General features: G+C 37.4%; 7 protein-coding genes and 1 long non-coding RNA gene across 32 annotated transcripts; 3 read left to right on the top strand and 5 right to left on the bottom strand.

Annotated features, from left to right (window-relative positions):
* Nucleotides 1-58,373: 58,373 nt before the first annotated feature.
* LOC119790630 (E3 SUMO-protein ligase ZBED1-like) lies at nucleotides 58,374-63,100 on the bottom strand. The gene is made up of 4 exons (XM_038296238.1): nucleotides 62,451-63,100; nucleotides 61,314-61,720; nucleotides 59,645-60,264; nucleotides 58,374-59,483 (listed from the first exon to the last, which is right to left on the bottom strand). Exons 1-4 carry the CDS (start codon nucleotides 62,888-62,890, stop codon nucleotides 59,085-59,087), a joined length of 1,866 nt encoding a protein of 621 aa, XP_038152166.1. The 5' UTR covers nucleotides 62,891-63,100; the 3' UTR covers nucleotides 58,374-59,084.
* Nucleotides 63,101-72,685: 9,585 nt separating this feature from the next.
* On the top strand, nucleotides 72,686-321,104 carry eys (eyes shut homolog). Its single transcript, XM_038296242.1, has 51 exons — nucleotides 72,686-72,864; nucleotides 80,863-81,734; nucleotides 88,277-88,393; nucleotides 97,394-97,566; nucleotides 101,781-101,908; nucleotides 103,439-103,553; nucleotides 106,323-106,482; nucleotides 118,166-118,270; nucleotides 129,885-130,024; nucleotides 132,526-132,689; nucleotides 132,843-133,096; nucleotides 136,196-136,300; nucleotides 141,936-142,058; nucleotides 144,844-144,957; nucleotides 146,897-147,019; nucleotides 148,440-148,553; nucleotides 149,114-149,347; nucleotides 150,429-150,551; nucleotides 150,661-150,774; nucleotides 153,035-153,148; nucleotides 154,026-154,139; nucleotides 162,679-162,876; nucleotides 167,685-167,806; nucleotides 171,088-171,209; nucleotides 173,064-173,323; nucleotides 186,226-186,322; nucleotides 187,603-187,710; nucleotides 190,355-190,500; nucleotides 202,173-202,344; nucleotides 202,643-202,721; nucleotides 203,102-203,301; nucleotides 209,782-209,906; nucleotides 210,461-210,585; nucleotides 210,942-211,155; nucleotides 222,947-223,137; nucleotides 226,167-226,258; nucleotides 230,077-230,227; nucleotides 230,354-230,466; nucleotides 230,741-230,991; nucleotides 242,362-242,532; nucleotides 258,041-258,191; nucleotides 271,447-271,555; nucleotides 283,186-283,409; nucleotides 303,435-303,607; nucleotides 309,940-310,122; nucleotides 311,663-311,829; nucleotides 312,979-313,123; nucleotides 315,441-315,615; nucleotides 318,087-318,259; nucleotides 319,411-319,572; nucleotides 319,729-321,104. Exons 2-51 carry the CDS (start codon nucleotides 80,993-80,995, stop codon nucleotides 320,919-320,921), a joined length of 9,168 nt encoding a protein of 3,055 aa, XP_038152170.1. The 5' UTR covers nucleotides 72,686-72,864; nucleotides 80,863-80,992; the 3' UTR covers nucleotides 320,922-321,104.
* A 1,703-nt stretch (nucleotides 321,105-322,807) lies between these two features.
* phf3 (PHD finger protein 3) lies at nucleotides 322,808-335,775 on the bottom strand. 3 transcript variants are annotated; one of them, XM_038296243.1, is made up of 16 exons: nucleotides 335,653-335,775; nucleotides 333,413-333,663; nucleotides 332,255-332,371; nucleotides 329,639-330,965; nucleotides 329,293-329,560; nucleotides 328,909-328,960; nucleotides 328,531-328,651; nucleotides 327,998-328,154; nucleotides 327,790-327,906; nucleotides 327,468-327,590; nucleotides 327,213-327,357; nucleotides 326,909-327,095; nucleotides 326,673-326,820; nucleotides 326,222-326,311; nucleotides 325,131-325,326; nucleotides 322,808-325,035 (listed from the first exon to the last, which is right to left on the bottom strand). In XM_038296243.1, exons 2-16 carry the CDS (start codon nucleotides 333,645-333,647, stop codon nucleotides 323,357-323,359), a joined length of 4,962 nt encoding a protein of 1,653 aa, XP_038152171.1. In that variant the 5' UTR covers nucleotides 333,648-333,663; nucleotides 335,653-335,775; the 3' UTR covers nucleotides 322,808-323,356. The 3 variants fall into 3 exon arrangements, with proteins under 3 accessions (XP_038152171.1, XP_038152172.1, XP_038152173.1); XM_038296244.1 differs by having other exon boundaries at nucleotides 333,413-333,659; nucleotides 335,653-335,770; XM_038296245.1 differs by lacking the exon at nucleotides 335,653-335,775 and adding an exon at nucleotides 334,134-334,342.
* Nucleotides 335,776-337,742: 1,967 nt separating this feature from the next.
* Nucleotides 337,743-348,490, bottom strand: LOC119790751 (isoaspartyl peptidase/L-asparaginase-like). The gene is made up of 7 exons (XM_038296458.1): nucleotides 348,388-348,490; nucleotides 345,263-345,478; nucleotides 343,041-343,183; nucleotides 342,242-342,405; nucleotides 341,160-341,278; nucleotides 340,023-340,133; nucleotides 337,743-338,142 (listed from the first exon to the last, which is right to left on the bottom strand). The coding sequence occupies exons 2-7, from the start codon at nucleotides 345,447-345,449 to the stop codon at nucleotides 337,934-337,936; spliced, it is 933 nt and encodes a 310-aa protein (XP_038152386.1). The 5' UTR covers nucleotides 345,450-345,478; nucleotides 348,388-348,490; the 3' UTR covers nucleotides 337,743-337,933.
* On the top strand, nucleotides 346,462-353,399 carry LOC119790742 (hyphally-regulated protein-like). Its single transcript, XM_038296449.1, has 3 exons — nucleotides 346,462-346,633; nucleotides 350,218-350,358; nucleotides 353,089-353,399. Exons 1-3 carry the CDS (start codon nucleotides 346,462-346,464, stop codon nucleotides 353,397-353,399), a joined length of 624 nt encoding a protein of 207 aa, XP_038152377.1.
* A 7,073-nt stretch (nucleotides 353,400-360,472) lies between these two features.
* LOC119790753 (isoaspartyl peptidase/L-asparaginase-like) lies at nucleotides 360,473-371,080 on the bottom strand. Of its 2 annotated transcripts, none has more exons than XM_038296467.1 (7): nucleotides 371,021-371,080; nucleotides 367,737-367,952; nucleotides 365,995-366,137; nucleotides 365,188-365,351; nucleotides 363,813-363,931; nucleotides 362,271-362,381; nucleotides 360,473-361,036 (listed from the first exon to the last, which is right to left on the bottom strand). In XM_038296467.1, exons 2-7 carry the CDS (start codon nucleotides 367,921-367,923, stop codon nucleotides 360,828-360,830), a joined length of 933 nt encoding a protein of 310 aa, XP_038152395.1. In that variant the 5' UTR covers nucleotides 367,924-367,952; nucleotides 371,021-371,080; the 3' UTR covers nucleotides 360,473-360,827. The 2 variants fall into 2 exon arrangements, with proteins under 2 accessions (XP_038152395.1, XP_038152394.1); XM_038296466.1 differs by lacking the exon at nucleotides 371,021-371,080 and adding an exon at nucleotides 369,695-369,805.
* A 2,217-nt stretch (nucleotides 371,081-373,297) lies between these two features.
* khdrbs2 (KH domain containing, RNA binding, signal transduction associated 2) lies at nucleotides 373,298-516,717 on the top strand. 20 transcript variants are annotated; one of them, XR_005281759.1, is made up of 15 exons: nucleotides 373,298-373,685; nucleotides 399,907-400,034; nucleotides 423,450-423,566; nucleotides 430,831-430,977; nucleotides 449,109-449,236; nucleotides 451,215-451,398; nucleotides 488,250-488,332; nucleotides 489,743-489,801; nucleotides 497,742-497,825; nucleotides 500,245-500,297; nucleotides 504,602-504,654; nucleotides 505,479-505,557; nucleotides 513,814-513,855; nucleotides 513,944-514,932; nucleotides 515,871-515,941. XR_005281759.1 is itself a non-coding variant. In XM_038296430.1 (15 exons), the coding sequence occupies exons 1-14, from the start codon at nucleotides 373,586-373,588 to the stop codon at nucleotides 514,907-514,909; spliced, it is 1,296 nt and encodes a 431-aa protein (XP_038152358.1). In that variant the 5' UTR covers nucleotides 373,298-373,585; the 3' UTR covers nucleotides 514,910-514,932; nucleotides 515,871-516,010. The 20 variants fall into 20 exon arrangements, 9 of the variants coding, with proteins under 9 accessions (XP_038152358.1, XP_038152359.1, XP_038152357.1 ...); XR_005281755.1 differs by adding an exon at nucleotides 513,005-513,085 and having other exon boundaries at nucleotides 513,814-514,932; XR_005281761.1 differs by having other exon boundaries at nucleotides 514,855-514,932; nucleotides 515,871-515,914.
* LOC119790733 lies at nucleotides 437,859-445,493 on the bottom strand. 3 transcript variants are annotated; one of them, XR_005281766.1, is made up of 3 exons: nucleotides 445,277-445,493; nucleotides 444,699-444,830; nucleotides 437,859-437,952 (listed from the first exon to the last, which is right to left on the bottom strand). It is a non-coding gene; the product is annotated as an uncharacterized LOC119790733 (long non-coding RNA). The 3 variants fall into 3 exon arrangements; XR_005281767.1 differs by lacking the exon at nucleotides 437,859-437,952 and adding an exon at nucleotides 438,484-438,569; XR_005281768.1 differs by lacking the exon at nucleotides 437,859-437,952 and adding an exon at nucleotides 440,795-441,025.
* Nucleotides 516,718-518,321: the final 1,604 nt, after the last annotated feature.

The raw sequence follows: 518,321 nt of genomic DNA, 5'->3' as shown, positions 1-518,321 counted from the left end.
CATGACTCGTCATAAAGGCCATGGTATAAATCTAATTGACTAGCAAATTCTCCTTATCAAAACATCCTAGAGAATCTGTGGGATACTGTGAAGAGAAAGATTAGAGACACAGGAGGCAACAATACAGAGGACCTGAAGGACATGATTAAACCTGAGCTTCCTATTCTTCGTTGACTCTTTTGCAACGCCACATGCATTTTATCCATCAATGCTGACTCATTCAACATCTTTGCAAAAGAAAAAATAATCAAGTGCATCAAGCGTGTAGATCTTCACATGATATACCACTGACACCAAAATTCCCTTTTTGGATGTTACCAGTAGTTGATATTTACATTTTCTGAATTTTGGGTTTATATTTCTAAATGTAAAAATAGATGTATACTTATATATATATCACATAGTTTGGATTAAATCTATATGTTTGTTCTGTTTTTTTATTTTTATTAATTTGTTTAATATCTACATTTTAATATGACTAAATTTGCATAGATGTATCTGAATCTCTAAGAAAACAGGATAACTGAATAAAAAATTCAGTATACTTCTTTTTCCTACAATGGTTCTTGTGGCCAAATACAAGTTGTTACTGTAGGTGATACCTTGTTAGTATGTAAAACTAATAAAGGAGTGACTCCTTATTGACAACTGCCATGGGAAACTACACGAAAGCATCTGACAGAAAAAAAACTGTCAAATAAAGAACAGGATTATGACAATCTGCTTCATTTTCAGTCACCTAAGAATTGCAGGAAGCTAATTGTTTGTTTTGAGGCCATTACAGACCCATGGTGCGTCTGCATCTGCTTACATCTCATTTGTTTTCACAGTACCGCAGCTTAGGTGAGTAACATTATCTCCTGGTGGTGCAGCCCATCATTCCAGGCACCCGCTCGCTGAGCTGTCTGTAAGTTAATTCTGTCTGCTAAAAATGAGCATCTGTCTGACATTTAAACCACAGGGAGCCCTTGATATGTTGGCAGCCAGAATAAAGAGCATGCACCATGAAAGTATAGAGGAAGATATGTAGCAGCATAATCTGAAGATTGTCTCCAAAATCTTTAGCTCTGAGTGCCAAATGAGCTTGCGAAGCAGAAGGCTGGCCAGGACTTCAAGTGACAGATGCCTGATATGTTTGGCATGGATTAGCAAAAAGCTTATTTCCGCACTTTTTCTGTCACTGCGGAGCTTAGGCTTCTCATACAATGCACAGTTTTTTATTCTAACTCTGTGTAGGCTGCTAAGCATCCAAGCAACAGGAATGTGAATTGATCCAGCTTCTACTTCTGAACACACAGCATTTTACTATTGATACAATCTGTTAAACTGTGGGCTATTCACCATAAATTGCCATGTCAACATATCTGAAATTCCTTTACAAAAACAGAGAGAATTTGTCTCTCAATGACTGACAACCTTCTTTGTGTCACTCTCTCTGAAGCCCAGCCAATTAGTAATTTAAGAACTTATACAACCAAATAAGATGACATGAGAAGGTTAAGAAATTTGACAAATTCTATTTTAAAACAAATTTAACATGAACATATTGATATACTGTACATGTCGAGCACTTATGCAAACTAAAAAGCTCCATCCAACTTAAATAATGTTCCCACCAGCATAGCCCACAGTCATGGCCAGTCAAATTGGATTAAGTTGAGGTGGCTTGGGGTTTTTCTGCAGCTGCTGCTGTTTGATATGAGGTTTAGGTGTGCTGCAAGTTTAAACTTGGCTAGACTTAAAAGACCTATAAAGATACCTTAATATTCTGTTTAAATCACAGACTGTGTTACTAATGGGTTATCGGCTGTACAATTAAGAAAAAAAGAGCAATTAAGAAGACTCTTTTTCATAGTTGTTAACTCTGTACCATGATTTTATTTTAATTAAGTGAAAATTCAACCTTAAACATTGTAGGTTTCTCATAACATTTAGGTGTTATTATATACTGTACATCCATTTCAATATTTAACTGCTGTACTCTGGCTTATGAATTTCTCAAATATTACCTACATGAAAATATAAGAATTTCCTGCAAGGGATTAATAAAGTAATTCTGATTCTGATAAAAAGTCACCCAATGAAAAGATAATTATTTTGATGGAGGATATAAGTAATTCTAAGTCTAGAGGACTTACAGTATAAGGGGAATGCTTACAGTATAAAACATGTGCGAGAGCATGCATGAGCCCATTTCTCCTTATGCATGCATTGTTTAAAAGTTGTTGTTTGCATCGCTCATACAAGCTTACTTTCAAAAAGATGATTTTGCAATTTTTCCACTATTTCAGACTCACCATCGGTAAGTAAAAATGGGAATGAGAACATAGGATGGCGTTACATATCACCAGAATGATTGACAATTAGGAGGACAACTTATTTTGATGATCCACCCGGAAAAAGAACATCCTCCACTATACCTTTAAGTTGTGGTTCCTAGAATTTCTAAAAGTAGAATGGGATGCAGATCTTTCAGTTATAAGGATTCTCTCATGTGGAACCAACTACCAGTCATTATCAGTTAGATAGACACTTCCCCTAATTAAGACTAGGCTTACAATTTTGCTTTTTTTTTAAACTTACATTTAGAGTGGCTCAGGTTATCTGGAGCTATTTCTATACTTATGCCTCTGAAGGTCTAGGCTGGAGGACTCCTCTTATTCTACCTCATTATGTCTCCATTCTTCAATTCTGCAGTATTTGTTGGTTAAACCCTAGACTGCATGTTATCTATTTTGGCATGAGAACTCAGAGCTTATCTGCTTGATTGTTTCTTTTCTGATCAGAACCATGTAAGAGCTAGTTTACCATTATTATTCATAAGACTTGAGACATTTAGCATTTTAACTATGATGGGGAAGCCTTGGTCTCTTTAAGCAAACTTGTAGAAGAGGCCTGAGAGAACGCATGGGTTCGTTGCTCTGTTTAAGCCTCTAAAGGTTGGGATTTAGTTATATAAAACCTAGTACAGTAGGTGAATGAATGTTTACTTCCTTTCATAAATCAATGATTTATCCTAACATCTAAATATGTTTTAAGTTTAAACCAGAAATATAAACACACTGACATAACTTCATTTAAAGGTATAGTGGAGGATTTTCTTTTTTCCAGGTGGATCATCAAAATAAGTGGTCCTCTTAATTGTCAATCATTTAAGTGAGATGTTTACGTAAGGCATTTCTACGTGCTCCTCCCCAGTTAGCTATCTTTTTCTGCTCATGCGCACTTTCAGGTGTGTATTTGTGATGAGCTACAGTTTCAGCAAGTCATTGAAGCTCACCTGTCTCACAGCGGTTGTTTGAAAATGGCAGAGGGTCTTAAGCGAAAATATTTCTACGAAGTGTATACAGTAATACATTTGATTCAAAGAGGAGACGTGTAAAGCAATAATAAGGGTTTTGGAAAAGTAGTAGGATCTTAATGAAGATGCTGATGATACCTGCCCTTAGAAAAAAGGAGGTAATAGGTCACTTTGATGAGGACCTATTATTGCCTATTTTATAAGCAGAACTAAATGGAAACAGTTCAACTTTGGTGCTGGAGAGGAGTTGGGCTTTGAATTAAGAGGAAACAATAGAAGTCACGTATTTCTGAAAGAAAAGGAAGATTTGAATTTGAATAGGAAGAGTTCAATAGTCAATTTAAAATCCTGTCTTTTTACTTCCATTATTTTCAGTTGTTTCTTGTTCTTGTGGTATCAGTTGTTCAACCATTTAGTTGGCGGAAGATGTCAATGTCACTTTAAAAATGTTAAAACATGTTTGTTTTGTTGGGCTTACTGTCCTGTATAAGTGACAGCTGTTGTCTGGCATACAGCCATAATGAAATTCTTGAGTTCATCAATGTTTGTGACATGAGACATGAGACATGAGAGGGAATAGTAAAGGATGGGGTCTAAGAACAGCAATATGAAAAAAAGATGAGGGTTGATATTGCCATGGTAACAGCAGCTTGTGAGCTGTTCTCTTTGCCGGAGAACATCTAAAAAGAGAGATTTTACATTAAAAGAGGATCCGTGAGCAACCTCTTCCTGCAAAGAGAAAAAAAAAAACAAGCATTTCATACATCGTAAAGTCAACAAGGCATTTGAGTTTTATTGAAGAATGAGATTGAGAGGGAAGCTTTTAATCTGAGTGCAAAAAATGTGCGGATGTGAGCAGGTCAGAATGTGTTATGGTAATCTAAAATGGGCAGATAAAAACATCTTGTGAAATATATTGCCAGGTTTTTGGTTAACTCAAAAATATTCAGCCATAAACTTCAGATAATAAAATTACTATAGCAAATTAGTTTGATTTACCATACTTTGTATTTTTACTGGAATACCTTGAATCCCATAGATCTTTATAAGATAGTAAACCTTTTTAGATTACTCAACATTTGTTCCTTTCTTTAATTGTCTTGAGACCAACAGCAAAACTAATTAAATTCAATTTGAAGGGTTACTTGTGCAAACAGCAGGTTAGGGTGAAGTGTGCAATATAACCTTTTTACTCAAAATGCTGTCATTAATTTCTATTTAAAATAATATCCACTGTGTTTTTCACTTTTCGAAAATATTGTTATTTTGAAAATACTATAGATACTATGTTGAAAACTTGTTGCAATACGCTGTCTTATGAGTAAGAATAACTATTCATATCAGTTTTAGATTTGTCGCTTTAAAAACTTACATTTGGAATTTAACCTGATAGACCAATGTGAGGAAAAACATCGTTATTATGTAGAGGGAACACTATAACTCTTTTTGTATTAATAACCTTAAAGATGTAGTAGTATTTATATCCAGTCCTTGAAACTTTTTCAAAAATTTGTAAAAACTCCTTCCATTGTTTATAAAATTCTCATACTTGCTTGACCAGCTGGTGCATATCTCAAGTGTTCACTAGAGCCAGAGGTGGGGTACTTCCAGGCAAAAAGCAAAATGAACACATTTGCACTTAAAGGATTTTTTTTAGAGATGATGGACAGTCATGTTTTTGAATTGTGAGAGGAAGCCACAATACCCAGGGAGAACCCATGCATGTAAAAAAATACATGCAAACCTCATCAAAAAGGCTGCATTAAAACCCAGGACTTAATCCTACCAGTCAAAAATGTTGCAAGTTGTGCAACCCTGCATGCCATTGTTAAATCCCTCATTAGAATACAGAAAGAGGGGGGTGAAACCACAAACCATGGTTAAGCCGATAAACCAACAGGACTGGCAAGAAAAGTGTTAAGTAAGCTCAGGTAAAATATGCATTTTGACAGGTGAACTATTCATAATGCATTTTACAAATTTGGCGGCTAAAGAGTAGCAATGAGTATCATTAAACAAAAGCCAGACGTTTTCCATAAGCCATGTAGGCAAAAAAGCAAACATGTGAAAGAATATGTTTTAGACAGATGAGACCAAATTTAAATTTATTGGTCAAAATCAGCAAAAAAAATGATATATATATATATATATATATATATATATATATATATATATATATATATATATATATATATATATATATATATATATATATATATATATATACATTCTTGCATGTTCTCCCGGGTACTCCTGCTTCCTCCCACAGTCCAAAAAGACGACTGTTAGGTTAATTGGGTTTGCTAAATTCTCCTTAGTGAGTGTGTGTGTGAATGGTTGTTTGTCTCTGTGTAGCCCTGCAATGGACTGGTGACCTGTCCAGGGTGTACACTGCTTCTTGCCTGTAGACAGCTGGAGACACCACATGGGATTAAGTGTGTAAGAAAATTGATGGCTTTAAAGCTACAGTGTGTAATTTTCAGCGACATCTAGCGGTCAGACTGCAGACCGCAGCAACATGAACATCTCCCCCCCACCGCTTCTCCCCCCCAACAGTACGGCGAGCGTTACGGGACAAAATGTCTTCCACGACGTCCACATCACCTACCTTCTCAAGTGATGAGGTTTGTTTACATAGATAATTTTACAGATAGTATTTCATTAGTCTGTGTAGGGTATAGATTTCATGTAGACTTAAGATAATAAATATACCCCTTATTTTTTCTACATCGTTGTGACGTTTTGGTGAGCTGCTTTGCATGGTGATATAAACAGACGAAGTAATTGTAGTCATTAGTTTAACAGCGAGATTGTGTTCGCTGGAAGAATATATATTCCCCGTTTACAGAGTCCAAGTCATTTTGGTGGCACGGGGGTTACAAGGCGAGGAAGAGGGCGAGGACAGGGAGGCCGTGCAGCTAGGGCCAGGCGAGGGAGGGGTGCCAGCGGGGTGAGAGCAGAGGAGGAAAGGCTTGAAGATCTCCAAAGGAGCCGGAGAGAAGTAACCGAGGTATATATCCAGAAAATTATTTTACAGAAAATTACCGAATCATTACCTGTAAAACGTCAGGGACGTTGCTGAATAAGTATACTGGAGAGTAGCAGCATCATCACGCAGCATGTTATTGTTTTAGACAGGTCTGAGCATCCTGTACTCCAAAAACTGCAGTGATATTAGACAATTGTGTGTATAGGATTAATTACCTGTCCAAGAGAAAACTGGCAACTTGAGCGTCACTTTGAAAACCTTTTTCCTCCATCAGTGACTTCCATCGTGTAAATGCCGTGCCAATGTTGATCCGTGTTTTTTGTCGTTTCTTGTCACGCTTGCGTTTATTCTCGTCGTGTTTCCGCTTCTTGGATGACGGGGGTTCGGTGTCCGCCGCTTTTCGTTGTGATACAGAGTAGGCATGATCCTCCATTCGTCTGATGTTTGGCCACACAGTGCCAAACAGTTTGCAAAGTCACTCACGCCTGCCGCCTTGTTCACCTTTCTTGTTACTGAGGCGCAGTATACCTGCTTCTTCTTCTTCTTTGGTTTCAGGCAGACTAAACGCTTCTCAGGCATAATACTGCCATCTACTGTTCAGTACCGTCTCAGTTCATCTCTCTCAACTTGCCGTAGTTATTTTCGAGCGTCATGGGAGATCTCGCAATCGCTAGTTTGTTGGCTCTGCGCTTGCCGTAGCGCAAAGATGTCAGCCTCCATGGCTGCGAGACCCGCTCCTATGTAATTATAAATAACGAATTCTAAGGCAACGCAAATATTATGGTTAAAAGGCTGAGCTCATAGGTGATGATAAATAACATAGTTATGTATAATATATTAAATTTCTGACTTTATATGCCTGTAATTATTACACACTGTAGCTTTAAACTCAGCATTTTAAAACACACCCAAGCACAAGGAAACAGGCAAGTAAGACCTAACAAGCCCAAATTTGACAACTTTATTTATCACACTGTGCTATTTTATGCCATAACATTCTCAGATATGTTATGTTGTGAATTTTGGGTATCCTATTAATCATTTGTGTATGAATCTTCAAAGGTAGTTTTAGCATCAAATGTGCCCCTGTATGTCACTGATAAGGCCTCAATGACATAAAGATCAGAAGGTTTGTTGAGCCCCTTGAATCAATAACTGTAGATATCCTGCCTGTGCACATTTGTTAATCTTTAAGTCATGGACACATGTCATGGGTGACAATTTGCAGTTTTTTTTATTTATTTTTTTAATAAAAACTATATTAAGCCAATATGATAACCATATATGTGCAGAGGGCATTTAATACTTCTTCAAATAAATCTTTTCAAATAACAAAGTTCGAAGGTGGTCACATGTAGACGTGACAATATGTTTCAATCTAATTTTGTCAGAGCTTTAAGTGTATTTTAGTTTTTCTTTTCAATTTTTTGTTTATTTTCTGTTAGTGGTCTAGTAACTTCCATGTGAAAATTGTGCAACTGTCACGATGTATCAAGTGTCTGATAGAAAGGGCATAGATAATTATTTCTTCTGCAATAACAAAGAGTTCTGTTTCTATCAATGCAGATATGTGATTTCCACGGATTTCAGAATCATATGTTAATATCTCTCTGCATAAAGATTAACTCCACTGATAAAGCTTTTTCTTTTCCAGTTTTGGAAACACTAAAAGCTTTTTGGCATTCTTAAAAGGGATTTGGCAAGTTCTTTGTGGCACAACAACCCACATATTCAACTCTCCTATTCAAGATGTGAAAGCTTTTTCCTCATAAATGTGGCATCATATGAGGTGAAAATAAACAGGCTTTTCAACAGTGGGAGAGTTATTCACAAGAGTCATTGTCACAACAGTTAAAAACGATAAACAGACAACAATTTTATGTTTATAAAGTGCAGCTGAAATGAAGCTGATCTTGAATTAATAATGCAAACTTCACAATGCGAATCACATTGTGAAGTTTGCAGAAGACACTGTGGTGGTAGGCCTCATCAGAGAGGACAACAAACAGGACTACCAGAGGAGGTGGAGCAGCTGGTGGGCAGTGCAGAGACAACAGCCTGATCCTGAATGTGAAGAAAACAAAGGAAATCATCGTTGACTTCAGGAAAAACCGAACCAGCCACGCTCCACTGCTCATCAACAGGTCAGCAGCACCAAATTCCTAGGATAAAAGCAAATATGGAAACATCTGTAGGATTCCGTCATATGAGTTTAGTAGTGTAAGATACGGATTTTGGGGATTCTTGCAGAGGAGACATTGTAAGCTCTCTTAAAATCTTAGCAACCTCTAAGCAGTTTAGACAACACTCCTGCCAATGAAACCTAATCATTAAGGAAGATTTCTGTTCTACCTGTTTGGTTTGAGTGTTCAAACAACATCCTGTTTCCACTTTATTATCATATTATAAATAGGTTATAGTTAATCATTAGTTAATCTTTTCACTTAAAACACATCTGTCTCACTAACTGCCTTGCCAAAATTATAGAGCAACAAAATCAAATTTATCTACAAATCACTTTAAGTAAGACAGAAAAACACTTAGTCCCAGACATTTCCTAAGACTTTAGATGTCAACAGGTGAGTAGAAGTATTTTTACAATAGAACAAAGAAGGCAATGTAAAAAGTATAAACAACTAATGTCAGCTTGCTTAATAGATTATTAAAGTTGTCTCACTGTAACATTTTGTAATCCTTTGAGGTGAGAAAAATATGTTTATTTCAAACAGGGCATTACAATGACCATAATTCACTGAAAGAAGTAACACATAATTTGCTTACATATTAAATTGATCATGTGCAGCGATTCAGAAATCCAACTTTTTTCAAAAATAAAAAAATGACACATAGTACTGTATTGGGGTGTCTGGGGTTTTACTGCTTTTCTGGTATGAGTGAGCTTCCTGTCAGAGAGGATCACCACCGGTGGGTGGGTCGACCCATGTTGCTGCATTTCTCAGTCAAGATGACTAGAATGTAACTAAGGAGGCGAAGGATAATCTCTCTTGGCTGGATGATTACCCTGATGGTATTCCAGCCAAAGACCCAAATCAGGAATATCTCTCTTCTTCTTGTGAATCTCTTTTAAAATGGACTCTGTAATTGTTCCAGACAACCAGTGAATCCCAGTTAATCTCTGATGTTCATGGAAAAATCTTACCTGTGTGCAGCAGTTCTCAGTCCTCATCACCTGCCTTCCCACTCTCCAGCCCAAAGTCTTTTGCAAGTACCAACCCTCTTGGATCTTGTTAAGGTTCACCCGTCTGCAAAGCCCACTGAATCAAACCCCCACAGATCCCTGCTACTTCCCCTTCATCTCTCAAGTAAGCAAATCAATCACTCATCAGTTGTCATCAACCAACTCCTTCCTGATCACTCTGCTTTCTCCCCTCAGACCAACTGGAAATTTCAACTGACTTACTGCAGTCATCTATGTCCTTTCTATCAGACATGTCCAGGTTCTTGTTGCTCTTTTTAAATAAAACGTTAAAACTCACTGGATTCTGCATGTGGGTCAAAAAAACTACAAACCAACATGATGCATAGATTTAATATGTGAATCAAAATACAAAGCCAAAATAAATTTTACATCATTTTCTGAATTCTGGAATTGGCTGAAAACAAGAACATGATTCATTTTTTTTATCTAATTAAAAATGCAAACTTAGCCATGATTATGTGAAAAGAACATCCTCAGTAGATGGCCAATGATTAAGCGTTCTTACATGATAGGAAGGCTCAAGAAGTGGGGATTTTTTGAATGCCCTTAACTTTTCTCCTTAATTGGTGGCTAGGTAAATTTGGGTATGGGAAAGAGGTAATGACTCACAAATCTGAGGGCCTTCCTGCTAAAGCTTGATTTATGCTTGAAGCATTAGCGAGGTCTGCAAAAGAGTCACACAGAACAGGGGACCAGACAAACAACTTGTTTATTCTCAGTTCACAGCTTTACCTACAAGTTAATAAGAAACGCATAACAAAACCGTCAACTATAACACATCTGATCATGGATAAACAGATAAAACAGCTTCAAAAAATAGCATGATCAAGAACAGTAAATGAGGACCAAAGATCATAGTTACAAAGTTCAACCTTACATTCAAAACAATTTTTCAAACTCAGAATTGTTTCAATCTCAGTATTGCACCACATTTACCCAGAGTTTGGTTAATCAGCAGATTAGTTTGGATTTAATGCTCTAAAGCCCCGGTATTTATCCAGTATGACTGCTAATGATTGCAAAGCGGGAGGGATCTTAAGAACCTAAAATAAATACAGGGCTCTCAATAACAAAGGCACTTTTATAAGATTAAAACAAGCAGATAGATGGTTCTGAAAAGTGAGACCAACCCCCAGTCCCAACTTACCCATCTGGCATGAAAAACGTCTAAGGAGATGTTGACCCATATGAAAAACTTGCCAGAGAAGTGCTGAGTAGCATCTGCTTGATGTGAATATGCCTTGGGTCTTTCAGATGCCCTGACAAATTACATTAGACTGTTTACATTTAATTAGCCACTTCAGTGCTCACCTCTGTGAAGAAATAAAATTAAATGTGAGTATTTTAACTTACCATTGAATATTTATCCATATCCTTCAATGCGTAATGCTTTCTTATTCAGTGGTATAAAGAAAGTATTTTGGTTGGAGTGTAAGAAATATTCTTATTTGTATACTCCAAAGGGCATTAACACTGCTTGCTGTGGTTTGTAGTCTCACAGATGGACACTGCGTGTTTCCTTGGAGTCACAGCTGGCAATGTTTGCAGAGTATATTCATTCAGCAGTTTTTGGGCACCCTGGCAGAAATCATAGAAATGTTGTTGTGATGATAAATAAGTCTGTATCGAGGAATACAAATCTATGAGATTAAATTATCCTATATCACAAATGTTTATGATGTTAGCTGCAGTTCTAGGGCAGAGAAATAATTTGTTTGGGTAACATATTAAATGGTTGTTGGATATCACATTTCTATCTTGTCAGCTTAATTTTTCTTCTTACCGTTGTGCAAATTTGGCATATTGCTCAAAATCCAACATCTTTAGCTATTATATAATTTACAACTTGAACTACTTATAACAAGACAAATATGTTTTTATAAGTGTGATTAAGGGGCACAAGCTTTTGTTTATTTTGGACCTCATCTGCACCGTTGTTTAAACATTTCTTTTTTTTTTTTTTTTGCTGCTGCTGCTGCTTTAGCTCTTTCTACTGTTTCTTGAAAGTCACAAGACAGTTTTTTTGCCGTTGAAGATAAAAAAAACATACAAACAAATAAACCAAAAAAATAAAATATATTACAAAACAGAGAGAAAAAAAACACATAAAACAATAATTGCACAACTGTGCGAATGCACCCCATAAAAAAACAGTTGTAAGGGATTAATTAATTTATTATACAGTATGAGCTCCCAAAACTATTATTATCCTGTGTGAATAGCGCTTTTTTTCCAGCAGCCCTTTAAAGGATGAATCTTACTTCTGTATTATGCCCCCATGGTTGAGTTTTGTCATTTTGTATTTGTTTCCTAATTTTAATCCATCTTAAAATTTGTTGTCTCTGTTAATTTCTTTTCTCAATGAAAAAACAATTGTTTTTGTCCATATACAATAACAATTGTATATGGATAATTGTTATTGCAGAATAAGTGATTCCCTTTTTCAAGATTTAACTTTTTCATTTATTGTATATGTTTTAAAATGTGAATACATCAATAATACAAATCTATTAAACATAAAAATTAATAAACTGTCAAATATTGTATTATTATTAATTTCTAGGTGGGGGGACCACACAGGATACCCAAATGATTACCACTGATCCTGATCTTCCCTTTTATTTGAAAATATGTGAAAGGTGTTTTTGTTTAGATGTGCTGTTTGCGTCAGCTTTTGGAGCCAGATAACCACAGCCAAGATCATGTTCCTCCAGTTACCTTTATATTTTATATTGTACCAATTCAAAGTATATAATAGTTAAAGCAATTTATTATTAATATCCACAAATCTTTCTCTAAATAGAATGTTAAATGTTACATATTTTTCATGCCTGTTCTTACTTTTCCAGAGGTTGTCCAAATGCGGCGTTTTAAAGGTACGTTCAGGCTGAACCTGAATTTTGCAGCTGGAGCCAAGGACTCCCATTTTATCTTTACCATTGCGTCACTAATCCATTCAGAAACTAGATGAGGCTGTGAGCTACAGTGAAAGAGTTCAGCCGAGACAAGCTCCTTTTATACAGTAAAGGGTGGAAGATAGAGAAAATAAGTTGACAAAGGATGAAGTTGGAAAGCTCTAAGGATTTAAAGGTGATATAGAATGCAAAACCAAGTTTACCTTGTCTTAGATGAATAACGAAAGTTCAGGGGTGAAATGGACGTACAGAGAAGTTTAAACCCCATCGACAACTCCTTTCTCTGCAAATCTCACAATTCTAAACCTCCAGCATAAAACAGGCGAATTCAAACGAAACCCCGAGTTGACGTAAACTCTGGGATGTTGCATTATTTGGTTCTGGCCTTTACTTTTGTATATATTCACACACAAACTGTGAAGAGATTTTCACAGTCTCTCCAAGGATCCGACGACTTGACAGGCATGGATTATTTTTGTCTATCAGAAGATCCCTGCAAAGTTTGATGCCCAGCTGTTCATTTGCTCTAAGCATTTTACCGAAGACAGCTTTCAAAAACTTGGACAGTTCAAAGCAGGATTTACTAAACCTCTTTTACTGAAACAAGGGGCTGTTCCGACTGTACATGTAAGACCATCACAACCGCAAGCTGTAAGTAATATTTTGTTGCTAAGTTGTTGATAGCAATGCTAGCATATCTATGGTGACCAGTTTCTGAAAAGAAGGACACTTTATTTTTTTTGGGGTGGGGGGACTCCACCGAACCAGGCATTCGAACCGAACCAGCCGCGGATGGAGCGGATGGAGCGACCAAACCCGACGATGCTTTTCTCCCCGCCTGCCTTACCGTGCTTCCCCGTCGCCGGTGTCAGGTTAGGCTGTTCCGGAGCTGACAGCTCAGTTCAAATGCCCGGTGTGTTTCGACTACATCAAGGACTGTAGTCGACCAAAAACCAAGACGACGTTGAAATTCCCCTTGGATATTTGTTTTAGGTATGAAAAAAAAGGACATGTCCGTGAAAAAGAGGACGTCTAGTCACCCTACCATATCAACAATTTCAATGTTTCAGTGAGTGAGTTCTTATTTCTATGATGAGTCTTTGCTCTGCAGCTTAGGACCCAGGAACTTGGCTCCTAATTTTACCTAATGGGAAATCCGCCCCTGATTAAAACATAAGATCAGATTTGCGGATCAGCAGCTGCTGTGGCTGGGCATTACCCATCACTGAAAACTCTGGTAGTAGAAAAACACAGGTAAGTGTCCATGGCAATCTGACGGAGGACGATTTTCCATGTGAATCACTTACCAGGCAGTTTGGTCCACCACCATAGAACGCCGTATAATACAGCTACCAATGAGATGTGGTGGGTGCTGCCCAGAGTGAACCAGATGCTGCAGCCCTGGAGGGCAAGCATGAGTTCAGTCAGGGAAACAGATCAGAACAGGAAGGCTCAGAGATCCGGCAGTCCGTAGCTTGGTCAGGGTTTCCGATCAGAACAGGAACAGGCTTGTCTAGGGTTCCAGGAGTCCAACAGAGAGGCAGAACGTTCACATGGGAAGAAGAAAGCTCAGTGGTAGAGAGGAGGAACAGGAAAGGATATCAAGAACACTACGGTATGCTTAAAACTTGCTCCCTCTCCACTGAGCCAAGACAGGAGCAGGGCACGCTCACTGGATCAGAGTCAGAACATGATCTGGAAGGCATGAACACCACAAAACGCTAAAACCCTCTCTCATCACTGGCCCAGAGAATGGGAACATGGAACTAAGGCATCAGCAATGATCTCCAACTCACATCAATAATCTGGCGCTGACAGCTGTAACTGAGCCGTATATATAGGAGCAGCAGGTGGATTAGATCTGTGGAGATTGTAAATCTGGCACATTTAGGCAGGTGAACCATATGAGCAATGAGGCCAGTTCTTAGAGCCATGATCATGACAGATATAAACCCTGAAGCAGGATGTTATACAGCAGAATGTTATGATATAGCCTAAGCCAATAGCAGAATAACTGTATAGATCACTCAGGATAACCTGAGCTTCTGTAAATATCAACTTAATCAAAAAACAGAGTTTTAAGCCTAGTCTTAGAAGTAGACAAGTGTGTGTTACAGATTAAAGCTGGAAATTGGTTACAAAGAGAGGAGCCCAAAAACTAAAACATTTGCCATTTATTCTAATTTTAGAAATTCTTGGAACTACTAAACATGCAGGATGGGAGGAAAATGCATTGTTAGGAACGTAGGGAACAATCAAACATCTTATATATGACAAGGTTTGTATTTAAGGGCTTTATATGTGAGAAGAATAAGAGAAAATAAAAATGTAGGTCAACATAGAGCTTGTGTCTTTGATATGTAGTAACACATTAAAATTTAAATGCTTTCAGATAGAAGTCAGCCCTTTACAGGCTCAGACATAAAGTGAGTCATGGCAGGCCTCTTTCACTGTTGCCCATGATTTAGGTTAGCCAAACAACTCCAGGTAACACTGGCCATTTTCATTAGGACATTGTTCTGCCTGTATCTAGACCAAGGTTAGAAACTGTTTTTTTTTTTTTTTTTTTTTTTTATGTAAACCAACCCATCTCTAGTTATGGGAGTAAGGTTATAAAAGTGTTCCATGTAGCTTACAAAATATAGCTATTGGTATCTCTTTTCTATGATTTCTTTTATATAGTTCAATTTACAGAAATTGGGCTATTTTATTTTAAGTTAATTTTTTACAATCTAATTTAGATCTTTAAAAGATATTACTTTCATGAGAAACCTGTTTGATAAATAGTAACAAAAAGCTAAATAATCATTTACAAACACAGTAACAACATAATTAAGTATGTTTCACTCAATTAAATACACTATAAAACACTCAATTAAATACACTATAAAACATGACTTAAAAACAAGAGTATGTAAGATTTAAATTTTTGTCTTCAAAGAAATGTAAAGTGTCCCAGAAGAATAACTGCAAATAGTTTCAGATCCAGTAGGATTTTATATTGAGTAAGAAAATACTTTATTCTTCAAGTTCTGATCATACTAATTGGGCAACAAAGGAGAGGAATTCCTGAGAGCAAAGTTTGTACACAGAGTCACTAAAAGATAAGTTTGTGGATAGGTAAGATAGCAGGAGTCCATGGACAGCTTTATAGATGAAAACATACTTATGCACAAGCCTACATATTGGTAATGATGGCTAACTCACCCAAGAATATATGTTTCAATGGTGCAAGATGAAATTTCATCACTGGAGCCACTAGACCAGTGACTTACAGGTTTAGCAGTCTCCTCCAGTGTTTTCAATTCTTATAGCAGACAACTTTAGACCAGCAGACTGAGAAGCCTTCAAGTAACTTGGAAAAAAAAAACAAAAAACAAGGCCATGTTACCTTTCTAGGTTACAGTAGATCCTACATCAGAGAACCCAAAATATGTCTGATCAGTTGTCATATCTCTTTTAGGTTTGACCAAAATAGACCAGGGGTTTACCTTAGTCTGAGCTAAGCAAGCAATTGCAGAGAATCTAGTGCAGTCTTACCAACCTAATCGCATTTTCAAAGTGCAACAACTTTTTACAATCTGATTTTCCATAGGATCAGAGTCTAACTTTGTCCAATGTGTTCAGACCTTTATGCTCTTAATCTTTATTTCTGTTTGATAGAATTGTGTGATGATGATTTTATCATGATTTTCAGCTTAAAACCACTTTAAAAAGTTTTCAGGGTGCTATAAAAAAATGTTGTTTTTTTTTGTTTTTGTTTTCATTTTAAATCTTGCAAAATTTGCTCCCCAGCTTGTCTTGCTAGTGTGAATTTGTCATTAGAAAGTATTTAGTACACCACAGGATAGTATAATGCGTTGAATACATGAAGACTGAGCCTCTGACAACTTTTTGGAAATCTAGAGTAAGGATAATGATATGCAAAAAAAGATTTGCATTTAATGCATTATATGATTAATAAATATATATTTGAAGGAGTCGTTTCCACTTCTTGCCAGCAATTGTAGTTATCCTTCATACACAACACTCGTAATCTAAGAATTAGAAACATGGAGATGATCTTCAGAAACCCTTTTGCATTATTGAAATTTGACCAGTTAAACTGACCCATACAGAAGATCACCATTTATATTAATGTGTTTGACTCAATTTTCAATATATATTAATGTAAGTATGAAGTTGTTTCACTATGTAGACAGGTATTACTTCAGCTTTCTAATCCTTTTAAATTGACCTTTGGTTTAAAATAAATTTTCCCACAATTACTGATTTTAAAAGAAAAAAAAGCAATATACTAAATCAAATTTTCTTATATTGTGTTATATTTACTAGAAAAAGTAGTACTAAAAATCACATAAGATAGAACTTTATTAATTTAAAATATACTATAGCCACAAGAGGGATAATTATAATTTGATAATATGTTATTATAAACATGTTATTCTTAGTTAAAGGTACAATTTCATAAAATGTTATGTAATTATCATTGTTTAAAGTAATGCTGTAGTAGATTTTGTTTTTGCATTACTGTAAGAGAGATTAGACATACCAAAAAAAAAAAAAAAAGATCTTAACCATTATCTTGTTTGTGCATGAATTTCATTGATCATTAGTTGTCACATCCTGAAGATTGATTGTATTTGTGTTGTTCTCACTATGATGCTTATTTTGGCCACAGGGAACATTGTTTCGAGCTCTGGTGCTCAAGCCTATTTTGACATAATTTGGTTTGATTTGTAATCTCTTGATTAGATGTGGGATTTTTTTGATTGCAATCAAGAATTTACTCAGGACTGGAAACCACTGAAATGATCTGTAATAACATTTACTGAGAAACCTCTGCTGTAGCTGTCCCAGATTCATGTGTTCTCATGCATCTATTTGTCCAGTCCACTAATAGCAATTTAATAAAAACAAAAAGTAGTTAGTTTTCATTTTTGGCATATTGTTGGACAGTAGAGAGTGGCGTATAATGCCTTTGGGTGGTGGATACACAAACTTTTCATTGTGTGTGTTGCTCTTGTTATTTTTGGATTATCTCTTAGATATGTGCTTTGTCAGAATCTGGTTAAAACAGAATGCTTGTTGTGGGGTACTTAAAAGACTCCAGAAAAGTTTTAAAAAGAGAAAGAATAAGGTTTCCGTACTCTATAGTCTCCAGAAATAGTACAGCACATAGATGCAAAGGTATGTAGGTTAATGAGGTATTAAAAATTCATCCAAAGCCACTTTGAGTGGAACTTTAAGGAAAACTACTTTTTGCCTGTTCTTTTGTCAATATTCTAAATAGGTGTTGTATAACTGTGGCAGGTAGCATTTAACCAACTTTCGGGATAAGCAAAGACTGGAAGATGTCTGCTTGTAGGCTGTTGGCTGATATTGCTAGGGATTATAGCACAAGCTCATATCCATCCTAACTCCAGTAACATACTTTGTCTGGCAATGAACATATCCTCAGCAACACTGTGGCTGCACATTGCAAAGATGCACTGCATGAATGCTGATGAAAATCAGCTCAGAGTCCAGCCAGCCTTTTGTACCTGGCTCAAGCCAGACACGATACTCATAGAGTGAATGTTTGATTACAGTATTTCGTCAAGACATTTAAATATAATGAAACATAAATTGTATCAATGCATATGATAATTAGTATATTACTTTGAGACATTAAGGAAAAACAAGACAGATATACAAGACCCTGTGATTGTTTAATCACAGACATACAGTAGAATGTTCATGCTTCTAGTCAATAAATATTTAAATGTATGGAAAAAAAAACAGGAGCTGCTCAGTGACGCAGTGGGTAGCACTGGTGCCTTGCAGCAAGAAGGTTCTGGGTTTGAATGCATGAAGTTTGCATGTTCTCCCTGAGCATGTGTGGGTTTTTTCGGGGTACTTCGGCTTCCTCCCACAGTCCAAAAAAATGACTGTTAATTGGCTCCTCTAAATTCTCCTTAGGTGTGAGTGTGTGTGTGAATGGTTGTTTGTCCTGTTTGTCTCTGTGTTGCCCTGCGATGGACTGGCGACCTGTCCAGGGTGTACCCCACCTCTCGCCCATAGACAGCTGGAGATGCACCAGCATGCCTTGTGACCCCACTTGGGATTAAGCGTGTCAGAAAATGGATAATAAAACCTCAATGTAACTGTTTTGTCTTCCTGGTTAGTAGTCTGAGTTGACAATTGATCTCACCTTGATCAATTACCAATTGTTATTTTGTCGTTTTTTGCTTAGCAAGGCACTATTTTTACCTTCATAACAAACCTAATTAATATCCCAAAAAAATACTGTCTTTGGGGAAAATGAAGCATTGGAGCACTTATGTTGTTGAAAATGATTATTCATGCTTCATATTCAAAATATTAAAGTAAAATGCAATATTATAAGGACCACTTAAAGCACTTATAGTAGGTGATATTATTTTCCCATTTAATGTACATAAGGGCTTGTGTAAGAAATCAGCTGAACTCTTATATAATGCTCATTAGTTCACAAAAGTAGATACAACCCTCTCCTTTTTGTAAATATTCGTTTAGAACTTATTTATGGAACAATACATAAGATATGAAATGCCTATGCAATGTTAATTTGTCAGTGTATATGTGGTTTCCACTCATAATTAGTTAACACAGTTATTGATGTCTTAGCTTATGGTCATAACTGTGAGTACAGCAGGTAGTGAAAATGTCCTTATTGTTCTTTGTGTGTCATCATTTTAGGTGGCCACCAATTTTACCAAACCCTTTTCTACTCCCCGACAATATAACAGAGACACTGGATTCTAGTGACAATATCTTTAAAAGTAACATCAAACTGTCATAGATTTTTTGAAATCACTTTTGAGTGAAAAAAATTCTGGTTTGTTTGTTTTTTTTTTTTTTTTTGTTTTTTTTTAGATATTTGCTTGTAGAAATAAACACATTTTTTTTTAGATATACGATTATGATGGAAGACAATTCCTGAATTGAATTAACCCCAGAGCTTCTTCACAGTTTTGCTACACAGCTGTATGTTCTCTGCAGGAGAAACAATCTCACAGCAAGACAATCTCCAGGGTTGCATCTAGCCAAGGGACCAAGGAGCCATGATATGACAAAAAAGAGGTGTAGGAATCAAATGTTTTGGTTTGAAGTAAAGCAAAAAGAAAAAAAGAAGGCAGTTGAGAAGCAGCTCCCTACTGATCTGTAATGCTGACTGTTTTCTGTTGATACCAACATTATATATATTTTCAAATTCATATGCTATTAAATTCAAATGTGGTGACTGTAGCATACTGTTGGTTGTGGTCCTTTAATATTATAGACAGTAAGCTTGAGAAAAACAATACATTTCATGATTGGAAAGCATTAGGAGTAGCTGCCAAAAAATATGAGGCTATTATCCAAAGCTTGAAGCATGCAGTGGTTCAGACAGTGTCCTCCTATTATGCATCAGTAATCATAGATTCTAATACCTTGGCACACTGGGCACAAATACAAAAGTGTTTCCGCAAATGTTTGGGTGGTGTTTTTTCAACTTCTCCATATTGTAGGCATCTTTAGACTTTCATAGAAAGAGTGTAGGAAACCACAAGTACAAAAGCCCGTTTTGAAAATATAAAGGAACTGCAATTGTCTTAAAACACAAAACAAAGTTTTACAAACTGAACTACAGAGAGATGACACTGATATTAATTTGATAGTCAACCCGCTAACAATGCTGGCCTATTTTTCTTCTTCCTTTTTAAAGTATCTTAAACCTCAAGATAATACAGAAAGGATAAGTTATTTACTGTTAATAAATGAGTGATTAATGAAAAATAATGATTAGTCTCACTGTCAAAAGTGTATATAAAAAGCTGATTTAGGTAACCAGCAATTATTTATCATTATGATATAGAACTATTTACGTATGGGACTGTTTACTTTGATGCTGCAGTTCATTTAGTGTAATTTTATCTTTTGCAAGGAATATCAATGATCAATGTCCATTATAAACAGCAAATATCAAACCACTGCTGAAAAAGAACAGTTTAGACAAACTACTACTCCAGAACTACAGGCCCATATCAAACCTCCCCTTTATCAGTAAGATTATTGAAAAAGCAGTGTTTCAACAGTTAAACACTTTCTTAGATATGACCAGCCGCTTTGACGTGTTCCAGTCAGGTTACCGTGCTCACCACTGTACAGAGACCGCCCTTATCAAGGTGTTTAATGACATCCGTATAAATACAGACTGCGGAAGAACCACAGTGCTGGTACTATTGGACCTCAGTGCAGCATTCGATACTGTCGATCACTCCATCCTGTTAGAGCGCCTGGAAAACTGGGTCGGCCTCTCTGGTACAGCTCTCAACTGGTTTAAATCCTACTTAAAGGACAGGGACTTTTTTGTGTCAGTAGGCAACTTTACATCAGAGATGACAAAAATCACATGTGGGGTTCCCCAAGGGTCCATTCTGGGTCCCCTCCTATTCAATATCTACATGCTCCCTCTTGCTCAGTTAATAAAAAACAACAACATCAGCTACCATAACTATGCAGACGACACACAGCTTTACATCACCATGTCACCAGGTGACTATGAACCAGTTCAAGCACTGAGGAAATGCTTAGAAGAAATCAATGCCTGGATGTGCCATAATTTTCTTCAACTGAATAAAAACAAAACTGAAGTAATAATCTTTGGACCAATAGAGGAGAGATCTAAAGTTAGCACACAGCTTCAGTCGCTTCAGCTAGTAACCACTGATCAGGCCCGAAGTCTAGGTGTAGTGCTGGATTCAGACTTGAACCTCCAAAAGCATTTAAAGACACTTACAAGGTCGGCTTTCTATCACCTGAAGAACATTTCCAGGATTAAAGGACTAATGTCTCAGCATGATCTGGAAAAACTAATCCATGCGTTTATTTTTAGTCGAATTGATTACTGCAACGGTGTTTTCACAGGTCTGCCTAAAAAGTGGATCAGACAGCTGCAGCTGATCCAGAACGCTGCTGCCCGTGTCCTCACTAAGACTAAGAAAGTAGAGCACATCACCCCAGTTCTAAAGTCCTTACACTGGCTCCCTCTATCTCAGAGAATAGACTTTAAAATACTTCTGTTAGTCTATAAATCTCTGAATGGCTTAGCACCTAAATACATCACAGACTTGCTATCAGTGTATCAACCCTCCAGACCACTCAGGTCTTCTGGCTCCAGCCTGCTCTGCATACCTAGAACCAGAACTAAACATGGAGAAGCAGCATTTAGTTCCTATGCTCCACTTATCTGGAACAAACTTCCAGAAAACTGTAAAAGTGCGGAAAGCCTGAGTTCCTTTAAATCAAGACTAAAAACACATTTGTTTAGGATTGCCTTCGACTGTTCTAGTTAAACAATTCAACAAAAACATGTTTTCTTTAATCCAACTGTTTTTAATATTCTTTTTTTGTTTCTGCATTTTTTATTTTATTTTATTTGTTTTTTTTATTTTGTTCCTACTTGCTTTGATTCTGTTTTATCTTCCTGTATTTTAATCATGTAAAGCACTTTGCATTGTCTTTGTACTGAATTGTGCTATACAAATAAATTTGCCTTGCCTTGCCTATATTGCATCTGTCCCTGGTCGCTGGACAGTGGCAGCCCACTGCTCCCTAAGGGGATACCGGTAGGTTAAATGCAGAGAGTTCATTTTGTTGCTCTGTACTTGTGAGAGTGTAATGACAATAAAACGCTGGAAAAAAAAAATAATAATAAAAACATATCTGTTTAAGCTGCTATAGGCGAAGTAAAGCAGTTGCAAAGGGCTCAAATAAGAATAAGAATGAAAGATTATGTTAATACTAATAAACATTATTATGTATAATAATGTGGAAGTCAGGCATCTTCTGACTGCCACATCATTTGGATCTACCTCTGCCAATTTTCTTCTGCTCTTCATGCCTCCACAGCAACCAATGAGCATCAAATAATCTCTATTTTAAGCCACTTTATACAATGTTCTGTCTGCCTTTCAACCAAGCTGCAACCCTTCTTCATAATTTAAATTACTTGATCTTTTCATTTACTTTAAAGGCTTAGCTACCTTAAAATTGAATATCCTGCCATGTCTGTTCACATTTACATAAAGTGACATAGTAATATCTACATTTTCATTGTGTTTTAATTAATCAATTCTTTTAATTTTCATTAAAAATGTTTCCTATATTTTTATATCATAAATATACAAATATATGTTTGTGTAAATTTCATATACACACATACTGTAAGTCCATGCAGTCTTAGCATTCAAAGATCCAGATAGGAGAAATCTAATAAAGTATAACTTTTGAGTAGAATATTTGATATTTCATTGTTAGAGGGATATAATTGAGCCAATTTCCAGCCCAGAAATGACTATAGATCACTAATCAGTTCCCTCTTATGATTACCCTTTAATTACATCTATTCTGATAGAAGAAATCTGATTCTACTCTTGCTTCACAAATGACCAAATCAGGGAAGGAAATTAGGAGAGGACAACAGCCGACATCAAGCAAAAGAAAACAGATTGAGGAGATGGCATTGAAAATATTGTGGAAGACAAGAACATACAAGTAGCAACAGAGTAGCTTTCCAATTGAAATCAGGGATTTGGGGACTGGTAATTCAGCTAACTAATTCAGCATAGTATTGATACTAAATAAAATTTTGTTCATTTGATTAATATTTATTTGATTAATTTTTTGATTATTTTCACATTTAAAAACAGCACCTCAGGAAGAGGTTATTTTTTGAACAACAATAATTCTAAATAGTATTAGATTTTCTGTTGCAAAAGCACGTTTCATGTTGAAATAAAAAAAATGCGTCACTTATATATTTTAGAAATATATTTGATGCCTTTTATAATTTTTCACTTCTTGTGATATAAAAAATGGTATTAGGCAAAAGATATTTCCCTTCATATCAAGTCCCCTGCTGACTCTAGGGGGAGTGAAGGGCCAAGACTGTAAGCTTAGATTTAAAGAAGTGGAAGGGCTAAATGTTGGTCTGCATCACTGAATCTTTTTCATCCCTGAACTGCCATACATTTTTAGTATATCCATTTTTGAGTACTGCCTCAGCTAGCCCGGTTTTTCTAGAAATTATTTAAACCTAAACACGACTTCAACCACCGACCCCCTAGCTTATGATTTTTACACTTGTGGAAAGGCAGAAGATTGTAAACAACTGCTTGTGTTATTAAAATATACAGACAGAAAAAATAACCAAGTTAAATACATACAGACAACTAATTTTCACAATTTGGATAATGGATGATCAGTACTTAAAGGAAAAGAAAATAGTTGTCTTCCCTCACATTGAAAAGTATATCTTAGACATAAACAAAGGGCTAAAACACTATCAAACACAGTTAACAGAAACAATCAGCTTTTCGCTGTATTTTTTGTGTCTCTGCCTGCAATTTAGCATCAATGACAACAGTCTTAGAGTTAGACAACTTTTATTGTCATTTTGTATACATATAGTGTATACAAAACAAAATGTCCTTTTGTACAGCTTTCATGACATTTCCATTTCTTAAAGTGCCGCTGAATTATTTGAATCTTTCTTAAAAACCTAAGATTACTCTATAAATTGGTCAAAATCCACATTCCTCCCTATAAATTGTAGTATTCAAAAGGCCCACAATATACAAGTGCAGTCAGGGAATTAAAAAAATAATATTTAGGTTTCAACATCTCTCCAAAACTGGTAGATTTGATCAAAGTAAACCACATCCCATAATTTAAAGAAAGTGGAAAATGATCTTGCAATGTGGAAAACCCTACCCATGGTATGGTTGCTTCAATAAAAATGATGGTGCACAGCAAATGTTACAGTGTTAAAGTAACACTCAAGAGTGCATTTGGTCCCACTCTGAATTAGTGTGGGACCAAATGTACTCTCATTGGGTTACTTTAACACTAAAAGCGTTACTTTAACAACATTTACTGTCTGTTGTTAAAAATGGAATAGCTATTTCAAAAGATTCCTATCAAACCATCCTCAGAATGGTTTAAATCTTTAGATTCTTCAATTACAAAATTTCTCTGAAAAGATAAACCCCTACGTATTACCTTAAAAACGCTACAGAAGACCAAAATCAAAGGAGGATTAGATCTACCCAATTTCTATCATTACATCCTAGCAAATATGCTGCAATATATCTGAAAATGGTAAAATTGGTTAGATGTAGAACAGTCTCTATAATCTGTTAGTGTTGCAGATCTTCCATGCATTAGCTTAAACATAAAAAGGCATATAAGTTTTAAAGCATGAGCATTATCTAATGCTGCGTTCACAACGGACGCAGCAGGCGCGGCAGAAGCAGTGAGTTTACATGCAAAGTCAATGGTTGACGCGCGTCAAGGCGCAGCAAAAGGTCCCGCAACACGTTTTGAGAAGCAAGCGCAGCGCGTCTGAGCAGCTGAAGCAGCGCGTCGGGCGCATTTAAGCATCTGACGCGCGTGACGCACCGCAAACGCGCTGCTGCTCGAGATGGAAAAATTGAACTTTTGTTGCTCGACGCGCCGCGTCAACCAATCAGAGAAGCTGATCTGGGAGCTGGCCGTGAGACAGACACATCGCTGATGACACAGAGCGCTGTGATCACTCCTCTGAAACAGTTTATTGACGCATAAATTAACTAAAAATGCAGAATTCTGCCGGCAGAATATGTTCACTTTTATTATCCTGGTGCCTGCAGTTTAGATTATTTAGATGAAAAACACCTACCAGCTGCCACGGTGAACCGCGAGGAGGCGACCCGGCCAGAGGCTGCTGTTGAAGGGATTCCTACTGTCGGCGCACCGCTGATATGTGGGGGTCTGAGCGGCTCCGACAGAAATAATATTAGAAGGCAGGATGATAATCTGGATGAACTGACTGCACTGATTATGTATTCAGGTGTATTTTCTCACTTAAAAACATATTAAAACTACTTTATTCCCACTGATCACAGCAAATATAGCTGCAAGGCAAAGAAAGGATAGTGAAGCTCCACCCAACGCGCATCAGAGCCACTTTCCACCGTGCAGCCAGAGCAGCAAAGCTGCTTCAGCCGCGCGTCAGAACTAAACTAGTACAAGCAGCAAAAATGAAGCAGCAGACGCGATTTTGCTGCTCTTGCTGCGTCCGGTGTGAACGTAGCATAATTTGTTAAAGCTTGATGAGAGTTGCCTAAAATGACAGGATCCTTACTAACACCATCCAACAGTAGTCCCCTTAACAACCCTGATATCATGCAAAGAAAATTCTACTATAAGCTTTCCTGGATGACTCAGGTGAGGAGTTTGATTCTTGAAACATTTATTTGAAGGTACTAAGCCAACTGATGTCTAAGATGGGTTTTACGCATTCTGGTATCTGTTTGCAATGCACAAGTAATGCACCACATGACCATATACATGCAGTATGGTTGTCTGGTGTATGTGATGATCTGTCAAAGTGTGTGAGATGTAACATTTCACCCTCTGCCTCAGTCTTTTAATATTGTGGTCTGTGGCTAAACACTATTCTTGTGTAAAAGTTTTTTTTTAACTTGTTTTTTTTTTTTTTTTTTTTTTTTTTTTGGTGTCCTGTTTTGCCAATATACACTATATTGCCAAAAGTATTTGCTCACCCATCCAAATTATTGGAATCAGGTGTTCCAATCACTTCCATGGCCACAGGTGTATAAATTCAAGCACCTAGGCATGCAGACTGTTTTTACAAACATTTGTGAAAGAATGGGTCGCTCTCAGGAGCTCAGTGAATTCCAGCGTGGAACTGTGATAGGATGCCACCTGTGCAACAAATCCAGTCGTGAAATTTCCTCGCTCCTAAATATTCCACAGTCAACTGTCAGCTGTATTATAAGAAAATGGAAGTGTTTGGGAACGACAGCAACTCAGCCACGAAGAGGTAGGCCACGTAAACTGACGGAGCGGGGTCAGCGGATGCTGACGCGCATAGTGCGAAGAGGTCGCCAACTTTCTGCAGAGTCAATCACTACAGACCTCCAAACTTCATGTGGCCTTCAGATTAGCTCAAGAACAGTGCGCAGAGAGCTTCATGGAATGGGTTTCCATGGTCGAGCAGCTGCATCCAAGCCATACATCACCAAGTGCAATGCAAAGCGTTGGATGCGGTGGTGTAAAGCACGCCGCCACTGGACTCTAGAGCAGTGGAGACGCGTTCTCTGGAGTGACGAATCGCGCTTCTCCATCTGGCAATCTGATGGACGGGTCTGGGTTTGGCGGTTGCCAGGAGAACGGTACTTGTCTGACTGCATTGTGCCAAGTGTAAAGTTTGGTGGAGGGGGGATTATGGTGTGAGGTTGTTTTTCAGGAGCTGGGCTTGGCCCCTTAGTTCCAGTGAAAGGAACTCTGAATGCTTCAGCATACCAAGACATTTTGGACAATTCCATGCTCCCAACTTTGTGGGAACAGTTTGGAGCTGGCCCCTTCCTCTTCCAACATGACTGTGCACCAGTGCACAAAGCAAGGTCCATAAAGACATGGATGACAGAGTCTGGTGTGGATGAACTTGACTGGCCTGCACAGAGTCCTGACCTCAACCCGATAGAACACCTTTGGGATGAATTAGAGCGGAGACTGAGAGCCAGGCCTTCTCGTCCAACATCAGTGTGCGACCTCACAAATGCGCTTCTGGAAGAATGGTCAAAAATTCCCATAAACACACTCCTAAACCTTGTGGACAGCCTTCCCAGAAGAGTTGAAGCTGTTCTAGCTGCAAAGGGTGGACCGACGTCATATTGAACCCTATGGATTAGGAACGGGATGTCACTTAAGCTCATATGTGAGTCAAGGCAGGTGAGCAAATACTTTTGGCAATATAGTGTAGCTCTGGAAATCGATGTCCCAGAGTGAGCAGACTGCCCAACAGCTTTGCATTCACAAGCACACCAGTATGACTGTTGCCATGACGTTCTGCTTGATACTTTATCATACAGCCTTTTTTGCATGGTAATCATCCCTGTTATGATCTGGACAGTATTCGCTCCCCCTTACCTAAAATAATGGAAAGTAGTCAAAACAAATTACAGACACTTTGGGTAAATAGTAACATGTTATGAATAAACCTTGAGAAAGAATCTGCCTTGTTATCGGAATAAGTATATCTTGTCTACAAAGACCCCTCACTCAGGCTTTGTGTGGCCTTGCAGCTGAAAAAAGTGAAAAACTTTTTTCAGTGAGTAAATGGCATAAATCAATATATGAAATAAGAGAAATCTAAATTTTCCGACCACAGGAGAGAGAAGGAGAGAGAAAGAGAAGAGTAAGTGCATTAAAGAGAAAATAAAACAAAAAAAGAAAACACAGAAGATATACCGTAACTTCTAGAAGTCTGCTTCCATACCTATATGAGACAAGAGGAAAAGAAAGTAGAGAGCATTACAGCAAAGAGAAGACAACAAACAATGAAAGCAAACTTAAAAAAAAAAAAAGCTTCCAGAGTAGCGTGTATTCTTTCCATGTGTGTCTGAGTCATAACCTATGGTGATTACACAATATTTATCAGGGTTGTATATATCTGTAGCTGCAGCTTAGTATTTAGGATTAGTGTGTATCCGTGAACACCTGGAACTAAATGCATGAGCATGCTTGTGTATAAAGGATTCACAAAGCTTCTTCAGAGAGAAAGTATGTTTAATAGCAGGTGTGGGCAGCCTTGTAAGTCTTTCAAACAGACACTCAATGTCTTAATCACATTTTACATTTTTATAATTTTTATTTTCCTATTTCATGGATTAATCTTGTATTTTCTTACAGTAATTCACCACAATTTGTGGCAATTATTGAAACTTTGATTTTTTTTGCCCATAGTTGGAAGAATACAATGCCATATATCGTTGTAAATAACGTAATATGATTTTCAAGCAAAGTTAATTTAATAGTCATGACAAATTTTGTAAAGACTGTTGTACCCCACAGTTAAGCCCAAAGGGAAGAAATAAAGTACTAAATGTAAAAAGATATGATCAAGAGAACCATTGAGCAAAACGCTTTATTGTGTCTTTGTTGCTGCAGATAGCAAGCCTTTCTAAAGCGGATGACTGGTCTTACGACATTGATATATGATGTCTCCTGGAGTCTTAAGGGTCCTGCAGTGCTGTGTGACAAATCGGAGTATCCCTAATTGCTTGTATCCATGTCAAAGTCATCCATGTAAAAAAAAAAAAACCTAGGTGGAATGTAAGTGATTTAATCAAGTGAAATACATACCTTCAAATCCTTTACAGCAGAGGGAAGTGGAGGATGACAGTTACCCATGATAAGCACTAGGTTTAAAATATCCGCTCGCTGACGTTTTACTCAAAAAATGTGGAGCAGTTTTGTTAAATGTCTTAATGTTCTGATAATATTTAAAATCCTTGGGGTCAAAATAAACAACATTAACCAGTTCTAACTAACTATATAATTAGTCATTAACTTAAAGATTAATGTTATAACATTTCTTTATTTACTAAGTAGAAAAAAATCCCTAGATGTTTACTGTACAGTAGGTACAGAAAGGATTAAGAAACCTTTAAATTTTGAACTTTTTGTTTCACAGCTGTTTGCTTAAATGAAAAAGTTAATTTTATTTCTTATTAATGTATATTCAGTACCCCATCTTTATAGAAAAAACTGAAATCTAGGAATTTTTTTGAAAAAGAAAACCTGAAATATCTAACATTTTTCATATTGAATTTAACCTTTATTTTATCAAAAAAATCCTAATGGCTACTTATTGTAACAGCCTGGTTCATTAGGTTTCAAATAACATATAATTAAGCTTCCAATCTTTACTTCAATTCAAGGTTTAGCTTATTCATTTAATTAAATGTCTTATCAAAGAAGACTATTTACACTAATTGTGTGATTAAAGAGACTTTTAGCAAATATGACAGTATATGAAGTAATAGAGGAATTCATGACAGACTTTAATAATTGGGGCATATATCTTTGCTCTACATTTAAAATCTCAATTCTAAGGTGGCATTTCATTATGCCGAAAAGAACCATCACTGTTGTAAATTCATCAATGCTGGTAAGATAAATGGCTTAACAAGCAATAGATAGGGCCATATACCCAGTGTTGGAAATGTTCATTCATATACATAATTTTATCTTAAGAAAGAGCAGGTGTTCTGACACAGCCACTTTATGAATGTAATTTTTTAACCAAGCATGTCTGAAATATTGATAGCAAAATGATTTTTAAAATTGCAGGGATACATCAGAGCCATCCAAATGTATTAGTGGACATTTGTGCTCATTCAAATTTTAATCTAATAGAGAAGTTAAAAAATATGTTGAAATAAATTAGATATATTTGCTAGATGCATGTCTGCATAATAAAGGATTTTAGTTTTAACTTAATGTCAATGCATTTTAGAGTTTTTTTCTTCTGTGCATCTTTAAAAAGATATTTGCATTGGTATGACAGTGTAAACTAGATCCCTTTTTAAACTGATTAAATCACCCCTTCCTCTTGTCTAGTGAGATATATTGGATCTACATGCTATCTACATGCTCTGTGGGAACTTAACAATTCATCCAGGATATAGTTGTTTCCTGTTTTTCTCTTTCAATTAATCTGTTTATGTCCCATGAGATCTCACAGAGTTTTCTGATTTCTGGATATCGACAACTTTTTTCCCACGTGACCACTGGCTTTATCCAATCAGCTCTCACCCTTTTTCTGTCACTGGACCAAAGAGCTCTGTCTGTCTCCTGGAAAACCAAAACAGAATTTTCTTTCGAGCAATTCTCCAAAAATCGGTCTTGGAGTTTTCCAACCCATCAGGGACATCACAGCTGCTGTGAGATCTGCAGAGGAACTCTTAAAATCTAGTTGTCTGGTGAATTATTTGAATAGATTGTTCCCTGTGAGGTCTGGTTGAATTATTCTGGTTGAAATATGGTCCTTTGTCTGTCATTTTGCATGAAGAGTTGTTAAACTACTCTTCTAAGTTGCAGCAATCTTAATAGATTGGACAATAAAGCCACTTTCCAGCTAAAATGAGTGGTTAAAACAGTTTTTTCCAAGTACAGGTCAACCTTCTAACATTGGCAAAAAGTGCTGGGTCTTACCCTCCAAAGGAAAGCTGGGTAGTATCTGTCCACCAGCTGCTGCATGTCTGGAGACACAATCCTGCTGGGTTAGCATCGATGATATCACCAGTGAGACAGAAATCAGGAGAGTAAACAATGGAGAGCAACGTGGATGTAGTAAGTGTTCTTTATTGTTTAATTCTTGTGTCCCTTTGAATCTCACTCATTAGTGCTGTGCCATGCTTATTAAATGTAAGCAGAAATGATTGGATGCCACTGAGGTCTGTTGTCGTATTGAGCTCGATGGTATCACGTAAGCTAGCGGGTCAACCCAGGTCTGGTGTTCCGCCTTTTGGAGCTGAGCCATTTGAAGGCGATTTTAACCCGGGTCGTTTGCCAAGTCATTTGACAGTGGACACACTGGTCACTGAGCCATTCCCACTGCCACTAAAAGATGATTGTTCCTGGGATTAGACGCGCTATTTGGCCAGTGGGAAAGGAGTATTAGGCAGCAGTTTGAGAGATGTTGATCAATGCATGTGTTGGAACACAATACAGGTATGAATGGGTCAGAAGTTTATACCTTTTTAACAGATGTTAATATACACTTATGTGACTTTTAAATCATTCACTACAGATGATTTTCATCAAGCCTCAAGTTATCAGAGTTTATTTCCATGCGCAGTTGCACTTTAGGCACATGGGCCATTTTATGCTGTGTCATGCATGATCCAGCCATTTAGTTTTATCCATTTGTTTCTGTTTTTCTTCTATCCATCTAGAAAAACATATGGTCTTCATTTCATTTCCTATTTTTACATAAAAGTATTGAGTTTGTTTGCCATATGTGTTCTTCTCCAACTTTACTGTTTTAACTTTGGATAACTTCATATGAAATCTCCAAAAGTCTCTTATATAGCCAATAAGGTTACTTGTGTGCAGTTTGCAAATAGCCAACTTGAAGGGCATTGGTGTTAGACAATGGCAACTTACTTTATTTAACTTTAATGGAACAAATATTCATTCTAACTATAGTGATTTGGTCCTGATATATTTTTCCAGTCCAAGTTAACTGAAGTACAGAAGATATTGTGGCAGATTTTTTGTGTTTTGTGGAGGTAGGGCTATAAAAGAGAGTGAAGGAAAGTTACTATATGAATTATAAAAGGAGAGAGAAAAAACCTTGACAACAAAGAAAGAGAGTCCTGAATGATGGCTTTGCTACAGCAGTGGCTCACAAACTTCTGGGGTGCAACAGACAATACACAACCTCAGAATGTGATTTATAGTACAGTAGCAGTTCCTTAAATTGCATAATAAAAACAGATACACACTCAAATAAATTAACCCGACACACATCAGCTATATACCTTTGATCAGTTTATATGTGTGGCTTGTTTGTTTTTGAATGAAAAAAAGTTTATATTTATAGATTGTAATGTAAAACTGAACGAGCAGTTCGTGAGGATGCTGCAGTCAGTTCTGTAGTTACCTTACCTTACTTTTCCTTTAATTGCCTTACCTTTAAAAAAGTGTTCTATTATACAAATGGTTTCTGTTTTACATATCTCAGTCTTAAATAGTAGAGTTAGGTAAACTTAATTTAACTAAGTAAACGAACCACTGCATGCTAAACTCCCACCCACTTTTTGTCCCCTCTACCAAGGGTACAGTATGCCTGTATCTCAGCTGCTGCTCTGTCTCTGCACTGAAAGATCTCCCTCCCTGCAACAGAGAGAGTGCAAATATGGAACAACATTGATCAACTTAAAGTAACGTGTTGCGTTAAATTGCAAATAATGTATTTGCTTTATCAATATTTGAAAAGTAATTAGTTAGATTACTCAGCTGCTGAAAAGAAAATACAACCTGCATTAGACTACTTTGATTCAGTTTATGTAGGGTATGTACGGTGCAATGAAAAACTTTAAATCCTAGTATCTTTGACAATACAATAGTATTATGATTTAATTACTTGAACCTCCTTTTTTTGTTAATTTATTTTTATTTCTCAGAATAACTTAGATGCTGTGTTTGAAAGTAAGAATATGATCAGGTTTACTTAGCTAAATTAAGTTTACCTTTGATCTTTATTACTTTCCTTTATTGTTTGCTGTTGATGAGAATTATACATTATTGATCATAATTTCAAAATATAATTATGAACTATATTCGAAATCCAAGAAGTAACATAGCAGTACACAGCCAAGTCGACTACATCAAGAATATTTAATAAGAAGGTATTAAAACATTTAACTGTGGATTAACAAAAATGACCTGAAAAAGAAATACCGGTATTAGTCACCCATCACTCCTGTTAGTTACAATTAGTTCTAGCCCAAGCTAACAGCATACAGTGTGTATGTTGTTATTAATGCTCCAGGTGGTCCCTGTTTGACAAATAAACATCTCGATTACACTTGGTATAAGAGCATAACGTATCAATTCTAAAAGAACGCTGCTAGTTAACCAATAGTTGTTCTCAAATTAATTATTAATTAAGGTTCTAGTTTATTGAATTAGGTGGGCATTATTTTATCATCTTTGGGTGGACCATCTTTTGGAGGATCTGCTGTTTCCCACTTTGCACATCAATGTTTCACAATGCACAATGGGAAACAGGAGCTGAGCTCATTCACCTCAGATCATCATTAGTGAATGAAGACAGTAATGCACAAGTAATTATCTCTCCATAATCCATATTGACCAGTAGGAATCAGGACAGAGTGGGAGAGACGATACATCTGGAAGGGTTAGTCTGAACCTGCAAGGGCCTGCTGAGTAAATATAGCAATGACAATAACCAGCCATCTAAAATAGTTCTTAAAAGTAAAGTCTTGTAAAAAAGGGTTGCTGTTTTGCAATTATGCTATCTATTTTGATCTTTCTAAATTTTAAAGTTTAAATGCCATAACTACAACTTTTTCACTGCCGAAAAATATATTTTTCCAAAATAATAAGCAACAGAATGTTTAAAGCTTTAGTTTAAAGGGACATTAAGTTGTATGAATCATTCATTGTCTGTAGGTGAGTGTTCCTAGTGTCACAGAGCCTCCTGCAATTAGAAACATCCAGCAACGGCCTGGAGGAGCAGTAGTTGCGATGTAGTACAGAGGCCCAATTAATTAAAAGTTTTTACCAGCCATTAAAAAATATTCAGGTGTTTTGTCTCAATTTCAAAACAACAAGTTGCTCTGTCGGATCTTGATATCAAATAGGACTATTTTTGGGGCTCTATCATCCCACCGTGTAGGTGCGGAAGACAGTTGTTGCAAACAGAAATAATTTAAATAGCTCATCATCAGAAGTAGCAGAATCCACTACAGACAACAGAGAGAAGGTACTCCTGCTACTCTTGCCTCAACTCCAGAAGGCCGTCTCACCTTTAACTCCCGCCTTCTTTAAAATACAGGAATTTGCTTGGAACCTGTCTGAATAAATAAATAAATAATTGAACGTTATCATTTACATAGTACTTGAGCAGACTTTTTAGCAAGTATGGTTTTACTTTTATTTCTTGAATAATTTCTTGTATGACTACTTTTACATAAGAAAGAATATGTTGATTGTATTTTTTTTTTTTTTTGCAATTAGATCGCATTTAATGTTTTGTCAATGTCAATGTCAAATTTATTTATATAGCACTTTAAAAACAGGTATAAAACTGCAACAAAGTGCTGTACAGGACAAACAATAGTACTAATTAATAATAACAGATTATCTTTTCTTCCCTTTTTTTAAGACACCTTTGGACAAGATATATTCTAGATATTACATCTAGCACATTAGGCAAAGAATCACAGTTTGTGCTTTCACTCATTTTGCATTTTCCAATATAATTTCACTTCCATTTCATTTAGGAGAAATATGATTCATTTCAAATGAATTTAATTCTTTTCCTTAAGGAATTTATCGTTTGTTACATCTTCAAAGAGGGTTTTTGACAAAATATTTTGTAGTATCGGCTCATCTACAATACCATAAAACCTCTATCATTTGTAAGCCTGGAATACATTTTAAGATAAGTTGTGGGCAGGAAAAGCTGTTTCTATAACAGACACATGAGTTATTGTTGTTGTCCTATTTAGCCTCGTATCTGGATGGCCCATGGCGAAAAAGGCACGATGACTATCTTATGTCCATTTGCTATGCGCAAGACAGAAACCTGCTGGGTCTGGAGATATTTTCTGCAGAGAACTGTCTCAGGGAGCAGAGTGAGTGGGAGTAGGTTGTCTCTATGTTTCATAAGATGCTGGCAGTGTCTGAGTGCTCATTCTTTTATGGGAGGGTTAAAAAGGAATAGAAGTAAACAGGTCTGAGTGAATAACTGTTCTTTAAGAAGTAAAAGGGTTCAATGTACAATATATTGCAAAATCAGTGTTAATGATAAGGGCATTACCTATTATATGTTCACTATAATAAATCTAACTTGTTTTATGGTCGCCACAGGCTGTGTTTCAGTTTTACTGATTTTATTGAAGAACTTAGTTAAATGATTTGAGAGAACGCCCATTGTCAATTCTCATATGGCTGCAAGCAATCCTAAAGGACTTGTTTTCTTGTCATTAAAACTTTCATTTTTAAAGACTAACTTTTTGAAACCCCTAAAAGTTTTAACATTTGGTGCATTTTTTTTTAAATTACATTTCTTTTCAGTGTATTAACACTCATCCAAAAGTGGAAACACGTTGTAATTATATGAATATATAGCTATTGTAAAGGGATGAATAAACCACCAGAACACCAAAAGATTCATTCTACATATACTGGGCTAAACTGATCAAGGTTGGGAGTTACTTAGATGACCAAACTACAACACTAATAATAATAAAATAGAACTTTTAAAAAAGAGTAAAAAATTCATATACATGTTTTAAAAATCTTTATCGTTAAACAAATGCTCTCATTGTTTGGTCAGTGTAGCTTTTTTTCTTTTCTTTTTCTTTGAAAATTAACAAAACTGAAGATATGTCTTCCTTTTTAATCTTACAATGTACCCATGTGCACAACAACTTGTCTGTGTTCTGATTTTCTATACCCACTATTTAGATTTATTTCAACAATTTGCAATCACAGCTGAGAATACACCTGGTACTTATAATGTCACCCCTTCATAGATCTATGGTTAGCATTCTTACAGCACTAGCTTTGTAAAATGTATGTTTATGCTGTTGGTACCAGGAAAACAAGCTTATTGTAGTAGCAGTCTAATGATTGGTCCATAACTTGTCCTTAAATGCTCCTTGGCATGTCCTTTGATGGTCACTGACAGGTCCGTGGACTTGGGATGATCCCCTCAATGACGTTTTTAGTGAGGCCATACCCCTAAGCTGCCAGAGTGTATATCTGAATTACCCAATATTTCAATAAATGGGTGCAGTTACAATAAACATTGACATTCCTTGTAGGAAGAGGGGAGCCACTGCAGCAGCTGGAATTTGAAGGGAATTTCACTGGAAACCAGAGCCATGAGAATGGGAACTTTTAAACCACGACTACTGTATGTAGTAGTTTCCAGAGTTCAGACTCCACCATGATTTGTTCAGCAGAGATAGAGTTGACATAATTGTAAGATTAGTACTCTGAGTTGTGTATCAGCACATGCCACATTGCTGGCGTAAGTATTGCATCTATACCTGGCAAATACAGCTTTCCATCTGTGTGAAAGTCCCCTCTTGGAGCATGGCCAGTACGCTGCCTCATTGGCTCACTTTCAATGTGTACGAAATGTAAAGTAACTGTCAATTGGTCTGCAGCTTTTCAAGAACATTTGTCTGGCAAATGACTTTTATCTGGAAGATTTTTCTAGTATCACAAAAGCAATCAAAGACAAGAGTTTTGGAGAACATTTTCTAAATCAGACTTTTCCAAAAAAGATTATAAAGGTAATGGAATCAAGCTGTATGTTCACTTCGATGCTTGTTCATTTACTGCACCTGATCATTAGTTTGGGTGTGGTACTCAAAGTGCTAACAATTGGGCCTAAATCAATAAACATTAATTAGTTTAGTTTCAATTGCTTTCTTTGGCATTGCTATGCCTGGTTTCTTGTTGTGAGTCAAAAACCTCACAGCCAATGACGCAGCTCCAATGTATTTGAATCAGAAATAGTGTTGTTCTGCGTGCTTGATGGGACTGTTAGTGTGCACTACCTATAATTTGTGAAATATTCCTGGTCATAATAAAATTGCACAGTCTGTTAAATTGAAGTAAATTTTTCAGATTGAATGTTAAATAGTTATATAACATGTTTTTTCCCACAACCAAAGTTTAGGTATTTTATTCATGACTTACAGTTAACTGTTTTTATATTTCATAAACTTGAATATAAACAAAGTTTTATAGAGTTTCGGACTCTTCACAAAGAGAGTTATCTGTATCCTAGGTAAAAATGAATAGGGGCAAAAGTGGAAATTTTTTAAATAGCAATCACATGGCGAGAGTCGGGCTAGGGCCAGTGCTTCAAGAGCCAAAGTACTGATAGAAGCAGATGTATCAAAGATATGGGCTTTAAAAGTCTTTTTTTTTTTTTTTTAAGAACATTTTTCTTATTAGCCTAGCTTAAGCAGTACTGTAGGTACACCTTGTAATCTTATACCCATTTACAACACATCTTTTGATTGTGTTAGTGATACATATTCTTAGAAATAGGACTCCAAAACTTGTTTTAGATGTAAGTAAAGATAGTGAAATTATCAACACATGAATCTTAAGCTAAAATTCAATGTTGAAGATTCTTATCAGCCTCAAATGAACCACCTGCTATGTGCCTTGTTCAGCTTGAACCAATCAACTTGGGGCTGCACCTTTTATGAAGCCAATCATCTTTCAAGATCTCCTTCATTTACTGTAGCTGCTAATCCAGCTTCTCTCCCGCACGCAAGCAAACTTTCCCCCACCTTCACCCCATCTCCTCCGTCACTTTATTCTGTGTCCCACTCACCCTCTTGCTTATTTCACCACCAGTGTCTGGGCCCTGGAGGGAAGAATACTCTAATCCTTTTTCTAGGTTACTCATCCAAGTGAATATTTAATTACAGCATCAAAGTCTTCTGTAAAGAGCACCCAAAAAATTATTTAATTTATGTCATTATCTGCCTCCATCTCCTTAAACCCCAGTCGGCCTGGGGAGATGGCCCCTCACACTTACCCTGGTTCTGCTGGAAGTTTCTACCAGTTAAAATGAAGTTTTCCTCTCCACTGTCGCTACATGCATGCTCGGTGTGAAGGATTGCTGAGAGTGAATGGGTCCTCGCAATCGGCTGGTTTTCCTTAGATAGAAACATTTTGAAGTTTCTGATTTTGTTACCTGGATGAATACATTTAATAATACTTTTCTCATTGCAGCTTTTCTCAGTGTGAGTTTCTCCAGTTTGAAATAAACATTCTCAGTAGGTTTCTACAGGTGATGTTCAGAAAAGCAACTGCAGAAAAATCCACATACCAAGGGAACAAAATGTATGCTTAAGATGGCTTGCACATTCCCTTACCTATTTTTTTTTTTTTAGTTTTTGTGAAAAATGAAAATACAGACACATCCATAACACGGCCACATTCAGAAACTAACCTTCACTGCAAGCATCAAGGAGAAAGAGTCCTGAAACACTGCTGCACAAACAATAAATATCCAGAGTATTTGCATGCCAGGCGCACTCTCTTTGTGTTAACAATGCCAGGTTTCCGTACATCAAAGGGAGAAGTCCTTGAAAAAACAGAGCATAAGGATAGAGGTATCTGTGGGCCTTCTTGGTGAGGCAAAGCAGGTTTCATGCTAAGCATAGCCAGAGAAAACAGAAAGAAATGACTGTGCATTGTATATTTCCTCTTTTAAGAAATGCAGATAATGTTGCTTTCTCTGCAAAAATGGTTTGACAGCTATCCGGGGCAAAATAGATTTATTTTAGAATTTTAAATATTCAGTTTTTACCTCAACTACCTCACCACCTTTAAATGATACTAAAGTGTCTTAAGATAATGTCAGATAAAACTTATTAGAGATGGTAATTGCAGGCAGCCACATGCTTAGTAAGGTAAAACTGAAATCTACCTAGTGTAAAACAGGCTGAACAGGCTTCAGGTGTAGCCGAGGTAAGAAAAAAAAAATTGGTGAAAGATGACAGCACCAAATCTTTTTACTGATTACTTCAGACAGCTTTGATGTGTTATATTGAGATCAGCATAGCTGATGGTAAGAATGTATTATCTATTCACTCTGTATTACTGTTTCAATTTTAATAATTGGATTTGTTTGTATATGTAAAGCAATTATTTTACTGAGAGAGGTTGCTAATTTTGTTGTTTTCTTCTGCTTCATCCGGGACCGGATTGCAGGGGCATTTTTCTCAACAGAGACTACGAGACTTCTCTCTCCACAGACAGCCTGAGAAGCTCCCAGGCCAGGAGGAGGAGACATAGTCCCTTCAGAGAGTCCTGGGTCTCCTCCTGGTGGGACGTGCCTGGAACATCTCCCGACTTAAATATATACCCCTGTGGTTTACATAGTAATGCAATGTAAATCCATCTCCCACAAGTTGGAGATCGCTTTCGGTGTGAATGTACCTTACATTTCCATATTTATATCTAGTAGACAAAACTGTTAAGGCAAAAAAAGCTGACTATCCATTCAGTTCTGGGGTTGCAAGTTCCTGTTTTTAACAAAGTATTTATTTTATCAATTTTTTAATTAGAAATCATCATAAAAGAATAAGAATCACTGCGTAGCATCTTAAATCTTATTTATGGTCTATAATGCACAGTTTTTTTGGAAATCAGAATTACATCTATATTATTTACATGGTTGAACCCGGCAAACTCATCAGGTCATTAATGATCTCAGAAACAGTTCCAGTGTTCTTCAGCTCTGAAACAATCTCCATGGCTACTTTAATTCAGAAATAAAACTTTACTGTTTAATTCACCCTTCATATAATAGATCAAAATAATCTTTTATTGTCCTAGAGTGGAAATGCTGTACATTTAATTATCTTCTAAATCTTAAGCCTGTGAGAGGTGCTATACAATACATCACTTTGCTTAAAGGAGTAGGTAAGTAATGGGGCTTAATGATTTGATAGCTCTTAGTATTATTTGGAATCCCTTTGTTTTTTATTACGTATCAATTAATATGTTGTTTTTGTATAGTCTAATATATTCACGTTAACTGAAACCAAATAATGATGTTCATATTTCACAATGAATAGAGTATAGATTAATGATTGAACCCTTACCCAACCAACTTTCAGCATCTTATGCTAACTAAAAACACAAATTGGGCTAATTAAACAAAAACAAAAACTTTTAAACACAATATTATTGCAGACTGATATCAATTCTGGCTATACATTCTCATAATATTAAAAATAATGGGATCAATAAAGTTATGTAAGCAGTAAACCTTCTTATGACAACACCTATAGATGTGGCACCCACCTATCAGAAGTGGACCAATAACATCAAACACATTTATCTGACTATTCTCTAGTGTTAGCAATGGCTTCTAGAGGGTTCCTTAGTGTCATCTACAACTCGTATATGCCTAAAGTTATTAACTTCACTGTAGTAAGCCAAAAATCTACCTCTCTTTATAGGTTTTTCATCTGCTTTTTGTATTTTCGTTGGCAAGAACCTGGTTTGCGTGCAGCAGCTTTAAGGCATCCATCAAAATGTCTTCGGGTTTCTAGTTTGTCTAATGAATTCCAGGCATATACTTTTAACACAAAATTAATATGCACCCTTAATAACATCAACTTGCACCAAAATGAGTAACAAAGCACTATCAGTACATGTCAAAAATAAATCAATGATTATGAACTCCAAGAGCTATGACCTCTTAGGTGTCATTTGGTACAAAGATGTGCTCTGTCCAACTTGATTCATGTTCTTGCTTCTCTGAGTCATGGCAACTCCCCATCCAATCACCACCCAATAATATATCAGGGGAATTACAGGGAGACAGAACAGTGACTTGAAGACACCTGTGGGTAATAGACAGTGATGGCATTTTGTTTGGATCATACAATAGATGTATTGATTCTATGGAGGGAAGCCAAGTTGGCTGATAGGTCAAAATAAGAATGTTTAATTCCCCATTCTAGATTGCCAAATTTAACATTTTTTATTTGCAAAAGAAAATATTTCTTATATCCCTGAATCGTATAATATAAGTCGATCCTAATTAGAATAAGAAAACGAGAAGGCCATAATCAATGTGAACAACTAAAAAAGGCACAAAGTGCATGAAATGTTTAAAGGACACTGTAAAAATATGTCATTTTTTATAGCCTGAAATCAATTAATAATTTTTATGTGTGTTATTATTGGTGCAATATTACCTCCACCAATGATCAGATACATTTTCATAGGCAAAGAATCTTATATTAGTTTATATATAAGGCTGGTTACCAATTTGTGAACCGCCATAATAGTCTGCCATCTTGAAATTATAAAAAACACCTGCACTTACTTGTAACTGCACTTTATACAGTTTTGAGAACCTTGCTTTTAGTAAATTCACATTGAATGTCATTACAAAAACACAGATTTGGTGCACATAGGTTGCTGCTTCAATATTTCTAATATACAATAAGAGACACAATCAGAGCTCAGGCAGCTTGCATGCCTGAGCTTCTTCAAGGATGAATAAGAGATATACTTAGAGCATTACCATCCTCAAATCATCACTCTGTTAGCATAAAAAAACTTATGCTGTCAACAGTGATAGCAACTCCAAAAACAGATGATTACTTTGCATCATTTATCATATTTTCACAGCCCAGAACCAGTGTTATGGTTGTTTGCTGGCATGTTTGTTGCTGTTGTTTTTTTTTTGTTGTTGTTGTTGTTTTTTTTTTATGTCTTAAATAGGGAACAATGTTTCCTTAAGTTTAAAGTAGAAATCCACAATAGAAGGAATATATCCCCTAATTTTTGCAGAAAATAATTAAAAAAATAAACTTTAAATTGGTTTGAGAAATGAAGAGGTTACAGAGGTTAAATAAACCATGGAATGCTATCTATTTATTGTTTAAAGGCAGTTTATTTTATTAAACAATAAATAGATTCACTTGACTTAATGTAAGGAAATGTTCTCCAAGATCAAAATAATGGGGATGATTTTATGATCCTCTTGTTCAAATATTTTAGCCCACGGCATAAGCAAGCCAAGCTGCTGCTTAGAGCCCTCAATTAGTCAGATGCTCCCATAAATGCTTACGTGTGAAAAAAGACCATACATCTAAATTCTCAACTTCTTTATTGATTATACCATAAAAAATGTATCTAACAGTTTCAGTATTGATAGATTAAAATATAAATATAAATTGGTTCCAATTCATTTTAAAATTCGAATGAATGTGCAGGTTTACCTTTAAAAGTGCAAAAAATAATATTGTTTACTTCATAAAGTACTTCTGTTAACATTAATCAAATCTTGCACTGCAAGTTGAACCTTTTCTTTGTGTTTGAGCTTGGGGTGTTCACCAACATCACTGCTATTCATTTTAACCAATTAAATGTTGTCCCCTCTCCCAGATTTTGCAAAATTTGTGTTTATCTGATTTAGTGGTGGTGATGTTCTTAAGAAAAACAAGGTCCCCAAATCAGCTCCTGCCTAAGGCCCAATAGAACCCTTGCCAGCACTAATTGCTTCTGTCATAAAAATGAATAACTATAAATAAATGTAACTACAAATGCAGAATAAAAAAATAACTTTACAGTTATTGAACACAATTTTTAATTCGCTAGTAAGCAGTTTTGAGTACAAAACAATGGCAAAATATGTTTTGCCTTTGTTAAAAAAATAATAATCTCTAATCTTCCATCTAATATTCAGTTTTTTGTCTTTTTTTTCTGATCACATTCCAATTTTACTGTCTCTAAATAAAATGACCTCTGAAAATTTATTTTATCATCACTTCCTGAAGGCTGTGTTACAGAGCAGTTCATTGTTAAAATTTCAATGAGCACTGATCTTGGTTATCAACACATTCTACATGAGTTCATCTATAATTTTACAAAACAACTCATTCATGTTTGTCAGGAAATCTAAGCATACTGATTCAAATCAACAAAAAAATGGTTCACCAAACAAAATCAGTCTTCTTCCACTGTGATTCCAGAATATTGACCAACAATCAAAAGAAAACCTTTGGATTAATCTGAGAAGGCAATATATTTAGTAAGTTTATGCAAAGAAGAATGGTCTAGGATCCGTCACCATCACACGGAAAGGATGGTATATTTGCACATTTGGGTGGGAATAAATGATAATGTAATGGTTTCTGCACTGATTCTGGCCTGATCACTGAGTCCTCGCACCTGCTCTGCTCCACTCATCTGCAATCAGCTCTGACTGGAGTCACCTGCTTCCAGCACTTTAAAAGCCCCATCAGATCTGTCCTCTGTGCCAGATTATCTCAAGCCAACCAGCTACGAATAATCCAGCATCAAGGAAGAACCTGACCGCCTATCTGTTTCCGACCCGATCTGCCCCCCGACTCCGAGCCTGCCCGAACCGTTTGAATCTGCCTGCCTGCTTCCCCCTCTCTGGATCCCTGACTCTGAAAAGCTCCGCCTGACTGCCTGCCTCTCCGTCCTGGATAAAACCGGTAATCCTCCCTCAATCTACCCGCCTGTCTTCCTGCAGCCTGTTTCCCCACACAGATCCAGTCCCGCTTTCTGATTAACCCTCTGAATAAATCTTCTAAGAAACGTCACTAACCTGTCTGGGTTTTTTTTGGATCCAGTCTCTGTCTCATTACAGAATAATCTGGCCAACATGGATCCATCTCCAGACGATCAGTGGCGTGCTGGCGTGGAGAGATCTATTTCTCAGTTAGAGGCTGGCGTCAGTGAGATCCTCTCTCATCTCCGCGACCAGGCTCCTCCAGCCGCCTCACTTCCGCAGGCGTCAGCACCTGTCACCGCATCACGCTCACCGCAGCTGTCAGAACCACGCCTGACCCCGCCCGAACTGTTTAGGGGCGATCCGGACCAATGCCGAGCCTTCCTCACACAGTGTGAGATCCAGTTTGAGTTACAGCCATCCGCATACCCCTCTGAACGCTCCAGGGTTGCATATGTAATTTCCCTGCTGACCGGTAAGGCAAGATTGTGGGGAACTTCTGAATGGCAAAATGACTCTGATATCTGCCACTCATATGACGATTTCTCCCAGGAGATGATCAGGGTTTTCAGCCCCGTGCTACCATGCCGTGAATCCACTAGGGGGCTCCTAACCCTCAGGCAGGGTGATAAGTCAGTTTCTGAGTATATCATTGACTTTCATCTCTTAGCAGCTGAGAGCCGCTGGAATGAGCATGCCCTGATGGATGTTTTTATTACTGGACTAAATGAAAAAATTAAGGATGAACTTGCCACCCGGGATTTCCCACGGTCACTAAAGGACTTGGAGGATCTGGCAACCCGGATTGACCTTCGACTTATGGAACGTCGAAGGGAGCGCCGAGCTGCTAACCAGTTTCTCCCCAGGTCGTTCTCTACTCCAGCAGAGGCTTCACCCCTCCCAAGCGCAGCTGATCCTGAACCCATGCAATTGGGCAGGAGCAAGCTGTCTACTGAGGAGCGTCTTCGCAGGCGTAAATTAAACCTCTGCCTGTACTGTGGAGCCGTGGGTCACTACATTGGCACCTGTCCAGTAAAAGCCAAGGCTCAGTAGGGGGGGGGAGATCCCTCCTGAGCCGCACTACACTCTCTGTCTCCCCAGACCTCTTGCTTCCTGCTACCTTGACCGTTTCAGCCATAGCACATAACCTGTCTGTTCTTATTGATTCTGGGGCAGACACTGAATTCATGGACGAGGGGTTCGCCAGAAGTCTGAACATTGGACTCCTCCCGGGCCCGTCACCTCACAGCGTCCTCGCCCTGGATGGCCACCGGTTGAACCACTCCCACCTCGTCACGGAGCCGGTGGAACTGCTAGTCGGAGGTAACCATAGAGAGACTTTGACCTTCATAATCATTGACTCCCCTCAGGTTCCTGTTATCCTGGGTGTCACCTGGCTCCGGAGACACAATCCCCTGATTGACTGGAGAAGAGTGGAAGTCATGGGTTGGGCTCCCTCCTGTTCTCAGTCCTGTTTGTTGTCTGCCCAACCTCTTTTAATTGCAGAGAATGAGGTGGAGGAGGTTTACCCTGACCTTTCTAAGGTCCCCGCAGACTACCATGATCTAAAAGAGGTTTTTAATAAGTCCAGAGCCACAGCTCTACCGCCTCACCGCCCATTTGACTGCAGCATTGAACTGCTTCCGGGAACAACCCCTCCTAGGGGTCGACTCTACTCTCTGTCCATACCAGAGTCCCAGGCAATGCAGAAATACATTAATGAGTCACTCAGGGCAGGGATAATTCGTCCTTCTTCATCCCCTGCTGGTGCTGGGTTTTTTTTTGTGGGGAAAAAGGATGGGTCCCTCAGACCTTGCATTGACTATAGGGGGCTCAACGAGGTGTCTGTTAAGAACCGCTATCCACTTCCCCTTATGAACTCGGCCTTCGACCAGATCCAGAGGGCCAAGATCTTCACTAAATTGGATCTGCGGAACGCTTACCATCTGGTCCGCATTAGGGAGGGTGACGAGTGGAAGACTGCCTTTAACACTCCCTCTGGCCACTATGAATATCTGGTCATGCCTTTTGGCCTAACAAATGCCCCAGCAGTTTTTCAGAACCTCGTTAATGAGGTTCTCCGTGACATGATTGGGCAGTTTGTTTTTGTCTACATTGACGATGTTCTAATCTATTCTGAAAACCTCTCAGCCCATAGGGAACATGTCCGTGCTGTCTTACTTCGCCTTCTCCAAAACCAGCTGTTCGTTAAAGCAGAGAAGTGTGAATTTCATGTCACATCCATGACCTTCCTTGGCTTCATGGTTTCCCCAGGCCAGATTTCTATGGACCCAGCCAAGGTCCGGGCTGTCACTGAGTGGCCTATTCCTTCAGACAGAAAGCAACTCCAGAGGTTTTTGGGGTTTGCTAATTTCTACCGCCGTTTCATCCGTGGGTTCAGTCAGGTATGTGCTCCCCTTCATGCCCTAACCTCTAACAAAGTTAAGTTCCTCTGGAATAACCAGGCTGACAGGGCGTTTAAGCAGCTCAAATCCCTGTTCACATCAGCTCCAGTTTTGGTCTCCCCTGACCCTGATAAGCAGTTCATTGTGGAGGTGGATGCTTCCAGCTCTGGAGTCGGGGCTATCCTCAGTCAGAGAGCCAGTGACGGCCGCATTCACCCCTGTGCATTTTTCTCCAGAAAACTGTCTAGCTCTGAGCGCAATTATGATGTGGGAAACCGGGAACTCTTGGCAGTTAAGTTGGCCTTGGAGGAGTGGAGACACTGGCTAGAGGGGTCTAAGCTCCCCTTCCTGGTCTGGACTGACCACAAGAATCTGGAGTATCTCAGGACTGCAAAGAGACTTAACCCCAGGCAAGCCAGGTGGGCCTTGTTTTTTGGTCGTTTTGACTTCTCCCTATCTTACAGGCCGGGGTCCAAGAACAGGAAACCAGACGCCCTGTCCAGGATGTTCGAGACCGGGGAGGAGTTTTCCAAGGAGGCTCAGGAGTACATCCTCCCTGACACCGTTAGGTGTGCAGTCACGAGGCTCGACCTGGAGGGGGAGGTTAAGAAATCTCTCGAGGGAGTACAGATTCCCGAGGCCTGCCCCAGGGACAGGCTTTATGTCAAAGACTCTCTGATAAATAAAGTCCTTAACGTCTGTCATTGCTCTCGTCTGTATTGTCATCCTGGCTTCACTAAGTCAGTCAGAATCATCAGGTCCCAGTTTTGGTGGCCCACTTTGACTCGGGACGTTAAGGAGTTTGTTGCTGCCTGCCCTCAATGCAACCAGGCCAAGGTCTCCAGGCGACCTCCGTCCGGTCTGCTCCGCTCTCTCCCCGTTCCTTCTCGGCCATGGTCTAGCATTTCCATGGACTTTGTCACAGGTTTACCAGTTTCTGAGGGTCACTCTGTCATCTTAACCATTGTTGACAGATTTTCTAAAATGGTCCATCTGGTCCCTCTACCTAAGCTCCCCACTGCCAAGGAGATGGGCACAATCCTGGCTAAGGAGGTCTTCCGTCTGCACGGACTGCCAGCTGACATAGTGTCCGACAGAGGTCCTCAGTTTGTGGCCCGTTACTGGCAGGAGTTCTGCTCCTTGTTAGGGGTAACTGTTAATCTGTCGTCCGGTTTCCATCCTCAGACTGATGGTCAGACAGAGAGGATGAACCAAGAGGTTGAGACAAAACTTCGACTCCTCTGTGAGTCCGACCCCACTAGGTGGGTGCAGAACCTACCCTGGGTGGAACACGCCATCAACTCCACTCCCTCCAGCTCCACCGGCCTCTCACCCTTCTATGTGGTGTACGGTTTTCAACCACCAGTTTTTTCTGTCGAGGAGAAGGAGTCGAGAGTACCGTCAGCCCGTCTGTCTGCCCTTAGATGTCTGCGTGCTTGGAGGAGGGCAAAGAGAGCCATCATCAAGTCATCCCAGGTCCAGGCTCGAAATGCCAATCGCCGGCGGTCTCCAGCTCCATGTTACCAACCTGGAGACCGGGTCTGGCTCTCCACCAAGGACCTACCTTTAAAAGTGGATTGCAAGAAACTGGCACCCCGATTCATTGGGCCCTTCCCCATCTCCAAGGTGGTCAATCCAGTGGCTGTCCGGCTTCGCCTCCCTCAGACGATGAGAATTCACCCCACATTCCACGTCTCCCGTGTCAGGCCGGTCAGAGACTCAAGGTTTGTGCCCGCTGCCGGACCCCCACCTCCCCCCCGTCTGATCGATGGGGGTCCTGCCTATTCAGTTAGGCGCATTCTCAGATCCAGGAGGAGGGGCAGGGGCATCCAGTATCTGGTGGATTGGGAGGGTTATGGACCCGAGGAGCGATCCTGGATCCCTTCCCGCTTCGTCCTGGACAAAACCTTGATCCGGGATTTCCACAGGGCCCATCCTGATCAGCCCAAAAGGGCGTCTGGAATCCGCCCTTGAGGGGGGGGTTCTGTAATGGTTTCTGCACTGATTCTGAGTGTTTGAATCTGCCTGCCTGCTTCCCCCTCTCTGGATCCCTGACTCTGAAAAGCTCCGCCTGACTGCCTGCCTCTCCGTCCTGGATAAAACCGGTAATCCTCCCTCAATCTACCCGCCTGTCTTCCTGCAGCCTGTTTCCCCACACAGATCCAGTCCCGCTTTCTGATTAACCCTCTGAATAAATCTTCTAAGAAACGTCACTAACCTGTCTGGGTTTTTTTTGGATCCAGTCTCTGTCTCATTACAGATAAAGGCTGTCCTACCAACAGTTTTAATACTTGTCATGTTTTTGCATTAGATCATTCCTTTGCAATAAATCCTAATTTATTTCAGGGCTTTTTAAAAAAGTAATTGCAAATTTGCCGACCTCTATACATATTTCATTGTTTTTAATCTCACATTTAGATTTTGTGGTAACACTGTCATACTCTGACACTGCATATTGCTAATCAAAAAATGCAATTTTTGACATATAAACATGAATTAGTGTTTGGTAAAAAAAAAAAATAATAAAATAAATAAATATATATATATATATATATATATATATATACACACATATATATATAAAAAAAAAACTGTTTTCTCACCCCTGGTGGGGTGGTATGTGTCATCCTCAAGCTCGGGTCCTCTACCAGAGGCCTGGGAGTTTGAGGGTTCTGCGCAGTATCTTAGCTGTTCCTAGGACTGCGCTCTTCTGGACAGAGACCTCTGATGTTTTACCTGGAATCTGCTGTAGCCACTCTCCCAGTTTGGGGGTCACAGCCCCCAGTGCTCCAATTACCACTGGCACCACTGCTGCTCTTACTTTCCACATCTTTTCTAGCTCCTCCTTCAGTCCTTGGTATTTCTCAAGCTTCTCGTGTTCTTTCTTCTTGATGTTGCTGTCGCTTGGGATTGCCACATCTATCACTACTGCCTTCTTCTGCTGTTTGTCGATCAACACGATGTCTGGTTGGTTAGCCATCACCTGTTTGTCAGTCTGGATCTTGAAGTCCCATAGGATCTTAGCTCGGTCATTCTCAACTACCTTAGGAGGTGTCTTCCATTTTGACCTTGGGACTTCCAGCCCATACTCATGGCAGATGTTCCTGTACACTATGACAGCTACCTGGTTGTGGCGTTCCATGTATGCACTTCCTGCCTGCATTTTACACCCCGCTGTTATGTGCTGTATTGTTTCAGGGGCATCTTTGCACAGTCTGCATCGGGGGTCCTGCCTGGTGTGGTAGACCCTGGCCTCTATTGATCTTGTACTGAGTGCCTGTTCTTGTGCTGCCATGATTAGTGCCTCTGTGCTGTCCTTCAGTCCAGCCTTTTCCAGCCACTGGTAGGATTTTTTGATATCAGCCACTTCTTCTATTTGTCTGTGGTATACGCCGTGCAGCGGCTTGTCCCTCCATGATGGTTCTCCTTCCTCTTTCTTGTCCTCATTTTCGGTTTTCTCCTGCCTGAGGTACTCACCAAGCCATTTGTCTTTGGGGGCCATCTTTCTGATGTACTCCTGGATCTTAGTTGTTTCATCCTGGACAGTGGTCTTGACACTCACTAGCCCTCGGCCTCCCTCGCTACGCTTGGTGTACAGTCTCAGAGTGCTGGATTTGGGGTGGAACCCTCCATGCATTGTGAGGAGCTTTCTCGTCTTGATGTCAGTAGCCTCTATCTCCTCTTTTGGCCAGTTTATTATACCAGCGGGGTATCTGATGACTGGTAGGGCATATGTGTTGATGGCTTGGATCTTGTTTTTCCCATTCAGCTGGCTTTTCAGGACCTGCCTTACTCTTTGTAGGTATTTAGCTGTGGCAGTCTTTCTTGCCATCTCCTCGTGGTTTCCGTTAGCCTGTGGCACCCCAAGGTATTTGTAGCTGTCCTGAACATCTGTTATGTGGCCTTCTGGTAGTTCAACCCCCTCGGTTCTGATCATCTTCCCTCTCTTTGAGACCATGTGACCGCACTTGTCCAGTCCGAATGACATCCCAATGTCGTTGCTGTAGATCCTGGTAGTGTGGATCAGTGAGTCGATGTCTCGCTCACTCCTGGCATACAGCTTGATGTCATCCATGTAGAGGAGGTGACTGATGATTGTTCCGCTTCGGAATTGGTATCCGTAGCCAGTCTTTGTGATGATCTGGCTGAGGGGGTTAAGGCCTATGCAGAACAGCAGCGGGGATAGTGCATCGCCTTGGTATATGCCGCACTTGATGGTGACTTGTGCTATTGGCTTTGCATTGGCTTCCAGACTTGTTTTCCACAGCTTCATTGAGTTCTTGATGAAGGCTATTAGAGTCCTGTTGATCTTGTACATTTCCAGGCATTCCAGTATCCATGTATGTGGCATTGAGTCATAGGCTTTCTTATAGTCAATCCAGGCAGTGCACAGGTTTGTCTGCCTGGTCTTACAGTCTCGGGTGACTGCTCTATCCACTAGTAGCTGGTGCTTGGCTCCTCTGGTGTTGCTTCCTATTCCCTTCTGGGCAGGGTGCATGTATTGAGCCATGTGCCTATTCATCTTAGCCGCTATGATGCCTCACAGGAGCTTCCATGTTGTACATAGGCAAGTTATTGGCCGGTAGTTGGATGGGGTTGTTCCCTTCTGCGGATCCTTCATGATCAGGATTGTCCGTCCTTGGGTTAGCCATTCTGGGTGGGTCCCATCCATCAGCAGTTGGTTCATTTGTGCTGCAGGCGTGCATGAAGTGCGGTTAGTTTTTTCAGCCAGTAGGTGTGGATCATGTCAGGGCCTGGTGCTGTCCAGCTCTTCATACCTGCCGCTCTTTCTTGGACATCTGCCGTTGTAATGGTTACTGGTTCTTGTTCTGGGAGATTGCTGTGATCTGTTCTTAGATCTTCTAGCCACTGAGCATTGGTGTTGTGGGATGCCTCCTTCTCCCATATGTTTCTCCAGTACTGTTCAGTCTCAGCCCTGGGTGGATCTGATCTTGAATTACCCTGCCACTGTGAGTACACTTTGGATGGGTTGGTGGAGAACACCTGGTTTATTCTCCTGGCTTCTGCTTCTCCCTTGTATCTCTTTAGGCGGGTGGCCTAAAGAGATACATATATATATATATATATATATATATATATATATATATATATATATATATATATATATATATATATATATATATATATATATATATATATATATATATATATATATATATATATATATATATATATATATATATATATATATATATATCAAAGTTTAAAAAAATGGTTATTTGTATCTAGTTTTTTTTATAATGTAAGAATTATGAACCAGAGGGAGTCAAACTCAGTAGAGAAGAGATTTTATTCAGCTTCTTTCAAAAATCAGAATTATCTATTTTTACTGTGCAGAGAACATGTAACACATTAATATATGACACAGCAGGTGTTTGATGGTTCTGTTCAGACAGAATATCATTGCTTAAGGCAAGGTGACAGGGATAATAATCAGCAGTCTTTTATGTTTAATATCTAAATCCCAGAGGTGGAGCAAAACAATAGTGGTGTCCTTGTTTTCAGTACCCTCAATACTATAGCAAATGGGTCCAGGGAAATCTGCAAAAACAGCAGAGATCATAGTTCATGTTTTTCAGTGTTACAAAGGTTGATTATTGTTAAAATTAAATGAAAATAACAAATGTACCCAAGCCAGGGATGCACAAAGCAAATTTAGATTTAATTTGCACAAAAAAAGTCAGGAAAACTACCTTTTCAATTTGGGATCTAATATTTCAAGGTGTTTACTTATTCCTCTGGTCCTCCATATGGTATTTAGTATTATACATTTGTGTTTGGTATATGTCTTATTTGATTCTCTTGAGCTTGTAAACACAGATTGATTCCTTCTGTTTGCAGTAATTACTTTTTAAACAAAATGATCTGAATCCCAACTACCCCACCCCTCAGAACCTGACGGAAATACATTAGCATTACATTTTAAGAGGTAGATGATGATATACTGCATTTACCGGTAATATGAATTTAAATGCAACAGCAGTTGCCTTTAGATGTGTGGGCAAGACATGAGCAGGAAACATCAGATCCTAGAGGCCTAACTGGCTGTCATATAGAAGTGTTAATTCATCGCTGCAACTCTCAGGAAAATTAATAAGTAAAATATTAATTTTATGTTGTCTTAAACATTTAAGTTTTAAAACAATTTAGCTAGAATATGGAACAAGTTACATAGACAAAAATACATAACAAAAAAATTGTCAGCAGTAATTAAGCTATACAATTAGAAAAAAATGATATACATATTTTCTCTTTAGCTTTTTAATTTTTTACGTCTTTTAAATAATCACATTCTTTAATATAATAATCATTTTCAACTTGTTTTTTACAAGCATGTATTTTAGTGTACACTTTTTTTGTGTGTTTTATTTATTTATTTTCTACATGCAACAAAGCCAGCCACACTCACAACAAAGATGCCTCACTACCATGTCATTATTTAGCTGAGCAGAGGCATTTAGCAAATTTCTTTTAAAAGTGATTTCATTCTTTACTTATTTGTTGGATGATCTGACAGAACATGTGCTTCTGTTAACCTGCACAAATGGACAACTTTGGTTGTATGTTATACCATATCATCCCCAGCAGAAACTGCAGCCCCTGCTTCAATAGCATGCATTTAGCAGAGTGCATTTAGTCTCCATCTCATTTCTGATCGGCTATGGGGAAATAAAGATTCTGAGCTTTAATTAGAATTCGACAGACACACACACTATTAACCTAATTGTTGACTTATTGATATACAAGACTTGAACATTATTATTCTGCCGTGGTATCATCTGTAAGAATTTTCTCCCAAAATGAAGTTAATCCCAAAATACATTCATATAAACCTTAATGTAAAATTTAGAAAAAAACCAAAACATTTGTAGACATTTAAAGACATCTGACGAAAATACTGCAGTACGTGCTCTGATTCTTGCATATCTCTAGAATTCTTCTGTGGCAGCGCATCATCAAAACCTTCAACAAATATTTCATTAACCGCCTGCTGAGTGGTCCATCCTGGTCTCACTTGATCATGTTGGTATTGGAAACTCGGATTATTAGAAACAGGGTTTTTTCTTTCAGCCTCTCCGCATACAGACCGGCTTCAGTCAGCCTTTTGCCATGCGTAATGACAAGCTCAGATGCGCCCTGCGCAACAGAACATCAACGGCGCAGAGGCTGACTGTAAATAGTTACAACAAAGATTGAGAGTTATAACAGTATAGAGGATCACGATAGGAAAAAAATAAAAGCGTACACATAAATAATTAAATAATAATAACTATATATATACAGTATGTACACATATATAAATATATATATATATATATATATATATATATATATATATATATATATATATATATATATATATATATATATACACATATATAGATATTTATTTAAATCATATATTTTTATATGCATATATATATATATATATATATATATATATTAGTGCTGTCAATCGATTAAATTTTTTAATCGCGATTAATCGCATCAATGCCTGAGTTAACTCGCGATTAATCGCATTTTAATCGCACATTTTTTTCCTGATTGAAAATCATTTAAATACTCTCGATGACATACAAAAAAATACATACAGGCTAGGTTTGTGCCAATGTTCTTTTTTTAAAATGAAAACAGGTCACAGATACTGATTTATGCCATAGAAACATATGGCAAGAAGATGGGGAGGCATGTAGCAAAAAATAACAAATATGTAGGCAAAAAAAAGGCCCTGAAAAGATGCTGATGTAAAAGACAGTCTTTACAGTTAATACAGTCTTTTGAACAAAGACAAGCATTTTATCCTACTGCTATAAAATTTAGTAGAGTTAACATTAGATGTTAATTAACCAAGGTAATAATGAACAATTTTCAATCAATACATCAAAATCAATAGACCGACATCACTAGATGAAGGTAGTCTATGCTCTCTAGAAAGTTACTTTTCAGCCTCTTAACAAAAATGAGAACAAACACACACCCACTCACCCACACACAGACACACCCACCCACACACACACACACGCGATACCGACCTGTTGCGTACACAGACGGCAAGAGTGCTGCTACGAGATTCCATTTCACCTCAGTAATCAGTTTTCTCAGCGTATTTCAGGTTGCTACTAGTTACCAGACACTCAACTTGTTTATTGGTGTCGGGGCTTAAAGAAAAGGCACTAGCGTCACCCAGTGTATGAGCGTCTTTTTTCCTTGAGGAGCTCCGCTCTTGAAGCCTATGAGAAATGCATACACTGAGGGAAAATAGCCCCGCCTTCCCGTAGGCTGCAGCGGGATGTACTTGGAAAAATTGTACCATAAAACCACATAGCGTTAATCTCACGTTAAAAAAATTATCGCCGTTAAAATGGCCTCGCGTTAACGCGTTAATAACGCGATAATTTTGACAGCACTAATATATATATATATATTTCTCTATTTATTTTGAATTATGCCAGAGTTGGTCCTCCATACATCAGGACCCTCAACCACCTGTGGCAGTAAGAACAGCACCAACTGTTTGCCTCAGGGTGACCCCACAATTTTCAGCCAAGATTCAAAAATCAGCCAAGTTGGGTAGGAGTGTTGGAACAACACTGTTTAAGGTGACCAATGCTGATTCTTGAAAGCCAGACTCACACTGTGAGATCTTTGGCTGCTTTAGCAAGAATTGTAAGCTGTGAAAGTTGTGATCCTAAATCTGGCCACTGTACAAATCAGTAGTATTGTAATGCAATGTGACAAATTCAATGACACCTGACTGAGTCTCGTCAGTCTACAGTATGTCTGGTCATTTCTGGTAAATTAGATTTTTTCCTAGCCAAGAACATTTTTGGTCTTCTCAATCACTGTGGTACTGTAGTCCATATGTTATCCCTTCAAGCTCTGATTTTTCATTTTGTATTTGTAAATTTTGGTAGCTATTAGAAAGATAATTCTTTATCCACTAATTAGCAATCCCTTTGATTCTATAACTCTCCAATTTCTTTAGTAAAATGTGGTGGACAATGGTGTAAAAAGCCTTCTTTAAGTCTACAAATATACCAATTGAATGTTCCTTATTTTCTATTGCGGTATCAATAAACCATTTCCATTATTACCCTTTCTGTTTATCTATTTTATCAAGAAAATTAGACATACCTACATGTTTATTATACATGCTTTAGATGAACTTTGATTATTTATTAAACTAACTGGTTCATTAAAAAATACAATAGGAAGTAGGGAAACTTACAACTATACAATACAATTTTGAGAGAGTTATATGTCAGAGTATGTAAATTATTAACTTTTTCACAATTTTGTCTATTTAATCACAATTTTTCACAGGGGTTATTTCTAATTTTAGGATATATGCTGATAATAATACTTAAAAAATATAGAGGACGGTCTTTTATTTCTGGCTGGATCATCTAAATAAGTGGTCCTCCTAATCATCAATCATTCTGGTGATATGTTTATGTAAGGCTGTCCCACATGCTCGTCCCATTAGCTATCTTTTTTCTGCGCATGCGCACTTTCAGCCGCATATGTGGTGAGCTACAGTTTCAGACAGTCATTGCGCTCACGTTTCTTACCGCGTTTCTTTGAAATAGCCGAGGGTCGTAAGAGATAAAGTGTCTACGAAGTGTATGAGAAGAAAAGAAAGGCCTCAGAAGAGGCAGATGTATCCCAAAATGCTTTGCACGGGGAGCTCTCCTCACAAAGTACTATGGCAGGGGTAACCAATCAAAAATAAGCCAGGTCCGAATAAAGAAAATCATCAAGCAGTAAAGGTCTGGAGACATTTTTTATTCTACTCTGTTACTTTAAACAGAATTTAACCCTGAAATAAAACTGAGGTTTTTATGCATCCATGTTATACATAAAATTTTTAATTAAAATAAAAAAATGTATTAACAAAGTGTTTTTTGAAGTAGAGAACAACAATTGTTCAGTTGATACATAGACAATTTTCATGACTCACATATATTATAAAACACCTGAACTGACTCTTTGTTTTTTTTTTTGTCTTTCTTATGGCTTAATGAGAGCAGTGGGCTTCAGGCTGCCCTGGAAGGCTTTAAACCTGGGTTTGAATGTTTTTTTTTTTTTTTCCCCACGTTTATTTATGCTTTTACATGTGGCACAATGTACCGATGGAGAAACAGTTATACAGTTAGTAAAGTACCTTTAGCATACAAACATAATTGGGCTAGAACAAACCCAAATAAACCCACATACAAACACACACTCAATACACAAAAAAAAAAAAAAGAATAGATAAAGAAATAAGCAAATGATCAAATCAAAGCAAGCACAATGAGATACTGGGGACAGATATATATAAAAAAATAATAAAATAAGTTGGTAGAAGTAAAAAGGTCCACAGTATTAAAATTATGTAAATGTTTTCCCTCAGTCCATACATACGAAAAAAAAAAAAAAAAAGAGAAAAGAAAAACTTCTCAGGTGCCAGGGGACCCCACTGTTGATAAATCAGACAGACTTAACTCAAAGAAGAAGACAAAAGAAAAAATAGATGAGAATAATAAACATCAGCTACATACATGCAACTTTATCAGTCTGGAATATTAGGGAAATCAATCTTCCTAAGGGCTTTTAACAAGGGACTCCACAAACCCAAAAATCTTGCTGAGGAGCCTCTTAAGGTAAAACGGATCTTCTCAAGTTTAATAAAATACAATGTGTCTCGAAGCCAGTGGATGTATGATGGGGGTTGAGGCGACTTCCATTTCATTATAATCACTCTCCGAGCCAGAAAGGTCAGGAAGGCCAAGGAGGACCTCTGAAGAGAGGACAAGATGGGCTGTGGAGGTGCAACCCCAAACAACGCAATCAGGGGACAAAGCTCAAATTTTACACCAAAAACATCCGATAGAACAACAAAAACTTTAGACCAATAATTAGAGAGCTGAGGACAGAGCCAGATGGTGTGGATCAAATTGGTTGGGGAATGTTGGCATCTATCACAGGCTGGAGTAACGCTGGGGTAGAACTTGGCTAGACGTGCTTTAGTATAATAAGTGCGATACACAAGTTTGCACTGAATTAGATTATGTCTGGCACAAATAGAGGACTTGTGTACCAGTGACAAGATAAGTGTCCAGAGATCCTCTGAAATGTCCCGTCCAAGATCTTCCTCCCAAAGTGATCTAAGGGAGTTCAGGGTGTGTGGGCGCAAAAGCGTAATTTGATTGTAAATAAGAGAAATGGCCCCCTTCAGTTTGACGATAGGTTTCAGAAAAGTGTCTAAAGGAGAATCCCCGGGAAGGTTGGGAAAATTTGAATAAGTCGAACGGACTTAACTGCGCGCTTGTAAATATCTAAAAAACTGACATCGCGGGATATCAAATTTCTCGGAGATTTGTTGGAATGAGGCGAAAGTATTATCAATGTACAGATTGTAAAAGGTTGAAATTCCTTTTCTCCGCCATGACAAGAAAGTATCATCTGCGAGGGACGGCGGAAAGGTATGATTCAGGGCTATAGGGGCATAGACAGAAAGAGATTGCAGACCAAAATGCCGCCTAAATTGCCTCCACAGTCTTAAGGATGCGTCAACTATTTTATTAGAGGTATAATGATTAGTTGAAGATTGCAATGGTGAATGTAGTAAGGCTGCCAAGGACACAGGTTTTACAGAATTTGCCTCTATATTAAGCCAAGCTGGAGAGGAAGGGCTATCTGACCGGAGCCAGTATCTAAAAAGTCTAATGTTTGAAGCCCAATAGTAATATCTAAAGTTTGGCAAGGCCATCCCCCCAAGCTTTTTAGGTCTTTGTAAGAGTTCAGTGCGTATACGAGAGGCCTTCCCATTCCAAAGAAATTTAATAATTATACTATTAAGTTTATTGAAAAAGGACCGTGAAAGAAAAATAGGTATGCACTGAAATAGGTAGGAAAAACGTGGGAGGATGTTCATTTTGATTGAATTAACCCGAGCAACCAAAGAGAGGCCAAGCACTGACCAACGATCAAAATCTTCCTTAACACGCAATAATAAGGGGGAGAAGTTAGCTTTAAAAAGATCCTTATATTTAGATGTAATCTGGATTCCTAAATAGGTAAAACTTTGATCTATTACCTTAAAAGGTAATGTACGCAGTGGGTAGTTCTTAGCCAAAACATTAACTGGGAATAATTCGCTTTTGCTGAGATTTAATTTATAGCCTGACAGATTCCCAAATTTGACAAGTGTGGCAAGTATAGCAGGAATAGATGTACTCAAATTTGAAATATACAGGAGAAGATCATCAGCATATAAAGAGACCTTTGTTCCAATACCATTTCTCTTAATACCTATGATACTTGCATTACATCTAAGCGCAATTGCAAGGGGTTCAATTGCCAAAGCAAATAGTAAGGGACTCAGCGGGCAGCCCTGGCGCGTAGAGCGATTGAGGCGAAAGTAGTCAGACTGACTATTATTTGTCCTAATTGATGCATGAGGGTCAGAATAAAGTAATTTAATCCAAGACAGAAACTTTCTTCCGAAACCAAATTTCTCAATCGAGTAGAATAAATATGGCCACTCAACTCTGTCAAAGGCCTTTTCGGCATCCATAGATATCACAACTTCTTCGGTACTAACGGAGGGTTGACTATATATTACATTAAAGAGTTGTCTTATGTTAGAAAAGGAATTCCTATTTTGTACAAAGCCAGTCTGATCTATCCCAACCACCGTGGGTAGGGCTGAACGATTTTAAGAAAAAATTGAAATTGCGATTTTTCTGGCAGAGATTGCGGTTTCGATTTCAACCACGATTTATTTTTTTATCAAATTTCAGTACAAATTAATATATATTTAATAATTATATAACCAATGAATTCAATTAAGATAATGCAAGAATGAAAACTGGTGGCAACATATTTCAAATGCAAGACTGTTTATTCAAGCACCTAAGAAACAAATTATATTATCCAAAAAAGTCAAATAAAATGAGAACCCTCCTTTGTAAACTTTTGCTTCTTTTACATTCATTAACAAAAAATATCAAGCATCAATGGCTCATCAGCATCAAAATAATTGCACTTTTGTAAAATAACGTAGGCTACATAAAAATTACAAAGGGACGGGAGCCCTCTTAAGTAAACTTTTGCTTCTTTTACACTTTTCATTAAAAAAATATTAATGGCTCAGCAGCATCAAAACAATTGCACTTTGTAAAATAACATAAGCTTCATAAAAAATATAACATATAACAACAAAGTTGAGCAAAAATGAAGTCTTACCTTAAAAGAAGTGCAAAATGGCTCAAAGGAGCTAGCTTATGAACATAAACAGAGCAGTTACAGAAATACAACCCCTGTACTTAGAAACCTGTGCTTCTTCAAATAAAGTGGCAAGAGGAATTGAAACATAAAAGGTAGTAAAAAATAACAGTACAATAATAGTATTAAAGTTTAAATTATCCTATATTTTCCTCACAACAAATGATGCCAGAATGGTTAAATTATTTTACATAGTCAGTAAACAAAAGATAAGTAAAAAAGATGAACAAAGTTATGTCCCGGTAAGTGCAAGTAAGGGATTTCAGGATAAGATGAAAAAACAATGTTCCCCTTCATCGCTACATCTCTTTAGAGATTTTTGGCCAGGAAAACCAACATGTCAACCCTTGCTGGCTTCAGACTTGCACGCTGACATGTGACAATATTACCACTGGCACTGAACAGTCTCTCTGATGGTGCACTTGTTGCTGGTATGCAAAGGTACTTACGAGCCAACCTGCTAAGCCAGGGGAAGTTGACATTGTGCACTCTCCACCAGGCCAGTGGATCTTGCTCTCCATCAATGCTAGGAGTTATGAGGTAGTTGTCCAGTTCTGCTTTAATGGTATCCTCCAACTGCATAGTAGAGGAAGCAGGGACCGCCTTGAAAAAGCTGCCCAGTGACCGCTTTCGCTTTGTAGAGGTGGATGGTGGTTCTTCTTCTGTACTGAGTGGCATGGGATGGGTTTTGACACAAGCCCTCTGCTCCTGCAACACACAGTAGAGGCATAATGTTTTGCAATTAGTTGTGATTACTGACATTGATGTTGAAATGTTGCCTTGGTCTTACAGTATAATTCAAAAACATATATAGAAAAAACACAGCTTTTTGTTTTATTTTGAAAGAGTGAAGAAAAAGGACAGCTTACCTTTAGTGCCAACTGCTCCATTTCCATCTTCACTCTGTCTTTCATGAATTGGACATTCTCCTCACTAATGTAGTTGGTCTTAAATCTTGGGTCGAGGAAAGATGCAATGTCCAGGAGTTCCTGGGTCGCTGGGTCACTGTATTTCTCTTCAATGTAGTGGAGAGCTTTTGACTTTATCTCCTTTGTGAGATCTGTGTCTTGGTCAGTTACAGCAAGTGTTGCTGTTCTCAGCAGGTGGAGCACTGGCTTTAGGTAGGATACGCTCACATAGTCCTCACCTGAGAGGGCGTCTGTGAACTCCTGAAGAGGACCGAGAGCATTGTTTACAGATTCAAGCACATCAGTGTCTTGCCAAGTCGGGACCAGGTGCCGCGTCTTCCTGTCTTCAGACAGAACTTGGCACAGTGCCTTGCTCTGTCCCAACACCCTCTCAATCATTTTCTGCCGGGAGCCCCATCGTGTCGGACATTCGGTGACCATTGACTGCTGAGGAAGATTCAGGTCTTCCTGTGCCTGTTTTAGCGCCGCCTTTTTCTTCCAGCTGTGGCTGAAGACTGCTACCAGCTGCTTGCACAGTCCTGTGGCCCGTTTGATGCGTTGGTCATCTTTGACTGCATTTTCTGGGAAAAACATTACATACAGTCAGATAAGCCTACTTCATAACTTTTTTTAACAGCAGACATCAGGTGGTGCTATCACATTAAGTAATTCGCCATACATTAATTTGTAACTGGTGATTAATTTGCAGCAATATGTTTATTCGACAATCCACTAAAACACAACAAACCTTTCAATCTGTAATAAAGTGGCATCAGCCATCCTCATATCTGCTACAAAATACCATTGGCGTCATTTGCTTTTTTTTTTTTTTTATTTATTATTTTTTTGTTTACTAAAGTGTGTCAAAAATAAGCTTAGGGCAGGGGTCTTCAACATTTTCCTGGCCAAGGAACCCAAACTGATGGCGAGATGGAGCAGGGACCCCATAATTATATATATTGTATGAAATTGTGTTATATAAAACTGCTCCTATAGTCACTCTATTACAGATGGAGTGATTTAACAAAATAATTACTCCCTGGGATTATTAAAGTATTTCTGATTCTGATTCCTGCTTGATGGGACAGGTGCTGTGAATGAAATATTGTCTTGAAAGAGCTGTGTCACTGAATGTGAGCATTGATGACTGAAAGACATCTTCTGCCTCCATTTATCTGTGTTAATTCATGTTAATGTGTATTTAAAGACATCTCAATTAATGAAAAAAGTTGCAGGGGGGAATATATAAAAAAGTCTAATCAACCAAAACTTTCGCGACCCCCATGCAGTACCTCCGTAGACCCCCTAGGGGTCGCGCACAACCCTGTTGAAGACCTCCTGCTTAGGGGAAACGGCATTTGTATCTCTCTGTTCCTTGGCATTCCGTAGCTAAACAGAAGCAAGCAGTAGCTTATTGGGAGGTTTCAAAGTTTACTCATGAAAGCGTTTATTTTTATAGGTAGGAGAAACGGTAGCATTGCGCTAACAGTTGGTCAGCTAACAAAAGCGTGAAAACAAACATAGGGTCGCTTTGTCCCCCTCCCCCGCCCTAACTGTGTTTGAGAGACTATGATAACACTAATTCTTACACAGTAAATTTGGACACACACACACACACACACACACTTACCAATTGCAAGATGCAGCCGGTGCCCGAAGCACTGCAGTCTGGTCCACTGATTGAGCTCCATCGCTTTGACCATGTTCGTGGCGTTGTCTGTTGTGATGCAGGTCTGGGCCTCTTCTTTTAGGCCCCAGTTTGCCAAGCACTCTTTAAGCCCAGTTGCAATGTTCTCCCCCGTATGGTCAGTGGGGAAGTATGCTGTCTGCAGGCAGCGGCTTCTCAACTCAAAGTTTGCATTCACGAAATGCACCGTCAAACTCATGTATGGCTCGGTCGTTCTACTTGACCACAGATCCGTAGTTGACGCGTAAAACTCCATGTTTTCCAGCTCATTTAGAACTTTGGCCCTGCATTCTCCGTACAGCTGTGGGATGGCGACTCGGTTAAAGTAGGTGCGGGAGGGTAGAACATACCTCTTGTCCATTGTGCGTAGCAAACTTTTAAAAGCGTCTTTGGTTACTGTGTTTACAGACACCATATCCTTCGATATGTAATTCGTTACGGCAGTGGTAATCTCCTTGTGTCTTCGGCTAGTTCTTTCATAAGGCGTCAAACTGGCAAAGGATGAAGTTATGGTTGGCTGTTTTGCTGAAGTATCACTGCTACTTGATGTTTCAAGGCTCTTTTTCGCCATACAATCCTCATACAAGTTAAGGTGGTGGACTCTCAAGTGACGATGTAAATTGGTGGTATTGCCAGCCGATGTAGCCACTTTCCCACGACATGTTTGGCAAATCACCTGTTTCTGGTGCTCATCAGTGGCCTCAAATCCAAAATACTGCCAAATGACCGACGTGCTGTTTTTCTTTGGTATTAATTTTGTCGGCTCCGCGTCTGCTCCCGCTTCAGCCATCTTGAAATTGAATCTCGAGCTTACGAGCTACACTGAAAACGTCATCTGGTCACGCGCAGCCTTTCAGCTTTCTGATTGGTTCTGGCCGACACAGAGCCTTTTCTGATTGGTAATAGCCGACACAGAGCCTTTCTACATGAGCATGCATTGGAATTATTGAGGAATTATTGGGCTAATATGCACCAAGAAAAACCGCAGCTTTGACATTCCTAAAATCGCGTTGCTTGAGATCGCGGTTTTCGGTCGAAAACGATAGATCGTTCAGCCCTATGCGGGAGGGTAGAACATACCTCTTGTCCATTGTGCGTAGCAAACTTTTAAAAGCGTCTTTGGTTACTGTGTTTACAGACACCATATCCTTCGATATGTAATTCGTTACGGCAGTGGTAATCTCCTTGTGTCTTCGGCTAGTTCTTTCATAAGGCGTCAAACTGGCAAAGGATGAAGTTATGGTTGGCTGTTTTGCTGAAGTATCACTGCTACTTGATGTTTCAAGGCTCTTTTTCGCCATACAATCCTCATACAAGTTAAGGTGGTGGACTCTCAAGTGACGATGTAAATTGGTGGTATTGCCAGCCGATGTAGCCACTTTCCCACGACATGTTTGGCAAATCACCTGTTTCTGGTGCTCATCAGTGGCCTCAAATCCAAAATACTGCCAAATGACCGACGTGCTGTTTTTCTTTGGTATTAATTTTGTCGGCTCCGCGTCTGCTCCCGCTTCAGCCATCTTGAAATTGAATCTCGAGCTTACGAGCTACACTGAAAACGTCATCTGGTCACGCGCAGCCTTTCAGCTTTCTGATTGGTTCTGGCCGACACAGAGCCTTTTCTGATTGGTAATAGCCGACACAGAGCCTTTCTACATGAGCATGCATTGGAATTATTGAGGAATTATTGGGCTAATATGCACCAAGAAAAACCGCAGCTTTGACATTCCTAAAATCGCGTTGCTTGAGATCGCGGTTTTCGGTCGAAAACGATAGATCGTTCAGCCCTAACCGTGGGTAACACTTTTTCCAGTCTTAATGCTAATGTTTTCGCTAGCAACTTAAAGTCAACATTAAGTAAACTTATTGGGCGGTAGGAAGAACAAAGTAGTGGGTCTTTATGTTTTTTCACAAGTAAAGTAATAACTGCCTGATTAAGAGTCTGAGGTAGACACCCGGAGGCCAAAGATTCATTGTATACATTTAAGAGTAATGGGGAGAGCTTATCCCAAAATATTTTATAAAACTCACAGGGGTATCCGTCAGGGCCTGGGCACTTGCCCCCCTGCAGGGCCCTAACTGCTTCAGTGAGTTCAGAGATGGCAATAGGCTTCTCAAGACCGTCAGCTACATCCTGATTAATAGTAGGGACTTTCAACTCATTAAAAAAGTTTTCAAAGTCAGTTATAGAAGGAGTACATTCTGAGGAGTATAATGACCTATAAAAGTCTTTAAATCTTAAATTTATTTCGGATGGGTCAGACGTCAAGCCTTGGGCTGTTTGGATCTGAGCGATGTGACGAGAGGCTGACACCCGTTGGATTTGGTGAGCTAAAAGTTTACCAGCTTTATCTCCATGTTCGTAAAACTGGGCACCCGACAGAATTAGCAGTTCAGTAGTATGTTTTGTCATGAGCACATCTAACTCAGCTTGCAACACAAGACGATCCTTGTACAAAGAGGGTGAGGGTGATATCGCATACAAGTTGTCAATTTGGGAAATATGGCGTGTTAAAGTAGTAATTCTCTCTTTTTGTAACTTATTTTCATACTTTACGTAGGAGATAATCTCCCCTCTGATGAAGGCTTTAAGTGTCTCCCAGAGTAGTGAGGCAGAAACCCCAGGTCTTCTATTAGTTTCTAAAAAAAAATCTATCTGTTGTGTCACAAAAGATACAAATTTTTCGTTTGATAGTAAACGGGTGCTCAGCCTCCATGGTGGCCGCTCAACGGGGCGAGAGTCAAATCTGATGTTTATAGAAACAGGAGCGTGGTCCGATAAAACAATAGCATCATATTTGCACCCATTGAGAGAGGGCAGCAATCCATTATCAATAAAAAAAAATCAATACGTGTAAAAGTGTGGTGGACTGAGGAAAAAAACGAGAAAACCTTTTGGGAAGGGTGAAGAGAACGCCAAGCATCGCAGACATTAAATTCAGACATAAAGGAGTTAATAATTTTAGATGAGCGTGAGGGCGCGGTTATATTTGTTGATGAGCGATCCAGCTGGGAGTCAAGCCAGCAGTTAAAATCACCTCCCAATATTAAGTGATAGGTGGACATATCGGGGAGTGTCTGGAAAACATGTTTAAAAAAGTTTTCGTTGTCATAATTGGGCGCATACACTGCAAAAAATAGAAATCTCAATAAGTTATTTTTTCTTAAAATAAGTGCGTTTTTCCTTGATTTGAGGAGGTAAGTAAGACACTTTGCCAATGGAACAAGACAATTTCCTTTTAAAATAAGAAAAAACAATTTTATCTTCTTATTTCAAGTAAATATTATCTAACTATCTTATTTTAAGGGTGAAAATACTCATTCCATTGGCAAATCATCTTATTTACCTGCTCAAATTAAGGCTAAATATACTTAATTTAAGCAATTTTTTACTTATTTCTGGATTGTTTTTGCAGTGTATATATTAGCCAATGCCACCGGGACATTGTAAATGGTGCCAGTGACCATAATGTATCTACCAGAAGAGTCAGAAATGGTTTGAGAGTGCACAAAAGGGACAGATTTATGGATAAGAATAGCCACTCCTCTAGATTTAGAGTTAAAAGAGGAATGATAAACTTGATCGACCCAGCTACGCCTCAGCCTCACGTGGTCCATGTTCTTAAGGTGTGTCTCTTGAAGGAAAGCTATTTGTGCCCCCAATCGCTGCATGTGATGAAGTACCTTACTGCGTTTTACCGGATTGTTAAGTCCCCTGCAGTTGAAGCTGGTGAAACGGATCTCTCGTCCCACCCTTGTAGCCGATGACAATTGAGGATCAGTCATAAATTAGAATAAAACAAGAGAGTAAACATGAGTCGCCCCGGTCACCTGAGAAAAGAGAAACAGAGTAACACAAAAAACAAACAAAAAATAAAAAAAATAAAAAAAAAAAAACAAAGAAAACAAAGTGGTGTACCTCCCCCCGCAATCCAACCCCCCACCCCCACCCCACCTCCTTAAACCGACCCCATCGCTGAAGCATCCCCCCAAACGGGACGCGCGAAGCCCTATCAAAAGAAAAAAAACACAGCATCCAGCCTACAAGAGACTAGGAAAAGAGAGTAGTCTAAAACTATTGACGAACCCTCCTGGGAATGCAAAGTAAATATAACAATATGCAATGAATGCACCAACTATGAAATAACTGGTTTATAGAAACAAGAAATGTATTGTAAAGCGTGAAGAGCTAATGTACATTCAGACACACGAAGGCCCATTGAGTCTTGTCAGTAGGAACTAGAACAGTAACAGTAAAAAAGTACACACAATTATTTTCCTTCTGTTTTCCCCCTCTATTTCTCAAATAGATTAAATGTCCAAAATATGAACTATATCCACAGTGTATCCCAAGTACTTAAAAGGCACTTTTGAGAACAGAAATGTATTATGCAACAGTCTTATTGCACTGGTTATTACAGTTCTTCAACAAAAATGTGAACCCATCCTTGGGTAGAGGCACCCCCGAATTAAACTGTGCTCGGAGGAACCACAGCTTTAATATTTTTACCAACAAAGTCTGCAGCGAGGGTTGGGTCTTCAAACTTGTGAACTTGCCCATTGGGAAGGGTGATCCGTAAGACTGCAGGGAAAAGTAGCCCAAACTTGATTCCAGGGCAAGAATGGAGCTCCTTCTTTACTTTCGCGAACATAGCGCGTTTCTTAGCAACTGAGGCAGAATAATCCGGGAAAATGAACACCCGTTTTCCTTCATAGAGTAAGGGAGATGATTCACGAGCCCTCCGTAGAATCTCATTCCGCTCTTGGAACAGGTTGACACGGACAACAAACGGCCGCGGTGGGTCCCCCTCTGCCGGCTTGGCCCGCAATGTACGATGAGCCCGGTCAAGGGTAGGCTTAGCCTCAAGGCCTAGCAGAGCCTGAAGCAACGTTGATATGAATTTTGTCGGCTGTTGACCTTCGGATCCCTCTGGTATACCCACGAGACGAATGTTATTTAGTCTGGAGCGACCTTCCAAGTCTTCACATTTCTTGGACAGCGTGTCCACCAACGCATTCAAGGAGCTAACCGAAGCTTCCATGGTAGCTAGCCTCCCGTCTTGATCATTAGCAGCCCGCTCCAGATCGTGAATAGCAGTCCCAAACGAAACAATTTTAGCTTCTAGTGGCGTCACAGCGGCTGAGATCTCCCTCTTAACGACATTCGAAACAATGTTCTCAAACCTGTTAATGAGATCAGTCCGTGAGTCGTTCAGCATCTCCTGCATCTTGGCTAGCAGCATGCTATCAGCTTGTGGTTCAGCAGGAGCTTCGTGGTCAACCTCGTTGCGGCCAGTCTTGTCGTTTTTTCCCATGTTTAACTGCTGTACTTACAGGTTGCACAACCGATGTGCTTTCTCGTTCACTAGTAGTCCAGTTTGTTCAAAAAGAGTGTAAAGAGGTGCAAAAATGTTCATTAAACACATATCCCGTCAGAGCACCAGCAAAACACGTCCTACATGGTCGGTTCCCTGGCTCCGCCCCAACCTGGGTTTGAATGGTAACAAAGCCATTCTCAAGCACATATCAAGGTGCTCATTTGTGACCCTGGATCGATATTTATTTTTTATTATGGTCATGATGGAGAATCCTGCTTCACAGCAGCAGGTTGAGCCAAACATACTCAAAATATCCAGGGTCATCTTTGAGCATACCCTTGCACTTTTTGTCACCAATTCACTGCGCTTCTTCCAGCAGTCTACACTCTCTACTCTACTGTCTTTTTCTCATCATCTTCTCCTTCTTTCCCATTGCCCAGCTTGTCACAGGTTTGCCTTTTGTGTCTGAAAGTGGTTCGCCGCAATGACCCAGACTGACATAGCTCATTGGCTAATTTGTATCACATGTAGCCTGATCCCGGACCCTCCGGAGTGCTTTACCATATTAACAGAAGAAGCAGTGCGATTGAAGTTAGACACTGTTGTCGGTAAGAGTTATATTTGGATCAAAAACTGATTTTAACTGGGAGGAACTTTTTTCGGAATATCACACTCAATATCGACAAACACAAAGACTAAATATTTATTTGGAATACTGAGTGTAGCAGCCAGGAAAGCAATTACCAAGAAATGGCTAAAACCAGGCAGCCCATCCATCGAGGACTGGTATGGTATCATCTACAAAATATTCATAATGGAAAGAATTACTTTCTCCATCAGGTTACAGAAATCAAAATTTGAAGACAATTGGAATTTATGGAAAACGTACATTTCTTCAAGGTGCCCTTCCTTTATCTAATTGAATCAATTTTCAATTATTTTTGAAACTTTGTCTATTTAATTTCAATCAACCCCCTTTAATCTTGACAAAAATGAAAGAACACCTCAGGTTCTATGTTTGTTCCTATGTTCGATGGGCGAGCTGTACTGAATAGAAAAACAGACTGTACAAAAGGAAAAAAGAAAAGAAAAAAAAAAAATTTTTTTTGTTGTAATATTGTAACCATCTTTGTTATGATGATGTGGTATTTCAATAAAGAGAATAAAAAAAAAAAAAGACACTGTTGTCGGACAACATGCAGTAATATAAATGTTTTAAAACAAGTTGGGTCCGGATTAGCCAGCAGGTGGGTCCGGACTGCAGTCTACTAATCCAAGATCTCTGTACTGTGGGATTTGGTGTCACAGCGGCCCGCTATCGCTATGGTATGTAGCTAGCCGACAGTGGTGAATTATAACAAAGTTGGTGCAGGCGCTGCGTGGAGAAGAAGTTACGTGGCCAATGGAGCAAAAACCAGTGATTATCTGTCCAAACGGTCAGTTAACTGAGTTTTCTATAAAGTCCACTACATAGTCCCCGCTGCATGTGGACACAGTAAGCTTGTATGAGCTATGAGAACGGCACATTTTAAACAGGATGTGCACAAGGAGAAATGGGCTTGCGCATGCTCTTGCCTTGCAGCCTGCACATTTTTTTTAATTGGAGAGGACGGGTCTTTTAAAAAAGACCTTTAAGTAAGTAAATACCTTTAAGTAAGGGAGCTCTTATAGTACAATTCATGGCCATATATACATGCTAAGATGTGCAACACTTGTACATGTGGAGTGATGAGTGTAGTTTGCAGAGCTATATAGATAAATGCTGGCTTTTCTTAGTGATACATTCTCATAAAAAGCATTGAAGGTCGATATTTCTGTGTATAATGAAGCTACCTCAAGCTGCAGGAAATATGGCCAATGCTGAACACAAAAGGGCAGCTCGTTAATCTAGTCACAGAGGGGGAGGAAACCAAAGTTGAGAACTTAAGCGCCTTTTCTCTGAGATGAGCATATGAGATAGAATATGTCAGCCCTTAAGGTCAGGCAGGTGCTTTATCCTGATGTATTTTGATAAGAACAGCCATCCTACAAATCCTCCTGAAATTATTTGAAACTGTCTGCTGACAAGATGATTTGCAGACCTCTTTTAGCCGAGTGCTTGTGAGGTCCCACGTGAGAGAAGAGCACCATGTACAACTGGGTTGGAGGCTTTTTATTTTTGTGTGCAAATGCTTCAGTGATAAAGGAACTAATGAAAAATATAGTGTCAGTGACCCTTTTAAAAACATCTTACTCTGTGTCTCACCTCGAGGAGTTTAAAATTGGGTCAAAGTTAGCTTTTTGCACATAAAACAACTGGGATAGCATCACATTTAATTTATATTCTTGAAATATTGTTATCAATACAATTGTTTTTTTTTTATCTTGTGAAAATTGCCTTTCATATCATCCTACAGAGTATGGTTATCAGCAAAAAAAGCGGAATGCTATCTGCATCAAAATACCATGGCTTCATTTCAAACAAAGATGGGAGATGTTTCTTTAAATGACTTTAGAAGAACATTGTTATGTTTTCTGGCCCAAGCAACCAGCTTATTAAAACACAGTGGAAGGCTGTAGAGGATTCAGGGCCTGTAATGTTAATGTCGAACACTTTTTTTTTACCCTCAGAAGCACACTACTGAATTGCCCTGGAGCAAGGCACTTAACCCCTTGCTTTATACTGTTTTTCATCACCTACTAGTAGAAGACAGATTGTTGCGCAGCTCCCTGGTGCGAGTATACCTGTACAGTGAAAGGAGATGTAGGTCATTGGAAAATACATTCTAAACAAGCTGTCAAAATATTCCCTAAGCAAATAAGCATGAGAAATAACAGAAATACAGCACCAAAACAGTTATAGTACTCTCCTTGGTGTCTATGTAAGTTTATATGTGTGGGTGTATGTATTTAGAAGGAGAATGTTTAAAAATGACGAAATGAACTTTAACATGTACCACACGAGACATTGTGGAGTTGCTGGTCGCTTCCATGAAGAGGCAGTAATAGATACCAGCACCACCAGAACTGACCTAATGATGCCTGGTCTGTTAAAATAAATAAATAAAGCATCCTGACATCTAAACAGTAAATGTGTCACAGCAAAAACATTGTGACGTATCGATGGGGTCTTCTTGTTAATTCTGCTAATATGTTTCTTTGTATCACCAGGCTAAAGTTTCTTTCACTCTGAACAAAACTCGAAATTAAAGAATTAAAGAGATATTAATTAAATTGTTATTGACAAATATTTTTAAAAAGGCTTTTTATTTTATTCTTTTCGACTAAAACATTGTTTAATGAGCAGACTGACACCTCAGAAGTTCAGCAATGATGAATCTGTAAGCCTGTAGCCTATTTTTACCTGAATTTACTTCAGAGAAAATAGGCTACACGCTATTTTTCCTTTAACATGGACGTCAATGTTAACCTAGCAAACAAAGCGTTATATTCATGATAGACTGTTGATACTCAGAAGCAACCAGCATCCAGCTCCTCTAAAAATGAGCAATCAGATGCCTGCCCAATCTCAGTCCAACTGCTTGGAGGCGCTCTGTTCTGAAACACTCCCGGGGGAAAAGGGTGCTTGGCAGAAACTGTGGCACATAGGTTCCCATGCATTTGCATGTTCAGTGGAACCTTGAGTTCAGTCTCTCATCTCCGCAGCTTTCAATGAAACTTTTAAAAGAAACACTGTGTCTGGTTGAATTATTCGGTTCATTGTTGGATCCTTAACAATAATAGAGTTTAAAATTCTCCCTCTCATTTATAAAGCCCTAGCTAGGCCAGCTACATATTACGATTGTTTCTTATATACAGAGAAAACTACTTTGTCAACATCTATTATAGATGATAAAGTTGGTTCTGTTTTTCAGCACCAAGTCCTGGGCCTGTTTCTGCTGGAGCTTTTTCCTGTTATAGGGAGTTTTTCTTCTTCACTGTCACTGTACGCATGTTGAGTGTGAGTCATGTTGCAGAGTTAATGACACTAGGGAAATGAATGTCAACTATCACTACATGCTCATTGAGAAGTTACCAATGCTGCCAAGTAAATGACTAGATGCAGTTAGGCTGCGACTAACATTTATTTTGCAAATCAATTAAACGGCCAATTATTTTTTTGATTAATCGATTAATAATCAAATAGCAAGAGGTTCCTTGAAGATTTCGTAAAAAATTTAAACCAGGTGAAACAAAAACTTTTCCACTCTAGCAGTCCTGAGTAAACCATGACAGAACACTCTGGCCTCTGTCATGGTTTTACTAAAGTTCAGACCCAAACGCAGAAGACCAAACATGGAGACCAGGGAAAGGTGAAACAGGTTTTATTGAAGTGATAAAACAGAGAGAAGTGTTGCTCTGAACACTGCTCAACTGGTACTGAAAAGTGAGGGGAAGACACAGCGGTTAGTTCAGGCTCAGTGGGAAATTTGATTCGTGAACATGGAGAAGAGGATTTGGTTGCTGACTCACTTCTCCAGAGAAGTTGTTGAAACCTTGACTCCAGTCTGTATGCTGTAATTCCAGTGTTTGTCTAATTCGGTGGAGGGCGGAACAGAGTTTACCCAGAAAGCAGTTGTTCATAGGTGAACGGAGAAACTGACTGCCACTCAGATTTCCTGCGGTACTTGAACGGGTTGTAGTGGAGAATCCCTTTCTCAATGCAAAGCTCAAACGATCTCTTGAGGAAAGTGGATCCAAACCTCCTGTTTGAACCCCAGCTCAGTTTGTAGCTCAGTTGATCCTTCCAGGGAGAGAAGGTCAGAAAAATCCAGTTTGCAGGATGACTTCCTGCCGAGAGGCAAAGATAAAGCAATGTTAAAACTCAGATTGACAAGAACTCAGTTTGACTCAGCAAAACTCAGCTTGGCTAGAGTACCCAAAACTGGCAAACACTCTGGAGTCGAGGTAGTGGCAGTCAGCAGCTTAAGAACACTCTGTTTAATGAGGAAACCATCAGCAGGTGTGCGAGGAGGCGGACCAGAACCAGGCGCCTCCTGGTGGAAGAAGGGAGACAAACACAGAAACACAAATACACTGAGAGGAATCCTTACACTATGTTTGTATCTATCTATGTATCTGTCTGTCTGTCTGTCTGTCTGTCTGTCTGTCTGTCTGTCTGTCTGTCTGTCTGTCTGTCTGTCTGTCTGTCTGTCTATCTATCTATCTATCTATCTATCTATCTATCTATCTATCTATCTATCACAGATCAGGGAGTCAGTGTGCCTTTTGTCAGGCTGAGGAAACACTACAGCATCTCTTGCTCGGATGTTCCAGATCTCTTGCTCGGATGTTGGTTTCTCTCTTCTCATTGTTAAAGCAGTGGGTGGGCGGATTAGGATTCAGTTTTAATAACAAACTGTTTATTTTTGGCCCCAGATACTCAGTAGAACAGAAATATTTGTCTGGTTAATTTTTTGTTTGGTCAGACAAAGATGAGCATTTGGCTGAGCAGGAGAAATAAAATGAGGGAGAAAGGTTCTGTATATGTTGACCTGAGGTTCAGAGGGTTGGTAGCTGCATGTCTTAGGACAGAGTTTGCCTATTATAAGATGGTGTCAGAGATGCAAAAGTTCATCTGTATTTGGGGAAGCAGAGACATTTTATGTTGTGTAAGGGATGAATTGCTTACTCTCAGTTTTGGGGTTTTTATTATTTTTTTTTATTTCGGGCTGTTAGGATGATTGCATGTATATGATTCACTTGTGATTTTGTATTATAATGACATATTGGACCAATAAAAGGGAGTTCATGGTATCTATCTATCTATCTATCTATCTATCTATCTATCTATCTATCTATCTATCTATCTATCTATCTATCTATCTATCTATCTATCTATCTATCTATCTATCTATCTATCTATCTATCTTATTTACTGTAGTAAGTTCAGCTATTGACACGGAATAACAGGGGTTGGTTAATGAATCTTCGGTTAAGCCTGATTAAATAATCAATCAAGCAGACTTGGAGCGGCCCCCGCCCCGCGCGCAGTAGGCTCCTGTCCTGTGACAGAGGGTGCGCCTTCCCATCACCCCAGCCTCGGACCTGATCACATTTTGTTTAGGAACAGGTGTCTTCGTGCGCGTGCGCGGGGACGCTGATTGAGCTCCTTCCTCGCGAAGAAACACATCTTTGCAGCCTCCAAGTGGAAAACCGCCCTCTCCAAAACGACGTAACAAGCCAAGCAGATAATGGTGAGCATGCACCCTTGCAGAGTGAACTTACCAGCGTAATTGAGTTTGAACACTTCAGACGTAGTTTGCACCGTTTATGATGGCAGATGGTCCATATGCGCACCCTGGATGTCAGATTACCGTGCAGTAAATCCTGGGTCTGTCGTTCTCAGAATGGGAGCAGGCAGACGCGTCGGATGAGTGTAATACTGCAGTTAAGCTGTTGTTTAACGCTGTCCTTTTGGCCTCAGGCCTTAGCCGGCTTTTACTCATGTGGATACAGTCCAGGGTTGACTTTAACCACCCAGAACTGATTAAAAGTCCTTTAAACTCTCCCATTAAAGCTTACCTGCTCTATTATGTTTTGCATCAAGGTACTATACAGAAAGAGACATTATGGTCACATTTACTGATGCACAAAAACTACTTTAGAAACCATATGAATTTACAGGGAGTGTGACTGAAATGTTTTTCTCCACACTGCTCAAGGTGATAGATAATCAAACACCTTATTTCACCCTGTGAGGGATACTTATGGTGTCCATGCCAATTTTTTTTTTTAGAATTTTAGGCCACCAGATTTGCTAAGCACACTAATTCAAATAATCTCTTCATAATAGTACAATATACATATATATGTATGTATGTATATATATATATATATATATATATATATATATATATATTTTTTTTTTTTTTACAATATTTTAAAGTTAATTTAAAAAAACGGCCATGATATACACTTTTTTTAATATCAAATCAGCCTATACTCCAGACATGAATCCAGGGCAGGCTTCAAAATGATTAATTTCTTTTCAAACCTTTTAAATTTTTATCCATTCATCTTGAAAATCTGTTATTTCAGCATTTTGGACACATTTCTGGTGGGTAAAATCAGAAATGTGTCCCAATTTAATTCTTGTTTAATAAATGTGAAAAAGCTCATCCTGTTTACAGTATATATATATATATATATATATATTTATATCTAAGGGCCCAATATTGAACAGTTTGTTCTCTAAAACACATGTAGACTCCTTAGCACACGCAGAGTAGATCTCTATTTTAAGAACAAAGAGATTTGTGTTTGCAATTAATCACAGTGCATCCAAACTTTTTTGTGTGCCTCCATAAATAAATAAATATGTGGATGATAGCGGGAAAGTCTGTGTGCATGTTAGGCTTTGGCATCGATGGGAGCCTCAAGTTTCAATCCTTGCACCCCTTCTATTTATTTTCTAAATACTATCTCAGATTATGATAAGAGATAGGATTGGTTATCATAACCATGCAGATGATACACAGCTCTATATCATATTCTCACCAGGTGACTCCTAACCTATCCAAGCACTTAACTCAATGGGTGGAGGTGCCAAAACTGGCCCAAAATCTAAACTAATCCATGCTTTTATATTTAGTCGCATTGATTATTGCTACCGAGTCTTCACAGGTCTGCCAAAAAAAGACTCGTCAGAAAGCTGAAGCTAATCCAAAAATCTGCTGCTTGTGTTCCAATAAAAATGGAAAAATAGAGCACATCAGCCTGGCTTTAAAAATCCTTACCATGGACAACTGTAGCTCCAAGAATGTACTTTAAAATACTTACATTAGTTTATAAATCACTGAATGGTTTAGCATCATGATACCTTAAAGACTTACTGTCATTGGGTTTGACTTCCATAGCACTCAAATGTACTTTGTATCCCTAGAGCCAAACATGGAGAAGCGGTCTTTATGTTCCTTTAATATAAATCAAACTCCCAGAAAAATACAAAACAGAAAAAAACTCTAAATTCTTATACTGTAAACCCATATACTGTGACCCAAATGTTTAGAGCTGCCTTTGTTTTTAAGCACACAGACTAATCCAGGTGAAATTCTGCTCTAAAAAAGAATGTCTTCATACACAGTGACCATCTTCCTATAATTATCATGCATATCTGGTTGATGGTTTTGTGTAATGATTCAGATGTTGTGATGATTAGCCGTGTACTTCATTGATTTTTTTTATGATTCTGCTGAAACTTTGTTCTGGTTTTTCTATGATGTAAAGCACTTTGAATTGCCTTGCCCCTGAAAAGTGCTATATAAATTAATTCCTACTCACTCCAAATGTGTTTTTCTCAGTTTTTGGTTTGTGGCAGAGTATTTGATTTTGATAAAATGAAGCTACAACTATCAGGTAATACTGTTTGCATGCACTGCAACAACACCCATGTATGTGCCGTGGTAAATGTCAATTTAGCATCCACGGATTTCATTAACACCAGGATTTCAAGGCCAAAGGCTTCCCTGCAGAAATTCCTCAAGACATTACTATGCCCCCACTGATTTGCTATTTTCCTATTGGGAATTCTGCTACTATGTGCTACAGTACCATGGTAAGAAGCAAACAGCAATCTGCATAAAATAAAAGATAATGTAATTTATTAGACCAGGGTACCATATTTAAATGCTATGCGATTTGATTCTGATATGTACATGCTAATAGTTGGTGCTTTAGGTATTAGACAAGGGTCGGCTCTGTCACCCTGACAAGTTGAGACTCCCAGCCCTGCAAGAAACTGTGATGCACTTGGTCCCCCTACTACATGTAAATAAAAAATTATTATATTATTTAGACAAAATGTAATTTTTCTTTACTAATTTGAATTTATTATGAAAAAATATAAAACAAACAGAGACCTTATAAAAGTATAATTTTAGAAATATCTGGATTCACAATTTTGGGCAGAAAAATCAGGAAATTAATGTGAATGGGCCAAAACCTTAGTTCATACATTGACATATGCTCTACATCAGCGGTCCCCAACCTTTTTTGCACCACGGACCGCTATATGTCAGACAATATGTTCAAGGACCGGCTGGCGAGGGGGTGGGGAGGTAAATACGATCAAGTAAAATGATGCGACTGGCATATATTTTTTTTGAAATATATTTTTTAAAATAAAACATCACTCAGACTCTGATCGTCGATAAATTATTTATCTATCTATATATATATATATATATATATATTTTTTTTTTTTTTCTCTGCGGCCCAGTACCAAATGACCGACGGACCGGTACCGGTCCGCGGCCCGGTGGTTGGGGGCCGCTGCTCTACAGCACTAAACACATCTGGTTTGCTGGTGCAATGCAAACCCATGATTTTGATATTCATTATCATATTGCTCTGTTTTGTATTGCTCTGTTTTGTGTTGGCTTGGTGTTTCAAGGAGTGTATATAATATAATTACCACAAACACTGTTCAAATGCTACAAAAAAAAAACAGCAATATACGACTTTACCTTTGGGTGGATCTCGTTTCAATATACGACAAGGTTGAGCGACTGATAAAGGTACTTTCTCAAACTAAAAAATTGCAGGGAACAGAGATGAAGTTGCACTTGCTATTATGTTGATATTGTACAATGTAACCTTCAGTTGGTGAAATTCAGGTGTACCAGCTACAAATATATTGTACACTTATTACATAAAGCATTCTCAGATTTAAAGAAATATGCAAATACATAGAATTATAAAAAATGTACATGTATATTTGTGCTTATAAAAGCAACCAACTATTTGAAGAAAAAAATGCCAATAAAGGCATTAATGCTAACACAAAGTTTGTTGGAACTAGTGATGGCTATAAAGCCCAAACAATGATGGATGTAAGAATCTGCAATCAAGCTCTTTTTTACCCCTAGTGTGCTGTCTACCAATCAAGGAACTCTCATTTGAAGCTTGGAAATTTGTATTTGTTGGTGTCTGAAAGTTGCAAGCTCTCGAGGCACATCAGCATTATTACTGATTAGGACAAATCCATGGAGCTACCCTGGAAATACAACTGATGCCAAACAGTCTTAAAGTTGTTCTGGAGTGCCATCAGAGGCTCTGCATCATCTCAGTGGCATCCTGCTGCTAACAGCACACATACTATGTAATAAGTGAAAGAGGTTTTAATTAGCTAATATTCTCAAAGGCAAATCTAAAGTCTAATATAGTTAATGACATTTGACCCTTCCTGTTTAAGCCACCTGATAAAGGGATATTAAGTCAGATATAGGTCCACGCTTGTATGAACAAAAGATTGAGCTCTGATCAAGTAACTTTAAATGGGTCGTATTTGCAAGAGACTTCCTTGGGTGAGATAAGTTACATAATATATATATGATTTTTTTATCCACATAAAACTTGCTATTTGGCATGATGAAGACTAAAATACATTTCTTAAAACTAATCATTGGAAATCAAAAAGTGTGCATCTGCATTGATTTCAGTATTTTCCAGATAAGTTACTTTTTCCCTTCCTGTATCTTCACTTCAATACTTTTTTAAAAGATCAAAATATTATTTGTGATCTTTGAAACTCCCACGACAAAAGGAGCACCAAATTAATTCAGTTGGAATTTCATTCTGCTTTTTTCCCTTCAAAATACAGTATAAATGTAAATCTTTGAGAAATCATTCCTAGTCCTATAACAGGCAAGAAGTGTATCATGTGCACATGTTCCCACAGAAAACATCACCTAAATCCAGTCACTGCAGCTGTCAGGGCTTAAGAAGTTCTGAATGAAGCTGACAATAATGAGAAATTACCATATGCAGAGGGATTGCACTATTTATCTCAGCGATGTTTATCTCAACTTACACCTGCATGTCCTCATTTTTGCATAAGTGCCATTGTGCTGTAACTAGCATATGCACCTCATTCACTTGGCCCTATATCTTAATTACTGTCTCTGTGCAAAGCAATGACAACTTAATGAGCCTAACTTTTTCTACTTCAAAAGAAAAATGAAAGAACACGCTGTTAAGTTGGCAAAATGTTTTTAGAAAGGACCTGGATTTGGATTAACTTCTATCTCCTGTATTTGCTTTGTCAATAAAATGAAACCTGTAGCTCTGCAAATGTATATGAATATATCATTGTTTATGTATTATTTCATTCTTTTCACAACTAGTGACCCTGTTTAGGCAAAAGCAGAGAAACTGGCAACATTTTACATGTTTTGCTTTTGATGTGAACCCACTATAATGAAAACCAGACAATCGCATTACAGGTGCTGGTCATAAAATTAGAATATCATGAAAAAGTAGATTGATTTCAGTAATTCCATTTAAAAAGTGAAACTTGTATATTATATTCATACACTACATACAAACTCATATATTTCAGATGTTTATTTTGTTTAATTTTGATGATTACAAATGACAACAAATGAAAATCTCAAATTCATCATATCAGAAAATTAGAATATTACTGAAGACCAATAAAAACAAAGGATTTATAGAAATGTTGGCCAACTGAAAAGTATGAACATGAAAAGTATGAGCATGTACAGCACTCAGTATTTAGTTGGGCCTCCTTTGGCCTGTATTACTGCAGCAATGCGGCGTGGCATGGAGTCGATCAGTCTGTGGCACTGCTCAGGTGTTATGATAGCCCAGGTTGCTCTAATAGTGGCTTTTAGCTCTTCTGAATTGTTGGGTCTGGTGTATTGCATTTTCTTCTTCACAATACCCCATAGATTTTCTATGGGGTTAAGGTCAGGAGAGTTTGCTGGCCAATTAAGAACAGGGATACCATGGTCCTTCAACCAGGTACTGGTAGCTTTGGCACTGTGTGCAGGTGCCAAGTCCTGTTGGAAAATGAAATCTGCATCTCCAAAAAGTTGGTCAGCTGCAGGAAGCATGAAGTGCTCTAAAACTTCCTGGTATGTGGCTGCGTTGACCCTGGACCTCAGAAAACACAATGGACCAACACCAGCAGATGACATGGCACCCCAAACCATCACTGACTGTGGAAACTTTACACTGGACTTCAAGCAACGTGGATGAAGTGCCTCTCTTCTTTTCCTCCAGACTCTGGAACCTTGATTTCCAAAGGAAATGCAAAATTTACTTTCATCAGAGAACATGACTTTGGACCACTCACCAGCAGTCCAGTCCTGTTTCTCTTTAGACGCTTCTGACGCTGTCTGTGGTTCAAGAGTGGCTTGACACAAGGAATGCGACAGCAGAAACCCATGTCTTTCATACGTCTGTGTGTGGTGGTTCTTGAAGCACTCACTCCAGCTGCAGTCCACTCTTTGTGAATCTCCCCCACATTTTTGAAGGGGTTTTGTTTCACAATCCTCTCCAGGGTGCGGTTATCTCTCTTGCTTGTACACTTTTTTCGACCACATCTTTTCCTTCCCTTCGCCTCTCTATTAATGTGCTTGGACACTGAGCTCTGTGAACAGCCAGCCTCTTTAGCGATGACCTTTTGTGTCTTGCCCTCCTTGTGCAAGGTGTCGATGGTCGTCTTTTGGACAACTGTCAAGTCAGCAGTCTTCCCCATGATTGTGTAGCCTATAGAACTAGACTGAAAGACCATTTAAAGGCTTTTGCAGGTGGTTTGAGTTAATTAGCTGATTAGAGTGTGGCACCAGGGGCCATCAATTGTGAACCTTTTCACAATATTCTAATTTTCTGATATGATGAATTTGAGATTTTCATTTGTTGTCATTTGTAATCATCAAAATTAAACAAAATAAACATCTGAAATATATGAGTTTGTATGTAGTGTATGAATATAATATACAAGTTTCACTTTTTAAATGGAATTACTGAAATCAATCTACTTTTTCATGATATTCTAATTTTATGACCAGCACCTGTAGGTCATTGACTTTGCAGGACACACTTCTCCTGGATGAGGATATGGTGATAATAGGTATTCGCTTGTAGTTTGTTGTTGACTCTCCAGCAGTCCCTCAGTTATGCTTATGAGATCCATCATCCATTGAATGTAACTCTGATCACTGAATGGACAAGTACAGGTACCAGCCTCTTAGGAAACCAAAGGCAAATACCTCTGAGGACCTCCAGTTGATAGACGATATTTATTTAAATCAAGTGAAAGTTTTCACAAAAGGCAAGGTTTAAAGGACTGAAAGTGTCTTCATCGGTAGCATGTGTTTTTTTGCCTTTGGTAATGATGTGTTATAAGTCCTCGACATGTCCCTTTGGGGCTTGATAAAACCATATATTGGGATTTTGGAGCCCTTTTTATTAAAACAAGAAGCTTAAAGATAACAGCAAGGGTTATAACAATGGACAAAATGAGTGAAGTTATAATTCAAAATATTGAGGCACTGTCATGATCTGAAGCAATACAGCCCTTAAGATGTATCAAGCCAAATGTGGCATTTCATATTTAAGAGTTGTTTTTTTTAAGCATGCATTAATAATGTTTCATTGGAGAATAGATCACCTCAAAGAAATTTGATATTGCTTATACTGAATAACCTCCAAATATTTAAACAATTATAAATGTCATGTACATATTAGAAATAGATGATTAGATTTTTCTTCTCCTCATGAATCAGGAACAGATTTGTTCAGCGAAACACAATAGTCAACCTTATCTCGTATAAATTATATGCCCACTGTGCTCCAATAATAATTCATGTAATCTTGTTTAGTTTATCACTCCTCTCTATTAAGAACTGGTGTTTAATATTCAGGGTGTTATTACTTATCACCAAATAGCTTTCATATCTGCCTTTGTGAGATGATTAAGGGACATAGTTTCTCTTGTAGCGAGCCTTTGCGACTTTGCTGTTTTTGTCTCGAGCACACATAGGAAAAGCGCCTGAGGGAGAAAGACAGAGGGAGAAAGACAGAGGGAGAAAGACAATGCTGTCTGCTTTAACTCATCTCAATGCTCAACACTAAGGTATCAGGCACCGGCATAGGGGAAAGAATATTTTGTGACACTGTCAGTCGTAGAAACCTCAGGGATGCTGAGAATGCTGTGACACACTTGGTGGTCAGCAGCACTGCATATTATTATGACAATTCCTTCTAGACACAATGACACAATACGTTTTTACAAAGCAACCTTCCGATTATGTTCTGTGTCAGTTGTTTTAATAGTGTTAGAGAAACATTGCACAGTTTTGAGAGATCTATTTGTTTTTCAAAAAATATTAAAGTGATATAAAATAAATAAATAAATAATATACATTTTCTTTATTTTTTCTCAGGTTGGTGCCATGCCTGTATAATGAAGAACCACGGGACACAACACAGTCTATTTATGACATCCACAAACCTGATAAAGTTCCATTTAATTGTTTAAGACTGATAAGGCATTAATTGTGACAGAAGGGAAAGATGTGGGTGTCTTTTTTCTGTTTGATTGTTATTTATGCAGCTGTCCACATTACCAAGTGCCAAACGGTTTGTAACAGACAAGAACCGCTTGAGTGGAACCTTAATAAACACACAATCCAAATGAATTGGACTTTAATTGGAAAACTCTGTAAGAGTGATTTTGAATGCTGGGGTTCTCCGGGGGAAGGCCAAGTGAGGCAGCCTTATAACTTTCCCCAGCTATGCCCCCTTCAGCTACAGCATGGAGACAAACTGCTGATGTATGCTGATGAAACACTCAAGTCATATGGCATCAGACTCTTCAATGTGTCAAGAGAGGACTTTGAAAGCTGCATTACAAATGCAGATTTAAAGAATCAGTTTGTTTTCCCACACAAAATAAAGGAAAGTGAACATGTTGAGGCCAAGTGGATTACCCCAGGTCATCATTACTTTATTGCACTTCATGAAGGAGATTCACAGCTATGCAAGCTTGGTTTAAGGCTGAATGTGACTGTTAAAACACAACTCTGCAGGGCGTCCCCTTTTCTTAGACTTTGTTCGGGAAATGGACTTTGTCGGACGGATTTTTACAAAGGTGCATACCACTGCCAATGCCACCATAACTACTTTGGGAGGTTCTGTGAAAGGTTTGATGCATGCTTGGATAATCCTTGTCAAAACAAAGGAGTCTGCCTGAGCAACGGATCCACAGACCCAAAAGATAGAACCTACAAATGCTTGTGTCCACCACATTTTACAGGTAAGAGCTAATGCCTTTCTTATTGAGATATACTAAATATTTCAACTTGAGGTTTTTGATTGGTATTTGGAAAAAATATAAAAAAGTAATGTTTCTCTCTTTATGAATCTGTATATTATAAAATTCAAACACAACAAATTGAATAATTTTTTTCTTTGAAATGTTTGTCTCTTAACCAGACTCCAGGATATATGCAATAGTTACCAAGTAAAAAATTAAGGCATAATCATCTTATCAATGTTCTATAGTAATATCATAATTGTGCTAAACCCCAACAATTTCACAGATCCTTGCTAAATATTCATACGGCTTTCTCTTTTTTACGTTTTATGAATTTAGAACCATTAATCTCAAGGTATTTTATTAGGATTTTTTATGTTCTGAAAAATATTAGTCACCTTTATATTCTCACCCTTATTTATAGTCTGGTGTAAGACTGAATTTCTGCATTATATTATACATTATATAATATATTGAGGATGTTCATAATTTATTTAGGTGTAAATAGAACTGTTATGTAATGGCCTCCAAGGTTTATTGAGGCTTCATAATTAAAAAAAAACCCCACTAGGATGACCAGGATTAAGGGACACAGCTCATGCTTACAGTGTAAACAATTAAGTCATTCCATTTATCTTCTCCCACATATTCCATAAGGGTTGCTGTGGGACCAGTGCCTATTTTCAGCTCTCTATGGGTGAGAGGCAGGGTACATTCTGAACAGGTCACCAATCTGTTGCAGTGTAAAATTAAATTAAATATTTAATTTTTTCTTTTAAACAAAGCAATATTCCAAGCTGGGTAAATTTGCAAGGAATAGTCCACATGCAACAACATTTTCATATTCCGGCCTTAAATTTCTCTTTTTCTCCTACTGTGTGCTCTTATGAACAGGCCACATCAGATTCAACAAACATTCTTAAGGCTGGGTCACACCTGTTGCGTCCCACTTTTTAATCTCAGATTTAACCAGAACCGGAATAGTCTAAACTAGGCAGACTGTAGATTGTTGTTACGATGAGTTGGAGCTATGTATGTCAAAATCAGTCATGGGTCATATATCAAACAGTCTATCATACTATTTTTTTTTACTTTTATTACCGTATTTATACGTTACTACAAAGCTCCACTAGAAACTATTAAATTATCCTTATCCATTGCAAATGTCATTAGTAGTAACAGTAAATCCCCAATAAGTCTCAGAATTGCAATGGAAAACATCTAATAAAATAAATGTTGTAAGCTGTTGTATTTTGCAGATTATCTTAATTAAATATTTTGATGAGACGTAAAAAGAGCAACCGTTGTAGTGGGACAAACTCTGCTGTAGTGGTAAAGTCTAGACGTTCATTTTCATGGACAAGGATCATCTCTCTTCAATTTTCGGGCATTCATCACTGAGCACCTAGGCTCCTTGTCTGGAATGTTTAGCAGTTTTGTCCTTAATGATTCTTTGGAAGTTGTATTGCGTAAGCAGATTTAAATAATCATTAAATAACTTGATCCTTAGTTTGAACCAAGAACGCATTTTTTCAAATGTATTTAGTGACCTGCTCAGACAGCAAACAAAAAAAACAAACTGAATTGTGTGAACAAAATAAAACTAAAACTAACAGCACTTACTGGGGAAAGTATTTAGCATGTGGGGAGCGTGGGATAATCTTCAGCCTTCTAGCATCTCAGGCCTCCATCAAAGCAGAAACAAGGACACCTTGGCAGCATCTTGGTCTTGTAGAATAATAATAAAAAAAAATTGTATAGAATGAAAGACAAATTTTTGAGGTTTGTTCCTGAAATGTAATTTTATATTAATAGTATTACTCTATGTTATACATTTAATAGATATGCATTTTATGTTTTGGTAAAATCGCCACCTATTTAGATTTAGGTTTAAAAAATAAAAAGCGTACATTTACTGATGCTTTCTACTGAGTTTTGATGGGGCAGAGGCCTCGATATTTTTTTCAAAATCCAGAGAGGTTGTAAATCCATTCTCAATTTTCAAACAGGGAAAATGCATTTGGTTTCTTTTTTGTTACTGTTTCTCTCCAGTATGTTTCCACTCATTCCATGGCCTTAAACCAAAAAAATTGTGTTAAGCCCTCCACTTCCTCTTCTTTTGCTCCTCTTATTTTTTTTTTTTAATGAAGAAGAGCATATGTTACATTACATAAGTTATATTACTTAAAGAAAAGCTTTCAGCACCACTATTTTTTTTTGTGAATTAATAGATTTTGATATATTAACACACAAAATAAATTGTAGATGACAAACACGGTTGTATATATATTTTTTTTCTATTTTCATTTATTATTATTTTGTTCCTTTTTCTGGTTCCTAGGCACATGCCTGCCGTAGTTGGCCTTTACATTATTCTGGGTCTGCATGTCACACTGTGTGCTAAGCTGCTGCTCATTTACTGTTGGGAAGCTTTATAAACGAAATTAGATTTTTTTTTTTTTATACACTCTGTTTGTACTAAATGACAATAAATGTCTAAGTCTAAGATGGTGTGTAGAGAGGCTCTGACTACACAGGGTGAGCAGATCCCAATATGTGTAGATTTTCTTTTTCACTTTTGTCTACGTGCCAACAAATTGAAACACTGTCCCACATTTGAGTAGGAAAAATTATAAAAAGAAAACAAAAAAATTGGGGTGACTACACTGAAAACTGCCACTTCATGACCGGACTGCTGCACAGCATCTCTTAAACCAGAACAGATAATGGATTTTAATAGGCTTATATTAGAAATATAATGGGATAAGAAAAAAGCTACAAAAAAGCTTTTAAAGGTAGTGGAAGAGTAAGTGAGAGGTGATTCTTAGAGAGAGAGAGATCTGTAACGGTTGTTGTAGCTTTTTTTTTTTTTTACTTTTTTCATAAAGAGGGGAGAGTAATAGGCACCTTCCAACACTTTCAGGAGGTGTTTTATCATAGAAATTGCATTGAAGAAAAAAATCTCTACTAGTTTGGAGATCTAGGATATGCTGACAGAGCTGAACAGTAGCATTAAAGGACCAGTAAAAGCCAAGCAGTGGGGAATAAAATTACAAGAGCTGTAAATGCCTTGGTTGCACTGTTACATAAGTAAAAATAATATAAAAAGAAAAATCATTCAATCCGAAAACTGTTTCTGAAAACCACTGATGGAGGCAAGATGTGCAACATTTAATGTAAATACTTAATGGGATCTTCATCAACCTACATAACAACATTCTGGTAAATCTCCTTTTAATACACAAACGTGTACTGTTGCACACTCCACCTCCTTCATACATCCTAAACATAAACTTTTTAACGGCAAAACTCTAAATTTGATAATGTCAGACAGACTCAAATTCAAACATTCCACATTAAGTGTAACAACAAAGCCAATGAGGTGCGTTGGAGTGAAAATAATGCAAGTCGTACCGTTAGAGGCGTTTTTAACTGAACTTTTCATTTTGTGTTACAGATTTGATTTTAATATTTGCTTGGTCTCACATACAGCTCACTTATGACTGTTCCTTCTTTTGACAAAATGGCAACAGATTAAATTTGTGTGCCCTGGATACTGACATGCCATTTTATAATTGCAGAGTTGCATAATATATGATGATGTAGTCTAATAAAATGGCCAATCGCTTCTAATCAAAGCAGATGTAGTCATTCGGTAAAAAACTGGGTTTGGAGAATGGCTGACTGATTGGGCAAAACTCCTAATTCAAGTTGGGGGCACGTGTAACATGTGTTCGTACCTATGAACTTTAGAAATAGGAGAAAAGATAAAGGCGAAATTTTCTTCTGAATCACTTATAAGGACAATAAATTTGTTCATATGAACAGTTCTTGCATCAGGCTCAATCTTCCAAATATGGAGTGTGGCTGATTTTCAACCTGAGAACATGGACAGTCATATAAGCTAGCAATCCAAGCAAGAGGAGGATCAAGAAGAAATGAGCCTAGAGTACATTATTGTGAAACAGCTGTGTAGATTTTGTAAGATAATCTATTAATAGAGTAGTTCATTGTTTATCCCACAAATCTGACCTTTTGCAAGGAGTTTCAAGAAGAAAACTGTTACAGAGACAAATTTATAGACTCTTTTTGCAGGTTGTAATACACAATCTAGGGCTAACAACAAACGGCACCCACCTACTCATCTGTTGTTTGGACATTAGAGAAGTTTGCACTGATCCCTTGATGAAGAGGGATGGCATGGGTCCAGCGGCTTGGCCTTTTCTACTCTGAACTTAGATATAAGAGCAAGGATCTATGGAGTTTGATCAGCTCATAAACCAGTCATTATAGGGTAGGGTTGGGCATCGCTATAATTTCCCATTTCTATCGTGGTCCCTATTGATTCTTAATGTTGATTCTTTTAAGAGGATGGATCATAAACATTTAAATGTTACAGTATTAGCCCTTCAAAATTTCCTCACTTTCCTTGATGGCTGGTCCTGGGTTGTCCCCTACAATTCCTTTTTAATATTTCAATATTTGTACTAAAATATTATCTTTGTCATGATTTGTGGACGTTAAGATCTAAAGACAAGCATCATGTCCTGGTCAGACTCTGTAATTCAGTGAAAGAGTGGAGTCAGGGTAAAGACATATGCAAGAGGAAGTCATTCCAGTGGCTGGAAGTTTGAGAGGATTTTGCTGGGAGTTGGAGGGAAGTGGACTGCCATGCAGCTGGCGTTTCATTGGGAATGGCCATTTTGAAAGGCTGCTACTGTGTAAATTAGATGGCTAAGTGGAGTTCGGTATAAAAATGATCTGAACTTCTCAAGGATGTTGAATTCCTTTAAGTTTTTCTAAATGTTAATATAAATTATCATAGTTATTTTCAGCCAATATATAAAAATCAAACCTATGAACTCTAATATAATCTTATTAATTTACATTTTCACATGCAGCTTTCTCTTTGAAAACATAAGTAAGAAACAATTAAATTTACCCAGTTTATGATCCTGCAGGTCCTAATACATTTTTTTTATTTAGCTGATTCTGACTGTGGTGCGGTGCTAGGGTGAGTGTCTAAGCTGGAGGAAAAGGCATCATAGCAGAAAGGCATCCAGACAGAATTTATATCCTTAGTGTTGTTTACCGTACCTCATTACCACTCAACTAGATATGGAAGTAGGGATGTTTACTATAGTTGACAGAGGAACACCTGGATTTAATACTCTGATCTTCAGTTAGTTGGTTCTATGATATAATATGGATCCCAAATGAATTAAAATAAACAATCAGTGACGATATGCCTAAGATTATTTATAAATCTGGGAGATCAGGGAACCGACTTTACAATACAGTGGGTCAAAGATGGTGGTGTTTAATTAAACCCACCAGTGTCGCAGGAAGCTGACATGTCATTTCTTTATTTAACTTTCAGCTACCCTTTTAAATGCAACAGCCAAACAGATGGTTGCGTAGATACTCCTGTGGATTCTTCTTCTCTGATATTTGGCAGCCTCTGTTTCTGGGTGGGCATTGAAACTCTGAAACAAACATTTTAAAAATGTAACAATTCCAGGAGAATTTAAAGGATATAACTAGTTCTGATTGGTGCCTAAGCTTAAACAGGGGTCAGGAAACTGTTGTGTTCATTGAAAAGATGTTCCCTCATATTCCTCCATTTTTCAACGGAAGACCTTTTTATTGGAGCAGCATCAATCACACACCATTATGCATTCAAATGTTTACAACAATCAGTGTGAGTGGCTCATATCTTTTAACAATTTTGCAAAACATCTGCGGTACAACTTAGTTACTGTTGATCATGGGGCAGAGGAATGTGATGATAGGAAAACATTTGAATACTAAGCATGCTTTGATAAAAATTTTAGCTGCTCATTGGCTTTTTTTTGTTTTGTTTGAATGGTCCTTATGTATACTTATTGCTGACCAGTTCAAGCATGGATTACACTACAATATTGGATGATGTCGATCTATGATTAATGTTTTATATACTGTATGGTGATTTTGAACATCTAACTCCAGTTCTTCACCTGACCATCTATGTCACCATTTTCCCCTTTCCTCCAAATGGACATACGTGTTGGTAAGAGTTAGCCCAAGTTTGTTTTTGATAGATCCCAGCCTTTGTAAAGAAAGTAGCCCATTGAAGTTTCACGCTTTATTTTTGGCATATGTGAGCATTTTGTGCCAATTAGACTCCAGAATCTTTTTCGCCTACATGCCAAATCACAAAACATAAACTGAATAATAGACTGAACATTCAGAACATATTGCACTCACCACAAAACTAAAAATAGGCACTTCTCAATTTTATTGGAAAAAAAAGTGAAAAAAGGTTTAATTTGTTCTTTCCACTTTAAAATATATCACTTTGTCATATTTAGTTGTTTTCATAAAAGTTTCTGGAGAAGAAAACAAATTATAGAATAAATTTAATGCTGATGAACTCTAAACTAAAAAAGAAAAATCCATAGCACTTCGGGAAAATGAAAAATAAATGGTACTTTTGCTAACAAGCAAACTTCAATTAATTAATGTTTCCTTTTAATCATAAGATTGTGTGTTGTTTGTTTTAGGGGTGAATTGCTCTGAAATCATTGGGAAAACAAACTGTGAGAGAATTTGCGAAAATGGGACATGTGTTCAACTATCACCAGCTTCCTTCAAATGCGTTTGTGAACCTGGATTTTCAGGTAGGTGGCTATATATTTAGCTTATTTTTGGTATATTATGGCACTATCTCTTCCAAAACCTTTGCAGCATTATTTCCAATAAAATAAGGCACTTTATTCATAATATCCTACAGTACAAAGGCCTCATTAAAAATAATAATAATAATATAAAAAATAATACATAAATATATACACTATATTGCCAAAAGTATTTGCTCACCCATCCAAATTATTGGAATCAGGTGTTCCAATCACTTCCATGGCCACAGGTGTATAAATTCAAGCACCTAGGCATGCAGACTGTTTTTACAAACATTTGTGAAAGAATGGGTCGCTCTCAGGAGCTCAGTGAATTCCAGCGTGGAACTGTGATAGGATGCCACCTGTGCAACAAATCCAGTCGTGAAATTTCCTCGCTCCTAAATATTCCACAGTCAACTGTCAGCTGTATTATAAGAAAATGGAAGTGTTTGGGAACGACAGCAACTCAGCCACGAAGTGGTAGGCCACGTAAACTGACGGAGCGGGGTCAGCGGATGCTGAAGCGCATAGTGCGAAGAGGTCGCCAACTTTCTGCAGAGTCAATCACTACAGACCTCCAAACTTCATGTGGCCTTCAGATTAGCTCAAGAACAGTGCGCAGAGAGCTTCATGGAATGGGTTTCCATGGTCGAGCAGCTGCATCCAAGCCATACATCACCAAGTGCAATGCAAAGCGTCGGATGCGGTGGTGTAAAGCACGCCGCCACTGGACTCTAGAGCAGTGGAGACGCGTTCTCTGGAGTGACGAATCGCGCTTCTCCATCTGGCAATCTGATGGACGGGTCTGGGTTTGGCGGTTGCCAGGAGAACGGTACTTGTCTGACTGCATTGTGCCAAGTGTAAAGTTTGGTGGAGGGGGGATTATGGTGTGGGGTTGTTTTTCAGGAGCTGGGCTTGGCCCCTTAGTTCCAGTGAAAGGAACTCTGAATGCTTCAGCATACCAAGACATTTTGGACAATTCCATGCTCCCAACTTTGTGGGAACGGTTTGGAGCTGGCCCCTTCCTCTTCCAACATGACTGTGCACCAGTGCACAAAGCAAGGTCCATAAAGACATGGATGACAGAGTCTGGTGTGGATGAACTTGACTGGCCTGCACAGAGTCCTGACCTCAACCCGATAGAACACCTTTGGGATGAATTAGAGCGGAGACTGAGAGCCAGGCCTTCTCGTCCAACATCAGTGTGCGACCTCACAAATGCGCTTCTGGAAGAATGGTCAAAAATTCCCATAAACACACTCCTAAACCTTGTGGACAGCCTTCCCAGAAGAGTTGAAGCTGTTCTAGCTGCAAAGGGTGGACCGACGTCATATTGAACCCTATGGATTAGGAACGGGATGTCACTTAAGCTCATATGTGAGTCAAGGCAGGTGAGCAAATACTTTTGGCAATATAGTGTATATTATCTTTTTATTTATATAAAGAAAGAAATAGTGAATGTTGGCTGTAGTATGTTGTCTGAACTCTGAAAGAGGTTCAAACAGGTCACAGATTCATATCCGACCTTTATGAACTTAGTCATTCACATTGGAAGACTAAGTGATGTTGCTAAAAGGAAGTCACAATAATCAAAGGGAGACTTGATTGTTCTACTTAACACTGCAGAACAGACTCATTTTAAAGTTTTCATTAGGGGCTCTGTATATGTCACCTTCAGCAGAAGACGAAGTCTTCAGCAGTCTCCTACCTAAATAAATGGATCAAACAAGCCTGCTCTGAAAGATAAATTGGATTTATTGATAACTTTAATATCTGCTGGATAATCAAGAGATGTGGTTTTCAAATGAATAGCTAAGTTGCAAAATATTTTGCTTTCAACATTTTTGACTCCTTGAACAAAGAATATGATGTGAATGAAAACCAGATAAACAGTCTTCCTAATGATAAACATAAATCTGCTGAGGCCTTGGAATGTGATGACTTGAAATATAAGTACTTCAAAAGGGAAATTAAACAGAATGAACAGATGATAAAGACAGCCAAAATGCTAGAGGAGGTAATGGGGAAATATAGGTCATATTAATCATTGCTTTGGAGCACAGTGGCCACTCCTCGGACCCCAACACTGTCAGTCCCAACAGAAGTGTCTCCTCTCTGGACACTGGATCCTGTATACAGCCCAACACTACAGCTGAATCTGTCTCTTCGACATAAAATTCAAAACCACTGATCTAATTACCAAAAGAGATGTTCCCAGAAAGCGTTTTATCATGGACATTAAAATAGAAAACTTTACCTTTGGCTTACCCTTCTGCATCGTTGATACCACTGCTCCAGTTAAAATGAAAGTTGTCTCTGGGATAGGAAATCTCCATGGCGAAATGCCCCAGTAGTTAGAAAAGAGGGAGTGCTGAAAAGCCATACGAAGGTGGTGAAGGAATGGACTTTTATGTGTTGGTAGGCAATTTTGACTCAGAGACCAGAAATATCACATCAAGGGCTTCACAAGGATCCATGCCGGGGCCCCTCCTATTCAATTTCTACATGCTCCCTTTAGTTCAGATTATAGCAAACAACATGTTCAGTTAGCATAACTATGCAGACGACACACCAATTAACATCACAATGTCACCAGGCGACTATGAACCCATCAGAGCGTTGGCTAGATGCATAGATCAGATCAATATGTGGATGCACCATCATTTTCTCCAATTGAATAAAGCAAAACTAATTGTAATAATCTTTGGACCAACAAAGGAGAGATCCAGAGTTAGCTCACGGCTTCAGCTGCTAAAGCTAGAAAGTACTGATAATGGCTGAAATTTTGGTGTCATGATGGACTCAGATCAGAACCCTCAGAGGCACATAAATGCAGTCAATAGGTTCATCGCTTGAAAATATATGCCAGATTAAATTATGTCCCAGAAAGATCTACAAAAACTCATTCTTGCATTTATCTTTAGTAGAATTGATTACTGCAAAAGTGTATACATAAGTTTGCCTAGAAAATCCATCAGAAAGCTGCAACTGATTCAAAACCCTGCTGCTCTTGTTCTCACTGGACCTAAGAAAGTAAAGGACATCAGCTTGGTTCTGAAGTACTTCCAGTGACTCCTTGTATCTCAAAGAATAGACTTTAAAATCCTTCTGTCAGTCTATAAATCACTGATAATTATGCACCAAACTGCATAACGGATTTGCTGTCAATGCATCAACCTCCATGACCATTCAGGTCTACTTGTTGAAGCCTACTCTGTACACCCAGAACTAGAACCAAACATGAAGAGGCAGCACTTAGTTTCTATATGCAACTTATCCAGAGCACATTTCCAATAGTCTGTAAAAGCGTTGAAAGCCTGAGTTCTTTTTAATCAAAGTAAAAAACACATTTGTTAAGAACTGACTTTGACTGTTGAAGTCAAACTGTTAAATACAATTTTATTAGTTTAAGGTTGTGGTCAACTGTTTAATTTTTCTTATTGTTTAATCCATGTAAAACCCTTTGAATTGTCCTTGTACTGAATTGTGCTATATAAATATACTTGCCCTTGTATTGCCTGCACTTATTTTAATTCAACGTATAGGCCTAATTTCAGTGTGATTTTGACAACTACCAGCGTAATGAGCCATTGCCCTGAGATGCGTTGCAAGAAACCTTGGAGAGGGAGCCCAGATATCGGTCAAAGACTGATGCATTCATAAAAAATTAGCTCTCTGTTTTAATCTTGGTGTAACAGTGATAGCTTTCAGTGTACCTGCCCGCTACATTGAAATGTGCTGGTAAGAGCCCTGAACCAGTGAAATGCTATGGTTTAGATCCATGGCTAAAAGGTAACTGAGAAGTCAAGATTAATACAATAAACTTTATAATTTTTAGTTTAATTAAAATTGGAAAAGTATTACTTCTGCTGATGATGATGTTTTAATTTGATTATGGAGAGAAAAGAAAAAGAGTTATAAATTTTACAGCTGTATTTACATATTTCTCATAATCCACCCTGCAAAACTGACAACTAAAGCTTGTCATATCTGTCTTCTCTTTATGAAGTTATGCTTGACAGACATTGCAAAAAATGATTAACAGAAATATTTTAGTTTAATTTGTTACACTGTGGTCCTTTAAGCACAAATTTATTCTAATTCCCCTTCACTATAAAACATTTATAAAGGCTGTAACTGCTATTTTGTCATTGTAAAAAAGTATTGAATGCTCATGTATGAAAATTAAAAATGTTACTAATCTTTCCCTGGCCTCATAGATTTCAGGTTATTGCTGCTTCGATTGTAAAAGAGGTTGGTATGCAAAACACAATTAGGTTAATGAATATGGTAAACACTTGGGCTTAGAGACACAGATACTGTTTAGACTGACCTGGATGTTAAAACTTTGTTGATTATTTGATTGAATGAAGAAAACTTTACTGTGAAAATCTGAGGTGTAATGTTTTTCCAACATAAGCTTTGAGATTATTTAAAAAAAAAATGTGGTTTCAAGGTTGCCCAGAGAAGGTAATATCTGGCATTCTTTCTTACAAGAGTTGATTATGACAGAAGTGCAGATGAAAAAAAGGCAACCGTATGTCCTTTTTTTCTCATTATTTTGTCACGGGAAAATGCTGGGGTGAATATACTGTATGTACCAGTAGTCTATCAGTGCTTAAGTTAGAAGGTGGATAGAGCATACATGTAGTTTAAGGATGAGCATAGGTGTGAACTAAATGGCTTTCTCTAAAATTGCTCAAACAAGTTAAATAAGAACTGATTTTTAAAAAAGGTTTCTCAGTGGGAATTCCCCATAGAAAAATGTCATCCAATGAATATATTCAAAGTTGGAAAATGAGTTTTATTGTGAAAGAAAATATTTGAAAAAACAAGATTTTTCTTGTGTTTACCTACATGAAGAGAGTCCAGGAAGAGTACCTATTTGAGAAATTTGGGGTGATTAAAACTATGTAATTAATTTATATAAGTAAATCTTTTTAAACTGTATAGTGGGTGAAAATTATTTTTGTGGATTTAGTAGTACTTTTATTCAACAAATTTATTAAACTCATACACATTTTTTGCTGTTACAAGTTCTTTTTGATTTGACCTACTATCAAATAAGCTTTAATTGATGCTTTACTCTTAAAGAGGCGTTACAGCAGTTTCTAATGATAGTGCCACCTGTGGCCAAAACACAGAGCTACAGTTCTCATCTGCTCATTCTTGTAGTGCCTGCTTGTACTTGACAAGGTTTTTATTTCACTTTTTTGAGCTTATGTTGAGTTGCCATTGGTGTCTTAGTTGTGATGGATGCTGGTCACTTCCAAGTATCCAACTTAAATATAATGCCTCAATTGTTTGCTAGGTAGAACCCATGTAACATGGACATGCTTGACGTCATATCCGCAGAACAGCGCGGGAACTTCTGACCCAAAGCATATTTAGATGCTGAATTACTGAGGTGTCAGTCTGCTCATCAAGCAATGTTTTAGTTGTAATGGGTCAAATAAAAAGGCTAATTAAAAGATATTTTTCAGTGAAAACTTATATAGTTTCTCCTTAAGTAGACAATGCTAAAAGTGCTTGCATTGTCATGGTATCCTGCTGTCCCATCAGCTTCCTGGGAGTTCTGCAAACCTTTTGTTTGCTCTACTTCTCTTTAGCTGTTGCCCCATTAATCAACTGAAATTTAGTGGCTGCTCCATTGCTGGGTGCCCTCATAGGCCAAAGCCTATGTGCACAGAATAATGAGTTGAACTCATGGGACGTTTCAAATAAGATTTTCTTTTGATTGGTCTTTCCTTTGCACTACCTCCAGAGTATTTGTTGCAAGGTATTACCACATTTATGGGGCAATAATCATTAAGTGGTGATTAACTTAATGGGAGAATTATCAAATCGAGACCTTTTTAATGTGCACAATGCTGTGATTACCCTTATTAAATTATTCAGCTATTCAGAGTGACTCGATATGTTTGTGAGTTTACATAAGTTCAATAATATGTGTTAACATGTCTATAGCTTGATTACTATGAGAAGAAATTAGGCAGTTACTTTTAGACTGATTATATTACATGTCCTAAGCAAATGTGCCTGGACATATTTGTTTTAAAGTGAACCAGTTCTAGAAACTTGAAAAAGGAGGTGATGCAAAAGCACATTCTAAAGTTGTGTACATTAAGATTGATGCCCACAGAGGAGGAAGCAAGGAGCCTCTGGGACCTGAACACTTGTATCACCAAGGGGATTAAAGCAAATCTGCAAAGAAAGAGTCACAGGAAAGATAAATGTGCAGGCACCATGTGATGAGCACAAAAAAATGAAAACTCTCAGAAGGGAATAACATGAAATTTTATTCACCTTGAAACTGCAGCAAATTTAATCTAATTTTATCTTTTGCACACAACATCACTATCCAACACCTTGTATCTGGTTAAGCAGATATAGGTAAAATTTGTGAAATTGCTTATTGAAGAAAATGCTGAGTTTATATGCTGGTATAAAATGAGCTTCAGCATTGACTTGTTAGAATTGCATTAAATGGTTAAAGAGGGCTAAAAGTAACCATAACAGTATAAACATTATTTATATATAATTTAATGAAATATTTATTAGATTTGTTTTCATGTTGTCTTTATCGTTTCTTTTAAAACATTTTTGCCATCTTGCTTTTGTTATATTGCTACTGCATGTCTAGAGCTTAAAATCATTTAGGAATCCCTGTAAGAAACACAATGGTGACAAGGCAGTGACTAGGTGACATAATTTAGTTTTGTGATGCACATGTGGATCAGATAACTACACTAACATGAACCAACTTTAATAAGCACAGGACACATTTTGATACTAATTTACCTGAGTAATTATACATTTCTGGGTCCTGGTCTAAAGTAGGTCTATTGAGATCACCCTAGGATTGTTGAAGGAGTGGTCTGCTGTATGTGCAACAGCTACGACTATGCCACAAGAAGCAGCAATAACTGGAGATGTTATTACGCATATATACTCAAAAAGGTTTACAACTTTATTTTTATTTTATTTTTAAGCAATAATGTAGATCTTGAATCAGCAATTAAATGATCAAGAATCAATGTATTAATGAAAAAAATGTACTTTTTGAGGTTTTAAAATGAGAGAGCTCTACACTGACAGTTTTCACTGAGTGCAGACTCAGCTTGGTAAACTTTCTTTACAAACTACAGCATGATTTCAGTATGGTTAGCCATTGTCTCAATTTGTACAACTCTGGTTCCAATTTTGATTCCTTGTTTTGTTTCTGGATGCTTTGATTCTTGATTCTAATTCTTTTAAGAACAACTATAAAAGCATACTTGTTACAGATGAGGTACCTAACCAAAGTTCTTTTTTTTGATTAAATGGTCTGAACTTATCAATGAAATTTGAGTCCTAGACTTCTAACTTTGTGTTAATGTTAAGATAAAATATAACATAGTTATTTTTAAAATACTTTCTTTGATGGGTCCTTGGCTGTTTCCCTAAAATTCCTTTTTAAACATCAATCTTTGTTTAAAATATTCTTTCCATCATGATTTGTGGACATTAAGATCTAAAGAGAAGTGCCATCTCCTGGTCAGATCCTATAGTTAATTGAAAGGGTGGAGTCAGAGTAAAAAATCTGCACGCCCAGGATCACTTTAGGGGCTGGAAGTTGGCGTGGATTTTGGGGAAGAAACTGGAAGAAACCCCAACAGAGTTTAAAACTACAACGTTGTTTACAGCTTTTTACTTCTATTTAATTATAGGTGGAAGTACTAATATGTTACTTTTGTGGACAGAGAAACAAATTCCTTTCATACTAAGTTGTTCATTTAATGGGTTTTATTGTATGAAAGATCTGAAGTTAACTAAAGTTGTGTGTGTGATGGTGTTTTGGGGAGATCGAAAGTGTTTCTCTTTCGGTCTCTCCAAACTCTTTTGCCTCTGTGACTGACTGGACTGTGACATGCCTGGCATCACAATACTTTGTAGCTGCCTCAAGACTTAAAAATGCCAACCAAACTTAATAGGACTCTTTTCTTAACAATGAACTCTTGGTTTTTATTTTTATGCAGATGCTGCAGCTTTGCATAAAGAGAGACCACAGTATTATACAGTATTTCTCCCCTTGTTGTTTATTTCTGTGTTTTGCATAGGGCGTTTGTGTGCAATTAACCACATTTTGTTGAAATAGCTAGTCTTCTAAACAAACCCCTGTAGACCTGATGAAACAAGAGATAACTGGCAAAAAAATTATCTCAATAAATGATCTAAAAAAAGAAAAAAAAAATAATTTCACAATTTGAAGCATTTTAAGAATAGATATAAACTGACAATGGAATCTTTGCAAGGGAGTATAAAGCCACTTCTCAGCTTTTGGGACTAAACCAGCAAACCACAGTTCACAATTAGATAAAATATGAAATAATGGTGTCCCCTTCCTGTAGTAACTGATGCAGGAGTCACAAAATAACCCACTGTAGAAAAGACACTTTAGGTCTAATTTAAGAACAGTCTTTAAGTTTAAAAAAATAAAGTAGCATGCTAGAAATGGTATGGAAGAGTTTTGAGGTGAAAAATCACTGTTGCCCAAGAAGAATATCCTAATGACTTAGTGCCCAATGAGAAAAAAAAGTTGACTTTTTTTGCTAAAAAAACCAGGCATAGAAGTAAAAAAAAAAAATTATAGTGGCAGTGTTGTGAATTCCCCCCTTTTGACTTTTTGTAAGCCTAAGGTTGTTGTTTTTTTAATGTGTGCTAATGTTTCCACTTTTTTAATTACTCAAATGAAATTAATTCTAATCTCAAATTCTAACTTCGAACTAGTGTTCATCACTTATTTATTTAAAGCAAGGCACCAAACGTGTATCATATAAAAAATAACATATAGTACAATTTTAAATTTGTTTAATTTAATTTAAGAGTCATACCCTTGTCAGAGAAAATTCTCACTTCTACTGTAAAATGTATGCTTTTCTCTGGGTGTTGCACATTGTGTTTTCTTTACATTAACACCCTGTACGAACTTGTAATAATCTTTTGTTGTTCACTTTACAGGCCGTCCCTGTGAAAAGAGGAAAGACCTGTGTGACCCATATCAATGCAGAAATGTCAGCACATGTAGAGAGACTCCTAAAGAATTGCTCTGTTACTGTCCAGACCCTGGAATTGACGTCAGCTGCTTGTCATATTCATGTATCGAGGAACAAAACTGCACTGCAGGGGGGCATGTAAGGACTGTATTCCCTCTTTTTGCTTTATCTCAGTGGCACATAAACAAAATTGACATCTGGAAAATAATAGCGTCCTGAAACAAGATCAAATGGCTTCCTTCTGAAGTCTCCCAAGTCTCGCAATTAATATTCCTCTCAGAAGATGGGTAGAAAGGAGGTGTGTCTGCTTTCTCTAGCATTTTGATTAAATGACCCTGCACATATTTAAGTGCCAGCTTGAAATATCTCTCATCAAAGTTTTTTTGTAATTGGGTGCCTTATGCAATTTTCACCTTTCAATGGAAATTTTATTATGGCAGTGCGTTTTGCGAAGGCAGTAATGTCTCAAAATTTCTTGAGGATTTTCTGGTGATGCAGTTGCACTCTGATTTTCTTTCTGTGTGAATTGTGTTTTTCATTTTGTTATTACACTTTTTGAACAAAACTTCTAGCTTTAACAGCCCTTGTTAGACTAACTGAATACATGTTTATAAAACATTTAATGTTCTTTTATAACTGGTGCTTAACATAGATGCAATTCATTAAGTATCTTAGATTTGCAAACACTTTACAAAATATATGTGCCACCTTATAAAGTAGTGTGCAGTTAGCAAAAAGTAAAGATTTGCAAAATGTTACAAATATTCAGCCAGTACAATACATTTGGCTACTTTTCTTTGCTTAGCTTTTTTGGCTTGTATTTAATATAATTAAAAATATTTTAGATTAAGTAACATACAAGTTTATGACTATGAAGGTAATTATTTTAAAATGTCTCTATGTGGTAACAACTACTTTAGCTTCATTATCAATATTTATTTAATCACAGAATTTTTAGGATAAGATCTCTAAACCTTTGGTACTACAATTTAATTGAATATTTTGTTATGATACTGGCACTTCATGATCATACACCCTCTAGAAAACTTCTAAAAAATCTTACCTACATTCTCTGACAAAAATGGCTTCCTCCATGATCCTTTCAAACCATCTGTCCTCTCTGTACATCATGGCCATAAAAAGTTTGTCCTTTGCTGTTGAGATGCAGGTCTATCACCAAATTGTTCTTCTTGTTACTGTCTCCAACGTTCCAGGCCATGCATTTTTGTAGTTGTTATAGTATTAACACATAACAGGCAGGTATTATTAGGGTTTATCAAGCACATGCATGAATCAAAAAAATATTCCTAAGCAAGTTGGCTCAGTTTGAAGTTTGCCTGCTATCCACAGGCTACATATCTAACTGTTGAACTTGGTGTATGGATAGATTTGTCTAAGTCATTCATTACGCCAGGCTCACATAAATCGCAATGCAGCTGATGTCCAACTCTGGTCCCGGGGTGTTCTGGAAAATAATTCACACGTACCACTGCAACCAGGCTGACCCTGCTGTGGCTTTAGATACAGAAATGTTTCTTTTGAGGAAAAAATATAAATGTGGGTTCACACTTCTGAGAGTTGTTTTAAAAACTCATTAATGGGGCACTTAAATATCCCTTTTTCTTCACTAATAGCCTCTCTGTTTCTGTTTTGCCTTGTTGTTTCTTATAGTCAAGTTAGTGTAGGTTGGTGCTGTGCACATTGATTTTAAAAATTTGGGTTCCTTGTGGCGCCTGCTCTGCAGCAACAAAACTGCATCGCATTCAGTGTGAGCCCAGCATTACTATGCCTTACTATTCATGATGGCAGTTAAGGCTGCTGCTCTCTGAGAGAAGGAGGCTCAATGGTGTTAATTATCCAAACGTGATGTATTGCATTATCAAATGTTAAAACACATAATTTACATAACTAGAACGGGTCAAAATAGCTTCAATGAAAATTTCTGAAATAATAACTTCTGAACCCACTGCAAGAGTTCAGCACAAACAATTGTCCTGACTGAATGATCGCTTTTTCATCTCTCAGCTGAGTCTCGTGAGGAAAACTTGCAGTCAAATCTTTAAGCAAATTTGGCCAACCAGCATTGAGTAGCCATCTTCATGACCCGCCCCCATCCTGCCCCTGCTCTATAGACTGTATAAGAGGCTTAGCCCTACAGGAGCTGATTTAAGGGAAATGGCAGCCTAATGGTTAGGACTTTACACTTGGAATCCAAAGGCCCTCACTCCCACAGACTGCAACTCTAGGTCCCTGAGCAAAAGACCGTAACCCCACACTGCTCCCCGGTCACCGCACATGGCAGCCAACTGCTCCCCAAGGGGATGGGTTAAATCACTGATCTCTATTTATTCACTGGATTGCCGTTGGTAGTATGGGGTGAAGTGAAGCCACCGGCCGCCATATTGGTACTCCCTAGTTAGACCAGTCGCAATGTAAACAATATGTGCACTACAGTATCAAACAACAATAATGTTCTCATTTTCAGGGGGGCTTAAGACTTTTAAAATAAAGCTAAATTCATCACTTTGATACACTTGCTGTTTCATAGCATAAGTATATTAACTTATGATTAAAAAAAATAGGCACATTGTATTCTATAGTTATTATAAAGTCAATGAAGTCTATCTTAATCGATGATGTACTTGTAATATACATATATTGATTACATTGTTGTGGTAATTACATATTACATTTATTTTCAAGATCACACATCTAGACTGAATTACAAGTACATGTCTGTTAACGCTATAGTATTTTCCTGTTTGCAAATTGTGCATGCATGATGCCATACTTTTATGTTGTGTCTGTGCTTTGGCCGTTAAAGATTTTAGAGTTGCTTTTTTTCGTCAATATAACATTTATATATATTTCGGAATATATTTCAGCACATAAATTTTTCAAATGAGAAACACAACAAACGCTACAAAAATGGCGGCATCATCCACTTGATAAACAATTACTACATTGACATTTCACAGTGAATTACTTTCTATTTACTCTAGTTTCTTACTCAGTCAATATCTTTGAGTCAGTTCAAGACAGTCAGATTAATGTTACGCTACATACTGTACTATGGGATAAATCAGCGTATATATGGATTTTCTTGGTTAGTACATCCACTGACTGTGAAATTACCTGTGAAACAGCTGGCAAACTGCTTGTTTTTCAAGCCAAACGCTACCCACGTTGGTATATTTATGGCACGTCTCCGTGGGAGTGGGGACTACCAATATGGCGGTCCGTGGCTTCACTTTTTTGCGGCTATCAGCAATCCAGTGTAGAAATAGATATCAGTGGGTTAAATGCAGAGAGTGAATTTAGTTGCTCTGTGTGACAGTCTCGGCTCTGTTTCTGGTCTGATCCACCATCTATCAGACCTGCTCCCCTGCAATCGGCCTTTACTGGTTCCACCTGTTTTCACTGCATATAAACCCTGTACAGATCAGCTGCCAGTGCCAGATTGTCTCTAGCCACCTGCACAAGCATTCCAGCATTTCCCCCTCTGATTGCCTGTCTGTTGCCTGACCCGATTCTTTCCTTGGACCTGCCTACCTGCCTGACCCAGTGTAGCCTTCTCATGAAACTGACCCTGCCTGCTTGTGAGTACTGGATTTCCCCCCTAACCCTTGTGAAATCTCTGAGCCTGCCTGTTAACAGATATGGACTGGACCTGGACCTCCTCTCTTGGATAACCCTACCTGTAGTGCCGCTGGGTATCTGTCTTTCTGTGTTTGGGCCCCGGACCTCTCTGGATAACGCCCCGGGATAACCCCGAACGGAGTGCCTGTTGGCCACTCCAGTATTAACCCCCAAAAGCCCCGGACCAAGTCGGATCCCATATCCACACTGCTCTCCGACATCAAGTCAGTTCCCCAGCCACACAATCAAGAGTTTTCCTGCTTTGGAGCGAGCAGCGCACCCCCGAACCCCCGCTTTAGTGTTATTTTTCAATAAAGCTTGTTTCAAACGTCACTGACATGTGCTGGTTCGTATTCTGGGTCCAGTCCCTGCTCATTACAGCTCTGTAGTTGTGACAGTGTAATGACAATAAAAGCTGGAAAAAAAAAACTATTTTTGCATGTCATCCAATCAGGGCCCTACTTTGCACAGAAGCTCAAGCTTCAATGGGGATTTCTCATAGAGACACACAGAGAGAAAATTTGAATGTGTAAAATATTTGTGTTCCACACTGTAAATATATATATCTTTTTAAACTAAAGAGGTTAGAGCTTGATTACTGCTCTGTGTTTTCTACATGTTTTTGTTTATAAAGCACTATTCGTTATGGGTCTGGTATTCTCTACATTTCTTTAAGCTTGCAGATAACCTTCTTTCTTCTATTCTTTATGCAGGACTCTGAGTGTATTTGTACAGATGGTAGTTTGGTCCCAGAATGCAAGAAGCAGCAGAGCATGTGCAACCAATCGCCCTGCCTCAACAATGGCACCTTTGTGTCTAGGGGAAAGGATTACTTCTGCAGGTAAAACACAGAGTGGTATCTAATGGGGTCACCCTCAGAGGCTCTGTTCATACATGGCATTAACATGCATGTTGTGTGATCTAAACACTTGTGGACATTTAACTTCAGGTATGAATGCTTGCAAGATACAGAGTGAGCACACAGAGATCTTTTAGCTTAGATCACATGCGTTTGATGAGTTATATATAGATTCATAAAGCATTTAACACTTTTACAAATTTTTACTGGACCAAGATGGTAATACGGTTACTTATTAACCATACCATGTGAAAGTATTAATACTGTAATCGTCGTTAATTTGCTCTAATTTGCTAGTTGACTAAAAATATTTTTTCTACCAAAGATCCATTTATTTCTTTTGAGACATACATAAACAATTCTTACTTTTAAATGTGCCCATACCTAAACCCATTTAGAAGTATTTTTAAGTTTATGAAATATTAGTAGTTATATATTTACATTTATGAATTTTGGCTCCACTATTGGTGTGAAGCTAGATTTTTCTTTCTATAATAAAAATATGAAAAATACCTTTATTTTTATACCAGTTTAAGAAAAAAAGAATTTAAAACTGAAAAATCTCAATAGTGATCTTTTGGAATTATTTCTAGAGAACTTAAAAAAAAAAAATCATATGATAGAAAAGTATAAAGAAGACACAGTTTTTGTTTGGCTAGTATTTGAAAACCCTATAGTGTAATGGTAACATTTAACTGCATAAGGTTATTTAATAAAGAAAGCTATGCTCAGCAATACCAACCTATTAATCTTGGTGAAACATGCCAAAAATGTAAGTTCAAAATGGATATACTTCATAAGTTTCTTTGAGGTCATATTTTCTAAAACAGTTTCACTCATACTTTCAAAGACTGAGCTTTTATTAGAGCATTGTTCTTATGAAACATAAGAAGTACATCAATATTTAATCAACCCAAATACAAATCGAACTACATGTGCTTTTTGTTCCTTTTGTTCCCCCATTTTTTTTTATTTTTATTTTTTAAAGGACACCTAGAGAAAGTAAAAAAAGAAGCAGTTTCGGAAGTCATATCGGCATAAAGTTTAATCCCAATTTTATATAATATTTTCCTTTTTGGGCTGCTTTTGCTGACTGTGAAAGCAAAATGCTGCAGCTCAGAAATAAGATATTTCATTATTCCCGCTTGACTCATAATTTTTGAGATGAAGAAGACCCATACATAGAGTATATGAAAGGTTTATGGATCGTTTATCATTTTGTTATTTTTGTCACATTAGAATTCAGTCAGGATTGGTTATGTATAATAATAATAATAATAATAACTCTCATTTGTTTCTGTATTATAAAGCCACATGGTTGAGAGTCCTGGTCAAATGTGTTTGAAGTAAATGGTGTGCAAACAGTTTCAATTGGCTCCAAGTTACAATTATTAACCAATACATTTGAAAATTAGAACCACATGTATTTCACAAAGAAACTGTAACATGTGGTCTGTTATTGCTTTGGTTCTGGGTGAATTGATTTTTGACGAAACTGACCCCTCTCAACAGATGTCTAAGTGGCTTTTCTGGGAAGAACTGTGAAGAAATAATTGACTACTGTGGACTGCTCAATATCAACTGCCTAAATGAGGGATTGTGTTTGAGCATAATTGGCGGATATCAGGTGGGTAATTCAATGTCTCCATCCTAATGAAATATACCAAAGCCCACATGTTGTGACTCAGGCTCAATTTTAATAAGGATTTGGATACAAGGTCATCTTTGCAAGGTAGAGCACACACCTAGAAACATACCTGGAATTAGTGTGTATTATTTTGTTCCTATAAGAATCATGACAAAAAATACCCTGAATAGAAAATTCCTTTTATTATGAAATAATAGAAAAAGTAGACTATTAGAGCATCACTAAAAGAAAATCCACAGACAAAATCAATATAGTTCAATTTATGAGTCACTTTGCTTATGTTAAAACATTTTAATACAATCAGATTGCAAACTAATTTCACTCTTTAAAGCTCTGTTTTCTCAAATGTTTGGATTTGTCTCCGAACAAGACCTGAGGCTTAAGCTGTTAATAGCAGTTTTGAAAAAATCAAAGTCACCATGAAAGACATTTTATATGAAGCTTTTATACAGAGCCATTATGGCAACTGATAATTTTATGTTTCTTTGCAAGGGCCAACGCCATAAACAATTTATTGAAAGGTGAGACATTAGTATTTTTTAACAAAATGCAGGCCATCGGTATGGATACTGCTTTAGCCTTAGTTAGGTCCCCTGTAAAAGGTGTATTCCCCTAAAAAATACAAAACCCATCTATAGACACTCTATACCAGGCATCCCCAAACTCGGTCCTCGAGGGCCGCTGTCCTGCAGGTTTTAGAGGTTTCCCTGCTTTAGCACAGCTGATTATGATGATTGCAGTAGAGCAAAAGCCTGTTAATCAACTATCAATTAAAATCAGCTGTACTGGAGCAGAGAAACATCTAAAACCTGCAGGACAGCTGCCCTCGAGGACCGAGTTTGGGGATGCCTGCTCTATAGTGTTAATCCAAAGTAAAGTGTGTCTGCAGTAGAAGAACAAAGACCCAGTCTTTTGAGGCTTTGCTGCCAATTTTAAAACAAAAAACAACCAAAAAAAAAATGTATATTTATATAATTGCCAACAACAGCAAATGTATAAAATCACTTAAGGCTGTGTTTTGCATGTTCTAATATGGTGTCACAAACCTTATAAAGTAATGTACCATTTTTATAATGGAGAAGCTATTAGTCAGCATTATGTCTTTTTTTCTCTTAAAAACAACTTTATAAGAATGTGTTTAAGAGCAACCATGCAAATGAACAAACATCTCGAAAAAGTACACTATAATATTTTATTCTCAATGTGAATACCAGATTGTTCATGCTTCCTTGCCTTTTCTAAAAAGAGCTTTAGATCAGTCCTACCTGTCTTTACCCATGCTGGGTCAGATCCTGACGTTTGAAAAGGAGGCAAGCAGTCAAGGCTGCAGAATAAAGTGTTAGCCTTAAGGCATGCAGTTAGCCAAGCCTTGTGGCTAAACCTGGTCCTGGAAAAAGACAGAGTGAACCGTCTCCATCTGTCTTTTTACTGCTGATTCATTGTGTATATATATATATATATATATATATATATATATATATATATATATATATATATATATATATATATATATATATATAGTTCAAATGTTGAGTTGTTTTTTTCCCCTCAAAATAACATGCAATTTATTTCAGAACATGCCTTTTTCAAATGAGAAATACAACAGACTCTACAGGAACAATGGCATCATCGACTTAGTAACGCATTATTACATTGACATTTCACAGTGGATTATTTTCTATTTACTTTAAATTCTATTTTCTAACGTTAGACACAATGTCAATGGCTCACTCTGTCAATATCTTCGAGTGCATTCAAGATAGCCAGACTAATGTTAGGCTACATACTATACTATAGGAAACCTCAGAGTATATATGGATTTTCTTGGTTAGCACATCCACTGACTGTGAGATTACCTGTGAAAGATCTTTCCACAGATGGCAAACTGCTTGTTTTTGCAGCCAAATGCTACACCGGTAGGCATTTTTAATGCGCGTCTCAGTGGGAATGGAGAGTACTGGCATAGCGGACAGTGGCTTCCTTTTTTTTGGGCAATCAGCAATCCAGTGAATAAAAAGAGATCAGTGATATTTTTCAGCCGCTTCTCTTAGTCAGAATTTAGACTTTGCATTTCAAATTTGGTCTCATCTTATAAGACCTTCTTTTATTTATTTATTTATTTATTTATTTATTTATTTCCAACATAGCTTTAAGAAAGCTGCAAAAATAACTTCTCATTTTGTTTGTTTTTTTGTAAATTCTGAATATTAACTCTCTTTCTACCACTCTTGTATACAAACCTACTATACTTCTATACAAACCATAGATAGATAGATGGATATGGACAGACAGACAATAATACATTATATTTTTGGCAATATATGAAAACTGACTAGGGGTTAAAATAGCTTTGGGTTAGATATTTTTTTATACAATGCTTGGGATTTATTATATCAAGTTAAAATATTGTTACTAACTTTGGGGCAATAAGCAGATTCAATATATAAATGGGGGGGTATCAATCAACATATGTAAGAATGTTTGGTTTTCATTAATTATAGTGAAGTGAGCTTTTTATTTGTGAGACATTTTTTCTTACATTTATTTTAGAGATATAAGAAAGCTCAGATAATTGAAAATTAAGTTTAATATCTTTACCCTTAGAGGTCATTATTTCACATGTAATGTGCTAAAATATAGATGAATATTACTCTAATACATGCAGAAATATCATTGTATTCTTGCAATGGTCAAATGTGTTCTGTCCCATGCCACGCAGCATACAGATAACATACAGTATGTCTTTAGTGTTTTTGTACTCCAGGATGGATTGGAGAGTTTTGCCAGCATGTAGGGGATGCCTGCCTGATTCAGCCACACAGTTGTCTTAATGGAGCCACATGCATTTCCACAAGTCAGCCAATATCTCCTCCTACCTTCATATGCAAATGTCCCCCTGGTTTCTCAGGTGAGATATCTTAGCCTTGTCTCTATCATGTCCAGTTTTCTTCTGAATCTTAATAAATTATTAAATTAATTAATTCATTCAGTTTTTAACATTCAAACCAACAATAAAAAATAAGAACTGAGTTCTCCCAGAAGTTTTAAATGTGCCCCATAATCCCCCTGATACTTAAAAAAAACGCTCTGAATGCAGTACGTCTATAAAAGAATTCACAAATAAAAATATGTAACAAAATATGTAGCTTTACATTGCCAAATGGGTCAACATTTCCTGAAATGCAAATTATTCCAGCTGTAAAAGTAATAATACTGTACACTAACTTAAAAAAAGCAAATATGTGTGCATTAATTACCAGCTGCAGATGAAACCGTTTATTATTGTTCCAGAAAAAGAAGAACCTAAAATTATTGCATGAATACTAATAGTAATACACTCTTAACCATTATATTTAGTAAGAAACCAGTTAACATTTTGTAATTTTAATGTAATCATCTAATTTTGTGTAGTGGCTAATGAGCTACTGGACCAAGTACAAAAAAGAAGATATTTCTTGTAAATTGATAGTCACTCTTAAAAGCCAAGTTATTTTTTAATAGCATTGAACACATGTATAATTGTGTTATTATCAGGTATACCAGCTTTTCTCCAACTTAAAATGCATCATTCCGTCTGCAAATCACCCCACAGTAAGAAACACTGTTGCTAACTTAAAAATTTGAGATTACAGACCTCTCTAGTAGCTTATTTTTAAAAAAGCAACTAGTGACGAATCTAGTGCTTTTTTCTGTTGTTGGCGGGTTTGGCAACAGTATGAAAACAATGATAACTCTTAGTTTACTGTCTTCAGTCAGCAGTGAGTGAGCAAGTGTATGCCTGACAGGCAGTCAGACTTGGTCGTAAGCAGTACCTGATGTCAGAGAGGGAACAATTTTGTTTTGTCTTGTTGTAGACTTTATTAACAATGCGAAAGCACCGATCTCTATGAGCTAACTGTCTTCAGCAGGCAGTGAGGGCTGCTGCAAACACCTCAAAAGCACTGATAGGGGGTTAGCAGCCAAAAGTGCCTCAGTCAGAGAGAGAAAAGGGACTCCCTTTGGTTTCCCAATTGAATGTGAGTCACATCAGTACAAAACCCTCATGTTTGCCATTTAAAAAAGGGATGTATTTACATGGCATTAACATAGTTAAATGTCATACTTATTCAATTAATAATAACTTATTATATTTGGTAACATAACGATTTGTGTTGTTTTGGTTTAGATATAATATTATTCAATACTTGAAATACATTTTAGAGTTAGTCTGTAGGTGTAAATGTATTTAGAGCAGCACGGGTCCTCGGGGCCCACTGTTCTACAGTACACGTTTGAGAGGGTTTTCTACCTCCACACACATGACCTTATGGAAAAGATGATCAACAGGATTTAGCAGCATTTGACGCCTATCGAGGAGGTAATGCAATTGTAGCTCACAGGAAGGATTATGGGTAGGGCCGTGATGATTTGTTAGTTAAATTGGTTGGTTTGTCTGCTGAAGCAAAAGTGAGGTGTTTAAAATGAGACTCAGAGACACAAGATTAGATATAAAGTAATGCCAGCTTTTCATATTTGAAAATATGAATGAAAAAAAAAAAAAAACATTGGTTGGTAGCAAGAGGAAGAAAATAACATAATTAAAAATTAAAGTGAGTATTTCACCCTTCAACTTGGTTCTATAATTAAATTCTGGGGTGCACCCTTTAAACCTGAATTTCTGTTAATAACACTACATTCAAGTTTGTTCAGATCCAGCTCAAAAGTGCAATCCAGTGGAATTCACCCCAGTAGATCCGCCTATGCTCGGCTCCAAATTTTCAGTTCAAGGTGTCAACAGGTTAGTTTGTTTAAGTGAGTCTAAAAGTCCAAACAAAAAAAGGTCCAGTGATCCTCCCACAATCATTAAAGTATAGCTCCCTATTGATTTTTATCTGCAGATCCAATCGAGCAGTGGATTGGATCTTCCGCTAGATCATAGCAAAACCAAATAAACAACTTGGATGATGATGTCCTTGGGTGATGGTTTTAGAGAATGAACTAAAAATTACTTCAGGATGGGAGAATAGAGATATGAAAAAAGGGGTCCCTACATGTATGTGCTCCCGCAGTCTAAGCATATAGCAGCTCAGAGCCACTCAAACTCAGAGCCACTCAAGCTATAGGCTTTATCAAAAATGAAAGTTTTTAGCTTTGCCCTAAAAGTAGACAGGGTGTCTGCCTCATGGACTAAAACTTGTTATTGGTTCCACAGGCAAGGAGCCTGATAATGAAAAGATCTGCCTCCTATTCTTCTTTTAGAAATTCTATGAACCACTAGTAAACCTGCAGAATGAGAGTGAAGTGCTCTGTTAGGAACATAAAGAACAATCAGATCTCAAGATGGAGCTTGGTCAGTTAAGACTCTATATTTCAGAAGGATGATTTTAAATTCTATTCTGGATTTAACAGGAAGCCAATGGAGAGAAGCTAGGACATGAAAAATATGATATTTTTCTTTTTCATCAGAACTCTGGCTGCAACATTTTTAATCAGCTCAAAGATTTTAACAAATTCTGGACTGCCTGATAGTAAAGAATTATAATAGTCCAGCATTGAAGTAACAAATGCATGGACTAGTTTCTCAGCATCACCCCTGGATAAATTATTTCTATTTTTTGCACTAGTCTCTGTTTAAGGGTCTTTTTTTTTTGTTTTAAATGTACTGGGATTTTGTGTTTGGAGAAAATCCTCAGGAGTTTTTCAGAGATTTACAGGATGCCAATTTTTTTTTTTCTCATCGTTATGTTCTGTCTTTTGGATTTTCTTGTTGATTTGACAAACACCCAGTTTGGGTATCCTAATAATAATGGGTAAAATAATAATAATTCTGAACATATATGACTTAGATATAGCAAAGAGAATTGGCCCTAGCACTGATCCCTACGGTACTCCACAGGTGACCCTGGAGCAAGAGGAAGATTTATCACTAACATAAGCAAATTGAAATCTGTCAGATAATTAAAATTTAAACCACCCTAGTGCAGTTCCATCAATTCCTACAAACATATTCAAGTCTTTCTAAAAGAATATCATGCTCAAATGTCTCACATGCAGCACTCAGATCTAATAGGACAAGTACAGATACAAGTCTGTTATTTGAGGCCATTAGAATATCATTAGTAATTTTCACCAGAGCTGTTTCAGTGCTATGATGAGCTCTAAAACCTGAACTTCAAAAAAGTCCAGTATGGTGTAAGTGGTCATCCACTTGGTGTAAGTGGTCATCCACTTCTTTGGAAACTACTTTCTCGAGAGTTTTAGATGAGAAAAGAATATTGGATACGGGTCTATAGTTGACCAAGTCATCTGGGTCAAGAGACTGTTTAATTAAGGTTTAATTACAGCTACCTTGAAAGCCTTAGGTGCACATCCCTGTAACAGGGCTAGATTAATCACATCTAAAATTGAGGAGGAAATCTCCCACACTGTTTACATTTGATCACTGCTGCACTTTAAGAATTTCATGAGAGCTGTACAAAACAAAATTTCATTTTGTATACAGTCTAAGTCTAAAAGTCTAAGTCTAAGAAATCAGAGGGAATACTTCCTTAAATAACCTGGTTGGAACTGGATCTAAGGCTTAGTTCTGGATGCTGCCTCACCCATCCAGAGATAAACCAATCATATTTAGGGTGGTGTCAATGATCTTATTTATGCGAATTAAATAAAATCATTACTGCTAAGAGCAGGGGGAATGCAAGGTTCAACAGAGCGATGGCTCTCGCTGAGTTTGGCAACTGTATTAAAAGAAAAATCTAGGATTATTATTATTCTCCTCTGTTTATGAGAATTATGCTGCTCTTGCTTCACAAAAGGTTGTCTTATACAGCATCAAAGTGTGCATTCAACTTGGGAGCCAGCTAACTGTTTTCTTTGAGTACTCACATTTGTACGACGGAGTATTAGGGCCACACATGAAGAGAAAAAATATTTTTGCCATGACGAGATTAAACTCGACATGTCGACTTTAAACTCGCCCTGTCGACTTTAAACTCGCCATTTCAAGAATAAAGTTGAAATGTCATGTTGAGTTTAATCTCGACGTGTGGACAATAAAGTTTAAATTAGTTCAAGAGAGCCAACCGCTGCACAGGATACATGCACAGAATCCTATACAGTTGCAGCACGTCAAAGACTACCTTCACTCTTAAAACGCAGACTGCATCTGTGGAGCGCGGTTGCTCTTTTCTCCAAACTTTGGAATGTCGAGATTAAAGTCGCCACGATATATCAACTTTATTCTCGAGATGGCGAGTTTAAAGTCGACACGTCGAGATTAAACTCAACATGACATTTCAACTTTATTCTCAAAATGTTGAGTTTAATGTCGACATGTCGACTTTAAAGTCGACATGTCGAGTTTAATCTCGTCATGGCAAAAATATTTTTTGTTTTCATGTGTGGCCCTAATACTCCGTCGTACATTTGCCTGTTTGATGTGTTAGAACTTGTTTTGTTTGAAAAGAGTTAAGTTCTATAACTTTTCATACATTGGTGAATTTTGAGGTAAAAATGTATGCTTTTTGGGATACACATTTGTGAATTTGCTTTCAAATCTTGTATTCTTATCGGTCCTATTTTATGCATACAAATCTTGCTGTATTCTTTGTGAACTTTTGAAACTAATTTGGCTCCATGAGAAAGCTAATCCAGGTTTCTTGCACCTATGAAGTTATTTTTCAGTCATGATACCTATATTAAGAGTATAGGTGGCCTTAATAAACAGATAAATTATAAGTTTTGCTTTTTGCTAAGCTTTCTTTCCAGCAGCAAATTGAAGCAGTGCTTTTGTTCCTGCAAATAAGGCCCTAACTACACAGTAACTTTCTGCTCTGTTGTACAAATATATTTATAAACCAAACAGATTATTTTTTTTTTCTAGATGCAGAAATTGTGTGGGCTTAAGTGAACAATCCTTTCAATCAGTGTTGGCCTATGAATGCAAATTTATATCTAAAGAATTAATTTATGTATCATAAATATATAATATGACCTTCATAGAGATGCTTTTTCCCTGAACAAAACTAAATGTAACCATCAAATAATTGAAACCTCAAAAATATATCTGCTTCTAGCAGGCAATCTCTGTTGCAAAAAGTTATGAGGTAACAAGTTTCACTCTGTGAAAAAGGAACATTTTTTATCCCCCATCAATAACCCTGGGAAAACATTACTCTAAATTATAGTGAATTTATGCAAAATAAATGCAAGAATTAGATATATCAATACATATCTATTCTGAGTTCTGACAACATTCTTGTTCTTGCTATTAATGCAACAATAAAACAGGATTATCACTTACATGTTTCACAAGATGAACACAAGGGTTTTTAGTTTTTTTCTTTATCATTTTTAATTATTTGGGAAAAGGAAAAACTCAACTTCTTATGTGCACATTATTATAGGCTAGTGTCAAGCCTAGGGTATTTTGTTTTTCGGTCCATCAACAAATGGCCATAAATTTGGTAGATCAAATTTTCCATACATTATTGTTAACTCTTGCATTATTTTCTGCTGGCTTGCAAATAGAAGCCAGCTTCCCAGTTCAACATTTTCCCTTTACTTAAAAGTATCACATGTACCACATCAAGCCTTTTAACAACCTTCCTAATAATTTGTTTTTGTTGTATTAAACATCTTCATATTACATGAAGTGTTTCGAATAAGTCAAGGAAATTATATTTACACAGTTTTTGAATCTAGCTAAAAATTGCTTAAGTCAGTCATTTTGTACCATCTATCGCTGCTCACAGCCTTTGACCAGTGTAGTGCTTGACAATCTAACCATAAGTCCTGACACACTCAACTGTCAATCACATAAGCCCTTACATAGCACTACATGAAAGGTGCTTTTTTTCCATCTTCTCTGTCCAAAGCTGAAATCTGTTGCTATTTCTGTAATGGAAGATTGTCTCCTGTACCATGGCACTTTTTAGTGACTGATAGAATTCATCATTTTTTGGGCATCTTGGGATCTCAACTGTGGTTTTTCAAGCCATCCAGCCTAGAAAAGTCATTTTAATATAACAACCCCCACCACCTCCATGTACTTCTTTACTGAGCATACAGTTTAGTATGCAACACTCTACCCCCATCAGTTATGATAGAATTTCCCGATGACTGGTCACACGAATTATCTGTATTTACAATTTTACAATCTGCTTTGGATCCTGCAATGATAAAGCGATCAATACTCTTTTATGAAGCAATTTCCCTTCCAATTGATGGCATGTAATTTGTCTATGCTGTTATATATCACTTTTTTTTCTTATTTACAAGACACATTAATCAGTTCCATAGTTTTTTGTTGCATGTTGTATATATACAGTTAAGTGCATTTCATTTTACAAGAAAAAATTAACACCAGATATCTGATAGATTGGAAGACCTATCCAATCAACCCTTTGCCATCAAAATGACTACATACTATTTTGATTTACTGAGCCACTACAAAAGTGGGTAATGTTCATTATGGAGGGGAGTATTTGCTTATTAGGCATTTATTATAGCTCACATATACCATATACAATGCAACAGTTTCTTGCATTCCACTTTTTTAATCTCAATATTTTAGTCCTTGTGAGGGATTTCCACAAACCAGCCAGAAGAACACGGAACATTTTCATGAAAGGTCTTAATTTATTTCAAAAAAGCGTTCAAAAAACGAAAACCTGGGCCCAGAAACAGAGGTCAACAAAACAGACTTCAATTCAGGTACTAACATAAAGAACAAATAAAGCACAAACTGACCACAAGACATGAGGGAAACTTAAATAGTGACTGATCAGACTACTGTTGACACACAAGGGGATAACTGACTGTCAAACCAACAAACAAATAAACTTAATTAAACAGATAAATACTGGCCAGACACTGAGTACTTTTTAAATTTAACAAATTAACAAAACTGCCCAAATTAAAAATATCTAAACAAATGATAAACATTTTTCCCTTCCATTACAAATGGTGTAACCTGCTGATTAGCCTGCAACGATCAATTGAGAGGAAAGCTGGAGCAAATTGCAGCTCTCCAGCAGTAGATCCAAAGGAAACTGGCACCTAAAAGAAAAAAATTAATAATAATAATAAATTAATGAATTGCATATTAACGAAAATCTAACAACCTGACAAGTAAAGTTAACTAAATATGTGCACTGCAAAAAGCTAACTTAAAGTCAGGCTGATGAAAATATTTGAAATGTGTAACTCATTTTAAAAATGAAAAAATTTTGGCTTTAACTGAGGTTCCAGCGACTGTAGATGTAGACTGGATAAGATGGTTGATTTAGGTAGCATCCATAGGTTTATTAGTCCATACAAAATAGATATGACATTTTTTGTCGCTGTTCTTTGCTGTCTTCATGTGATTTATATAGAATTAACTAACGAGATCGGACATTTTATATAGCCAACTGTTGATATTATGGGCAAATATATTTTGATTTTCTTTATAAAACCATAATTAATTACTGCTGGGATGGTCATTTTCAGCTTCCTCAGAGTCATACAGTAGTCTTTCTAATAAGGTTTTCAAAACATGTAATTTTTTTTAGGGAATTTCCCTGTCATGATGATCAATGCTTTTCTGATAAAAAAAAATAAATAAATAAAAAACAAACAAACAAACAAACAAAAAAAACTGTCCCATTCTGATATTTTCTTAGCTGTAAAACCAGGACTGTGTTTAGCTTAAAAAGTGCAGTATAGTTCACCCAAGGATGACATCAAGGGCACTAAGTCATATTTTTGTTGTTCAAATTTCAGTCACAAAAGGAGAATGTCTGGGAGATTTTTCTTTTTAATGATATATCTTAATTACAAGAAACTATAATCCTGCTCCTCCCTCTCTATATAACATATTTACTAAAATGCTAGGCCAATGTTTGTAGCGTCTAAGATTTCATGACTCACTATATTGCCTGTAATGTCATTTAACATAGTTCAAGTTAATTGAATGTTTATCTCCCTTCTCCTTTATAAATCAATTGCTTTTTTTTAATAGTCTGAAATGTAACGACAAAAGTTTCAGCTGATCTCTGTTCATCTTTCCTGCACTCAAAGCTATCTCTGGATATCTCTGGAGAAAAATTGGCAGAGTGGGTACTATGAGATAGATGGACAAACGGGACTGCAGCAACCTTTCTGTTAAAGTATTTGTCATTTGGCAGGATGATTGTGGCTAAAGTTAGGCTATGAGAAAGATCCTTATTTGAATAACAAAAAACTACATTCATTTTCAATAAATTACAATATGCTTCTTAATTAACTGTTTGTTAGTAAAAGCAACTTTTATGTGTATATATATATATATATATATATATATATATATATATGTGTGTGTGTGCGTGTGTGTGTGTATATAGTGTTCTGCTTAGTTAATTGTTTCTAATTGTTTCTGAAATACATTTTTTTGGTAATATTTTTTATTTTGTGAATATGACTATATACTAGGGCTGGGCGATATAGAAAAAAAGCTTATCGATAAAAAAAAAATGCATATTGATCGATATCGATAATTATTGAAAAGATTTTATGTGCAGCTCTGCCTGGACATTTTATGATATTGCTAAATTATTTAATTTTAATAAAGAACACAAACACAGACTTCCACAGACTTAGTTTCCTGCTTTAACCTGAGTTAGTACTTTAAAGTTGCTGGCCCCTCAGCATCTTTCTGTCAATTGTTAGAACTACGTGGGAAACTGCCCAGAACTTTATATATATATTTTCCCGAAATTCCCGAAGATTCCTCGGAGGAGAGCCGCGTCGGGGATTACACAGCTCGTACTCCTGCGGCTGTGAGCGGCTGAGATGATAAAAAAAAAAAAAGTTGGTTGTGTTATCAGACTTCGTTTTCACTGGTTCCCTACACATTTTACAGATGACTGTGGTTTGTTTTTTGTCTGACTTGCCATGACCGAAATACTGCCAAACTGGCAAACTTCAAAAACCCTTCTTTGGAACAATTTCCTCCGCCTCTCCTTGCTGCGACAGCTTCATGTGCTCTGTGTTGTGGTTTGAGAGGGCGGCGCTTTGTGACGACGTGCCTGGGTCCGCGATTGTGATTGGTTGGGAGGAAGCAGTGACTAGCATAAACCTACATGCTAGGCTACAATGGGAAGGAAGGAAAACTGCGTTTTTTTATCGAACTTTTATCGAGCCTATTTTTTTCTATTGCGCCACACGTCTATCGATCGATATATATCGTTATTGAATTATCTCCCAGCCCTACTATATACTGCTGTGTTTTTAAAGTCAGGCATCAGAAAATGGTACCTCGTTTCAGATTCTCCTGCTATTGATCATTTGAAAAGCTACAATAAGGTCCAAGAGGTGATTTGTCAGATTGAATAACATGGCTATTATCTGTTTTTCTTTAAAGAAAAACACTACTTTAATAAATATATGAACATATATTTATATTTATTTTGCCCAAATACAGCATTTTTGACTCATAAAAGATGATAGTTGTAGCTAATGAAATAAAAAGACACATTTTCCTAACTTCCCTGTGCACAACATTTGCAATCAAATACATGAATCGACGGCAAGTATGCATGTAGAGGAGATGGGGGATAATGGTAACACCTTTTGCTGCAGAATATCTGACTTCCTGATTCTTTGAGATATGGCTCTTAATAGTGGCAGACAGTGCATATGGTACAGTACCTTCAGTGGGTACCCCTCAACTTTATCTACTCTTGGACGTCAATTTGCAACAATGGGTGTCCAGGGGTTAATATCACCACTATCGCATTTTAGACTAGGATATAGACCCCCATCTTTATTTATCCCTTCATGGAAATTCTGGTTCCGGTAGCTCATATAGAGTACAAAGGGTTAAAGCAAGATGCGATTAAAGATAAAAAAATATTTGTATAACAGACAATATAAAAAGAGTGTATGTAGCACAATAAAGCATTCAAAAAGAAAAAAAAATGTAGAAGTCTGGAATATGTTTCCCTTAGAATATCTGCACTGTTGAGAGCTAATGGAAGACTACGTAGTAGTTGACTTGGGTTAGTGCGCTTGCACTGCACAACTGTACTGACCATATATATAAGTTCAAAATTATACAGACTACACAGTAGTTGACTTGGATTATTTCACCATTTATTAACAGAAATCCCTAATAGTATTCCAAAAAAGTTAACAAACAATCTACTGGACTTTTTTTTTCCAAGTTTGAAGACATTTTGCTTCCGATCCTGGAAGATTTTTGAATAAAAAATGTCAGAATGAGGTCCAAGTTTTATACAGGAGCCCCAAAAAAGCCTTGTGTTGGCTTTGAAAACATGCAAATTTAATTGGAAGAACAGGTCCGCCCCTTAGGAATAGTATACAAATATGAAATGTAACAAACACAGATATAACCGCGAAGAAGATTAGTGTGAGGGTAAATACACAGATCATTTAAGCAAGAAGCCAATTAAGACAACCGCAGTCCTCTACTCTATAACCATCGCTCTGCCACATTTACATCAGCAGCAAACATTCATATTCAATATGGATCTAGTTACCAGATAAAATAGCACATAAAGAATGAAAAAAATATATCACACTCACTAGAGATGCTGATTATCTGTAAACAAAATCCATCCTTCTGTCTTTATGCAGGAAGTCCTAGTATCTTCATTTAGTATCAACCATTGAGGTCAGTAAACATTTTGCTCTAATCAGGGGACAGAAAAGTCTGACATTGGGGTGGGCCCACTAGCTGAACCATTGGAGCAAATCTAAAGTCTGATTGGTTGAAGAAAACTTTCCTCACTAATACTGTTAAGGTAAGATCAGCCAGCAATTCTGATTCTGAAGGCCTTGGCAGACTGGAGAAGTAGAGGGATCTCTGGGAGTTTCCGTTTAGACTACTTCCTCCACGACCTGGTCCTCGATAAGTAGAAGAGGATGAGTACAAGTACGGGTCAAATAAAAAAAAAATCCTTTGAATCACCTTTTCTCACAAAAATTTGAACATAACAGCTTTTAGTCTTCAGATTCACCTTGCAAGCGTAGGGGCCAAATGGCTAAATGCTAAGATGATCATGTGACTTCTCTGCTATCTGTTGCCTAACTGTTGGAACTGCTGCTTTTTCAGCTCTTTCCCATCACGCAATCATCCTTGATCTCCCCTACTCTAGAACATATCACAGTTTGTGTCAGTAGAGCTAGGTTACCATCAGTGTAGTCTAAACAAATAATTGGTGTATAAAGTTCTGCCAACCAAAGGTTATGACCAAGCATCTGCTCGGAACACTGGGCATCTATCACATATCTCTGTCAAGCAGTCTTCATCCTCAGCATGTTTGGTTTACTACAATCTTCATCTAAATATTAAGGTTATGGCCATTTGCTCCAAAGGGCCAATTAAAAATAAAGTATTAGTACAATCATTCTACATTCCTTAATTATTTATTCCAGGATTAATCTTAGATTTTCTTACAGCCATTATTTTCAGGTTTTCACTTGTGGGTCTAGCTAAACAATTATTTGGGAGAGGAGCTTCTTTCTTCTTTTATTTAGGCAATATAAAGAGCAATGTTTCCACTTTGTGAACACTAGTAAATTTTATATGTATATTACTGATTGCATAATGCTTTAACTTCTTTTTCCAGGAACAACATGTGAAACTGAGATCAGCGAGTGTGATTCCAGCCCATGTCAGCACAATGGCACATGCTCTGATTTGCTTGGAGACTATATCTGCCAGTGCCCTACAGGTATGCTGAGCCATCTCCAAATTAAGAGTGTTGCAGTAACATTCAGCTTATATTAGCTCTGACAGCTCCCATATTAGTGGAGCTTTTAAACATGTCTGCTGTTAATTTGGTCGTAGATCCTTATCCAGGGCCCTTTAGGCCATGTCGCTATGGATTAATAACCAGCAAAGAATTTTGGTTCGGTCTAAAAATGAAAACAAACAGTATTAATACCTTTTGAATTTTGTACAATTAAGAACTTAAATTGAAATTCCAGTAAAAATCTTCAATGTTTTATTGGAATTTTATGCAATAAAGGTTTTAATGTCACTGTTGCTTCATCTTGTGTAAAGTTTTTGGGGGAAAAAGAGACTAAAATTATGTTGTAATTAGTGCTGTCAAAATTATCGTGTTATTATCGCGTTAACGCGAGGCCAATTTAACGGCGATAATTTTTTTAACGTGAGATTAACGCTATGTGGTTTTATGGTACAATTTTCCAAGTACATCCCGCTGCAGCCTGCGAGAAGGTGGGGCTATTTCCCCCCAGTCTATGCATTTCTCATAGGCTTCGAGAGCGGAGCTCCTCAAGGAAAAAAAACGCTCATACACTGGGTGACGCTAGTGCCTTTTCTTTAACCCCACCACCAACAAACAAGTTGAGTGTCTGGTAACTAGTAGCAACCTGAAATACGCTGAGAAAACAGATTACTTGTCATGATGGGTTCACTAAAAGCGACCCAAGAATGCAGAACACCACTGACGGACACAAGGATGAAAGTTTAACAGTTTATTTAAGGACAAGCACACAGAATATACTGGTTCAGGTTCGGGGCCTGGGTTCTGGTTCACCTGAGTCTGCGTGAGAGACAGTTCAGTTAGCGTTGCCAACAGAGGTTTGGTTTCCTGAAGATTACTGATTGTACCTTGAGGGTTCTTGAGGTTAGCTTTGGGAGAGTCACTGTTGGTTCTGGAGAGGAGTTCATCAGCAGAGTCCGTTTGCTGCTTCAGCGTCTCACGTCTAATTTGAACAGACCTTGGCTTTGGGTTTTCCAGCTCTAGTCCAGAGCTGCTTGGAGGTTCTCTGTGAATCTTCAGGTTTGGCTCTGAGGGTCGGCTCGGCAGGTTAGCTCTTCCTGAGCTTTCACAGAGGAGGCACAGGTTTCCAACTGGAACAACACTGCGGCGTTGAGGCAAGGTCTGAAGACAGCTTAAGTAGTGGATCCTCTGATGATCTTGACGAGCTCCCTCAGAGGATCCACGGCGGACTCTGCTGGAGAAAGGTGGAATTTCTCCAGCTCCCAACAGTACCCCCCCCTCAACGACCGCCCCTTGGCGGTCCGGAAGAGGTTGATGGGCAGGAACGCTCGTACTCCTCGATAAGGGCTGGATCGAGGATGTACGAGCCTGGAACCCACTGGCGATCCTCCGGTCAGTAGCCCTCCCAGTCGACGAGGTACTGCCAACCGCGACCTCGTCGACGGGAGTCCACGATGCGGCGAACCGTGAAGGCCGGATGACCATCGACCTCCAGGGCGGGTGGTGGGGAGTCGGACGGTGGGCACAGAGGGCTCGAGGAGACAGGCTTGATCTGAGACACGTGGAAGGTAGGGTGGATTCGGAGGGACTGAGGTAGATGAAGACGGATGGCTGAGGGGTTGATGACTCGAGTGATCCTGTAGGGTCCGATGAATCTAGGGGAGAGTTTTCGAGACATCCCCTTGAGGGGGATGTCTCGAGTGGACAGCCATACCTCCTGGCCCTCGGTGTACTCGGGGGCGGGACGTCTACTGGCGTCGGCGAAGCGTTTTGTTGACTCAGATGACCGGTTGAGTGTGGCGATGGTTTCCCTCCAGATCTTTTGACAACGGCGGATGTGTTGGTTGACGGACTGCACCGAAATCTCTCTCTCGTCAGCGGGAAAAAGGGGTGGTTGATAGCCGAGAATGACCTGAAAAGGGGACTGTCCAGTAGATGCAGATTTGAGGGAGTTATGAGCGTATTCTATCCAGGGAAGAAATTGGCTCCAGTCCACGGGGTTGTTTGACGTGAGGCAGCGAAGGGTGGATTCCAATTGCTGATTCATACGCTCGGTCTGACCATTCGATTGGGGGTGATAACCAGAGGTGAGAGAGGGTTTGCAGCCGAGAGCGGAACAGAAAGCCTTCCAGACCTGGGAGATGAACTGTGGACCTCTGTCCGAGAGGATCTCTTGGGGAATACCGTGTAACCGGAAAACATGTTTGATGAGAAGCTGGGCTGTCTGGAAGGCCGTGGGAAGTTTTCTGAGGGGAATTAGATGGCAAGACTTCGAGAAACGGTCAACAATAGTGAATATGGTGGACATACCTCGAGAGACAGGGAGACCGGTGACGAAATCAATGGCGATATGGGACCAAGGACGCGAGGGAACAGGAAGTGGTTGAAGCAGGCCAGAAGGAGGTTGGTGTGAGGCTTTGTTACGGGCACATGTGGGGCAAGCCAACACATACTCCTTAACGTCCCTGTGGAGAGTGGGCCACCAGAAGCGTCTGGAGATGAGAGCTACAGTCCTACTGACTCCTGGGTGAGCAGAGAATTTGGCGGCATGCATCCACTGGATGAGACGGGACCTGACGGAAGATGGAACATAGGTTCGGTTAGAAGGACCGTTACCTGGATCGGGTTCAGTGGCCAGGGCTGAGTTGATGAGGTCAGTTATTTCCCAGTTGACCACTCCCACTGTACAGGAAGCCGGAAGAACAGGTTCAGGTGTCTCGGAATGATCGACGGAGTAGAGACGAGAGAGAGAATCGGGCTTCACGTTCTTGGATCCGGGTCTGTAGGAGATGATGAGATTGAACCGAGAAAAGAAGATTGACCACCTGGATTGGCGGGGATTAGCTTGTTTGGTTGACCGGATGTAAGCCAGGTTCTTGTGGTCTGTCCATACAAGAACCAGGTGCTCAGCTCCCTCCAGCCAATGCCTCCATTCCTCCAACGCCAGTTTTATGGCCAGAAGCTCCCGGTCACCCACATCATAATTTTGCTCTGCAGAAGAAAGTCTACGGGAGAAGAAAGCACAAGGGTGTATTTTTTGATCAGAGTCGAGTCTCTGGGATAGGACTGCTCCAACACCGGAATCTGAAGCATCCACCTCAAGGATAAACTGCTTAGCCGGATCAGGTTGAATAAGGACTGGTACTCTGGAAAACAATGATTTTAGTTTTTCAAACGCTGCTTGAGCCTCGGGAGTCCACTGAAAACTGCGTTTGACAGAGGTCAGAGAAGTTAATGGAAGGGCTGTCTGGCTGTAGTTTCTGATAAACCGACGATAGAAGTTAGCAAAACCCAAAAACCTTTGTAGCTGTTTGCGGTTCTCTGGAACTGGCCAGTCTAAAACTGCCTTAATTTTGTCCTCAGAAGGTTTTACCTGGCCGCCCTCGAGCACAAACCCCAAAAAGGTGACTGAAGGTTGATGAAATTCGCACTTCTCGGCTTTCACAAACAGCTTGTTTTCCAGCAGTCTCTGTAAGACAAGGCGGACATGTTTCTTGTGTTCATCAAGGTTTTTGGAGTAGATGAGTATGTCGTCAATGTACACGAAAACAAACACATTGAGAAAGTCTCTTAGAACATCATTTACGAGGGCCTGGAAGCAGGCTGGAGCGTTAGTTAGCCCAAAGGGCATGACTAGATATTCGAATTGGCCCAAGGGTGTTTTGAAGGCAGTTTTTCATTCGTCGCCTTCACGGATCCTAAGGAGATGATAAGCGTTTCGTAGATCCAGTTTAGAAAACACAGTTGCTCCCTGTACGGGTTCAAAAGCAGAGGCAAGGAGAGGCAGTGGGTATTTGTTTTTAATAGTAATCTGGTTCAAACCTCGATAGTCAATACATGGTCTTAGGGAACCATCCTTCTTCCCTACGAAGAAGAACCCGGCGCCCAACGGAGAGGATGATGGGCGAATTATTCCAGCAGCTAATGACTCGTTGATGTATTTTTCCATTGTTTCTCTCTCGGGCTTGGAAATATTATACAGTCTGCTGCTAGGTAGAGGAGCACCAGGTAAAAGTTCGATGGCGCAATCGTATGGTCTGTGTGGAGGTAGGGACGTCGCACTGACCTTACTGAAGACAGGGGCTAGGTCATGGTACTCAGAAGGAACTGAAGAAAGGTCAGGAGAGTCCATCTCCCCCCCACCTCTAGGAGACCCCACCAAGGGGGCAGCAGAACGAAGGCATGTCTCGTGGCATGAGATGGACCATGATTCCAGGTGACGTTCAGTCCAGTTAATGTGAGGATTATGCTTCTCCAACCATTCGAAACCGAGCACCAGCGGGGAACATGCAGAGGGAAAAACAAAAAATGTTATTGTCTCTCGGTGGTTACCTGACAGAAGTAGCTCGAGGGGCTGAGTTTGGTGGGTAACTTGATGGAGTCTTTTTCCGTCAATAGCGAATACACTGAGAGGCTGAGTCAGCGGAATGGTTTCAATTTGGAGTTGCTGGACGAGGTTTGAATCGATTAGGTTACGTTCACAGCCTGAGTCGATGAAGGCAGAGAAAGAGAGGCTTTGATTAGCACAGAAAAGCGTGGCAGGCAGCAACAGTCGAGGAGATTTCTTAGTGTTTATTTGGCCCGCCAGACTCCTCAGATCCTCTGGCGGGCCCAGGCTTTTGATTTAGCCGGGCAGGAAACAATGAAGTGTCCACTCACACCACAGTAGATACATAGTTTGCTTAGAAATCGCCTTTGTCTCTCCTCTGGAGTGAGCCTGGTGTGTCCCACCCGCATGGGTTCGACATCCCTTTCGCCGGAATGAGAGGCCTGAACAGGCAACGGTAGAGTCTGGGACTTAAGTCTCTGAATGGGCAGCTGCTCTGTAGAGGGAGAACAAACAGTCACGTTATGTGAGGCAGAAGAAAGTGTACCCTGCTTCTTTGAACTGTTTCGGGCACGGATTCTATTATCCAATCTAATGGAGAGGCGAATTAAATCTTCGAGGGTAGCAGGTTCGTCGAGGGTTGCGAGCTCATCTTTAATGTGCTCGTTTAATGCCATGAAAAAGGCTCCTTTTAAGGCGTTTTGGTTCCAACCGGAAGCTGCCGCTTTAACCCGGAAGTTAATGGAAAATTCAGCCACCGAAGAGTTTCCCTGTTTAAGGTTAAAAAGAGCTCTTGAATCAATAGTTTGGTCAGTTTCTTGGTTGAATACCTGGGTAAATTCAGAAATGAAATCAGAGTAGTAACAGTTTAAGCTATCGTCAGCGGCAAATCTTGCCTGAGCCCATTCTAAGGCTCTTCCTGTTAACTGCGAGAGAATGAAAGTTATCTTCTTGTGATCCGTGGAAAAGCTCCCAGGAGAGTTCATAAAAATCAAACGACACTGAAATAAAAATCCTTTGCAATCTTTCATGTTACCAGAAAATTATTCTGGAAGACTAGGACGGAACTCAGATGACGTCACTGCTGGTGACCTCGGAGGTGGAACTGGACCCGGAAATGGTTGTGGTACTGGTGTAGCATTAGCATTGTTCAAACGACTGGTGAAGTTTCGGACAACATGATCTTGGAATTCTATGCGGGAGTTTAACTCACTCAGAGCTTGAACTTGTCTGTGGATTTGGGCATCCCGCTCCTCCAATAGTTGACGGAGATGTTCTGCTGGGCCTTGAGTTTGGCCGCAGTGTTCTGTCATGATGGGTTCACTAAAAGCGACCCAAGAATGCAGAACACCACTGACGGACACAAGGATGAAAGTTTAACAGTTTATTTAAGGACAAGCACACAGAATATACTGGTTCAGGTTCGGGGCCTGGGTTCTGGTTCACCGGAGTCTGCGTGAGAGACAGTTCAGTTAGCGTTGCCAACAGAGGTTTGGTTTCCTGAAGATTACTGATTGTACCTTGAGGGTTCTTGAGGTTAGCTTTGGGAGAGTCACTGTTGGTTCTGGAGAGGAGTTCATCAGCAGAGTCCGTTTGCTGCTTCAGTGTCTCACGTCTAATTTGAACAGACCTTGGCTTTGGGTTTTCCAGCTCTAGTCCAGAGCTGCTTGGAGGTTCTCTGTGAATCTTCAGGTTTGGCTCTGAGGGTCGGCTCGGCAGGTTAGCTCTTCCTGAGCTTTCACAGAGGAGGCACAGTTTTCCAACTGGAACAACACTGCGGCGTTGAGGCAAGGTCTGATGACAGCTTAAGTAGTGGATCCTCTGATGATCTTGACGAGCTGCAGCTGTGCAGGAGGCTCCCTCAGAGGATCCACGGCGGACTCTGCTGGAGAAAGGTGGAATTTCTCCAGCTCCCAACATTACTGAGGTGAAATGGAATCTGCTACGGCACTCTTGCTGTCTGTGTACGCCACAGGTCAGTATCGTGTGTGTGTGTGTGTGTGTGTGTGTGTGTGTGCGTGTGTGTGTGTGTGTGTGTGTGAGTGTGTGTGCTCTCATTTTTTGGTTAAGAGGCTGAAAAGTAACTTTCTAGAGCATAGACTACCTCCATCTAGTGATGTCGGTCTATTGATTTTGATGTATTGATTGAAAATTGTTCATTATTATCTTGGTTAATTAACATCTATTGTTAACTCTACTACATTTTATAGAAGTAGGGTAAAATGCTTGTCTTTGTTCAAAAGACTGTATTAACTGTAAAGACTGTCTTTTACATCAGCCTGTTTTCAGGGCCTTTTTTTTCGGCTACATATTTGTTATTTTTTGCTACATGCCTCCCCATCTTCTTGCCATATGTTTCTATGGCATGAATCAGTATCTGTGACCTCTTTTCATTAAAAAAAAGAACATTGGCACAAACCTAGCCTGTATGTATTTTTTTGTATGTCATCGAGAGTATTTAAATGATTTTCAATCAGAAAAAAAATGTGCGATTAAAATGCGATTAATCACGAGTTAACTTAGGCATTGATGCGATTAATCGCGTTTAAAAAATTTTTATCGATTGACAGCACTAGTTGTAATACATTTCTGGTAACACTGATTTTAAAAACAATAGACAGGGCTTCAACTATAGAAAATAATTTTTGCTTGATTTAGAACCTTCTATTAGACAGTTATTTACTAAACTATATGTTTTATTTAACCCCCAGATTTTCATTTTACTGAAACCAATGTGGTCTATAACTAAGATTCTGCTTTATTGTGCAAAAGATATTATGAATTATTGGCTTGTATTGAAACTGATTCATGAATGCTGGTATAAGATGGATTTGTCTAATTTCACAATATGAGAAAGTATCTTATCCACGTGTTAATTAATTAAATCTTCAATGGTCATTGGTCAGATTCTTCACTCTCTTTCCAAATAGATATTGGTTTTTATTTATTCCAAATATAAAACTTTGATGGAGAGTCTTGGAATCTTATATGTCCTACAGTAATACAAGGAAATGAAAGGCCTTCTTTAATTACCAAGAAGGATTCCTACCATTTAAATCATTCTTATTCAGTTCAAATGATTGCTGATCATAGTCTACCACATAATTGTTTTGGGTGGTTTCTATTTAATACCATTTGAGAAAGACATGTTACAATTTTCTTCTCTTTTTTGAATGGTTCTGGAATGACACATTTCACTCATGTTTTATAGCAGACGGCTCTAAAATAAGCATGTACAGTAGGTGGTGGGGCTTAGGTTTGCTGCCACTTTCAAAAGAAAGGGACATTCTGTTTGAATATAACATAATGAGTGACCTCTAATTGAACTCCACCTTTCTTTTTAACACAAACATACATTTCATTAAACACATATAGTCATAGTGTTTTGCTCTGTTGATTTTTTTAATGACTCTAATAATGATTTCATCATACATTACTATTCATGTAGTAAAGTAATATACAATTTTTTTTTATTGAAACAGGTATTGATCTGATTAGTAATATTTTACTTCTCTTATTATAAAAACTTCTGTGTCAGTTTTACTGGAGTATTATTATATTATATGCAATTTAAGGGGAGTTGTAAACATTTTAATAGTGAGCAGGGTCAAAGCCCAACCTACTCATATTTAAATTCATGTGATATTCATGTGAAACAGTATGTGATAAACTGTGATTCTGGCTAGAGATAAGGGTCTTTTTGGGCAAGGGAGATGAGGCAAAGAGAAGGAATCCTGTGTGCTCTGCTGGTTTTCCTGTATTCACAGAGAGGGGGCTGGCAAGTCACCTCTGTGGGAGGTCCTGTGGAGGAGTTGGCTAAAAAGGGCGGATAGGAAAGCTCTTATAGCTGGTTATTTACCAAACTTTCATTCTCTTCTCTAGTCATCATGTCAAGATGAAACATGGACACTGGTTCCCAATGTCCAAAAAACATGATCATGGCATATGGCACAACACCACTTTCTGTGGTTTTAGCTCTCACTTCATTGAACTCCAAGGTTAATATTTTATTCCTCGCAGTACTCTTACCTTATCTGTTTATATACAGTGTTGGGCACGTTACTTTGAAAAAGTAATTAGTTATACTTACTAGTTACTTCTCCCAAAAAGTAACTGAGTTAGTATCTGAGTTACTCTGCAATAAAAGTTGCTAGTTACTAGTAAAAGTAACTTTTGCGTTACTTTTGCGTTTCTCGCCCCCGTAACCCTCACCATCCGGCCCCCACCTTCTGGCCGTGTGTTTCAAAAGCCAGCTGAATAGAGTGGACGACAAAGACAAGGACCTGCAGAGAGTTTTGCATTTAGTGCAACTCAACGTAAATGACATCAGGGTGTATAAACCCCCGTCAGATAGCGTTCCCCCTGTTTTACATGGGGGGAACGGTATCTGATGCGGTGTAAATATCTTCAGGCTGCATTACATCTATCTATCTATCTATCTATCTATCTATCCATCTATCCATCTATCCATCTATCCATCCATCCATCCATCCATCCATCCATCCATCCATCCATCCATCCATCCATCCATCCATCCATCCAGATTTCTCCCTTTCTCCATATAGGCTAACACTTCATCGTTCACGCTCTCCATAGTTCCCCTGTGACGCGAGCACAGGGCGGCTGTTACGCGCCTTTAGCGAGTATGCACGTTTCCTGTCGCTTTCGCGGTGAATCGTGCCGCCTGCGCTATGCGGAGATGCAGGGGAAACCGTATCTGATGGGGAAACGCAGCTCGACGTAACACCGGTATTTCAATGTGGAAAACGCTACTTTACTGCTAGAGTCCTCTTCACTTTCCATCTCTCTGTGTGTGCTGTACGTTAACACCCGCCAGCGGAAACATCCACCTACCCAACTGACAGATGGAAACTTACTATACATCAGCCAATCTCATCCTCCCCTCTCTCATGAAAAGGCGCGCACGAGTCCAATCATGAAAAAAGGTTCATTGTTCGACCTGAGTAACGTCCAGTAACGAGGTGTCAGCAATGGTAACTGCGTTATAGTTACAGTCAAAGTAATTAGTTAGATTACTCGTTACTAAAAAAAGGTAACAGCGTTACTCCCATCACTGTTTATATATATGTATATATAAATACATATATATATATATATATATGTTTTTTTTTTTTCATACTCATTCTTGGACTTTTTCTCTTTTATTTCACACCTCTGCAGGGGGAAATGCTGACTCGCTTGGCTCCATTACCTAATTTTACTCATTGCACATATTCACAATATTGTAGCTATTATTATTGTAGCTATTAGCTAATATAAAATTTTTTAGATTTACTTACAAAGGAAGCAATATGTAAGATATTTTCAAAGATAACAAAAACTGAGATATTTCTGTTCATTTGGATGATTATGGCTTGTCACTGAATTCAATCTGAGGAATTTATTTCAGAAAATTAAATTCTTAATTACACCAAAAAGAAAAAAAAGAGATAAGTATTCAGAAATTTACTTAAAAAAACCTTTGTGTGATTGCCTTATTATTATTTTAGCCAATGTCCACATAATTAGAATCTTGCCTTATCCCTTCCTTGAGCATTACTAACCTTCAGATGATTTTCCTTAGACTTAGTGATTTACATATAACAACTGTTTGGTTTTTAGGGTAGTATAAACATAAATAAGAAACCTTTTTCAGAGATTTTAATAAACCAGATGTCTGACGACAGTTTTACAGGAGAAATTATTAGAAAAACATTTTTGTTTGATTTAAAAAAAGGAAATTAAAAACTTTAATCTTCCTTGTAACACAGTGATGAAAATGGCATAGGTCGAGATTGTTATGTTGCATCTGATGAGGATGGGGTTACATAATTAATGAAAAAATAAAATATTAAGGGCAATAGCAATTTCTTTAGACAAATGTCAGAACATCTGTTTCTGAAGTAAAACTATAAAAGCAGGTCATGCAGCAAGAAAACATCCAGAACCCAGTACTTGTTATTTTGGTACATCTCTTTCACTGTCTCACTTTATGAATTGGGCTAGAATATGATACCTCACTTTGGTACCACAAAAGAAAATATACCTTCAAAACGAAATTGACACCTGCCCTACTCCCTGCCCAACTGAGAAAAAAAGGATTAAAAGTGAAAAAAAACAATGCACAAATCAGTATGTTAATATGTAATAGACCTTTTTCACACTTCCGGGTTTTAAAGCGGATGTGGGGTTTGACAACTTCCGGTGGCTAGAGCGTTAGCATAAAAGTCTAAGAAAATGGCTCAGTCTCGGCGCAGTGGTTTTTGTTCTGTACCTGGTTGTTCATGTGGGGCAAGAAAACAGCCATATCTGTCCTATCATGCATTCCCACAGATTATGTTGCAACCGCAACAGAAACATAAAACAAATAGTAACAACTGAACAGGAAAATGTTAGAATAAGCTCTAAGTAGTCCAGAAGTCGTACGTGAAAGTTCTTCAGCCAACGAACAAGAGCCAACCGGCTTTCTGACTGTTTCAAACCTGCAGCTTGTGCGGTTCCTCATTTTTCTTCATGGATCTGAAGCATCTAGCTCTGACAACTACCTGTCCCTCGACAATATTTGACACTACAGGCATGCAGAAGTAAAGCATAGTTTCAACATCAAGCATCATCTAGAATCTCAGAACTAACATAACATTCTAGCATGCTGTTTTTCACAAACTGTAGTGGCAAACAAATTTCAGAATGTCAAAATACTGTCCGTCTCCAATATTCCACATAATTTAGATACTAAGTTAGGCTTCATTACGATGTTTGTGTAGCTCATATCTTGCAGCTAGCGGTTAGCTCGCTAAGCTACGTCTTTTCTTACCTTGATAGCTGTGGATATATTCTTCGTGGAAGAACTTGTATCCTTTCACAGATTTGTTGGTGGGGGAATTCGCCGAAGCGATTTCCTCCGCATCCGCCAAAGAAAGTGTTGGCAAACTAAGTAAGGATGACGAAAAGCACCGGAGGAGAGACATTTTTCAGAGTAAAACAGGAAGTGCTCCAGCCCTTTCAGACGCAGCTTCCGGTTGTCGTGAAAAAGGTCTATTGGGAGATAAACTGAATGACGTTAAAATTCAGTTAAAATGGGGCCAACCCTCCTCAGTTGCACCATGTTTAGCCTTGTTGTTTAAATAAGATAGAAAAGTAGGCCTGGTGCATCAGCATGAATTAAGGATGGGTTGCTAGTAATGATTTCCAATATATTTTAACTTAAATGTGTTGCCTGCAATAAGATGTTGTCGTTTTTTTGTTGTTGTTTTTTTCTTGATTTTGCAGGTTTTCAAGGACGTAATTGTGAAATTGACATAGATGCATGTACCTTGCCAGACTCTAGTTGTCCATCACCAACTCAGTGTTTCGATCTTCCTCAAGGCTTTGAATACACCTGCCGTATTCCCTGCCCAACAAACTTTAAGGTAGGTACATTTGAAACCCAATATTTAAATACGTCATGCATAAACAAACATCACATATCACAGATATTAACTCAGACTAGACATATTATGTGAACAATAATAAGCAAGAGACTTTTTTTTTTTTTTTCATAGTTATTGGTAGAGTTCAATTTAGTTCACTTCATTGATTCAGTGCCAATCCACAACACGTCATTTGAAGGCAATTTACAGAGACAATAAAATTACAAAATTTTTTGGCTTGGTTCAAACATTTTAAACATTCTTCTAAAAGAACCCCACAATTATTTGATGGTGTTTGAGTACATTCCCCTTACCAGAACTGCAGTGACCGAGTCAGGTTGGTTAGCAATCTTTCTTGCTTACACTTTTTCAAGTTGTGTTTTTTGCAATTGCCTTTTTGGAAGAACAGTTTTTGTAAAATTCCTGTCTGGCCAGTTTTAAAAAAATTTTCACCAAAAAATATCACCTCTGTACGGAAGAGGATTAGGGCCACTGAAAAAAAAAAAAAAAAGTTTACTGATTTTCAAATATTATTTCAGTTTAATACACCGACTTTAACCTCTTAACATCCACCTTATTTTGGGTAATCCTCACCTATTTTGCACACCCAAATGGAAAGCAAATAACTTAGGAACTGTAAGCCCAAATTACATGTGCAATACATTATTTGAAAGCTAACACCCTGTAGTTTAAAATTGGGTGACTAGAACACAGACCAGCCTGCATCAGTTCAAACATGACTCTAGTTGTTGTTTTTTTATTCTCGGAAATGATAGGTCTTTTTTGAACAGCAGTAAGAAAGACATTCTTGAGAAAAGCATGTTTTATTGTATATTTTTTGTTCTACATCATGTCAACCACAAATGCAGAAAATTTCAGACCTCTAGCTATAACAGTTCAAGAGCTGTGGCGTATGGAATATTTGGTGTCAGTTTGGAGCTGAGCGCAATGCTCCACCTGCTGGTAAAAATTTTACCAGTGGAATTCTGAGACCCGATGGATCTCAGAATTCTGACTTTAATTTAAGAATTCTGACTTTTTTCTTAGAATTCTGACTTTAATCTCAGAATTTTATTTTTTTTTTTATTCTGACTTTTCTAAGAATTCTGACTTTAATTTCAGAATCATGACTTTTTTCTCAGAATTCTGACTTTTATCTTAGAATTCTGAATTCAATCTCATAATTCTGACTTTTCTCAGAATTCAGATTTTTTTTTTCTTAGAATTCTGACTTTTTTTCTCAGAATCTCAGCATTTTTTTAGCCATTTGAGATAACTCATTGTTGTTAATAATCTAAAAGGCAGATTATAATTTTTCATAGAGCAGGAAATGAGGCATGATTTTAATTTCCAGTTGGAACGAGATAAAGATACTGAGGCTATTCTGAGCTGGGGAGATGTCTTTACATGTATGTTTGTAAATCCTACAGTACACTGATCATGAAAACTCTTTGCTATCTAGTGTTGAATTAAAAAAATACCTGAATATGCTCTAGTCAAACAAAAACAGACAGATTCTGATAGTTGCTCTTATATCATCCTTACATTGAAATTCAACTTCTTGTTAATACTGTACATAAAACTGAAATCGACATGACATAGAAAGGATGTCCAGATTCCTTACCCGTCTATTAGATACAGGGTCTTCATGATGGAGCAAATTCATGTCCCAAGCAGTTAATAAGCGAGTGGCAGAAGATGTAGACACAATGGGCCCCATGCAACATTTTCGTATTCAGTTATCCTTTTAAGAGTAAAACCTTGTTAAATTAAAATATGGGTTGAATGATGTTTATTTTTAGGCAAGTTTAAAAGAAGACAAAGCTTGACAAGTAAAGTCTTCTGGATATTTGCATTTCATCTGCATAATGGGGGAGATTTGTGGATCTGCTTTAATTACTTGATGTGAATGAATGCCAGAGACTATTGACAGTGCCTCTATTTTTTATGCATTTTTTTCTAAATGACTAAGCTAAACTTTTTTTTAAAATATATTTAAATCTAAACAGATGCTCCGTATGACAGATGGAGATGGTCCTTCTGTTGCTTGCATTGGGCATTATACAGGAACCCCATGATGTCTGTATTGAACTGTGTCCCATAAGGCACATCTTACTTTGCCCTTTTGTACCCCTTGTTCAGAAATGCAGCTCCTTGCCTTGTGCCTGCTTTGTTACAAGGATTTCTCTGGAGTTTTATCTCTCAATGACCATTGATCTTGTCTTGTAAGACATGGTCTAGATGGAATACAGAGTGAAGTCCTATATAAAGCAGAAATCAGTATTCATGAGTGTGTCGCTGGCTTGAATGAAGCTCATTTTCCCTGATCCAGGGGCAAGAAATTATCTTTTTTTCTTTTGAAAAAAATAAAAAAGATTTAAATCTGACCAGAATCAGTTCAACTGAATATGTTACATTAATGTAAAAAAAAAATAAAAAAGTAAATCTGCATCTCACATATAACACAACACATGCTTGATTCATTCATCTTTTATCAACAGCCATGTGCCAGTGGAGGTCAATGCGTGCTGAATACTGCCAGTAGCTATATGTGTATCTGTGCACAAGGTTGGTCTGGTCAGAACTGCCAAATAAATGTCAACGACTGTATCCAGCACTGGTGTCAAAATGGAGCTACTTGTGTGGACGAGATTGATAGTTACAGGTAAGTTTTTAAGTCTTGATTGTCCTCAGGCCATTCTTGCACAAGAATGTCAATGATTTTAAAGGCTGTGACATTTACTGCATCCCCTTTAGGGGTAAAAGAAATCTTCTGACTCTCTTCGCTATTAAGAAATTCTCTTTAATCTGTTGCCAGCTGCCTTTGTCCCGATGGATACACAGGGGTCTACTGTGAGCAGGACATTGATTACTGTTTCAACAGTCCTTGCTCTGAACACGGCGTTTGCCTGGACCAGCAGTTTAACTTCACCTGCCGCTGCATGCTGGGGTATGAGGGTCTGCTATGTGATGTGGAAGAAAATGAGTGCAACAGCTTCCCATGCTCAAACGGCGCCACCTGTGTGGACCTAATCAGTGATTATCGGTGCCACTGTCCCCTGGGGTTTGAGGGTATGAGACCATCTGATATAAATGCGAGCCCATTTTGCAGCTTTGATAAAGCTTTAGCTAAAGTGTTGGGCTTTAACGTGTAACCTTTCTTCTTAGAAACCGAGTTTTGAAACAATTTTTAGCATTTGGAAACATTCACCATTTTAAAACATTCAAAATACTTCATGACTTGTGACTACATCACAATAATAAGGCTTACTCTGTACAGGAAATCCCCTCATTTATCTGAAGTTCCTTTGTATCTTGACTTATTTTGAGTTAATCCAAGTAGGCAATTTGTGTGTGTGTTTTAAATGAAAAATCTAAAGAGCTGTGTGTCATGTGTGTTACCTAATATTTTTTGTGAACAACATTTACAAAAGTTTCTGTGTTAATTAGCATTTGTTGCCTCAACATGTATTCATCTTTTATTGCACTAGTATATGGTAGACAAAAAAAAATCTAACATTTCAACTCAGTTTATTCAATAAAGATATTTTGTTTTTGTTTAAAAAAATTAACAGCCCCTGTTTGCAACTAGGCCACAACCTGTAAAGTTTTGAAGGATTTAAAAATATCTCAACATCAGAGGTCTTCAATGGGAAACACTGCTGGAGAGTCTTGAGGTCCCACCCACAAGTTGCCATTCTGATGTTTAACCACACTGAAATTGTAATGCTTTTAGTTGTTTTATGCGAACCCCCATGTCCTTGTTGACAAGCAAACGCCATGTTCCATTCAGATATACACAGTTTTTACTCCAATGTCTTGTGGGGCAATAATGCAGAGGTTTAAACAGTATCTTCCCAGAGTAGATTAAGTGGAAGAAGAAGAAGAAAAAAAGAAAAAATTAATCGATTTCTTGCCAGAGCATCAATGAGATTTTTGTATTCTTGCTGTCCCTAAGATAAGTCCACACTGAGAAAACAGCAGGTCTCTCTTCACATATTTCTCTAAAACAAGCTCTGTTTTTGTTTTCCCTTCTTCGCATCATGATGTGACCTGTCGCTATTTATATGTGCTGTGTGTTTGATGCCACACTCTGAGGCAACAAGCCAAAGTTTACAAGTAAAATCAGGGCAGAACACATATGTCCACAAGAACCCTTAGCAAACACCTGTGGGTGGGCACAGTTGACCAAATTTACATCACAAAGGCATTGTGGTTGAGTGAACAGTAGAGCTGATGGGGAGATATTCAATTGGAATTGGTCTTATCTTGTGGCAGCTTACCGTTGCAGTTAAAGTCCGGAAAATGTAAACTTTGCAAGTTTACATTTGTTCAGGTGAAACAAAAAGAGCTCTCACAATGGCTGATTGCAATGCAAATAGAGACAAATTAGTTATTTTAAGGTTCTGATTACTCCAAGGACCTGATTTTAAAAGATTCCCTATAACAGGTGCAAAATTGCATGTGCAAGTACTTTTTTTAGTATGTACATAGAGTGGGCAATGTTCCCTGATTGCTGCAGAAATGTTGAGACGTGCAAACCCATTTGGTTCCACCCATTAAAAGGGTCAGATTGCATTTTTCTACAGACAGTTTGAGAGTGGCATTAAAAGAAACATAAGGTTTATAGCCATGAAGGGGGAGGAAATAATGATATTTATATATTTAAAAAAGATAACACTAAATAATATTTATAGAGTACTCTCACAGCACTATTAAAAAAGTTAAGAGAAAATGAAACATAACCATAATTAGTATACAGTAATATTTGTTATTCATTAATATTACACCACTGTTGTCCACAGTCCAAATGTTTACATTTCTCTCTCCATACTCAGGTGTTGTGCCAATACATTATTCATGAAAAAAATTACTTTTTTTGTGTATGTTTATACCTAAAACTGCGGTTGTAGTTATTTTATTCGGAAAATGGCTTTGCATGGGGGGGTTTTGTTTGTGCATACAAACACCTTTGCACCTGTTTTAAGAAACACAAACCATTTGCAGATCAGGCCCTAAGACTTCACTCTGTGTTGCTGTTCTTTATTGCTTCAGAGATTTCTTACATCTCAATTAAAATCCTGATTACTTTTAATGTCCGTGGATCAACACAAAAATAAATACATATTAAAGACAAGACAATAGCCCTATTTATTTACAAAAATGTTTGGGGTTCCAAATATTTTACCACATTTCCAGAGTGTGTGTACTTGTTTATGTTACCTATTTTGGACCGTTTTTGGTATATTTACTAAATTTCCGAGGACCAACAGGACCAAAGGGTTGCGCTAGTGTAGTTGGGACCCATGTTTTATCTTTGGGGATCATTTAGAGGTTTATTGTGAATTTACCTTAGGCTGAGGTTAGGTTTAGGAATATAATGGAAATAGGCATATAGTTTCAAACTTAGGCAAAAACACAGTGACTGAAATAAACACAACTCAAAGGTTTGTCTTAATATTGATAGAATAACAAAATTGTGTTTATATTTGCGCATGGCTGTTGGACTGTTTTCATGTTACATTTTTTTATTGTTTCACTTTTTATTTATTTTAAGGCCGTTTGGTTATTTTTTTAAGAAGTCCCAATCAAGGTGGCTATTGCTACACCCCACGTTATTTCTATTTAAGTATTTCCATCCAGCTTATAGGGTCATAGTGGCAAAACTCCTGCCTTTGCTTCAGTTAGCATTGCCTAAAGACAAATAGTGCCCTGTGGCACACAGAAAGCCAAGAGGTTTAAAACATTGCCACAGGCCAAAGCTGGATGGCTTTAGATTTTGTTGGTTAATTCCTTAGTCTGTTCCATAACAAACTGTTTCCTGGGAGATGCTAAAACAAACTTCCACCATGTATCCATACATTGACATATGCTTTTATAATGATTAATAATTTAATGACATTTTGATTCTAAACAATCAGAGTTGATCAGATGTTTATGTTGTTTTGTCCATGAAACTAGGGGAAATTATTAATATGCTTTCTGAATATGCTTTTTTCAGTAACTCCAAAGCAATGTTATTCTTTGCTTTGGAGTTACTGAAGCTCCAAAGCAAAGAAAAACTACATTCAATAGCAGCAGCATGGGGAAGATATTTCTCCAAATATCTCTCAGTTGTATTTCCTTTATCATTAACTAGAGCTTATTAATTTTTCTGGCTATGCTCTGCAGGAAGGACATGCTCTCAGAATGTAAATGATTGTTGGTCGCAGCCCTGTCTAAATGGAGGCTCGTGTGTGGATCTGATAAATGACTACATTTGTCATTGTCCTCTTGGTAAGTAGCATGCACTTGTACATTATTGAGGATGTTTACAAAAATATTCTGCCATTAATTATCTTCTGTACCTTGGGAACACATGAAAAGTTTATTCCTATTACAACTTGTTTGTTTTTGTTGATGGTATTTTGCATTTTGTGAAGAATGCACTTCCAAATATAGCAAAGAAACAGCATTGCTTAGTATCGTCTTTTCAGTTTGCATGGAGGCTTTTAGGAGAGCTCAGTGTGAACAAAATAGAAGCAATAAATCTCTATTATGAATAGCAGAAAGAAAAAAAAGTTGTTTTAGAAAAAAATTTTAGGATCAATGTCTGTGTTTAGCGTTTCCCTAGAACACTGATTTTATACAGGATGGCTATGATAGTTTATTTTTGGCCAACAACCATTTTTATCATGATAAAATATGGTAATTTATATGAAGGGTTTGTCCTGATAACGTTGACATAGCTTTTTTTGAGCCTAAATAGAATTGGAGCACCAGACATAATGAGCAGATATTAGCAGACAAGTAATAATAATAATAATAATAATAATAACACATTGTATTTGTAATGCACTTTACATTTAAGAAAAATCTCAAAGTGCTGCAGGTAAAATCATCATAGAAGGGTAAAATCAAAATTTTAAACTAAACATCGCTTTAAAACACTTATGAATAAAATCAAAATGTTAAAAGTCATACGTCCTGCTAAAAAGAACTGTTTTTAATTTGTTGAACATTGTAAATATTAACAGAAGGGCTTTATTTACAAACAAATTAATAAAAAAAATAAAAGAAGAAAAAATAACAAATAATACACCAACAGGAGGTGATAACTTTACAGGAGAACCTTTGTATGCAACCAGAGATAGTGGCATATACATTTGAAAAGTCATGCAAAGAGACTATGCACCTTTAAAATGTCATGCTGCAACAGCAGCACATTTTCGGCTACATATGTAATATCCCAAAAAGTTGTAAATGGATGCATTCAAACTATCCAAATGTTCATATTCTATTTAGTATAGGAAGTAGAACAACTTGAATACATTTCCTGATGTTAAGCATATTGCATTTTATAAATGTATAACTTCTATACATATTTTTCAGTTCGGATCATAGGTATAGAATAATTCTTTAAAGTCTGGTCCTTTTACATGGCTAGTTTATTGTTGTTCCTACAACACATAAAATGCATCCCAGGATCTCAGTTAATAATCTGCTTTTAGTATTTTCTGCCTTTTACTCAAATTAGATTTTGGCAGAAACAGAACACCAATGTGTGAGTAAAGCTCCCATTACTGTTTTAATTTCAGTGACAGATTTATAAACAGGTGTTTTTGATCTCCTTTGTCCATTTCAGAAGTACAATTAGATAAATGCTCTGCCAGATTGACACGCTTCTCCTCACAAAACACACACATACACTCTCAGATCAGGGAAAATAACAGGTTTTTAAGTTTTTTGCTATTTTGTATTTTCTTGTGATTTTGTCGTTTTTGTTAAGAGTCTCACTCTGGCAACAATTGTGGACAAATGGAAAGAGTCTTTTCATGTCTGAAGGATGACTGTCTGTTTTGAAAACTAAATATATAGCTACATTTCACAGCATTATACATGATGCTTGCTTTAACAAGCTGGTGAACAAGTAAAAAAATATGCAAGCAATTACTTTAGTACTTGCTTGCATACGTACTTTACTTTAATATCAGGATTTTTTTGTTAACTTCTCAGTTTTTGTTTATACTCGTCTTTTAATACACAATGTGGTACAATGTGCAGATTACATAGAGTGTATTACATAAGATGAAGACAGGAGGAAATTAGAAAAATACAAGAATGAAATAAGAAATTAAACCAATTTGCTAAACAAGGCAAAACATATAGAAATAATTCTCAGAGATATTAAAGTGTTAAAGTTGACAGCAGACATTAACAAGCTATGAAGCATGAATTTAAGAGTGCTGCCAAAGAATTATAATATGGATATAATAAAGTTAAGATAACATTGAAGTTTTTGAATCAGAAACCTTGTGCTTAAAGCCTAACCGTATAATAATTCTTTCTGAACTGTGACTTTCTGACAGAAGGCCGACTAGATTCATGCTTTCATTCCTACTGTCTTCATTTTGCAGCTAAAACAAAGATTCATCCAAATAGGCAGCATTTCCTGAATCTCCAGTGTCATGTTTTTGGTGAAATGCAATTAATTTCAGCCACTGTTTCCTTTTCTTAGGCAACAAGAGTGACACCTTGTGTACCTCAACTTTAGCAAATCAGTACTATGGTTTAATGTACTGTCAAAAATGCTGTCCTCAAAACTGCAGCTCACTAGATCTCTTCTGTTTTGAGCAATCTTTAAACTTGTGAAAGGATCAACAGATTCTAAGCCTATGTGGCAAAAACAACTACTCCAAGTTAAGTCAGTGAAATTCCATTTCTGCTGCTGTTTATCTCAGCTGCTGCTATGAATCTCACTCCATAGCTCATCTAGATGCCTAAAAGCAAAAATTTGCTGTCCGTGTGTTTGTCTGGTTTGTTAATGGTGTTAAAAGGCAACTGAACAAGTGCAGCTAATAACATGTCCTGTAAATGTGAGTTATTTTGGGTAATGATTTCCAGGTAAGAAATAAAATACTCATCAAATGAGCATATACTGGCATGATATAATGTCATAGTCTGATAAAACAGATTATTTTTGGTTAAAATCAATCAAGCTTTCTAAATGATGTCCGGCTTTTAAACCGATAAATACAACGTTATACTCTATATAGTACAAATTACAATTAGTTGAAAAATTCAAGAGAAGTGACATTGTTATTTCTTTGGTAAAACCACAAGCAGCTATCTGATAGAGTAGGGTGTCCCATTTGGAGATGGTGACTCTGTAAAAGTGACATTCCTTCATGCAACATTAACCTCCAAGTGAATTGCATGCACAATTGGTTATTAAACACTTCTGAAACACCCTGTTGGAGGCAATAGCTGTCCATTAAATAGTCAAGGCAACACATAATCTAATGGAAAAAGGGTAACTGGAAGGTCATCAAACATTCAGATTGATGTGACGATATAAAGAAAGCTGCTCTGGAGTTGGATTACAATGTAATAAATGCCAAGCTTACTTAAAGTTAAAAACATGTATTATCCAATACACCCACTGTTTCTAAATGTATGTGCAAGGCTTGATAAAAGAAAACATTATTTATTTGTCAGTTGGTGAAGCCATCATTTCAAATATGCACTTTCTTACGTAAATGTTCCTTCCTATTTACACTAGTGGCAACTGTTTTCTTATAGATTTACATATATTGTGTGGTTCTCAAATGCATTCATTGTACAACAGGATTTTGCTAAATAAAACAAACACAAAACCATAACATGATTTCGATTATAAGCAGACTTGAGTGTATATGGCCTCTATGGCATTACTATATTACTATATTGATTATAACATGCGCCCCCAACAGTCCCGTCCACAAAATTAGGGTCTGTTACCTAAGGGCACCTCCATGTTATAAGGGTAGTAAAATGCCAAGATTGTATGCTACTCCTGTTGGTGATACATGCCTAGAACATCTACCTTGGGAGGGATTTAAGAGTCATGCAGAAGAAAATGCTCAGGCTATCTCAGTAGATTCCTATAAATGTAAAGGTGCAGATGCTGAAGTCACAGGACCGTTCCAAAGCTCTTGACGTTGTCTTTCTATCCATTTGCTATAAAGCACTTTGGTCAAGTCTTTCTTGAAAAAGTGCAATAAGTATTTTACCATTTTTAAAGAAGACCCTGGCCACACTGCAGGGGAAACTCATTTCAGCAGTTTGTATGTGTGATCTCTTTTTTTTTGGTCATGACCCACATTTCATGACCATAGATGAGGATAAGAAAGCAGAAAAAACAGTAAATCAAGAGCTTTACCTTCCAGCTCTGCCCTCTTCAACACAATGGACCAAGAGCAGCAGATGCTGCAACAATATATCTGTTTATATTCCACTACATTCTCCCTTCAAATATGAATACAACTAACGAAAACTTAGCTTGTACTCTAAAGGCCGGAACTTCCTCCTCTACCAGGAGAGGGCAAACCCCAATATTCCATACAATAATGTTGTACTTCACCCACATGTCTTCACTTGGCAGCAGACAACCCCAATGCATGCTTTAGTTCTTGATTAGAGGGACCCGTCTGAGTCATGTCATCTGTTAAAAGCAGAGACAAAATCTACCTGTACCTGAACTAGAGCCGGCAAGATTTTTTGTATTGTACAAAATGAATTAAGAAAAAAAACAAGCAATCAATACATTATATTAGAAATTTATTTCAATTAAAATAACAATTTCTGCTAGTTCTTGTATAAGTTCTTCTGGATTACATCTGCATTCTTCAGAAAGAAAAAATTAAACACTCATGGAGGACACAACTTTACTGTTTTTACAAGGTAGTTGTGCCATTATGGGAAATCAACAATGTTGTAAGTTCTCCAACTTGGCAAAAAAATTATTTTACTTTACTTATTTTACCTGTTATTTATCCACAGATTAGGACCAGAGAGGCCATACATTTTTAAAGAAAAAATGGAAGCATGAAGCTGGAGGAGTTCATATCCCTCCTTTAATCTGCATTTGTGCACCCTCTGCATTTGTGCACCCTAACTGTTTAGCCCTGTTTCCTACACCCATATAAACATTTTGCATTCATTTCCCATGGGTAATAATTGGATATTTCAGCAAAATTATATACTATGTAGACAATAATGTATTCCTACTCAATTACATTTGTATGCAGTTCTCTGGTCAAACTAAACTGACCTAGCCGCAAACTGTTACCTTGAGGTAATGAATGGAAAAAATAACATTTTTGTAAATTAATTCAGAAAGTGTATTTACTCTAGAATTTATGCTTCTTCACATATTCACCTGTGTCACAAGTATTTGTTGGAAAAAGTTTTTGAGATTTAACAATCTAAAAAAAAAAAGACTTTATCTTGCCTTTTGCAAGCAGGGTGTCCAAGCCAACTATGGTCCCAAATAGGATGGTTTCCACCCTTTGAAAAAAGGGGGTAGAATGTGTACCTCTATGCAGTATCAGTGCTTTAAAGTGGAATTAAATTGTCAAGGTATACCATTAAATGAATGGAGTCAATAATAAATGTACATAAAATTAAAATTTACTTAGTCTTACTTGAATAGAATGTTTCAAATACGTGCTTATGACATTCCTACATGCTATTCATGCTTAGCAACAATTTTGTACTGTAATTAGATTTAAATAAACACAGGAAAACATGAAATTAACTGAATTGGTGTGTTTTAGTTCGAAGAATAATCTGTCATTCTGTTTCTATGTGCTTTATTTATAACTCTAGATATTGATGTCAGGATTTAGTCAGTGACATTCAGCTTTTGTTAGATACATTTGATATAGATCAGTCCTTTATAGTAAGCCGCTGTTAGTTATATTACTCAATAAGCACACAGCATAGCAGGTCGATTACCAAAGAAAGGTTTCAATACTATTAATCTGCTTTGAACAGATAAAGCTGTATAATTAAGAAAATGAGCTGCTGGCTTATTTGTTTTAATATTCATTATTTTTCCAAGGCTTGATTTGCATGTCTTAATCTGCATTTTTGTTACTGTTGCTTCAAGGGTTTAAGGGACGAGATTGCTCTCTGGATATTGACCTTTGCTCATTTGGACTGTGCAGCAAACACACAGTGATGTGCATTGAGAGCAAGGATGGGCAGAATGTCTCTTGCACATGTGAAAAAGGTGAGTGAGACCTTTAACAGGGGCAAAGTAGTAAGAGGGTATGTGTGTAGCGTTGTTAGTTAAGGGTGTGTATATCTGATCTCAGATGTCTTGGTAAAGATGACTGGACTGAAAAGATAAGTTGAACTGAAGAACACATGGTAGTTTTAAGTAGTATTTATTTGGCAAAGTTTAACCTTCTTTGCACATTGATTATATGATTTAGTCTTTTTATCATTGAACATTAAAAAAATGTTAATCCTTATATAAGCAGTAACATTTACGTCCCACAGTCTGATAGGTTTGGATTTCTCTCTTTGAGGATGAGTCTCATCAGTTGATAACATAAATTACTCAGGAGTACAGGGTTAGACTTGACTGAAGCTCTTTTTAGGGTCTAGGCTTCATGGTAAATAGAGCCCTTCATGTTGAAATGTGTACACATGCACCAGGAATCATGCAGCTCATTTCTGGATGCTGTCAGCCTCCTGGAACTGAAAACATTTTTCCCTGCCACACAGAGTATAATTCAGTCTGGAGCAATCTTGCCTCTCTTTTGAAACGGATGGCTATTGCATATAAGTTCATGTAATGCAATCAATAACTGTAACATCATTACTCCCGTTGCATTTATGCTTGGCATATGTCAGAATGAAGGATTGTGAGTGATTTCTTATGTAAATCAGTGCAACCTCCATCACGCTGAACTCCCCAGATCACTTCTCAAGGGTAAACTTTGAGTTGCTGTCTTGTTTAGATGTCTTATGTCAGCAATCTTGACATCTAGATTATCAACTTGTCTTCCTACAGTAAAGTACATCTGTTGTTCAAATCACTTTTGTTTCCACAGTGCTGTAAGAATGTATTTATACTTCTTAGTAGTGCTTAATTGATAAGGAGAAGAAACAGTATGAGCCTTGTTCTTTTTTTGCATGATCAAAATCTTAATCCAGACTACTATACCCACATGAAATAGGGTGATGGCAGCATCATGCTAAGGGGCACTTTTCACAATGGAACAGGGGAGGTCAAATGTATGCACCTAAAATCCTGGAAGAAAACCTTCAAAAAATGCTTTGAAACACTTTACATTAAGCAGAAGTTTCCCCTCCAGCAAGATAAAAACCCTAAACACTGAAGATTAGAACTATACAGCAAAGGGCTAAAAGTTCTTTATTTGATTGAGACTCTTTAGCATGATTTGAATATTTTCAGATTGTTTTTATTCTGTCTGACCATTTAGCTAAAAAGAAGATTTAAAATATAACTCCCTAAATGTGCAAAGTAGGACATATTTTCAGCCAAAGGTGAATAAAAAATTATTGACTGCAGGGGAAATAATAACAGATGGACCAAATGCTTTTTACATCTGTATTGGTTAAAATAGTGCCTTATTTTTGCCTATAGCCTAAACTGAAATAGTATTGTGTATGTAATGTGAAGCAATTTTATTTTTTCCCACGCAGTGTCTAAATAATGAACTAACTTGGACATTAAATTCTAAATTAAATGACATTCACTTCAAAAATTAATCATTAAGATACAAATAATTTGTTTGTAGTTATTGCAAAGAATGGCTTCATGGCCCTTATTCACTGCTCCTCTTCATCTAGCCATTCTACAAGAAGGTCACAAGCAGCCAATCACTGATGGGCACCTGCACACTGAAATGTGCACATTTGAGTGAAAAAAGAAAACCATTGGTGTAACGTTGGACATTTTGTGACTCCAGAAAAGTTATGATGATGTTGTATGTATTAAGTTTTATTTGGAAATATAAGATTTGGGTGGCCGTATCTTCAGTTTACTAGAAGAGTGCCTTGACTTGTGTGCTATGAAGTCTTCCAGCTGCAGGCATAACCAATCTCAGTTGTGAAAACTAATTTTGATCTACAACAACTTGAGGATTAAAAGAGTTTCACTCCCTGCACTTTTACTCCTTTTTGAAACCAAATGCTATTTAAACTGAAATATTGTTTTTTTTGTGCATTGTTTTAAAAGTGCTGTTTTGCATTTTAGATTATTTGCAGTAAAATACTTGAGCTCCATTCATCCTTGCATCAAAATCTCTTCCTGGCATTTAGACAGTTATATTTTGTTTTGTTTTGTTTTACCATCATGCAGGTTTTTGCTATGCAGCAGTTGTTTTTATTTGGCTTCAGTTTTTGTATTGTGTCACAGTTATTTTTGCAGGAAACTGCTTATTCTGCAGCCAAGCAGATGCTGTGGTCTTGCCTTTTATGTATTTTTCCATCATATATCTAATTGGAAAAAGCATCTTTTCAGCAGGTTATGTTCCGTTTTACCTCGGCTGACTGAATGAAACATTCATGTTGTACCCACTGTACATGCAAATATTTCTGTATGGGTTAGTTTAAGGTCAGCCTACATGCAGTTTATTTTCTCCTTGCAACAAAATGACTTAAACTCAATGTTTCTTTTTTCTTGTGTATACAGTATGTGTGAGCAGTCTGTTTGTCTGTTTGACTACGTGTGTGTCTTGAAGCATGTTAAGAACTTGATAGAGTTATGTCTGTGTATAGATTGACTTTGAATTCAAAAAGGCATTTGGACTCTTTAATGTATTAAATCAGAAGGCCAATGATGGGCTCTTATTAAACATGATTAAATGATCCAGTGAGCTGAGTCTGCCTTTTCTCAACAAGCTCTTTGAATCGATACAAACACCGAAAGCCATCTTTTCTTTGTGAAAACAAAGTCATGCTGATCCTAATTGGCTGAGGAATGAATCCAGGTGAACAGGGCTGAAGTAAAGGTTTTCTACTTTCTCTTATATGTGCTGCAGGGTTTGGAGGGTCATTTTGTGAAGTTAACCTTAATGAATGTGAATCTAAACCGTGTCAGAATGGCGGCATTTGCGTAGATGGCCTTGACCAGTATCGATGTCTTTGCTCACAAGGTAAGTTCCAGTGATTTCTCAACAAATAAAAAGAGACTATAGCAGCCTGTGCATTGTTTTCATAATCTGTATGGGTATAAGGTAAACCAATACCAATTTTAGCTATAAAATAAAGTTGAAGTTCTGTAAATAAAATGAGACTTGTGAAGATGCAATTAGAAAATTCAAAAAAAGTATACAGACATGGTTCAAAACTTCACTTTAATATGATTTTGAATGGCTAAGAATACTCTTAGACAACAGAACATGGTTTAAGGACAACTCTATAGAAAGTGGAAGTCTTAAAAAAAAACGTCATCATGAATAAGGATGTTTGCCACAAAGGAAGAAATTGTCATGCAGGAAAATTAAGAAGGCCAAACATGGATCTCCAGCAGAAAAAACACTGATAATATTAACAAATAATGTTATTTAAGGAATCTGACTACATTATTTGAGATCAGAACCTTAATTCAATGTTATTGGAACAGAGTCCTTCAACCAAGTAAATATCTAGAAGTCTAAGTAAATATCTAGAAGTCAGGAATGGAATCGGTCATAAATTTCACTGTACATCACAGGATTCTTGTGGAAAACATGACACTACCTTTAAAAAAGAAAAAGCTTATCTGGATATGTGATCTAACAATTTAAAAGAATTGAAATCACAAGTGACAAAAAAGGTCATAAAAAGAGCATGTTAGCCTACAAATGTTCTGAAAATACAGTAAAAACATTTAATTGAAGTTAGATGACAAATCCCTGAGTAAAATCTATTTATAGCAGTTGTACATGACATAAAACAAACAAGTAGTAAATGGAAGCAAATGTATTTTTTCCCAAATCACACCTTTAATTTTTGAAGAAAGAATCCCTGTTGTTTTTTTTACTATACATACATCTGTAAATCCCATTTTCGTTTATTTTGAAGCAAAAACATATTTTTCTTTTAAAAGTTACACAAATCAACAGCCCTTATTATTTTGAGCAGTAAATGAGAGGAAATGGAATTAGATTAAGAATAACAGCGTTTTTTTTTTTTTCTCTAAATGGAGAGAGAACAAAAATAATTCAATTTTATAGACTAATAATTCCAAATGGAGTTACCAATTTTGTAAATGTCTTATATGTACCTCATGGATAAGGATTTTTTTCCACGCATCTTAAAAAAAACTTTGTTTCTCATTTCTAAACAGTAAATTGAGTAGTTATTTTAAGCAATAATTTCGCATGACCCTCACAAAGTTAAAATTAAAATACTAAGAAATATCCACAATGTCCATAGCAATTCAATAATATTTCTCAGATCACTTAAAAAATTGTAAATTGCATCATTAAATTGCTGTGAAATAAATCCCAGCTAGTTTTTGTGTAATTTTGACACTTCACTGCTGAAACCTATATGTGGCTAAACTTTGATTGCAGGTGAGGTCTGTTATGAATTTTTAATGAAGTCAAAATAATTGTTAAATTTTATGACTTGGAGAGAGATGGAAATTGGTTCCATGGTCAGTTTGAGAAATGATGAGAATTTGACCTGCACCGATGGTGCTGATAGCTGAACATTAGTCATGGCTCTCCTGTAACACCGGTGTGTGACAGTGCTAATGATAGTCATTTTGTAGCGTGACCATGCAGTGGAATATGTTTATAGGAGACAGAATGGGAAAAAAATGAGTGAAATTCCGGCCCTAGCTGTTCCATCATTGCTTTAACCTTTCATCGCAAAAAAACACACAAAAATTTATCACAATAAAAAAATAATAATAAGGCACATGTGGGGAAAAAAACATTTCCTCCTTCCTTTCCAACCTGCAGCATGTATTTGCAAACTTGTGATAAACTTGCATTGACAAGTCATGTCAGATTTCTTCACTTTTGATACCAATTAGTATCTTTTCAAGTCTTGTGTTTACTGACATTCACGCACCAACTCTGGTGGGATTTTTCTTTTTCTCAGGCTTTGGAGGTTTCAACTGTGAAATCAACCATGATGAATGTGTCCACGGATACTGTGCCAATAATTCCACGTGTATTGACTTGGTTGCGGACTATGAGTGTATCTGTCCTTCAGGCTTTGGTGGTAAGTTATCTTTATCATTTCTCCTGGCAGTCCTTAAAACAGAGCAGAGATTGATGGCTATTGAGTGCTGATAACCATCAACCTGTCTCTTTGTCACATCCAAGAGCTCACTCACTATTTCCCAAATGAGTGCGTTTGATTGAGGATAGCAGTAAAACAGTTTTATTCCCTGCAGAAACCAAAAATCAGAAAATTGAAGTAAAAATGAGGTGAAATTAATTCTCTATAATGACCCTCTTTTGTTGTGCTTAAATATACACTGTATACAGAACAGTAACAGTGCCGGTTGTAAATTTTATTATGCCATCACATGTTCCTTGGTCACATATTTCAAACGTTGACATCAGGGTGGCATTCATTATAATCATTCCGTAGAGTTTTTGACTACATATTTTTTATCAGGGTTATGAACATAAATAATGTTACTTACACACATCAACTATATGTAATTTACAGTAGCCATCACCACAGTGTCACCCTAATGTGATACCAAACCACACATACCCTTAGATTATGCAACAGTAGTTTCAAAGCAGCATAATCAAGCCTGATAAAATATCAGTTTTTGTGATACTAAGCATGCCATTACTGTATCCAACATGAATTTCTGAATTGATCCCATCCAATCCAGATACAAGAAAGCTGTAAGGTGGAATGGGAACAGTGTGAAAAATGAAAACCTACTAACACCTGCTTGCATCAGACACGTCAAGGGTTCATGTCAAAACTGACATGTATTTGGAACTGGTTTTATTTTCATCCCTCCAAATAATAATCCAAATCACTTTTAAAAAACGCCCATATCATTATGCTTCTGTCACCAATTTTTCACAGCGGGTACAGTTTATTTTTATCTATCCATCAGTGCACATATATAAAGCATTGCTGTCATATGTAGAACAGAATCAACATTCATAGGTGCATCTCTGAGTGTTGCTGTTTGCCTCTTCACAGCCTGATAGACCAATTTAAAATAAAAGGTTCACTTTTTGTTATATTGCTTTTCTTACAGATTAATTTTAATTGATGCTGAATTGGTAAATGCAAGTTGTTTAGAAATGTCTCTCCATTTCAGAGAAATTAAACAGACATTTTGGTTGTATACGGTAAGAATTATTGCTAAGGCATGCACAAATCTCCTTACTTTTCATGTTATTTACACATTTAATTGACACTCATATGTTCTTTAGCTTTAGTTTGAGAAATGAGTTGTGGCATATGTTCTTTTTACCTTTCTTTATCCTTGTCAGATGGGGTCTTAGCTATATTTTCATTCTAAAGATTTGGGTCTGTTTGGTGAAATTGAGCTAAGCTTTTACATAATGTAAAAATATTGACAAGCATTTACTGAAACAGAAAATAAAGTTGTTTTTTTCTTGTGTTTTTTTGTGTCTTATGAATATTATTCTTATATTTTTAGGTAAGAATTGCTCAATATATCTGTCGGCATTTACAACTGACCCACACCTCTGCAAGAATGGAGGGACTTGTTTCCATAATTATACCGGGGAAGTAGAGTGCATTTGCCCCTTAGGTAAGGAATTAATTTTATTTTATTTTTTATGAATTAAGTGTATATGCATTAATTTAAATTAGAATTAGACTTTATATCGGGGTTCTGTCTGTAGTTTAGTTTGTTGAGCTTGAACTTTGCACTGAGCTCATGGTGTTAGACAGTTGTTTTTACCTGCTGCTTTTCCTGCTTAATGCAGTCTCCACCGTGAACTCTGAAAAAATATCGCTATTTATTGCTGCAAAAATCAATGACAAACACATTAACCCCCAGACAGAATCACGGCTGATATGACACCACAACCAGTGTGTTAGTCTGCTCCCACATTCTCCTGTAGAATTAATGATGTTTCTTCTGGTTTTTTTTTTTTTTTTTGCAGCCCTAACTTCAAGCTGCATTGATTACACAAATCGGTGTCCATAAGAAAAGAAGAAAAGTAAAACAAAGAAAAAGAACAAAACAAACACTTGCAACTGGGGCATCATAGGACATTAAAATATGTGAATTCGATCACACGTAGGCAGACATAAAGAAACTGCTTACAGTACATCACTCTTCTTCTTTGATCTTACCTTTTTCAGGCTACCATGGTAAAGACTGCTCCTCATCTTTGAGCCAGTGTGTATCGAATCCATGTGACCCTGAAGGAACAATTCTCTGTGAAGGGCTCGGAAGTACTTATAGATGTGTGTGCCACCATGGCTACACTGGGACACACTGTGAGACACCTATAAACCACTGTGTTGATGGTCTTTGTCAGCACAGTTCAGCATGTGTGCATCTGTCAAAAGGTTTCAGGTGCGATTGTTTGCCAGGTGGGTTCACCCTTTAGCTGAGGCTTTTCTCTTATGCATTCCTTCAACTGAATCACGTACAGCTGATGCTTTCACTTGTTTAGCTTTCTTCTCAGTAGGAGTTTAATCTCTTTGGCCTTAAGCAACAACCCGCAACAGCCTGTATGCATGGTGTAAGTCAGGACTGTGCTCATCAGGATGGAAGTTGATTTTGAAGCACTGATACTGCTCAAGATGTCTGTGCCTTGAAATATGTTTTATAAAAGTATAATATAATGATTTTTAAATATAATAGTTTTAGTTTTTTGTGCTTATTTGACATGTGTATATATATGTATACCGTATAGATACTGTATATAGGTGTGTGTGTATATATAGATGTGTTTGTATATAGATGTATATGTGTGTGTGGACTTGTTTTTATGTTTGTGTGGGGACTTTAATCTGTTTACACACTGTTCTTCCATAATCCTGGTCCCCATATGGTAAAGCATAACGGTTTCTTATGGCTTATAATATGCAGCATATGGTTGATAATGGCTGTTTCCACCATGTCTAAAACCTTTTAATGTACTTTATCTAAAGCCTACTTTCCTAAAAACAAAACAAAACTGAGTTTAAAACTTTACTTCGGATCTTTCAGTCACACAGATTTAATGGGTTGTTTAAAAACAACTCAGTTGACAGGATTTGGTATTTTTTTGGGGAGCAGTTGTTCTATATGAACGAAAAACCAATCAACTTTTATTAAACGATAGGCTAGATAAAGAGCTGCTAAAATTAAGTTTAGATTACACATAAATAGATTAGTTAATTCTGCAGGTAAAAAGGGAATTACCTTAAGTTTAGGATTAGGATTAATTCGGTGATAACAGTAGAGGTGCTGAGGAAGGTTCTCAGTCAGTAGAGAGGTGAAGCCATTCTTTGGTTAAGCCATTCTATGGGTCTAATAACCATTAATAACAGCCGTTTAATAGGATGATAACATTTGAAGAGAGTGATTGGTCAGTCAGTCAGTTAATATAATAGAACAGGTAGAAGACATATGGAAAGCTTAACAGTAGTTTTCTTTTTTGTGGTTTTCTTTTTTGATTTTTTACAGGTTTAACAGGCAAATTTTGTGAAATAAACATTGATGAATGTGAGCAGGATCCCTGTGGACCTCTCAGCATTTGTAGAGACTCTCTAAATGGCTATGATTGTTTCTGTGCACCTGGATTCATTGGTAAGCACTTGAAGCTGTGCTTTGTAAGGTGATACAGCCTTTGTCTCTCCTTTTCGAGAAGTAATGAACATTTTGCTATTGTTTGTATTCTCCCTTTTAACATTTTTAGGAAGTCAATGTGAAATTGAAGTGAATGAATGTCTCAGTCAGCCTTGTGATAATGGAGGCACCTGCATAGATGAGCTCAATTCATTTAGCTGCCATTGCCCTGCTGGATTCTCAGGTTGGTGACCTCTTAGATTCAGGTTATTTTAATATGTATATTAAGGCATTTTTCAACTGACCAAATATTTTAATGGTTTAAAAAGTTTATTTTAAATTTAACAACTTCGCTAAACTTGAATCTGATGGATCAGAGGTTGTTCAATTCCTCCCTTTGTCACATACTTTTTGCTAAGCTGTTAACTGATCCATAAGGTGGAGTGAATGACTCGGATTATATAAGCATTTCAGGTTAAAGAAAAGTCACAGCTCTATTCCTGAGTTTTGTGACAACCTCTTAAAGACTTGCATTTGAGTAGCTTTAAAAAAAAACAACTTGGTGTTTAAAAAGTGATATAGCAACTAGAATAAACTAACAGTTAGGTATGTCAGAATGGATGTAATAGGTACAAAAACATGACACAACCGGACATCGAGGGCTGGAATTTGGCAACCTACTTGTTTTTTCCTTTTTTTCAAATGCTTTAATAACTGAAACAGAGAAATGGGAACTTCTAACTTTTTTTTTATGTGGTTAATGATAATAATAACAATATAGACTAATTTAAATGTAAGAAAAAAAGAGGGGGGATTTCATAGGCTTGGGCTTATTTACCCTCTGTTCTAATTAAGGGAACTCCTATTTATTTCATATTTTTCTCCATATTAGGAGGCTAATTCGATATCTTCCCTTAATATGCAAACCATTACATTGACCCAGTGGGACGTGCTTATCCAACTCTACCCACATTGGCCCAGCAGTGATGCTGTGTCACTATTGGCTACAACAAAAAACAAGATAACTCTGAGCATCATGCCAGTTTGGGTTGATAGATTATAGCCATTTGGAAATCCATGCAAACCTGGACACTCCACCCCTATTCTCAAAGGTTTTCCATTCTGGCTGCTGGCATGTGATTCCCTGATCACAGGCACACTTAGGAAGAGTGTTGTAGACAGAGTGTGAAGGTTTCAGGACCGTTGATGATTCATATTTAAATATCACTGACTCAAGGTCCTCAAAAAAATTTCTCACATGTCTGTGAAAAAAGGCAGGTGCATAAAAAAAAACAAAAACAAAAAAACATTCTGCAACTGGTACACTCATTAGAATTCTGTGTATTAGCCAAATTTCAGCGTACTGAGCTGTTGCCAAAAATCCTGGAAGATGGAACCCAGATTTCACATAAAGGAGTTTTATATTCCAAAGAAATTAGCTTATCAGACCAATTTTAGCCTAGTGGACCTAGTGTGCTCTATCTTTGCAATGCAAATTTCCTGCAATGTTGTCAAAGAGAAAGAAGTTGTAGCTCATGTGGGTAAGGGATATTTAACTTCAGGACAATTTAGAATGCTGATTGGTCTGTTTCTGAGAGGCCTCCTGGTTTGAGCGACAGATGACGTCATGTCAATTGTTGTTGAAAAGGCACCGCAACCAGTTGTTTCTTTTAGTCAGCACTTAGTGTTACCCAATGTGTAAAAATAAATGCTGCAATTTACACATTTAAAAAAAGTAATTATTTGAAAACAGAGTTAGTGTTGTTTTTCTCTCTTTAAACTGTTTTTTTTTTCTGAGATTAAAAACGCTTAGAAACGCAAATGGTTGGAACTAATTTCTGCACGTAATTCTTAATTCTTCACAGAAAATACATACTGAGAAAAAGATAAACAATTAAAAACAGAAAAACACTAAGTAAACACTTGCCACATGCAAACCATCAAGATACATCTTCAGGGAAGGTAGCAGAGTTATAAAGCAAGCTCCGTCCCTTGTAGTGTTACAAGAGCAGCACAAGCAGTGCTCTGTAATTACATGAATTGTTGGCGTAATTCAAAGACCCATTATCATGTTGGCATTTCACACTTTGTAACAGCCTCCTCTAGCGCTCACACAGGCTGTAAATGTGTGAGACTGTGATAGTGCAAAAAGAAAAAGGAAACATCTTGTGGCTTAGTGTGTTTTCTGCTCAGCTGCTTTTTGCCTTTACCCAAAACAAAGGAAGGAATTTACATTCTATAATGAGGCCATAGTGCTGTTGTACTTTCCATTTTGTGTGTGTATACATACATATATATATATATATATATATATATATATATATATATATATATATATATATATATATATATATATATATATATATATATATATATATATATAGTTTTTACATCTTTTTTTGATGCATATATTGTCATTGTAAACCAAACTGTCACAAGAACAGCAGTCAAGGTTTTATTTTGTATTTTAAGATATACTATATTCCATGTTTTCTTTGTTACAGGGAACTACTGTGAAGTCAATATAGATGAGTGCGTTTCCTCTCCTTGTCTCCACAATGCCACATGTGTTGACCTTGTTGAAGGCTATGAGTGTGTCTGTAGGTCCGGCTTTACAGGTTAGTGGATTGTATTAACATTAATTCATTCTCAATCTTGCTTTCCCAACAAGAGAATTAAGAATTTCATATGTATAACTTAACTGCCACCTACACAAATGCTGTTGGTAGGCATGCACCTCACATAATAAAATCCACACTACAGTAGACTCCATCAGTTAGATTGTAAGCCCCCACAGCACTTCAAATGTTACAGTATGCTTGTATTTATTTATTTTTTCTGCATTTGGTGTTTTTCCACTTATTCTAATAAATGAAATATCATAAGAAAGATTTTTTTAAAAATTCCCTTTCCCATATTGTACACATTGATACAAATTTAAATGGACTAGGTCATTGCAGCAAGTCCAATCTATATAGACTGTTTTTTTTTTTTGCAGTTAACTGGCTTTAAAATAAAAGAAAAAAATGAATTATTATACAAACAAGGAAAAACTAGAATACGTTTTAAAAGGGACGCGGGCAATAAGTTATCAGATTAGTTTTAATACTATTATGCTTTAAGATTAATTGATAAAAGCAACAATTTAATTCTCCAAAGTCAAACAACATAATGGCTTTTTAAAGATTTCTGAAACACCCCAAGTCATTTATATAGGGAAAAAAATATTCAGTATATCATTAACACAACTACATACATTTGCATGGGCAAATCAAAGATTACCTGCTGACTATTTTCATCTGAAAACTTCACATAGATTACTCAAGATATTTAGTTGAAGGATATAAGATGAAAAAGTGATGAATGCAAGTCTGTTGTTTAGTTGTATTCTCTTGTGTTTGTGTTTGTGACACAAACAGATTAATTTTCTGATATTTTTGTGCAATTCAGACCTCATTACAATGTATTCATCAGTTTGTGTTACTTCTATCAAAGGTACAAAATGTGAGCTTGACATTGATGAGTGTGCTTCATCTCCTTGCAAGAATGGAGCAACTTGCGTTGACCTGCCCGGTAATTACATCTGCCAGTGTGTGGCTCCATTTAAAGGTAATGAGTACTGAGAGAAGGGGGACAAAATGCAAAGTTAATTAACTTCACATACTATTATTTTCACCCGCCTGAACCCACTTCATATAGCACATTACAATGAGTACGTCTTCGTTAGGCATCTCTGGTTAAAGGAAAACGGGAGTGATCGAGTTGATGTAAACTTCATCCAAGGCTTAGGCTAACCAAGTGTCAAATTCCATCCCTTTTATACATATCTAATGACGATGAATCGAGGCATACATAAAAGGTGAATACCTATAGATGATTTGAGAAATATGTTACTTAGATTCTGTTATACATTACCATTACCAAAAGTGCATCTTTAATTAAAACACCAAGTAATTCAGTACAAAAAAAGCTTAGAGCTCCTGAAAAACATCTATCTGTGCAGTATATGTTCTTGGTACTTGTGTGATGTTTATGTGGCAAGCTTCTGACCCAATGTAGGAAAACTCTTATGAGATAAGAACAAAAGTCTAACATTTTTTATTTTAAATACTGGAAAATGTGGATTTCTGTTTGCAGGAGGGTTAGAGGGGTTCCTTGATTACAGGAAGCTGTATAACAGTAATGAAAATGAGCTGTGTTCAAATTCATGGGCCGCATCCTTCAAAGCTGCATTTGTCAACTTTATGTTGTCGCAGTGTTGCAACAAAGGCTGTCCCAAACACTCCTTTAAAACTCCCATTAAATCTTTCAGCAGATAAAAAAAAAGAGAGATTTGCTGGAAGGATAGAGAATATCCTTAATGGCCCATCATTTACCATGATTATTGTGGGTCAAGGTGGGCAGCTATTGTCATGATTGGTTCTCAGAGAAGCCCAATATGCAGAACACCACGGAAACAGATGGAAAGTTTTACAATGTTTATTAAAAACACAAGCACATAAATTATGTGAACTAGAACTGGTTCTGGCCGGGGACAGGTTCACTGGAGTCTGTGAGGATGATAGTTCAGTTAGCGTTGGCACTGAGGAGTTAGCGTTTGGAAGTTTCAGAAGATTACCTTGAGGAGTCCAGGTTCTCTTTGAGGATGGAACTGTTGGGTCCAGAGACTGATTTGTTCAGCAGAGTTTAATAACCGCTTCAGCCTCTTACTTCTGACTTGAATGCAGACCTTGGGTTTTGATTTCCAGCTCTTAGCCAAGAGCTGCAGAGGAATCCAGAGGAGAGTCTTCAGGTTTGGCTCTGAGGGCAGGCTCGGCAGGTTAAGCTCATCCAGAGCTTCCAAGGGAACAGGTTTCCTGTGAAGCATAGACAACGAAAGTTAGAAGAGAGACTGATCACTAGGGAGATCACTAGAGATTCTCAGGAGGTTCTAGGCTTAGGTGCTAACCAAACTGGATCAACACTGCGGCTTTGAGGCAAGGTCTGAAGGCCGGTTATATACTGCAGGTCCTCCTGATGACGAGATGCACCTCAGGTGTGTTGGAGGCTCAGCTTCAGGAGGATCCACGGCGCACTCTGCTGGAGACGGATGGTACCGCTCCAGATCCCAACAGTACCCCCCTCTCAACGACCGCCCCTTGGCGGTCCAGAAGACGTCGACAGGAGGGAGCGCTCACACTCCTCGATCAGTGACGGATCGAGGATGTAGGAGCCAGGAATCCATGAGCGGTCCTCCGGACCGTAGCCCTCCCAGTCGACGAGGTACTGCCAACCGCGACCTCGACGACGGGAGTCCACGATCCGGCGGACGGTGTAAGCAGGATGTCCATCGACTTCCAGGGCAGGTGGAGGGGAGTCGGACGGAGGGCACAAAGGACTAGAAACCACTGGTTTTACTTGAGAGACGTGGAACGTGGGATGTATACGGAGACTAGCAGGAAGTTGCAGACGTATGGCTGAAGGATTGATGACCTTGGAAATCTTATATGGACCAATGTATCTAGGAGACAGTTTGCGAGACATCCCCTTGAGGGGAATATCCCTAGTAGAGAGCCATACCTCTTGACCGACGGAGTACTCCGGGGCAGGACGTCTCCTTGAATCAGCAAAGCGATGGTGTCTCTCCAGACTCGCTGACAGCAACGGATGTGATGATTGACTGATTGCACCGAAATCTCTCTCTCGTCTGCTGGAAAAAGAGGGGGTTGATATCCGAGACTAACCTGAAAAGGTGACTGGCCGGTGGATGCAGACTTGAGAGAGTTATGGGCGTATTCAATCCAGGTGAGATATTGGCTCCAATCGGTGGGGTTGTTTGAGGTCAGGCAACGGAGAGTGGACTCGAGCTGTTGGTTCATTCTTTCGGTTTGACCATTAGACTGTGGATGATAACCAGACGTTAGAGAAGATTTGCAATTTAGAGCTGTGCAGAAAGCCTTCCAAACCTGGGAAATAAACTGAGGACCACGGTCTGAGACAATATCCTGAGGAATTCCATGGAGTCGAAAGACATGCTTAACGAGGAGCTGGGCTGTTTGGAAGGCTGTGGGGAGCTTTCTGAGAGGAATTAAGTGGCAAGATTTAGAAAATCGATCGATGATGGTGAAAATGGTTGTCATACCTCGGGAGATGGGAAGTCCAGTGACGAAATCGATGGCTTTGTGAGACCAGGGATGAGTAGGTACAGGTAGTGGGTTCAACAGACCTGAGGGTGGTAGATGTGAAGTCTTGTTTCTGGCGCAGACAGGGCAGGCCAGAACATACTCCTTCACGTCCTTGTGTAGAGTAGGCCACCAGAAACGTCTTGAAATTAAATGGATGGTTCTGCTTACCCCCGGATGAACGGAAAACTTGGCTGCATGCATCCATTGGATCAGGCGTGATCTGACTGAAGAAGGGACATAGGTTCTGTTTGGAGGAGAAGGTCTACGAGAAAAGAAAGCACAAGGATGTACTCTTTGATCCGAATCGAGTTTTTCTGATAATACTGCACCAACTCCAGAGTCAGAGGCATCCACTTCGAGGATAAATTGCTTGGTTGGATCAGGCTGGATTAGCACGGGGGCTCTGGAAAACAAAGTCTTAAGTTTGTCAAAGGCGTTTTGAGCTTCGGGGGTCCACTGGAAAGTCTTTTTGACTGAAGTTAGAGTTGTGAGAGGTAAAGCTGTCTGACTGTAATTCCTGAAGAAGCGACGGTAGAAATTGGCGAAGCCCAGGAATCTCTGCAGCTGTTTACGGTTTTCAGGAACTGGCCAATCCAAAACTGCTTTTATCTTTTCTTCGGATGGCTTAACCTGCCCGCCCTCGAGCACAAACCCTAAAAATGTCACTGAAGACTGGTGAAATTCACATTTCTCGGCTTTTGCAAAAAGTTTGTTTTCCAGTAATCTCTGTAGGACCAGGCGGACATGTTTCTTATGCTCGGAGAGATCTTTAGAGTAAATTAGGATGTCATCAAGGTAAACGAAGACGAAAACGTTCAAAAAGTCTCTGAGGACATCATTGACCAGGGCTTGGAAACATGCTGGAGCGTTAGTGAGACCAAAAGGCATGACTAAATATTCAAATTGACCCAATGGAGTTTTGAAGGCAGTCTTCCATTCGTCTCCTTCTCTAATCCTGAGAAGGTGATAAGCGTTCCTTAAATCGAGTTTAGTGAAGACGGTGGCCCCTTGAACTGGTTCGAAGGCTGATGCTAGTAACGGAAGTGGGTATTTATTTTTGACTGTTATTTGGTTAAGGCCTCTGTAATTGATACAAGGTCTTAGAGAACCATCCTTTTTACCCACAAAAAAGAATCCGGCACCCAACGGAGAGGAAGAAGGGCGGATTATGCCAGCAGCTAGGGACTCGTTGATGTATTTCTCCATAGTTTCTCATTCAGGTTTTGAAATGTTGTAAAGTCTACTGCTAGGTAGAGGGGCGCCAGGTAATAGCTCAATCGCACAGTCATATGGTCTGTGAGGTGGAAGAGACGTAGCACTGACCTTACTGAAGACAGGAGCCAGATCATGGTATTCGGACGGGACAGAAGTAAGGTCAGGAGAGTCCATCTCCCCCCTACCTCTAGGAGACCTTACAGCGGGAGCTGCGGAACGAAGGCACGTCTCGTGACATGAGGTCGACCATGCTTCGATGTGGCGATCAGCCCAGTTTATATGGGGATTATGTAGTTGCAGCCATTCGAACCCAAGCACCACAGGGGAACATGCAGAGGGAAGCACAAAAAATGTCAGAGTTTCACGGTGATTACCTGAAATTAGCAGCTCGAGGGGTTGTGTTTGGTGGGTGACTTGGTGGAGTTTTTTTCCCATCAATAGCGGAGACACAAAGAGGCTTGGATAAAGGGATAGTATCAATCTTTAGCTGCTGAACCAGGTTGGAGTCTATCAGATTGCGTTCACAGCCTGAGTCGATGAAAGCAGACAAAGTGAGAGTCTGATCTGAAAAGCACAAAGTAGCTGGAAGCATGAGACGAGGAGATTTCTCGGAAGTTAAATGGCCCGTCAGACTCCTCAGATCTTCTGAGGGGCCCCGGCTTTTAACTTAGCGGGGCATGAAGCGATGAAATGGCCAGTCTCACCACAGTAGATGCAAAGCTTGCTTCTGACACGTCTTAGTCTTTCCTCAGGGGTTAGCCTTGTATGTCCAACCTGCATTGTTTCAGCTTCCGTTTCTACTGCTTGAGAGACCTGAACAGGCTTAGAAAGTGACTGGGTCTTAGACCATGGCTTGGAGAAGGGTTCTGTGGGACCAGAAGAAAAAGTAGCATTATTAGAAGCAGGGGTTGACACAGAAGAACTTTGATTTCTTCGTCTAGCATGGTTTCTAGCACGGATTCTGTTATCCAACCTAATGGTTAGGCGGATTAATTCATCTAGAGTTTCTGGTTCGTCGAGGGTTGCAAGTTCATCCTTGATATCTTCATTTAAAGCGTTGAAAAATGCACTTGTAAGAGCCCGTTGATTCCATCCGGGAGCAGCGGCTTTAACCCGGAAGTTGATGGAGAAATCAGCAACTGAGGAATTTCCCTGTTTAAGACTTAACAGAGCACGAGAATCAATCGTCTGGTCGGAATCATGGTTAAACACTTGGGAAAACTCTGAAACAAAATCAGAAAAATTATCGCTGGTACTGTCTTCGGAGGCAAACCTGGCCTGAGCCCACTCAAGGGCTTTTCCTGTTAGGTGGGACAGAATAAATGTTATTTTTGTTTCGTCCATAGGAAAACTTCCAGGAGAATTCTGAAAAATTAGTCGGCATTGGAACAAAAATCCTTTACAATCCTTCATATTACCTGAAAACTTTTCAGGGAGACTAGAGCGAAACTCAGGGGATGACGTCACCACCGGTGACCTCGGAGGCGGAACTGGACCCGGAAATGATTGTGCTGCCGGCGTGGCATTAGCACTACTCATGTTGTTAGCATACCTTTGAAGCATTTGGTTATGGTAATTGACCATGTTGTATAACTCACGGAGGGTTTGAGTCTGTCCTTGGATTTGAGCATCCTGCTCTTCCAGTCTACGGTGGAGGTGATCTGCGGGGCCTTGTGTTTGGCCGCAGTGTTCTGTCATGATTGGTTCTCAGAGAAGCCCAATATGCAGAACACCACGGAAACAGATGGAAAGTTTTACAATGTTTATTAAAAACACAAGCACATGAATTATGTGAACTGGAATCCAGAGGAGAGTCTTCAGGTTTGGCTCTGAGGACAGGCTCGGCAGGTTAAGCTCATCCAGAGCTTCCAAGGGAACAGGTTTCCTGTGAAGCATAGACAACGAAAGTTAGAAGAGAGACTGATCACTAGGGAGATCACTAGAGATTCTCAGGAGGTTCTAGGCTTAGGTGCTAACCAAACTGGATCAACACTGCAGCATTGAGGCAAGGTCTGAAGGCCGGTTATATACTGCAGGTCCTCCTGATGACGAGATGCGCCTCAGGTGTGTTGGAGGCTCTGCTTCAGGAGGATCCACGGCGCACTCTGCTGGAGACGGATGGTACCGCTCCAGATCCCAACAGCTATTATACATGATGGCAGCAATAATTGTTCTTAAAAATACATTAACACATTTTGCTTTCTGTGAATCAAAATAAACTTTTAATATTTTTAAGTTAGAATATATTTTTTTAAACTTCAGTATTTATTCAGTTTAATAAGATTTCCCTCTAATTTAAATTAAGTAACTCCTGCATTTCTCTCGGTGCTACCTTGCCTTAGCAGTTTTCAGGCTATGGAGGAGTTTTTCATCCTTCTCCCTCAAAGAAGATGAATGATTCCTAGCACATCTTGTTGAAACTACTGCACTGTGTTTAACAAGTGAATGGAAGTTAAATGTATAACTCAGTCAGATAATATTGTGATGTTAATGTTAGGCTTGTTCTTGTATTTTATTTGTCACTCAGGAAATCTTGACTAAAACTAAAGTTATGCTTTAAAAGCAGTTCACTTTATTTAAATTAAATGTGACAATCACAAAAAAATCACAAAAACACAATACGTTTGTTTTGTAATCATGTTCAAATCGAAATCTTTACCTGTCCTATGTAAGTTGGCTTCACAAATGTCCCATGGTTGTCAGTTCCAATTATACACTCGCCAGCCATTTTATTAGGTACATCCATCTAAATACTTAAGACAAATTTCTATTCAGCTAATACTGTAGCATGGTAGCAATTAAATGTATTTAGGTATATAGACATGGTCAAGATGATCTGCTGCAGGTCAGCCAGGGCATTGGAATGGGGAAGAAATTATAAAAAAGATTATTTTAATTTACTTTGAACATGGCTTTGTTGTTGGTGCCAGATCGGCTGGGTGGAGTATTTTGAAAACTGAGATATACTGGGATTTTCACTCTTACCACATACCTCCAAATTTTTCTCAGTAATATGCTGTTATGAGTAGATCAATATAAATACCAACTATGTTTTATTCCAATTGATACTACTTCTACCATCTCTATTACTGCATGGGTAGTAGTTGTATTCTCCCTAAAGCCATACTGATGTTTGTTTGAATTTCACATATAATATTTGTAATATTTTTCAAAATTGTAATCTTCAATTCAGATTTAAAAATGGTGATTTTAATGTTCAAATTTAAATTGATCTACAAAGGCAGCATATAATTGTCTACTAGATCCGTATCTGTGATACTTTAGAATTCAATGCTTATACCCTATCATGGTAAACCATTCTGGACTAATTATTCCATGACAGGTAGGAAGAACTTGGGTGGCATCCATGGAAGGAGGCAGAGGGATTTCTTGAAAATTTAAGGAGGAGCTAGTGCAGTGGTTCACTAGCTCCTCCTGGTTCACTACCCTGCATTTTTGGGTGCCTCCTTCATGCTGCACACCTGAGTTAAATGAATAAGCGCTGGAAGGGTGCTGTGAAGTCTTTGTTCTCATTTCAGTTAGGTGTGCTGCAACATAGGGGTGTCTAAAAGATACAGGACCAGGGTTAAGAACTACTGAGCGAGAGGTTCGACACTGAAAGCATACTGCCTAACTACTACATATCAAAGCATAAACAAGCTTGTGTTTCTATCTTTGCGGGGCCTTTTCCATTGACATAAATTGGCCCATGACATTTATTGCTTTATTTTTCATTTCTGTAGACGTAGATCTCATTATGCTTATATATATAGGTATATGAGCATGATCTGTTCTGGTTTGAGATGCTGCACAGACTTGTTAAGTGTGGCTTTGCTTCATAGAATGTACTAGTGTTTTTTTTATTTATTTGTTTATTAACTTTTCATAATCTGTTTGAATCAAATGTGGGAGCCTCTATCTATGCAGTCAGTGTGTCATGGGAAAAAAATGTGTACCAGAGATTAAAAAGTAGTATGTACTGTAACTAATGTGTTCAGGCTTTAAGAATAGTAATGTATCAGTATTAATACGGTTGTTTTCTTAGGCTTCTATCACCTCTGCAGCCACATCTGAATGCCTCGCAACTTGAGTTAGCTCCGAAGTTTATACTTTATTCTGAGTTGTCAAAGCTTAATCTAGTTCCTTTACTCATGGAATCCCATTTTTTGTGATGTTTTTTTACATTTGATCTGGGACATTCATCATTATTTTCACACTTGGCTGGGAGGTTTTAACTTGCTTAACTTCAGTAAGCTACCTCCTTGTTTACACATGAGCAGTATCATAACTCTTTTTGATATTGTAAAAATACAAGAAGGACTTTATTTTTCAAAAAAACTAAGCACAAAGAAAGCATAAAACATTTATAAATAATATGCCCGTAAGAAAAAGTTTCAGAAAAAAAAATGTTTGTAACCAGTTGTGTAAGTTAACAAATGGTCTGACAATGCACCTTTAAGTCTATTACTTGGTTTGTTTTACAAGATTCCAGAAATAATTTGCAAGAAAGTACAGATAATGATTTCAGCAGGTTTTTGTAATATTGCATTAAAAACAAAAAACACTGGCTTCCTGCTGTGCACTTTTCAGTTTGTTTGTTAGCTATATAGGCTTTGCTTTATATTTAGTGTCTGAAGTCGAGGTTTGATAAAACCCTAAATAAGTTTAATTTGTAATACAGTACTCACATTTTTTGACTTGTATTATATTTCTGCAGATATTATTTTGCTCTGGATAGTCCCACTGTGTATTTCTTTTCTTGACTCCAGGTTATAAGTGTGAATTCTTGCCCTGTGAGGCCAGTAATCCTTGCGAGAATGATGCTGTGTGTGTGGAAGAGTTGGATCAGGACCGTTTTCCTTTGGGCTTCCGATGTCACTGTCGTCGGGGCTTCTCTGGCCCCCGCTGTGAAATCAATGTGGATGAGTGCAGCTCCAGTCCCTGTTTTCACGGCTTCTGCTATGATGGTAAGAAACAGCTTATGTTGGCAACATTCTTAATAACAAGCCCTCAAGATGGGAGGAAAGCTTCAAACATGCATTCATGCACACAGACATACACCCATTCTCGTCTTGCTATATGTAGTGAAGTCCATGTGTTGACTCTTATTGACTTCCATTGATTTACAGCGATTTTCCAACCTATCTATGGCCTAACTCTGTCCCTACCCCTAAATCTAACCATTAGCAGTAACTACACTGTACCTCACAACAATTTTTACTTAATTCGATATACACCTTACACCTACCTAAACCTAATCGCAGGCAAACTGGGTTGAGTACAAGGAGAATTCCCTCACTTTACAACAACCGGACCTTACTTTGCCGGTAAAATAAGAAAAATTGTTCTCACTCAGATGGACAAACAGGAACACACCAACACATACACAAACACACAGCTTATTTGTTGTGGTTTGCACAAGCCATCTTCTGGCTTCAGGATTAAAAAAAAAAGGGAAGTAGTCTAAAACCCCTTAAATCTGCGAAGCTCTACATGGGTGAGCATTTGGTATACTGGCTTTATCTTTACTGTCTGTATACTGGTTTTATTTAGTATGTGAAATTTGGGGATGAGAGGAATTAAATCATTTATGCAGTCCAAATGGTAAGGTCTGCACTTCTCAACTTGGTCTATAAAAGAACTGAGGTAAATGCAATAAAGTATGTCACAGCCTCATAAATTGTGTAGGTAGATACTGTCAGACACCTTTCATTATGTTTGTAGCAAAAAACAACATATGATCTTTCTATCAGTGAATGAACCGTATCTTTGCCTTTTTTGTTAACATTGGCACTGTTCAAATAAATAATATTACTGAGGGGAAAACATTCAACCTATAGTTTTCTGTATAAGTGATATTATTAATAAAAGGAGATGAGGGAAGCCAAACAGGTGAAAGAAGATTGAAAAATAATCACAAACATTTCCATAAATATATCCTCAGTAGAAAAAAAAAGCATTAAATACCATTTTTTGCAATTTTTATTTTTTTATTTTTTGCAAATTTACAAATAATGGAGAGATCTGTAGATCTCATTATACTGGAAATGACCTAGTGAGAGAGAGAGACAACTTTTTATTTTTTCGTTACATTTTGTCTATCAAAGATATAAACTGCAGTGGAAAATGCAGAGATCTCCATTCTTTCCAAATTGGAAAATTTGTAAAATATGTATCATATTATGTAGGGTTTTGGCTACATGTAATTGATTGTGGCACACTGCCACACCAAAATGAAATCCGCTATATACCTTCAGAATGAATAAAAAATATAATAAAACATTAGTAAAGCATATAACATAGCATTTTTGCAAAATTGTTCTAATCATAATCAGAATTTAAATACATTTAAATCACATGAAGTGTTCAAATATACTTTATTTTGAAAGGCTAAAACTGCTGGCTCCTCTCTGTCTTGCTGCAAAAGGGCTAGCTAGTGTGTGAAGCTTACTGATGTGTACAGTGCACTTGCTCTTGATAGTGAAGAAAAACTAGAGACTGTCGATTGTTGCCAGGTTAGCCACTTTTGCTATACTTACCCCCAGCCTTAACCCCACACTGCTCCCTTGGCACCCCACGATGGCATCCTAATGCTCCCCAAGGGGATGGGTTAAATAAAAATGGATGTTTCTCCAATGTGAGATCAATAAACTTCAATTATTGAGAGACTGAAAAAATCTAGTGACTTTTCTCTGTGTTTTTAACAAATTTGGCAACTTAAAAACTGTAATTAAGAAAGCAGCAATCGTTCCACTGCTGCTGTCTCATACCAGCATAGAGAGATTTCATTAGTCTCTCAATGCTTTTCTTAGTGGTGTCTCATAGGAATAGACATCTGCAGTTGTCTTATCCTAAAAGCCCCACATACAGTGATACTCCGTACACACCAAACGCGTATCTATCATGAAAAAGGACTCCAACTTCTCAACTTGGATCCTTCAGCTCATTGAAGTCAAACGCACATTAATGGCATTTTGTGTGCAGAAGCTTTGGCGTTTGGGCGTTCTCTTTCTGTACAATGGCAAATGCTATGAAGAGAGTGGCTTTGCTCTATTTGCCTGAATTAGTGGGAAAAAAATGTACTTTTACAAGGCTTTTAAGAAAGAACTACATGTAGCACCTCAAAATGTAATTCATGCAGTAAGTTAATCAGAATTATAATCCTAACTTTAAATAATCCGTAGCTGTTCCTATGACGTACCAGCAAGGGAGCTGTCACCTGGAATCCAACGATAGCTCCCTCTAGCTGGGGATGCTGTAGCGGGCATCATTCATAGCAGCTGGAGGTGAAGGAAAGCCTTTCATAGGTGGTAAAACTGAAGGCAACAGGACATAAAATCAAACATAATTTGTTCGCGAGTTTTATTATTATTTTAGGTAGATATTTATAAACTTTTACTTTAATGGAGTTATGAGAGAACTCTTACTTTTCTTTGAACATGTAAAAACTACGTACTCCTGGCTTGTTAAAGCTTAAGTCTGTAAGTTTTTAAAAATCACTTTTTTGTCATATTGGCTAAAACTGTCCCTATGCCCAGACATCAGTACATGTGATATGTAACCTGTAAAAAAAAATGCTTCAATTGGTTCCGCATACTGCCTGTATTTCAATCTGGAAAGAATATTTCGGGACGAGCCAAAACAACCAATCACAGCCAGAGGAGCGTCTGATGGAGTGTCAATCACAGCTCACACACGCTGAATCCCGCCCCCTCCCTCTCACCGCTGAACCTGCCGCAGTGCCCGGCTGCTGCAGTCAGGAGGACGCGCGTGGAAGTCATGGCGGAGCGACAGCCACCAGCGAAAGAGAAACTGCCCTTACTGCCCCTGCCGACAACTGCTTACACAGCAAACTTCGGTATAACCAGCATCTTATATCTAGCTGCTTGGAGGTGAGTGTTATCGCTCTTACCGGTTCACACTCCATGCCGCGTACGCTGCTTGGACGCTTCTGGTCGCATGCGGTAGCCGCGCAGATGCTGACAGAGGGGTGGAGCTTGGAGGTGGGGCATGAGTGAAGCAGAGAGGGTGGGGGAGTGGCATGAAACCTGTTTTTCTTCAAATTTTCAGTCGAAGTCTGCTCTCTTCTCAATGTTACAGACTGCAGCTTTAAGTAAAGATGGTGGAGTGTAAGATGTCCAAATATATGAATATATTCTTGTTTTGTTTTTGTTTTTTATATGGTTTTATGCTGACAGCCCCAGCTTTAAGTGCATTACTTATTTTAATTAAAAAATTTAAATGTTCTTTTTTAACCTCTTAAACCTAAAACTGCTGTTTTCCTTCCATTTTCTTATGCATTACAAACAATGTATATCTTTCTTTGATTCCTTCTTTCTTCCCTGACATTAATTTGACCCACTTATCAAATCATTGCTTTGGTAGGGTTACACTCACTGCTAACACATTATTTAGCAGGAAATCTTAGAGGCATGAGAGTCCTACACATTGCTTGATGGAGCGTACCTGATTGGTTCCTTAATATGACTTAAAGCATAAATTAGCTCAAATGTTGTGTTACAATTTAAATAGTAGATGACAAATTACATAATTTGTATGCCTAATTTGATTTTATTCTTTATGTGTTATCTCAAGCCCATGAAATCTAAAATCTAATTGGACATTATAATAAAAGTAATGCAAACTATAAATCATTCATTATAATTGTAAAAGAGAAATAAGATTCCAACTGACCAATTTTCGTTCTGCAGTTTAAAATATATAAAAAAAAATAGTATTTATTTATTACTACTAATGGCACAATTCCTGTGTAAGACTCCATTATTGAAGAAGAGTTCTATATATCCTTTTCTAAAATTCCTCCAACTGTATTCCCTTATTCCCTTATCAATGGCAGTATATTGCTATCAAAGAATCACTATTTGTTCCTCTGTGTTACAGCAGAAGTAAGACAGCTTTCTTGACCAATATGTATACAAACAGGTCCCTTTATGTTAGAGAGCATGTGCCTCTACATCCTATTGGCTGGTGCTCAGCTACAACCACCAGGGACAGCGCCGTGCAGTCACAGAGGCTTAGATGAGTAATGCTGCTGCCACCAAGGACTTAAAGCATTTAATGAGAGTAATAGCATCTACACACAAAAAGACAGAGTGACAGCATAGATTACGTGGTAAATCTTTGGGATAATGAAGAATCCTGGGACCCTCACTGGGGAAGTAATAAATTTACTCCTGTAAGAACTGCAATTACCTCTGTCACTGGCTTCTTGTACCCATGTTGTGAAGGAGAAACGGAGTTAGGCATCCCTTTGTAACATCATTAATAATTATGAAAAGGATGGAATGCATTATTAGATGTGGGAGACTCTAAATTTTGATAAACAATACAACCATATTTATAGCATTTGAATATAGAAAACATCAAGTATTTGGTGTCTTCTCTTCTGTTAATCTCTCACTTTATTGTATGCCCTGCGTGCATGTAGAGTATGCAGCTGTAAATGACCAGCTTTTTCCGAGTAGAAAATGTAAAATCCCATATAGGAGGCAAGAAAATAGCCTCCACATAACAGTTGATTTGAAGATGGTCAGAGTAGTAAAACCCATGTGGGTAATGTTCATTCAGCAAAGGTTTTGCAGATTCTGCAGATTGTGTTTTTCTATGATTATGACCTTTAAAAAAAACACTCAGTCTTCAATGGTCATTTTGCCTTGTACTCATAATCAGCAATTTGTACAGATTTAGTACCCACAGAATGACAAATTATTTTTTATAATGCAAAGTTCTATAACTGTCCTATTTCCCTTTTCAGTTGTAGATGGGTTTTATTGCCTTTGCAGTCCTGGTTATGCTGGGCTGAGATGTGAGGAGGAAATTGATGACTGTGTCAACAGTTTGTGCAGCCCTAACTCAGTCTGTAAAGATCTACATCAGGTGAGTGTGCACATTTTTTGCAGTCATAATGGTTTTTTTAAAGGCTTCAAACTGGGATGTGTACTGAGGCTTTATATCACTACCAAATTTAGCATTAGAGTTAAAGTTGCCTTGGAGATTTAGGACAGTAATGTATTTTACCTGTTGTAGTATAAACGTACAGTTATTGACACCTCTACAAGGATTGCAAGGGACGTGGTCTGGAAATTGGACTAGTGCAAAACCCGGATTGCTCAAAGGTCCACTTTTAAGTTTCCACAATCAGTGATGACTCAAGGGGCCATATATGTTTTATTAATGCCAAAAATCGGCACAGCCTTGTACCAGCCAATATTGGAGTGCTTTTTTGCTTACCTCTGCTTAAACCTTTATGGTGATGCTGAGTTCATTGATCAAGAGGACTTGTGACCTGCCAACATTGCCAAAAGTACCAACCCCTTGTTTAATGACAATTAAATGACTGGGCTAGGCTGGTCTGACCTAACCTCTATAGGGAAACTTTGGGGTTATTTTCAAGAGAAAAATGGCAGACCACAGGACCCTACATTGAAGATGACCTGAATGATGCTGTGAGCAGGGCTTCCTTAATCCCTCAGTGAAACAGGGTGATCACTTTCATGTCATACCGCATTAACTATAGCAAGAAGCCCTGATCAAGTACAGTATATGGATGTATTTCTCAGTAGGATGACATTTCTATAAAAAAAAAAGAAAAAACATTAATACCTCACTCATAATCTTCCAAGAAATATACTTTGTGAAATCATTAGTTACAAGCAAAAACGTTTTATTAATAACTTTATTTTGCCATTTAATCACTTCCTTAGTGTGATTTTTTAAACTCTCAACATGCTTCTTAGAGGAAAAACCTACATGTAGTCTAAAGACTTTTCTCTTTAGCACCATGGAACCAATAATACATAATAAATTCATTTAATTTGAAAAATAGAAGAAGTATTACTAATACATTGTTCTAGTTTGAAGCTTAAATCAAAAATAAGTTTGGTAGCATGTTGAGACTTTGTTGTAGAGTCACAGTTGGCCCTCTGTAGTCATGTGGTTGTGTTTAAAACCAGACCCATTGATTTGTTGCAGCTGAAAAGATGCCTTGGGAGCCTGTATGCCGTTTGCTGGTTTGCATAAGCACAAGGGTTTTTTTTCCACCATCTGCTTATTTAGAGACATATTGCATTGCTGACATAGATATGTCAGAAACAAAGACTTTGACTGTGTTTTTCCCCTTTCTGTCTTCTATTTTATGCACCAACAATAATCGGAAGCAAAAATAGTAATAATAATAAATCAACACATTGGTAAATGTTTAAACACTCAGCCTGTTTCAGAGGTAGTAACATTTGCTAAGTTGCGGTATAAGTAACCTTTAGTTTGCACAATTCTTTTTACCTTTACTTAAGTAATATTCTTATGAAGTATCCCTACTCTTATTTGAGTTGATTTGCCCACTCTTAGTAATATAAATTAATGAAAACAAAGATGTGACCAAGAGTTGTTGATTTAATGTTTTCTTCTGCCTGATGTCCCATTATATTAATTAAGCATAAAGTTAAGAGTGTACGTTCTCACTGAAAATTATTTACCTTGTTTTAACTTATAATTATACATAATGAGTGCTGTTAGAATTTGGCTCCTAAGATGTTTGAAAAAAAAAATAAAAAAATTGGAGAAGTACTCTGCCTGAATTTATTTAGGGTTCATGTTATTTTGTTATACTACTATTTTTGTTTTGCTTTTTAAAATACCTGAATTTATTTATTTACTATAGTGCTTTCTTTTTGATCATATCAGGATTTTTTTTATATTAAATCTTCTAAACTGTTACACTTACATTGAGTAGTAACTTAGTTGTAAGTTAACCTTAAAAAAGAAGCTATGAAAAAAGCACAGACTATAGCATAAGACCTCGTGGATTTCTAAAATCAGGTATTACAGTAAATAATGACAACTTATAGCAATAGCCTATGTATTTTTGAAGGTACTTTTTAAAAGAAAAAGGGGGTTAGGGTCTGCAATTTTTCATCTTCTAACATTGAAAAAAATCCACTAAAATTAAATAGAACTGAACCGAATATGCAAAATAAAATGCTATCATAGTCATTTTTGCTCTTATTGTTATGGTGTTTTTTATGATATGTATTATTATTCAAATAGTGACAGTATTAAAAAAAAAACTTTTGTAACGTTGTTTACAGTACATCTATTTGTCTCTGTGAACACTGCATCCCGGTGAGCTTTAGCTTATTTTTCAAAATTACAGCCCCTGAAGGTGACTTACCAGCAAAAAGAAAAAGATTATGCTTTTTGCTCATGGTAAGGAATTAGAGTCTCCTGAAGCTATCTAATTTATCACTGGATGACGGCATTTTGCTTCTCTGCCTTTTGAGCCTATATTGTACAAATTATATTATACCATTCAAATGCTTCCCTTCAGTACATGAAAAAAGGATTAGCATGTATTTAACAAAATGCATCTTTAGACCTTAAAAGGTATTGGGAAATAAGGATTCCCAGCAGCTCTGTTTTCATCAGTAATGTATGCAAAAGGATTGTTAATTAACCTTGTGTAACAGAAAGTAAACGACAAAAAATATTTATTTTGCATTCTTTGATCTGGTATCATAATACAAATATGAATAAGTGACAAGTGGTTTACATACTTATTCAAATCCACTTGATTTAAATAGAGAAATATATGACCGTTTCTGAGACTACACTCTGTAAAGATATTTTAGATTTTTTTTATGCTAATAACAATCAGAAAGCCTGATTATAAAAGCATGCTTATAAAATCCCATATGATGTGTGTTGAATGGCACTGAAAAAACAGGCCTTTATATTGTCCGTAGGGTGGTGAGTAGGAGGAATACATCTGCATAGTAGTAATAGGAAAATACAAGAATGCTTTAACTGTTTCTGCTGAACCAGATTTCCGCAGGAAAGATTTTGTGTTATCAGAAGTAGGAAGTTTCATTATGCTTTTTTTATCCGACTGTTTTTGTTTTTTTATACTTTTAAGAATTGCATCTTTTCTTTTTCTTTATTTTAACTTGCATAAATAGGTGGATAAATTTGTGGGATTTAAAATCTGCTGCGTAACAAATGGATTAACAGCTTCTACAAATACAGTATGCATTACTTCAAAAATATGACACCCTCTTCAGTCTTTATCTTTACGTAAAACAACTTCAATACCAGCTGCAAATGTGTTGAAAGGGTCCCCTGTTGATCTAAGGATATCTCTTTTTTTTTTTTTTTTTTTGCAGGGCTACGAGTGTGTATGTCATTCAGGCTGGGAGGGGAAGTACTGCCAGCAAGAAATTGATGAATGTTTATCACTGCCCTGCAAAAACAATGCCACCTGCAAAGATCTTTTCAACGGCTACAAGTAGGTTATGCTATTTGGCTTGAGGGCACAGTTCTCAAGGGTCACATTGGATATTTAATAAATGCAAAAAAAGAAGCTGTTTGGAGATAGCAATATATCCTTCTACTGACAGCAGGGGTAATGAATTGCAGATGGCGGGTAAAACAAATGAGACAATCAATATCTCACAGCATGAAAAGGGTTTCAGGGGATCAGGTACTCATTGGAGAAGAAAGCCAGTGTTGCAACTTCAGCTTGTGGCCCTCTCTCACAGGAAACATATAAAAGTGCTTCAGGTGGAAGAAGTTGGGATTTGGATAAATATGCAATGTGTAGTGGTTTCCAGTTTTCTAGCACTCAATAGCACTAAGTGAAAGATCCATCTGGCATTAAAGCAGGTACTTTAGATTCACTGACAAACACACACCCTCTTGTATTCTGTTTCTCTATCCTGTCTCTCTATGTTATGCATGCAAGCATTTCTTTTTAAGTTTGGCACTCTAACCTTCCATTGTAACTCAGACCATGTTTAACACACCTGAATCAAGGGAAACGAGTTGCCGTCTTATCCCTAAGATTCTTTAACATATAGCTAGTAACCTTATTATGCGATCCAAATGTGTTGATAGAGAGTCAAATATAAACGTTAGAAGAAGAGGGATGTCGACGACTGTTTGACACTTGTGGTTTACCCTCAGTTTGCATTGCGGCTGTCTCTACTACGCTCTGCTTGGTTTCAAACTCCACTGCAAATACTCAATGAAAAAAATAATACTGTACCTATGTCCCTGTAAAGATGGTCATCTGGCAAAATTGTGTTTTTTGCCGGGTGCTGCACTCAGGTGTAATCAGTCTGCACTGATAACTTTGCACCAAAAATAAACCCAAAAATCACAAAATTTGTGTTTTCAAATAAGTTGTCGAAAAAAATATTAGATACTCTTAAAGACCATGCTATTTTGTAGAATAGGCAAGTATATTTTGGTCTATATTAGCAATTTCCCACAATATTGTTGTGCATTATTGGGCTCTAAACATTACTTAAGATGAAAAAATATTGAAAAACATTGTTGTGCCTAAGTGATCAGCAAATTGCTTCTCTGCACTTAATGTATCCACTTATTGTAAAACCTGGATGTAAAAAAAAAAAAACATTTGCTTCCATAAAATTGCACTTTGGTTTATTCTGTGATCTGTAGATTCTTATGAAAGCACCCCTGGGCTCTACATTGCAGTGGAGTGAGCCAGACACATTCTTAACAAGGAAATCAGGGTTGTAGAAAAGTTTGCAAGGAGGTGTGACATAAATTGTGGGTTAGGGTTTGCTTTAAGGTGAACCTCTGCGACACTTTGCAAGTCTGTTGCAACCTGATTGGTTGTTTTCAGGGACCGCCCTGTATTTAGGTCCGGCTATTCTCCAATTACCCCCTTCCGTCCCTACTAAATAAAGCTCCATCACTCCATATTGCTGCCACTATCCTATCACTCAAGCATAGATAAATATAAACATGATATGCAGGGGTATATTCTTTCCATGTGTAATATTTTGCACTTTAACCATAAAAGTACACATAACTTTAAGGTGGACTTAATTTACACCTAAACTGATTTCTGTAAAGAATTGGTTTGGGGTATTACAGTAAGCATTTAACATAAATCTAAAAAAATAAGTTTATGGCTGTAATGTGACAAAAGTAAACAAGCCCAAATAATATAAATACCCTTGCACATTGCTATATTTTATAAAGTTTGTAACATGCAATGCACTGTACTAAAGTACTAAGAATATACCTAATGTGCAGTTTATACAGTAATAGTTCTAACCGTTACTCACTTACCTCTACAGCACAATTTCTCCTGCTTGTTGTATCCAAGGTGTTTATGTTCACCGGGTTGGACAGGTGTGGACTGTGCACTGGATGTGAATGAGTGTGATTCTGGACCCTGTCTAAATGGAGCTCAGTGCACACAATCAGACATACCTGGGGAGTTCTCCTGCACCTGTTCCCCCTTCTTCACCGGCTTCCTGTGTGACTTGCCGTATGACCCCTGTGACTCCCTCCACAACCCCTGCCTGCACAACTCCACCTGCCTGACATGCTCCGATGGAACAGCCTCTTGCAGATGCCCAGCTGGTGAGTGAACACTTTGCACTAACCTCAGAGTAGCAGAGCTTTATTTTTAGTCATTATTACACATATTTATTTAAAAGGTTGCTGTAAATCTTAATTATAAATAGCATATTTAAAAAAAAGGCTATATTACTTATTTACCTTTCATGTGGAATACAGGTTTTCTGTAAGAAAGTTACTTAATAAGAGACATTAAAGCAATACTAGAGAGCCAAGGACTTGTTTGTTCTTTTGCTCAACTCCCACACTCTCTAAAAGCTGCATCCGTACTGCAAAAACAAACCTCGAGCTGTGCAAATGAAAATTATCACTTATGAAATTGTTGTCAGACTGAAATATCTTACAAAAAAACCCAATAAATTACACATTAAAGAGAGAGAATGTTTGCCAGCAGAACACATAAGACGATGCCATTGATTTAAATACAAATGTAATACAGTGTTCTTTTTTTGATTTACCACCAAAATACCATTGGTGGGATTTGTTCCGATGCAGGTCAGTTGTTTGTAATTTAGTTTGTTTTTAAAGCGAATATTCCATTTGCTCTCTCAGTACCACTCCGGCTTTGAAAGGTCAGTATTTCGATTTATTCTTTGTCTAAAAAAAATTAAAAATCTGGCCACAAATCATTTCAATAAAAAAACAATTTGTTGAAAAATATTCCACATAGGATCAATTTAACATTACAGAAAAACATTAATAGGTCTACCTTGACTGTTATCTTCATAAAAGTGCATCAGTGAGGAAAATTGACTCCTGGCAGGGAGAATTACAAACATTGAGGACAGCTATAAGTGTCTTCAGATTCCACAGGCTAATGGCGACTATGAAGAAGCCAAACAAAGCTCCAATATCCAAATAAGGTATAAGAAACCAGATCACTGACAAGAACAGGGTCTGGGCAATCAACAGCTATGCCTTCCCGATAATCAGATACATGGAAGGGATAAAAAGTCAGTCAAGTAAGATATTCAAACCATAGATGTTATCACTAAAAAACTACTCCACCACAAAGCCAGTATACACGTGCTATATGGTAAACAAGCAGAAAAAGGCAAAGGACTAGTGAGAATTTGAGTGCCTTTTCAAGGTGTAACAACCAAGCTTCAATACATAAGGAAGATTCCCCTAAGGGACAAAGCATTCAGTAAAGTTCTTAAGACAATGAAAACTGAAAGAGAAGGAACTAAAGGATCAATCATACCAGGAATAACCCACCATTTTATGCATTAGTTGGAGACAGCTGAAGTGGCTAATATAATCAATTCCTACCAATGGCTAGAGACGGATGATCAGAAGGATTCCGGTCATTTCAGTGCACTAGCAGACCATGAGCAGCAAAGCAAGAGGCAACTACTTACAGAAAAATGGATACAAAGAAAAGGAACTGCCCCAAGATCAACAAATATACAGTAAAGGACCCCCAAACTCAGAATCTGTGGCTCTTCTTCCCTCCATAAAAGACATTTCATCCCAGCGCTGCGTGTCCCGTGCCCGAATTATTATCAATGACCCCTCACACCCCCACCATGGACTGTTCTCCTTGCTGCCCTCTGGGAAGAGGCTTCGAAGCATCTGATGCAGGTCCGGCAGATTCCGAAACAGCTTCTTCCCGACCGCCATCAGACAGTTGCACTGTTGAAAAAAAAACTCTAAATCAAGTCAAAGACTCTGCATCAAACTGACAACACCAAACCAAAACACTGCATAATTGTACCATACATATTCAATGCTCTGAACTTCCATATCAATGCATTTTGCTGAACTTTAACAAATGGAAATGTTATGAAAGCTGTACAAAACTAAATCTTGTTTTATATAAAACGTAACAAGCCGGCCTCCTGTCTGCGACACTGTCTGCAGTCACCTAAAATATGGGAAAGGTGCAGCAGAGTGTCTGCGGAGGGGGCGGGGACGTCTTTGCGTTCATTGCGACACCTACGCAGACGACATAGTTTCAAAGTATAAATCAGCCTTAAGTCTCACATGGTTTGGTCAAGGACCAGAAACTTGGGTCTGGCTGGGACCACTTAAAGAGGGGCTGCGAGAGGGAAGACTTTATTCATCTCACAGGTAGAAATTTGAGTGTCACAGCACGATTAAAAAACTAAATGAAACTTCAAACTAAAAAAAAAATGCATAATTAACAATCTAGGCACCATGGGAACTATTCCACACAGCCAAGTCAATATAGATTCCCATTCAGAGTTATTGCAGTTACTGCAAATGCAGCCTCAAAACAACTTCAAGCCAACAACTCGAGATCAGTTTTTATTTAACATCTTATCATACAACCTGAAAGCTGGAAGGAGAAAAAAGTAATGAAAACATTTAGTATCACACCTAGGAAGCCTCAACTTGTTTTTGAAAGTACTCTGAAAGGAACAGTCCAGTATGGGAGGAACAGTCTTGCAGAGCGGGCTGGAGGATTTCCCATTACAGAGGGATATGCACAGTTTCAAGAGGGAATCCTGCAACAGGACTGGCTTTCTTGTTTAGTTTGTCTAGCCTCTGTGTGTCCTCTGCAAAGCTGCTGCTAACCCAGCAGGCTTCTTCATAAATAGCTAATATCACATGTTTCTGCTCTGGCGTAGGAGCAGCATCAAAGAGAAGGGAAACAATGCAAAACCAACAGTTAATATGATTTATTAAAATCAAAACTTTGGAGTAGGGAACACTGTCTGGAACAGGAAGAAGGTCTGGATGTGGAGCTCTTTGCAGCAGGGACTGGAACAGAATCTGAAGCGGAATCCGCAACACATGTTGCGTTGATAGAAATGACCTGTGAAGAAGAGCAAAGCAGAAGAAGCAGGAAAAAAATATTTCTCCCTGAAATGCAAAAAAAGCAGAGACCTCAACTATTATGAAAGGTCTTAAGAAGCTCCCCCAGTGCTCGAAAAGACCTCAGCCTCCTGGGCAGGTTCAATCTGCCCCGGGCCCTCCTTTGAGGAAATGCATTGTTGTATGTCCTTTTCAGCTTGCTATTCAAGAGCACATTCAGGTACTTATAGGTTGCCGCCATCTTAATATTTGTTGCCAAAATGCACTAAGGTATGGGTGGGGCTGGTTTACCTCTGAAGAAGTCCATTACTGTTGGCATGTGTTTGCATGTTTATCTACGACTGTATTTATAAAGTACCCTTTGAGAGTAACAACCTTTAAGCAGGTATTAAACATATGTCTTTCAGTCCACTTGTCCGTATTAAAAGTATTTTTTTACTCGTCTTATATAATGTTGTGTTTTCATGAGCAGCAAGTGAAAGTCATCTTAATGTACACAAATACAGGTTTAAAGACATTCAGCTATTTAAGATTATCTATGCAATGTGTGTTACTCTGTGAATTAGGTTTAATCCATGTGTATCTAACAAAAAATGGTTGCATGTTAATTTCACAGCCAACGTGCCCTAGGAGATCGAAACTGCAAAAGCAAAAACAACAAATTTAACACATAAATATACTGTATGCATAAAGCCGTACAGTTCTGGAGAGCAATAATATGACTTCATTTTAGTTAAAATCCTGTTTGAATGTTATATTAGTAGTTTGTATCTTGAAATTAACCACTTTTTTTTATTTTTCGACTTCCCGTCGTCAGGTTAGGGTGCTATGAGGTTGCGCTGTAACTAATGGCTCTCTCTGTACTAAGATGAAAGAGATGTTGCCAGATATAAATAGAGCAGCTGGGTTAGTTTCAGAAAGGTTCCTTGGAGAGGAAAAGGAAATTGGGAACTGGCTGCATACATTACAACAAGAGCTTTGCGTGGGTTCGGTCGTTTTCTCTTCAGACAAGCGACTGTGACTCACTACTCTTCCTTATTATTCACCATAAATTCAACCTACATAACAGTCACAGAGCTGTTATACAACTTGTAACTTGTCATATTTACCATTCAGTATAGGTGTTAAGTCAAGTAAATTGTGTTGGCTTCAGAGTTTTCACATTTCTAGTTAGAATAAACATTTTCTGCATTTATCTTCAGATATAAGGCAAATTACATGGATAGACATCACGTGCTGAATGTTGGCAAAGTTATTTGACTTTTATTGAAGTTTCATTTATTTTTCTATTTTCTACTGTAGTTAACATTTTTGTCAGGACAATTACAAATTATTATTTTCATTTTTATGGATAAAAATTTCAGCCCTTGGGTAAAAAGTAGCTATAAAATCTGTTTGTCTAGTAAGTGGACAAAGACGTTATTTGAGTTTGTATGCTACAAAGTTACTTTAGAATTTATCCATCCTTACCGACTTTGTCCTATTGACGATTGTGAAGAGGTGAAATACAGATTCAGACTTACAGTATGTTCAGTCTAGCATCTGAGGTTGATTTAACATGAATATCTGAAATATTTACCATGGAAATAGACAGGTAAGATAGAAAATTTTATACAGAAAATATCTAGTTATTAAATTTGAGTGTACAGGAAGATAGCTTACAGGAACAGTTTGAGTTAATTGCTTTTAACTGTGGCTTGGTATTGATTTGCTTTTGAAAGTTTGAAAATGAGCATAATGGTACATGGAAAAAATCGCCAGCAATTAAGTTTTTTTTGTTGCAAGAATGTATAGATTAAAATCAGCTTCTGATATGCAGGTTCAACTGGCATCTGGAGATAGGAGAGAATACATAGAGAAGGTGATTTCAGAATAATATTGTAATAAAAACAGTCATTGGGTCTTGGCTTACCAGGGGTAGAGTTACTGGTAAACCTTTAGTAGGAAAATGTCATAAATCAGTAAAACATCCTCTTAGCCATTGATAAGGTAGTCTAAAGTTGTCAAACTCATTTCCTGAGTTCCAAAGGATGATTGCACAGGACTTAGTGGGCAGGCAGGCTACCAGTGGAGCATATAGTTAGTCCAAGGAGATCCATGATTAAACAGAATATTGTAGAAAAGAGGACAAACCACAAAACTCAACATGGCATGCACAAAGCAGAAACAGGTGGTTAACTTGACAGGAAGATCAGACTTAGAGTGGCTTACTAAGTGGCTCATCAGGAGGCTTGGTTCTACCAGTCAGGTTTACCATTAGAAAAAGACCGGCTGGGACACTGCTTAAATTCTCAGCAGATGAGACCCAGAATCTCCTAAAACCTGCTCTTATTTTGCATGAAGCTTGATCTTAGAAATTCAGTTTACTAAAGAGCTTTTACTATTGGCTGCTAAGATATTGCTGTCAACTTTGATCAGTTTGTAAACTGTATTTTTAATGTTAATAGTTTAAATAAATATTGTGACTAGAAAGACTTCAGCAGGTGTAGACCTGGATGGGTATAGGTCCGATATCTGATATCTCTGATGTCTTGCCATGTTAAAGCCGGCCATACCCCGCTGTGTTGTTTTCCAAGATTACCTAGATCCAAACTACTTACTGGCTAGATAAGCTGTCTTCCTTCAGTTAAAGGACTCTATTGCTCCTTCTCATGCACATTAAAATAGGGATATTATGTTATAGATGGATTTGCCAAATAACCGATAAACTATTGTAGGTCCAGGAAACAAATTACACAGTGGATGGCATCCCTTCCTGGGTTCTTTGTGAAGCTCACCACTGTTGCATCTGAGACCCCCCCTTTTTTTTTCTTCCTTTTAGTAAAAATGGTTTGAATCTTCAGTTTCTTTTTTCTATTTGCACTATTTGTAATGTTCTCTATTTGTTTTTGCTCTCAATGCAGTTGCTGTAAAGCTGCTTCTGTTTTATTTTTGTCCAATAGATGTCTGTATTTGTCTTAGTTTTGGGGCAGGAGGTTTAAAAACAAGAACAGAAAATGATCTGTGCAGATCATTTTAATCCTAAAATTTTAATTAGAAACATACCCCTGAGAAATCATCCCAACAACACTGCAATTTGGGAATTTTTAATGAGAAAAAAAAATCAGGTGTTTGAAAGTGAAGTTGAAAGACACATTTTAAGATATTCAAAATGAAAATGTATTAATGATGTAAATAAATATTGATGCCCACATTACTCAGAATCATGAAAAACTTAGACTTTTAAAATGGTTTCCCCCAAACCAATATCTTAACATAGCAATAAACCCATAATTTAAGAGTAAAACTTAGAAATAAGAGCTTAATCAATTTTATCTGTTGTTTTAATTTTATTTAAATGAGACCTAGTTTAAAACAATCTTATACCCCTTCTTGTAATCAATGAAAATATACCTTTTGGTTTTAGAGCAAATAGGCTCTTCTCATATTTGTTGACCGGCTTTTGATGTTTCTGCTCATAATCAAACTTGGGTAATTAGCTCAAAATAGTTTATGTTGCAAGGAACCACTTTGCTTTGCAGACTATTGTATAGAATGCACAAAATATTTAGAAACATTGTGTGGAGCGTTTACATGCAAAAAAATCAATGAGTCTCTGTGGCTCATAATATCCCCTCTGGCACTTTTGGCCAGATGGAGAGCAAACCTTTTTATTTCCATGGCATGCTACAGCAGCCTTCACCTTTGACAAGATAGAGATTGTCTTCCACTAAACATGTGGGTAATGAGCTACAGTGGAGTTATGCCAGTAAAAAATTGATACATACCGAATATAAGTCGAGAACGTACTGCCAAAGATGTGTTGAGAAAAGTCTGTTCTCCGTGCATTTCTTTCCTCCTTTCATAATAAGATTGGATAGACCAGCTGCCTCAACAGAAGTATGGGGCTCGACAGGTTTATTTGTATGGTACCATACATTGTAATTTTTACTTCTATATGCCAAACAAACATAAATAAACAAATGGAGTACAAAGAATTAATTCTATATCACTGAAAAAAATGACAAAGAACAACAGAAATTGAATGTGTGATTGTTTTAAAGAAGACCGCCATACTTGGTTTTTTAGCAGCTCTTATGTCTTTAAAGGAGAGAACCTGCCCATTATACAGTTATACAGTTGGTCATATAAAGCTTTTTCACTGCAAAACAATGGAGGTGTAAAATTATCTTTTACTGTCCTACCGCCATATCAGCAGTGAAGCAAATAGGAAAATGAAAGGATACAGGTATGCACCAAAAAAAAGATAAAAAGTTATGAAAAGAACAAAAGAAAAATCTTAAAGTTGGAATAGACTTTACCACACAGGAAACCCCACATCTAAGATAATGACACAAAAAATGTTAAAAAGAGCATATAAAGATTAAATAAAAATTACAAGTATAACAGCTGCCCATTAAAAGAAGATAGCTGTTCTTTATATACAGCATTTTTAGCATGATGTTACTACACCTTACAAGGCCAATAAACTGTAACTTTAGGTATCAATGTACCTGGGCTCAGTGATTTCACAGATCAACAGAAAAGGCCCTGAAAGTGAAGCAAAGAATACACATGTAATACTACAGCTAGCCACACATACATCAGGGCCTATATATATATATATATATATATATATATATATATATATACACATATTTTTTTTTTTTTAAGGCATTGCATGATTATCTTTATGTGGAAAATGTTTCCTTTAGAAAAAAAGGGTGTTCCCTACTGGTAAAGGGTCACAAAAAGTTTAGTAATATTTGATTACTCAGGCCAAATGCTAATCTTTCCATAAGCTTTGAAACCTTTGTTTCCAGCATGCATAACTGCTGTTTTCAAGAGGTAGGGGAAAAGCAGTAATGAACCTCATGTAGTTTTATAAAAACTAGGAAAATTAAGATGGAAACATATCAGTGTTTAACTCTAGAATGCTTCATGCTCTAAAACAAAAATGCATGATATTTTTATCTTTGAATCTAGATATCATCATACTGTAAATAGTACTAGCCATGGGAATCAGGAAATTGTTCATTTTCAGATTTTCGATTTCCTATTTCAAAACCAAAATCGAATGGCCAGCATGTGCACAGACCTGGATCTTCCTCCCCTTTAAATGCGCATTCAGTCTTAAGGCAATTAAACCAGACAGATGAGAAGTTTTTGTCACTGCAAAATAGTTTGACCATCCAGAATTCATTTATTTATTTTCTTATTTACATGACTCAATTTTTTTTAAATAAATGTATTAATTGAACTGCATTGATCTTACATTGGAAAAATTCACTCTCTGCATTTAACCAATCCCTTTGGGGAGTGGTGGGCTGCCATCATGTGGCACCTGGGGAGCAGTGTGGGGTTAAGGGTCTTGCTCAGAGACCCAGAGTGGCAGTCCGTGGATGTGGGGCTCGAACCCACAACTTCAGGATTCCAAGCTATATGTTTTAACCACTAGGCCACCACTCCCCCTTTTTTTTTTTTTTTTTTTTACTAAAGAGGGAAGCTTTGATTTAGACATTAATAATCATCAGAAGTCTCCAAAAATCCCATCTTCAAAATAAATTTGCGTAAAGGGTCCACTGTAAAACAACTTAATATGAAGATCTTCAAATGTTTTTAGTAAAGAAAGAAACTCTTTCAGATTTTTTCCTGCCAACATCATCCATGGCTGCAACGTGTATTACAGTATGAGTTTTCCAAGGTTTGGTAGATTCTACTAGAGTACTCTAAGATATTTGGCACCAGGTTACAGGAAAAATAAATAGATGAAATATATAATTAATAATTACTTAATAATTATTTTTCTAGTTTAATGCAATTTACAGCTGCATTTTCAACCATTATGTTATTTGGTCTAGTGGCTGGCTCTTTCTTTGGGAACTTTATTATTTTATGTCTTAATCTTTACAGCTAAAGAGGTGGTTTATGTGTTGAAGTTAACAGTAAATAAACCTCACTCACCTAGTTCCATGTATAGACATTTACAATCTCATCATACTTACTTAAGGAACGTGCTTCTTTATGTTTCGTTAAATTTGGTGAACATAACCTGATCTACCTATTAGGATTTATATACCTACATACAATATTTAATATTTATTATCTTCATAAAAAAGCTATATGAAATTTCAAGGATATGTTTTCGATACCACATTTGTTATGTTTGTTTCCAGCTTATTAGTTTATATTCAAAAGAAAATGTATTATTTAGCAGGGTTCCCAAGTAAAAACATACGTTGTGTTAAAGGGCCTGTGCTGTATGGTTTGAATTGCCTGTATCATGGAAAATTAAACATCGAACACCACCCCAGAACACCTAATCTGTACAGCTAGAGAAAAACATTTTCCCTTATTAATTATAGATAATGTCTAAGTAAAAAAAAAAAAAATTTTTCGGTAGCAAGAGGTCTCACTTTGTTGTTATAATTCTTTAATATGGTGTGCTAAGTTTTCAAGCACAATGTGCCACTTTTTCCCTGTAAGGCAATGCATAGAATCAGCTTAGGGATGATGAAAGTTAGAAATATAAAAAGCAATTAAATAATAAAAAAATATTTCCATAACAACTTGAAAGGTTCATTTAGGTTTTAAGGGCACAAGATTGTAAATACCAGAGTGGTTAAATTAAATAGTCCTCTCTTGAACTAAGTGCATTTGGAAATATTGGCAGAATTTAGAGTAGATGTTTAATATCTGTCTTCTTGTTAAAAATAATTAGAGACTATGTTTTCATTCTTTACTCCAGTCAATGTTTCTTTGCTTATAATATGAATAAGAAAGGCTTAAAAATGATTGGTGGATCTTCAAATAAATTAACATCTAACTAAATAACCATTTTGAAAAGGCATTTTTAGCTAGATTTGAATTGTAAAAAAAAAACTTGCCTTTTTACAAACCCTTCAAGGTTAAACTTTTAATGTTACTTGAATGTCAATAAACACAGAAAAAGACTCTTATACCAAATGCACAATAGGTTCTGATCAACATTTTAAACTTAGAGGGTAAGAACTGTGACCCAAAACTGACAGTTATGTTGCATTTTCATGTGAGCAAGATAATCCTGCACAGATTAAACCACGAGCGACATCTGACATTTGATGTGTGACAGCACACAGATGAAACCTCAGACAGAGATCCTAATCTATACGGCAAAAGCAGTGGGTTCTGCTCTTCGGTCCAAACCAAACTTCAAGTTGCAAAAACAGAAAAAGAGCAGACATTCATCATTTTCCAATCACAAAGTCAATCCAAGTGAGTTGAGTATCCACTGGGGATTATGCACAATTTCTTCTCCTCTGAGACAGTTACTGGCAGCTGCAGTTATCACATACTGTAACTCCTGCCAAATGATGGAATGGCTTTGTGGGTTTGTGCCTTGGGTGTCTCTCTCTGTTCTCTGTCAAATAGAAGCCTCCAGTCACTGCTTAGTGGTAGAAGATGCATTACATTGCATTGACATTCGAAATAGTCCCCAAGGGGCTCCACTGTGGCTTTGATAGACAGACCAGCTTGGAAAGCTGTGCTGTCCCATAATTCACCCAACATGCTGTTCTCTTTGTGGTCTCAAATGTCCCTGGATGCACTGAGGAGTGTCACACCCCTTTGACTTCTTCTTTTTCTTTTTTCTTTTTCCTTTACTTTATGAATTTATAAAAGTAATGTTGAAGATGAATTTCTTTTTACTTTATTTTCTGTTTTAGATAACTGTTACATCTGTTCATTTCTGTATCTCTTCACTCTTATGTGTGGGTTAGCCAAAATGGACATCCTTATGCTGACATATGGTGGTCAGAGCAGCTCCAAGCGTCACCTTATATGGTGATGCTGTAGGCTGTGTGAGAGGAGCCGGATGCTGACTTGGGGCTTTTGGTAGACATGTCTTGGCTGACTTTTAGATACTGTAAAATGGGAAAGCCGGTCTTCTGTCCGAACAGCATACGCTATCAGATCGACACATACTTAGTTTTTATCTAATCTAAATTAATTCTACGTCACTTTATAAAGCACAGCCAATGTTTTGATGATTTTAAACATGAAAACAAAATGTAACCAAATTGAAATCCTGCACACTTTTTTTTTTTTTAACTACCGTACTAAAGTAACTTATTTTAAATTATTATAATCTAATATGGTCTTAGCTATGGAGGCTTCTTCTCTCAACATCCCGGAAACTTCAGACGTGTCTGGCTGTTTCGACATCCAAGAAATATATAATCAAAGCAGATTTTCTTTTTTAAAATTTGAAATAAGCGTCTTTTGCTGGTCGGTACACTAGTGCTAAAACTCAATGTGGGAATAATTCTCTGCTATGCTTGTGTGCACATGCATATTAGAACAATTTAGGGCGATGTGACAGCATATGCTGTTCTGACAGAACACAGACCGAGGCTCTCTACCTTTTCAGTGGGTTCTCCCCTGAACTGGTCGAGCGTAAGGGCCTCATAGAAGGTGAGATCTTTCTCTGAAATTTGTGCTTGTATCAATGGTTTTTTAACTGTCACAGGAGTAAATTCTGTTAATGCTTAAACATGTTTTCTCCTTCGTATACACTATCTGAGAAACGATACATTAGTAAAGGAGTAATACAACAGTAAGAGCATAATTTCAATTGCTGCCATGTGTTATTTACAGGACAGCAGATTTGGAAAACAAGTAAAAAAAAAAAAAAAAAATACCAATTTCGAACTTTTGGTCTTCACCCTCTGATTCCATTGCATCCAGTACTAGAAACCCTCACCTAAATTGTATAAAAATAGTAGTCAAGACTCTAATTTTCAATTTCAATTTTTTAATAAGATTTAACAATCTTGCTGCATTTTCCTTCTCCTGTTTTTTTTTTTTTATGTGGCAGCACAGTTCATGTATTTGCAGTGCCTTTTGTGTTTGCAGCACACTTTTTATTTATAGCGCATTTGCACTTTGCTTCTCTCTATTTTCTATGATCGCAGCTATTAACAGATTGCGCAAAGAACATATGCTTAACATCAGGAGTGCACACTTTCTAATGAGGCAAAAATTACAATTTTTGAAAGGATAAATATTAATAGACATAAACTCAATAAATAAAATCACTGCCAAAAGATTTTTTCCATGGAGTGTGAACATTCAGATAACTTTGGATGGAACATTTGCCTGCAGACTGGGGGATATTTATTGGGTAATTATATTGCCACTGTTACGAACACGTAAGAAAGAATGATTTCTTAAGTTTCTCTTTTTATCAAATTCTAATAAGTCAAAAAACTTTTCCAAATTGCTAAATTGGAGGTACTGTTTAAAGGCTTTTGAGGAGATAGATAGACAGACAGACCGCCTTGGGTATTGTATGGCAAACAAATCCTGTGTTGTTGTACACAATCTGTTACTATAGTTGTTACTGAAGAGCCCCTTCACTCGTAAAGATATTTAGTTTTGTATAATTTTTGATTCAATATTACCAAGTTTGTTGATTTTTCCCAATCCCATTTTATTTGTTAAGCACTTAAAAACAACCACAGCTGACCAAAGGGCTGTACAGAAAAAATAAAATAAATAAATTAAACATAGAACAGTACAGATAAAAAAACAAAACAGATAAAACATGAGAAAAATAACATTCACACAATCAAATCAATAAAATTGGTTAGATTGTACAAAAAATACATGAATCACTAGCCTCAAAACAAGTATAAATCCTCCTGCAGGCTGAACCTTACAGACTCCCAGGCCACCTGACAATTGAGACAAAACATCCATGCTGATCTGCTTAGCTGCGCTGCCCTCAACCCTCTAATGAACGAGGCCAAAAGAGCTCTTGGGCTTAGCCTCTCCCTCTTACCTTAACTTTACACGTCCCCATGCTCACTGGCTTCCACTCTCACAAACATACACACACACACTGATGCAAATGCATGGCATCATACAGTACACACTCCCAAACCACTAACCCTCAGACCAATCTGTCTGCAGCACTGTATTATTATTAGACTTACACACCCTCGAAGGGGAAACAGTGAGTGCTTAGAGCTGGAAGATGAGATATGCTACAGGGGCTAGTAGTTCCATTAAAATGGCATTCACTGAGGCCTTTGTTATCATCGGCCTTGATGTTTTCGGAATGTTGTGAGGTTTGCTGATCCATGACCATCTCATCTATCTTTCAGGATTTGAAGGAAGTTTGTGTGAAATTGACACCAATGAGTGTGCTTCAGACCCATGCCAAAATCTTGGGAAATGTGTGGACCAGGTGAATGGTTACAGGTAAAGAAAATAAAAGAAAAATGTATCTTTGTACCCCTCAGGAGGTTAAAGGCACCTTTACAGTCTGGAAAAGAATGCCTTTTAGTTCAGGCTTGATTAAGTATTGGAAAAAAAATATGAAAAAATGTGTCACTTCCTCCTTGCATCCTCCCTTCCTTTGTTATGTATGTAATCTCTATTTATTATCCTTTAGTATTTTTTGATTCCTTCCTCCTTTGTTACATTTCTTTCTTTCTTTGCATATACTGTCTTCCATTTCCTTCTTCCTCTGAGTTCATAGTTTCTTTCTTTTATTTCCTCTGTAATATATCTTTATCACTTATTTTGTCAGCAGTGTCCTTTCTTGCTGTTGTCGATACTATCTTTATTGACTTATACATTATTAATTTAAAAAGCATTCTTCTTGAAATAAAAAAAAAATAAACTTTTTTTTTTTGTTGTTAAACTGATTATTATAGAATTTTAATGTTCAGATTTCCAAGCTATTTCATGTGTTATGTTATTTTTTTATTTTGTTTTATTGTTTTATTCTATCCCTTATGCTATTTATTTTAACTGTTAAATTTTACACCATGTACAGCATTTTGGTCAATTAGTATTTCCAATTTTCTATAAAAATGAACTCAGACTTCATAAATATGTAAAATCTTGACCTGTTTATCACTTTTTAAGTTAATTAGCTATCATTTAAATATTTTACATAGGATGTACTGTATATAAATTACTCGGCATGTGAACTAAAATAAATAAGGTGTAGTAAGGCATAACTTTGACTAAATATGTCAAATTTCAGTTTTGGTATTTTTCTATACTGACCTACCATAATTTGTGGAAACCATATCTCACATTGACTGCATTAAGTTCAGAAGTGTCTAGTGAAAGATTTACTGCAATGTTCAACAAAAATGTATTGTTGAAGTTTATGTTGCAGACTAAATATGAAAAAATGTAGGTTAAAGCCATAGATTTTTTTTGAAAATGTGCAGAAAGTCGGGGTTTATTTACAAACTTTAAATGACCTATCATATATTTTTAAAGAGAATGATTTGTAAAATTGGCTCAAATTGTTAAGGTTTCAATATTTTTAAGTTATATTAAACAGTTTAAGGCTAACTGTGTAGTTCATTTCGGTGAATCTTGTATTCAAGTACTGTAAATGTCAGGCTTACTTAAGTATATTTTTCATTTACTTTTGCACTCAGCTTGTGTCCACAGAAAACATAAACCTCCTATTTTCTGTCTGAGGAAAGAACATTGATTAAAATATTTTTCTTTTGCAGGTGTGATTGTCAGATGGGATTTTCTGGCCTCCTCTGTGAGGAAAACATCAATGAGTGCTCCTCCAACCCTTGCAGCAACGCAGGCATCTGTCAAGACCTTGTGAATAAGTTAGTATAATTATATTCCAATTTTGTTTATTTTTTTCCATTTTTCTTTGAATTTTCACATAGGCTGTTTACTATAATGTAAGTTGAAAAAAACAAAACAATTTTTTGCTCTGTCTGAAGCAAGCACAATTAATATCATGAGTTTGTTTTGAAAGGTGAACAAACAAAATCATTTCATAGCCAAACATTTGTGGCCATGGTGTTTGTCTTCAAAGTGTTTCACTTTATATAACAAGCCTGTATTCATCCTTGACACGCATAAGCTTTCCTTCCAAAGACAGAGTGGATTCTGCAGGAAAGCATCATATATCTAGATTGGTCTTTACTCCACCAGCGCCTCTCTCTGTTGTGCTTAATGGGAGCCCCAGGGCATCAAGACTTAGTCGGACAGATGGAAAGAGAAGTCCCAGGGCCAATTTGAGTCCTAAATGGTTTGTCTTCAGTTTTTGTCCTCGTCTTGACTTAGCTCCCATGCGGCCTGGCCTGGCTCAGAAAACTCCCCCATTTGCACAGTCTAGGGAGTTCTCATCAGGTGTGTTTTAAAGCTGCCTAATCCACATCCTCATCTCCATCTTCATCTTCCTGAGTTAATAAGTCAATTTCTACCATAGTGATGATGCAATCTTTGTACCATCATCTCTAAAGCCTGATCTTACTTGTAAACATCCTGTTTATTTTACATACTTTGAACTTGGCTGGGTGAGAATGCTAAACTGACTAAAGTACAAGCTGTGAAAGAAGTGATGAAACTAGTCCTGTCTTATGGGCTTAGCAGGCTGTACTTAGAACAAAAAGCTACGTTTTAGCACACTGCAAAAATTGATTGAGATATTGCTGGTTTATTTAATCAAGAATATATTAAGACTTTAGCATGGGGGTGCCTAATTATATTCTTTGTCATAACTTAAACCTAGGCACAATTGCTTTCTCCTTGGAGATGCATGTTTATGTGATAACAGGTTTACAGAGGGATTTAATTTGATATACTATATCAACATAATCCAAACAAAATTTAGAATGAGACACACGCACAGGGAACATTGCTATACCATTGTTACAGGTTTTTCACATTTCTAGACAACACAGGGAAGCTGCACTATGCTTTATCTTTGTGGGTTTAAATGGACCTTTTTAATGATTATTTCTGCACAGTTATATGAAAAGTTGTTTTTAGCACATTTTGTGAAGTGGAAGGAAAAGACTGTTCTACAAAAACAAATATTTACAAGACGAAAAAGAAAAAGCCAGCGTAGAATTTATCATTTGCCAACCTTAATATTAAACAATATGGAATGCATTGTGGTAAATCTACATACATTTTAAACGTTCATAGACAGAATATTTCACCAACATATTTGCAATAGTTGAAATTCAGTCCTGTGGGGTGAATCATCTTTGAACATCAATTTTCTTGACACACATACCAAGATCTGGACTCAGCTTGGGCCATTCTAAGACATCTAATCTATATGCTTTGATTTACAGTGAACCATTCTTCTAGCTAAATATTTAGTGCCAATGGATCATGAGAGATAAGTTTCTCACTACTCTTAACTAGGTATGTCCTAATACGTTTTCATTCCTGATACTTCACCCATAATGGAGTATCCTTTGTATTAGTATTTATCTGATACAATATCAGCACAAATTATACATACTTCCATTGCTTATTTTGTTTAGTGGAATATTAAAAAAAGCCTCAATCAGGTTTTTCCTAAGAATTATTTTACATTTAGCTAAATTTTATGCCTTAAAAAGCATTTCCAAAGCACAAGGCTTCCATAATGAAGGTCCACCTTGGGGATGGCCTGTGCATGTTTATACAGTATGCAGTGTAAGTCCTTCCGTTCTTGTAGCCTTTTGGTTGTAACGCAAGATGGGAAATTTTGGCTCCCAGTTAACCAATAAAACTTATGGACCAATCTTTAATTTGCCCATGACATAGTAAAATGTACACTTCTGATGTCTCTTTTCTTTTTTCTAATCGCTTCTTACCTGTTACACCTTCCCAAAGGCAAGATTTTTGGAGTAAAGGAATGCATGCTCGGTGATATGTTTAAAGCTTTGGAAGACTTTATTCCTGATCCATCTCCTGTAGTTCCTTTGTCTTAATAGGCCCTATTCCACTGAAAGCCCTGTGGCAATCAGATTTAGAAAAAGTTTTCCTTTAGTTCCAGTGTCATCCAGCTTTAAATAAACCCCAAAGTTTAAAAGGTTTGACATTTATTTATTTATTTATTTATTTATTTAATCAACCTGCTACTGGTCAGAGTAGCTTTTTAACTCTGATTAATTATTAATAAGTGCAAAAAAATAACTAGTATATGGGAGATTCAATTTGGAAGTTGGACTTCACCAACTATTTAGATCATTTGACTTGTTTTTTATTTATGGGAGCCAGAATAAAAGGGAGGAATTTATACATTTACTAGACATTTCAGAATTGTATAAATACAAAATAAAGAAAATCAAATAAGTTGTTAATTTTGCTTCAACTTTGCAATTAAAATTATTACAATGTTTAAATGGAGTTTAAAAACTTCTGCATGAATTTTTTACTGCTTTATTTAACTTTTGACGTTTGTGGTCTCTGCAGGATTTTACCTTATTCCTATATAATTTAGTGTTATGACGTCCTTTTCAGGTTCCACTGCGTTTGCCCTTCTGGTTATTTTGGAGTGTTGTGTGACCTGGATGTGAACGAGTGTGAAGTCTCACCTTGTCTACATGAGGGCATCTGTATCAACATGCCTGGAGGCTTCAAGTGTGTCTGCCGACCTGGATACTCAGGTACCCACTTTGCCCTCAGGTGACATGAAGATCAATACAAGAGTCTGAAAAAGCTTATCATGATGCCCAGTGCAGCTGCATGCTATTGACACAGCTCTGACACAGATCTGGCTTTGCGTTAAAAAAGATAGGACTCATAATGCCTCGATTTTAATTAGCTTGCCTGCTGCTTCAAGATAAAAGATTTTTTGTTTTTGTTTTTAAACCAGGCAGATTAAATTACGTCACCTGAGTTATCCTTAAGATAGCTTTATTTCAGTTTATCATTCTATATATGTTGGATTGCTACTGGTTAATTTTAATGCATTGTGATCATATTCTTAATGAATAGCTATAGCAACATATATATCTAAATATATACTAACATTGGGATGTCTAACCATATATTTATTCTTTACATATATTTGTTGGTACCATCCAATATTAATTCCTGTCAGACACTCTAAAGATTAATTTCATTTGTCTTCCACACTGCATCATCAATTTATCCTTCCTCTAGTTCAGAGAAGGGGGAAATCTCAAAGGTATTGCCACTCTAGAGAGCAGAACCTGACATGCATGGCCCAATTCCTACAGTAGCAGCTTTTCTTATTAGGCCTACACACACCATAGTACAAGTCATCTCTTTTTCTGTTGCTATAAGCTCGTCTAAGGGAAGGGGTCCCCCAAGAGAGCGAGCAGGCAGGGTATACAGGACCGGATTGGCGGCAGTCGACCAGAACTCGTGCGGAATATTTGCCACAGTAATGTGTGCAGTAGTACTGCAACTTTGAATCCATCATTCTCTCTGTTTTTTATGTTTTTTTTTTTTTTTTTATGGGGGGGTGATACCAAAGTGTCTTAAATCTCAGAGCGTCACACTATTTCCAATTATTGAGTTAGGGAGAACTTTTCTTTGCATATCAAATGCTCCAAATAATTCATGTTTAAGTAGCTTCCATGCTGTGTCTGCTAAGTTGTGGTATAATTAAGCTAAAATGATATTTAATTTCCACCTGCTTATATTGACGTTTTAAGCAGCCCTTGTTTATGTTGCACCTCATAACCTTAAAAATTTTTTCTCACACATTTTTAAATAAATCACAAAAATAATTTTATTTTTGCTCATGATAGATTGTTTAAAGAGAAAACATTAATAGTCATTCCTGTTTTGGTCTCATCATATTTAAAAAGTTTTCCAATAGAATATACTCTGGACTTTATTTAAGTAATTCATGGCCATGAATATGTTTGAAACTAAACCATTGTGTAACCTAAACCCTTCCCAAGTCGCATGGCTTATTCCTCCTCCAACAATATTGTCCTGCATTTAGCAATACCAATTTTCCCAGCCACTCAGAGCAGCTTTTGCATCCATGCTGAACAAATCTAAGCCCCTACCATGGTTCAGCTATCACCACATGTCAATATGACATTTGTGTGTCAAGACAAATAGTGGTGTTTTTCTTATCTTTATTATGTTATTATGGTACTAATCTGGGTTTTCTTATTTTCTGAACAGTTTTTGTAGAAGCCTTATCTTGGTATATGTGATGGTTTGCCTTACTCTTTCTTTTTCAGATGATGGTGTAAACAGTCATTTTTGACATGTTCAAAGCCTAGGTTATTATTCTAAGTGGTGACTGGCACACAGGAGGCGCTGGGGCTTCGCCCTCCCTGATAAAGGGAGAAGTAAATATGTTTTTTTACAAAGTCAGAAATATATATAGCAGTTTTACTTTCTAAAGTATGCCTCTATGTAATGTAAAATATACTTAAACTACATTTCCTAGCAATTAATATGTATTTACCAGTCAATTCCCACATAAAGACCTATACAGAGCATCCCGCAGTTTAAATCAGTGATAATTTACATACTGTTTCGGTAGGATCGGGGAGGCTTTCCCATTACAGTTACCAACTCCAAAAAAACTCTGCCAGGCAGACGAGCTCAAAGTCAGCTCCTATGTCAGAGGATGAAATAGAGCACATACAGTTATTCACAGTCAGAAAACAGGTCTACACTGAAAAACAGTCCACGTTCCAACATCTATAAACAAAGAAAAAACAGGGTATTGAAGAAGACATGGTATATTATTCTTACCTCTTTTTATATCATGTCATAAGAATGTGAAACAGTATTTACCATGCTAAGGAGAGATTTTGCTTCAACAGGCCCTTGGTTAGTGCCACTCTGCTGCAAGGAGACTTGTGCACACAACAAGTCCCCAGACCCAGCACTAGATACCACAGCACTATTGCCAAGTCTTTAGCCAGAAAAGTCTCTATTTGCTGTCCTAAATGGTGCTAGAATGCGCCTAATGGTGTGATTGCCTAATTTGCATATCCAGCTGAGGCAGACTCGGAATCCCTCTGATTGCTTTTTCTCTTTAGCTGTCTAAAGCAGTGCAGAGGGATATTGGGATAGCTTGGAGGAAATTACCTGGGTGGGGGTTGAGAGTGCTATGGAAAATTTTATAGAAACAAGTAAACAAAATACATAAAATTCAGCCATACCAGTTGGTGGCGGCAATTTTACCAACCTCCACCAAGAGTCTGAAAAAGCTTATCATGATGCCCAGTGCAGCTGCATGCTATTGACACAGCTCTGACACAGATCTGGCTTTGCGTTAAAAAAGATAGGACTCATAATGCCTGATTTTAATTAGCTTGCCTGATGCTTCAACCAACTCACGAAGAAGTAGAAAGCTGTGCAGATACACACCAAGGAGGGAGGTGCACAAAGGAAGAGCATGAGGTGATTTAGGACAGAAATAGCAGCAGTTTTACAAATGTGTATTTCATTTGCAATCTGGATTTGAATTTGAGATTTTCTCTCTCTCTGCTGTGGCTTGCAACCCGACAGTTCTGGATGACAACAGCAGACAGTGAGAGATTTGCAAGCGAGCTTACCGATCCACTCATTTCTCAATCAAGAGGACAAGGTTTGGTGCAGTGTTTTCGCCAAAGTCCTCATCAACACAGAAAAAAGTTTCTAGATTTGGTGCTAGTTGTCTTAAAAAAAAAACAGAGTTCTGAAAAGTTGCTAAATACAGCAATAAAAGCTCTAAGTTGGCAACACTATACCACAGTTGATCCTTGTCTCTCGCTGAACAATTATCAAATTCACTTATCTTCTTATTCTTATCATTGTATTGACCTTAGAAACATGAATATAACCTTCTTTCACTCAGTTGTACTCTGTTCATCCTATAGATTCAGCTAAAAAAACATTAGTTGTTGTTTATTATTTAATTTGATAACCTTCCTCTCTACATTGAACATTATACAATCAAAAATTGTTCATTTACTTGATCATTGAAAATTGACATTTTGAGAAAGCATTTAACCCTGATTGGAATCTTTCCAGAACTTTTTCACTGACCTGTCCCCTGTTCTCCTTTATCTTTGTGATACATTTTGTTCACTATTGTATATACTGTTTTAGGCAAGGCAAGGGGATTTTATTTGTATAGCACAATTCAGTACATGGATAATTCAAAGTTCTTTATATGAATTTGATCATAAAATACAAAAAAAAAATAAAAGCAGAGTAAAAACAATCACAGGTTCAAGCACCTGCCTGGAGACCTACCCTCTTTCTCCTATTCCATTTCCTGTCTTCCTTATGACAAAAATAAATGCCACTAATGCCTAAAAAATATAATAATAGAAAAAATGTTTTACACAGGTGGACCCTATTTCAAAAAGACTTCCAAAGAGAGTTACTGAAAGAAACTATATATATATATATATATATATATATATATATATATATATATATATATATATATATATATATATATATATATATATATATATACATTCCACATTTTTCAGATATTTATTTAGGGAGAAAATCCTAAAACAATCTATAATTTCTTCTTAGAATTCATATCTGTGCTTACTTTTTTTGTTGGTCTTTCAATACAATCAAAATAAAAAAAAAACATTAAACTAGCCTAGATACTATATTGTTAAAGGTATTCAATAAGATTAAAAAGCTTTTTTTTGTTCTTTTTCTAATGTCTGGATTCCGTATGTCTGCTAAGTTATTTGTCTAATGGTACTACAATTATAATTACTTTTTATCATAAGCCATTGCCTAAAATTCCTATTTTAGAAATCATATTTTGGAAGGCTTGACAGCCTGCATAGATATCCACTGACAGATCAATATTCGGGGACTTTTGCTCAAGATCCTCTGCAGTGCCTGTAATATATTTTTGGACTGCACGTACTGTAGGTGTCATATTGTTTTCAGGGTCATAAGTCATTGCTACGACATGATTAATGGCTAAACTTGTTTAAATAAATCACAGTTTAAGCACAGTATTCATCACCTTCTGTTTTTTCTTCTTTGCCCATCATTAGGGAGCACACTCCCTTGAGTGATGTACAGTGCAATCAGCACATTGTTGCAGTATACTTAGTCAGCACATTGTTTGATGATGATGTTCTAGCTTGTGAGGTGCTTTTTTTTTGTTTGTTTGTTTTGGCTGTTAATGCTTTTCACAATCTATTGTGATAATATCTGTGCTAGTGTAATATAGGTATTGCCCATTGACTGCTGATGTGTATTTCATTTAAAAAGCAACAATGGGTAATGTGTAGCCACTGGGGACATATCTTTAAATTCCAGGTTCTGTGCCCCTGAAAGTAACTGGCAACACAGCACTTTCACAAAATAAAATGTCTACTTTGGTTTTGGGGAATCTGTTAGCAGATATCTTTGAACCATCAGATTAAGAAGTCATGAGGTAGTTTTAAAGACAAGGCCACATTCACTCCTCTTGATTAAATGCTACATGCTCCTAGTATATCACTGGCTAATTGTAAGTGCCAGCTCTTGTCAAAGTCCTTCCCCCTGCTGTGATTGTAACTGGCTTCGTGTCGTCGCAAAAAACTGGAGACTGTACCATGAGTTGGTTGATTGGTTGGTTGTTTGTTTGTTTGATTGATTGACTTTATTGATCTCACAGTGGAGAAATGTACTCGTTACATTGGCTTAATAGTCAAAAAGTAAAGGGGTGCACAAAATAAAATATATTAAAGATCAAGAAAAGGATAACAAACTCATAATGGATTGAGTGTTGGTATCAGCGCTGAAGTGCAAATGCTTGGAGGTGTAATTATGTATGGATAAATGCATAAACGATGGGAAACAAAAGACTTACTCAAATGTGCATAAAATGAGGCCCAGCAGCACATTCTTTAAGAATGCTTGAAGACACAGCGACCCAAGAACAGAGTGAGTGAGAGAGAGACAACTACAGGTGGTGCCAAGGCTTAAAGTAAAAAGAAAAAAAGGATTCTGAGATTCAACTTTTTTTGAGAAGGCTAGGGTTGTTCAGTGTAAATGAATAATTTTTGAACAGGAAATTTTTGTCAAAATAAACACCATTCTTTTATTGAATGATGATTTTTTTTCATTATCATTAAACACCAGTTCTAATGCCTTGTGAACTTTAACTAAGTTCCAATTAAACTGCAGACTCTAATAGGAGTGGGTATTATCAAAGACTTCAAAATACTATGTGTATTACGATACCAAGGTCTCAATTAGTATTGCTTTTGGCTGCCTGTTTACTTTTTAGTTTTTGTTTAGTCTTTATGTGAAACGGAAATTTTAGTTTTTATAAATTTTAGTCATACAGTATTCACCAGTATTCACATCATTCACCAATACACCGCAAACAACGCCCAAACTAACAACAACAGCATGTCTTCAAAGAGCTCAATCTATCATAGGCTTTTCTTGCAGCAACTAATCAATGGCCATTGACGTCCTAAAGCCAACAGGGTACTAGAGTTAACCAACCAACCATTCACAAATAACAGAAACAAGGCATAGACGAGGTTAAACATAAAACTTAATCTTTAAGACATTCTCAAGAGGCACAGGTTAACAGTGGCAAAGGGGAATGTTGCCGGTTTGATCCACACAGCCTTCACTCAGGGTCCCTGAACAAGATCCTTAATCCCACACTGCTCCCTTGACTTTTCTCTGTGTTTTTAGCAAATTTAGCAACTTAAAAACAATAATTGTGAAAGCAGCAATAATTCCACTCTGCTTTTCTTAGTGCTGTCTCATACTGTAGGCATAGACACCTGCAGCTCTCTTATCCTAAAACCTCAACATGCAGTGATACTGCGTACACACCAAACGCGTATCCAGCATCAAAAAGAACTCCAACGCCTCAAGTTGCATGTTTCTGCTCATTGAAGTCAGATGCACATTAATGGCATTTTTATGTGCAGATATCAATGTGCGATCAGTAAAGTTTAATTATTATTATTATTATTGCCTATTTTTAGTTGTGGTTTAATCTGTGGTGTTTGACAGGGTTGTCGTTTTGCAAAAACTTATCTCTGCTTTCTCACCAACATCACATGTTGAATTTCTAGCTATTTGTGGAATTAAAATAAGTCCTTAAAACGCTTTTATCTATTTATCTGCCACTGTTGGAGCAGCGCATCACGCTGTGTTTGGCAGTTGCATACTGACACATTATGTATATACCAGGTGGAAGAAATGCATGAATTTTCTTGTTAATATCCATTACAACCTGGAGAGACTCACACAGAGAAAAGTTCCAATTAGAAAATATTTAATTTATCCATACAGGTAACATAATCATATTCTTCAAAAATATTTATATCTAAGGAAAACCTTAAAGAAAACATTTAAGACTGATAAGTCTGGAGCTTTGTTTGTTACAGAGTGCAGTCTCTTTCTAATTTAAAGTTAAAAAAAATAGTGGATACATGTTACATGAAGAATAATGTAAATCCAGCACAAGCTTCTGATTAGTAGCTTCTGATTAGTTGAAGCGTGGCCTGTTAAACTTCATGTTCTTTGGGTGACAATTGCTTTTATCTGTTCCATATTGAATCAGCAAACCCTCTTCTGCAACTTTAGTATTAATTATTAGTTGATGTAGCTTTAAATGGTTGACCAGTGAGCATGTTAATTCTCTTTATAAATCCAAATGTGCTGCACATTTTAATTAAGCATTTATACAGTAACTTTCAGCCAAACCAGCAATTATCAGATGTTGCCAAATACTCATCCTGAAAGCAAGTTTCTTCGTGGATATAACTTACCTGCTTTATTTCAGACCCTGGAACAATCTGAACTGTGAAAAATATTTGGTTAACTTGAATATTGTTTGAGATATCTATCAAAAGAAGAAAGGTTTTCTTTTTTGAATTCCAATATTTTATTTCTCTTATTGCACTTTTTGGATCCTGACATAAAGAGGACACCTTAGGACAGGAAGAATAAGAAATCACTTCATAAGAGAACACACTCACATACTAATCTGACAGTATGAGTTCAAAGACTTCTTTTCCCTTTACAATCAAAATTCAACCCTTTGCTTGGCCACCCACAAAACGGTAAAGTTCAATCTACAACTATAATCATATGTTAATAGTTTTAAATAAACATTTGTCCAGAATTTCAATTGAGGGTAAACTGTAGTTATTGTTGACACTGTATATTTTTCTTTCTAAAACGCCTACGCTTTTCGACTTCAAAGTGCCTGTTTTATTAGACAAGCCAAGTAAAGCCCAAAGACATTTAGAGTCATCAAAAATGGATAAAAGCAGAATGTGCTCCACAGTCTGAAGCCACTAAATATACAGAATGTTTGTCTAATAAATAACTTAAATACATAATTTAAACATTACAGTTTCAAAGATGTTTTCTTTCTGGTATGAAGCGATTCAACTCTAATCCCACCAAAACTTTAAGCTTGCAAAGACTGAATAAATTAAAAGAAATCTAAGGTGACAACAAGTTTTTCTAAATTGTTTGACCATCATGAGAACATTTGGAGTTAATTTTGAAAAAAAAAAAAAAACAGGAAGATTTGCTCATAGTTTGACCTGCTTTAGCATAAATAAACATAAGAAGCAAAACAAGAGCATGACCTGATGCCACAACTAAGCAAACATTGTATGATAAAAAATTTGTTTTAAGTATAAGGAAACATGAAACAGATAAAGATATATCTCTTTATAATGCATGTAGCATGGATATGTTTACCATTCTTGCCAGGCTGTGCGATCACTTCAAATGTAAATGTTACTAAAGAGATCAGAGAGAAAACCAGGTCTTGCTGTTAAAGCAGCTTTATTTGGACTGAAAGCTTGCTGCTGGTAAGAAACAGGAATACGATGTTAAGGATCTGTATTAACTAATTGAATATGCTGTATTTTCTGAAGGGCAACATAAGTCTGCTGACTGATTTTGTGGAAAAATTAAAGAAATTCATGGAAAAGAATCAGCCCAAGAAACGTGAAGATCAAGGATAATTATTTTTTGCAAAAATCGTTCTTTTGATAAAGTTTCCTGAATTTCTTCTGCTACAGTGGATATACATTGTCTACAAACCTCCATGTCTTGAGGTTAGCGTAGTGTGTTGGAAGCCCCAGTGCATAAAATCTGCTCCTATCTGGTGGTTTGCTAAATAAATTACAAATGACCAAAAAGCAAGCTCTGGTGCCTTGCCATTAAGCTGGTTATAACTACTAAAGAAACCAAGGGGTGTCAATGTTGTGACAATCTCAACATCCTGCACAAGTGCAAGTGTCACCACATAGTTTAACAGTAGACCACCCCAACCACAATACTTGATTTATGCAAGCAAAAAACTAAATTAGTGAAAAAATCTCCCATTAAGGGGATGTATTGTATATGTAGGGGTTTGTGTTTGATTTCCTACAAATATAGAATGCATTTAAGGTGTTGCAGCATTCAAAGTATGTTTGCTGTTTAACAGACAGTACATGCTTGGTGCCAAAACTACTTTTTGCCACTATTTAAAAAAACGTATTATTTTGGAGTGAACAATAGTTCCAATGTCATCCTATTCCTTCACCACTTTGTTAAATTAAAGCATTATTACTTTCTTTTCACTCCCCATCAGTTTACGTGCACAGATATGCAGTGTAGGTTTACAGTTGTACCATACTGCTTTTACGTTAGATAATGGATTCAGCAGTACATAGGATGATTGGCTTTGTGTAAATTAGTCCACTTGCAAAAAGTACAATTTGAATGTGAACAGAACTGAACCTATTAAAAACATCTCAGATTTTGCTTCTGGTTAGATTGTAGGTCTTTTCTGTTCTGAATACACCTTATATTATTAAATTTTAAGAAACATCCTTGCTATATTATAGTAAATGTATGTGTTCAATCAGGGAACGTTTTTTATAAGAGAATTCACATATTTTAAAATTCAGTTAAAATACGTTGGTTTACAGTACTGGGTTCCCACAGGGAACAGTGCTGGCACTATTCCTCTTAACCATCTACACTGCAGACTTCTCCATCAGTTCCAAATGCTGCCACCTCCAGAAGTTCTCTGACAATTCTGCCATAGTTGGCCTCATCACAGGTGGGGTCAACTCAGAGTACAGACAGTGGACCCAGAACTTTGTGCCAGCAGAACCACCTTCTGATTAATACAGGAAAAACCAAGGTGCTAGTGGAGGACTTTCGCAGAAGCAGATCGACCCCACTGACACCAGTGAACTTCTAGGGAATGGACATTGAGATAGTGGACTCTTATAAGTACCTAGGTGTTCACCTGAATAACGAACTGGACTGGATGAGGCTCTGTATAAAAAAGGTCAGAGCAGACCCTTCTTGCTCAGGAGACTCAGGTCTTTTGGAGTACAGGGTGCACTCCAAAAGACCTTCTATGCTACTGCTGTGGTATCAGCCATCTTCTATGGAGCTGTCTGTTGGAGCAGTGGCTTATCTGTTGCCGAGAGAAAGCGACTGGATAAGCTGATCAGGAAGGCCAGCCCTGTGATTGGATGTCCTCTGGACTCAGTGCAGGAGGTGGGAAACAAAAGAACCCTAACTAAAATAACATCTCTGTTGGAAAATTTCTCCAACCCCATGCGTGAAGCTGTTGCAGAACTGTAGAGCTCCTTCAGTGACAGACTGCTGCACCCTAAATGCACCAGGGAGCGTCATCACAGATCCTTCCTCCCAGCAGCTGTAAGACTTTAGAACCACCACTGTTCCCAACAACCTCAATAAGTTTTTACATTCATGCTGATTTTGCACAGTTTCTTCATTAGTCAGTTAAATAACATGCTTCTGACATTTTGCACATCTCTGATGTTGCTATTTTCAAATATCCATTACTGTAAAAATGTCCACAGGTGTATATGGGTTATTTATTCTCCAGGTGCACAGTATTTATATTGTTAAAACAGTATTTAATTTGCGTTATTTCTTAACTCTTCACTATTATATTATTCTTATACATGTTTCTAAGGTCCACATTTGGGTGATGATTTTTCTATAATCTTTTTACTGCTGTAAACACCAGAATTTTCCCATTGTGGGGCAATAAAGTAATTTTCTATTCTGTTCTTTTCTAACAATTCTTTCTCACAAATATGTAATGGTTCTGGGTTATTTTTCAAAATATGTACTTCTCCGTGGCCACGTAGTTTTCTTTCTTTCAGTTTTTTTTCTGCAATGCTCCTATGGCCCTCTAGCTATTTTATTTTGCTCTTTTACAAATAAGGTATACTGAATTTTGTATTTGTAACATGACTGAAGTTTAATAATTTCCTAATTGCCTAATTATAATTTTTTTAACACTTTGACTGAAACAATAGCCATGGTACATGCATTCCTCACTTATTGTTACACCAATAAAACTAAGATCTTAAGAAAAGTTGGCTTATTTTATAAGTTTTTATTTTGTTAGTTTTTTTCATTTCAACAAAGCTTTAAATACCTAAAAAACTTGATTGAGCCCAGATGTCACATTCAACTTTAGGTGGAGTAAAGCAAGATTATTTGTATGGCATATTGCAGAAGTAAGCCAATCCAAAGTACAGCTTATGTTCAGAACATAGGAACAGCTTAGAAAATTGCATCCACACAAGTGTACACAGTACCAATGACGATGCTTTTGGACATATGCCAGGCACGTTGGTGGCACTGCTGTTGTGTTTACCTTGCTCATGGGAGGTAAACAAAGCAACACGGTAGCAAGAAGGCACGTGCTGGATATAGATGAGGATGCAACTATGACATCCCTTTCAGAAAAAAGATTGTCTTTTAAAGTGAATAATTTCGTTGAAGTGGTACACAGGATATGAGAATCATAAAGCTCCATTCAGACAGTTTTTATCACATTTGCTATTGGCAAGGATTTAAGTGTTCTTACAAATTTGCTGAATTCAAACCATGGTCCCTGTTTGACTACTATAACCTATATGTGTTTCTTTTCACATTTAATTATTGAAAGCTCTCCAGATTTGGTACATTTACTTTCTACCATTGTTAGAGTTCCTTTTGTGGACCCCACTACTGTTAGGGCTATCATTTGCTGTATATGGATTGGCCTGCAACTCGCATGTAGGATACACACTGAAACATAAAACTAGCATTTTGAAAGTTGTCCATTCTGTGACCTGTTTCCAAAAATGATTGTTCATAGTTTGTCTAATCTGTTTGGGTGCACAGCTTAAATGATAAATTACCTTTGCAAGTAATCTTGTGTCTATGTTGATCATTCCTTAACGAGCCACAGATTTTCTGTATTCCCCAGAGCCTTGCTCTGTTTTGTTGTTATTTTTGTGTAAACAGCAGTAGGTGTTTGATGGCTTTTTAAACAATGTTCTCCTAGTGAAACACTCCTTCTTTCTAGGAGCGCATTGTGAAGTGAACATCAATGAGTGTCTTTCCAGCCCATGCCAAAATAATGGAAGATGTATTGATGAGACTAATCAATATCACTGCTGGTGTCCTGATGGCTTCATAGGGCTCCACTGTGAGTCCAACATTGATGAATGCATGTCAGCTCCGTGTCTTCATGGGAGGTGCGTACTTTTCCCTTTCTTTCAACAAAAAAATAATGATTATTGGATAAAATTATAAAATGACCCCCTTGCCAACAAGGCAGGAACTACTTTTATTTTGTGGTCATACTTAAGTCACGATTATCAACTTAGCTAAAGAGAGATTATTACATTCCAAACATTATATTGATTTCTGTATAAGCTTTCTCCGTGACATATCCATCAATAAGACTTTCATTAAGAAAGCTTCATATATATTTTTTTTTTTTCTGCTTTGCTACGGGATCCAATTTTGACCTTATCTGTTTTTCTCCCCCAGCTGTAAAGATGGAGTAAATTCATACACCTGCCTTTGTAAAACGGGTTGGACTGGCATCAGATGTGGAACAAACATTGATGTGAGTTTAGTTTAATTAATAAACCTGGTGGGTTTTCAGTAGAAAATGCCAGGAGCCTTTTGTAGTCTTTGTGTGGCCTTTGGTATCATTACCTCTATTGACGTGTTTGTGAGATAAGTCAATTGGTCTACCAGGATCATGTAAACATTGTAGAAATACCTGATTAAAAGGAATTGGCTTAGTGGAAAGCCTAATTGATTTAAATCAAAGCTCTCTGCTGGACTCCAGAGATAAAATATAGAATTGCTTACTGGCTTTCTGTATATTCAGTAAATTAACTATTAACAAATTACTTTCCTTGGTGTTTAGCCTAAACTAAAATTATGGTATACAATCTTCTATGTTGTGTTGTTGTCAGTTGAACCTACAATATCTTTCAGGACTGTGCCTGCAATCCCTGTGTAAATGGAGGCTCCTGTGTGGATCTCATTGATAAATACGCATGTTTCTGTCTGGATGGATTCACAGGAAAGACTTGTGAAACTGACATAGATATTTGTAAAGACACCTCTTTTAACGTCTCACTGTGCTTCAATGGAGCCACCTGCATCGATGGTGAAGGATCAAACTTCACTTGCATGTGAGTTTGCATACTGCATTTTTTGTTTCTTTGACATTCAATGATTTTATGTAGACTGAGAAAAGCAAATATTTTTCAGTTGACATATAACTCCAAGTTATCTAATATTTAATTAAATAGATTTTGGACTGCCATGTCTTGTGCTGTAAACACAACAGGCTGTGTCTTAGAAGAAGAAGTCTGGTTCAATCTTAACTCATGGAAATACAGTAAGCTCTGCACATATATGGAATACATTCACAATTACCATTCAAAATATCATCATTTTTTAACAATTAGATAATTCAACTCCACACCAAATACTTCATTTTAAAAACACTTATCTAAGCCAGTGAAACTCAACTATAACTTAACTGCTCTTATATTCACAAAGTAAACGACAAATAAAAATGGTTGAAAACCTAAGTCTATAGCACCTGACAATACCTCTACCCCGAACTAGCAAACATCTTACACCATAAATAAGGCATGACTTTACTGTACCTTTAAACAGGCAAAGTCAACTTCAGCAAAAATACTTCTAAATTTTTGGCTTGTTATAATCTCCCTAACAGAAGTTATGATCTATTCCTGTTTTTAGTAGGCAGTTCTAAAGTGATGACACAAAATAACAATACAATTTTTCTTCAAAACTAGTCCATCAGTAGACACGCAAAATGTGGAGTAGATATAAGGGAAGTAACCAAATGTCTGCGCTAACCTCTAAATTGAGCACTATATAGGGGTTACACCATTTTACATGAGCATGTGAATGTCTCTTGGATGAAAAAGTAGTGCACTCTGTGCACCCCTCACAAAGTATCATGGGATTTGATTTTGGGGCAAGAGAGAACTAGGATGGTGCTATGCTTCTAAGGTACTATGCGAGGAGCCGAGTCACTTGACTAAGGGGGGTTCAAAAGTAGAGATCATCTGTTCGAATGGTCAATTCACTTAGAGCATTCTATAGCCCCGTTCTATATAGTGATTGACAGGTTAGGGCTGACATTCAGAAACAGCCAATTATTCACTACTGATTCACATATTCCGGGGAGTGCACATGAGTACAATTTATTCTAGTAGAGTTCTTTATAGAATCTCAAACATCACACATATTCAGTTTGAGGCAGATTCGAAAATGCATGTCGGATTTACAGCCAAACATATCCAAATGGCAAGAGATGAAAATTCAACACTGCAACACTATAAGGTTCAGCAAGAAGTCGGTGTTTAAAGAGGGTTTAGCAGATTTTTTGTTTCTTTTATGTTGTGTCAAAACTTGTGTGAACTGCAGTGTAAAGAGAAAAACTCCACCAGTGAATGACGAGACTTCCTGTTTATAGGGGTTGTGCTAAACTGATGTCAGTTAAAGCGCATCTGTATCTTTTAAATGCTGGTCTGATATGACTAACAGGAACTGTGATGAAGCTCTTAACTAGTGCGTGTAAGTTATTACACCATTTTCTTTTTATCAATTAAAGTTAGATCATGACCATACCCAGATGCTTTGATGCAGGGTGAGGTGATGCAGTTTCTGGAACATCCAAATTATTCCTGAAAAACTGTCTGGATCCAGTAAAGTGATGGCGAGGGGACTTGTTTGGCTATCTACTCAGGTCTCAGTTTTTTTTTTAATTGGTGCATTCCGTTTAACCTATGGCTCCTGTCTAGAATGTTGTCTAAAATGTTGTGCTCCGGAGTATTAAATGATATCAGTGTTTTGTGGGAACAATTAGAAAAAAAAAAGGATTTATTGGATAAAGCTGAACATAAAATATTGCAAAAACCCACATGAATCAGTAAATATTTCCGTCTGATTCAAAAACCTGTTCTTAAGTGCATCTTAATCATTTTAAAGTTGAAATCATTGTCAGTGATAGGGAGCTTAATTTGCTCCAATTAAAAATGCATCCAGTCTAATAATAATTGTTGCTGCAGTACATCTGTGCCTTGCATCAGTTCTTCAGGTTGTTTGCAAGTGAATCATTACTTTTTAATTGCCATCATGCTATGCCTTGAGTGATGAAGTGGATCTAGATACAAGATGAATGCAGGGCTACTATGCCAATTCGACTCAGCAGATCCTCGGTTGCTGTACAGTTAATTACTTTACCTAACCTTGTGCTGTTGTGCTGCTATATGCTTGATGTAATGATTTATATGACAATGAATACTGTTACTCCAAGTAGTGTGTTGCTGTTTACAGTGTGAAGTGATGACACAGTGCACTGCCTGGGTAGCATGTTTTAAATGATGCTCCTCTGATTTAGAGTTGCTTCTATAATATTACATTACAGGGATGCAATTTGTCCTTTGAATTTGCAAATAAAATGAATGGGCTTTTGCTTATTGTTTTAGCTTGATGGAGAGAAGCTGCAAGAAAAAAAAAGGAAAATTATTGACACCATTGAATATGAAATAGAAAGGTAGAATCTCATAATTTAAGATAATATGACCTCCTAAGTGTTGTACAAAAACTCTCTGTAAAAGATATTAAATCCTAAAGTCATTTTGTGGGTTTACAATTATAAATTGTTAAAGGTATTACTTTATAGCAGATGTAGAATTTCCCAAGGGATGTTTTAGATTCCATAAACCCAGCAAGACTTCATGCTTTTTCTCTACATTTTCCGTTTTGACCTTCTACAGTCTGCCTTATTATTTAGCATTTGTCTTGCTCCCAGTTGGAAATTCATAGAGGTTTAATCCTTAGATTTTTGGCCTCCTTGGCCTCAGATTTGCAGAACCTTTGATGCATGATCAAGCTCTCTGTCCATCTGGAAAATCACAGTTTTTCACCAGGAGGTAGAAACACAGTGGGATGGATGTGCAGAATTTAAAAGTGATTTAATTTATACAACAAATAGCTTATTTTCTTATATACCTTTCTTAAAAATAAAATAATAAAGAAAACTGTTAAAAAAAAAAGGTATGCGTGAAAATCAGCATTTAATTTATTTGGGTCAATTTAAAACAATATTTCTGAATTAATGAAACCCAACAAGCCAAAAGAGTTGAATTTTTTTGTCGCATTGACCTAAACATTTTATGGATATCAGTTCATGTTTTATTAATCATTTTGAATTTCCAAACTTCTGCACAATCATCACATAACCAAACAATATAATGCAGTAAACAAAACAGAAACATTTACATTTTTCTTCAGATCATTTCCAGACAAGTTCATCATTCAAAAACTTTAGCATTCTGTTCATACCACCATATTGTTACATGCCAGCAAATGAGTTAAATGTAATAAAAAATCCATGTTTGGAAGCTCTTTGCCAGGTGCATAAACAGAGCAAACCACTACAAAATCTGGTGCTCTGTTAATATTTGATATTTAATATTTTTGTTGCTCTACACTTTGTTGCACATTTTATTATTGAATGTATGGTAGGGAGGGAAAGGCATATAGTGCATGTCTGTGGTTTAAAATAGACAAATTGACCAGATTTTATATATAGTATTTTTTTTAACCCTGAGAGATGCAATCTTTTTGTCAAAACAGTATGTAACTGTCACATACGATAGCAACCCATCTTTCAATCGAGGTTCAACTATTAGCCGTTTTCTTGTTTTGGTTTACTTTTTGTACTAAGCTAATCTTTTTTATTTATCACTGTCATTCAACTTATTTAATATATGACCTAGATAAATAGTAGTATAATTAAAAACAATTTTAATAACAAGAACATTTCAATGTGATTGTTTATTTCCTTCCAATACCTTCGAATTATCATCTGAAAAATTTCCACAAGCTGCTCCATTAGTTGCACAAAATCTCCAACAGACATCAGGATGTGACGGATAATTTCAAAATTTTTTGTTTGTTTGTTTTCAACAGAATACATTTTTAGCTGGGCATACACTTTACAAGTTTTTGCTCTTTTCGGACTGATTTTCCAGTGGCGAGAGAATTTTTTTGGATCGAGCCGAGTTTCAGCCTCATCATGCATCCTGCGTTATGTGATATATAGGCAGTAAGGGAGGGGCGATTAGCCTGTCACGACCACCTTCCAATCAGGAATCGTTAGGTCGGGAGAAATTCAGTTAGCCCTTGTAAGGTGTTAGTGGGGAAATCCTGCTGTTGAAGCAGAGCTATGAGAGTCTACGAGCCGATTTACTAAAACCTCATGAAACGCACATGTGCAAACAAAGGATTTCTTCTTCCAGATTGACAGTCCCACTTGTGGTTTTTGGATGTGTGAGCAGCTAAATCGCATCAGAGCATCTGGCTGCACAGTGTAAGATCATGCATAATGAAGTGTTAACTTTTAAACCCTGCGATTTTGTTGTACAGTTTGAGCTGTAGCTGAGAACAACAATTGCAAATATCGCACAGAGTATGCCCGGCTTATGTGTTACTGATCTCTATAAAGGACCACTAAAGCTTGCACTGTTTCCCAAATACTTTGTATTTCAGTTATTTCTGGATGGTTTACTAAAGACAAGCTGTTTGTTGGCGACTACTTCCTCATCATCTGTCCAGAATGTTTGACATTACCATAGCTCGATTACTTGACCTTAGTCCAGGCACTGTGCATGAGCTTGTCAAAGTTTACCCTCCAGGCTCTTTCTAGTTCTTGTCTGAGGCCTTGGTATTTTCCAATTTCTCATGTTCTTTTTTCCTGATGTTTCCATAATTTCTGATGACCACATTAATCACTACAGCCATCCTCTGCTGCATATCAATGATCACAATGTATGTTTGGTTGGCCACAGCCATTTTGTCTGCATCTGAAGTATCTGGAAATCCCACAGGATCTTAGCTCTGTCCTTCCAATTTCAATCACAAAGCTTTCACCTCTAAAAAGTAAAAGAAGCCTACAGACTAGAACCACCAGGCTCCAGAAATGCTTCTTCTCCACAGCTGTCATGCTCCTGAACGCCTCCTGACACCAACTATAAGGACTGTACCCCCCACCCAACCCACACATACAAAACATACATAGTCGCAACAACCTACTAATCCGACACCATGTACATGTATTTCTCAACTAAAGCTGTATATAATCTGTAAATCTTTTATCCACTATTATCTCTCATTATCTTGCATTATAACCCCATTAATATATATACAAAATCCATATCCTAACTTTCCTGTATAATCTGTATCTACAGTAGCTTCCCCTATTTATCTATTTTATAGCCTCTTACAATTACTTTCTGTTTGTATATACACTTTATAGTCCATACATACATAGTTTCTGTACACATGTAAATAAATATTTATTTCCTGTGTAGCACTTCTGGATAGCTATGCAAATTACATTTAATTGTTTTGTACTCGTGACAGTGTAATGACAATAAAGTTGAATTCTATTCTAATAATTTTCATACTAAGATTGCTTATTATTCTATATGACATAATTCAACATTGTAATCAATTCAACAAAAAATTACCACATAATATTCTAAGTTCTGATGCCCTACTTTGAGGAACACTGCTCTAGAGAGTCGGATTGCCTGATAAACCAATCAATATCAGGAAACCTTGGTGATTCCTTTTAATTCTTCCATTTCAACATCCTCCAGCAGAGCAGCATCCATACCACACCATCACGTATGGCTGTCACAGCAGTTTTAAAGTGTTTATAGCTTTCAATGTGAATGCCTTACAGGTAGTTAAATTTGATCTGTGGTGCACCTCACCTTGTTGATCATCGGCGAGAGGAATGTGATGTGAGAAAACATTTATATATTGCGCAAGCTTGGTCCTTGTATATATTTATGGTTGACCAGCACAAGCACGAGCTACACAGCAATATTGATGCTTATGATGATGTCGATCTATGAGTGTTTCATATATGATAGTCGATGAACGTCTGAGAGGTCTTAAATCTGGCTTAAATTCTCCACCTCACCATCTGTCATTGTTTTCTGCTCTCCTTCAAAATGTGTGCATGTACTTGTCAGAGTTGGTATGAGGGACCAGACGTTTCCAGACCAACATTTATTTGATAGATCACAATTTTTGTGTGAAAAGTAACTTATCCAAGTTTAAGGCCTCATTTTGTGGGTGCTTGACAAATCAAATCTCTGATGAATATTCTCCTTTACCATTCTTCAAAGCTTGATTTTAGTTTCGAGGGCTTCTCACAAAGAAAATATGATGATTGAAGGAGGTGCTTTGCATTATATACCAGGCACTAATTAAAGGTTATAAAGTAGAGCGGTGACCTTTTGCTTTATATTAATAAATAGCACAGTGTGAACATGGTTCTAATATTAAATGGATAAAATGTATTTGAAATTGTACTACTTACATTATTTTTCTCCTGTCAGGGTATTTTTTTTCCTTTGCCATGATTTCCTCTCTAAATTTCATCTAAACTTCCAAACTAATCTGTTGAATTGATCAAAATTGAACTGGCTGACTGCTTCCTTTGTTAATTTGTTGCAAAAGAAGTCATTCTTACGCACAGTATTTCAAACTCACAAAAAAGTGACAGCCCAGAGAGATTGCCTAATGGTTTATTTAAACTATCATTTTTTTAGTTGTCCACCAGGTTTCATGGGGGATTTCTGTGAAGTGGATATAAACGAATGTTGCTCAGCGCCGTGCCAGAATGGTGCTGTTTGCCAAGATCTTATTAATAGCTACGTCTGCCACTGCAGGTCAGGTGAGTCATTCTGATATCCTGTGATTTTCTCAGTTTGCCTCAAAAATAATACAGTAGTTTTTCCAGTTCTAAGATCTTTTAAAGGCAGCCTTTCCAGTTGTGAATACTTTAACATAACCTAAATAGCAGTAAGTCTTTACATCTTGGTGAGCAAGAAGACTTAAGTCTCTATAATGTCCTAGATGTGGTAGAGGGGAGCTTAAAGGCTGTAGTAACTTACAGATCACCTTGCAAAAAGTCTGCTGAAAGGTTACTATCAAGTCTACATACATACTGTCCTCAAAGCTACTCTGAGGTCACTTTTCTCCACGGTGATATTTACTGTCATACAGTAGGAAAAAAAACAGTGATTAAAGAACAAAATGACCTTATCTCGTTGAAATGGATGTGGCATCTTACTCTTTAGTGAAAGCCTTTTCTTGTCCCTGTATGTGTGTGTGAACCCAAAAAGAAGCAAATCAATGTAAGCGAATCTGATTGATATTCACTTCAGAGGGTGGAAGTGAGAGAGCACAGGCTCACTACAGCACTCTGTGGGCTTTTGTTCCTGGCAGGTTGGACAGGCCTTCACTGTGAGGATGACATTAATGAGTGCCTTCCACAGCCCTGCAACCAGGGGATATGCATCCAGAATGATCCAGGCTATGGCTACACCTGTTTCTGTCGTCCTGGATTTGTGGTGAGGCTCTTCCACTTTATACTCTTACCCTACCTCTTTAAACTAAACTTGGGTTAGTTACCAGTTTCCTCTGAAGTAAAAACTTTTAAGTACTTTCTTGTCAGTCAAATAATTTGTTTAATCTTTTTCATTTTCTTGTTTCTTAATTATTCGATGAAAAAAATTTATAAAATCATACTGTTATCTTTGTAAACATAGATATACTTAGGTTGTCTGGTACTTTCTACGATGATGTTTTTTAAATGTAAAAAGCTATTAACCACTTTGACGATTCAACTTTAAACATCAGACCTCATTTAATAATTCAGTGTATGGTTGAACAACATATCTCATTGCTATCTAATTTATGTAAACAGGGAAGAAACTGTGAGCAGAACTATGATGACTGCCTGCCCAATCCATGTCCAGAAGCTTTTTCCTGTTTAGATGGCATAAACAAGTTTAGCTGCATCCCTCCCATTATGGTTCCTGTTCCCTTGGTGACGCCAAGCACGAACATCACCCACAGTTACACACCCGGAACACTGATGTCAACGCTAAGCCCAGTACCAACTGCTGAATTATCCACAGGTATAGACCATGTTGTGTGCTTGTTAAAATTTTAAAGTGGAAAAATAGCGATACAAATGACGTGTCCTACTTCATATGTCACTTTATGCTTATTATAATATTTCCTTTAGGGTGTTTTTTTTGTGCAAGAAGGAAACCTCATCCTTTATTCATATTTTCCATTTCCATTTACTTAGACAAACAAACTCTCTAGAAAATACAGAGATTGTTTTTCAAATTTCCCTACTAACTTATCAAAAAGTTCAAAACTATACAATTAAGTAAAAGCAAAAACAACAATCAGTCAAAAAGGTAAAGGTAAAAAGAACAGAAAATTGTAGTATATTTTAGAATCTTTTCCCATCGAAGGTGACATTAGGATAACTTCAGAAAACAATTTTACAAAAACTCACTTTCCAAGAAGTCCCCTTCAGTGGAAAATCTTAAAACTATATGCTTATACAGTAAAAACAGAAACGTTAAAATCACATTTTGATCTTAAAACTGACTAGACTTTTCCTCTGTCACATCTGTTATTTTTATGAAAATTAAATCAACAAGAGGAGGATTTTATTTAACTGGAACTTTTCCTCATCCTCTCTTCATATTCAGACATTTAACTACAGACCGGTAGGCCTTTAAAAAAACAATTATTGGTTGTTTTGAACTTCTGGTTTTAGACAGGTTTTAGAATTCAAATACACAAATTCAGGACTCCTAAAATTCTGATTAATCCTTGGCTTCTATTACCTAAAGGTGACCCTAATATTTTCACGGTTACACAGTAAACCAGTGAGATAGGCTCTAAGTTCCTGAGTTGAGAATTGTTTGATCCAATATATGCATTTAAAGGGGTCATAGAATGATTATATAGGGTATCTGGTCCTTAAGGTCTCTGAATAGGGTGTGTAACATTGGTTGAGCTGAAAATGGCATATTTGCTGTTCTATGCACCCTAATGCAAGCCTGGGTAAGAGCCCCAGAATGAAACAACAGTTTTTCTTCCTTTTATGGTATGCTAATGAATACTCAAATGAGCTGTGAGCTGATTGGTTGGTTTACAATGAGCAAAGCTGCTTAGCAAAGACGCATCATAGCAGCAAGCACTCATTCACCGAAACATCAAATTGTTTATATGGTAGGGTGACCAGACATCCCCTTTTTCCCAGACATGTCCTACTTTTCATAACTAAAAAAATGTCTGGGGGGAATTACAAAATCGTCTGAGATTTTGGTCGACTACAGTGCAGCACGTTGTCGAAACAGGGAGCCAGTGGGGGACGGAGCGACCGAACCTGACCTGGGGATGGTAGCTTCCCCCTGCCTTACTGGGCAGTCGGGGGGGAAGCATACTGTCACCTGGTTGGGTTTGATCAATCCATTTCCCGCTCGGGCCCCCCACGAATTGACGTCAATTCAGTGCTTCGTTTGAATTTGCCCATTTTATGCTGGAAGTTTAGAATTGTGAGATTTGCAGAGAAAGGAGGTATCGATGGGGTTTGACCTTATTGTACATCCATTTCACACATTGAACTATCGTCAGTCATCTATGACAATGTAAACTCAGTTTTGCATTCTATGACCCCTTTAAAACTCCCCAACATCAGCAAAACACTTTAGAACTATGCTCATTTCAGCTGGTAAAATAGCTTAACCACCCATAAAAAAAATGAGTTCTGTGTTTTTGGGGGATCAAACTAAAATGTACTTTTTTGGCCATAATAATCATCTTATTTTCTAAAAATCTATAGGCATAATGGTTGGTGTGCATCAAAGCAAGTCAGATCACGATGCTGAATAAGTTTAAGCACTTTGGTCGGGAGAAATGAAAAAAAAAGTTACAGCAAACTCTCACTTTTGAGAAGGTTATATAAAGGTATTCTAAACACTTAAACAACTAATTTCAAAGGCATTAGATTTTAATGAAATATATGTGAACTTATCAATAAGAGTTATGATTACATATTATCATATAATTTGGAGTTTCACCAATACAAACTTTGGTCAAACTCTTCCTTCTACATTAAAATAACATGGATGTTGGTTATACTGTACACACGTGATCTCTCCTTTGGCTCCTGTTCTATGAAGTGGAGAAGACTTTAATTTGGCCAGCAAGTCCTGAACAAATATCTAGGTTTCTTTTTTTTATGACTTAAGTCTTTTCTGTTGCACAATTACTGTGCATGCAAGATATTTCCGTGCTGTAATTATATAGTCCTATGCCGTCATTGGGATGCCTCCTTCTTAGAAGCTCTCTTGGGTTGGGCTTGCGTAGCTTGAAACCCAGGTTTGAAATCTGTGACTGATGGGATTTTCAGTTACACTTGGCTTTGTATTTGTTTTATGATGAATTTTCTGTAAATTTTAAAACATCAAGACCTGATAAAGAAATCGGTATTGCTATTTCCACTCACTGCAAAAACAATCCAGAAATAAGTAAAAAATGGCTTAAATTAAGTATATTTAGCCTTAATTTGAGCAGGTAAATAAGATGATTTGCCAATGGAATGAGTATTTTCACTCTTAAAATAAGATAGTTAGATAATATTTACTTGAAATAAGACGATAAAATAGTTTTTTCTTATTTTAAAAGGAAATTGTCTTGTTCCATTGGCAAAGTGTCTTACTTACCTCCTCAAATCAAGAAAAAACACACTTATTTTAAGAAAAAATAACTTATTGAGATTTATATTTTTTGCAGTGTGGCTTTGTTTCTAATAAGACACACTTATTAAAAGCAAAACTATTCATGATGGTATTTCTATTTTTCTTGCATTGATGTGTGATGGTTTAACGACTTATAACGTAAAAGGTGATTTTTTTATATTTTTTTAAATATTTCTTTTGAGAAATACTTAAGTGGTCTAACTAAATCTATTTATTATGACAAATGCGACAGACAAGGATACTGCCAAGTAGGAATCAAACAAGTTTCAACATTTTTAAAACATAAGTTTAGCTACGTGACTTTGAACTATTATTTATAAAGATAAACAATAAATGATGTAAAAGTGAGGCCAAATATAAGAGCCTGTTTTTGATAAATAAAAAATCCAGATCTACCATGTCCTTCAAAGCAAACTTAACGACTCACTTTGCCAAATTTGAATGAGGTGAGACTCCCTTAGAGTCCTACTTCAAATTGAATTTTTATAGAGCCATTTGAAAATAACATCGAATGATTTATTAGCTCTGAATCAGATCATCTTAGAAATGATATGCAGCTGTGTCGGCATTCTGTCTAAATCTGGTTTTGTGCTTTCTTCTAAATTGTGCTGCTCTGTTTTTATTTGAGTTAAAGGGGATTCTAACAAGTAATGTGGCTGATCAGTATTTGGTTGTACATCGTTAAGTTAAAAAATGACAAACACTAAACATACATTGTTTTGCGTTATTGCTGTTTGATGCAGTCGTCTATGTAGGAGAAGGAATCTGTGAGTTCGGGACAGATTGTTACTCTGTGACAGATGACGTCTGTCTATATCTGAGACTGTGCACAGAACTGTAAAACAAATCTACTGAACGCAGACAAGCCTGAGCCAATTTATTGTGGCACTTTAAAAATCAGTAGGGGGCCCAATTGTTATTGAGTCCTCCCCACTGGACCTGATCCAGCCAGCTCTTGGTAAGCGCACCGATTCAGAAACGGTTAAAAGGTACACAAAAAAGGTGCTATAGAAAAACAAACCTGAGCCTTGGCACACTGAAACATTCTTTTGCTCTCCTACACAGAAGAGTATAATCAAAGTAAATAAGTTCTAAAGTAAGAGAAGCCACAAACTCGTGAGTTTATCAAACTAGGTCACCATCTAAATACATGCAGTGCCCTTGGTGCTGCTTGAAATAGACTCAGTGCTCCTTTAAACCACAGACTGCTCCACAACCTCTGAAATATATATATCAAGTTAAAGTGATGTCAAAATATAAGAGGCATAATGGCATACTGAATGCATAAGATTTCTATTTTATCCTAATTCTTATGTAAAACCAACTTTCTAAGCTGGTTCCAAGCAAACAAACAAACATTAAGGTTTGAAATGGTTAATTCCTTTGTTGTACATGAAGTGCTTGAATGCATAGTACTGAAAATGTACCCTGTAATGTAAAATCTAATTGGAATCTAGAGGAAAGAGGCTTGCTTCTGCTTAGCTATGATTTAGTCGACTTTCCTTCAAGTGATCACCACAACACAGGTGAAGCTGTTATCTTTTGCTGCCATGTGTTGTGGAAATCAAATTACCCCCTCAAAGCTGTGCAACATCAACTTGATGAGTAAGGAGTTATTCATTTTAAACATCTAGAATCTCTTGGGGCAGTTTCACTATTACTCTCATTTTGTACATCTATTATTTTGTTTTGGAGGTCGATTTAGATGCTGATTTGTAATGACTGGGTCTGTAACTGTTATTATTATTAACTTCAGTTTGCTAGTATTATAACCTTTCCAAATAGATAAAATATCTTGGAAAGATTTTTTCCAAACTAGCTATTTAGCCTAAAGTTAGACATTCTGTGCTTATTAGCAGGTTTTCACTTTTCAGTCCATTTTAGCTGTTATTTCAGCCCTTTATCCAAGAAATTTGAATCAAACAGAGATAAGTATTTCAAAACTTTTTCAAAACATATTTCTAATGGAATTGTTGAAGTGAAATTCACGCCAGATGATGATATTACATCTAGAAAACCACATATTAGAGGAAAAGTCAATAAAATGATGTGCAAAACAATGGAATGACACAGAGAATAAGTATTGAACAGCTTTGCTGAAATATGTTACTGCTCTTCAAAAAGATTTTATTCTTACCCATTCATCACACCAATCTGTTTTTTAATCCTAAAACTTCTGTTTGCCTCTTCGTTGCATTTTAATGATCAGGTTTCCATAGTCTATTGACGGGCCCATTTTACCAGCTTTATATTGTTTCTTCTAAAAAAATTTCAGTTTTTTTGGAATCATTGTCTTGCTAAAAAGAAATCCACATTGTTTGTGCAGGTTATCAAGAATATCTCATACATTCCTTCACTTATCTTTCCTTAACTTATTCAAAGTCTGGTTGTACATATGTCTTATGGCAAACCCAAATCATTATGTTCACACCCTGGAACTTCCTCGATAATAATATGCTTTGACTCTTGGGAGACATGCAGAGTTATTTCCCCAGCAGGGTAGTTACAACAACGTCATAAGACTTTGCTTTTAGTCCTTTTTGAAATCTAATCTCCCAGTATGCAATTGTCTTGGCTTAACACTTCATAGTAAACATTAACTGAGCTTCAGCATACATGTTCTTCAGCAGTGGAGTCTCGTGAGGTGAAAGTACTAAAAGGCATTGCAGCAAAGTGTTATTCAATTTATTCATTAACAAAACTGGCCCTGCTAATTTGATGTCCTTTTAAAGCACTCAATAGTTGGCTTTTGATTTTGGACAACTCTTCGGATAATTTTTTTAACTCGTCTGTCAGAATTTTATAGCATATCCTGACTGATTTTTGGCTGCTATACTTGCACACTCCTTTTCAGCCCTTTCAGGCTGTTGTCTGGGGGATTCGTTTTCCAATGCAGGACAGCAGGGCCCCGAACTGGGTCCTGGATAGGCACCCACTGAAAGTGACCGTCATACTGATGTAGCATGTGGAAGAGGTGGTGGTATTCCCCATACTAGTTCAGTCTCTGGGACTCTGATGAATCCTGGGACACTGACAGATTTGTTCGTCGTCGATTTGTTTTGTCGTAAATCTATGTCGCCATTTTAAGGTGAAACCAATAGCCAGTAGACGAAGAGCTTTTTGCCCGCCGGGTAATTTGCCATAGCCGGCCAGGCGAATTAAAAGTTGAGCAACTGCAGGAGGTTTCATGTTCAGTGTTAAAGCACCTTAATGGTACGATCAGACCACACGTGATAGCTGTTGCTAATGAGGTGGATTCACATATAATTCTTATACAAACTGTGTCATGAAGGGCGGTGAAGCGGCCAGCAGTGAAGAGTGTTCACTGCTCCGCTCTCACCTTGTGCCACTACATAGAGCTGAGGTGTTGTCAGACAACAGCAATCTCAACATGGCAGCCAATCAGGGAAGAGTTGAAGCTGAGAAAACAATGTTAAAACAGGAAGAAATAAGGATGTTCTCAAGAGGCTTTTAGGTGGCTTTAAAAAAAACTGTTTTTGCCTGATTTTTTTTCCACATCGGTGGGGTTTCAGCTTCATGCAGCTGAAGCTCCTCCTATTTGATGATGCATTCCAAGGTGTAAACACAGTGCATCTGAAATGTAGAGTGGTGAACTAGCTGCAGGGCTCACAGAAATCACCACATTCACCGCCTCCTGTGTTAGCCCACCATAAGCCTCATGTATTTTAGTTTTTTATTTATGACTGAATCAATGGCTACACATTTAAGTCCAGCTTGACATGTGGTGTTTATAAATCTGTTGGAAGTTATCTCAGAATAATTAAATATTATTTAATATATTGGCTTTTTTATTTGTTGCTTAAATATTTCCACAAAATGTTTTTTTTACATTACACAATTAATCTTTAACAATATTCTTACCAAAGGTGCAACATAATCCAAGACACAATCTATAAAATTTTGAAGATGATTTGGAACATGATATATCGATGCAGGAATTTTTTAAAGGATCCTTTAATATTATTTAGTGGAACAAGCAATTCTCACCTAAATCAGAGGGAGGAAGCAGGGACTTTTGACAGCTTTAGCATTGGACTCAAAAAGTATTATAATGCCAACAAAGGATAGCAAAACACAGGAAAAGGGAGTCATGCCCTACTGGAAGTTTTGATTTTCTGAGTGAAAATAAAGAGAAAGAGAGCAAAACAGACACTGCAGGCACAGACTGTTTCTTACATATAAACTTATTAAAGCATTTCAAAGGTGTGCGCCATGCTAAGGAACAATTCATAAAAATTATCCAAATCGTGTGTAATTTTTAACTATAGGTGTAAGGCACAATATGGGGCAACATTTGCTGCTTGGCGGAGGTCTGTTATCAATATAACCCTCTGCTACCTGGCTTATTTTACAGCCACTCTCATGCTGCCAGTAGCACAAGCAATCTGTTCAATAGATGGGTTGAAAACAAGCCAGCTTGCACGTCTCTACATTTGTGCAGCAAATTTTGCAGATCACCTGCAACCAGTGTGGGTACTAAAGCGTTATTAAGTAATGCAGTACAGTATCTAGATTTCTTTTCCAGTAACCGGTGTTTGAAACTTTACTTAAAAAAAATAACTGGTTATAGTTATTAAAAATACGTTATAGCCATAAGAAAGTCATGAACATGTGTGAAAAAAGAACGCAGCTCTCAGTTTTGAAATATGTGGAGCTTCTTTAATTTACAGCTTCTAACTGACGTCTATAGTCTTTTTTCTCCACCTATAATGAACAAATTACAGGAACATTTATCCTTCAGTGTTTTTTTTTTTTTTCTAGGTACGCTCTCATTGAATCAGTGGCTCTGCGCCTTCATCTCTCCTCTGTGCTAATGCTGAAGTTCATAACGTCCCAACAGTGGCAGTAACTAGCACTGTAACTAATTAGTTTTTAAAAGTCAGTAATGTGTTAGTCATTACTATGCCTTAAAAAGGATTTTATGGTAGTAGGAGTATGGAAAATGGTAATGCATCTTGTTACATATAGAAATATCTAGTATTAACTTTACATTTTTAGCAAATATCATAACTATGATCTTCAAAAACAAAGTTGACAAAGTTCCTGTTGCGTGACACCATGGTGGTGAGACGTCTTTTTAAAAATCATCAATAAGACCTATGGATTTTGATTTTTGATACTGAAAGAGACCAGTATTACTTTATAAATACTGACAAATTGCAAATACATATTTTAGGTTTCTAACCTTTTGCTACTCTTGAATGATTTATTAATCCAATCCTTATTCATTGTCTCATTCCACATTATTGCATAGCCTGTTTTTTATTTGCACATTTCTTTGTTTTATGTTGTATCACATGTGGAGAGACATTAATATTTTGAGCCACATCAAAAATACATTTTCTAAAAGAAAAATCACCATATTCAATATTTATTATTCCACTCAAAGTATACCTCTTTTAAAAATTAAACACCTGACCCTGAAAAGACCATACTATATTTTTGAATTGGATTCTTCATTCTATGTAGTCAAGCAAGGATATTCAGCATTTTTTTTTTCCATGATAAGATATTTCTCTGCCATTTTTGTAAGTACAGAACGACCTTTTGCCTTCTTTCGAGGCTGTGAAATTGCTCAGGTCCAAGAACGGTCTTCAGCAGTATTTTATCTCTGTCCTGTGACAAGTTCAATCAGTCAGTCTATTACCTTACCCAATAAATCAGCAGCAAAGCAGAACTTACATCCTGACTTCTTTTTTTAATAAATGGAACATTAAGTCCATATTAATTAAATTTCCCCATCAGAGTACTGTCCTCCAATTAATTGATCTTTAGTTCATATTTCTGCAGATATATTTTTCTTGTGGAACGTCTTTTCTTTTAACCCTGCTGACATGCGTTCACAGTTTGTGCTGTAACACTGCGCTTCTCTCCTTGTTCCATTAAATATGACTTATATCAGTTTTTCCACATCTTTTATGATCATGTATCAGAGCTGGCCCTAATTAAATCAGATCTGAAAGATTTATATCAAGGAATATTCCCAGTGGACTACATTTTTCCCTATATAGAAACTAGAAAAGCTTTTGAACATATTACAGGGATGAAAAACTGCTTTGTCAGCATTATGTTAACAGTGAAAAACAGACATGGAGAATAGTCTGAAAAAAAGGTTTAATTTTGTATTGTGAAGATTTACAATTTAGATATAGTATAAATACTTACCTGAGGCATGTACAAAAATCTTCAATGTGAATGAAATCGGTAGTTGTAAAAACAGCGGACCTTTGAAGACGATATTGAAACCTACTGTTAATGAGGCGTGATGCTGCTTCCTGGCAGCAACCTCCTAATGCATCAAAGACTACATCAGACTAAACAAGGCTTTAAAATTAATGAATAGCTCTGTCTCTGAGGGGTAATTTTCCATCATCAGCATTGGCAAACCCCATTGTCAGGAGCAAAGCAAGAGGCAGCACAGTGTTGCTGCCGCATGCATTTATCCTGATTAATTCATACAACGCAGTAGGTCTGATCCTGATGATTCTCTCTTTTTGTTATCCCAGGATCCTCCTCAGGGTTTGGCTAATAATGTTCCCTAGAGGAAATGCGGGTATTTAGGTTAGTCTCGTTGACAAATTCCCTAAGGAGTTTCTTAGGTCAACAGCGGTATACCTTATTAGAACCCGACTTCTCGCAAGTGCCTGTATTGATAAGTTCACAGATAGCAGCTGCTTGGTAAATCACAGCATCAACCTAAAAAAAACAAGCAACAAAAAAACATTACATTTCTCTGTTTGCAACTTCTTCTGATGAAACAACATAGATGAAGACTATTTAATCTGAATCTAGCTCTTCGTTCAACTTGCTGTGCTATTTAACTTGCTTAAGTTTGCTCTGCTTCCATGAATTATAGGATTTCATTGAGCATAATTAACCCTAATACTTCAGTCAGAGTTGCTCTTTTAATATTTTCTCTGCCTCTCAACCCAAACTGCTTGCAAGGAGTAGAACTTTTAATGAAATACTCAATCATTACCCACGCTCATGGATACAATTATGATATACAGCTTACAGAAATACGACAGTATGATATTAGAATCTTTAGAAAAACAGCTAAAAAACACATCCAACCATTTTTTTTGTCCTAACCTGAGAATAACTTAATGTGATAACAGTGCCAGTATGGAAATAGAAAAATTTCCTATGCCCAGTGACACGGATCTTGGTGAAAGACTAAGGAAATTATAGGCCTGAAGGTATATATAATCTTCCCAGTGAGGTCTGTGTGTGCCCCGGGGTCTCCTCTTAGTGGGGTGCACCTGGAAATCATCTCAGAACAGGCACTTAGAAGGGCATTTAGTTTAGATGTCAAACACGCCTTTACTGATTTCTTTTGATGCATATTAGCAGCTGCTTTGCTATGAACTCCCACAGATGAGAGACCTCACCACCATATTTCTAAGGCTTTGTCTCGCCACTCTAAAGAAGAAGCCCATTTTCGCTGCTTTTATCCAGTGTCACATTCTCTTAGTCATGATCCATGTCTCATGATTTGGCCTTAGTCCAGAATGAGCTGACTGTCATTCCAGCCCGGCAAAAAATTCTAGTGAATTAAAATTGTTATACAAATTAGCAGTCAAAGAACACGGAAAATAACCAACACCTTTCACAACTCTAGTTTTGAAATTTTGGGCAGTCCATAGCCAAGCCCCTTAAAACATTACTCAAAACAATAAAAGGAACACATAAACACACAATATAATTTCAATTAAATCAAACGGTAATACTTTCTTTTACAGTACATTATAACCATGTAATAATATAGTAATAACATAGCGAGTTACACTATATTACTAGGTAACAACAATAACTTTACTTGGCAATTACCCGAAAGTGAAAGTACATAATTTCAAAGTAATTACCAGCATATAATTATTGCAATTACATATTACTATGTAACAATGGCGAATTTTGGTGTGTAATTACCATCAGGTTACCATGGGACAGTTTACAACAGATTACAAAGTAAATTGTTATTTATGGTCAGGTAAGTGCTGTGGTTCAAATTTCAGGCAGACAAGGTAAAGTCCGAATTCTTCATTTCAAACTGTTATTAGGTCTAGGTTAGTGTAAGTAGTGACTAGTGTAAATTAGCACATTTTACCAGATGAAATTAAGTAAACTGCTGGGTTTCTTTCTTTGGTATTAAAGAATTATTGCTGTATAATTATATCAGTTAGAATGTTTTTTTAACTCTTAAAATACTAACAAAACTATTTTGTGCAAATTACCAAGTAAAACACATATAATTAATTGGTAAGTATTTAGAATATGTACTGTAAAAGAAAGGCATCCAAAGTTTCTCAGATATTATGCAATGATTACCATGTAAACTATTTGGTTTGTGCTGTTTTACATATTTCTTCATAGAGAACCTCCATTACATAGGTGCATTATTATAATATCTGATTAATAATATAATAATAATATTAATCAGATTAATATCTGAGAAAAATTGGATTGCTAGCCTAGCGTACGGTTAAGATACCTGAACATTCCTCATGCTGCCTGAAAGCAGCAGAAGCTGCTCCTTTCAGCTTTAATGCATGCAGAGGTAAACCTCTGTTTTCCAGGTGTCCTGGTAGACTCGTCTTAGTTTCTTGTCCAGAAGACAGCTATGAAGGTGTACAGGTGGACCTTCCTTATTGAGAACTCAAATAGTTGTTTTTTTAACGATCAGTTTGCTCTTTCATTTATTTTCTGTTATGAGCAACATTGCCAATGATTTTCTAAAGTTGTTGAAATTAATTTAAATGTTATTCTGTTATTGAATTATATATTCTGTTTTGTTAAAGATTTAAATGTTTAGTCAAGGATTTGCACCTGACTGGAGCTTTGAATTTCTTGACTTTAGAACTTACCTAGGGCTTGCATTTCTTACTTTGGATTTGCCTTTAGATTTGGTTGGAAAAACTACTAAAGTACCAAAACCACTTTTAAATTGCAAAACAATTTTTTGGTCACACTTCTAGACATTATTTGTGTAAGCATTCTCTGGATGTTTGTCTGTGGCCTTTGCCAGCATTTCAGGTGTTTTTCACACACTAAAAATGTATTTTTCTTAATTCTGTTTACCTTTCTCCACAATTTAAGCTTTCTGTATGTATTTTATCCCCAGATTGGAGTTACCATCACTTCTTTGGGATTTCATACCTTGAATTTCATGCTGTTGACCTTGAAACTCTGAACAACATTACTGTGAGATTTCAAACCAAGGCATCTCAGGGAATGCTTCTATATGTGGACCAAGGACCCATTAATGGAGATTTCTTTTTTATGAAACTTTTTATCCAGGATGGGATCTTGAAGGTAAATGCCGTTTTACAGAAAGGTTTCTGATACTGATATCTGTTTGGTCTGTAGGAAATGTCTGTACTTTAAAATATTGTATAATAATACCCTTAAAGGTTAACTGAACTACTAACCCATAACCTATTGTGGAAACAGGAGAGCCTAAAAGTATTTGCATGAGCCCTTTTTTGACCAGTCAAATTGATCTGCATAGGTGGTTTGTTCAGTTAATAGATGTACACAGTGGAAGAGAAAACAGCTTTTTATTTTATGTAATTGTAATGCTGCAGACATATTTTAAATTGAATATAATATAATACATTTAAATTATACACATCTGGCTGTGATGTTTACTTTGACGATTTAACAAGTTAATTCAACAATTTAACATTTAAACTGTTTTCTATTTGAAAAAAATATATATTTAATACAGTAGACAGTCATGCAGAAGGGAATTTATTGTATATTTGTAGGTTTTGGTGATAAAACCGTTTTACAAGCCATTCCAATTAACTTAAATGTGTGACTTCATATATTTCAATGGTCAACCAGTTTAGAAATAGAAAATATGTCCTCCTAACAAATGTAGCCAATAGTCAGTCAGAATTTCAGAGCTCCTAGATTCTTTTTATATTCCTTTTTTAAAGGGGTCATAAAATGATTATATAAGGTATTTACTGTAGTGCGGATCCTTAAGGTCTCTGAATAGGGTGTGTAACTTTGGTTGGGCTGAAAATGGCATATTTGCTGTTCTATGAGCCCTGATTCAAGCCTGGTTAAAAGCCCTAGAATAAAACGACCGGTTTATTTCCTTTTTTGTATGCTCATGAATATTTAGATGAGCTGTGCACTGATTGGTTGGTTCACGACGAGCGAAACTGCTGAGCAAAGACGCATCATAGCAACAAGCACTCACTCACTGAAACATCAAAAATCAAAGTAGGGTGACCAGACGTCTTCTTTTCCCGGATATGTCCAACTTTTCATACCTAAAAAATGTCCGGGGGAAATTTCTAAATCGTCCAGGATTTTGGTCGACTATAGCGCAGCACGTAATCGAAACACCCGGGCACTCAAACTGACCCGTAAGCTCCGGTGCTGGTCAGGGAACCCTGGTGGACGGGTAGGGGAGACAGTGGGGGAAGGAGAGACTGATCCTGATCTCTGGTGACGATAGCCTGCATGTAAATCCCAGGGCGTGACAAAAGTGCAGGCTAGAACCAAATAAAGCAGCATCCCCCAGATTACATCAACTTGGGGCTTCGTTTGGATTTGCCCGTTTTATGGTGAAAGTTTAGAATTGTGAGATTTGCATAGAAAGGAGGTGTCGATGGGGTTTCAACATTTCACCCACTGAACTATCGTTATTCATCTATGACAAGGTAAACTCTGTTTTGCATTCTATGACCCCTAAATGATAAAGTATGATTTGAAAAGAAGAATGTAAATCCATATTTAGAAAACAAATTACTTGTGAGTCAGCCTTTATGTTACAAGGTAATGACAAGTTATCATTTAACTACGAAACTTGACATCTTAAAGGAATAGTACACCCAAAACATGATTAGCCTTCATTTTCTACTCACCTCCATGCTGAACAACACTCTGGAGTACTTTTTTGATATCTCAAATGCATCTGGAGATCTGGGAGGCTTCTTGCTGTCTGCTGACATTCAAATAATGGAGGTCCATGGCGCCCGAGACAGAAAGGTCCATAAAAGTCCACAAAAACGTGTCAATATTCCTCCATACTGCTCGTCCAATGTAATCCAAGTGTCCTGAGTGGGTAGCATCCAGAATTTACTCGAAACGAAGTCATTTAGAATGTTTTTAGAGCATAAACAGTAGTGTATAGGATTTCCTAATAGCGCCCCCATGCGCGCTCACGATTCTACGGAAGCCGGCAGACCAAACCGGAAGAAAGTGCGCATTCAGCGTCTGGTCTGCCGATAATGCAAGCGTAGAAGAAGAAATGTGCTGTTTACCTGTGCAAAGAAAGAAACAACGAAAGAAAAATGTCTGAGGACTTCAGTGTTGAGGAAGAGCATGAGTTCTTTGCCGAGCTGAATGCGCTGGTTTGGTCTGCCGGCTTCCGTAGAATCGTGAGCGCGCATGGGGGCGCTATTAGGAAATCCTATACACTACTGTTTATGCTCTAAAAACATTCTAAATGACTTCGTTTCGAGTAAATTCTGGATGCTACCCACTCAGGACACTTGGATTACATTGGACGAGCAGTATGGAGGAATATTGACACGTTTTTGTGGACTTTTATGGACCTTTCTGTCTCGGGCGCCATGGACCTCCATTATTTGAATGTCAGCAGACAGCAAGAAGCCTCCCAGATCTCCAGATGCATTTGAGATATCAAAAAAGTACTCCAGAGTGTTGTTCAGCATGGAGGTGAGTAGAAAATGAAGGCTAATCATGTTTTGGGTGTACTATTCCTTTAAGTCACTGGCTACACTTTACCAGGATTTTGAAATATTTTTATACCTATAAAATTCTTGAAAACAAATTTAAATAATCGGTAAAAGACAGTTTTTAAACTCAAAAATAGACATTAGTGAGCATTTTTTTTTTTTTATTACACTTTTTCAGATTAAACATAGCTTTATGTTCAAAACCTTACAAAAGAGAGCATTCAGTTGATATCATAAAAGTGTATAATGTAAATATTTTAAACTTTTATGAAATAATTAACCCCAGTTTACTTTGTACAACCTCAATACACTATATACTCATACACTCATATTAGTTAAATCTTAAAGTATAGATCTATAATATTTGATCAGCAACATTTAGATTTATTTGTCATTTATAGTTATATAGATATATACAGTATATAGAGATATATAGTGCAACTATGTGTAACCTATTTCAATGTCAAATACATATATAAAATTCATAAATGCATTAATATATATTTTTGTTATGCCTGATGATTAGTTTAAAATATCTCTTAGTCTATTATGTCAGTGACATTAGACAGGTATAAACATGACAAAAGAGACATTGCATACTTAAACCATCTTCTAATGTTTCAGTATGCCTTTTGCTGCAACGAAGATGAAGAGGTTACACAGATGAGTGCACGCATTCATGTTGATGATGGCAGAGTTCATATTGTGAACATTAGGTATGTACATCAAAGCAGAATAGATACCCATTAACCCATTAACAAAGCTTCTATCATAACGTATGTCAATTTATATACACTGGTTTATCTGCAACAGTTTGCAAATGTTTCACCTGATGAGCTATTTATATATATATATATATATATATATATATATATATATATATATATATATATATATACAGAAAATACAACCTTAAATATGTATTTAATATTGAATAGCTTGCTTAAAAAAATAATTATTAATTGATTTGACAAAAAAAAAAAAGATTTATTTTGTGACTTGGAATTTTATCATTTTGAAATAGAAATCTTGCAATTTTTTAATACAGTATGTTTGCTTTTCAAGCATTCTCAAGCAGTTATGGCTATACAAATAATTACGGCTTGTACTTATAGCTTGACCCTTTTGCTGCTTTCTCAACCTCCAACCTGCATTTTCTGCTTGGTCAACAGGTTGACCAAGCAATCAAATGCTTTATAAAGTACTGATATAGCATTTTTTCAATACAGCAGACTTGACAAAGGAGGCTTTACACCATGTCCAGTCATTCAAGCAAAAATTCATATGTGACAAGTTTAACTGCACTTTAGCTGGAGCTTACTGACAGAAGCTGGAGCTCACAGCTGTAAGCAGGCCCTCTGACCCCCATCAGTGGGCAATTCTGGTTGATCCCCAGGATCCTGGGCGAAAGTCATTCATGCTGACCAGTCAGCTAAAGGGATATCCCTTTAGCAGCCAATGCGCACGATCTGTTGGAGGCATGGTGACAGAACCCCACTCTGTCACACAGGTGAGGGTAATGTCTTGCCCAAGTGCACAACGACTTTGAAAGCTGGCGCTTGCACCAACAACCTTTTTATTGAAGGGCGAACTCCTGCAACACCACTGTTGCCGCGCCCCAGCAGGATTATCTATTTATCCACATCCACCCCTGCACCTGCCTTACCCTATGGGTGACTGGTAGTCCCGTTGCTCAAATTAGACACAGCACAGCCTCTAATATTGGGTTAGTCCTAATTATTATTTGGTCTAGCAAAGACACAAAAAAATCACTAAAATGCTGAGCTTTTTTTTCACTATCAGGTAAAAACGCTGGTGAAAATCCAGGCTCCATATTATCCTGTCTCTACCTACAACACAGTGAGCCTTGTGAATTTTACCAGAGCAGCTTAAAAAAAAACTTTTAAAGAAGTCATGTCAAACTATTTTGAAAGACTTGGAGGTGGGATTATTCCTTCAAAATTGCAATGGAATGTTGGAAGAAAATAAAAATAAAAGATTTTATGTTACTTAAATATTAAACTTATGTACAATATTTCTTTCCAAATGTTTTATGTGGAAAGAAACTGTGGCAGATTTGTTTACAGGGTGGGCTTATAACTAACTCTTGAGAAAGATATATAATTGTCAGAGATTAATGTCTAACAGATATATATATACACAAGCTGAAAGCTGAAGCAATCAAAGTGCAGCATGTATAAATTTGGTTTATAAACATTTTTACTATGTTCAGAGACTCTTTTTGTCTTTTTTGAGGTTAAAATTTTGCTTTGGGAGAATCATGTAAAGACACCAGCAGGAAAAATAAATTAATTTGTTGCCTGCTGAAGACATTATGTGTACAAGTTATTACATTGAAGGTGATATCAAAACTGTGCCAAAGGAAAGCAAGATTTTTTCCCACAGAAACAGAAGCTGAGTGGGAGGGTTGCTTCATGTTTTTGTAGCAGGAAGGCTACACTGCCATAAATATATAAGAGGCCAATCAGGTTCAAGGGGCAACAAGAACCAACCCGTTTTTTTTTTTGTTTTTTTTTTCTGGAAGAAAAATACCACAGCAGTATGAATCAATCATAATGTTCTACTCCAACCCCTTGAGACACTTCAAGAAAGAGAGCTGTCATAACTAGGGGGTTGGCTGTATGGAAAAATGGTTTCTGGTGTCACGAAGCAAATTCTGTGTAATTGTCTGACGCCTGAGTCCGTCCATCTTTGTCTGATTTGACCCAGAGCTACAACACCACAGCCATCCTCAACGTCACCACCTAACTCATTATAGACTTTTAATATATCTTCCCGTCAAAGAGGCTTTTCAATATGTTAAATAGAAATCCGGTGGGGCTGACTTCTCAAGGACAGTGAGCACGGTGCCCTCTGGCTTCCAGCCAGGCCGCTCTGGCAGGCTGCTTCTAAATTAACCGCATCTCCATGCTTGCTTTGGGGGAAGGACTTATGCAGGTTGTAGAAAGTGCCCTGAGTGTTTAGCCAGCATATACAACAGCGTGCAACCCTAGCTTAACAAATCAGACTAGATTGCTTCACAGACCCTCTAACTTCTATTCAGGGAGCAAGGTGCATCAAGAGGCACTAGAGAGGGGACTTTGAATCTGTGGGCTAAGAACCCTCAAGCTGCTGCTAGGTAGTCCAGAATCTGCACTTAGGTAATTATCTAAGCTCCCCTGTTGTTTCCAAGAGGAGAATTGGTTTTAAATCTGAGGCTATGGGGTGGATCTACAACAGTTTTAGTTGAGCCTCATAACATTTCCCGATAAAAAGAGAGGGCACTGAAGAATTGTGAATGATGGGTATAACAACAAAAACGTAACATTTAGATTGGTGTGTTTATCATAAATACTAAATCCAATGCAACACACACTGGAAGCAAGTTTATTCAAGCATTAGTCTGTTGTCTATTTTTCCTTAATATACATGTTTCTTTTCTTTCTTTCTTTTTATTCTTTGCAATAACTAAAAAATTATAGCACTAGTGAAAAACTGACCAAGGCATCGCCAAGGTATTGCCTACCTAAACTGATAAACTGAGCAAGATTAATCAAAAAGGCAAGACTGAGGCAGAGACCTTTAGAAGTGGCAAACATTATTTTATCTTTTGATGTTAAAGTTAACTGGGGTATAAGTCTGAAACTGCACTGCAAAAAACATCTAGAATTAAGTAAAATAATTCTTAAATTCAGTGTACTTGCCCTTAATTTGAGTAGATAAATAAGATGATTTGCCAATGGAATTAGTATTATTATTCCTAAAACAAGATAATTAGATAATATGCACTTGGAATAAGACAAAGCATTTTTTTTTCTTATTTTAAATGTAAATTGTCTTGTTCTATTGGCAAAGTATCTCAATTACCTCCCCAATTCAAGAAAAAATGCACTTAATTTAAGCAAAAATTACTCATTAAGATTTCCATTTTTTGCAGTGTTTCGCTATGATTTGATTGAATTTACCAAATATCTCTGTGTTCAAATTCAGAGTACCTTGAGAAAAAAAAATTGTTTGTTAATCTGCATCAATAAAATTAGTTGAAATCAAAATCTACAACTCTGGTAGGAGAAGATATCCACAGGCAACTATCGATTAGACCCTCCATAAATCAGACCTGAATAGAAGAGAGGTTAAAAAAGAAGATACTGTTTGAAAAAGGCTGTAAGGTGTTCCAGATGAGCTCTAGTGATGAAACAGAACTTTCAGCCTCTCTACATTCTTATGGTGGTAGCAGCATCCTCCTGTCATCATAGTTTATGGGAAGATGGACAGGGTAAGTCCTGAATCAATCCATTTAGGAACAAAATACCTCATACAGGCAATTTCACATTTCATAACACCATCAAATAAAATTATAATAAATACATTGAAATTCATGGTTGTAACAAATCAAATTTCTAAAGTTCAAGGGATGTAAAAAAAATTTTCAATGACTATATGTTCCATGTTCTTGACATGATGTGTACTGTACAGAACAACAGGTTGTGTACATATGCACAAGCATTTTTCTAACATGTTTTTGCCTTATCAGGCAACACCTGACACCTTGTGAAGCAGAGCTGATGCTTTCGGGCCATGAGACAATTAAAAGCACAGCCAGTAATTACTGGCTGGGACACATGATTCAAAGAACAAACCATGTCTTCGTAGGTGGCTTGCCACAACAATATCTTCCCAATCAGGTGAGCTTTGTAATTATTGTGTTCTGTGTTAACTAGCTGCCAAAATTATACGGTATTGAATGTCAGCAGTTTAAAATTACATGTTTGTTTTTTGTTGTTTTTTTTTATTACACTTTTCTTTTAAAGAGAGCAAAACCATTGGACAACTATACTGGCTGTATTGAAGTAATAGAAATTAACCACCTAAGAAGCTTCTACACAACGAATGCAGTTGCTGGCAGCAATATTGACCAATGCAGGTAATGTGTACTAAATTCTTAAAGCTAGAACAAGAAAAACATGTTATAATATGGTCCCTTTCATCATTCATTTATTTCATTTTAAGTTAATAAAACAAAGTTACCAAGTGATTCTGGCATAAAAATCAGACCAAATAGAAAGATGAAGAGTGGTAACAGTGAAACATGATCAAAGTGTTAGTTTTTCCACATGAGTTTTTATTCCTTAAGCATATTTAAAGCATTTTCAACCCATGGTCTTGATATTGATTGTTTATTCAATCTACTCTGTCAGGTTTCCTTTACATCCTACAGTTGACTCCCCATTTAAGTATTTGAGTCGGGCCCTTCCATCAGCTTCCACCGACACAGTAAGCACAGCTCCACTGCTATCATCATCTCCAAAACTTCCTTTGCGTGAACTTCAGGTTTGCCATGATGATCCTTGCCACAACGGAGGAACATGCCATCACCTGCAGCTTCACAACAGAACTATTCCTTCCTGCGACTGTCCCCTTCATTTTACTGGAACTTTCTGTGAAAAAGGTACCTCAAGATCTTTGCATTTACTTGTCTTCTACATTTTTATCGTTTCTGACATAGGAAGCACAAACCACAACCTGCTGTAATGTGACCTTTATAGTGATATCACCAAGAGCCATCCAGCGAATTATATTGGGTAATATATGCTGAGCCTCTTTGGCTAATAGGTTTTAGTATGAGAGGGTAATAGAGTCAGCTGCATTAAGAATTTTGAGTGATGTGAATTATTCAGAATATGATAAATGAAAAGAGAGATCCATATAAGCAGCTAGAACATAGCTGTATGTCTATGTTCCCCTTCAGTGTGCTCCCAGAATGGGAATGTCACTGTAGAGCACTTGCTTTGCATTCCATTACAGCTGTTACCTCTTTCCTAATACAAAATATTTGTTTTGTTCCCTCTACTACAATACTTAAACTAAAGAGACGTAACTACTAACTCATGTAGAGTACAATATTTAAGTTTTCTATTTGCAGCTATTGATCCTAATTAATATTCATTCAAAATATTGAATTAAAATAGTCAGTATTTATTTATGGAGTTTCCTTTTGACACATCAGCTTTTAAGAGTTAACTTGTCGTACTACCTTAAATAAAGCTTGCTCAAGTAGAAACATATACAAACCAGTGTCATTGGAATAGCTTGTTATAAATAAAATTAGCCTGTTAAACTGTTATTGCAAGTTAATGCAAATATTACATTTAGAGACACTGGATTGTCAGATTGTATAAAGCAAATTACCTACTGAGCGAATCTAGCCATAAACAAAATGTGCTCTGAGTACGTAGTTTTAACAGCAGTTAATTTTCACATTACCCTTCAAGTTATTCATAAACCTTGAATTTTGTTCAAATTTTACTAAGAACTACGAAATTTGAGATTTCTTAGAGAGCATTATTTGGGAAACAGCATTGTAAAGAACAAAGAACTTACCAGGTAGGTGAAGAAGGAAGGTCTAAAGAAGATTAAAGCAAAGTTAAGTTGAAAACAGAACCGTAAATCTCACAGGAAAACAAAGGCTTTAACTTACAATTACATTAATGCCCGCACAAAATATACAGTAAGTTAAGGAGGACATTCAATAAGCTTGGATTAACTACAACACAGAATATACAGAGGAAGAGAGCACAGGTGCTCCCTTCAGAGACTGATGGAGTCTTTTCACCCTTCTTGCAGGTACAGTGAAGTTTCAGGATGAGAATATGTGGGGCTTTGAATAGAACTAAGCACTGTTAGAGTAGCTTATATTCATAAAAGTGGTTATAAAACAAGTTACAGAATAAATATAATATTCCAACAAATACCTGCATTAATTCAGCTTTCAGCACATGCAGAAATTCTCAGTTTAAGTAAGATTTCTTGAGGAATTTCTTATCTAAAGTTGATTATACTGATCTTACAGAGCAACTGTAAGAAAGAAGCTTTGCTGAACTTTGAAAGATTATATAATTGAAGGTTAAAAAATAACAGTTTATAACCTTTTATACAATATATTTTTTGCTAATTACAATAAGTCTAACTAGGCTTATAGATCAGCACTGAAATACTGAGGTGTCAGTCTGCATATCAAACAATGTTTTAGTCATAAAATGTTAAATAAAAAGGCTATTTTAAAGATATTTTTCAGTAAGAATCTATATAATGTATCTAATTATTTTATGGTAGAGGTTTTGATAAAGAAACAGATGAAAAGACATATAGACCTACCTTAGCTAGTTCTTGCACATTTCTTCTATGTAGTTAGTTGAATAAGATGTACATTTTTCCTTCTGTGTTTATGAAAAAATATTTTCTCCTTTTATATTTTTTTTTTATATTTGCATTTTTGTTTACATTTCTAAATGAAGTTTTAGGCAGTCTTGGAGACTGTAATTTGATATTAGTCTGTATGAAGCGACTCAAAACTTTCAGGATGTGTCACTAGGGGCAACACTGATATAATCAGGAAAGGGTTAGTTTTTGTTCATCTGGAGTTAAGATAACTTAAAGGGTTTACATTTATTTCTTTTAACAAACAAGCATTCTAAAGTCTAATAAAAGGGTTAATGGAACTAATAAGGGGTAATATATATATATATATATATATATATATATATATATATATATATATATATATATATATATATATATATATATATATATATATATTTTTTTTTTTCTCAATGTGGGACCAGAGTTGGTGGCAAAAATCCCAGACTAGGGAAAGAAAACTATGAGGGAATTTGCTGATTGAGAATAGTTCCCACTCTATCTTTCTCTCAGCAGTAGATGAGTTGGAGGTTAAACCAGCTTTTAATAGGCTAAGTGTACCAACAAATGCTCCACTTACTGTGACCGATGTCATCGGTGAAAATAATTATCCATGGTATTTTAAAACCACTTAAGCAATTCAAAGTAGCACATTTCCACAGAATATGAAAACAGCTAAAATAATACCTCTTTTCAAGTAAGGGAACAAATATAACACCTACAGACCAGTGTCACAAATTTAAAAAAAATCAAGAGAAAAACTCTTTAACAAAAGACAAGAAAACCCAATATGACATGAATATGACATATTGAACCAGAATTAGTATGGACTAATGGAAAGCATTTGATTCAACAAATCATTCGGTACTCATTAACAAGCTGCAGCAGTTTAGCATCAGGGGAGAGGCACTGGACTGGATTAATAGTTATCTAAGAGAAAACAGTTTGTAAAAATGGGTGATCTTATATCCATCTAAGTGTATGGAGAGTGTTTTTGGGGTCCCTCAGGGTTCAGTTTTGGTTCCTAGATTATGTAATATATGCATAAATGTTACATTTTAAGTTTCTAAATTATCAAAATTTACCCTATTTGCTTATGACACTCAATGATATACTGTATTCTGTAGATTATTACAATGAAGTAATTATTACTATAAATCAAGATTTAAGTACCTTTAAAAATGGGTGAATAGAACTAAATTATCACCTAATGTAGAGAAAGGTAACAAAGTTTGGTAACTGCAAAAATATAAATAGTACACAAATAAAATTTGTCAAGTAATTATTGAAAATATAAAGGAAATTAAAATGAAAGGAAAGTACTGGGTGTGATGCTAGACAGTAATCTCAATTGGAAGTCTCACATCAGATACACACAAAACATAGTGGTAAAAAACATTGAAGTCATGAAAAGAATGAAGCAGCTGTTCGATTACAACTCCCTGTTTTTTTTTTTGTATTGCTTATTAGTTTTACCTTATTGTACCTACTTTATTGAGATATAGGGAAATAATTCCAAAATTGTATTAAACTCATTATCAGTGTTGCAGAAAATGGCAGTCCATATTGTTGGCTATCTGGATCATACAGATTATCTGTTTTTACAGTTGAAATTGCTTAAACTGCAGGAGGCGGTTCATTAACATACAGCACAGATCACCTATAAAGCTAGTAAACAATTATTACCACTCAATTTCCAAAATCTTTTCAGAGATAGAGGCTATCAATTTTGAGGGGCTCATGAAATTTAGAATTCCCTCTGTGAAAACCACTGGGGAGAGTTTTTGTGCGTCTGTATGTGGAATTAAACGATGGAACAGCCTGGAGGATAAAATACAAGCAGTCTCCCGATATGCATATGTTTAAATCACCATACAAAATTATGCTACTTCACGTGTATGGAAATGAAAAGTGATGACTATCTATTTCTCATCAATTATGGTGATTTTGGTTGTCATTATTGTTGGCTTTTGAATTAATAATGATAAAGATAACAAGATGCATATTATTGATAGTGGTATTGTATTGATAATGGACATTATTATTAACTGATGAATGGTGTTACTGTTATTATTAGTAGTACAATTAATAGTCTTATTGCTATCTGTATTTTTTGTTGTAGATAGTTTTGATAGCATTATAGAATAAGATTTACATAAAGAGTAATTATTTAGTTTTGTGTAACAAAGGGGTGCAATTAAATAAGCATTGTATTCATTCTACTCCTTTTTGAACAAAGATTTCTCTTTTAGCATTGTTTTACTTTTAATAATTGTCTTATGTTCGAATAAAATTGAATAATAAAAAAAGAGTTCTATATGCGTTGCACAAGCAAAAATTACAGTTAAGCTAGAAAGAAAGAAAATCCAATCCCTATCAAGTTTCATCAATATAATGTGGGTGTTAATAAGTGTTGATATGGCATTTTTTGCTTAAGGTAAAAAAAAATATTGGATAAAAAAAGAGGGATTTGCCACAACTACGAAAAATTTATTTAAAGGAATCCACGACTGGTTGAACACATTTTCCTAAATATATAATTTCCTATTTAATTTGAAATGACCCTTTTTGATATATAAAAACTAAGTATTCCTTTAAAAAACATATACCCTTTGTTATATTTTTCTCCCATGGAGGTTGATATTTTTTTCACCTGTGCAATGTATGCTGGGTTGAACTGTATTATATTTACACCGAAAAATTAAAAAATTCCCAAATAAAGTTTATGTTTACAACTAATCGTGGATCCCTTTAAGTTAAAGAATGTCTGTGTCTGAAGGAAGCGTGAAAATCATGAGTTAATTAGTTTTTTTTTAAGTACTGACAAAATTTTGGTAAAATTCAGGGGCTATATTATATACATTTTATCTGTCATTTGTACTTCTAAAACAAAACTATTTACAGGCAGAATCAATATCTCTATCATCACCTCTTTATAAGTTTTCTGTTTTGGTTTATTATGCTAAATCATCAACATTGTAGATTTCAGATAACTATAATCAGTAAAACATAAATGGTTAAAATCTACCATGTTTTTTTCTGGGCGCATCAGAAGAGACCATTCTTAAAATGCAACTCCCTCATTAGCTACATAGTAGCAAAAATCAAAGCCAGAAAAACAAAGCAGAAGCAATAAAAAACATAACCTATCTTTTTAGATTAGAAATCAAAGAACTTTCATTAAAATAACTGCAAAATATAACATAATACATGTTAAATCATAGATCTCCTAAAAGAGAAAAAAAAAAAGAAAAAAGCAATGTCATATCTAAAGTGCACCTCTATGGTGTAGCATTATAGTACAATATTTTAAATTTGAAAAATTAAGATTTTTTTAAGTCTCCATCTCCAAAAAAGAAAACCTATTTAGTATCCCCATGTGATTAATAAAGTATTTGTGAATTAAATGATTCCTAAGCACTTTAAAGAAAAACTCCTGCTATAAAAATATATAGCAGGCAAGCAAATATATTTCATACATTGTTGCATCCACAGAGATAGATTAAATCAACATTAGATAGTTGATAATTATGGTAAGAATTTGTTAGAAATAGTTAGAAATAGTTTTCCTGCTAAAGCTACTTAAATTGGGCATGAGACCTGGATCCATCTTTGCTGTTGTCATTTGCCCTGCAGAAGGACCCTTAGCTTAAAAGGCAGAGCAAAAAAAAAAGAACCTGAAATAACTATGCCCTCAGTCATGAGTTTTAAATGAAGAATTCATGGTTAACATTAATTCCCAACTGTCATATGTGCTGTACATTGTTGACCTAGGAATAATTTAAAGTGTTGGAAAATGTTGCTCTTAGCATAATCTTATGCTTCCAGAGCTGACACAATCCTGCCTGGCAGCCAACATTAACAGTCATTAACATGAGCCTGAGTAGCTTGCATGCATCCAGCACCCTGATTTGACACATCCTCCATGTTTTCTGAACATGGTAATTTACAGGTGTTTAGCCAATTTACAAAGCAGTATCTATCTCTGTGGGCACTGTAATAAAATGCCTCTATTTTTAAGGCTCTCGTTTGTTTGTTTTTTATTCCTGTGAGACACAGTAAAATGACAAAGCTGCTAACATTGACTCAATGATAGAGCTTTTTATTTTAGTTAATTATCAAAGACTGTTTGGCCTGTGGCTAAAGATCCACTGGGGATGAACAATAAATGTATCTGGTGTTGTTTTTTTAACTTCTTGCGGAATGTTGTTTTGCTAAAAAAAAAATGATGTCTGTGTGCCAAAAAAAAAAATGTAAATGTGACTGCTTTATTTAGGAAATGAATACAGTGTTTTAATATGTATTAGTATAACACACATTGTCAAACACATTTCCTCCACTGTAGCTTTAACATTAATCAAGCCTTCAGTTTGTTTGTTTTTTTGTTTTCTTTTCTTGCAAGGATCCTGTCACCCTTTCCCATCCATAACCAGAAAAGAAGTTGCTGCTTATTTCCCAACTTGTCAGACTTAAAAGCTCATTCTTTGAATACCAGCTGTGGCCTTTTAGTGTCACTTCTGCTGAGTTTGAGGAATTGCTCCTTCTCAAAAGAACTCCGGTCACAGGTTTAACAGGGTCCAATCTCATTTGAGCACTCATCCAACAATGTGCTTTGCAACACGAGTTTCTCATAGCCCACTTTCAAAGTCCAGGGGTTGTTTACATGCTGACACAGTCTGTGGATGTGAGTTGCCATACAGCAACTTTGCCTGGTGACAATCTTGTCGCTACATCTTGTCGAATTAAGTAATAGCCACATGAGAACAGCAGAGCGAGTCACCCTTGCTCTGAGCTAATTATAGAGAAATATGCAACCCAGTGACGAAAGAGAACTTGTTCCTGCCCTTGATGAAAGGCTGACAAGTGAAACAAAGCTAAAAATGCATCATAATGCACAGAGGTATACAGAATATTTATTTTAAGCAACAAATTATATTATAAACAAAAGTAATACTGAAAATAGTTGACATCTCCATACTGACAGATTTATTTTTCTGTGCACAGAGATACACGTTTGCTGATTGAGCATTATGCTGACCCTGTTATTTTCTGTTTTATATATTGCAATAGTGTGATTGTGTTCTAAAGCTACAGTAAGTTAGTTTTTTTCTAAGATGAACCTCCATCTTTGCTACTTTCTCATGTAATCTAGAAGAACCAGAATTTTCCTGTATTTGGCATCATGCATCTTCCTATAAAGTCTGACCATCTTTTTTATCCCTACAGATCCTTACAGCTTAATACTCAAATGGCTAAACTGTTGAATCATGCTTGAGATTTTCTGTTTATAGTAATGTGCAGAAAACATAACTCGATGGGATGATTTAGGCGTTTCTTTGGACAATTGTTTTCCTCTTGTGAAAATCCCATAAAGTGTTGCTATACCTAAATAAAATTACTGTTTCCACTTATACTCTGTCCATTATTAGGTGATGGATTGTACCATCTCAATAAGAGATTCAATCCTAGAGGCATAATAATCTAGCTTCATTTTTAAGTGTAGCTATTCTGAGTTTGAATTACAGACAGGTTGGATTTTTTTTTTGTTTACTATGTGACTTTTTAAGGCAATTGCTTGCATCCCTCTTATTTAAGGGAAGCTAAATAAATCCTAAATATTTTCAGCTTTTAATTTGAAAAAAAAAAAAAAGATATGAAAGACCATGAATGAATTTCTGTTGCAGTAAAATACATTAAAGCTTTTTATGAAACCTAAAAAATAAAATAAAAATATGCATGAAATATAAATGCATTTACAAAGTGCCGTAACACATTTTAGTATTCATGTTTATTCTGTTTTCATCATAAAAGTCAGGCTGTAAAATGTACCAGTATTCGTTGAGTGTTTCACAGATTCTTACAAATCAATCTCAGAGTATGTTGTAAATAGCGCCTATGTCAGGTCTTATGTGTAAAAAGCAAAACCAGTGAAGTGGGAAATTATTTAAGATTGCTCTGTATTGATCACAGCTTCCTTCCACAGCTCCCAGGGTTTATTTCTGACTTGTATATTAGAAGCTGTAATATAAGAAGCTGAACCCTAGAGAAAAATAAAATGGCAAGTGCACAATGTCTCATTCGTGTCATTTCAGCAACCTTTATTTGACATGTTACACCGGTCACACTAACACACTGTACACCACCCTCACCCCCACCACAGCTTCAGTCCTATGTTTGTCATATGCAAATTGGAGAAGGAATCTAGAGCAAACTATACGCCTGTCAATAAATCTTAAAATTAAGAAACCATTAAGAAAAGAGGAACAAATAAAGGCTTTTAGAACTTTTTTTTGTTTTTGTATTTCATTGTTTGACATTAATGGGACCTGATGTGGTGTGCCTGCAGCTTTGCCAACATAATGGCCCGGTGTTGCCAACTCTTTTCTGTGGGCATCTAGTATGTGGTTGCTGTAATTGCCTGTGTCTTTAAAAATAAGCCAGCTTAATATTCCTTGTTCAGAAAACTTGCCAACGAATATTAAAAGATTGATTCATCATTTTTGGTCCAAAGAAACAGCTATTTCATCAACAGAGACATTAACGCGGATGTTCAGTATTTTGTGTCTCAAAGCCTTGGCTGCCTATCTGTTACATGTAGTGTTACGCAGAAGCCAGAGAAGTCAACAACACTGTTTTCTCTGGAGGAGAGGATGAATAAGAAGGCTGGGAAGAAGTGAATATGTGACAAAAAAGAGGAATATCTCCAATAGTGAAACGCTATTAAAATCTTGTTAAAGGAATAGTACACCCAAAACACGATTAGCCTTCATTTTCTACTCACCCCCATGCTGAACAAAACTCTGGAGTACTTTTTTGATATCTCAAATGCATCTGGAGATCTGGGAGGCTTCTTGCTGTCTGCTGACATTCAAATAATGGAGGTCTATGGTGACCGAGACAGAAAGGTCCATAAAAGTCCACAAAAACGTGTCAATATTCCTCCATACTGCTCGTCCAATGTAATCCAAGTGTCCTGAGTGGGTAGCATCCAGAATGTACTCGAAACAAAGTCATTTAGAACGTTTTAGAGCCTAACCAGCGCATTCAGCTCGGCAAAGAACTCATGCTCTTCCTCAACACTGAAGTCCTCAGACATTTTTCTTTCGTTGTTTCTTTCTTTGCACAGGTAAACAGCACATTTCTTCTTCTACGCTTGCATTATCGGCAGAGCAGACGCTGAATGCGCACTTTCTTCCGGTTTGGTCTGCCGGCTTCCGTAGAATCGTGAGCGCGCATGGGGGCGCTATTAGGAAATCCTATACACTACTTTTTAGGCTCTAAAACGTTCTAAATGACTTCGTTTCGAGTAAATTATGGACGCTACCCACTCAGGACACTTGGATTACATTGGACGAGCAGTATGGAGGAATATTGAAACGTTTTTGTGGACTTTTATGGACCTTTCTGTCTCGGGCGCCATAGACCTCCATTATTTGAATGTCAGCAGACAGCAAGAAGCCTCCCAGATCTCCAGATGCATTTGAGATATCAAAAAAGTACTCCAGAGTTTTGTTCAGCATGGGGGTGATTAGAAAATGAAGGCTAATCATGTTTTGGGTGTACTATTCCTTTAAGTTTATTCTTTAAAAGGTGAAAATATCTAGATGTAACATTCTGCAGTTCATATTATTGATAGCTTCCATTGTAGTGATGATTGTTTAGTTTAATAAATGTTCTTTTTTTTTTACACTCATTCTCTAGCCTCCATTCCACCACTAGTGTCAGATTCTATGGGGGAAGACATCTTAAACCTTGATCTACCACCTCATGCAGATTAACTGCGTTCAGCATTGATGTCTCGGCTTATTCCAAATGAATTACAGTTTTCACGTCAATCAAACTTTCTAATTGAGGCTTTCCTCTGTGTGAGTCACTCCAGATTAAAATTATTCCATATACTTTAAAAAAAACTTTTAAATTTATGCATTGGATTTTTTTCTCTCAGATGTAGAGACAGATTCTGGTGCATTTGCAGGAATGCCTATTCATGTACACTGTCCCTGTCAAATAAATAAATAAATAAATCTAAATCAAACAACAAAAAAGGTAATGCAAAATGGTGATTAGCAGTATACAACTGCTGCTCTCACTACATAATGAATACATAGTGGCAATATTGGATTCAAAGGTAATTTCTCCCTCCTGGAGTTCTTTGTTTTTAAACCCAAGAAGTTTTTTTTTTTAAAGAAGTTTTTGAGGCAAATTGAATGGAGACATTCAATCCACTGATGTGTGATTTGAAAAAAAATATGTTTCTGTACTTGTTACTTGGAAAAACATTTAGCACAACCATAATGCGGGAAAAATAATAGGAGAAAACTCAACATAATCTTCATATAGCTCTTAGCTGAGTGCATGCTCCTTTTCTCTTTGAATGCAGAGGCTGTCAGCAGACTCCCCTTAATGTGGCTTATGTAACTTGTATTGGGTTATCTTTCTTGGAACTGATCAGCAAACTATCCACATGGTGTGCAGTGTGATTTGTGTAAAAGGCCAACAAATTATCACTGGTTTGTGGAGTTGATGACCTGAGCTTGTACTTTCTCCACCTTTCCTTAAAGTCAAACCGCTTTGTCATCCAGTGGGAAATGACACACCGGCACATAGCCCTGACAAGGCTCTGCTGACTCTGCTCACAGACAGGCCATCATGTGCTGCAAAGGAGAACAGTGGGCAATTTCTGCTCTTCTACTTACTCAGGAAAGCATTTATAGAGATTGCTTTCACTTGATATACCATTCTTCTTTTCAAAAACAAACTTTCAAACCACTTTACTGGGACCGAAATCTAAGGCTACATAGATCAAAATGGCTGCCATCAAATCTATTTTGATGAAGCTTCTGTTATTTTAGTTTTTTATAGGTTGTGTTGAAAAATTGCAGCTCAGCTTTCCCTTTTATTAAAATGTGACATATATACCAGAAACAGATTGGTTAGAAGAGTTTTGAATGTATTGTACATGACATAACACTGCTATTATCGGCCAAATAGTCTGACTCTGAAATATTTGGAAAATTAAAATTCTCGAACAGTAAATTTTGGATGTGTTGCTAATTTTTATCTCTCTTGCCACCCCTGTCATGATATTTATGGTACAAAAACTTGTCTTCATTCAATCCATATTCTTCATAAATCTAAAACGTTCTCATTATTTCCTTTGCTGCAGGTTTATAGCTATTCCTTTGTTCTAATTTTCTAAAATATAAAGATCACATGTCCACATGGCACGTGACATGTTCCCTAGTCCTTTCTCTTTTTGTTTTTATTTTTTTTTTTTTATTTATTAATTTTATGAGTGCCTGTTTGTGTCACCCAATAATTATATCCAAAAAACTTTCTTTCTTCTGTACTATTTACAAAACAAAAATGCTAAATGTGCCACTTTTTTTCTGCATTAATGTACTAGAATTAAAAATTGTCATTTTTTTTTCTATTTTATTGTGAAGTTATAGCATTGCAGTGAGACTAAACCCAATTAAAAGGTGCTGTAAGTTTGTGATCATAATGACTTAACCATCTATTTCATTTAGAAAAAGAACTGCAACTTTTCATGTTTTCATTACACTTGTTCAAAAGAAATGTATTGAATATGACTATTCAAATCTTCCCTTTTTCTTTCTAGATAGCAGAGTTTATATTCCATCTTTTGATGGGACATCATACCTGAAGCTGAAGCCTCTTGCATCCTTCTCACAACCTTTGAATGACAGCAGTAATTCAACAACAGCAGCTGAAGGCATCTCTTTCTATTTGATGGTTAAAACAAAATCAACACAGGGCACCATCCTCTTCAGTGAGTACAGTTTCCATTAAAGAATAAATTACTATTTTTTCAGATTCTTTTCTTCTATTATAACTACTATTATAACTTTTTCTTTTTATATTTTTTATTACTTAACTTTATTTATTCTATTTTGCTCTATTCACCTTTTTTTTTTTTTTTTTTTTTACAATTTCTTTATTTGCCTGAAAATTGCCTCTGTGCTAAACACGCTGTTAGCCACCAGTTAGATAGAATCTATTATGATACAAAGGTTTAGAAAAGTTTGTTAATAGTCTGATTCTGTAAAACATGACTAATTTTCTCTTTATCACATTTCTTTTAAGTGTAAAGCTAAAGAAGGTGATTTGATTGCTTTTTATTTATTGCAATTTAGTTTAATATTCAGAGCAGTACCACGCAAGAGTTTATGCTCGGAAAGTAAAATTCTTGGTATCTGTGTTGCTGAAGCCCATTTTAGAGCAATGTTCAGTGGTTGTTCTCTTTTTTTAAGCAAAAGTAAAAATGTGTTTATTAAGGTTTTTTAAGGTTCTCAAAATGTTCTTCTCTAACAGAAAATGATTACAGCAGTTGCTGTACTAAAGGGAAAACACAGTTAATGCAGTTCAATTTTATGTAAATTCATTATTACTCTAAAAGGCTAAAGAAAGTATCACAGGAGATCAATGATCTATAGAACAAGGAAAGGTATAAAATTGAATACATTTTGATCTCCTGTTACTGTCAGTATCAGAATTGCCATTTATTTATTATTTTTTTATATTATACATTAAAGAAGTGGTATGAAGAATCTTAAGGAAATATCAACTCATTCATTAAAAAACCATGAGTTGTTTATATTTTGTTGGTAATTTTTAAAGGCAAATACAGATATTTTGTGTAAATGTTAAGTTTTATTTTGGTTTTAAAACAATTAGATCATAAAAGTAAGAAATAAAGCTTAACTTAAAAAGAAACATTAGGTTTGAGAGGAAAGATTGGTCCTCATCGGAAGGATAACAATTCCAACTAATCTTCTGCGGACACCACGGCAGCTTTTTTTTTAGTGTTTCACAGCAGATGATTGAGCTGTAACCTAAAAGCAAACAAAAGAGTTCTCAAGAGCTGGTCACTCACATTCAGAGATAACATTGCTTTCACCCTTTACATCAACCTTGAGCTCTACATTGTATCTCTGTCTCTTACCAGCTCCTTTGTTGCTACACCTGCACAGACACATACACAAACCCCTTTGTTACAGAGGAAGATTGGGATGGGGATACCAGACAGCCCCTGAGTGGACTCTCCTAACAATAAAGCATTGTTTAGGGCAGAGAGAGAAGTCGCTTAGATCTTATTCATCATTCCTTTCTTTATAATTTTTCTAGGAGTTTTACAAAAGCTTAACCATGAGGATGAGGCTTAATCTTACCATATTAATCTCCATTACAATTCTGTCAAAGCATTTGCATGTACTAAGTTTCCAAACAGCTTCGAGGTGAGGTCACAGCATGCATGCCTTGAGTTATAGGTCCTCTAATGACTGCGAAAAACATCCAAGCGTGTGTCTCTGCGGACCACAGTTGCTGCTCCTCGCTCTAAAAACTGCAGCCACCTTGATTTTTCTGCTCCCATGTTGCACAAGTCAGGTGCAAGTCCAACTAAAGTTTAACCACCGTGCATTGTGTGGCGATCATGGGTGATTTATTTCACACAGGCTGAGTACAGACATCATAACATTCATCTTGCCGGTATGGCCTAGATCAACCTCTTATCTGTGACATCCTCTGTAGGTTCACAGTCTCTGATCTACATTTCCAGGTCTGTAAAATGTTACAGTGCACCTCGGGGTTAAATGTCTCTCCTGTGATCAAAGCAGAAAATTTCTAATCTCAGGGACTATGTAACAGCAAGATGAGGGCTGGCTAAAATGCTCCCTTGAACCCAAACATTATGTTTCCTACTGTGTGAATAAATCTAAACAAGTACATTTTTGCTTAGGGTGAATTTTCGGCTTTTAAAGTTTATTAGAATAAACCTTAAAACTGGACTGAAAATATATATGTATTTTAAGTAGTAGTTCTTCTAATGCTTTTATGAGATACTGAGATTTTTTTAAATAATAATATCAATATTTTTTCTTTGGATAAACTTTGGTCTCCCTTTAGGTTTGCTAAGTTCCTCCGTTTTAAACTAAAGGTCAATTTTCTATTCTTAAAGAACCATTAATAAATTAGCTAGGAAAATCTAAAAATGCTAATATATATCTTTTATATGAATTGGTTTATTTAAAAATGGGTCAAATGCTTTATTGAAAATATAGCAAATGTCTGACTCAAGGCCTATTTAGAGCTACTACAAATACATTTTGTGTAACTGAAAATCTGGATCAATAATTTATTATTTAGTTATATTGTGCCTATTGCAATGTTGTTTTTTTAGGGTTTGGTCTTGTGTGGTGTAGAGAAGAGAACATGAAGAAAGGGACATAAATACACGTTTTCTGTGCACTATCGATATATTACATGGCCTCATAAAAAGCAAGGCAACATTTCTTATTAATCATAAAGCTAATCTGTGATTGTATTTAATGTAAATATTGATGTATTGACTGTAATTTTAGCACACCAATTAATCTACAAATGGATGGCACTTACTGTATAAATAAGTTTGTAAATTTACCTTTCAATATGTTTGTTCTCAAAATAGTATGTTGAGCTATACAAAAATGTTTGATACATTATTATAATACTTGTTTTGCAGACTCTAAGAAAGGATTTCAGAATAGAGCAGCAGACTAATTGTAAAGACGCTTCACTATAGCAACTACTTGCTTTATGTGTTTTTAGAAACAGAAAAATGCACTTGTAGTGAAATGAAATTTTATATTATATTACTTTCCATTTTACATACTTGGAAAGTATTGACATTGTCTTGCAAAAGTACATATACCCCTTGAACATGTTTACATTTTACTTTAAAACCATTACTTGAATTTGTGAATAAGTGCATCATTATAAAATGGAAATAAATTGAGAATTTTTTTTTTTATGATTAGAATATAAAAAGGGTGGCATGTTTTTGTTTTCTACCCTTTTTACCAGCCTTTTGTAGCTGGTAAAAAGGGTAGGGGGGTGGGGGGGGGGTGGGGGGGGGGGGGGCAATTTAATACAATTGCACATCCAGACACTCAATTTGTGCCCATTCTTTTTAAAATAAAGTATTTAGTCAAATGTAACAGAGTATCTGTAAAAGAAAGTTTATCTAAATTCCATCTGCATCTATATTTGGACTCTATTTTAACTATCAAATTTGGGTTTAATACCCTATAACCCTTATTTTTTAGTAATTCATTATATCTCTTTATGGGACGTCACTAGAGATTTGACACTTTGATACAATATAAAGTAGTCAGTGTGATGATTGCAACCCCTTTGGATTTACTCTCCCCTCAAAATAATTCAGCAGTAAGCCATTAGTGTCTAAACTGCCAGCAACAAAAGTGAGTAACGCCCCAATTATCTTCTAAAAGTGATGCACAAGAAAGCCTGCAAACAGTTTGCTAAAATCAGGCAGACCAAGGACATGGATTGTCTGGTCTAATAAGACCTTGATGCATTTATTTGATTCAGATGGTGTCAATCGTGTTTCACAGTAATCGGCAGAGGAGTACAAAGATACGTGTACTGTACCTGCAGTCATGCATGGGGGTAGGGGTGTCATTGTTTGGGGTGGCATTGATGCTGCTAACTTTCAGAGCTCATTGAGGGAACCATAAATGAAAACCTGTACTGTGACATACTGTCCTGAAGCAGAAAATAATTCCCTTCCTTCAGAAACTAGAAATGTAAAGCAGTTATGTAACATTATAAAAAACCCAAACACCACTTTGTTAAATATACCTGACTTGCCAAGGATGTCACCGACCTAAACCACATTGAGTGTCTGCTTGGCATCTTCAACTGGAAGGTGGAGGAGCCCAAAAGGATGAGACATTTACCAGCTCTGTGATCTCATGGACAAATGGAAGAGGATTCCATAGAAAAACCTGTAAAGCTGTAGTGAACTCCACATCCAAGAGAGTTAAATAATTGAAATATAAGTTCCTTGGGAAGGTGTATACTCACTTTTATTGCCAACAGTGTAGACATTTAATCTTGTGTTGACTTATTTTTAGGGGACACATTTTAGCCGTAGTGCGAGGGTGAGGTATTTTGCTTAATGATTGGCAAGCTGAACAAGAAAACAGCATCAGCCATTGGTTTCAGATTCCTCTGATGTTTTTTTATTTAGCCTTTTTCACTTTGACAAACATTTCCTTGAGATTCCCAGAACTACAGTTTGTATCCCCAATTGGCAACACACCTGCACTTTAGTGGACCAAGCCACGATTAAACACACAGAAAAAATAAACAAAGGCATTATAAATAAAAAATAAGTATAAGGGACAAGTGGTGAACACAAACTGAACCACTTTATCACAACGAGCTGCAAAATGACTATTTGAACTTTCTAGTGTTATATTGCATTACATTTTCATTGTTGTTACATTGAAATACTAAATGAAATATTAACATGGCGGGTACTTACTGTACTTTGCCAACCAAGATGGATGTGTATTTCATTATGCATGTTGGAAATAAGGTAGATAGAGAAAAAAAAATGTTCTAATAAAAGTAGTTACTTTGATGAAAATAAAGTTACCCGTGTAAAATGTTACTCAAATAAAAGTGAAAAAGTACCTTATTAAAAAGTAATGGAAATCCCTTTATTGTCCCACAATGGGGAAATTCATTCTGCATTTTAACCCATCCCCTTGTGCAGTAGTGGGCTGCTATAGTGCGGCTACCGGGGAGCAGTGTGGCCCTGCTCAGGAGCCCAGAGTCTGGGTTCCTGTGGGGATCGAAGCGGGTGCTTGCAACCTTCTTAGAGCACAAGCGCAGTGCTCTAACCACTAGGCCAACACTCCCCTTATTTATGTTTATTTCAGTAAAAATGAGTTTTATTTAGTTACTTTTATCTAATCCAAAATACTATATTGTATCGAACGAAAAGTACTCATCAGGTTTGTTTGTTTTTTTAACAAGTTCTTGATGTTCATTGCTGTAGGTGGGAAGGATATCCTTTAGCAATACATATAGCAAATTATTTTTGGTTTCCCAAGTAGTGAGCCAAACCTTTAGCTTGAATTCAAGCAGAGAAAAGGAAGCTATTAGAAAGTTTTATTGACATCGAGAAATGTACAGTATAAGGTTAAGTTGCTCAGTGGCCCCAGCAGAAAACATATGTACTGAATGCAGGTCAGAGACGTCTTCCACCTGGAGTCTGATAATGGTGGTGAATGGAGGCTTGTGAATCAGGGGAACTGTTGTGAAGTTAGTGGAAGGAAGGTGGTGAAGGGATGGAGGTGGACTGCAGTTTAGCAATAAAGAAATAAGTCCTTGAATCTGGAGCCCTAAAAATGCAAAGTCTTGAACGAATGTTGGCTGATATGAAAGCATAGAGCTGCACCAATAGGCTGGCGGTTAGTAATGGGATTGATGGCAAGTAAGAGCCTTCCTGTATGAATTTAACACTAGTGTTTATTAATTAGATACTTACTATATATTGTTTTGTTTTGTTCATTTTAACCTTTTATTTTCCAGAGATGGATCACTGTTGTTGTTTTTGTGTCTTTTCTTAAAACACATAAATTTTATTAAACAACATATAGTATTTTTGAACATAACTAAATAACATGATTGAAATAAAACATGCTTAAATAAAAGTGCAGCTTTTTTAAACATCTTAAATACAACATGCAAACAAATAGAACTTAATTACAGTAATGCAAGTATATCTCACTTGTTACTCTCCACCTGTTGGTTTGATCAGGGGGTTTAAATTACTAATATGAAATTTATAAAGTACATATGACATTTCTAATGTACCAAAGAGTGGTTTGAAAGTGGTTCTATAATTTGGATTGTTAAAAAAATATGAGGGTTTAAAGGAGCAACCATCTGCTCAGTTTATTTACCCACCAAATCCCTTCCAGAATTTTGTGGGTGAGGTTTTGTTAGGGGCTTGTTCTGTTGATTATATCTAACAGTTCACTAAGTGAGGGAGAGGGCATACCCTTGATCGTTTCTAGTTGACCAAAAGCCAGCATTACGAAATGCATCATAAACATGCACACCTCAAGGCAATTCAAAGTGTCTAATAAACCTAACACACATGATTTTTGGTGGTGGAAAGACGTCAGGGTTACATAGATTGTAAAAGATTTTGATACAAGGTAAGAAACTGTTTTAGAACAAAACCACCAAATCTCCCATCCCTACTGCAGCAATATGTACATTTAAATAATGATAAACATTGGTCATATTATGTAATATTTTTAAAGAACCACTAGAACAAACTAAAGTACATTTCAGATGGCAATGTACAATTAGGCACAACACATCATCCCTGCTCTGACAGCTTTTTGTTTGCTGTGTACTAAACTGAGTTGAAAATCTAAATTTTTTTTATTTGTTATTTTTAAATATCTCTGTGGCATTCCTCTACCCATTCTCTTAAACTGCAACACCTGTTCTCTCCTTTGTGTTCTAATGTCAGCTGATTTGCTATTGTCATTTCCATAGATGCAACTGAATCTCAGAGGATATCAGGCTTTTGCTGTTGTGGCTCTAAGTTTTGGATCTGGTTTCCTCTACCTGTCAGAGATGCTAATTCACTGTCTTTGTTGAAATCCTTTCTAAAGACTTGCCTTTTTTGTTTGGCATTCATCACAGCATACATTGCTTGTTCTTGTGTGAGGTGTGATGTGGTCTATCCTTGTTTTTATTACTTATTTACAGTATTACTTATTTTCTTAATGTACAGCACTTTGGTCACCATTTAAATGTGCTTTTTAAATAAATTTGATTGGACTGGATTCTGATTCACAACACCCTAGCCTTTAGTTTACATACTGCAGAAAAAAGATGGGCAAGTCTCTAAATAGAATAAAAAAAGAAAAGAACAGAATAGAATGTGACACTGCTTTTGCATAACAACTTGGTTTGACAACTGCATGGTAGTCAAACACATAAAATTTTTCTCAATATGTGTACTTGTTCATTCTCATGTGCTTGTGAAATGTCATCAGCCTCAGCCCTAGTACTGTTCCAATTCACATGAACACAAGACCAAGAACGGGCAAAGTCCCTTGATGTTGTTCCCGCTCCTGTGTCCTTACCGATTATGCATCAGAGCAGACTTGTCTGTTCTTGAGATTGACAGCAGCTTCCAGTGGAGTGCTCACAGAGCTCAGAGCATTAAGTTAAACATTTTATTTTCTGTTGCCATTGTCCTATAAAAGTAAGTTTTAACATAATTTGAGGCGAGAACATTTGCTGATTTAGTGCGGAATTTAAAAAAAAGTTTCGATGTTGAAAGGACAGTGGCAACCAGCAGACCTCTGAGTCCAACCACAGCCAGGGCTATCCTTAGCTGGTCTGCAGCAGCCCTCTCTCTTTAGCTGTGTGTGAAGTACGCTGGCCCTGATGGCGATTTTTTGTTTTATTTGGCAAAATGTTAATTTGATCTGTGTTTGTGTAAAAATATATCTCCTCGTAAATGAAAAAAGTAAGATTTTATTGTTATCTAGAGACTATTAATAACAGGAGGTGAAATGCAGCTCCAGATGAGCCAGGAGTGTGGTGACATCACAAGTATACTTCTGTTCCAATTACGGTGGCCAACACCTTTCAAGACTCAGGTGTGCTGTTTTACTGGCTGAGATGCTATAATGTCTGCATACTTTTAACACAAGATTTTCAATGTTTAGATCCAAGTTGCCTGCCATACAGTATATCTTCATGTATTGTGCAAAATATGCGCTAAGCAATTGGCAGCAAGCACATCACTTCGAGCTGCTTTCAGCTTTTGATAAACATTGTTGTGTTTTCTATAATTTACACTGCCATTGTCTGCTTTATTTGCTGACATGCTTTCCAAATTCAGACCAGACATCTGGAGTTTTTTCATTAACTGATTTGTTATAGCTTCCAATGTCTCAGTACTGTCACTGGAAATGGTACAAAGCATTCTGCATGCCAGCCTTAAAGTGGAAATATCTCAATAGGTTGGGGAAACACTTGATCTTTGTTTGATGCATCAGTCGCAAGTGAATAATGCAGATCGTTTTCTCTTATGTAGTCCAAATAAGATTGGATTGAGAAAGGTGGCAGGACATTTTCACACGAAGCTTTAGCTTTCGTTTTTCCACAGGTTACCCCCTTAGCTATTAATGAGTCCTTGTAGATTTGTCGGTCAACTTTTACTCCACAGTCAACTCTCTGGTATTATTGGTGATGCCTGATGGCGTGACAAAGTTCCGCACCAGATATTTTGTCATCTTGCAGAGATGTGGCTTCATGGAAAAAAAAAAGTGAAGAGGTTCCTGCACTTCTATTGTTCCGTGGGCTTATCTGTGCGAGCATGTTGATCATTGGCACCTTTACCTTTACTGCTTACATCCACGTCACATCAACACAGCGTACAATAGGCATGATATCATCCTTTCTGCTTTTGGATATAAATCCTTCTTCTTTGATCCATTTAGGATTTAATATTGTCTTCAGTTTAGGCATTTTTCTGGTCTGCAAGTGCGCTCAGATCCCTTGGTCTACCAGCTGCTGAGCTGATATCAGTCATGTCCACATTGCTGATTTGATTACCATTCAGTACAATAAAATGTCTCATAACTATTTGAACCAATAATCTGCCACAATAGATTATTTTGCAATACATTTTTTTTATTTAAGTGTATATAATTTTTCGATTTGCATCTCAATATACATACTTTTCACAAATGGGCGTCCCTCTCAAAGCAACGGCAGATGACGGACAGGTCTTCTTAAAACCGGACTGGCCGTCCTAAAGTTGGATGTATGGCCACCATGGTTCTAATTGAACCATATGTAAGCTGCATGCTCCTGTTCTCCCCGAGTCCATACTTTCCTGCATTTTTGTCAAGAACCTACTTAGCAAGAACACAAGTTCGTACTGGCAGTTTTTGTGAATTGAGAAACAGCAATAGTTTTGAAATCTGTATTGCCATATCAATGTTAAAAAAACGTAACTAATGCTCCCAGCATGTCTACAGATGTGTCGTCACATAAGAGGTTATTGGAGGGCAACAATAGCAGCCATTAGGTTTCTTGTGCAGCTGCATATGCATTGAAGAAGATCACCTCAGCTGAGTTTCTTTCTTTGAATCATAGAGGTAACCTTGTGGTGCTGCATTTTACAGGTCAAAAGCTGTTGCCCACCCACCCTCATTTGAAGAAGAAGCTTAGAAGCATGGAGCCTACAGAATGGTTTATCTGCAAAGCCTATAATTGCCTCCTTGTTCGAGTTTGCTGAAAAGAGGCACATTTGGAATTGGTCTAACAGGAAAGTCATGGAAGAATTTGGGACACAAAAGGCCTCATTTCTAAAAGTTTACTGAACCACGGAGTATTGGAATTGCTTTAGCCAAGCTGTACAACCAACTCCGCCTACTCTATCCTTCTGTCACAGAATTGACAAACCACAGAGCACGTCAACTTCATTATGCTGCTAAGCTAGAGGAGAAGAAATGCCAGAATTGCTAAACAACCCAACTCCTCAAGAACCCATATAAGCTGGCCAACTCCTTCCCCTTTTAAGTTATAAACTGCAATAATTGCAGCCGAATTGCCCTGCCTGAATTTGACCTGCTACTGCAGCAGCATAACCCCAAGCCCCCGCTTTGGGAGCAATGGGCCGGGGAGCAGTGTCGAGTTAGGGGTCATGCTCAGGGAGCCAGAGTGGCAGCAGGGGATTGAACTCACAACCTCAGGATTCAAAGCTCTATGCCCTAACCACTAGGCCGCCACTCCCCTATAATGCTACGTTCACACCGGACGCAGCAGGCGCAGCAGAAGCAGATGCTTGAACGCTCCCGACGAGCTGCTTCAGCTACTCAGACGCGCTGCCCCTGCTGCTCAAAACCCGCTGCAGGACCTTTTGCTGCGCCTTGATGCACGTAAACCATTGACTTTGCATGTAAACTCGCTCCTCCTGCTGCGTCTGGTGTGAACGCAGCATAAGGCACAGTAACTCCTAAAAGATACAGTAAATTCTTAACACTGCTAGCGCTTTAGAACCTGCTTTGCAAATGGTTTTGATATCCACATTACGTTATATATTAATCAGTAATATCAATTGTCAGTGCAATTATTAAAGACTGGTGGCCATAAATCACAATCCAAAACATGATTTTTGTTATGAATTAACTTTAATTAGAATTGTTATTAATTGCAATGATAATGATTATTAATAATATTAAGAATAAAATAAGTATAATTGCAGAGCAAAGGTTATTGTTTTAACTGAAAGGTTTAGTTTTAGAATGTTTTATGTGTTACTTGGCAAAACTTGGTTGAAATTAGACCTCTGCTTCACACCTCTATAATTTTAATTAACTCTAATGTTTTACTGGAGAGTATACTTAGGATATTGATATGTTTATTTAAATAATTGAGTTTTAATTAATACCCTAAATAAACTATGGTATTTCTTTAGACAAAGACATGATTAAAGATAGTGGCGTAAAAAAGCCATAGCAAGTAAACTTTTCATTATGGTATGTGGATGGTTGGATCCAATACATACACAATAAACCAATGTAGTTTAAATTACTAAAGGAAATAATAAAATAAATGCATGTAGGGAAACACATTTTGTATTTTGTTTCTAATTATTCTGATTATTCCTATTAAATATTTATTTATGTAAATATACTTGTAATTGTATTGCTAGTTGTTTTATGTCATATATTTAGGACCAGGAGTGGGTTCTCAGTGACCAGGGGGCTTGATGCATAAATCTGCATTATATTGATTGATCATTTATTTCGAACACTTAATAAAAAGCAAATATAAGTAAATTAATAAAGTCATACAAAACAAAACAAAAAAAGAAGAAAAAAAAAAAACATATGTACATCCCATCATGTTCGAAAATATATGAATCAATTTCCAAAGTTCGCCATCTTTGTTGCCATCTTTGTTTCATAGATACATTTCTCACTGTTAAGATTAAGTTTGAAAAGCGCTTTTCAAAACCAATCTTTTGTGTCATTTTGGATTTTTTTTTCTTTTTCTTTTTTTTGTCTCAGCTAAATTCGTTCTATATTGTTCTAACTGCTCACCACTACAGAATACAGAGATTTAACCATTGGGATTTGAGTTAAGATAGATGAAAGCATACATTCTGTTACCAGCATTGTGACTTTTATCTAGTTATTCTTCCTTGCTCATAGCATGCTTGCTTTTTTAAAATTAGACAAGAGGAACTGAAGAGAAACCTTCAGAGATTGAACAGACAAAGTTAATCAGAAGAAAACAAAGTGATATACATTGAGATTGAGATACATTTGCTCCTTATTCTCCGCCTTCCCTTTCACCAACTCTCCCTGAAGCAAATCTTTGAGTCTCCCCCTGGACTTCAATTGTCAGATATGAGAGGAGAAAAACTTGGAGGTGGGATGTTTTTGTGTGTCTGTGTGTGAACATTTGTGTGGTGATGGGTGTGTGTGTGATTCTGTTGGGGGTAAATGGAGGGAGAGAAGAGGAGAGAGAACAGGTGACAGGCACTGACAGAAAGGACGAATACTCTGTAAGGTTCAGTGCATAGAAAGAGGGCTATGGAGATGGCACAAAGCTATTTCCTTTCAGACAAAAATGTTGGGGAAAAAAGGGAAGCTGTCATTTTTACCTGGTATTGATTCTTTCTTTTTCTTACAAATATGCAGTTGTTGTTGTTTTTGTCTCTGTGAAGTTTTGTGCAATAAATAGAAAAATTATTATATTTTGTATATCATGGCTTATGATACGTTGCGTTTGACATTGCAAGTTGAAATGTCCAACTTCCAAATCATAAAGTTTTAACTGGAATTGTTGGATGGTTGACAGGATGGTAGACAATTTCTACATCCAAGATGTATGCAACACATGTCAACGGTACTAAAGTTCCTTCTTTGACTCTTTTTTAGTAGCTCTTTATTATTTATGTACTGTTGTGTTTTATTACTATTTAACTTATTTACCTCAGATTATGTCTCTCCAGTTTTTTTTTTTCTTTCAAGTTCTGAGAATATTGATCTAAGGGATTCCTGCCTCCCTTAGTTTCCAAGGTGAATAATTTTTTTCTCAGTCTTCTCCTATCTTTATTATAAACAATTTGAGTGCATCCACCTGTTTCCACTTAATGTCTGTAATAAAATATTTTTTTGAGGCCTTGACATTCTGTGCTATATCTTGAAATAAAGTGGTAGATGCCATCAGTTCAGGCTGCAAACAGAGTGTATCTATGCAAATAAAAAGAAACACTATTTGTAACCCCTTTTTTGATACAGTATTTTCCAATCAATTGTAGGGTTACCGTTCACTGCAAATCGCAATATACAAAGCAGCAACACACATAAAAATTTTGTACCACAAAGTTATTAAATGATTAACCATAATGTCTTTTGCAACTTTGTAGTCTTTGGTTAACAAATTACTAGGGCTATGAAAAGGGTTGTTGAGCTTGTGAAGTTAAAAGAAGATAGATCTTTTTTTTCTCAAAGCACAGTTCTGATTTAGCCTAACAAAGGTGGATGTTTAATAAATACAGTATATTTAATTGCACCCTGATAAGCGGAGCAAGTTTAACCTGTGGAATAAGTCATAAACCAATTTATTGAGGGAAACTGGATTGTATAATCTGAAACAGAAAGGAAAGCATGTTATGGCCTGCAGGTTCTGAGTGACATAATACATTTTCTCCATGATCGAGAAGGATTATTTTGCTTTTGCTTATACCATTGGATGTGTATTTGGTGTGAACAATGTTTTTATGATATTTATTTATACATATTTGTCATGGTAGTGGCAGAGAAAATTAAATGATTAGGGAAACAAGTATTTTACAAAAACCTGTCACGTCATGGTTTAACTGGTAAAGAAGGAAAGTATCCCACATTGCCAGTGCTACTAATAACAGCCTGATTTCTTTGGTTTTTACATGTGAAGAGGGAATAGTAGTTTAGGAACAACAGTGAAATGTATAATGGCTAAATCCAAGTTAAACATGTTGGAAATCTATTTTAAAATGTGTATGTGGGTGGGAAAAGACCAATCAATATCTATTGTGATTTTTGTTTTTAAATGATCTAACACAAGCCACTGGCAAATGTGAAATACCAAGCATTTTAAGTGAAAAGCAGCCTCTGCTGTATCTGATGAAGAGACCAGCATCGTATTGATCCCCTTTCATAATGTTAAATACTGCTTTGATTTCCATCTCTGTTACCATGCTGTCTTCAAACTGCTAGCTTTGGTCCTGCTCTCTTTACTGATGTCTGAATCAACCCACCTATGTCATTACAGCACCTTAGCATAGATGACATGCACTCTGCTAAGACACAAGGCTGTCAAGCCCACACACACCTTCATCCTATATTTAGCTTGCCACATCAGCCTTGTTCTTGAGATTGTGGCTCTAACCCTGTTGTCTTTGGGATATCAAACAGGTTTTTTCTACACCTTCTCAGTAGCTCTCTCTGGACTAGAACTCCCTTGTCACCTTTTCTATTTCAGCTGAAATATCCTCTATAGGCCTTGTTGGAAACAGAGAAACATTTAAGGTCTCTCAAACAGGGCAGCATTGCTGCTCAGTCCCCTGCCATGTAACCACGTCTTCCTTCACAGTGAGACAAGAAGGGCACATTCCCTTTCTATCTGAGTCTCCCTCAATGACCTGCATTCTAAAATTGCCATGCATTAGCTCCTGTCTATTCAGACAGCAGTGTAGGTGCTGGTGGGAATTTTTCCACCTTACTCACAAAGACCACAGTAGTTTGCAAAGTACAGTATTATGCTAACAATACTGACTCTTTAAAACTGCACAGACTTCTTGCAGGATGGATATGATGCAGCTAATAATTGTGATCAAATGTGACCAACAAAAATGTTTGATCAAGACAAAATTAATAAAAAATGCCAAAAATGGCCTAATGATATTTTATTCTTAGAAGTAGCTGGAGTCAGCTTAACGCAGATGTAATTTAACTGCTCCTTAAGTATTATTTAGAGCTCTTTAGAGAGGTGTTTTTTCATGGTGTTATTTTTTATTTTTAAGCAAAGGTTTACTGGAAGAAAATGGTGGGGTAGGAAAAACCTTTACAAATGATTTATAAAACTTGGACTACAGCTGGAGTCACTGCTTCAAGATCCATAACTAGGACTTGGAGAGTAATGTCATCCGCTGCTGTTGAAGTGAACAAAGTTTGTTTTAATTCTTATACTAAATTATTTCCCTATAAAATCAGTTCTGAAGAGATCCAGTTCACATTTCAAGATCTTTATGGCACTATGTATACAATAAATATATATATATATATATATATATATATATATATATATATATATATATATATATATATATATATATATATATATATATATATATATATGTATGTATGTATATATAGTATATATATAAATATATAATAAAACAAACCCTAATATTCTTCTATATACTGTATTTTCTAAACAAATTTACCAAAGCTGCCTTTTGCAGCAATGGGTACTTTTTTTTTTTTTTTTTTTTTTTTGCTCAGTGGCTCTTTACTTTTTCCAAACATCTTCCCTTCAAAACTGAAGTTTTTTATTTTTATATATCTTTTTTAAATGAACTCTGTTTGCCCTTTGAGCAGATATCTGTCTGTATTTTTTATTCATGTTCAAATGAAGAACAGTTAGTGCAGGGTTACTTTTAAAAACAGCTTAGGATTTCTGACATGTGTCCCAGGTGAATTTGTTGACTGTCGTCATAAACTGGCCTTATATAAATGAACCAAATTGGTTTTGATTTTAAGAAATAAACATAGTGCTGCATGCAGACGGAGACTCTGCATTGAGCTTTTGACATTTTAGAACTTCTCAGGTCTGGGTCAGCTCCATGTTATGGTTTTATTCTTTAAAGGAGGAAACATTTTGCCGCCTGCGTGTGTGTGCTGTTGTTGAGGTCACAGAAATGTGAATGTTTCTTGATAAGCTTTTATCTAGAGAAAGCCAAGCCTCTGCAGACAGGAGTCCTCCCTCAGGTTTTCATATGCTGAGTATTGATCACAGCACATATGACCTTGTGCTAAACATCTTCCGTTATACTGACTGACATTGGTGCAGTATAAACAAAATATTTGAATATTTAAGCTTTAGGATTACATATAGGATGAGGACTGGTTTTATATGTTTCTGCTTTCATTTCATTTTTCATAATTTTTGTTTTCAGGGGCTTTCTAAAAGGCCCAAACCTATTTTTGAGTTTCAAAAGAAATCCTTTTTGTTATTTGTTTTTGTTTGGGGGGGTGGGGGCTTCTGATAAAATGATTCTTTATCTTGCTTTAAGAGTTATGACATTTACATTGAAGCTTTAATAGTGTGTTGCATTTGTTAATACAAAAAAAAGAGAAAAACTCAACCTTTTTTTTACTGTGTTTTAGCCCAGGAGCAGAACTTTGGAGATCAGTTCCTGCATGTGTTCCTTGAAGATGGAAGCCCCATTGCTCAGCTTGGCTGTGGTGACACTAATATTTTATATGCAGCTGCTGGCAAGAGAATCAATAAAAACAGATGGATGCCAATCCTTATACGGTAGGATTTTTCCATTTCTGGATGTTTGAATACTTCTTATCTTGTATGTTATTGTTACTGTAACTCTAACCCCAATGTTATTATTTAGCCTGTATGATTACATAACATAAAATAAACACAACACCAACTTTACGTGAATAGATAGCAAACCAAAATTCAGACATCTGGTAACCTTATCAGTTACAACAGTTTCAACACTTGGCTAATAGAACAGATGATAACTGACGTATAATTTTTTCATGTTTCCATATGACTAATGTTATGGGGGCTACGATGTGAAGTTCACAGTGCTACACCATAATAACCCTGTGCTGCAAGCTGGATTGTCACAAGATCCATGTTTTCAGTCTCAACAACAAATCACGCAACACAACACAACACAACAAATCCATCTCAAAAGACTCTGGCTAATATGTCTATCACGTAACAACCAGTGAGCCAGCGGTGTTTTCTGGGGCGGGACATGTACTGTAGGCATGACGACAGTCAGAAGGAACTTGCTGGGGAATTACAAACGTGGCTATGCTGGAAGACTCACCTGTCGATACTCCAACTGACCTGGTTTTAGCTAAAATATTTTCTCGTTTTTGAAGAAGGAGCAGAGATCCTACTTCAGACGGAACAAGATGTCTGTGCTTTTTTTCCGACAGGATTTGGAAAAAGTTTGATTTGTCAGCTTTCTCTACTAGTTGTGAAAAACACTTAAGAAGCTGCAGACAAATCCTATTGTGATATTGTGGTCGATTGGCTGAAAGCGTATTATGGAAGGCGGGTACTAGCTGGCACATCACCCAATCAGCTCAAAGTATTGTACTAAACATCCCTCCTTTTTCTGAACAGACTGAAACGGCAGCCATCCCATACTGATGACATAGAATTCAACTCAGTTTTAGAAATATCAGTCTGGCGGCTACCAGGTTAACACCATATATGAATGGGTCTTATTACTATTGACTGTTTCATTTTTGGATTTTAACAGTCAATTGGCCAGATCTTCAAAGAATCCAAATAACTCTCTGTACAACTACTGTTGTGCAATGGATAAAACCTTGATTGTGTGCTACTGGAAACTCGAGTGTGGCTGTAAAATAAAGATGTTCACAAGTTCTGCAATTGAGTTTGAGATAAAATTTATTTTTAAAAATTATTTTTATGATTATTATTTATTGTGATGTTTACATGCTTTTCTCAAAGTGCTACCCACCAAAGTAAAAGAAACAAAAATATGAAAATACCAAGTTGAATTTCAAAAGATCAAGTAATAGATTGATATAAATATCAACCATAAATCCCGGAAAGCTGACTTTGTCAGCTCCTACCCATGGCTTACCAGGGTTTTATTTATATAAGCTTGTATGAGCTTTTTATTTTTGTCTTGTTACCATGCTTGCTGTAGTATTTTTCTTTTATTTCTATTTAAGCAAAACGCATTTAAATGAACCTATTCATTTAGATTATCTTAAGAACACTCTTGGCTCAAAAACAGCTGGCTATAGGTTGATCTTAATCTACATTTATTTACAGTTCTTTCACATCTCTTCCAAATAAGTCCGATAAGCAATGCTTCTTCCCTGCACAACTGATCCTTCGTCTCTATGGTGCATGCATCAGTTTATGGCTCATCACTTTGGGGCAGAGGAAGCCATTGGGGGAAATCACTGCTGCAGAGCTCCAGCTCTATTTATTCTTGATATGTTCAGCACTTTTGATTCATATGTAAAATAGTGGTATTCGTGTGAGCACCAAATACCTACTTTCCTTATCTTTGAGTTGACGACACTGAATGCAGCCTCTGTAACTTGCAGGTGTCAGCAACTGTGCAATGTTGGGCAGCAGTTGCATTTAAACATACATAATCCAAGCTTTTTTTACACCGCACAGGACACCAGAAAGAGAAAACATATACCTTTCCATTTTAAAGAATTTCTGTTAAAACTTTTTTTTTTACAACAAACTCTGTGTTACTCTGATGTTGGACTATAAGTAAGAGCAGATAAGTAGAACACCACTTTGCAATATTTAATGTGGTAAAATGGAAAAAAAAAGTTTGTTTTGTATATGTATTTGTGTATGTAAATGTTTGGCAATGATATGACACATTCTGATTACTTTTTTTTCTTTACTAAGAGCATATTACATATTTATTTAAAGAAGAAGAAAATAAAGTAGCTATCAAATTGGGAGGAATTCTGTTTTTTTTTTTTTCTAGCAGGATTTGTATTTTGTTCCTTCTCAACAGTCTTAAAATACTCCTCACTGTTAATCATCCACAGCACAGGTGATAAAAGACATTCTGAATAATTAATTTAGAATATAAAGACATGTTGTGACTCTAAACTTAATTGTGAAAGAACTTGGAAAAGAGGCTGCAGTATGAATAAACTGTATTGGCGAAAAAAACATTAAAGCCGGAATGTGATGCATTCTCAGTTTCTGTTCATTAAATCTTTAATCTGCATATAAATATAGGGCTTTTATTGCATGAAAGTAGAAAGTGATGAGAGCTTTATGCTAAAATTATATGAATAGGAAATTCAGTTTATAAAGATAATGCTGTAAAGGTGCCAGAGAAAATCAACTACTCAACTTTCTTTCAAAGTGATTTTTTCCAAATAAAGATCTTACAACCACAAACTAAGGTGGATTTTGTTGGGATTTTTATAAAATTGGCTAAATTGAGATAAATAACTATGAAGTAAAAGGTAAATATCTATAATTTTAAATTCTTAAGTCGCAAAAAATGAGAGTTATAGTTGAAGTGCCTTCTAAAAATATGCCACAAGCAATGCAAAGAATGGAGCAAATACTGGAAAAAAGTTCTCTGGTTGAATGGTTTCAGGATTACTCTTTATCCAAAATGCTGTGTGAAAAGAAAAAAAAACGGAAACAAACAGAAATAACCTGTCCCCATGTAACATATGGTGTATGTAGCATAATGCTGTGAAGATGCTTTTCTCTTGTAGGAAGGTTCTTTAGACTTGATGGCAGAAGGATAAAGCCTAATACAGAACTTAAATTGTAGACTGAAATTGGAGCAAGAGTAGTAGTCATTCAAAATGTCCTCACTTTCCTTGATGGGCCCTTGGCTGGTCACCTACAATTTCTTTTTAAACTTCAATCTTCGTACTGAAATATTCTTTCTGTCATGATTTGTGGACAGATCTAAAGAGACAGATGTAAAGAAAAGAATCATCTCCTGGTCAGAACATGTAATTTAGTGAAAGGGAGAAGCCAGAGTAAAAAAATATGCATGTCCAGGAGAAGGAGGGGGGCACCCCAGTGGCTGGAGGTTGGAGGGGATATTGCTGGGAGTTTTATATATATATATATAAATTAGTGCTGTCAATCGATTAAATTTTTTTAATCGCGATTAATCGCATCAATGCCTAAGTTAACTCGCGATTAATCGCATTTTAATCGCACATTTTTTTCCTGATTGAAAATCATTTAAATACTCTCGATGACATACAAAAAAATACATACAGGCTAGGTTTGTGCCAATGTTCTTTTTTTTAAATGAAAACAGGTCACAGACAGTGATTTATGCCATAGAAACATATGGCAAGAAGATGGGGAGGCATGTAGCAAAAAATAACAAATATGCAGCCAAAAAAAAGGCCCTAAAAACAGGCTGATGTAAAAGACAGTCTTTACAGTTAATACAGTCTTTTGAACAAAGACAAGCATTTTACCCTACTGCTATAAAATGTAGTACAGTTAACATTAGATGTTAATTAACCAAGATAATAATGAACAATTTTCAATCAATACATCAAAAGCAATAGACCGACATCACTAGATGGAGGTAGTCTATGCTCTAGAAAGTTACTTTTCAGCCTCTTAACAAAAATGAGAACACACACACCCACACACACACCCACACACACACGATACTGACCTGTGGCGTACACAGACGGCAAGAGTTCCGTAGCAGATTCCATTTCACCTCAGTAATCTGTTTTCTCAGCGTATTTCAGGTTGCTACTAGTTACCAGACACTCAACTTGTTTGTTGGTGGTGGGGCTTAAAGAAAAGGCACTAGCGTCACCCAGTGTATGAGCGTCTTTTTTCCTTGAGGAGCTCCGCTCTCGAAGCCTATGAGAAATGCATACACTGGGGGAAAATAGCCCCGCCTTCCCGCAGGCTGCAGCGGGATGTACTTGGAAAATTGTACCATAAAACCACATAGCGTTAATCTCACGTTAAAAAAATTATCGCCGTTAAAATGGCCTCGCGTTAACGCGTTAATAACGCGATAATTTTGACAGCACTAATATAAATATATATATATATATAAAACTTCAGGTCTGAGCCCTTCATGACACCAAGATTTTGTCCATAATCAAAGTTTTCTAGCTGCAGTAGCTGAACCTGTGAAACAACAGAATTTTTTTTTTAAGCCCATCCCCTAACATATGCAAATCAATATGACCCACTCATTAAACACCTTGGTCTCAGGTTTTTAAAAAATATGAGCATTCCAACTGGTTACTCCCTTGCACAAATGGAAAGCACACTTGGATAGGTGTTGAAACTTTTTTCAGAAAAACTAAGTGAAAGCCTGCTTACATAACAATTTAAGTCTATTTTCTGGTTTTCATGACCTGAATCATTGCACAGGTAATGAATACCTACATTAATGTAAAATGTAAAAACTTCCCAGCAAAAGCTATCTAATTTTATTTGCTGGGATGAAAATATTAATATAATGTAAACAATCATAATTTAGATAAATTGACTGCACTGAGTTTTGCCTCTCAAAATATCCAGGCTTTGAAATAAAAAGGCAATGGAAAAGTGGCTATAGGTACTTGCCAGAAAGGCCAAGTCAGAGTCCTCACTTACATTTTACAAAATTAAAGGAAATACCTAATATGAGCTGTTGTTAGACTGAACCCTTATTAAGCTTGAGCTAATTTGCAAAAATTGATGAGCATTATTTTCAGTATTTTGATTTTAAACTGGTAGAGGCACATTATAAACAACGTATTTAATAAAAATCTTGCTGTTGATGGCTAAAATCTTAAAGACAGTCATATTATCTATCTCTCTCAGTTTATTAAAAAGTTCTGCTTTAGAATTTTTCGGTCTATCATATATTATACCAGCATAAATACATTAATGTTTGTGGTTGTCAGATATGAATATGTGCAATAGCTTTAAAAGCACATTACCTTTATAAGAGAATGTAAAACGCTCAGTTTGAATGGAAAGGACCACGACAGAAAATTGTTACTTTATATTAATTATCTACAGAAAGGTGTGTGTTTGTGTTTGGCTTTACTTTCAACAAAAATTATTTCTAAAGACACCAACATTGGCAAGGGAAGAAAGAGCCCTCTTGAAGCTCCCTGTGCTGTCATTTCAATTCACAGAGAGGAGTGTTTTGGGTGGGGGAGGCTGTGTCATTTTTCATTTGGGGAGGACATGTTTTCTGTTGGCTAGAATTCTGATGTTGGGAAGTCTTTCTTTTCTTCAGGGATATTTTGGGGCTATACTGCAAAGATTAAATTTCCAGAGTGGCAGACTCTAAATGCTCCCCTGGTCATTTTGTGAGTCTGCATCCATTATTTGGTTAAAACCTGTTGTGCCTGACATTCACTGCTGGAGTAATTTTCATTCTTAATACACACAGTTAGGGATCAATGAGGATGATACATGGCTTTCTGCTGAAACGCATTCATTCTCTTGTCACATGCGAGTCCCTAGCAGATATGATTATTCAGCCTCCTTTATTTCTCTGCAGCTAAAGAAATGGAGTCTTTTATCTCAGCAAATGAAAAGCAAGGCTTCAATTTACTGTATTTTGACTGCTTAGGGAACCTTTTCTTTATAGGAAGCAGGAACTTACACTATATTGCCAAAAGTATTTGCTCACCCATCCAAATTATTGGAATCAGGTGTTCCAATCACTTCCATGGCCACAGGTGTATAAATTCAAGCACCTAGGCATGCAGACTGTTTTTACAAACATTTGTGAAAGAATGGGTCGCTCTCAGGAGCTCAGTGAATTCCAGCGTGGAACTGTGATAGGATGCCACCTGTGCAACAAATCCAGTCGTGAAATTTCCTCGCTCCTAAATATTCCACAGTCAACTGTCAGCTGTATTATAAGAAAATGGAAGTGTTTGGGAACGACAGCAACTCAGCCACGAAGTGGTAGGCCACGTAAACTGACGGAGCGGGGTCAGCGGATGCTGACGCGCATAGTGCGAAGAGGTCGCCAACTTTCTGCAGAGTCAATCACTACAGACCTCCAAACTTCATGTGGCCTTCAGATTAGCTCAAGAACAGTGCGCAGAGAGCTTCATGGAATGGGTTTCCATGGTCGAGCAGCTGCATCCAAGCCATACATCACCAAGTGCAATGCAAAGCGTCGGATGCGGTGGTGTAAAGCACGCCGCCACTGGACTCTAGAGCAGTGGAGACGCGTTCTCTGGAGTGACGAATCGCGCTTCTCCATCTGGCAAGCTGATGGACGGGTCTGGGTTTGGCGGTTGCCAGGAGAACGGTACTTGTCTGACTGCATTGTGCCAAGTGTAAAGTTTGGTGGAGGGGGGATTATGGTGTGGGGTTGTTTTTCAGGAGCTGGGCTTGGCCCCTTAGTTCCAGTGAAAGGAACTCTGAATGCTTCAGCATACCAAGACATTTTGGACAATTCCATGCTCCCAACTTTGTGGGAACAGTTTGGAGCTGGCCCCTTCCTCTTCCAACATGACTGTGCACCAGTGCATAAAGCAAGGTCCATAAAGACATGGATGACAGAGTCTGGTGTGGATGAACTTGACTGGCCTGCACAGAGTCCTGACCTCAACCCGATAGAACACCTTTGGGATGAATTAGAGCGGAGACTGAGAGCCAGGCCTTCTCGTCCAACATCAGTGTGCGACCTCACAAATGCGCTTCTGGAAGAATGGTCAAAAATTCCCATAAACACACTCCTAAACCTTGTGGACAGCCTTCCCAGAAGAGTTGAAGCTGTTCTAGCTGCAAAGGGTGGACCGACGTCATATTGAACCCTATGGATTAGGAACGGGATGTCACTTAAGCTCATATGTGAGTCAAGGCAGGTGAGCAAATACTTTTGGCAATATAGTGTATTTCTAATTCTTATTGTTTTGACTGTGACCTGACACAGTCTCCTAAAAATGTTATGTTTAAAACCTTGACATAAAATGCAGAACTGTAGGCCTTATTCCTACATAGTTTTGGTTCATGATATCTTACCTAGGGAATAGTTTGAGCTTCAAAATGCACATCTTTTGTTTTTGTGTTTTATCTGTTAGAAAACATGTTTTTTTTCAGTCTGTTTGGAAACCAAATAAGCTCACATTATAAACTCTTTAGACACTTCATGCTCTATCTCATATTTAAATCAACTCTATGTTAAATTTTGACCAATCTGTTTTCACATTTTTTAAGGTAAAATATGGTGGCATGTACAATAGCAAGATACCTAGAGAATTGTTTGAAATATTTCTCAAAAGGAGAATAATTGTTCAGATTTGTATATTGGCCTTTGTATTGTATTCAGACAAAGGAACAAAATAAAAGGGCTTCTAATAAACAGATTAAGGTAGCTCAACTAAAACATGTAACAGGAATTGTTTTGCTCCAGACTCTCTTCAGTTCTATTTTTTTTTTTTTCATAAGGAGCCCAGATTCTAATTAATACCCATTTTTGTTTGTTGTAATTTGGTAGCTTTTCAAGCAATGCTCTTAATTTGTGGTTACCTCATTAGTATCAATGCCCCATGTTAATGCATTTTACAAATTAGTCTGATGTTTTTCTTTACCCTGAGATAAGTATTATTGTTTCGCACTAAATATGGATACTGATTTAAATTAAATCAACTCAAATAGTTATTATTAGTTTGGATTTAATGTAACTGAGTTAACTAGAACTGGGTTAAACAGTAGTTTGACTGACTAGAATTGAAAAATTCGCCAAGTACTTCAATAATTATTTCAGTAAAATTAAACTAATAGATATGAACAAAGACATATTTAATCTAAACCAACCCTAAATGTAGTTTCATCTAGCATTCAATATTTTCAGCCTTTGTGAAATCATACCTGGATTGACCTAATGGGAAAACTGTATTCACATTTCTGTTGAGCCACCTTTAGTGAGAATTCTTCCTTAAAGGCACAACATGCATCTGCTGAGCAAGAGATCAGTCAGCAAAATGTGATGTTAATAAATGAGTAATGTAGCAGAAGTATAAATGCATGAAAGTTTTAGACAAGCCAAGATCTAAAGGCGATGAAAATACAAATTCTCCTAACTTTCACTGGGTCCCCCTTTCATGGCAAATACAGTACATTTCTTTGAAAACTCTCATTAGTTTTGCAGAAATAGCTTTATTATTTAGAGCCTCAGTCCCTGCCTTAAGCACTATTACCCCTTAGACAACATAAAGCTACAACAGAGCAAATTGTGTTAATTTAAACATATTGTAATATCAAAAACACATTTGACTAATGACTAAGTATCATGCACTGTTTACATGTAGAATTTGATTGGAATTTTTACTGCTGCTGTTCATTGACCATTGAGAAAGTTTTTAAATGTAAGGATGCACATGTGGGTGTGTGTTGCATAGCAACAGCCTCTGTAAGAGAAGGAAAACAGACATGTGCTGTGAAGGGGGGAAAAAAAACTGAAAAGACACTTTTAGGACATCTCATGAGTCAGACTTCTTTGAATTAATGTCAAAGAAATCCAGCTTGCGACATTCAAATTCAGCCCAGTTTCTAAAGCACCTGTTTATCTGTGTAAGCTTGTTCAATATCACACTGTTTAATAAAGAGCTGAGAGGGCTCTGTCTCCATCTGCCTTTACTGTTTTTTGGTCTATTTAAGTGGATAAGGTTTAAAGTAACATTATTCAAAACAGCCTTACATAATATTTGTTTTTTAATAAAAAATAAATCTCTCAAATATTAAATAATTACCTTCACTTGCTGCATTTCTGTACATAAGCAGCATATAAGAATGCAGGTTATTTGTTTTAATGAATTTAAATTTTCATTTAACTAAATGTCCTATAGTATCTGAACTTTGAAAGTTAAATCTTAATATTAAATATTTTTCATTCTCAGCATTATGCCAAATCGGAGTAAGTTTCTTAGTTCCACTGTATTCAGTGTTTTATTGACAAGACCTCCTCTTAAAAGGTTCACTGGGGAGTTAGACGGCAGCCATGCCTGCTCATTTGAAGTTTTGCATTGTGAAACCCAACAATGCCAGGAGCTTTGCTTTCTTCAATCTAATCGTATCGCCAGAGATATGATGACAAAACACAGGCTGCCCAAATTAATTGAGGCTTGCTGGTCACAGCACAAATTATGCAGCAAATGCTGCAGTGCTGCATGTGAGAAAGCCACTGCACCATAGCCAGACTAGAAATGTGGTGTGGTGAAACCTTTTCAAACACAGCTAATAAATTTTTCTCTCTTGGTGTTGTAGATACTATGGTGAATGGAGAAATCATGAATATTAACCATATGGGGGCTTTTTTATTTTATTTTTTGATGCAACTGTTCAATCTGTTCAGCTTCAACTAAAATCATGGTAACAGGTGGTATTTGTGTTCATCGTTCATGTATAACATATGAGGAAGAAACTCTATTTGCTCATAAACATAAAACTCCACTAAGCAGTTGCTGCTAAGAAGCAATAGCCACTGACTAAACCATTGAACTATCAACAAATTATAAATTCACATAGTACTGTCCCATATAATGTTTTTTTAAGGAATATGAGATATTTCTAGAATAACAAGCAGTTAAAAATGTGTCATCAATAGCACATCAGTCAGGGAAATAGGTTGCAAGGGCACCAGTGTGCTCAGTGATGTTTTACTGCCATCTGTTGCCAATACTTTCAGATGTTTTATGCAGTAGTAATATTTTAATGATGATCCTCCCTCATTGCTAATTTTCTGCAGGGGACTGTGAAGGAGGCGCATTTCATTAAAAAGACAAATGGCCAAATCAGCTTTAGCAAATACCTTTGCACGAAGGTACAGTGTCTAAAATAAACTTACCAGGTACCTTTACAGTTTAGGTAATATTTCGGTAGGTTATATTGCTGAAAGTTACAATTATCCAGTTGCCCCAAATTAGTCACACACCCAGAGTATAAATGAAGTCTTTATAGATAACAAATTGCTTATGATTAGACCATTAGCCAGATGAACAAATACATAAATGATGATTGAGACATATTTTGCTTCTATTTGCCGAGTGAAAATAAATATTTACATGTTATTGTTTGTATATCTAAAGCTGGGGCATTACTCCGGTCGATTATTTGAGATCAAGCAGGGAAAAAAGCTTATACACCCTAGTTCCAGATGATTTAATATCTGCATCAATAGCCTCCTGTTCCTCTCTTTCATTCATATATTTGGGAGACACCCACCATTGTGAATTTTTGTACTATTTGCAATGTTAATGTGAACCCAAAAGGAATAGCTTCAGTTGTCTAGCTAAGAAGCCTGAAATAGTTATGTATTTAAATAGCCTTGTTTTCCTTAGAGCCTGACCAATGTAAATTAGCTGAGTGGAGCATTCACTGTGCTGACGAGAGCTCATCAGGAGACATCATCTTGTTTGCTTAGGCAGAGGCTGTTTTTTGGACTATTAGTAGTCACTAAAAAATCCCCTCTGTGCAAACCGCTGAAGTTTAAATCAAACACTTTCAGCTGCAGACAGTTTTATAATAATTCTATGATATTTCATATCTTTCTGTAGTTATTTTATATATAAATAAATTGCTACTCTAAAGCCTCTTTCTAAACAGTTACTTTTGTGCTAACAATGAAGAATGACACGTGAAACAGACCAGGCACCCTGCAGATGATAACAGCTCTTTTCTCCTTGTACTCTGGACATTAGGTTGCTTTTCATATATTGAACCTTAAATTTGCATGTGCATTAACGCATGTTTGTGTGCACATATGTGTGCACAAAAGAGCTCTTGTGATTTCCACACCTGTAATTAGTCCTGCCTGAGGTTATGTGTGTGGGATTGCCTCAGGGAGGTGTCCTGGAAGACTGTTTCAAATTAGCAGGAGGGCAATTGCCCTTATTGTTTCCATCTGGCTACTAAAGCACACATTTGGGACTTTCACCTCATCAACACTCAACCAGTCACAAGGAGTGAGTCGGTAGATGTTGTAGAGTCACATTACCAGCATGACATACAGTGGTTCACTAATTTGTAAATCGTTCCACCAAGTTTTTCATTTGGACCATTTCACTTTTTTGTGACATATGTATGAAAAAAACAAAACAGCCGGTCAACACCATATGTATAAACATTTTAAAAAACCTCTGGTCTACACCATATGTATGAAAAAAAAAGAAAAAGACGTCTGGTCAAATTATCAGAAATCAGGTTTCTCCATTTCTGTAGATTAAAAAAAGAAACAGAACTGAAAAGAAAATCCAATCTAGTAGCACGAAATGCTAGATTATTTTACATACGACAAAATAAAGTATGTATTGTAAATATACTCCATATTTTCCATATTTAGGCAAGGATTAAAAGGCCTACGTCTCATAAACCTTATTTAAACCAGAGTTGCAACAGAAATATGTTACAGAAAAATTGCATTATTCCCATTGTAATACATGGTGCTGGCAGCCTGTATCTGGGAAAGCTATTCGGTAGTTTAGAAGAGTACAAATATTTTTTCTTATACATGCTTAAATTAAATTTAGATATAAACCTTTTCCCCTATTGTTTTATCATTTTTTTGAAAAGTGTCTATCCCATTTCTCCATAGGAGCGAATTTCTCTGGTCTTATTTGTTAATAGATCACCTAGGCTATGTACTGTAGTGGTTTGGGCTGTTTTTTGAGAACATCTTCAAGATACCTTGGGGCCAAGATTCAACATGCTGAAAGAAGTACGGAAATAATTAGAATGATAAAACTGAATCAAAGTTCATCAAAGGATCGATTTGATGAATGTCAATGAATCACGTATCAATTCATTTGTAATCATTGGTTTGATAATTGCACTATTCAAATGCAGATATCTGTATGTCTGTGTCTACCTTTCTCCCCAAGGAGTTTTTTGTTTTTTTCAGTTGTAAGCAAAATATGCCACTTTATTAGCAGGAAACATTTTGGATTCATTTAAAATGGCCACAGTTTTGTAAGTCACAAAACTCAGGATTTTTAGTACAGGTATAAACACCTTTGAGCTGCTCTGTATCATTTGTGGAACATTTCAGCAGGAGGTGCTAAGTAAACTTGTAGAATCAGAATCAGACATACTTTAATAATCCCAGAGGGAAATAAGTGTGCCTCCTGCGAATTACTTCCCAACATAATAATCAACTTTATATGAAAGATGGAGTCCATATGCAACCTGTGGAAATATAGAGAGGCCTTGATTGTATAGAGCCAGCAGCAACCATTGATGGATTGAGGAGAGGGAATCGCTTGACTTTGCCAGTGTTGGAGTGTGACACAAGTAGACCAGCTACTTAACATTATGACTACAACAGTAATGACTAGTGCAACTGCACATTTCTCCTGAGAGTTCCAGCAGGTCAAATGATAAAATTGTCTTCCTTCTCATTAGGGTTATAAGGCATTTGTGGTTTCTGCCCTAATTTTTATATTAATTAATTCTGAGTGACAAAATCAGCTCCTCCAGCAAGGATTGAATATGTCTGTGAGGCTGATTAGTTTATTTATTTAAGAATATTGTAATTATTAGTAGCTTTTTTTTAAGTTTGTTTATTTGGAATTTTAATGGATGTCATTTACTGTAGTTTTATCATGTAAATGAACTTGGTAATGACTGCGTATCTCTTTATGTAAATTTCACATTTTTCTTAGGAAAACAGCAGTGTAAAGAATATCACTGCAGCGCTGAGCAGAAAACTATTTTGGTGTCTCTTTCTTTATTTAAATCCAAAACATAGTCTGTTTTAGTCTCTCCTGGGTTATAGCTGGTGGGGAGTGATACAAACGCACCATTGCTTCCAAGCCAATCTACTACTGCATAAAAATCCTCATAAAACTGTATGTAATGTATACCTAGTCAGTTTATGGTATATTCTCAATGGTCATATTAGCAGCTCCATTACTGTGACTGCTCTTTTTTTCCCTCAGCATCAGAATGTTTTCATGCTTTACTGGATTTATTGTGAGTCTCAGATATTGTTTTAATCTGCCTTTCCCACTAACTCTGCTCTCTCTATCTCTCTCACTGTTTTCTCTCTTTACAGATTCAGCCTGCCTGTTGGCAAACAAGGAGGGTCATGTCGGATTGAAATTGCTGCAGATAATGGCACCACACAGCATCTTGAAGAGTTTGTGTCACACCCTGTATCAGAGGTATTCTGACTTTCCTACAGTCATATTAAGCATTATCCTCAATGTCCAGTTTTAGACAGTTATTTAAGGTTTGTCTTTTCTTTAACAATATGGTTCCCCACAGAGTGTTTATATCATGATGTCGACTGATTCATTACTTTCATTCAATTCAATTTAATTAAAATCCAATTTAATTTAATTAAGTCCAATTCAATTTAATAAAAATTTGAAAATACTTCATTGGGAAATCAAATGTTTTAGTAACTCATCATAAGGTTTCGTTTAACCAGTTTATGTAGAGGATGTCTTTGGTTGTGGTCTTTCTTGCAGCGGTACTGGAGAAGCCTTTGAAAAAAAGACACTCTGTTGTTAGACAGTCTTTTGAGGGGGATGTTTGAGGTTGTCCGTAATGTTCTGCATTTTATTTCACAAAGAATTCTTCTTTGTAAAATCCCCTCCAGTGGTTCTAGAGGGGTTTCTAGAACAGAGCCTTCTTTATCAGCTTGTTGGGGTTTGCTCTGATGCTGTTATCTCAGCAGATGATGGCAGAACAAATCACACACTCTCCACAACAAACCTACCGGGTATTGACAATATATAGCATATTCCTGTAAATACTGAAGGACCTGAGCTTCCTTAGGAAATACAGCCTGTTATGTCGCTTTGTGTAGACGGCTTTACAGTTGTGTCTCAAGTCGAGGTTGTTGTCCAGGTGAACATTATTTTTAAATAAATTTCCAAGGAAAGATTTTTAAAACTGACCTGCTGATAAAGATTTAAGTTTGTCTTTTGCATTTAATTGTTAACAAATACAAAAATAGCTTACTCTAAACTATATTCCTTTTAGTATTGCAAACTTTCTTTTTTCAAAAGCAGTTATGATTTACAAAGATGTATCTCGGACTCATAGAAAATCTAGGTTATGGGTGTAGTAGTATCTAAAAAAAACCCAAAAAAAACAACCCAAACAGCTACAAGTGATTACATCGTATACAATTACTGTGAAAAAAATATAGTGATAGATCACCAACTTTAAGTCGAAGTACACCATATTGCAAGATATATAATAAATTGTACAAGATCATTTCAAAATATATGACAATTGTTTCCCATCAAATAGGGGGAAGCAAAAAACTTTGATTTATTCTTCTATTTTTAGAAACCCTGTATTTTTTTGTAACAACACACCAATTGTAAGGTGCCATTCTATAGTGTATAGTGTTAGTTCATCTTCTCATAATCATCCTTTTAAGTACATCTTATAATCAAAATAGGTTTTCTGTATATTATGAGGGGACTTTCTGGACAAGTATTCTTATTAAAAAAAACAAAGCAAATACACATTATTATCAGGCAATATTACATTATAATACAAAAATAATCAAAGCCTCACCTCCGTACTTAAAGAGATGATAGGATGACTTTTACAATAAGAAAAGGATATGGACTCTAACAGCATCTAACTCTATTTCTACAGATGGCCAAAGGGAGGTAAAGATCTATTTCAGATCGATATTGATTCAGTGCTCTCTCAGCTTCTATGTCCCTGAGGGCTCATTAGATGTGTATTGACTGCTTGCATGGTTCAATTTATCTATTGTAGATTAACAATGGGCTGTGTGTTACAATTATGAAGTCATAAGCTGGTGAATAATTACCAATTATTTAAAACCATTTGAAAAAATTATTTCAAAATCTAAAATCGTACCTGGTCTGCTTCCAGCAGCGCTGGTAATCCGTCTTAGAGGGGAAATTTATTCTGTGGTGAATGGTCACAGTCTATAAAGGGAGGTAGGGATTCCCTCCTTGGGATTTTTGTTGGCAAATTGAGAGAAAATAACATATGGTGTTTTTACCACTTATATAAAAATCACAGCCCGCAATCCTATTAATTCCTGATCTGTTGGTAGACAATTACAAACAGGGCAGTGATTTCAGAAATAATCTGGCATCAACGTCCTTGTTAAACTTTCACCATCTGAAGCCACAAGTTCAGTTCTGTACAAGGTACTTACAGTCTGGCATGCTAAGCTTTGCAGGGACAAGAATATAGGTGTATTATAAGCAAACAGGAGAAACCTAACTGCTGCAAATTATTCATCCATTTCATCCATTTTCCATCACGCTTATCCCTGCTGGGGTCATGAGGGTTGCTGGTGTCTATCTCCAGCTGTCAATGGTTGAGAGGTGGGGTACACCCTGAACAGGTCACCAGTCCATCAAAGGCCAACAAAGAGAAGCAACCATTCACACACACAATCATACCTAAGGAGAAATTAGAGAAGCCATTTAACCTAACAGTCACTGTGGGAGGAAGCTGGAGTACCAGGAGAGAACCCTTGATGCACAGGGAGAACATGTAAACTCCATGCAGAAAGACCCCGGGCAGGGAATCAAGTCCGGGACCTTCTTGCTGCAAGGCAGCAGTGCTACTCACTGCGCCAATGTGCAGAGCCGCTGCAAAATAATTCATTTTAAAAATCTGTTCACTAAATATGTTTAGTTACCTACTGCTTTACGATCAGCCATTGTTTAAAGAAGCTGCATATCTACGTAATATGCTGGTGAAGATTCTCAGTCATCCAGGTCATAGTTATTCCAAAAAAGTAAAAAAAAAAAAAAATCCACTAGACTTTGTTTCCAAGTTTGAAGATGTTTCTCTTCCCATCCAGGAAGCTTTTTCTATTCAAAATTTCATAATTATTGTTGAGTTAGAGGCTTTATAGAGTCGACCTAAACGACGCCCTGTCTTGGCTTAAAAAACATGCAAATTCAACCAGAAGAACGGGTCCGTCCCTTAGAAATGGGGAGACGTTTGGGTTCTTTGTCAGCCTGCAATACACGATACTTGTCTATTCCCCTGCAAGGGGGGGTGTTTGTGGGAATTGTTGGCCTGAATGAACAGGCAAGATGTTTGGGCCCCTGTATTGGTGTGGGGTTTGCAATTACAGTGGGAAGGATTGAACGCTGCGTTGTAGGTTTTTGAAAGCTGAAACCTGAGTCAACCCCTTCTGTTTAAGGTTGGTTTTTCTTAACATAACTGGCTTCAACAGTTTTGGAATACATAATCAATCTGAGCATGTTGGGAGTAAAGTTGATATCAGAACCAGATTTCACAGCATGTGTGAAAGAGAGCCTTTTGTCCTAAATTCATATTTGGAAAAAGTATTAAACCATCCTTGTTTTTCTGTGTGTTTGTTTTCTGTGTGTTTGTATTATTTAGGTAATATACCTTTAGAAAAGGGAATTAAAGAAAACAAGGAGTTTAGTCTTATTTTAAAACCAATATAAAATCCAGCTTTGTCTTTTTAAACTGTATTTGGCAACTCATAAAAGCCTTTCACAGGACAAGGACAGTGAGCTTTATTAAACATAAATCTCTGTGTTTATTCTTTGTTGACTTGGTGTATATTTTCATTAACAGAAGAATGAAAAAAGTTCCTTTTTTACTAATCCAGTTTCTTCTGATAAACTTATCAGTAATGGTCAATGGCAGTTTAAAAATAAAAAATGTCAATTCTGAATCTTCTGCATCAAACTAGTATTATATTTTTCCATTTAGGAGTTTGAGTTTTATTCATTTTTTAATAGTTAGCGTCTTGCAATCTCCCTTTCTTGAATCAGATGAATTGCATTAGGCTATTTTATCTCTGCATTTATTCTACCCAGTGTTGTGATGATCAGGGAGGTACAAATAAAGCATTGATGCGGTGAGAGTAACCTGGGAATATACTCTCTCACAAGTTTGATTAAACAGATGATGCATACTGGCAGCAGCTGAGACAGCTCCTGCTTTGTTTTGTTGGGGGTTTTTTTATAGCTTTGCCACCACCTCCATGCTGACAGAGGGGCCTCGATCAAAGAACTGACTTATTGAACTTAGAATAGCAACTCAATGGGTTTGTTTTTTATTCCCATATCTAGTCAGGTGCAGCCCAGTAACAACCATTACCTGATAAAGGTACGTGCACCTGTTCCAGCATTTTTTCATAGATTATCAAACATTCCAGTTATGTTAGTGGCATTAAGATTGGACTTAGATGTAGCTCAATACATTGTTATATATTTCCTTTATATATTGTTTTTCATAGTTTTGTTTTTCATGTTCAAAGGCACGGAGAGGGACGAAACCTCTCACTGGCTTAACATGCCCTTCAGCATGATTTATGGTCTTCTAATTTGAGATGCTATGATCTTTCCTTTTTTTTCTCTTTAACTTGTGACACATTCATTAATAACAGAAGCACTATCTATGTTAGAATTAACAGGTAGGCTGCCAGATAACATTTGCTTACTCAGATTACCACAATGTGTAGATGCAGAGGACTGACATTGGGAAAAGCATTTGGCATCAACTACAAAAATGACACTAATCCTTTTTTGTTGGAGTAATATTCAGTATTGGGAATATATATTTAACATCTCCCGGAGGGGGATGTCAGATATATATTCCACAGGCCACAGAATGTCTTAAGTGCTCAATATATGCTCAATATATTTCCACAGGCCATAGAATGGCTTAGATGCCAATGTATTTTAAGATTAAGCAGACTTACTTAAAGAAGTTAAACTTCAAAATGGTGCACTTTTTCCCTAACCAGCTCACGGTTGAAGAGTCCCTGCGCAATAGTTATTCACAGTTCTTTAATGGAATGAATTAATGAATGAATTAATTAATTAAATATTTATTTAAGACAATTCAACAAAGTGTTAGATCTAACAAATATAACATTATGTATAGACAGTACTATATATAAAGAATTGCACTATGTGTAATGTAGTGATTATATCTGAAATGGGATAACTCCTTTCATCAAACCTCTTCTCCCTCCAGTAGTCCTTAAAATGGTCCTCATGATCCGTGCCTAACTTATGAATCCATGACACTCAAAAGTCGATTGTGTAAATAGATATACTAGTCTTTACATATATACACAAATATACACATTCATTTGTTCCTATGCACACTGCATCCAAACACTTATAAGCTGCAGACCATGAACCAAAAAACAAGAGCACTGTACAAAATAAGCATATTATACACCAAAGTGCAATGGATAATATATATGTAATTAAACATTCATCCATCTGATATATTTTTAAGAAAATCAGTCAGAGCCCTTCCTTAATAGTCTTATGCTTGGGCATTAAATGAAATGAAATTCAGTGCTGAGCTGGTTCCAGACTTTCACACCACTGACTGACCTGCACCTTCTTTTAATGTTTGTTTGAGCAAATAAGATTTAGGAATGTTATCCCTGTGATTAAACTCCGCCCCCTCAACAAGAAATTTTGGAGTTCTGTCTGGTATGAGTTTCTAGTTTTATTAATTTACTGGGCAGTTTGATATTCAATTAGATCAGAGTGTAATAGCAAGCATAAATGAATTAATAATGGATGAGAGTGGCCGTGATTACGTACAATATGAACCTTCCTAATGTCTCTCTTCTGCTATGTGAATAGCGGTCAAATGTCTTCTGAATTAGAGAACCCCTTTCAGTTTAGATTTATTACAAATATATCTGAAATTTAACATTGAAATAAGTTGTAAACTAAAGAGCCTATGTTTTTGTTACATTAATTAGTGAATGGACCACATGTCTGTGCAACAACCACTCTTTAGTGCAGAAGAGTTTACCGAGAGAAAAACAATGTTAACAACTATTTCCTATAATACTAGGGTGTTCCAAAAGGATCAAATTAGCACCAAAGCATTGAAGTGTAAGCAGAAAGGAAAGCTCGTTTTGACAGTCATTTTTATCAAAGCTTACTTACACACAGTGGGAGACGTCAGCAGATGGCAGAAACTACCATCCCTGATAGGAATCCCCACAGGGATTAATCTTTGTAGTTTCTAATAGCAAACAGTGATCAACAATGCTGAAGTCAGTTGAAAATGTCTCCCCTTAGTCATATATATATATATTTTGTAGGTAATTGTAAAATCATTCTTAAATGCAGAGCAGTGTTATAGATGAAGCTGTCCAACAAAACCTGAGTGCTGTTATAAGTTTTGCTGATAGACCACAGCAAATATGGAAGCAAATGTTTCCTGATTTTCTAATTAAGATGGACTAATAGAAATCCTTTTAAATTTTCAAAATAAATCTGTATTTCTTGATTAATAAATAACATTAAAAAAATTATCCAAATAAAAGACTGCTCCTTTTTGTAAATAATGAAAATGATAAATAAAATAACATTTGGCATTCAGTGTGTAAAAATGTCCGGCAAAAACTGACATTTCAAAATTAATTTTGAAATGTCAGATTTATATTAAAACGCATTACCAAAAATTCCTTTTCATTTATGAGTCATAGCAGCATTTTTTTAACTTGTGTATAAAATTAGCAATATATAACCTCAACTGCTCACTCATTTTCTTTTTAAAAGGTCAAAAAAAGTGATCAAAATTAATTTTGAATTTTAAAGTCAAAACTAAATTTTTTGACTCATAAATTAAATATCAAACACACTTTCTTTTCATTTCCTTCTTTAAGACAAATAGTTGTAAAGCAGAAAAATACTGAGAACTACAAGCAAATTGCTTTTTCATTTTAGGTGTTCCATAAGTCAGTTTGAATTTGCAACACTAGGCCAGTGACAGCGTGGTTTCTCCTGCACCATTACACATCTTGGATATTAGGGGGCGTAAAGAAAGATCAAATCCCATTAATTTTTCACCATAATTGGGCTAACCTGCGGGTAATGAATCTATCTGTAATCAAACACTGTCATATGACGATGTTAAAAATAAGAAACATTTAACTTCAGTTTTGTACCTTATTCCTGCACTGCAGCCACGTCCTTCGACTCATCAGCGACTGATATGCAGATGAGATTAGAGCCTTGAAACAGTTAAATATAATGTTATGTTTGATAGGTGCCGCATTGCCGGAATATCAACCCTGCTCAATTTGCACCAATATACAGGCTGTGTCCGAACACCACCTTTAAGCCCTTAATCACTATATAGAGCGGGGGGCTTAATAGACTTTATAGTGAACTCAGTTAACTGCCCAGATGATCACTACTTTTTGCTTCCCGACGGTCACGTGACACCGGCTCCCCGTACGGTCCCTTCCCCTCATATTTGTACTTTCTCCTCCCCAAAACAAATCCCATGATGCTTTGCGAAAAAGGCTGTTGCAAAACATTCTGGAATATTTCTGCTCATCTAATTGTTGGATCCACTACTTTTTTATCCACTAGACATTTGGACAAAAAAAAAATGGTGGAACCCCTACGGGGCAGACATTCGGAACACAGTCAGTCTTTCAGGGACATTTTGTCGCATCTTTACAACGAATGCAGAAATGGTGAAATGACATATGCAGTAAAGTAGTCTGCACATTTGTAGTAGATTTCTGTGACATGGTTATTGCCATCCTCCTCAAAGTTTCTTTGTGCCAGTGAAAGCAATACAGACCCCCTCAGACTATGACAGAGGTATCAGTGAAGTGGTTTTAAGTCGACATAAAATCACAAAAGTACGAAAATATTCATTGACGGTTGAAAAGTTACTTAAATGTTTAAAATGTTAAATTTATTTTGGTGAAATCGTTTAAAAGTAAAAAGCATTTCTGTTTACTTTTGGAAATTTGAAATTTCCAAAAATAAAGAAGGGACATCTTTTAAAAATGAATTGTTATTTTGTTAATCATTAATCGAGCAGTTAATGTTGCTATGGCTAATTTTACGTTGCAGTAATGTGTCGTTATACAAAATCAGGCTGAATTGAAAATGATATACTTCCCACTAATTGAGGTCAAATTCTGTCATTACTTTCAAATTGAAAATAATTATTCAAAGTAGTAAAACTCTCAGCTTGTATTGATACTAATGTTTCACAAGGGTCCACAGAGCACAAGTAGTTTATAGCATTCATTCATACACCAATTGATTTTACAAGTGTCAAAGAATGATTACACGTGTCTCAGAAAATGTATGGCTAAGGCTACATCCTTTGAGTGCAAATTATGCTTCTGACTCTCTCTGTGACCTTTGGTATCTTGGGAAATATGATGTGTGTCAGGTCTGGGCATTTAAATGCATATAGACTCCATCAAAAGGGCTAAATAGATCAATGGCATGAAAAGTATGAACTCAAGACAACATTGTAAATGAATTGTTACAAACAGAGGGTGCTATAACAATATATGTTCTACATATTATCCAGGCCTACATATAGCTAATGGTTTTTAATTCAGGATAAGGCAGCACAAAACAGCTAAACATTATTCATATATTGTAAAGTACACTGTGGCCAAGGTGAAAGTGTTAATAGAATTTCAAACCACTTAAGAGAGTGAGAAAACTCTCTTCAAGGACTCTCTTTACTTGAAGAAAATACTTCTCCACACTCTTTTAAAACCCTGTTTTCTCAATATTACGTACAGAAATCAAGTTGTCCTCGTGGAGAAAGCGAAACATCAAAGACCTTGAATTTTAAAATATCTGCTGCTGTACATTTTCAGTCAGTATTTATGACAGTTTTTTTTCTCCCTCGTTTATTTTAAGTGTTTGTTTTCATAAGCAGAAGACCATTTGTTACCCATGCAGCATATCTGCATAGTCGATTACAAGTGCTGCCTAAAGATGAAATTTTAAAAATGAGCATAGAGCTCCTACGAACTCTTTTGCTGTCGGTCCACTTACAAAGTCATGAATATTGCATAAGTGAGCATTTGAAATGGACTTTTCTCATAAACATGGTAAACATACTTGAAGGGGCCATAAATTCATTCAGCAGTGCATCTTTATTATACAACTGCAGCAGCTCATCACTGATTGTATCACACAAATAAAGCTTTGCTTATTGTAAAATTTTCCCAGGCTCAAAGCTTGGTTTATTTGACACTTAAGCTTTATTAAAGATACTCTGAGGGCTCTTAACCATGTGATGAATGAACATAGCATTCCCATGAATCCTGCCGTTCATGTATTTATGTGCTTTCAGATGACCAGTGGTCAGGTCACCAAAAGCTTGCATTAAGCAGACATCCTAAATAATTATGTAGTCATGTAGACACTTTAGTGACCCTCCACCAACACCTCCTCTGCTGCTTTCTATAATTTACTTATGATAGAGACCTTTCCACATTCTCTAAACTTTTGAAGTTTGTTTTTGAAAGGCTTCTTCTTGTTTACCATCCAAGTGAGATATCTGTTTTAATTTGTTTAGCCGGAGTGCCATAAAAAGTAATTTGCAAATGTTAATTTGTTCATCCTTTTTAGGCACACTGAAATGTTTCAGATTGTAAAAAAGAAAATATGGTGGAAAGCATGAACACAACATGGAGTTTGAGGTTGAGGTTATGATTTGACTTAAAAGGAAAAAAAAACTTTGTTAAAAAGTGACTGAGAACTTTATTGTCATTTATAAAAGTGTTTTTTAAATCAGCTAATTTAATTTCGTCAGTCAACTACAAAGCTTAAAAATAGCTAGAGACATCAGAACAAGAAATCCCTGTTCATCAATGTTATGTAGGTGAAAAGACATCAAGAAATAAAAGAACACAAAACAAAGACCTTTCAGTTTGGAACATACCCAAAGTCATTGATAAAGCTTTGGGCCTTCATCGAAAATCTGTGAGTCATTATTCCCCGATTGAAAAACATAGAGCAGTTCTGAACATACCCAGGAGTGTCCTGTCTCCAAGAGAGCAAAAATGACTCATCGACGAGTTTCACAAAAGAACTCCAAACAACATCTAAGGCACCACAGGCCTCACAGGCTTCACATGCCTCAGTTAAAGTCAGTGTTTGAAATTCATCAGTAGGAAAGAGCCTGGGCAAGAATGTCATCTATAGTAGAGTTTGAAGGTGAAAACTCCAGCAAATTCAAAAATAAAATAAAATAATAACCCAAAAAGATCTTTATGATCTTTTGGACATTATGAAATATATTCTGTAAACTGACAGGAAAATAAAATGTTTCTAGAATGTGTGTGCCTTTTTATATTTGGCTTGACAACATTTCACAATTAGTTAAACTGACAGGAAATATCGGTGTGTGGCAAATTTGGTGCTTAAACTAAGGGTCTTGACATAATTGGTTGAATAGGTAATTCTGCTTTTTACCAAATATTTTAAAAGAAAACATATAGTAATGCTCAAGCACAATTCAGCTAAATGTAGGCATTTTTTTTTCATTTTGCAAAGTGTGGACTAACATTTTTAAACAGTGATGCAAAGGACTCATTGCTCTCTTTGATTAAAGGTGTTTTTAACCTAAATTAACAATATTGTATTTTTTCCCCTAAACCAGTCCACTGTTCAAGATGAACAGTGGACTGGTAAAAAGCTACTGTTCTGATGTGAAAGAATAGACTCTCTGGGCCTCTCCTCTGGAAGGCAGCTGAGAAGCCTGCAGAACAAGACTCATAGACTCAGAAACAGTTTCTATCATGCAGTTGTTAGATTGCTAAATTCGAGCCACACATAATTAGGTTTAATCTTTTTCCCTTTCTTTTCTATAGTGTCTTATTGAACTGGGCCTCAGTTCAATTTTCATGCCACAAACATGGAAATGTGAGAAGGTATGAATAAAAAAATCTATTTAAAACTTGTTGGAAGAAATAGCCCATACGTTATTATAAGACTTAATTTCCCTTTGGGATAAACTATATAAAATATCTTTATGTTTTATGCTACTTTACACCATTTTGCCAATATAAAATCAGATCTTCAATTACTTATAGCTGCTTTTCACCAAATATTTTTGTACTCTTGAGTACCCAATAATGATTGAACTTTATTGATCTCACATTGGAGAGATTTACCTCTGCATTTAACCCATCCGCGTGGGGAGCAGTGGGCTGCCATTGTGCAGCGTCCGGGGAACAATCAGGGGTCAAGGGTCTTGCTCAGGAACCCAGAGTGGAGATTGTGGGAATCAAACCAGGCACTTGCAACCTTTTCAGAGCACAAGCACACTGTTCTAAACCCACTAGGCCAACAATGCCCTGCCTCATTACTCAGACGAGATACTTTATGGCTAAACTTAAACTGAAAAGTTTATTTTAAGAAATATTTTTTGTTTGTTTGATTTTTTGTTTTACCATTGAAACAGGCTTTTATTTACATTAATATCACTTGCAGGGTTTCTCTTTAACTAAGCTATCAGTATTATAATTTTTCAATATCTTGGTTATATTAAGTAACAAAGACAAGTAAAATCTTAACAGTGCCATGAATCTGATTAACATGACTGAGACTTTTTTTCATGTGTAATATGCTAGCACGTCTGGAGAAAGTATATGTTAGCATCTTGAGGATTTAATTTGAGGAAGTTCTCGTTTTGGTGTTTTCCCAACACAAGATAAATGACGACAAACGCAAAACAAGAGGCAGGACTTAAGGTAGAGCAGCCAATCAGCAGCCAGTGTTAATTTTTCGGGAGCAACAGGACAGGGAGGTGAGGAACAAGAGGGATGGGGCAAATATAGTGAAGGCAAAACAGAGGAAACAGACTGCTGTTGGAAAAAAAGTGTGAAAATAAAACCATCTTACAACCCAAAGTGTGAGTGTTTTAACACCCACGCCCCCACTGGTGCAACACCCCTGACTGTTACACACAGTATTTTCTAACTTCAAAGACTAATTTATTGAGGAAAAATCACTTTTAAGATTTCGTATGTTCTTTGCAGAGGACATTTGGACCCATTTTTCTTGGGGATGTTTCATCCCACTGGGAGCGGCATGGTGAAAGAGGAAAAGAGCAGAGGAGATTCATTGGCTGCATCAAGGAATTTCAGGTCAACTCAGTGGAGATTGACCTGGTGGGTGAAGCAGTGAAGGGGAGGAACATCAAGAACTGTGACCCACCCGTATGCCAACACCTTCCCTGCCGCAATGGAGGAACATGTGTCAGGTGCAGTATCAGATCCCCTTTTAACAAAACATTATTTAAGGTGCTGAAATGTAAAAAGAAAAAAAAGTTATTTCTGTTTTATGAGTAATTTTAGGCTTCACTGTTTTAAAAAAGTGCCTTTCCATGAGTTAGTCCGAATCACTGACTTGCCACATCCTATATACAATAATATTACTATGATAAAAAAAAAAAAAAATATATATATATATATATATATATATATATATATATATATATATATATATATATGTGTGTTGTTAAAATGGCAGTCGCTCTGTCATTCATAATTTATGTGGCTTTAAAGAAATCCAGTCACAAGTGTAGCTTTTGAATGTGTTGCATCTGTGTTCCTCATTAAGATTAAAAACAACTGTTGTTTTTTATAAAACAGTTTCCATTCATGATAGTGTTGTCATCCACCAAGATAACTGTTTTTTCCAGCATTTTTTCTTCATTTTTACCCTTAGCACTTGACCTAATCAGTCTGCTATTACTCTCTAGCAATCTGGCCTGTCTTTTTAAGTATCCATTAACTGTGCATGATGCTCTTTAACCTTTGGCAATCTAGGAAATAGCTACTCTAAATGCCTTCTTCATTGTGTTTTGACACTATCAATTAACAGTTGCATTTATTAAACAGGAAATGAGAAAGGGCACTATGAATATTGGAATATGAATGGCTTTAAGAATACCAATTACGACCCAATGGTCACATTGGATTGTCATGTAGGAGAGTGAGAGCCATGCAATTATGTGGATGATGAATAAGTGTTACTGCATTATCCCTTTCAACCACACTTTGTGCTTGGGTCATCCGGAGTTTGCAGGAATCTGCTTATTGTATTGCTATCCCTAGATTGCACTTCCACAACATAATAGGATGAATGGGGATTTTTATCTGAGGTTCACTTTAGGTTATTTTGGTGCTGTCATCTTTTCATTTGGCTCTCTGTCTATCAAAGCAGGTAGGAATATAAATGGGAAACTAAGTGGGTAGCGAATTGTATTTGTTTCCTAATGCCTAACAGATGTTAAGGTAATTTTTTTCTACAAGAACAAGCAATTGGTACCCGAGGATTATGGCCTCCTTATTTTTTATATGCTGCTTTTTCATGTTTGATATTTGTGACACATATGAACCACAGGTACAGTTCACAGAACAGATGTCTTACAGTAACAAAGGTGACAACTGTTTTCAAGAAAAGCTCTCACATACTGTATGTGTGCCAGTAAGTGCTGCTCTCTGACAAAAAAAAACTGTAAAAAATCAAAAGATATTAATTCAACAGATGAAAGAAGAACACCTGTACAGTCAAAAGTTATAAAAGGTAACATCTGTGGACTAAGAGAGTGGCAAATTAAACAACTGCATTGTTTTTCTGATGAACAAATGTACTTATGATCTGTGTAGTGCAGCTTGCACCTGGATCCTTTGCTCCCTCACTGTGAGTTCCTTGCTGAGGTTCTAATGCTAATGGAATCCCCTTGTGCCTCCTTCAGAGCAAGTATTAGAAAGTAAACAGGTGGCAACATTCTGCAGGATGTATATCTCTAAGACACACGAAGATAGAAGTAAGATTATGAACTACACATTTGTGAAGACATCTTTATTTTATTGTGCGTAACTTTCTGAAGGACTGTGGTGGACATGTCCCGACCAAACCTTGGGCATGGAGGGAACAGTCCCCACCAATAATTTCCACTTTTTCCGCTGATTTACTTTGGCCAACAGTAACTGGGGTGGGGGGCAACTAACTGTGTTCAGAGCATTTTCAGTCCGTGTTTTTTCCTCGCTCTCCGCTATCGAGTCCCACCTCTCTGTGAAATATCATGGGATCTGTTACTTTGGGACAAATACGATTTGGGGTGGCTATACACTGCGTACAGAGTCGCTACGTGGAGGAGGAGAGACACACAGCAGCACTCTGAGAATTTTAACCCGCAGCTACTTTGATATATGTTTAAGTAAAATGTAGGAGACTGGTTGGTTAGAGAAAATTAGAGATGCCACCAAAAAATCTGTTAGTTATACATACAGAGCTTTTTAAGCTAAAAATGACAACAGAGTTTACAGTTATATAAGTTAAAAAAGCTAGGCTTCTCAGGACCATTACTCAGAGTTCCAGATTAGAATGAACACATATCTGTTGTTTTCCTATTGAACAGAGAATCAGACTGCAGAGCTTGTAGATATCTTGAAAATGATTTTCTCTTGCATCATTATATTGGTAGACAGGTTCATAAATCTGTTTTAAGCAGAGCAGAGACACAATTAGGGACAGCTGCTGATTTAAAGGTGAAACAGATTTACTGGGATATGCAACATGCAATAAAATATATCTCCAAATTTACAAGAAAAAATACTCATTGCTATAAGAAAATTCAACATGTCTTTTGTAGTTGAACAAGACCCAGAAATAGCTGTGCCAGTCAACCCAGAGACAGCCAGACTCACACGAGACACGTCAAATTAAAATATAAGAAACCTGCAAGAATTAAAGCCCAAATAATAAAAATCAGTATATAAATGATTTTTGAAATATAAGGTTCATAAGATAGACATTCGCTGTCAACAACATATTGGACAAATTTCTAAATTTGATTTTGCTGCTTGTGAGGGAGGATAATCACTGATGCAGCTTAAAGTGAAGCCATGTGTGGATGGACGGAATTGAAGTTGTATCCATACTAGGGATGCATGATATATATTGCTGCTGGCATCGATTTTGGGTGTTATTTGTCATTTTTTTATACATTAATATTTCTGAGCCCTTTATAAATAATGCTCTAAAGGCAGGCATCTGTCTATAACTATAAATATCAGTGTTATCAGTGGTTCTCTTCTGTGCTCAACAATAGGAAAGCATTCAATAAATATATGTTTTAACTAATTTTTGGAAAATACACTATATTGCCAAAAGTATTTGCTCACCTGCCTTGACTCACATATGAGCTTAATTGACATCCCGTTCCTAATCCATAGGGTTCAATATGACGTCGGTCCACCCTTTGCAGCTAGAACAGCTTCAACTCTTCTGGGAAGGCTGTCCACAAGGTTTAGGAGTGTGTTTATGGGAATTTTTGACCATTCTTCCAGAAGCGCATTTGTGAGGTCGCACACTGATGTTGGACGAGAAGGCCTGGCTCTCACTCTCCGCTCTAATTCATCCCAAAGGTGTTCTATCGGGTTGAGGTCAGGACTCTGTGCAGGCCAGTCAAGTTCATCCACACCAGACTCTGTCATCCATGTCTTTATGGACCTTGCTTTGTGCACTGGTGCACAGTCATGTTGGAAGAGGAAGGGGCCAGCTCCAAACTGTTCCCACAAAGTTGGGAGCATGGAATTGTCCAAAATGTCTTGGTATGCTGAAGCATTCAGAGTTCCTTTCACTGGAACTAAGGGGCCAAGCCCAGCTCCTGAAAAACAACCCCACACCATAATCCCCCCTCCACCAAACTTTACACTTGGCACAATGCAGTCAGACAAGTACCGTTCTCCTGGCAACCGCCAAACCCAGACCCGTCCATCAGATTGCCAGATGGAGAAGCGCGATTCGTCACTCCAGAGAACGCGTCTCCACTGCTCTAGAGTCCAGTGGCGGCGTGCTTTACACCACCGCATCCGACGCTTTGCATTGCACTTGGTGATGTATGGCTTGGATGCAGCTGCTCGACCATGGAAACCCATTCCATGAAGCTCTCTGCGCACTGTTCTTGAGCTACATGAAGTTTGGAGGTCTGTAGTGATTGACTCTGCAGAAAGTTGGCGACCTCTTCGCACTATGCGCGTCAGCATCCGCTGACCCCGCTCCGTCAGTTTACGTGGCCTACCTCTTCGTGGCTGAGTTGCTGTCGTTCCCAAACACTTCCATTTTCTTATAATACAGCTGACAGTTGACTGTGGAATATTTAGGAGCGAGGAAATTTCACGACTGGATTTGTTGCACAGGTGGCATCCTATCACAGTTCCACGCTGGAATTCACCGAGCTCCTGAGAGCGACCCATTCTTTCACAAATGTTTGTAAAAACAGTCTGCATGCCTAGGTGCTTGAATTTATACACCTGTGGCCATGGAAGTGATTGGAACACCTGATTCCAATAATTTGGATGGGTGAGCAAATACTTTTGGCAATATAGTGTATAAATGCTAGTGAAACTGTGTGGGTTGAGTAGCTGTAGGTCCATTAACCACTATCCTTAGAGCGTCCCCACCGAAAAAAGGTACAAAGTTACACCCTTGGTGTCACGTATCAGTGTTGCTATTATATTACTGACAAAGTATATCCAACAATAATATTAATGAGTTTAGAATGTCGTCTTTAAACAAAGCTAAGTTCACTCTACTTCAAAGATACTACTATCTTAGGAGCTAAAGGAAGTTTTATAAAACCTCTGATCTAATATGTTAAATTCATAAAACATTAATGAACAAACATGAACAAAAATAAACAGGGGCTGCTAAGAGTTGTGAAATTTAATCTAACACCTATTTTATTGGCACTATGTGGTGCTCGGGGTTGGATTAGCCATCAGGTGTATCTGGCAATAATTATTGGGCCAGCCCATTGATGTCGAAATGATAAAAAGTGGCTAAAAGGTTTTTTAGCAACAGGGATTGATGCAGCCTTGAGAGGACTGGAAGACAAATCCCATCCAAGAATTTTTGAACCAGGAATATTGTGTTCTGTACAAAACACTAAGGGCCTGAACCTCAGAAAGTTTGTGTGTCTTAAAACAGGTGCACATGTGTTTTTCTGTGCACAACAGATCTTCAAAAAAGGTGCAAAGTGATGTAAGTTTGAATTTCAGAAATAGATGGTTTATTGATTGTAGTATTAGTGGCAAAGCTAGAAATTTTGGAGATGGCTGGGACCAGTTGAGACCGGTTTATAGAGCCTGCTTAAGCCCACACACTCCAAATATTTAAAGGTTATGAGCTTCAAAGGTTTGTAATCCATAGTCTCAGCTGCTGATGTAATATGTGCTAATATCAATGAGTTGGTTAATGCTGATTGTGTCATCCTATTTGTGAGTAAGGGTTACCTTATGTCCCAGCATGGCTCAGGTGTATTTCTCCTGCTCCTTTGTACTCCGAATGACCATACCCTTTGATTCTCCAGTGATCCATTCAGCTTAAGAAAAACCTTGCAGTTTGCCTTACATGTTGCCTGGCTTCCCCTTACTTTTTCAGGAACCTGGCCTTTTTGGTGATGTTGGCATTTCTTTGTCAGACGTACATTGACGTATGCATTAGTCCCTCTTAGCTTCCTTTCTTGTTGAAGCACAGCTGTTTTTTGCTTTCTATTGACAAACCTCAGAATGACATGTTGATCCTTAGAGTTTTTCCTCAGCAGGGGCGGCAAGCTTTGATGAGTTCACAGTTCAGGTCAATCCCATTGGACTGGAAAGGTGACCACCTCTTGTTCTGTAGACTAAAAGTTCACCTCTCCTGGTTCTCCTCAGTTGTCAGTGGCTGCTACATCAGTGAATGATCATGGTTTATTCTGTAGCCCAGTGTTGAAAAGATCATCCATCCTTTTGTATTGTTTTAGGTCGGAAACTTTGTTCTCCGGGTAGGTGAGCCTATTGTCCTTCTCCACAGAGTCTTGTGATGTATTCTTTGGCACCATGATGTAACGCTTGCAAGAAATCCAAGAAATGCCAACAAAACTTTAAACTATACAATAACCGAAACCGAAAGTGAGGTCTTTTACATATTTTAATGTAGAGAGAAATATATAATTTTATTGTTTTTTTTTTTTCAACAATTACAACACCATGGCTTTTTTAATATTTACTTTTTGTGTTAATACCTAACACTATAAAATGTTTAAAAACATAATTACTGTGGTATTTTGTTTACGTATTTAAACATTAGAATTTAATAAAGTTCAATCTAGATAAGGCAAGACAAAAAACTAAAAGAATGGAAATCGTTTATCTGCTGCAAAATGATGGCAAAATGATATTAATAAATTACTACTATGTGTAGCTCTCTGTGTAGCCTGGGTCAGACAGTGAATGGACCTCCTGGTCTGTATTTCCAAACAGCTTGCCAGTCACTCTCTTACACTTTCTTGACAGTCAAGCAAGTCATGCCCTCAGAAATACTTCCCTTTGAGACCTGCTATTCTTACTGATTATTTTCAGCAGGACCACCGGCTCACTGGTCAAAGGGGCTGAATTTAACTACACCACTGACATGATTGTATCTTGGTGAAAAATAATTACCAAAAAGCCTGAGACGTTTTATAACCAGCTATTGGTATGCCTCTTGAGCAGCATACTAACATCACAGTTTCTGCCTGTGACTTTTAAAACTAAAATGACCTTAAGATTCATGACATTCAAGGCATTGGAAAATTCTGTTGTAATTTTTAAACTTTTTTTTCTTTCTTAAGCTTTTTTAACAATGTATGCGTGGCAGTGAGAAATTGAGAAGTTATGACATTATGCCCTGAGAAAATTTTTTTCAAAGCACACAGGGTATTCAACATGTTCTTTATAAGGTAGGCTTGTTGCTTGCCAGTCTTATAATTCAACAGTGAGAACTGCCATCCACACACTGCATGGAGTGCAGTAATGAAATTATTTACATTTAAGGAATTGATATGGTAAAATACTCCTACAGAAAGATAAGAATCTTCAATCATTTAAAGAATGCTTACATTGCTATGGTATATTTAATCTGATATCTAAACATCATGAAGGCAGAAAAAACATGCCTGACAAGTACATGGACCACTTATTTTGATGACCCACCTGAAAAAAGAACATCCTCTCCTCCACTGTAACAACATTTTAGACAATTTTATCTGGATTATAACCTGGCAGGCTTAAATCGAAATCTTAACAGACAGAACTCGTGGAGTAATCCTACGTTCAGACCGCACACAATAGAGGCAGCATAAGCAGCTAGTTTACATGCAAAGTCAATGGTTGACGTGCATCAAGGCAGCTGAAGCAGCGCGTCATTAGCTTCCGAGCATCTGACGCATGTGATGTACTTCAGTAGCAGCAGCTGATGGAGTAGGAAAAATTTAACTTTGCTGCTTGACACACCACATCAATCAGAGAAGCTGATCTGGGAGCTGGCACGGAGACAAACACAGCACTGCTGATGCAGATCGGTATGATCACTCCTCTGAAACAGTTTATTAACGCCTAAATTAACTTAAAATGTCAAAACCTGCCGACAAAATATGTTCCCTTTCGTTATAATGGTGCCTCCAGTTTGGATTACGTATATGAAAAAGGCCTTCCAGCCACTGTGAACAGTAGCTGAAACCGCAAAGAGGCAATTGGTCCAAAGGAAACTGTTGAACGGGATTCCTATTGACAGGGTACCACGGATACTACGGCTCCGACAGCGAGATAATATCGAAGCCAGGATGGTAATCTGGGTGAACTGACTGCACAGATGAAGTTTTCAGGTGGACTTTCTCACTTAAAAACATATTAAAACTACTTTTTACCCACTGATCACAACAAATATATCTGCTATTGTTATTAGGGTAGCACCGCCTAACGCACATCAGAATCACTTTTGGTCTGCACCACTAGAGCAGCAAAGATGCTTCAGCTGCACTTCAGAACTAAACTTGTACAAGCATAAAAAATTAAGCAGCCTGCATGTTTTTGCTGCTCCTGCTGCTTGCGGTCTGAATGTAACATAAGGGTTAATAGACTTTACAGGCTCCCTTCAGTTCAGAGCAAGTGTTGGATCATCATTTTATTTAGTTGGTCCAAATCCGTGGATGTATGTTTCTCAGATAGTGTACAAAAACAAGGAAACATGTTTAAGCATTAATATAATTAATTCTAGTCATGGTTAACAAAAACATGGCAGCCCACTTCCTTGCAGCTCCCAGCAAAATCCCATCCAACTTCCAGCCTTCTCCTGGGAGTGCACATTTTTTTACTCTGAATCCACCCTTTTACTGAATTACAAGGTGTGACCAGGAGATAACTCTTCTCTTTAGGTCTTAACATCCACAAGTCATGACAGAAAGATTATTTTAGTACAAAGATTGATGTTTAAAAAGGAATTGTAGGGGACTAGTCGAGAACCAGCCAAGTACCAGCCAAGGGCCCATCAAGGAATATGTTGAAATTTTGAATGGCTACTACTGTATAAGCAAAATTGCAGAGGAAGATCTCTTTCATCATAGGCATTTTACATATTGACCATTCAGCTAAGGATCCAGCACAAATGGCCCAGAGTCTGCATTCTTTCCAATTTAATCCGACAGTCAAGGAGGTGCCACCCTCAAACCACCAAGTCAGCATTACCATATAAGGATATGTTAAACTTTCACTGGTCATCATAAGTCAACATAAGAATGTCCATTTGGCTTACATTCACATAAAGTGAAAAGATATATAAATTAACAGATATAACACCTATTTCAAACAGAAAATAAAATAAAAATAAAGTCATCTTCAACACAAGTTACATGTGATAATAAAATCTAAATTTATTCCAAGTGATATTTCCCTTCTTAGTTTAGGCAAAAGGTGTGTTGAGGATGACTTAGGGTTGAGGATCTTTCTTTTCATCACCGATGGCAACAGTGTTTTATGCATTTTTAGCCACTGTGATTGCTCAGTGAGCTTTGGTTTAATCTTGAAGTGATAAATTTAGCATTAGTTGTGACTTATTTATTAAATTGTATATAGTTCACTGCTTAGGCTAGGCATATCTTTATTAGATTTTATCTGATTGTATATGGCTGTAATTGTTGCACCGATGCCATGCCCTCTAGTTAAATTTTGCTTTCTTATATATTTTTTCCATAAAAATTAAAAAAAATATTCGCCACGTGGCGAAAAGTCTTCAAATCTTGGAAACCAAATCCAGTGGATATTTTTTGAATTTTTACGGAATGACTATGACCTGGATGATTGAGAAACTTCATCAGCATTTCTTATATATTTATATTATGACTCGCTGCATGATTAATCATGCATGGGACATTAAATTGATCTGGCTCTAAAACTTGACTTTGTTGTGTGTGCATAATGCTTTCATAATGATACTGTATAGGTCTTTAATTTGGCCGCAAGAAAACCTTTCAAAATTGATCCTGCAAAAAAATATTTTTTCATGCTACCTTTATAAGCCTGAATTAAGTATTTGATTCAACCATTTTTTTTTTTAAATACCAACAGTCCATAATGAAAATTAGCTTAAATGAAACAAAACCAATTGGTCTATTTTTAAAGTGTAAGGAGTAGAAAGTAGTAATAATTGTAAAAAATAAAATAAAATAAAAAATTAAGAAGTCAAAGTAAAAAGTTTTACTCCAGTCATTACTAATTACTCCAGTCCAGTATAGATAGCCAACATTTCTACTTATGTAAGGTAACAAAGTACTTGTACTTTGTTACTTGAAACAACTGGTAAAGTCTCTTTTTAATGTGTACAAGGATAGAGATAAATGTAAGGAAATCATTGAGAACAAACCTGTGAAAGGCTGCAAAAGAATTAAAACTGAAATGAAGGTTGAGTTTATTCTAGGATGAACACCTTTGAACACATAATCAGAGCTACAATGGGATGTTTTAGGTTAAACAGCATTCATGTGTTGGTGGCCTAGATCATTTCTAGACCTAAACCAATTGAATTAGTCAAGACTTGAAAATTGAGGTTAAAAAATTCTCCTAATCCAATCTGACTGGGATTGATCTGTCTTTTAAAAGGTGATTAATGAAAATTCCAGTCTTTAAATGTTCACACTTGGTAGACATACCCCAATAACTTGCAGTTGTACATCTGATTCAATGAGCTGAATTCAAATACAAAGCCACACTTCTTTTATCTTTTTTTTATATATATATTTTCACCAAAAAAAACATGTATTTTAATCCCTCTTCCCTATAATGGACTATGCTTTGCTGGTCAATTACATAAAATGCTAATAGAATACATTAAAGTAAGTTGTTACAACTGGATAAAATGTATAAAAGTTTAGGGTTTTTGCGGACGCCCTTGCAATGGACTGGGCACAGTTTGAAGCAGGTGTTGGTCTAAATACATATGATTTCTCAGGTGGAACCCTTGTGTAAGAGAGTGAGGATCATCTGTGACCCAGTGACCTTACACCTTTGTGCCTTTTTGTTCAACTTCTGTGAAGCAGGTGTACGGTGAATAAAAAGCTAACTTTAGAAAAGTGAAATTATGCTTTATTTAAAATTTTACTGAACTCTATCAAACATCCTTCTATTTTTAATTAAGAGCAGGTTATGAACTGCGTTCATCATTTTTTTAAGTCAAGAGTGTGGATATGAAATAAATCCATCTAGATTTTTATGTCCAGAAACTGTGCCCTTTATATGCTTGAAAAATGATTTCTGTATGTGGCCGAACTGTTGGAATGATGTTTGAAAAAATCCCCTGGGGCTTTTATTCCTCCTTTCTATAAGGATTTTATTTCAAATTAGCTTTCTGTGCATTAGGTGGCAGTATATTTGAAAGTGCAGCCAAGACTTGGTAGACATCATCCTGATTTACCACTCAGCCAAATGTTTGAAAGAGGTCAGAGAAATATCGAACAACCTTCTGCTCAAACAGGAGGGTCAATATGTCAAATGTGTGCCGTGTGTAAATTTCATCCATCCCCTTTACCTTCATTAAAATTTAAATTGCAAATAATTGACTGAGGGACTAGATATCTTTAACATGAATTACTCACCTGCCCCCACCCATCAGGAATGACTGTATCTTTTGTGTAACTGTGTCCAACCTGCTCTTTACAGCATTGGAAATCAAATGGCCTATCAGCACCCAAGCATTATTCTCACAGGATAAAAGCTTTCATCCCAGCAACCATGGCAGTAAAGTTATGGGAGAGGTCTGTTTGCTTTACCAGCAGGCAAATGAAAAGTAGTGCCATCTAAATGTGAATAGGAAATCTGATAAAAGCAAGTCGCTGCAAAGCATGTTTTTTCATATGACAATGGTATCATATGCTAACTGGTCCTTTATTCATCATTTTAGCTGGTGCTTATTAAATTAAAAATGAATGTCTTCTTCAATAATTCATCCAGATCCTGTGCGGTGCCATTCTAGTTTTGAATAGACAAAGACATGTCTCATACCGTCTTTTCAAGCATTTGTGGAAAAAAATATTCAAATGAGTCTCCAGACTACAGTTTTGATACCACAATTATGTAATCAAAGTGATTGCCTCAGCAAAATTAAAATAACCTTTTGTCACCCCACACATCAAGTTTTTGATTAAAGCCAATTAAAATTCAAGTGTTTTTCCAAGCATATAGCTTCTCCTGATCAACACATCTACACATTACATTTAAGCAGCCACAAACATCTGCTACTTGTTTTTGCTCCTTCTGCTCAAGTGAGTTTCTAATTTATTGTAAAGGATGTACCTTCAGATAAATTACATAATCATAAGCAGCTAATGCATTTCCATTTACCTTTTTCTGAAACTGATTTTTTTTGTGGAACAAGGAAGGAAATTGCATCCAACTCAGACAATCAAACACATCAAATTTTCTCCATTAGATCCACTCAGCCCTTACTAGATAATACATGTTTTCCAAATGAAGGTTTGTTGATATTATTCAGTTTTATGTTAGACAACATTATTCTTTATAATACAAAATAACCTTTCTGGTTTCATTACTGATAATTAATTGAAACCAAATGCTTCAATTAGTAATGGTTTCCTTCCTTTTTCAGCAATATCCTTCACCCATCAAATTTTTTTAAGCAAAGAATCCGTTTATGTCAAATTTATTATTAAGAAATGCCAATCAGACCTTTAAATCCAACCTCTACACACAAAGTTCTAGAGGACGATCTTTTATTTTTGGATGGATCATCAAAAATAGTGGTCCTTGTAATTGTAAATTATTCTGTGATATGTTTACGTTAGACCGTCCTACGTGCTTGCACCATTAGCTAAATTTTTCTGCGCATGCGCACTTTCAGCCACATATCTGTGGTGAGCTACGGTTTCAGTCATTGAAGCTCACCTTTCTCACCATGGTTCTTTGAAAATGGCAGAGGGCCGTAAGAGAAAGAAGTGTCTACAAAGTGTATGAGAAGAAAGGCCTCAGAAGAGGCAGATATATCCCAGAATGCTTTGCACGGAGACCTCTCCTTGCAAAGCATTCCGGGATTTGCTGTCACAGCGGCCTGCTGTCGCCATAGGCTGTCGCTACCCGACAGTGCATACTAATAACAAAGATGGCGCAGGAACCGCGTGAAGTAGGAGGAGTTACGTGACCAATGGGGAGCAAAAAGCAATCATCTGTCCTCAGTTAACTGAGTTTGCTATAAAGTCCACCATATAGTCCCCGCTGTATGTGGACACAGTAAGCTTGTATGAGATATGAGAATAGCACATTCTAAATGAAATGGACTTGTGCATACTCTTGCACGTGCATTTTTTTTTTTAAGTGGAGAGGGCGGGTCTTTTAAAAAAATTCTCCAGAATACCTCTAAAAGTGCTTTACTTCATAAAAACATCATAGCAGACGTTCAGTAAAATTTTAAAAATCTTTAATAATAAAGTACATAGCAAATCATATAAATATCAGAATCATCATACAAAAACATAAAAGCAATCAACCAGATATGGGAGAGGTGTAATGTGTAATAAGATATTTTCTTTAGAGCAGCTTTTCAACAGGATTTGTTGTGGACTACTCATCAAAGGCATCGTAAACATTTGGGTTTAAATTCAAGATTTCTTTTTTCAACTGTTTTGCATTTTTCTGGAAGTTTGTTCCAGATTAAAGGTGCATAAAAACTGAAAGCTGCTTGGTTCTGGTTCTGGGGATACAAAAAAGGGAAAGGAAAGACCTGAGTCTAACCCTAACCCGATGGTAGTGAATCTTTCATATGCGGTGCTGCTAAACCATTCAGTAATTAATAAACTAATAGAAGAATTCTAAAATCAATTATCTTAGGTACAGATAACGAATGTAAACCCAGGCTGATGTGCTTTATTTTTCTAGTCTTATTTAGAACACAAGCAGCATGATTCTGGATTAGCTGCAGCTTTCTGATGGATTTTTTGGCAGACTTGTGAAGACCCTGTTGCAGTAATAAATGCGACTAAAGATGTGTTGTGACATTAGTTCTTTAATTCTGGAAATAGTGGTAGAAAGGTCCATTGTGTAACTGTTTTTATGTGTCTCTGAAGGCTCAGTTCTGGGTGCATTACTACACCCAGATTTCAGGTCCGCCTTGATTATTCCTGTTTAGGTCCAAAGATAATAATTTTATTTTTTGGTCAGATGGATAGAGTTTTTGCACCTTTTTTTACCCATTGATTTATTATCTGTGTAACTAATATCCTAACTTTTTTAATCTTGCAAAGTGGGAGCACGTTTAAATAAAAGAGATATTATATAGAAGAGGTCCCAGGATGGACATGTGACTGTTGAATATTAATGCTACGTTCAGACCGGACGCTGCAAAAGCAGCAAAATCACGTCTGCTGCTTCATTTTTGCTGCTTGTACCAGTTAGTTCTGACGCGCGGCTGAAGCAGCTTTGCTGCTCTGGCTGCGCGGTGCAAAAGTGGCTCTGACGCGCGTTGGGCGGAGCTTCACTATCCTTTCTCTGCCTTGCAGCTATATTTGCTGTGATCAGTGGGAATAAAGTAGTTTTAATATGTTTTTAAGTGAGAAAATACACCTGAAAACGTAATCAGTGCAGTCAGTTCATCCAGATTACAATCCTGTCTCCCAATGTTATTTCTGTCGGAGCCGCTCAGACTCCCACATACCGACGGTGCGCCGACAGAAGGAATCCCTTCAACAGTAGCCTCTGGACGGGTCGCCTCCTCGCGGTTTACCGCGGCGGCTGGTAGGTGTTTTTCATCTAAATAATCCGATCTGCAGGCACCAGAATAATAAAAGCGAACATATTCTGCCGGCAGATGTATATATTTTAAGTTAATTATGCGTTAATAAACTGTTTAAGAGGAGTAATCAGAGCGGTCTGTGTCATCAGCGCTGTGTCTCTCTCCCAGCCAGCTCCCAGATCAGCTTCTCTGATTGGTTGACGCGGCGCGTCGAGCAGCAAAAATTCAATTTTTCCATCTCGAGCAGCAACGCGTTTGCGGCGCGTCACGCGCGTCAAATGCCAAAACGCGCCCGACGCGCTGCTTCAGCTGCTCAGACGCGCTGCGCCTGCCGCTCAAAACGTGCCGCGGGACCTTTTGCTGCACCTTGACGCGCGTCAACCATTGACTTTGCACGTAAACTCGCTGCTTCTGTCGCGCCAGCTGCCCCCGGTGTGAACGCAGCATAAGAAGTTCCCCATTGCCGCAGAGATGTTTCTTTCTTTAGGTAGTATTGGAACCAGTTTGGTGCTGTGTCTGAGAGTCTAACCCAGTTCTCTAGTCGCTTTAATAATCGATCCCGGTCAACAGTGTTAAATGTTGTGCTAAGGTTCATCAGAACCAGCAATGTGATTCTTACAGAGTTTGTCTTTGTGAGAATATCGATGAACCATTTGACCAGGGCACACTCAGCACTTTGGTGAGTACGGGAGCAACTGACTGATAACAACACGGTTTGTCATTGTTGAGAAGCTATTTACCTTTTGCAATAGATAATAGTATGGTTTTCAGTGACATCCGGTGATATGAACTGCTTCCACAACGTCCGATTTATCTATCCTGTCCAGTGTAGGAGAGATTTATTTAAATTAGATAACAGCCTTGAATCCATACATTCTTCAATGTTGTCTGATGTACATTGATATATTACTAAGTATAAGAATTACTCCCGCTTTCCTCCTCTTGTTCATCCACAGCCCCTTTCCCCCACCATCAGCGCTCTGTTTGCCCGGCAGACTTTTCTAAACTAACACTGTGCTCCTCAGCTCTGTACCTAAGCTAGCAGAGGGAAGCAGCTGCCTCTACCGCTGTGGCCGCCTCGTCCAGGTACTGGAGCTCTCTCTGCCGGTGTCTTTTCTGACTGGTTTCCTGCTGTTCCTGCCTGAGCACAAGATTGCCATCTCTCCTTACCTGTGTTGTCCAGGTGATTCATCCCACTGTTTTGGGCACTTTGACCAAAACAAACATGGGCCAAGCACAGGAGAAAGATGCGTGTCCTTTCATTGAAAAACTCATCAAACATGCAGCAACTGGAACTTGAAATTGGTTCTCTTCATAGTGACTGGCTGGTTGCCAGTCATGGCCAGTGTAAGTCTAGTTTACATAGATAATTTTATAAATAGTATTTTATTAAGCTGCGTAGGATAAGAATTTTATATTGCAAGATGTCTGTCTCCATAAATGTGCAACCCACTCCTACGTAATTATAAATAGCCGTTTCTAAGGCAATGCAAACATAAAGATTGAGACTTTCAGTTCCTAGATGACAATATATAACATATGTATAATTATATTACATTTCTTTCAGAAAATCCATGTAATTATTATCCTCTGCAGCTTTAATTCAAAGTATTTTTTGAACATTTCCTACAATGATTGGTCTAAATGGTAATTATTTTTTGAAACAACAAAAGGTTTATATACAATATTTACAGTTGTACAATAGCTGTCCAGGGTGTACCCTGCCTTTCAGCCAGAGTGATGGGGCCATATTTGATCTTCACAAAGGGTTTTTCTTTCCTGAGCACCTTGAGCTGGAAAAAAACAAGATGGATGGATGGATGGATGGATGGATGGATGGATGGATGGATGGATGGATGGATGGATGGATGGATGGATGGATGGATGGATGGATGGATGGATGGATGGATGGATGGATGGATGGATGGTCAGTTGTATGATCAACTTAGAATATTATTGAAAAGTTATTTATCTGACTCACTCAGTTCACTATGTGAGGAACATAATTAATATTAATTACAGAGGTCAATGTTTTGAAGCCTTTACATTTATCCATTTTACCTATAGCTAATTATTTTTATTTAAGTATTTTATTATATTTATATATCAATTGAAATTATTTTATTTTCCTAAATGATAATTTTGGAATACCAGGACTACTATTATTTTGTCAAGAAAATACAAACCACAGCTGATTCTACCAGTTTAAATTTTTTAAACCAGTTTCTGTTGCAGGTCTTTGATATTTGGGGACTTTGTTGTGAAAGCACTCTATTCTGGACTCTAATTGTCTGCTGCTCAAGGACATTTTCTGTACAGTTGCCTGATGTTTTGCTTTAGAATTACAATGCCAGTCCTATTTTCTCATGATTCCCTTTACTTCAAAATGTAAAAAATATTTTTTTTTACAGGGAGGATGTGCAGGGGAGCATCTGACATCAGTGGTCAGATATTAGATAATGATGTGAAATTAATCTCTCAATATAAATAATTGTTTTTGTTACTATATTGATATCACTGAAAGTGATATCAATATTTTGCAAAAGTCCACAGCCACAAAAAGTGTGCTTTTCTTTTTGTATGTTTGCTGTTGCTTTTTTTTTTTTTTTTGCTGTTTTTCTGTTATTTGATGTGACAGTCCAACAGAAAATATTCTGAAGCAGATGGAAACAGAGAGGCTTTTTTTTTTCTTTTTTAAGGTTCAAGATTAAAAAAACCAAAGTCTATTTCATGCATTTACTTAACACATAATACATATTTAAATGGGAATTTCCTATGTTCATTAGCAGCAAATAGCACTGCTACTACAGGCATAAATAAATAATACAATATTTAAAACATAATAAAACAAAGACGAAATAAAACTTCCAGCCTCTAAGTGTTTTGTGATACGTCTCTATTTTGTTCTAACTTCTAATTAGCAGTTAGAGCATCTTAATAGTACATGCATCTTAATAGTACGTAAAATCTTCACTTTGCAAAAATAATAATAGGGTTTGTTATAAGCATGTTTAACTCTTAAAATATATACTTCATTAGAAGTATTTGGGGACTTTGAGTTTGTTTCATCTAATGCAAAATTATTTGTTTTTGTTTTTTTTACTCTTCAGCTGTAGTCAGGACCATAAACATACTCCTCAATTGTATAATTATGGTCATATCTTCATATCCAAAGGGAAGGTGAGCCTCCACCACTTGTCTCACGCCTTCTACAGAAAGGAACATACTTTTGTAGCTTTGCCATGTATTTAAAGCGATTGAAAAGTTTCATACTCCTTCTATATTTGAATAACTGGTTGATCCTTGCCTTGTTAGGTGTTTAAAGCTTAGAAATATTTTTTTGTTTTGTTTTTTATCTTAAGCCTGCTTTAGCCTTTTGCTCCTTGACTTTTCACTGATTCATTTACATGGAATAACTGGTTAATTTCTTTATATTGAAATTAAATTACAAACAAGTATAAGCTGTTTTATTTGCCAGTTAGGTGACTTTTGACAGGAGTTGTTCAAACCAAATGTTTTTTGTTTATATCAGAATAAAAGGGAATAATCCATAAGGTTGCCTGTGTCACCCCATCACATAAAATCCTAATAAAATGCATTGTTGTTGTACAGTGACAAAATGTTCAAAAATTCTGATTAGTCTTGTAAAGTATAATATGAATGCCTTACAAACATGTTCACCAAGAATTTTCTCTCTAGTTGTTCTGATCTATGGCACAGTAGAAAATATGTGCTAGACCAGTGCAAAGTCAACTGACATCACGTTCTCACTTGCCACTTGTCTGGAAAATCTTTGCACTATTTTAGTTTGAGAGATGCATGTCATGTGTGAAAATGACCTTCCTGTCACCGTTCCAGGTCCACATTTCCTACACTGTATATTTAAAAAGAATATCTGACAGGTTAAGAGTCGGCCTACATGGATGTAGGAAATAAAAAAGATTTTCAACCTGTTCACCTGTGACTCAGACATGATATATAGTTAATGTAGTCTCCTCTTTAAGTAACTTGACTTTATTTTGACAGCTGCATAAAGTATTGTACAACTTGCTGAGGAGAGCTCATGTAATAGTCACATTAAAAGTGACAACATTAAAGGCAATTTATCAGCCCTAAAAGCAAGAAACTTCCTCTTGTCATTTGTCAAATTCTAAAATGAAAAAAAAAGAAAAAGCAAAAACAAAGTGCCTTTTCTGTTATGTCTTATTAGTATTTTCCATCTTTCTCTAGCTGTAACAAAAAGCATACCAGATGGCAACCATGATGTGCTGCCATATACAGACAAAACAAGATATTTACATACACTGTGGAGGATAAAGAGTTTTTTTTACCACGGTCTAACATTTTATCAGACTTAACATCTCCTGTTTTAATCTGAAATGACCAACATTATGGTTATCTATTAAATTCCTAAATAATTGGAAAGCTATTTTTTAAATACTTTCTTGTAATTCAAGGGTTACACGCCAAAATTATTTTGAGATCAAACAAGCCCAGATAAAGTTTTTTTAATGACAGGATTTTGTTATGTTTGATCAATTTACAGTTATGTAAGTTGTATTTCTGGGAAATCTGTAGAGACAACATCTCAAACACTTTGCTTCTTTGTAACCTTGAAAAAAAACTAAATAGCTGAACCCAGTAAGAGGGTTTCCCTATTAACAGTCCCATACCATCACAGACTGAAAACTACTCAAAAACGAAGAAGCCATTAGTCCGAAGAAAAGTTTAAAAGCCTGTTTAAATTTTACCAATGCACTTAGGAACAAAACTAAAATTTTAGAGTCCTGTTTGATCCAATGAAACCAAAACTTCTTTATTAACATTTTTATGTCTGAAAGAAAAAAGGCAGAAGCCTGTGAGTCTGAGAGTAATGGCAGCATGTATTGGCAGCATTATGTTGTGTGGGTGTTCCCCTGTTGGAAGGATTGATGCATTTCATAAAATCTGAGGCATCATGAGGAGAGATTATTATGTGGAAACAATAAAGGAACATCAATAGACATCAGCCATGAAGGTACAGTAAGGGTTCAGCATAAATTGGTCTTCCAAGTTTGAAATGAACCTCACTTTACCTCAAAATTAGTTACAAGTGATTCAAGAGCAGCAGATTTAAATTCATTTACATAGAACATTTGTTGGCAGAGCTAAAATAGGCATATGTAAAAAAAAAAAAAAAAAAAAAAAAAGATACATTTACACCAGATTTGACATAAGGAATGGAACAAATCCCAGCCGCTGTGAGAAGTGAAGTGGCATGCTTCTGTTTACACTTTGGCATTTCAGGTACATAAAAAGCAATAATGTTTCAGTCTATATTATTCCATTTAGTAAGTAGAATTTTTTTTTTTATTCCACCCAACCAAAACTTATATTTTATGATGATTTAATTTGAAAGTGATAGAAACACTTCAGTTGTCTTATTATACAGTCTACGGAACAGAATCTGGTTTCCGTTGTGTTACTGAGTTAAAAGAATTCAATTTGTTAATCATCAAAATCATTCATATTGCATATTTTGTGTTGTAAAGAAACTTCTCAGTAGGCCACAGTGTTTTCGAACAATGCTCAACTTTGAAGGCAGAATGTAAATACTTCATTCATAGAAGCAATTTTCTGAAGGAGCAAAATAAATCCTGCAGTGCTGCTGCTCAAAACGCATCATTAATTTATAGGTCTGAAACCCTACCAATGCTTGCACTGTCTTATCTTATACCTTTTTTAGAGTTGTGCACATCTTAAGAGCACTTTATAAAGTTCCCCGTCTGGATATCACTTCAGATGCTAGATCATCCTTCTGTTCTTGCTAAGGGAGAAAGTACAAGGGGAGAGAAAATAGCAGAACAAGGAACACACAAACTATTATATAAATTCTTGGTATTCCTTTGGCTGACATACTGCTAACGACCTGTTTCCTACTGTTATAATTCAGGGTGCATATTTTTACCTATCTGAAAAGACATCTAAAACAGCCTGTTTATGCTATAACTACTAAAATTGAGAAAGTTATACAGGATTTGTATTTTTCTCCACCACTATTACTAGACTTTACTTCTGTTCCCTTTGGATGGACACATTTATTTTCCCCATCAACTCAGATCAGGTTTTTCTTCATTTTCTCTCTTTTTTCTGTTTGGCAAAGTGAAAAACACATGCTTAACCCCTGTTTCTCTGCATTCAACAGTGATGCAGAGGACTGGTTCTGCGAGTGCCCTCCACTTTACACAGGCCGGCTGTGCCAGCTCTCCGCCTGCGAGCGTGGACCCTGTCGCCATGGAGCCACATGCATTCCTAAGTCGCAGTTGGAGGTGGTTTGTCTTTGCCCCTTTGGACGACAGGGGTTACTCTGCGACCAAAGTAGGTGATAAACATGGAATAGGTTTTCTCAGTGCAGAGTGGTTAGAGCAGATACTAATTCATTAAGAGTTGGGTCTGCAGACAGTTGGTGGATGAAAGCCTTTAGCAGTTGGTATAATCAGAGTCTGTTGTTGAATAAAACGCATTAATGAAACTGAAATCTGCTGAAAAGGCAGAAATGCCTCCTCCAGCAGAGGAGTCAAACTCATGGCTGCTATAGTGAATATTTTAAAAGCCTATTTAAAGTTTTTTCTATCTATTTTCTGTAACTGCATCTCCAGTGTAAGACTTTTTTTGTGTGTATGTGCTTGTGTATGGCTGATTCAAAATATGTAGAGCTTGGAAACATAATTCTTAAGGTGTCCTGCAGTATTATCGTGCCAGGGTTTATTGGCTAATAAATAACCATGTTCACTTTTTACTCTTTCATACTTCATGTGCCATTTTACCCCCCAGCCCCCGACCTAGAATCAGTGGCATAAAAAGCTGTGGGTTTCACAGGTCGTGACACACTGAAACAAAAGGCTTTGCTTGACTAGACTGACTGTAGCAACAGCGGGGTGCTTGGCATATAAGTTGCTCAGCCATGCCCCAGCCCCCGTCAGGATCTCAGCACCCATTTGCCAAACACAGAAACCTAACCTTCTATTTTCACAAAAAATACATGGTTGACATTTGGATTTTAATCCTGAAACATCAGATTAGATCAAAGTCAAAAAGTGATCACTCCCTCTCGTGCCCCCCTGGGTCTTTTTCTGTTCTTGAAACTTTGCACTACTTCTTCTCGTGTGACGCCTTTGCAAAATAGCATCAGTTATTACATGGGTGCCTGGCGTCTTTTTTTCTACTCTCTCATTCCAAAGAAAGCTTACATGTTTAATCTGCAACACACATGAAAAAGTATTTCTTTTTTAATGAAGCAGTTTTATTTTTATTTCCTTAATGAAATCATTAATTAAAAATTAAATTTGGTACTATATACAATCAGGAAAAGAAAAATTAGAAGAGAAAAAATAGATGGGAGAATGGCTCAAAGAAGGTTATTATAAAACATTTGACAGTGTTTAGTACCAGAATTACTAGCACTATTAGTACTTTATAAGAAAGTATTTGAATATACAAGCAGCCAGGAGGTCTTTGCAACTTTGGAGGATCTGCAGAGAGCCCCTTCTCAGGTGTCAGCATCAGTCAACAAGGTAATTACTAGTTATTCACTCTTCATATCCTACCTCCATAATGTCCAGTTCTCAGTCGGACATAAGTGATGAATGGAACAGAGCAGGCAAGAAGAAAGTATGTTCTATAGATAAACTCAAGCCTTTTGCCCTGCATGCAAATTCTTAGTAAAAACACTAATGCCAAAGATTATTCTGATGACACAGTTCCCTCTTGAACAACTGTCCATACTGCAATAACCTGTTAAAGGTATAGTGGAGGATATTCTTTTTCCGGCTGGAATCAAAATAAGTGGTACTCCAAGCTGGAGGGTCCTACTAGTGGGGAGTTTTGGCCCTGTGGGTTAGAGCAGTGCGCTTGTGCTCTGAGAAGATTGCAAGTACCTGGTTTGATCCCCATAGCCAGCACTCTGGGTCCCTGAGCAAGACCCTTAGCCTCACATTCCCCGGTTGCTGCACAGTGGCAGACCACTGCTCCCCAAGTGAATGGGTTAAATGCAGAGAGTTAATTTCTCCATTGTGAGATCCATTAAGTTTAATTTCTTTTTTTTCCTATTTCTAATTGTCAATCATTCTTGTGATAAGTTTACGTAAGCCCTTCCTACGTGCTATTCCTCAAGTAACTATCTTACAGGTGAGTCTGACATAGTGGAAAACTTGCAAATCTTCTTTTGGAAAGTCAGCTTGTGTGAGCAACGCAAACAGCAACTTTTAAACGGAGCGTGGAGAAATGAGGAGAAATGGGCTTGTGCATGCACTCACACGTGTTTATTAGGGGTCCCCTCTCAGGAGCGGGTACAGGGTTGTGCATCTGCTTTTCTTTTTAAGTGGAGAGGGCGGGTCTTTTCAAAAATTAGCAAAATCCTCCACTATACCTTTAACCTGGCACACCAGATGAATAATGTGCAGAATTCAATTTAGGTCTACACTTTATTTATTTGGGACTGCTTCAATTGAAAAGAGGGCCTTTCAGCAGCTTCCGACTTTCATTGTCGTTGTGTCCTTGGGCAAGACACTTCACCTGCATTGTCTACTGATGGTGGTCAGAGGGCCCGGTGGCGCCAGTGTACGGCAGCCTCGCTTCTGTCAGTGAGCCCCAGGGCAGCTGTGGCTACAATGTAGCTTGCCACCATCAGTGTGTGAGTGTGTGCGTGAATGAATGTAGTGTAAAGCGCTTTGGTCAAGTCTCCTAACTTGAATAAAGGCGCTATATAAGTACATGCCATTTACCATTTACCACCTCTTTCATGCTGACTGGGCAAAGCAAAACTTGGTACCTAGCAAAGTTTTTTTGGCCAACCAAAGTAGGAAATGAAACAGCAGAAGATGCCATGAAAAACCATTATAACTTGTGCTTTTACAATCTTTCTGTTTGACTTTTAAAGATGAAATAGTAGATTCTGACCAGCAGCAGCTACATGTATGTAGCTACTCCTCTGTAACCATTTTTACTTTGGTTCAGCTGTGGGATCAACAATTCTTGCTTTCATAATACTATGACATATATATGTCATAATATTGCAATTTGATTGGCTGACCTGTTTTGGATTATACTCAGCTACTTTCAAATTAAGCTATACAAGATGGATACTCAAGTGTCTTTAGGCTAAAAAAAACTGCTAGAATTTAGCTTGCAGGCAAAGTTACTGTCTTGTGGGGATGCTTATCTATTTATTTATGTTGTTCTATTACATACAATCCCTTTATGATACACTAGACATTGCAATAAAGTGACGTTTAAGGGAAGTTAATTATTTTGCAAGGCGTGGAATCGAATATTACAAAATAAAAGCCCCAAAAAATCCTTCTTTAATTTTAAATCTTTCTACTAAGGAGAAATTGATGCTATGGAAAAAACAGCAAAAATTATTTCAAGTATAAAAGGGGTTTGTCATGACATACACATAGATCCCCACAGAGTCAAAAAAACAAAGCAGATAGCTGTCAGAGAAAAGTAAACATACAATAAAGTTGTGTCACAAAAATATATATTTTCTTGTCTTGTTTGATCCATTTATTTATTTTGACAATTTGGATTCTACCAAAAGCAGAAACTCAGGGACGAGTCTGTAAAGTATTAAAGCCTTGTCCGTTATAGCTAAAAGTCAATGATCATTAAAAAAATGCGTGGCTGTTTTTTATTTATTTATGCATGCAAAGTTCCTACAGCCATTGCAAAATTAAAGAAAGCTGGATAATAATTTTGAATGATTATTATGTATACAGGAGATTTTCATTTCAGTTTGTTGGCTTGATTTTCATGTTTGTCTGAATGTTCACTTTTACAGATCTTTTCATATTTTCCATTTTACTTCAACTGCTTTTTCGTAATGATAATTCAAAGCGCAGAGAATTTGTGGCCAGAGCATTTTATCAAATTTTGATAACCATATTTATAGCCTTTTGAAAGCTTTATTTTTCAGACTTCATCAGTAACTTTAAAAGGTTTATGTGTGCTTGTTGTTGCCACAAAAGGGATTTATCACCCCAGGAGTTATTAGAAGCTCATAATACTGAATTATTACATTTTCCTTGGAAGGAGTTTAGGTCAGTTCCTGTCTGCCATGTTCTGAATCACATCCACAACATTAAAAATACAACTGCTGTGCATCAGAATTGAGCAATGCTAATATGTTATTGGAATTTTGCTGCAGGGGGTTGCAGTGTTTCACCTCTTTTACCTCGTAGATCAACAAATTATGTATTCTGCCCATGCTTGGCTAAACTTGTTTATTTTACACAGTCCATTAACAAATGCTCCAGTTTGGCTAAAGTTATAGAAGCATCAGCAAAACAGATTAGTATTGATTTAGTGTGTTTTTAACCTTTTACAATAAAAAAAAATGTGTTTTATGTATGAGAAGTGATGCATAGTTGGAGCATCTCTGTGGCTGAGAAACAGATGCACATTGTGTGGAAGCAGCTTTATGTCAAAAGACATTTCAGTGCCTTGTGCTGTATGTCACTCTGTTTTATTTCTGCAGCTTCTGCCAGTTTTCACCGTATTACACAAATACACGGCAAAGTGGAAATAATATTTAATCCAGTCTGACTGGATGAAGCATTACAATCCACAGAAAGATGCATTTTTCTTCTGTGGTGCAAAGACTGGGGCACTTTGTGGTGCATTTTGAAGCTCCTTTAACACAAGGTTTGGGTTTTAAAATAATGTATTATCTGGTGATTTTATGTAATAGATTGTGAATTAAAGGGAGAAAAATGTTTTATTTTATTGTTTCACACGGAAAACATTGCTGCCTATTACACCTGCTTCACTCTGATACTGCTTAATAGAATCCAATTATGATTCCCTCATATTTAATAAGCACAGTCCAGTCAAGTGTTGTTTAATCTCAATATATTTTATATATTCAACTATTCTGTGGAAGAAAATGAACAAGCAGCATCATGAAGGCCAAGCAACATAAGAGTCAAATCAGGCATACATTTGCCTATCAGAGCACTATCAGCCCTTCATCTGGAAATAGAAAGCATTGCACAGCTATAGATCTATCAAGATGTATCTATCCACCTAAACTAACAAGCATGCACGGACCATGGTTCATCAGAAGCTGCAGAGATGCAATGGTTCGGGTAGGAAAATCTGTTGATGATGCAAATATTAGTTTCTTTCTCCACAAATCTGTCCTTTATGAAATACTGGGGCAACTGTGGAAACGGAGAAAGACGCCCACACATAATCCTCTTTGCCATTTGTCTGCTCTGCTAAGACAAAGATCTACTTATAAGCCTACATGCAAAATGCTAATTTTGTAGAGATAAAAATAAATAAAAAACTAACAGCTTGAACAGACCATCCATTCCATTAAATAATGTGGTAGTGGCAGCATCATGTTGCGGTTTTGCTTTACCTAAGGAGAGGCAGAGGGAAGCAAAAATGTATATACATTGCTTTCACAAAAGAATGCACAAAAGAGGCTCCAGAAGATTTAAAAAATTACACATATGAAATCTTTTTGTCCTTCAATGCATCTAAAGGAGAGGATGAAATTGTAAAAAAAAAAAAAAGGGGGGGGGGGGCGGGGGGGGGGGGGGGGGATCCACCTTTTCTGAAGCTTGCTTTAATGAGAAAAAAATAATAATAAATTAACTGCAGTTTAGAGGCTTTTTGCTTCTTGTTTTCTTTGCAAAAGCAATCTGCTACACGTCAGTCATTTTACACGGGAAAAAAAAAAATAAACCTCAAATCCTGTCATCGTAAATTTTAAAACAAATCAAGTTTGATTAGAAATTCTTATTAGCCTGTGAAACATTGAGAAAACACCGTTTGTTTAGCTGCATTTAAAGTGTTAATGTGTTACTAGTCTTGACTCATGAGTGCAAGGAACTTAATGGGAGAGATATCCATCAGCATCTGTATGATCTAATTAAGCACAGCCATGTATGGAGATAAAGAAACGCAATGACAATTCACTGAGGCAAACTGATCTAGCAGACAATAACTAGAGCTTTTGCAGCTTTATTAATAATTTAGGAGCCAAACTGAGCTGAGGGCAGTCGCAGAGGGGTGCTCTGAAGCACTCTTAGCCGTTGCCTGAGGCTGCAGAAGAACACGCAAGGAGCTTCCGCACAGAAAAGATGAGCCTTTTTATCTGTTCTGGGTTCCTTGTCTCTGTAAAGAAAACTGATGAAAAAGAAAAAAAAATAATAAAACATGGCACAGTGTAATTTTGATTGAGCGTGAGCAACTTTACACTTAGTCCCATGTGTTAAATCAAATAGATGGGTGTGTTCAGATGAATTGCAGTGGGAAGCATTATTGAATCAAGCATGAATTCAGAGTGTGTAAACTGGAGATTGTAATTGAATATCATCTGGATTATTGTGCTACCCTAGTGAACACTGCGTATAAAATAAAGCCTGAATGCCAGAATCCCTCCTAAATAGCCACTGATGAAAATAGAATAGGAGTGAGGAGGTGGAAGTGTTTGAAAACAGGTCATCATCTAATAGCATCAGAAAAGAAAATTCATGTTCTTCAAACTAGGGTCTATAACATGGGGCAATAGTGCCATCTTTTGGTGAACCATGATGCAGCCAATGAATCAGATCTGAATTTACTACTCCAACAGAGAAAACCTCACAGCAGCTGCTGAGATTTGTTGCTTATTTTCTCTCTGTCTCTTTTCTTCTCAGCCATAAATGTAACTCGTGCCAGATTCAGTGGAACTGATGAGTTTGGCTACACATCTTTTGTGGCCTTCACTTCCATCCCAAGACTCACCTTCTTCTATGAGTTCAAGCTGAGGTTCACGCTTGCAAATAATTCATCTGCTGTCAGAGACAACCTGATCCTGTTTGCTGGACAGAAAGGACAAGGTGAGCTGAACCCTGACACCCACAGAGATTATTAAAAGGTTTCATAGCAGCAGGTGAAGATAGAAAAAGATAGAGGAATGATGCCTTTTGAGTCCTCTAGCTAAATTGAGGGTTTTGTGCGAACTGTTAGAGCCATTTTTGTCAAATGCTGTGCATGGTAATATACTACACTGCAAAAACAATCCAGAAATAAGTAAAAAATGGCTTAAATTAAGTATATTTAGCCTTAATTTGAGCAGGTAAATAAGATGATTTGCCAATGGAATGAGTATTTTCACTCTTAAAATAAGATAGTTAGATAATATTTACTTGAAATAAGACGATAAAATAGTTTTTTCTTATTTTAAAAGGAAATTGTCTTGTTCCATTGGCAAAGTGTCTTACTTACCTACTCAAATCAAGGAAAAACACACTTATTTTAAGAAAAAATAACTTATTGAGATTTATATTTTTTGCAGTGTAAATAAGGGATTTTTACCCTCGTCTGAAATGCTCTAATCAAAGAGACTTCCCTGAGGGCTTTTTTTCCTGATAGACTCTGAAACAACATTGATGATCTTTTTCACAGTCCAACAATTCTATGATTTCCAGCTGGTGTTTTATTGTTTCTGACATGCGTGGGGAAAGTTAGCGTCACTTGAATAAAATGAACATGTGAACAAATCAACCTGGAAGTTTTAATGTTAATAAAGTCCGACACGCTTTGAGGTGAGATGCTGTTGGCAGCTTTCACGTTAAATTAGTTTTTCTCCACAGTGGGGTCAGATTTGGTTGCTCGTAGCTGCTGTGCCATTGTCAGCAGCATATTTCATCTTAAATGAAAAGAGGAATTAAAAAACAGATCTCTACACTTGTTTTCTCATGAGAGATCAGTCCATCAAGGTGGAGGCAAAACAACAGAAGAACAGCTCAGATAATGAAACACTCGTGAGAGTGTGATGCAACTGCCTAGAACGAAGGCTCAACATAAGAATAGATTTAATGTGATTATTTCACCAAAATAACTGCTTAATGAAGCGGCATCTATTGTGAGCCTCATCAGGAAATGTCGTAGCACATATTATTTGATGTGTGCTTAAGTAAAACGCATCCTTAGATAAAAATCTATGATTTCATGTGAGTACATCAAGAACATTAACAGAATTAAGAAATGGTTATTCTAGTTAAATCACCAGAGCCCCAACAATTTTTATAAAATAAATGTAATTGTAATAAATGTAATATATATATATATATATATATATATATGATGACAGTGTTTCCAACTCTGAAAATGGCTACAAGAAAACTGAGATGAAACTAAATTGCCCCACATGCACTGTTTTACATTTAGAACCATTGGAACCGTGACAAACAAGGCTAAATAAAGATCAAGGTTTATGACTTGCAGTTTATTTTTACCATCACTGTTAGTTGTGTCAAACAGCAGATTATTTCCTATTTCCGTAAATGCTAAAAATTCTTTTTTTTTTTTTTGACATTTTAAGTTAGTTTATATTTTTGGTCAGTACTAATAGCCTCTGTTTCCATGTATTTTCAGGCAGCGATGGTGATGACTTCCTCGTTTTAGGACTACGAAGTGGAAGAATTGTCCACAGGTTTAACCTTGGATCAGGAATAGCAACCTTAGTCAGTGATCGACTCAACAACGAGACCACTATCCACAGTGTTACTTTTGGAAGATTCAAAAGAACAGGCTGGCTGAAGGTTATTTAATGCTTTATGCTGTTCTTGTTAAATCTGTTTCCTTTGTTTAATTTGGAGTGAGATTTAGTTTCACTAAAGAAAAGTTATTCATAAAGTAATGTCAGGATAAAGAAGAAAATAGAATATTTCCTTCCCAGTCTGAATGAAGCAAAGGCAGAAAAACGAAGTCTTCTTTTCTCAATTACAACTTTCACACTGAAGAGGGATTGTCATTGTAATCTGTAAGGTTTTGGGTATTGTGTGTTTAGTTATCAAGAAAGCCCAAATAAATGGATTCCACTGCATGGCTAATTGCCATCTGCAGCCAAATATAAAACATATATAACTAGATTAGCACTTGTTCCCTTTTCTCGTGTTTTTGTCTTTAGTAAAATACCTCCAGACTTTTTTAGTCCTATGCTGATGCTGTCATAGTCACTGCTGCCAACGTCTGGTTTAGTGGGGAATTGCTTGTTCCATCAAATCCCCCGATCTCCCGATGTTAGAGAATCTTAAAAAAAAAAAAAAGAAAAATCCTGTATCCAGATTATGATCTGGATCAATGTGAGAGATTGTTCCTTGGTAAGAGGGACATATCTTATAAAAATCTGTCCATAACTTTTCAAATTATCCTGCATACAGGGAGACACACACAACCTCTCATTAAAACATCTACCACCCTTTCCTAAACTTAAAACATGATTTTCATCATACTTTAAGTTTAGCATCTAAATCATTTTTAGTGTGAAAATATTTTCCTTTCTTAAAGAAAATATTCTCACACTTAAAATGATTAAGATTAATGCTCTGTGTTTTCATGTAAAGCATTCTTTTTCTTCTTAGAAGTCCATTTACTTCTTTAGCCAGGTAAAACAGGATGTTTGCATCATCTGAATTCAGATGGAAATTCTGCAGGCAATGTGTTTTTTTTGTTTTTTTTTAACTAGGTTTTAGATCCCTGGTGACTCAGTGGCCTATAAAAGCCTGTTTAGAAGCAAAAACCTGGGAGGGCAGCTATTAAGTGGACATAGACTGAATAACTCAGCGATAAATCTGTGATCGCACATTTCGTCAGGTTCAGCAGATTGTGAAATTGTCCTCCCACTCCTGACGCCTACAGATGCAAGACTCCAGCTTGAATATTGATGTCTTACTACATGTCTTCCTCAGGTTGATGGGCAGCGGAACAGAACAGGATATTCTCCTGGACCTTTGGTGGGCCTCAATGTTTTCAACCAGCTCTTTGTAGGTGGATATAATGAGTTCACCCCTGAACTGCTGCCACTTGGCTCCAGATTCCGTCAAGGCTTTCAAGGTAAGACTTCAATGGCTTTATTACAGCCCAAAACGGCTATCTGCAGAGGGAGTGCAGGGGTTTGGACTTTCTCCCAGGATCTCTGTCTTTGTGCAAGCAGAGGGAAGGTCTGTAATGAAAAGGGAATTACAGGCCAGAACAGAGCTCTGAGGTTGATTGTATCTGCACTCTGTAATTGCTTCACACCCCGTACAGTGTGTTGTGGTTAAATTCATTCCACTGCTGATAAGTCACTTGAACAAGAGCACTATCCAAATAATCTTTTGTCAACACCAACGTCATTTAGGCTCATTCCCTAGTGACCCTGTGTGAGAAATGATTTTGGAGGATATTCATTGTGCCTGCTAATGTGCAGAGCTCTACTGCAAAAATTGCCACAAGTGTAATGATGACAGCTGCTATGAATACCACTATAACCATATTTGGCAATCTCTGCACCATAGCAATGAAGCTTGCTATATAAAAAGTAACATCTGAGTGGAACAAAAGCTTTTTATTCATACGGGACTAAATTCCCCTAAATGTATTTTCCTTTATAATCTAGAAGTGTTTTCAACATTTTCTAGATAAAGCTGCAGAAATAAAATCAGCCAAACTAAAACATTGCTCCTTTCCTGCTGCATTAACTGTGTCACTATCGCCTGCTGGAGAGCACTACCTGAACAGGGCCACACCGGTGGAACCGTAACCTTTCTACTCAGGATGTAATGAGAACTCATGAGCGTCTAATCAGATCTGTGTGACCTTCCTGGAGCCCTAATCATGATGGCTGGCACTGAACACACTGATAATGCACTTCAGTCCCAGTTATCAACAGATCCACACTCCCCTGGTGGAAAAGTGAATGAGGATGCTGTCTGACTGCTACAGCAGGGCATAAAAAGTCCCTTAGTTTGATTTAATGAAATAAAAAAAGAGAGAAAGAAGTGTATAAAAACAGAAAATAAGTAGATTTTCATTTTTTTACTTAAAGGCAAGGCCAATTCACCACAATTCAGTACAAAGACAATTCAAAGTGCTTTGCATGAGTTAAAATACAATGGTTTTCAAAAGTCTTCATACCTCTGGAAAATACTTACATTTTGTGACATTATAAAAACACATTTTGCTATATTTTCCTTCAAGAAATTGTTAAATTACCTTTTTATTTTTTTTGTATCTTGATATGCCTTGAGAGCAACAAAATGGAAAAGTAAAACTGAAAAAGCAAGGATGGTCTGAACAGCATTTAAGTTGTGTATAGTTAGGAAGTAGGAGGAAAGTAATGCATGCTTGGTTGTACAGTTTTTCTCAAGGTTTCAAAGGACAGAATACTAAGTCAAGCAATATTCATGCCAAAATGTTCAGATGTTTATTTATAAATATTTTTAAACCATTTATAATTTACCTTCTACTTCAGACCAATATGTGCTAATTTCTTTTGGTCAATCAGATAACACTTTATAAGTTACAAAGTAATTTTGGCAAAAGTGTAGTATACATCTGTATATGTAATGCAACAAAATTCAAATTATGTTAAGGCTTTACAAACAGGCTGTGTTACACTTACTAACTCCTCAAGTTTACTGGTTCCCCTGAATGAACTGATGTGCACACTGCCTAATCAAAGCACACCATCTTTTCCAATCTTCCTCATGAATTTTGCTTTTTAGGGCTGTGTGTGTTTGCATGACAACTACTAGAATCCGCCAAGTAGACAGCATCATGCCATGAATATTCATGGTTGGGCATGACATTTCCCCTGCATCCTTTTTATGCCAATGACTAATGCAGCTGAGAGTAGAGTCTGCATGGGCAGATGACTGTAAGGGTCGAGTTTGGCCCTTTTTATTTATAGAAGGCTCTGAGCGCTAGAGGTGCAGGCCAAAGCAAATATTTCCGTGGTAAAATTGAATTATAATAACAGAAAGCAATGTTGTGATGGAGAGGCTTGATAACAGTTGGAGTAGGTCCCTTTTGTGAAGAATTAAATTTAAAAGTTGACCCCTTATTTAACTGGATGGATCAAAGCTTGTGACATATCTTTAAATGTGTAAGAAAAGAAAATATACTCCCACATTTGGATGGATAGATAGATAGATAGATAGATAGATAGATAGATAGATAGATAGATAGATAGATAGATAGATAGATAGATAGATAGATAGATAGATAGATAGATAGATAGATAGATAGATAGATAGATAGATAGATAGATAGATAGATAGATAGATAGATAGATAGATAGATAGATAGATAGATAGATAGATAGATAGATAGATAGATAGATAGATAGATGAAAATATGCCTCTGACATTTTTGTTGACTTCTCTCACAGGCTGCATTTTCGATGTTCAGTTTCGGACCAGGAGAGATGGGAAGTTTCAAGTGTTGGGGCAACCTGCAGGGCACCCAGCCTTCGGGCGCAGTGTTGGTCAATGTGGAGTCACCCCCTGTGCTCATGTACACTGCAGGAATGAAGGGATGTGTGTGGATTCTGGTTCATCAGTTTAGTAAGTCAGTTTGGGATTAATTTGCTTTATATTTTTCAATGACTCCACTTTCTAATTAAAGCTACAGTGTGTAATAATTAAAGGGATATACAGTCAGAAATGTAATATATTATACGTAATTATGTTATTTATCATCATCTACGAGCTCAGCCTCTTAACCTTAATATTTGCGTTGCCTTAGAATTGGTTATTTATAACTACATAGGAGCGGGTCTCGCAGCCATGGAGGCAGACATCTTTGCGCTACGGCAGCGCAGAGCCAACAAACTAGCGATTGCGAGATCGCCAAAACGTCACAACGATGTAGAAAAAATAACGGGTATATTTATTATCTTAAGTCTACATGAAATCTATACCCTACACAGACTAATGAAATACTATCTGTAAAATTATCTATGTAAACAAACCTCATCACTTGAGAAGGTAGGTGATACGGACGTCGTGGAAGACATTTTGTCCCGTAACGCTCGCCATACTGTTGGGGGGGAGAAGCGGTGGCGGGGAGATGTTCATGTTGCTGCAGTCTGCAGTCTGACCGCTAGATGTCGCTAAAGGTTACACACTGTAGCTTTAAGGTTTGAGTTTATTATAATTATACCTTTTGGTGGATTAGTTCTGTAGTGGTTCAAGACTTGGCAGTGGTTTGGCTTGTTCATTTCAATAACAGCAACAAGAACTTTTATTAAAACATCGTTCTCCATATTTAGGGCTAAACACCTCCATCTGGAGGGAAGAATCTGCGACTTACTGTAAAAGGAATGACAGTCATCTTTTAAAACAGAAGGAGGCATTCACTCTGCTGGGATCTAACTGATTGTTTGCCCTTTCCTGTCAGTCTAGAAGACAATTTAACTGAATCTACTGAAATGAAAAACCCTGTCCATTTAGGTTGTATGTCCAATCCATAACACCAACTATAAAGCTCAAACCTATTACATTAAAGCACATTAAAACATAGGCATTATAGTTTTGTGGCGTCAAAATAGCAGAAATCAAAGAAGCAGAAAAAGAGCAGATGAGCCTTTTTTTTGCATTCACAGTCAGTCATCTGCATTCTTTATGATGAACCTGTTTTCATGTCTCCTTTGACACATCGTTATGTATAGAATTACAAGTAGACAATACACAGCCTTGAGGTAACCCAGTAGAAGTATGTTTAAAATCTGCGAGGCATGTATTCATTCTTACTCTTACTCTGTACCATAATACTTGAAGAACCAAAACTCCACCCCTGCAGATTGTCACAAACTGTTAAAGTAGCATCTTAATTAAATAAAAGTTTGGATTGTGTTAAAAGCTAAGGAAACATCTACAAATGAAAGTCTGACATTTCAAATTAAAATCTATTCTAATTCTAATGAAGAGAAGCTTGGATGGGAGAAATATCCTGTCTCAGCTGAAGGCTTTTAACTACAGTTTGTGGACTTCCTGGTAGTAAAGAATTACAATAGTCCAGCCTTGAAGTAACAAATGCATGAACTAGTTTCTCAGCATCAACCCTGGACAGGATGTTTCTAATTTTTGCAATATTCCAGAAATTAAAGGAGGACATTCTAGAACTTCTATGATATTGGATTGAAATGACAGGTCCTGATCCAAAATAACACCAAGATTGTTTACTTTATTATCTGAAATCAGTTCCCATCCAAATTAAGTGACTGACCAATCAGCTTTTTTTTTCAAAGACAATTGAATTTCTTAATCCATGCATCAATTCTGTATTTGATTTTTATTTATTTCCATTGTTTAAATGGAGCTCACCTTTGTTGATTTTTTTTATATATATGATATCTATAAGACACAACTCCTATTAACAGTGCAACACATAGAAAGGGTCAAACACACTCTCTCACTTGATTAGAATTGCTTTCAGCAACTATCTGAATCAGTGTTAAGCGAGGCGTTCTTGACAGGAATCTATGAGCTCACTGTGAGAACTTTGAGGATCTTTGTGATACGGGCCCAGGGTTTTAAAAAGCAGGTATAGCTAGAAAAGACTGCATCTTCTACCTTTCTGTAAGCCCTATATATCGATGGGATCTAAAAAAAAAAATGTCCAGTCTACTTTAAATCCTCCAATAAACCTTTCGGAAATTTTCATCAAAACTTCTGGTCTAAAGTCACAAACCGTTTTGGAACAATTGAATATAGTGACAGGAACGAAAACAGCAACTTTCCAGCTGGTAGGAACATGCTGTGTTCGCAGATACTTATTATAAATATAGTGAAACCCTGAACTCATCTAGGCACCAGACTCTCTGGTTACAAAGCATGTACAGGCATTGGAAAAATTATTAGATTACCCTTTGATTTTCATTTTTTATTTATTTTTTTGTCTAAATGTATATTACCTAAAGAATACATTGAACTAAAAATGGAAAGCAAAGCATTTCAAAAAAAGAACATGACTGTGTATAAAGAGAATGACAGTATACAGGCATTACAATGTGTTTGACTGTTCCCATGTACAGCTGCCAGTGCCAGCCTGGATGGAAAGGAGCCCTCTGTACGGAAACCGTGTCTGTGTGTGATCCTGAACATACCCCCCCTCCTCTTTGTGCCCATGGCTCCACCTGCATCCCTCTGCCAAATGGATATACCTGCCAGTGCCCCTTGGGAACTGCAGGAAGCCACTGCGAGACAGGTTGCAACACGGAACCAATCCATCCTTTTTTTTTTTTTTTCTCTTACAACATTATTTATAGGCATTGTATTTTTACCCTTTTTTACACTGCAACAAATAAGAAAACCCCATGTATTTCATTTATATTTTTTAAGGCTAACTCAAGAAAAATTTGTGCATAGTGCATCATTTTTTTTTAAATGCACAAAGCACAAATTGCCATATACATTTTTATTCAGACCCCTTCACTCTAATACCCCGGAGTAAAATTCAGTGCAATCAATTTCCTCAGAAGTCATGTACTAAGATATGTTTCCATCTTTACCTGTCAGGAAAAAAAAAGACCTGGCTTTCAACCTAATTGTTAAGTCTTTACAATGTCAGCATCAATCAGAGAAAAAGCAAAAACGCTTCTATATCTGGAACAGCTGCAGAGATCAAATCACTTTTATTTATATGGAACCAGTTAACAACACGTGTGAAAAGGCACTTTACAGAGTGAATTTAATTAGATCATACTAACAGATCCAATGTTCAGATGGGAGAATCTGTCAACTCCACAGCTATTAGTCCTATGATCCACACATTTTCAATTTACAGTAATGTTGAGGAAATAGCAGACATGAGGAAAGACATTCTATAGTGAGGTTAAAGCAACACTTAACCTTCAGCCTACTGCACATCACCCTGGACACACAACTCAAACATGGTGGTGACATCAGAGTGCTTTTCTGAAGGATACAGAAAGTAAGGCACATTATTATACAATGCAAAAAAAAAAAAAATGGACAATATTTTATATTGAATGGGTGCAACACTGGTAGGGACATGCCCCTAATGACTAAGTAGTTGAAATTAGATTCTATGAAGTAATAAATTAGGTAGATTAATTCACTGCAAGCCAGAATTTTATATCTTAATTTGCAAGACAAAGTTTTAAAATTGTGTTTCCTCTTCTTTTACTTCATAATTTAGCAGTATGTTGTATTTGCTTATCTCGTAATAGTCACATGAAAGTTTGTACTTTGTAGATGTAATGCTACATCATTTTAAAAGAATAAGGCATCTTTTTTAAGTCTCGGTATCTCCTTTTTAAGTAATAAAATAAAATATCCTTTGTGTTTTTATTTTTTATTATTTCATTTAACATCTGCATTGTCTTTTCCATTTAGCTGTGACCATCACTGATCCATTCTTCAGTGCTAACCAGGGTTCATGGATGTCATTCCCTCCTATGAGTATTAGGCACAGGATTGTTGTAGAGCTGCAGTTCCTACCTTTGTCACCTGATGGCATCATTGTCTACACTGCACAGCATCTTGGTGCTAAAGCAGGTGATATTAACATCTACATCTTTGGTTGATATTAAAAATTATATTTGGTGTAGGAGCCAGAATCAGTACTGCTTCCTTTTATCTCTACACTAATTATAATAAAATACTTTTCAAACTATTATTCATGAGACTGTTTTATTTTTTTTTCCCCCACAGGAGATTTCTTCTGTATCTCCTTAACTGCTGGGTTTGTCCAGTTGAGATATAATCTTGGTGATGGCATACACATTCTCCAGTCAATGCAGACAGTGGACCTACATGGCAGGACCTGGCATGTGGTAAAGGCTGGCCGTACTGGTCATCAGGGCTTCCTCAGCCTGGACAGTGAGGAGATCAGAGAGAACAGGACTAAAGGGATGACCACATTAGATGTTGCCACTGACATCTTTGTTGGAGGCGTGTCCACTTTGAGCTTCGTTTCCCCTGAAGCGACTGAACAGGAACCAATGAGCTTTACTGGTGGGTTGAGAGAACTTAAAATCAATGGCAAACAACTGGAGCTAACAGAGACAGGAGCCCTTGGTGGGAAAAACATCAGGGACTTGGATGGGACAGCCTGTGGGTACAAAGTGTGTCATAACGGAGGTCAATGCAGAGCTATAGGGGCTGACTCATTCTTATGTGTGTGTCCATCATTATGGAGTGGATCCCTGTGTAACCAGTCTGTAAGCTGTATAAACAACAGCTGCGGACATGGCTCGATATGCGTTCCATCTACTGCAACCTCCTACAGCTGCATATGTCCCTTCGGTTGGGTGGGGAGATACTGTGACACTAAAATGTCCACAGACACATTGAGGTTTGTAGGAAACTCATACATTAAACACATCGATCAAAGATTCAACAAAAGAAACTTAAAGTACGTACAGCTTTCTTTTACCTTCTATGCCAGCTCTAGTGACGGTTTAATTTTGTGGATGGGGACGGCCGAGCAGGAAGACAATGACTACCTTGCAGTTGGGCTGGAGGAAGGCAATCTAAAGATTGCAGTTAATCTTGGAGAAAGACTTGCTCTCCCAATTACGTTAAAAAATCTCACTCTCTGCTGCAGGAAATGGAATAATGTGTCTCTAAATCTCAACCGAACGGTTATTCAGGTTTTCCTTAACAGGGAGGAAATCTTGTTTAAAGATTTGGACCCATTTGAGCGATACATAGCCTTAAACTCTGGGGGCGTGACTTACTTTGGTGGGTTTGAATTAAACAGAAATGTATCAGTTGTCACCTCCGGAATATTTTCAGGGGGCTTTGAAGGAAGTATCAGAGATGTGATTTTGTTTGGAGATGAGAACCCGATGGTTTTATTTAAAAACAGTGAAGGTTTCAATATTTTTGAAGGCACTGAATGATAGTAAAACCATAATTTCTGAACTCCTAAAAATAGAAAAAAAAAATCAACTAAATGTTTGTTTGAAGTGCTGTAGTTCTAGTTTTTATTGAGTTTGCAATATTTATTGAAGATTTGACATCGTTTTGTAGAATATTGTTTAGACTGAGCTCAAAACACTAATAAAATACATTCTGAAAAAGTAGTCTACCTGAAATAATTGCTCTCTTTGTGTAAACATGTATTTATTGTACATACTATTGGCTATTATGTAGATTGAAATATTATAGTTACAAATAAATGATTTCATATTTGAGTAAATGGATGCAGCTGTAGTGCATCACAGATTCAAGGTAAGGCTCCTGTCTATTAAGAGGTTAGAAAACATCTAATTTGATCAGCTGATTTTACAGGCATTCTTTGCTCATATTTAATCTTATAAATGGCCTGGTGGGCAGCTTATCCAGATTTACGTTTTTTATTTTAATGAATAATTACAGTTGTTAACCGCCATGGTTCTCGTCGGCTCTTACAGGTGTTAACTATAATCAACAATTAATTTCTTTCTGCCTAAAGCAACTTGAAATAATTTTGAGAACTTTGTCGGTATAGATATCACTGCTAGCAGTGTAATACCGCCCGACGACATGGCAACCTTGTTAATATAATCAGTCCACCCATAAGGCTTTTGACATTCATAATAGGCCTACCTCCTTTTTTTATTTGTCATGACACTAGTATGGCAACCAAACTCACTCATCAAAACATCTTTAGTCTTTGTTAAACTTTTTTTGTTGGGTTTTTGCTCACTTCCCCTTAGTTTCCATTGGCAACCATAAAATAACAGGGATAAGCCGCCTGATTTAAATACACATCATTCATGCAGTGCTTTGCATGGATCCTTTATGGTTGAATGTGGTCAATAAAGGTCGCAGCCTTGAATGCAAACTTGTGCACACAGGTGCAATCTATCAAGGAAATGTGCTTGCTTTTATGCGTGCACATGGTTCAATTAATCTGAAATATATTTTTGCATGAACCATATTTGGGAACAACGTAACAGAACATCATCTTTGACAAATGAGACCCCAGGGTTAGGGGTCTTCTGCTCTTTTTGGGAAAGATGGTGTCCATCCAGAAATGGATTTCTCTGAATACCTTGGTTTTAATGGTTTGAGCTATTGTCTACCTTTAATCTTAAACCAGCCTGCTTATTCCCCTTTAATTCTTTCTATACAATTGCCAAATAACCAGATTTTTTTTTTTTTATCATAGCATCCTCTGTAAGATTTAAAGTACAAATCTAAATAGATCAAGCCATTTAGCAACTAACAACTTCAACAGACTCGTTTAAGTCTGATACCTAGTTTGAACTTCAAAAGGTTCTGGCACATATTGATAATAATTATGTTATCAGAGCATTTCTAGCCAGCAGTTATAATGCAACAAAGCCTACCAAAGTGACAGGACAGAGGATATAACCTGTATAAATTTGTGTTGGAGGGAAGGATGATACAACTCAGAATGGACTGTTTGGGTTACATCCTTCTAGTTTCGTCTTGGTTTATTAAGTCTAAATCAGCAATGCCCCTCCCTCACCTGCTGCTGCTTTTCCCTTGATCACAGCAAATATGAATTCAGTTTATAGGACAGATTTCCAGGCATGAAAACCAGGCAGGTATGGTGTGCAAACTAAAGGAGGACCACCTATAACTCTTTTTAAGGCCACGCTATTTTAATAAAAAAAAAAAAAATCACACCATGCTATTCATTTTGGTTTTAAACTTCTATAGATAAATTTTTACATATTATGCTATAAAAGTCTCATACTAGCACATGCCTATTTAAGATCAAAGGTTTTCAGGTCTGCCAAATTTGGCTGCTTTAAAATAAGACCTTAAGTAACTATTCCCAATAGAAAAGGATTAGTTTTATTATGAACTGTACATAAACACACGGTGCAAAGGCACACATCTCTAATGTATCATACAAGCCCAAATGTACATACTTTTCCAAATGAAAAAAAAAAAACGATTATAAAATATTGAAGCAGTTTAAAAGAAATTAAAATAGAAAGAAAAGCACAAAGCTGCTGTTTAGATCTTAATTAAATATTGTGTTATACATTTAAGCTAAAATGTGAAGTTCTTTAGTTCATCAATGCATCCACACTGTTGCATGAGACCGGGAAACTAATAGTACAGGAGTAACAAACAAGATTAAGACACAATCATTCGGTATGAACGTTTCCAGTATTCAGTCTTTTGTTGGTCTAAGTTTTAAAAAAAACAATTTGTTGCGATCTCATTTGGCTGTACCTTCAATAACATAAAATGGAACTTCACTCTTGTATAAAATGAAAAAAACTCTATAATTAGCCAGTGTAGAAAAGCGGCATGTACCAGCCATGTGATCAACAAGTCCTGAAGAGCTCAAAGGATTTAAAAAACAGCAATATTATGACGAGTAGCTGTCTTTTGAACTTCTACGTCCATTCTCATAATCAGAGTCCCGTCTGTGCCTGTGTCTGTCCTTGTGATGGCTGCTGTAATCATTGCTGTGGTGCTTCTCTTTCCTCCTCTCCCCGTGGCGGTCGTCCAAGTGTCCGTGGGGCCTGCTCCTCTCCCTGTACTTGTCGTCGTCGCTGTGCCCGTGCCTTTTCTCCCTCTCGAGGTGTCGGCTCTTTTTCTCGTAGTAAGAGTCCTTGTGGGTGCCGTGCCTCCCATGGCGATCTCTGTCGTCTGTGTTTCGCGGCCTCTCCCACGGGTCGGTGTAGCGTTCGTTCAGAAGTTTCTGGTCTCTGGCTACGGATAACGCGTGACTGCTTGGCTCGGCGAGGCTGTGAGGATGCTGATGGGCCTCTGAGGTGCTGTCCTCAGATCTCTGTGTGCTAGCATTCTGGACGTCTGTGTTCAAGCTGGACGTAGTGTTAGAAGTTGTGACACCCATGTTGTTACAGCTCCCAGCTATCTGTTCAGAGGATTCTGTGCTTGAAACATCTTGAGGTCCTTTGACATCAGGAGGATTTGTAGTTTGAGTTACTGTTTCACCAGGAGGACCTGAGCCAGGATCATCTTTTTTCTTTGGAAATAATTTACTATTGGTTTCCTCCAGCTTGTGCCTGGCCTGTGGGAGCTGTAAATAACCTTGATGAAATGGTAAAAGTGGATCCTTTTTAATACTGCTTGACACTGGAACTGGTTTAGGGTCAGAAACATCAGGAAGGCTGGCTTTATCCTTTTGTAGCACCATTGTTTTATCTTCACTCTCGGAGGAATATGCTGAAGATTTTTTCAGTATTCCACTTAAAGGAGCTTTTGAGAAAAATGCGTTATCTGCAGTAGCCTGGGATTCTGCCTGCTGCCGAGAATTCCCTTCACTTGTTTCCTTTTCAGATTCAGACAATGGACCAGAGCTGCTTTTGTTTGCTGAGGCAGAACCGTCGGTCTCAGTGCCACTCGGATGTGCCGGCATGTTCGCCAGGAATGCTTCAGTCGATACATCTGGGGGTTTATCTTTCAGTGTGATTGATGCATGATGGACCACAACAGGAGGATCTTTTCCCAGTGAGCTGTTAGAAGCAGATGCTTCAGAAGGACCCGGTAGCTCAGGTTCAGCTTTAACAGATTTCGTTTCTTTCTTCCTGATGAGAAAGCGAGAAGCAGCGGCAGCTGTCGGACCCTTTGAGTCACCAGTTGATGCATCTGTTTTGGGAGCAGGAACGGTCTTCGGGGTGTCTTGTCCTGTTGTCACAGGTTTATCACCGACATCTGGCAGAGGAGGTAATTCCCCACCCCATCCTAATAACACACCTGGAAGAAAGCGAAGTGGCTTTTGTGACTCCTGGTTGCTCGGCTCCTCTGTTTCAGCGGGTTCTTCAGAGGAACCTGCAAGAGGCTCTTCTTCATTCGTATCGAGGGGTTTTTCTATCTCTTTCTTAAGGGGAGCAGTCAAAGAAGACAGGAACAATTTTTCCTCCTCCTCAGTGGTTCTTTTCACTTTCATGGGAACAGTGATGGGCTTAACTTCTGGGACAGTATTCACAGATTCATTCACATCCACAGTAAGAAAATCTCTCTTGGGTCTCTGGCGGATGATGAGTCCAAGGAGGAGGTTGGGGCGGTTGCTTTCTAAACCTGTCAAGTAAATTATTTAGGTTAAGAAATTTGACTTAATTAACTGGAAAAAATATATATATATAAAGGAAAAATAAGGTTCAGCATCTTGCTACCTGGCCCATCAAAGGGAACAAGCTGATGAGGGACTTTCTCTGTTGCGCCAAGGGGAATGAGATACATATCCTTCACTTGACGCAGATTATTGGACACAACCCCAAAACGCCTACGGCTGCTGAAGTAGGCATAAAGAAGAGTATAGGAGATCTCATCTTCTTCTGTGTCGGGGGAAAAGCGAACCAGGCAAACCTCCTTTAATCAAACAAAAAGCTTGTGTCAGTAAAAGCTACATTTCACATTGAAGAGGTTTAATAAAGAAAACATGATTAAGTCAGCCATCCAATGTAAGCAAGCCCATATTTAAAAGAGGTTCAAAATAATCTTAGCTTCTTAAACATTAAAAAACTATTGCAACTATTCCTGTATCTAATAGACCAAAGTCATATTGCCATGACAAACCCAACAATAAGCACTAAATAATTTGAGTTTTAAATGAGGGGTGCAGCTAGAAATCTGATTCACTCCAAAATCAAAGAATGCAGTACCTTAGTGTACCGGCTCACACTAACAGCATGGTTTGGTGGAGACACATATTCTGATAGAAGAAGGCTGAATGATGGTCATTTTTAACATCAAAGAAGTGTTTAAATTAATTTTGAAGAAGCAAGGATAGAAGAAGGTATTTAAAAGAGCATTTCTCTGCCTAAAACATAGCAAGGTAAGGCTTCATTCAGGTTGCAGAGAACAGCAAGGAACTTTAAAATGTCTAATTTTATCCTTAAAAAGAACAAAGATCCTGTTTCCTACCGACTACTCTAACAAACTAGTGCGACTGTTCATTCCAGGTTAACAAGCAAAAATATTTTTCTAATGCTGTCCTTAAATTTTCTTAAATTAAAGCTTTCAAACTAAAGTCTTAACCCTTTTAAACCCTTAAAACAATTCTTATACATTTTCTCTTTCCCTTTTTTTTTTTTTTTTTACACATTTCCTATACTTAGAATTAGGAACTCAATTCAAGACACTCCTATATAGATTGAACTCTTTGTGGATAAAAAAAAAAAAGTATAATTTCCTTTGGACGGACGGAGGTGTTTCTTTTTTTTCCTTTTTAAATTCTAAAGATTAAAAAATCTTCAAAACTCACTTTGGTTCCAGTTGCCCGAATCTTCTCTAAATAGTCCCACACCGTCTGAGGACTTATCCTTCCACCAACCTGGATACTGTCTGGAAGGTCCTATTGAGAAAAAAGAAAGTGCAGACCCACAAATAAATCAGATTTAAAAAAAAACAAGTAGAAGACAAATTGCTTTTTTTCTGGTAAATTATTTTTCTAATTATATATATTTTTTCCAAATAATGTAAGGAAGCTGCAGGTTTCTGGGTCATCTTGCTGCTGCTACTCATGTAACAGCCTCTCATGTGGCAGTGAAAAGCTAAGCACTTCTGTTTTCTTGTATTCCAGTTCACCACTCCCCAAGTGTCATCAAGCTCAGTAAGTGCACATAACTGTGCACTTGAAGTCCAATTTCCACTTGCACCTGAAGGTGATGTTTATTTTCTACAAGACAAAACAGGTTTCTCTGTATCCACTCTACCTCAGATAAGTTGTCTAAAACGCCGGAGACAGGAAAAGCTTTTGTCACAAGTTTAGCCACCGAGTGCATATGAATGAATCCTCGCCACAGGGTCCTTAAGGTGGACAGGAAAGCAGCTTCTTCTTCTCTTCCAGCTGCATGATCTGACCTGTAGCAGAAAAGCAGATGGCGACAGTGAAGTAAAACATTTAAGTGTTTAATCAGAAAGGTCATATGTTTTAAAAATTGCTCCCCGCCTTGATTCAAAGCCTGATTTGGCATTTCTGAAGCTCTCCTCTAAAACGATGAGATGAAGGTCATCATCGACTGGATGAGGCGGTGTGCTCTTTCCCTCATCTGATTTAGTAGACTGCCTCCTCACCACTGTGGTCGCAACTTTGGCAACCTTGGTTTGGGCTTCTTCCACTGGGGGCGCCATTCGACCTTTTGCAAGAAGACACAGTATATGAAGGCGGAAGGAAGGAACTCTTATACAGAGTAAGATTCTTTGCAAGACAGAGCATATAGTCAGGAAAATCTTTTCTTATTTTCAGAGCTTACCGGTGCAGATTTTGCAATGTAGATCAAATAAGTGAGACTTGTGCTGGCTTGTAGTGTCTTTCTCGATCTTGATGTTCTCTTCTTTTCTTTCAGGGGTTTTGGGAGATTCTAGAACCTCTTCAAGCACTTTGGGAAAAGGCTCAAGCTTTAAAAAAAAAAAAAAAAAAAAAAAAGCACAAAAATAACTAAATGTTAAATTTTAAGAAGTAAAAAAAAAAAAAGGAGGGAAAAAAAGCACTGAAATTTTGCTTTTACCTCAACAGGCTCCGGTGCTTTCATCGGCTCCTGGCTCTCAATTTCAATTTCACCTTTGTGGGTAATCTTAGTGATGGGTCGTCTCTCAACCTCTCTTTGCTCTTTTTCAATCATCTCAATAGTCTGAAAATTAATAAAAAAAATTTAGGTTTTTTTCTAAAAAAAAACAAATAGATTCGGATGCACTTCTGGGGGAAAAAAAGACAAACTTTGTAACTCTCTAAACAGAGTAAACATCACCTCCTGAGAGCATTCAAAGGTTAACAAGAAAAGCATAATCAGTATGTGCAATAAGAAATAGGAAACGTTAAGCATCACATACATGTCTGTTCTCTCTTTGTCGCCAGGCAGCCAGCTCTTTTGAAGCCAGTTCCTCTGGACTCATGCGGATCAGGTTACCAGGAGAAATTTCCCCTTTGAGAACCCTTTTAAACAGAACCTGCCAGAGAAAACACAGAAAAGCAACTTCAAGAACATGACTGGTGAAATGGGAAGAATTTCGATTATGCTTAGCATAAATTGGTTCTTACGTTATTTTTTGTATCTTTCAGGTTAAACATCAAGCTTCTGTATTTGTTCTTGTATTTATGGTCAGTGTCTTTATAAAGGTGAAACAGCTCTTTCTCAGTCTTCTTGGCAACTTCAGAGGCTCGCTCCTCTGGGATGCTTAGATCTGAATCCTTCAGCCTAAAATGGACAAACTGCTGATTATATGGTTTTCTTTCACTAAAAGAAATTAGCAGTTATCTCACCAATGTATACTTATAAAAAAAGTAAGAATAAAAGAAAAAGGGATCACATTTTTATCGAGACTTAAAGGAATTTATATTTACCTATATAAATTATGAAATACCACTTTATTAAACAGTTAAATCAAATGAAATAACACAGAAAACAAAAAACGTAACCTAAAATGGGGTAGACCAAGCACATACTAATATCTAACTTCTTAAATCTCTGTGGTTTTAATTTGAGCAAGCTATTTTGAAAATAAATAAAAAAAAACCTTCTGTTCCATGATCCTTGCAGCCTGTTTAAAACCCCCCAGAGGAAAAACACTGACCTCTGCGTGAGGATTTCTTTCAGAGAATCACGGACACTTCGCCTGATGGCCTCCACTGACACGGGTTTCTTCGAGGTCAAAGACGGAGCCTTACTCTTAGTTTCGTGTTTGGACAGATTACCTAGGTGGTGAGAATGTTGATATAATCAATGCGGGGATTTAATTAAATGTTAAACTCTAAGGTATACTATGATTTGAAAGAATTGTCAAGGAAAACATTTTCCCATTTAAAATGTTAAATATATAACAAAGTCATCCTGTAGATCATCTTACAGGGCCACTAAACCATGGAACATGTGACCCAGCTTTGGCTTCAAGCCCACATCATTTTAAAAGCAGAACAAGTCAGACAATTTTTTTACATTCACTGCTTTTCACCTGTTTTATGAGCTGCTTCTTTGACATCCGTGGAATGCCTCCTTTCTGCATCCTGCATAAAAATAAGTACACATATTAGATTAGATCCATTTATTATACAATTCATTAAGAGAACAAGTTTCATATTGTAGGAAAAGTCCCAGTAACACAGAAATGCTAAGAGTAGCTCTGGCTTGTGATGGTATGTGAGAAACCGAACATGTGAGTGGACTGTGTTTCCCACACACCTATGTGCACAACTGAAGCAAAAGCTTCTACAGTGGTAACACTGACTGTGATTAATAGAGGATGATTTAGCTGTGGAAACAAAATATAAATCTCTCTCGGAAAGAGAAAGAAAAAACGTGAGCGTTTAACTGTGGCCACCCATGTCCCTCTGGTTACCTTTCTAACTGGTCTGACGCCGCCTGAGGCTAGTGGCTGGGAGGATCCTGGACGGAGTTTTTGAGGCGGCTTGTGATCCTGCTCAACAGGAGCTTCTGGCTTGGGCTCTGCTAAAGGCTCAGGATCCACCTTCTTACTTTCCTCCTCACAGCATTTTAAGCACACATACATCTGGTCCTCCTCCTCCATCTCCCGCACTTTGGCAAGGTCGAGACCAACGCAGTCTCCATGGAACCAGTCGTCACAACGACCGCAGCCAACCATAAACCTAAACAAAGCAGCATTATTATAGGAAGGTGTTTAAAGATGAAGTGGATGTATCCAGAGAGAGAGGGGCAATACTTACATGTTATTGTGGTGTTTTTTACACAGCCCACAGCAGTTGTTTCCATCCCAAACAGTCTCACTATCAGCAAGTGGCTCCTCAACCGTTTCCTTCTTCACAGGGGGGGCGTTATCTGGAACAAACAGCTCTGGCTCCTCCAATGAAATGCTCCTTGAATTCCTACTTTTCTGTTTCTGGAGAATCTTTTCAGGCTTTTTAACTTTCTCCTCTGGAGTTTTTAGAGAGTTGCCTGGATTACTGTGAGCATGATGGTGATGATGCTCCTCCTTTGAGCTATGATGGGGATTGTTTTGCTTAGTAGGTCCCTGGTGATCTCCAGCACGATTAGAAGGTAACGGTATCTTCTTTGTGGCGGAGCCTGGTGTACCTGGTAATTTCGGCTTAGTTTTATCATCCCCTCCACTGTGTAGCTTTTGAACTTTAGCAGCATGCTCACTGTGCGTGTTTTCTGTGTGTCTTTTCAAAGGAGAAACCTCCTGTTTGTCCTTCACAGACTTCGTTTTGTGCAGGTCTTCTCTCGGAATATTTCTGGAAGGCTTTTCTTGGGTAACTTTATGCTCCTTATCTGCGTTGCTCGCTTTAGATGAAGCCAACTCCTTGATCTTGTTCAGTGTTGAGCCTTGTTTAGGTTTAGGGGGTGTTTTGGCTGCAGTCAGGTGCTTTTCCTTACCATCAGTCTTTTCTTCTTCGGCTATGTCATTATCAATGCTCAGTGGATATTTCACACCATCTTTTCCTTTGTGGAATGCTCTTTTCTTTTTTACTGGACTTTTCTTCTCTTCCTGTCTTGCTTCATGCGTGGAGGTGATTTCCATTAATGTTCCGTTTGAGGTTTGCACATCATTTGGGTTCACATATGGGCCTAAACTGAGATTTGCATCATCAGACAGGCTCTTTGCCGTTGCATCGATTTCTGACACGTTTTCTGGTGTAGCCGTTTCTTGTACTGGATTCTGCATACAGACGGCATCATCTGGCAAAATGGCCATATCGATGTTGCCACCGTAGGTAAAGCTATCCTCAAAGCATGCTGGCTCACTTGTGTCAAGGCTTTGGGTGTAGGAGGGTCCTGGAAGCAGCTCAATTTTAAACCCACCGATTGTGACAGTAAGTCGTCTCAATATGACAGTGGGATTCAACCATAATCCACCATCAAGATCGCTAATGTTAATGCGCCCTCCCTCAGTCAACTCTTTTTTCTGCTGCGCACCTCCAACTCCTTTCTCTATGAGAAAAGACTTTGTTAGCCATTTGCTGTGCCTCCTTCCAGGTCGTCCTCTGATTAAGGTGTTCTTAGACATCCTAGGCTGGTGGTCACCTCTATGATCTAAAGTAAAAGAAAAACAGTGACAATAACATCACAATTTTTGTTTTTTAATCAAATGTCTAAATATTAAATAGCCTTTAAATAACTGATGACTAGGAAAAAAAACTATTTTAGGACATCCAGGGATGTCCTGATCCAATATAGAGTTTCAGTCCGATATCAACCAAAAAAAAAAAATATTGGAATAAACCAGCCAACATTTAAAATCTCTGCTAAAAGGATGTTGTTAGAAACACTCATTTTTACTGAAATTAAAACAATATAACACAAACTTGTACATGATATTAGTGCTAAAGGGATACAGCATTTGTAAATCAACACGTTGATAACATTGGAGATGCATCTATACGATAGATTGTGGCCTATCTTTGACTTTGTGCCATTAGGGAAAAATAGGGACTTGTTGATTTTAACCACTTCCATTGTCTGTTAAAAAACAAGCAATAAAAAAAAATGTTTTCTTTACCTGCTATTTGAATACACTAACAATGCAACTGTCTTTTAACTATTGCTGATGAAGGTTCTCAGTCATCCAGGTCATAGTCATTCCGTAAAAATTCAAAAAAATTCAAAAAATATCCACTGGACTTGGTTTTCAAGATTTGAAGACGTTTCGCCACCTCTCCAGGAAGCTTTCTCAATTCAAATGTCTGGATCCGCAGACATCCGCAGACATTGTTCACGGGACCTACCCGCTCCAGCCGGTGAACAATACCTCCTTAACGACCGACCCTTAACAATCATAGACAGGTTTCAGGTACTACAGGAGACAATCCCCCCCTTAATGGCAATCCCCCCTTTAACGACCGACCCCTAGAAATCATAGACAGGTTCAGATATTACAGGCTAACGATGGAACTAAATGACCCATTCATCGGTTACCATTGCATGTTTCCAAGCAATACAAGGCCTTGTCCATGTAAGACTCAAACTCACTGCGGATCCAGACATTTGAATTGAGAAAGCTTCCTGGAGAGGTGGCGAAACGTCTTCAAATCTTGAAAACCAAGTCCAGTGGATATTTTTTGAATTTTTTTGAATTTTTACGGAATCTTTTAACTATTGAAAGTCAATCTCAAGTAATGCTTTTATTTTAAGTAAATGCACAATGAACAAAACAATGTGAATAAAAATGTAACAAATAGAAAAATAAAAGTTGCTGATACTAGCAGGATAACAGCTGCTTAGCTAACAGTTATAATCAGATTTTCCAACAGGCGCCAAACATTTCCAAATTTCTATGCTTTATGTCTGATAGAAAATTCAACACTGAATGATCGCCCACTTACCGTAGTCTAAATTGTTGGGATGTTTTTTCTGCTTGCCAGGGATCTGTTTATCCTGTGAGGTCTCTGCAACATTCAGTTCACCGGAGAGGCCTGCAGGTTCTGAATCCCTATGTGGACCTACAAAAACAAAAATAAAATAATTTAGTTGCTTGTTATGCCCATGCAAAGACTAAGTAAACTAAAACTCAAATGTGAGAGAGGCTTCAAAACTGCTCGAAATTGGTATATTAGTGTTTCTATGGTTCAAACTTAAGCCTTCTCCAGCTGTATTGGACAATAGGTAGCACTGCTGGGCAGCTGGCTGCACAAGAGCTAAAAATAAATCCCTTCTGAAAAATAAGGATCACCAATTGTTCTTATTAAAGAAACTCTTTACAACAAATAAAGTTGAATACGGTATGAGTGGGAGCTCTGTTAAGCAATAACTTTTGCAATTTCTAATGTGCAATCATGATTTAATACCCTGTGTAATAACTTGTTTTATATTTATAACCTAGTGCAAAAACTATATATAAATACCTATTTATATGAATATCAATTTAATGTGCTGTGCAATAATCCTTTATAGTAATCCTTGTGTATACCCCATGCACCTTTTCTCCATTTGGCACCTCCTTCTTCTTTTAGACAATTGAGCTGATGTAACAAGTAAATTTCTCCACTGTCAGTTCAATAAAGTCTATCAATCCAACAGCTACCTGAGCAGACATCCAGCTTACAGGAACAAAATGGCAAAACCAAATAATACTCTGCAAGTTTACTGACAAATATTATTGAATTTAACAGTTGTTTATTCTAATTATATCTTTAGCTTATGTAGAAAATTCAAAATAAATTTCACTTAGTGACAGCATTTACCTATATGTTTTATAGCTGCACACACTGTAAGTATTGATTTTCTGATTTAAATTAAAGCCATTGGGTCATACAATGTAGCTGCTTATAATCCTCGGTCAACAGTACACACAGCTGGTTACTATGGCAATGTTTTCCAGCACATTTCAGTATTTGAACTTAGGTCAAACTGGGTTAAAGATCTACTAAGTAAAATCCTTTAAGGATTTTTTTAGGGATTCAAAGACTTGGTGAACATTTGAACTGTTCAGAGTCTGACACATAAATCTACATGTAATCATTTTATCCAACTTTTAGACTTACCTGCTGAGCCAGCAATGTGAAAAGTGGGATCTTCATTTTCCAGCAGATTGAATTGAGTGCTTGCACATCCAAACATGGGGTCTTTGTCACTGAGCATGTTCTTCAGAGAGTCTTCGAGTCTGGATCCTGTGCCAAACTCATTACTTGCATCACATTCCAGATTCTGACTCAACGTTAGGGACTCATCCAACTGGTCACTGGGTATTAAATGGTTAAAGGTGTCCACAATATCCATGAATGCTGCTGCCTACCTGGATCAAAACAACAAACACACAGTATGAAAAGGTGGCCCGTATATTAGTATCATGTTTTAAGCCAAAACAGGGTTCCTACAGCATAAGGTAAGTTCAACTCAAGACTTTTCAATGCCACTTAAAATAAAAATTTAAGACCAACTTGACAAAAAACACAATAAAAACCTGGTAGCGACAAATTTACCCCAAATGTTTATTTTAACATAAACCATTACTTTCTGGCCAAGTAGATATGTTTCACATTTTTTTAAAACTTTCCATATGGGAAGAAAGCTAAAGAAAAACAGATAACATATATTTTTAACAACTAATGAACTGAATTCACCAACTTTGTTTTGTTCCCCTGCATTCATTAGTGGCGTACCACCAAGCATTTTCCTGATATTCAGTTCTACTGGCGCTGTTGGTGATGTGAAAGATGCTGTGGAGGAGTTGCAGAGTAAGGTTGGAACAGAACAGAGAATCACCTGCTGCTTCTCCTTAACTTGATTTTGACGCTTTGAGTTTCATGATTTTAACATGTGTCTCCACTGCCTTGATTCCCATCGTGCTTCATCTACATTCCCTGGTAGTGGTTTTAGCCATGCAGAAAACTCTTTGATGGATGGCCTTTTTTTCGTTGAATTTAAAAATTCCCCATGTTGTCCAGATAAAAAGTTACTGGCACATCATCCCAAGATCCGGCCGCAACATCTTTTGTAATAGTTTCACTATCAGGACGAAACCAATAATGGTTACAGCAATCAGCCTGGTAAATGTACGAAAAATATTGTCAATTATTTTATTGTTCAATATGGATTACAAAACTAAAATCCTATTTATGTTGTGGTAACCATTTTAAAACCTTTGAAAGACTGATTTAAGACATTTTAATACCAATTAAGGCCTTGATTTTATATGTATGGTTTTGAAGAATTTGAAGAATTTTAATGCCTTTTAAGACTTTTTAAGGATCTGCGGGAACCCTGCATAACGATCCATCATGTTTTGAATTGAGAAAAGTTTCTACAAATCACATTACTTTTTTTTCCCTAAATAAATTCAACAAGTCAATAACCCCACACTTATAATGAATAAGAAAGTACAAATGTCAAAGATTAATTAACAAGATATTACTTAAAAAAAATACTGTAATTAATGCATGGTAACTTTTTTTAAATGCTACTATTTTTCTAATCAACAAAAATAGACACGATTTTAAGTAAAGTCTATTGCATTGCTTTAACAAATAAAGTTGCTCAATATCAGAAAATGTTTGCTGACAACCCTCCTGTAACCATATACGAAAAAAAAAAAAACTACTACTACAACTAGGCCATGCAAACTTTAATATTCGCTACCGGGACTTGCTATTCATTAGATTACATGTGGCCAATCAACAGGGACAAAGATTGTAAACAACCTCCGTTTGATCGCTGTTAGTTACCGTTAAGTGTGTTGAATAGGAGTGGATGACGTGTATCCAATATTTTCAACAAATCCCAAAACAGGCCAAATTTAAACACTTAAAAAACCACATAACTATCCAAAAATCTGTCACCTGGCTTTATTTTCCATCTAAGTTAGGCTAAACCTCACCTGTTTCACTTGCAATCAAAATAACGCCTTACTGAATCAGTTAAAACGTGTTAGCTTAGCATGCTAACTGCAGGACAACAATCCGCTTTAAAACGCCATGATGGATTTTAGCATGCTTCACTTTGGTGTAAAAATATAACGCACTGTAACTCGCTATTTCAAACATTCACAGAGTTAAAGATCGCACTCGGATTCAAAGCATGCATCGTTTATGTGGATTTCTTTTTTTGTTTAACTTTAAGATGAATGTCTGACATGGCGACAGCTAGTTAGCATTAGCACGGGCCTTTGCTATCAAGTTTGTTTGTAGCAAAAATGTTGATACGATGCCTTTAGAGGTGCGTGTTTCATAGAGCTGCGCTTGGGTTGTTATTGTGAATAGTTTGTATGTATGTGGCAGACTCTCACCTCTACCGTGCTGCGATAACGTTATCCACTCGTGTAAGGTTACATTCTAGCACAGCTGCACCCAGCAACTTCCTGAGCCGTCATTCGTTCCGCTGCTGAACGGCTCCGACCACGAGGGTCACGTGGTTTCTGTTTACGGACAGCGACGCGGCCCATTCTCGACATGACAGACATCTACAGGCTTATTTCTTCTGCATTAAAAGTTGGATTTAATGAAACAGTACATCTCGGTGTGACAGACATAAAAGACAAAACTTAAAGAAACAATTGAAAGGAAAAATAAGTAATACCTAATGAATTATCTCTTAAATAAACAGCTTAAAACTAATGCAAAGGAAAGGTATTATTAACCAGATTACAAGGTTACATTTGACACAATGAAAAAAAATCAAAAACAAAGCAAGACATTGGCATTTATTTTACCTTTTTCATTATAATTTTTTTAACTAGTCCTCCTAATTGTCAATCATTCTGGTGATATTTTAACGTAACGTCCTATGCTTGTCCCTTCAGATACATATGTATGGTGAGCTACGATTTCAGCCAATCATTAAAGCTCACCTTTCTGCAGTTTTAAAAATTCACAAAAATCCGCCACAATACATTTAACCTGACATAAGCCAGATTGATATGTGCACTTCAGTTTGAATTTTGCACAGTTTCTTTGGGATTACATGTAAGTTTGGGCATTCACAGAACTCGCGACAATTCATCTTGCTTGTAAGGTAACACGAGGCTGTCCTTTTTTGTGTTTTTCTTTCAAATAATCTAGGTCTTCTTGGGCTCTTTCAAGTCAATTACATTTATTTAGGCTATATAGTGTCAATTCACGAAAAATACACTTTACAGAGATCCTTCAATAAGTCCATACAGTCAAATGAGATCTATCTAAGGAATATCAGCTGATTGTATCAAGCAATTGACAGGAGACCTTTCCTGGATGAGCATGAACAGCTGATATGCATTTGTGTTGTGTCTTGGATTCTTCAGCAACCCCTCACAATGAGCATGCATGCAGCAATTGTGGAGACAATTAAAAAATGTCAGTCCACAAGGAGAAACCCCCTTTAGGAACATATATATTCCATGTAGGTCCAGTAGCAAAAGGTCTAGCAGCTTGACAGCAATTGACTTCCCACATGAGTCACTGTTGTTCATTAGGTTTGAACTCATTAGGTGACATTCAGGGAACCAGTTTTGTGTATGTTCTTGGCTGCACCATTGGTTAGGGGACACCGCTATAAGTCAAACGTAGTCACAGAATCGGCAATGCTTTTACTTCAGATGCCCTTCCTGTCATCCCCGTATCACATGAAGATTTACCCTAGTCTTTGCAGTACTGCCTCAAACCTTTTTTTTTCTGTTATAACAAAATTAGTTTTAACTTAGAAGATTTATTCCACAGTTGGCATATTCTCAATATTAACCCCTTTTGTTCAGAAAATCTACACTTAAAGTCATTGCAAAAAAGAGTAAGAGTCTGTTAAGTAAGCATTACTATCAAATTTATTGTTTTAAGCATTTTAAAATTTTACACTTCATCAATTTCTGAAGTTCCAAAGTTAGAGTTCCACCTGTGAAACAGAGTATATGGAAATGTTACCAATACAATGTCTAAAAAAAAACTCTTATTCTAAAAAGACTGTTTATCTTCCATAGATCCACTTCTAAAAAAGATCCACTTCTAAAAAAAAAAACAATTTCTTATATAAAAAAAGAAGTCAAAACTTTGCAAATACCATAGAAGTGCTTGTTGTCTCGGCTAATCATAACCTTTCCTTCATATTTCTTACATAGAAGCAAAAACAAACTGGCAATATTGCAAAATTAAAGAGCCTCCCTCCATGTTTTGGATTCTTGTAGAAGACCACTTTCGACTAGCAGATTGAGTAGTCATGTAGGTACTTGTGAAGGCAGGTCGACATTTACCCCTCACATCAGAGAACCAACAATATCTCTGATAAGGTGGGTGTCATATGGATCCAACCGTCTTAAGTTACAGAGGTGAGTTTTTGTGAAGGGCAGCTCACAAGGATCATGCCAAATGCCATACATTGACCTTAAAAATAATTTGTTAAATCTTATATTAAACAAATACTTTGGTCAAAACTTAATCAGTGTTGCTTTAATGATTACTATTGTAAAATACTTTTTTATTTTACACACTTTAGTTGGAACAAAAAATCATCTACCAAAAAACACCAATAAAAAATAGAAAACTGTTTTACGGGTGCATTTCATTTTCTAATAAAAAAAATACATATAATAAAAACAAAATCTTCTAAAGGGACAGTTTCTCTTTCAGCTTCTTTTTTGGGTCTATTCCAAACCACAGCACATCATCTTCAGCAGCAGCCCAGGCCATCCGCTTGGTGGTGAATGTAGCAGCCCACTGCCCTGATGGAGAAACTACAATGGCACCACCTGCTCCTTGGACCCGATCACCCATGTGCTGCAGGGACAACTGTGAGGCATCTTCTACAGACTTCCCTGTGACGGAGCAAAGAAATGAAAGAGCAATAATATCTATTTGTTTACACTAAGAACCTTGTTTATTTACTGTAATCTGTACTTGGTTCTCTTCTCGTGTTTTTGCTAATTTAGTCTGCTCTATGTCATCATTCTATGGTTATCTTCATTTGAGAGGAACTACTTAACACCAGACAGCAATCTCTAGTTATTTTTCTATAGTGTTTATTCCCCCAACTTCACTGAGATCTTGGTTGAATGCCCAGCAAATCTTAATTGGAATTACCAGCAACTTAAATACAGTAAACAGACAGAATTGTTCTTAGGCTGTGACAGCAGTGACTCCAGACTCCCTTGCCTTCAATCTATCTGACAAATGTCTCTTCACTAGAAAACAAAATGGACAGATTGCTAATTCTCATAAAAACTCATACTTCTGTAGATCTGATACCCTGTTTCACCAATACCTGGCTCAATGAGCATACCCCTCAACGAGAACAACAACTTGTAGTGCTATGGTGAGTCAAAGTAATTGTCCGTTTTATTAAAACTTTTTTAATGTCAAACATAATCACAGACCAGTCTGTTGTCACTCTCAAATCCCTCTAGATCCGTTCCTCAATTCCAGCTTATATTTCAATGTAAAATTCCACATAAAGTTGTGCCATTACATTACAAAGCTGTGTGAATCAGCACAAAACTCTTTGAGAAAAAGAGAGGAGGATTAATATGCTTTATAGACAAAGGTTGGTAAGGACTACTTATGTCACAGAAGTAAAGTAGTCCTCAACCAAAGTTATCGTTTATACAGTGCAAATCTTTAACTGTGGGAGTTCTACTTGTTTATTGTGATTGTTTTTATTTTTACATCCCAATCCAGGCCTGCTCCTCAGAAGCTAAAAACAGCTTACCAAATGGATAACAGTTATACTGCAAGAAAAACATCCAGGCCCTTTCATTTTTCTTGTGGATTTTTTAAAGAGTTCTACCAGTGATAAAAATCCCACTCAGCCTTTATTATATAGCTTTAAAAGATGTAAATCTCATCACCACCAGGGCTGCTTTAAAATTGTCTGATCACTTTGTGCTATATCTCATTCTAAACAGTAATAAAAAAAAGCTCCAGTATCTGAAACTATCTATGAGCCTGTACTGACAAAATGGCCCTCATATTTACCGTACTCATTTCTTAAACAAGCCTCTGGAGCTTTGCAAAAGTTCCATTGTGCTTAAAACACTCCACTCATCCAAGTCTCCATGCACCATCACAGGGTTAAATGTGCATAGATCCAACATTTCTGGTCATGAAATCCTTTGATAGACTCCTTTTAAAGCATCTGATGGACTTTCAAGCCCCCTTGCTGGACACCTTGCAATTTACTTACAGGAAAACAAATGTGTTAGTGGATGATGCAATCATTTTTGGGCAACGTTTCATGCTGTTCCACCTTGAATACCTGGAGATGTATGCCAGAATCCTGTTTGTAAAGGTCAGCTTGGGTTTCAACACCATAAGAAACTGTTCCTTTCCTCAGGCTGCCTCTTTGATTAATGCTAAACAGAATACCCGGATAAGCACTAATTCAACCAAGTTTCTTTCTTTCAAAAACACTGTATGTATACAGGTTTAAAAAAAAAACAATAATTTTTTCAAATATTAATATTTTGAATATCCTAATTGAAAGCAAATTAGAATGAAAGTCAACTCATTTTTTGTGTGCAGAAATGGAAAATAAAGCTGATCTGATTAAGAGTTACAAGATGAACAGAAAAAAAAATCCTTTACCTACAAAAAAGTATGCACATTTTTTTCAACTTTAATGTTTAACAATACTGTGATGAGATGATCTTGAATAATATGGAAAGATGCCTTTGAATGGGAGCACTGAGTATTATTTTACCTTGTTCAACATGTGAAAGGATGAGTCTGGCCAGCGTCACTTTAAGAATCGATTCTCCATGACCAGTACATGATACAGCACCACTGATGTTGTCTGCATATCCTCCACAGCCTTATTACCAAGATAAAACATAAAGAAAAAGTTTGCATAAATAAATAAATAAATAAACAATAAAAATGGAAACTTTAAATATAGCAGAATTTAAACTGTGAAATTTAAATAAAACTCTAAAAATTATTTAATATTTATTGATGCTACTGTACTGTTTGGTGACGAAAACAAATTAATAGAAATAAAATAAAATAATAAAATGCATATTTTTCTGATTATATGAAAGCAAATGTGTCCAAATTTTCGAATTTAAATGAATTAATGGAAATATTTGATCCTTTGCATTAAAAAAATCAGCAATTTGTCTTTTTAAAGTAATAAAATAAATCATCCAAACTGCATTTTAATTTTCTCCTCTTCCATTTTTAAATAAATCACTTTAAAAAAAATCAGCAAAAAAAATACCTAAATGTATTTTTAAATGTAAAATTTGAGAAAATCAAAATGTATTAACAAAAATGCCTTTTAAAGTTAGAGTTGTATAATTTAACTCATGAATAAAATTACTCATAGATCACCCTGACTGCATTTTCACTAAGACTACTTATTTTGATTCCTGAATTATATGATAAATAGATTAGTATTTAAACTTTCATTTCAAAAAAATGTCGCAGTAAGTTAAATTGAATAGGTGCAATTTAAAATATGGCACTAACTGAAGTCTAGATTATCTACTCACAATTTCATTTATTAGTCAAAACCATACAGCTTTGACTTTGAAATGAAAAACGATTTCAGGGAATTAAATTTTAATTGTGAAAACTGGACATTTGAAAAAAAAATTTTAATTTATTTACATATTAAAAATTACATGTAAAACATTATTTTGTCTCATTTAACTGATTTACAAATTGAGGAGTCTTGGAGAAGGAAATGAAAATGCAGTTTGGATGATCAATTTCTAATTTCATTTATAGATAGAAATGCAGCGTGATGAAAAAGGATTTCTATTTATCTATTTTAAAAAGAAAATTGGGACATATTTGCTTTAACAGATTACATCCCTTTGGACTGTTAATAACATACCAATGACAGGAGAATCTCCAACTCTGCCAACCATTTTATTTCTGATCCCTCCAGTGGATGTTGCACATGCAACGTTCCCTGCAGAGTCCAGAGCTACAGCCCCAACAGTATCGTGGGCCCTTGAATAAAAAAACAGTTTATTTCAACTTAAAAATTAAATTCTTACTCTGTACACAGAGACACGTTTTTAAATTGGTCCAAATTATCTACAACATGTCAATCTTCCTTACAACATCATTGTGGTCAATACCACCTTTGAAAATAATTGCCTTTAGCTGACAGGACAACCCATTAAGAGCTGTAATTATACGACTGTTGCAAAAAAAAAAAACATTTTGCATTTAAGATAAAAAAAAGAAAACAATTTCGTCTCTCAATTTGCTCTATCCGAGCTGCTCAGTGGGGCAGTGGGCAGCACTGCTGCCTTGCAGCAGAAAGGTTCTGAGTTCAATTCCCGGGCTTGGAACTTTCTGCATCAAGTTTGCATGTTCTCCCTAAGCATGCGTGAGTTCTCTCTGGGTACTCTGGCTTCCACCCACAGTCCAAATACATGACTCTTAGGTTACAGTAATTGACTTCTCTAAATTGTCCTTAGGTGTTTGCATGAATGGTTGTTTGTCTCTGTGTTGCTCTGTCCAGGGTTTACCCCTCCTCTCGCCTGTAGACAGCTGGAGATAGGCACCAGCACCCCTTGCAACCACTCTTGGGATAAGCGTGACGGAAAGTGAATGGATGGATAGAATATGCTCTATCCAGAATTCCTCAAGTGCAAAAGATTTAGTTTTACCTGGGTTTAATTAAAAAAAATCTTTGGCCATCTGATTATTAATGAATTGATCGAAAAAAGAATCGACAGATGAATCAATTTGCTAATTAATCGTTAGTTGCAGCCCTAAAAAGTGCACATCCCTAGTTGGGCTGAAAGTCTTCTATAGTCTAACTTATCTGTAAAACTATATGTATTAATAGATATGCTTCAGTACAGTTAAGTATCAAAATGACTGTAGAAAAACCCAGAAGATTAATTACAAGGATCATCTACCATGTTAGACTGAACTACAATGGCTTAGAAAAGAGCATACCACTGTGTGTTGAATTCTTCATTTACTCCTGCGATGTATTTCTTGTGTTTTTCCCATTCCTTCCTCTCACATTCAGTCACCAGTTTGTCTGTAGGAACCATGGCGATCCCGATGCTCTCTGCGAACTTGTTTGCACCTCTGCCCGTCAGCATTACATGGGACGTCTGGAAATTTCCACAACAGCAAATATGTAGAAGAAATGTGAAATTTTTTTTTTTTTTAATTATGATTATAAGGAATGGCCTCCATGATTTTGGATTCTGAGCAGTGTTTAAAAGAACGTTTGTTGGATGTCTGGGAGTGAGATGGATCTGGTGGCAGAGGTGGCAGCTAGACAAACCAGTTGAACTCACTTTCAGGGACAAAAGTTAACTGAAAATGTCTGAAATGAGATCCTGTTGAGCAGATTTCTAAATCATGCCTTTAAGAAACTTTTATTATGCATCTAAATCTCTAAAGAAACCTCTCTCTATGAGGAACTACAGAGCACCTGCTCAAAGGTACATAGGCCTTCTGGCCAATGAATGAGTTGAAATGCTTAACTAATGTTAAGGATTACACTTCTGGAACCATTACCACATAATCTATGATAAGTGGCAGGCTTTTGTTCAGTCATTACATCCTAAAATAGAATGAACAGACGATGCTATTGTATTTTTCATTGTAATGAACAAAGATATTGGAAAGGATCTCATTCCATCGTACCGGTGTTTAAACCATAATTTCAATTCTGCTTTATCTTTTTGTTGAGACAGAAACAACAGGTAAAAACTAAATAATACAACAAAAATAACACAACCTTCTCCATGACTGCCCTTGCCAGTGACACAGGGTTAGCGATGTTCTTTACGCAAGACACTGAACCACAGGCAAGCGTCTTTCCATCCACTATAATGGCATCCAGCTGCACTTCTCCATCAATGTTTAGCGTTGCCCCATGCCCTAGAGGAAAAGGTTTGAAAATAAAAAAAATTAATGTGTGTTTGCAGAGGGAAATATAGCAGAATTCATGTTTGTTTCAGCTACAATTTCCTCTCTTGTCCACCAGGCAAGATTGAAGCTGATAAACTAGAGAGGAGAGATGTGAGCAATTAACCACCACTAATGCCCTGCTTCTTTGCTTTCCCCCTTGTCCACATCAAAATCTCCAGTCTCCAAACTTCAGAGGGGGAAATGACAAACCATAAAATATTGTAATGTTATTCATTTGATATGTATGGTGATATAGCCTTGGTGCCATTCCGAACTTAGTCCCGCCCACAAAATTTGAGGTCGGGAAGTTCGGTCTGGCTCTGCTCCATAGTAGCGCGAGTATTATCGCCCACTGTCAGGCGATCCAATCAAATTGTCAGCGCGGGCTTTATACGATGATGGACAGATGACCAACAGTAACGTAATCAACCACGTGACCAATGCACGCTTGGGTGACAACAATAATGGCTGCCGCTGGAGAGTTTAGGTGTGTAGATTCTGCTATTAGGTCTGTTCTAGAAGATATCGACAGCAAATTAATTTTAAAAGAGGAACAGGGAAACGCGATCAAGTCTCATCTTCTTATTATAGGCGTGCAACTGCACGCTTTGATTTTTGTGGACAACAACTATGCCTCGCTTAACATACGTCACGCACTCCGTTGCTCTTATTGGTTGTAGGTCTATCCAATTGAGTGCAGAGGCATTTTTTTTCCTGGTTCGTTCGAAACACGCCCCATAATCACAGCTCTATGGAGCAGTATCAGACTCATATTCTGACTAGAATTGAGTCGGACTACGTCAGGCTAATGGTGATAGGCCACAGATGGCAAAATTGGTAGCATTGCTGCTAACAGCATTTTTTTCAAGTCCTGACCTGGGGTCTTTCTGCATGAAGTATACATGTTCTCCTAGTGCAGGAATAAACAACCAAGGCAATGGGAGGGAAAAATGAAGTCCTAAAGAGTGCATTTCTTACCAGTGGAATTTAAAATATTATGATTATATATGGAGATTATTCAAATATTATTAAACACAAAAGGCAACACTGTTCCTGCAAGAAAATAAGGAGTACTAGTAGCTTATCAGCAAACAAGTCAATACGTGAGTCGGCTTTAATGCAGTATTAAAGTTCTATCATCCATACCATATCTATTTAATCTCAAAAAATAAAAAATGTGTCCACAATTTCCCCATTGTGGGATGATAAAGGGATTTTCTATTCTATTCTAAATCTGGGTTAGGCTCCAGTTATCAGCTGTTGTTATATTCAACCTTTTTCAGCTGAATTAAACATTATTCACTGGCTTTGGATTAACAAACATTGGATAATATGAAGGTAAACCTTGGCTTTAAAGTAATATTTAACTTAACAATTAAATGAATCATGCAACTGACCAAAGTTGGTTTATGCAGCAACTTGCGACTTTAACTGGGAAACCAAAAAACATGGATATGTGGGGATTTACCCCAGAACTTATTCTGATTCCTCACTTTCTTAAATTAGGGCCCATGTTTTTGTTATCCGATTTTTGTTTTAGATTTTAGATTTAGAATGCAAATGAAAAACAGTTCCCTTTTTCCATAAAGACAGGGCTGATAACTAAAAACAAATTAAGATGTATAAAATATTTTGCTGCTGTTTAAACTTGGACCAAATAGACTCATATAAGTTGGAAAAATAAATACAAAACCTGTTCTTATTTGTATTTTATACTTAGTCAAGGTCTCTCTGAGAGTTCATTAAACAGAACATCCATTTCCAGGGGTTTCTGTTTAGTTTTGATTTAATCCAAAGGGAATTGTTGAAGATAAAGCCTGTAAAAATCCCCTGAGAGAAATAATAATAACTCCACTGAGCTCCAATAGATATCAGTAAGAAAACTTGCAGATGGAGACAGTGTTCTGATAAATTTGAATAATATAATAATAAATAGTTATTGTCATTTATTTTCTACATTACTCGTGGATGAGGCATTCAACGTGCTGTGAATTCATACAAAGTAGTTTCATTTCATCCTTATGTGACAAACTGATCCGTTTTATGTACCTGCATTAAAGACTGGGTTGTCCTCCAAAGCCCTAACAGCAGCCTCAACAGCATCCAGCGCACTGCCTCCACTTCTAAGCACAGACGATCCATGCCGTGCAGCAGCTTTTACTCCTTGAACAGAAGCTGGGGCCAGCTCCTCTGGAATAGCCCAGGCACCACCATGAACGACCAACACTGCTGACATATTTCAGCTCTTGCAGGATAAGGTGGACTCTAAAGTATATGGTGTATTAAAGACACAAACAAGAAAGTCAAAATAATCTCAATACATTTTCCATAATATGTATGTGGCATGATGCATATTATACAAGTGATTCTAATTTATACTGTACTGCACTTCTACAAATGTTGTTATAGTCGTCTCAGTGGCACCTTTGATCAAAGGGCATAAAAAACTCCAATGTAGCTACTGATAGAAAAAGCAGCAATGAACTTTGAAATTTGAACTGAAGGTATGTCATTTATCTACAGAAACAGCTGCGCTCCTACATGTTTTATACACTGTGTCCTATAAAAACGCAGCTATATCATGTTTAGTTTGGGTTTATTTATTACCAAGGCAAGTATTAGCAGTGCGACCTAACTCATATGGTGGAATCAATATACAATTTTGTACATTCAGGCATTACTATTTAACTAAACACTGTTTACACACAGGATTCAATTCAATTTAGTTTATTCAGTTTATATCGCCAATTCACAACATGTGGCATCTCAAGGCAATATACAGTTCACCAGATCATACAGTCAGATTGATTCAAAGTTTTCTATCTAAGGAAAACCAGTTGATTGCATCGACTCATTGACTCGAATGCAATCCCTCACGCTAAGCATGCTTGTAGCGACAGTGGAGAGGAAAAACTCCCTTTTAACAGGAAGAAACCTCCAGCAGAACCAGGCTTAGTGTTAGCGACCATCTGCCGAGGCTGTCTGCAGTGATGGGGTAACGGCGTTGAAAGTAACAATGTTACTAACGCCGTTACCTTTTCTAGTAATCTAACTAATTACTTTGACTGTACCTATAACGCAGTTACCATTGCCGACATCCCGTTACTGCAAATTACTCAGGTTGCACAATTAACCTTTTTTTCATTACAGGAGGATGAGATTGGCTGATGTATAGTGAGATTACATCTGTCAGTTGGGTAGGTGGGTTTTTCCGCTGGCGGGTGTTAATGTACAGCACACACAGAGAGATGGAGAGGGAGGAGGACTCCAGTGGCAAAAAAACGTTTACCAGATGGAAATACCAGCTGTACGTGGAGCTATGTTTTCCCATCAGATCCGGTTTCCCCTGCATCTACGCACAGCACAGGCAGCACGATTCACAGCGCAAGCGACAGGAAACGCGCGTGCTCGCTAATGCCCGTGCCACAGGGGAAATACGGAGAGCATGAACGATCAAATGTATGTGGAGAAAGGGAGAAATCGGGATGGATGGATCTATAACAACCCAAACACCCAGGATTTCAGAATTAGACATCCCCAGTTATTAATTTCATACACTCACCAGATCTGAACGCCCTGTTAAAAAACTTGATACCCATGAGTAGAGGTAATGCAGCCTGATGATATCTACTACCTGACGGGGTTTAGAAGCCCACCAGATAGCGTTCCCCGCATGTTAAGCAGGGGGAACGCTATCTGACGGGGTTTATAGGCCCATCAGATAGCGTTCCCCCCAGATGTCATTTACGTTGAGTTGCAATAAATGCAAAACTCTGCAGGTACTCGTCTTAGTCGTCCACTCTATTCAGCTGGCTTTTGAAACACACGGGGAGAAGGTGAGGGTTACGGGGGCGAGAAATGCAAAAGTAAAGCAATAGTTACTTTTACTAGTAACTAGTTACTTTTATTGTGGAGTAACTCAGTTAGTAACTCAGTTACGTTTTGGGAGAAGTAACTAGTAACTATAACTAATTACTTTTTCAAAGTAAAGTAACGTGCCCAACACTTGCCGTCTGGGGTTCAAGGGGATCTCTACCACATAAAAAATAAAAAAAGGGCAGACCTAAAAATTCAGGCCTGGGTTTCACCAACTCTCTAATGATTGTTTCTGTTATAATGAATATCTTGCTATTTTGCAAGAACCACATTTGTGGTGAAATATTACCTCAACATCCAAAAACAAACAACACTGTAGATGTCACTGTGACCCTGATAAAGATAGGGGTTTGTTTGGAGCAACATTTAGAGCAGATTTTTTTGTATTGACACTGAGCATTTATTAATAGATGTCCTTCAGTGTTTTTTCATCCTATCTCAATATAACAAACTGGTAAATGATAAAAGCTTGATGGAGTTTTTGAAATGTAAGAAAATTAAACAGCTTTACTTTTTTTCACTCTGTTTATAGATAAAATCATTTTTATAATTCAGGACCAAAGGGATAAATACAGTACAAAAACACTGACAGGAAAATTCGCTTTTTATTATGAATGCAAACTTTTGATGGTTATGGCACATAGAGCTGAATCACAAAGCAGGGCAGCCAATGATCCACCATCTTTATGAAGGTAATAAAATAAGGGAACTCTTATTATATATTTATGAGCTTTTTCAAACAATTTTTCCATAAATGCCTGGTCTTATCTGTGTCCTTGTGATAGTGTAAATGCTTAGCAATCATTCACCAGGTAAAATCATAAGATCTCCCCCAACAGGTTGAGAGGGCTTTAAAGTAAAATCTGGAGACTGATGTTGGCATGTCATTTGAACATTCTAATGTTAAATTAATTTAGCATAAACAAACAGCAGAAACAAGAACACAGATCATATACTAACATAAAGCAGTAATGAAAACAGAAACCGCTTACAAAGATTTGCATACACTTTATAGAAATGTAAGGAATATCTGGAGGTTTGGGCTGGTGTCCCTTTGTCTGCAATGCATCTTCATCAAGCCTACTGTAAATGTGCAAATGAAAGATACATGTTTGATCCCACTATGTAAAAGGCACCTTGATTGAATTATGATCTTAAAGTTTATTTTCCAGTGTTAAGTCTGCACAATGGTTGTACTGATCTGCGCCATGTTAGCCATTAAATGGTCCTAATCCTACTTTGCAATGCATTTCGTATCGTTTATAGGCTACAGAAGCGAAAGTTATATTTTGACGTACCTGTTACGATTTTCAAACCTCTTTGAAAGAGACGGTCGGTTGAACCCCTGAGAGAGCGAGAGGGATTTGCCAAATCGCACGTGCTGAATACTGACGTGACGTCTTATGTAATCTATAACAAGACTTCCGACAGGACCATTTCTAAATGTGCAGGATTGTGCATGAAATCCCTCCATGCACAATCCTGCAAACAATAACTGCTCAATAACTGGAGCAGCAAAAAAAAAAAAAAAAAAAAAATTAGTATTGTAAATTGAATCCCCTATAAAACATTCAACATATGCAGTGTTCGAAGACCAACAAAATATCTTTGGAACACAAGAAAACAAACTATTAGACATGTAATTATGTAAAATATCTTCAGGGATTTTTTTGTTTTTCTAGGCCAATAAAAATAAAGCAAAATAAAGAGAACTGGCTGCAAACAGATTTGATTGTCACTGTATATTTGAGGGAGACTCTTGTGAAATACAAAGACATAGATTCTAACTTTAGGGGACTGAAAAAGAACTAGAATTTTTATACATGATCAAATTTTACAGAAATTAAAGATTATAAGCTATTTACAGTTGATTCCTTTTCAGCCTTGTTCGAATGTTATGTGTAGTGTTGTCTTTTCATCAGTAGAGGGCGTGATGCTATTGACATCATGTCTGACATCAGGTACAACTGTGTGCCGTTTGAATGTGTAGTGTTGCTCGTTGACCATTAGAGGTCAGCACAAACACGTTGAATTAATAAAGAAATGAATGTAAGAGTATAGAGTTGTAGCGAATAGAGTTCAGGTCAAAATAGAGCAATAGATCTTATAATTAAATGAATAAATATCGACTTCCAAGTTAAGACTTCAACTATCTATCAGAAGCTGCAAAATTCACAGTTACACCACAAATAATTAGCAAAGTAATAATAGTAATACATTTTGATATTGTGATAATGTAAAAAAAAAAATCTGTATGAATAATTGTAACTATAAATCATTAAAGTGAATGGAACTTTTACAGTTTGCATCTAAAGGTCCCACTGCTTTGGTCTATTGATTAGACTATGTTGAAACCAAGGGCGTAGGTTTGATTTGAACTTTGGTAGGGACACTATTGGTCTGGTGTCATTGGTGCTATGCAATATGCATGCCCTTTTTTATGCTCGATGCGAGCATCTGTACTGATAAGAGGAATTCATTGTTTAAAGAGAAAAGCAACATTTTGCTCCATTAATAAAAATGTTATAAGCTCTACACTCATTAGATGCTGTTTATTAATGTTTGAAGTATCACCGGCTCTGATCAATGTGGAATTAGGACTGTTTTCCACTTTGAAAACGGTTTCATTTGAACGACTAAGAGAGAAGGTAAATACAGTATTTTCTTCTGAAGATATAGAATTGTGCAGAGTTAAACCCCACTCTAATATTTGTACCTACTATTCTCTCTCTGTATCAAGCAAAAATAATACATTCATTAAAATATTAACTTCACTATAAAAGTTGAACATCTGGGCTGTAGTTACTCTGTGTCGCACATTTCATGTATTTCATCTGGGGCTGAAAAAAATGAATCATATTAATTGATTATTTCAATAATCGTCAACTAATTTAGTAAGTGATTCATCATTAACTGGAGACTTTAAAACATACAGTAATATAAATGTAAAATGTGCCTTTCCCCACAGAGCAACCCACTTAGATCAGTTATTATATCAAAATTGTAAAAATAAAAACAAAAAAATGAAAACAGTAATATCAACTTAATATCGGTAAAAAGGAAACCCTCACATTTTCTTTTTTAGTTGGCTGTGGCTAAGAATCAGAAATGTTGATGGATTATTCCAGACGAGCTGGCCCCAGCTTCTGTTCAAGGAGTAAAAGCTGCTGCACGGCATGGATCGTCGGTGCTTAGAAGTGGAGGCAGTGCGCTGGATGCTGTTGAGGCTGCTGTTAAGGCTTTGGAGGACAACACCGTCTTTAATGCAGGTACATGAAACAGATTAATTTGTCACGTAAGGATCAGATGAAACTACTTGGTATGAATTCACAGCACGCTGAATGCCTCATCCACAAGGAGTTGTCATGATGGGTTCTCTTAGAGTAAAGCCCAAGATGCAGAACACACACAGAGGCACTGGTAAAAAGTCCAAAGAGTTTATTTTAAGGCACAAGCACGAGAATAACAGTTCAGGCAGGAGGCTGGTTCACTGGGGTCTGAGCAGGGAAAGGGAGATGGCTGGTAGCTGAGCTTCCAGCTCACTGCAGGGAAACAACAGGGGAAATCCACATGGGAACCTCTTGGGGAAACTCCACAGGGAAGTCGACAGGTATCATCCACGTAGGATTCTTGGGGTGGCTCACCAGGGCAGATTAGCTGGTTAACTCTCCTAGAGCTTTAGGCTTGAAACTGGTTCCCTGTGATGCAACTCTCCCAGAGCTGCAGGCCAGAGACAGGTTGCCAGAGAGACAGTTCTTCCAGAGCTTCACTAGGAGACAGGAGGTTAAGCTCATCCAGAGCTTTCACGAGGAGACAGGAGGTTAAGCTCATCCAGAGCTTTCACGAGGAGACAGGTGGTTAAGCTCAACCAGAGCTTTCACGAGGAGACAGGTGGTTAAGCTCAACCAGAGCTTTCACGAGGAGACAGGAGGTTAAGCTCATCCAGAGCTTTCACGAAGAGACAGGAGGTTAAGCTCATCCAGAGCTTCACGAGGAGACAGGAGGTTAAGCTCATCCAGAGCTTTCACGAAGAGACAGGAGGTTAAGCTCATCCAGAGCTTCACGAGGAGACAGGAGGTTAAGCTCATCCAGAGCTTTCACGAAGAGACAGGATTCCTGTGAGGCAGAAACAAGGAAGAATTAGAATCTGATCTCACACGAGAGATAACAAAGATTCATCTGTAACAGAGGCTCAGGAAGCTAACCAACTAAGATCAACACTGCGGCATGGAATCAAGGACAGGCAGGAGCTTATAAAGGAGAGGTCTTCTGATAAGAGGATTAGGAACAGGTGTGCAGGAAAGTTCCAGCTCCAGAAGACCCACAGCGCATCCTGCTGGAGACAGAGGGTAAACTCCAGATCCCCACAGTAACTCCAACCCTAAGGGAAAAACAAAGAGAGCAGAAAAGGATCCTCGGCGCCCTCTGGTGGGCAAGCCTGAGGATCCCAACAGAGCCCCCCCCTCAAGGGCGGATTCCAGACGCCCCCAGAAAAAGTCCAACAAAAACAAACAAAAAACAACCCACTCAGGGTGGGCGAAGGGGGCACTAGGGTGAGGAGGGCCAGAAACCACAAAAAACAGAGTCCAGAAAACAAAAACAACCCACCCAGGGCGGGCGGAGGGGGCACTAGGGCGAGGAGGGCCAGAACCAACAGAAAAGAGAGTCCAGAGAGAAAAGAGTCCAGAACAAAAAAACGATCCACTTATGGTGGACGAAAACAAATGAAAACCCAAAAACCTTCTTGGGCAAAGTCTCTGGTGGCCAGCCTAGGGGTCGGCAGCGGGACTGAGTCTCAGATGACCGGCCAAGGGACTGGCAGCGGGACAGAGTCTCAGGTGGTCGGCCGAGGGACCGGCAGCAGGACACAGTCTCAGGTGGCCTGCCGTGGGGCCGGCTGCAGGACACAGTCTCAGGTGGCCTGCCGTGGGGCCGGCTGCAGGACACAGTCTCAGGTGGCCTGCCGTGGGGCCGGCTGCAGGACACAGTCTCAGGTGGCCTGCCGTGGGGCCGGCTGCAGGACACAGTCTCAGGTGGCCTGCCGTGGGGCCGGCAGCAGGACACAGTTTCAGGTGGCCTGCCGTGGGGCCGACGGCGGAGGCGTAGTTGCTGCTCAGGAGGTCGACCGTTGAGATGATGGTGGAGCAGCGTCTTAGGGGGACCACCGCCGGGCCGGAGACACGGTTGAAGTTCAGGTGACCGGCCTACGATCCGGCAACGGAGCAGAGTCTTAGGTGGCCGGCAGCGGGGTCGAAGGCGACGCTGACACTCTGGGGGTCTGCCGCGGGGCCGGAGGCGAAGCTGACGCTCTGGAGGCCTGCCGCGGGGCCGGAGGCGAAGCTGACGCTCTGGAGGCCTGCCGCGGGGCCGGAGGCGAAGCTGACGCTCTGGAGGCCTGCCGCGGGGCCGGAGGCGAAGCAGCTTATCAGGAGGATGACGCCCAAGCTTCAACAGGTACCCCCACGGGGTACCCCGTCCCCTCCTCGGCAGCTCAGGAACAGTCTCAGAAACAGCCGCCGACTGCGGCTCAGGAGGAGGCTCAGAGGAGAACGCCGATTGCGGCTCTGGTGGAGGCTCTAGGGAGACCGTCGAGTGCGGCTCTGGTGGAGGCTCTAGGGAGACCATCGAGTGCGGCTCTGGAGGAAGCTCTGGGAAGACCATCGACTGCGGCTCTGGAGGAGGCTCTGAAGAGGCCGCCGACTGCGGCTCTGGAGGAGGCTCTGAAGAGGCCGCCGACTGCGGCTCTGGAGGAGGCTCTGAAGAGGCCGCCGACTGCGGCTCTGGAGGAGGCTCTGAAGAGGCCGCCGACTGCGGCTCTGGAGGAGGCTCTGAAGAGGCCGCCGACTGCGGTGCAGGAGCAGGGGAGCCCGCCGATTGTGGCTCCCGATCAGGAACAGGGGAGCCCGTCGATTGCGGCTCCCGATCAGGAACAGGGGAGCCCGCCGATTGCGGCTCCCGATCAGGAACAGGGGAGCCCTCCGATTGCGGCTCCCGATCAGGAACAGGGGAGACCAACGACAGTGGCTCCCAATCAGGGACAGGGGAGACCATCGACAGTGGCTCCAACTCAGGAACATGTGAACCCAATGACAGTGGATCCGTCTCAGGAGCAGGTGACACCACCGACTGTGGTTCACCATCAGGAGCAGGAGGGACCACTGATTGCGGTACAGCCTCGGGAGCAAGTGGGATCACCGACTGTGGTTCCACCTCTGGAAACGAAGGGATCACCCATGGAGGCTCAAGTTCAGTCTCTGAGGTGGCTTGGGGTGTCGGTGGAGGGTCCCTGGTGATTAGAGGCCTTCGCTGAGGGACTCTTGGAGGCACACTTTCACCAACACAAAATTCTGAAGTTCTCTTAAATGTATGCTCTAGGGTCTCTGGACGGCACAGTGTAGGCTCAGGGGTCTCTGGACGACACAGGGCTAACTCAGGGGTCTCTGGACGACACAGGGCTAACTCAGGGGTCTCTGGACGGCACAGGGCTAACTCAGGGGTCTCTGGACGGCACAGGGCTAACTCAGGGGTCTCTGGACGGCACAGGGCTAACTCAGGGGTTTCTAGCCGGCTCAGAGCGTGCTTACGGCGACGCCGTCTCTTACATCGGGGGGTCTTAGAAGTTAAACTGACGGGTTCACTGATTGGATCTGGCGATAAATAAACCGGTTGAAACGTGAGGGTACCAGAATGAATAACATGATCAGAAGCTAAGGGATCAGGCACAGGGTCAGGTTTAAAACTATCCAGGTTAATTACTAGTTCAGGATCAGAATCTGGCTGGTGTGGAACTCTGACTGATGGACGTGAAACTGGTGGACTAATTTTGAGGTTTTTAACGGATGAACTTAAATGGTGGTCAAGAACATGGGAACTAAGGCTAAACCGGCGCAGAGAGGAGTTGAAACTGGTTTGAAATGCTAGATCTAATCCTATGGCTAGTTCAATGAGGTCTTCGAGGCTAGGTGGCTCGACGTAAAAGGAAAGCTCGGTTCTGACAGATTCATTTAAAGCTACAAGGAAAGCTGACTTGAGTGCAGACTCGTTCCACCCGGAAACGGCTGCTCTACTCAGGAAATCGGAAGAAAATTCAGCTATGGACCTATTACCCTGTTTTGAATTCAGAAGGCAACTAGAAACGGAGAAACTAGAGGACTGAGTAAAGGTTTTTTCTAACTCTCGGATGAATCTTTCATATGTGCAGTTTGTTCTGGTTTTAAGCGGAAATTTGGTCTCCGCCCATTCGAGGGCTTCACCAGACAGAAAGGAAATAATAAAGGCTAACCTATCCTTATCAGAACGAAAATTAGAAGCGTGAAAACTAAAAAATAACCGACACTGAAATAAAAATCCCTTGAGCTTACTTGGGTCGCCAGAAAATCTCTCAGGTAGAGGAGGACCGGGTGACGAAAACGATGGGATGAGTTCAGACCAGAAAGGAGGGTTATCATCTTGACTCGGAGGTGACGGACGGAATTCCGGAAGTGACGAATCCGGAACCGGAAGTTGAACTGGCGCCATCTTGTGATTCCCACGAAGCTTGTGGGATCTTGAAACGAGTGTTTTCTTTAAGTCAAACGGGGATTTTAACTCACGGAGGGACAGAGTGTGATCAGGAGTAGGAGCGTCCTGTTTCTCAGAGCTACGACGGAGGTGATCTGCTGGGCTTTGTGTTTGGCCGCAGTGTTCTGTCATGATGGGTTCTCTTAGAGTAAAGCCCAAGATGCAGAACACACACAGAGGCACTGGTAAAAAGTCCAAAGAGTTTATTTTAAGGCACAAGCACGAGAATAACAGTTCAGGCAGGAGGCTGGTTCACTGGGGTCTGAGCAGGGAAAGGGAGATGGCTGGTAGCTGAGCTTCCAGCTCACTGCAGGGAAACAACAGGGGAAATCCACATGGGAACCTCTTGGGGAAACTCCACAGGGAAGTCGACAGGTATCATCCACGTAGGATTCTTGGGGTGGCTCACCAGGGCAGATTAGCTGGTTAACTCTCCTAGAGCTTTAGGCTTGAAACTGGTTCCCTGTGATGCAACTCTCCCAGAGCTGCAGGCCAGAGACAGGTTGCCAGAGAGACAGTTCTTCCAGAGCTTCACTAGGAGACAGGAGGTTAAGCTCATCCAGAGCTTTCACGAGGAGACAGGTGGTTAAGCTCAACCAGAGCTTTCACGAGGAGACAGGAGGTTAAGCTCATCCAGAGCTTTCACGAAGAGACAGGAGGTTAAGCTCATCCAGAGCTTTCACGAGGAGACAGGAGGTTAAGCTCATCCAGAGCTTTCACGAAGAGACAGGAGGTTAAGCTCATCCAGAGCTTTCACGAAGAGACAGGAGGTTAAGCTCATCCAGAGCTTCACGAGGAGACAGGAGGTTAAGCTCATCCAGAGCTTTCACGAAGAGACAGGAGGTTAAGCTCATCCAGAGCTTTCACGAAGAGACAGGAGGTTAAGCTCATCCAGAGCTTCACGAGGAGACAGGAGGTTAAGCTCATCCAGAGCTTTCACGAAGAGACAGGATTCCTGTGAGGCAGAAACAAGGAAGAATTAGAATCTGATCTCACACGAGAGATAACAAAGATTCATCTGTAACAGAGGCTCAGGAAGCTAACCAACTAAGATCAACACTGCGGCATGGAATCAAGGACAGGCAGGAGCTTATAAAGGAGAGGTCTTCTGATAAGAGGATTAGGAACAGGTGTGCAGGAAAGTTCCAGCTCCAGAAGACCCACAGCGCATCCTGCTGGAGACAGAGGGTAAACTCCAGATCCCCACATTAAAACTCCAACCCTAAGGGAAAAACAAAGAGAGCAGAAAAGGATCCTCGGCGCCCTCTGGTGGGCAAGCCTGAGGATCCCAACAGGAGTGTTGTGCAGATGCCATTTTTTGGCCCCGATACCGATACCCGATACCTGGCTGTGCAGTATCGGCCGATACCATAATAATGTAAAATAATTGCCATCATGCTTTGTCAAGCTGCTGCCTACCTTTGTGAAGCAGGAAAAAATCTAATACAAAGTGAATCCAGTAGAACTTTTTATTGCCTACCAGGAGTGGGTGACAATAGTTGAATAAACGTATGGCTCTCAAAATGGTATCGGTGCCCTCTTAGTTGGTACTTGCTGATACCGATACCACCATTTTAGGGCAGTATCGGGGCCCCGTCCGATACTGGTATCGGTATCGGTGCAACACTATCCACAAGTAATGTAGAAAATAAATAACAATAACTTTATTATTATATTATTCAAATTTATCAGAACACTGTCTCCATCTGCAAGTTTTCTTACTGATATCTATTGGAGCTCAGTGAGGTTATTATTATTTCTCTCAGGGGATTCTTAAAGGCTTTATCTTCAGCAATTCCCTTTGGATTAAGTCAAAACTGAACAGAAGCCCCTCGAATTTGATGTTCTGTTTAATGAACTCTAAGAGAGACTTGACTAAGTATAAAATACAAATAAGAACAGGTTTTGTATTTATTTTTCTAACATATATGAGTCTATGTGGTCCAAGTTTAAACAGCAGCAAAATATTTTCTACATCTTAATCTTTTTTTAGTTATCAGCCCTGTCTTTATTGAAAAACGGAACTGGTTTTCATTTGCATTCTAAACCCCGTGTCACTGGCAAGAGCAGTCATGGAGAAGGTCATGTTATTTTTAATCTATTATTTAGTATTTAGTTTTAACCTGTTTTTGTTTCTGTCTCAAAGAAAGATAAAGCAGATTTGAAATTATGGTTTAAACACTGGCAAGATGGAATGAGATTCTTTCCAATATCTTTGTTCATTAAAATGAAAAGTACAATAGCATCGTCTGTTCATCCTATTTTAGGATGTAATGAGTGAATAAAAGCCTGCCACTTATCATAGATTATGTGGTAATGGTTCCAGAAGTGTAACCCAGAAGTCCTTAACATTAGTTAAGCATTTCAACTCATTCATTGGCCAGAAGGCCTATGTACCTTTGAGCAGGTGCTCTGTAGTTCCTCATAGAGAGAGGTTTCTTTAGAGATTTAGATGCGTAATGAAAGTTTCTTAAAGGCATAAATCAGAAATCTGCTCAATATGATCTCATTTCAGACATTTTCAGTTTACTTTTGTCCCTGAATTCAACTGGTTTGTCTAGCTGCCACATCTGCCACCAGATCCATCTCACTACCAGACATCCAACAAACGTTCTTTTAAACACTGCTCAGAATCCAAAATCATGGAGAACATTCCTTATAATCATAATTTTTCTTTAAAATAAATGTAACATTTCTTCTAACTATTTGCTGTTGTGGAAATTTCCAGATGTCCCATGTATGCTGACGGGCAGAGGTGCAAACAAGTTCGCAGAGAGCATCGGGATCACCATGGTTCCTACAGGTAAACTGGTGACTCAATATGAGAGGAAGGAATGGGAAAAACACAAGAAATACATCGCAGGAGTAAATGAATAATTCAACACACAGTGGTATGCTCTTTTCTAAACTATTGTTGTTCAGTCTAACATGGTAGATGATCATTGTAATTAATCATATGGGGTTTTCAACAGTCATTTTGATACTTAATTGTACTGAAGCATATCTATTAATACATACAGTTTTACAGATAATCAGAGGCGTGCACAGACATTTTGGGGGGCAGGTGCTCAGGAGGGGGGGGGCACTTTTTAGCGCACGTGTAACACTTAATTATAAAAAAAAATAAACGCATGTTGAATGAAATTTGACTTTTATTTGTAACATTCTCTAAACGTGAGTTTTCAATGGAAAAAAGTCACATCACCAACAGAACAGACTAAAGCATACTTCTTTCATCTGGCTCATCTCCCTGTTTTCCCTCACCCATCTGTTCTCCCTCATCCTGGTCTTTTTCTGTCTCTGTGTCTTCCCTGAACTCTTCCTCATCTCCTGTCCTGGTAGATGTTGATGGTATAGAGCTTCCCTGCTGTGACTGGCAACAATATATTAATAATAACCATCATGACAATAATAATAATAATAATAATAATAATAGTGATAATAATGATAATAATAATAATAGCTTTAACAAATATGCCACATTAGTTTAAATAATGGGCTATTAGGGCAACATGACTGGAAGTCTTGTCACGTGGATATGACTTATGGTAGCCTACAAAATAATAGCTATTTTAATACCTGCTGCACAAACCACTTAAAAATAAAATGTGAACAGCTTTTAAGATTTTTCAATATGATAAACCTTCCTTTCTTGGCATTGTGCTGCAATTACTAAATCAATATACAATTAAGACAATAAAGAGACCAAAATGTGTTAATTTATGTTGCCTAACAAAACCTATACAACAGAAAACGTTTGTCTTAACACATAGATTTGTACAGAAGAGGATTAGGGCCACTGAAAAAAAAAAAAGTTAACTGATTTTTAAATTTTATTTCAGTTTAACATGGGAAAAAAGTCAGAATTCTGACTTTTTTATTGTCAGAATTCTGAGATTAAAGTCAGAATACTGAGCAAAAAGTCAGAATTCTCAGCAAAAAGTCAGAATTATGAGAAAAAAGTTAGAATTATGAGATTAAAGTCAGCATTCTGACTTTTTTCCCATACTAAACTGAAATAAAATTTAAAAATCAGTTAACTTCATTTTTTTTTTTCAGTGGCCCTAATCCTCTTCCGTAGATTTGCAATTGCAAACTCTACCAAAATTATTTGTAGCCTATGTGGTCGTCCTCACGTTATCTGTCATTGACTTGGGCTAGTGTAAAACTTTCAGAATCAGAATCAGGTTTATTGCCATTGTTAGTGAAGGAGTTCACAAACTAGGAATTTTTTATGGTACAATCGTGCAACATGAAACATATAATATGGAATAGGTAAATAAAATTATAAAAATATCTAAAAACTGTGGGTATACGTCATGCAATAAAATAGACTAATGTATACACTTAAGATAAAAAATATGGATACAAAATATAAAAAGTAAAATAGCATCTTACAAGGAGACAACTAGTTTATCTGGTGACCAGTTGGCAAAATGCGTGTTTGGTGCTGCTGAATGAGACATTTTAATGCACAACAAAATGCAAGATTCTGCTTGATCTGTATATTACCTGGCTAATGGGGCACGGGAGAAGCAGCCTGTCAGCGACCGTTCCTGCTATCTGAAAACTGCTATGATGCTGCGCATCTGGCATGCCCTGCGGGCGACCGAGCGAGTTCACGTGACAAAGGAAGAGAGAGAGGCTGGTCGGGTGTGCGCAAGTAGGTCGGTCATTTCGGGGCATTGTTTCAGTCGTTTTTAATGGCTCAGGTTTTCAAAAGATCATTTCAAAACCGACCTCAGTAAAATCTTAATAATATTAATAATAATAAAAAAAAAACGAGTTTCAAAAGGGCATTTTCTTTGATAGAGGGCAAACTTCCTAGTGCTTTAGCACCACCTAGTGTCTATGTGTGCACGCCCCTGCAGATAAGTTAGACTATAGAAGACTTTCAGCCCAACTAGGGATGTGTAATTTTTAGGGCTGCAACTAACGATTAATTAGCAAATTGATTCATCTGTCGATTCTTTTTTCGATATATTCATTAATAATCAGATGGCCAAAGATTTTTTTATTAAATTAAACCCAGGTAAAACTAAATCTTTTCCACTTCAGGAATTCTGGATAGAGCATATTCTATCCATCCATTCACTTTCTGTCACGCTTATCCCAAGAGTGGTTGCAAGGGGTGCTGGTTCCTATCTCCAGCTGTCTACTGGCGAGAGGAGGGGTACACCCTGGACAGAGCAACACAGAGACAAACAAGAAAAACCACCATTCATGCAAACACCTAAGGACAATTTAGAGAAGTCAATTAACCTAAGAGTCATGTTTTTGGACGGTGGGAGGAAGCCGGAGTACCCAGACAGAACTCACGCATGCTCAGGTAGAACATGCAAACTATTGACCACAATGATGTTGTAATGAAGATTGACATGTTGTAGAGGATTTGGACCAATTTAAAAACGTGTCTATGTATACAGAGTAAGAATTTCATTTTTAAGTTGAAATAAACTGTTTTTTTATTCAAGGGCCCACAATACTGTTGGGGCTGTAGCTCTGGACTCTGCAGGGAACGTTGCATGTGCAACATCCACTGGAGGGATCAGAAATAAAATGGTTGGCAGAGTTGGAGATTCTCCTGTCATTGGTATGTTATTAACAGTCCAAAGGGACATAATCTGTTAAAGCAATTTTGTCCCAATTTCTTTTTAAAATAGATAAATAGAAATCCTTTCTCATCACGCTGCATTTCTATCTATAAATGAAATTAGAAATAGATCATCCAAACTGCATTTTCATTTCCTTCTCCAAGACTCCTCAATTTGTAAATCAGTTAAATGAGACAAAATAATGTTTTACATGTAATTTTTAACATTTACCCCTCACATCAGAGAACCAACAATATCTCTGATAAGGTGGGTGTCATATGGATCCAACCGTCTTAAGTTACAGAGGTGAGTTTTTGTGAAGGGCAGCTCACAAGGATCATGCCAAATGCTATACATTGACCTTAAAAATAATTTGATAAATCTCATATTAAACAAATACTTCGGTCAAAACTTATTCAGTGTTGCTTTAATGATTACTATTGTAAAATACTTTTTTATTTTACACACCTTAGTTGGGAAAAAAAATCATCTACCAAAAAACACCAATAAAAAATAGAAAACTGTTTTACGGGTGCATTTCATTTTCTAATTAAAAAAAATACATATAATAAAAACAAAATCTTCTAAAGGGACAGTTTCTCTTTCAGCTTCTTTTTTGGGTCTATTCCAAACCACAGCACATCATCTTCAGCAGCAGCCCAGGCCATCCGCTTGGTGGTGAATGTAGCAGCCCACTGCCCTGATGGAGAAACTACAATGGCACCACCTGCTCCTTGGACCCGATCACCCATGTGCTGCAGGGACAACTGTGAGGCATCTTCTACAGACTTCCCTGTGACGGAGCAAAGAAATGAAAGAGAAATCATGTCTATTTGTTTACACTAAGAACCTTGTTTATTTACTGTAATCTGTACTTGGTTCTCTTCTCGTGTTTTTGCTAATTTAGTCTGCTCTATGTCATCATTCTATGGTTATCTTCATTTGAGAGGAACTACTTAACACCAGACAGCAATCTCTAGTTATTTTTCTAGTTTTTATTCCCCCAACTTCACTGAGATCTTGGTTGATGGCCCAACAAACCTTAATTGGAATTACCAGCAACTTAAATACAGTAAACAGACAGAATTGTTCTTAGGCTGTGACAGCAGTGACTCCAGACTCCCTTGTCTTCAATCTATCTGACAGGTGTCTGTTCACTAGAAAACAAAATGAACAGATTGCGAATTCTCATCTATAAAAACTCATACTTCTGTAGATCTGATACCCTGTTTCACCAATACCTGGCTCAATGAGCATACCTCAGAATGAGAACAACAACTATGGTGAGTCAAAGAAATTGTCAGTTTTATTAAAACCTTTAATGTCAAACATAATCACCGACTGGTCTGTTGTCACTCTTAAATCCCTCTAGATCGGTTCCTCAATTCCAGCTTCTATTTCAATGTAACCTTCCACATAAAGTCGTGCCATTACTTTCAAGCCCCTTTGCTGGACGCCTTGCAATTTACTTACAGGAAAACAAATCTGTCAGTGAATGATGCAATCATTTTGGGGCAACGTTTTTAATGCTGTTCCACCTTGAATAATCGGAGATGTATGCCAGAATCCTGTAGGTAAAGCTCAGCTTGGGCTTCAACACCATAAGCCAAGCCTTTACCAGAAGCTCACACATCCAGCAAAAAAGACAGCTACAACAGAATCTGTTCCTTTTCTCAGGATGCCTCTTTGATGAATGCTGAACAGAATGCCTAGATAAGCAGTAATTCAACCATGTTTCTTTCTTTCAAAAACACTGTATGTATACAGATAAAAAAAAACATGTTATATATTAAAATTTTAAACATCTTAATTGAAATCAAAGTAGAATGAAAGTCAAATAATTTTTTTGTGTGCAAATAAAGCTGATTCTGATTAAGAGTTACAAGATGAACAGAAAAAAAAATTCCTTTACCTACAAAAAAGTACACACATTTTTTTCAACTTCAATGATGAACAATATTGTGACGAGATGATCTTGAATAATATGGAAAGGTGCCTTTGAATGGGAGCACTGAGTATTCTTTTACCTTGTTCAACATGTGAAAGGATGAGTCTGGCCAGCGTCACTTTAAGAATCGATTCTCCATGACCAGTACACGATACAGCACCACTGATGTTGTCTGCATATGCTCCACAGCCTTATTACCAAAATAAAAGATAAAGAAAAAGTTTGTAAAAATAAATAAATAAATAAAAAATAAAAATGTACACTGTAAACATAGAAAAATTTTAACTGTAAAGTTTAAATAAAACTCTAAAAATTATTCAATATTCATTGATGCTACTGTACTGCATTATAAGTTTAGTGACGAAAACTAATTAATAGACATAAAACAAAATAATAAAATGCATATTTTTCTGATTATATGGAAGCAAATGTGTCCATTAATTAATGTAAATTAATTAATGGAAATATTTGATCCTTTGCATAAAAAAGTCAGCAATTTGTCTGATTAAAGTACTAAAAGAAATCCTCCACAGTGCGTTTTCAATTTCTTCTCTGAGGTTGCTCATTTTTTTTAAATAAATCACTTAAAAAAAAAAAATACCTAAATGTATTTTTAAATGTGAAAATTTGAGAAAATCAAACTGTATTAACAAAAATGCATTTTAAAGTTAGAGTTGCATAATTTAACTCATGGATAAAATTACTCATGCATTTTTATTAAGACTGCTTATTTTGATTCCTAAATTATATGATAAATAGATTAGTATTTAAACTTTCATTTCAAAAAATGTCGCAGTAACTTAAATTGAATAGGTGCAATTTAAAATATGGAACTAAATGAAGTCTAGATTATCTACTTGCAATTTCATTTATTAGTCAAAAACCATACAGCTTTGACTTTAAAATGAAAACCGATTTCAATTATTGAATTTTAATTGTGAAAACTGGACATTTGAAACATATTTTTAAATGAAAAAAAAAATCTTATTTACATATTAAAAATTACATGTAAAACATTATTTTGTCGCATTTTAATTGATTTACATATTGAGGAGTCTTGGAGAAGGAAATGAAAATGCAGTTTGGATGATTTATTTCTAATTTCATTTATAGGTAGAAATGCAGTGTAATGAATAAGGTATTTCTATTTATCTATTTTAAAAAGAAAATTGGGACATGTTAATTGTTAGAGTGATAATTATAAAATTATTGTGTGGACATATGAAACATTGAAAGAAAGAAGATGCTACATTTGTATCCTGTGATTCAACTAGAAGGGTCATAAACTTTTATGACCTCCAGTAGGTCATGAGGCAGAATCACACGGTTGTGTGACTTCCATCCAGCCAGTTGGTCAATTCATTATTACCTGCATCCTCACAAATAATCATTACTGGGTCTTCTGTTTTAGGCCCGGCTTATGATGTTGTAAACTGTTAATAAAAGGCTTTGCCATGAAGGGATCTGTGTGAGAAGGTGCTGGTTTCTGAGCCGACACCTTCTCTCCACTTCTGCAGAGGCTGACGTCACAAAACTCTGTCTCTGTGTTGATTATTTCCTTTTAATCTTTTAAACTCACATTTCTCTGGATTAAAACCCAACATTAATGTTAATAACATACCAATGACAGGAGAATCTCCGACTCTGCCAACCATTTTATGTCTGGTCCCTCCAGTGGATGTTGCACATGCAACGTTCCCTGCAGAGTCCAAAGCTACAGCCCCAACAGTATCGTGGGCCCTTGAATAAAAAAAAACAGTTTATTTCAACTTAAAAAATGAAATTCTTACTCCATACACAGAGACAGGTTTTTAAATTGGCCCAAATCCTCTACAACATATCAATCTTCATTACATCATTGTGTTCAATACCACCTTTGCAAATAATTGTTTGATTCCAATAATTGTATGGCTATAAAATTTGCAATTTGACATGATACAATTAGTGGTACTAAGATGACCTTTTAATGTCCTTTATTCCCAGAATTAATACAGATCTTTCTAACCAACATTAAAAATCTCAAAAAGGGCTGTGGAGACACTGATCATAAAAATAAGAGTATGATTGTCACAAAAAAAAATACAAATATAATAATTTAATGTTTTTGTAAAATTACTAGGGCTAAAAAAGTTAGTCGGATTAATCAATTATTGAAATAATCTGAAACTAATTTAGTAATCGATTAAATCATTAACTGGAGTGTGGAGACTAAAATATACCTTTAGCTGACAGGACAACCCATTAAGAGCAGTAATTATACCACTATTGCAAAAAAAAAAAAACATTTTGCATTTAAGATAAAAATAAATAAATAAATTTCGTCTCTCAATTTGCCCTATCTGAGCTGCTGAGTGGAGCAGTGGACAGCACTGCTGCCTTGCAGCAGAAAGGTTCTGAGTTCAATTCCTGGGCTGAGAACTTTCTGCACGGAGTTTGCATGTTCTCCCTAAACAAGACTCTTAGGTGAATTGGCTTCTCTAAATTGTCTTTAGGTGTTTGAATGAATGGTTGTTTGTCTCTGTGTTGCCCTGTTCTGGACTGGCAACCTGTCCAGGGTTTACCCCTCCTCTCGCCAGTAGACAGCTGGAGATAGGCACCAGCACCCCTTGCAACCACTCTTGGGATAAGCGTGACGGAAAATCAAGGGATGGACAGAATATGCTCTATCCAGAATTCCTCAAGTGGAAAAGATTTAGTTTCTTTAATTTAATAAAAAAAATCTTTGGCCATCTGATTATTAATGAATTAATCTAAAATTAATCAACAGATGAATCGACTTGCTAATTAATCGTTAGTTGCAGCCCTAAAAAGTGCACATCCCTAGTTGGGCTGAAAGTCTTCTATAGTCTAACTTATCTGTAAAACTGTATGTATTAATAGATATGCTTCAGTACAATTAAGTGTCAAAATAACTAGGAGAACCCATAAGATTAATCAGAAGGATCATCTAATTAACCACGTTAGACTGAACAACAATAGTTTAGAAAAGAGCATACCACTGTGTGTTGAATTCTTCATTTACTCCTGCGATGTATTTCTTGTGTTTTTCCCATTCCTTCCTCTCACATTCAGTCACCAGTTTATCTGTAGGAACCATGGCGATCCCGATGCTCTCTGCAAACTTGTTTGCACCTCTGCCCGTCAGCATTACATGGGACGTCTGGAAATTTCCACAACAGCAAATATGTAGAAGAAATGTTAAATCTATTTAAAAGAAAAACGATGATTATAAGGAATGGCCACCATGATTTTGGATTCTGAGCAGTGTTTAAAAGAACGTTTGTTGGATGTCTGGGAGTGAGATGGATCTGGTGGCAGAGGTGGCAGCTAGACAAACCAGTTGAACTCACTTTCAGGGACAAAAGTTAACTGAAAATGTCTGAAATGAGATCATGTTGAGCAGATTTCTGATTTATGCCTTTAAGAAACTTTTATTATGCATCTAAATCTCTAAAGAAACCTCTCTCTATGAGGAACTACAGAGCACCTGCTCAAAGGTACATAGGCCTTCTGGCCAATGAATGAGTTGAAATGCTTAACTAATGTTAAGTATTTCTGGATTACACTTCTGGAACCATTACCACATAATCTATGGTAAGTGGCAGGCTTTTATTCACTCATTACATCCTAAAATGGGATGAACCGATGATGCTATTGTATTTTTCCTTTTAATGAACAAAGATATTGGAAAGGATCTCATTCCATCGTGCCGGTGTTTAAACCATAATTTCAATTCTGCTTTATCTTTCATTGAGACAGAAACAACAGGTTAAAACTAAATAATACAACAAAAATAACACAACCTTCTCCATGACTGCCCTTGCCAGTGACACAGGGTTAGCGATGTTCTTTACGCAAGACACCGAACCAAAGGCAAGCGTCTTTCCATCCACTATAATGGCATCCAGCTGCACTTCTCCAGCAATGTTTAGCGTTGCCCCATGCCCTAGAGGAAAAGGTTTGAAAAAAAAAAATAATAATGTGTGTTTGCAGAGGGAAATATAGCAGAATCATGTTGTTTCAGCTACAATTTCCTCTCTTGTCCACCAGGCAAGATTAAAGCTGATAAACAAGAGAGGAGAGATGTGAGCAATTAACCACCACTAATAGCCTGCTTCACCGTTCCTTGTCCAGATCTATAAAAATCTCCAGTCTCCAAACTTCAAATGAGTGTTGCTGCATTTAGGCCCATACAGTATTGTATTGTTATTCATTTGATATGTATGGTGATAAGCTACTGATGGCAAAATTGGTAGCATAGCTGCTAACAGCATTTTTTTCAAATCCTGACCTGGGGTCTTTCTGCATGGAGTTTGCATGTTCTCCTAGTGCATGAATGAACAACGAAGGCAATGAGAGGAAAAATGAAGTCTTAAAGAGTGCATTTCTTAGTAGTGGAATTTAAAATATTATGAATACATATGGAGATTATTAAAATATTATTAACACAAAAGGCAACACTGTTCCTGCAGGAAAATAAGGAGTAGCTTATCAGCAAACAAGTCAATACGTGAGTCGGCTTTAATGCTGTATTAAAGTTATATTCTCCAAACTACATCTATTTAATGTAAAAAAAATATATAAATAAATGTGTGTCTGTGCACACATTTATCTATGCAGGAAAAAAAAAAGATGTAGCATTAAATCAAGATAAAATATAAAATGACACTTTATTGTCCCACAATTTCCCCATTGTGGGACAATAAAGGGATTTTCTATTCTATTCTAAATCTGGGTTAGGCTCCAGTTATCAGCTGTTGTTACATTCAACCTTTTTCAACTGAATTAAACATCATTCATTGGCTTTGTATTAACAAACATTGGATAATATGAAGGTAAACCTTGGCTTTAAAGTAATATTTAACTTAACAATTGAATGTATCCTGCAACTGTCCAAAGTTGGTTTATGCAGCAACTTGCGACTTTAACTGGGAAACCAAAAAACATGGATATGTGGGGATTTACCCCCAGAACTTATCTTGATTCCTCACTTTCTTAAATTAGGGTCCATGTTTTTGTTATTCGATTTTTGCTTTAGATTTTAGATTTAGAATGCAAATGAAAACCAGATCCCTTTTTCAATAAAGACAGGGCTGATAACTAAAAAAAGATTAAGATGTAGAAAATATTTTGCGGTATTTTAAACTTGGACCAAATAGACTCATATGTGTTAGAAAAATAAATACAAAACCTGTTCTTATTTGTATTTTATACTTAGTCAAGGTCTCTCTTAGAGTTCATTAAACAGAACATCCATTTCCAGGGGCTTCTGTTCAGTTTTGATTTAATCCAAAGGGAATTGCTGAAGATAAAGCCTGTAAGAATCCCCTGAGAGAAATATTAATAACTCCACTGAGCTCCAATAGATATCAGTAAGAAAACTTGCAGATGGAGACAGTGTTCTGATAAATTTGAATAACAACATAATAAAGTTATTGTGATTTATTTTCTACATTATTCGTGGATGAGGCATTCAACGTGCTGTGAATTCATACCAAGTAGTTTCATCTGATCCTTACGTGACAAACTGATCCGTTTTATGTACCTGCATTAAAGAATGGGTTGTCCTCCAAAGCCCTAACAGCAGCCTCAACAGCATCCAGCGCACTTCCTCCACTTCTAAGCACCGACGATCCATGCCGTGCAGCAGCTTTTACTCCTTGAACAGAAATTGGGGCCAGCTCGTCTGGAATGGCCCAGGCACCACCATGAACGACCAACACCGCTGACATATTTCAGCTCTTGCAGGATAAGGTGAACTCTAAAGTATAGGGTGTATTAAAGACACAAACAAGAAAGTCAAAATAATTCCAGTACATTTTCCATCATATGTATGTGGCGTGATGCATATTATACAAGTGATTCTAATTTATACTGCACTTCTTCAACAGTTGATATACTCGTGTCAGTGGCACCTTTGATCAATGTGCATAAAAAACTACAATGTAGCTACTGATAGAAAAAAGCAGCAATGAACTTTGAAATTTGAATTGAAGGTATGTCATTTATCTACGGGAACAGGTGCATTCCTACATGTTTTATAAACCACATCCTAGAAAAACGCACCTTTATTATGTTTATTATGGGTTTATTTATTACCAAGGCAAGTATTAGCAGTGCGACCTAACTTATATGCTGGAATCAATATACAATTAGATACATTCAGGCATTACTATTTAACTAAACACTGTGTGTACACAGGATTCAATTCAATTCAGTTTATTTATACATCGCCAATTCACAACATGTGTCATCTCAAGGCAATATACAGTTCACCAGATCATACACTCAGATTGATTCAAAGTTTTCTATCTAAGGAAAACCAGTTGATTGCATCGACTCATTGACTTGGATGCAATCCCTCACGCTAAGCATGCTTGTAGCGACAGTGGAGAGGAAAAACTCCCTTTTAACAGGAAGAAACCTCCAGCAGGACCAGGATCAGTGTGAGCGGCCATCTGCCGAGGCCGTCTGGGGTTTAAGGGGATAAAGTCTACCACATAAAAAAATAATAAAAATAAGGGCAGACCTAAACATTCAGGCCTGGGTTTAACCAACTCTCTCGTGATTGTTTCTGTTATAGTGAATATCTTGCTATTTTGCAAGAACCACATTTGTGGTGAAACATTACCTCAACATCCAAAAACAAACAACACTGTAGCTGTCACTGTGATCCTGATAAAGATGGGGGTTTGTTTGGAGCAATATTTTGAGTAGATTTTTTAAATTGACACTGACCGTTTATTAATAGATGTCCTTCAGTTTTTTTTTTTTTTTTTTCATCCTATCTCAATATAACAAACTGGTAAATGGTAAAAGCTTGATGGAGTTTTTGAAATGTAACACACAGCTTTACTTTTTTCACTCTGTTTATAGATAAAATGATTTTTATAATTCAGGACCAAAGGAAGCAAATACAGTACAAAAACACTGACTGGAAAAGTAAACTAGATACAACAATTTGCGTTTATAATAAATGCAAACTTATGATGGTTATGGCACATAGAGCTGAATCACAAAGCAGGACAGCCAATGGTCCACCATCTTTATGAAGGTAATAAAATAAGGGAATTCGTATTATAAATTCATGACCTTTTTCAAACTATTTTTTCCATAAATGCCTTGTGATAGTGTAAATGCTTAGCAATCATTCACCAGGTAAAATCATAAGATCTTCCCCAACAGGTTAAGTGGGGCTTTAGAGTAACATCTGGAGACTGATGTTGGCATGTCATTTGAACATTCTAATGTTTAATTAATTTAGCATAAACAAACAGCAGAAACAAGAACACAGATAATATACTAACATAAAGCAGTAATGAAAGCAGAAACCACCCACAAAGAAAGATAGACGTTTGATCCCACTTTGTAAAAGGTCTTAAAGTCTGCACAATGGCTGTACTGATCTGCGCCATGTTAAACATTAAATAGTTCTAATCCTACTTTGCAATGCATTTCGTATAGTTTATAGGCTACAGAAGCGAAAGTGACATTTTGACGTACCTGTTAAGACTTTCAAACCTCTGAAAGAGACGGTTGGTTGAAACCCTGAGAGCGCGAGATGGATTTGACAAATCAAACGAGTTGAATACTGACGTCACGTTTTATGCAATCTTCCGACAGGACCATTTCTAAATGTGCAGGATTGTGCATGAAGGGATTTCATGCACAATCCAGCAAACAATAACTGCTTAATAACTGGAGCAGCAAAAAAAAAAATAAAATAAAAAATAAAAAAATAGTAGTGTTGTAAATTGAATCCGCTATAAAACACTCAACAATGCAGTGTTCGAAGACCAACAAAATATCTTTGGAACACAAGAAAGACATGTGTACAATATCTTCAGGGAATTTTTGTTTTTCTAGGCCAATAAAATTATAGCAAAATAAAGAGAACTGGCTGCAAACAAATATGATTGTCACTTTATATTTGAGAGAGACTCTTGTGAAATACAAAAAAAACATAGATTCTAACTTTAGAGGTCAGAAAAAGATTCTCCAAAAGTCAACTAGAATTTTTACAAATTTCAGCCTTGTTCGAATGGTATGTGTAGTGTTGTATTTTCATCAGTAGAGGGCGTGATGCTATTGACATCGTGTCTTATTGGTACAACTGTGCGCCGTTTGAATTTGTAGTGTTGCTCTTTGACCACTAGAGGTCAGCACAAACACGTTGAATTAATAAAGAAATGACTGGAAGATTATAGAGTCGTAGCGAATAGAGTTCAGGTCAAAATAGAGAAATAGATCTTATAAATAAATGAATAAATAACGACTTCCAAGTTTAGACTTCAACTATCCATCAGAAGCTGCAAAATTCACAGTTACAGCACAAATAATTAACAAAGTAATAATAATAATAATAATACTGATGATAAATATTGATACTATGATAATGTAAAAAAAAACTGTATGAATAATTGTAAATCTATATGATTAAAGTGAATGGAACTATTTCAGTTTGCACCTAAATGTCACACTGCTCTGTTCTATTGTTTAGACTATGTTGAAACACAGGCAGGGTAATAATTGAGGAAACACAAAATGATACATATGCTATTCTTTTTATTTATACCTGCTCATTTAGAGCATCCTTCTACTGCAAAAAATAAAATAAAATGAAAAAGTAAGTGGTAGAAAATTGCATACTTTGGCAAAACAGTTTCCAAAACGGAGTGCTCCGTATTGTCTTCAGTGAAAGAAAGTAGCCTGTGTTTTTGTGTGTGGGTGTGGTTCAACAAATAGGCTATTACACTCATAGCAAAAAATACCCTGGCAGACAATGTCACAAATGCAGTAAAGAGTATAAAGCTGACAGATCATACTTACAGACAATACAACCACCCCCATGAAAAGCCTATCCAGGAACTCCTTTTGGATGATTTCTGCAAACATCATATACTAGGAGGAGGAGCTGGGATTGACTCACTGGACAGAGTTTTTTTCATTCTTGCCCAGGAATGCAATGAAAATCTTCATACTGATCTGGAATGTTGCAGGGGTGAGGGATATTATCTCAATGACATGATCTCATGCAAGTAGAACTCAATAGATAGATATATCCAATAGGAGTCTGGTGTGTAACTGTGAGGAGTATCAATAATATCTCCATGCAGAGATTCCCATGGGAATTCAGCCTAGTGCAAAAATAATCAAGCATATTTTATTGGTAATTATTCGATTCCCCCTAAAGAGAGATGACATGTCAATTAAAGATAACATAATTTTGAGGTTCTTTAAAACCTTAAAAACTATTTTAAAAATCATGGTTAACAGTTCATATTCATGAAATGTTCAATTTACACAGTCATCCTGCTAGAGGAAGAAACGTGTATAACAACAAGATAATTAACACATAACTGCGAAACGTTTTGTCTGTTGGTTTATGATTCCAATTAGCAGGAAGACATGACTGTAAAGGTCAAGTGGAGCTAAATTCGTCGATCACCAGGCTCATCTGCTTAAGGCTCATTGCTAAGTGAGTGAGGCAGGCAACATGTCAGGCAGGAGATGACTCTCAGCTCTGACTTAACATGATAAGACTTGGGAAGCGTTTTACATTTGACACTTTGTGTTAGTATACATGTCACTGACATCTATGATGCAGCTTGTTAAATCTAAAATGGAGCATTCATGTTCTTACTAGGAGATGGGCACGTACATGTTTTAGAAATTTGCTTAAGCCACCTTTTTAGTGATATGCATTTAAAAAATGCGTAACAATATGAAAAAATGATAGACTCTCTTTACCCTCTTACCCATAAGTAAAATACAAGAGAAACCAAATATCTTCGGAAGTCATCCTTATAAATTTCCTCATCCCGCCTACCAGTCACATTTCAATATAGAGGGTCCAGGATTAACTTTTAGTTAAGCAAGCATGTGACCTCATATTTTATTGTTTATAACACTTTGTTTGCAGTCACCATGTGCATTAAATCTTACTCCAGCACAGCCAGAAGCAGCATCAATTGATTGATTGACCTTATTAATCTCATAGTGGAGAAATTTACTTTAATTTAAGTTATTGCACAGGGTATCAAATAGCAATTGCACATTATACCATCAAATGATGGCAGGTAACATAAACAGATTCCCCTTTATATAGATAAAAATAGATAAATATAGATGAAAGTTTATATTCTTTTGAAGCTGATGTTGTAAACTTAAAAGTTATAGTTTCTAGTCTAACGGGCAGGAGATCAAAAGCTTTTATTTTAATTATATGTAATATATTTGAGAAATCAAGCTTTGAGGGATCCCTACTGTTGGGTCAAGGAAGCAATAGCTCAGTTTGCCAATTCCTTGGTTCCTTTTTAAGGACAAGCAAAGCTTTCAGATTCAATTCAATACAGTTCACTTTATCTATATAGCGCAAATTCCCAACATCATCTCAAGGCAATTTACAGTTCACCAGATCATACAGTCAAATTGATTAAAAGTTTTCTATCTAACAAAAACCAGTTGATTGCATCGACTCATTGACTTGGATGCAATCCCTCACACTAAGCATGCTTGTAGCGACAGTGGAGAGGAAAAACTCCCTTTTAACAGGAAGAAACCTCCAGCAGAACCAGGCTCAGTGTGAGCGGCCATCTGCCCAGGCCGACTGGGGTTCAAGGAGACAGAAGCAGAGATACAAAAAGCAAGAAATCTGAAGTTTCAAACAGAGTTCAGCATGACAGAAAAAAGACCAAGGCTTGTTATTAAAAGTAATAAAAAATATTCCAACTTCATATGTGAAAGTTTACGGAATAGTTATTAAAAGTGATCCTAAATCAATTATAAAATGTTGACTGATTTGCTACAATATAAAATCGGTCAGAAAAAAAACAAAAGTTAATTTGTCTCCTAATTTTATATCTGACAACATTCTGCCTCAAGCATCAATTTTTTGTTGTAATTGAATGAATACATTCAGACTGTGAATGGTTTTTATTTTATTTTACTTTTTTTTTTAGCAGCCATTTATTTTGCATAAACAAGTGCGATGCTCATTGCACAGATGGTTGATGCTCAAAGGGAACCTGGCTGATTCTTCCTCAGCACCAGTCCCGCACAGAATATAGCCAATAATGTTGCCAAGGGGCGGGGAGAGGGGGGTGGGGGGGGGGAGCACAGGCTGCAGACCCCCTGAGTCTGATGAGAGTCTGGCGGCTCTTTTCCAGAGGAGAAGCAGCGGAGATGGGCTCACACCTCTGATTCACTCTTCATCCTTCAGCTTATTTATTTTTTCCTCAAAGACCTGGAACGATATAATATCCAGAAGGGTGTTTTTTAGCCGCTTCTGTCCAGACGGACGGATAGACTCCATCTGATCGCAGGAGGAACCAGTTTTAGTTGCATTCCGACGCTTAGTTCTCACCTAGAGAAGAGAGGCGCGCTGCGATCATCATGCACCCAAATAAGTGCTTACCTGAACTGATGGCCGAGAAAAACAGCCTGGACCCTTCCTTTGTTCACGCGGTTCGGCTTCTAGCAGATGGTAAGCAAGGTACAGTAGGGTGTTTCTTTCCATCTAATCTGCTCTAACAGGTGCTTCATAGCATGTTTACGATGTTACTCTTGTCTGTAAACTAAAAGCTTTACTTCAGTTCTTATGATTGCAACTTAGATGTCTTTACTTCAGAAGTTTAGATTCATTCAGCTAAGTAAAAGTGTGCAAAGCCAAAGACTCATCACCTTGTTTTCCTCCAAAAAGTTTGACTAAGAGTCAGATTTGACAAGAAAAGCTGCTGCTGTGTTTTATGCTTGGCTACAAAGCAACCAACAATGAACAGTTCACACTAATTGTAATGATGGATTAAAGTTAAAAAAGATAATCTTTCGGATTTGACAAAAAAAACCAACAGAAACTTACCACACATAAAATATTTAAATTTTTTTTATTCAACCTTTGTAAACATTATAATACAATCAGCATTATAATTGAACAGTATTTCAGAAGGGTAAACAAAGACTTTGTCTGTTATACATCAGTTTTTAAAATTGCAGTGTGTCAAGATTCCTAAAATTATTGCTGCATTTTTCCTTGGCATGGTTTGGTTATTAGTATCAAGGCACACAGAGCTTCTAAAAGCTTACAGTTCAAAAAACAACAGAAAAAAAGGATCTTAGTTTGTTTAAACTAAATTTGTTCTGGGGAGAGTGATGAATTGGCCAGTCTTCTCTTTGGGATGTGGAAATTTAAGTAGCACTGCCATCCTCCACCTGTTGCTGCACACTGCCAGCTGGCTGGCTGAAACATGGCAAAAAAAATTTTTTCCAGTTCCTTAACAAGAACATATAAATTCATTCCTTTGTAGATATTTCCTTTTGCAAAAAAAAAAAAAAAAAAAAAAAAAAACAGAGCAGGTGCAGAAACTAAAGGAGCCAATCATTCCTATTAAAGCTTCACTTGGCAACATATGAAGGGAATGTGTTTATGAGAAAGCTTTAAAAAATTTTATAAATCCACTATGAGCAATTTTTTCCTATAGTTTGCTTAAAGCAACACTGAGATACAATTTGATTATTTTTTAGGTCAATATACAGCACTTGGCATGTATCAATGCTCCACACTTGCTGCCGTTCTTTAGAACCGTCCTTGTCTTGATGAGCAACTTAATAACTCCCCGGTGTGCTGGTCCAGAGTGGTTTGCTATCAGCTTCCAAAACAAGGATGGAGACAGTTTAATTTTGCGGACCTGGAGATAGGCCAATATTTAATTCAGCCAATAATTTTGGGTTATATACTTTGTATCGGTATTGACTGATACATGCATGTGTTGGATAATTCATAAGTGCATTCAGCAGCCGTGCCTTGAGATATTGCTGTTTCCTAATGTTTTGTTGTTTTGTAAATAACTGTCTTTTCTTTATTTATACTTGTGCAACATTTATTATGATTGTGTGCTATCTTTATTAAGTATACGGAGGAAGAAAATGCAATATCAGCTCTAAGAATGGGCCCAAAATATTGGCATCATATATCAGGGATCAGTTAGACTGATTTTAAAATAATTGGTATTAAAACCATGAATCCGTCGATATACAAGTAGCAGTCACCTTCAAGGGAACTAAATAGGTTGCAGGTGGCTGAAAATTACAAAGTGTTGCTTTAAGCCCTGTTTACTGGTGTATTCGTATTCCAGGTTTATGATTAGAGCAGCACAATGCATCAAATCTCAAATTCCTTGCATTTTCAACACGTTTAATGTTGCAGTCACAATATGTTACAGCTGGGTTTTCCCAAACTTTTAGTGGCTTAGATGCTCAAGTTCAAAAAAGTTGGGATACCAATATCTACTTTGTAAATAAAGAGGTGAATATATTATATAAAACAGTTTAAATATAAAAATATCACATATGTAATAAAAAAAAACAATAAAAAACATGGCTTTTGATCTTGAGCATCCTTTAGTTGTACTCTAAACTTGTTAATCTTCTCATTCATAAGACCTGTATTTTTTTCATATTTTCACATATCTGCTAATATGAGTAAATATGTGTTAATAAAACTTGCATATCAGAGTGTTAATACAAAAGTAATGTTCTTTAACTTGAGCTTTCCTGCTGCAATGTGTTGATGAGACACCTTACAGTGCGGCTTTGGCACTCTCTGGAGTGCAGATGGGATCATCTGTCACATGCTACATTTTGCCAGATTTTCTCAAGGCTGACTCACAATGAGATAACATGTCAGAGACCATTAATATGCTCTGTAACGCCTCATCAAATGGCGTTTTAAAACTTTTTTTTCGTAAATTTGCACTTCAGTCAACCATAAGCTTCAATATCATATGGTGCTTTACAAATAGATGTGTAAATATTATATAAAAACAGGCAGCTTTAGGGATGTGTATTTTTCTCACAACTGTTCTGAAAGTTTCTGTCGAATAATATTTGGCAACCTGCTCTGGAAATGCTCTAAAGTTTGTGCGGCTTAATCTAAGTTTACAGCATGGATTTCTCCCTCTTTAACAAAGCTCTTTGGTCAGCCTTTACGCATTGATAATGCAGAATCCTGCATACCTGCGGGCAGCGAGATAAACTGCTTTCAGCAAATTATTGATTCAGTTATTTATCACTGAACAGAAAGGCACATAATCCTGCATTATTCATACCACAGACAATAAAACACCAAACATGGATTTACTGTGGTCTTAGTTAAATCACCATATTTATGAAATATATTTTTCATGCTTTGTGAACAAATGATACACTCTGCATAATCATTTGTCTATATTTGAGCAGATATATGATGGGTTAGGGATGAGGGTCATTCATTACCCGGCTGGCATGTAAGGCTGTGGGTGTGTAATTGCATTTCTTGCGTTGTAGAAACTGTTTTATGTCTTTGTTATTCAAAGTGACAATAAATCTAGGTTACTGAAAACATCTTTAAGAGATATTGGCCATAACTGTCTTAGTATTCATTGAATATATTTGTCTGTGGAAACAGGAGTCTAATGACTGCTCAGACTGACAGATGAAAGTCAGCTCTTTCCTGCACTTCTTTCTTCTCCCTAAATAACACTGCAGTTGTTATTTTATAGTGGGTGGAAGTCAGAGACAAGAAAGGCGAGCCATTAATAGATCCCACAGGTTTTCCTTGTAAGACTCGCCTACATGCTATGTAAGAAAACCAAAGGGATTTCTAATAAGCAGACAGGGAGGCAGACAGGAAGTAAAAGACATCTAGATGAGTAATGACAGTTGAGGATAATAGCTGTTTTATAAACTTCATTGTCTGCATGTTTTAGAGCAACGTTCTGTTATGCAGCCCATTATGCTGCAAACAGACTAGAAAATATGGTGCTGTATCTGTTTCAAAGTGTTCATACCTCTTGAGATTTTCTGCTTCCTTGCAAACTCAACTTTATTGTGAATTGGTTGGGATATTATGTGATTGACCAGCTTGAACTAATGCTAATTGTTAATTGTTAGATAAAAGTCTTAAAAGTAAGTTGCAAATTTCCATTCACCCTCTATTTTGTAAACGCTGACTTAATAAAGTCCACCTATGTCTAATTTCATTTCAGTATGAATACATGTATTTGGTTAAGTTTACTTTTAAAATAGAAAACAAACTGCATAAGGAAGAACAGAACTAACAGCAGACAGGTCAGGAGTACAATTGCAGAAAAGTTTAAACAGCATCTCAAGCACTCAAAGCATTGTCCAATCCATTCTTTTACACCAGAATCTTAATGATATTCAGAATGTATTAAATTAGACTGAAAATTTGATGTAGGCTTTCTAGGATTCTCCCTGCAGATATTTTGGGTGTCTTGGTTTGATATTTCTCAGTGTCCCCTTGCTGACCTCTAACTCCCAGCTGCATCAGACAGAGATCCACCCTGTCTGAGTTTGATTCTGCTGGAGGTTTCTTCTTTTAAAAAAAGATTTCTCCTTATTTTTGCCTTACGAAAATGATCAGGGCAGGGATTGAATAGCGTTTCAAATTAAATAGCATTTTCTGGTTACCAGTTTCGTGATTTTGAAATAAATCTACTTCTAATGAATTTTTCTACCACTCATCAGTGCTTATATAGAAAGATGGAGTTTATAAATGCTGGAAGTAGATTTGCATATGTTTCTACAAGACATTTTATCTCTCAGCAATGAGAATTATTGACCCTAATTTTGAAAATTGCTTCAACGGCAAACTGTGGCTGCTCACACTTTCATTCATGTGAAACCAACATATTTTTCGTATAATATTAGCAGTGAGAATATTGCATCACTTCATAAAGCTTTAAGCTCAACATTGCAAGTGAGTCTTTTTGTCTGTTTCCTTGTGCAGGGGACGCTACAGCAAGTCAAGTTGCACAAAGATTAGTTTTTACACCGAATGCCTTTTCTGACACAAGCAGGATTCAAAACTCAAGTCCCTTTTATGAAAGATACAGGCTTAGCCCATTACACCACAGAAGGACTTTAAAGCTTGACATTAACCTTTAAATATTTAACTAAGCTTATTTTATGTTTGATTTAATGTTAACTTGTGATGGCAATGTCTGGATAACAGAGCATTTACAGCAAAACATCCTTACAGTATGCCTACGCCTGAGCTGGACCTTACTGAGAAACTATTTGAGGAAGCCATTCGATTTTTTAGTCTTTACATCAGTGGTGGGCTATGAGGGCCTTTAAAGTCATCTATGCTGGCCTAATATCTATCAGAAACACTAATTTACATTCACAATCTCAACTTGGATTTTCTTCTTTCCAACTGTATTAATTTATTCCAAACATTCTGTTCTCTAAAAAAATAAAAATAATCGTATTGTTTCTGTTTATGTTGAGATGAGAAACTGGAATAAAACGTCAGATCAGACAGCACTCAGCTCAGCTTGCATCCATCAGAATAACTTCACCCTGTCAAGCATTTACAAGCATGCTGATCGGATTGTCAGTCGGCATACACCTCTCACAGTCGGATTCAAATTTTTATTCTGATCCTCGCGAATCAATCAGAACATTTTGTCATGTTTACATGACACATTTTTAGTCTGCTAGGTTTATTCCAATAATTTATATCCATGTAAACACAGCTTGGTGCTCTCTTCCATCTACTAGACTTCAGTACTGGGTTAGAATTTATATGCTTTGCTGTGTTTCTCTTCCAGAGATCAACGGATAGAGATTTGATTAAGGCCAATGCAAAAAAACATTGTATTGATATTTGCCTAAACTGATTCCCGATGTGCTGCCAATATTTTCTAGGCCGATTCTTTGCGGTGCTATTGCTTTTCCCTTTCTCAATTTATATGACAAAAATGACACAATAAGCTCTTATTTAAAGAAAAAATATTTTTTTAAACAAATGAAATAAAACATCAACAACAAGTAGCAAAACAATGCCTGGCCAATGTACAAGTCTATTCTCTACCAGATATAGCCCACCAGAAATAGTGTTGAGCATTGTTGGAATTGAAAGAATCCGTTTCCATTTTTGATCCTTTTTATCATTTACAGTTCTTATTAATTCTGTTTTTCATTTTTTTTTTTGTAAGTGGAAAATTATAAAAAATGTTTATGTTTTAAATGAGCTGGCTAACCAGAGTTTTGTTTGAAGGAAATAATCAGAATTTTGTCATAAACTTTTATTCCTTCAACTTTTAACTTTAGTATTAATTATCACAGTCATATTCAAACACTATTCTAATATCAAACCACTGAACTGAAATAAAGTTATTAATATGAATATAAATCTTGTGAATTTTCTTTTTACAGATTAACAATTTCTCATGAAGCTCTCTTTTTGAAAACATAATTAAAACACATTACAAAGTGCCTGGTCCTGAAGGTACTAGGTACAGATCCCAAATTAGATAAAATAAACAAAGTTCTGCTTAAAACTATTCATAAGTTTGACAGAATTAGATTGAAGTGATTTTCTATGCTATCAAGAACACGTAAGCAACCAGATTGGTATTTGTAAAAACACATTGTAAAAAAGAATGAAAAAAAAATGCTGTGCTTCATAGAAAAAGCCTCATAAACATAAATTTAGTCAGATTTCCCACTGAAAACCCAGATTTTACAAAACAAAAGCCGATGGTAAGCGGGTCCACCGCTTACCATCGGCTTTTGTCTCTTTTCCCATTTGACTGAAAAGCTGAGTCTGACCCACTGCTGGCAATCTGTGTGCCGACTCTTTCCCACCACTGTGTGTCTGATGACGGCATCACGGTGGCAGAGTCTTGATGATGTCGACAGTGCGACGGAAATCAGGGAAGTAAATAATGGACAGCAACATGGACGGGAGCCAGAGAGTAGTCAGTATTCTTTATTATTTTGCTCTTTTATCTGTCCGAATCTCTCACCAGTGATGCGAATGTCAACATAGTTGTTTCAGCTTGTTAGATAAGAAGCAACTGGCGTGCTGTTTTGACGTACGTATATTCCATTAAATGGTGTCACGTAATTTAGTGGGTCAACCCGGATCTGGTGTTCCCACGGCATGCAGATCAGAAACGAGGCGATTTTAACGTGGGTCGCTTGCCGCGTCGTTTCACCTGGGTAGACACGCGTCAGTGAGCCGTTCTCACTGCCACTAAAAGGCGGTTGTTCCCTGGTTTAAAAAGATCTTGCGGTCAGTGTGAAAGGGGTAATACACACTCTTTGAATTATCCTTTCATGACAGTGTGTCTGTCTAAATCCCGATTGTTAGATCTGTTAGATCTTGTAGATCCTTCCTTCCTTCCTTCCTTCCTTCCTTCCTTCCTTCCTTCCTTCCTTCCTTCCTTCCTTCCTTCCTTCCTTCCTTCCTTCCTTCCTTCCTTCCTTCCTTCCTTCCTTCCTTCCTTCCTTCCTTCCTTCCTTCCTTCCTTCCTTCCTTCCTTCCTCCCATATGAGGTATGTAGCAATGTTTTGCTTTTATCTTTTTTGCTGTTGCACTGCAGAGTGCAGCTCAAAGTCATACAACTGATTTAGAGATTTTTTTCTTTCTTACCATGAATATGGAAAATTGATTCCCGCTTATCTGCCTTTCTTTATTGTTCATCAGCTATTGCTCATATTTTCCTTGTATCTATTATGGCCTGCCCAGGATACAGAGCTGACCGAGCTTGTTGTGACAGATAAACGGCAGCTCTTTTGGTGTGACCTATCAAAAGGACGCTGAAATTACATCTCAGGAAAGAGATGTGATTTTGGATCACATTTTCAACATGTAGCAGACACTCTACAGAGAATGACTTACAATGAGTGCACAGGTCGAATATAATTAAATTCCAAGGTCAGAGGTATTTCTTGGAAACAGAAATGAGTGAATGGACTGAATCTGCAAAGCTTTGACTGTAGACATTAGATAAGAGATGTGATATAGGTGCCAGAGTGTTCCAATTCCAATAGTAAAGAATTACAATAGTCCAGCCTTGAAGTAACTAATGCATGGACTAGTTTCTCAGCATCACCCCTGGACAGGATATTTCTAATATTTGCAATATTCCGCAGATAAAAGAAGGAAATGACAGTTCGTGATAAAAAATAACCCTTCCACTCCAAATGATGAGTACGGCTCTCATTATCATAAATAAATGACCTTACATTCCTTCCTTAAATAGACACTTCTCTCTTCCTCAGTCCTGAGCCTGGAGTCCTCCAGTTAAGCTTGGAGAGAGGCTCGTTATTTCACTTTTGTCAATAAACCATTTAACATTTCTTGTCTGTAGTTGTTGCCTGCACAGTAATCTCACATATCAACTTAATTACAAAAATCATGTTTACTAAGATATTTGTGAAGTGAGGGAGATTAATTAGACAAGTTTGAAAGCATTCAAACCTCTTTATTTTATTTTATTTTTTTTACATATGCTCAGGCTACAATCTCTAAATGAAATATTTTATCCTATGATTTTTCTAGATAGAATAACAAAGAATAGCACACTGTAGAAGGAATGGATGGAATCTATTTTTATTTCCCTTCCCTTAATTTTACCTTCCTGTTGTTCTAGATGTAGCTGCCTCTGTGCTAGGTACATTTTTATTCTGTTTTGTTTTGTGTGTTTATTCCTGCTGCGAGTCCTTGGGCTTTTTAACCATCTTAGAGTCTTGCATCATTAATAGAATTATTTGACATTTTAGTTAAAGGCTCACTTTTTAATGCTTATGCTGTCAACCACAGTGGAAGTAGAAAAAACGTATAGTGTTTTACCTGAGTGTTTGCTGTCAATCCAATCAAAACATTTTTTAGATTATCTGGAAATCAGAAGTTTAAATAGCAACAACCACATACATTAGCCTCATATATGTATTTTCCAACACAAATCTGATACCATCATGAGTCCACAGTTTTGTAGATAAAAACCTAATCTGAATTTATATCCGATCCAACAGAAAATTGTGTCGGACGAGTTTGTGGCATCTAGCGCTCATTGAAACTCAATGGGGATGATCACACCCAACCTGATTTTATGCAAGGGGGCTTGCGTAGGTCCAACTGAGATAGACCCCAGGTCTATTTTAGTTCAGCAACGCAGCAATTCAGTGGCAATTTCATGGGTCTGACAGGAAGCGAGATGCAGTTACAAAGTAAAACACATCCGCTTTGGGGAAAAATATAAAATAAAATTTGTTTATGGCATGGAAGAGTCAGTTTTTGAGTTGTACAGAGCATTCACAGCAAGCAGGACAGCCTCTTGCAAAAACAATGAATGAGATATTAAAAAAGAATACTTTACTCACGATAGGAGAAGTTCAGGATGGCAAAAACAGATAAAGTAGTGATCCTCTTTGAACCTCACAAAAACAATGAGAGACAAAAAGTTCATCAATCGCTTAAAAAAAAAAACTTCTAGAGGAGAGAAAAATGGAGATCGTAAAATAGTGATCCTCTTTCAGCACCACAAAAAAAAAGAGGACCAGACAAAGTAGGTGAGTGTGACATATCACTCTCACCTCTATGAAAAATGGAAAAACTTCGATAAACTTCACAGATCTCGCTCTAAGAATCACCTCTCACTGCCTCAGTCAGCATACAAACCACCCCACTGCGTTTATTGCTGTGTTTTTCTGTTCTTTAGACATAGATGTTTTTAATATAGGCATATGAACATTCTCTACGTGCTCTGGTTTGAGATGCTGCACAGACTCGTTAAGTGGGGCTTTGTTTTATAGAATATCCCAGTGTTCGTTTGTTTTTTTTATATATAACTTTTCATATTCTGACCAAGTGAAATGTGGAAAATTGTTTTAATTTCTATATAGCACAGAGAAGTGAAAGAAATCTGCCCAGATCTGCCCACCCTGCCTAGTCGGAGCCTCTCTCCTTAGTCAGTGTGTAATGGAAAAAAAAATTGGATCGGAGATTAAAAAGTTGTTTATTCAGGCCTTAGACTCAGTGATTGCAAATGGGATTGCAAGAGGAAGCTTGACATAGTAGTTTCATCCTTGCCATTCCTTTATATAATATTACACAGATTTTAACTTTAAATGTGTATACTTATTTGATGTACGACTCCTAACCACTGTTCGGCTTTGAATCTAAACAGTGGTTCACTTGTGGCTCTATTATATTATATTCACCTCATACAATACAATAAACGATGTGAGTTTTCTATATGTCATCCTACTTTACTTAGTTTAAATCTGCTACTGATTTTATTATTTATTATAATTTTTGTTATATATTACTGAATGTAAAATTTATTTGATTGTATTTTTATTGCTTCTTCTACAATCTGTTTTTTTTCTTCTCACATAACCAAAAATGTAATAAAATTATTCATATGCAGTTTTATTGAAGTTTTTTTCAAATATTGTTTGCTGACCTAATGGCTGGCTATGGTGGGACATTTATTTGGGCCCTAAATCCCTGGGAGTTCCCCTAATCAGTGTTGTTAAGGATGTTTTATCAAGCATCCATCAACTCCACAGCTTTATCTTCGGTCAACACCAACGTAATGTTTTCTGATTGCTAATCGAGTCTTAACTTTAGAATCAAATATTGTTTTGCACTTTTTCACAACAAATCTTGGACTTTTCTTCATTTTTAAAACTTTGCTGGGAGACTTTGACTGGCTTAGTCAAGCCTTGTTCATCCATTGTGCACATAAGGTGTTATCATTTTAAAAGCATAAACTCGGAATAACTTTATTTACTAACAAACTGAGCAAAACACAAAAATAATAAACGATATACCAGCAGGAAAACTTTGTATGTAGTGAGCTAATGGGGTAGAAATAAAAATAAAAGAAACATATAAACGTTATAATGCCTTCAGAGGCTAAGCCGACGCGTTAGGCCCCTAAAATGTGCACTATTAGTAGAATTGATACACTGGTTGTTACCTTGAATGATGAATTAAAATCTGTTTTTAATTATTGCCAGCTCTGAAACTAATTTTTTATTGCTCTTGTTATTGTTAAAATTCATCCCGAATCCAGCGTCATTTTAACACAGAGCGAACATCCACACCTGCATCATGGTGCCTTGTTGCTTCAGCTGTCAAAAACTGTTTCCCCAACACATTTGGAACACCTAATGCAAAAAAGGATGGTTCTGTAAAAGGTCCTTAATAAAAATGTATTATTCTTAATCCAGTGGGACAATGCATGACTACAAGCTCTTCTCAAGGCAACAGGAGTGCCTCCAGCTCATAGTGGTGCCAGTTTGCATTTATCCATGCAGTGATACAATAGAAAATTATAAACTAGTTTTTAAACATAATTTTTTTGTTTTGTCCTTCTGAAATGCTTTGCTGCCTCTGAGGGTGATTGGAAAACATGCCACCCCAGTCAGTTGCATGGTGCCAAAAACTACTACGGTTAACTCTGCCCGAGGTTGCTAAAGCACTCATCCCCTGAAGTGCTTCATGCAAATTAGGGTGACTTTTCACACTGATTTAGGTGTGTTTACATGAAAACTTTCATTCAGCCAGGTGCTTTGAAATGGTTCTGATGCTCCAGGATGGTTTGAGGGTTTGTGTGAGTTAATACACCCACTAACCAAACACATACATTTTTCTGTTATATGCCTTAGCTTCTCTCAACGTGAACCACAAAATGTAAAGCAAGGAACAAAAAAATTGCTGATTTGCTGGATTTGTTAGCATAAAATCCACGATCACTGTTTAGCAGTTCTACAGGAAATACTGAGTAACATATCACAAAAAATAATAGAGAGTGGTGAAAAGTATAACGACTGAAATAATCTAACCCAAATAACATCTAAATATATGAAGAACTGAAATGATTAATTTAAACTTTTCTGGACTTCTAAAGACAAAATGTATATATAGGGATATGTCCCCTGTAATGTTATTTCAAGCTGTTGCATGGCAACTGAGAAAAAAAAAGTGTAACTAAGCATGAATAAAAGATAAAACCATGATCAATACAATTGTTCAAACCTCATAAAACCATTTCTTATACCCTTGCCTTCCTTCAGATTTTATTTGTGCAAATGAAAATACAAATTGATAAATATTTATCAATGCGGTTTTTAATTCCACCTGGTGTATTGGTAATTTAAGAGAAAAGTAATCATTAAAAAAACCCATTGTAATTAAAAAGATGAATTACCCTTCACTTTTTATGTGTAAATTTTGGCAAACATGATTGCTTTTAGACTCTGCAGAAAATTTGATCATGGCATAGTAATTGGACTACATTGCTTCAGTGCAGCTCAGTTAAAAACACATTATAGGCATATGAACAAACACTATTTTCTCACTGTATCATTTATTGTTTTTCATCAGTTTGTATATGAAAGAAAAGGCCAAAGCTAATTGCCCATCTCATGCTGTAGCTGAATCTCCACACCAGCTTTCCTTTTTTCTGCATTGCAACATTTTCCAATGTTTGATCTGAGCATCTTTATATTGTTCAATAGCTGGAAGAAATCTGTGAATAATTAAATCTTCTGTTAAGCAAGCACTTAATAAAAAAAACCTTCTGCTTGTTGGCCTCCGACTGCATTTTGCACAGCAGCACACAATTCAAAGTACAATATTATAACAGCTTGGGTTGGTTTAGCACTTTCTGAGCATAGTTTCTTAACTGATAGGTGTGATTCAAAAAGGCCTACTACCACCATACACCTCCTTGTTTTAGTTACCCTGCCTTTTAAGCTTACGTATCAGATTTGATGTTATTCAAGGTCCCACTCTTTTATGCACATAGACAAAGCAAAAAAAGCGAGCAGAGTGAAAAAATGAAAGCAGACAAAGAAGGATGCTTAATGTGCGCAATATCTGTCTACTCAAAGCACACTTCAGATTCCAGAACAGCCCTGAGTTTGCTCCACTGGGTATGATGATGTGCATGCTTCATGCTCTGTTTTATCTCATCAAATCCCAGTGTGATGTGACAGTGAAGCAGACTAGATATTAATCAGATTTATGTTGGTAGAAATTGATGATGATTGGATTGATTAAGGTTTCATTTCATCACTGTATGCCTGTTTTGTCTGGATTCATGTTTCTCTGTCAACCCTTTAAAAAAAACATCTTCCAACCCCCAGTGTAAAGCTCCACTTACAGCCCACAAAAAATAAGATAAAAAGGAGTCCATTCCAGTAGAAGTAAAAGACTATATTTGTGTGTAATCATAATCTAATAAAGCTATAGTTGCAGATCAAAAATCAAGCTGAAAACATGTTTTTTCTAAAAAAAAAAATAATGCATCTGTAATTTGTTTTCTGTTGCTGCACATGTAATTTGATGCTGAAAAGTATTCAATTCAATGCAGTTTGTTTATATAGCACAAATTCACAACACGTCACAGCAAGGCACTTTCAAACAGATCGTACAGTCAAATTGCTTCAAAGTTTTCTGTCTAAGAAAAACCAGCTGATGGCATCGACTCATTGACCGGACAGCAATCCCCCATGCCAAGCATGCTTGTAGCGAATTGAAGTGGACTGTTCTTTTTACTAACTTCATTAATATGTTTTAGGCTAGCTGAACAAAGATAAGCCTTGAATCTTAAAATTCATCACATATATTCTTAAACATGGTAATTTTACTTTAATTTTTTACTTATATACTTATATACTATTATTACTTATATATTGAAATATTTTTAGATCAATATACAGTGGTTGCATATATAAGAGTTTTGTGGCCAAAAGCAACACTTTACAAGTAAGCTCTCAATGTTGTTGTTAGGCAACAAAACAGATATAAGACCAGATCAGAGATATTTTTGGTTTTTGGTGTAGGATTTAATCCTATGAGGTGCACCCAGGGACATAAATCAGAATTAACTTGCATATACACATATTAAATTACACTCTTCCATATAATATACTGAAAACCTCACACAAACACTAGTAAAAAGCATAAACTAGTGAAAACATTTACCTCTTATATAATCTACTCAAAAGCTCTCATACAAAGTAGTGAGAACTGTTCATATAAACTGGTGAAAAGCTTTACCTTTCATACACACTACTAGAAAGCTTTCATATACACTATTAAAAAGCTCTCATATACACTACTAGAACGCTCTCATATACACTATTAGAAAGCTCTCATATACACTGCTAGAAAGCTCTCATATACACTGCTAGAAAGCTCTCATATACACTATTAGAACACTCTCATATACACTACTAGAAAGCTCTCATATACACTACTAGAAAGCTCTCATATACACTATTAGAACGCTCTCATATACACTACTAGAACGCTCTCATATACACTACTAGAACGCTCTCATATACACTACTAGAACGCTCTCATATACACTACTAGAACGCTCTCATATACACAACTAGAACGCTCTCATACACATTAGTAGAACGCTCTCATATACACTACTAGAACGCTCTCATATACACTACTAGAACGCTCTCATATACACTACTAGAACGCTCTCATACACACTACTAGAAAGCTCTCATATACACTACTGGAAAGCTCTCATACACACTACTAGAACGCTCTCATACACACTACTAGAACGCTCTCATACACACTACTAGAACGCTCTCATAGACTGATTCTCTTGGCGTTTAAAATAACAACACAAAACAGCATAAGAAAACCGCATTTATTTTTTTTATTTTACAATTTTGTAAACAACAGCGGCTGATTAAACTAAATGTCTCAACCTTGTATAATTTTACGACTTTTTTTTAACCAAGAAATGATCCGAAAGGCCTGGGAAATGATCAGATCTGCTTATGTGGCTGCAATGCGCGGCGCGCTCCCGACACAGGTGGAACAGATTTTCACATGGGAACAGAATTTCGCACAACACCGGAAAAGGATCTCTGTTGAAGCAAAAACATAAAAAATTAAGTCGAGTAATGCCCATGCTTCTGTGAGTTGTTTAGCGGATAGCTGAGCATGAATCAATCATTTTATTTGATACAATTTCGGCCGGAGATAGCACAAAATGTACGGAGCTAGCCAGAATGACCTCCGTTTAAAACAACTTCCGGTGTAATGACGGTCCTTCCTGTTTCACTGAAACACCTTCCGTTTCAACTGAAATCCGCTAATAGCTTTTCAGTAGTATGTATGAAAGCTTTCTAGTAGTGTATATGAGAGCGTTCTAGTAGTGTATATGAGAGCGTTCTAGTAGTGTATATGAGAGCGTTCTAGTAGTGTGTATGAGAGCGTTCTAGTTGTGTATATGAGAGCGTTCTAGTGATGTGTATGAGAGCTTTCTAGTAGCGTGTATGAGAGCGTTCTAGTAGTGTATATGAGAGCCTTCTAGTAGTGTATATGAGAGCTTTCTAGTAGCATGTATGAGAGCTTTCTAGTAGCGTGTATGAGAGCGTTCTTGTAGTGTATATGAGAGCGTTCTAGCAGTGTATATGAGAGCTTTCTAGCAGTGTATATGAGAGCTTTCTAATAGTGTATATGAGAGCTTTCTAGTAGTGTATATGAGAGCGTTCTAATAGTGTATATGAGAGCTTTCTAGCAGTGTATATGAGAGCTTTTTAATAGTGTATATGAGAGCCTTCTAGTAGTGTATATGAGAGCTTTCTAGTAGCATGTATGAGAGCTTTCTAGTAGCGTGTATGAGAGCGTTCTTGTAGTGTATATGAGAGCGTTCTAGCAGTGTATATGAGAGCTTTCTAGCAGTGTATATGAGAGCTTTCTAATAGTGTATATGAGAGCTTTCTAGTAGTGTATATGAGAGCGTTCTAATAGTGTATATGAGAGCTTTCTAGCAGTGTATATGAGAGCTTTTTAATAGTGTATATGAGAGCTTTCTAATAGTGTATATGAGAGCTTTCTAATAGTGTATATGAGAGCTTTCTAGTAGTGTATATGAGAGCGTTCTAATAGTGTATATGAGAGCTTTCTAGCAGTGTATATGAGAGCTTTTTAATAGTGTATATGAGAGCTTTCTAGTAGTGTATATGAGAGCTTTCTAATAGTGTATATGAGAGCGTTCTAGTAGTGTATATGAGAGCGTTCTAGTAGTGTATATGAGAGCTTTTTAATAGTGTATATGAAAGCTTTCTAGTAGTGTGTATGAAAGGTAAAGCTTTTCACCAGTTTATATGAACAGTTCTCACTACTTTGTATAGCCCCATTTACACTACCCTTGAAAAACCGATCCAGGCCGAGACCGGTCCGAGCTTGGATCGGTAACCAGGCCAAGCTCAGTTTTGACGACCGTTCACACGTCACACTTATCTCCGTTATCTCGACTCCTCGCCTCCTAGTGACGATGTGCGGTATTACTGCTAGGATTGAAGGAGGGACTCAAGCAGCTGGTGGCGGTAATGCACCAAACGCTGTTTGTCAACCGCCGTAAAACCCAAGAAGAAGAAGACGAAGGAGGAGGGAATCAAGCAAATCAAAATGGCGGCGCCCGTCACATTCAGAAAGTTATGCTTGATTATTATTGCTGTACTTCGGTGTTTGCGGTGGGTCAGGCGAAGACGGCAACCTTGCGCGGATGTACTTGAGAAAGTCGGCTTTTGGGAAGCCGACTTTCTGGAGTGTGAATCGACATGTTCAGCCAGTCGGCGATGACGCGTTCTGCTCATGCGGTCTTGTTATCAGAGAACCGAGCCAGGAAAAAACGGAGCCGAACCCACCTCGGGAACTGGTCTGCAGTTAGCGCGGTCCGGTTATGTCTATCTCAGTTCAGTTCAGGTTGTTTCCGTTCACACACAACAAGTTATCTCAGTTACTGAGCTCGGACCGGTCTCGGCTCAGTTTTTTAAGGGTAGTGTAAACGGGGTATATGAGAGCTTTTGAGTAGATTATATAAGAGGTAAATGTTTTCACTAGTTTATGTGAGAGCTTTTTACTAGTGTTTGTGTGAGGTTTTCAGTATAATATATGGAAGAGTGTAATTTAATATGTGTATATGCAAGTTAATTCTGATTTATGTCCCTGGGGGCACCTCATATAATCCTGTGGGGTCAAAAACCATGCTCGTTATTAGTTTTTTTTTCATTTTCATTTAGTGCTGAAAACTAAATATCAGACAACAGTTTCTTACCTAATTTTTCATGTGGGATGAAAAATGGAATTACTGATGTTTTTCTTTCGTTTTTTAAATTTTGGTTTTAAACAATAAATCCAACTGTCTGAATATACACTGACCACAACTTGACGATTTCTTTATCTTCTGATTTAAAATGTTCTACTATCAGATTTTACAGTGACAGTTTGGTGTTGCCAGTGGCCTTATTGGGACTAAACCTGGATGTAAGAATCAAGCGCCTCTAGTGACTAAAAGCACGCTGCTCCTTTATTAAAACACAAAGTGATATAAGGACTGTCCACTTGACACTTTTCACATAGAGGGTAAGCCACAGAAGGTGTTTAATAATAAAGCTGATTGTTCGAACATCCAGCTGATTAAACTTTAAAATTATTTAAAGATGTTTACCCTGAAGGATAGTATTTTGCTAGAGAATTAAAAATATATATCAGAATTATCACTTATGTAAACTTTGAACATTTATTCAGCTTCTACATTAGTTTTATTAGAAATCTACCAAGTTTTACTTTTAGTATAATGAGCCAATGGTGCCTTATATAGTTATGATCAGTTTTACTGTTGTTCAGACTTTTTTTTAAACAAGCTCAGCTGGTACTATAAAGAATATTTGTTTTTCTGGTATTTACTTGCAACATTTCATGTTACAGTCTCCACATTGCTTTGATAGAATATTCTAAAATAATGATGTCTATATATATATATATATATATATATATATATATATATATATATATATATATATATATATATATATATATGATGTCTATATTGTATATGTTTGATTGTAGTTCATGTTTCTGTTGATTTTGTTTCTTATCTCTGTATTATATAGTTACAAGTCATTCATTTGATCTTAACCAACAATAAAAAAAACACTCAGGAGTTTGGCAAGTGACATTTGAGATTGTCAGGTGGACTAAAAGCAGTATTCAGAAAAGGGTAATACTCTTTATATGAAAAAGTTTAATGGTTCCCTGTAGAGCTGCAACTGGCAATTTTACTAATCAGGGATTATTTCTTCGATTAATAATCAGATAGCAAAGGATTCTTTAAAGGAGATTTTTTTTAAACACTTTAAACAAGATAACATCAAAATTTCAAAATGTTTCCATTTGATGAGGTCTGGATAGAGCATATTGACAACCGATACATTTTTTTATTATCTTAAATCCAAAGTGTATACACTTTGGATTTAAGATCAAAAAGTATACACTGTGTGCAGAATTATTAGAATATGAGTATTTCGACCGCATCATCCTGTTCATACATGTTGTCCTACTCTAAGCTATAAAGGCTTGAAAGCCAACTACCAATTAAGTAAATCAGGTGGTGTGTAGCTCTGTAATGAATAAGGGTGTGGCCTAATGACATCAACACCCTATGTAAGGTGTACTTAATTATCAGGCAACTTCCTTTCCTTAGGCAAAATGGGTCAGAAAAGAGATTTGACAGACTCTGAAAAGTCGAAAATTGTCAGATGTCTTTCAGAGGGGTGCAGCAGTTTCAAAATTGCCAAGCTTTTGAAGCGTGATCATCGCACAATCAAGCGGTTCATGGCAAATAGCCAACAGGGGCGCAAGAAGCATGTTGAAAAAAGAAGATGCAAAATAACTCCCCATGAATTGAGAAGGATCAAGTGTGATGCTGCCAGGAAGCCATTAGCCACCAGTTGTGCCATAATTCAGAGCTGTCTGGAGTGCCGAGAAGCCACAAGGTGCTCAATACTCAGGGACCTGGCCAAGGTAAGGAAAGCCGAAAAAAGGCCACCTTTGAACAAGACACACAAGACAAAACGTCAAGATTGGTAAAATGGTAAATGGCATGTACTTATATAGCGCCTTTATTCAAGTTAGAAGACTTGACCAAAGCGCTTTACACTACATTCATTCACCCATTCATGCACACACTCACACACTGATGGTGGCAAGCTACATTGTAGCCACAGCTGCCCTGGGGCTCACTGACAGAAGCGGGGCTGCCGTAAACTTGCACCACTGGGCCCTCTGACCAGCATCAGTAGACAATGCAGGTGAAGTGTCTTGCCCAAGGACACAACGACACTGAAAGTCAGAGTCGGGGCTTGAACCGTCAACCCTTCGATTTCAGGGCAAACTCCTACATCCAACGCCACTGTCGCCCCCAGAGAATGCAAGATTGGGCCAAGAAATGTCTGAAGACTGCTTTCTCCAAGGTGTTTTGGTCTGAAGAAATGAGACTGAGTCTTGATGAGCCAGACGGATGGGCATGACAGTAAAGGGTGGCAAGTTCTTTATCGACTGAGACGCCAGCAAGGTGGAAGTGTGGTACTGGTATGGTCTGGTATCATCAAAGATGAGCTTGTGGGACCTTTTCGGGTTGATGATGGAGTCAAGATCAACTCCCAGACCTACTGCCAGTTTCTGGAAGACACCTTCTTCAAGCAGTGGTAAAAGAAGAAGTCACCATAATTCAAGAAAAACATGATATTCATGCAGGACAATGCTCCGTCACATGCATCAAAATACACCACAGTGTGGCTGGCCAGAAGAAGTCTAAAATGAGAAAAATAATGACATGGCCCCCTTTGTTCACCTGATCTTAACCCCATCGAGAACCTGTGGTCCTTCATGAAATGTGAGATCTACAGGGAGGGAAAACAGTGCATCTTTTTGAACAGTGTCTGGGAGGCTGTGGTGGCTGCTGCATGCAGTGTGGATCGCAAACAGATGAAGACACTGACAGGATCTATGGATGGAAGGCTTTTGAGCATTATGGTGAAAAAAGTGGCTATATTAGTCACTGATTTGTTTGTTTTTTGTTTTTGAATGTCGCAAATATTTATTTCTGTATTTTGAGTCAAGACTTGTGATATTGGTTTACCTGGTGAAAATAAACAAGTGAGATGGGTATATATTTGTTTTTTATTACGTTGGCTAATAATTCTGCACAGTAATATTTACCTGCACACACAGACATCCTCATAAAATGGCCAATTCTAAAAAAAAAAAATCTTCCAAAAAAAAAGAAAAGTTGATATTAAGGAGTCTTTTGGGTTGATTGAGAACACAATTGTGGCCCAATAATAAAAATAATCCTCAAAAATACAACTAACCTAATAATTCTGCACACGGTGTGTGTGTATCAGTTAATGATTTAGGAAATACATTAATTGATGGTTCCCATAAAGTGAAAGTTTGTCTGTCAGACATGTTTGATCTTTGGACTATTAAGTTGAATTGTAAAAACTACCTTCTTGCCATTCGAATGCAGTGAATGGAAATGGAAGCAACAAGCAGAACAGCTATAGGTAATCACAGTAAGTGAATCGTAATATATTCAACCTGAAACTGTTACATGCAATCACTCAGGCATGCAACAATGCAGCTTGTGGTGATATGGTTTGTATTTTGACTTCTGTTTATGAAAAACTATATATATTGCTCTACATATTACATTTAACTAATTGTTCTTTTTAAATACATGTTTTTAAGGAAGTATGAAATGTGAAATGTCAACCTGTAGAGGAAAACTACTTTTCCTATGATATTAAATGGTAGTGGTATTGTTGACAGTATCCCACTGAAAAGTTTTGTTAAAAAATTGTAATGAAATCTTAAATGTTTATATAGGTTTTCAAATAAAAGTTTAAAGACAAGACTGTATTGAGTTGGTTTAATCTCATCTTAACTACATGGTAAAAATGAATACTGAGGTTTCAAAATATTTCAAGCTGCATTATTTTTTTGTTTCAGCTTGTACCTGCTGGCTTTTACACATGATTTACAGAATTTGGTTGGTAAAATTAATTTCAAATCTTTATGTGGCTTTAAAAAACAGACAAAAAAAATTATACAAACCCTTCCTTATAGTAATTTATATATATATATATATATATATATATATATATATACACTATATTGCCAAAAGTATTTGCTCACCCATCCAAATTATTGGAATCAGGTGTTCCAATCACTTCCATGGCCACAGGTGTATAAATTCAAGCACCTAGGCATGCAGACTGTTTTTACAAACATTTGTGAAAGAATGGGTCGCTCTCAGGAGCTCAGTGAATTCCAGCGTGGAACTGTGATAGGATGCCACCTGTGCAACAAATCCAGTCGTGAAATTTCCTCGCTCCTAAATATTCCACAGTCAACTGTCAGCTGTATTATAAGAAAATGGAAGTGTTTGGGAACGACAGCAACTCAGCCACGAAGTGGTAGGCCACGTAAACTGACGGAGCGGGGTCAGCGGATGCTGACGCGCATAGTGCGAAGAGGTCGCCAACTTTCTGCAGAGTCAATCACTACAGACCTCCAAACTTCATGTGGCCTTCAGATTAGCTCAAGAACAGTGCGCAGAGAGCTTCATGGAATGGGTTTCCATGGTCGAGCAGCTGCATCCAAGCCATACATCACCAAGTGCAATGCAAAGCGTCGGATGCGGTGGTGTAAAGCACGCCGCCACTGGACTCTAGAGCAGTGGAGACGCGTTCTCTGGAGTGACGAATCGCGCTTCTCCATCTGGCAATCTGATGGACGGGTCTGGGTTTGGCGGTTGCCAGGAGAACGGTACTTGTCTGACTGCATTGTGCCAAGTGTAAAGTTTGTTGGAGGGGGGATTATGGTGTGGGGTTGTTTTTCAGGAGCTGGGCTTGGCCCCTTAGTTCCAGTGAAAGGAACTCTGAATGCTTCAGCATCCCAAGACATTTTGGACAATTCCATGCTCCCAACTTTGTGGGAACAGTTTGGAGCTGGCCCCTTCCTCTTCCAACATGACTGTGCACCAGTGCACAAAGCAAGGTCCATAAAGACATGGATGACAGAGTCTGGTGTGGATGAACTTGACTGGCCTGCACAGAGTCCTGACCTCAACCCGATAGAACACCTTTGGGATGAATTAGAGCGGAGACTGAGAGCCAGGCCTTCTCGTCCAACATCAGTGTGCGACCTCACAAATGCGCTTCTGGAAGAATGGTCAAAAATTCCCATAAACACACTCCTAAACCTTGTGGACAGCCTTCCCAGAAGAGTTGAAGCTGTTCTAGCTGCAAAGGGTGGACCGACGTCATATTGAACCCTATGGATTAGGAACGGGATGTCACTTAAGCTCATATGTGAGTCAAGGCAGGTGAGCAAATACTTTTGGCAATATAGTGTATATATCTCTCACACATTTCTTAGATAGATGTACTTTAAACTGGTATTTTGTCTCTCTCGGTGCTCTGTGTTACTGCATACAGTCCAAAGCCGATGTGTTTAACCTTAAGCCATGGCAAGCTGACTGAGCAAATTCTCTCTTTTTCAGGAGAAACCTCATCTCCTAACTCGGGGAATTGCCCACATACAGCTCGCTGTTGTGCAGTTGATACAGTGTTTTCACTCCTGCTCAGAAGCAGTGCTGATGCAGTTTGGGCAGTGAAACAAAGAGGATCAGGGGCACCAGAAAAGCCACTAAGAAGGTTTTACTCATCCAATCCACCCCCCAAATGAGTTTTTTTTTTTTTTTAAGCTGACAGTAGGACTGAAACAAGTAGCCTTCAAAGTGCAGTCTTACTTCTTTGATCTTTAGGCTCCTGCTGCTTTCTAGAACGTACTACAGAAATATGATAGCAGCAATCACGTTTTTCTGGGTTAAATAATGTAAATTTTTTTTTTCCTTTTTTCTGTAAAACCATTGAAAGCTGAGTTTAGTGACAGCCTGCTGGCTAGAATAAAGGTTTCTCATTAAATGCTGCTTAAAACTACAATTGACTTTCTTGCCTATTATCTATATTTCTATTCTCAAGTGAAATGAATATTATGTGTATCTGTTGCATACACCTCAATTGAAAGCCTTAATTATTATTTTTTTTTATTTGAATTTATTTTCCAATCTGTAACGAAATGTTAAAATATGGCACTACAACAATAGTTGCAACGCTATACTTAGGGGAATACTCTAATCCTTTTCCTCGGTTACTCATCTAAGTGGATGTCAATTCGCAGCATCAAAGTGTTCCACCAGGGCCTGAGCACCAAATAATTTATTTTATTCATGTCAATAAAACCTAAATGCAGTTTTTCTCTCCAGGTTGAATTAGCTTTTTTATAGTTCTTTTTTTGTGAGGCTGTGGTCCAAGATTTGACAAGCATCATCCGAACGTCCTTCCATTGCGTAATGATGTCCTAAAGGCTGAAAGCTTCCAGCATTCAGCTTAGCAGTCTATAGTTACTTTGCTACTCACAATATTATTGTCACTGTTTACCCCACAAAAGGTGAAAAAGGAGGAGCTAGGATAAAGACCTAAAATTTTGTGGTATTTAAATTCAGGGCAGCTCAAACAATGCAGAGAAGATGAAAGTTGCTAATAAAGCAAGTTGAGCTTCCTAGTACTTCGACAGTTTCATTTGCTGACCACCCAGAATTTGATGCAGTAATTAATGCAAAAGAGGCTCTGATCAAATGCCTAAATGCTTATTATGTACATCACATAAATATCAGTGTTTAAGTTGGCTAACATTTCTTCATGATGAAAATGTTTTTAATTGTAATATATAACATTTTACAAATAAGACTAAAGTTAGATTTTCAATGTAGAATTCAATCCAAATTCAGACTTAACAGAAATAAACAGCCAAAACATTCTGAGAGGAAGATATATGCAAGTTACAGTTTTTTAATTGAAACACTGAAATAAATAACGTGTTCAATGATATTCTATTTCGTTGAGATTGTCACAGTGGGGGTGGAGGTTTGACAGGACCCAAATGCAGACATAAAAAGCTGAAGTGTTTTCTTGAATATTTAATTAACCAAAAAGCTCAACAGAAGCAAAAATCCAAAACATAAATCCATAAAAGCCACAAAAACTGTGAACCAGGAATACTTACAAAAAGGAGGCAAAGAAATGACGATAAACCAGCAAAGAGTGACTGAACAGGAGGAGAATATATGGCAGAGAGAAAGAAAGACCAGGCTAATTAGCCGATTGGGAGCAGGTGTGAACAGAGGCAGGAAGGGTGCTAGGGAAAAGGAGTCTGACACAAGAGGGCAAACTAGAAATATCTAAAAACTCAAATACAATCAAAAACAACAAAATTGGAAATAAGACCAATGAGAACTCAGAGATAAAACTTGACCAGAACTAAAACCATGACAGAGATATAGTCATTTTAGCTCTCTGCTCTTAGGAAATCGTAGGCTACGTTCACAGTCACACTGCAGCCTGAAGTGACCCTGATCCAATTTTTTGGCCCATATGCGACCTGTATCTGATCTTTTCATGGCTGTCTGAACAACACAGATCAGATTTTTTCCCAATGTGACCCAGGCCACTTAGCTATGTGGTCCTGAATCCGGACAAATCAGATTTTTTTCAAATGCAACCTGTTTCTGAATGGCCAGGTTGCATTCATCCAACCTGAACGCCATTAATACCCAACAAAGGTCACTATTCTGGGCCTTGCTATGAAGAAGCTGCAAGAAAAACAACAACCAAGATGCGGAGAGCAGTATTTATGTTTAACCATCTTGAAAAGATTGTGTTTTTATGGTTGGAAAAGATCTCCAGATGTGCTCCGGCACTACCATCCATGTTTACTTTTGTAAACACAGAGCATGCTGGCCTGTGACGTCATTGCGTCCTCTACTGCCTCTACTTAAAAACCATGATAATACAATACAAAAAATACAATTTACAACATCTGTTTAATTAGTGAAAGAATATTTCAGGAAAGAGTTTAGATCCATCTAACTTGAACAAATCCTGCTTTTTGTGATAACAAGAGTTTTTTTAAATCTGGAGTTTGAATAAAGACATCCCTGCGGCAAATTGTTTGTTCTGCACCTTTCTTCTTTGCACAACTGACCACCATATTTCAGCAGATCTTATTTAATTTTTTTGTGATTCCATTTTCTTAAAGATGTGATGCTACAGATCTGTCACACTCTGGGTTCTATCCGGGTGCAGGCCAGTTTTTCCCTCTCTCTCCTCTGCAGGGATGGACGGGCAGGTGCACTACATCTGAGGTGATCACCACCCTTCTTAAGGAGCTGGAACCAGGAGGAGGGCGTCAGTTTGTTAACGTCACAGCGTTAGTAACAGACCAAACCCAAGCCTAGTCCTAGTAAAAGTTAAACCCTAGTCTAAATCCATTTTCGATCCTTTTTCTGCAGAACCCTTGTTTCTGACCCCTGGACCCAGCCGTGAACCTTAGACCTTGGACCCTCTGCCTGAGAAACAACCAGGAACCCGAGAAGGATCTCGGGTTAACCACCGTTCAGCCCTCCTACCTGCGATCACCTGCCTGTCCACCCTCGAACCTCCAACCAGGGAGAGAGTACTGGTCAGCACACGGACCACCGGGGACACTTCCCCCCCAAGACCGGACCACAGCCTCTCTACTAAGCCCAGAAGAACCTGACCAGACCAAACTGCTTCCAGTTCATGTCCACTGCCTTGTTTCTCAATAAAACCTCTTAAACCTTCTCCAGCCTCTGTAGTTGCTCTCGTCCAGAGTCACCTTCAATTATGACAAGATCTGGGTTTAATCTACATAAAAATGCAAAATATTGCGTGGACTTTCATCAAAATGCATGCATAATACATCAATTAAATTAAGGCTTATTGTAATTGTGCAGGGGTACATTATTTGCTTGACACCTCTGTTTTACTTTTTGATTTCAATTCAAAATAATAACAAACCTGATTCTCAGATTTACATATCTTAACTGCAAAGTGTTTTTAGAGATTTCCCAATTTCTCTTTTTTAGGGATTGTTTCATTTCTGGTGAAACATTTTATGGTATAAAATAAAATAAAATAAAAGACAGCATCTAGATGTCAAACTGACTGAAATTAGTTTTATTTTTAAAATAAACGTAACTACTCTAATCAGTTTTTACCTAATCAAAATAAATTAAAAACTAGGTAATATGGTTTTATAAGGTTATTTTTTATATTGATGTGGGTTCTAATGTGTGTAGAGATCAGTGACCTTTGAAGTGAGAGATTAAAACTACAATGAGAGTGAATGCTTCTGTTATGTTGAGTACAATTTAAGAGCCAACAACAGAGAAATGTCACAAATCCAGTGGTTCCCAAACTTTTCTGGCTGGGCCCCCCTTTAGTGCACAGGGAAGTTTTCACACACCCCTCTAATTGAAATAAACTTTAACCCTCAAATAACTTTTCGACAGTTGAAGAAAGATAAGTCATGTGCAGTGTATTAAGCATCGCAATTAAATAAATATTCTCCTTAAAGTCCCAACACTACTACCTTTAGAATCTTGTTATTTCTATTTAAACTCTTTATTTTACTGTAAAACAAATTTCCACTTTGCAATCAGTACATTTGCTAAAAAAAAATACATCTTAATTTATTCCAGTCATTTCTCCATGCCCCCGTGCAATCACACCAGGACCCCCCTATGGGGTCTGCCCCTATTTAGGGAACCACTGAACTAAGCAACGTTTGCATTTTTCTTGTCAATCTAATCAAAATAATTCTGTTTATTTGAGTTGCTCTATTTCACAACAAATGTCTTTAGGGCACCTTGCGAGACAAGCAGTTCAAATGTATGTGCAGAAAATTAGTAAGTTCAACACAATCATGTAGTTTATTTCCAATTTATTCTAGTTTAAAACAATCTAGTCAAAAAAAGATTTTTTAAAAATAACTATATTTAATACTATAGAATATACAATATTAGATGTATTTTTAATCCAATTAACTGTTTATGTTTATAAAAGCTTTAGATTTGATTTTAAGATGTTAGCATGTTCATTTAAATGAAATGCTATTATTCCTTTCTAATTTCTGCATTGTGATTTTTTTCCCGCAGAGATCGGAAAGTGCGAAGGGGATGAGCTGAAAAAAGATAATGACACGAAAAAATACCTTGACATTATCAGCAATAAAAACATCAAGCTTTCTGAAAGGGTTCTTATACCTGTCCAACAGTATCCAAAGGTAAGAAAGTGCTGCTTTGAATCACTAAGACACTGAAGCTCTAAAACCAATGCTGTGTGTTATATTTTGCTGTGATACAATCGGTTAATTGCTGGATGACTTTAAATGTGGCCTTTCATGTTTGGCTGGTCTTTCCCACAAACACTAACATTTAAAAATCCCTCTGAGCTGGAAACTGCCATGGCTCCTTAATGACGTCTGTTTATTTAGATGTAGTCATCAAAACTCCAAGTTTTCAGTACACTAAAGCACCCAAGGGTACAGTGAAGAACAGTGGTCATAAATCACTGTGACACAGCGCTCAGGATTCTGAGTAACGCAATGCTGGTACTGGTAAAGTCTGAAACGTAGCCTAATGAGACTTCTCCAGCAGGCAGTTTAGCAACATGGAGCAGTTTGAGCAAAAGCGAAAAGCTTTACTTCCACTGTAATCATAGAAAGCACCAGTTCCAATCACAGATTCATGCACAAGGTATGAATATATTTCACGCTTTGTGTTATTCATTTTTCACTGTCTTTGATTCTGGGCTGTATCATTAGTTACATCCTTATGTTTTGCTGCACTGTCTATAATTAGAGTTATCACTCATTACATCCATCAATATGAGCGGGAAAAAAAAGATCTGAGAATTTTAATAATAAGATATTAATTATTTATATTAGGTTCTTTGTGTTATGTGTATGTCTGAAATAAAAAACAACAACGTTGGAACAGAAAATCAAAAATTAGAGCTGATGTAAGTGGGCTGAACTTCCCTTTAATTAATCAGACTCCATTGTAAAAGATTTTGTGTCTTACTTATGGTTGGTCATTTTTTTAAGCTTTGGACTACAATTAAAGGTTTTATTGAATGAAAATCTCTCTTTTTTTAACTAAATAACATTTTTACTTTTTATCTCTGAAATGTTTCCATTTCTGTCCATTTCTCTGCAACAAGGAATATCTACAAACTTAGTGCTATGTAAAGCCATGTCAAAATAATTACAACCTACTTTTTTATAGAGGCTATTTCTTCAAACCTCGAAACTTACATTAAAAGGTTAACATATTAATCAATATTGTTTCTGCAAGATCCATACTAAATAAATCCCACCTGTGTTCAACTTAGTATGAAAAAGCTTTTTATTTTCATATGCTTTGCATTTAAAGGTATAGTGGACTTTTTTTTTTCTGGATCAAAGACCACCTTAAAAACAGACCTCAGCTTGTGAGACTAAAGGGTCCAGTGCCTAATTATGCCAACAGCACTGGAGCAGCACAGGGAATTCTCACCATGGCTTTTTATTCTGTACACCTCCAACTCTATAAGACAGAGTCTTGTCATCCACAGAAGCAATTCGATCTTGCTGCACTTATTGGGTGCATCAGAGAGGGACAAGAAGCCGAGTACAGGAAGCTGGTGAACTGCTTTGTGGCATGGTGTGGAAAGAATCCTCTTATCCTGAAAGTAAACAACACAAAGGAGAAGATTGCAGATTTCAGAAAAAACAAAAACAAAACAGGAACCACTTGACTGCTATTACCATCAAGTTATAGTATTCCATAAGCAGAGGAGGTGGAATGCATGTATATATATATATACAGTATATACATGCTATTCAACTGGACAGCACAATCAATTGGAGATGCATCTGGTAATCTGTCTACCAGAAGGGACAGTTAAATTATATTGGATTGAATTGAATTCAATACATCAAAACAGGAAGTGAGTGGCGAGTGGAAACTGGCAATGAATGAGCACATACAGTGGCGTTAAGTGAACACGTCACAAAGATTGCCATGTTGACCAACCAATAGATACAGTAAGATAATCACTCTGGAAGTTGAAGCCCAAAAAATCTGCCATACCTTGATAGATATCGTCATTACCAATCATCATTTCAATATAGAAAAGGTCATATTGCAATCTGAAAATACTACCTGGAAGTGATATTTGCTATAAATTCATATTTTAATCTTAAAGCATACAAATACTCCATGCCCATAACATTTTTAACTAATTGGATTGATTTTTAATGTCCACAGTGCCAAGATTTGATGTGTAGTTTTAGCGGTTGGGGTGTTAAAGCTGAAGGTGTGGTTGATAGATAGTGAAGAGGAAGGAAACATTGGGGGTAGTCATATTTGGTATCATCAAAGCAATTCTCTTCTTTAGTATTTCTAGATAGGAGCTTCAAGCAAATGTTTTAATATGAACAGAGCAGCTTCACCCTCATCACTTTAGTTTCTTGTAACTTTTTGTGTACCCTTAACTGATCCTGTGTTATTATCCTTCAATAGCTTCCAGCTCAAAGGGCTGCTGTAACCTATTAGCACCTAAAAGCAGTTTGTTCACTGATTGGGACAAAGATCAGATTTTTAGATTCCGATCATTGGATCTCCTATGCATGAATGCATTATATCAGCTGGGCAATTTCTCTTTGCATCTTTTTTTATCAAACGTATTACTTTGTTCTACAGGATGTGGTTCTGACTCAATGTAATGTGCCACAAATGATAAAACAAAAGGGAAATAATACTTTTATAATCTCTAAAATGAGTACTTGAAAAAGTAACAAATCGAGAAATGCAAGGTCTGATTCACAAAAAGAAAGAACTGAAACAGAACTAAAACATGGCTGTCAGTGAGATTGCAGGCCATCACATTGATCATTGGGGATTGCTATTATATGAGAAGTAAATATTTAAAAATATTTTTATTAACATAAAAATATACATCATTCTCTATAAAGCAGTTTTCTAATCATATCCCTGTATTATTTTTCTTTATTTAAATCTAGTAGATACTGAATTAAATATATTGCACAAATAAAATGCATTTTAATAGAAAAAAAATGCTTGACCACCAGCTCGAAATAACAATGCATCTGGTTCTTTGGTAATTTAAGTGTGAACATTTGGAGTTGATAACTGAGTGAGCGGCATTGTGTGACTGTTCAAACTTTAAATCTATTTGAGCTTCATTAAAATTGTAAGCCATGCGGACCCGCTCTTCAGTCAGGCTGATTTAGATAAGTTCACTGGTTGAATTGCTTAGGGTAATTATTTGAATCTGAAAATGCATTTAGTTTGATTAACAGTTGCTGGTTGTAGATTTAAAACTATTAATTTGCTGCTCCAAAAAAGCATTATGTTGCTTTTACAGAGCAGTCTGCTGGTCTGTATTTCATTCAGAATTAGACCTTGGACTGTGCAATTTCACTGAAATCTAAATCACAAACTTCTAAACCTCAATTGAGAATATCCTCTCTACCAAAATAAAGCACGTTTATTATTTAAATATTACATCAGACCAATTTATACAACAGCAAAAACATTGAATACATAAATTCCAGACTGAATGTGTAATAACTACAATGTTTGAAAAGTAACTGATATCATGGATTAGTTTCTTCCACTCCTGAGAATCATTGCCATTTAGATATTTCTTCATTCTGCAATGAAAAAAAAAATTCTCAGTCTATCTTTAAAACATTTTCACTTGGAGAGTCTTAAAGGACCTGTGGTAACAGTTTTCTGTTACATAAAAACCTCACTGTTGTAAAAGTAATAAAGCATTCTAAGTAATTTGTATTGACTTTTTGTTTCTACACTATTTATTCTTAAATGCCAGTCTGCTTCCTCTTAAAGAAGACGGTGAACTGCAAATGTTCATGTAAATCCCATAAAGTATGTTTAAAAGTATGGCGAAATGCATACTAAGAATACACACATTTTTGAACAGAACATACATATGATATTCTTTTTTAGCCATTTACATCTTAGACGACATTTTTCTAACTAATGAAAAGTGTGCAGCTTGCAAAGAACAGCAAGGCACATAAATGGTTGGTTTATAAAATCACAAAAGAAAGAAATGCCAAATGGAAAAACACTGACTTAAAATGATGCTCCCTTAGATTCAATTGGATTTTTTTGTCTCTCTATATTAGATAAAGCTGCAATCTATAGGGACGGAGGAGTTGTCCAACAGCTTCTGTGGCTTAATCGCACAGTCAGCTCTTCCTATTACTGCTGTGTTCCTGTCTGAAACATCTTCTACTTTCAGTTAATTATAATTGTCAGCATAATAATGCAGCTCCTTGAAAAGCACCCATTACAAAAAAACTAAATAAAGAAGAAAAAAAATGTTGACCTTGTGACATATTATCAAGTTTTAAAGAATTTTCTTTACAAAGAATTAATAATGTATGAATCAAAAAATAGTTTTTAGATCAAAGTGATCCCTAGATTTATGTCTCAGCTCCAAGATCTACTTTACTTTGGCAACATTAGGCACCATTAGGCAAGAGCAACCCACAGCAAATGGCTTTCTTCTACTCTGATGTATAATATGTTTGTTATTTTCATTTTTTTTTCATTTCTGTTAATAAATCATATACTTAATGACTATCTGTCGCTGCTGGCAAAATAGTGGCGAAAAGCAAACCATTTGTTTAACCAGCCATATAACAATGCTGGTCCAGGCATGCAGCTGCAATCTCACTGCAGAGTAATTAAATGCAAGATAATTAAGTTGTTGCTTAAAAAGTCATCTGCATGACTTAATATTAAGAAAAAAAAAAAAAAACAGTCATGAAAAATCAATGTGACTAATCTATGACTTAAGTAAAAAAAAAATCTAAATATCTCTTTATGGCACATAAGGAGATGCAGGTTGCTCCCGCTGTCGACATATGAGAGCAGAGGGAGTTCTGGTGTTATAGTGAAGGCAGCTGTTATCAGTCTTCACCCTTTGCTTCATAGTCCCAATTTGTGCTGATTACAAAAAGTCTTGGTCCTCAATGTTCCAACCTTGGTTTTCTATTTTTCATCTACTGTATATAGTCAATGCAATCTAAAGTGAAGCTGCCCATTTAGGACATGTGGAATTATTCAGGTTTCAGAGCTCTAAGACACCATACCTACCTCAAGCAGAAGTATTGCTCAAATGTAATCCAATAACCTGATAATATGTCAGGTTATTGGATTGTATCAGTAATTCTGAATGAAGAGCTGTCTGACTTTAACCTTTTTTATTCTTTGTCTTAGGTAATTATTATGGTATATTTATTTACTGAATTCGGATTAAACTTATGGCTGTGTAAAAAAATAAACAACCTTCAACAAATCTAACATGATTCTGCTCTAACACTGGATGACAATTGACTTTACACTCATGATATGAAAGTAGCACATTATACACAAAAATGACTCACATTGAATCAACACACATAGTTAATAAATATGGCTTAAACGTTTTCCAAAATGAGTCCAATTTCTTACAGTTTGACTTACATAACAGCTGTTTTGTTTTTTGTTTTTACAAATATCACCACATATAACATGTAAAACAGACCATATAACTTAAACAAACTGAACTACCTTTTATTAACTAACTCCTACAGTCAACGATTTGTACAAATAGTTTTTGTTCAGGTTGTGTGGATTAAAATTCTGTGGAGTTCACTATGGATCACTATGGAGTAGTGTGTGGGCAACCGCACAATGACAGGCAGGCTTTTATTATGAGAAAAGCTTAGGCCTTCCAAATAAGATTAAAACCAAAACTCAAAAGTACATTATTGTCAACAGATTTGTAAACAAAAATTTCCAACATGGCTATTTATTTCAGTTTATGCGTAAAATGATCTATGTGGTTTTTAAATTATATAGTTCCTGTAAATTAAATTTTATATAGCGTAAGAAAGCAATTTTGACTTACCCACTACTCAAATGGTATGCCAACTGTTTAAACTTAAGATGTTATATTAGAGTGAGATCACCTTATATACCTGAGGAATTTTGAATTAGATGCTCTTTTTATAGAAAAATCCTTTAATATTGTCTTGGTATGAATGAAGGCATTCTACTTTTTCTGACAGCATGGGGATTCAGGCTTTACAAGGCCTATAAATTATTCAGACCTGACATATAAAGCGTTTTCCAGTAGACCTAACTGCTTCAGCAAACAATTTGTCATGTGCTTTTACAAATCATTAACCTTCCTTTTGTCTATCAAGTACTGACAGGATAATAAACTAGTGTGAGAATGTGATACATCACATTGATTTCCCATCACATGTCTTGTATGCAGTATGCATGTGCTACACATGAATAGCTTGTATATTTACTGTCAGTCTAGAAACATATTTTTTGGCTGCTGCTTTTGATGAAGCTGTCCTAGCCATAAGTCACTAAGTAATTTCTCATTGGATTTCTGTCAAGAGAATACACATTCTCTGTAGAAACACATTAGGAGAGATTTATAGAATTCATGCCACATGCAACTTTTACATGTGTTGTATTGCTATTTTTTAAATCAAAATAATTGCCTTGATATCTATAGAGATTCAACAGATTAGAGTAACACTCTAATGGTCATGTCATAGCAGGTTTGGCTTTAATCCTAATTAAAACATCCTCTTTTTTTATCACCTTTTTATCATATCTTTAAATAATCAGGGTTTATTCAAATTTGTAAGGAAGTAGTATTGACCGCTTAGTTCAGATTCTAGACTCTAGAATTTTTGTTTAGAATTGTTGTTATCAGTCTTCATCTGATACATCTGATTGGGAATACCCTCAGACTCAGACTTAGAATCTTAGCTAGTGGGCTTAGAATACAATAAATCTATATTTTCAGGATATACTGAATGCACATAGACGTGTTTAAGAGCATCTTGAGCCACATTCCCTGAGTGTTATTCACTTTTTTTGACACTTTTGTAATATTAGTAATTCAGTTTTCCTGTCTTCAATGTTAAAAACACCAGACGGGTGAGGTGATGAAAGCAACAGAAATTTGTTTTTTTTTCATCCTTGTCGTTCTTTATTAAATCAGATTGTGACATCCATAAATGTACTTTTTTGATGAAAGTGGAAAAGTTTTTTTTTTTTTTTCCACATAAGGTTTTAGTGCCTGTAGTTTCCCTAAATTCGGACTGATATATTTGAATGAGATGATATTCCATAATATCTGCATGTAGCTGTTAAATATGAATTTTCAACCAAATAGTGTCATTTTCTATTCAGGTCAGATTCTATATTCAGTTTTTAAATTGGTCTGTAAAAGCACAGACCATTTATTTTTCTCCACAAACCACAGCAAATTCTGAGCAATACCATTAAACAGGTGATTCATTTATTTTTTTATCTTACCCCCCCATTATATTCTGTTTTTTTGTGAAAGACTGCAGGGCATGGGGACAATTTTACCACATAAATAATATTATTTGTCGCCGTACCACTGCAATTATGTGCCCTAATATCACAACTTTGGTTTAAGATGTTGAAAATGTACCAGCAGGGCTTGTAAAAACTTTACATTCCTGACTGACCTAAGATCTGCACCAATATCTGGAAATCTTGACTCAGAGAAATCTTTCAGAGCAAGATTTTTTTTTCACTACCATCAGGAGAGAGGTGAAAAAGATCTAGAGAGCTAAAGAACTTAGCCATCAATTTTGTTTATGAGTTCAGGGGGAAATAATCGGCTAATAGTGCAGATATAAGAAGTAGACCTAATTAAAAAGTGATGGACGATTTTAAATCAAACTGCTGAGTGATAAGAGACAGCAGCCCCTGTTATTTTGATGCTGATCTCACATTAAATTCTGGATACAGCACTGTGTTTTTGCTGTTATTTTGTTTCGCAATTAATAAATCAAAAACATAAGTAAACTTTTGAGTTCAAAGTATTTTGGTTGGCTGCTGCTTTCTGTCGACCCACCCATAGCTCAAGCTTTTGTTTCATAAGATATATTGAGACAAGGCCATACTTGCCGTTAATGGAAAATGCTGCTTGGTAAACTATAGTACTAATAAGAGATTTGAACAACTTTTGGTAGAACAAGCACCATGCTGCTACACCTGATACACACTTTTTGCAAGCCTTTAAACACCAGCTCTTCTGCCTTACATGTTTGTATTATACTTTATGTTTATTGACAACACAGCATATGTATTTCTGCCCGATAATAGCATTTGTTTCTTGTATTGGTATCAACCAATATGATCAAGTGTTTTGTAAAAGAGCATTAAGCAGTCATGCCTTGAAAACATATAGAGAAGTAAAGAAGTGTCAAGGAGTGAGGAAAACTAACCACACTACAGAGAAGGATAAAGACATGTTAGAAATTTGCTTTTTTAAAGTGATTGAAAGACAGTAAGTAATTTATGCCACTCTATCAAGGGGGGAAGATTGTGATAACATCAGATAACATCACCTCATCTGCAGCCATCAAATGCTGCAAAAGCCTGTTGATACTGTAACCTTTTCATTCAGGTCATGTGTGGAGGCAGGGACACAACTAAACAAGGACATTGGGCCTTTAAACTCTGGTTTAAAAGTCCAGGATCAGTTAAAGCATCTGACTCTGCATTAAGAAAAACACAATGCACATTGTGAATTTTTAATCAGCTTTACATAGTTTTGATAACTGACACACATATTTTATTTTGCTGTATAAAATTGGGTTTTTCTGATCTAGAGATCCCTGAATAACAGAGTCAAAGTCCCCTAACTAGATGGTGATTTATCAAATAAAATGAGATTACTGAACACAGGATTTAAATATTCTCACTCAGATGTAACACTACAGCATTGTTCCGTTGTATCTGATAACTCTGATCAGATTCAGTGTCCAGTCATGAACTTAAATCCAAAATGAATATTATTTGAAATAAAACAGACCTTTTCTTTATTAGACAGCTCTATTTAAAGAAAAAACAATAACTAAAAACTCCATAACAGAACTTCATAAAGATCATGTTTCGGTGCTTTAGTGCTTATATCTCATCAAACCATGGGATAGAGGTTATTCTTAGTTGTTTTTTTTTGCACTATTAGATATTTTTAAACTGCAGATTTTTTGTAATCATCGTGCATTACAGTCATGGTCAGGAACTTCTTGCCAGGTATTTTTTATAGACTGAAGTTTTAATGTTTTAAAATATAGCAGATGTTAGCGCATTGAACATTCTTGCATATTTTTATTGCTTTCAAATGGGTAAATTGTCCTGATGTGGCATCTGTTTATGGTCCCTCTCCAACTAATGTCCCCGGTCGCATGCAACCAGAACAGCTAACTGAGGCCTCAGATGCTTCATGTGTTATCAGTGTGCTAGCAGAAGGAGGTGAGGATTATCCCAGCACATCATTTTCTCCAGGTTAAGCCCTTTTCTAACCCCCCTTTTGCACAATTTAAACTCACTACTGCTGGCTAGGTACAACCACCCTGCTGTTTCAGAGATGCTCTTGCCACTGTCCTTTAGGCCTATTATTGCTGCTGTAACCATTTGTTAAACATGCAAAGCACTGTCAAGGTGAATTGTTCACTCACCATCTAAGTCATCAGAACAATTTGCATGTGTAAACGCTGTGAAATTATAAACATAACTTCTGTTATATGTGAGTGCTTATAATCTTTTATCTAATGGTTGCACAGCTATTAGAGTAACGTCCTTCGGTAGAGTTTAGTGCTGTTGCAAACTTGCCCCAGTGCCTTGCATCATTCAAATTGGACAATATGAGTGCTTTGTTCAGCATTTGCTGTAAAAATCTAAAATGAAGCCTACAGTTGTTTTGCAGCAAGTGAAATTGTAAAGATTTCTCTTCAGGCATCGATCCAGCAAACTAATAGACACCTTCTATTTTGTTTTCTTGTAAGCAATGTGATTAAAATACTCCAGTTTAGAAATGACTATAGGTAATGCATAAGGGCACCACCTTATTTGGACACGGATAAAAATAATTAAAAACAGAATTAAATTATACAAATAGTGTTTATTTTGTAGAAAACTACATATTAGGATAAACGTTGTCATTTTGACCTCACTAGAATTCGTTCTCGCCCGACTAATTAGATGAGTGTATTTGCATTTCATAACCTTGGAACATTGGCTGGATTTGAAATGGCTGATGTTTTCAGTTTGTTTAGTTTAAGGGTTATTTTTTATTCTCCTTTATTTTATAGTACTTTTGCACTAGTAAGTTGGAAGACATTAATTTCAACATAAAAATAATCTTATGATTTTTACAATAATTTCAATGATTATGTTATGCTTTGTAGCTTTTTTGCTTTGGATTCTGCTGAATGATATAAAGAACATAAATTTGTTTTTTCATGGTAAAATTTTAAGGATATTTACACTGGGTTATTATGACTCCTAGATAATTATTTAACAACAGTGGCTCTGCCATACAATAAAAAAAAACATTTGCGCTGCTCTACAATGTCAGCATCCCCAGCAAGGGCCTATAATGTGCAAAGGTGTTTTTCTTAGATAAGTAATGAATACAGTGGGTCAAGTACAGAATATGAATTGAAATGAAGCACTTGCCTGACAGCATCTCAGTTCCTCTATAGTACCAGAGACTGTTTGTGTGATGACTTTCTCTGGCATGATTCTGCTTATGAGACAAAATAAAGATAAGTACTCTCCTGTAACCTTCCCTGTTACACTATTTTCTATCATAGCTTACAAAAATACGCATTATTATGGGGTGTCAGGACATTTCATATATTACACAAGTTATGGGTAAAAATAATCAAAGTAGTTTAACACTATTATTAATATAAAGAGGCTTGTAGGATGATCTAGGAACCTGCAGTGTCTTTTGATTGTCATTATTCATTTTGACCTACAGCAGCACACACTATTTTACTGAAGTTATTTATAGTTAGTCATTTATTTGAACAGTGGGTAAACAAGAAATACATAAGAACTCAAATAGAACAAAAAATAACACAAAATGGAAATGAAACCAATGAAAACTCAAAAAGAAAACTTCAACAGAACCAAAACCATGATCATATGGATCCCCTGGCTAACCAAAATTCTGGGAGACAGAAAAAAAAAAAGAAACCACAAAAAAGGACGAAACAAATGTGGGGATGGAGAGTAGGGCAAGGTGACCTACTTCCCACCAAGACAAATTATTTAAAAAGACATAAAAAAAAACAACCTTGGTCTACGTCTACATTTGGTTGGAAAGTGAAAGGTGAAATGCCGTAATTTTCAGATTGTTGATTGTTTTCAAGTTCTTTTTAACATCTAATATTTCACTAAAGTGGGACAAAATCAGACGCTGCCCAATAACTGTTTCTGGACTAAATTAGACTATGATCGACTGTCCAGATTTAGCCTAAAAACCAATGTCTAAATGATGTGTGTACAATATTCAACAAAAAAGCTCTTTCTGGAGCAAATAAAAAAATATTAAAACTACTTAAAGAAAGACCAAGTTTTTTTTTCTTAGTTGTGAAGCAGTTTGAGCGGTCCTTAACCACAGCTCAGAGGTAGCAGCGACTATTAGCAGTGGCTCGTTCCCTATGTAAAGCAGTGCAGCTCTTGACCACGGTTTTAAGATTGGCTAAAAGCTTGCTCCCCAAAAAAAAGAAAATAAAATAAAAGGAAGAAGTGGCCCATGTGCTTCTGTCTCTCTTCACAAAGCTTTTACAGTCGTCTTCAGGAGGAGCACTACTGTGGCCTGGCTCTTGGCATGTTGCAGTGCAAAGGGACAATGTGGGATGCACTCTTTCCTTTTTAAAGCTGCAAACCTCAGCTCCCCCCTTGTTGCTGTGGTTTGCAGCTTTAAAGGAGAAGGAGTCGGCTGCTACAATTTTTTCACCTGGGGTTCTTGGGGTTGAGTCAGGCAGCATTTCTGACTCTCTTTTCATCTGTATTTATCAGTAGCGCAATAAAAATCTGGTACCTTAGTTCCTTTTACTTTCATCAAGGGGGACCTTTGCATCTGAAGTTTTTCAAGGACATCCCTGTTAATCCAACAACAGCTGATTTCTTCAAGTTGCAAATGCATATGACACGATTAACAGCTTTACAGATGATCTGTGCTGCAAGCTCCAGCCTACAAATTTATTTTTCAAAGGATAACAGACAAGAGACTTCGATCATCAAAGTGCAGCACGATGAGGTTCACTGCCACGTTTCTGAACACAATGAAGATCAACTGATTTAGTACCTGTTCAAAGATTGAATAGTACTTTTTTAGTAGTCTTATTACCTTGGTGGCCTCAGAGCTGCAAGGCATGCAGTTGGGAGCTGTAGCCAAAGTTTGTTTATGACAGTTCTGGCCTGACATCATCCATATCAGATTCAAATAAATACATTTTAAAGAACAGGGACATTTTAAGAACCAGTATAAACTGTTTTTGACCTTCTGTGGCATTTTTTCTTTCACTGAGCTGGTGCTGAATATCAGTAAAGGTGCTACAAGCACGGGCGTTGAAGTACGTCTGCAAAAATAAAGAAGCCCATGTCTCCCCTTGTTGGATCTTGGCTTGGCTCAATATGTTTACATAGTCCATATAAATGTGCAGCCAAGAAATTATTGGGCAAGGCCACTCTCCAGGTTTTCATTCATGGCAGAATAGTATGATAAGCCCTCTCTTCTAATGACTCCTTTTATAGCTGAAAAGCCTCCTTAAGCAGAGTGGAGATGGCTGTAATAGTAGAAAGAAGGGAAAATTCTCAGAAATTGCCATGCACAAATTCCTCTTGCACTGAGATCTTGACTCCAAGTCATGACATTTGTTGACCAGTCTTTTCGGGTCTGCTGAAAGCTGCTCAATATTGGTCTTTTGCATGAAAATATTAGAAGGAAATTGAAGTTTCCATTTCCCCCTTGGTCTCCTTTAAAGCATGCACATCTGACGAAATGCTTGAAATACTTAAGTCTGACTTCACTGCCAGTAATTCCCTTTAAATGTTTAATAAGTATTTGGTCAGAGCTGCTGGTAATCTAGTTTGAAAAATAAAATTGCAGGAGGTCCAACTATCTTATCATCTTTCATCAAATGCTTTACCGAAAGTCAATGACAATTACTACTACAATTTTTGTAAAAATGTGGGTTGATTACTGAGCTCGATTTATTTATAGCAGTTAGACTTAACAGGTTTATGACAAACAAGGAGTGTATATGGTTGAATTTAGGTCAGGAATCACAGAACAGTGGATAGAGTAAAGTTAACCCACAAACCTACACTAAAGCCTCTTTCCCACTGGAAAAAACACGTAAACGCATGTTTTCGAACATGGGTCAAACCCGATAACAATCAGCATTTAGCTCCCTTCTCACTTACAAAAAAAGCTTGGTCTAAAGGGCTGGTTATACTCCCCGCAGCAGTGAGCTTGTCATGGATATTATTGGTTCATACCAAATTTTTAAGCGTGGTCTGCACTATGTTATTCCACGCCACAACGCAAGAGGGAATATCACAAACAATTTTGTCCGACAACGAAGGGACATGAGAGCGAAAAGAGCAGGATCCAGGTGGAAAAGTGGGTCCCAGCGTTCTTGCGCACCTCGCTCTTCTAGCTAGTCCAATTTTGCAAGTTGTTTTCCTCAATTCCGGTCATACAAACAAAACAATCCGGTAAGGTACAAAACAGGGAATAGGCATAGCGTAGAGCGAATGTAGATTTGAACAATCAGAGGCCTCCTGTGTGCAGAACTGTCTGCGGTCATCTACAATTTTGGAGAGGCGCACCAGAGTGTCTGCGGCAGGGGTGGAGGCAAATTTTGCATTCACTGCGACATACGCGCAGACGACCTGGTTTCTGAGTATAAATCAGCCTTTACCCCTCGCTGCCAAGATTTGTGGCCTCTGCCCCCCCTGCAGCTGCGTGTCTGTTGACACCATAACGCTGGGTTAGCACTGATGATGTCACCAGTGCAAATACTTAGGACAGAAACATAATGTAAGGAGAAATGTAAGGAAGCCAGAGCTTAGTAAGTGTGCTTTATAGTTTTGCTCTGTGCTTTATTCCTCTGAATGTTTCTCATCTGCGCCATGTTTGTAGAGTGTAAGCAGAATTGTTTCGGGTTGTTAGATCAAACACGACTGTGTGTTGGCAAACGGTGTGTTGACATCCGTTTGTTACACTCAATGCTATCATGTCAATTAGCGAGATGAACCGGATCTGATGATCTCACAGCATGCCGATCACAGCCGAGGCGCTTTTAACGCAAGTCGCTTGGCGAGGCGTTTGAGCTGGGTAGACACGTGTCAGCTGTTCCCACTGCCACTAAAAGCCAATTGTTCGCTGGTTTAAACTTGTGGGAAACTGGTACTATTTCACTAGCTAAAATTACAAGGCAAAAAAGAAAAATAGGCTATTTTGGACGATAGAAGTGATATCTTTATGTGAAAACATAGCTTTAACCATTAAGTTTTGATTGACAACCCCCGAAAAGAGTGTGAACCCACTTGAACTTTTCTTTTTCTCTTGAGCGCCAATTCTGCAGCAAGCCCCAAAAAAAGCTGCACCATGTTCAGTGTGAGCCTCACTTTATATTGCATTCTGCTGTCATAGCAAAATGCACATCCTGTCCCACTAACTAAACCTAGTTAGCACTTTTGAAGAAAGTATTTCTCATGTATAGTCAATACAATTTGTTTTGTAATTGAGTAGCCGAAATAATTATTTGCATGGCCTTAACAAACAAATACCAGAATTCTTTTGAAAAAAAAGATTGTAAACCCCTTGCTTCATGCAGTGAATGAAAAAAAGTAGAATTCTAAAATTTCTAAAATTGTTTAAATCTAGTCTCAAGTCAGCAAAGTACAAGACACAATAAAGACTTTAATGTCTATAAACAAAGATCTACAAAGTACATAAAACTATCATCATCATACGAGCTTAATCAATTTGTAAATTGTTATAACAAATAGCTTACTCAGTAGTAAGAATTTGTGTTTAACATCATTTTACACTAATGCTTAAGCCCATCTGATGGATATAAGATAAAGAACTGTTTTCTTTTTTATTTGTGGGAACTGAATGGGTCTGCCTTAGACCAACAAAGAAAATATTATACTTGCAAACAAATGATACAATTAAAGTATACAATCTTTAAAACAGAACAACTAATTAAAATATTTAGGTAAGTAAATGAAGAAGAGTTATAAAATTATATATATATTTTTTTTATGCTAATACCAAGAGCACATACATCACATAGGCTACAGCAAACTCCCCACCTTATTTTGACCCAACATTTTTTCTTAAGCTTAGGTCCTTCATGTCCTAAATCTGCTCTTTCCCTAAGGTCCTCCCGGTTTGCAGCAAGCTGCGGCATATCTTCTTTAAATCTGTGGAATGTGATCTCTTCTACAATCATCTGTTGGGATATGAGTATCAGTGCAAATGACTATAAGAAGCTTAACAAGCAATTGAAAGCCAGTTCTGTTTTGGAAACTTCCTTAGAGTTATAATGAATAATTCTTTATAAAATGAACAGCACTAACCACCCCGAGCATTCTCTGTTGTGAAACAACAGAGTATCTTCAGTCAGAGGATTCTCAGAGCTGCAGCTAGACATACCTCTACAGGAGGTCCTTCCTGCCAAAGTAAAACTTGTTTAAAAATCTATAATAAGAGTTAGCTGTAATTCACCTTTTGGATTAATAAATAGTTTTTGAACTGAATTATTCTATATTGAATATTTTTATAAATTTAATGTGTGATACATTCATTCTTACTATGCCAGTAATGTGTTTAGTCAATTGGATGGTGTTTCACTTCCCATGAGGAATACAACTTACATTGATTTTAAAATCTTTATTATATTATCTTTATTATATTATCTTTATTATCTTTTATTATCTTTATTATAATCAATATTTAAAATATTTATTAATTACATTGAAATTATTTATGCTCTTTTGATATTTAGTGAATTTAAACATGGACATTTTACACCATACTTTTGATATGTTTGCTTTAGAGCTCTGTTTTTAGATTTCTGTTTTTCCTCTAGTGTAGAAAATAGCTGATGTTCTAAAATAAACGCTGCAGCTGTGTAAAATGCCGTTGATTAGTTTCTCAGTCCTAAACAGCTTTTGAAGCTTAGCAGGACTTCAGCATTATAAGCTGATTTCACATGTAGAAGCTGAGGGTGAAGAGTAAATACTTTTACTGTGCAAAAACTTCAGCATATAATCTAGCAAAGCCCATATTACGTAATTACAAGAGATGCTCAAATTGCTAAATTGAGACTTCACGTTTGTATAGATCAAGCTTTTCAGTTTCCTGGTTAACAGAGATCAAAAACTTCTGAGGTTATACTGATTCTGATCATTTCTTTAAAATCCTTTTCCAAGTAGAGTAAATCTTGTTCCCTTCACAGAGAACTCGAGTAGCCGCTCATCGGCTTTCATTATTATCTGTGAAGCTGTAGCAAAAGGCTTCTTTGACAAACTCTTCACCAAGTCCTCCACAGCTGTCATTAAAGCACTAACTTCTGCTTGAGGCTTTAATCCTCCTATCACACAGGACCTGGATTTCCCAAATAGCACAGCTCACTAACCTGGCAGTAAGTGCCTCAGGACGTGTTGACTGGCCCCAGTGCACCTCATAAAAGGGCAGTACATTTCCAAGCCCATGAGATTAAATGCTGTTCTATTGCTCAATATGTGTTGCTGTTGTGCTTTGTCAATATTTTTTGCTTTTTATGGAACTGACCTTATACTGAAGCATGGAAATATGTTAGTTTGGCACCTTAAGTCACCTTGAGGCTGCTTTGATTTATTTTCTACAATAATTTCAGATATTTTCTGAGGATACCCTTGATGAATGATTGATGATTTTTATTGGTTTTGCTTTCCCATTGAGTTTGGAGTGTGAAACACTGGATCATGGAAGGCTGAAAATAATGGAATACAGGAATCTCTCTCAGGCTTTAAATAATCAGCCACTGCGATTGGCAATAAATTTCATTTGCAACACACAGACTTGTTCAGCCACAAGCAATCAGTGTCTTTGGTTAAAAAATAAACTTCCATAGTTTACACAGCTCATATAATAAGAGCTTTGAGGATTATTGCTGTAGACACCGTCACAGGACAGGACAGGTCCAGATTGTCATACAATTGTCTAGGTTGACCTTTCCACCATCTAAGGAGTTGTACAGGTCTAGGTTCACACAAAACCTCCAAAGACTGCACAACACCTGTCATCTCAAGACACTATACAATTCAACCAGATCACACAGTCAAATTGATTCAAGATTTCTATGTATAAAAACCTGGTTGTTTCATTGACTCGAAGGCATCCCTCACACTAAGCATGGTTGTAGCGACAGTGGAAAGGAAAACCTCCCTTTTACCAGGAAGAAACCTCCAGCAGAACCAGACTCAGTGTGAGCGGCCATCTGCCGAGGCCGACTGGGGTTCAAGGAGACAGAAGCAGACATAAAGTAAGAGGCAGAGATACAAAAGGCAACTGTAAACCAGCTCCACAGGCGGCCCCATCCAGGAAACACACAGCCAGGCAGACAGGCTCTGAGTCAGCTCCCATGTCAGAGGATGTTCTAGCCATTCACAGTCAGAGAAACAGGACTACACTGAAAAACAGGCCAATCTCAAACATCCATAAACAAAGGTGTTTATGGCAGCAACACAGCTGATATTTCTCTCCAGGATGGCATCACAGCCAAACAGGAACAAACCAGATGAAGCTACTATGAGAGAAAGCAGAGAGAGAATAGCTAATTCTGCAGTGTGGGAGAATAGAGATGTAACTCGAAGCTAGAACTTAATATAAACAGCATATATATGTAAATAGCAATAGTTCTAGGAAAAGCATGATTGTGTAGATTGACCCTAGACTGGTTTTGGCAACCAAATACTTTTTTGGCCACCCCTCAGTGTACATTGGTCCCTGCTTGTCCACCCCTATGAAAATGATTTGGCTATGCCACTGCTTAAATTTAGTGAATATCTTATAAACTACATTTTTCTGTAGTTATTCACGGTGTTAATGCAACCCTCACAAATACATGGACTAAAAAGGAAAAAACAGTTACAGTGCTCTGTGATTGAATGGATGGTGTATGATGCTTGCCCAAATCAGCTGAGCACACCTTTTTAAACTGAAGCAGCTTCATATGCCAACAAAGTAAATGGGTGCAAACAATAAAATCTTTAATCGTCCTCACCTGCAGCACTGCTTGCTGTCATTTACACCATCTAAAAATAGCAAATAGTAGCATAGTTAAAAGTTGTTGCATAAATAGACATATTACATGTATTTCTATCAATAAGCAAGGCCCTAACTTTCTATAGTGTTTTCTGTGGATGATGAACTTACTGTTCATAGGTAACAAGTGTGCTTAGTAAACAATCTGAGTTAAATAAACTGTGTGAGAACTCCAACTTCTACCTCTAAATTCTTCTGTAATTCAGGCTAATGAAGTGCATTATTGCACATCATCACCAGGAATTATTGGCCACCACGGTAAACTGCAGCTAAATTTGATGCAGTTTGATAGAAATATTCTGGGTGAGTTTATTAATAAGCCCATTACTAGCATTAAACAACTCTTCTTTGCTGAATGGCATTCCAGCATATGATGGTACAAGGCTTGTTAGATTTTATATAAAGACAATTTTAGCCAACATCTTTACATCATCTTTAATTCCTAATATTACATTTCATGTCAATATGTGAATATATCTGAGATACTTAACGTATCTCCCGTCTGAATAGTTATACCGGCTGACGTATCTTTATTATACCATTATGTCACCCATGATAGCAATGTGTTTGAGTGTTTTCCTAAAATGTTTTTAGAAGTAATCATCTTCTTAATTCAAAGAAGCCAAGACCTTATCAACTGAACCTTTTAAGTTGTTTAAAAGTCTGGTCAACAAAGATAACAGGAAAAAAAAGCTTATGTTCTTTTCATAATTTCTGACAATTAAAAATAATATTGTAATCTTAACTACACCCAAACTGAACAACTTTGTGTGATACATGCACAACATAAGCTTAAAGTGCATGTAAATATCTAATTTCAACAGTAATTCGCCACAAACATCTTGTGATGATTGTTGGAATCAGTGGGGAGTTGTACATTCCAAATGCTTCACTGCAGGACTAAACATGCTTCCTCTAAAGTCACAAAGACTTTCAGCTCCTTTTTAGCATACTGTAAATGCAAACTGTGTGTAGTGCAGCAAATAATAAAATAAATAAAATTTGTGACAGAATAGATGGCATTGCAAATTGAAATCTGCAACAAATGTATTGCTCAGACAACAACAGATGTCTTAAATGAAAGTTTCTAGGTAAGATGCATTCTGAGTACTTTTATTACTTTTTGTGCAGATTACTTTCTGTTATGTTACATATTCTGTATCTGTTTAGTGTAACTGCTATAGGGGAGCTTCCGTTTGCCTGTCTTTTGTCTTATTGCACACTGTAAGACAAGGATTGTTCTTCTATGAAGTCAATGGGATCTTTGGTCAAAATTACACATGCAAAAAAAAAATGCCTCAGGCATAGAGTGTCTGGTAAAATGTGCTTTGCTCAGCTGCATTGTCAAATTTGTAGATTCACATTGGTGCAATGCGACTTAACCTCCAGCCACTGTTTTATGCCCTTTCCACATAGAACTGCATCTAAAATTAGCTTTAAAGGCTTAGACATTTAAATATATTAAAATTATCTCTCCAGGCTCTCAGTAAAATATTTTGATTTCTTGGAGAATGTATTCAGTTAAACACATTAGGCAGAACTGTGTGCCCACTTTGTAATGTAATATTTGTTCATTGTTTAAAGACTCTTTTGTGCATAATTGCTGCATTCACAACACGCTTTCTTCTAATATCTGCAGCGTTATCATTGCTGAGACGATAGGGGGTACATATCATCATTTCAAACCTCATTTAACACCACACATACCCTTTCTGGAGCTTAAATTGCTCACAGTGGAGCAGCGGACAGACTCAAGACATTCATTAGCTTAATGAAAACAGGCCACTCTTCTACTACCGCCCAGTGAGATTATTCCTGCTGTAACTGCAGCGGCCATCTGCTCTTTAGCTCCCTGCCAGCCAAAGGATAGTCCTGTCACAGCAGCACCAGTGATGGAAGACATCAGCAGAAGTGCCTTAATCACTGAGATCAGAAGACAAGCAAGGACAGCAAGAATGCTTCCCGTTGCCTTTTTTTCCTGTATTTTTTTTTTTTTTTTCATTTTTATTGGCTTTATCTATGCACCCCTGGCTTTTACCTATCAGAGTTGCATTACTCACTCAAGATGTTAATGATGTTCATGAAAGAAGCTGAGTGTGCAGTTATTGAAGTTGACTTGAAGCAGCCACACACAGCTGGCAGTGAGTTATTAGCTGTTCATGCACAGCAGGATATGATGCATTCTGCGAAGGTTAATTTCATTTAGGGGTTAGCCAGAGTGAGCTGCAGAGAGAACGACTGACCACCTGTTCAGCTCTGAAGATGAACTTTTATTATATTATATCAGGCAACTAACTTTTGAAAGTCAGAAATGTTTTTCATATCATAACACTTTAACTTTGTTTCCTCTGGCCTAAAAGTTTATTGAGATTGAGATTGTTTTATAAATTTACCTATTAAATTAATCACAGCTCATCCTACCAATAACCCAGAGCAGGGATGGCAAAAGTACTCACTTTCCGTACTTGAGTAAAAGTACAGATACTTGTGTTAAAAAATACTCTGGTAAAAGTGGAAGTACTGATTAAACTTCTTTACTCAAGTAAAAGTAACAAAGTACAGGCTTGTAAATTTACTTAAAGTATAAAAGTAAAAGTAGAAACCACTTTTTTCATGCCGTTGCCTACATTTTAAATGGATGTCTGCCAATAGGACTAGATCTCCGTTGTGTTTATTTTCAAATCATCTCGTCGTCCATGCTACTATGCTAACGCCACCGCCACCAAGCTGCAATGATTTGCCGCCAATGAATACTGCCGAATCTGTCCATTCATCTTGTAGTGGTGCGTCAAATGCAACGTAGATTCCCATCCAATTAGATTGAATTTGGTATTGATGACGTGAAAAATAATAACGGTAACTCCATTGAAATGATTCAAAACTAAAGTAACGAGTCAATTTTTTAAAATGTAAGGAGTAGAAAGTACAGATATTTGTGTAAAAATGTAAGGAGTAGAAGTAAAAAGTCGCCATAAAAATAAGTAGTAAAGTAAAGTAAAAATATCAGAAAAATCTACTTGAGTACAGTAACAAAGTATTTGTACTTCGTTACTTCCCATCTCTGACCCAGAGTGATGGCTTGCAAAATTATTCATACTTCTTGAACTTATTTTGAAACAATTCCACCAAAAACCTTTGATAGAATAGAAAAGGATAGACTTAAACTTTATTGTAATTACACTGCCACAAATACAAAGCAACGGGGTGTAGTTTCCATCTATCCAGAAGTGCTAAACAGGATAGAAATATTTATTTACATGTGCACAGAGATTATGTATGTGTTGACTATAAATGTATACAGAGAGAGAGTAATTGTAACAGGCTATAAAATAAAAAAAATATAAAAACTATATAAAGATTATACATGAAAGTTAGGATATGGATTATATATATGTTTTAGTGATGGTTTAATAAAGGGTAAATAATGAAAGATAATAGCAGATAAAAGATTTACAGATTATATACAGCTTTAGATGGAAAGTGCGTTTAAGTGGTGTTAGCTCTATGGATGTGTGTTTGTGAGGACAGTCCATATGTTATTATTATGTTGACCATCTCAACTGTAGATGGTCTCAAGGATATAGATATAGATATAGATACAAAATTAACGTTCTTAATGTGATTCTGTCTGAATTATTAAATTACTTTTTTCAAATATCAGCATCCTGTTATCTATCCAATTTCTTGTTTTTCTGCTTTAGGGTAATCGTCCTGCTGGAATATTATCACTTTGGCCAAGTGTCAAATCTTTTCCTTTTACAGCAGTTCCCTTCTACACGAAATCGAACTATTTCATACATAAGATTTTAAAGACAAACTATATTTCAGCTTGTTTCTGATAAGAAATGAGAAAAATATATATTCTTTTCACTACAAACACTTTACAAAGAAACCAAACTGTATAATATTGCTCTTATCTAACCAGAATAAAGAACTTTTTTTTTTCCTCGCCGGTCCTTTATAAAACTCTAGATCATGAGAAGCATGGCTAATAGTTGTGTAGATAGATTTCCACCAGAGCTGTGGATTGCTGCAGCTCTTCCAGAGTTATCCGTCTCTAGTTATCTAGTCTCTAGGCTGCTTCTCTGATTAATAATGTACTGTAGTAGAGAAGGTTTATGTCCAGACAGGTTTCCAGTTGTGCCATTCATTTTAAGATGGTAGATCACACAAGTCTGTGTTCTTCAGGCACCGGGATCTTGTTTTATGTCAAAACTCAAATTTCCCCACAACATAATGCCTTTTATTCACTAATGTTTTTATCCATTACCTTAGGAAAACAATAAACTGTATACTGTGATTAATTAACTCAAAGATTGATTCCATTTTTGAAACAGCTCACATCTAGTGGGAGCAATTGGTAGCTCTGGTTTTATTTAAGGGTAGCAGAGTAATTAGACTAAATTAGAGCTGGGTTTATATGGCCAAAACTTATACCACAATATATTTTTTAATTTCTATATCAATATTTAAATAAGCAACAGAAAGACAGACAAATATGCCCACAACTGATGCCTGCACAAACTTATAACAATGTTTTTTGCTAACTACATAAAACCCAGAAAGTCAGTCATGGACAAATGCTGTATTCATAGACTGCCGATTTCAGTAGATAACCCTGTTATCTACTTCTCAGCTTTCATTTTTAAAGAATTCGAAAACCATGTATCTTTTTCTTTTTACTTATAGGTTATGTGCTCTTTTGTGTTGATCTGTCACAAAATATCAAGGTTTGTGGTTGTAGAAAACCAGAAATTGGAAAATGTTCTAAATTATATGAATACTTTTGCAATAGTTTTACATGAACCTGAGCTGGTGCATAGTATGAAGGCAAATGATAGACAGCGCCTGGAGGCTTGAATCTAACGGTTTGTCATCTGGATAGTATAACTTAATTTCCCACTGGGATGGGAACTCATTATTTCTGACTTTATCTCAGTGCTGACCTCTGGAGTTGTTTCGAGAACGGTATTGGTTTGAGTCCATGTGCCCTCTTTTTTTATTCCAGCAATACAACATGGATGGTGAATGCTGATACAAAACATCACCAGCAAGGGCATAGTCCAGTTGAGGGATGCACACGTATGTCATCCTGGAGTGCAGATGAGAATCACACTCACCTTTGATGCACGCTGCAAAGACCAAAAGGATATTGATTTATTACAGGTTACATTACAGCCTTTTTCTCTCACAGCGACTGGAATGTGAGATTTTATTGATACAAAATGACTAATGGCCAGCAAATGTCTTTTATGGTTAACCCTTTTACTGGAAAGATCAAATTTGCATTACATCCAACACTCATTTAGTGACATTCCTCTTTAAATCACTTAGCTTTTTCTAACATTTGGGCTCTGCCAATGTATTGAAAGAATCAGTCAGCTGCTTGTTTCTTAATGTTTTTCTTCTCTCCTACTGTATGTCTCAGTTTAACTTTGTAGGGAAGCTGCTTGGACCGCGGGGGAATTCTATGAAAAGATTACAAGAGGAGACAGGAGTGAAGATGTCCATCCTTGGCAAAGGGTCTATGAGGGATAAAGAGAAGGTAAGACACATATTGATTTGTGCTGAAATGTACTTTTTGGCTGCCCTTGTAATTTTTACAGGAACTAAAGCACCATGGAATATTTAACTGTGTAACATGGCTAAAACTATAAATGGGCTAGAATTACTATCAGGTGAAGATAACCTAAACAAATATTTAAAAGCACTGCGTGATAATTTGATTTATTAAACAAAAACCTAAACTGGCCCTTTAAATAACAATTAGCCCTGAAATCTAACAGTTGATTTAGGGCAGTCTATGCTCAGAGCGTTGGGCAAAAAAAAAAAGACAAATAAATAAAAATTTTTAATTAAAACATATTTAATAAGAAGAAGAGCAGATACTGTTCTTCAAATATATATATATATATATATATATACACCTAAACAAACTTAAGCGTGCTTGTTTATTTGTGGGTGTGTGTGTATGCATCTTTTATATATGATTATGAATGGTGTTGTATGCGCTTGTAGCATATTTTTGTTTATTATTTACAGATGTAGGGGGCTCCTATTTGAAATATTTCGGCTTAAGTCCATCCATTTTGACAGTCACTGTTGATACTAAGATGGCTTCCAGTGACAAATAATAATTTATATTAACTGTTCCATTAGAAAACAGCTTGGCAGTTTAAAAGCGCTAAAGCAGACAGGCTGGGTTACCAATCGTAGGGAATAAATTAAAACCTTGGAAAGCTTCCTGGTGTTACTTTCTGAACAGTTTTTAGTACACGGTGCAGGTAGGTAAGTTTTAACCTTAGTGCCCCTAAAGCCGCCAGGTTCAAGTGTTTGTGGCCCTTGGACTGTATGTGAAGGATCCGGCTGAATCCCTGCTCAAGAAGATCAGAGTTCATGGAAGCAAGTAGAAGCAGCCAGTATTTCTTTTCAGTGATCAATATAAATGCCTGGCATATTTGGCCAACATGCAGCCTTTGTAAAGGTTCCTGCTCTACCCTCCTGCTTCATCTCCTTCCTTATCATTTCCTCCTCATCACCCCCTTCCTACTCTTCTGTCTCTTCCACCTCACTCCTAATGCTTTGTCTCGTCCCTCTGCATTAACTCCATCACCACAACTGATAGCCTCCTTAGCTACTTAAACAGTATCAATAAACATCACAAATTGCAGCGACTGAAGTTATGACACAAAAACAATAAAAAAAAAAAACATAAAGAAAGCGCTGAAGACACAAGTGTAGAATAGGATACAATATAAAATCCCTTTATTGTCCCACAATGGGGAGATTGTGGTGAGTGAGTACTGAGTGAATTACTTTTTTGTACTTTTCTTGAGCTGGAGAAAAAAGCTAATAATGTAGAAATAGAATGGCAGAACAGGGGCTGTAATTTTTTTTTCAAATGGTATGTTATCTTTTTAACTTTGAACACAGATTCTTCAAAAATGTGTCTTTTGCAATAAAAAACCTTTTCTTTTTCCTGGTGGATTTTATTTATTTTAATTTATTAAATATACTGATTATACAGGTATGGCGTAACATTACTGATAGTGATGAAAGGGCAATCTAGGCAATGTTATAAAGCTGGGCTGTTGTTTTCCCTTTTCTGTTTGAGTCACACACTGACCTTAATACTTGAAAGAAGGTTGGCTGAATCCTGCACAAACCTTCTACAATACTGATCTCTTTGTGGAGACATTGCAGCATACAAGGTATCCTTTGAGGAACATATGTGAATAATATGTATAAGCATGTGCAAGTGTTTAAATTCATGTGTCTCGTGGTCGGCGTGTGAGGGTTGCCCACTGGCTGCGTGAGAGATAATGATTACCACAGACACAGAGCCTGTGGCTGTAGCTGTAGGCTGTGGTGAGCAGTAGCTAAAGTCTATCACATTTTGAACAACCTATAAACAGAGAAAACCGTCCCCTAATGTCTCCAATTTTGCATCTGATGGATGACATGTAGACCATATAGCATGGTGCTTGTAAACAACAGTTTGTTGCGCAACCTTGCACCCTTTAAATAAACAAGAGAATGCAAGTTTGTCATCGCCAACCAGGAGGCGTCTTGTGACATTATTGGATGGTAGAATTGATCAGTTTTGTTCTCCATTTGCGCTAGAATATATTACTATTGTTTACTGTGCCCGGGTAAAAAAAAAAAAAAAAAAAAAGGCTGGGATCTGTTGTTTTTCAAAAAATCAAAATGCTAAATAAATCAAAACATATTCTAGGGAAAGACTAGAGCAGGGGAGGGCAGTGACAGGAGTTGGGGGGGGGATCCCAACAGGATAATGTAAAAAAAGAAAAACTTGTAATTACTTGATTTCCAAGGGTATTCCTGAATTTCAATAGATGGGGCATACCTTCTGAGCCATTTAAGCTAAGTTCATGTTGTCAAATAGGTGCTATTTAATGATTTACTTTATTCTACAGATAACCAAATAATCACATGTAAGCTGTGCAAAAAAGAAGTAGTCCTATTTTTCTATGAAGGAAATTGGTTTTGTATGAACTCAGGTCATCTTTTTCTGGTATTATGTTTGATTATCTAATACTTATGTATAGTAAGATATATTGCACTGTGTATTGCACTTATGTCACATTTTTGTAATTATCACAAAAGAATCATTGCATATAAAAAGAAAATATATATGTATGTTTCTCTTTACAAATCTAAAAGGGAAACAACATCCATTTTCCCTCTCATCTTGTTTCGTTGCATTTTCAGTAATTGTTAATCAGGAATCCAAAGCAATGAATCTCTCTGACAGAGCCATTTATCCAGCTGACTTGTGGTCCCCTGGGATCAAACCAGGCGTGAGGACAGACTGCCTTTGAGTCTGTTACTCGTGCTTATAACAGCTCTTAGAGTGCTCCTATTCAGTTACGGTGCTATTATTTCCGTGCATTTGATTCTGACATATTGACATGAAAAGAAAACATGCAGCCTATGCATCTCTTCAGTGCAACTGGAGCTCTTTGTTTCATTACAACAAGAACACATAGCTGTGAAAATTCTACAGGGGCTTTAAGAATCGCTTTAAAGTACATATAATTAATAGTTTCACTAAGACATGAGGACTTTTTCAACATGATAATCCTTGCCTGGTTTATCAGATGAACATGTGACTACCGACAGCTTAATGGAGCTTTGTGCTTTATAATAATACATAAATGCAGCATTCTTTCAGCATTCTTGTATGCATTAGTGGAAATGAAAAAAAGAAAATATACAAAACAATAGACATCTCAATACAGCAAAACTGTGGGACAAAAAAAAAAGAGCTGGTATAGATCAGAAAGAGAACTGAGGTAACTCTATAGCCTGCTGGTTTTTCACAAACCAATAGTAACAAAATATATATCATACATTTTTTCTATTTTTTGGATGTGGCAATTGCATGTGTGTAGTGAGTTGATAATGATCAAATAAAATCTATAATTCTCATTTTGGATAAGAAACTGCAGTCTGTGCACATTAAATGGCGACACGTGAAGCTTTTTTGTTCTATTAAATGTTTTTCTGTATTCATAAAAAAGCAGAAAACCCTAAAACAACCTGTGTCTCTTCTGACATATTTTGACATATGAGTATTTCCTGTCTATATAATTTCCTATGAAATTAATGCAAATAGAAAAATAAAACATGAGTCGTGAAATAATAATTAAAAAGGCTATTTATGGTGAGAATAATTCTGAAATTAACATATATTTTCTTGGACCAGACTGCAGCATTTCGGCTGCTGTTTTGAATGTCCTCAGCTCATAGACCTTGTTCTGTTGAGTTTAGTTCAGATCTATGAAATAACTGATGGTTTAATAGTCACATTTTTGTATTATGACTTATATTATATTTATACTTTGCTGTAAATATTAGAATCAATTGTATATATGGTAAGAGAAGATTCCTCAATCTCGCAGTTTCACGTGTTCAGGCTTTACATAATTGAAATTCACTTTTAAGCATCCTGCTCAGACTTTCATCCATCCTCCGGTCTCAGCTATAGCAACAAGTCATTGTTATGATCTGATTGAAAAAAAGCTGTAAATCACATGTTTTTTTGTTGTTGTTTTTTTTCCTAGCAGCAGCTCGGATATCCTTCAGACTTACAAAAAATGGCAATACCATAAAGCCTAGAAGTGTTATTTGTGCTGTTCCATAGAAATGATGAAGTAGTAAAATCAGTTATTGGGGGGAAGAAAAATCAATATGTTTTTGGCTGCATTGTTTGCAGTCATGGCTGCTTGTCAAGCAAGGACATACGCTTGGAGTCATTCTGCCCCTTGTCTTTGTTAGGAGTCAGGAAGCATGTTTGGGTATACAACCAGGATACAAACAGGATACCTCTCCTTTTTTTAGGTTTTCAAATCATTCTCCTTCCGCAGGAGTTCTTTGGACAAACTCATAACCCACTGCCGGGGCTATGTATCCATTTGTGCCTCACAAGTCCTTGAGATTTTCTAAGAGGTTCAGAAAAAATAACAATCAATATCAAAAAATAAAAAGAGCAATCACCTACCATCACAAAATGTATTAACTGAACTTTGAAAGACCAGGATTTATCATAAAAACAACATAAATCCATCAAATCTTTTTATGATTGTCTTGTCTTTTGATATTTCTTTTAAAATTATCTAACTAGCATGAAAGCCACTATTATTTTTTTCAGTTATAAAGTGTTTGCAAGTATATCATATGGCTTCTTATGTTAGTTATAAATTAGCATTCACTTTTTTAACCTTGATTAATTTATCCATTTTAGATATTGCACACTTATATCAACGATAACTAATGTGGAAGAGGCACAGGCTTTATTGATGGAGAGTAATGTTCAGTTATAGACTCCCGCAGACAAAGCTGCATGCTGTTCTGATTTAGGTGTTTTCTGCTTGTGGTATTGATTTTGTCTGCTATCTGAACAGATCTGAAGGAGATGCAACTGACATCCAGAGGTCATGGATAAAAGCCATGCTGCCATTTGGGGCAGCTGGCCACTTGACAGAGTCCAACATTTACAGCTAAAGTCTAATTATGTATCACACATATGGCTGTTTTTCCTGCAGCCAGTTTCAGTTCTCCAGAACAGTGCATGAATGCAGGAATATCCCCATATTTCGATTTCGTTTTTTTTATTTTAGCTCAGAACAACTTACCTTAATAAAAAAGATTTTAATTTCCATTTGGGAGATCAATTAAGTATTTTTGAATTAAATGATTATATATCAGCTATTATCATACGAAAAAAAACACAACATATAGATGTTTTCCCCAAGGCAAATTAAATAGTGAAGGTTAGAGTAAATCACACTGGTTGAATTTCCTTAAGGTCACATATGCCCTAAAGCCTCTGCAGAAAACAATTATTCAAACTCACTGAAGACTCAAGTATATTACAGGAATAATAATTACTCTCTAATGTATGGTGTTGCCTGCTTTGCTCTTAAACAACTAGCAAATTGTTAAAACAGTTTACAGAGACAGTGTAGAAAACACTGAGGATACTGTACATCAAAGCTCTGATCTGATTCTTAGTGATCTAAGAGACATATCACAACTGCTAAAATCCTGGAGTGCTTTTAATTAAAAATGACCTTTCCCAAAGGGCAAAAACAGCTCTGTTCCAAACAGAGTTTGAATCCACTATTAGGGGAAAGAACTACATGAGTGACACAATCCCTTCTCTTCTGAAACCACTTGTCCTTAAGTAAATAACCCAACCTTTCCAGTAAGTGTTGATGTGTAAAACTTACATACTCTCATTGTCTTGTGAATTTTTTATTATTTATTTTACTAAAGTGGTACGGACACAACTTGTAATTACAATATACAGTTTATGTAGACCTGATGTGGGTGTTATTCAGACTTAAGGTTAGTCTGCCATTGGTTTTGGTGTTTGCTTGTGCTCACTCAGTTTGTGCCAGTTTCAATTGTCTAGCTGTTAATTTGAGGATTTGACGTGAAGTTTAAAGATTTGTAGGCAATCTTCCATCTGTAGCGTTTCAACAACCTCATGTAATGCACTACCACCACAAGTAGAAAATCTAACCATCAGTATAATGTTGGGGCCACTGTGGCGTCGGGTTTGCCCTGCAACTGGAGGGTTATTGGTTCAAGCCCCGGCTCTTGGCTTCGGCCTTGTTGTGTCCTTGGGCTAGACACTTCACCCGCAATGTCTATTGATGGTGGTCAGAGGGACTGGTCGCATCTGTATACGGCAGCCTTGCTTCTGTCAGTAAGCCCCAGAGCAGCTGTGTCTACAACGTAGCTTGTCAACATCAGTGTGTGAGTGAATGGGTGAATATCTGAATGTAATGTAAATAGTCTCCTGACGTATAAGTACAGGCCATTTACCATAATACCACCACCATGGTTGATACTGTAGCTGCAACAAAGTTAGTGTTTTCTTGCTATAGTAGGCAAATAGCTCTTATTCTACTTTTCCATATGAGTAGATTGGAACAAAACAGAAATTTATATCTATATTTTTATAAAATTTCCATCAGTATGGACTGTGACATTGATTGCTAAGGTGTCTCCAGCAATTGATCAACTTTCACTGAAACAGCTATAAAGCCTAAAATCAGCAACACATAGTCCATGAGGCGTTTTTAATGCCAGGGTTAGTAATGTAGCCATTGGCATGATAATGCTGAAAATAGCTTCTCCCCAAGCTGTTGATTGGATTTGCATTTCAGGCCGATGCAGGATTTTTGTTCTCTTGGCGAAGACTGGCCTAAAGAAGTTTTATTAGCAAAAATGCCACTACATTGTATCAATTTAACTCATCATCTACCCAAAACAATACTCTACAAAATACAATGTAAAGTCCTAGTGGTTTTCCTGACATTATTTTACATCTTGTGAGTTCTGAAAACCTACCACAGATCAAGAAAAACTGAAATGTATCCACATTTCAATTACCAAGTTACTCAGTGAAAAGTAAAAATGTTTGCTGAGTGAAACAATCTAATGACCAGATGTCTTTAGAATAGGAGAAAAAACATTTTTTGCTAGATTTTTGTTTGAAGAGCTGGCCACAGAAAATATTGCACATTTATATTAAAACAGTTTCCCTGATAACAACAATCTTGCAATTTAGTAACCTACTTTATTAAAGGATATTTTTAAAGCAAGATAATGCAAGCTCTGTATCCGATATTATGTGTTAATAGTTTGTATATAAGGAAATTAAAAAGCTAACTGTATGGTTATGTCAAATAAGGTGTTATAAAATGGCTGAAAATTAGATTTTTGTTCAAAAATCTAAATTCCTTTGTTGACAACTTTTTTTTTTATTTTTACAGGAAGAAGAGTTACGAAAAAGCGGGGAGGCAAAATATACCCACCTGAGTAATGAATTACACGTTTTAATTGAAGTCTTCGCTCCACCGGGAGAGGCCTATTCTCGCATGAGTCATGCCCTGGAGGAAATTAAAAAATTTCTTGTTCCAGTAAGTTTATGACTTTACCTGGGTCTCCCTTTTTTATTTATCTTGCTGTGGAAGAGCAGTAGTAACTGCTGCTGACATGACTGTTTCTCTATCAAGCATATACATGTTTGGTGTGCTCAGAATATGCAAGGTTCTGTTTTATATCCAAAGCTATGAGTTTATCTCCGCTCCCTAACATTTACATGGTTTGGCCTTTATTACAAGAAATAATTGATGTATTCTTCAATTAAAATGCGGTATGAAAGAACTTGCAAGACTCCTGCAACTAGGAGCCTGAAGAACTTTGCTGTAATTAGTGTGCACATTGTGTACTCTTGCTGAGTCTAAGCTGTAAATATTAATCAAGCTTTGCAAGTGTGACAAGCCTAATAGAGGAGTTGTGCTGGATGAGTCTACTTTATGGGGTCCACACTTCTGGCTGTACTGAGCTAGCGCTCTGTATGCACACTGGGCCAGCAGGATGATGATGACGATGATGATGCTGCAACTGCAGCTAAAACAAATACAAATTACTAAAAAACAATTAGTAAAGGATTATATCCTCTTTCCAAATACTGTAGGTAAGGATGCTGTCTTGCAGGATTTTAATGGAATGCATGGATTTGTAAACCATTTACAAGCATTATTTGAGCATGCAAAGCTGTTAGAAGTTCACTCTCTCACTCAAATGTCTCAGATTCCAACATTTAAAAACTTTTTAGTTATTTTATTTCTAAATTGTCATCATTTTTCTAAGACAGTTTTGTATGTGCAGATGTTCTTATTTTTCTTGTGTTTTAGGGAAAATATCGCAAAAGAATTTTTTTTATTTAAGTCAAATTACAGCAAAATGCTCAGCTAAAGCTTAAAGTTGAATTGAAGATGAATGTTTTTTTGTTTGTTTTTCAAAGCAGAAAAAAAAAAAAAAATCTAATTCATTAGTGTTTTTCTTATCAGAATATTTCCGTCGCGACTATCAAGGAGAATTCGAAGTAACAGTAACTTTGAGGAAGCTTTGACTTAGTTTTCTTTCTGCTGTGCAGCCTTGTGCACTGAGAATATCTAGAATCCATGGTTATTGAATGCAAATAGACTTTGGCTTTTGCATATTGTTTCTAATCAGCTGTTAATCCTTCTGTGAAAAATGCATTGAGGGGCACCTGGTCGTGTTTAATATTTGCTAAGAAACTCCAGGAAGATGCTATAGTGATGTTTGCTGGGGTATGGGGGGCCTAGACCATTTACATCAGTTTCATTTGCAATGAGGTTTCAAAGGTCTATGTTTTATCCCTTTATAGGTCAATTGGGGCTAAACCGTCTAATATTAATTTGTGTGGATTAGGGAAAGATATTTTGTTAAAAAAATTGACTCATGTCAGCCATTTTTGTATTTTTTGTTTATTACTTGGGGTGTTACCAATGTATGGAGTAAATTTCATGTGAACAGGACCGTCAAAATTACAAACACAGTTAATAGAATTCCATATATTTGTAGAATTGGATTTCACAATATTTCTGCTACTATCGCAAAATCAAGACATTGGAAATATCAGTTTCGATCATTTTTTTTTTTTTTTTTATTAGTGTATTAATTTCTGATTGAATCAATCTTAAAGAATCAATCATCAATGGAAATTAATTGGAAGTTTTATATGTCTGAATGTGACAAAAACTTTATAACATTCCTCTCTCAAAGCTGCATTAACTTTAATGTTTAAAATTTTGAATTTTACTTTAGTTGCCCATTTAATTCCTGCTATGTTTTGCACTATTATACTGTCATTCACTTCTGTTTGTACAGTAAGAAAGTTACTTTTATTTATTTTTTTTGAATAAAATGCAAATGCTTTTTCATATCAGTCTGAGAATAATAAAAAGAATCCTGCTGGCACAGCGTCTGCTTAGGATTTATTGCAGTAGTGTGGAAAAAGATGAAATGTTATTCCTTTAGAAATTGCAGCTACGTTTTTTAATTTTGGAATACAAGCAGCATGGATGCTAAAAAAAAAAAATATTTACATTCCCAAGATAAACAACTTGAATCCTTTGTGAAACTCTACCACCACAAATAATGATGCAGCATTACAGGAAAATGACCAGTTAGTAGAAATTTCTAGAAACTGACTACCGGATAACACAGTGTAGCTATAAATGATAAAAGGCGTCGTCTTGGCTTATATATATATGCTTCTTTTATATTGGCTGTTTTCCTTATATCTTGTATTATTAAGGCAAGTTGTCAAATCTTTAGTTAAATCTGAGCTGTCTATGTTACAAGTACTACCTTTGTGTTCAGACTAAAGCTAAAAATGAAGACAATTTGTCTTTTGTGTTATGGAACTTGTTTGTTGCCTCAGGAATATAGGATTCGCAAGAGAAATACAGGCACACAGCAGGCAAAATGACACAACAGGCACCTGTCAGTATCTATAGCGACAGATGTTTCCTGCCTCCGGTGAAGAATGTAATCACTGTCCTGCTGTTTTCTTTTCTTATTGACATTTTATTCATTAAAAGCTGTACTGTAACAGCCAAGCTGTTATAGTGAGAGTGATTATATGAAAAGCACTTGTTCATGAAGATGCCTGTGGAACACAGAGCTACAAAATAAAGCTTGTTAGCTGAGCACACACTACAGAAATAAAGGCTGGATTACCCCTACCTGATAGTACCACAGCCTTTGCTGCAGCAAGACATATTGCAAATATATATATATTAGTATGGATGAATTTTGGATTTCAGAACTTGGAGGGACACAAGTATTTCTTTAATATAACTAACTTCAGCATGTTTTACCATCCAATCACAGAGCTATTCAGTGGTGCATCATCATTCAGTTTCAGCTGTGATTTTCCGCTTGGTCCAAGTGCTCGATGATTGTCTTGTGTACTATAGCATAACATGTTTTTGGACAGTAAAACTTTCAGGGGGACCGAAACAGATGTTTGAAAAAGTGCAGGGGACATGTCCCCCGCTTCCGCCTCCAAAATTACGTCAATGAATGTTAGGGCATTTGTATTCTTGTTGTCGTGCCTTAAATTTGCTGCCGTCACACCCAGTTTGAAGGGTCACTGCTCAGAGTGTTGCGATTGCCACAGGGAGTGCTGCTGCCTTCACTTTCCACATTTTCTCTACCTCCTGGTATTTCTCAAACTTCTCTGGTTTCTTTTTCCTGATAGTACTTTCACTCAGTATTGCTACAACATTGCAGCCTTCTTCCTTTACTTGTCCATCACTACTGTGTCCAGATGGATAGCCATCATCAGTTTTTCTGTCTATCTGGAAGTCTCTCGGGATCTTACCTTGGCCATTCTTAACCACCAGTGGGGGATCTCATGGTGACCTTGGGACTTCAGGGGCCAACTTGGCACAGATGATCCTGTATACTATGCTGGACACTTTGTTATTGGTGTTTCATGCCATACTATACCTGCTAGCATCTTGCACCCTGCTGTGATGTGCTGGATTGTCAGAGGGCTTCTCCGCATAGCTTGCACCTGAGCCTCTATCAATCTTTTATTTAGAGCTTTTTCCTGTTTTGTCATGGTCGGTTCCTCTTGGCTCTCTCAGTCCAGCTTTGTACAGCCACTGGTAGGACTTTGTTATATCAGCCACTTCTCCTATCATCCAGTGGCTCCTCTTGTATCTTCTAGTTCCTTTCTAGTGTCGTTTATCCATTACCAGCAGGTTCATTTGTGCTGTTAGGTATGGAGTGCAGTTAGCTTCTATAGCCAGAAGGTTTGAATAATGCCATATCCCAGTGCTGTCCAGCTCTTCATATACAGGTGCTGGTCATAAAATTAGAATATCATGAAAAAGTAGATTGATTTCAGTAATTCCATTTAAAAAGTGAAACTTGTATATTATATTCATACATTACATACAAACTCATATATTTCAGATGTTTATTTTGTTTAATTTTGATGATTACAAATGACAACAAATGAAAATCTCAAATTCATATCAGAAAATTAGAATATTACTGAAGACCAATAAAAACAAAGGATTTATAGAAATGTTGGCCAACTGAAAAGTATGAACATGAAAAGTATGAGCATGTACAGCACTCAGTATTTAGTTGGGCCTCCTTTGGCCTGTATTACTGCAGCAATGCGGCGTGGCATGGAGTCGATCAGTCTGTGGCACTGCTCAGGTGTTATGATAGCCCAGGTTGCTCTAATAGTGGCTTTTAGCTCTTCTGAATTGTTGGGTCTGGTGTATTGCATCTTCTTCTTCACAATACCCCATAGATTTTCTATGGGGTTAAGGTCAGGAGAGTTTGCTGGCCAATTAAGAACAGGGATACCATGGTCCTTCAACCAGGTACTGGTAGCTTTGGCACTGTGTGCAGGTGCCAAGTCCTGTTGGAAAATGAAATCTGCATCTCCAAAAAGTTGGTCAGCTGCAGGAAGCATGAAGTGCTCTAAAACTTCCTGGTATGTGGCTGCGTTGACCCTGGACCTCAGAAAACACAATGGACCAACACCAGCAGATGACATGGCACCCCAAACCATCACTGACTGTGGAAACTTTACACTGGACTTCAAGCAACGTGGATGAAGTGCCTCTCTTCTTTTCCTCCAGACTCTGGGACCTTGATTTCCAAAGGAAATGCAAAATTTACTTTCATCAGAGAACATGACTTTGGACCACTCACCAGCAGTCCAGTCCTGTTTCTCTTTAGACGCTTCTGACGCTGTCTGTGGTTCAAGAGTGGCTTGACACAAGGAATGCGACAGCAGAAACCCATGTCTTTCATACGTCTGTGTGTGGTGGTTCTTGAAGCACTCACTCCAGCTGCAGTCCACTCTTTGTGAATCTCCCCCACATTTTTGAAGGGGTTTTGTTTCACAATCCTCTCCAGGGTGCGGTTATCTCTCTTGCTTGTACACTTTTTTCGACCACATCTTTTCCTTCCCTTCGCCTCTCTATTAATGTGCTTGGACACTGAGCTCTGTGAACAGCCAGCCTCTTTAGCGATGACCTTTTGTGTCTTGCCCTCCTTGTGCAAGGTGTCGATGGTCGTCTTTTGGACAACTGTCAAGTCAGCAGTCTTCCCCATGATTGTGTAGCCTATAGAACTAGACTGAAAGACCATTTAAAGGCTTTTGCAGGTGGTTTGAGTTAATTAGCTGATTAGAGTGTGGCACCAGGGGCCATCAATTTTGAACCTTTTCACAATATTCTAATTTTCTGATATGATGAATTTGAGATTTTCATTTGTTGTCATTTGTAATCATCAAAATTAAACAAAATAAACATCTGAAATATATGAGTTTGTATGTAATGTATGAATATAATATACAAGTTTCACTTTTTAAATGGAATTACTGAAATCAATCAACTTTTTCATGATATTCTAATTTTATGACCAGCACCTGTATTAGACTCTCTCTTGGATATCTGCCCCTGTAATGGTTATTGAAACCTATTCAGGAAGGTTGCTGTGGTCTGCTCTTATATCCACCAGCCACTGAGCATTGGTATTATGTTGCAGCCTTCTCTCATATGCTCTTCCAGTATTGTTCCACCTGCCCACTGAGAGTGCACCTTGGATGGTTGAGTGACAGAAACTTCATGTTTAATTCCCCTCATTTTTCTTGCACAATTTAACGTACTTTATTTATAAAAAAAAAAAAAGGAACTGAAAGCTTTGCTCTATGTCTCTGGCATACATCTTCAAGCAGTTCGCCAAGACTGAGTCCTTGCTTTGCAGTTTCTAAGGAATCAGGTATGGATAGCTTATTGTACTTTTTAGGCATGCTGAAGTACAATATCAGCTGCACCAGAACTCAATGTACCAGTTTTTCTAACACCTGCCATTGTGTGCCTTGATAATAACAATTTGGTTTATTGAGCATTAACAGTTTGTTTTTAAAATAGAGTTTACACTTTTTTTTTATTTGTGAAATTATTTCTAAAAGTGTTAGGCAGATGTCTTAAAGATTTTTCATCAAAACAATAGATTTTTCAAAAACAATATTTACACAGAACAACTAGCATGGTGCTGTATAAAAGTTAATGAATACAATCGTATATAAATAACTGATGTATAAAATTTTATTGGTCCAAAATGTTAAATATTTCTAGTTATGCAACCATGGTCAGCACTAAACAAACTTGCACAACCAACTGGCCGGGAAGAGTTAAACTCATTGCTATCTCTTTTAACAAAAGTTGAAAATTTCACTTTTAAGGACAACTTGTCTAGTTTATTAAAAGTTTTTTTTTTGCAGTTGTTGAAGTTTTTAACCTTTTTTTTCTCTAACAAATTTACTTTTACAATCTGTGTGATGTAAGCAGTTGCAGTCATTGAGATTTCAAATGTATCACCTTGTGACAGCATGTCATATATGTAGATATAGAATCATATGCAATAAAGCAGAATACACAGATTAAGCTTGTATGGCACAGTAAAAGTATCTTTTCAAACCTCCAACTGTTCTTAAGTACATATTTTTGCATTTAATTTTTTTCTCTTGTTTATTGGTTTGATATCCTAAATGTCAGGTTTTCATTAGCAGAAAAGTATCATGATTAACATAAATCAATGTTTAAATGAATAATTCTGTGTGGATTAGTCATATTTTTGTTCGCTTTAGGTGTGTTGCCAGAATGATTACACTTTTCAAAAATTATTCTAAATTACTGAATTTTTACAGTAGGGGAGCATATTTACTCTTGTTTTTTCTTTCCGAAAAACAAGGTCATCAAAATTCAGGTTTGCAGACAACACTACAAAATACCTCAATTATTTTTTCCGTTCTCTTCTGAGAGTGAGATGTACTTAGTAAGGACAAGTGAACCTGCACTTAAATTAGAGTCCCTGCTCTGCTTTAATCTCAGCCAAAGTATCAAATTAAAGATTGGAAAAATTCCCTGAGGAGCATTCAACTACAATATATTGTAGCGTCCGGTTGAAAAGATGGTCTCTCAAACTGATGGTTCACAATTCCTTTTTATTTATTTGCCTTGCTTGTGAACACACCGTAAGAGCTACAAAATACACAAATAAAAATCCACATTAGTAACTCAGACAGTATGTTGACTTTTACCCTTTTTACATAATCAATTTACCATGAATCATTTTAACCTTAAATTATTACAATCCTTTTTAATCTGGATAATCCTTAAATTTTAATGCCATCACCATATTTTTCAATGTATATTTATTAAACCCTTTAATATAGTATTTTACAATGCCTTGTACCATAAAATAAAAGAAAATGCATTATAATGTAGCCATCTGTGACTTCACTTGGTATATAAATTTGCTATTCACAAACATTTGTATTGCTGAATAAGAATGACAATCTTAACAGGGACAATTAGCACCGTTTGGTGGACAAAAAAAGTAACTACAATGAATATAACTTAGCAGACCTGTAAGCTCTGTGAAATATGGCTAAATATGCATTGTAAAAACAAACACTGATACGAACCTTGTTCCCTCATCAACCAGGTGCTAAGGACTCTTTGCCAATCAAGAGTATTCCGTGACAACACGCCTTTTCTCGTTTACATTAAAACATGGCTTCTCTCTGCCTGCCAGCGTTCGCGCCACTGCTATACACCCCGTGACATTCCATTCACGTCACTTTCCTGCTCTGAGCCTTTCATCGGCTGCATTACTGCTGGAGCAAAATAAACACTGTGGATTAATTTAAGAGACAGAATCGGTTCTAGTTATAAGGACATTTATACTCCCATCAAATCATTAGAGCATAACTGTTAACAAAATGCAATAATGATTTCCTAATGAAGAAATGGCCTGTAACTGTCAAGACTTTTAAACACATAGTCCATAAGAAAGAACCTTAAACTTTAGAATGTTTTTAAACAGTCTCTAACAACAGAACAAGTTTTTGCACAGGGCGTTCCACTATAGAAGGCTTGCTGGAACATTGTCCTTTCTCAATCTTCTTTTCTGCAAACTGAATCTTAACTCTTCTTACCAGTCCATCTTTGTCTGTCACTGTGTCCATCACACGTGCCAGTCTCCATTCATTACGAGGTAAATCGTCCATCTTCTCCATGACAATATCTCCAACTTTCAGGTTTTTTCTCGGAGTATGCCATTTCTGCCTTGTTGCAATGTTGGATAGATACTCCTTTTTCCAACGTGACCAAAACTGTTCTGATAGGTACTGCACCTGCCGCCATCTTTTACGTGCATAAATGTCCTCTTTGATGAATTTACCTGGAGGTGGCAGGGCTGCCTTGGACTTCATAGTAAGCAGGTGATTTGGGGTCAATGGCTGTGGGCTGTTTGGGTCACTTAAGCTGTCCACTGTAAGAGGTCTGCTGTTCACAATGGCCATTGCCTCATAGAAAAATGTCCTTAATGATGCATCATCCATTCTGCCTGACGAAAGTGATGCCGTTGAGCGAAGAATGTTTCGAACTGTCCTGATCTGTCTTTCCCATACACCTCCTGTATGGCTTGAATGAGGAGTGTGCATTTTGAAGTCACACTGTTTCTCAGCAAGAAAGGTGGTAATCCGTTTAGAGTCTACTTGTTTTAAAGCTTCTTGCAGTTCGTTTTTAGCTCCAACAAAGTTACTTCCTTGGTCGCACCTTATCTCACTGACTGCTCCTCTTATAGCTATAAAACAGCGTAATCCATTAATGAAGGAATCTGTAGTCAGGTCATCCAACATTTCAATGTGCACTGCTCTGCAACAAAGGCATGTAAAAAGAAGTCCATAGCGCTTGTGCACTTTGCGAGCTTGCTTAGTTAGAAAGGGTCCAAAACAGTCCATTCCACAAAATGTAAATGGTGGAGATGGATCCAAGCGCTGTGTTGGAAGATCAGACATTTTTTGTTCCTCTGTGCCTCTTCTGAGTTTGCGACACTTGACACATCGATGTATGAAGCTTGCAACAGCTTTGTTCATCCCTTGAATCCAAAATCCATTTGATCTGATCTCATTAATTGTCAGTCCTTTTCCTTGGTGTGCCACCTTGTTGTGGAAATGAGCTATTATTAGCTGAGTAATATGATGACCCTTTGGAACGATGACTGGGTGTTTTATCATGGAGGAAAATGAAGCATCTCTGAGCCTTCCTCCCACCTTAAGGAGTCCATCACTATCAAGAAAAGTGTCCATTTCAAACAGTTTGCTTCTGTGAGGAAGTGTTTTTTCATGCTTGAGCATCTTCATCTCCTCCATATATTCACTTTCTTGTAAGTCCTTTAGAATAAGACATTGGGCATTTAGTCTTTCTTGCACTGTACTGTGGCCTGTTGTTTTATCTCTCTTGGCACGACGAATGAGACGAGCTATGGCTTGCGTGGCTTTGTACCATGAGGAAAACTTTGTTAACCTGTCTGATAAACTTTTCTTCCCTGTTTGGAGGGTGTTCAGTGCCTGTACCCTTTTCAACTCTGGATCTCCAAGTTGTACATTAATGTCAACCTCTGCAGCTGGAGGGATTTCTTTTTTCCACAGAAACTGCGGCCCTTTGAACCAGTCTGATGAAATAAGCTCGCTTACACTTGAACCTCTGGATGCAATATCCGCCGGATTTTTCTCAGAAGAAACATATCTCCACTGCTGGGGGGCACTGTTGAGCCTGATTTTTTGAACTCTGTTAGAGACAAATGTATGAAAACGCCGTGCCTCATTATTGATGTAGCCTAAAACTACATTAGAGTCTGTCCAGAAATATTCGTCAATCTGTGTCGATCCTAGCTCATCCTTTAACATGTTGCTTACAGTAATGGAGACAACAGCAGCTGTAAGTTCAAGCCTTGGTATTGTTGTTACTTTCATAGGAGCAACTCTGGTCTTTGCTGTAATTAAAGCACAATGTACCTTGCCATCTTCGTTAACATACCTCAAGTACGAACACTGACCATAACCATATGAGCTTGCGTCAGAAAAATGATGCAACTCTGTTTGTACTATTTGGCCAAAGTCTTTAGGAACATAACACCGGGGTATTGTGATTTTCTCCAAGTTCTTTAGGTCATCTTTCCATTTATCCCACACTGGTCTTAGTTCACTGGGAAGGGGATCATCCCAGCTGCTGCCTTGTTTGCATGCCTCTTGAAGCACTCTTTTGCCTGTGAGTACAAAGGGGGAAATGAATCCCAATGGATCATAAAGAGATGCAACCATGGAAAGGATGCCACGTCTTGTAGCAGGTTGGTCATTGGAGTGGAAGCGGAACCTGAGCGTGTCTGAGTCAATGTGCCAGTGAATGCCTAGAGCTCTTTCAAGTTTAGAGACGTTTAATGAAAGGTCACATGTTTGCTGTGAAGAGGCACGTTCAGATGCTGGAATGCTTTCTAGCACTGTTTTATCATTACTTATAAACTTGTGTAGTCTAAGGCCACCTGATGCACAGAGTGTCTGAGCCTCCTGAGCGAGCTGAATAGCTTCCATGATACTTGCAGTACTTGTTACGCCATCGTCTACGTAGAAATCCTTCATTATGAACTGCGATGCAAGGGGAAATGTTTTCTCATGTTCCTTAGCCAGATGCTTTAATCCATAATTGGCACACCCTGGTGAGGATGTGGCACCGAAAATGTGAACCTTCATTCTAAATTCTTGGGGCACAGTGTCCAAATTGCCATTTTTCCACCATAAAAATCTGAAATAGTTTCTATCTGCTTCATGCACATGAAACTGATGGAAAAATTTTTCAATGTCACATAGCAGTGCAACCTGATGCTGTCTGAATCTGATCAAAACACCATTTAAATTGTTCAATAAATCTGGACCTGGAAGCAAATGATCATTGAGACAATTTCCTTTGTATTTTGCTGAGGCATCGAAGACCACTCTGAGTTTGTCTGGTTTTTGGGGATGATATATCCCATGGTGGGGAATATACCATTTTTCTCCTTCCTTTGCTTCACTGTGCACTTCCTCGGCATCTCCCTTTTCAATGACTTCATTCATAAACTTTACATATTGCTCCTTGTACCTTGGGTCCTTTAATAATTTGTTTTTGAGGCTTCGAAGTCGCACAGCGGCCATTTGTTTATTATCTGGTAAGAAAGGTCTTTCCTTAAATGGAAGTGGCATTTCATAATGTCCTTCATTGTTTTTGTGAATTCCTTCCCTCAATGTGTTCAGAAAGAGGATGTCATCTTGAGACACTGATCTATTGTCCTTGTCATCATCCTTAAAGTCTGACTCGAGAACCTTGATTGCATCAGCTGGAGTCATTAAGGGGAGCTCTTTGACTGTGACTCTGTGACACACAGACATGCTAAGAGTGTCACTGTGAGATGATGTGGGGCCTACAATACTCCAGCCCAAAGCTGTGCGAACAGCGTAGGGTTCGTTCTCTCCTCCTAAGATTACCTGCCTTGGAGCTAATGCCTTGGAACAATTGTAACCAATCAAAAGCCCAACTTCACATTCTAGCTGTGGAGGAATCTTATCCTTTATTACCTTGAGGTGATTCCATTGCCTTGCCGTTCACAGGAAGGAATGTGAGAGCGGTTAACTGGTATACAGTCTTTAGTGTAAGCAGGCGGGAGTTTAATAATTTCTGTGGAGTTATAGCCTCTGACTTTCAAACCTGAGACACGTTCACTTGGTACAACAGCATCTTTACCAAGCATTGTTGTGAGCTTTAACCTTATTGGAGTAGACTTAGCTTTGATATTATTAGACACATCTTGATCAATGAATACTGTGTCACTTTGGGTGTCTAAGAGTGCGTAAATAAGCTTCTCATTACCTGGATGTTGCTCTGACGAAACCCATACGGGTACAATCATGGAAGTGTTTACACATGTTCCGTTGGTTTCTGCATTGAGAGATAGAGTAGTTGCAGCCTGTTCACTGTTGTTCTGAATCGATGTTGTGGCTGATTTATCATTTTCATAGTTGAAGTCATGCAGACAGGTAGGGTGTTTTTTCTTACACACTTCACATACAAGTCTATAACGACAGTCCTTTGCACTGTGTCCAGCTTTCAGACAGCCATAACAGAGCCCATTATCCTTTATGTATTTCCTTCGTTCCAACAGTGATTTGCCTTTGAACTGGGGGCAATTTTGAAGTTTGTGTCCATTGTCTTGACATAGCATGCACAGTGATGTAACATTTGATCTTTGTTTTGTGTTTTCCCTTTCTGTTACCACCTGTGTATGGAGAACACTGGAGGTGGGTCTTTTTTCCTTTTGATAACTTTTACTGGTGATTCTTGTGAAGTCTGTAGAGTGGAGAGCCTGAAATGATGTTATTGGATTGCACACTATTTCAGCTTCAGAAGACATGAACTCAGCAAAGTGTTTTAAACTTGGAAACTTTCCACTTTCCTTCATGTGCTGTGTAGCTTGACGATTCCACCGTGCAGCTGCCCAGTTTGGTAACTTCTGAACAAGTTTTTGGTTCTCCTCACAATCATTGAGAATGTCTAACCCTTCTATGTGGGGCATAGCTTCATTACAGGTTTGAATGAAATCAGCGAATGCTCTAAATCCTGCGGAATCATTTGTTTGAATCTTCGGCCATTTTGCTAGCTTTTCTCTAAATGCTCTCTGAACGACAAACGGATGTCCATACCTTTGGTTGAGGCGTTCCCAAGCATCTTTGTATGCGTTGCTGTCAGTTCTGTAGAAGATGCCATCAAGTGTTTGTTGAGCAGAACCAGATACATATTTCTTTAAGTAATACAACTTGTCTGCAGGTGAGATGTTCCTTTTGTCGATTAGTGCAGTGAATGAAGCTTTCCACTCAATAAACTGTATTGGGTCACCTGTGAATATGAAGGGCTCTGGCATTGGTAGTCTACTCACAGCTACATTGTCCTGTAATGCTTGGGCTAAATAAAGAATATCTGCTTGTGGATGTGAGGAGGAAACACCATTACTGTTGGTGTCTTGAACAGAAGCAGAAACCATGGGAGCCTTCTGATCTGCTCGGCTGCAGTCGACATGAACACCACTCTCACCTTTTAACTCCTGATCATAAGTCACTAGCCTCGCTCGTGCAGCCTTCAACTCTCTTTCAGCCTTCAGTCTCTCTAACTCACGTTTTTGAGATTCAAGCTCCCTTCTCTGTCTTTCTTCTAAAAGTTGAATCCTTTCCTTTTGTTTTTCTTCTTCTATGAATACTTCAAACTCTGCCTCCTTGGCAGCTAATTCTGCTGCAGCCTCCGCTCTCCTTACAGCTACTTCTGATTTTGCAGACATTGACTTACAAGTAGATGATTGCTTACTTGACAGAATAACTGTAAATGGATTTAGCGTAGTCTAGATCAAAAAGCTCACGTAGACGTCTCTTCACTTTATCACTGTCATAGTCATCTATCCCTGAGAGTCTTTCATGTGCGACCTTGATAATGTCTTTGGTGACTGCTTCACATGCATCTATGAGTCGCCTTGTGTCACTAGAGGGAGTAATGCTTTCCCTAATTTCTGTATATAACTTTATGACACCATCTCTTTCTTTCTCTAAGATGTCCATGAGTGAAGCGATTTGACTATTTGGAAGATCTCCCTTTAGTTGTTCTCTTGTTGAGCGTATTTGTTTTTTCCATTGATCATAAACTTTAAGGAGACGTTTCTCCTTTTTATGGGCCTCTTCCTCCAAATATGCTTGCATTTTTTTTGTTGGTTTCCTTGGACAAACAGAGCAGGGAGGTTCCTCTTCCCTGTCAACTTGGAGGTTCTCTGTGTACTTTGTTTCCTTTTCAGATGCTTCCATGCTGATGACCTTGAAAAGTCTTTAACTGGGACCTCAGTGCTGAGCGTGGGATGAACTTCGTCTCACCTTATAAAGAAGCTCTTCTCAGCTTGGGGTCAAGCTCTTACTGTAGCGTCCGGTTGAAAAGATGGTCTCTCAAACTGATGGTTCACAATTCCTTTTTATTTATTTGCCTTGCTTGTGAACACACCGTAAGAGCTACAAAATACACAAATAAAAATCCACATTAGTAACTCAGACAGTATGTTGACTTTTACCCTTTTTACATAATCAATTTACCATGAATCAGTTTAACCTTAAATTATTACAATCCTTTTTAATCTGGATAATCCTTAAATTTTAATGCCATCACCATATTTTTCAATGTATATTTATTAAACCCTTTAATATAGTATTTTACAATGCCTTGTACCATAAAATAAAAGAAAATGCATTATAATGTAGCCATCTGTGACTTCACTTGGTATATAAATTTGCTATTCACAAACATTTGTATTGCTGAATAAGAATGACAATCTTAACAGAGACAATTAGCACCGTTTGGTGGACAAAAAAAGTAACTACAATGAATATAACTTAGCAGACCTGTAAGCTCTGTGAAATATGGCTAAATATGCATTGTAAAAACAAACACTGATACGAACCTTGTTCCCTCATCAACCAGGTGCTAAGGACTCTTTGCCAATCAAGAGTATTCCGTGACAACACGCCTTTTCTCGTTTACTTTAAAACATGGCTTCTCTCTGCCTGCCAGCGTTCGCGCCACTGCTATACACCCCGTGACATTCCATTCACGTCACTTTCCTGCTCTGAGCCTTTCAGAATAAAAGCATCGGCTGCATTACTGCTGGAGCAAAATAAACACTGTGGATTAATTTAAGAGACAGAATCGGTTCTAGTTATAAGGACATTAACATATATATGTAATTTCTTTAATCCAAAATTTTGTTCTGGACCGACTTCTTAATCAAGCCATAATAGGTATTATAATGTTTGTATGAGAAAGAGTGCAGTTATTCTGTTTTCACTTTGAATCTAAAAAAAAAATAAAAAAATCAGAAAACAGAATTGTGTTTATTTGTTATTGTAATTGTGATAAAAAATAAAAAATAAAAAACTACAAAATGAGAGAGAGCTGCTGTCATAAGTTTGGAATTGAGTACCCAATATTCAAGCAGACAGATCAAAACAAGTGTTAATTAAACCAAGAACATTTGACTGCTCATCAGCTGGGGCGGATACACTGGATAATCTGTAGAAATAGAAACTCAGGTTGGTGACTTTGAATCTAAGACGGGCCGCGACTATAAGCAAAAGTCACTAACCTGGTTCTGAGTTCAATCCGATCCCGAAGGAAAGAGTAGAATCCAAAATGGAGGTGTCTCCAAAGCTTGCAATGAGAGTCGCCCCCAGAGTTCCAAGTGATGAGCTGAGTAGAACAGCAGTATCCATGGGGGGAAATCCAAAGCCAAAGTCAAAAGCCAAAGAAACAGGTTACCAGACCAGAAGATCAGAGAGCCAAGGAGGTACCAGAGGAGAATCCAAGCCGAGGTCAGAAGATAGTTCCAGGTTCGGTAAGCCGGCAGAATCCAGGAACCAGTTCAAAACAAATCAGACGAGCAGAGCAGAAAAAGAGGCAAAGCAAAACTCGAAAGTTCCAAAAACAGAAATAGGTCAGGATCAGAAAATCAGGATGGTATAGAATCGCTAGAGTTACTCTCACACACACAACTCAAATAATCTGGCGCTGATGGCAGGCAAACAGGCAGCATATATACAGTAGCAGCAGGGACCAGGTGGACCAGATGAAAGGTAATGAACAACTGGGCAAATTAGACAGGTGAATGGAATAAGCAATTAAGCCAGCCATCAGCACCAAGGTTATGACAGCTGCATTAGTTCCTCTGTACATAATGAGGCAAAAATGTTTTATATAAAATTTATGAAGGGATTATCCAAAAACACCATTAGATTCAAATGTCATTAAATATTTTTACATATATTAATATCTTAAATATTTAACTTGTGCACATCTCTTGCCTGTATTTGGCTATTAATGAGAAAACAGTATTTTCAAATTCCTCAACACAAGTCATGTAGGTTTTCCAGATTCAACCTGACCTATTTTATTGCTGTACATTTTGTGAGGTCTTGGGAGTTAGATAGACATGTTAAAATATCTACTGTTCCACCCCATTTCTGAGGATATTTTCTGTATTTTCAGCTCGAATAAATAACTAAAAGATTTTGCTAAACCAAAAAAGCTGTTTTTGTTAGCTCCTTCATTAATTGCTTTCCTTTATTGACACCCATTATAAATTTGTTTAAAACAACAAGAAATTTAAACAAATGTCACATTATCCATTTGTAATGAAATAAGTTTTATTTAGTGTTGCATATTTTATCCTGTTCTTCAAGTGTAAGTGATTAAAAAATATATGCTAAATGCAATGAAAAGTATTCAACTTTTTTTATTATTTGCATCGTCCATGGGAGCAACTAATATCAAAGGCTCGGTAATAAGAAACAAAGGATATTGACATTCTACTAAATTGATTTAGTATTTCTGTAAATGTTAAGCTTATATGGCTGAGCTTAAAGACAAGGCAGTACAAAATCTACAGTAGCGGTTCCCTGTATCACCACACTTCCTCCATTGACCTGATAAAGTCTAACTTTAGCCTCCAGAAGGGAACAGAGACTGTCCAAGGTCATGCATGGCCAGAATTAATCAAAGAGAGCAAACAGTCAGCCCCGAGAAGCCTCCGCGTTTGAGTTTATCTCTGTGCACTCATACTAGCACCTCTGTCAACAGTCAGTTTTGACAAGCTCTTGCACCTTTGTTGTCCTTGGGATAATCTGTCAGCTTCTCTATTAAGAGGTCTGCCAGTCTCTTTCAAACCCGCCAGTCGACAATGAGCCCTCAGTGGCTCATTAGTAAAAAGAGCACATGTGAACCTTGATAAAGGTATTGGAACTCTACCACACTTATTTTTCAGTTTGTCAATGACATAAGGATTTGAAAGATATAGGTTTGTTCATAATCTTTAAACTTTTAAGGTTACCCGTCCATTTAACTTTTTGACATCCCATTTGGAATTTGTGAGGTATATCAGGGGGGAACTGCGTTTTGCTGTACATATATGGGAAATTGCTGTTTTAGAGTTCAAAGGTTGAGGTTGAGTTTAGGTTGGGTGCAGGACTAGGTATTTACGCATTATGGATACTCAGTCAAGTTTGTGTATGTGTGTGTCAAAAACATTAAAAAAAAGAAAAGAGGCAGCGCAACAAAACTCTTGGATTCTAGATTTTAGATTGTTTTGTATTATTACTAGAATATATTAATAAAAGGATCTTTATCTGCGTCCCATTTAATTTCCTTTGCTTCCTTTTTCTACAGTCATGTTACAATCATAATCACCGTTTGAATTAAGCTTTAGATTTCATCATTTTATTGCAATGAGCACACTGCTAGGGTATTATAACTGTTGATTTAGCAGTTTTAGCATCTTTGTACAATTTAAAAGAACATATCTCTCGAATTAATGACAGATTTTACATTTTTCAGCTCTTGAGAGCTAGATAAATTGCCTTGGTGGGCCAGATTGGGCCTGCCTGCAGGTCTTGATTTTGACACTTGCAAATAAATTAGTCTGTAGATCTGCAAAGTTGGTAGAGATATACCTATAGATAAGTCATGTAATTGAGCAAGAGTTGGTTCTACAAAGCAATGATTCTGGAGATAAGCTAAAAACATACTCATGCTGCATTTTTAAAATGTTTTAATTGTGAAACCAAGTTGAAAACATTATACGTTTGTTTGTTTTTTCAAACCTAAAATATATCATATGATGGTCTATCATAAAAATTTCTATAATCTGTGATAAGGTTTGATTCTCTAATACAAGGAAATGTGATAGTCTATGAGTTAACATTAAGATCTAAAGAGAAGTGCCATCTCTCTGTAATTTAGTCACAGGTTGTAGTCAGAGTTAAAAAATATGTAAATGCAGGGGAAGAAGGGAGTCAGTCCAGTGGCTGGAAGTTGGAGGGATTCTGTTGGGAGTTGCAGGAAAGTTGGCTGTCATCCGGCTGGTGTTTGACTGGGAAGGGCAATTTTGAATGGCTGCAATTACAAATAACTTTATTATGCCTGCATAAAACTTTTCAATTTAGTAAAACCGTTGATAGAATTTTTACTTCATTTTTTTTTACTGCACTCACTTAAACCCCAGCCCCTCTGGAGAATTTAAATTATACTTAATATCTTTTTCAAGATCATTAACCACCTCTTACACTTTGTGTACCACATAAACAAAAGATATCATGGCTCGTCAACTATTTAATGCCTAACAGCAGTGTGTTTTTCTTTTGTGTGTCAAGATCATTTTCACTTGCTGCTAATATAACTGTAAATTCCAAAGGTCAGGTGTTCCTTTTCTTTTACGAAATACATGATCCCTTTTGTTTTCACAGGACTACAATGATGAGATTAGGCAAGAGCAGCTGAGAGAGTTATCCCTGCTGAACGGATCTGATGAGTCGAGCAGAGGGAGGAGCACACAAGGGAGGACCCTAAGGACAACAACCACAGCATCCACAATGTAAGGCTGGACTTAGATTTTAACCTGATTAAATCTGTAAATAAAGCCAATGAATCACATGATCTCTAATAAGTTCCATTGTGTTTTTAAATTAGGATTCGAAAATATTCTCTTTTGAATATTTGACCTGTATTCAAAATGTAGATTCCTTTAATTGCATTACATTACACACCCACCATGTCCATTATAGTAATCAGAAGCTATTGTTACTTCAAGTCAAAGTGTATCTTGCTTCATTAGCTATGTTTGCCTTTTTTACTTTAAACATGGAGCCAGAAATCTACCAGCTGTTTTGAACTTCAAAGATGTAAAATTTTCTGCTCATTCTGTTTTACTATTCTATGCTACTTTTCATTCTATCACAAATTCTTAATATTTTAACTCTTTTAAACAACGTCTGCAGCCTAGATGGTAAACTTCTGTGTAAAACTGGCATGCAGTGAGAAGGGTTTGATTCTGGACTTCAGTGTTTCTACATTAGTTTTTGAGGTTATAGCATTAAAACATATCCAGAAATGTTTAGTAGACTTTACTTAATGTATCTCAATGTTCTATAGCAATTAAAAGTAGATCTACTTTATGAATACAATTAGAGTATATTTACTTAAACAAATTGTTAACTTTGCTTTTTTTGGACAAATTCTGTAGGCTGTTGTTCTTTACAATGTATGTTAAAAATATATTTTTATCCTTTTTTAAGAATATCTTAATCGCCATTACAGAAATTAAGTCTCCTTGTACAGTCATAGGATAAATGACTAGACCATCCTTGTTTTCAAAAACAATGGTTATGGTAATAACTAACTCCTATGTGTATCGTGTGACTAAAATAGACAGAAAAGAAAATGCTGAATGCCTGTGGTCTCTGAGGTTAGGGTGGTCTCTTAGTAGTCTGACATTCATTGACCATATTCAAGGCCATTGGTCTTAAGGATATTCTTGGGCTCAACAAGATGTTGTAAAATTTATATATATTTCAATAACAAAACATGGAGTTTCCACCTTCATGGTGGAATTTCAGATTAAGTGGTCCTGTAGACTTTTTTTTTTACACATTTCAATTAAATTTCTTTGGAATCTCCTCCAGGGATTTGTATTTAGGTATAAAAAAGGCATTTTCTAAAACTTAATCATTCAGTCCTCCCCTCCACATAACCAGGCTCTGGAGATCTAAGCAGCACCAGAAAATAGTTTTTGATTGACTTTGCCATGTATTCAGCTACCTGCATGAAACACCTTTAAAGCAATTTGTCCGTAATCCACCTGAGCTGTGGCAGTCCCTCAGGAGAACTAAGGCACAATGTGCCATGACAGCATGGCCTGATTTAAGCAGAAGCTAAATCTAGCATTGCTGTGGCTGCTCCCAATTCACACACATAAAAAAAAAAAAAATCATTGCTGCCACTTCTCTCCATGATTTTCTCCTCATACTGTAACGATAAGCAATTTTTGCAGAGCTCCATGAAAAATATCCTACCAGAAATTCAGCTTTTGAGTATTTATATTTTGGATGCCAGTGTGTTGCTACCTAAAGGAAGATGGCCCTGAGGGAAATTAGCTGTCCCATCCCACCTACTAGAGGATGTTAAAATGTGAATTAACCACACTGTAACCTTGCAGGTGCTGCGGTGCCTCTGTAGTAGAAGTGCTCTGTTGTAGAAATGCTGGACAGACACATTGTTATTAAAGAAACAATCTGGCCTAGATTCATTCAACTCCGCTGGTGCATGCGCTTATACTTTTTATACACAGCCTAAGATATATATATATATATATATATATATATATATATATATCAAAATCACAATGTTGTGGTCATGCTACATGTGTGTCAAGATTATAGAGATGTGAGGGATTTATTATTATCATAATTCCACCTTTCCACAAAAATAACAGCACCTTTTTATGATAAAATAAAAATTCTGTGAGGCAATATTCTGAGTCAATACCCTTTTTGTATGCTTGTTTGTTTGTGCAGGGGCCACAGAGGTGTAAGCAGAAGAGCAGCAGCTCCTCGAGGGACAGCTGCATCCACACACAGCAAACTTCCCACAACAGTCCTTACAAGGGATTTGCAGGCTTCGAGGGCCAGGGGGGCAACAGCAAACGCTGGATACAGGCCCCCGCTGTTAGCAGTCACACATGAATCATATGATGACTATGTAAGTCCAATTTTTTTTTATATTAAGAAAGGCTGGTGGAAGTTTGAATCGATCAAACATGATCTAATCCACTTAGAAGTGCTCTGGATGAGTCGCACTGTTTTTGAATAGGCAAAATAGGACAGGAGTTTGTAATAGTAAAGCAATTAAGAAACTGTCCCATTTTTTCTTAACATGTTTTACAGTCTGAATTGTATGATGTATACCCAACAATGCTGTGTTCCTAAAGACATTAATGCATTAAATACTTTGTATTGTATTTGACTAACGTAGGAACAGGTACTGGCCTTTATACAGATGTAGCCATAGAAATAGGGATGGAACGGTTTATGAAAACCGTCCGAACCGTTCGGTTCAACTGTCTCGGTTCGATTCGCGTGTGTTGCGTTCGGTTCATGCGCGACTCCAGAGCAGAAGGTGGCGGTACTGCGACCAAAGCCAACCACCAGTAGTAAACAAGAAGAAGAAGCAAAGCATCGTAGCCGGGTGTAGCAGAAAAAAATCTGTTGTTGTGGAGAATTGTGTGGGTATGGCGAGTGAGAAAGAACAGGAGTTGGAAGACGCGCCAGCAGCACTTTATAGGTCTGCTGTATGGGACCGCTTTGCATTTAGAGTGACCTACGATGACGGCGGAAAGAAAGTTGTAGATAAAAGTGCAATAGTGTGCAAGCATTGTGCAACACGTTTTGTTTATGCTAACAGCAACACGACCAACATGTCATGCTAACCCCGAAATCCCACATACTCCGTCAACGCTCCGCCCTGCTGTGCTCCAGACCGCCTGCGTAAAGCAAAGCCTACAGCCTCTGCTGTGGCTCCCATCCGCTCCGCTCTGAGTTCCTTGGAGATGATTAAATTCAAAGCAGCAAAACATGCGGAAATAATCCAGGGTTTCCGCGGATCATTAAAAATAATTACAATTCATAATTTTTTGTTTTCATTAATTTCATTAATTTTTATGGGATTTCGGTGGAACAATCAACATATACCGAACCGAAAACCGTGACCACGAAACCGTGAACCGAACCGGATTTTGTGAACCGTTCCACCCCTACATAGATTTACATAGTAATTTAATTTACTTATATATATATATATATTAGTGCTGTCAATCGATTAAATTTTTTAATCGCGATTAATCGCATCAATGCCTGAGTTAACTCGCGATTAATCGCATTTTAATCGCACATTTTTTTCCTGATTGAAAATCATTTAAATACTCTCGATGACATACAAAAAAATACATACAGGCTAGGTTTGTGCCAATGTTCTTTTTTTAAAATGAAAACAGGTCACAGATACTGATTTATGCCATAGAAACATATGGCAAGAAGATGGGGAGGCATGTAGCAAAAAATAACAAATATGTAGGCAAAAAAAAGGCCCTGAAAACAGGCTGATGTAAAAGACAGTCTTTACAGTTAATACAGTCTTTTGAACAAAGACAAGCATTTTACCCTACCGCTATAAAATGCAGTAGAGTTAACATTAGATGTTAATTAACCAAGGTAATAATGAACAATTTTCAATCAATACATCAAAATCAATAGACCGACATTACTAGATGAAGGTAGTCTATGCTCTAGAAAGTTACTTTTCAGGCTCTTAACAAAAATGAGAACACACACACACCCATCCACCCACACACAGACACACCCACCCACACACACACACACGCGATACTGACCTGTTGCGTACACAGACGGCAAGAGGGCTGCTACGAGATTCCATTTCACCTCAGTAATCAGTTTTCTCAGCGTATTTCAGGTTGCTACTAGTTACCAGACACTCAACTTGTTTGTTGGTGGTGGGGCTTAAAGAAAAGGCACTAGCGTCACCCAGTGTATGAGCGTCTTTTTCCCTTGAGGAGCTCCGCTCTAGAAGCCTATGAGAAATGCATAGACTGGGGGAAAATAGCCCCGCCTTCCCGCAGGCTGCAGCGGGATGTACTTGGAAAAATTGTACCATAAAACCACATAGCGTTAATCTCACGTTAAAAAAATTATCGCCGTTAAAATGGCCTCGCGTTAACGCGTTAATAACGCGATAATTTTGACAGCACTAATATATATATATATATATATATATATATATATATATAAGTAAATTAAACTATAGTGTCTTTAAAATGATACTCAATAGATATGAGTTTTGTAGTATTCTACACAACAGGTTCAGACTATCCAGACATTGTTTGCTTTGTATTTATCTTTGAGAACAAACTCTTAGAATAAATATTGTTAGTACTACCGATGATGTGATTAACAAATCCACAACAATAATTATTGCTTTGATGTTTGTAGTGCCAAAAATGCTTAACAAAGCCTAGAAAGAGGTGTAAAAATATAATAACATTCGTTATTTCAGTAAAGGTACAGATACCTGTGTTAAAAAACAAACAAAAAACAACCCTGGTAAAAATAAAGTACCAACTGAACTTCATGGAGCATATTCACCTTATTGTATATGCTTATACAAAAAATACAGAAAAACAATGTTTATGATAAAATAAGGTAATAAACACCAAGCCTCCATCCTGACAATGTTTACAGTTTTTTCAGTCTAAATAGAATACCTGCACTGGCCACAATGAACAAACATAGACAGATGTTTAATAATTTGCGGGCAGTTACGTTGAATTAATGCAGCTATTTAATAGAGCTTTATCGTTCTGCAATGCTTCGCAGTTATAATATGTAGTGCCTTGCAGATAACAAGCCACATCTTCTGGTCAGCATCTACTACAGCGGTAAAGCAACAGCTCAGCGTGGTTGTGAGTTGTTGTGGCTGATTTGGGAGGCATATATGTTTCAGGAACTGAAGGTTTGGTTTTGGGGAGGTTTAATGTGCAGGCATGGCTACTGCCAGGGGTAGTAGGGGGTCTCTGAGTGTGACTTCTGGTGTCTAAGTTTGTGGTCTTTGGAAGTCTGCACCAAGAGACACGGGTTACTAGTGTGGCAGCTGTGTTGCATTGGTTTGCGTCTGGGGTAAGCTCGGGGCCTGGGGTTCCTGGCTGTGTGCTTGAGCAGGATCCCCAGGGAGTGGTGGGCTTAATTCTGGGCTGGTATGCTGCCTAGTTTGTGGAGTAGTGCTTGCTCTGGTGCCTAATATGCTAGGAGGTCTGTCGGCATCTTACATACTACAGGTGCTTTGCCTCCCAGGGCAGGCACACTGCCAATAAAAGGGGGAGGGATGGGGGGACAGCTTCTCAACCTGATTGTCCAAGTATTATAGGTTTTAGAAGCTGGCTGAATGTAGGAGTATGCCTAGATTGCCTATGCTGGGGAGGGGGTGTTAGCAGCCTGAGTTCTCATTACTCCGTGTTGGGCTTTTTTTCCTTACCGATCTGGGTTGGGATGCGTCCCTAAAGGAGTAGGCTTCTGCTTTTCTATGGGTCCCTATGGTGTCTTGTACAGGCTCCCTCTCAGAAAATGCTCATGGTTCTTAGGGTCCCCTTTAAAAAGGAGACTTGTGCATCCAAGCTATTACTCTAAGATTTTGGAGTGACCATCCTCTGTCCCTTTGCATTTAGGACTCTGTGTCAAATGCTGACATTGCTTTTTAGGCAAGATTTTAGATGATTGTGCTTTGTTTGTTTTTTTTTGTTCTTTTATCATATCTTTACCTTTTATAAAGCTTCTGTTGTCTTTGTTATGAAGCAGTAGGGCTGGGCGATAATTCAATAACGATATATATCGATCGATAGACGTGTGGCGCAATAGAAAAAAAGAGGGTCGATAAAAGTTCGATAAAAAAGAAACGCAGTTTTCCTTCCTTCTCATTGTGGCCTAGCATGTAGGTTTATGCTAGTCACTGCTTCCTCCCAACCAATCACAATCGCGGACCCAGGCACGACGTCACCAAGCGCCGCCCTCTCAAACCACAACACAGAGCACATGAAGATGTCGCAGCAAGGAGAGGCGGAGGAAATTGTTTCAAAGAAGGGTTTTTGTAGTTCGGCAGTTTGGCAGTATTTCGGTCATGGCAAGTCGGACCAAAAACAAACCACAGTCATCTTTAAAATGTGTAGGGAACCAGTGAAAACGAAGTCTGGTAACACAACCAACTTTTTTTTTTTATCATCTCAGCCGCTCACAGCCGCAGGAGTACGAGCTGTGTAGGCCCCGGCGCGGCTCTCCTCCGAAGAATCTTCGGAAAATATATATATTCAGTTCTGGGCAGTTTCCCACGTAGTTCTAACAATTGAGAGAAAAATGCTGAGGGGCCAGCAACTTCAAAGTAATAACTCAGGTCAAAGCAGGAAACGGGGGCGGGGGCGGGGGCGGCGGCGGCGGTGGGGGGGCATTTATTTATTTGTTATATTTATTTTGGTCACTTTTGTTTATTCTTTGTCAGTATTTAATAACATAACCCAGGTCTCTTAAAGCTACAGTGTGTAATTTTCAGAGACATCTAGCGGTCAGACTGCAGACCGCAGCAACATGAACATCTCCCCCCCACCGCTTCTCCCCCCCAACAGTACGGCGAGCGTTACGGGACAAAATGTCTTCCACGACGTCCACATCACCTACCTTCTCAAGTGATGAGGTTTGTTTACATAGATAATTTTACAGATAGTATTTCATTAGTCTGTGTAGGGTATAGATTTCATGTAGACTTAAGATAATAAATATACCCGTTATTTTTTCTACGTCGTTGTGACGTTTTGGTGAGCTGCTTTGCATGGTGATATAAACAGACGAAGTAATTGTAGTCATTAGTTTAACAGCGAGATTGTGTTCGCTGGAAGAATATATATTCCCCGTTTACAGAGTCCAAGTCATTTTGGTGGCACGGGGGTTACAACGCGAGGGAGAGGGAGAGGACGAGGGCGAAGGCAGGAGGCCGTGCAGCTAGGGCCAGGCGAGGGAGGGGTGCCAGCGGGGTGAGAGCAGAGGAGGAAAGGCTTGAAGATCTCCAAAGGAGCCGGAGAGAAGTAACCGAGGTATATATCCAGAAAATTATTTTACAGAAAATTAATGAATCATTACCTATGAAACGTCAGGGACGTTGCTGAATAAGTATACTGGAGAGTAACAGCATCATCACGCAGCATGTTATTGTTTTAGACAGGTCTGAGCATCCTGTGCTCCAAAAACTGCAGTGATATTAGACAATTGTGTGTGTAGGATTAATTACCTGTCCAAGAGAAAACTGGCAACTTGAGCGTCACTTTGAAAACCTTTTTCCTCCATCAGTGACTTCCATCGTGTAAATGCCGTGCCAATGTTGATCCGTGTTTTTTGTCGTTTCTTGTCACGCTTGCGTTTATTCTCGTCGTGTTTCCGCTTCTTAGATGACGGGGGTTCGGTGTCCGCCGCTTTTCGTTGTGATACAGAGTAGGCATGATCCTCCATTCGTCTGATGTTTGGCCGCACAGTGCCAAACAGTTTGCAAAGTCACTCACGCCTGCCGCCTTGTTCACCTTTCTTGTTACTGAGGCGCAGTATACCTGCTTCTTCTTCTTCTTTGGTTTCAGGCAGACTAAATGCTTCTCAGGCATAATACTGCCATCTACTGTTCAGTACCGTCTCAGTTCATCTCTCTCAACTTGCCGTAGTTATTTTCGAGCGTCATGGGAGATCTCGCAATCGCTAGTTTGTTGCCTCTGCGCTTGCCGTAGCGCAAAGATGTCAGCCTCCATGGCTGCGAGACCCGCTCCTATGTAATTATAAATAACGAATTCTAAGGCAACGCAAATATTATGGTTAAAAGGCTGAGCTCATAGGTGATGATAAATAACATAGTTATGTATAATATATTAAATTTCTGACTTTATATGCCTGTAATTATTACACACTGTAGCTTTAAGTTATTTTTCTTTAAAACAATTCTGTTATGGTTAAAAAAGTTGGTTAAATAAAGATTTAATTCGAAGTCTGTTGGTGTTTTTTATTAAAATTAAATCATTTAGCAATATTGTAAAAAGTCCAGGCAGAGCTGCACATAAAATATGGTTTCAAATCTTTTCAATAATTATCGATATCGATCAATATGCATTTCTTTTTATCGATAAGCTTTTTTTCTATATCGCCCAGCCCTATGAAGCAGTGATGTGGGACCTCGTCAAGTGGAGAGGGCAGGTCTTATCTGCGATAATCCTCCACCATACCTTTACGTTTGGAATAAAAAAAATTGAACATGTTTAAAAAAAATAACTCTCTGTGCCACCTTGTTTTTGCTATTAGAGCTTTGCAGTGGTTACGTGAAGGTAAAAGTCTGGCAGCAGGATATATGGCATCAGGAAAGATGGTAGCTGATCATTTTTTAAGCCTTTGACTTGTACATGTACTGTCATGGGTAGATGAAAAGGTCACCTGTGATGATCTTCTCTGTAAGGTTAACTGATAGCTACAAGTAAGCATTTCCTTAAATCCGAGAGATTTCTCAAGGTCATTTTGAAAAGAATACATGAAGTGAGACTCACTTTTCATCCAAATGAAACTTTTTACCATTCTTTTACCTCCGTACCTTTCTCCATTAGGTTGTATGAATAGGGAAATGCACCAGTATACACTTATTACTATACTTTTTTTCAGCCCTAGACTTGTACAAGTCTTAGGTAGAGGTCACCGCTGAAAAAAATCCTCTCTACAGGCCTAATTGATAGTTGCAGTATGGACGTGTCCTGTTTTGTAAATGTGTCAAACCACAGCTCTTGCAACCACAGAGGTTTTTATCAGCCAAAAGTTTGTTACGCTTAAAATTAATTGAATGACTCAGAAAATGCTTTAAAAAATGCTTCTTAAAATTGTACAGAACGCACATTAAAGTGCTTTTAGGTTATTAACTAACTTAATCTTATTTATTACTTAACCTACATAATGGCAACTGTATCTGACCTGGTGTGACTACCACTTAAATTAGAAAATGAAAGAAATACAAACATCCAATCATCTCACAGATAATCTCATTTATTTAGCTATAACCCATCTGCTAATCTGGATTAACTGTAAAACTGTTTCTTTATCACTGTTTGTATCCAGGTTAATTTTTTTTTGATTTTGTTTCATAATATTATTTTAAAAATTTTATTTTTCTTTTCAAGACAATACCTAATATTTTCATGTGATACTTCTTAGATAAAAAACATCAATGAAAATAATAACATAATTAAAAATTTTTTTTACAGTTAAGTCAGTGATAGAAAAACCCTTTCACATAGCATAGGCTGAGGGCTCTGAGTCCACAAAAGAGGAGGAGCAGACTATTATCTCTGTTTCCTCCACCTTCTGGAATTTTCACAAGGTCTAGTTTAATCTCGCTTTCTCTGAGCCATACATCCTGACAGGGCATGTCCTCTGTTGTAATACTAGTCAGTCAGGAAAATTGCCATCCCCTCCCACATCATATTAAAACGTCTTGTTTTAAACATTTTTTAACTCTCCTCTTCCTCATCTTTCCTTTGTTTGATTATAGATAGAGCAGAGGTGTCGACAAACAGCAGCACTGTTTGACAACACAGAGAGCTGAGCAGTGCTCGCTGAAGATGAAACAAGCTGACCTTTTCTGTGAAATCGAGACACAGCAACCAATCAGGGATCTCTTTCACTTAAAATTGAATACAGAGATGAATAATGTTGACAAAGGTAGAAATAAGGAATGCTCTTAAGAGGTTTTATAAGTGGCTTTAAAAAAAACAGTTTTAATTTACTCCTAGCAGATCTGTTAACCATCCTCTCTTACCTCCAGCACAGAGGTCTGTCACTGAAGAATCTGTGCTTTTTGCAGGGTTAGATTTACAAGGAAGTATCACCAAATCCTGAATTCTTTCCTTTTTTTTCAGTGCTTATTTTGGCTTTTTTAAAATGTAAGGTCTCCATATGGAGATTCAAGAGTTGTTAATTGAGAACAGTTTAGCAGCAGTCCATGATGTTAAGTTTCATCTGTGCTTTTATTGTGATATGCTGACAGTGAGATCTTGACAGGAAATGTCACTGGGTTTTTCAGGGGTAATGTCATTTCCAAACAGAAGAATCTGGAAGGCTGGTGATTTACCTATTATTAAACAATCATTCCAGCCACTAAATGAGGTAAACATGCCCACTGATATATTCAGTACTAGCACAGGAAGATCATGTGATGTTATGCCATCATTTTATATCAGGAAATGAACGCAACGATAGTGTCTGCTGGGATGGCACCCTATCAGTCACAAAAGTTACCTGAATTTGCCGTGTGGGCTGGTGCCAATATCATGCCCTGGTAATGGATCTTCACTATACTAACTGAATGATGGTGGTGTTGAAGATGACCAGCAGTTCCTACTTGGATTTGTTCTGAGCACTATCTATGTATAAGGATAACCTAATTTCTCTCAAAGGAGGGTTCCTAAGAAAACAGAAGGGGCCAACACAAAGTTGATGAGTGGAGGCATGTCTCCAGACTATAGAGTTGATGGTGAACTTCTCATTAGTTGAAATTAACATATATGCTTGAAAGACATCCCCTTCATTACTTTATCTTTCGGTGTAAATTGCTCAATATGAAAATGTACAGTGAAGAAAATAACTACCGTAAATTCTCTAATATAGGCCCGGGCCTTTATTTCACTCAAGTGCATCGCGGTCCAGGCCTTTATTGGATAGAGGCCAGAATTAGAGACAGGCCTCTATTGCTATTTGAGCAAAACAGACTACCAGTGGAATGAATAAAAATGAGATTGTGTGTCTATTTGAACCTATAAAACACTAGGTTCATTTATTGAAAAAGTACAGTTACCATGTCTCGCTTGGTTTGAAGTAAAAAAAAAAAAAAAATCCTCCAATTCTGTTTAATTCTCCTCCTCAGTTTCCTCCTCCTCTTCATCTCTCCCTTTAATCTCCTCATCACTCGCGCTCCTCCTGTTCTGCTGCGTGTCTGTTCTCTTCCTCGCGCAGACGGGCAGCAGTCAGGGCCTGTCGTCCAGCTGCGCAGGGCTGTGGTACTTGTATGTTACTTACTACCACAAGTATAATGTTGAGGTATTCCCAGAAAAAACGTTTATAGCCCCGGCCTGTATTAGAGACCGGCCATTATTTACCTCCTCTGACAGCGAGACCGGCCAACGTTAGAGTCCCGGCCGCTATTGGAATACAGGCCAATATTAGAGAATTTACGGTATTTCAACAAACTGCTATTTTGCAATTTCCCCCACTTAGAAATCATTAACGGGGTCTCAATTGTCATCGTAGGTGCATCTCCACTTTGAGAGACATAATCTAACAAAATATAACTATAAATGTAACTATTTATTTGTATGATACAGCTGCAAAGAAATACTTTATCATCCAAGAAAACCAATGCTAACATTTGGCACAGTAGCCTTTCTTTGCAGTTACAGAGGTCAAAGGTTTCTCGTAGTTTTTCACCAGGTTTGCACACATAGCAGGAGGGATATTGGCCCATTCCTCCACACAGATCTTGTCTAGATCAGAGCATTTCTGAGCTGTCGCTGAGAAAGAGTGAGTGCTTCAGCTCCAAAAGATTTTCTCCAAAGATTCTCTATTAGGGTTCGGTCTGTAGACTGGCTAGGCCACATCAGAACCTTGATATGCTTCTTACAGAGCCACTACGTGGTTATCCTGGCTGTGTGCTTTGGGTCATTGTCATGTTGGAAAACCCACTGTTGACCCATCTTCAGTGCTCTAACTGAGGGAAGGAGGTTGTTTCCCAGAGTCTCGGAATAGATGGCCCCGTTCATCCTATCCTTAATACAGTGAAGTCGCCCTCTCCCAGGTGCACGATGCTACCACCCCCATGCTTCACAGTAGGGTTGGTGTTCTTGGGATGGTTCTCATCATTCTTCTTCCTCCAAACATGGTTAGATTAACTATGACCAAAAAGTTCCATTTTGGTCTCATCTGTCGACATAACTTTCTCCCATGACTCTTTGGATGATTGAAATGGTCATTGGGAAACTTGACATGTGCTGGTTTAAAGGAATAGTACACCCAAAACATGATTAGCCTTCATTTTCTACTCACCCCCATGCTGAACAACACTCTGGAGTACTTTTTTGATATCTCAAATGCATCTGGAGATCTGGGAGGCTTCTTGCTGTCTGCTGACATTCAAATAATGGAGGTCTATGGCGCCCGAAGCAGAAAGGTCCATAAAAGTCCACAAAAAACGTGTCAATATTCCTCCATACTGCTCGTCCAATGTATTCCAAGTGTCCTGAGTGGGTAGCATCCAGAATTTACTCAAAACGAAGTCATTTAGAATGTTTTTAGAGCATAAACAGTAGTGTATAGGATTTCCTGAAAGCGCGCACATGCGCGTTCACAACGCTACGGAAGCCGGCAGACCAAACCAGCGCATTCAGCTCGGCAAAGAACTCATGCTCTTCCTCAACACTGAAGTCCTCAGATATTTTTCTTTCGTTGTTTCTTTCTTTGCACAGGTAAACAGCACATTTCTTCTTCTACGCTTGCATTATTGGCAGAGCAGACGCTGAATGCGCACTTTCATCTGGTTTGGTCTGCTGGCTTCCCAGTTCTTTTCAGGTCATTGACTAGCTGCTCCCCTGTAGATCTCGGCTGGTTTCTCACCTTTCTTGGGATTATTGGGACCCCATGAGCTAAGAGGGAGATTGACAGTCATGTTTAGCTTTTCCCGTTTTCTAATTATTGCTCCAACAGTGGACCTTTTTTCACCAAGCTGCTTTGTAATTTCCCCCATAGCCCTCTCCAGCCTTGTGGAGGTGTACAATTTCGTCTCTAGTATCTTTGGACAGCTCTTTGGTCTTGGCCATGTTAGTAGTTGGATTCTTACTAATTGTATGGGGTGAACAGGTGTCTTTATGCAGCTAACAACCCTTAAACTGGTGCATCTAATTTGGGATAATAAATGGAGTTAAGTTGGACATTTTGAAGGCAGACTAACAGTTCTTTCAGGGTCAGACATCTAGCTGATAGACAGGTGTTCAAATACTTATTTGCAGCTATGCCATGCAAATAAATGGCTACAAAATCATATATTGTGATTTCTGGATATTCTCTTTTTAGATTATGTCTCTCACAGTGGACATGCACCTACGATGACTATTTCATCTATTTCTATTATTTTGCAATAAGTAGGAAAAGTGTCCTGTTCAAAGAAACGATCGGGTGTAGTTCTGGAATCTATATAGAACATTTAACAAGGCCAGAGCTGAAAGCAAGCCTTTCCTCAGAGCTCAGAGATTTCTCAAGGTCATTTCAAAAAGATTACATGAAGTGAACTTCAAGTTTCATCCAAATGAGAAAAGGCAACACTTTTACGAGTCTATTTCCTCAGCCCCATCCTGCAAAAGAAAAAAAAAAAGACCCATGTGTGCAGGCAGTTGAAGATTGGGCTGTCTGCATGGGGAAATGCACAAGCGTAGACTCATTACCAAACCAAATTGAGTCCTGATGTAGAGCCTGTGTATTTCTGAACGAAAAAGCAAAGCATTTCTTCTCATTGTAATTGGAGGTCGGGTAGGAGGCTGGAAGCAGAGAAACGAGGGGATTAAAGAAAGATGAGTTGTCCTGAGCATTCCCTTCTCTCATATCTTACTTGGTTCTACTACATTACATAATAACATTTGAGCTGGTTTCAAGATTGTTACAAAAACTCTTAACAAAGAGCTGGGTAAGCTTATTTTCTATTTACTGGTGTTCTCGTTATCTTTATACAGACAATCCTGCAATGCACAACTTTCATAGCCTTTTATAGTTTTTTTTTCTTCATTCACACTTCTTATTTAGGAAATAATTTTGCCCTTGCAAATTATGTAAATTCTTTGGATAATGGTTGATAGATTTGATCGAGTATACACAGAAAATGTCTAAAGCTCTCTCTAATTGATGGTATTATTGATTTATAAGGGTGATATTAGAAAATGGAAGTTATCATGTATCAGTGTTTGCTAGAGTTTGTGATGGTAGCATTTTCAGTTTAATATTTCACCACTAATCCAAGTTTAATGTATCTTTTACAACAACACTGCTTATTCTGTTTGTACAAAATTATTGTAGTAGATTCTCTTTTTGCTTGACTTATCACAGAAAGGCTGGAAAAGCAGCTGAGAACTGAACCCACTTGTACCATCTGTGTAGTCAGGGATTGATAAGGCTTATTTTTGTGGGAAGCAATTTAGTTCCAGAGTTTTGGAAACTCAAATTTACTTCGAGACACTACAGGTTTTACCATAATGATGTGAAGTTTCGTGTGCAACTTTTTTATATAAACCCCATTGACACTATTCTGTTGTTGTTTTAAATAAAAAAAACTTTTTATTTTCATTTAGAACCCACAGACAACTCCCTTATAACTGTATAGATAATACCAACACATGCGTTTTCCCTAAGGGATATTCATTGGACAGCACCTTTTCCACATTTTGTTGTCGCTGACTCAGTCCAAACCGAATTAAAACATCTCTGTTTTGCAAATTCTACACACAATACCCCCTTATGACTATGGGAAAGATAGTGTTGTGATATAGTTAAAAGTGAAATTTGATGCAAATGTATTGCAAATAGAAAACTAAGAAATTGCATTTACTTACGTATTCATAGCCTTTGGCAAACCTTTGTTAATCATCCTTTGCCAGCATATATAGCCTTGGGTGTTTTTGTATATAATGCCACGAACTTAGTGTAACCCACGTTACCACCATGGCCCACCCACCTGCCCTTTAAGCCGTCCCTTTAAATTCTGGTACCCTCATGTGTATTTCCGGGATTTCCCACGGTGCTGCTGCTCACTGTTGGTTGTGGCGTCGGTTGTTAATAAAACAATCAGAATCTCCAACTCAACTCATCACTATACAAAACACTAGAACTCGAGGATCTGCGGTGAGTTGTTAAGTACCAACTGAACTTGATGATTTACCTGCAATACTAGCGTCGCTAATATACCCGCTGCAATTCTCACCAGGCTGGGCTTTGTTGACGCCTGGTACACCATTCTGATGAGAACAAGTTGACGTTATATCCACCTTCTCAGACAATCGGTTACTCGACGGTGAGTAAATATTCATTCACATATAATATGGGGCGTTATTTCCGTAGCGCGCCGCCAGTTAGCATTAGCTACCCACTCGACAATCAGTTGCTACATCAGTTCAGTCCACTTACTAATTACTTACTTAATAAAAAGTCATACTGTTAAAGCCGAATTAAAGGCCACACCTTTAATATTTTAAGGCTTGCTTTTCAACTTTAGATTTGATTGTTTTCCATGATTTCTTTGGTTGTTGTTGTATTTCATGCTGGTGCATCAATGAAGTCTGGTACCTAATATGATTTTGTTTGTAGCTACTTTGATCAATCACATTCTTAAAGTTGATTGGTTTGATTTATTATTAGTTGTTGTAACGACTGCTAATTACTTTGAGAAATTGAAAACTTGAATTTTGAAGTGCACTTTTCCTTTTAAAAGGACTTTTCTTTTTATTACCCCTTCTCATTTTTATAAAATGGGAAGTGGTAGTCAATACATAGCAGTATGTATTTGTTTTGTTTTTTTTCCCCATTTAGCTTATATAAATATAACATTTATATATGAGCCTAATGTATGTTTTTCTGGCCTTTTAGGTCAGGTTTTTTTTTTTCCCCCCTTCATCGACTTGCTTGATGACGGAGGATGGCGAGCTACCCACACACCATCTGGTGGTAGGAAAAAAGACACTTTTCACACAGGAAAACCAAACAATACTTTCCATAATGGAAACAAATTAAGCTCTAAGGGAGTATTCAAAGGAAAAGAACAATTCTCCCGTTGCTCTTGGACTTTCTTTTGAACTACATTTGTTTTGTGAAGTATTATTAAGTATTATTTATTTATTGGGGCGTTTTTTTCCCCTCTTCTTGGTTCTTTTGAACAATTTATTGTTTTTTGTTTCGTTTTTGCTGTTATTTTTATTATTATTATTATTATTATTATTATTATTATTATTAATAATATCTTTATTATTTTTCCTGCAATAAATGGTCATGTAAACGAAGCTTTTGCATTGGTTGCCTCAATTATCCACCCAATCATGACTCCATGCCATTCCTACTTCTAATTCTTTGTGGTTAACATTAAGCCTTGCAGTCAGACCTGCGCATTTGATAAGAGCGTTACATTTGGCGAGCTAGCCAGGAGTCTTGTAGTGGGTGAATAATTGAATAATTCCGGAGCACTTTTATTTTGGATGGTCTATCATTATCAATAACAAAAACAAAAAAATGGATGTTGTTACCCAGCTGGGGTTAAACATGCAACGATCTGTGTTAGTTACTGGCACTCAGAGCAGTGAGGATGAAAAAGAGATAGTTGATCGTTTAGAATGTTATGGTGCAGTAAAAAAGGTTTTCCATGTCAGTGATCCACAAAGTATAAAAACCTGATTGTCGAGTTTGAAGAAGATTCTACATTAAATGCACTACAACCCCTTTTTCCATATAATTACCCTTCCCGAACCACAGTAGATGTGATATTTTGTGTTACTTCTCTCGCTTCAGAGTATGCAGCCTCAGTGAGTAGCAGCAGCCCTCCCATGGACTACATTGATGAGCTGAAGAACATAGCCAAACGAAGTGGAAAACGGTTTGAGGAGGTCCTGAAAGGTGTAATGGATCAAATCAGCACACATTTGGAGACAACAGGAGATGATGATGATGGTGATGATGGCAATGATGATGGTGGTGGTGATGAAGAGGAGGAAGAAAAAAAAGAAGGCATCCTCACCCTAGCACAGTCTGTGCAAAGTCAGCAGATGTTACCACCTGTGCTTCAAGCCCCTTCAGCTCCTCCAACCCATTCGTCCACTGAGCAGCAGGGAGCGCCACCTGGACCCAGTCACTCACGCATACCACCAACTCAGAGGGTTCCTTTGTCGAGGACTGACCTTATTCCACAGGACGTTCAAAGAGTTGTGGTGGAGCATGTTGTAAAAAATGGTGACTTTTCCACATCTTCACTTAGACTCCGCTCATTTTCAGGAAAAATTCCTAAACCAAGCAATGAAGCGGACTATGACTCATGGCGATCTCAAATCGAACTGTTACTCGCTGATCCCAGCCTTTCCAGATTGCATGTTAATCGGCGAATTGTGGAAAGTCTGTTGTCACCAGCTGCAGATTTAATTAAATGTTTGAGCCCTGGTGCACCACCTTCCATTCTTCTTCAAGTCCTTGATTCAGCTTTTCAGACAGTACAGGATGGAGAGGAGCTTTTTGCTCAGTTTTTAAACCTTTTCCAAAATCCTGGAGAGCGGCCATCTTCCTATCTCCAGCGCTTGCAGCTTACCCTTAGCACAGTAATAAAAAGAGGAGGAATATTACCAAGAGACAAAGACACACATTTACTTAAACAGTTCTGCCGGGGTTGCTGGGACAACTCAGTCATCTCCAAGTTGCAACTTGAGGAGAAAAAAAGCAATCCTCCCCCATTTTCTGAACTTTTGTTGTCACTCCGGACAGAGGAGGACAGACAAATTGCTAAAGAATCTCTAATGAGAAGGCACATTCAGTCATCTAAACAAAAAGTGACCATTCAGTCTCAGAGTACCTGCTCTTGTGGTCATGACACAGTTAATGAAGAACTGAAAGAATTAAAAAAACAGATTCAACAACTCCAACGGCAGATGTCTTCCTTCATGTCCAGAAAGACACCTGTTAATGCAAAATCGGAACTGCAACAGACCAAGTTTAAGCCAAGGACCAGCAACACCTCACCTCAGACCGCTGGAAGACCAAAGCCATGGTACTGTTTTAACTGTGGTGAGGATGGTCACATGTCTTCCCAATGCAGCAACAAAGCAAATCCAAGCCTTGTGGAACAAAAGAAGAAGCAGCTTCGTCAGAAACAACAAGTGTGGGATGGGAAAAAGTCAAGTCAGCAGTTAAACTAAATGCAGTTCCTGCAGAGGGACACCCAGGAGCTGCTACCATCAGCTGTCCCAAACCCCATTCTGAATCACATTTTGTATTACCTAAGGGTCTCATCGGTACGAAGAGCATGGGCCAAATCCAGATAAAGGGAACCAACTTCAGTTGCCTCCTTGACAGTGGGTCGCAAGTCACTACAGTACCACATTCATTTTATAATACCCACCTCTTTGACCATGAAATAATGTCTCTGAACAATCTGTTGGAAGTTGAGGGCGCCAATGGCCAGAATGTACCATACCTTGGGTACATTGAATTAAATTTGACTTTCCCACCTGAATTTCTTGGCTCTCCAATTGAAGTGGACACCCTAGCCTTGGTAGTCCCAGACACCAAAACCACACATCCACTTTTACTAGTAGGCACAAATACACTGGACATTGCCTACAAGAAGCACCTTGAGAGCCAGTCTACTACTTTTAAACCCACTGCTTTTGGGTATCAAGCTGTTTTGAAGATCCTGCAGAACAGGTATGTTCAAAACTCACCTGAACATCCAGTTGTTTTGACTCTGCAGCCTGATCAGCCACAAACCATATTATCTGGCCAAACTGTTGTCCTTGCGGGATGTTTGACCACACGGGTGTTGAGGGAAGAGAAAGTGGTTGTTGTTGAACACCCAACCTCTTCCTGTCTGCCTGGGGGACTTATGGTTAAAGCCTGTCTCATTAACATACCTCAACATCGGCCTTGTTACCTGCCAGTGGTAGTAACTAATGAGTCAGATCATCCAATTATCATCCCCGCGAGAGCAGCCATTGCAGAGATTGCCGCTTTAGAGTCTGTTATCTCAAAAGAGCAAAGTGTCAAAATCCATGACAAGCCTGCAGAGTCATTAACACCTCATTTTCAATACAATTTTGGAGAATCACCTCTAACACCACAATGGAAAAGTCGGATCATTTCAAAGCTCAACAGCATACCAGAGGTCTTTGCCAAACATGACCTTGATTTTGGTTGTACAGACAAGGTGAAACATCAAATAAAATTGTCTAACCCTGCACCATTCAAACAAAGACCACGCCCTATACATCCACAGGATGTTGATGCTGTGAGAAAACATCTTCAAGAACTGCTTGAGTCTGGAATAATCCGTGAATCAGAATCTCCATTTGCTTCACCTATTGTGGTGGTGCGTAAGAAAAATGGCTCTGTGCGCCTCTGTATTGATTATCGGAAACTTAACCTACAAACCATTAAAGATGCTTATTCCCTTCCGAAGCTAGAAGATGCATTCACCGCACTGGCAGGCTCTAAATGGTTCTCTGTGCTGGACCTAAAATCTGGGTATTACCAGATAGAAATGGAAGAAGCTGACAAGCACAAAACAGCTTTTGTTTGTCCTTTAGGCTTCTGGGAATTTAATCGTATGCCTCAAGGAGTGACCAATGCTCCAAGCACTTTTCAACGACTCATGGAAAAATGCATGGGTGAGCTCCATCTGAAAGAAGTTCTGGTTTTTATTGATGATTTGATCATCTTTGCACCAACTCTTGAAGAACATGAAGAAAGATTGATGAAAGTCCTAAACAAATTAAAGGACTTTGGACTAAAACTGTCCATTGAAAAATGTGTGTTCTTTCAAACTTCAGTGAAGTATCTTGGCCATGTTGTGTCCAAGGATGGTGTGGAGACAGATCCCGATAAAATTTCCACCCTTGCATCTTGGCCAGTGCCAAAGAACCTGAAGGAACTGAGATCGTTCCTGGGATTTGCAGGATATTATCGGCGATTTGTGAAGGACTATTCTGCAATTGTTAAACCTTTGCATGACCTTACTGCTGGCTATCCACCTAGCCAAAAGAAACTAAAACCTACGTTGAAAGCCCAGAACTATTTCAACCCAAAAGAGCCTTTTGCCGAACGTTGGACTGAATCCTGTCAGCATGCATTTAACACCATTATTGAAAAACTCACTACTTCTCCTGTACTCATATTTGCAGATCCTCGCAAGCCATACACTCTCCATAATGATGCCAGTTCTTCAGGCCTTGGAGCAGTGCTATATCAAGAAAATAATGGCAAAAATCGAGTTGTAGCTTATGCAAGTAGAGGTCTGTCCAGAAGTGAATCAAACTACCCAGCACATAAATTAGAATTTCTGGCACTTAAATGGGCAGTTACTGAGAAGTTTAATGACTACCTATATGGCACACAATTCACTGTGGTCACAGACAGCAATCCGTTGACCTACCTTTTGACATCAGCTAAGCTTGATGCTACAAGTTATAGATGGCTCTCTGCTCTGTCCACATTTACCTTTAAGATTGTTTACCGAGCAGGAAAACAGAATGCAGATGCTGATGGGCTGTCCCGACGACCACATCCTGAGATGCCTGATGACCTTAAATCCTGCAAAGAAAGGGAGAGAATGTTAAGGTTCGTTCAACATCATCTCGAGGAACCAGGTTGCACCACCATTGACCAGCACATTGTTGAAGCCATCTGTGACCGCCACCTGGTGCTCAGCTCAAGCAACGACCATGCCCTTGTTCTCTCTTTGTCTGCCCATGTGGAAAGCCTACCTGACAGTTACACAAACAATGCCCAATTTGCCACTGCTGTTCTGCCCCGGTTCTCTACTGCTGATCTTGCTGCCAAACAGCGAGCTGATCCTATCATCCAACATGTGATTGCTCAGCTTGAGAGAGGGGAATCTCCACCGCCATCGCTGAGGGATGAACTTCCAGATCTGCCACTCCTGCTGAGAGAAATAAATAAACTGGAGCTCCGTAACAACCTTCTTTTCAGGAGACGGGAAGTTGGAAGCAGTGTTACCTATCAGCTAGTGTTACCAGAGGAGTGTCGGCATATGGTGATGGTTCAGCTTCATGATCATATGGGCCACCTTGGGATCGAGAGGACATTAGACTTGATTCGTTCCCGGTTCTTCTGGCCATGAATGTCCACTGATGTTTACAACAAAATCAAAACCTGTGAACGATGTGTAAAAAGGAAAACCTTACCAGAACGGGCTGCACCTCTCGTTAACATCAAGACTTCAAGACCTCTAGAGCTAGTGTGCATGGATTTCCTGTCTCTGGAGCCAGATCGCAGAGTGAAAGATATTCTCGTGATTACAGATCACTTCACAAAATATGCTGTTGCTGTTCCAACACCAAATCAGAAAGCTCGAACTGTTGCTAAATGCTTGTGGGAAATTTTTTTTGTCCACTACGGCATTCCAGAAAGGTTACACAGTGACCAAGGAACAGATTTTGAGTCCCGTGCCATCAAGGAACTGTGTGATATTGCTGGCATCCATAAAGGAAGGACAACTCCTTATCACCCCAGAGGTAACCCTGTGGAAAGATTCAATCGCACATTGCTTAGCATGTTAGGAACATTAAGTGAGCAGAATAAATCTCGATGGAAAGATTTTGTAAAACCCCTTGTTCATGCATACAACTGCACTAAAAATGATGTCACTGGGTTTTCTCCCTACGAACTAATGTTTGGTCGCCAACCTCGTCTTCCCATAGATGTGGCTTTTGGGTTACCACTGGAAGAGGACACTTCCACATCCCACCTGCAGTATGTCCAAAGACTGAAAACGCATCTGCAAGACAGCCATCAGTTGGCTGCGGAAAACTCAGAAAGGGTGATGTCCCGTAATAAGACCTCTTTTGATCGGCATATCACCATTTCCGAACTTGCCGTAGGCGACAGGGTCCTTGTTAGAAACGTCCGACTGAGAGGAAAGCACAAATTGGCTGACAGATGGGAACCTGACATATATGTAGTGGTAAAGAGGGCTGGCAACCTCCCTGTTTACACCGTAAAACCAGAGAACCAGGATAAACCTCTCAGAACACTCCATCGTGACCTTTTGTTGCCCTGTAATTTCCTGGCTGAACAGAGCCCTGTACAAAACTTACCTGTGAAGAGGAAAAAGCACCTGCCTGTGAACTTACCTGACCCTAACAATGAAGATTCTTCAGAAGATGAGATCATCTCACCTCTGAATGATCCTTGTCACTGTTGGTTGTGGCGTCGGTTGTTAATAAAACAATCAGAATCTCCAACTCAACTCATCACTATACAAAACACTAGAACTCGAGGATCTGCGGTGAGTTGTTAAGTACCAACTGAACTTGATGATTTACCTGCAATACTAGCGTCGCTAATATACCCGCTGCAATTCTCACCAGGCTGGGCTTTGTTGACGCCTGGTACACCATTCTGATGAGAACAAGTTGACGTTATATCCACCTTCTCAGACAATCGGTTACTCGACGGTGAGTAAATATTCATTCACATATAATATGGGGCGTTATTTCCGTAGCGCGCCGCCAGTTAGCATTAGCTACCCACTCGACAATCAGTTGCTACATCAGTTCAGTCCACTTACTAATTACTTACTTAATAAAAAGTCATACTGTTAAAGCCGAATTAAAGGCCACACCTTTAATATTTTAAGGCTTGCTTTTCAACTTTAGATTTGATTGTTTTCCATGATTTCTTTGGTTGTTGTTGTATTTCATGCTGGTGCATCAATGAAGTCTGGTACCTAATATGATTTTGTTTGTAGCTACTTTGATCAATCACATTCTTAAAGTTGATTGGTTTGATTTATTATTAGTTGTTGTAACGACTGCTAATTACTTTGAGAAATTGAAAACTTGAATTTTGAAGTGCACTTTTCCTTTTAAAAGGACTTTTCTTTTTATTACCCCTTCTCATTTTTATAAAATGGGAAGTGGTAGTCAATACATAGCAGTATGTATTTGTTTTTTTTTTTTTCCCCATTTAGCTTATATAAATATAACATTTATATATGAGCCTAATGTATGTTTTTCTGGCCTTTTAGGTCAGGTTTTTTTTTTTCCCCCCTTCATCGACTTGCTTGATGACGGAGGATGGCGAGCTACCCACACACCATCTGGTGGTAGGAAAAAAGACACTTTTCACACAGGAAAACCAAACAATACTTTCCATAATGGAAACAAATTAAGCTCTAAGGGAGTATTCAAAGGAAAAGAACAATTCTCCCGTTGCTCTTGGACTTTCTTTTGAACTACATTTGTTTTGTGAAGTATTATTAAGTATTATTTATTTATTGGGGCGTTTTTTTCCCCTCTTCTTGGTTCTTTTGAACAATTTATTGTTTTTTGTTTCGTTTTTGCTGTTATTTTTATTATTATTATTATTATTATTAATATCTTTATTATTTTTCCTGCAATAAATGGTCATGTAAACGAAGCTTTTGCATTGGTTGCCTCAATTATCCACCCAATCATGACTCCATGCCGTTCCTACTTCTAATTCTTTGTGGTTAACATTAAGCCTTGCAGTCAGACCTGCGCATTTGATAAGAGCGTTACATTAGCACACCTACTATAGTTTTACGCAGTTTGGGCCATTTTTATGTGCAGTACATTTCAAACTCCATTAAGTTGGATCCAAGACATTTGTGTCCAGCCATCTGTAAGTGGTTTCTGAGGTGTTAACTTGGATTCATAAATGGAATGTGGCCTTGACATTCTTGGACATTAAGAATGTGGCTTTGTAGACATTCTTTTAAAGTCTAAATCGTTATCATCATTCAAATCATGACCCCACCCCTTGAAAGTCAAAAAGAGATAAAAAAATTCCCCCAATGTGATAAATGCCAAGGGACCATAAGGGCGTGGCCTGTTCCAGACATGGGCCAAAAGGGGCAGTGGAACTAGTCTAGGCCCCTGTTTTGGCCCATTTAACTAACTCACAATAAAATAATTAATCATAATGATATGCACTGGCAAAGACACTGTAACCCATTGGGCACATACACTTATCTCTTTTTTTTTTACCTTTACAGTTAAATACATACCGTATTTTCACGACTATAAGGCGCACTTAAACGTCTTTTTTTTCCCTCAAAATGTGCGGTGCGCCCTTTGGTGCGGTGCGCCCTATGTGTGTTGTAACTGCGACTTTTGAGACCACCCCATTGAGGAGATGATGAAAGAGTGGCTGAATGTAAGGAGACCAGGTGTTTTTTTTTTCCACTCATCACCATCGCTGTTAATATGTGACTCCATGCGTGCCCATCTCACAGCTGATGTGAAAAACATGGGGAAACAAATTAACGCTGTGCTCGCTGTTCAACCGCTCGACATCGGTGTGAAGCGAGTTTTGTGAAGCAGCAGAAGCAGCGAGTTTACATGCAAAGTCAATGGTTGACGCGCGTATAGGTGCAGCAAAAGGTCCCGCAGCCTTTAAGCATCCGACGCACCGCCAACGCGCTGCTGCTGCTCGAGATGGAAAAATTGAAGTTTTGCTGCTGGAAGCGCCGCATCAACCAATCAGAGAAGCTGATCTGGGAGCTGACAGCGAGACAGACACAACGCTCTGATGACATATTTTATTAACGCAAATGAAAAGGGCTGGATGGATGAGGAGATGATGAAAGCGTGGCTGAGGGAGGTGTATGTGAGGAGAACAGGTGTTTTTTTCCACGCATCACCATCGCAGTTAATCTGTGACTCCATGCGTGCCCATCTCACAGCTGATGAGAAAAACATGGTGAATCAAATTAACGCTGTGCTCGCCGTTATCCCGGGAGGTCTGACAAAGGAACTTCAACCGCTCGACATCGGTGTGAAGCGGCCGTTCAAAGTAAGGCTGCAAGCGGCGTGGGAGCGATGGATGACCGACAGAGACCACAGTTTCAGGATAAGTGGAACGCAGCGCCGGGCAAGTTACGCCACCGTTTGCGGATGGATTGTAGATGGACTAACGTGTCTGCTGGCTCTGTTGTTCAAGCTTTCGCAAAAGCCGGCATTATTTCTGAGGAGCCGCCCGGCACGGAAAGTGACTCTGACAGCGAAGATGGGAAACTGGCATGTCTGATTTAGCGCAGCTGTTTAATTCAGAAACAGAGGATGATGACTTTGATGGGTTTGATTACTACTCTGTAATAAATACATTAATAAAGCACAATCATACTCAGTTTTGCTCCCGCTCTATTTTTCTACCTGAAAACTTATTTCAACAGCAGCCTCTGGGCGGGTCTCCTCCTCTTCACCGCGGTGGCTGGCAGGTGTTTTTTCATCTAAATAATCTAAATCTTGCAGCTATATTTGCTGTGATCAGTGGGAATAAAGTAGTTTTAATATGTTTTTAAGTGAGAAAGTCCACCTGAAAACTTCATAATTGCAGTCAGTTCATCCAGATTATATATTTCTGTCGGAGGCGCTCAGACCCCCACATACCAGCGGTACACCGACAGCAGAAATCCCTTCAACAGCAGCCTCTAAGCAGGGTAGCCTCCAGGTTCACCGCGGCTTCTGGCAGGTGTTTTTCATCTAAATAATTTTAGCTGCAGGCACCAGGATACCGGTAATAAAAGCGAACAAATTCCGTCGGCAGGTGTCAGGACTTTAAGTTAATTTAGGAGTGATCACAGCGCTGTGTCATCTGCGATGTGTTTGTCTCACGGCCAGCACCCAGGTTTGATTAATAGTTTGTAATAAATACATGAATAAAGCACAGTCATACTCAGTTTTGCCCCCACTGTATTTTTAAATACGCAGTAGAGGTATTTCAAGGTAGTAGAGGACATTTACCTGTATATAAAAAACGCGCCCTATAGTCCGGTGCGCCTTATGTGTGTGTTAAATACAGAAATGGGACACATAACTGAGAGTGCGCCTTTTAGTACGGTGCGCCTTATGGTCGTGAAAATACGGTAACTTTGTTCTGTACAAAGTTGAATATGTTTACACAAAATCAAACAAAGATCATCAATGAAAATCAAAAGTCATACGTAATGGAGGCCTGGATTCGGAGTCACAAAATTAAAGAAAAACACACTACAGGCTGCTGATCCAACTTTTATGTAATGTCTACAAAACAGGTCAAAATGAGCTCAGTATTGTGTGTGTCCTCCATGTTCCTGTGTGACCTCCCTATCATGCCTGGGCATGCTCCTGATGAGGCGGCAGATAGTCTTTTAAGGGATCTCCTCCCAGACCTGGACTAAAGCATCTGCCAGACACTGGACAGTCTGTGGTGCCAATAGATGTTGGTGGATGGATTGAGACATGATGTCCCATATGTTCTCAAGCGGATTAAGGTCTGGGGAACAACTAGTCCACAGCTTCAATGCCTTCATCTTGCAGAAACTGCTGACATTCCAGCCACATGAGGTCTAGCATTGTACATTAGGAGGAACACAGGGCCAATCACACCAGCACATGGTCTCAAAAGCAGTCGGAGAATCTCAACTTGGTACCTAATAGCAGTCATGCTACCTCTGGTGAGCACACGGAGGGCTGTGCACTCCTCCAAAAAAATGCCATCCCACCCCATTACTGACCCTCTGCCAAAAGGTCATGCTGAGGGATGTTGGAGGCAGCAGATTGCTCTCCACAGTGTCTCCAGTCTCTGTCATGTCTGTCACATCTGCTCAGTGTTTACTTGCTTTCATCTGTGAAGAGCACAGGGTGCTAGTGACAAATTGCCTGGTGTTCTCTGACAAATACCCAGCATCCTGCATGGTGTAGGGCCATGAGGACAACACCATCTGTGGACGCTGAGCCCTCATACCATCCTCATGGAGTCGGTTTCTAACCATTTATGCATATTTTTGACCTGCTGGAGGTCATTTTGCAGGTCAAAAATATGCATGAATTTGCCTCCTGTTCCTCCTTGCACAAAGGCAGAGGTAGCAGTACTGCTGCTAGGTTGTTGTTGACCTACAACCTCCTAAATGTCTCCTGGAGTACTTGCCTGTCTCCTAGTAGCACCTCCACCCTCTGGACACTATGCTGACAGACAGCAAACCTTGCCACAGCTGATATTGATGTGCCATGCTGGATGAGCTGCACTACCTGAGCCCTTTGTGTAGGTTGAAGAGTTCATCTCATGCTACAACAAGTGTGAAAGCACCACCAACATTCAAAAGTGACCAAAACATCAGCCGGAAAGCATAGGTTCTTTGGTCCCCACCTGCAGAACCCCTCCTTTATTGTGTCATGCTAATTGCCAATAATTTCCAACTCTTGTCTGAACCATCTGTATGCATGTGGAATTAGTTTTCAATCAGTTTCGCTTTCGAAGTGGGCAGTTTAATTTCACAGAAATTGATTTGATTGAATTTATATTGTTCCCTTTTTTAGTAATATGGTATTATTATATATTCATATTTTCAACATTATAAATTCAACATAAAAAAACAAAGTAAATTGCGCCATGATTAAAATATTTTTTTCTTGTTTTACTAGTTTTTTTTTTTTTTAGATAAACCACTATGACCAGTATGGTTGTATATAGTTAACAAGAAGAAATAAATAGAATGTGTGATATCCTGAACAAGATCATGCTATTAATGGGGATTTTCAAAACTCCAACCCACAAGTAGCAAATAAGCCAATATATTGTTCCTAAAGGGATGCTGCTTCTTGAAGTGTAATTAACATTTAAGTAACTGGAACACAAATGTCAGTCTTCGCTTCAGGTGTTTCAAAGGGCAGTTATAAGAAAAAGAAAAACATACAATTATTCTAAACAGTTTTCCATTTTTATGGTTTTTTAAGCTGTGTGTTAACTAATAAAATAACCATTCGTAACCAGTTAATCACTAAAAGTGCTTTGATGTGTAGTTTTTTTAAACTTTCCACTACCAGACGTCTCTTTGATTTGTCCTTCAATTATGTAGGGTTATCTATAAATCATTTTATTTTAAGTTTTTCGAAATGTCATGAGAAAGATCATGTTTGTATCTGGTTCCTAGGATTAATGAAGATTACAGATTCCTTGCAGAGAAACTTGCCATTATTTATGTTTTATGATATCTTAAGGTTTACATTCTTCATTAGGTTGCCACTGATTTAATAACATTATCACTCCTTCCTATTGTTCAATGCAGTTTGAAGATGCTTCAGGGGACAGATGGGAATGTCTCCCTGGAAAGAAGCTCAAACTCAAAGTGAAAAGTAATGCTTGAAGCAGATAAAACATGTGATTGATGATGTTTAGTGTAGACTGGGACCTTGGTCTTAGTAATGTTTAAGATCAAATCTCTTCTGGATCAAATGGTATCCCTTAATACCAGCAGTGGTCATATAGAGTAGGAAAGAAAGAGTGATGCAACTTTTAGTCCCTGACAGCAAGTACAAATAGTTGGAAGAATTAATAGCATGTTTTGTTTAAAAGCAAACAATCCAACTGAATCGAAGCTGTAATAAATGCTTTAACATCACTCCAGGCTGAGCTTTAGGAGAATTTTAAGGGGGGAAAAAGTTTGAAAAGGAGATTCCTTATGAAATGCAACCGGAATCTAACTCTATTCTCAAAAATAAAATGTAAAACTAATTTCTTAAAAGTGAACCGGCTCTTGTGTTTGATTCATACTCTCTGTAATTGCATTATTTCCGACAAGATTCATTTTCACTGCTGAGCAATAATTTAGTATAATGGAAACTTACTATGTAGAATTAATTTGTCTGAGAAAATGAATCCACCCCATGCATTAAGTTATCTAAAATGACAAAATTCTTTAACAGAATACATTGTGCGCATGTGTTTACTGTAAGTAACTGAAGCTGCATTAGAAGGGAAAGCAATTAGGCCATCATTCAGTTGTAAATACCAACATTTGACTAAAATATGCTGGATTATTTAGTTGAATTCTCCAGTTCATTAGGTCTTGTTATTATTCAGTTTTAATGTAACAAATAAACAGATTTAAATATTAAAATAACTGTATGGTAAATATCAACATCAGAAATGATATTTCCAACAAAAATAAGTGGTTTCCTATTGGGTCTGCAAAATGTTCTTGCTCCCTCCCTATCAGAATGATATTTTGGCCAGTTCTGTGATTTGAACTGATTTTTATTGTAAAACTGTGGAAAATGTACTCTTTCCCCTTCAACTTAACAGTTTCAATTCAAACATAATATTTTACAGTAAGGTGTTCTGCATCTTCTCCTAAAGCAGTTTTCAGGTGCTGCTAAAATGTATATGCAGTTGGCATAGAACATTTTAATTTCTTTTCCCCTTTTAGAAATATTTCCCCAAAATTGCCATCACAGACATGAACTATAAACTCTATGCCATCAAAACATTTCTTTAAACTACCAATTTACTACTTAATGTTTGATTACTGTTACAACAACGATAAGCTTAAATAGTAATATGAGTGTTTAGGTTCCAGTTGATGAAATTCCACCTTCTAGCTGTAGAAGAGATCTATAAAAGTTATTAGCGCCTTTAATTTTTATCTTTATTATTTTTCTTAAGTCTTTAGGAAATATTTCTTATTGAAATAAGGAATAGAACAAACTAATTATTAAAGCAAAATCATGCAGATTTAACTAATCTACTTGACTTCAAAATATAGACCATTATTGAGGAGGCAAGTATTCAATCTTCTGTAATTTGAAAAAGAATAGCTCTGGTTATCATAGATCCTTCTAATGTGTAATTTGGAATAGTTAATGTAGCTTATCAATAGTTACAGTTGCATACAATTCTAAGAAAATTTAAAAAGATTTCATATCGAATCAATCTCTCAGTTCGCACTATATAAGCAGCAACAAAAGGTGAAAAGCAGTATCTATTCACAGAAACAAAAGCCAGTAAATTGCATTTTAGTCCCCCATTATGTTATGCAGAGCAGGCTTTTACAGGCAGCTCCCTATGAAGATCAGTCACTGTCAGGGGACATACAGGTTGTCAATTGATAATGAAGCACAGTACTAAGGGCTTTTAGGTTCTTGCTGTCCTAATTACACTGAGCGAGGTATTCACTCTTGTGTTAACATTTGATTTATGTCCTCTGCTGTGTAAAAAAGCACCAGAGTTAATTGTTTTTACAGATGTGTGTCAAACTAGAGGAATCAAGCCTCATTAATTAGAGGCTGCCCTGTTTACAGATAATACCCTTTCGAAACTGAACGTATGTTTTGCATGAAACCAGTATGGAGGTCAGTAAAGACAGATAAGATGAGGAGAGATCGGCATCAAATGACTCTTAAACTGACCCTGGGATGTAAAATGTCACTTCTCTGGAAATAACCTGAGCTTGTATAGGAGGTAGAATGAAATAGTCTCAAGCTCACCTCTATGCATAGCCTGTTCTCTGTGATACAGCTCTTGAGTGGCCTGTGGGGAGAGGAGGAATTTGTTGAGACCATGGACAAAAAGCCTCAAGGTGAATCTAGAAAACTGTCCAGGCCTGTGAAGATGGGCAGAAGTGCCTTGCTAGAACCATTTTTAGTGGCAGCATGGAGCAGCTGACCTTGACGGAGGACATTGTTGGAAAGTAAAAAAATATTTAAAGGATCTCCTCAACGTGGCTGGCATGCGTTCCTGGCGGAAGCAGAGGCTAGGTGCTGAGAGCTTGACTTGTTCATCATTCACACTGAGTCACTGAGGTGGTCAAAAACTCTGCAGTTGCAAGGATTTAGGAGATGATGAATTCCACCATGAGTAACTTAGGTCATGATGTTTTGCGCTATTGTTAGCCTGGCCAGCCAGACTGGTAAGACGTATACACGGCATATCAGTTTGATAAAGAGCTACTAGATTATAAAGGTAGGACTAACAGGGTCAGTCTAATCGGGATAGATAATTACAGATGTGAAGCAAAAGCTCCAAGCATGCACTCTGTTTTTGTAATTTTGTAGTCTGTACAACCTGTCAAGCCATGGAAGAAACGTGTAAACCAGTGAACAATTTCTGCCAGTTATGCCTAAAAAAGTTTGGAGATATAAGGTGTGCTCTCTATTCGTTCTTAATTTTCATTGCAACATTGCTCCTTTGCGGTTATCAGCTTGTTTTTCTGCTAGCAGTAAAGCACTGCATCATTATGGGTAATTCTGGTGCTGTGATGCATGCATTGTAAAGTTCCGTGTCCTGCACTGTGATGGTCCAGCTAGATCTGGCTTAAGTCAACCCGGATTTTACCAGAGTGAACTAAGGTCCGCCTAGTTTAGTTTTGTTGGCCAGGCTAGGCTTTTGTGGCCGACACGCTTCTCGGGCGTTGCCCAGAAGTAGGAACAGTGCCCCTGGATCGGTAGACTGGGATGGTGATCCCCCTCCACAAGATGGGTGACTAGAGGTTGTGTTCCAACAATAGGGGGATCACACTTCTCCTCCTCCCTGGAAAGTTCTACGCCAGCAAAAAAGCTCTACACCGTCCACAGGATTCTCAAAAGTTCATGAGTTTCCACAAGCGAGCCACATGTGTTTTGTGGTCCTGTAGGAGACAATTTGACCGTGTCACACGTATAGCCCAATTGAGTCAGGGGCCTTTTATTAGACGTCGCTCCACTGTAGAAGTGGAGTAGGCCTTTGGTCTGCATTGGTGGATAATTAGGTTTACAAAGAGCTGGAGGGTGTCAGGTTTTTGGACCAGTGAATTTTGTCTCTGCTTTTTGCTCATGGTTTACTCCCTCCTGTTAAAATCTACAACATGTGCCATCCAGGATGAGTCCTTAAAGTCCTAGGCCATTCTTTGCAGGAAAAATGTGGCCGTCCCTCTTAGGTACAGAGGAGAGTTTCTGCTGCAAGTGGAGGTGTTCAAATATCAAATATCGACGGGAATGACGTGAGAATAGAGCTAAGGACGAATAGAAGGATTGGTGTGGCTGCTGCTATAATAACACTGCATAGTAGGGCTGGGCGATAATTCAATAACGATATATATCGATCGATAGACGTGTGGCGCAATAGAAAAAAAGAGGGTCGATAAAAGTTCGATAAAAAAGAAACGCAGTTTTCCTTCCTTCTCATTGTAGCCTAGCATGTAGGTTTATGCTAGTCACTGCTTCCTCCCAACCAATCACAATCGCGGACCCAGGCACGACGTCACCAAGCGCCGCCCTCCCAAACCACAACACAGAGCACATGAAGCTGTGCAGCAAGGAGAGGCGGAGGAAATTGTTTCAAAGAAGGGTTTTTGTAGTTCGGCAGTCTGGCAGTATTTCGGTCATGGCAAGTCGGACCAAAAACAAACCACAGTCATCTAGAAAATGTGTCGGGAACCAGTGAAAACCAGTCTGATAACGAAACCAACTTTTTTTTAATCATCTCAGCCGCTCACACCCGCAGGAGTACGAGCTGTGTAGGCCCCGACGCGGCTCTCCTCCGAGGAATCTTCGGAAAATATATATATATTTTCAGTTCTGGGCAGTTTCCCACGTAGTTCTAACAATTGAGATAAAAATGCTGAGGGGCCAGAAACTTCAAAGTAATAACTCAGGTTAAAGCAGGAAACGGGGGCGGCGGTGGGGGGGCATTTATTTATTTGTTATATTTATTTTGGTCACTTTTCTGGTCACTTTAGTTTATTCTTTGTCAGTATTTAATAACATAACTCAGGTCTCTTAAGTTATTTTTCTTTAAAACAATTCTGTTATGGTTAAAAAAGTTGGTTAAATAAAGATTTAATTCGAAGTCTGTGTTTGTGTTTTTTTATTAAAATTAAATCATTTAGCAATATTATAAAAAGTCCAGGCAGAGCTGCACATAAAATATGGTTTCAAATCTTTTCAATAATTATCGATATCGATCAATATACATTTTTTTTTATCGATAAGCTTTTTTTCTATATCGCCCAGCCCTACTGCATAGGTTTGTTGTGCTGTAGAGAGCTGAGCCAAAAGCCTGCACAGCAAAAACTGAAGTGTGAGTATTTAATATCTTCTTTAAAAAGGGAACTTTTTTATTGTTTCGAGTCCATGATATTTAATTATGTTATTTTAATTTTTGCTGCTTTCCCGACTAACAGACTGTTCAGGCAGGAAGCCGGTAGAGCAAGAGTAAAGTTGATCCAGTCAAGTTTAACTGCAATAGCGACTTTCAACCCATGGCTTGCAGCACTAAGATGGTTTTGGGCTCAAATATTGCTCAAATAAATTAACATCAAATGTGAAGATTTACACAGTATCATAAAGATAGCACAATGAGGACAAAGTTTTACAAGTGCTTTGTGTTTTGACTCAAACAAGAAAAAAAAATGTCAATTTTGTGAGGTGACTTTGTGAAACAGAGGAGAAAAAAAAAAAAGAAAAATGAAGATTTATTTTCATTGCCCATTATTTCCCTGAAATTAATCCACTAACTGCTTTACAGTCGTGGTTTAGTATAGCCAATTTCCGTATAGGATAGCTCACAAATGTTTAATTACAGAGATATGCAGGTTTCTGACTCTACCATTGTGGGGAGAGACTCATGCAAGAAGAGGAGAAATAGAAGATCCCCTGAACAACTTAATCCCCCACATAATCCCTAACTTTAATTTAGTCAAATTCATGTTCACACAAATAAAGCTACACAGAAACCAGAGCAGTTTGTATCAGCATTACTCAATGGGAGAAGGAAACTGTGTACAAGTGCAGTAATGTAATTTCTTTTTATGTAGCAACTGCAATGTCCTTCATGCTGATGTCTCTTTGTGTGTCCCGAATCTGGGAAAAAAAAAAAAAAGCCAAACCCAATACCAAATGCTGTACTGTTGCTCTGCTGCTGAGACAAAAAAAATGAAGACATTGTGTACCATTGTGGATACGTCTGGATTAGCATTTTATTTACACATTTATAGTGATTTTGACTTGATTTTTAAATGGAAATAGCAGATTTTTATATTATTGTGGGCTATGTTTTGAATACAAAGCTCAAAAAAGGATTAGAGGAAATAAGATCATGATGATAAATATACACAAACACTTTAAATACTACCAAATCTCTTTTTATGAGCAAAATCTAACACTAAAACAAGAAAACAAGAGCCTTCTGTTGTCCTCTAAAACTGTGACTTATCATTTTCAATTTGGTATGTTTGGTCTTTTAAGAGTGATTACTATTGTTGTAATGAATGAAATTTTTCACAGAGTGTGGTATCAGGGTGCTTTGTTCTTGAAATGTTTGCATAAAACAGTTGGGTTGCTGTTAGAAATGAAAGGACTATTGCAGGAAGAAATACTTTTTAAATATTTAATTTATTTTTTTTGTTTTTTATGTGCTCTGACCTTTCCTTTAAAGAATGTCAGTGTTTTTACTCCTGTTCAGTTTTTTATAAAGGTAATCAATAATTATAATTAGACGAATTTAGTATTTCAGCAAAATTGTGAATTCACTATTTCAGTCTCAGTTGGATGATCTTTCCCTGCTGAAGTCAACCACAATGCAATACAGCTTTGCTGTCTTACTATGGCAGTTATCCAGGAACTTGGTGAAAACCTTTGGAGTTGCTAAAGAATTATACAGTATTGAGGGTGAACAGGAACTGCACACCTGTGCTGCAGACCAGTTTGTCAGACAGAAAGCTGCGGTTTTGAGCCCTTGCTACTCTGGCCAAACTGAACTACATGGAACGTAATTCAGTCTATGCCTGTATGAGCATGCTCAAAATTTGTTGCCATAGTTGCCATATGTCTATGTGTGCCAGCAGGCTTTAGTGGGCGCATAACTTATACAAAATGTACCCATAACTTATCAAACTTACGCCAACATTTTGCCACAATTTTCGTATATTGGCATAGGCTGGCTAAATCGTCAAGGTGTAACAGCACCATGAAAAGATTAGTTGTTTTCATTCAGTGCACCTTCAACACCACTGAGTTTTTTAGACCCTCCGATCAAGTTCTTCTCTCACAATAATTCCAGATCTAGTCAGCTCCTGTTACTGCAGAATCGACTGTATTTACTTGTAAATAAATTCTTTGAAAGTTTGCCACTTGTGTTAGCCGATTTATCGGTTCTCCAAGTTCTATACAGGCATTACATAAAAGGTCCCCCTTATGGCCCTTTTCTGCTCAAGTTCTGTTCAGCTCAAGTTCTAGTATGTACAAATTTTGAATAACAGTTTTCCTTCTGAAATAGAACAGTTATGTCATAAAAAATTTTAATATATGAGAAATGTGTTTATTGTTTTGAAATGTGTGTTTTAGAACTACATCTAGGGAGGAGAGCAGGCATTGTGTTTATAGCTCAGCAGAACTGGTTAAAGGGTTATTATGCCTTAAATACAATTTTTTGATTGTAATTAAATGAGAGTGTTTAGCAAAGAAACTTATCAAATGTGCAGGCCAGAGGGTATTTAGGAGCAGGGATAAAAAAAAAACCCTGAGAGGGAAGAATGGTATTAGCAATAGAAGAAAAGAAACCCAATGATGACAAATTTTTGTAATTTTGTAGATGTTTGTACCTCTTAAGACCAGATCATTATAGTAAAAAAGGCTATTTACATTTAAAGGCTGAACATTTTATTTCTCACTACTCCCTTTGTGCAAACAGAGTGTTTGCAGTTGATTGACACTATTTACCAGTCATCCCTGAGCCGTCCCATACCAGGCAAATGGGATGACCAACCTGTACATTACCTAGATATATAGAACAGTTTATAATATAATATACAGCAAACAGCGCCGCTACAAAATTGCAATTTGAAGCAAGAAGACTATTTCAAAAAGTAATCTGAGCTTTGACTTTTCTCTTAAAAGGACAAGATCCCTGAATGAGTCAGCTTTTCCAAATATAATGCATTTTATTCAACAGTTCTGCATGTGTTTGATGCACAAAAGTGTTATGGAAATTATTTTAGGCAGGCTCTGCACACTATGGCTGACCTCTTTATTTTGTTAGCCTTCACAGAGACCAACCAATGAGATTAACGAGACAGATTAAAGGTTTGCTCTTCTGTCTAAGGAAGCCAGCAGGTTTCATTGATAAGCCAATAATGGTTAATAATGGCCAAGATTCAGGATGTTTTGACAATAAATCAAAGATGAAAATCTTACTGATTGTTATGTTTCAGTTTAAAAAACGAACAAAAAAAATGCATAATACTGTTGACCTGAGCAGGTAATCTTATATCCGAGTTGTATTTAGTAAAGGATATATTAGGTAAGATATTAACACTGATGGCCTAAAGTTTGCAAATGTACGTCATGTTATCTTTTACGATTCATATACCTTTTTTGGTTGAAAAGGGAATATTCAGGCTTGTCAATATCCAACTGAGTTTGCAAATAAAAAGTTTAGGTTTATAACATAAATAAATTATCTCTGAAGCTCTAGCTAGTAAAAATAAGGGCTAAAAACATTTTTGTTTTGAAATAGCCTTTTACAGGTTTAGTGGCACCTGTAGCCAATGTTCTACCAGTGGAAAGAAACTGTCAACTTGGCACTCACCTCACCTCATAAAACTTAATTACTCACTGTTCACTATCGTAACTGAAAGCATCACTGCAGAGTTTATTAACATTTAGCCACTTCACAGTGTAAGAAACAGCTGTTTTAAAGAGGACTATATGTCTAAATCAATAGGAATTGAAAAAGTGAACAAAAAGTGGTGGTGAGGTTAGATATTTTCCCTTTACTGATTTAAATTACATTTAATTTACTACGAGCAATAAAACCACAAAAAGTCTCCAAAGGGACCTCATGATACTGATGAGATGTAAACACTTCACAGTTAAAGAGATAAAAAAAAAAGGTAATTATAAGATATCCAACAAAATCAGTGGTATAATATAACATTTACATCAGAGGTTCATACTCCAGATTTTAATACTGGATTAGTTTTATTTAAACTGAATGAATCCATTATTGCAGTAACGTAGTCTAAGAAGGACAATTAAAATAAGTTTTTAATCAAAATTGAATATTTTCTTTCAGTGGGTTTTATCAGTATAGCAAGCTAGTAGTATCATTTTTTGCATTTATGATAACATATGTGACCAGCTGATGGCTCCTGCTCCACACAATCTGTTGTCTTTCAATTGATTATACAGTAGCTGGAGTTAGGGCTTGAGGTCCCACCTCCAGCCATGATGGTCACATGCTGTCCTGCTGGACAGTAAAGACAGTGCTTTACTGCTAGCAGGCGGGGGGGGGGGGCACCGCCCAATCTCAGACACTCTAAGGAGGAAACACAGGTAAGTGACCACGATAAACTGATATAAGATTATCTGCGTTGGTCACTTACCTGGTTTAACAGTCCAGACCACGAGTGTCCCCAGTGCTGCAGTTCCAGAGGTCATGCTGGAAGCCGATCCTGCTGAGGGATCCAGAACAGACAGGAACAGACAGAAACAGGCAGGATCCAGATCATGCAGGAACAGAAACGGGTGGCAGGATCCAGACTTCCAGGCATCCACAAGCTTCCAGGAGGGTTCAGAGTCTGACTTGGACCAGAAGCATGACCAGGTGGTCACGCACAGGAGCAGACAGGATCAGGTGCAGACAGGAAGGCTCAGTGGAAGAGGGTGGCTGAGACAGGACTTAGGAACCGGAACTTGAAGCAGGACTTTAAACTGGTCTCCCCCCTGGAGTCAGGCTTACTTTGATAAAAACTGAACCTCCCCCCATAATGAGCCAAAAACCCAGAGGACTCCACGGAGGAGGAAGAGTGGACAATCAGGAGACAAGACAAACACTAAAACCCTCTTTCCACTGGCAGCTAGGATCCAGGACAAGAACCAAATAAAACTGAACAGAAAGACTGACAGAAAGACAAGCAATGATCTGGCCCTGAATGCCCAGGCTGAACTGAATATAAACCAGTGGAAACAGGTGAGAGGAATAAATAATAATGAGGCAGGGAGGGAAAAACGACAGGTGAAAGGAATGACTAATTAAGGGAGAGCAAACAGGCCAGATCATGACAGTGTGACACTGTCACATTAATAATCTAAGCGACATATAAAAGAGACAGAAATAAATATATTAAGGAATGAATGATTGAAAATGCAAAAGAATTATTAAATCATCAACTGTTGATCATCTAGAACACAGACCAGCCTAACTTGTTAAAAAAGGTGTTTATGTGGGTTTGCGCTTCTTCTTCAGAAGTTTTAAAGTTTGCCTGAAAAAAGTTGAGATTCTGGGCTTTAGTGGAAGTTTTGTTCACTCCATGGCCAAGACAAGGGCAAGGCCTTAAAGGCACAGAGCTGCTGTTTTTGTTGCTTTTAACAGTTCTCTATGGTGGATGGATTTAGAAGACACTTTCTTTACTTTATGTAGAATACCCCATGAGATGTTTTGTTATAGTACTGTTTTGTGTTTTGGGGAAAACATGTGTGTCTGGACAGCTGATTTCTGTATGTAAATGATTTAAATTGTTATGAAATGAAGTGCACCCTAACTACATGTAATTCTAAAAGTTGACATAGTTTATAATGTGCAAATAGTAAATGAATGTTCTTAACTTTCATGAAACCTCTTAGGTTTCCAATTTATATTTCTGGTTAAAGCCAGAGCTGATAGATGTGTTTTACAGTTTAATGTAGGCTACATAGCATTAGTACAGATATGCAAAGTAAAATTGTGAAAGCCTTTTGGTTTGACCTGTGTTGGCATTTGTGGTTTTTAATATTTTTGTGGTTATTAGCAAGGTTTTTTAGGCACTGCAGAGTTCTGTAATGTCCAAGGCTTGTTATTCTCTCTACTATTTGGCCAATACATTCCTCTTCCTTGATGTAACACCGGCAGGCGGTTTAGGATCATGTTCAGATTTGTTCCAGAGTTCAGATAGTTCCCAAACTTCGGTCAGATTTCAAATTAAAGAAATGCTTTAGTATCAACCATTAAAACCAACATTTATAGGCCTTTATAAACATTTTATAAACATTTATGATGCTCATGGCTTTGTCAAAACTATATATATATATATATATATAAAACTATATTTGTTAATATAACTTTTAAGCCACTATTTAAATTTTCTCAAATTAATCGATTTTCTAAATTTTAATTCCTTTTTTTAGCAAAATGCATACAGTATGTAACTATCTGCATATTTATCATTTAAAATCCAGTTTAAGCCTCATAAATTTTCTTTAGATCTAAATTGAGGCATGTTAATCCACTAACTTATAACAATAATTGCTTTTGGGCATTTACAGAATAGAGGGATTAAATTTGCTCACGTATCTCTCTTGGCTTGTTTCATCTAATCACTTTAACTGGGATCTACTTTAAAGTTTCATGGAGATTTGTCCAATTGAATATCGTGTGCTTCTTTTCCTGCAGGGTTACGAAGATGGATATGATGAAGAATACGAAGATGAGAGTTACGGAGACTATAGTGAAAACTACATCTCTCAGTCAAAAAGGTGATTTTTACACAGATACACAGCTGGATGAATATTTCATCCACTGAAGTAAACATTGGCATTGCATCAAATAATTGTGGCTTGGCGAACCCAAAAGGCTATTTTTCAACTTCCTTCTTTTTTCAGGAAGCTTTAGTGATGTTTTTTTTATAACTCCATTGAATAAAAACATTACATTTTATGTTTATTTTTTTAATTTTGGTGCTCCATTTAAAGAGTTCCTGGGTTGTTCAGTGAAAAAACTAACATTGGCTGCAGCGGACAGCATCACTATCCTCCCCTTAGCTTATACTGGTGATACACACAGATGCTGTAGGTATTTGCATGCTATAAATCAGAGTGCTGCTGTGGCACTACTTATTTGTGTTAAAAATAAGCCTGTTTGATTCATAAGAAATCTCAAATACGGTGGCCCTGCAGTACACACTACTTCAACAAATCTTTAAACACAATTTAAAATTAAAAAACAAACCATATTTAAAACCACAATAACATTTGAAAACACAGCAACATCTCAAAAAACAATATAAAAAAATCAAAAAACATTTTCAGAAACACGATAACATATTCAAAAAACAACAACATATTCTTTCTAAATGAGCAAGCATAAAAAGAAGGATATGAGAATATGTTGTATGTGTTTTAAGGTTTGTTGATGTGGTTTGCACTTCAGGGCCACCATACAGAACCACATGGTATGTCCTGCTGCACAATTTTAATGCAAAATGACATGGAATCAATATCGTGTTATCAACAATTTATTGTTCAGTTATGTTTTATTATAAGCATGCCACAATGTTTAAGTCATAGTGTTTTTCATTTAGGTTTAATTGCCTATTTTTGTTTCATATCTTTTTCTCTAAAAGTATTATTCAACTGTTATTTCTTGTAGCACACACATGTTCAAAGACTTTCTGTCTCCATCCTGTCATTGTAACAAGGCATCTTTTATGTAGATTAGCTTTTACATAGATTAACTTTGCTGTTAAGTGTGAATATATTTATACATATGCCAAACTTCTAAATATCAGGTCCTTGGTGGACCAACAGAGTTACAGTGTTATATTTATATCAAAGCATATTCATGTTTTGGGATGGCCAAGTCATAATCCTGGCCCAGGTCTAGATGAGAATTCTAAAGTCATAATAAAGACATCTGCCCAAAATGTCAAAATTTGGATTTTGCAAAGATAAAAACTTAACAATTTCATTTCAGATGTGCGATGATGATGCAATGATGGCACACAAAAAAAAAAAACTGAATAAAAAAACAAAAATAAGTTCTACAAATGTCTGCATCAGTGAGGCTGAATAAAAAAAAAATCAACACAATCTAAATTAACTATTGTCATTGTTTTGGTTATGTTTAGTTTTTTTTTATTATATCTAAATCTTGTTTTGTTTTCACAGTGTTTTAGAATATCATAAATATGGACACGGAAGCAGTAATGAATCGTACAACAGCTATGGTAAGTGCGGCTCATCTGGTCCTAGAAACAGTGTTGTTTTTATGAGGTTTATACTCATGATCCAAATGACTCCCCCTCACCTTTTATTACTGATAAAACACCCAGTGTGCAGTATTTTTATTCTAAAAAGTTCAAAATGAGATCAATATTAAAGCGGAATATGGGTTGATTATTTAATAAGCAACCAGTAGAAATCATTATATAACTTTAATTAAGTCCTAAAGCATGTAAAAAAAAAAATTCTTATTGTTTAATTCACTGTATGATTTATCAAGACCAGAGGTGGACATAGTACCCAAAACTTGTACTCAATTAAAAGTAGAACTACCTCATGTTTTTATTCAAGTAAAAGTGAGAATAAGCCAACAAATGACTCAAGAGTGAAAAATTATTTGGATAAAAATGCTACTTAAATACTGAGTAACTACTCTAATTGCCACTCATGGTCATAGCAACTAATTTAATATGTTAAAAATAGTGCTAACTTACACAAAATATGACTTTATATGTACATCCGGATTTAAGGAATGAGATAGATTAATATCTAACTTACTGTAATTACAACAATTTTATGTGAAGGAATCACTTTAAAATACTAAATTCTAGTTATAAAACTAACAAAATCAACAGTTACAGTGCTTTAGTATACAATAAATTTACAATATGATATTTACTGGTCTCAATATGCTTTTCACTTGACCCTAAATGACACAGCAGACTCAGCAGATGGAAAATATAGTAGGTTGGTAGATATATGATGTGTGTACTTATGTTGAATTTTTGTTTACAAAAAAAGTTTTTTTTTTCCTTAAATTTAGTTACTCAAAGTAGCCAGAAATTTTACTCAAGTTGGAATAGTCATACTTTTATATATTTTTACTCAGGTAAAAGACAAAAATAAAATGAATACAAAAAGTTATTTTAAGTAAATGTAACTGAGTTAATGTAACTAGTTACTAACCAGCTCTGATAAGTGAGCTGCTCTGCTTATGAGAACTGTTAACAAGTGTCATGCCTAATGATATCTGGCATCAGAAGTGTTCCTTTGAAACTGTAAAAAAAAAAAAAAAAAAAAAAGGCTATTGACTAATTTGACTAATATTTCAGATATTTCCAAAATTTATAGCCACATTGTTGGATTACACAAACATGGTGCCAGTTCATGTAATTCAAGCAGCTGCTGCACTGTTACTAAAAACAACCAAGGGACAAAGAATAAAAGCCCTGGATCCCACTTCCTGACCCAGACAGACGCTCCTTTACACATAACCCCTCCTACGATACCTGACTGCAAGCTGCATTTAACTTGAACTTTGAATTTGCCAGTGAAAACTCACAAGGCCACAAGCTGTTTTTCCTTCTGGGGGTTTTGTCCTCAAAGGCATTTCTTCGTACAACTGTTCTTTCCTTTGCTGTGTGCACATGAATCGCTCTTGGACGCTTTTGCACACCACCTTATCTTAGACTTCTTTAAGTCTAAAGCAGCTTATTTTTTGGTTATTTCCTCAGCAAGAAAACTTTAATTCAAAAGGGTGTATATCTCATCATATTTTTTGAGCCAGAAAACCTTAAAATGCTCAAAGTGTTAAGAAATTGGTGGAGCTAAATCACACTCTCTCCGCTATTGGTTTCAAAGCAGATAGCTAATTTTAAAGCATACGCTTCTCAGAAAAGAAAACCTTTTGAAACTCCACCCTCCTCCCAAAAGAAAACAGGCCACCATACATGGACAATAAAGTTTTGTCTGTAACAGAATTGTCTTGACAGAAAAAAATGATGTTCTATGTCTGAGCCCATTACAGTATATGTTCTTATGGACAACTAAAAGGATGTGACATAAACTTTGATGCAAAGAAATGAACTGAATTCGATGGCAGTATATACAAGCTTAGAAGGAAGAAATTCTCCTTCAAAATAAAACAACAAAAGCCCTCTTTATTAGAAACAGGTTTTTGCCACTGTATTAAGAAAGCAACTGAGAGGGAGATTAAACTTTATTTCAGCTGTGGGACACATAGCAGGGAGTAATTAGCTTAAGAATGAGGTGACTGTGGGTGCTTGTTAGCATAAAGTCTACTAGTAATAAATGCAGTCTTTACTGATGCTTAGCTGTAGATTGTTGTTCCATTGTCTGACTTAAATAACAGTATTACAGTGCAGATGCAAGTGTTTTGTTTTTTTTATCCGACCACATCTGTAGCATATGGTTGAATTATGCTTTTAGAAAAAAAAAAACAGTATTTCAGTGGCATGATACACAATCTCTATTTCATTAGTGTAGTTTAACACTCAAAAAGAAAATGTACAGGTTATGTTACGGAAAGTGACGAGTGATGAGTGCAATGCTCGCTAATATAGCATCTTCTGAAGATACATGAATTTGAAGATGGACGTGGAGATGACATAGTCAGGTTGCAGATTGCCAACATTCTGCATTAGAGGGATTTGATGGATTATTAAAAGTAAACCCTAAAACTAAATTTATTTAATATAAGAAATGCATGTGTGCATGTTATTTGCAACTATGTGTAACTGACTGGCTTGAAAACAAGAACATACAAGTTAATTAAAATAAAATGCAGAAATACAGTTAAATTAGGTATGGTCGACTTAACAGCTATTGTTCAGTTTAACCTTTACCGACCGAGTTACGCAGCTTTAATTGGCTATATGTTAAAAAAAACACAATTAGAAAAGTTAAAATAAGTTATAGCTTGGTTCATGAGTAAATACGAAAAAGAGTAGAGATCATTTATACTTTCAGTTGTTGGGAACTTTTCTCTTAATAATCAAGAGGACATGTGACAATAGAACGTCAAAAACTGTGTATGTGTGTGTGTCCGTGGGGGATAATTTAATTAACTAAATTACAAAATTGCAAATGTTTTTGATTCCGTAAAAATTCAAAAAATATCCACTGGACTTGGTATCGCCACCTCTCCAAAGCTTCCTGGAGAGGTGGCGAAACCAAGTCCAGTGGATATTTTTTGAATTTTTTGAATTTTTACGGAATGACTATGACCTGTATGACTGAGAACCTTCATCAGCAAATGTTTTTGAAGCTTTCTGGCTCCAAAGTATCATTGTAATATATATATTTGATTAAAGAAAAAGCTGTTTAATAATTAAAGAGTTAAAATTGTTGATTCCTTCAATCTCAGTCTGGAACTAAGCCTTGTGTCCCACATGGCAGGTAGCGGCTCTCTCTCCTCTAATGGTGAAAGCTGCTGCCTTATAGAAATTGTAATTGATTTGATGGGCATCTCCGCTGCATAGCACCAAATCTTTAATAGTTTGCCCTCAGCATAAAAACAATATGCTGCACGGAGAACTTGCTTCAGGCTTCTCCGGTAACGGATAAGCCATTTCTGATGCTTTTCTGTAACAGTTCCTGTTGTCGACCACAAGTGGTTTAGAGTAATTGGTGTGAAGTTGATTTTGGGTAACAACTACGTCCTTCTGCAATCAAAAGGTTAGGGTATGTATGGATTTACCCCAGAAATGATTCTGAGTTCTCATAAGCCCACTTTCTGAAACAGGGCCCAGCATCACATTAGAGCCGCGGTTCTCAAAGTGTGTGGCGCGACCCACTGGTGGGGAATTGAGACGTGACAGGTGGGGCGCGCCAAGTTCCGGTGTGTGTGTGTGTGTGTGTGTGTGACTATAAATGTAGAACGTGTGAGAGCAAACTGTCCTTATAGCTGTATGTTGCCGCTTTTTAGACCAATCAAACCCACAAAGTAATCATTACTAGCCTACATGCAGTCTAATTAAAAGAACATTAGATATGAGAAACATTTCACCTGGAACTGAAGTGCCAAAATAATTATTGACGTGACGTCGGCATATTATTTGTAACGGAATAAACTTTCGCGCCCCAGTGTTGCCAACTCAGCGACTTTGTCGCTATATTTCAGACCCCTCCAGCGACTCTTTTTAAAAAAAGCGACTAGCGACAAATCTAGCGACTTTTGGAGACTCTTACGTGAAAGCACGTATCGTTCCTTTTCTTGTCCTCCAGCGGCAGGTGCTGCCGTGGGGCGCCTCCTCCGTCCCAACCCCGTTCTCCCCCGCTATCGCAGGAGTCCCTCTCAGCGCTGCAGTCAGAGCAGAGACACAGCATGTTTAACTTTAGCGTCCAGACTGCAAATAAAGCGCACATGCGCCGGGATTGACGGCGCAGGTTGATCATAAATAACTGAATTTGAAATATTTTATTAGTTTATTATGCAATGAAAAATAAAGTAAGTATATTTTTTCCTATTCTGTCTGCAGCACCTGCTGATTTTAGGTCTGCTGAGGAGGACCAGTTTATTGAAATGACGTCTGACTCCACCCTGAAGCTCAGGTTTAATGCTCAGACTAATAGTGAATTCTGGTTAGGAGTGGAGAGGGAGTATCCACTCATCGGGCAGAGAGCTGTGTGCATTCTTCTTCCCTTTGCCACATCATATCTCTGTGAGATGGGCTTTTCAGCTGTTGCTTCAATGAAAACAAAATACAGATCTCAGCTGAACATTGAGCATGACTTGAGAGTGGCAGTATCAAGCCTGCAACCCCGTTTTGAGAAACTGTGCAATGCAAAACAGGCTCATTGCAGCCACTAATGCAGGGATAAATAGAACTGTCTTGCCAGATGGATTTCACTTCTTTTCTTTTATTAACAGATTGCAGAGTGGCACTTTAATTTTTTCTATCTTTGAGCTTGATACAAATTTTGACACAGCTGCATTTTTATTTTCTTCATTTTTTAGCTTGCTGTTATTTGATGTAGATAGTTTGTATTTAGATACTACTTGTTACTTCAGTAAAATTGGAACATTTTAAGATTGTTGCATATTTCATTAGCATTGTGTTGGGGCGATGGGGACAGGCGGGGCTTGAAAATTCCCCCTTGTCCAAAGTGGGGAATGACAGAAAAAGTTTGAGAACCACTGCATTAGAGTAACAAACATTCTTTAAACTGGAGCAGAAATGACAACATTCTGGATGAATTCTTCCAATGTTGTAGAGCTTCAAATTAAGAGGGAGTGATAAGCCACTCTACTTTTTTTTTGGTCCTACAGGCAAAAAGAAAATCGCACGGAAGTCCAATGAAAACATCCTCTCTAAATTTTTATTGTTTTCTGAAAAATAAACTGTCTTGGTGGCTGAATTTGACCCAAACCTATCCAGCTCACAAGTTTTGTTTCATTTAATGTGTTTTTCTATGAAGGTGTACATTTCTATATGTATGGACGAGGGAGGGAGGGAGTAAACTGAGCTTTTCTTGCTCAATGATGTGATGTTCTTTATACTTTACCCGTTAAAGCAATAACTATTACAGCATGTTGTTAGGGACAGGAATGTTGTTTTGCTATGAAATCCTAAATGCCATTTTACAGGCCACTTGTTTTGGAATAGTGCCATGGATGTGCTCATTTTTATATGTGGTCAGTGAGCCTCTAAACTAGATCCACCCGCCAGCGGCCAAAATCATTTTTGCCTGCGAGTGGTCTAGTCTCGATCAATATGCCCCGGGCCCTAGAACTGGCGAGCCAATCACAACGCAGAGATGTGTTTTGAATTTTTGGATGCAAAGCTGTACAACGCTGGAGAAAGCACAACAAGGTAGATGGCAACAACTATTAAACAGTTCTCCTTTGACTCAGCTTTGGGATCAGTTTTCTTTTAAACGTGAGCAGGAAGAGGCTCTACGCTCATTCATTTTTTAAGAAGGACGTATTCACCGTTTTAACGACAGGCTGTTTGTTTGCACTCCCTCACCAGCTTTCTGTCGTGCTTCGTGACTACGTCACAGTCAGTTGCGTTCATTGGTCAGAGCCAGACATGGGCAATGTGGAGTCAACAAGTCATCTCCATGTCATGTATTTAATCTACCCAGCCAATTAACCAGGTGAGTCCAATCTGCACAGGTTAATTCACGGTGAAGATTGGACTCACCTGCTTCAGTGGCTGGGTAGAACAAATATATGACATGGAGATGACTTGTTGAGTCCACATTGCCCATGTCTGGTCAGAGCGTTGGCCAATAGGCACAGACATCGTTTGAAAAACAACGGGTTGTTCTCATCAACAATCTTCCAATGTCTCATTCATCAGGCCCAGACTAAATTACACATTTATTCTCACATTTAGTCTGGTTTATCAGGCTATGTATATAACGCTAATCATTAGCAAAATGATTCAACTGCAATGTCTAATACCTTAAAATGAATTCACCTTGATGTAAATGTCATTAAATATGAATACTGAAAATTCACTTTGATATAAAAAAAGAATGCACTTGTGGAGGAAAAAATCTTATGACTTGTCACATGTACTCCTGTTATATTGAAGCAATTATTTCTACCTTAAAAGCAAAACAGCATGGTTGCTAAGAAACAGTGGGTGACTCATCTTGACCCAGTATCACCTACCTCTTTTTTCCCCAAGGTAACTTTTACCACTGTGAGGAATTAAGGGTAGACTGAGCATGCAACTGAGTGATTTGAAATCCCTCCATAGGGTCCCAGCCTTCATTTTATAGACTTAAATCAGAGTTGGAGACTTTACTGTAAATACTTTTGTCATAGAAGGCTATCTCTATGCACTTATGCATAGTTTGCTGCTTCAAATTTCATATTAATCTATGACAACTTCTGGCAACCTTTTTTTTTAGCTGATTTTGACCTGTTTCTCCCATACTTTTTTTCACTTTTCCTACTTTAGTACATTGAAAATCAAAGATTTAAAAAGGTATGAAATATGACCTTTAATAGTATATTAAATACCAGTTGTAAGGCTTACAAAATCAGCTGTTAAATGGTTGTCATTGCCTTTTTGCTGGTTATTCATTCTTTCAGCTATATGAACTAAGCACTTGGGTGTTCAGGTTAGACCAAAGGAAAATCAAGCAGCTGATAATTTGATTTTCTGCTTCATAACCACTCTTATTTGCCGTGTGCCATACAGTAAAGCTGGCCGAATCTGTATGTAATTTGCTTTTATGCTCAAATCGCTGAGAGCTGAATTTCAGCATTGGTCCAGTAAAGAGAAAAAAGCTTATGACAGTAATTTCCTGCTGTTAGAGAATAACTCTGTACATATATAAGCATATAAGCAGGGGAACCTTCGGTGCATGATTTCAAACCATGACGTTTTAGTGTATTACCAACAGTACCCTTGGAAACAGTGGTCCCAGCTCTTTTAAGGTAATAGTCCAGCTCCTCCCGTGTAGTTCTGGGATGATTTCTTACCTCTCATTGAGACCCCACGAGCTGAGATCTTGCATGGAGCCCCAGTCCGAGGGAGAGTGATGGTCATATTTAGCTTTTCCCATTTTCTAATGATTGCTCCAACTTTTTTCACCAAGCTGCTTGGTAATTTCCACGTAGTCCTTTCCAGCCTTGTGGATGTGTACAATTTTGTCTCTAGTGTCTTTGGACAGCTCTTTGGCCTTGCCCATGTCAGTAGTTGGATTCTTCCTGATTCTATGGGGTGAACAGGTGTCTTCATGCAGCTAACGACCTCAAACAGGTGCATCTAATTTATGATAATAGATGGAGTGGAGGTGGACATTTTGAAGGCAGACTAACAGGTCTTTAAGGGTCAGAATTCTAGCTGATAAACATGTGTTCAACTACTTATTTGCACTGGTATCATACAAATAAACAGTTTAAAAAATCATACATTGTGATTTCTGGACAATTTTAGACCCCTCCATGATTTCTAAGAGGGAGAACTTGCAAAATAGCAGGGTGTTCAACAAATACTTATTTTCTTCACACACGCACCCACACACACACACACACACACACACACACATATATATAAAATATTTGCTTTACTTTTTTCTCAAAATGCCATAAGCAATTAGGAGATAGAGCACTGATCACTGTTTGTAGTAAAGAGGAAATCTTCTTTTGGACAATAGTGAATACATCTAAATTTTTTTGCAGAAGAAGGGTGGACGAGCCCCAGACCTGTTCTCAAAGCTCCGGCCTTACGTCTGACAAGAGGAGGCTACAGAAAGCATCCCTATGGTAGATACTGAAGGTGCCCTAGATCTGTCACCTCAACTTCTCTTTTTAAGCCTTTTTTCAACTTTTAAAAAAAAAATGTTGTAACATTCTCAATTTCATCATTGGATTTTAAAACAATTATAAAAAAATATATGTGTCATTGTATCCTGCTGTATCCATTAAATTATACACCTTTGAGTCTCTTTAATATTCAACAAAGTCTCCATTAACATGAGGGTTGTTCTTTAAAATAGGTCTTTAAATTACTCCTATTGTCCCTATTGTTGTGATTTCATGGTTGTATGCGATTGTGTCAGATTGGTTTCCATTTATTGGCTTTACTGGAGTTCACACACCATCCTTTACTCAATCCACTGCATTAGACAGTTTCATAGAATATTTTCAAGAGGGCCAAAAGGCATTTGTAACATTTGAACATAACAGAAACAGCATGGTAATTTATGCCTGTATCAATATGCTTTCTATTTTGTAATTACCACACAGTGAGCACCCCAGCTTCACCTCCTGTCTCTGACTACTTTATTACTTTTAACTAAGACTTTGTTAGTCAGCCATTATATCCATGTACTTTCTTTTATTGGTGTCAGAGAGACTCTGGATGGACAGTAAACATTTATTGCCAGAAAGAGAAATATGTTAGATGCACAATGTTGCAGCTTCAACCACAAATTCCCCACTTCAGAGCAGTAAACAGTGAAGTGTTTTATTCCCACCAGTCCAAAGTAAAAAGCAAGCATCCTTTAGACCATAGCAGATTTATTGGACACATACAAATTTTAAACTATTAGCCAAAATCTATCCATTTTAGACTTACCTCTATTGTCAGATATTTGCTATCTGCTTCTCTGCGACTCTCTTATCTAAACTACCTGATTGAAAGTTAAAAAAAAATAAAATAAAGACTAATGCAGATAAACTGTTTCCTTGGATATTTAACCAGGAACTTTATGTTCAAAAAAGCACAATAGTAACAACCCAGAAGACAACAACACTTTGCTCTAAAAAGAAAAAACAGAAAATACTGCTTTAAAGCAACAAATTGAAACCAATCTTTCAAGAATCAAAAAACTGAATGTAAAGAGTCTTGATGAGCTAAACATCATTAATAACTTGTCTAATATTGTGAACCCTAAGCTATTAAATAATCAATTGAACTTTAAATAAGTATATAGAGCACTGAAAACTGAAATAAAACGTACCGTTAGTAATACTGTAATTTCAGAAGACATTGAAAAAAAACATTCTATTGTTTGGGTTAAAAGCATTTGCCAGTGTGTAATCCATTGAGTGTACATTGTTCTGTGTGTAATCTGTATTTATACATAAAACATTTAATAAAAATAATTTTAACCTCGACCCAGTCTGGAAACTTAATAAATAGTATATAATCAAACTGTAATTTCTTTGTTTGTTTTTTAATTTTATATATATTTTTGTTTGTTGGTTGCTTTCAGAAACCAGCAAAAAATGTTAAAAAAGACAATTAGTAAGTTTGCCCAAAATGATTATTTATTGGATCTTTAATCCAAAACTAATAACTGTCTTTTTGCTATCTGTGCTCTTTGAGTTGTTACATAAACAGATAGTGAATCATACTGAGTTTCCTATGTTTAACGTTTAATAGAGGTAAGAACTCCTCTATTTTATATATATATATATATATATATATATATATATATATATATATATATATATATATATATATATATATATATATATTATAATAATATCTGAAATATACTTGCCAAATTAAAAGATCTGTATATCAATAATCTACCTGTATGTCATTAGTGGAAAGAACCTTTCCTACAGAAGTCAGTTGCTGTCTGCAACATCTCAGCATCTATGCTAAACTCCTTCTCTTGGTGCATTTCTTTCATGCAATATCTGCATGTTCCAAACACCACTGCCCATGTCTGTTTAGCCATTTGAATTCTTTTTTGTGATTAGCACACCCGAAGCCTGACTCTGATTAAAGACTGTAGATGACGGGACTAAATGGAAGACTAAACACTAAACAGGTAACCCGATTTCTAATCCCAATTTAACCATGAACTGCTAATTTTCACTAATAAAAAAAAGTAAACCTGCTCAATTTAACCTCAGATTAATCTCCCTCGATACCCCTAACCACACTCATAAGAGATTCAGCTAAACTGATGTAAAAGAAATGTTAAATTTAATTTAAAGTCTCTAAAATAATCTGCTAACTAAACACACAACTAATCACTCCTGATAAATACGTTTCTCAATAAATGCCCTTTTGTTTATATTGAATTGGTTTACTTTTTTTCTCTTTATCATGGAAAGATTGTGTTTTGTACCTCGTACACACTTTTCACTGCATGCAGGCTGATAGACTGTTATGTTATATAAGAGATATGCAAACTTTATACCAATGACCTGTTCTCTCTTATAGATATTGAAAAACACTGTAGTGTTTTGTCTTCAGCGCAGAGAAGAACACAACAGGTGAGTGGGTAGCAAAAATATGAAAAAAAAATTTTCTGTCTCTCATGTTTACCACCTAGCTGTTAAAACATGCTCAAAAGTCATCTTAAACTGCTAATTCTATGCAAGTTTTGTGTTCTCTTGTAAATGAATTTGAGATCTATCAGCTCTTAATGTTTAGTTACAGCCCCTTAGAAATAAATCCAGTTTTTGAAAAGATGCAACCATACGAGCAATTTATATGCAAACAACGTTGAACAAAAAGGAAAATGCTGTATAATTTTTCATTCTGTTTACAAATATACATATAAATATTTACAGATACTGTATACAGGAAATAGTTCAATGCATTTGTTTCCAGCCACATGAAGTCATGGTCAACACATCTGGATTGAGACTATTGTTAAACAATATTGTTTTAATATTACATATTCTCCCATTTTGGGGCCATTTTACCACATCACACACTTTGATCTAAACTGCTTCATTTTAGCTTTGTCCGTATGCTTAGTTTTTATCATTCTTGACAGTGGAGTAAAGGTTACTCACACCCCACCATCTGGGTTTTTTTCCAAGTTTGATGATGCTGCCACAACCATTTCGTGTTCATGTTTCGGTGCAGTGCTAATTATTTTTAATTTTTTTGTTTGTTTTTTGTAATAAAGTAGTTCTTTCATCTAACCAGAAATCTTTCTTTCACCTTTGATTTGGCATTTTCCAATCTGTATATGGAAACTTTGATGGCTTTTTTACAGCTAATTCTCCACCAAGTACATATTAATGGAGAGCGGATCGAACAGTTGTCTTGTTAAATTGCAGTATTTTTTATTACAAATTGGAATTTCTTAATTCAATGTTTTTAAAACCAAATCGATTTTTAAAGTTCTACTGTGTTCCCAGTCTCCATCATGTACCTCTTTAATAATGTACTTTAACAAGTCAATCTGAAAAACTGACACAGAGAGAAAAGACAATAAGTTTGGCGCTCAGACAAGGAGGAATAAAACTCAGATAAAGTTTTAGCTACGATGGTGGAGGAGGGGCTGGAGGTGGGTTTAAACGGGGTCATCTGAATGAAGTCACAGCGCAACCACTGCCTGCACATTAGGTAGCAGACAAGTTGCAGATCAAAGGCCTTTTAAGATGAACTTTGGATGCTGATTGGCTTTCGTGGAGGTGTGGTTCAAAACTGTTTGTGTCATAGTTGAACTTCCGCCTAGGCTCCATATCTCCAAGCCCATTGCAGAAGAGCTGGATTGAATCTAGTTTTTTGAAGATAAAACAACACTTATATTAACACTATTTATCATTTAGGTAACTTGAAGACTGTTAGTCGCAGTATATTTTCTTGTAGGTATCCAGGGAAGAATTATACATTATGATTTTACCTGCAAAAAGAAAAAGTGTGTATACTTTTAATTTCATTTCACAATTTTATACTAATTTGTTTTGGTCTCTCGCATAAAATATAAGTTGAATTCATTGTAATTAATAGAGTTTATCATTTGAAAATGAAAATCAAGGGGTTCCAAAATCTGAATAAGGGTACCGGTACATAAATTCACCTTAAAGAGGGAAAATAAAAGATGAACTTTTTTTTTTTTTTTTTATATCCAGTGCTGGATCAAAACCCATGCATAAACTTGGGATGATAATGTTAAAGATTTTGATCACAAAAAAAAAAAACATAAAGGGGGAACCCTCAGAGTGTAAATGAGGAGAATGGGATGTGGATCACAAGCAGAGAAATGGAAGGAAACAGAAAGGAACCGAAACAAACAGTGAGCTAATCTACAGATGAAAGTGGTGGAGAATGGCATCAGATGCAGGTGTGCTAATCAGGGGATTTAAAACAGCTGTGGAAGAAAAAAAAAAGGCAACCTAAGGAAAGGAGACTAATTAACATAGAGGGAACTCAGCTGGGCTCAAAGGAAACTACAAATCAAGGTGGGAGAAATATACACATTTCAGGAAGATTAGCTTAAACACAAAGAGAACAGAATATAGAAAATAAGTAGGGAAGAAAAATTTTATAAATTAAGGTATTTGGCAACTAACAATAATTAAAGAAGAAAAATGTTTGGATATGCCAGGACTTCGAAACAATGATAAAGTCCTCAAAAGTGACCTAACGCAAGGAAAACATTACATAAGGATCATTACATAAATATTAAATTAGTTTTATAAAGCAACTTTTCAATAAGATGTGTGAATTCTTATTACATTTTTTAGATACAGAACAGGAGTGGGAGCTCCTAGTTATTTGTTAAATTTGTCTTCGTGTTAATATAAGCTGAAAACTACTAGGAATATGTTACAATTCTTTACTCTATATCTTTCCCTTTAGCTAAATTAAAGCTTTTTTTTTTTATCTGCAAGGCCTTTTTGTTTTCTGTATTTGTGTGCAGATAATTTCTTCTCAAATATTATCTGGTAATTTTGCAGATACTGTAAAAAATAATCCCTGAGGCCACACACCTGCTGATCCAGTCATAATTCCTCCTCTGCTCTACAAACCTTGATCCAGATGCATACTCCGTTTTGAAAATGTATGTGAACTAACACCTTAGTTGCTCTGTTGTGCTGATAACACAGGATAGGATTTATGAGCAAAGCTGTTGGAGCAAAGGATGCCGCATCAGTCTGAGCATCTGCTTCATTTTGAAGGGAAATTTCCCTTGAAATCGTGTGTTTAGTTGTGACCGCTAAGGCTCTGCATATCAAAATAGCAGAGGTACAAACCTTGTAGAAAAGCTGCGACGTTGCACATTAAGATCTGCTCAGCAACAGAAAAAACTTTTTACATACACCACCAAACTGCTGAATATTTAAAAAATAAGCGTAAATAATTAATAATTAATTAATTTATATATATATATATATATATATATATATATATATATATATATATATATATATATAGGTTTAGTATGTTTTGGTTAATTTTACTCATCGCATCTTTGAAAGAATAAAATGATGAGAGCAGTTTTGCTAAATAAAGAAAAGAATGGAGGATAAAAAGGTATGAGAAATCTTATTTTTTTTTCTTCCATCAGCAGATACCAGACTTGGTAATGTGTTATATGCATATTTTAATCAAGTGTATAAATTAATGATTTATAATCAACAAATAGCTTACTACAAAGAAAGTTAGTAGGTACGACACACGACAGATCACTCGTAGCTCTTTTGATCTGATTTTGCTGTAATCTTGGTCTGTTATTTGTGACAACTGTCCCAAACTAGGATCAGTGCAATTAATGGAAACATCCATCCATCCATTGCTAAAGACCAGTTGGGTCACAACGGGTGCTGGTAACCTATCTCCAGCTTTCTACGTGCGAGACGCAGGGTACACCCTGGACAGGTCGCCAACCATGCACACACACACTCACACCTAAAGAGATGTTTGAACAGCCAATTAACCTAACAGTCATGTTTTTGGACTATGGGAGGAAACCGAAGTACCCGGAGAGAACCCACACATGCATAGGGAGAACATGCAAACTCCATGCAGAAAGACCCTGGGCCGGGAATCGAAACCGGAACCTTCTTGCTGCAAGGCAGCAGCGCTACCCAATGCTCCACTGAGCAGCTGTTAATGGAAACAATAAGTTCGGTGACAGTGGCGTTGGATGTAGCAGTTTGCCCTGAAATCGAAGGATTGATGGTTCAAGCCCCAACTCCGATTTTCGGTGTCGTTGTGTCCTTGGGCGAGACACTTCACCTGTATTGTCTACTGATGGTGGTAGGAGGGCCGGGGGGACCCAGTGTAGGGCAGCCCCGCTTCTGTCAGTGAGCCCATGGCAGCTGTGGCTACAATGTAGCTTGCCACCATCAGTGTGTGAGTGTGTGTATGAATGGGTGAATGAATGTAGTGTAAAGCGCTTTGGTCAAGTCTCCTAACTTGAATAAAGGTGCTATATAAGTACATACCATTTACCATAAAAGAAAGAAAAGTAATAAGCATTCAAATAAAAAAAAAGGCATATTCTTAACTAATTAATATGGAGCTGATACCCTTTGGTTATGTAGCGGGGTATGATAGGGTTTTGGATACGAAATGGAAGTAAAAGAATTGACTAGTTGGCAGTCCAATCCTGAGCCTTATAAGGATACATAAACAAAATATGGCTATCCATATGTGGCACATATATTGCTTATCAAATTTGTTTACATTGAATTGGTTTACTTTTTTTCTCTTTATCATGGAAAGATTGTGTTTTGTACCTCGTACACACTTTTCACTGCATGCAGGCTGATAGACTGTTATGTTATATAAGAGAAATGCAAACTTTATACCAATGACCTGTTTTCTCTTATAGATATTGAAAAACACTGTAGTGTTATGTCTTCAGCGCAGAGAAGAACACAGCAGGTGAGTGGGTAGCAAAAATATGAAATTACAATTTTCTGTCGCTCTTTACATGTTTACAGTTCCACCTAGCTGTTAAAACATGCTCAAAAGTCAGTTGGTTTTTTGTTTTTTAGATAGCATTGTTGAAGGAGCTAAATTGTAACTTGGGGGGGGGAACTGTCCAACAGGATGAACTTACCATGAATATTGCTTGATTATGTTGAGTCTAATTTAGAAATGAACATTTCTCTTATGTAGAAATGCAGAAGGAAATCTTACAGCTTTTAAGTGATAATTCCAACTGTTCCTGAGATATGTGTACAATATTTATTTATCGTTGCATTAGTTTTTGATTTACATACATAAACAATATAACTTTAATTAGAGAGATCAGTGGTGCATCTTTCGTTTTGACTGTCTCTGTTTTATGCAATTAAAATTTTTCCCAAACAGCTGAATTTCTCTTGTAGAACATATGAATCCATTTTATCTAACTGATATCTTGTGTCCTTGTTAAATCCCACTGTTATAAACAAAACCACCCAGTTTAAATGGGATACATGAATAAATAAAAGTCAATAAAATACAGGAAAAATTGTAAATTGCCTTTATTTATCGACTTTGAAAAGGCTTTAAACTACAGCAGTCCTTTAAACACTGATGGTGGTCAGCTACACTGTAGCCATGCCTGCACTGAGGCAGATTTACAGAAGCAAGACTGCTATACAATTATTTTTTTTTTAACTCAGGAAACCTTTGCTTTGGTTGGCACCTCTTTTTGGCCCTATCTTGGCTGTCATCTTATGCATGTTACATTGTCAATTTGTTTTTGTAATTTCATCCAGGGCTTACAGAAGACACCTGGCTCAAGATGGAAGATTTCTCTCACACATTTTAATCTTCTTCAAAAGGCAAGGTTCTTGGGTAGGTATTTAATAATTAAAATTACTTTTTAAACAATGACTTACAACCTTTTATTGATTAGTAGAAGAATTGTTTTGGTTTTTTTTATTGAATGTTTGAATTATTTTGTAAACTTATTTACAGGATATTTTTCATGGTTGTTTTTACTTATTGAAAAAGTACTGTCACAGGGTGGTAATGAGAAAAAAAAAAGAAAACAAGATGTGTGTCATGATGGGTTTTCTAGAGTAAAGCCCAAGATGCAGAACACACACGGAGGCACTGGTAAAAGTCCAAAGAGTTTATTTAAAGACAAAAGCACATGGATAATACTGGAACAATACAGGCACGGAGCTGGTTCACTGGGGTCTGTGCAGGGAAAGGGAGATGGCTGGTAGCTGAGTTCATGTGAGGCTAAGCATTTAGCTTCAGGCTTAGCCTGGCAGTCCTGGATTTGAGCTTCCAGCTCACAGCAGAGAACATCAAGGGAAACACGAAGGATTTCTCAGGCTGAGCTTCCAGCTCTAGCAGGGAACAACAGGGGATTAACTCAGAGGATTCTTCAGGCTGAGCATCCAGCTATCAGCAGGGAACATCAGGGGAAAATCCACATGGGAACCTCTAGGGAAACTCCACATAGAAGTCGTCAGGTTTCAACCACGTAGGAATCTTCGGGTTGGCTCACCAGGGCAGTTTAGCAGGTTAGCTCTCCTTGAGCTTCAGGCTTGTGACTGGATTCCTGTGGTGCAACTCCCCCAGAGCTGCAGGCCAGAGACAGGTTGCCAGAGAGACAGCCCTTCCAGAGTTTCACGAAGAGACAGGAGGTTAAGCTCATCCAGAGCTTTCACGAAGAAACAGGATTCCTGTGAGGCAGAAACAAGGAAGAGTTAGAAACTGATCTCACACTAGAGATAACCAAGATTCTTCTATCAAGGAGGCTCAGGAAGCTAACCAACTAAGATCAACACTGCGGCGTTGAGGCAAGATCTGAAGTCAGCTTATATAGGAGAGGTCTTCTGATGAGAGGATTAGCAACAGGTGTGCAGGAAGGTTCCAGCTCCAGAAGACCCACGGCGCACTCTGCTGGAGGCAGAGGGTAGTCTCCAGATCCCCACAGTAACTCAACCCTAAGGGAAAAAACACAGAGCAGAAGAGGATCCTCGGCGCCCTCTGGAGGGCAAGCCTGAGGATCCTAACAGTACCCCCCCCTCAAGGGCGGATTCCAGACGCCCCCAGAAAAAGTCCAACAAAAACAAACAAAAAACAACCCACCCAGGGTGGGCGGAGGGGGCACTAGGGCGAGGAGGGCCAGAAACAACAGAAAAAAAGGTCCAACAAACAAAAAACAACCCACCCAGGGTGGGCGAAGGTGGAAACAGGCCAGGAGGGCAGAAAACAAAACCAGAGTCCAGAACAAAAAACGATCCACTTATGGTGGACGAAAACAAAAGAAAACCCAAAAACTTTCTTGGGCAAAATCTCTGGTGGCCGGCCGAGGGACCGGCAGCGGAACAGATTCTCAGGTGGCCGGCCGAGGGACCGGCAGCGGGACAGATTCTCAGGTGGCCGGCCGAGGGACCGGCAGCGGGACAGAGTCTCAGGTGGCCGGCCGAGGGACTGGCAGCAGGACACAGTCTCAGGTGGGCTGCCGTTGGGCCGGCAGCAGGACACAGTCTCAGGTGACCGGCCGAAATACCGGCAGCAGGACACAGTCTCAGGTGGTCTACCATGGGGCCGGCAGCGGAGGCGTAGTAGCTGCTCAGGAGGCTGACCGTTGGGACGGTGGTGAGGCCGATTCTCAGGGGGCCTACCGCTGGGCCGGAGGCTAGACAGATGCTCAGGAGGCCGACCACGGGGCTGGGAACGAAGCAGCGTCTTAGGAGGACCACCGCCGGGCCGGAGGCATGGCAGAGGTTCAAGGGGCCCGGCCGAGGATCCGGTAACGGAGCAAAGTCTTAGGTGGCCGGCTGCGGGGTCGGAGGCGAAGCTGACGCTCTGGGGGTCTGCTGCGAGGTCGAAGGCGAAGCCGATGCTCCGGGGTTCTGCTGCGGGGTCGGCGGCGAAGATGACGCTCCGGGGGTCCACCGCGGGGCCGGAGGCGAAACTGACGCTCTGTGGGTCTGCTGCGGGGCCGGAGGCGAAGCTGCTTCTCATGAGGATGACGCCCAAACTTCAGCAGGTATCCCCACAGGGTACCCCGTCCCCTCCTCGGCAGCTCAGGACCAGGCTCAGCAGCAACCGCCGACTGCGGATTAGGAGGAGATTCAGAGGAAACCACCGACTGCGGCTCTGGAGAAGGCTCTGAGGAAACCACCGACCGCGGCTCTGGAGAAGGCTCTGAGGAAACCGCTGACTGCGGCTCTGGAGGAGGCTCAGAGGAGACCGCCTACTGCGGCTCAGGAGGAGGCTCTGAGGAAACCGCTGACTGCGGCTCTGGAGAAGGCTCTGAGGAATCCGCCGACTGCGGCTCTGGAGAATGCTCAGAGGAGACCGCCGACTGCGGCTCAGGAGGAGGCTCTGAGGAAACCGCCGACTGCGGCTCAGGAGGAGGCTCTGAGGAAACCGCCGACTGCGGCTCAGGAGGAGGCTCTGAGGAAACCGCCGACTGCGGCTCTCTGACAAGAACAGGGGAGCCCGCCGATTGCGGCTCTCGGTCAGGAACAGGGGAGCCCGCCGATTGCGGCTCTCGGTCAGGAACAGGGGAGCCCGCCGATTGCGGCTCCCGGTCAGGAACAGGGGAGCCCGCCGATTGCGGCTCCCGGTCAGGAACAGGGTAGCCCGCCGATTGCGGCTCCCGATCAGGAACAGGGGAGCCCGCCGATTGCGGCTCCCGATCAGGAACAGGGGAGCCCGCCGATTGCGGCTCCCGATCAGGAACAGGGGACACCACCGGCTGTGGTTCCACCTCTGGAACTGGGGGAGGCCACCGACTGTGGCTCCACCTCAGGAACTGGTGACACCACCGACTGTGGTTCCACTTCTGGAACTGGAGGGACCACCCATGGAGGCTCAAGTTCAGTCTTTGAGGTGGCTTGAGGCGTCTGTGGAGGACTCTTGGTGGTTTGTGGCCTTTGCTGAGGGGCTCTTAAAGGCATTTTTTCACCAACTCCACTTTCTGAAGCCCTCTTAAGTGTATGCTCAGGGGTCTCTGGACGGCACAGGGCAGGCTCAGGGGTTTCTAGACGGCACAGAGCTGACTCAGGGGTTTCTAGATGGCACGGAGCTGACCCAGGGGTCTCTAGACAGCACAGAGTTGACTTAGGGCGACGCCGTTTCTTACGCCGAGGGGTTTTAGGAGCTAGGCTAACCGGTTTATTGATTGAATCTGTCAATAAACTAACCGGTTGAAAAATATGAATACCAGAATGAATTACAGGAACTGAGGCTAAAGAGTCAGGCATGGGGTCAGGATTAAAACTAACTGGTTCAGGATCTAGATAAGGCTGGCGTGGAGCTGAATGTGGTGGCTCGAAAGGGGAGATATCCTCTCTATCTCCATAGAAAAAGTTCCATAGATCTGTCTCATGGATGTGGGGAGCTAGATTATCAGGCGAGAGAACAGGTCTAGATTCAACGGTGAAGGGTGCAGGTGTCTGATCAGGCTGGCGGGGAACTCTAACTGTCTGAAGTGAAATGGATGGGTCAATTTTGAGTCCTTTAACGGATGGGGCTAAATGAAGGTCTTGAATGTGAGAACAGAGGCTAAACTGGCGCGGGGAGGAACTGGAACTGGTTTGAGACGCTATGTCTAACCCAATGGCTAGTTCTATGAGATCCTCGAGGTTACCTGGTTCGACGTAACAAGAAAGCTCTTTTCTAACAGATTCATTTAAAGCTAAGAGATAAGCAGACTTGAGTGCAGACTCGTTCCACCCGGAAACGGCTGCTCTACCCAGGAACTCGGAAGAAAATTCAGCTACGGACCTATTACCCTGTTTAGAATTCAGAAGGTTGCAGGAAAAGGAGAAACTGGAGGACTGACTAAAGGTTTTTTCTAACTCCCGGATGAATTTCTCATATGTGCAGTTTTTCTAGTTTTAAGCGGAAATTTTGTCTCCACCCATTCAAGGGCTTCACCAGACAGAAAAGAAACTACAAAAGCAATCTTATCCTTATCATTAAGAAAACAAGTAGTATGAAAACTAAAAAATAACCGACACTGAAATAGAAATCCCTTGAGCTTACGTGGGTTGCCAGAAAATCTCTCAGGCAGTGAAGGACCAGGTGACGAAAACGACGGACTGTGTTCAGACCAGAAAGGAGGGTTATCATCATCGGCGTCGCCAGACCCCATTTACTGGGGCACGTGCCCCAGTATAAATGAGCTGTGCCCCAGTATAAATCTCATGAATATTTGCAACAGTGATACATTTTTTTAATGCATCAAATTAGATAATTCCAACGGGAGGAGACGTATATTTCTACTCAAATGCGTAGCAAGTGTGCTGTTATCTCCAAACTGAGGATGTATTAGCGCCCCCACGTCAGCGCATGTCACTGCATGAACTGCAGGTAAACTAACGCGCTGCTCTCATCTGAGTTGGATGGGACACTGTGCGGCCGCGACGCATTTTTTGTTCTGGTAACGTTTCTTACCTGTCAATTTTATTATTTTACCAGTGAAACCACATGATTTATAGGCTACTAACTGAAAATGACTGCATTGGTTTGTAGATGGATATCAGGAAATTCCTCACACGAAGCAGAGACAGGGAAGCAGTAAAACAAGATGAGAGAGAGGGAGGTAAGGTCCCGTAATGAATTAGTGATTTAAGCAAACTAGTTACATTAGGAACATTATAAGCAATATGATAGATATTTACATAATTATAAATTTACGTTTTTTTAATGTTTGCTGTAGAGAATGAGAATGAAGGTGCTGGAGTAGGAAAGGGAGGAGGAGGCCAGACTGACAGACAAGGGACAGGTGAAAGACAGGAGAGAGACAGGAGAGACAGGACCATGAAGGTTATGAGGGAGCAACAACCAGCATCCACAAACAAGAAGGGGACATTAGTGACTTAGGGGGAAAGCATGATGATCCTAGACAAGTGAAGTTGTCCCACTATCCCCAGGACAAATTTGGAGTAAAAAAAACTTTAATTTAATTCAAAATGGTTTGAAAGCTTTTTATGGTTGAAAAAGAAAGCCTTGTCATCAAGGATATGCAGTGTGTTTTCAACTTGCTTGATAACACCATGTTCCCCACACTAACGCAGGTCATCCAGATCTCCCTCACCATCCCAGTCTACAGCTGGAGTTGTGAAAGGTCATTCAGTGTATTGAGAAGGCTCCACACTTGGCTGAGGTGCACAATGGGACAAGACAGGCTCCATCATCTTGCTATTTTATCAGTTGAAAAGGAAGAACTTTCTAAGCTGAGTCACAGTCTAGTGATTGACCGCTTTGCAAAAAGGAAAAATAGGAGGTACACTTTAATGCTCAAAAAATAAAAGAAAAACTTAGTTCAGGTTGAGTTAAAATTTCCCCTGAACTAAAACTCTGAAACCTAGGAATTAATGATTACTTCAGAATGTGTATAAGGAAACTTTTTATTTTTAAAGTTGGTAATGTCTTATTTTTTATAGTTGCAATGTTGAAATTGTTCATGTTTGTTAAAACAAATATGCTCTTACACTCATTAATATCTCAACTGGTAATTTTGGTAGGAATTTATCAGGGTGGGGCAGTGTGCTTGTCTGTATTTGTGTATGGCAGGAGGGGCATATGCGGTAGGGGGCCAGTGCCCCAGTAAAGCTTTGTGCCTAGCAACGCCCCTGGTTATCATCTTGACTCGGAGGTGACGTTACTGCCGGTGAACTAGGAAGCGGAAGTGAATTCGGGACAGGACGAGCCGCTGACGTGGCGTTAGCATTGTAGAAGTGATTAGAGAACGTTTGATTAAGCAGTAACTCACGGAGGGTTTGTGTGTGTTCTAGTATCTGAGCATCCCGTTTCTCAGTCCAACGGCGGAGGTGTTCTGCTGGGCTTTGTGTTTGGCCGCAGTGTTCTGTCATGATGGGTTTTCTAGAGTAAACTCCAAGATGCAGGACACACACGGAGGCACTGGTAAAAGTCCAAAGAGTTTATTTAAAGACAAAAGCACATGGATAATACTGGAACAATACAGGCAGGGAGCTGGTTCACTGGGGTCTGTGCAGGGAAAGGGAGATGGCTGGTAGCTGAGTTCATGTCAGGCTAAGCATTTAGCTTCAGGCTTAGCCTGGCAGTCCTGGATTTGAGCTTCCAGCTCACAGCAGAGAACATCAGGGGAAACACGAAGGATTTCTCAGGCTGAGCTTCCAGCTCTAGCAGGGAACAACAGGGGATTAACTCAGAGGATTCTTCAGGCTGAGCATCCAGCTATCAGCAGGGAACATCAGGGGAAAATCCACATGGGAACCTCTAGGGAAACTCCACATAGAAGTCGTCAGGTTTCAACCACGTAGGAATCTTCGGGTTGGCTCACCAGGGCAGTTTAGCAGGTTAGCTCTCCTTGAGCTTCAGGCTTGTGACTGGATTCCTGTGGTGCAACTCCCCCAGAGCTGCAGGCCAGAGACAGGTTGCCAGAGAGACAGCCCTTCCAGAGTTTCACGAAGAGACAGGAGGTTAAGCTCATCCAGAGCTTCACGAAGAAACAGGATTCCTGTGAGGCAGAAACAAGGAAGAGTTAGAAACTGATCTCACACTAGAGATAACCAAGATTCTTCTATCAAAGAGGCTCAGGAAGCTAACCAACTAAGATCAACACTGCGGCGTTGAGGCAAGATCTGAAGTCAGCTTATATAGTAGAGGTCTTCTGATGAGAGGATTAGCAACAGGTGTGCAGGAAGGTTCCAGCTCCAGAAGACCCACGGCGCACTCTGCTGGAGGCAGAGGGTAGTCTCCAGATCCCCACAGTAACTCAACCCTAAGGGAAAAAACACAGAGCAGAAGAGGATCCTCGGCGCCCTCTGGAGGGCAAGCCTGAGGATCCTAACAATGTGCTTGATACAAAAGACAATACAAATTAATTTGGATATTTTTTATTCATAAATTTAAATTATAATTTTTTATCATAAATTAAAAACATAAATGCCCAAACTAGATACTTTGTTTTAAAGTGTCATTGATAATTTCCTTGTAACATGTTCCTCAAGCTACATCTAAACCTTTTTGTTCACCTCTGATCTGGAGGGAGTCCATGCATCAGGAAACAGTTCTTGCCAGAAAGAGTCGGCCTCATTTTCACAACCAATCTGTCTCCAGCTGCACATCTATAGTTTTCATAGTTATTTTTTCCATGTCAAAGCTAAAAGTCATCTTAGATACAAATATCCAAATAGTTTAAGTAATGTTTTTTGTTTGTTTGTTTATTTTTTTTTCTTCTGAAGGATACATTGTACAGTGCTTAGGGTCTATGAAGCTTGTATCCCATCTCTTTGTCAGCAATCCATGCATGAACTATGTGGTGATTCTCGTCCATTAGGCATGCCTAGCCAGCATCCTGAGGCACAATAAAACACTGGCAGCTGTTTGTTTTGCTCCCTTGCCAAGTCTATCACCTCTGGTAATGTTGTTTACAATCCACACCAACCTTAGAAAATATGCACATTTAATAATGCTCTAAAAATACTTAATTATTAGGCTTTTGGTTCTGTTAAAAAAAGAAAAAAAAGAAGAAAAAAAATGTATAATAATATATATAATAATAATAATATAAATAATAATTATTATAATATAGATTATATATGTATACATACATATATATATATATATATATATATATATATATATATATATATATATATATATATATATATATATATATATATATATATATATATATATATATATATATATATATATATATGCTTTATATTGTTTTGACTGTTTTATTAATTATTTGTCTAAGTACTTTCCATGTATAGCTGTTAGATTTTATGAATTAGCGACCACTGAAGTGATTTAAACATAGGGATCAATAAAATGTACTATAGTTTTGGCTGAGGTCCCCTTAGATAACAACCTTGTTTCATTAAGATTGAAAGTTGCAACCACTAAAACATCCAGTTCTGGAAATGAGAACATGCCTCCCTATCCTTGAAGTGACCCCAGACAGATTAAACAGATGATATGCTAAAATCCAACAGTCATACAGATTTAGAGACTGGAGCTGGAGCTGTATATCCACCGTGACCCTGACTGAGAGCTGAGTCAGCAATGAATGAGAGTACATTTTTCAAGTGTCTTTTATACAGTGTTTTATTTTGCAATGTTTCCCTTTCTTCTACACAGATAAAAAGTTAGGCAAGCAGAAGCCTGACCGACTACCTGCAGGTGAGTCTCTGACTGTTGGAATTGCCCCTTTTGGTGGAGAGGGAAGTGATGAAAGCTTGGCAGGCTAATGCTTCCAGGACCCTTTCAGGAATGATGGAAATAACAGAGGAGGACCAGTTTTCCAGGTGATGGATCCTTTAAACACTCCTTGACTTTCTAAAAGATTTAATATAATGGCAAAATATTTTTCTTATATTTGTGGAAATACTTCTGTTGATTTGTTATTAATGGCATGTCCTCTAAAAGTCAAATGGAAATGAATATGTATGATTGATAGTAAACCTCCCACAGCTTGAGCTAATATCAACACATTCTCTGGTCATGTAATGATGCCATCTGCTCGTGTTGAAAATTTCTGGAAGAGAGCTAGATATCCTCAGTGTGCAGCACTAAGTGCTCGCCAGTTCTGCTAAGCGACTGCAAACAAATAAATGATGCCTGCCAAGTCCTGTGCTAAGTCTCTTATTTGCTTTAGTAATTGTGCACTTTTTGTTCAAAGCATAACAAAAGCTTGTCTGGAAGGGTCTAGGTGAGAGCGATAAGCTTTATCTTACCTCTATATCTATTTCAAGGACAAGTTGATTGTCTTGGGCTAAAAGCTGCATCTCCATACAAAAATGTCACCCTAGATATTGTAAGCTGTTTGACAGATTATAACCAGGGGATTCACAAAGAGACAGCCAGTAGATCTAGGAGAATTACCGAGCTACATTCTATGCACACCCAGCCCAAACATCAAGTGTTATTTATCATATTCAACAAAAACTATTCACATGCACTGTTATATGATTTTTTTTGTGAATATTTTAAAAACATTATTGTAGAAGTGCTTGAAGGAATAGACTTACCTTATAGAAATTTAAACATCTGCAGGGTTGTTGATGAGAAGATTATTTCTGGTGAAAAAAATAATGTAATCACAGTTAATACAGACTTTATTGCTCATAATAAATGTACAGTGCATTTATATGTGTGTTCTGCATTCAACCCATGCCTAAGGGAGCAGTGGGTAGCATGCAGCACCCTGGGGAGCAAGCCGCAGTCTTGGGATTGAGCCAGATACTATACAGAACTAAAGTAGGTGCTTTTTTCTCAAAGTTTCCTTGTTTACTTGCCGCATTTCAGCTTTAGTTTAATTACTAATGTATCATTTATTGTATTGCATAAGTCCTGCCCATACTCAGCAGGTAGCTGTTTCTGTGCTCTCTCTCCCATAGCTCCAAGAATAATATCCTTTAAATGCAGCGCCAGTTTGGGAGTTCTTGCTGTTTCTATTTTAACACATCATCCGGGCAATACCTTATTTTCTGATTTTAAAAAACAGTTGTGTGATGGGTCAAAGTGTTCGGGTGGGCTTTATTAATTTGGAAAAGCGAAAACATCATCCTTGTTTTTTCCATTACTGCACACTTCTCAGTTCTGCTCTCTAGTTTTTTTTTGTGAAGCCGAACAAACTTTGTTCTTTCTAAATCAATTAGATAAAAATACTCCTCAGTTGTTGAAGACTATGCACAAGTCTTTTGGTTGTACTTTTTTTTTTTTTTGCTATTACTACTCCCTCACTGTTTTTTGCATGAATGATTGTGATGGTAAGTGTTGTACTACAACAGCAGTCATGTTGGGGAAAACTGGTTTGTCTGAACCCATCAGTGTTTCAGCTTTGTCAAAATTCTCGCCAGTTATGGTACATGATGCAGCAGCCCTGACCCCAGGTTGGGTCAGGGCATCAACTTTTGGAATCAATTTTTTAGCCAAATAGTTTCAAAATAAAACTTAGTTGTTCTTAACAAAATAAAAAAAATATATATATTTAAATTAACATTCTTCTCAGCCTGCAGGTTGGCCAATTATTTCACACAGGAGATGGCTAAGTCTTAGGTGCCCATATGACTGTATATAACTCCAAACAATTTCCCACTTTGTTAAAATATTTTTTTAAATCCTCTCTTGAATGTTTAGCTGACATGTGCCTCTCAGTAAAAGACAATAATTTATTTCCTATGTTTGTCTTACAGGAATACTTTGTAGAGGATCGACTGGAGACCAAGTGGACTATAAAATTTATATAAAAAGTGCTCTTTTTCAGGCTTGGACCATAAAATATCTTTGGCTTTAGCATCTTTATTTTCCCTAAAATCTGGAGAATTATATCCACAATGTATTTTCAGCACAGAAGACAAGCCAATTGTTTGTCCTCATTAAAACTGTCCTGTTTTATTAGAATAAAATGAAGAAGATTCGTTTTTATTATGTTACAATTTTTCTGTAAATTTATTTCTAGACATTTGTATGGAAATCACAGAAGATAGAGGAAAAGACCAAGTAATCTACACATACAAGGACCTTAGACCAGCTTTAACATGCTCTTTTTAAAGTACAGGAGTAAGGTGCATTGTTCATCATTTCAAATTTTAAAACTCCAAGCTGTCCTTAGCTTTTGGTCAACTCTTGATATTTATCTGACCTCCTAACTGCATCAGTATGTTTTGTAAAAGTTAAGTCAGACAGATATTAAAATAGGTTTAGCTATTAACGATCATAAAAATGCTTCTTGTGGGATTCCTTTGCTGTAATAAACCTTTTTTTAGATCATTTGGACTAAACCAGTTGACATTCCCTTACATTTATAAGGAGCAGTATTACTTTGTTAACACTGATTTAGACATTTTAGTGATAAGCTATTTTTCTTCATGTGTTTATTTCTTGTTTCCTGTTATTACAGTTTTGTTGAAACAAAAAAGTTAATTATGGACTGAATTGTTTTATCTTTTTGTATGTTTTTTTATTGTTTATTTTGGTTGTTGCTGGCATATGGTGTCACTTTGTCAATTTCCCCTTCAGAAATAAATCTACTTAAAATTGTTGACCTCTCAAATACTTATTTTATCAATTATTATCATGTTCTGTTCAATTTTGAAAAAAATCAAAAGACTGGAATGGAGAGGTATTTTCATCTGGCCTCTCCTGTCATTTCTGACCTGACTTACCACAACCCGAGTCTGTACCCAGTTCTTGTAATAAATGGTACACTTAGAGCTGCCAACAGGAACATGTTAGTCCATTAAGAAAGTCGAGCCCACTGCAGGCATCCTGGCCAAATGTCACAGCCAGTTTACAAGCCTGCTGGTAAATCCTCCTGCTGCTTCGTGCAGCTTCTCCTCTAGTCATTTCCCCCAGGTCTTCATAATAAATGGTGCTCACTCTAGCTCTAAATATGGCATATGGTAATTAACAGCTTAGATTGATAAAAGCAATACAAGGTGCCCACTGTTCAAATAAATGTTCATAACTGACTTCTTTTTTGAGTTTGTGAGTTCAAATTTGATTTCCAAAACAGTAATTCAGTTTGCTCCTAAAGCAGGATTATCACAATATGTTTGATATTCCTAACCTGCATGGATAACAAGTCATATCTAACGCTGTAAATCATTGTTTTCTTATTGTTTTGGGTGGAAGTGGATTTCATGCATCCATACCAGGTATCCACCCTCCCCCTTGCTCTGATGTGTTTAATTCATTTGCTTCATGACACACTCCACACACAGCCTGTTAGGCAGCGTGGCATTTATCTCCCTTGATATTGCTTGATCTAAATCCTGAAAGCTCACTGACACTAAAAGTGGGTCAGGATTTAGACAAACGCCCTGTTGTAGCATTAACTAATGCACTGAGGCTTTCTCCATCAAGGACAAGTACCTGAGCAAACTCAGCTCTGTTTGGACAGCTGCTCGAGGAGACAGAATAGAGAATGAGGGTTTATAATCACAAGAAGAGGAAAAGGGCCTCTTCAGCATCATGGCACTTCTGACAAAATAATGTCTGTGCAGATTCAGAAATCTGCAGTGCCTGTGAATGATGTTTAGGTGTGTGTTGTTGTTTTTTTTTACTTTCCAAAAACACTGACATCTAAGCTAGGTGACAGTAAGGCTGTAGTGCTTAACTGACAATTTCCAGGGCGATGTGAGCAAATGTAGTTAGAATACTAGATTGCATTCGAGCTTAACTTTTGTCAGTGTTTGCTTTCTGTCCAAAAGCCTCATTAGAGCTTGTTTACAGATGTGATGAGTTCTGACATATTGAGTTGCTCTGTGCAAATGGGAAAAACTAAGCAGCAGAATTGCTCAAGTTATGTTTTTGACTAATGAGAGATTGCATTGCAAATACAGTTTAATGCCTTCTAATGAATTTGTTGAAATTTGCATCTAGATTAAAAAAAAAGTTGTTTTAAATGTTGTGCTATCAACTCCTGCAGTTTACCGTACTTAAAGAAAAAGAAAAAACAATTTGGATTTCAGAAAGGTTGTTAGTATAGCGGGGTTCAAACAAAGAACAGATCCAAACTCATGTCAGAACCATTAATTCTGTATGTTTTACTAATCAGAGCCTTAGTCTTCACGTTTTTGGCTAACATTATGAAGTTATAAAGGATCTGTGGATAATATTTTTCTGTCTTAGAAATTGTTTTA

This window comes from Cyprinodon tularosa, unplaced genomic scaffold (assembly GCF_016077235.1).
Source record: "Cyprinodon tularosa strain WSP-4 unplaced genomic scaffold, ASM1607723v1 ctg37, whole genome shotgun sequence".
NCBI lineage: Eukaryota > Metazoa > Chordata > Actinopteri > Cyprinodontiformes > Cyprinodontidae > Cyprinodon > Cyprinodon tularosa.
The sequence above is the reverse complement of the archived record's forward strand: the minus strand, read 5'-3'. Positions and strand labels throughout refer to the sequence as shown.

Excerpts from the sequence above, each read along its gene's own strand:
- LOC119790751 (XM_038296458.1), bottom strand. The coding sequence starts at position 345,449 with ATGTCAGCAGTGTTGGTCGTTCATGGTGGTGCCTGGGCTATTCCAGAG. Across the intron at positions 343,184-345,262 it reads CAACCCAGTCTTTAATGCAG|GGCATGGGGCAACGCTAAAC; the intron begins GTACATAAAACG and ends CTTTTCCTCTAG. Across the intron at positions 342,406-343,040 it reads CAAGGGCAGTCATGGAGAAG|ACGTCCCATGTAATGCTGAC; the intron begins GTTGTGTTATTT and ends GGAAATTTCCAG.
- LOC119790630 (XM_038296238.1), bottom strand. The coding sequence starts at position 62,890 with ATGGCTGAAGCGGGAGCAGACGCGGAGCCGACAAAATTAATACCAAAG. Across the intron at positions 61,721-62,450 it reads CTACGCACAATGGACAAGAG|GTATGTTCTACCCTCCCGCA; the intron begins GTATGTTCTACC and ends AATGGACAAGAG. Across the intron at positions 60,265-61,313 it reads CCGGCTGCATCTTGCAATTG|AAAATGCAGTCAAAGATGAC; the intron begins GTAAGTGTGTGT and ends TGTTTTTCCCAG.
- LOC119790742 (XM_038296449.1), top strand. The coding sequence starts at position 346,462 with ATGGAGAGGGAGGAGGACTCCAGTGGCAAAAAAACGTTTACCAGATGG. Across the intron at positions 346,634-350,217 it reads GCGCGTGCTCGCTAATGCCC|ACGAGCTGGCCCCAGCTTCT; the intron begins GTGCCACAGGGG and ends GGATTATTCCAG. Across the intron at positions 350,359-353,088 it reads CAACACCGTCTTTAATGCAG|GAACAGGGGAGACCAACGAC; the intron begins GTACATGAAACA and ends GCTCCCGATCAG.
- eys (XM_038296242.1), top strand. The coding sequence starts at position 80,993 with ATGTGGGTGTCTTTTTTCTGTTTGATTGTTATTTATGCAGCTGTCCAC. Across the intron at positions 106,483-118,165 it reads ATGTCCCCCTGGTTTCTCAG|GAACAACATGTGAAACTGAG; the intron begins GTGAGATATCTT and ends TTCTTTTTCCAG. Across the intron at positions 149,348-150,428 it reads CAGGTGCGATTGTTTGCCAG|GTTTAACAGGCAAATTTTGT; the intron begins GTGGGTTCACCC and ends GATTTTTTACAG.
- LOC119790753 (XM_038296467.1), bottom strand. The coding sequence starts at position 367,923 with ATGTCAGCGGTGTTGGTCGTTCATGGTGGTGCCTGGGCCATTCCAGAC. Across the intron at positions 365,352-365,994 it reads CAAGGGCAGTCATGGAGAAG|ACGTCCCATGTAATGCTGAC; the intron begins GTTGTGTTATTT and ends GGAAATTTCCAG. Across the intron at positions 362,382-363,812 it reads CGGAGATTCTCCTGTCATTG|GCTGTGGAGCATATGCAGAC; the intron begins GTATGTTATTAA and ends TTTGGTAATAAG.
- khdrbs2 (XM_038296426.1), top strand. The coding sequence starts at position 373,586 with ATGCACCCAAATAAGTGCTTACCTGAACTGATGGCCGAGAAAAACAGC. Across the intron at positions 430,978-449,108 it reads TTAAAAAATTTCTTGTTCCA|GACTACAATGATGAGATTAG; the intron begins GTAAGTTTATGA and ends TTGTTTTCACAG. Across the intron at positions 500,298-504,601 it reads CGCAGAGAAGAACACAACAG|ATATTGAAAAACACTGTAGT; the intron begins GTGAGTGGGTAG and ends TTTCTCTTATAG.
- phf3 (XM_038296243.1), bottom strand. The coding sequence starts at position 333,647 with ATGGATATTGTGGACACCTTTAACCATTTAATACCCAGTGACCAGTTG. Across the intron at positions 327,096-327,212 it reads ACATTGCAAAATCTGCACCG|GTCGAATGGCGCCCCCAGTG; the intron begins GTAAGCTCTGAA and ends TTCTTGCAAAAG. Across the intron at positions 325,327-326,221 it reads TTCGGGCAACTGGAACCAAA|GAGGTTTGCCTGGTTCGCTT; the intron begins GTGAGTTTTGAA and ends GTTTGATTAAAG.